Source organism: Pelobates fuscus, chromosome 2 (assembly GCF_036172605.1).
Source record: "Pelobates fuscus isolate aPelFus1 chromosome 2, aPelFus1.pri, whole genome shotgun sequence".
In the NCBI taxonomy this organism is placed as follows: Eukaryota; Metazoa; Chordata; class Amphibia; order Anura; family Pelobatidae; genus Pelobates; species Pelobates fuscus.
The window spans coordinates 189,458,425-190,035,140 of record NC_086318.1 but is presented as its reverse complement, the minus strand read 5'-3'; the positions used below and the strand labels follow the sequence as shown (position 1 = coordinate 190,035,140).

At 42.1% G+C, this 576,716-nt stretch overlaps 2 protein-coding genes across 2 annotated transcripts; both read right to left on the bottom strand.

Annotated features, from left to right (window-relative positions):
- Positions 1-129,326: 129,326 nt before the first annotated feature.
- On the bottom strand, positions 129,327-400,105 carry BCKDHB (branched chain keto acid dehydrogenase E1 subunit beta). The gene is made up of 11 exons (XM_063443021.1): positions 399,931-400,105; positions 376,690-376,767; positions 353,450-353,518; positions 285,097-285,230; positions 277,796-277,951; positions 270,199-270,307; positions 247,906-248,003; positions 239,463-239,573; positions 173,928-174,014; positions 131,687-131,845; positions 129,327-129,586 (listed from the first exon to the last, which is right to left on the bottom strand). The coding sequence occupies exons 1-10, from the start codon at positions 400,073-400,075 to the stop codon at positions 131,705-131,707; spliced, it is 1,128 nt and encodes a 375-aa protein (XP_063299091.1). The 5' UTR covers positions 400,076-400,105; the 3' UTR covers positions 129,327-129,586; positions 131,687-131,704.
- Positions 400,106-447,017: 46,912 nt separating this feature from the next.
- Positions 447,018-459,596, bottom strand: LOC134587005 (nuclear receptor subfamily 0 group B member 2-like). The gene is made up of 2 exons (XM_063443022.1): positions 458,980-459,596; positions 447,018-448,224 (listed from the first exon to the last, which is right to left on the bottom strand). The coding sequence occupies exons 1-2, from the start codon at positions 459,542-459,544 to the stop codon at positions 447,980-447,982; spliced, it is 810 nt and encodes a 269-aa protein (XP_063299092.1). The 5' UTR covers positions 459,545-459,596; the 3' UTR covers positions 447,018-447,979.
- Between the last annotated feature and the right edge of the window lie 117,120 nt (positions 459,597-576,716).

The following is a 576,716-nucleotide window of genomic DNA, read 5'->3' as shown; positions in this document are numbered from 1 at the left end:
GACAGAATGTTTTTTTCTCTGGTTATTTGTGAGAAGAGTCTCAGCAATATAGGGGATATCAATATGTCAAACTTTTGATAAAACTGAGATGTGAACCAATCAGGGTCAGGTGCCTTCCCAGTTTTTAGATTTTTTATAGTGTCACTGATTTCTGACAATGTAAAAGGTTTATTGAGATGTTCTAAATGAATTTCAGAGTTTATTTATTTATATAGTAAATTTAATCTATTTAAAAATTGATCCATTTTTTGTATAGGGGCTATATTAATATCCAAATTATATACATTTATTATAATAGTTACAAAAGGCATTCCCAATTTGAATTGGAGGGAGACATATTTTATTTCCATCTAGTATTTTTGCATACTCTCTGTTGATTAGTTCTATTCTTAATTTTATTAAAAAGGGCCTTTCCTGTCTTGTTACTAGTATAAAACCATTTCTGTTTCAATCTATTTATGGCACTATTGATTTTATCGTAGGTTTTATTTATTATCTTTTTCCGGATGTTTTTTAGCTCCAATCATAATGTTAAGTCTAAATGTGACTTGTGCTGTCTCTCCAGTTGTACCAGTTTAATACGCAGTGAGTTTAGATCCTCTCCCCTATTTCTCTTTTTGTTGGATCCTAGTTTTATTAATAGACCTCGAATTACACATTTGAATGAACACCACAAAGTAGTGTCTAGCTCTTCCCCGTTATCAATAATCCTAAAAAACTCCTGTATATGGGATATCATATTATTCATGTTAGCCTCAGATTTCAACAAATCATCATTTAATCTCTATTTATCTCTGCTCTTGTATTCAATATTATTAAATATTGCGCGTATCGCCCGACCTTGCTTGTTAGTCCCTTCTGAAGAGCCAGGTCGGGCGAAATGCGCGTGTCAAGGGGTCCTTGCAGTTTTACTATTATAATTTAGAACTAGCACATGGACTTGCTACCGTGCAATTGTTTCTATTTTTTCACCTACTCACTTTATTATGCTATATCGCTGTAAGGATTAAGTCTCGATAGCCTAGCGGGACTAGCAGGAGGTTCCCTTGAAGGCACAGGAGGGAAGCAGTTTAGCATAGGAAAGCTATAGGTGGGAGATTTTCTTTCATACCGATCACAGTATGGGAGCAGTGTTTACCTGCCATTTAGTGAGCTTGGTTCTGTTTGCTATCACAGCACAGTGGGATTATTTATCTAAAGCTACCAAGCTCGGTTATAACCTATCTCACACTGGTATTACTCCCTTATACTAGATCTCAAGAGGATTATTAGCCATGGCAAGTTTTCCTCATTTCAACTATTACGGAAACCCATATGATTTGAGCATTTAGCATTCTGCTCCAACAGCATTATCCCCACCTTTATCCATTGGCATTATAGGTCTACAGGTTCAGAATGTGATACTATTATTTCTTTGTATCCTATTATTAGTTACTGTTCTCATAGCTCCCCCTCTTCCTATTACCTTCTATGCTTAACCACCCTCCTGCTTTGATCAGACGGAGCTTTTTATCTAGGCACAGATGTGTGCAGGATAATACCTATTTCAGGCTCGCTCCACAGCAGACCACTATCCCGCTATAGGGTACACTATTTACCAGTCCACCATGAAGCATCAATTGAAACTAATTCTATACACCATTTGAGGCAGCCTATTAGAGCTAAACAGGCTAGTCTAATTCTGAGATTAATTTTAGTATCAATAGTGACATTTAAGCTAATGTTGCTGATTGTATTCCATACAGGTTATGTTGTTATTGAACTTTTACCAGTTTATCATGAAGCATTAATCTATTGTTACTATGTCTATATATACTACTAGAGGTAGCCTATTAGAGCTACATATGCCAGTTATATTTTGAGATTATCTCAGTATCAATAGTGACATTGTAGTTAATGCATCTGGTGTAAATACTTATCACTTTGTTCACCTTTTGTACACAAGCACTTATATATTTTCTTAATTTTATTAGACTCAATAAAATTTATTTATTTTTGCTTTTATTATAATTATCATCCAAGTTCCTAGTATGGTAGATATCTGGTACTCGTATTAAAGTATTTTCTATCCATCCCAGCCCCTACCGGTACACTTCCCTTGTTTGCATAACAGTTAACTACCAACATCCATTCTTCCAAATTCACTCTTAAGCAAAGAAACATCATAATACAATCATTCAACCCATTCATACCAAACCAAACATTCTCTGGAGAATAGTGGTAGTGTGCTGGTGCAGCGCTAAAAGTTTATATAATTTTAACAGTTGTGGATATTACTGGTAACACTTGTGAATCAACTTAAAATGTGGGTATATACATGGACAGTACCTTTTGGTATACAAAGAATGTCCTAAGTAGATATTCAATACCTTAAAAACAAAATATACAAAACATAGTGTAAACTGTGACAAAAAAGTGAATTTCAATTAAGAGTGAAAAGTTCCCACTCACACTTTGGAGAGCTAATAGTATATAGCTCAATTTGATAGCTTGTGGGGTCCGTGAAGGCGACCCTATCCCTTCTTTTTGGCTGGATATTCTTTAAATTCTGAAATGTTGAAACATATATATGGTGCAGTACCGTATGGTTCCAAATATGTATAAAAAAGAACAGGTGGGTACTTACAGACACAGAGCCATCCACATCGGCTCTGATCAAGGGTATATGTGGTTAAGGACCACACACCTTCTTTAAAAGAGCAGGAACAATGCCAGCAGTAAAAATATAAGTATATTTATTAGCATAAAACTATATATAACAATATAAAAAACTATGTAAAGCAATATAAAAACACTGGATAGGCATATAAAAAGTCCAAATATATAAAGACCGGTGTATTCCAAGCTCCAGGACGCGTTTCGCTGTAACAGCTTCTTCAACTGGATAAAAAAGTCTTTATTTCTTCTTAGGGACCAGTTCCTGCTTTTATACCTCTTTAAAAGTCCAATCCTAGATTATGAGTCCGTAATTCCGCGGGCTTTCTCCATGGAAACGTGACGCCCTGCGATTCACGTCTCGTTTTCGTTTGTTTCCTGGTTTTTCGCATCACTTCCGGTCACGTGTCGCTCGGCCGATACGTCATGCGTTCCACCTTGCGGTTCACTCGGCCGATACCCGGAAGTGTGCGAAATCATTTTATAACAGTGGGAGGTAGACATGGGAGATTGATTAGGCGTTTTAAATACATAGCAGTACAAATAGTATCTTTTTGTTCCTCTCAATGAGAGGAATCTATGGGTATCTAGTAATTTATTTTATCATGAGGGAAGAAAAACCAATATATAATTTCTATTTCAAAAAATATATATATATTCAGGAGATCTTATATGTATTAAGGGAACATGAATTATAAACATATAAATATGTAAATAAATGTCAAACAAGTCATAAAGTGCATATGTGATGTTGTAGGGGATCCTAACTTAAGGCAGTAAGCAAAAGCATTTGTTAATACATCTGTTAAATAAAATATACAATATAAAGGAACTATAAAAGGCATCTAAAAACACCAATATAAAATGCAACATATAAACAGTACCTCAATGAGAAATAAAACATATATTTATTTTAAAAAATGGCACATCTCAAAGTCCGTATTAAGACCATATGGGATGAGCGTATTTAATTTAAAAATCCATTCCATCTCGTTCTTACTCATCTTTGTATCAAAGTTTCCTCCTCTCCAATCTCTTTCTAGTTTTTTGATCGCAAAAAATTGGGTACCAACCATTTCACAATTGTGGTGAATTTTGTAATGGGCCGAGACACTATGGTTCTCAAACCCTTTAGTTATATTTCTTCCATGTTCTTCTATTCTTGTATGTAATGCCCTTGTGGTCTTACCTATATATTGCAAACCCCAAGGGCATACCACACAGTGAATAAGGTTATTAGAATGGCAAGTAAGTAGTTCTTTAATTTTGTATTTGGTTCCGTCTTTGCTAAAAAAATGGTTTATATGTCTCTTTCTGCTGGTAGTTCTTTTACATGCTAGACAATTTCCACATCCAAAAAAGCCTTTTTCTAAATTTAAAAATGTATCATTAGATTTTCTTTCTTTTAAAAAGCTGGATGTAAGTGCCGTGCGTAGATTGTTCACTCCTCTATGTATAAATCTGGGTCTTTCAGGGAGGAAGGTTTTTGCTGCAGGGTCTTGTAGGAGGATGGGCCAGAATTTGGACACAATATTTCTGACTTTACGATTTTGTGTGCTGTAGTTGCATACAAAGGGAATTTCTTTAAATTCGTTAACCTTTTTCTCTTTATATTTTAAAAGCTTCTCTCTCTCCATTATTTTTACCTCTCTTCTAGCATTCTCTAATTTCGTTTCCTCATAGCCTTTGTCTAAAAAATCTCGTTTTATCTTATCTGATTGAGTTTCAAAGGTGGTAAGGTCAGTGCAATTCCTGCGGATTCCTCTTTTAAAGAGGTATAAAAGCAGGAACTGGTCCCTAAGAAGAAATAAAGACTTTTTTATCCAGTTGAAGAAGCTGTTACAGCGAAACGCGTCCTGGAGCTTGGAATACACCGGTCTTTATATATTTGGACTTTTTATATGCCTATCCAGTGTTTTTATATTGCTTTACATAGTTTTTTATATTGTTATATATAGTTTTATGCTAATAAATATACTTATATTTTTATAACACTGCTGGCATTGTTCCTGCTCTTTTAAAGAAGGTGTGTGGTCCTTAACCACATATACCCTTGATCAGAGCCGATGTGGATGGCTCTGTGTCTGTAAGTACCCACCTGTTCTTCTTTTTTATACATATTTGGAACCATACGGTACTGCACCATATATATGTTTCAACATTTCAGAATTTAAAGAATATCCAGCCAAAAAGAAGGGATAGGGTCGCCTTCACGGACCCCACAAGCTATCAAATTGAGCTATATAGTATTAGCTCTCCAAAGTGTGAGTGGGAACTTTTCACTCTTAATTGAAATTCACTTTTTTGTCACAGTTTACACTATGTTTTGTATATTTTGTTTTTAAGGTATTGAATATCTACTTAGGACATTCTTTGTATACCAAAAGGTACTGTCCATGTATATACCCACATTTTAAGTTGATTCACAAGTGTTACCAGTAATATCCACAACTGTTAAAATTATATAAACTTTTAGCGCTGCACCAGCACACTACCACTAGACCTACTTTTAAGATAAGAACTTGGTGTTACAGCTGCTCATCCGTTTTCTTCACTTTGCATATTAGCGCTAGTACTACCTTGTTTTGTTTGCACTTCTATTTTAGGTATTTCTTCTTATCTTTTTACCTGTTGTACTTAGCTGCTGTGAGATTTAATATGTCACTATTTGATACTAGAAATAAAACATATATGGATATGGAGACAGAAATAGCCAAATGGTCAGATACCCAATCGATTAGACAAAAAATAACCTACAATAATGATGAACATTTAGAAAAATTACTACAAAAAGAACTTAAAATAAAGTGGGAAATAGCAACATTGGAAAAATATTTAAAAGAAGGTATCACCCCAAGAGGCTTAAGATACTTCAAAACTCCCACATTCGATAAAGACGTTGTCAGTTTCATGGAGGAATCGAATTGTATGCTTGAAAACTTTTCTATAACCTCCATGAACCTAATTATAAAAAGAAGAAAGGAATATCTTAAAGAACTAGATTTGGAGATCAATAGAAGCCAAAATGCTATCCTTAATAAATTGAATCAAGAACAATTTGATCTTATGACACTAGAAATTAAAGAAAGCTTAGACAAATTAGAAAAAGAAATTATTAATATAAAAAAGAACAAATATTTAAGAGACACCAGAGACTACAAGCTTAATCAAGTCAGAACATTCTCAAAATACAATTATCAGAATAAGGATCTAGAAATTAGAGAAAACTTAAAAGGCCCCAACGAATACCTAAATGATAGACCAAATTCCAATAACCAAAGAGATGATAGAGAAAAAAGAGTATACCCTAAATACAGAGAGAGTAAACCATATAATCAAAGATATAATGATAATTATGGACAAACTCGATTAAGGAATTGGGATAGACCTAGAACACAATTTGTTCAAAACAAAGAAAGATATCTAAATAGGAGTGACTATGGGAGAGAAAGGGAAGAAAAGAGAATAACATATGATACAAAACCATGGGAAAGAACGAACTATAGAAAAAGATCAATGTATGAAGAAAGATCGAGGGAGAGAAACGAGAGGAGACCTTTCTACCAAGACGTAAGACCAAAGGAAAGAATAGTGAGGAGAGAAACGGAGAATGGGTCCCCACACCAGAAATCTGCCCATTTCCTGAAAAGGAGTGAACCCCTACCTACAAGTAATAGATTCCTAACCCTAGATGAATTTGAGGATCAGGATTTTTGGAGGAGCAGGGGAAAAGAAAGACACAAAAGGGGGGACACTACCAACATTACGACACCCTACAAGAGACAAAGAAATTTGAGTATAGAGGAACCAGAGGAGGAAAATATATCAAAAAAAGAAAAACGAGAGAGGTCACAAAGAATTTAGATCCCATAAAGGGGATTTTCAATTTAAGCCAAAAAGTATTAACTGAGCATCACAAAAAAGTGCTAACGAAAGGCCTAAAATTTGCCCCTAATAAACCTCTGAACCAGTTTGAATTCTATATAGACCTAAACAAGTTTAAAAGAAATGTTTGTCTAAAAAAATACTTTGCAAAAAACCCGATAGAACAACAATATAACCAAGGAGAGGAGGCAAGATACACTAAATTAAAAGAAAAATCAGCATTTTACCCTAAACAAATGATTTCTGAAAAAATGATCACATTTGAAACCATGGTAATGACAGAAATCAAAAAATTGGAAAAAAAAAGATCATTTTAATTATAATCTCACGATGCAAGAAAGACAAGCCCTTAAAGATTTAAAATCAGATACTAACCTGGTTATCAAGCCGGCGGATAAGGGAGGGGGGATAGTTTTAATGTCTAAAGAGCTATACTGTAAAGAAGCCGAAAGATTATTATCAGATGAGCATACATATAAAAAACTAAATTACAACCCCAGTAAAAATATGAATCAGAACTTTAACTATTTTAATAAAGGTAAAGAACTACAAATACTGAATGAAAAAGAATTTGATTTTTTAAACATTAAATATCCGAAAATTCCTGTATTTTACTTTTTACCAAAAGTTCACAAAGATGTAAGTAATCCCCTGGGGAGACCCATTGTAGCAGGAATAGATTCAATATCAAGCAGATTATCGCATTATGTAGATATCCACCTCCAACCCCTTGTTAAGAAAACTACCTCATATATTAAAGACACCATTTCCATTTTAAATATTTTAAAGGAATGCACCTGGAACTCGAATTGTTACTTGGTCCCCAGCGATGTTGCGGCCCTTTACAGTAACATCCCACACAGTTATGGGTGTAATGCAACCAGATTCTTTTTAACCAATTTTTCAGACCAAACAGGTATCAAAATAGAGTATATTCTAGAAGGTATGGACCTAATTCTTAAGAACAATTTTTTCTGGTATGGAGAGGAGTTTTATCTCCAGATCAATGGTACGGCCATGGGGACCAAGTTCGCCCCCAGCTATGCAAATCTATTTATGGCCCATTGGGAGGAAGAGTTTATTTATGGCCAGCATGGCTGGAGGCAGAACTTGGTCACCTATGGCCGGTACATTGATGACATTTTTTTCATTTGGGAAGGAGAGGAAGGAGACCTAATTGCATTTTTAAACTTTCTCAATAACAACACATGGGGAATAACACTCACCAATCACTGGAGCAAATCGGAAATTATATTTCTAGATTTGCAGATATATATAGAAGATGGAAATATTAAGACCAGAAATCACTTTAAAACTGTAGAAGCTAATAGCTTCATAGGTAGGGAAAGTTGTCATTTCGCCCCTTGGTTGGAGAATGCCCCTAGAGGGCAATTCTTGCGTATCCGCAGGAATTGCACTGACCTTACCACCTTTGAAACTCAATCAGATAAGATAAAACGAGATTTTTTTAGACAAAGGCTATGAGGAAACGAAATTAGAGAATGCTAGAAGAGAGGTAAAAATAATGGAGAGAGAGAAGCTTTTAAAATATAAAGAGAAAAAGGTTAACGAATTTAAAGAAATTCCCTTTGTATGCAACTACAGCACACAAAATCGTAAAGTCAGAAATATTGTGTCCAAATTTTGGCCCATCCTCCTACAAGACCCTGCAGCAAAAACCTTCCTCCCTGAAAGACCCAGATTTATACATAGAGGAGTGAACAATCTATGCACGGCACTTACATCCAGCTTTTTAAAAGAAAGAAAATCTAATGATACATTTTTAAATTTAGAAAAAGGCTTTTTTGGATGTGGAAATTGTCTAGCATGTAAAAGAACTACCAGCAGAAAGAGACATATAAACCATTTTTTTAGCAAAGACGGAACCAAATACAAAATTAAAGAACTACTTACTTGCCATTCTAATAACCTTATTCACTGTGTGGTATGCCCTTGGGGTTTGCAATATATAGGTAAGACCACAAGGGCATTACATACAAGAATAGAAGAACATGGAAGAAATATAACTAAAGGGTTTGAGAACCATAGTGTCTCGGCCCATTACAAAATTCACCACAATTGTGAAATGGTTGGTACCCAATTTTTTGCGATCAAAAAACTAGAAAGAGATTGGAGAGGAGGAAACTTTGATACAAAGATGAGTAAGAACGAGATGGAATGGATTTTTAAATTAAATACGCTCATCCCATATGGTCTTAATACGGACTTTGAGATGTGCCATTTTTTAAAATAAATATATGTTTTATTTCTCATTGAGGTACTGTTTATATGTTGCATTTTATATTGGGGTTTTTATATGCCTTTTATAGTTCCTTTATATTGTATATTTTATTTAACAGATGTATTAACAAATGCTTTTGCTTACTGCCTTAAGTTAGGATCCCCTACAACATCACATATGCACTTTATGACGTTTGACATTTATTTACATATTTATATGTTTATAATTCATGTTCCCTTAATACATATAAGATCTCCTGAATATATATATATTTTTTGAAATAGAAATTATATATTGGTTTTTCTTCCCTCATGATAAAATAAATTACTAGATACCCATAGATTCCTCTCATTGAGAGGAACAAAAAGATGCTATTTGTACTGCTATGTATTTAAAACGCCTAATCAATCTCCCATGTCTACCTCCCACTGTTATAAAATGATTTCGCACACTTCCGGGTATCGGCCGAGTGAACCGCAAGGTGGAACGCATGACGTATCGGCCGAGCGACACGTGACCGGAAGTGATGCGAAAAACCAGGAAACAAACGAAAACGAGACGTGAATCGCAGGGCGTCACGTTTCCATGGAGAAAGCCCGCGGAATTACGGACTCATAATCTAGGATTGGACTTTTAAAGAGGTATAAAAGCAGGAACTGGTCCCTAAGAAGAAATAAAGACTTTTTTATCCAGTTGAAGAAGCTGTTACAGCGAAACGCGTCCTGGAGCTTGGAATACACCGGTCTTTATATATTTGGACTTTTTATATGCCTATCCAGTGTTTTTATATTGCTTTACATAGTTTTTTATATTGTTATATATAGTTTTATGCTAATAAATATACTTATATTTTTACTGCTGGCATTGTTCCTGCTCTTTTAAAGAAGGTGTGTGGTCCTTAACCACATATACCCTTGATCAGAGCCGATGTGGATGGCTCTGTGTCTGTAAGTACCCACCTGTTCTTCTTTTTTATACATATTTGGAACCATACGGTACTGCACCATATATATGTTTCAACATTTCAGAATTTAAAGAATATCCAGCCAAAAAGAAGGGATAGGGTCGCCTTCACGGACCCCACAAGCTATCAAATTGAGCTATATACTATTAGCTCTCCAAAGTGTGAGTGGGAACTTTTCACTCTTAATTGAAATTCACTTTTTTGTCACAGTTTACACTATGTTTTGTATATTTTGTTTTTAAGGTATTGAATATCTACTTAGGACATTCTTTGTATACCAAAAGGTACTGTCCATGTATATACCCACATTTTAAGTTGATTCACAAGTGTTACCAGTAATATCCACAACTGTTAAAATTATATAAACTTTTAGCGCTGCACCAGCACACTACCACTAGACCTACTTTTAAGATAAGAACTTGGTGTTACAGCTGCTCATCCGTTTTCTTCACTTTGCATATTAGCGCTAGTACTACCTTGTTTTGTTTGCAATTCTCTGGAGAATACCAGAGCAATTCCATCATTGCGCTCGCATTCATTCCTGGTGCCGCGTATTTATATAATTCCCTATCTTCTAGCACATATTCTTAAATATCTTTCTTATTCCCAAATGTTAATCCCGTATACCATTTATAGTGAAAATACAATACGCTTTCCAAAACTAATGTGCAGCTAATAATCACAAAGAAAAGATCACTATTACTCACATTTCTTCATACTATACTGCTCAACTAATATTACAATAAAGTGCCCTACATAACAGGGAAGGGGGAAAAAAACACTTTCATTGTTCAGGCTATAATTAGTTTCCACAGAATCGATTTTTCTCTGAGCGCAGCAAGTGATAGGAACCTTCTTTATATTTTGCTATTAAGGCTGTTGGGAAAACCTATTCATATTTGATATAATTTTCACTCAAACTACTTATTAGTTCCGTAAATGTCCATCTAGCTTTTCTTGGGGCCAAGGACAAGTCTGGAAAAAAAATTAAATCTTTATATTCCTGTTGCATCGGTGCTTTCTTTCTGATATTCTGTACAATACAGTCTTTTATAATAAAAAAAAAAGCTGCTGAAACAGACAATAACATCCCTAGATTGAGCTATATAAGTATCAGCATAGGCTCCCTTTGGTCTAGGGAGCCTGTGCTGATACTCAAAAGGGAAGTGTTCCCAATTCTTGCGGATTAAGTACTCAAGAAAATAGATTCACGAGGTAAGTAGATAGCTGTTCCTGTTGTATTGTTTCTTTAATCCCTCTAATTTGAAGATTTTTCTGTCTCGAACTGTCTTCCAAATCCAACATTTTATTTTCCAGCCATTTTTTAATTGACTGATTGGAGATTAGTATGATCCTCCTGAATTGTTGTTATTATAGCTGCTTGAGTAGCTAGAGAGCCAGAGAGAACTGCCATTTCTGATTTTAACTCAGACATATTGGTTTCAAAGTCCTTTTTAATTTTGTCCTACATATTATCTAATAACTGTGAAAGAACGTGCTGTGTTATTATCTGTGTATTAGGGGATACAAGTAAGGGATCCTCCTCCGAGTGAATTGGTATTTACAGTATTGGAGCTTCTGAGTATTCCAAAGGAAGTGATTTCCTCACGTTTTCTTGAGCATGGATTAGTGGCTTAAATGCATTAAATGAGATTATTAGTTTATTTTTCTCTGCATTAGGATTTTTCTCTCTTTTTCTTGCTCCTTATCTTTATTTTATTTTTTTGGTGCCATCTTTATCAGGATTTTCTTTAAAGGTAAATACTTAGCAACCTTCAAGATTTTATTTTAATATAGTGTCCTGGAGATTCCACCATCCAGCTAAACAATCACCAAACTCAATATTGTGGCTACAGACCTTCGCTTCATTTAATGAATAGAGAAGGTAGGGATTTATAATTGCAGGTTAACTGTCTTGCAAGCACAGGCTTTATTTTTAGGTTAGGTTAGTTAACACTTCGACCTCAGTAGTTATTTGTCCTATGTCTGTCTAGCACAGTAGATTGCTCATCTTTGAAAAAAGGACAATTAGCAGAGGTTCACTTATTTCTACATGAGTACTAAGTGTAGAAATAAGTGAACCTCTGTTTTTAATCTTTTAAGATTCTTTTCTTTAAGGAAGGTTTCCAGAGGATTGGAGGAAGGAAGATGTAGTTCCTATAGTACATAAATTAAATTTAAAAAAGAAAAAAGTGTAGGTACACTAAAAACTGAAATGGGGGTGTTAGTTAATGAAGACCAGGAAAAGGCAGGAATTTTAAATAACTATTTCTCCTCCGTATATATTAAGGAAGAACCCATGGCAATAGATGTGCAAATGATTGCTACTAAAAACTTGCAGAATAATTGTAATTGGTTAACCCAAGACAAGGTGCTGCAGCAACTAAAGAAAGTTCATATAAACAAAGCTCCAGGGCCTGACGGTATCCATTCATGAGTACTTAAGGAATGCAGTGTAGAAATAAGTGAACCTCTGTTTTTAAGCTTTCAAGATTATTTTCTTTCAGTAAGTGTTCCAGAGGATTGGAGGAAGGCAGATGTGGTTCATATATTCAAAAAGGGTTCAAAATCCTTGCCTGGAAATTATAGACCTGTGAGCCTAACTTCTGTGGCTGGGAAAATATTTGAAAGGTTATCAGAGGTGGCAAGTGGTGTCCTTTATGGGTCTGTTCTGGGACCCCTTCTATTTTAACATTTTTATAAATGATCTTGGAAAAAGCATTGAAATTCATATTTCAGTGTTTGCAGATGACACAAAAAAACTGTAAAATAATACAATGTGAGCAAGATATTACTTTGCTGCAGAGGGATTTAGATAGACCGGAGGACTGGGCACTCAAATGGCAGATGAAATTTAATGTAATGCAAAGTTATGCACTTCGGTATAAAGAATGCACAAGCAACGTATACCCTTAGTGGAAGCGAATTAGGGATAACAGCACACGAAAAAGACTTGGGAATTGTTATAGACAACAAACTATGCAACAATGTGCAATGTTAGTCAGCAGTGGCTAAGGCCAGTAAGGTATTGTCATGCATGAAAAAGGGCATTCATTCTCGGGATGAAAATATAATTTTGCCTCCTTATGAATCACTACTAAGACCACATATTGAATATGCTGTGTAATTTTGGGCACCTGTTCTAAAGAAGGATATTATGGCACTAGAAAAAGTGCAGTGGCAGGCTACAAAATTAATAAAAGGAATGGAACATATCAGCTATGAAGAAAGGTTAACACATTTAAACCTATTTAGTTTAGAAAAACATCGCCTGAGAGGGGATATGATAACATTATACAAATATATTCGGGGCCATTGTGTGGAAATCTATTCACAAACTAGACTTTACATAGGACACAAGGTTATGCGTTTAGACTGGAAGAAAGAAGATTTTGTCTAAGGCAAAGGATTTTTTTACTGTAAGAACAATAAGGATGTGGAATTCTCTGCCTGAAGAAGTGGTTTTATCAGAGTCCATACAGATGTTCAAACAACCACTATATGCATACTTGCAAAAACAGAATATTCAAGGATATAATCTTTCAATGTAGGGTAATAACTGCTTGATCCAAGGATAAATCTGACTGCCATTCTGGGGTCAAGAATTATTTTTTTTCCTAGCTTGTTGCAAAATTGGAAGTGCTTCAAACTGGGTTTTTTTTGCCTTCTTTTGGATCAACAGCAAAAAACAAATGTGAGGAAGGCTGAACTTGATGGACGCAAGTCTCTTTTCAGCTATCTAACTATGTAATAAGATATATAGATGAAGGAGTCATAAAAAAATTAATTTAAAACGTTTTTTTTAAACACAGTCTTAGATGTCTTCACTTGTAATGCAAGAAATGCTTTTGTTTTTGGGTTGGGTTATTTAACCCTTCAACCTCAGCAGTTGTTTACTATACGAAATCTACTAAATTACGCACTATAAATTCTATATGTAGTTCATGCACTTGTCTCGCTTAATAGATAAATGCTTAACAGCCTTCAACATTTTGTTAGTAGTTTCCTGGGGATTCCACAGTCCAGCTAGACAGGTTCCAGCCTACAATGTTGTAGTAACTGCGGATTAACTGACTTGCAAGGCAAGCTTTGCTTTTGAGTTGAATTGTCTAATAGTGATGTACCGAACTGTTCGCTGGCGAATAGTTCCCAGCGAACATAGCGTGGGTTCGATCCGCCCCCTATTCGTCATCATTGAGTAAACTTTGACCCTGTGCCTCACGGTCAGCAGACACATTCCAGCAAATTAGCAGCAGACCCTCCCTTCCAGACCCTCCCAACTCCTGTACAGCATCCATTTTAGATTCATTCTGAAGCTGCATTCTTAGATAGAGGAGGGAAAGTGTAGCTGCTGCTCATTTGATAGTGAAATTGATAGCTTGGCTAGGGTATTCAGTGTCCACTACAGTCCTGAAGGACTCATCTGATCTCTGCTGTAAGGACAGCACCCCAAAAAGCCCTTTTTAGGGCTAAAACATCAGTCTGTTTTTTTTGTCTAATGTAATTGCAGTTCCTGCCTGCCAGCTTCTGTGTCAGGCTCACAGTGGATACTGTGCCCACTTGCCCAGTGCCACCACTCATATCTGGTGTCACAATAGCTTAAGCTTGCATTTAAAAAGAAAAAACATTTTTTTCACTGTAATAGATTGAATAGAAGTTAGTTGTCTGCTAGCGTCTGGGTGTCAGGCCTTCAGCGTGTACTCTGCCAACCTCTGCCAGTGTACTTTGCCACTCATATCTGGTGTCACAATTGCGTGCCTTTAAAACTAAAAAAGTTTTTCACTGTAAGCTAATAGCAGTCAGTGTCCTTCAAGCGGGTGTGTCAGGCCTTCAGCATGTACTCTGCCAACCTCTGCAAGTGCACTTTGCCACTCATATCTGGTGTCACTATAGCGTGCATTTAAAACCAAAAAACCTTTTCCACTGTTATAGATTGAATAGCAGTTAGTTGTCTTCAAGCGGGTGTCAGGCCTACAGCGTGTACTCTGCCAGTGCACATTGCCACACATATCTGGTCTCACAGTAGCTTGCACGCATAGTACCACTAATCCCCCAAAAAATGACAGGATGAGGCAGGCCACCCCGCAGAGGCCATCGTGGTCGTGGTGCTGTGATTCCCTTTGGCCCTAGAATAATGCTCAGTTTTCAGAGGCCACGTACCCTGAACTTGAAAAGTTCTGAGGACATAGTTGACTGGCTAACACAGGACACCCAATCTTCTACAGCTTCCGCTCGGAACCTTGACGCACCATCCTCCTCCAGCTTAGCTTCGGGCACCTCTCAAGATACCACTCACCCACTTGCCGCCACCACCAACACTAGTACCACAGCCGCTTCACTTGGTATGTCAGAGGAGTTATTTACACATCGTTTGAAGAAATGAGTTATGTGCAACCATTATTGTCAGAGAATGTAGATAACAGGGATATGTCTCAGGCAGGCAGCGTTACACACATGGATGTACGGTGTGATGATGATGATGTTGTACCCGCTGCTGCTTCCTTTGCTGAGTTGTCAGATACAAGTGAAGCGGTTGATGATGACGATGCGTCCATGGATGTCACGTGGGTGCCCGCTCGGCAAGAAGAAGAACAGAGCGAAAGTTCAGATGGGGAGACAGAGAGGAGGAGGAGACGAGTTGGAAGCAGGGGGAGGTCGACGCTAGAAGCTAGTGGCACAGTCAGACAGCATGCATCGGCACCCGGGGTCAGCCCGACAGCACGCCAATCAACACATGAGTACAAGCAGCACACAAACTCAAAGCCGCCATCCTCCTCCTGGTCCAGCATCTTCAGCCACATCAACCACTGCTGTCCTCCTTGCCCCCTCTCAACCATCCGCCACTCCGTCTCTCGCCTTGAGCAGTTCCCACTCATCTGCCCACAGTCAGGTGTCTGTCAAGGACAGGTTTGAGCGTAAGAAGCCAATGTCAGAAAGTCACCCCCTTGCCCAGCGTCTGACAGCTGGCTTGTCTGAACTATTAGCCCGCAAGCTTTTACCATACAAGCTGGTGGAGTCTGAGGCGTTCAAAAAATTTGTAGCTATTGGGACACCGCAGTGGAAGGTACCCGGACAAAATTTATTTTCACAAATGTCAATCCCCAACCTGTACTCGATTGTGCAAAAGGTAATAATGGCATGTCTGGCACACAGTGTTGGGGCAAGGGTCCATCTGACCACTGATACCTTGTCTGCAAAGCATGGTCAGGGTAGGTATATCACCTACACTGCGCATTGGGAAAACCGGCTGACGGCTGCCAAGCATGGAATGCGTGGCTCTGCAGAGGACTTGGTGACACCGCTACGACTTGCAGGCAGGCCTGCTGCCACCTCCTCTACTCCTCCTACTCCATCCTCTTCCATAACCTCCTCGGCTGAATCCTCTTCTGCTGCTGCGTCTTGCTCCACATCAACGGCACCCCCCAAGCTCCCCAGGTACTATTCCACATCACGGATACGGCAGTGTCACGCCATCTTGGGTTTGACTTGCTTGAAAGCAGAGAGTCACACCGGACAAGCACTCCTGTCCGCCCTGAATGCACAGGTGGAAAAGTGGCTGACTCCGCAGCAACTGGATATCAGCAGAGTGGTTTGTGACAACGGAACAAATTTGTTGGCGGCATTGAAGTTGGGAAAGTTTACACATGTGCCGTGCATGGCACATGTGTGTAATCTGATCGTACAACACTTTGTGCATAAGTACACAGGCTTACAGGACATCCTGAAGCAGGCCAGGAAGGTGTGTGGCCATTTCAGGCGTTCCTACACGGCCATGGCGCACTTTGCAGATATCCAGCGGCTAAACAACATGCCAGTGAGGCGCTTGATTTGCGACAGCTCGACACGTTGGAATTCAACACTCCTAATGTTCGACCACCTGCTCCAACAAGAAAAAGCCGTTAATGAATATTTGTATGACCGGGGTGCAAGGACAGCCTCTGGGGAGCTGGGAATTTTTTTGCCATGTTACTGGATGCTCATGCGCAATGCCTGTAGGCTCATGCGTCCTTTTGAGGAGGTGACAAACCTAGTCAGTCGCACCGAAGGCACCATCAGCGACATCATACCATTTGTTTTCTTCCTGGAGTGTGCCCTGCGAAGAGTGCTGCATCAGGCCGTAGATGAGCGTGAAGAGGAAGAGTTGTGGTCACCATCACCACCAGAAACAGCCTTATCAGCATCGCTTGCTGGACCTGCGGCAACGCTGGAAGAGGATTGTGAGGAAGAGGAGTCAGAGGAGGAATGTGGCTTTGAGGAGGAGGAGGAAGACCAACCACAACAGGCATCCCAGGGTGCTCGTTGTCACCTATCTGGTACCCGTTGTGTTGTACGTGGCTGGGGGGAAGAACATACCTTCATTGAGATCACTGAGGAGGAGGAATGGGAAATGAGTAGCTCGGCATCCAACCTTGTGCAAATGGGGTCTTTCATGCTGTCGTGCCTGTTGAGGGACCCTCGTATAAAAAAGGCTGAAGGAGAACGACCTGTACTGGGTGTCCACGCTACTAGACCCCCGGTATAAGCAGAAAGTGGTGGAAATGTTACCGAATTACAACAAGTCGGAAAGGATGCAGCATTTGCAAAATAAATTAAAAGTACACAGCGTATAAGGGTGATGTCACAGCATAACGGGAATCTAACAGGGGAAGAGGTGAAAGTCATCCTCCTCCTCCCACGACCACGCCGGCAAGGACAGGACGCTTTAACCCCTTAAGGACCAAGCTTCTGGAATAAAAGGGAATCATGACATGTCACACATGTCATGTGTCCTTAAGGGGTTAAAGACGTGTTGTTGATGGAGGACATGCGGAGCTTTTTAAGTCCTACGCATCGCCACAGCCCTTTGGGATCCACCCTCAGAGAACGAGTCGACCGACAGGTAGCAGACTACCTCGCCTTAACTGCAGATATCGACACTCTGAGGAGCGATGAACCCCTTGACTACTGGGTGTGCAGGCTTGACCTGTGGCCTGAGCTATCCCAATTTGTGATAGAACTTCTGGCCTGCCCCGCTTCAAGTGTCCTGTCAGAAAGGACCTTCAGTGCAGCAGGAGGTATTGTCACTGAGAAGAGAAGTCGCCTAGGTCAAAAAAGTCTAGATTACCTCACCTTTATTAAGATGAATGAGGGATGGATCCCGAAGGGACTGACAGTGGGCGATACATTCGACTAAAAAAGGCCTGATGCGATGAGCTGCCTTGGGCTAAAAATGGTGACCCTATGTAGGAGGAACAGTCCCTATTCTGCTCTGTGTCAGTGTGTATCAGGGTCCCTGAGGACAGGTGTCAATCCATATCTGCCAGGTGACCCTATGTAGGGGGAACAGTCCCTATTCTGCTCTGTGTCAGTGTGTATCAGGGATCATTATGATGGGTGTCAATCCATATCTGCCAAGTGACCCTATGTAGGGGGAACAGTCCCTATTCTGCTCTGTGTCAGTGTGTATCAGGGATCATTAGGATAGGTGTCAATCCATATCTGCCAAGTGACCCTATGTAGGGGGAACAGTCCCTATTCTGCTCTGTCAGTGTGTATCTGGGTCTCTGAGGACAGGTGTCAATCCATATCTGCCAAGTGAGCCTATGTAGGGGGAACAGTCCCTATTCTGCTCTGTGTCAGTGTGTATCAGGGTCTCTGAGGACAGGTGTCAATCCATATCTGCCAAGTGACCCTATGTAGGGGGAACAGTCCCTATTCTGCTCTGTCAGTGTGTATCTGGGTCTCTGAGGACAGGTGTCAATCCATATCTGCCAAGTGAGCCTATGTAGGGGGAACAGTCCCTATTCTGCTCTGTGTCAGTGTGTATCAGGGTCTCTGAGGACAGGTGTCAATCCATATCTGCCAAGTGACCCTATGTAGGGGGAACAGTCCCTATTCTGCTCTGTCAGTGTGTATCAGGGATCATTAGGATAGGTGTCAATCCATATCTGCCAAGTGACCCTATGTAGGGGGAACAGTCCCTATTCTGCTCTGTGTCAGTGTGTATCAGGGGCTCTGAGGACAGGTATCAATCCATATCTGCCAAGTGACCCTATGTAGGGGGAACAGTCCCTATTCTGCTCTGTGTCAGTGTGTATCAGGGATCATTAGGATAGGTGTCAATCCATATCTGCCAAGTGACCTTATGTAGGGGGAACAGTCCCTATTCTACTCTGTCTCAGTGTGTATCAGGGATCATTAGTATAGGTGTCAATCCATATCTTCCAAGTGACCCTATGTAGGGGGAACAGTCCCTATTCTGGTCTGTGTCAGTGTGTATCAGGGTCTCTGAGAACAGGTGTCAATCCATATCTGTCAAGTGACCCTCTGTAGGGGGAACAGTCCCTATTCTGCTCAATCCATATCTGCCAAGTGACCCTATGTAGGGGGAACAGTCCCTATTCTGCTCTGTGTCAGTGTGTATCAGGGTCTCTGAGAACAGGTGTCAATCCATATCTGTCAAGTGACCCTATGTAGGGGGAACAGTCCCTATTCTGCTCAATCCATATCTGCCAAGTGACCCTATGTAGGGGGAACAGTCCCTATTCTGCTCTGTGTCAGTGTGTATCAGGGTCTCTGAGGACAGGTGTCAATCCATATCCATTGTGATTTAGGAATGTTAGGTGATTTATGCCCTTTATGGATTAAAACCAGACTCTGCATCAACTGTGTAATTTTCCATGGGAGTTTTGCCATGGATCCCCCTCCGGCATGCCACAGTCCAGGTGTTAGTCCCCTTGAAACAACTTTTCCATCACTATTGTGGCCAGAAAGAGTCCCTGCGGGTTTTAAAATTCGCCTGCCCATTGAAGTCAATGGCGGTTCGCCCGGTTCGCAAACGTTTGCGGAAGTTCGCATCCGCCGTTCGCCAACCGAAAATTTTGTGTTTGTGACATTACTATTGTCTAACAATTCTAGCTCAACAATTAAATGTATTTCTTATTTTTAAAGAAGGACAATTGCCAAATATAAAGTATATAGATGCTGGAATAGTATAGTGACAGTCTTAGATGTCTTAATTTCCAATGTTCAAACCATATACATCTTGGTAAAATTTAAATACTTAGCTGCCTATTTTCGGCCAGTCTACCAGGAGTGTGCAGATCAAGGGGAACAATTCTTCATTAGTGTATGCTTCACAAACAAATAAGCTGTCGGGAAAAGCCATATGCAGGCACTTCCGTTGCTACTAACCCCCAGTCTCCATCAGCCTCCTATCCACAGGGAAAATCTGTGGTCCCAGCATGTAAGGGCCTCAAATCTTAGTCAGACAAACCTCCATCTACCAGCCTGGTTATTGCAGCAGACAAACAAGTGGGCGTGTGCACGTCACATCAACTTGCCTCTCCCCTGATTAGAAGAAGACCTATATTTTTATATTTTAGCTGTTTTAACTTCAATTTTGTACCAGTTGACCTGATTGGTCAGTGTTAGGAGTTCTCAACGCTGCAAACTCTCCTGTCCCTATGCAAACACATGGTTGTTGTTTTAAAGGACAACTGCCATCTCAAAAAAAGTTTTAATATAACAATCCTTTCATTAAATATTGAAAAGAAAGATTAAAAGATTATTTGTTAAAAAAAAGTATATTTAAAAAAAAATAATCCAAAAACTCATCTCTACTTTTAGCACATGGCAGATTCCTTCAGCCATGTACATGTAGTTTTGGTTAGACAGTGTTTGAAAACCAGGTTATAACAGGTTTATTCACTAAAGTAAGAATTTTAAAGTGAATTTGAAGTGAATTTAAAATTTAAGTCCAAAGTAGCTGAACTGTAAGCTTAGCTGAGTTAGAGATTTTTTTAGTTTGACAATTTTGACCTCAAATTTTATAAATTCACATGTCTTCCCTGTTTCTGAGCAGGAAATGAAGCAGGGAAAATCATAGAGTAGGGGTGCCCAAAAGGTAGATCATTGGATGTTGTAGAACTACAACTCCCATGATGCTGTGCGTGCCTATGCATTCCTTTAGAAAAACAAAGCATCATGGAAGCTGTAGTTTAAAAACATCTGGGGATCTACCTTTTCGGCACCCCTGCCATAGAGTTGGTCAGTTTTCTTGTGTGTTGTTGAGTGATCCTGTCATGAACTAAAGGTGCGATGAGTTTTTCTATTTATTACTTTTTTTCATCTACGTAATTTAAACATCTGTATATTTCCTTCTAATACTTGATGAAAGGATTATTATATTAAAAAAGTATTTTTGAAGTTGACTCGTGTCCTTTAAGTCTTCTACCAAGGTTTACAACATAATGTTGCTGTTACAAAGAATTTAAATAATAGCATAAATTGTCAAATAAAAAACTTATATACTAAAATAACTGCACTGCAAAAAAATACTGTATTCACGAGTTGAGAAGCTGAACCATTGATATGTATGAAAAAAAATAATTTCAGCTTTGAAACAGACTAGTGGAAAAAGGAAAGACTATATATGGGATAGGATGTATATGTGAAGTAGCATTTTAAAACATTAAAACAAGGTGCGCTATCATTTCATAATCAATTTAATAGGTAACAAGGTAAAAAAAATTTATGTCATAAGAGGGTCGCCGAAGGTCACCAATAATAAGAATAACAAAGTATTTAATTAGTAATCTAATAAAACAATGCCAATTTCTAGCTCTATTTTGTACACATAATAACCAGATTACTTAAAGCTGTGTATTGGCATCGGTTTCCAGTACTTAAAATTATGTGATTTTATCCACATATGGCTCATTAGGCAGATCATACGAAAGTTGAGAATAATTACAACCTCAATAAACAAAATTTGAAGCAGATGGGGAAAAATGGGATCCATGACACATTTCTGGTTTTGTGATTGTGGTTAAATAGTCACAATCATCTTTATTCATTTTCAGCTCTGTCTACATTTTTTAAACAAATTAAATAGAAATAGAGTGAATAAAATACGTTTAGCTACAACAAAAATGTAATTAGGTAAATGTGCACATTAACTACTTCATTAACTAATAATACACCTACAAATATTTTAAATAATTAACTCCTTAAAGTGGCACTGTCATAGCCGAATCCAGTTTTTAATTAACCCCCCTCCTGACTCCACTACATCTAAGTGTGCCCCTAGTCACCCCCAAATGCCCCTAAGCCCCCCAGCTTACCTATTTTTTCATCTTTATTTTGTGCCCGGACCTAGTTCCTGGGCGCCGCCATCTTTGTGTGGATTGGTGAAGTCCCTATGGGACAAGTCATCTGCCCACACTAGATAGTGCTGAGAAATTCCCACACATGCCCAGTTAAACACTTGGGCATTCGAACGGGAGTTTCACCTATTCAAGACCTCTTCGTTCGTTCATTTGGTTTATTACAAGGAGGGGCTACCGGCACGCAGCTCCCTCCTTGTAAAATTAAAAAATATGACCCCCATAATAGCATAAGGGAGATTAAAATCTCCTGAATGCCACTACTCGCTATGCCGCAAGTAGTGGCATGTCTACTAAACAGTGAGCAGCCAGTGGCTGCTCACTGTTGTAAAAAAAAATAAAAAAGGCCCCCACCCCCTTCTAACAGATGGCCCCCTATTTACTAGCCATGCCCCACGAGTTGGGGGCTATTCAACTAAACATAGAGTCCCCCTTGGCCCCCACCCTTGAGCAGCGGGTGGGGGCCCTTAATGAAAATGGTGGGGACCTATTGTCGTCCCCCACCCATAAGCAGGGGGTGGGGGCCCTAAATGAAAATGGGGGACCTATTGTCCTTCCCCCTGGCCCACACCCAGGAGCAGCGGGAAGGGCCCTAAATTACAATAAGTGGGGGAACCTATTGTCCTCCCTCCCGGCCCCCACCCATGAGCAGCGGGGGGGGCACTAAATGAAAATGGGGGGACCTAGTGTCCTCCCCCCAGCCTCCACCCCTGAGCGGCAGGTGGGGGCCCTAAATTATAATAAGGGGGTGACCTATTGTCCTCCCCCAGCCCCCACCAATGAGGGGCGGATGGGGGCCCTAAATGAAAATGAGGGGGACCTACTGTCCTCCCTGTAAATAAAAAATAACATACCGTATATACTCGAGTATAAGACAAGTTTTTCAGCACATTTTTTGTGCTGAAAACCCCCCACTCGTCTTATACTCGAGTTAATGTCTGCATTATGGCAACTTACATTGCCATAATAAAGACAGGACTGCCGGGCTCATTACAAGCCCGGCGGTCCTGTTGGGGGCTGTCAGCGAGCTGTTACTTACCTTCACAGCAGCTCCTGTCAGCTCCCTTCTCTCTCCTCCGGTCAGCTCCCTTGCAAGTCTCGCGAGACCCGCGGGGTCAGAGCGTTGCCACGGGTTACCGTGGCAACGCTTTGTGCGGCCGCGAGACTTACAGTGGGAGCTGACCGGAGGAGAGAGAAGGGAGCTGACAGGAGCTGCTGTGAAGGTAAGTTACAGCTCGCTGACAGCCCCCCTCCTGCACAATCCATCCACTGGACCACCAGGGAATGAGAGCCCCCCTCCCTTTAGAAATTTACCAGTAGCTGCTGCATTTCCCACCCTAGTCTTATACTCGAGTCAATATGTTTTCCCAGTTTTTTGGGGTAAAATTAGGGGTCTCGACTTATATTCGGGTCGACTTATTCTCGAGTATATACGGTAATTTGATGTCTTCTTTTTTCTAAAATCTTCTTTTTACAGCCCCAAGAAAGGCCAAATAAAAATCCATAATAGAAAAATATATGGCGTACACTGCGCCACACAGATCATACATACATACATAAACCTTTAGGAAATACAATGTTGCAAACCTCAGGATAAAGAAACGAGACCATGATAGTGCAGTACAACATGGTACAGTGCAAATAATGTAGGTAGTAGCTATAAGAAAACCGCTCACATTTAATAGAGCTATATTAGAGCTCTGCTGTATTGCGCGTGGACGGTATAATCCCCGTCTAAGGATATATGGTGGTTGGTGTAGTGCTGGTCCTCCAGATGCAAATGCAGATATACGTAGTATATATGGGGGTAAAAGAGCAGAAAGAACTCAAATGGTGCAGTAAGTACTGATATATCAAATAAATAGAAGGAAATGTACCTATATTTAATAGAGCAAGACTTGCTCTAGTTGGAACAGCATGGATGGTATAATCCCCACCTCAGGATATGGATGGTATCAGGTAGCAAGCCAAAAGAACAAATAGTATTGTAAAAAGTAACTATTTATTATAAGGAACATATAAACAATAAAAGTATTTAAAATAAGGTAAGAGTCCCACTTGACGCTTTTCGTCTGTCCGAAAGGCTTTTTCAAAAGTGCATTATAAGCCTTTCCCCACCCTTCTGAGCTCAGTTTGCGTGGTGCCCTCGCTGGGTGAAGATGGATTACTTTTTTAGCGTCTGTTTTTTTCTTTTCGTCTGATTTTTTGGACGCTCAGGTTTTTTATTTTATTTGTTCGCCAGGTATTATGGATTTTTATTTGGCCTTTTTGGGGGCTGAAAAAAGAAGATTTTAGAAAAAAGAAGACATCAAATGGTAAGTTATGTTTTTCTTTACAGGGATTTAGTTTTCTTGTTCCCGCCTCACTCTTTTTAGGGTGAGGGGGGTAGGTGTTTATTAAAAAATGTTGGGGTGGTGATTAGGGGCTTGAGGACCCCTAGTCGCCCGGGTGGGTATTTACACTTAGCCCCACCCATCACCCATGGATGGGGGAAAGCTATGTAGGACAATAGGTCCCCCCATTTTCATTTAGGGCCCCCCACCCGGCGCTCATTGGTGGGGGTTGGGGGGAGGACAATAGGTCCCCCCATATTGTAATTTGGGGGGCCCCACCCACTGCTCAGGGGTGGGGGCCAGGGGGAGGACAATAGGTCCCCCCTTATTGTAATTTAGGGCCCCCACCCACCGCTCAGGGGTGGGAGCCAGGTGGGAAGACAATAGGTCCCCCCCCCATTTTCATTTAGGGCCCCCACCTGCCGCTCATGGGTTGGGGCCAAGGGGGACCCTATGTCCCCTGTTTTCTTGTATAGCCCCCATTAGCAGGACACAGGTTGGGGCTTGGGGGGGACACTATGTCCCCCCAGGCTAGTTAAGAGATGCCCAACTATGGAGCCATTTATGGGGGGGTTATTTTAAAAAAAAAATTAAAAACAGTGAGCAGCCTGTGTACACATGGCCCTACTCGCAATATAGCGAGTAGGGGCAGATTAATTACTAATACCAAGTAATTTTTAGTAGCTACTTAGTCACAAACACTGGCCAAAGTTAACGTTCATAATAGTTTTTTGCATTTTTAACACACAAGCAAATATAAATGCTAACTTTGGCCAGTGTTTGTGACCAAGTGGCTACTAAAAAAGACTGGACATACCCCATATTAAATACCCTGGGTTGTCTACTTTAAATAAATATGTACATGTGAGGTGTGATTCAGAGATTTATGGCTGATAACAGTGTTACAATGTCACTACTGATTAATTTTAAAAATATATATTTACAGCAGTGTCCTACTTGTACTTATAGCCCTGTAACTTGCAAAAAAAAAAGCTAAGAATGTGTTAACATTGGGTATTTCTTAACTTAGGACAAAATGTTGAAACTATTTAGCATGGGTGTTTTCTGGCAATTGTAGATGCATAACAGATTTTGGGGGTCAAAGTTAGAAAAAGTGTGTTTGTTAATTTTTTTCATCATATTTTATATATTGTTTTATAGTAAATTGTATGCTATGATGAAAATAATGGTAGCTTTAGAAAAAACATTTAATGGTGATAAAAAAAACAGTATATAATATGTGTGGGTACAGTAAATGAGTAAAAGGAAAATTACAGCTAAACACAAACACCACAGAAATGTAAAAAGAGCCCTGGTCCTTAACGGTAAGAAAATTGAAAAACGGTCTGGTCACTAAGGGGTTAATGCATAACTAACACATGAAATTAGAACAAAACAAAAGTTTATTTAATTGAAAGCAGATTGCCATATAATCACCAGAATGTAAACAATAAACATTATGTCTGTACATTTTATTGTTTTCTAAATTTGTGGGCAAAATATCTCTGTAGTGAAAAAGGTTTAATTAGTTATGCTCTCTGTATTCTGTATTGAGTTGTAATTTAACACATCACTTACCACTGCAAGTCTATGCAGATTCACTTTCAAAATGGAATGTCCTACTCATATAAAAAACAGAACGGTAATATCCAGCTACAGATTCCATGCTAGAATAATAGGGGCTTTAGGCAATATATTGTAGTGGTGGCATATAATGTTATTGGTGATTAAGGGGTTAACAGTATGAGGTTAATGATCACTGTGCTATGGTAGTAGAAATTAAACCGTGGCTTACCAGATATACTCAATATAATCAATTTACAATAATTATTACATTGAAATTTAACATTAAAGGAAATATAGCTCATATACAGTAAAACAAACACATTTTCAATGAAATTAGCATTCTCAGCATGTGGCTGATTAAATAGTTTATCAAAATCCTTAACACCATTTCTTTCCATGTGTTGCTAAATATAAGTGCAGAATAAGTAAGTTTTTTACAAAGAAAATAATAAACAGTACATTCGCTATAATCAAACAGAAAATAAATAACTCCTCTCAATTGATATAGCAGTGTGATTTTTTTTCCTGTTTATATGTGGTTAAATCAGAACCTTTATTTGGTGCCAGTCAAAAGCAATTTGTAAAATGACTATTTATGTACATACAGGCGGATGCAGGAAGATCATAAGTCTAAACATTTATTTTATTGAAAATCTAAAGAAAAAAAAAGAGATGCTTGCAAACATTAATGGTGTTATAAAAATGGTGTTTGAAAGTTGGATTTTCATATTCTAACCCTATCTGCAGTATGATGGTCATTATGGAATATTAGGGTCTTTCCCGACAAGGAACCATCAGTTTTTCTTGGGTAGGATTCTGTTTCTACATAGGAGATGTTCCGTGCACATGTTTCTTGAGGTGTTAGCATTTTTAGAAAGTAGGGGTACTGTCTAGTCACCATGTCCTATGATTTATAGAGCAGAGATCACTCTTTTAATTTTATATGTTTTGGTTTTTTTTATGATTCTTTATTTTTCTTGTGCAGATGCACTGATAACTTTAAATATGACTTTGCATGGAGTAAGGCATCTGTTCCCAAACTGTGTGCCACGGCACCCCATTGCACACAGGGGCACCGCAAGATATTTTCCCAGTGCTATGATGATAGCACCGGGAACTGTGCCTCCCTCTCTTCTTCCAGCTCTGCAGACCTGGAGGGAAAATCAGATCTCCCTCTCAAGCCCGCTAACAGTGTAATGTGGCAGGGGAGGAGCTCTAACTTGCAACGCTCCGAATCACGCGAGAGAGTAAACTCTAGCATTTCACTCTCACCACTGGAACCACCAGGGCTTCTCCACTGGACCACCAGGGATTGCAGGAAATGCCCCCCTCCCAGGCAAAGGTAAGCAGGGAGGGGGGATATGAAAATAATTGTTTAATTAATTATATATTTATGAATTTGCCCTCCTACCCCCACAGAGACACTAACTCCCCCCATACACACACTCTGCTCCCTCGTACGTACACACTGCCCCCCCCATACACACACACACACTGCACCCCCACACACACACACTGTACCCCTCATACAACCCACCCCATACACACACTGCCCCCCACACACACTGTACCCCTCACGCACAAACTGCCCCACATACACAAACACACTGCACCCCTAACACAAACACACACACTGCACCCCTCACACACCACCATACACACGTACACACACACATATTGCACCCCTCACACACACTGCTGCCCCTATCCCCTCCTACAGCCCCTATCTTAAACAGTTTGACTACTTACTCTGGGATTAAACTACGGCACTACTGGCACCATAACTACTACAAAGTGCTGTAGTGGTTATTGTGCCTTGATTGTTTCTTTAAATAATCTACCAGTGTCCCTCCCAAGATTAGGTTCTGGATCTGCGCTTGATCAGCAAGCATTTCTGACGAACAGGGGCCAAGTATATGCCGCTGCGCTGTACATATAAACAACCTAAAACATTTTTTTGACTTGGGGCGCCTTGAAAAAATATTAAGGGCGCCTTGGACCTAAAATGTTTGGGAACCACTGGTGTAAGGCATATCACGATTAATACACACATTTTTTTTTTAATTAATTACATAAACAGATTAGATTTGGTAATCCTGTCTAAAGACTGATGTTGAGTAAACAGAGAGAGAAATAAGACATGGAAAGCAGGTTTGATAATAACAATTAACTATGCTAGTAAGTAAGCAAAGTAAGTCCACCTTGACTAAAGTAAAATAATAATAAATCAGATGAACGCCTCAGCTTTCATAGGGCAGCCTCATCCAATCTCAATTAGGTTGTGTGGTAACTGGCTATTCAGCAGCTTGTCATGGTCAAACTGTGTTTTACAGCTTGGGAGTGCAGTCTGCAGCGTTGCCCTAAGCGACTTTGAGGTCTCCTGGTCATCGCCGCCAACTTGGAAGGCTTTATAAGAGGCCTCTCCAGGGCCCAGGAACCGACCCCGACTCATCACTCCCAGACTCAGTCCCCAACAGCTCAGTACCAGAGATATGTGCCCGAGCAGGTTCGCCTTCCAGCACGCTGGTTGGATCGGCTCCTCTTCTCCCACAGGAGACTGACTCACCTGACTGGGTAGGTTCTTTCCCCTGCACTATCTCCATCCATAATAGGGATTGCACTCTCCGTCTCCTCTCAGTTATAAGGGCCAGGAATTCTATGAAGATGAGGTTTAGAGCAGATATTGTATTTGCCAGCTTTGTGCCTCCGGTGCTATTACCCGCCATCTTGGGAGCCTCGCGGGTTTGTCAAATCAGTGAGTGGCTGGCAGCAGTCCCCCACAGGTCCAAAAGGGGGGGTGGCAGATATGCCAGACTCATGAGGCCAGCTAGAACACCAGGAGAGCATCCGACTCTCCTCCGTCCTGCTGACTGTAGGCCGCAATGTGCTTGGTCCGGGGTAGTTTAGTCAAAATGAGCCGTAAGTGTGGTATCCCCAGGTTTATCTAGGTCCCCTCAGTATAGAGGTCGAGTTATTATTGCCTGATTAGTGGTTCCATAGCTTGAGCTCACTCAGCACACGTCTTGACAGTCAGGCCACCCCCAGGTTACTACTGGAGCGGTGTTAATGTATCTTGTTTTTTTCTCTCAAAGTGTTGTCTCTGAGTACTAACCATCAGTATAGGTAGATCCCCTCAGCAGCTTGTGATAATATTTGGTGAGCGTGGAATAGATGTGCTACAGAGAACTAGAGAAACCTTATGTAACTTACCTTTATATTACTGTAATAATACTCCTCTGGCTGATTTGATACTAGATTTTTTGTCTAAATATTTGCCAATCTGCAGGTCAATGTTTGGTTGAGAACTGGTACTCTACATATTTGAGGCAATTGTTGCCTGGATAGCACTGCTGGGTTAGAACCACCTAGTATTTTAACCTAGTTTCTAGTTTACTTTGGAGAACCGGGGGAAAATTAAAAAGGATTTCCTGGGAATGGTGTATGTGACAGATCCCCTGTCCATGGATTATCATTTTCTTTTACTTGGTTCAGTATACGAACCACCCCCATACAGATATACCAAACTATCTACCGAATGGATGAACCACCCATAACAGTCGTGTGCCGCTCATGAACCTGGCTGACCTCTTTTCACACTTTCGAAAACCACAATTACCAACGTTCTAAGTGGTCGGCTGGGTGGCCGCCGTTCGTATGGTCGAACACGAGGCGGCAGCCATCTTTACTTCACGAACGGGGCCAGCAGTGTTTGGTCGTCGAGTGTATCAAACTAAAATCGGCCACTCAACGGCGCAAACACCGCTGGGACTTCCAGCCCCACACATGTTTAGTTTTATTGGATTCCCTAGAGCGGCGTTCGGTAGAAGTAAACTCACGAATGAGGGGCCCACGACTGACCATCAGATGAACATATACTTTCGGTATTTTGTATCTTTTGGTATTCTTGGAAGAGACCAACCGCACAGACTGAATCTGTGGGCAGGCTCCTCATGTGAGGTTGGTCAAAACTATACCTTGGTGGCGTTTTGACTATATTCGTGGGATCTGAGCACATTTCGGATATGTTGGGCGCTCAGATCCAAGCTATCCGGTGATATGGTATTTAGGGGGATACCACACTGTTAAGTACGTGTTTTGGGGTGTTTGAGTAATGTATGTCCTGGACCTGAGAGAGAATGTAAGAATGTATGTACTTTTTCTGCAGTCTACTCTCAGGCTCAGTGGGGAATGCCCCTGGAATATGTAAGGAGAAACCTGTTGCATGGGGACTTGTATATAAAGCCAACTGTGGCTCCCATTAAACTCAGTGCAGCTTCACGCTCAACACAGAGCCTCGTCTCGTGCTTGTAGGGACCTGCTGTGCCTGCTTCTTTACCGCTTGGATTTCTGCTTGGGAACATTTCAGCACTACTCACACTAGGGGGAAAGGACATCTCTGGCAGAGGAAACCCCTGCTTTCACGGGGTGGCCGCCACAGTGTATATTTCTTGTGGATTTTTTTAACCCTATTTTGAGAAATGTATTTTTGGATTGAGAAAAGTATTTGCACGATTGCTTTTCAAAGAAACACTCCAAGCACCATAACAGCTACAGCTAACTGTAGTGATTATGGTATCAGGAGTGCCCTGGTTCTCCCCTCCCCACCCTCCCATTGTGAGTTGGCAAACCATTTTAGAATGGTTTAAATTCTTCACTGAGATCTTTTGATGACAGTCCCTTCCTTCACTCCAGCTCAATGATAACTAGCATCTTTCTGCCTGGCTACGCTGGGATTATCTCAGGAGAGCTAATGCAAGCTCTTAACAGGAGCTTCATGCTCTAACTTCCAACTCTTAGGAGGCAGCAGCACTCAGTAGACCCCAGATATAAAGTCAAACTGTGGTGCAGTGGTTATGGTGCTTTAAGTGTTCTACAAAGTGTAGAATACTCTACAAAGAAAAATGGAGGCACAAGGGAGGATGGGGCCAGGAAGCCTGATTTGCTTCACATGTAAGTACTGCCTCAAAGACCTGGTTATGCTTAGAATACCAATCTCTGGGCACAAGCTGCATTTTGCTGTCCACTCTTGTAGGGCCTCAAAATTGTGCTGCAGTTGCCTATCCTTTTACATGCTGAGTCAGCCAGGGAAACTTTGTAAAAGTTATGCAGTCCAATAAAAACTCTTAAATATAGAGTTGTAGCTCATCCATTTCTATTGGATCTTATATATGTGCTTACATAGGGATTTATTATTAAACATTAAGTAAGGATGATTTGAAAATTTACTGGAAAAATTGCAATTAAAATTGCCTTACATTTGCACATAGATGCTCAGGGCACAGTTTATCTCAGTTTAGTAAACAGGTTTTCTCTTTGAAGAATCTACTTATTGAAAAGCAATTCCTCCATTACGCCTATGGGAAAATTGTTTTTCTGCTTAGAGAATCCAGCCTTGGTTGGGAAATCAGTGTTTTTCATAAACCCCATCTATCATTATGAAGTATTTTAAATAAACTATTTTCATTAAACATATTGGGTGTTACACATTTTGTATAGTGTCATAAGTGAAAAGAAAACACATGAGATTGTTCTTATAAATGCTTTTTGTGACTCATAATAATAATAATACATTTGTTATATATTGTTTTAAGTATTGTTTACAAATATGAATTTCTTATTTTTCAAACAATCTGGCAAAATAGAAGATAAATTGCTTTACAAAGTGGATGCAGAAATTAATTACTCTAAGCACCAAATCCACACTGGATTAAATGTATGATTGAATGAGCATGGAATAATTTATTTTCTACATATTTTCAGGATTTGACTTAAATGAGTGCTTTGTCATTTTTGTTTTGCACACCATTTTGTCTTTCCATGAAAATGGTCTTTAAATTTTGGTATTCGAAAAATAAACAAATTAACATTCCAAACATATCAAATGCTGTATTGTACTGGAATGTGTAAGGGTTAGTGATGAATTTAGGATTTGTACTGCCCTCCATCTGTTTTGATCTTGACAAAGTATAACTCAATTGGCCACTATGAAGGAACACTCATGTGTTTGATGCTAATTAGTTTATTTCTGCTTTAATGCCTCAAGAGATAAACAAATTAAATTAATTAATTTTCCTGAAAGGTGGACGCTGTCATATTTATTCCAGATTTTGGAGCCAGTGTTCTGATCTTGAGAAGTTTCCACAGGAGGGGATGGCAATCCTGAAGACCTCACAGGAGCATTGAGTTATTGCAGACCTTTATTTTGATTTGCCCAGTATTGTTTTATACATCTGTTGTGCCATTAAGAGTGAAAGATCACTGTGTTACAGTCAACACACATTTGGTTTATTTTACTCCATACAACCAAGAGCATGAATGGTCCCCACTCCCATAGACCAGGAGCTGTGTCGCTCCACCTTGCCTTTATGCATTAGCCAATTTTCTTGAAAACTGTCACTCCTGCTACTAGAGTAAAAATGCACTTTCTTCTCTATCACTGAAATTCCAAAACAGTCAAAGGATATCATAAGACAAAGTAGCATCTACTTGACACTTATGTATTTTTCCTACACTTGATGAAGCTTGACACCAGTGACGGCTGAGGAGAAAGAGCACAGTGGAATATAGACATCAGTGTTGTACTCTTGTGCATTTTCAAAATTACAGTGCTGACATCGACTCCTGGCAGATGAAGCAACAATAGGTGAAGAGGACCTCAAAGAAGAAGATGGCAGCACTTGTGAGGGATAAGTTTAGGTAAGTGAAACTTACTTTTCCCTCTCCTCTGTGGCCCGGCTTCTCAAAAACCCTATCTCTCTCTCTCTCTCTCTTTCTCAAAAGCCACATTATTACCCTCAATCCATAGCTTCTGTCACTCACGCAACAGCCTCTTTCTTCTCACAATGTCACCAGTATTGCCTTTCAAATGCCTTAGAATAATAGCTTGCTTGACTAATAGATACAGTGATGTTGATACAGTGATGTTAGTGAAAGTAGGAGGCATCACTCTAACCCACAACTCACTCACTGAGAGAATTGGTTAAAACAGTTATTATGCTTTTGTCAAGTGTATATGTTTGTTTTTCTTTGTTTATTTTATTTTGTTTTGCTAAAGTTTTTTTTTCAATTACTTACATATCAATACACATTTTATAACACAGTTTTATAGATGTGAAAACAAACATGTCTTAAAGAATACTAATGATCATTGAGTATTATTTTTGTAAGTGGTGTATACCTGCACACTAAGAAGCATTGCAAGATAATAAGAAAATAACAAGCAATGAACCAGTAAACAAAAAATAGATAAAATAAATACAGAAAATTGAAAAGATTCCACAGTCTTTCATTAACATTCAAAATTAGAAGCATAACACAATTATTAGAGAAATAGCCAAATGTAAATTATTCAACTCCGTTAGTTTCTAGCTTGGCTGTATAAGTTTAAAATTTAATTTCCCTTATCAGTTCTTCACAATTCACAGTTAAAGGACTACTAAAGTGACCAGTTAATCTGGTTAATCTCATCAGTTAATCTCAATAAAGTGGTAGCAGGGCTAGCTCATATGCTCAGAGTAATCAACTGATGCTCTCAGCCAATGTACTGACAATGCACTGCAGGTCTTAGTTAAGAAAAACAAAAAACAGGAGCTTTCAGCTCTCACATCCGGTGATTTGTACAATGGGTGGACTAACTAACATGTAATTGTAAGCAGACAAGTTAGATGCACAGGAACAGAGGGGTTGAGGGCCCTGCTCAATGAGTTTACATGCTAGAGTAAGTGGGGTAGAGTGACACAAATGGATACTAGCCATTCTAATGTATACTAACCATTCTACATAAGCAGAAAACTCTTCAAACTCAATTTTTTAAAATGCATTTGGATATTAAAGGGGAAATATCACTTCCCAGGATTATGGTTACTTATTCCTGTATTTAACACTTAATTGACACTCTCTAAGCTTTTCTTGCTGGCCCTCAACTCCTTCACTCACTACCATTTTAGGCCTCTCTAGAAGCTCACGTCACTTTAATACTCAAATCAGGGAAAGCTTTAACCAATTGTGTCAGTTTCTGCCCGATATAACTTATCAACAGAAACCTTAAAAGTATTAAGATATGAGGGGGCGTGACCGGAAGCCGAACCGGATGGTCGCAGAGTGAGAGAGCTCCGACGGCCAAGCTTGCAAAAAGCATAATTTAAAGCATTATAATAGAACCCACAAATACCAGGGTCACCTACCATAATGTCCCAACTCCGCACAAAGAAAACAGCAGAAGCCAAGGACAAGTCGTCCTTCTTCGCAGCCCGCACTCCGCAATCTAAAACCGCGGACATACAAACCCAAGATGGCGCTGAGTCAGACACAGACGGCGAACACATGGCGGGAATGGCGGTGGATAAAACAACTCTGCAACACAAGCTGGATGCCCTAGCACACAAAATGCAGGTGACAGTACAGTCAGCAGTGGCAGACTTACGAAAAGATATAGCTGAAATAGGTAACCGCACCTCACACCTAGAAAACAAAATGGAGGAATTCACTGCGGCCCACAACTCTATGACTGACAAGATGGAGGAGCTGGAAAGCAAAATGGAACGCTGTGAGTACAAACTTATGGATATGGAGGACCGCACATGGACTGCCCCTCCTCTCCCGAACCCCAGACATGACCCCCGAGTAAGGGCATTATCTGCACAAGCGTATAGGGTTGAAATACGGGTCAGGGCAGATAAGGAAAAAAAAAAAAAAAAAAACTGTGGGTATGTACGTGTGTATACATACATGCAGATATGTAGGTGTGTGCATGGATCCTATACACACACAAAAAAAAACCCGTGCCAACGATGCACATAGCGTGGGTGGTCTGACCGTAGGCTCTCCCCCTAGACAGTTGGGCGACTGGCACTACCCTAGAGGGCAGACTCCACGACTATAATAAGACGGGCTACAACCCCTTTACAAGAACCTCCCCCCCTGCAGACCACACCAACTTACAGTGTTAGCAGTTACCAAGCTCTGGCTTCCAGAGAGTGACAAACTCGGACCCGGACCGGCCGGACACAGCCACCTACCCCACCTAATCCCCACCCTAAAAACATTGTCAGTGAGCTATAGACACATTAATGCACATATATAGGTAGAGCCCTCACACCAGATGAATGGAACAGCATATACGCCAACCATAAGGGACTCACAACGTGCGCCTCACACCTAGAGGCCTCATGTAAAATACTATATAGATGGTACACATTTGGTGGACCTGCACCCTGGATCAGCCGTACTGGAAACAAACCGCAGGGTTGATAAGGGGCTACAGGATGCTGAAATATTCTTTCTTAAAGTCTTGCCCACCAACATACCCCACTGCTTAACCAAACTGATATTCCTCATACTCTCCTCAGCGTCCATCTTACTGGCAAAACAATGGGAAACCCCCCAGATCCCCGCTATGGCAGAGGTGAAAGTGATGGTTGCTGCCACCCTGGACTACGAGGTGATCCTATGGAACAAAACAAAAATGGGTAAAGGGAGCGCCACAGCGAAAGCGATATGGGCCACATACACGGCAAAGAGGGACCTACAAGTTGTAGCTAGGGACAATGCCAGCGATGACACAGAGGCATGACAATTGAACCTCGATGGTTCACAGAGGACATACTAGATATACCAGTTAACCCAGTTAATCCCCCCCCCATGTTCAATCCTCCTTCCGCCCCCTCCTTTTTTTTTTTCCCTTCCACTTTTCTACTTTTTTTTTTTTCAATTCTTTATTTTTGCGTGCATAAAGTAATAATGGTAACAAATACTTTTGACATGCCCCAATAGCATATGTTCACAAGTCAACAATTAACATCAAGTAACTAAAGCATGACATTGACATACATTGCACATTTTTATAGTTAGTCATAAGTGTTAGCCGTAGGTGTCAGTAGTCTTAGGTTTAAAAAAATATATATATTTTTAAAAAAGCGATACATGAGAGGGATAAGTTATAAGATAATTAAGAGCGTGTTCGTGAGGCGTTTGTTTAAGGTGCGTCTCTCAGTGTGTGGTTGCAGTTTTACTATTATTATGCGTTACTGTGTGCACGCACCCGCCAACACTCCACATGTCAAACGGCTATACTTTTGGGTTGGGTATTCAGTTTAGAGGAGGCCTCGGTTAAATGTAGGGTGAGGGCAGCATGCAGGGCTATCAATTACGTGGACTCCTGTATCACAGTACAGGAGATCTGAGGTGTAGGCACATTTTCGTGCTGTGGTAAGTGTAGTAGGACCTCAGTCTAAGAGGTTCCGCTTAATAACCCCTGAGCAGTATAAGGGGGGGGGAAGGGGGGGGGGTGCAGACACCGATATAGTGTCTCCGCTTTGTTCTATATGTTATGTGTGGACCAACATATCGTACACAATAAAAATTAAACTGAAAAAAGGTAAACAGTATAAAGAAAAGTAAACAAATTAAACAGGTAGCTGGAGTGTTATTTGCGGCCCGATCAGAGCCCACACGTCTGGAATTTCTGTCTGCCCTCAGCCGGTGTCAGCAGCGGCTCTTGGGGTGAAGGGTACCACCTTGGCAATGTCCCATGTGCTGCGTGGCCCGCTTCCTGAGCCTGTGGGTGGGGGTATGCCCAGTTTCTTAAGAAACTCCTCGGTGTCGTCCGCAGAGGTGAGTGGGTAGGTGCGGCCATCTTTGGTGGCTTGGAGAGTTCGAGAGGGGCCCCATTTATAGGCGATGCCCGTAGTGCGCAGGGTCTGTGTGACTTCTTTGAGGGATCCCCTCCATTGTAGTGTCGAGCGGCATAAATCCTGCAGAAATATTAGTTGCATGTCCTCGAAGCCATAAGGCGTCTTGTTTCTTACTGCCTCTTGGACCGCCGCTCTGTCTCGGGTAAGTACAAAGCGTACCAGGACATCGCGGGTAGCTCCAGCCGGGGCCCTGTTGGACTGTGCTAGGCGAAAACAGCCGTCCAGTTGTATATTTTTCACTGAACGTTGCGGCATAAGAGAGGTAAAGAGGCGCCTTAGGAAGTGTGGCAGCTCTTGGTCATCAACCGTTTCAGCGATACCTCTTATTTTGAGGTTTTTTACATCTTCGAGCGTCCTCCATGTTGTCCAGTTTAATCTGTAGGGCCCTGTGGGAAGCTTGCAGAGTGCGAATTTTCTCGTTGTTGTTGTCTTGTTGGTGGGTTACCGTGGAGAGGTGATCTTCCGTTGCCCCTAGTCGGGCCGTTACCGCAGCATGTCCTCGCGGATAATGTTGAGGTCCGCGTTAAAGAAGGCCCGTATGTTATTCAGGAGGGCAAGTATGTCTCCTTTTGTAGCCGGAGCCGACAGGTCCCCCGCTAGTGATGTGGGTAGGTGGCTCGTTGTGTGTGGTATTTTATCCAGGACTCAAATCAACAGCACATGGAGAGACAAAACAATATAAAAACAGCCAGGTGCAAACCATATAAGCACTCCCTCAAGTGCTTTAAATATTCAAATGTATATAGGATATAGAATGCACACCATAACAATCTCAAAAAAATATTTACATTTTATTATGTACAAAAAAGTACCAGAATGTAAACATATAAGAAAAAATACCCTTGATAAAGGCAGCCAGTTGGTGCCGAAACGTTGGGGGGGTTTGGTGACTCGTGTTTCTGTCTGAGGCTTGTAAGGATTTTTGTGGTAATTTATTACTATTATTTTATTGTATCTGCCTTTACTTCTGTTACTTTGTTTATATTTATTTTTTCTTATATGTTTACATTCTGGTACTTTTTTGTACATAATAAAATTTAAATATTTTTTTGAGATTGTTATGGTGTGCATTCTATATCCTATATACATTTTATCCAGGACATCCATGCCTTCCTCGGAGGAGGAGATGTAGGGAGAGTCAAGTGGCGCCGCCATCTTAGGTTTAGGCCTCTGCTGCAGGAGGTCTCCAATGTTGCGAGAGCCTTCCCCGTTCAGGGTTTTCAGCTTTTTAGCCTTTTTCCCCATCTCGGGTGGAGTTGTTAGGGTCGGCGGTCGTCGATGTTAGGGTGATAAATCCCTCTTTATCTAACTAAATGTGGGATATACAGCGGGAGCTCAGCCGCCATGCGTCTGCTCCCTTCGGTGTCTAGGCCAGGCCCCCACTTTTCTACTTTTTATCTTACACAGCTACCCCCACTCAGGGGAACACACCTGAAGATCAGCCTCCTCACGCCTACAAAGGCAAATGGTATCAAGGTGACACACACTATACGCAAACCGACAGGCCTACTAGCGGCAGCCACAGCAGTCCGCAATGGGAATGTTAACCTATAGGTCACAGTTTATTGGCAATAATGTTCTCTCTTTCCACTATCGCATATCGCACACACTTCTTGAGAGGGGATGAGTACTCCCAATATGCGATCAGACATTGTAACGCATGGTGGGGGCAATCGCTGATACTCTGTTCTGAAATGTTGACGTGTTATGACATGTGAACACAAGTCTGTGCAGTGAAAATGTTTTGTGTGGATACAATGTATCAAATCGTTATTATAAATCGAGCTGCTATCACACTGAATGTGTAATTCTCCCCAAACACACAAATCCGTGAAATACAAAGTTTAAAACAGTGGAGCGCTTATGTGATAACCCAGTGTTATATTGTGCACACAAAAAAGTAGTATTCTGGCACTTAACTGGGATTTTTTCTAGTTTTATATTGGTGTCTTCTGTGACTTTAAAACATAAAATTGCATATAGTGTAATAGTGTTATTTTTATGAGCACAGGAAAAAGGAAAAAATGGAAAAACACATATTCCAGAGCTAATATAACCTAGCTCTGGTGTGGATTGCTTTTAGGTCCGTTCCTGGGCGACCTCCCCCTCTTTTTATTTCAGTGCTGGCGTAGATCCAATGTTACCTCTCAATAGAAACAGTATATAGTGAAGGTCCACCAGACCTGGATTACAATTCTATTATAAGTGGAAATATACTCACAAATGTAGAGCCTGTATCCTGGCTCAGTAAATCAGCTTAGTGTAGTTTGGGACTACACACCCATCTGTATAGATGCCGGAGACTCAAATTCGGTAAAAAAGTATTATTTTATTTTCCAAGATAAAAATAAAACTAAATATAAAAATACAGATACCAAATCTATTAAAAAGTCTATTCAAATAAAGAAATGCGTTTCACCGTTCAGTTCGGCTTCCTCAGTCTTCTAATTCTGACTTCCTGGGTCTCCGTTTTTAAATGCTTCTTCCTCTTGTTCTCCATCAGCTGTTTCTCGTTCAATCTTCTTTTCGCGCTGTATTTGCGGTCCACGCCTCGGTTTCGATATGTGTACGTGGACCGCATGACGTCATTACGTCAGCGTAAGAGTTCATTTGCGGAAGGGCGTATTCTAACGTTCCTCCCTCCCTTCTTCCGGTCTGCGTTTCATTTTGCGTTTCACCAATTGGGAATTTATTTTACAGATAAAGAAGGAAATTATATAAAATCAATTTATTGTATAAAACATCTTTTTATAGTGTATGGGAATATATTTCTTATAGAATGTATATAAAGGAGGGAGATGAATCCTATTACATCTATTATATACTAGATTAAACTGCCCTCTATTGAATACCACATTATCTTTTTCTTACAAATATTTCTTTCTTAATTATCTTTTACATAAATTCAACATATTTCCCAAATTGCATTTTTAAACTCTTATTCAAATACACTGAATATCCTGATACATATATTTTAATTAAATCTAAAAAATTATCAATGGTCAATCTAAAATTAAATATTAAATATAGATATCTATCCAATCTCCTAAAAAGTTTTGGTAGGTTTATAAAACTGATAGTTCTTCTTTAAAAGAAAAAATGTTCCTTAATTTTGATAATATAAATATTAATATCTCCTTCACTTTAGAAAGTGGCAGATCTCGAAATCACTGTTAAGTCCATATGGGGTCATTGTATTTAACATAAAAATTAATTCCATCTCTGCCTTTCCTATAATCTTATTAAAGTCCCCTCCTCTCCAGTTGTTTCGGATTTTCTTTATACCTATAAATTTCATGCCTGTAGGATTTTTTTGGTGACAGATTCCAAAGTGAGCTGAAACGCTGTGGTTTTCATAGCCCTTTAAAATATTTCTTGAGTGTTCCTCTATACGTGTATGTAGTGCTCTTGTTGTTCTCCCTACATATCTCAGCCCACACGGGCATTCTAATAGATATATTATGTTTTTAGTATGGCATGTAATAAATTCCTTAATTTTATGAATTTTCTTTTCTGAATGGAATTCTTTAATTATTCTTCTGTGATTGCCTGTTCTCTTACACGCCATACACTGTCCGCAGCCATAAAATCCAATGTTGTTATCTAGCCTAGATGGAATTTTTATTTCTCTTAAGTGACTTCTTACCAGACTGCTTTTAATGTTTCTAACACCCCTATGGACTATTCTTGGTTTTTCTGTCAAGATTTCTTTTAATGTTGGGTCTTGCAGCAGGATATGCCAATTTTTCTGTATTATATTTCTTACTTTTCTATTTTGATTGCTGAAATTACATATGAAGGGAATACTGCTTGGATATGTGTTTTTCTTATTAGTTTTATATTTCAATATATCTTCTCTATTTCTTGCTTTTATTTCTATTCTTGCCTGTTCTAATTTCTCTTCCTCATATCCTTTTTGTAGGAAATCATTCTTTATCTTCAGGGATTGTTCTTCATAGAATTTCTGGTCTGTACAGTTTCGTCTTATGCGGAGAAATTGTCCCTTAGGGGCATTCTCTAACCACGGAGAGTAGTGGCAGCTATCTCTTTCAATAAAACTATTAGTGTCTACTAACTTGAAATGGTTTTTTGTTTTAATTTCTCCTTCCTCGATGTAAATGACTAAATCTAGAAAAATTACATCTGTTTTACTCCAGACACTATTAAGTTCTATGCCCCATGTATTGTTGTTCAAAAAAGTTAAAAAGGTTGTCAGTTTCTCCTCTGTACCTCTCCATATGAAAAAGATGTCGTCTATATACCGGCCATATGACACCAAGTCTGCCCCCCAGTCATGCTGTCCATATATGAAGGAATCTTCCCAATGGGCCATAAACAGATTTGCATAACTGGGTGCAAACTTGGTCCCCATGGCCGTTCCCTTTTCCTGAATGAAGAAGTTGTTCCCATACCAAAAGTAGTTGTTAAATAGTATTAGTTCTATCCCTTCAATTACGAATTCTATTTGGTCAGGTAAAAGGTCTCCATTATCTTCCAAAAATGTCCTTACCGCCTCACAACCCCTAGAATGAGGGATGTTACTATATAATGCTGTGACATCGCTAGTTACTAAAAAGAAATTACTTTGCCAGCTACAATCTTTAATTAAATTCAAAACGGCTGTAGTGTCTCTAATATAGGATTTTGTTTTCTGTACTATCGGTTGGAGTTGAACATCTATATATTCTGACATTCTACTTGATATAGCGTCTATGCCTGCAATTATGGGTGTTCCTGGTGGATTTTGTAGGTTTTTATGAATCTTCGGCAGGAAGTAAAAAAACGGAATCTTCGGATGTTTCACATTTAGGTATTCATATTCCTTTTTATTTAGGATTCCTCTAGAGCTACCTTTTTCTAGGAAAGTTGTACATTTCTCTTTTATTGTATTTGTGGGGTCTTGTAGCGGATTGGTACCGGGCTGTCCCACGACATGTATGAGAATAAGTGTATTTGGTCATATGGCTGGTTTAATGTGTATGTACATGTATAGAAAGCATGGTATCCGGGTATAATGACAGTTAAATGTATGTAAAGAATTTTATTCCTCTAGTTGTTCGGTAGAATCATTCAAATAAAACAAGGGAATGAAACTACCGAACAACCAGACCACCCAGGAATGAGTGTGCCTCCAATTACCGTTTGCAACAATGTTGCAAACAGGTAATTGGCAATCAGTGCAGTGTGGTCTTTGTCCTCTGGGTGGCCGCCATTCGGGAAACAAACACGTGGCGGCGGCCATCTTAAACTACCGAACAGCGGTGTTTTGCCGTCGAGTGTCTGGAACTAAAATCGGACACTTGACTAGGCAAACACCGCTGAGACCTCCATACTTCCAGAAATTCGTATGGAAACTACCGAATGACCCGCCGTTCGGTAGAAAGAGCCCCATAAACAAGGGAATTCATTCAAACCCTCTCCAGGCTCTATAACACAGGCAATTCGCCTGTTTTCATTCCCTTGTTTGTGACCGACCGCAGGGCCAAAATGCATGGAACTGTTTTCGGATACTTTACCCATGCGGTCGGTCAAATCTTTGGAACCCCATATCTCACGAACCATTCATCCGAATGGGCTAATTTTTAAGTATGTTGGTCCCCCAGAATAGAGCTATCTGGATGTTGGATTTGTGGATGTACCCCAAGTATTTAGGGTACATCCAAAACTCGGGGAAAACTGTGTACACAATAAGGGGATTATGATGCTAGAGGAGGGGAGGAGATCTGTGGGAGGTTACTACTTAGAGATTGGATAATGTCTTAAGTGATAGAACCTCCTCCCTTGCATGGGAGAGGGCTTTATAAGGAACTGTGGAATAAAGCTTGTCAGACTACTCCTGAAACTGTGTGTCGTCCAGTTATTGGGATTGCGATGGGGATACTGCTGTATTACTTTACCTGCTGGAAACCTTGCCTGTGGACTTAACATCACCTTGTTCCTGAGCCTCACTGGAATCTCTAGTGGAGAATAGCTGTGCAAGATCGGCTCTCCGCTACATTGGTTGGCAGCGCTGGGATCCAAACTCACAGAGGAACAAGCGTAAATAGAGTACAGAATGGAGGGCGATTCAGTTCCGGCACAGAGGGAGCCGGGAGGAACACCACAAGGATCGGAATTCCAGAGGCAGGTTCAGTTCAGGCTATCCTTTTATGGGGAAAACCCCCCAACAGAAATTGTTACCAGGACAATGGCCGAGGTACAAGAATTCATCCTAAGGACACAGGCACCAGAACAAAGCTCTGCAATTAATGTGCCACAGGAAGGTAAGCCTAAAATACCATACCAGGCTTTTAAAACATATGTGGAGGCAGAGGAAGATATAGACGCTTTCCTGCAAGACTTTGAAAGACTGTGTGCACTGCATAAAATTAACGCAGAGGACTAGGTACCTATTTTGGCCGGAAGGTTAACCGGGAGGGCAGCAGAGGCATATCGGACTGTACCTAATGACGAAATAAGGAATTACAGTAAAGTGAAAGAAATTATACTCGCCAGGTATGCTATAACACCCGAGGCATACCGGCGGAGGTTCCGGGATCTAAAGAAAACAGAGAAGGACTCGCACGCAGAGTGGGCATGCCGATTACAGGGGGCAGCGCTCGGGTGGGTGCAAGCTAGCAAGGCACGTTCTATGGAGGATGTAATACAAATGTTGCTGATGGAGCAGTTCTATGAGGGAGTAACCAATGAGGTCCAGGAATGGGTAAGGGACAGAAACCCTACTTCCCTTACCGAGGCGGCTAGGAAAGCGGATGACTACCTGGATGCACGCAGGTCACAAAAACCTGCAGCTCCAAAAGCAACCTTTAAAACATTCGGGGGAAACAACTACACCCCAGCTCCACCGAGACCGCTACCACCACCTCCACCACCCGCTGCACAGCCCCGGTTCCGACAACCCACCGCTGGCCCCTGTCATCACTGCCAGAAGTGGGGACATTATAAAAGGGAATGCCCACAGCTACGGGACCGTTCCACCTGGATTCGTCCAGGCCCACCTCCACCCAGGGCGGCCGCAGCCCACCACTACCAGGACCTAGTCACCACCCCATATGGTTCCGCAGTCCCCATTACTACTGTGGAACAATGGGAGGTACTGCACGAGGCAGATCCGGTCCAGGCCAATGTGGATAATCTACGGCACCATCGACAGACGGTATATCTGAATGGTACAGCAGTCCGGGGATTACGAGATTCGGGAGCCACCATCACTTTGGTACAGAGCCACCTGATTTCAGATCAGGCAAAACTGAACAAAACTGTTGCCGTCCGGGTAGCTGGGGGAGCAGTGTACCGGCTACCTACAGCAAGGGTACATTTACATTGGGGAGCGGGGGCAGGGGAAGTGGAGGTGGGGTTGATGCCACATTTACCGGCGGAGGTTTTATTGGGGAACGATCTGGGGAGGCTCACTTCTGCTTTTGAGCCCCAGTCACCCACCACAGGAGAGGTCAACCCTGTAGTCACCCGACAACAGGCCCGCACCCAGGACCACAACACACTGCCGGAGGTCCAGGTAAGCAACCCTACCCCCCCTCTAGAATGTGTCCCCTGGGCTCCACCTAATGAATTTGTAGCTGAAGTCGCAACAGACCCCACGCTTCAGGTGTATAGGGACAAGGTTGGCACGGGTTCCCCCGGGGCGGAGGGAGAGAAGTTTATCTGGGATAAACAACTTTTATACAGGGAAACAACCAAACAGATTACGGGGTTAGACCCGATAGCGAGGAGACAATTAGTGGTACCACAGCGGTACCGGGCTGAATTACTCCGGATAGCGCATGATATTCCGCTATCCGGACATCTAGGGGTTAGTCGCACCAGGTACAGACTAACCCAGAGTTTCTTCTGGCCAGGGATTAGCCAGGAAGTACGCAGATATTGCACGACTTGCGATACCTGCCAGAGAGTGGGAAAAAGGGGGGATCGCAGGAAGGCTAAACTTCACCCCTTACCCATAATAGAGGAACCTTTTAGCCGAATAGCGGTGGATCTGATAGGCCCCCTCAATAAAGTTAGCCCGTCAGGAAAACGGTATATTTTAACGGTCGTAGATTATGCCACCAGGTATCCAGAGGCAGTGGCTCTGACCAACATCCACGCTGAGACGGTCGCGGATGCCCTCATGCGGATATTCTCCCGGATGGGATTACCCAGGGAGATTATCTCGGATCAGGGTACCCAGTTTACCGCAGAATTCACCCAACACCTCTGGAGGATCTGTGGCATTAAGCCTATTATCAGCGCCCCTTACCACCCCCAGACGAACGGGCTCTGCGAACGATTCAATGGTACCTTGAAGCAGATGCTCCGAACCTTCGCAGAGACCCACAAGGACTGGGGACGATTCCTGCCGCACCTCCTATTTGCATACCGGGAGGTGCCGCAGGAATCCACAGGGTTCTCCCCGTTTGAATTATTGTTTGGAAGGAGGGTCCGAGGCCCATTGGATCTTATTAGAGAGCATTCTGAGGGAGACCGGAGCACAGATGGCACTCCCATCCTACCATATGTGTTGGCCTTTCGGGACCGCCTAGAAGCGTTGACCAAGACGGTACGGGAAAACCTTCAGGAGGCCCAGACCCGCCAGCGTACATGGTATGATCGGGGAGCCAGGGACCGTAGCTTTCAGGTCGGGCAGAAGGTACTAATTTTAAAACCTGTCCGACATGATAAGTTACAGGCCGCCTGGCAGGGCCCATATAAGGTGGTGGAGCAAAGATGCGATACCACCTATATTATCGGCCCCTGCACAGGGACTGGGGGGCGACGCATGCTCCATGTGAACATGCTGAAGCCCTACCACGAGCGTACTGAGGAGGTAACCGCCATCTGTGCCCCTAACACGGAAGAGTTTGACAGCTTACCCCTCCCCGATTTGCTGGGGGATGGGCAGCTGTCCGGAGATTTAGGGGAGGTTACGCTGGGAGATCGGCTGAGCCCACAGGAGCGGATCGAGGTACAGCAACTATTGGAAGAGAAACGCGACACGTTCTCTAATGTACCTGGATACACGCCTCTGGCAACTCACCGGGTCGAGACCCCAGGGCAACTACCCATGCGCCAGACGCCATACCGCATTCCAGAAGCGGTACGGGCAAACATGCGTAAGGAGATCGACGAAATGCTCCAACTGGGGGTGATTGAACCCTCAGACAGTCCTTGGGCATCTCCTGTAGTCCTCGTACCAAAGCGAGACGGTACGACCCGCTTCTGCGTGGACTATAGGAGATTGAACGAGAAGACTGTATCTGACGCCTATCCGATGCCCCGGATAGACGAGTTACTGGACAGAATGGCCAGGGGCCAATACCTCACCACTATTGACTTGTGTAAAGGGTATTGGCAAATCCCCCTGGCCCCAGACGCCATCCCGAAGTCGGCCTTTGTCACCCCATTTGGCTTGTACCAGTTTAAGGTCATGCCATTTGGGATGAAAAACGCCCCAGCCACCTTCCAAAGGATGGTGGATCGACTCCTAGATGGATTCCAGGACTATACATGTGCCTACCTGGACGATATTGCTATTTTTAGCAATACGTGGCAGGAACACTTAGCTCACATCGGAGCTGTACTAGATAGGATAAGGGAAGCAGGTCTGACCTTGAAGCCGGCCAAGTGTAGTATCGGCATGGCTGAGGTACAATACCTGGGACATAGAGTAGGGTGCGGTAAACAAAAACCCGAACCCGCCAAAGTAGAGGCTGTAGCCCAGTGGCCCACCCCTAGGACTAAGACCCAGGTTTTAGCGTTTCTAGGGACAGCAGGGTATTACCGGAAGTTTGTTCCCAATTATAGCGCCCTGGCCAAACCCCTCACTGACCTGACCCGTAAGAACCTTCCCCGCCAAGTAAACTGGACCCCGGAGTGTGAGCAGGCATTCCAACAATTGAAAAATGCACTGATAAATGCCCCTGTCTTGGCAGCTCCCAATCCAACTAAACGTTTTCTTGTTCACACAGACGCTTCTATGTTTGGATTGGGGGCAGTACTGAGTCAAGTCGGGGCCGATGGCGGGGAACATCCAGTGGCTTACATCAGTCGCAAACTGTTACCTCGAGAAGTAAGCTACGCCGCCATCGAAAAGGAATGCCTGGCTGTGGTGTGGGCCCTAAAGAAGCTACAACCCTATTTATATGGACAGCCCTTTTCCTTGCTCACGGATCACAACCCGTTAGTCTGGCTGGGTGGCTGGAGACAACGCCAGGCTGCTGCGCTGGAGTTTGGCGCTACAGCCTTTTGACTTTAATATCCAGTACCGGCCGGGTAAGCAGAATGGAAATGCTGACGGGTTGTCAAGACAAACTGACTTAGAGAAATGATCCGTGAGCCCCCGGACATCCCCAAGCCGATCCGTGTTGGATCAGACTGTGTATGCCGGCTTGTGGGCAAGGGGGAGCAGTGTAGCGGATTGGTACCGGGCTGTCCCACGACATGTATGAGAATAAGTGTATTTGGTCATATGGCTGGTTTAATGTGTATGTACATGTATAGAAAGCATGGTATCCGGGTATAATGACAGTTAAATGTATGTAAAGAATTGTATTCCTCTAGTTGTTCGGTAGAATCATTCAAATAAAACAAGGGAATGAAACTACCGAACAACCAGACCACCCAAGAATGAGTGTGCTTCCAATTACCGTTTGCAACAATGTTGCAAACAGGTAATTGGCAATCAGTGCAGTGTGGTCTTTGTCCTCTGGGTGGCCGCCATTCGGGAAACAAACACGTGGCGGCGGCCATCTTAAACTACCGAACAGCGGTGTTTTGCCGTCGAGTGTCTGGAACTAAAATCGGACACTTGACTAGGCAAACACCGCTGAGACCTCCATACTTCCAGAACTTCGTATGGAAACTACCGAATGACCCGCCGTTCGGTAGAAAGAGCCCCATAAACAAGGGAATTCATTCAAACCCTCTCCAGGCTCTATAACACAGGCAATTCGCCTGTTTTCATTCCCTTGTTTGTGACCGACCGCAGGGCCAAAATGCATGGAACTGTTTTCGGATACTTTACCCATGCGGTCGGTCAAATCTTTGGAACCCCATATCTCACGAACCATTCATCCGAATGGGCTAATTTTTAAGTATGTTGGTCCCCCAGAATAGAGCTATCTGGGGATGTTGGATTTGTGGATGTACCCCAAGTATTTAGGGTACATCCAAAACTCGGGGAAAACTGTGTACACAATAAGGGGATTATGATGCTAGAGGAGGGGAGGAGATCTGTGGGAGGTTACTACTTAGAGATTGGATAATGTCTTAAGTGATAGAACCTCCTCCCTTGCATGGGAGAGGGCTTTATAAGGAACTGTGGAATAAAGCTTGTCAGACTACTCCTGAAACTGTGTGTCGTCCAGTTATTGGGATTGCGATGGGGATACTGCTGTATTACTTTACCTGCTGGAAACCTTGCCTGTGGACTTAACATCACCTTGTTCCTGAGCCTCACTGGAATCTCTAGTGGAGAATAGCTGTGCAAGATCGGCTCTCCGCTACAGGTCTCTTATTATTTTCCTATATGTACTGCTATCTCCTAGGATTCTTCCCGCTTCACTCTCATAGTTTGCTTTTGACATGACGACAATCCCTCCCCCCTTGTCCGCCGGTTTAATCACTATATTAGGATCTTCTTTAATATGTTTTAGGGCCTGCCTCTCCTTAAAGTTTAAATTGTCTTTAAATTTGTTCTTATCTTTGATTTCGTTGATTTCTGACATGACCACAGTTTCAAATGCTGTCATCTGGTCTGAAATCATCTGTCTCGGGAAAAATGCAGATTTCTCCTTTAACTCTGTATGTTTAAAGGTTGTGGTATTTATAGTCCTCTCTATGGGGTTTTTCTGAAAGTATTTTTTAAGGCACAGATTTCTCTTGAACTTATTAAGATCTATATACATTTGGAATTTATTTAGATTTTCACTTGGTGCAAATTTTAATCCTTTCTTAAGAATTCTTATTTCTTCTGTTTTAAGTTGCCTTTGACTTAAATTGAAAATCCCACTAGTATCTACAGGTTCTACCTTCATTCTCTCTTTTCCCTGTTGAGTTCTCTGTCCTCCTCTATTTCCTCTCCCTCTGTTGATCTCCTTCTTTTTGTGTATGTAGGTAAACTCCAATCTGTCTCTAGTTTGTTCCTGGTTCTCAGTCTCCCTATCTGAAAAACCTGTTCATCATTTTCTAATGGTTGGTATCTATTGGATGTTGTTATTTCTCTATTATTAACAATCTTATATTTATTCTTAGGTGATCTGTAGGGGGTATAATTGTTCTCTCTTTGTCTATAGGTATCTTTTCTAGTATTTCCATAGGTCTTTCTGTATCCCTGTTCTTCATACTGTTTAGCATTATGGTATGAGGAGTATGGTCTCTTTCTTTGGTAAAGTTTGTTCGGAGAGGTACAGAGGAGAAACTGACAACCTTTTTAACTTTTTTGAACAACAATACATGGGGCATAGAACTTAATAGTGTCTGGAGTAAAACAGATGTAATTTTTCTAGATTTAGTCATTTACATCGAGGAAGGAGAAATTAAAACAAAAAACCATTTCAAGTTAGTAGACACTAAAAGTTTTATTGAAAGAGATAGCTGCCACTACTCTCCGTGGTTAGAGAATGCCCCTAAGGGACAATTTCTCCGCATAAGACGAAACTGTACAGACCAGAAATTCTATGAAGAACAATCCCTGAAGATAAAGAATGATTTCCTACAAAAAGGATATGAGGAAGAGAAATTAGAACAGGCAAGAATAGAAATAAAAGCAAGAAATAGAGAAGATATATTGAAATATAAAACTAATAAGAAAAACACATATCCAAGCAGTATTCCCTTCATATGTAATTTCAGCAATCAAAATAGAAAAGTAAGAAATATAATACAGAAAAATTGGCATATCCTGCTGCAAGACCCAACATTAAAAGAAATCTTGACAGAAAAACCAAGAATAGTCCATAGGGGTGTTAGAAACATTAAAAGCAGTCTGGTAAGAAGTCACTTAAGAGAAATAAAATTTTTTAATAAAAAATGCCCCCTCACACATACACTCTATTATTATACACATACACTACACAAACACACTGTGTATATAATGCAGTGTTTGTATAGTGTGTGTATATATAATGCAGTGTGTTTGTATAGTGTGTGTATATATAATGCACACTACACACACAGCATTATATATACACATACACACACACACAGCATTATATATACACACACAGCATTATATATACACACACACACAGCATTATATATACACACACACACTATACAAACACACTGCGTTATATACACAGTGTGTTTGTGTAGTGTGTGTGTGTGTATATAATACAGTGTGTTTGTGTAGTGTGCATTATATACACACACTATACAAACACACTGCATTATATACAAACACACACTATACAAACACACTGCATTATATACAAACACACACTATACAAACACACTGCATTATATACAAACACACACTATACAAACACACTGCATTATATACAAACAAACACACACTATACAAACACACACTATACAAACACACACTATATTATATAAACACACTGCAAACACACTGCATTATATAAACACACTGCAAACACACTGCATTATATAAACACACTACAAACACACTGCATTATATAAACACACTACAAACACACTGCATTATATAAACACACTACAAACACACTGCATTATATTAACACTATACAAACGCACTGCATTATACAAACGCACTGCATTATACAAACGCACTGCATTATACAAACGCACTGCGTTTGTGCAGTGCGTTTGTGCAGTGCGTTTGTGCAATGCACACTATACACACACTATACAAACACACACTCTGCATTATATAAACACACTATACAAACACACACTCTGCATTATATAAACACACTATACAAACACACACTCTGCATTATATAAACACACTATACAAACACACACTCTGCATTATATAAACACACTATACAAACACACACTCTGCATTATATAAACACACTACATTCACTATACACACACTACACAAATACACACACTCTGCATTCCTTATATACACACACTACACAAATACACACACTCTGCATTCCTTATATACACACACTACACAAACACACACACTTTGCATTTAGTATATACAGCATTCACTTTACACACACTGCATTCACTTTATGCACACTACCCACACACTACACAAACACTCTGCCTTCATTATATACACACTAGACAAATACACACTGCATCCACTACACAAACACACACTGCATCCACACCACTCACACTACACAAACACACACTGCATCCACTGCACAAACACTGCATCCACTACACACACATACACAGCTCCCCTGTCTAAACACACTGCATCCACTACAAGTGGCATGTATATTTTGTGCATTTACCTTTAGAAATAGTTTTTTTTATTTTCCAAAATGGTAACTGTACAGACTATCGGCAAATTATATTGGCTATCGGCCTGAAAGTTCACAGAGTATCGGTATCGGCTCTAAAAAAATCAATATCGGTCGATCCCTACTTTGCACATACATGGCAAAATGCCACCCTGCACCAATTAACATCTCTTCAGAGATGCATTGAGTTAATAGGGAGCATTTAACACCTCCCTGCAGAGCGTGGGTGGTCATCTAAGTGATTGCCACGCGAGGTGTAACTAGCCGCTGCCTTTTCTCTGAAAATGCAGTATTTACAGTGCTAAGGACAGTGCTATAGACACCAGAGGCAATACATTAAGCTGTAGTGGTTTAAAGGGACTATAGTGTACCTTTAAAATGCAATTTACGCAGCATGAGATTAAAAACAACAAAAAAAACCCTTACAAAAAAAGTTAACTGATTAAAAATGAAACCACTTTTTTTTTTCTCACTTCTTCATGCAGCCGGTGTCAGTCCAACCAGTGGAGGTGTTGCTAAGGCTGCAAAGGTGATTGTAACTATTCAGTTTTCAAAATAATTTCCCAAGTCCCTAAAATACTTTTTTTTTCTCCCCCTTTTTTCCCCCTAATTTGTATTTTATTGAGTTTTCACACACAAAACACACTTTAACAATTTATGAGAGAAATGGTAAGTTATAGACAACGGTGCAACAGTTTCTTGTTCTAGTCTATCTGTGTGGTTTACATTTGTATATTACAGCTTTTGGGGACCCTCTCAGGGCTAGTATGTATGTAGGCTGCCCTGGACTTGTGGTCGCTCTTTCCCCTCCTAGGTTAACTGGGTGTTAGTGCCCACCCGTGCAGCAGTGTTAAATTAGTACCTATATATAGTAACTATATACAGATCCTCTGAGTGTTCCCTGTTTTGTGGGCTATAGAGGAGTGTAACATGTACTTGTTCTGGTTCTAAGAGGTCTTAACTTCCCTTATCTGGGCTAGCTTTGCAATGTCATGCAATGGATAGTCTCCCTGGGGCTTGCGTGGTTGTAACGGGGAACCTGCGTCGGCCGTGCGACTGCTCTGGGTATGCAGTGTGTGGGGGTTTAGCGGCGAGCGCCAGTTTTGGCTTTATGGGCCTGCTCTGGATCCCTCCCGGCTACCCGCAGTCGTCTGAGAAAGGCCGCTTGATCACCCTGGGGGGTTAACCTTAATGCTTCCCCTTCCCTCTGGGCCACTAAGTATCCCTCTGCTCCCCACCGATATTTGATGCCTGCTTCCCTCAGTTATTTCGTCACTGGCGTGAGGTGCCTCTTTGCCATTAGTGCGGCAATGTTTATCATTAAAGGACCACTGTAGTGCCAGGAAAACAAACTTGTTTTCCTGGCACTATAGTATTAATAGGTCGTCCCCTCTCTTGCTCGGCTGAAGGAGAAGGAAGGGGTTAATCTCTTACCTTTCTTAAAGCGGCACTTTCATGCCGAATCCCATAATTTTTTTTAACCCTCCTCCCGCCTCCACTACATCCAATTGACCCCTTAGTCACCCCCAAATGCCCCGAAGCCCCCACATTACCTATTTTTTTATTATTTATCTTCTGCCCCGATCTTTATTCAGGGCACCGCCATCTTTGTGTGGGTAGGTGAAGTCCCTGTGGGACACGTCATTTGCCCACACTAGACAGACTGTAAGATTCCCGCACATGCCCAGTGAAACACGTGGACATGCGAACGGGAATTTCGTCTATCCATCCATTCATTCATTCATCAGACAGACGAATGAATGAATAGAAAAAATCAAACGAACAAACAAACACTGAATATCAGTGTTCGTTTGTTCGGTTTATTACAAGGAGGGAGCTACCGGCGTGCAGCTCCCTCCTTGTAATATGTAAAGACAGAAGCGGCAGGGAGCTGTGCTCCCCACCACTTCATAAGCCCCCCAGGTCCCCCCCTCACTCTATGGGGGTCCCCAAGCCCCTAGTCACCCACCCAAATAAAAAAGGCCCCTACCTACCCCCCTCACCCTAAAATATAGTGAGGGGGGGGAATAAAATTGCTAACCTGTAAAGTAAAATTAAACTTGCCATTCGACGTCTTCTTTTTTCTAAAATCTTAATTTTTAAGCCCCAAAAAAGGCCAAATAAAAAACCATCATACCCGTCGAACTAAAAATAAAATAAAAAAACCAGAGCGTAAAAAAAAAAGACGAAAAAGAGAAAATCCGAGCGCCAAAAAAATAATCCATCTTCACCCATGGAGGGCTTTGCGCAGACTGAGCTCCGCAGTGCTCTGTGTCACGCTTGGAAAATGACACAGAGCACTGTGATTGGATGGCTTGAAATCCATCCAATAAGAGTGCTCGGTGTCATTTTACACAGCGTGGGAAAGTTCTTTGGAATTTTCCCACGCTGTGTAAAATGACAAAGAGCACTCTGATTGGCTTAAACCCACCAATCAGAGTGTTCTTAGCCTAATTGCAGGGCGGGGCAAGGCTTTATAAGCCTTCCCCCGCCCTGCGGAGTTCAGTCTGCGCGGAGCCCTCCATGGGTGAAGATGGATAATTATTTTTTTGCGCTCGGGTTTTTTATTTTAGTTTTAGTTCGACGGGTATGATGGTTTTTTATTTGGCATTTTTGGGGGCTGAAAAATTAAGATTTTAGAAAAAAGAAGACGTCGAATGGTAAGTTTAATTTTACTTTACAGGTTAGCAATTTTATCCCCCCCTCACTATTTTTTAGGGTGGGGGGGGGGTAGGTAGGGGCGTTTTTATTTGGGTGGGTGACTAGGGACTTGGGGACCCCTAGTCACCTTGGGGGGGGGGGATTGACTTAGTGCCCCTACGCGGGGGTAGGACAGTAGGTCCCCCCACTCATTACCATTATGGCCCCCACCCGCCGCCTAGGGGTGGGGAGGACAGTAGGTGTCCCCCCCGTCCCCCCCTTATTACCATTATGGCCCCCACCCACCGCGCAGGGGTGGGGGCCGGGGGGGGAGGACAGTAGGTGTCCCCCCGTCCCCCCCCTTATTACCATTATGGCCCCCACCCACCGCGCAGGGGTGGGGGCCGGGGGGGGAGGACAGTAGCCCCCCCCATTGTAATTTATGGCCCCCACCCACCGCTCAGGGGTGGGGGCCGTGGGGGACAATAGGTCTCCCTCCCTTATTTTACTTTAGGGCCCCCACCCGTCGTTTAGGGGTGTGGGCCAATAGGGTTTTTTTTAGTTTTTTTTTGTTTTTTTGTTTTTTTACAGTGAGCAGCCACAGGCTGCCCACTGCTTACTAGACATGCCCCTACTCGCGGTATAGCGAGTAGGGGCATATTATTTTCTAATACGAAGTCATTTTTACTTGGTGTTAGTAAATTTGGCTGATAGACCAATTTAGGTCTTTCAGCCTTTTAGTAGATAGCTCCCTAATACCGTGGGAATTAAGGAGTTATCTACTAAGCGGCTGCAAGATGCAGCCACAGCAATGAATAGGATCGGAGTTTCATTCATTCAAATGAAATTCCGATCCGAACAAAGTGCCGAATTGCGTTCTAAAACAAACGAACATACTGTTCTCATTCAGTTAGAACGCAATTTCGGTAGTTTCGTCTAAAATGACAGGAAGCATCGCGGGAACACAGATGAAAGGTAAGGATTATGGGAAAATTGCTCTGACCAGCGGAAATGAAGCACACTTTACTCCTCCGCTGGTCAGAGCTGGTCAAGCGGAGGAATCCTCCATAAGACAAAGAGTCCCTACTTTGTCTTATGATTTTAAAGAAAACTAAAGAAGACGGGAAGAAAAGAATAACAGATCCTGAGAGAGGGGGAGAAGAGGAAGAGATTGAGGAAAGGCAAGTTCGGCATGACAGTGCCGCTTTATGAGCCGGGCTCCCTCGACGCTGGGGACTCTCCTCCTCCTTCGGTCGTTGGAATTTGTCTATAACTTACCATTTCTCTCATAAATTGTTAAAGAGAAATAAAAATTCCATCTAGGCTAGATAACAACATTGGATTTTATAGCTGCGGACAGTGTATGGCGTGTAAGAGAACAGGCAATCACAGAAGAATAATTAAAGAATTCCATTCAGAAAAGAAAATTCATAAAATTAAGGAATTTATTACATGCCATACTAAAAACATAATATATCTATTAGAATGCCCGTGTGGGCTGAGATATGTAGGGAGAACAACAAGAGCACTACATACACGTATAGAGGAACACTCAATAAATATTTTAAAGGGCTATGAAAACCACAGCGTTTCAGCTCACTTTGGAATCTGTCACCAAAAAAATCCTACAGGCATGAAATTTATAGGTATAAAGAAAATCCGAAACAACTGGAGAGGAGGGGACTTTAATAAGATTATAGGAAAGGCAGAGATGGAATTAATTTTTATGTTAAATACAATGACCCCATATGGACTTAACAGTGATTTCGAGATCTGCCACTTTCTAAAGTGAAGGAGATATTAATATTTATATTATCAAAATTAAGGAACATTTTTTCTTTTAAAGAAGAACTATCAGTTTTATAAACCTACCAAAACTTTTTAGGAGATTGGATAGATATCTATATTTAATATTTAATTTTAGATTGACCATTGATAATTTTTTAGATTTAATTAAAATATATGTATCAGGATATTCAGTGTATTTGAATAAGAGTTTAAAAATGCAATTTGGGAAATATGTTGAATTTATGTAAAAGATAATTAAGAAAGAAATATTTGTAAGAAAAAGATAATGTGGTATTCAATAGAGGGCAGTTTAATCTAGTATATAATAGATGTAATAGGATTCATCTCCCTCCTTTATATACATTCTATAAGAAATATATTCCCATACACTATAAAAAGATGTTTTATACAATAAATTGATTTTATATAATTTCCTTCTTTATCTGTAAAATAAATTCCCAATTGGTGAAACGCAAAATGAAACGCAGACCGGAAGAAGGGAGGGAGGAACGTTAGAATACGCCCTTCCGCAAATGAACTCTTACGCTGACGTAATGACGTCATGCGGTCCACGTACACATATCGAAACCGAGGCGTGGACCGCAAATACAGCGCGAAAAGAAGATTGAACGAGAAACAGCTGATGGAGAACAAGAGGAAGAAGCATTTAAAAACGGAGACCCAGGAAGTCAGAATTAGAAGACTGAGGAAGCCGAACTGAACGGTGAAACGCGTTTCTTTATTTGAATAGACTTTTTAATAGATTTGGTATCTGTATTTTTATATTTAGTTTTATTTTTATCTTGGAAAATAAAATAATACTTTTTTACCGAATTTGAGTCTCCGGCATCTATACAGATGGGTGTGTAGTCCCAAACTACACTAAGCTGATTTACTGAGCCAGGATACAGGCTCTACATTTGTGAGTATATTTCCACTTATAATAGAATTGTAATCCAGGTCTGGTGGACCTTCACTATATACTGTTTCTATTGAGAGGTAACATTGGATCTACGCCAGCACTGAAATAAAAAGAGGGGGAGGTCGCCCAGGAACGGACCTAAAAGCAATCCACACCAGAACTAGGTTATATTAGCTCTGGAATATGTGAGTTTTTCCATTTTTTCCTTTTTCCTGTGCTCATAAAAATAACACTATTACACTATATGCAATTTTATGTTTTAAAGGCACAGAAGACACCAATATAAAACTAGAAAAAATCCCAGTTAAGTGCCAGAATACTACTTTTTTGTGTGCACAATATAACACTGGGTTATCACATAAGCGCTCCACTGTTTTAAACTTTGTGTTATGACATGTGTATAAACCACTCTAACCACCAGACACACCCGGTGCAGGAATTGTATGCAACCAAACAGAAATGTCACTCACTGTATGAATGTCACAGAATGATGTACAGCAGCTAACATGACAAACCTATTGAACTTAACGCATGTTCCCTGGACCCCTTTCCTTTCTGTACCCCTCAGAGTCTTTTTTTTTTGTTCACTAAACCAAAAATAAAAATTGTCAAATTGAAAAAAAAAAGTATTAAGATATTAGCCAACCGACTACAACCTCTACTACAAATCCTGATACACATTGATTAGTCAGGCTTCATCCCTGGCTGAAACGCCAAACACAACACCACCAAACGTAATGTACATTTCTCCAACATATCCAAGACAGAGCCTTCTGTTTTCTATCGATGCTGAAAAGGCGTTCGGTAGGGTAGTCTGTACCCTGTTGATGGTCACCCTTCAGGCTCTGGGCTTTGGTTCTAACTAATTCAAATGGATGCGGGCGATCTACTCTTTACCTCCTGCCAAACTCAGGATAAACGGTCAATTGTCCGCACCAGTACAAATTAGGAACACCACGAGACAGGGGTGCCCCTTTTTACCCCTACTGGCTACCTTTCTGGCTCTGGGCTTTGGCCCTAACTGGTTGAAATGAATGCAAGCGACCTAATCTTCATCTACTGACAAACTCAGGATGAACGGTCAATTGTCCGTAGTGATGTCTCGAACGGTTCGCTGGCGAATAGTTCCATGCGAACATAGCTTGTTTGCGTTCACCACGGATGGCGAACATATGCGATGTTCGGTCCGCCCCTATTCATCATCATTGAGTAAACTTTGACCCTGTACCTCACAGTCAGCAGACACATTCCAGCCAATCAGCAGCAGACCCTGCCTCCCAGGCCCTCCCACCTCCTGGACAGCATCCATTTTAGATTCATTCGGAAGCTGCATTCTTTTTTTTTTTGTATTATTTTTTTTTAGACAGAAGTGTGTTATATTTGAGCATGCTAGGCTGAACGTGCGTATATCATGGCTAGTTGCACTGAGGGTATGAGTATATAGCAGTACATTGTTGTGAAAGATGGCTGTCATGTTTAGGGTGTAGCTTGCACGTTATCAACAGTGTATTTATATCAGCAGCTCCACCACTAGTTATAAATCAAGTGTGAGTCGCCCCATGAGATGAGACTAGTGAATAACATAATACATGAACGGTTAAGGTAAAGGCATGTAAGGAACTACGACAATAAACTCTTTAGGAGGTGAAATAATGACATGTTTAAACGCTTGCTACTTTATGATTAGTTACTGTGCAGAGAGCAGTTCATGTGATCAAAGGCATGGTGTGGAGGATCGGCTATAGTGGGACATGCTTGGCAGGCTGCTGTTTACTGCTTGTACTCATCCGATCCCTTCTGGGTGCCAGGTGCAGACCCTGGGAGTCCCTGATACCTGGAACAACAAAGGCAAGTCTCTGGCTGAGTGCCGGGTTCGCGGCTTGAGGTGGTGGAAGCTTGTTTTGTCGGGTGGTCGGATCTGTCCCGGTGGTGCTTCACGTCCGGTGCGGGATTGTGGTGGCTTAAGGTGGAGGTGAGTGCTTGACGTGGGGCAGGCTCTGCATTTCTGTTTGTGCCTCCGGTCCCGTCTTCGACGCCTTTTGCGTTGGTGGATTTTAATGGGGACTGCTTCGCTTAGCTGTGGTGGAGCTTGTTGGGGCTGTGGTGGAGCTTGTTGCGGCTTCCTGCTTGTTATTTGCTTCCAAAATTGATTAAAGAGTCTGTCCAGCTTAGACTCAATATCCTGCCATGCTTTGCTGGTACCAGGAGGACACGCGGCTGCCGCCATATTGGGAGAGTCGCAGATGAGTATGCCTGGGCGGCTGTGCTCTGTGCGTCCATTAGCTCCAGACAGCCTCTCAGGGGTGGACCGGGATAACCCCCACCGGTCCGAGGGGGGTAACGGAGCTCCTGCCGGGAAGCAGCTGCTCCTGGGCATCCCAGGATCGGGAGATTGGCCGCCTCTCCCGCCCGGTGAGCACCAGGCCACACTTGCCACGCGGAGGTAAGTAAGACTCTGTCGAGTTGCTGACCGCTATTAAGCATGTCGGGTTGGCCAGGTAGGAGCAACATTGCTGGGTCATCCCCTTCTGGGGTGAAATTCACTTGTTGATAGCTGCTTAAAGTGAGATATTGAGGGAGCTCACACGAAGTGCGTCTTTCCTCCATGACAGCTAGGCCCCGCTCCCCGGAAGCTGCAATCTTAGTGAGAGGAGGGACAGTGTAGCTGCTGCTGATTTAATAGGGAAATCGATAGCTAGGCTAGTGTATTCAGTGTCCACTACAGTCCTGAAGGACTCATCTGATCTCTGCTGTAAGGACAGCACCCCAAAAAGCCATTTTTAGGACTAGAACATCAGTCTGCTTCTTTTTTTTTTCTGTGTAATCTAATTGCAGTTGCCTGCCTGCCAGCATGTGTGTCAGGCTCACAGCGTATACTGTGCCCACTTGCCCAGTGCCACCACTCATATCGTGTCACAATAGCTTGCATTTAAAAAAACAAAAACTTTTTTGACTGTAATATAATAGCAGTCAGTTTCCTTCACACGTGTGCGTTTCAGGGCCTGCCAGGGCACAGTGTCACACCAGTGCAACTCATATCTGGTGTAACAGTAGTGTACATTTAAAAAAAAAAATACAGGGGGCTTGTTGTCACCTTTCGGGGACCCTTGGTGTTGTACGTGGCTGGGTGGAGGAAGAGACCTTCAATGACATTAGTGAGGACAAGGAACGGGACATGGCTAGCTTGGTATCCAATCTTGTGCAAATGGGGAGTTTGCGGTTGTGCAAATGGACTGTTTGCGGTTGTTTGCGGTGTGTTAAACGGGAGTTTGGTCTGTCACTGTGAAGCGGGCGTAACCCTTACACTACCTGATCGATACAACATCATACCTGATGTTTTAAAGCACGTTATTCCAAACAATTTAGGAATGTTAGGTGATTTATGCCCTTTATGGATTAAAACCAGACTCTGCATCAACTATGTAATTTTCCATGGGAGTTTTGCCATGGATCCCCCTCCGGCATGCCACAGTCCAGGTGTTAGTCCCCTTGAAACAACTTTTCCATCACTATTGTGGCCAGAAAGAGTCCCTGTGGGTTTTAAAATTCGCCTGCCTATTGAAGTCTATGGCGGATCGCCCGGTTCGCCCGTTCGCGAACATTTGCGGAAGTTCGCGTTCGGAAAATTTTATGTTTGCGACATCACTAATTGTCCGCACTTGTATAAATTAGGAATGGCAAGAGACAGGGGTGCCCCTTCTTAACTAATTGGTTCCAACTTATTGAAATGTCCTGCAAAACTCAGGATAAACGGTCAGTTGTCCGCACCAGTACAAATTAGGAACACCACGAGACAGAGGTGCCCCTTTTTACCCCTACTGGCTACCTTTCTGGGTTTTGGTCCTAACTGGTTCAAATTAATACAAGAGACCTAATCTTCATCTACTGACAAACTGAGGATGAACGGTCAATTGTCCGCACTTGTATAAATTAGGAATGGCAAGAGACAGGGGTGCCCCTTCTTAACCCTACTATTCGTTTTAATTCTTGAAACCTTCTTACAAGATAGGGTTCAAGGCCACATTGTGGGCTGAATCTGCAATTACATAGTTAGGCGTCTTAATGATGTCTCTAAAAACCTGTGTGGCACAAACTTCACTTCAGTTGGCTATGCAGAATTAATAGACAAAATCAAATACAGATCAGCGCTAAAATGCCACAGGAGGTAGTAAAATATATAAATATTTTAGGCAGCACTATTTATATTACTCTGTCTTATAAAGGAATATTCTGGCTATTCAATTTGCCATACTCCTTTATTTAGTCTTTTTTACATTTATTTTTATTTTCTGCCTTACATCCCTTTTCACTGTTCCAAAGAAGGACCAAGAGGAGGGTATTATACCACCAATACGTTGCACACCAAGCAGTCTGCTCTGCAAATTGGTTGGACTACTCTGTTGCAATTCAAGACATAAAGCTTGAAAACTCCATATATCCTTGAGTGGGGATTGTTCCACTTTACGCTTTCAAAACCAGAGCTGGATTACAGCTCTGGAGATTGTGAGTAATATTTTATACATATACCTTCTGCACTTATTGTACATACAGGGAGTGCAGAATTATTAGGCAAGTTGTATTTTTGAGGATTAATTTTATTATTGAACAACAACCATGTTCTCAATGAACCCAAAAAACTCATTAATATCAAAGCTGAATATTTTTGGAAGTAGTTTTCAGTTTGTTTTTAGTTATAGCTATTTTAGGGGGATATCTGTGTGTGCAGGTGACTATTACTGTGCATAATTATTAGGCAACTTAACAAAAACCAAATATATACCCATTTCAATTATTTATTTTTACCAGTGAAACCAATATAACATCTCAACTTTCACAAATATACATTACTGACATTCAAAAACATAACAAAAACAAATCAGTGACCAATACCTTTCTTTGCAAGGACACTCAAAAGCCTGCCATCCATGGATTCTGTCAGTGTTTTGATCTGTTCACCATCAACATTGCGTGCAGCAGCAACCACAGCCTCCCAGACACTGTTCAGAGAGGTGTACTGTTTTCCCTCCTTGTAAATCTCACATTTGATGATGAACCACAGGTTCTCAATGGGGTTCAGATCAGGTGAACAAGGAGGCCATGTCATTAGATTTTCTTCTTTTATACCCTTTCTTGCCAGCCACGCTGTGGAGTACTTGGACACGTGTGATGGAGCATTGTCCTGCATGAAAATCATGTTTTTCTTGAAGGATGCAGACTTCTTCCTGTACCACTGCTTGAAGAAGGTGTCTTCCAGAAACTGGCAGTAGGACTGGGAGTTGAGCTTGACTCCATCCTCAACCCGAAAAGGCCCCACAAGCTCATCTTTGATGATACCAGCCCAAACCAGTACTCCACCTCCACCTTGCTGGCGTCTGAGTCGGACTGGAGCTCTCTGCCCTTTACCAATCCAGCCACGGGCCCATCCATCTGGCCCATCAAGACTCACTCTCATTTCATCAGTCCATAAAACCTTAGAAAAATCAGTCTTGAGATATTTCTTGGCCCAGTCTTGACGTTTCAGCTTGTGTGTCTTGTTCAGTGGTGGTCGTCTTTCAGCCTTTCTTACCTTGGCCATGTCTCTGAGTATTGCACACCTTGTGCTTTTGGGCACTCCAGTGATGTTGCAGCTCTGAAATATGGCCAAACTGGTGGCAAGTGGCATCTTGGCAGCTGCACGCTTGACTTTTCTCAGTTCATGGGCAGTTATTTTGCGCCTTGGTTTCTCCACACGCTTCTTGCGACCCTGTTGACTATTTTGAATGAAACGCTTGATTGTTCGATGATCACGCTTCAGAAGCTTTGCAATTTTAAGAGAGCTGCATCCCTCTGCAAGATATCTCGCTATTTTTGACTTTTCTGAGCCTGTCAGGTCCTTCTTTTGACCCATTTTGCCAAAGGAAAGGAAGTTGCCTAATAATTATGCACACCTGATATAGGGTGTTGATGTCATTAGACCACACCCCTTCTCATTACAGAGATGCACATCACCTAATATGCTTAATTGGTAGTAGGCTTTCGAGCCTATACAGCTTGGAGTAAGACAACATGCATAAAGAGAATGATGTGGTCAAAATACTCATTTGCCTAATAATTCTGCACTCCCTGTACATACCTTACAAGTCTTTTTTTCTGTTTATTCTTCACATGTCCTATTGGAACCCAAGTTCTATCCTGTGACACTACCACAATCAAAACCAGTCTGCTGTTCCACAAAAGACGCTACTGCACTATTTTGAATGATTTCACTTGGACTATTGTTAAGTCACCTGGACTCGCTTAAGTGATTTTATATATTTATATTATTCACTCTATATATTGATCCACTGTATATATTCTATTCCTATAGGCGTTTCCTTAATATATTTATTTTCTTTATATTTTTCTTCTTATGCAGAATTAATAACCTTAAAATAAACACTTTACACAAATTATTATATTTACGGCAGATACTTCCGATTGCTGTCCCCAAAATATTTTTCTCCAAACTTAAACAGCTCTTTAATGCCTTTATTTGGGCCAGTAAACATCCCAGAATCTCTTTTACAGTTCTTTTACAGAAATAAACACATAGGGAGACTAGATAGATGGGAGCAGCATTATGTAGAGATTTGAAAGCAAGAACCAGAATTTTAAATTGAGCTCTATATCTTATAGGAAGCCAATGTAGGGACTGACAAAAGGGTGAGGCGTGGGTGGTACGGGCGGATAAGAAGATGAGCCTCGTCCCCGCATTCATTATGGACTGTAACGGCGCAGGTTGAGAGCACGTAAGACCACTGAGAAGCGGATTACAGTAGTCAAGGTGAGAAAGGACAGTGGAATGGACCAGCACCTTAGTCGCATCTGGCGTTAAGTAGAGGCAGTTGCGCGCAATGTTTTTGAGATGGAAATGACAGGATTTGGCAATAGACTGAACATGAGGCTTGAATGAGAGGTCAGAGTCAAAGAGAACACCTAGGCAGCGAGCCTGCGTGGTGAAGCTGATGGTAGCACCGTTGACTTGGAGGGAGACAGACACAGGAGTAACAACACTTGAGGGAGGAAAGACCAGAATTTCAGTTTTGGTCAAGTTTAGTTTAAGGAAGTGGGCAGCCATCTAGTTAGAAATAGCAGAGAGGCAGTCAGAGACACTAGTCAAGATGGGAAGGGGAGAGATCTTGTTAGTGAAGTGAGTTGCAAAGTCTGAGGCGGTCAAGATAGTAGGTGAAGGAAGAACAACAGGGCGAAGAAGAGAGTTAAATGTGTGAAATAGTCGTTTTTTACTTTTGCAGAGGAAAGAGTCAAGCTGTATGGGCTCAGCATAAATTTATAGTGGAGAAAGTCAGACGCACAATGAGACTTTCTCCAACAGCGTTCAGCAGTTCTGGAGGTATCGAGTGAGCTTGGTGTGCCAGGGTTGTTGTATATGTTCATTGGTGAATGTGACAGACCACCTGGCACCCTGGCTGGGTACCTCCATCAACCTCGCTTCCTAGCTCTCCACCGGGACACCTGGCTGCTTGGCTGGGGTTTCTCCGTCGCTTCCCGCCCTGGGTACAGCCTCAAGTGATTAAGCTCTCTTGCAGAGAGTATAGCTGTTCCACCCAAACACTAGTCAAGGCTGAATGAAGGGTGAAAAGGAACTGGTTTATTCAGGCAAGGCACACATAATTTATGCACAGACCCCCCTCCAGCATTGGGTCAACAATGTATTTAATACAAGCCCCTCCCAGAGATCTCTGTGCCTGGGAGATAACTGAGTTAGAGATCAGTAAGCAAATTATCTCCTAAGAACAGAGAGCCAAACACAAAAACATAAAAGTACCCTAAAACATCACAAAAACATACAGTTACCCCACAGGTTCTACATTCCCAAACAGACCTGAGCTGAGCACCCAAGTTGTCCAAATAGCACTCATATACATGCAGTATAGGGGAAATGCCACTGGGGTAAAGTTTTGACCGGCCACCCACATGTTTCTATGCCCAAAATAGTTCCAAGGCGATTAGGGCTTTTGCCGGTCGACTTTCATGAGTGATTGCGGCTAAGTACTGCTGAAGTCTGTTCGCGGGTTGGTTCATGCAAACAGCTGAATTCGTGAGAGGGAAGGTACCTAACCAGGGGAATCGATGAGAAGTCTCTAGGGGAGGCTGAGCTTGTTAACTCCCAAACTGAGTGGATATGGCCCATAGTCCTAGGGCAGGAGGCTAGCTAGCAGGCTCCTCCAGGAGCTTGTGTCATAGGCACGTTTGCCACATATTCCCCCCCCCCCCCCCCAAGGAAGGCTAACAAGGTACCTGACTTCCAAGCGGTCGGTACCTGAATTAGTTGAGTAGCCCACCCAAAACCACAGAGCAAACCTGGTAGCCTCCTGCACCTTACTCCGTCCAGGTACTCCGAAGGTACACTAGTCTTTGGGGGAGACTTCAATGCTCCGCTGGACCCACTCCTTGACTCATCAACAGGGCACAGTAGCATCTCGCAACTCACCATACGCTCTATGAAGAGATTGCTGGGGGACATGGAACTAATGGATTGCTGGAGGACCCTACATCCCTCCACTAAAGACTTTTCGTATTACTCGGCAGTACATGATCGATACTCCCGCATCGATTATATTTTCATCCGCCAAGTAGGGCTCCAAAATAGCCCCCGCCACCTGGTCAGATCACGGCGCGGTCACCGTGGAACTGGAATCGCCCCTCTTTTGACCCTCTACGTGGTCCTGGAGGCTAAATGAAGCACTCCTTCTTGACCCTGGGATGCGTACACAAATTACCCAAGCACTGGAACACTACTTCCGGGATAATGACACTCCGGACACATCCCCGATCTCAATATGGGAGGCCCACAAGAGCTTGTTTATCCAAATAGCCTCCAAAAAGAAAAAAGCTGCCGCACAGGATATGGCGGATCTCTACAATTCCATTTCGGGACTGGAGCAACGACATAAACGATCCCAGCTGATTGAGACGTATGGGGAACTCATGCAGGCCAGCAGGGCCGCCATCAGAAATTTTGGGGCCCCTGACAAAGCACAAGGTCTGGGGCCCCCGGGCCCGCCCACGCCCTACCCAGTCCGCTGACAATGATGCGGGACTGAATGTGGTGTGTATAGTGGAAGTGAAATGTGTGTAATGGGTGTAGTGTTTGTGTGTATTAGATACTGTTTGTGCAGTGAATGCAGAGTGTGTGTTTGTGTAGCGGATGCAGTGTGTATACGGAATGCAGAGTGTGTTTGAGTAGTGGATGTAGTGTGTGTACAGTGATGTAGTGGATGTGTTTGTGTGTACTAGATGCATTGTGTTTAGGTGATGCAGTGTCTGTAGTGGATGTAGGGTGTGTATTAGACGCAGTGTCTGTGTATAGTGAATGCAGAGTGTTTCAATGTGTGGTGGATGTAGTGTGTGTACTGTGAATACAGGATGTTTGTGTAGTGGGTGCTGTGTGTATAGTTAATGCAGAGTGTGTGTCAGTGTAGTGAATGTAGTGTGTGTAATAAATGCAGTATGTGTTAGTGTAGTGAATTCAGTGTGTGTTAGTGTGTAATGAATGCAGAGTGTGTGTGTGTTAGTGCAGTGAATGTAGAGTGTGTGCCAATGTGTAGTGAATGCAGAGTGTGTGTGTGTTGTACTTGTGAATGCAGAGAGTGTGTTAGTGTGTAGTCAATGCAGTGTGTGTGTCAGTGTAGTGTATGCAGTGTGTGTCAGTGTAGTGGATGCAGTGTGTCAGTGTAGTGGATGCCGTGTGTGTCAGTGTAGTGAATGCAGTGTGTGTCAGTGTAGTGGATGCAGTGTGTGTCAGCGTAGTGGATGCCGTGTGTGTCAGTGTAGTGAATGCAGTGTGTGTCAGTGTAGTGGATGCAGTGTGTGTCAGCGTAGTGGATGCAGTGTGTGTCAGCGTAGTGGATGCAGTGTGTGTCAGTGTAGTGGATGCAGTGTGGGTCAGTGTAGTGGATGCAGTGTGGGCCAGTGTAGTGGATGCAGTGTGGGCCAGTGTAGTGGATGCAGTGTGGGCCAGTGTAGTGGATGCAGTGTGGGCCAGTGTAGTGGATGCAGTGTGGGCCAGTGTAGTGGATGCAGTGTGGGTCAGTGTAGTGGATGCAGTGTGGGTCAGTGTAGTGTAAGCAGTGTGGGTCAGTGTAGTGTAAGCAGTGTGGGTCAGTGTAACGGATGCAGTGTGTGTCAGTGTAGTGTAAGCAGTGTGTGTGTGTAAATGTGCAATCTGTGGAGGGGGAGGGGTGGGGAAAGTGGCATTTTTACATTAATTTTATAATTGTATATTAAATGTTTCTCCCCCCTCCCTGCTTCTTACCTGTGTCCAGGGAGGGGGGAGATTCCATCCTTGGTGGTCCGGTGGCATGAAGGGGCCCCTGGCCCCCAGTTACCGCAGAGGGGGCCCAGCACACAGCTTCTTCACATTCAGCTCATTGCCTCCAATAACTCTCGCGAGACCCGCGGAGCGTTGCCATGGCAACCGGGTCTCGCAAGAGTTAATAGAAGCGAGAAGATGAGAGGCTGTGTGCTGCCCGGGCCCCCTCTGCGGTAACAGGGAGCCGGGGGGCCCGCGGCTGCACACATAGATAGCGATATTCGCTATCTATGTGTGCAGAGAATGAAAGAGGGGCCCAGGACTGCTAGAGCAGTCCGGGCCCCCCAGGGCCGCTGGGCCCGTGACAACCGTCATGGTTGTCACCCCCTGATGGCGGCCCTGCAGGCCAGGCGACAATTGAGAGACCTTCTCACAAAACGTTACCTCAGATCCCTGCACCACTCCAAAGGGTTCTTCTATATCCATGCCAACAAGGGAGGGAAATACCTGGCGCATCTCTTGAAAGGAAACACACCTCGCTCACAGGTCCGCGCCCTACACCTCTCGTCAGGCACCACGACGATCTTCCCGAACGAGATTGCGGGAGAATTTAGGAACTATTACAACACGCTTTATAATATACATTCACCTGATGACTCCGAAGCGGAGGAGGTCAGGTGTCATGGCCGTTACCAGTAATTCCTGTCTCTTCCGGGTTGACGGACTGTAGCCACACCCCCTCTGACGCGGTCTCATTGCGCTACATAATGCGACCGCGCCAGACAACAGACGCTGGATTAATGAACAGCGTACCGCGGAATTAAACCGGCTGCAACTCTTCTCTACAATTTACCTGTGTACCGAACCGGACTCGTAATCGACTAACCTCCTTCTCCTTCCCTCGACCACGGCTAGCACTTTGACTCCTCTCGACCTCTCTCCAACGGAACCTCCCCGGAGGGCACTCTGGGACCAACTTCAAACCTCTGGAAGCTAAGTTACCTACTGTGTTATACGAACTTTTCCCCTGACTACTGAGCTCTCAAACTTCAGCCTGCTCGCACATTCTCCTATCGTTATAGGAGTAATTCCTATTCATTAACCCTTCTGTCTCCATATACGATGTTTTCTATCAATTAATCTAAATCAAATCTCAGCAAGTTAATCTGCATTACCTTCCTTCATTTTATTGCTGCAATTCAATTGTATAAGATAGTATAAGAATCCACTCAGCAATCCTGAAGTATTTAAAGATACAGTACCTATGTTTCTTCAATCAATATATTAAAGACACAGTATCAGTGAACTCTCTGGTGAACTGTCATCTCTTTAATTCCTCAATTTATCACATTCACATCTAATTAATAAGAAATCTGCAGTTGAGCTCCATCCAACTCTATGTGAACGTGACATCAGGATGCGGGACTGTCTACAGGAATCTATCACGAGAACGATCGATCAAGATACAGCGGAGGACCTGGATGCCCTAATCTCTGAGGAGGAACTCTCGGCGGCCTTGAAATCGGCCAAGAAGGGTAAATCTCCGGGCCCGGACGGCCTCTCAGTAGGATATTATAAATCGTTCTCATCCATATTGCTACCTTGGTTCACGAAAGCGCTTAATGCGATCGCTGCTGGGGAGACTTTCGGGGCGGAGTCCCAAGCGGCTATAATAACTGTTATACCGAAACCTGGGAAGGACCCGACGATGTGTGGCAACTATCGCCCGATCTCCTTGCTGAATGTGGACGCCAAACTATTCACTAAGGCTTTGGCGCCTAGGCTCCGATCAGTCCTACCGGCTCTCGTACATATGGGCTAAACGGGTTTCATACCCGGTCGTGAGGCACGAGATAGTACCCTGAGAGCCTTTGCGATACAGCATGGAGCTAGGGCGATGCGGCAACCACTCCTCCTCCTCTCCACAGACGCCGAAAAGGCATTCGACCGGGTGAGATGGCGATATATGCTTGCCACTCTCTGTAAAATGGGGGTCGGACAGAGGCTCCTCACATGGCAATTGATTTCACTATTTGTACACAAGCACATTCACCACACATTCATTTTTGTTATAAGTTATTTCAATAAAATGTATTTATTTTTCGATTTTAATTAATTAACCAGTATTATGTCTGGTAGCAATTAGTCCGTTATCTCTGAGATTTGACAGTCAGTCATGAATTTTTTATTTCAATTTCACACTGTGTAGGTACACTATCTTTGGCTTTGATATTCTCTACTTGGGTTACCCCCGTCTCTTTAGTGTACCTAATTTTTGTCTCTACCTCTGTTCTCCTTAGTGCGATGATCACGCTTCGTCCAAGGCATTGAACTATTTCACTCTTTTCGGCAGCAGAGAGATCCTTTTTCTTCCCCATATTGCATGAAAATGGTGCTCTGCTTAATAATGTGGAACACACTCCTTTAGTAGTTTTTCCTTGAATTGGACTCACCTGGCAATCTAATTATCACAGGTGTCCGAGATTGTTTTCAGTGATCAAAAGAGCCCTGAGACACAATGCCATTCATGAGTTAAACTGAAAAACAAAATATTTTATCTTTGTGACACTTAAATAGAATTTGCATAATAATTTGGAACAGGGTGTAAGGCTTGGTAATACGTCTTAGGGTTTTCTTTATTTTCTACTTAAGTTCTGCATGTTGTGCATTAGTTTATCCTGACAAACAGTGAGAGACAGAATAACAAGAAAAATGCAGTGACAAAAAAAACTTATAAATTGATTTGCATGTCAATGAGTATAATAAGTATTTCACCCCTTTGACTTAGTACTTGGTGGCAAAACCCTTGTTGGCAATCACAGCGGTCAGACGTTTCTTGTAGTTGGCCACCAGGTTTGCACACATCTCAGGAAGGATTTCGTCCCACTCCTCTTTGCAGATCCTCTCTAAGTCATTAAGGTTTCGGGGCTGACGTTTGGCAACTCGAACCTTCAGCTCCCTCCACAGGTTTTCTATGGGATTAGGATCTGCAGACTGGCTAGGCCACTCCAGGACTTTAATGTGCTTCATCTTGAGCCACTCCTTTGTCAGCTTTCCTGTGTGTTTTGGTTCATTGTCATGCTGGAATACCCATCCACAACCCATTTTCAATGCCCTGGCTGAGTGAAGGAGGTTCTCTCCCAAGATTTGACGGTACATGGCCCCGTCCATTGTCCCTTTGATGCAATTGTAATTCCCTGCAATTATAATTATTGTAGTTATTGAGAAACTGCAATCATTTCCTTGCAGGGTTAACTCCACCTCTATTGACTGTCTACCACACAGCCACTAGAGGCGCTTCCGTGTCCTTATCGGACTTAAGGTCCACTAAATATGCTGTGCATGAGGACTTCCAGCTAAAACACTATAGGAAAGCATTGTTTTTAACCCTATCAGGGCTGGAGGGAAATGAGGGATGCATGGGGGAGGGGGGGACTTTGTATGTCTAGCATTATAGAAATACAAATCGGAGAGATTTAATGATAATACAAGAAAATATGGAAAATAACTGCATTTTACATGTTTTGAATTAGATAAATCAGTCAGACTCCAATCTTTTCCTATGTCTTTTACAAAGGAAATGGCCACATGCTGAGTTCACATTAGCCTCCTGTAAAGCAAACATGATCAATAAAGTTAAAATGAAAGCTTTATAGACAAACATCATAATTCTCTTCCATGGCACTTAAGATTTATTGTGCATTAAACCATGATTTTATAATACCATTCTCTGCTAATCCAATCTAATTATATGTTTGTACCAACAACAAAAAACTTCCTTTGGATATAAATGCTATACTATGTAATGCTAAGGGTGAAGAATATCAATGTGACTACATTATTCTTTTTATTTTATTTTTTTAAATTAGATATTCCCATTATACTATTTCTAATGTGTTCACAAATATGATCTTATTACTGTGTTGTGTACTGGGACTACAGCTGTAATTTACATTGTATCTGGTGTTTATGTCTTTTTGTTATGAATGTGTGAATTCAATCCTGACCAATTTATTCCTAGTGTAATTTTTTTAAATGTTATATGTGTTCTTATACATACGTGTTTTATTTCATTATCTGTGTAATATCTACCATCTGTTTAGCAATATGTATTTCATTTTATTTTGTCAAAGGTAAAATGTGTCTACTTTTGGGTCACAATTTATGACACAGGAAATGTCTTTGTTAGTTATCTTGGGTATCCTTTGACACAAATCTATGACTCATCCAGCTGAATTCTTTTAAATGTTGCAAATGTGTCTTCAGTGTATTTTGTTTGTGATTTAAAAGAGACATGATGTATATTATGGTGAATAATGCAGGCAGATTCCAAAAATAGCATCCAGTGCAGAGTATAAGTATACAGATACAATTACGCGTGTATGATGGCATGTGAAAAAATGGGGTACATTATCATTGTGACAGGCTTCTGCAATGTATGGTCATATTCTGTGACTAAATCCCCATTGTTTTTGCCATGTCAGGTGTTTTTACAAAACGATTCAATTTTGTGAGCTTTGAAGTTGGTATTTAGTGAGTTAGCATGCTGGATCTTCTACATTGTATTATTTGTAACCAGAAGTACACTTATAATGCATGCATATTCAGGCGAGTGCAGCCCTCTTTTTGCACATTCCTTGTCACAGGTACCTCAACCTGGACCCTTCTTAACCTTGCAATGTAGATTTTCTAAAGGAAGGATTTCCCAAGTATGTAGGTTAATCTCATAAGAGCCGGCATTAGGCTGTTAGAATAGTACCTGCCAAGAACGGAGACTGAATCTCTATTATTTTTGCCTAAGTCTGCTATTAGATTTTGTGAACTATGAAGCTGATGTTTAGTGAGTTGACTGGACTTGCCCCTTCCTTTTCATGTGTGTGTGTGTGTGTGTGTGTGTGTCTGTGTGTGTGTGTGTGTATATATATATATATATATATATATATATATATATATATCTATATATATATATCTCAAGGATTTGTATGGAAAATAAAGTATTTGTTGTTTATTCAGCTAGTGCATAATACGTTCAACATTTCAGTCTCAGTGAGTGACTTTTATTAAGACCCCCTTGATAAGTCTCTAACTGAGACTAAAATGTCAGTTGTATTATGCATTAGCTGAATAAACAGCAACTACTTTATATTCAATACAAATCCTTGAGTACGCCTCTTCTTGGTAGATGAATGTGCAGCTAGAAGTTTTTGTGCACCAAGGTATATATACATATGTTACTCAAAAACAAGTGCCTGACCCTCGGATTGCGTCTGTGTATGTGTGTGTATACATCGATATATTAAAAAAAAATAAGTAAAGGGAGCACTCCAGGTCTTTAAACCATGGAAAAAATGTATTTATTGTATTCAAACAAATAAGCTGTGCATAATCAAATCGACGTTTCGACTCGTATGGGTCTTTATCAAGATCACAGTGCTGTGCAACAAGAGTGTATTTATAAGAAAGATAACTTCCCAAAGGAAAAAAAGGAACAGGGTGGGTAAAAAGAGGGAAATTGTCCATGATAAATCTATCTTGATGGCTGAATAAATCATTGTTTAGACGATATGTCAACAAAATGGGGATGCACAAGGAAGTGCTATGCTGCACTTAAATATATTCCAAGTAATAATGCTTGGTAACTGTGATTACTATGCCTAGGTGCCAATCCCACATAAAATGTAGAAAAAAAAGAAGTAAAGGGAGCACTCCAGGTCTTCAATCTGTGGGGAAAATGTATTTATTGTATTCAAACAAATAAGCTGTGCATAATCAAATCGACATTTCGAGACGTTTGGGTCTTTATCAAGATCACAGTGCTGTGATATATACATTATATACAATCCAACAATCCAAGGGTGTATATATACATTTATTACTTAAAAACTAGTGCTTGACTCTTGGATTGTGTATGCATATATGTGCATAGCATGCTCAAATAATGATATATATACATATATATATCGTCATAAAGTAATTAAAAGAAAGTAGTGTATCTACTTACCCCCATTGCAGGCAAGTGAGCCTGGCGTTCTCCCGGTCCTCGTGTGCAAGTTGTCTGCATCTCTGCCCCCTACGTGGCGTAATGCGATTACATCATATGCATTTCCATTGCAACACATGTATACAAAGTGCCGGACCACTGTGCTCGGTTTCCTGATGGTTTGAAAGTGCAAGTGATAGTTTAATGCCTATGATAAAGTGTTTGATAAATAATCCGTAGACTTAAGTCAATGTATTATCAACACCTTAATTACATAAAGTGCATAGATTCCATGAAGTGTATACATTCTATTAAAGAGAACTGGTGCAATATATCAACTTTGTTTAAAAATTCTCAGTGAAAAAAAGTGCAAGTGTTCATATAGAAATACTAATAAAATGGGCACAAACGAGGACAAAACAGCCTGGGAACTTACCAGGGGGCATCACCCACGTCGGGGGTGCCCTCCTGAATCCAGCGATACCTCTTGGATGCCCGTCGGGGCCAGAAAAGAGGGATACTAAGCGCTGCCTGTGGGGGATAGAGTCGTGCAGAGGCGGCCGCTCTGACTGACGCTGAACCCCCGAGGTGCAATAGCTGGTCTCCAATCCCCCCAGCCCCCTTAGACCGGTGGGGGTTATCCCGGTCCGCCCAAAGGACACGCGGACCGAAGCTGCTGATGAGCTCTCTGGCCGCACCGCCTGCAAAGTCACCAACAATCCGAGGCAAACCTAAGATGGCCGCTCAGCAAGGGGCAGAGGCAACGGGCATAAGCCCTCAACCATACACTAACCCCCTGGAAACGTTTGATTCGCATTGCAGGAACCTCTGGTCCATACTCCGCCGCCGTGGAATCTCACGCAGCCGAGCAGCTAAAATGATCGCCTCGTGGATCCGCCCTACGACCCGCCGGCGCCATTACAGGTACCCACTCCAGGCCTCCACTGTGACCACGCGGCCTGGCCGGCGCCAAAACCGTTCACATAAGGAAGCGACAACACACTACCCAAGCGCACACGCTCGCCCCAATACACGCTGGAGATGGGCCAACGAACATCCCCCACAGCCACACCACTCACCTAGACACAGAATTCCGGAGCAGACAAGCTCCAATCTACGCCCCGAAGGTATGGCAGATCGCCGTGCTACAGAGCAGTGGGGAAAATGCCGCACAGATACAGGAGCTGGATCCCAGCCCAAAGGGTCCACCGGCGAGATTTCTGTTGATAGAAAACGGGACATTCCGGCAAGAGGCATAGGCTAAGGCTCGCATCATAATTCCTTCGTAGCCGACAGGCCCTGCTCTGACCTGTAGGAACGGGACTCTGGCTGCTGATAGGCAGGCCCAATAAACGAGGGCACCCTACCCATGAATACCCTAAGGAGCTGCTGTTTCTCTACATTACTTAACCAGGACTAACAGTGGACACTGCTGCGGCTTAGCAATAAGATGCCATAATTATTATGTACCTCACACACACCATGCTTCAGTGCAGGACACCAGTTCACCTTACATAGGCGGGCCCACACAAAGCAAAAGCTAACAGGCAGCTCACACGGTTACCTAGATTTTTAGGGCTCAGCAGCAGTTTATATGTCACATCTTATTTGTTATTCGTTTTTTGGCATATTTGACTCTTTATATTCACATGTTTAAGCTCAGTGTTGATGTCACGTGTTCCCTGTGGTTTCACGCCTAGTTAAAGCTATAGGCAGCATAACTATTTTAATGTCTAGTTGGTACAGCAAAGATAGGCGAAGCAAAAACAAGGCCTAGACAGGACCAAATAGTGAGTAACTACATAGGTCGCAGAGATAACTAACTATTACACGCTAAGACTCACAGGCTATATATGCAACCATGTCTGTCCAAATAACTACAAAATGTACATTGTTCTTCATGCCACATAACTGCTATGCAATGTTAAATGATGTGAAGGTACCTGCTGTTGTGGCAATGCATTTCCGCTTGTTTAATCTATGTACAAATAAAATAAAGAATAAAAAAAAAAGAAATACTAATAAAATGATATTGAAAGCTTAATTAATATATATATATATATATATATATATATATATATATATACACACACACACATAATATCCAATTCTACATTTACTTTTATCCCATAATATAAAAACAAAACTTTTAATGTCTTAAATTAAAAATAGTTATCCATAATCACTTCTATTAAAATTAATGCAGTTGGGCAAAATACATTGTTGGCTGGGCTGTGTTTGCTATTCATAAAAAAAGAGATATTGCTTAGTTTTTCATTGAGTCCCTTTAGTACTACAGTGTCTAGTTCAAAAATCAAAAATGTCTCTTTATTCAAAAGCATATTGCCATAATTGTCAGGTATTTTCACTGCCAGACATTTTGAGTTAAGATAGAAATAAAAAATGTATACCACCTAGCAGATGTGAATCCATTTTGTAACAATATGCAAAGCTTAGATACATTTTTGTGTCAAGCTAACGCTATTCAGTGACCAAAGGAATGTGGCTAATGTAAACATTGACTATGTACTACCCCCCCCCCCCCCCCCCAGGCATAGGTAAGCAGGTAGAGGGGATATCAAAATTATTTATGTTAATTAAAAAAAAAAAATTATATTTATTTTTAATCTACCCTCCAACCCCACAGACCCACAATAATTATCCGATATACACACACACTGCTCCCCCATACACACACTCACTGCTCTCCATACATACATACTGCCCCCATACACAAACACACGCTTTCCCCAAACACACACTGCACCCAAACGTACACTGCCCTTATACACTCACACACTGTCCCCATACACACACATTGCCCCTCATAAACACACACTGCCCCATACACACTTATTGCCCCTATGCACACACTGCCCCCATACCCTCACATGCACTGCCCCCATAAACACACACACTGCCCACGCATACACACACTGCCTCATACACACACACACTGTACCCCTCACACACACTGCCTCATACACACACACTGTACCCCTCACACACACTGCCCCATACACACACACTACCCCCCACACACACTGCCCCCCTACACACACTGTACCCCTCAATACACACACATTGAAACCCTCAATAAACGTACACTGCCCCCAGAAAAAAACACACTGCCCATCACACACACTCCCCCTAGAAAACAGACACAATGCACCCCCACACACACACTGCACCCCTCACACATTGCACCCCTCACACACACATACATTGTGTCTCCTCACAAACACACACACACACCACTGCTGCTATCCCCTACTAAAGCCCCTATCCTGGCAGACCCCAGGTAAGTTGTCAAACAGTTTTTAAACCTTGGGACTCCTGGCACCATAACCACTGCAGCATGCTGTAGTGGTTATTGTGCCTAAATTGTTTCTTTAAATAATATACCAGTGCCTCTCTCAAAATTAGGTTCCGGATCCGTCACTGACAGGGAAACATTTCTGCTGAACAGGGGCTCAGTATATGCCGCAGCACTGTACATGTATACAACCTAGGAATTTTTGTGACTTGGGGCACCATGTTAAAATATTGAAATATTAAGAGTGCCTTGAACCTAAAAAGTTTGGGCACTTAGAGATAAGGTTTTTTCGTTCAGTGTAGCTAAGAAAAACAGACACAGGATTACCAGAAAGAGATAATGCTTAAGTGTTTTTTATTTAAATGTAATGGATGCTACAAGGATCCATTGTAAGAGAAAGTTGAAACAAAGGCCAGATGCCTCATAATTTATGGTCCAAAGAGCAGACTCTCAGTCTACCAAAAACTCTTTGAAGACTAACCGATATTTGATGAAAGGTACCCATAAAAGATTAGACATGTGACGTCAAATGCATCACGAAATACTTTTAACCCCTTATACAAAGTGGTATTTGAATTCTTAATGAGAATTTCTTGTGTTACAACACCATATATTGAGCAAAGTCTATACCACAATCAATAGAGAAAGATACACCCACTTGATTCCATTGGTCACTTTAAATTAGTGACATAAAGATAGTTAAGATAAGCTTTTCCTCAAAATTTGAGGATAGCCGGAGACAGGGCATCATTGATCATTAACCAAAAGCTGGACACATCTAAATATCTTTTCCAACTAAATTCTGGAACTTTGAAAATCTAACACTCTTTTCCAACTGAACTTGGGTCTTAGTTAAAAACCTTTAATCAGAACTCTTGATAACTTTTCTAAAATACTCAATCTCCATTTAAAGCTATCATACTTGCACCCACCATTCATGGAATATATCTCCAAGCCTAAAGAATTTCTACCAAGAAAGCTGGTACATATGCTAGTTTAATTTAATTTAAATTAATTCATTTTTACTGAAAGCAGAAATATAACTCGATAAGGCTGGTCAGATTTCAAAACTTTGAGTTCATAATTAGCTAAAGAAATATATGGTTCCACATTCCATTCCAACAGGTGGAATAAATGAACATTAGTGTTACTCAAGCTATTATCCAGAGATATTGACCTATCTGAATTTAGGGATAGTTAATCTTTAATAAGAAAAGTTAATCATTTGCAGTGTAAAGATTTGGTTATAATTATTCTTTTGACTTACTGTATGGAAAAGGAATAGTTAATTTATGTGAGAAATATTGTATCTTTTAGTTGTTTTCCTGTAAAAATTGTAGCCAGCAGTGAGTGAGTATACTCAGTGTGATTCAGATTGATAACAAAATGTTTTTTTAGGGCTCAAAGCTGTGCTGCGTGATCTGTGTTCTGTGGTAAGGAATTTTAAAGCTGCACGATTCCTGTAATCTTGCTAAAACTGCATCTATGTGGATATAACTGTTAGTTAAATTCTAGAGGAAGTATTTGTAATTTTGCATGTAACTTCTTTAGAAGTTAAATTAACATATGTTGCTATTAACCTGTCTTTAATTGTGTCAAAACTGTTGCCATATTGTATACTTATGTTTTACCTAAATATTCATTGATTATTGTCACGCATGTTACATATTATTAGTAATTATTTGTCATAATTATATTTTTTATAATCGGTTGTGATTAATGTGCAAGATACAAATACTCTTTTTTTTTAAATGTTATTTATTGAAAAAGTTTGTTTTTTTGTTGTTAACATAGACAACATATACATCCTACAACAGTAAATAATAAAATAATAAAACAGTAAATAAATAAATTTACATAAACAACATAGCCCCACACAGTTGGGGAAAAATTGCCAAGCCAAAATATAATTTGTTACATTTAAAGGACCACTCTAGGCACCCAGACCACTTCAGCTTAATGAGGTGGTCTGGGTGCCAGGTCCCTCTAGGATTAACCCTTTTTTTTTTATAAACATAGCAGTTTCAGAGAAACTGCTATGTTTATACTGAGGGTTAATCCAGCCTCCAAAACCTCTAGTGGCTGTCTCATTGACAGCAGCTAGAGGCGCTTGCGTGCTTCTCACTGTGAAAATCACAGTGAGAGCACGCAAGCGTCCATAGGAAAGCATTGTAAATGCTTTCCTATGCGACCGGCTGAATGCGAGCGCGGCTCCTGCCGAGCGTGCGCATTCAGCCGATGACGTCGCAAGGAAGAAGGAGAGGAGGAGGAAAGCTCCCCGCCCGGCGCTGGAGAAAGAGGTAGGTTTAACCCCTTCCTCCCCCCAGAGCCGGACGGGAGTGGGTCCCTGAGGGTGGGGGCACCCTCAGGGCACTCTAGTGCCAGGAAAACGAGTATGTTTTCCTTGCACTAGAGTGGTCCTTTAACAATATTTCCCCAAAAGACTATAATTAAGTAAATGGACTTAACAGTGCAAACATACAGGTCTAAATCATCAATCTAAATTGTTGATCAGTTCAAAGGTTTCCAGTCAGATCATTACTTTTTAGTTAGTTACTTTTAATATTTCCAGGCATTCATTGTAATATTCTTGTTTAATTAAAGAATATAAGAAAGATCTATGCAGATCTCTTTCCATGCAAAATTGATATGATAATTGGTCTATTAAATGTCTCTTTAAAAAAGGGCAGATTTGATTTCCATTGTCTGGCTATTGTGATTTTGATTGCTAAAAAAACAGCGTATAGCAAGACATTTTAGCAAAATGGAGGATATAGTCCAGTTTAGATGTAATAAGGCAACCGCAGGTTCTTTTTTTAAGTTTATTTTAAATTGAGATCTAAGTAAGTCATAAGCCCACGACCATAAGGGATTTATTAGTTTACAGGACCACCATATATGTAAAAAAGAACCGTCCAAACCTCCACATCGCCAACAATGTGGATTTTGATCTGGATACATTTTAGAAAGCCTATATGGAGTCAGATGCCATTTATACATTATCTTATATTGACATTCTATTAGGTTCAAACAGTGAATGTGTTTTCGTATATTTTAAAAGTGTAGCAGCATTTTTTTCAGTTATACCTGTATCCAAATCTTTTTTCCACTTCTCAACGATATGTTACAGTTTTTAGTCAGAAAGAATTATTAAATTGGCTGCTTTGGAAGTTTTTTTGTTTTTTTTTACTCTCGTGTAATTAAAAATTGATAGAATTAAATAATCAAATTTAGATGTATTTCTTAATAGAGCTTTGTTTAAGAAATTCTTGTTTCTCAGATATGGGGAAAGTTCTTTATTAGATGAATGTAATTTGAATTTAATGTCAACAAAGGGTATTAATTGATCTTTTTGCCAAACATCTTTAATACTCCATTGATGTTTAGACCAATTATTTAGAGAGATATCTTGCATGTTATCTTCCAAAACAGCCAAGTGGCATGTATTAATTACTTTGTGGGAGATTTTTAAACGTCTTTTCAGTATGTCCCAAGCCCGGATGGTCTGTTATAATAAAGATTTACTTTTTAGTTGATCAGTAACTTTTTTATTACTATTTAACCATAAATATACTTCTAATCTATCTCTTCCTACTGCCTCAGACTCTATAATATACCACATGTCCTTTTTAAAATACTCTACTTGTAGCTTATATATGTCCAATAATATTAGAAATATAGCATTTTTTAATATCAGGATAATTCAAACCCCCTTGATGGTATTTTCTTGTTAGTACCTTAGAACATATTCTGGGTTTTTTATTTTTCCATATAAATGTCTGAAAATTGGATTGGATCATGGTTAGCCAACTATCTGGCATCTGGAAGGGTAGCATTTTGAACAGATAAGACCATTTTGGGATAATATATGCGTTTATAATATTGATCCTGCCAGACCAAGAGGATTCCAAAGTACGCCCTTCTTTTAGTTTTATATTAGTATATTTTAAAAGATTTAGGACATCTATTTCCATAGTATCAGCAATCTATATCGGAATTATCACCCCTAAATAAGTAAAGTTATCCTATGAACACGTGAAGTTAAATTTTTCTTTAAGATCAAGTAGTGGTTTTCAACTTTGTTAGTTAAGGCAGTTGATTTAGATACATTTAAGTTGTAATTTGATACTTCACTATATTTATTTATTTCGTGTAATACTTGTGGTAGAGATGTTTCTGGGGATGTGAGAGATAGTAAAATATTGTCGCCATATAATGATAGTTTAGCTTCTAATTTATTCGTTGGAAAGCCCTTCATCTTTTGATTTGCTAGCTGATTTGCTATTTATTGCTAGCCGTTCTAACGACAAAACATAAAGAAGGGGGATAAAGGGCAGCCCTGTCTTGTGCTATTACATACATTGAACCAATTAGATACTATATTTACCCCAACTGTTCTAGCCGTTGGTTCAGAGTAAAGGGCCATAATAGCTCCACGGATCCAACCCACAAAACCAAACGAAGTCAGGACAGCGTCAAGGAATCCCCTGCTGACCCGGTCAAAGGCTTTCTCAGCATCCAATGACAGGGTCAGCATCAGAATCCCCAGATGCTCCGATCTATCCAATATATCCAGAATTCCTCTGGTACAACTTTCTGAGGATCTACTCGGAATAAAACCAACCTGATCCGGATGAATAACTTTCTCAATAAGCGATTTTAATCTGGTTGCTAGAATTGCTGCGTATATTTTCATGTCTATATTTATTAATGAAATTGGTCTATAATTACTAACATCCCTAGCATCTTTGTTAGATTTTAATATTGGTAAGAGATTATCCTGTAATAAATCCTTCGGTGTTTTAGTTTTTTTTAGCCATTTCATTATAAAGAGCCGTTAACGGAGTGGCTATTTCTTTTTTCATGATCTTATAGAATTAGAAATAATTACTGTATCCATCCGGGCCAGGGGTTCTAAATAGTTCCAATTTTTCAATCATTCTCTCTACTTAATTAGAGGTAAACTCAACATTCAGTAGATTAAGATAAGAGATGGATATTTTTGGAATTTCTGTATCAGATAAATATTTTATATTTATTTATTTATTTATTTATTATTGCTATTTATAAAGCGCACACAGATTCCGCAGCGCTGTACAATTAGTTGAGAAACGTACAATATACACATACAAATACAAGGGGTAAGAGAGCCCTGCCCGTAAGCTGATATCTAGCCATTGGAGCTCTTTTATACAAAGTGCTTGGCTAGATGGCCCGTGAGCTTACAATCTAAAGGAAACCATGGGGATTTGAGACAAGAGGTAGCAGGGGAAGTTCGGAGTTGATGGCTGAAAGAGTTAACAGAGAGAAGCTATTGGTAAGATGTTAGGGGAATGAAGAGGTAATTGGGTGAGAATCTCAAGCAGCTGGGGGAGCATGCTATATCTTTAAGGGGAGCCTGGGTGGGCGGGAGGAGGGGAGGGTGGGCGGGAAGTGGGGAGAAAAAATGCAGTCTTCACTGAGTTGATTGTGAAGTAAGGCCTGAGGAATAGGGATGGAACAGTCACATGAAGGTATTTACGACTGGGGAGGGGAAAAGGAGAGTGTGTGGGGGGGAGGGGGCAGAGTAGGCATGTGTTATAGACTATTGAAAAGTTTAGCAACCAAATTCTATCACCCAAAATATTAATAACTGTCTACATGAAATATTGGTCGGAATCATTAAATGACAGTGGTACACACTGCATGCACATAACATTACAGTGGCAAACTACAGGTATAAATTGTAACAACTCTATAGTAACATATGAGAATATTGTAGCAATCCAGTAATACGGGGGGTGGAGTATCTTCCAAGCTTCAGTCAGTACCTGAGAGTGATGGGTGTTTCTGCAGGATGGTAAATGCAGTCTTCACTGAGTTGATTGTGAAGTAAGGCCTGAGGAATAGGGATGGAACAGTCACATGAAGGTATTTACGACTGGGGAGGGGAAAAGGAGAGTGTGTGGGGGGGAGGGGGCAGAGTAGGCATGTGTTATAGACTATTGAAAAGTTTAGCAACCAAATTCTATCACCCAAAATATTAATAACTGTCTACATGAAATATTGGTCGGAATCATTAAATGACAGTGGTACACACTGCATGCACATAACATTACAGTGGCAAACTACAGGTATAAATTGTAACAACTCTATAGTAACATATGAGAATATTGTAGCAATCCAGTAATACGGGGGGTGGAGTATCTTCCAAGCTTCAGTCAGTACCTGAGAGTGATGGGTGTTTCTGCAGGATGGTAAATGCAGTCTTCACTGAGTTGATTGTGAAGTAAGGCCTGAGAGTGATGGGTGTTTCTGCAGGATGGTAAATGCAGTCTTCACTGAGTTGATTGTGAAGTAAGGCCTGAGAGTGATGGGTGTTTCTGCAGGATGGTAAATTCAGTCTTCACTGAGTTGATTGTGAAGTAAGGCCTGAGAGTGATGGGTGTTTCTGCAGGATGGTAAATGCAGTCTTCACTGAGTTGATTGTGAAGTAAGGCCTGAGAGTGATGGGTGTTTCTGCAGGATGGTAAATGCAGTCTTCACTGAGTTGATTGTGAAGTAAGGCCTGAGAGTGATGGGTGTTTCTGCAGGATGGTAAATGCAGTCTTCACTGAGTTGATTTTTTTCATTATCAGGACATACTCCAAAGTTATAATAGCTTACTGTGAAATTCATTAAATATTTGACCTATTTTTGGGGGAGAAGAGTATATAATATCTTTATCCAGCAATTTATTTACTCTAATAACCATATTATGTTTCTTTAGCTTTTTTGTTAGATTTTTATTAGCTCTATTGCCCTGATAATAGGAATTTCATCTTAATTTATTAATAGTTTTTTTTCATCTTTTTTTCTGTTTTTATATTAATTCTGTTTAGTAATTCTGATAGCATTTGCATAAGTTGGCGAAATGGATGTTCAATTAGTCAATTAGGTCTTTATCTCATTTTTTTTGTTTGTGTTTCAATTTTAATGATATAATTTTGCATTACTGCTTTATAAGTATACAACAATGTAGAATCTTGTATTTCAGGGTTTAAGTTTTCTGACCAAACAAAAATCAAGATAAATTGATAATGGTCCCTTGGTTTTCCCTTAATTCTAAGAGAGAATCATCTGTTCTCCAAGTACTAAATCCCTTATGTACAGATTTTCAAAATTCTATTTTTATAAAGCTGTGATCTGACCAAGTATTGTCTTTAATTTGAATTTTTTTAATATCATTTAACTAAACAAAGACCGATTCTTGAATAAAAATTGTGCACTTTAGATAAATGAGTGAAGTCACGTGTATCAGGATGCATGGCCTGCCAGGCATCATATAATTAGTGTATATCACATATATTAGTTAACTTTTTAGATTGTTTGTTTATCTGTGTTTCCGATTTCAGCTGCAATTGCGTTTGTTTATCCATTTTGGAATCAAAGACACAATTGAAATCGCCCATAATCAATAAAGTGCCTTTGGCAATTTTATCTACTCTATTCATAATTTTTGCGAATAGTGAAGTCGGATTAACATTAGGTAAATAAATATTAACCATAGTATATATCCCCCCCCCCCCCCCCCAGTTTTGCAAATCTGATCCTAGCCAGTGAGTTTATTGGATAAACCCCACTTGAATCAAAGGCCTCATAAAACATCTGTTTCTTCCATTGTGAATTCAGGCCTTGTGCATTGAGAGACATACATTTTAGCATTTAAAATTCGACCTTGAACTGACCAGTTCACATATTAGTGCAATCAACCAACATAAACAGTACAAAATTAAATATAAAAATGTCATCAACATTAAACAATAAAATTACCCAAGTTCGAAAAGCCATGGGTTCCCTAATCTTCACATTAATTGGAAGATTAGCGATATCTGTGAAATTTCCACAGAAGGAGGGGCTTGAGTCGGGAAATTAGTATGACAAAGATTAATTAAAGGGACACTCCAGGCACCCAGACCACTTCTGCCCATTGGAGTGGTCTGGGTGCCAACCCCCACTTCTCTTAACCCTGCAAGTGCAATTATTGCAGTTTTTTATAAACTGCAATAATTACCTTGCAGGGTTAACTCCACCTCTAATGGCTTTCTACCAGACAGCCACTAGAGGGAACTTCCTGCTCTATAGCACAGATTATCTGTGCTAGAGCATCACTGGACATCTTCACGCTGTGTAAGGACCTCCAGCGTCGCTCAAATCCCCATAGGAAAGCATTGAAATTCGTTTTCAATGCTTTCCTATGGGGAGACCTAATGCGCATGCGTGGCATTGCCGCGCATGCGCATTAGGTCTCCTCGGCCGGTGGGCGGGATCAGCGGGATCAGTCTCGCCAACCGGCCGAGTAAGAAGGAGGAGCGGCGCGGAGGAGGAGACAGCGACGAGGGACATCGTCGCTGCCTCAGGTAAGTGACTGAAGGGGTTTTCACCCCTTCAGTAACTGGGGATTGGGGGGTGGGAGGGAGAGGGAACCTCCAGTGCCAGGAAAACTGATTATTTTCCTGGCACTGGAGATTCCCTTTAAAAGGAAGGGGGTTGAGGAGAAGAAAAAACAATATTTAAAAATTCCCTCTTTCCCTTTTTTTCTTTCTCTTCTTTTCCTTTAATTGAAGTATTGTTAAAGTATGCAACTAAGTGCCGTGTTGAACTATTGTATCCATATTACTCTATATTAATAAACTAATTTTTTTTTTGGCTATTCTTTTTTTTATTTAAATTCTTTATTTTTGAAGCGCATGAGGGTTACAAACATTCTCATTATGCCTTGCCAGCTATAGCAAGATGAGAGTGAACAATGAATTAAACAAAAAAGGCATAGTAGCATATCAACGCACATTTTTGTGTTAGTGGTTCAAGAGAGACGTTGTTTTAACGCATTAAGTAATAGTTTAGTGGTAATACAGCTTAATAGTCATGGGCTGCTTAGTGTGTATATTTAGTTTGATCATACTTTGTTAACATGCGTTCAAAATTGCTTAAAGGTAAGTTGCTGATTCACACGCTGTTCATGCATGTCCTATGGATTTGTTACGACAGAGTGGACAGGGTAGGTATATAGGTAAAGGCGTTATTTAAGTCGTGCATTAGATAACAGGTAGATTTTGTACCACCACAACAGCTAGTGCTAGCAGGATAACAAACAAACATTAACAGTGGTATGGCTTCTCATATATTGCACATTTTGTGTATTTTTACGATCAATACAAGAGTGAATCCATAACTAGAAGTATGTGAGGGCTATTTGGGCTTAGTAACATAAGTTAGTAGTGTGCAGGGCACACTCACAGTAGAATAACATGAAGGAGTTAATACCCGTGGGTAGTAACCTAGCGAGACAGGGTGGTGATCCCCAAAAAACTGGTAAGGTTTAACCTATACCCTTTGCATAGAGTCTCCCACCGCTGAATGGTAGGTAGTATGGGCCTCCCCGATCAGCCACCCATCTCCCCCAGACCTTTGCACAGTCCAGCGTTACAGTCTTAGGGATCCCTTCTGTAGCTGCAGCTGGGATCAGGGCTCGAGATCTTCCTCCACACTGCTTCCCTTCGCTCTGGGATCTGGCTTTCTGGGCAGAGGATAAGCTTCCAGAGGAATGTCTCTTTAGAGACTGCTGTCCGCGGCTGTGAAGGGACTCCGCAGGTCGGGGCTTTTGGCGGGAATAGGCCTGTTGCCTTCTCTTCCTCTGCTCTGCAGGTACTTTGATCAGGCCTCTTTTAATGGGTTGCTGTACGATGCGATGTCCGGGAAGTCGGGTTGGGGCCACATGTTTCGTCGCTGGTGTCTTCGCTTGAGGGTAGACCGCACTCCAGAGCTGCGCCCAGAATCTTTCAAAGGCTTGAGCTATGCGGTCTTCTCCCTGTGGGTGCTTTGCTTCAGTCTTTCCTCCGGCGGCCATCTTGGAGCTCACGTGGCAGTACAGCCGCTCCGTGTGCCCTGTCAGGGCTTGTGGACGTGAGCCAGTAGGTGCGCCAGCGGGGACCGGGATAACCCCCACCGGTCCAGAGGGGGGGGTTCGAGGCTGTTGAGTGGTTTCCGAGCCGTGTGCTCGCCGGGTCGGGAGATCGGCCGCCTCCCCCAATCACCGGGCACAGTGGGCTGCAGAGGTAGCTCTGGCTGGAACGATGCCGTCGTACGGTGGGTGCCGGTAGAAGCAGTGACTCTCCACCGGTACTCCAGGTGGGTCACTTTACCATTTGTAGGCATTTTTGCCTCAGATTCTGCAGTGTAAGGTCGGAGCTGTGAGTAAACACGTCCGGCCATCTTGCTGGTCAGGCCCCCCCCCCTATTAATAAACTAATTAACATTCATTCTGCTTTTGCTTTAGTGTCATTATTAATGTTTAAATTAATTAGTTATTACTTATTAATATCTTTACTAGACTTCTCATCTCTCCACAATAGTGAAAAAAAGATCTGTATTCTGTGTGAGGAATTTCAAAGCTGCAGGATTCCTGTAATCTTGCTAAAAACTGCATCTATGTGGATATAACTGTTTGTTAAATTCTAGAGGAAGTATTTGTAATTTTGCATGTAACTCCTTTAGAAGTTGAATTAACATATGTTGCTATTAACCTGTCTTTGATTGTGTCAAGAATGTTGCCCTATTGTATACTTATGTTATACCTAAATACTCATTGATTATTGTCACACATGTTACATATTATTAGTAATTATTTGTCATAATTAATTGTATTTTTATAATCGGTTGTGATTAATGTGTAGAATACAAATACGCTAATAAACGTTCTCCAGGGTCTATAAAAGTTAATATAGTGGGTAAATCAACTCAATAAATTTGAAAAAGTGCCAACATATCAATTCTGATATTAATAAAAATTATTAAATTCATTTTTGATCATTTTTATAAAAATATTATTCTTATTATTTATCACCCCATAAATATCCTAACACGATCCACCCTCCTCTCCGGGGTTCAGGGATGGGGTCAATGCTTATAAATTTCAAACTTGAGAGGGGGTGTCTATGTTCTAGAAAATGTTTTGCCACCGGTTCGTCAGTTGTGCCATCATGGTATGCTGTACGAATACTTGATCGGTGGCCTCTGATTCTCTCACAGAGAGAATATTTCTGCTCTAGTATTTGTGTCAACAGGTTTATATTTGTTCCTTGTCAACTCTATGGACCATTTATCCCCAGTGCTTGCATTTTTCCTAGATTGAACCTCTCACCCTCTAATCTCTTCTCTTTTACAGCTTTAGTATCTTGCATACAAGCCTTGTAACAATACACACGCTACCCTCCCCTCCACCACCCCTCGGTCCTGTTTTAATATACTGACTTCTCTAATTACTAGATTATGTTCCTCAGCTGCTAGTTCCTTTCTGCAGACAGCACTCTTACATCTCCCACATTGATTACTCCTCATCCACCTTGCTGACAGACTGCTGCACAGGGCCGGACTGGGGATACAAAGCAGCCCTGGAAAAAAAAAATATGCCAGCCCCATAAGTCAATGCGCCATTTATTGTCGCATGTAATATGTAAGGCTATGTCTTGCCACCCCAGATGATTGAGTAAATATATATATAAATATATATATATATATATATATATATATATATATATATATAATCTTTTTCTAATATAAAATATTGGTCCTTTCATAGTAAAACGTTTAATTATACAGTAAGCATACTCATATGCAGACACAGACAATCTCACTGACACACACAAGTTCATTGATACACAGCCTCATAGACAAACAATCTCACTGATATACATAAGCTCATTGACATAAAAACACAAGCTCACTCAGTAGCAGACACAGACACACATGCAAGCTCACTAGCAGGCGCGCACACACACACAGCTTAATGTAGTGGTTCTGGTGTCTATAGCCTGTTCCTGCAGGCTTTTCAATGTAAACAGTGGCTTTTCAGAGAAATGGCAGTGTTTACATTGCTTCCAAGTGACACCTCTAGCGACAGCCACTCAGACTGTCACTAGAGGTGCTTCCTGTGTCAGTGCTGCACAGTGTGCAGCACCTACATTCAGGTCCTCCATGCTCTGGAGACGCTGAAGGTTCCCCGTAGAGATACATTGATTCAATGCATCTCTATGAGGAGATGCTGATTGGTGTAGCGTTTTGCAGCCAATCCTATGGCAAGCTTGATGATCTCAGCCATAGAGGCAGGGCCAGTCGAGGGGAGACAAGCATGGCGTAAAAAAAAAAAAAAACACACTATTTTTAAAACACACACAGACACACACATACACCATGACAGACACACACACACCATGACAGACACACACACACCACGACAGACACACACATACCACGACACGACAGACCATGACACAGACAGACACACACACTCCATGATACAGACACAAACACACACATCATGACAGACACACACCATGACACACAGACACACGCCATGACACACAGACACATGCCATGGCACAGACACCCACACCATGACACAGACAGACCATGACACACAGACAGACACACACACACACACCCACCATGACACAGACAGACACACACACACATACACAGACAGACACATACCATGACACACACAGACCATGACACACACACACACACCATGACACAGACAGACACACACACATACACACCATGACACAGACAGACACATACCATGACACACACAGACCATGCCACATACACACACGCACAATGACACACACCCTGACAGACAGACTCACACACCATGCCACAGACAGACCATGCCACAGACACACACACACACTGACAGCATAACACATATTACCTGTGGGTGACCGGCCAGGGGGGTCATGCAGGGCAGAGAGCTGGGTGTGATGGCGGCCGCTGGAGGACAGGGATGGCGGCCGCTGGAGGAGCAGGGATGGCGGCCGCAGAAGAAACTGGGATGTGAGGCCGCTGGAGGAGCAGGGATGGTGGCTGCTGGAGGAGCAGGGATGGCGGCCGCTGGAGGAACTGTTCTGGCGGCCGCAGGGGAAGCTGTGCTGTGTCTGCTCCCCCTCCCTCGCGCTACTGAATAAGACCGGGGCCGGAATATGACGTCATATTCCGGCCCCAGTCTCATTCAGTAGCGCGCTGGGGAGCAGACACAGCACAGCTTCCCCTGCGGCCGCCAGAACAGTTCCTCCAGTGGCCGCCAGCACACCCACATGTCTGCCCGGTCTCAGGTGCCGACGGCCCACCGGGAAATTTCCCGGTATCCCGGTGGGCCAGTCCGGCCCTGCTGCTACAATACCTAACACTTCCTTCCCCAGTATTTATAAGCTGCTTTTTCAATGTTCTCATTCTTACTCCTTTACCTTTCATGTTTCTGTTTTGCAAAAGGTGCACCTTTCCTTCCACCCATCACATCCAAGCAACTTTTTAAAAAAAGATTTAATTTTAAATTTTATACACATTCACATAGTCATAATGAGTGGGTCCAAACTGAGTAAACATTGTACATTTCAGAAGTTATAGGGCTATTTGTCAAGTGTAGCAGTAATATTACAAATTCCATTAGGTGCTCAAAGATAAGTTGTGTACTCTAACCATAAAGGAACTGAAGTCAGATGGACTGACCATTTGGTGAACATTTTTAATAACATAATGTAAAATAAGAAGATAAGAAGATGAGAAGATACGAGAGATAAAGAAGAAAAAAGGAGGGATGGGGGATGGGTTCAAGTGAGAAAAGGGGGAAGGAGAGAGAGTACTCCCACAATACAATTATTTAGTGCATATGGTTTCTCCTGTAGTGTGCCGCACACCATGCCTTCCAGTCAGAAGTGTAAAAGTGAGGTAGTACATTAGTTTAATGTACATTTCCTTTATTTTCGGCATAGCTATAGATTTCAAATTAGATTGTTTCACAAAATGCATCAACACAAATCCCTATTATTGGCACAGCTTTCAGATTTTTACTACATGTCAGTTATTTTAGGTTCTTGGATACATTTGTAACCTACAACCCAACATGCAGAGTGAAAATCCACCAGAAGAGAATAGAGACAGAAAGAAGGCTTTAGAATGGCCGGAATACAAACTAAACTTTAAAGGAACGTCCGAACAAGCCAAGATCAAGGGAAGCCAGAAATACACAAGTACGAGAAACAAAGCCGAGTCAAAGGCGCCATAAAACAGAATAGTTTAGAGTAAGCCGGGTCAAAACCAAATTTATACCACAAAGGACACAGGAACGCGCTTTAGGGACACTAGTGACACAAGTAACAGTAGGAATCACAACAGGGCACTGTGCTTTGGGCAGACTGAGCTTTTATATGGTTGGGGGCATGTTTAGCATAACCACGCTCCCAAAAAGGTACGTGTGTGCCGAGCTCTTTTGGTTAGATCTCTTCTGACATCATGACACAGGCATGCGTGCGCCGGGTCATAAAAAGGGGCGGGGACACAGCGCCCGGCATCCATGAAGCTGTTTGGAGCCTCATGCTGCGTGGGAGCAGCGGTGCGCTGGATTCCGGCATAGGCAGATCGGGGAACCACTGGGGTAAGTGCAGAAGGGCTGACATTACCAGAAGTTACAAAGTGTGCTAGCACTCAATCAGATTTCAGGTGCCGGTATATTGGCCACCCCCGCAGACCAAAATATGAAATATCCAAAATACAAAAATTGTTATTGCACTTAACAAAGAAATATAAAGATTTATTAGCAGAACATTGCCATATACCTAAATACAGCTCTAATTTCTATATCTCGAGAGTGAAGATATATAATCTTAAAGTGACAAGTGGCAAAAAAATATTCAAGTGCTTAATATGTGCTTAACCCCTTAAGGACACATGACATGTGTGACATGTCATGATTCCCTTTTATTCCAGAAGTTTGGTCCTTAACAGGTTAAAGTGCTAAGGCACTTGTAACTTTAAGAATATATATCTTCACTCTCGAGACATAGAAATTAGAGCTGTATTTAGGTATATGGCAATGTTCTGCTAATAAATCTTTATATTTTCTTTATGTTGAGTGTAGTATCAATTTTTGTATTGAGGGCTGACATTAACCCCCCCCCCACCCCCACCTCTTAGAACCGCCCACTGGGCAGGAACCACCAGGATGATCAGGGAAGCGAGAATGGAAAGCCCTGAGCAGACGGGGAGCATGAACATCATCAAGCCCCACCCAGGACCTCTCCTCAGGTCCATAACCGTTTGAATGAATCAAGTATTGACATACTCCCCTGGAGAGACAGGAATCCACAATAGACTGGACCTCATATTCATCCTGACCTTCCACAACACCTGGAGCAGGAGCAAGAAAGTGTCTTGTGAACTTGTTATAAGTGACAGCGAAAAATGAAAGGTATTAGGGATACTCAAAGCAGAAGGCAATTGCAACCTATATGAAACAGGGTTCGCACGTATCCAATAGGGAGCAAACTTTTTGGAAGGCAATTTCAGGTTGATATTCTTGGTACTAAGCCAAACCCTATCACCCACTTGATACGTAGGAGCTGCTTGCCGGTGTCTGTCGGCATATTTCTTCTGTAAGTTAGCCCTATGAGTTAGGATGTGCCGAACCTGCTCCCATGTATTCCTCAAGTTACCCAAATATTCCTCTACAGTCGACATTTCCAGTGAAGGAAAGACAGATGGAAAAATAGAAGGATGGAAACCATAATTGAGGTAGAAAGGACTGTTGCTCGTGGATTCTCATTGACTACAATTGGGAGCATATTCAGCCCAGGGAAGCAGTTTCACCCAATTATCCTGATTGGCCAAGATAAAACACCATAGATATTGTTCCAAGGATTGGTTTGTTCTCTCAGCAGTGCCATTGGATTGAGGATTATAGGCAGACAAATTACAATTTTATTCCTAGTTGGTTAGTGAATGCAGACACTATCAGACACTGTCTCTTCAGGTATACCATGTAAACAGAACACCTCTTTAGCAAATATATTGCTGATTCTAGTGATGAAGGTAGTTTAGGTAAGGACACAAAATGGACCATCTTAGAAAATCTGTTGTTAACAGTTAAGATAATGGTATGACCCTCCAATTTTGGTAAATCAGCTATAAAATCGATGGATATGCTGGACCAGGGTTCTTTAGGTATGACAAAAGGTTGCAACAAACCACAGGGTAAAACATGAGGCGTTTTAGATGGAGTGCATACGTGACATGTCTGTACGTACTCCTTTACATCCTGCCTAAAAGAAGACTGAGTAGCAAGGAGATTATTGGTCTTCTTAGTTCCAGTATGGCCAGCGGTTTTGTTATCATGACATAATGCTACTACCTCTTTAAGAAATGCCAAAGGGATGAACAATCTATCTTGTGGAGTCTGACTAGGTGCTTCAGTTTGTACTTCATTTAAAGACTTAATAAGGTCTGAACCTATGTTTAGTTAAGTGACAGCTATTATCTTGGCTTTAGGAATAATAGGTGCTACTTCATCAACTGTTGGAAAGGTTGGTTCAGAATGCATCTGCTTTGCAAAGGTTGGTTCAGATAATGCATCTGCTTAGGTGTTATTTGTACCTGGTCTATAAGTAAGTACAAAGTTAAAACAAGAGAAAATCAAAGACCAACGTGCCTGTCTAGCTGTTAGTCTCTTGGCTTCACTCATGTAGGACAGGTTTTTATGATCTGTCAGGATCGTAACAGGGATGGTCCTACCTTCTAGCATGTGACACCATTCCTTAAGAGCCAGTACTATGGCAAAACCATTCCCTATCTCCTAACAAATATCTCATAATTCTTCTGAGCTTTCAAAAGTTTTTTAGAGAAGAATCCTCAAGGATGTAGGGGTTGGTCAGGAGACAAACGTTGGGACAGAATCACCCCTACGCCTGTATTGGACGCATCTACCTTTAAAAGAAAAGAGATGGATCCGGGTGAACTAGGATAGGAGATGAAGCAAACGCAGCCTTTAGGGTGTCAAAGGCAGCAAGTGCTTCCAGAGTCCACACCAGATTGTGTTTCCCCTTCTTAATCATATTGGAGAAAGGCAACAGCATGGAGGAAAACCCTTTAATAAACCTCCTATAATAATTAGAAAACCCTCTGAAATGTTGGATGGCTTTCAACCCTGTGGGTATGGGCCATTTGTGCTTGGCATCTAGTTTCTTAGGGTCCATTCAAAACCAGACTCAGAAATTATATATCCCAAGAAATTCACCTTATTGCGATCGAATAAACACTTCTCTAATTTGCAATACAAGTCATTGTTCAACAATTAAAATAGGACTTTTCTTACATACATATGATGGGTTTCTGGATCTGGGGAATAAATCAGTATATAGTTTAGATATACGATAACAAATGTTTCCAAGTATTCTCTCAATATGTCGTTTATCAGGTCCTGAAATACGGCCGGAGCATTGCACAGCTCTAAAGGCATGACTGTGCATTCATAATGCCCATATCTAGTATTAAAAGGCATCTTCCATTCATCCCCTTCTTTGATCATCACCAAATTATATGCACCTCGTAAGTCTAATTTGGTGAAGATTCTGGAACCTTTCAACCGGTTAAACAGTTCTGTGATCGGGGGAATAGGATAGACATTACGTACAGTTATTTTATTCAACCCCCTCTAGTCAATACATGTCCTGAGATCACCCTCCTTTTTTTCAAACAAAAAAGAAACCTGCTCCAGCAGGAGATGAGGACCTTTTGATAAATCCCTTCTCAAGGTTCTCCCTTATGTATTCCTCCAATATCTAATTCACTTTAAGAGAGATAGGATAAGCAGTGCCCCTAGGTGGCATAGTCCCTGGTAACAATTAAATAGCGCAGTCATGTGACCGATGCGGAGGTAGCTAATCTGCTTTCTTTTTGTCAAAGACCTCTTTCAAGTCTTGGTAGAACTTGGGTACATCTGTGGATAATGAAGATAATACAGGTATGTTTATGAGGTCCACAGGTCTGACTTTGGTGATACATCCCTCTATACAAAAAGGGCCCCATTTAACCACCTCTCCTTTCTCCCAATCTATCTGTGAGTTATGTTTATATAACCATGGATAACCCAACACTATAGGAAATGAAGGAGATGAAATTGTTTGCAAAACAACAATTTCCTTATGAAGAACCCCAACCATCATAAGAACCGGAATAGATTCATCATAAGAACCGGAATGAAGCCGCTACGGCCAAGGGTGTTGCTCTTTCTTGGAGATGGAGTGCATATTTATTAGCAAAGGACTTATCTATGAAGTTTTTTGCTGCCTCAGAGTCTATAAGGGCATGCGTATGGACAACCTTTCCCTCCCATTTCAAGGTGGTGGGTAGTAGAAGACTTTTTTCTAGTTTAATTATGGAGGACTTTTTAAGTACACCCAAGGCCAGTCCTCCATAGAACCTTAGGCTCTGGAGTTTTCCGGGCTCTTTGAACATGATAAATGGAGATATCACCTCTTGCCACAGTACATCCAAAACCCCTCTCTCCTTCTATGTTGGTGCTATGCCTCAGACAATCTTGTCATACCCAATTGCACAGGTTCTGGTATAGCCATTGCCATAGAATCCGAGGTGAAGGTGGGAGCTAGTCTGATAGTTGGTCTTCTGGGTCTCTCTCTGGTAATCTGTCTGTGCCTAAGCCTTTCAGCTATAAGCCCAAGATAAGTGATAAGCTATTCTAATGTTTCTGGTAGATCCCTGTTGGCTACCTCGTCTAATAGGGTATCAGATAAACCGTTAAGGAACACATCCACAAATGCACGGTTGTTCCAACGTATTTCTGCCACTATTGAACGAAAGTCCACGGCATAATCCATGAGAGAATGGTTGCCCTGTTTTAGTCTCAAGAGAATTCTAGCAGCATTGGCTTTCCTGCCTGGTGGATCAAAAGCTCTCCTGAAAGCTGCTAAGAACTGAGAGTAGTCATACACAAACAAGAGCTCTATCAGTGAGCAGAGTTATGATAAAGCTTATCTTGGCCCTGTCAGTGGGGTATGCTCTGGGACACAGCTCGAACAAAATGCGGACCTGTGGGGATATTTATGGGATAATAATAGTAAACAGATGAGAAATTGCCCACTATTTCAATTCTCAGATCCCTAATCGTTATCGTTATAAGTGAAAGGTAAACCATATACCCGTAATTAAAATCACGAATTGTTATAAAAATAGATATTTATTTCTTAACAATTTAAATAATAATGATGAGTAATATGCATGATAATAATCAATGGAATTCGAGTATAACATGAATATGCAATACAATATGGCAATAATAATTAATATGCAGTATAAAAACAATATGCAATACAAAGTGGCAGTTTACTTCCTGGTTGATACAGCATTGAATCTACAAGCTGTCAAGACTGATTTACGATAGGCTTCACAGAGACAAAGAATGTGATGTTTCACACACAGAGCTGCAGTGTACGGCAATAGAACTTAGCTAGCAGTTAGAAATAACCCTTGCAGTGCTGGCTAGACCTCCTAAGTAGTTAAGATCTACTCTTGTGTGATTTTAATTAAAATAACATTTAACCAGTCATCAACCATTTCCTTGATTTTATCCAATGAGAGAAATCTACTATGTTTAATAAGCTGATATTTTATTAATTTGTCTAAACAGATATTTAATCTTATTTATAGCAAATCAACACAGCTGGATAATATCACGATATTCTAATATGTGATTAATCACATAAATACATTATTATTGTTTTTATCTGCAGAATAAAAAGCTTAATTATGTATTTCTTATTTATCTAAGATTTCTAAATCGAAATCTGATCGTGAATTATTCAGTCATATATCATGCTATTAATTTTAATTAGTTTTAATTAATTAATTAATTAAATGCTAGTATATTTACCAGTTATGTAGATATTTTCTCATCAGATATTCCCAGGTAGCTAAGTGTCATGGGTCTCTTTCTCTGCATGGAGTGTAAGAGTTTCTTGGTTACTCTGATCACCCGATTCTGCCTGGATCTCTCTGAATCTTCCTGAATCTCCCGAGAGTGTTGTAATGTCTCTCTCTTTTGAATTTACGAATCTTCCCTTGTCTTAACTTTTTAAAGGGAAAAATTCCTTAGGTGATAGCCAATCACAAATGTGGGGTGTGGTTCCCTTCTAGGTAACCAATTTAATATTTGGACTCTAGATGGCAGTATTGTTCCACTACACATACCTATCCAGGAAAGAGTTAACTTTTCCTGGTGGCTATTTTTGACGTCATTTACGTTATCTCTATGCTTGCCCTAACTCAAATCTTCTGTCAGATCAAGAGGATTTCTTCAGACTATGCGTCTGCAAATTCTGCTATAATTCCTAAAATTGATAGTTTGTGAACTAAGTTTCACCTTAAACTATAATGGGACGTTGTACAATATCGAAAGTAAAATTTAATTATTTAATCCTCTGTCACCCAGGTCTGGGTTTAGAATTTATTCTTATTCCATTCGCAATTAGACAGTCTGTCCACCCTCATTCTCAATGTCTTATCTATTTGGTTTGTTTATATACACATTCCATTCAGCTTGGGCAAAGCAGTCAGTTTTAGAGAAAGGATAGAAATGTTGTGTCTCTTTGTTAACTTGAGAATAACAAAATGGAGTCTGGTCTGTTCAACAATGACTTCAGAATATACACTTTGTATTTCTATCATAGCACAAAATGTCTGCCGATATAAATACCCTGACATAACCCCCCTTTAGTGCCTGTCATAGCCAAATAATTTAGCTTATGAATAGGCACTATGGAAGTCACAAGACATAGTGTGCAATCACATCATTTCTGACATAGGCTCATGCGTGGAATGAACATTTTTGTATATATTTGTACCTGTAAGTGTTTTGAACTTTACGCTTAGTACAATCAACCATAATAACATCATTATCATAAGACACCCAATAACAATCTTAACATGGATGAACCAGTCAACACAATCAATAAGGTCAGTATCTAACTCAGAGTATTTAAATGTGTCCACAGAAATGTTATCTTTCTTGATCGACATTTGGATAGTGTGGTTGGGCTTATGGTCCAGCAAGAACTTAAGATTAGGATCTAGAGGGATATCTAGATTCTGGAAGGGATCCACCATCTCAATAGCACTTTCGAGGACGTCAGTGTACACTGGGTATAGCGTAACGTCACCGATGGTGATACGAGAGTCGTGGGGAACCTTGATCAATGATACAGGTGCTGGTAAGGCAATTACTTTATTAGTCACCTGGTCCCTGCGAAAAACACTCATGTTTTTAAGACACGTGCTTACCAACCATTTATCTTTTACTAAGAGAGCATGTACTAACGCATTACTGTCAGTTTTTGACATAGTCACTTGACATGTTTCAGAGCCATGTTTAACCCCTTAAGGACACATGACGTGTCTGACACGTCATGATTCCCTTTTATTCCAGAAGTTTGGTCCTTAAGGGGTTAAGGTACTCGATCCCACACAAAGCATTGGTAGAATCGTACACAAAAGGTTTTCCATCACATTGGAAATTATTGTCTTTGAATTTCTCACAGTCATTCAAAATGGGTATTGAATACCAATCTGGTATCCACGGTTGAAAAGCCAAAACATCTGGGGTTTGGACTTTTACATGGATATTTTCCTTCCATGTACCAACATTGTAAATTGTTTTCATTTGAAAAATGTTTTTGTGAGTTACATATGGTATGGCCAATAAAAAGCAAATCTCCATACGTTCCGGGTCAATTAAGAGAGGTATAGCACTCCCCATCTCAAAGGCCAGATTTAATTGTATAGGCTCAATTGTTTCTCCAACCACATTGGCAAGCATCGCATGAACAATATCCTTGGATACAAAATACAGAGGTATGCGTCCCCCTGCCAATTCGATCATTCCAGTTTGCACTTCGTCGAGAAAAGCAAGTGTGTGAAACAATATCGGGTCATGCAGAAATAAAAGTTCACGCTTAAATAAGTCATGACTTTGGTGCAACTCAGTGGATTTGGCAATTAACTCTGAATGCAAATTTGTTGTAACAACTGTGTCTTCCACAATAGTTAACACGTCTTGGAGAAGTGTTCTTTGCTGTTTTATCACCTGATGAATATCGTTAATGTGTTGCTTTAGCGCATAGATTTCCATATCCAGTTTTTGGACAGTAATAGAGTTGGCTGCAGACATTCCGGTTGCGACAACTGCACCAACAGTGGCACAAACTAATGCAACAATTAAAGCGGTGAGGAACCTTTTGGGTCGGTTACTCATCGAAATAGAACTGGATACAAATGGTTTCCGGGCTTGCTCCAAGATGTGGTGCATCTGGTACCAAGTCTGTAACTCAGGAAGCTGCATCGATGAAATGTTGTACGCCTTCTCGATGGAAATCTTGGGGTCCAAGCTGACGAACACACGTCGGGTAAGGATCCTCTTCTCTGTTAAGATGAACCCTGGTGTCTCTTGAATCAGGATGCCGGGAGATGGTCCCATCTCTGCGATCGGGTCGGTCCGTAGCTCTTGGCACAGGAGCAGTACGATCCAGAAACACGCCACATCCTTCTTGGACATCTTTCGACAGTCACGGATCAGGAACTCGTTTCAGACTTATCTACTAATGATTCAAGGTTTGTTAAGCATACAAACTTATAACAGTATGACATCACTTGGCCTAGGACAACACATTATTACGATTCATCAACATATGTATTCTTTCTAATTCTATTTTTATAACTTCATCCTTTACTACATTTATTACTGACTCCTCAGCAATATGCCTATAGCAGTTACACTAGCTAGTAACCTGCTTAGAAAATGTAGTTATTGGATGGCAAGGACATGGTTAATGACATGAACATACATGAGATCATGGCACATCACAACATTTCACATAATACGATACCACGTGAATCAAGCATTCATCCAGGTTAGTCGTTCACCTTTCTGCATCCGAATCCACACCTATAATCCTTAATTGAGATTTAGGATGACAAGCACGCAACTGGTTAATGTGAACCCACTTTTCAATAAAATCACCATCCTTAGGAATTTTTATTTTGTACGCTACTGGGGAAATTTTGTCAATGATGACATATGGCCCTTTCCAAGAAGGTAAAAATTTATTTTCCTTGACTTGATTTCGCGCAAAGTTATACAGATAGACTTGATCTGTTATCTCATATTCCTTTTTCGTGGTTTTTAAATCGTAATAGGTCTTAACCCCTGTCGCTGCTTTTTCTAGATTCTTTTGGGCAAAGGCAAACACATGCTGTAAATGCTTGCGCAAATCTTCGATGTACTGATGCGTAGTGGCAGCATTGATTAAATTATGATCCGAAGTACGATATAGTAAATGCTGTGGTAAAACCATCTTTCTTCCTGTCATCAATTCAAAAGGTGACAATTTGGTAGCAGTGCTAGGTGTAGCTCTAATCGCCATTAAAACTAGGGGCAATTTAATGTCCCAGTCTTTACCAGACTCCTTAACGTACTTTTTCAGAATATTAACGATAGACTGGTTATATCGCTCTACCCCCCCATAACTTCAACAGGTGACAAAGAATTGCTAGCATATGCAATAACTTTGTTTAAATTGTCCTGCTTCTGATACAGAACAGCACTTATGCTTAAATCGGTATATCCTGTCTCCAGATAGAAGGGTTTACCCCCCTCTGGGTATGCTAAACAGGGTGCCTGAGTGAGCTTCCTCCTCAGTTCACTTACCGCTAGGTCCTGAGGCTCCCCCCAGTTCCAGGTAGTTTCCTTTTTAAGCAGGTGTAAGAGTGGTTTCGTTATTTCTGCATAGTTATCTATAAACTTACGGGAGTAGTTAGTCATACCAAGGAATGATCTTAATTCCCTGATATTTTAAGGTGTTTTAGCCTTTAGTACGGCTTCAACCTTCTTCCTCTGGGCATTTAATCCTTCAGAGGTTACCTCATGTCCGAGAAAATTGACATGGGTGCGACACCATTGTGCCTTTTGTAAAGACAGTTTAATTCCTGCCTCTCTTAACTGAGTGAGAACATGTCTAATCTCTATGATATGCTTATCAAAGGAAGTGCTTTTCAGCAAGACATCATCGACATATGATAACGTTCCTCTCTCGAGTGCGTCAGGCATAGCTTTATGCATGAACACAGCTAATTCATGACCAGAGTTTATGTAACCGAAAGGCATACGGGTCCAGGTATACTGCTGCTTTCCAAATGTGAAGGCCAATTTGTATTGGTCTTCATTATGGACTGGTACAGTCCAATATCCCTGCGCACAGTCAATGGCAGTGAATATTTTGGATCCCTGCATTTGTACCAAACATTGGTCTATGTATGGCACTGGCCAACCAGACATATAGACGCGTTTATTTAACTGTCGTAAGTCAGCGCATAAACGCCATTGTCCATTAGGTTTCAGAATCCCCAAGATCGGATTATTATACGAACTGTGCACTGGACGTATAATGCCCCTTTCCTTTAAATTCTGAATGATGTCTTGTAGACCATCATATGACGCTAATGGGAGTCTATATTGTTTGATAAATACAGGTGGTAAATTTGGATCAGTTTGTATTCTGGCTACGTGGAGGTTAGTTAACCCACAGTCGTAGGAATCTTTGGCAAAAATATCTTGTCGCTCAGCATAGTTGGAGCAACCGTCTGCTAAAGATATTTGCTCTTCTAGCCTTTCCTGAAATCCTGGAAAGATTTCAGGCTGGCCTATCTCATAAGCTTCTTCAAGCCTAGAAGTTAGGTCAGTTCGGTGTTGACTTACCTTTTCTCTTTGGTCGTGATACTCTTGTGAATCCTGCTCATTGAGCGGATGATCGAAGGTAATTGATGCTTCTTCGATTTTACACGAGCCGTCTTCGACGTTGAAGGGATACATAGATAGGATAGTGAATAATCCTTCTGGGGAGGAATGGAATATTTGATCGACAATTTCGTCCTCAGTTAAGTATTCTTCAGGGATGAGGCCTATAATTTGGTTTTGGAAACCAAATGTATAGTACTCAGCATCCAATGCTAGACCTACTAATGTTCCTTTTGGTAAAGTAACACTATTGGGTGTAACATTGTTGACCATTATACAGGTGGGATTCTTACCAATACTTACCATTGGTGTATGTGTTACCACCATCCCTAATTGTTGTATCCTGTTGGATAAACAGATTAGGGCATCAGAGTTTTCTAATCTCTGACCCTCCTTGACCTGTATGGGTAAAAGAAAATTACTTGTCCCTTGTGGAATGGTTATGTCATCAGGTACTTGGATACTTACCGCGTATGGGAGTATTTGTCCTGATTTCAGGGCGTTTTCCTCGTGAAGGTATCCACAAGGATTGCCTTTTAACCTTGTCCACAAGTTGGAATTAATTAGGTCAAGGTGGATGGCAAAGCGATGTATGACATCATTGCCAATGTAAACCTGATAGCGAGGTTGTCTATCACTAGGAATAAATGTTTAACTGTTTTGTTTCTGATGGAAATAGATAGTAGACATTTTGCTATCACATTGTGACTCTCTGATTCGCCATCCAGGTTCTGGATCCACCTGTCATGTGGGGAAGCGTACCTGATCATTTTAGGATTAGCGATCTGCTTTAACAGACTTCTGCTAATATAGCTGTTCTCACTCTTTAAGTCCAGCTTTGCATTCCTATTTCTTCCTAAGTCATTTATTTGAATAGGAAAGAATAAGTTGTCATTAACCCTTTCAATTCTGGCAAGGAATTGAGCATGATCTGCCAGATCTACAGATTCAACATAGTCCCTGTGGAGAGAAATGGTTAAAACATCACCTTCCAGAGAGACATTCTGGATCCTCTCTGGAGCAATTCTTACGGAATGCTCATCTACAGGTGCGATTGCGTCATTCACCTGCAGGATAGTCACGTCAGGTGACTGACTATTCCTAAAATGTACCTCTATCGAGTCAGGTCTTTCTTCTATCACATGGCAGTTACGATCAGATTGTACATGTGATTTCTCATAGGTTATAGGAACCTTAGTTTGTGACCATACAATTCCATTTACACAGTCAATAATTGTGTTAAGTCTTCTGAGTATGTCTATACCCAGAATCAGTCGGTTATAGGGGAGATCTACCACTATCACCGGGTGTCTAAAGGTTTTGTTACCTATTTTAAACTTTAACCAGGTATTGCCAATAACATGAAGTGCATTTCCTCCAACACTCAACAGAGCATTGGGGAAACGTCTTAGCTTCGGCTTATCCGTTGCTAAGTCCATTACCTGCTGGAAGTAGGTATTGGATAAGATCGTGGCTTGTGAACCAGTATCTATTAACCCTTTGAAAGGTTGGAGTAGCGAATCCTGTATTTCTACAGACATGTAGTACCTTCCTTCATGTTCTTCTAATTCACATAAGAATTTAGAATGTGTCAACATATTACTTGTTTTCCATACATTACCGGTCACAGCAGTAGTTTCTACCTGTACTGAGGAATGCTCAGTCTTACCCACAGGCCCATCCTTTTTAGGATTATCTTGAACTGTCAAGCGGGAACTAGTGGTCGGCATCTCATCAGTTAACCCTTTCAGGGCTGGATCCTGGAAACTAGTGGTTGCTGGGGCTATTTTAGCCTTTAGCTGAAATGAAAAAACAGAGGAACACGTTGCGCCTCCTTCACCCGGAAGTGAAGTGACGGAATAGGCAATAGGTTTCCTAACACAACTATCGTTTATTTGACTGTTAGTACCTGGAAAGGAAAACGGGTTAGGCATTACATCTATTGACAACCTATCCTGTTTAGTCACTGTAGCTATATTTGCTGCGGCACTTGTTGTTGTTGCTGCAGTTGCACAGGTGGCTCTATCCTGGGAGCTGTTCCTAAAAAAGGATTATTTTCAAAGACTTGGTTGATCTTTGTCAATTGCTCCATTAATTTGCCCATCTGATCTGTCAATTGACCAACCTGACGACGCAAATTATTTCCCCCATTGCCGTTTTGTCTTTGACCATTAGAGTTTGGCTGGGATGGCTGAGACTGCTGGGAGTTACTGGAATCAGATTGGTTGTTTCTGTTTCCATATCTCCTATTTCCCTGAGGATTCCTTCTCCATTGGGAATTGCCTTGTTTTTTATTAACCCAGGGGCGTTTATTCCCATTGGTATTGGATTTTTCAGAGTTATTGTCAGAGGAGTTTGCAGAATTGCTTCTGGCATTTTCCTGTTTCTGAGGCTTTGGTGTTTTCAAAACCTCAGAATAGGTCCTCTTTTTCTGTTGGGTTTCTAAACCTAACTGAATTTTAGTCTCTGACACCATTTTATCACCAGGTTTCTTAACCTTTGGCTGATTTTCGTCATGTGCATGGTGTATGGTATACAACTTCATGCACTGACTGACTAGCCATTCTAATGGTAACTTACAATCATAATCTCTTGCTAGATTCATTTGTATACTTACCGGCATGGCATGAAAATCCAGATCTTTGAAATCTGTGCTTTCATACCTGGGTTTTCTTTGGGCCACGGAGTATGCATTCTTAAGAATTACTAAAAATTCTCTGGGGCTTTGATCTGGACGGCACTTTAAGTTATAAAGCGCCTTCTTTGCAGAAGCAACGGTTTTATACTTACCATATTCCATGATTATTTCATATTTCATCTTGGACCAGGACATTAATTGCATAGCTTGAAGACTCTCTAGATAAACACGGCACATTGAATCAAAGGTCCATGTAATGAACCATTTCTTTTGAATGTCATCATACATGCCCAATGAATTCATTGCTCTATCATAATTTTCCAGATGTTCAGATATGTTTCCTGAACCTCTAGAAAATTGTGGGACAGTCTCTCTAAGGAACTTAACAACCTTTGATGATTCATAAACAGGCGTCGTTGGTTTACGATTTCTGTTTCTGTTTAAACGTCTATGCGATCTGTCTGCCGAAGAGGAATTAGACCCGTACAACAGTGCAGATGGCATATCAGTTACATGGCCTTCAGAGTAGACAGTGCAATCACTTTCACTCCCATCACTCTGAGCTTCTTGTTCACGGTCACAATTCTGATCAGCATCAGAATCCTGCCAGTGTACAGAACCATGTCTGTTTTCATTCCTATCACCTTGAACTGGACTCTCCCTCTCAAGTTTGGCCAAGACAGCTTTTTCAAACTGTTCTGCCCAAGATTGCCAAGGTTGTTTGGCAATGCCAAGAGATGGAGAATTCTGTTTCACAGGTGATATTCCTGAATTACTCACCTCATTCCTTACAGACTGTTTTATGAAAACCTGGTCTGGTGTGGGAAAATCATGACAAGGAGGGGATTTATAGATAGTCTTTTCTTTCATTTTTGTGCAACTTTTTGGCACAGAATGATGGCTATCAACCTCACTGCCTGATTCCTGGCTTTCCTTTTCATACTTATCCAATTGCATTTTAAGCTGATTTATTTCCTGTGCATATTTATCCATCAAAGCTGTCATTTCGTTTTCATGATCAGCCTGACGAGTTTTATGCTCAGCAAGTAAATCTTGGTATTTCCCATCTTGAATGCCAAATTGTTCACTGTACGTGTCCAGTTTGGTATTCAATACCTTGTTTTCATCTAACGCCTTAAGAAGTGCTGTCATAAAGAAAGGCCAAGAGTGTATTATGTACCCCATCTTTTTCTCTATGTTCTTTTGTTCAGCAATTACTTTAAGGTTTCTTAGTATGTGTTCATCAGTTATCATCGTGCATTTAGCATCCCATTCAATGATTTTTAACCAAACATCATAGCTTAAATAATTTTTCATATGTTTATGAATATTGATTAGAGCATTTTTTCTTAGGTCTTCAATTATTTCACAATTATCTGTTACAGATTTATCGCTGCCGCTGGCCATATTTTATACAGTGATTTAATCTCAATACAAAACTCTTTTCTATATTAAGATTAATTGCATGAATTACAAATATTATTGTATATGGAATATAATTTCAACTTAAACGATCTCAGCAGCTGTGCCTCCAATTTGTGGGGATATTTATGGGATAATAATAGTAAACAGATGAGAAATTGCCCACTATTTCAATTCTCAGATCCCTAATCGTTATAAGTGAAAGGTAAACCATATACCGGTAATTAAAATCACGAATTGTTATAAAAATAGATATTTATTTCTTAACAATTTAAATAATAATGATGAGTAATATGCATGATAATAATCAATGGAATTCGAGTATAACATGAATATGCAATACAATATGGCAATAATAATTAATATGCAGTATAAAAACAATATGCAATACAAAGTGGCAGTTTACTTCCTGGTTGATACAGCATTGAATCTACAAGCTGTCAAGACTGATTTACGATAGGCTTCACAGAGACAAAGAATGTGATGTTTCACACACAGAGCTGCAGTGTACAGCAATAGAACTTAGCTAGCAGTTAGAAATAACCCTTGCAGTGCTGGCTAGACCTCCTAAGTAGTTAAGATCTACTCTTGTGTGATTTTAATTAAAATAACATTTAACCAGTCATCAACCATTTCCTTGATTTTATCCAATTAGAGAAATCTACTATGTTTAATAAGCTGATATTTTATTAATTTGTCTAGACAGATATTTAATCTTATTTATAGCAAATCAACACAGCTGGATAATATCACGATATTCTAATATGTGATTAATCACATAAATACATTATTATTGTTTTTATCTGCAGAATAAAAAGCTTAATTATGTATTTCTTATTTAGCTAAGATTTCTAAATCGAAATCTGATCGTGAATTATTCAGTCATATATCATGCTATTAATTTTAATTAGTTTTAATTAATTAATTAAATGCTAGTATATTTACCAGTTATGTAGATATTTTCTCATCAGATATTCCCAGGTAGCTAAGTGTCATGGGTCTCTTTCTCTGCATGGAGTGTAAGAGTTTCTTGGTTACTCTGATCACCCGATTCTGCCTGGATCTCTCTGAATCTTCCTGAATCTCCCGAGAGTGTTGTAATGTCTCTCTCTTTTGAATTTACGAATCTTCCCTTGTCTTAACTTTTTAAAGGGAAAAATTCCTTAGGTGATAGCCAATCACAAATGTGGGGTGTGGTTCCCTTCTAGGTAACCAATTTAATATTTGGACTCTAGATGGCAGTATTGTTCCACTACACATACCTATCCAGGAAAGAGTTAACTTTTCCTGGTGGCTATTTTTGACGTCATTTACGTTATCTCTATGTTTGCCCTAACTCAAATCTTCTGTCAGATCAAGAGGATTTCTTCAGACTATGCGTCTGCAAATTCTGCTATAATTCCTAAAATTGATAGTTTGTGAACTAAGTTTCACCTTAAACTATAATGGGACGTTGTACAATATCGAAAGTAAAATTTAATTATTTAATCCTCTGTCACCCAGGTCTGGGTTTAGAATTTATTCTTATTCCATTCGCAATTAGACAGTCTGTCCACCCCCATTCTCAATGTCTTATCTATTTGGTTTGTTTATATACACATTCCATTCAGCTTGGGCAAAGCAGTCAGTTTTAGAGAAAGGATAGAAATTTTGTGTCTCTTTGTTAACTTGAGAATAACAATATGGAGTCTGGTCTGTTCAACAATGACTTCAGAATATACACTTTGTATTTCTATCATAGCACAAAATGTCTGCCGATATAAATACCCTGACAGACCTGATTAAGAAAGCCCTTACATTTAGAGAGATACCCGCTATAACATATTGGTTGGTTGGGATTAGAGTTACTGCTGTAGGTGGAAGATTCCGCACCAACAAGTATAGGTCGAGAAGAAGGAGAAACAAAGCTGAGTCAAGGGAGTCAGAATACAGAATAGTCAAGAGTAAGCCGGGTCAAAACTATATATATTCCACAAAGGACACCGAAACATAGGAACACTAGGTACCACAACAGGGCTCTGTGCTTTGGGCAGACTGGGTTTTTATATGGTTGGGTGTGTGGTTAGCATAGCCACGCCCCCAAAATGTATGTGTGTGCCAAGCTCTTTTGCTTAGAGTTCTTCCAACATCATGACGACAGCACACATGCGCCGCGTCATAAAATAAGGTGGGTGCACAGTGGCCAGCGTCCATGAGGCTGTTTGGAGCCTCATGTTGCATGGGTGCAGCAGTCCGACGGATCCTGTTGTCGACAGATCGGTGGATCGCTAAGGTAAGTGCAAGAGGGTTGAAAATATTGAGGTGTGTGTTCCAATTTTACCATGCTGTTTTTCAAAAGGTTTGAGATGGGTCAGCTTGTCTAGTCATACATTCATACATTCTGGTGCATTCAAGTATTTGAATACAAGTTTGAAGTTTTGGGGCAAATCCGTTTAACCAATTTCTACAGATTGCCGTCAATGCAGCTATTATTATGTGATATATTGAGTATTTAGCAGCCTTTTTTTAATTTTGGGGTGAAGTATTATAGTAAGTAGCTCTCTGGAGTATATGGAAAGCAAATAGTCAAATAGTATCAATAATAGCTTTCCAATAGCCTGTCAGTTTTGGTCAGCAGGACCACCAAACATGAGCATGGTTCCAGTGTGAGAGAGACATCTCCAGCTAATTTTGAGACATCCGGTCTATCTTTAACAAGGCTTATAGGCACAATATACCATCTATATATTATGTTTCAAGATAGTCCTACAGAAGTAAAAATAAAATAAACTCTACACCCCTTCAACTGTCCATATACTTTTTAGAGATGGAAAAACCTTGGACGCTACCAGCTAAGATATAAATATGTGCAAAACTTTATTTCACAGAGAGTGCCTGTTGTAATATTCACACAAAAAAGAAGGAAAAATAGAAAATCCAGCGCACTCCATTATCCCCTAAACAGCAACTTCACTGCTGACAGATTTAGTTAGATTTAGTTAGTTTTTATTAGTTTTTTTTTTTAAACACCTAATCTAGGCAAAAATAATGGGGGTTTAGTTACATTAGATGATCATACATTGCATAAGCCTGCCACAACGTCAATGTACCCCATCTTTGGCAGGTCCTACACTACCAGCCTAGTGTCTGCTTCATGAGCCACTTACTTGGGGGAAACTATTCCATCAAGAGTTCTCTGCAGTACAAGGCAGGCTTATGCAATGTATGATCATATAATGTAACTAAAACCCCTTGCTTTGGCCTAGAACTAATGAAAACAAACTAAATCTGTCAGCATTGAAGTTGCTGTTTAGGGGATAATGGAGTGGACTGGATTTTCTTTTTTTTTTTATTGTATAAATTGCTTGGCTCCCAGCAGCACCCTATTTATGCATATTCAGGCGAGTGCAGCCAGACCCCTGTTTTCTCATATATATATTTGGGAGTCTAGCCAACTCCTTGGCTTTGCACGCCCCCTGTCACAGGTGCCTCATCCCAGGGCTCTATTTAGCCTTGTACTGGATTCTTTTCCCAAAGTAAGTAGCTCATGAAGCAGACACTAGGTTGATAGTGTAGGACCTGTCAAAGATGGGGTACATTGATGTTGTGGCAGGCTTATGCAATGTATGATGTTAGCCTGCCACAACGTCAATGTACCCCAGTGCAGTCAGTTTTCTCATGTTGTAATATTCACAACTGAAATGTGGACTCTTCCAGACCTTGGCCTCCCCCCTTCTACTCCAAACAAATTCCTCCCCTTTAAACTGTTTTTAGGCAGTCCCCATTGTCTATAATAAAAAGGTCTACAAAATTAATTTCATTGTGGGTAAGCCCCCAGAGTTCAGCTTTAAAACAAAGTAACAGAATCAGTGGGCCGCCAACTCGCCAACACGTGTTTTGGCGCAACAGTGTCTTTCTCAAGAGCCACAGCAATAGCTTTTGTTTTTTAACTCTAAGAAGTATATGGATAGTTGTGGGGGGTGGAGTTCTCTGATTTAGGTTACTTTTCTTCAGAAACTTTGATCACATATCTTCCCTTTAATGCAGTTGATATCAATGTAATGACTAGAGGCTTCCCCTAGCAGTTTTTTTTTTACCTTTACCTTTACCTGATAATTGTGTATTCCTTATGATAGCATTCAATTTTGTGGCTGAGATTGCTGCAGAAAGGCACAGTAAGGGACAGCAAGGAGCAGAAAGGGTCGGCAAGGAGCAGGGAAGGGCAGAAGGAGCAGGGTGGGACAGAAGGAGCACAAAGGTAAAGGAGAAGAAAGAATCAGAAGAAGCACAAAGGTAAAGTTGGAGAAGGAGCAGAGAGGTTCAGCAAGGAGCAGGAAGGTTCAGCAATGAGCATGAAGGGTCAGCAATGAGCTGGAAGGGGCAGAAAGAGCACACAGGTAAAGTAGGAGAAAAGGCACAAAGGAACAGAAATGAGCAGGAAGGGCCAGCAAGGAGCAGGAAGGGCCAGCAAGGAACAGGAAGGGTCAGCAAGGAGCAGGAAGGGGAAGCAAGGAACAGGGTGGGACAGAAGAGGCACAAAGGTAAAGGAGAAGAAGGAATCAGAAGGAGCACAAATGTAAAGTTGGAGTAGGAGCAGAAAAGGGTCAGAAAGGAGCAGAAATGATCAGCAAGGAGCAGAAAATGTCAGCAAGGAGCTGGAAGTGGAAGAAGGAGCACAAAGGTAAAGGAGAAAAAAGAATCAGAAGGAACAGAAAGGTAAAGTTGGAGAAGGAGAAGAAAGGTTCAGCAAGGAGCAGGAAGGGTCAGCAAGGAGCAGGAAGGGACAGAAAGAGCACAAAGGTAAAGGAGCAGAAATAATCAGAAGGAGCACAAAGGTAAAGTAGAAGTAGGAGCAGAAAGGAGAAGACACAGAAATGAGCAGGAAGGGACATACAAAAGCAGAAAGAGGCAGAAGGAGCACAAAGGTAAAGTAGGAGAAGGAGCACAAAGGAACAGAGATGAGCAGGTCTGCATGCAGCAGGAAACAGCACAAAGGTAAAGTTGGAGAAGGAGCAGAAAGGCACAGTAAGGGGCAGCAAGGAACAGAAAGGGTCAGCAAGGAGCAGGAAAGGGCAGAAGGAGCACAAAGGTAAAGGACAAGAAAGAATCAGAAGGAGCACAAAGGTAAAGTTGGAGAAAGAGCAGGTTCAGCAAGGAGCAGGAAGGTTCAGCAATTAGCATGAAGGGGCAGAAAGAACACAAAGGTAAAGTAGGAGAAGGAGCACAAAGGAACACAAATGAGTAGTTAGGGTCTGCAAAGTGCAGAAAGGGTTAGCAAGGAGCAGGAAGGAGCAGGAAGAGGCAGAAAGGAGCAGGATGGGACAGAAGGAGCGCAAAAGTAAAAGAGCAGAAAGAATCAGAAGGAGCACAAAGGTAAAGTAAGAGAGCAGAAAGGGTCAGCAAGGAGCTGGCAAGGGTAGCAAGGAGCTGGAATGGGAAGAAGGAGCACAAAGGTAAAGGAGAAGAAAGAATCAGAAGGCGCACACAGGTAAAGTTGGAGAAAGAGCAAAAAGGTTCAGCAATGAGCAGGAAGGGTTAGCAAGGAGAAGAAATGGTCAGCAAGAAGCAGAAAAGGTCAGCAAGGAGCAGGAAGGGTCAGCAAGAAGCAGGAAGGGGCAGAAGGAGTACAAAGGTAAAGGAGCAGAAAAAATCAGAAGGAGCAGGAACAGAAATAAGCAGGAATGGTCTGCAAGGAGCAAAAAGGGTCAGCAAGGAGCAGGACGGGACAGTAGGAGCACAAAGGTAAAGGAGCATAAAGAATCCAAAGGAGCACAAAGGTAAAGTAAGAGAGAGCAGAAAGGGTTGGCAAGGAAAGGGGCAGAATGAGCACAAAGGTAAAGTAGGAGAAGGAGCAGAATGAACAGAAATGAGCAGGAAGGGTCTGCAAGCAGCAGGAAGGGTCTGCAAAGAGCAGAAAGGGTCTGGAAAGAGGGTCTGCAAGAACCTGGAAAGGGACAGCAAGGAGCAGAAAGGGTCTGCAAGGAGCCGAAATGGTCAGCTAGGAGCAGGAAGGGACAGAAGCAGAACAAAGATAAAGGATCAGAAAGAACCAGAAGGAGCACAAAGGTAAAGTAGGAGAAGGAGCAGAAAGGAGAAGACACAGAAATGAGCAGGAAGGGACATCAAGAAGCAGAAAGGGTCAGCAATGAGCTGAAAGGGGAAGAAGGAGCACAAAGGTAAAGTAGGAGAATGAGGACAAAGGAACAGAAACGAGCAAGAAGGGTCTGCAAGCATCAGAAAGGGGTGGCAAGGAGCAGGACGGGACAGAAGGAGAACAAAGGTAAAGGAGCAAAAAGAATCAGAAGGAGCACAAAGGTAAAGTAGGAGATGGAGCAGAAAGGGTCAGAAAGGAGCTGCAAAGGGCACTGACCCAGGAAGCACCTCAAGTGGCCATCTGAGAAGTGGCCACTAAAGATGTTTCTAGGCTATTATGTAAACGTTTACATTGAAATGCCTGCAGGGACAGGCTATACTCACCAGAACTACAATAAGCTATGTTTTTCACACAGTAAAGGATGTGAGTCCAGCAGTAGAATATGTATTTTAGACATGTGCAATTTGTTTCGGTCCGAATGTAAATTCTGATGAATTTCATCAATTTGGACATTCAGAAGTGCCGAAGTCCCCAATTTCGGAAGTGCCGAACCAAACCAATTTTTTTGCCCATGCACATCCCTAATGTATTTGTTTCTGAGGACTAGAAGTAGCCCAGAACTATTGATTGAGTTCATCTTCCAAAATGTGAATTGCTTAACTAATGCTAAAATTCTTACACTACCAGGGAGTTAGATACAAAGGACTCGGATCTAAAGGACACAGTATGAGTATCTATGATCTCATATTCAGTAGCTTTCAGCACCTCAAGTATTGTATTACATTGAGATTTTGCAGAAATCGTATTGGTAGAGATGTGCAATGGAATATAACATGCATATGGTTACAACATGTATACGTGGTCATTTGAATGCATGTGTATAATTTAGAAAGCATTAACCGGCTAACAATGTCAAGACACGTATGCAATAGATAGCTGATTGCTAAAAATGCCATATTCCAGATGGTTAAAATGGATAATTTATATGACAAAAATGTACTTAGAAAAAAATGGCATTCAAGAAAAGGACTAAAGTTTTGTGCACCTCTGTTTTGTAAATCAATTCTGGTCCATCCAATTCTCTAGCCTTATCACTTGCCTGTTTTATGAGCATTGGATTATAGTTACTCTAGCTAATTTATTTTCAAGGTTACTAGCAGATATGTAAAATCTGCTAAAGTAGTACAGTTCATGATATTTAAAGATATCACCTTCATATTATTTAAATGTTACTATTTTTTATCTGTAGTACACCCGGTTTTAAACTAACAAATCAGCAGGGGTGGGCTAGAATACATTCTGGGAAAGGTGCCCAATAAATGAAGAATGATCTACCTTGTGTTTATTTAATACAAGGGTAGACATATACAAACATAACCACTAGATGAGAGAGAGAAAAAACCCTAAAATCTTGAATTCATTTCTCTCTTTATTGATGTTTATGTTAACATGTTGTACTCCTGTAACACTTTGGGAAGGATAATTTTGCGTGATTAAACTTTCTTAATCATACAAATCTATTTTCCCCTTCACCTGGGAGCTGGGAGCCTAGGGCCAAATATATATATATAAAAGAATTAGCTGGGTAGATAACTCACATGGTGTCAATTTGTCTTAGGATAGTGTGGTTAGGTGACCCCGTGCACAAAAGAAATTCTCTGAGCTCATTATTATTATCTTATGCATGTATATATAACTACTCATGCATATTCAAATACTCAAGCATATTAATGAAAACAACCAATAGGAGAGCTGACTATTGAAAAAAAGATAAATGTGGAAAAAAAAAACCCGTTGCAGATTCATCAGATAAAGCTGATTTCCAGTGAAATGAGTAGAAGAAAAAGTTGTTCAGATTGAAGGCAGCTGTACTGTACTAATATGTTGGAAAATACACAATTGATATACCTGCAGAAAGGCTGATAAGGAATACTCTGCCCGTGACATTCTATTTATTCATCTTTTTTCTAGCTTTTTTTTTTATCCTGTGAGTGTTTAATATTACTCTATAGCAAGCATGTCAAACTCGCGGGCCCGCTGGCCGCATGCGGAACACAATGGGCATCTGTACGCCCCGGTGAGCCGCAAGTACATGCTTGGTGTTAAAGCAGAGTAGGCACCTGCTTTCCCCACATTGCAGGTACCTACTCTGCTAACATTTACCCTGCCGGGGAGGAGGGCCAGCGAAGGAGCTCAGTGTTCCTGCTGCTCCCTGCATCCTTGCACGTGCCGTCTGTAGTGAAAGCGGGCGCCGAAATATGACGTCATATTCCGGCACCCGGCATCACTAAACTGCACGCGAGGGAGCAGTGAAAGCAGATAGAAGATCCCCACTGTACCCCAGGGAGAGGCCCCACATCAGCTCCCAAAGTTGGGAAGCAATAAAGAAAATGATGTATGTGCAAGAATGTGTAAATGTGTGTGTGTGTGTGTGTGTATGTGTGTCTATCAGTGTGTGTGTGTCTATCAGTGAGTATGTGTGTGTGTGTGTCTGTAAGTGAGTGTGTGTCTGTCGGTGGATGTGTCTGTCTGTGTCTGTCAGTGAGTATGTGTGTGTGTCTGTGTGTGTCAGTGTGTGTGTTTCTGTCTATGTGTGTGTCTGTCATTGAGTGTATGTCTGTCAGTGTTTGTGTGTGTCTGTCATTGAGTATGTGTGTGTGTGTGTGTGTCAGTGAGTGTGTGTTTCTGTGTGTGTATGTGTGTCTGTCAGTGAGTGTGTCTGCCTGTGATTCTGTCTGTGAGTGTGTGTCTGTCAGTGAGTGTGTGTGTGTGTGTGTGTGTTGGTCAGTGTTGCATTGGCTGTGACTGGACAGTGGAGTACCTTGAGGTGCATGGAGGCACGCAACGCCACGTCACAATCCAACAAGACATCGACATGCTCAACCTTCACAGGGTTTCAAGAAGTAGCGGGAGGATCAGATTTGGCATAGGGTATGGACGGCGCCATTTTGGGTATACCATAGGCCAGACTCCGGAGTCGCATACTGGCAGCGGCAATGTGAGTGGAGTCTGCTTGTTGGCTAGAGGGGGAGGACTGGGATTTAGTAGAAGGGTGACTGGGATTTAGTAGAGGGGGGGAGGGTGCTGTGGTCAAGGCCGGCCTTAGGCCTTTAGGCGCCCTGTGCAAGACATCTTTGCAGCGCCCCCCTCTCCCCTGTCATCCATGTATAGTGTGTGTATAGAAGTGTAGTGATTGTATAGGGGATTTATTAAATTAATAATGATTTAAAAATAAATATTCATTACACACACACACAGAGTTACAGGCAGACAGTCACAGTCACACACACACAATTACAGGCAGACAATTACAAACACACACAGGTACAGATGGACAGTCATGTACATACAAACACACACAGTGTCACACACACACCGTTACATGCAGACAGCCACACACACAAACACAGGCAGACAGACAGTCACACAGAGGCAGACAGCCACAGACACAGACAGCCACACACACACACACACATAAATACTTCATTGTATAACTTGAGCCAAGCCAGGTGGTTACAAACCTGCGAACCTATACCTTTAAACCTTACCCAGCATTAACCCTACACTAACCTTAACCTAACACCTAATCCTAACTTAACCGTACCTCTAGCCCTAACCCCAAGTCGTTCCCTCTGCTAATATTAGTGCTGATATAAGCAAATGTATTTCCTAGCTAAACTAGCAGAGATTGATCTGTAACTGCCATCTACTGGCTGTTTTCCTGACAGAGGGATCTTCCTGTAATGTTGAATCTCTAGCATGCTTTTCCTGCAGATCATACTGTGATCTGCATTGGGCAGCTAGAAAAGCACAGCACTGATAACAAATGGCAGGGGGGCATGCAGGGGAAGCCTGCCAGGGTCTCCCTCAGACTGATGACAGCTAGATGCTGAGAACAATATAATCAGCCATGGGGATGCAGCTCACCAGTCAGTTTGTGGTCACTTAATCAGTGGCTTTACTGGAGGGGAGGGGCAGATGGGGCCATGGTCCCCCCTGCATCATGCAGTGCCCCCCAATTGAAATTGAAGTCTCCCGACACAAGCTGCAGCAGCACTGTCACTGGTGGAAATGTGTTCCACCCTTTTCCCACGAGTGGCCAGAGGGGGCACCGTGCTGGGAGGACTTCCTGCTGGGTCACAGAGAGCAGCACAGGGGAGAGACAGGAAGCAACTCTGCACAGAAGCATCCAGACAGCTGCTGGTAAGTGTAAGTCAGTGTGTGTGGTTCAGTCTGTGGGGGGGGGGGGGGAGAGGTGGGAGAGAGGGGGAAGGGGAGGGTCAGTCTGTGTGTGTATGGCTCAGTCTGTGTGTAGGAGTGGAGGTTCAGTCTGTGTGTGGAGGTCAATTTGTGTGTATGGGTCAGTGTGTGTGGGTTGGATCAGTCTGTGTGTGTATGGGTGTGGGGGAGGTCCATCTGTGTGTGGGGGGTCCATCTGTGTGTATGGGCCATTCTGTGTGTGGGGTTAGTCTTAGAGAGTATAGGTCAGTCTGTGTGTGCGTGGGGGGGGGGGGGGGGGGTCAGTCTGTGTGGGATGGGTCAAACATATTTTTTCACACACTAACAAATTGCTATATTTATTTTAATTTAAATCCACTCAGCCTTTGGGAGAGCTGAGTGGATCTTTCCCTGGCATCCAGTGTGTCTCCTCTCAGTCTTCCTGCAGTTTCTCTCTGCTCCTCCGTGCGCTCTCTGTAGTGATGCCGGGGCCAGAGTGACATCATGTCACTAAACAGCGCGCAAGGGAGCATAGAGGAACTGCAGGAAGGTTACTGCTCTCTCACGCGCCGCCTCCCCGCAGCGGCCAGCTTTAATGGTTCCTGCACGGCTTAGCAAAGGGCTGACACGGCTTGTCGAGCTCTGTGTATATATATATACATATTATTATTATTTTATTATTTATATAGCACCATCAGATTCCGTAGCGCTGTACAATGGGTGGACTAACAGACATGTAATTGTAAACAGACAACTGGATGTACAGGAACAGAGAGGTGGAGGCCCTGCTCAATGAGCTTACAACATACAAAATAAACAATCCAGCGTACTCGCTTATTCACTAAACAATGATTTCAAATCTTCGAGATTGCAATAGTTTTATTTTAAAACACCTCACCTAGGAAAAAAAATGGGGGGTTACATATGATTATATAAGCCTGCCACGTCAATGTTATACACACACACACACATATATATATATTTTAGAACTGCCCCCCTACTTTTGTCCCTAGCCCTTTATGTGCCCCCCCAAGTATGAATCCTGGATATGACCCCAGCTCACAGAGGGGAGCTCTAGGTATTCATTGATACCTGGGTATCTCTGGTGTGAGGAAGGATTTAGCCCTGCTCAATTATTTTTTCCAATGAACATTGAAATCCATATTTTAAAGGGCTGCACGCAACTCTTAAGTTGATTGCTACATACAGATTTTCAGCCCCTTCTGGGGCTACAATATATTGCCTCAGCTGACAAAGATTGATTGGGACTCCCTTATGTTAGCAGTAAATTAAATGTCACATCAACATTTTAGAATGTGTCCTCATGCCCAAACCTTGATAAAGCTTGTTTTGTAGGAGTTAATGGCATGTCCTAATATTATTAAGGTGTTAATCAACCATAGAGAGAGCTCCTGCAGCCACTAAAAAGAAGTCATAATTAAGTCCATGGTGAATCACTAAATTCAAATAGCCCACCCTACATAGGCACTGTAATGGATCCCCTATACTCCGGCAGAGTACATCCGTTAGTAGTCTCCCGAATTCCAAGTGATGCAGTGATTATAGCTCTCCTGTTTCCAGCATAGTAGTAATAAGAGCTCTCCAATCCCCCAAACATGAGCCTAGACTTCATTCAATTATCTCCAGGCACAGAAAAACATAAAAACTCCACAAAAGTTACATCCCCTGATAGTCCTGATCTGGGTGATCAACATATCAAAAGATTACCCAAATCGGTTCAGATTTCCATGAAAGTAATAATTTTGACTGACCGTGCACATGGTCCTATGCCCAAAACAGTTCCAGGGAATCAGAGCTAACGGTCAGTCTCTCTTTCTGGAGTAAAAAAATATATAAATCACATGAACTGAGCCTTTTAAATAGTCTTTTGCAGCGCCCATTGTCTTTGGGCAGGAGGCTGGCAAGCAGGTTCCTCCAGGAGCTCGTGGCAAACTCACATAGGAAGAGGAGTTTGTCACAGGCACACCATCAACCATCCTGAAAATCAGGTGCAATTACAGCCCCAGCCCCAGCTGTACAAGACCCCAACCCCCCTGTACAAGACCCCAACCCCCCTGTACAAGACCCCATTCCCTGTTTGAAAAAACAAACAAACAAATAAAAAATATTAGCATTAAGACATATACCGGTACTTTACTAACTTGTGTATCTGGTGTCCTGCATCTATACCCCCACTGGCGCCGTCCGCAGCATGTGACACAGCCGAAACTCATTGAAGGTGGAGCCTGTAGACGTCAAATCAGGACGTGACGTTGCGCACCTCTGCGCGCCTTCATTCTCCCTGGACTGCCTGCCAGCCTCTGGACCGCCTCTGCCTGCTTTATTTAATCTCTGCCCGCCTCCAAGATATTAATTGTGGGTCGCATGTGGCCCATGGGCCGCGAGTTTGACATCCATGTGTTACAGTCTTTCACAACCTTAACCTTAAGTTCTGCAATGATCATCACTATTACCTGTATTAAGTATTGCACTGACCCAGGATGCACCTCCAGAGACCATCTGAGTGACTGCTACTAGAGGTGTTACTAGGTTGCAATGTAAACACTGCCTTTGAGAAGCGTGTAGGCACAGGCTATTGACTTAACAACTACATTAAGCTATTAAAAATATATATAGCTTCTCTTTAAGAATGGTACTTATGGCATTGAAAAACCTGTCTCCTAACTTTTTTTAGCTGGCTCCTAGATTGCATGCAAACTTGTCAAGCCCTGATTTATATAGTGTAGATTGGAGTAGCTGTATTAGTCCAGTAGACAAGTTGCCAAAATACCAGAGTCCTGTTCTGAGTGGAACCGCTGTATGGTCTTGCCCATCGTGCTGCAGCTCAGTTTCAGGGTCTTGACGATCTTCATATAGCCTAGGCCATATTTATGTAGAGCAACAATTCTTTTTTTCAGATCCTCAAAGAGTTCTTTGCCATGAAGTGCCATGTTGAACTTCCAGTGACCAGTATGAGAGAGTGTGAGAGCGATAACACCAATTTTAACACACCTGCTCCCCATTCACACCTGAGACCTTGTAACACTAACGAGTCACATGACACCGGGAGGAAAAATGGCCAATTGGGCCCAATTTGGACATTTCCACTTAGGGGTGTATTCACTTTTGTTGCCAACGGTTTAGACATTATTGGCCGTGTGTTGAGTTATTTTGAGGGGACAGCTAATTTACACTGTTATACAGGCTGTACACTTAATACTTTACATTGTAGCAGAGTGTCATTTCTTCAGTGTTGTCACATGAAAAGATATAATAAAATATTTACAAAAATGTACTCACTTTTGTGAGAGAGAGAGAGAGAGAGAGAGAGAGAGAGAGAGAGTGTGTGTATATATATATATATGCATTTAATGATCCCCATCATATTAGGTAATCTGCAGCAGTGCATACCTAGTGAAGCAACCTAAAAAGGCAATCTTTAAGTTCAATGTCTTGATCCTAAAACATGATTACATGAGTAAATTGAGCACGTTTTTGACATTGCCTTCTTTTTATCTACTAGCTGTTAATTTCAGCCTCAGAGATCTGAGAATTTGACAATGGAGAAAATGTATGAAATTGTGCTGAAAAGTGTGTTAAATTCAGTCATTATTACAATCACAGTTATTAAAGAGATCATAAAAGTGTCAGTTTTCTTAAATTATTTATTTTAATAACTTGCTCAAAAAGTTAGACCATAAATGTTCTCCAGTATGTACCTATCTAGTTTATGCCTTAGATAAGCAGCAAATACCAATACAAGTGGACAGATTTGCATATGTACTATGAAAACTGTGCGTGAAAAAAAAAGATATTTCATGGACATTTTCAAATCGCTTTCTTAAGGGTCAAGACCCATCTTTCAACTAAAGATATAGATAAGAATATTTGAGATGATTTGTCCATAAAAAAAACTCGGTGATTTAGATGTCTGATTTTTCGTTAAAGGGACACTCTAGGCACCCGGACCACTTCATCTCATTTGAGTGGTCTGGGTGCCTTGGCCCTCTACCCTTAACCAAGTTTGTCAAAACACTGTGGTTTTTGCTAAACCGCAGTGTTTTGATTAAATTGAAAATCCCACCTCCAGCTGCCTTCTCTTACCTAGCCGCCAGATGGTGCTTCCGCATCCATAGGAGAGGAAAGGTGAGTTACGACGTGCGACGCCCCCACGCACTGTATGAGGACGTCGCACATCACGTGGGTCTAATGCAGCTTCACAAGGGGATTCAATGAATCTCTGCGTGAAGCGTGCGAGGGGCGGGGCGCTGCGTTAGATGCGCATGCGCTCTTGCTTCCCAATGATTCCCAATGAGTATGAGCTCATTGGCGGAGGGAAGGAGAGTGGTCAGCTGATCGGATGACGCGGAAGGGGGTGTAGACGACGGAGGATGGATGTGTGACGCGGCGCTGGAAATAAGGTAAGAATTATAATATTTATTGAAGTTTATATGTCTTGCAAGGGGGGTTACAGAGGTGCAGGGGATGGGTAGAATTTAGTTTGGGAGGAAAATAAGCTGTATTTTCGGTGAGTAGAGTTTCCCTTTAAGGAAACTGTACTATTTGAGTTTTCTTTATTTGTGCAATTACAAAATAAATGGTATAATTATTTTCTTTAGCAGCGAAATAAGCATACATCAATTATCAATTATAAACAAGCCATTTCCCTATGCAAGTTAATGCAAAATAATCCATATTACAAATATCTTATTTGATATAGACACAAACAAGTTACCTGCACTATCCCAAATCTCTATGTCCGTTTTAATAACATTGGTTTTCAGTAAAACTGAAATGGTCTTTAGAGTCAAAGCACATCTCTATCAGTAAGTAGATGTGAGACTTGGATAATAGCCTAAAAGCCTGGAGGCATTCAAAAAAAAAAAACACAGTTACAGCCTGTGATACAGATTTCTAGGGATTTCTGCTACTTTTAAAACGAACTACACCTTTTAAACCTGGTGGCCAAGGAGATCCATTTGTTATGTGCCTTTGAATGAGAAGATACAGAACAGACACAGACGTGTCAGCTTACCTGGCCCATGCTGCATCAGGAATACACAGAGACTGCATTTATTTTTGTTGGACAATTAAGCAAGGGCTTATGTTGGACAAAGCATTATGTACCCACACCATTAGCACTGTGCTGGTCCAGATAATAGAAGATTTATTGATTACCATCCCTTTTGGATAGGAAAATGTTGAATAATGTGTTTTACTGCTGCAACTTCTACGCCAGTGTGGATATAAAGTTTGAAAAAAATAAAGGGCCTGCATTGCCCAGCCACAAGTGGAATTTGTGGGATATGTTTCATTTCAATTACTTTGCAAATGTTCTCCAGAAAGGATGGATGCTATCTATAAAATTCTGCTGGCAAAGAACAAAAGAACCGTGAGCTATTTTTAGAGGCCGTCATTTTTTTTAAAAAATAAAGGGACTTTTTTAAAATCTCACATGATACAGTGGGAAAAGTAAAGCCAGAAAAACTTCCAGGAGTTAAAAGCTGCCCTAAAGAAAGCACCTGTTGTGGTATATTACAACATGGCCTTTAGACTCTGTGTGAATAAAAAATAGGCCAGCAGCCTACCTCTACAAGGAGCATTGGCAGCCACAGTCATTAAGATGCGAGATGCTATACTTGGACAGTTTTATAAGTATTTGTTAAACATGCAGCATGTCAACTGGTAACTGAAGAAGTGGACAGATTACCACTTTATGAAGCTGTGTTCCTTGAAAATCCTAATATCACTTATTTTGAATCCTGAAATCCGTCTGACTGAAGCAGCAGAAGTATCGCAGGACTGTGAAGAAATCGTGGAAATTATTATTCCTTTAGTGAATTAAATATGGATTAAGTCATCGGATGCATGGGAAGAGGAGATAAGGACATGCTGTAGCATCTTCATATGAAATCCCAAGCACAGACCACATCTCCTAACTTGTTAGCACATAGAGTAGAGTTATCTGCGCTAACACAATGATTACATTTTGGAGAAAGAAAAAGGATAAACATTTACACAGATTTATTTGATGTATTTGGAAATCTGCATGCTTTTTGGGGCATTCTAGAAAAAAAGAAAAAAAAAAGAATTCCTTGCTGCAACAGGAGCCAAAAATTTAGAGTTGACCCCCAACTGCAACAATTGCATGTTTAGTATGCTTATGTTTAGTTATTCTTTCAGAATAGAAGGAGGGATTGATATGGTTAATCTCTGTTCAGCTTACTCATAAGACTAACAATTTGTAAATTGCAAGGACGTCACATACGTAGTTTTGCACCTGGCCATGCCAGAACATCACATACATAGTCTTCGCACATGACCATCTTTGTTCTCTCTTATATTAAGAAGACACTATCCCTACACCGTCCTATCCCCACCTAGCAATGCCCCCTTAGATAAGTGTTATATTAATGATTGCTTATATGCTTTCACCAATATGTATGTATGTAAGCACAAACTTGTTCATGACTTTAGTTCATAGTTGTCAGTACTTGATTGGTAATTAATTATATTCCTCTAGATTCCCCTTTATTTTGTGTCATTATAAAACCTTTGTTCTGTTTAAAATAGAAGCTCCCACTCTGATGGCAGTAGGCTCCATCTCCCTGCAGGTAGATGCTGCCACAACACACATACTTCTAGATTACAGTGAGGAATTGTATATGGCAGCAAGGAATTAGTAGCAGTCAGCAACAGAAGTTTATTGTACATTGTGTGCTGAGGAGCTACATGGAGTAAGGGTGGACCACCTATGTTGTGTGTGTATGAGTGACAGTGTGTGTTAAGAGTTTAAATGTGTGACTGTAAATGCCCTGCATGCATAATTGTAAGTCTATATCTGAGCAGGTTTGATTTTGTGAATCTATGAGTATGTCTGTTGGTGTATATGTATACGTTTGTAAGTATAATTGTGAATGTGTATGTGTATGAGAGTATTTCTGATTGTAATAGTATTTGACTGCGAGAATATATAATTCAATATGCTTGTATTAGTTATGTATATGTCTGTGAATGTATGTTCCTGTGTGCCCCTATCTGTGAGTGGGTTTTGTGTAACTGTTCCTCTGTAAGTGTGTAGGGCAGAAGTAGTGGGAAAACATTTTAAAAGGTGCACATATAGAATTTGGAAGGGGTTAATTGACTTAATTGCTATGGTAAGGTAAGATACCTTGTATGAACTGGGGAGGGAAGGGTACATTGCAGAGAAATAAGGGATTCTGGCGTGGGATGATTTAATTGCAAATAAATAAGGTAGTCCAATTTTTTAAAAAGCAGAGGGTAAATTGCAATGTGATGATATAGATCTTGTTTAGGGAGGGAGTTACATTTTCAGGAAGTGGATACCAGAAACTCCTGCCATTGAACTATGTCTAGCCATGAAGGACTTTGCTCATTGGTTAGCTTCAGATGAGCGCGGTTAGCCAATGAGTGAAGTGATGCACGGCTGGCTTAGCTCAGTGGCACTAATCAGAGGTTTATTGCAGGAGTTTCCAGCAGCAGGGGACATGGTGGTGCATGCCTATCAATACCTAGGGACCCAGTGTGTGCGTACCGGTCTTGACTAAGCATATTCCTAAGAATTTTCTCTGTTTGCCTATTTTCACCATAAATTTGGATTCACTTTGTCATTTTAGTAAACAATCCTGTATATCTCACCAGTTACCAGTCCACTACCCTCTATGTCTGTATTCCAGCTGTCTAATTTATCCAGGTTCTCTGTTCCTATCTTTGTACCTAGATTTTGTCTTGTAGTTTATTTCTATCGATCTATGCCTCTCCTTATTTTCATGCGCATTTTAGTGCTTGTCTGTCTTTTCTATGTCCCGTAAATGCTCGTCACACCACACTGCTAAGCAGTCCACAGTCACGTTAATTCTCTCTCTCCAAACCCATCCCTATTTTGTCTGTGTAGGACTGCCTCAGCACCCTAATTTTACTTGCAATTTATCTTTAGTTTACAATATACAATCCCATTCATGTATGCCTATATTTGCTGTAAGTAGAGGAACATCCAAATAGTCTTTGAACGCACAGATTTTTTGGGGGGTCTCTGTCTACTTGTCTTGTACAGAACTTCTAAGAAGGTATCAGTCATCCATCAAGATTCTAAAGGGTCTGCAAATAATAAAGCAGTAGACAGATCTGTTCTAATTGCTCTATCTAGTGCTCTTTCACAAAATGTTGGGACCCATTTTTAGCTCTGAGATCTCCATAGCTAGCAGTGTAAGCCCAGTATGCCAGCCTGGCTGTTGGATCCACACAAAGCAGTGGGAAGAACACAATTCTCACTATATCTAAGCACTGTAGGCATGATTGGATTATGAGGGTGTAGGAATGACACTCTTGATCAACATACCATGTATATAACAGAGGACATTAATGGATAAAAGGATATAAAAGAAAGCATTATACACAAAGTTAAGGGTTGAAATGTAGTTAGTTTTTGTCTCAGTTTTTTTCCATTGTAATTGGGAAAGAAATTATATAAAATAATCAAATAATCTAAAGATGTATTGCACTCACTGCACGCAAATGTTTTTCTCATTTTGGGAAACAAATAATTGCAATTCTACATCCTGCATGTGTGGGTTAGCATTCACTTAAATAAACCATTGAATCCACGGTAAGCACTTAAATTGCAGGCATACAGAGCAAGAGAGTAAATTGCAGTTGAATAAAATAGCTACATTTAATTATGCCAAATTATATAGAATTTTAGAGACCTATTCGGGACGGTTTTATTTAAAGATAGGTCTCAGAATGCATCCTCCTTTTGGGGAAAAAAAACATTGTAGGATTGAGAAAGAAAGCTGCTTTCAAAATATTTTGATGGTTCTTAAAAAACAAAACAAAACAAAAAAACACTAACACATTGTAAAAAAAAGTAATAAAGGTATATTAGAGCTGTAGCTATTTAACAGTAAGCTTGCTATTAACAACTATTACCTCAGGTGTTAAATACTACTTATCCTTGAGTACACACGCTTGGAACCAGGCCCAAATTCCCCAATTATTTCACTTAAAGGATCACTGTAGTTGTGGCGAAAGTAACCTCGCCACAGGTTTTAGTTCATTCGAACGAGGTCACCGGTATGTGTAGCCAAATCCATGGAACTGAAATTGGCTACACATTTCAACGAACACCGCTGACTTACCTTCTGCTGCACCGAGTTTTCAGTCACAGAGACTAAGTCCCGTTCGAATGGGACTTAGTCATTTTTTTCAGTGTGAAATTGACCGACTGCACAGCCCAAATCTATGGAACTGTTTTGGGCAGGAAAATGTTCTCGGTCATAAAGGACTTCCAGCTAACTCTTTAACCCCTGGATGGAATTGGCTGAATAGTTATAGTTTTAAAGTTATAAAAATGCATAAAATAAAGTATAAGTTTTAGCTTGGAGATAATTGAGTAGATACAGTAAGAAACTCAATTATCTCCCAAGCAGAGGGGAGGGAATCTGTGGGATATAACCGTTGTCTGATTGGTTAATGTCTAATTGCCTGTGGGCGTCTCCCTTGCAGGGGAGCACTGCATAAAAGCAGAGTACCAGCCATTAAACATGAGTTCTACTTCACCCTCAATCCAGAGTCCTGTCTCTTATTGGGGGAATCGCTATATCACTACAAGGGATTGCTATGCTCTGCATACTCCCTTAGCTAATCACTTCTAAGCTCTTGTAAGAGCTTGTTCCTGCTTCACTCTCTTGGAGGAGAGGTTCACCCACTGGAACCTGGAGTCTTGTCGTAGGTCCAGGGTGGGTAGGAGACGGCGAGATCCCAACCAAGCTGCGGCGGTTCGTGGGGTCTACGGTGGTTGTGGTGTCTGGCGGAGCGCTTGGAGCCCTCTGTAAGCGCTAGGAGCATCATTCAACGAAGGTACCCAGTCGGGGTGCCAGGTGATCCGTTACAGTGGTGGCAGCGGTGGGTTGGCGGCCTAGTGAGAGGAGAAGCAGCTCGGAGACACTGTTAACGTTTGGAGTTACAAATAGAGGGATAGAGCTAGCTACCGTGCAGTGTCCCTATCTACAGCAGTATGAAGGAAGAGTTCCACTGGAGATTGCAGGAGCTCCTGTCCCTGCAGGATGGGCCTATATCAGAGGAGGCCACGATGGACTAACGGAAGGCGGCCAGAAAGGAACTTTGGGAGGAAGCCCTGGAGGATGTGCAGCGTCAGCGAGGTGAGATGCTCCCCAGAGCAGCGGCAAGAGAGGCAAGTGGCTCTACGAATGTCTTTCCTAGGAGAGCATCCCCGGGATGAGTGGGTAACATCATGGCCTCCTCTGATATAGGCCCATCCTGCAGGGACAGGAGCTCCTGCAATCTCCAGTGGAACTCTTCCTCCATACTGGTATGGAAGGAGATTTGGCTGGAGGATGCCTACCAGGCCCTCTGGTGGTATACTCTGCAACATACCCCCGGAGATGGAGGAGCTCGACGGGCCTGAGGGGGGCGTATACAATGATCCTGGTCTACTACTGGATGCCATGGAGAAGGAGCCTGATTTCGGCAGCACAGAGGATTTTCGATTTTGGGACATCCTTGACTACAGGGTGGGCAACCAGACATGATGGACCTGGCAACCATGGAGTGGGAACTGGAGCAGGCCTACCAACGCCTGCTCTGCGCCATTCATCCCCAGTCTACCCTGCAAGCAGAGCTAGAGAACTGGGTAACAGAACCAGGTCTAGAGCCCTTCAGCTGGAAGGATATCGTAGAGGTTTACTGGGAGGAACCCCAGCCGGCAGGTAGAGATGGGACCGAGGTCTCTCTACCGGCCCTACAGGGATGCTGGGCAGTCGGCCCAGATCCCCAACCCCAGAGTGAGTCCCAGGGAGCCGAAGGTGTCGTCCTTCCTCCCCAGCGGCAGTGCGAGTTACAGGGAGCTGAAGGTGCCGTCTCCTTCCTCCCCAGCGGCAGTGCGAGTTACAGGGAGCCGAAGGCGTCGCCCTTCCTCCCCAGCGGCAGTGCGAGTTACAGGGAGCCAAAGGTGTCGTCCTTCCTCCCCAGTGGCAGTGCGAGTTACAGGGAGCCGAAGGTGTCGTCCTTCCTCCCCAGCGGCAGTGCGAGTTACAGGGAGCTGAAGGTGTTATCCTTCCTCCCCAGCGGCAGTGTGAGTTACAGGGAGCTGAAGGTGCTGTCCTTCCTCCCCAGTGGCAGTGTGAGTTCCAGGGAGCCGAAGGTGTCGTCCTTCCTCCCCCCGGCAGCGTGAGTTCCAGGGAGCCAACGGTGAACGGTGTCATCCTCCCCCCCCCCCCCCCCCCCCAGCAGCAGGACAATGTTACGGGAGTGGAGACAGTCTGTCTCCCTCTCCAGCGGCAGCCTGTGTTTCAGGGAGAGGAGCACAGCGCCCTCTCTCCCCAGCGGCAGCTTACCCTACATGACCAGCTTACCCTACATAACACTCCCAGACGGCGCAGATGGGAGCGTGGTCTCTGTGCCTGACCTACAGGGATGCTTGACAGCCGGTCCAGATCCCCAACTACCCTCACAGGGACACCAGGAGGAAGGGGTAAGTACAATTTCCCCTCCCCAGCTAACTCCTAAACTTGGCCCCAGGGTTAACAGAGGAGATGTTAACCCCCACTGACCCCCATTTTCCCCTGGCTACTGAGCTGGACTATGTCCCAAGCACCCCAGCAGAAGAGCTGGCAGTTGGGCAGAGTGCAGTTGGCCTCTGCCCTCCCTTTGTCCCTTGTCCAGAGCCTGATGTCTTGCAGGCTATACCAGCGGAAGAGCTGGCATCAGGGCAGAGCGCCGGTGGCCTCTGCCCTACCGACCCCCTTGTTACAGGACTGGCCTGCACCCCCCTCACCCCAGCAGAAGCGCTGGCATCAGGGCAGAGCGCCGCTGGCCTCTGCCCCTCAAGGCCCCACAGCGTGTTGCCCCATCACCCCAGAGAAATACCCAGGTGCAATAAATGTTTGTTGTGGGTGGGCTGCTCTTGCACTTTGCTGTTGTGGGTGGGTTGTCAGACTAACTCAGGCACCGACCGACAGAAGGTCAGGTACCTGGTCAGTCTACCCCCCAAAGGGGAGATATGTGGCAAAAGTAACCTCGCCACTGGTTTTTGGAGGGGCCGGTTTGCCAGCCTCCTGCCCTGCGATGTATTGCCCTTTAAGGAACGGAGTTGGGGCTTATGGACTGATATTATACTGTTACTGACCCTTTAAGAACTGTATTTGGGCATAATGGATTTTTATAATGCTGTTCCTGGCCCTTTAATTACTTTGAAACAGTGTTGCAACTTTAAATTGGTACTTCGGATACAGCCGAAGTGGTCGCCATTCGACAAACGAACACGTGGCGGCGGCCATCTTTGTTCATTCGAACGAGGTCAGCTGTATGTGTAGCCAAATCCATGGAACTGAAATCGGCTACACATTTCAACGAACACCGCTGACCCTTACCTTCTCCTGCACCGAGTCTTCAGCCACAGAGACTAAGTCCCGTTCGAATGGGTCATTTTTTTCAGTGTGAAATTGACCGACCGCACAGCCCAAATCTATGGAACTGTTTTGGGCAGGAAAATGTGCTTGCGCTCGGTCATAAAGGACTTCCAGCTAACTCTTTAACCCCTGGATGGAATTGGCAGAATTTTGGATATGCTTGTAAGTAAAGTGTGCCGAGTTCGAATATGTGAGTAACAACAATAATATTAATATATGAATCTAGATGTTAACTACGCAGCTAAGCAATATTCATTTTATTGATCATAGAACGATTAATGGTAGAAAGAGACCATTTTATCACGAGAAGTAACAATAATCTGCTGGTACAAGCATAAGAGCGGTCTTAAAAAGGCATACAAGACTTTAACCACAACCAAATAAAAAAAAAAAATGGATATGTATATTGTAAAATATGCTGTATTTTCTACACTAAATACTAATCACAAAGGAGATAACTATAATAAAAGCAGAGTAAGGGGAACCTTTCAAAAACAGTCAGGAATGAGTGCGATTAGTGCGAAGAAAAAAAATTAAAGTGTGAAAAATTGTACAGCCAAGTCATTTATTATACTGCTTTATTTTGTGGCTTGCTTTTAGTTAAGTAAGAGGGGAGAGAGAAATGCTTCTTTTAATGAACTGGAAACTATTATGGCCCAAGAAATAAAGTTATATTCGAACGGATAAGTTGAAAGTCAGGGATACCAGCTGTTTGATTTATTAGAATAAGCCAATTAGAACTGAATATGGGCATGCATAAAACTTCTGGCATTCGAAAGAAAGATGGATTTATCTTGGCAATTTATCAGGAGAAAGCAAAATGTGGCTAGCACATGAATGCATGTAGAGAAATCACAAGAGGGAGGATGCAATGTATTCTGCTTTTATGAAAAATTTTTTTTTTTTTTTTATTTAACTCAGCATTGTTTAATTCTCTTGATATAATTACTAATAATAAAGGTAAGTCTTCCTTGGCATTGCCTTATATGTTCCAAGGTTGGTGTTTTGTGTTCCAACGCAACGGTTCAAGATTCAGACACCCAGATAACGTCCTAAAGCATGGGTCCTTAAACTCCGGCCCCCCAGATGTTGCTGAACTACAACTCCCATGATTTTTGAATTACATAGATAGCCAGAGAATCATGTGAGTTGTAGTTCAGCAACATCTGAGGGGGGCGGAGTTTGAGGACTCCTGTCCTAAAGGAATATTCCAGGTACTATCTAACCATTAAGTCTCATAAAAATTGGTACCAGTGACAGATGTCCCTTAGCACCATACCACCAATCCGTGTGAAACCATTTTTGAATAGTTTCATTTTGAACTCTGTGTCCCTGGCTGTCCACAGACCAACCCCGACTTGAGATATGCCTATATAAAATTTTTCCTTATTCCTGACCAATCACTGCTGTCACTTGCTGCTCGGACTAATGCTTCATTACCCTGAGCAGCACAAAGGGGTCGAACTACCTGGGGCTCTCTGTTAGCATTAAACCATTCAAAAACAATTTAACATTGAATTGAAGGTCTGCATCAGTGGACTCCAGGCACTATAACCACTTCAATAAGATGAGGCAGTAACTGTGCCTAGAATGTTTCTTTAAACTAGTCTCCAGAGTGATTCAGCATACATGAAGCTAGAATAAAGGACAGCAATTCCAGGTTATACGCAGTAGGAAAGAAGAGTTTTGTAATTAACTTATATTAATATTATATATTAATATATAATATTCTAGGTATTTTTTTTTTAATCTATTCAGTTATGTCTAAGTGACCCAAAGTACTTAAATTTAATAAGTGTATGTAGTAAAATATAAATGCCTGCATCTGTAGCACTTGAACTCAAGAAAATAATGCATTAATGTATCCCATGTGACATAAAACGGACCTAAAACAAAAAGTTAGGTATTTCTATGGGTGGACGTTAATGGTATTTTCTGTAAACAAGCATAAAGTAACTAAACCAGCTCTATATATTTGTTTGATTGTAAGAAGTTTTCTTTATGGAAAAAAAAATGCAAATATTTAAATAACTACACACACAAAAAAGAAGATATAATCAGATTTATTATGTTATTAGGCATCATCCTTAAAAATGGAAACCATTTTATGGAACAAACTCCCCAAACAAAGAGATTCAGGTTCACTTTTTTTCTTGCAACTTGTTTTGTCCTGAAGTCAAACGTCTGTGGGTTTAGGATTCTGGTATTTCTATACTCCACAGCATTCTCCAAAAAGTATGTTTTAGATGAGTCACTCCCAACTCCACAAAATTCTTAATAAATGTTGGTCTTTTGTGCTTCTAGGATCTGGCAAAACAGAATAAATGAAAGCATTTAGTCAAAGTAAAAGGTTTCGTTCTTAAGTTCCATTAAAAGGAAATAGTTCCTTTAGTGGCCCTAGACATTCTCATTTGTCAAATTAGTTGAAAATAAAACCTTTGTCAAACAAAATGTTTCAGCATTAACTGTCACTAGAAGTGTACCATAAAGGGAAACTATAAGGACTGGTGTGTATTGTATGTCCCTGCATGCTTTTTAATGTAAACCCTTCCTTTTCAGCCGGTCACTAGAAGTGCTCCGTGGGTCAGTGCTGCACAATGTGCAGTAGTGACATTCAGCGTCTCCACGCACTGCATTGGATGGGCTGAATGTTCCTCATAGAGAGACATTGGTTCAATGCACTTCTTTGAGAAGATACGGATTGGAGCACTGCTGCGTTTTGCTGCGCATGCACAATAGCCTCCCAATTTTCCTATGGGAAAGTTGGATTGGCTGGTATGGTCTATTTTGATGATTTCAGACAAGGAGGTGAAAGGGAGGAGGAGTGGGAGTGGAGACAACGGTGGTGCTGGAATAAAGGTAAGTTTTAGTACCTTTTAATGGGGGAAAAGGGGGCCACATATATGGAGGAAACATATGTAAATTGAGTATTAATGGGAAAAGAATGTCGCTAAGGACGTTCTGAAGACATCACAACTTGGGAGACTTAAGGTGACATTATACATGCTAATATATGTTCAGAGTTATGTATCTTTACATTACATTATTTAATAGTCCGATCCATCATAGGGCAACACACAACTACACCAATATTGCACAGGCCATATGTTTAAAGGGACACTATATTCACAAGAACAACTATGGCTTATTGTATTTGTTCTGGTGAGTAGAATCAATCCCTTCAGGCTTTTTGCAGTAAACACGGCCTTTTCAGAGAAAATGCAATGTTTACATTACAGCCTAGGAATCCCTCCACTGGAAACTCTTCAGAAGGCTACTTAGTGGTGCTTCCTGGGGCAGTGCAGTGCTGCACAGTTTGCCATTCAGTGTCTCCACACTCTGCATGGACACACTAAACCTTCCTCATAGAGAGGCATTGATTTAATGCATTTCTATGAGGGGATGCTGATTGGTCAGGGTTGTATTTGGCTTGTACTGGTTCTGCCCTGATCTGCCTCTGTGACAAGCTCAGCCAATCCAGTGCTTTCCTACATGAAAGCATTGTGATTGGTTCAGAACACCACTTCTGATGATGTCAGCAAAGCAGGCAGATCAGGGGCAGAGCCAGCAAAACACTTGAATAAAGGTAGGATTTTACTGTATTTAGAGGGGCAGGAGGGCTAGAGAGTGTTTCTAACACTATAGATCAGGAATACATGTTTGTGTTCCTGACCCTATAGTGTTCCTTTAAGTTGCACTCTCGGACAGCAGACTTTCAGATGTTGTAATAAAGACAGTTTTTTTCCCATCAGTGTTGAAAGATAGGATGAGAACCAGGAAAGTACAAAGTCAAGGCAAGGTTGTGTGAGATTTGAGTCTGTCTTTATCTGGCTCTAATCTATGTGAGTGAATGGTATATATTAATACATACACACGAGCACTTAATATACTACACTATGTTTTCTTTTCTGTTTAGCAACTGCTGTATAATTATCCATTAAGTTATAAGGTTAAGCACTCGAGTATTTGCACTGGTGGTAGTTTAAACCACTCAGTTCACCTTTTCATATCTATTTGCTCTACGTGTAGTCAGGGAGAGACCTACATTGTGTGGAAGCTGCTAGTTTGTAATGTAATGTATAATAAGAAGCACTTTTTTTGCACAGAGCACGTGGGTTTTAAGGTTGTGGAGGGTTTGCTTGAGATGTAAGTTTTCAACATTGTTCAGAGCAATAGACATGTAGAGGATAAATAAGAGTAACGAACTGTAGAATTAGTGAAAAGTAAATCAGTAGTCACAATAGTAAGGGACAAATGTACACATATACAGTTTATCATTCGTAAATCAACTATTCTATTTATTAAACGTGCAAAATACATTTTTACAGAATTTCTTAAAATAGGAATAAACAAAGAAAACCAAAAGAAAATATGACGTTAAGTTAAACTCCGTAGTAAAATACTTACATTAAAGATAATTTGCTGTCAGTAGTTCATCATTTTTTTTAGAGCATCGAAGCATTTCCATTTATCAGGAATATAGAAAGGTTCAAACATGTGGGGAAATGGAGTGTCATAGCCACATACTCGAGCTATTGGAGCTTCAAGGTTCAAGAAGCACTCTTCCTGCAAAGTGAATAAGAAAGAAACTCTGATTGACACATTTTATTAGCTCCAAGCTATGCACGGGAAATACTTATGTGTTAAATTGCACAGTGCTGCTTATAATATTAATATTACTATACACAGCTGGAAAGACATTTTAAGAACATCAAATTAGCAGTTTAATAAACTGACCATTACTATGGGATAAAAATCCATGCTAAACCAATTACAGTTTTCCTTGTAGCTGTTAACAACTAAAAGGTTTCAGAACATAATTTCGACATAGGCAGCAAAGCTGCTGTTTGGTCTAGCACTACAAAGCAAGCAATAATTCTGAAGCAGTGCCAGGCAGTTAAATGGTGGCAATCCCGAATGCACTGCCAAATTAGATAATATATAGTACAATAAACCAGATAGATATCAAGGGAGACAGACATATATCCATTACAGGTGACCTGCAGCTCTTGATTTATTTTAAATAATGTTACATTTGTGCCTTCAATTTCAAGCTGCCTGTGGCAAAATTATATTTAATATAAACAGGGGCTAGCATAAGAAATAAAAATGTACGCATCTTGAGGAAAATTCAGCAGCACTGAGCCAGGAAGCACCTCCAGTGGCCATCTGAGGAGTGGCCACTTGGAGGTATCCCTAGGTGCAATGTAAACACTGCCTTTTCTCTGAAAATGCATTATTATTTAATGCAGAGCAGCCTTCTTCACTTGTCAATGGATATTTTTACAATGTTTCAGATTTTTATGTTACAATTGCAATACTGTTTGAGTTAGTTTTGCAAATGTACTTGATACTTGCATTAATGAGCATATTCATTGTTTAAAGAATAATCAATGGGACTGGGGTGCAGAGTGGTTCACAGGTATATATGGGATGCATTTAAGAGGATGTCGGATACGCTTGACAAAGCCTTGAGGGGTGGGGTGAAACGTGGCGCGTCACATGCTGAAAATAAAGAACGAGGAGGCAAGCAGGAAGTGGAGCTCAATGCTGGTCAATAAGGACACTACTTCCAGGGACTTTTACATTTCCCTTTCCGGATTCAAAGTCATTTAGAGTGTCTGGCGATACCCTTGGTATTGCTGATTTTACATTTGTTTGTCCAATAAAAGGAGTAAAAGATTTTGGTTTGGTGGTGACTCATACTTGGAAAGGATTATTGGGATTGGTGATCCATCCCACACAAGGGGCTGACCATCCCTGGGCAATACAGTAATGAATGGAACTACATTCACTCTTATCTTGTGAGTGATATTCTTATAGTAAATCTTAATTTCTAATAATATATAGTGTGCACAATGCCTCAATTGTTTTTATTTATTTCATTGATTCATTCTAAAATTTTCCATGATGATGATATCATCAGTACTTTATTTTACAGTTGGCTTTAGGAATTCTACTTATGTTCCACATAAATCTTGGACCACAATTAATTGTTTTTTAACCCCATAATGATTTTACAGCATACTACACTGTGCTGCAAAAGCAGGGCTAACTGTTGGCATACTTACCTCGAGCGGCGAGCCATATTAGGTGGACTGCCTGTTGCAGCTATTCCGGCCCTTCCGGTCATGACCGGATAGGCAGTATAAATCACTATATGGGCTGCTATATGGTCTCAAAGGCAGTACAGGCAAAACCAATCTTGGAAACTGAAACTGCAAGACCCGGAATCTTTCCAAAACACCATAAAACCTGTAATTTTAATATTTGTACTCATAGAACATCACAGAATACAAATATGAGTGTTTCAAAACAGTAAAACATATAAGGATGATAACATCAGTGAACGTGCATTTTGTGTGTGAAACATGCAAAAAAACCAACAAAAAATAAATATGAACACTAACTTTGACCAGGGTTTGTGACTAAGTGGCTACTAAAAAAGACTAGACATACCCCATTTTGAATACCTTGGGTCGTCTACTTTTGCAAATTATACCATGTTAAATTGATATTTAAATTGTGTTCCATATATGAATATTTGATGTGGAAAAAAAAAAAAAGCCCTGTTTCCCCTGAACAAAATTAAATGTAATGTGTGGGTGCATGTAATGTGAAAGATGTAAATTATGGTTGAACAGACATCTAGCTCAAATTGTAGTTTTAGTTTTGGTTGTGTTTTGGTCAGAACCTGTACAATTGCCTCAGTCCTTACATGGTTAATGAATGAATTTGTAAAATTGTTGCAACAAGAAAAAGCAACACTAAAGCTTCACTTATTTCAATATTGATTTGAATTTTAACTACCTAAATGTGTGTCATATTCTACAATAGTATTGCACAACAAATCAACACTGTCCTATGCCGTATGATAGTCACATTAAAGAGAACAAATAACATTCTGTCATATTCCTTAATAACATATATGCAGAAAGAGAGGCCTAAGATCATATTTTTAGTGAATTTCAAATTAAGGCCCAGGTAGACATATTGTTTCCCCACTTTGGCTACAGTTGCCTAAGTGTATGAACCCCGAAACATGGGTGGGAGGGGACTACGTTTCAAAAAGGAGATCAAGTTGGAATAGCACATAAACTACACAGAGTGCAAGGGTAGAGAAAGACACAGACAGCACAATCTGTCATATCTAGGGAGTGAGCCACATCACAAACGGACATCTTTAAAATATGTTGTACATGTGTGCACACAAGAGACTTTTTTTGTTGCAATATTTTAACCTCCCCTAATGGTATGGAGAGTTATCAAATGATTTCAATATATCTTCAAATGTGTTAATAAACAAGTCATCTATTCAAATATGTCTGGACACTTATGAAAACACACTAGAAAGGAAAAAGTCAAAATATTGTATCAGAGCCCAACATCTTTTAACAAAGTGTTTACATAACTGTAATTTGATCAAGTGTTTATACAACACATTTAAAAAAAAACAACGCTGTTAGCTTAATATGTCGGAGAAAATAAATGCCTGTGCCTTGGATAAATATCAAGTAGTAGTACTAAATGGAAATGCAAAAAGTGAAAAAGAATGGCATAAAATCACTTTGGCTAAAGGATAGTGGAAAATATAGATATTGTATTACACTGTGGTGCAGGGACAAGTGGGTAAGTTGTGCCAAGGTGGTTTGCACATCTGGTTTCAAAGGCTATCCCACCTTTACTTTGGTAAATTCAGTGAGTTGCAGGGACTGTGAAGAACATGATACCCATTATGTTGATAAACTGAGCTTCTTGAATGCATTTATTAGAAATTAAAACACAAACAAGACAAACAAAACCATGAAAACATGCATAGAAACAGAACAAATAAGTATATCTGCAGTGGGATGGAGTATATATCATGCGACTATTAACTGAATCAAAGACATTCAACCCATGACAAAACACAGAACACCTACTTTTTATATAGTGAATATTATGGGGTGGAGGGAGTATGTATAAAGTACAATTGAGTTAAAAGTTTCTAAAAGGGTAGCAGTCACCATGGACATCAAAGAGTTGTTTTTATTTGCAAAACATTAAGGACCCTGCCTCGGAACTTCTATTTAAATATAACCTCCACAATTTACTTATTTGATTTTATGGCAAGCCTATTTACCTCTTGGTGTGAGCAGGGTTAAATCCCCGGTATAGGATTAGTGTTAATGTACACTACAGGCACCCAGACCACATCTCAATGAAGTGGTTTATTTTTCTTGCACCTGTCATTTTAGCACTATGAAGAAAAACACTTTTTTTCCAGTGCTAAACCCACCTCAGGTGGCTGTCTCTTAGACAGCCTCTAGATGTGGATTCCTGGTTCGTAACTGTGGAAAACCCTGCTATTTGATCGATATCCTCACTCTTTGCATAAGGCAGGCAGCTTTGATGTATGCGCACCTGCGTTGAAACCTTTTACTGCAGAAGCCCCAAAGGAAAGCATTTCCTATGGAGAATTAGCGAACAGCAATTGTTTCTAAAAGGGTTTTTCTTTGTTGATTTGATACTTCATTCTCAGACCATTTCCCAAGCATTCATTTTTGCATCAGTAAAATCTAAATTCTTCTGATACTTATTATTAAAGGCAATGTGTTGCTGGGCACTCTGTCAGAGGTTAATATATAAAAAGCATTTAAAACCGGTCAATTTCATAGTATCAAAATATTTGTGGCTATGCTCATGGTGCCGACAAGCAGACATTTTTGGGGTTCATAAAAGCTACATAAAATGCACTTCAAAGCTACAAAAAGCCATACATCATAAAATCAGACGGTCGCAAAATAGATCAATAAATGTTCATAAATAGACCATATGAGATGGACTATGCTTTATGTAAGAACAATAAAAACAAAGATAACAGATAGGGGTTAGTCCTTACACAGCTAATAGAACAATAGAACAAATAGTCTTCAATTTGACCATAATTTAAATTTATGAAAGAAAACTTATTTTTACCAACTCTATCCATATAACATTCCAGATGACTATTCTTTTCCTAGCACAGCCAAAGATGAAAGAGTTATTCAGTCATGTTATAAAGGATTTAGTACGTGTACTTTTTTCCATGTGTAGCAGGGCCATTATATCATGCTAATTATGTCCTCCCTTCCTGGCTAAGTTGCCGGATGGAGTCGCATTGGCAAACTTAGTTTAAGAACTAAAAGTGTCTGATTGTTCCACTAGACTTCCCTGAAAAACATTTAAGTGTGTATTTTGATTAAGAGAGGTTAATGAACGAAAAGGTCAGTAGGTTGTTAGGTCTTATCATAAACAAGTGATTTTATGGTCTGGAATCACTACAGATGCGATAAAGCCAAGGCAGTCAAATGGGTTATAGTGCAACTAAGGTCCTGCAGCTGAAGTGGCAAATGATATTCATTGCTTAACAGTAGGGTGGTGATATTATATTTCTTGAAACAAACACTTGTATTTTAAATGTTGCATAAATGTGAGCAATATATTAATTTGCTGCAGAGGAATTTCGATAGACTGGGGGACTCGCGATATAGAGAGTAGGGGCAGATTAATTACTAATAATAAGTAATTTTTACTTGGTGTTCGTACATTTGGCTGAAAGACCAATTTAGGTCTTTCAGCCTTTTGGTAGACAGCTCTTTAATAATGTGGGAATTAGGGAGCTATTTACTAAGCGGCTGCAAGACGAATAGGATCAGAGTTTTATTCATTTGAATGAAATTCCGATACGAACAGAAACTACCGAATGCCATTCTAACACGACTGAACAAACTGTTCATTCTGTTAGGATGAATTCCGTCATATCTATATGACAGGACGCTGGGAAATATTGAAAGGAAGAATCGCAAGATCAGGTGAGAATTGTGGGAAAATTCCTTTGACCGCGAGAAGTGGGTAAAAGCTGGTCAAGCGTAGTAAACCTCCATAACACAAAGTAGTCTCTACTTTGTCTTATGTTTTAAAGAAAACTAGAGCAGACAGGAAGGAACGGATTACAGATCCTGAGAGAAGGAGAGAGGAGGAATCGATTAAATAAAAGTTCCGCATGACAGTGCCACTTTAATGTGCTTTTTCTTGAGCCACTCCTTTGCTGCCTTGGCTGTGTGTTTTGGGTCATTGTCATGCTGGAATACCCATTCAAAACTCCAGGAGGTGACATCTTGCATGGCGCACCATAACGAGGGAGACTGGCAGTTATTTTGTGTTTCTTCCATTTGAGAATAATCGCAGCAACAGTGGTCATCTTCTCACCAAGCTGCTTGGCAATGGTCTTGTAGTCCACTCCAGCATTGTGTAGGTCTATAATCTTGTCCCCGACATCCTTGGACAGCTCCTTGGTCTTGGCCATGGTGGAGAGTTTGGAATCTGATTGATTGCTTCTGTGGACAGGTGTCTTTTATACAGGTAACGAGCTGAGATTAGGAGCACTCCCTTTAGGAGAGTGCTCCTAATCTCAGCTCGTTACCTGTATAAAAGAAACCTGTGAGCCAGAATTCTTGCTGGTTGATTGAGGATCAAATACTTATGTCACTAATTGATATGCAAACCAATTTATAACTTTTTTACATGTGTTTCTCTGGAATTTTTTTTGTTTGTTCTGTCTCTCACTGTTAAAATGCACCTACCATTAAAATGATAGACTCATCATTTCTTTGTCAGTGGACAAACGTTCAAAATCAGCAGGGGATCAAATACTTCTTTCCCCTCACTGTGTATACATATTTAATACATAAACATATTTGTTTACATTACTAAGTACTGGGAGAAAGGATGCATGTGTAGCAATATCTGAGCTCCACCAAACAAATGCTTCTTATAGAGGGGCATTGGGTGCGTTTGATGTTATTATGTTGTGCATTATGCTGCTGAACATGAAGTCTTTAGATTTTTTTGAAGTCTTAGTGAGAAAGAGCTTCAAAGGCTGTCAATATGGAAGCCACTAGAGGCTTGGTTCCAGAAAAAAATTGTAGAAACGGCACTGTTTACACTGCAGGGCAACACATCTGCATTGGTTGTCAGGAAGACAGACACTAGAGACACTTCCTCTGCTACACCAGAGTTAAACCTATAGAGCAGCATTTGATTGGCACAGCATGGTGTTTAGTCGTGCATGCACACTAGCCTCCCAATTGGAGTGGCTCAGATCAACCAATACTGATGAGCTCAGCCAAGGAGGCGGAACGGCATCATGGAGAACAGTGAGGCAAGGGCTGAAAGGTAAGTAAATATCACCTTTCATCTAGATAGGTAAAAGGAAACAGTAGCACTAGGAATACATGTTTGTATTACATTTCATGAGAAGGTTAAAAGAAATAACTTAATGTGTCAAACAAAACAGTAAAAAATTTACATTCTTTTTTTATTAAATTCACAACATTTTGTTTTGGTGATTGGATTATATTGACTTGACCACTCTTCAAAGAAAGCATAAAAAACGAAATTCAACAAACTTAGGTCCAACTTTATTAGCTTTTTATATTCTTGCCAGTAATGCTCAATATATTTAGTAACAGTTATATTCTGTCAATCTTTCAGATAATTCAAAACAGTCATATGTTTTGAAATTGGATCTTATTGCAGCCAAAATGCTAGATAACAGGTGCAATGTCTGTAATAAAAATATGAAGCTGTACAACTTTGAAAGGCAGTGTAAGATGAATTAATTCATAAAAAAAAAAAGAATCTAAATAAAATTTACACAGTTTCCCCCCTGAGTAAAATATAAAATTTTATTCGCACAGTTAAAAAGGTAACGTAAGAACAAACAGTATTTCAAAAGAATGTGTTTCGTAACATATCAATAAAACAGTATAAGTAGTTACGATGTCATTTTTTAAGTCTGTAGTATCTTTAAAAAACATGTCCCTATTAAAGTAGCCAATTTAAAGGGAAATAGTCATTTTCCAGGATTTTTATATTTAGGTTTACATATTCCTGATAGTAAAAAGACAGGCAAGGCTGCGCCAATAAAATACTAAAAAGCAAATAAAGGAGAAACAACGTTCCAATAATAAAGGTATAGTCCACTGGAATAAATAGTCGAGAATAAAAAGTCTCACTGAAATATCAAGATAGGGTGGGGGTGAAATCCTCAGAAGTTAATCCGTCCGGATGGTTTAAAATATCCAAATATGTGGAGAGACAAAGGGGAGATACGACGACTAATAGTGCAATATGTCAAAATCCAGGGATAAAATTCAATGAAGGTAAGTAAAACACTCACATTTAAAAGAGCTATGCCAGCTCTGGGATGTAGGGCATATAGCGGTATAATGCCCGCTAAGCAGATATACAGTAGTGGTACGTCCGTCAATACAGTCTGGGTATCCAAGGCTCCAACAGATGATAAAAAGACAACAATAGTGCTCTCAATATAACAGAACTGAGATATAAAATAGATAAAATTATACTCACAAATATAGAGCAGGAATTACTGCTCTATTGTAAAGCGTTGGTGGAATGATCCCCACCTAGGATTTCTTTGGGTACAGGAACAAAATAGACGTTTGCCAGAAAAGTAGGGCATAAAAGCATAAAAAGTGTGTGTATAACTCCTTTATTTGCTTTTTAGTATTTTATTGGTGCAGCCTTGCCTGTCTTTTTACTACTCTGTGTCCTTTGGAAGGGTTGGAGGGATTCCCTTCGTTAAGGTTGCTGCCTGCCTACATATTGTCTGTGAATTAGCGCTTACCTTTATTGCTTCTTGTGTTACATATTCCTGATATTTAACAAATATCTGTTTTATCCTAAAGCAGAACACTTCAATTTTAGCTTCATTTTAATCATTGTAAAGGTTTATCTTTTTCACCTGACAGTCAGAATAGATAAAGTGTACAAAGGAAGAGGAGAAAGTAAACAATGTATCCATTTATCCTCCTAATTTGCAATGTGTGTTTCTGGGTCTAGAGTGAATCCAATAATAATGTTTTACACCAAGTATTGAATATAAATTATAAGAAAATGGAGCATCACATAGAAAAAGGTTAACACAAATTATAGGTGATTTTCAAGATTTTTTTTTTCTTTCTAACGTGTAATCTCCATAGACCCGACTGATTTCCTTTAAGTACTGAATGATAATATTCAGAGCTTAGTTCAGCTTCAGCTAATTAGCAGCATGAACGTTACCATTTCCATTTTGGTTCATTCCAGTTCCGATAAAATATTTCACCTGTTGATCCCTATAAGGAATGAAACCAAAAGGTGGCAGTCATAACCCTCTAAAGGGGGATTATTCATACTAATATACACCAATTTAATGTTTTTATTTTTTTTTAATGAATCATGCATCCCGAAGAGCAGCAGTCTGTCAACAACTGAATGTCACCAAGTGAAATACGTTCAACATTCAATTTGGTCATTTGTTAACTTATTAACCAATATTATACTTCGGATTAAATGAATTAAACCAAAATTTTCATTAATAATTAACAAATAATTTATACAAAAACAAACGCTTATGCCTATTATATTTACAACTATTATTATGTATCGATATAAAAACTCCCAATTGAATGCAAAATTTTACTAATCGTCAAGTTTATAAAAAAAAAAAGAAAATGAAACAAAATGTGCATTTCACATATGTACATGTTGTATTTCGCCAAAAAGTCTAAATGATCAGTGTGAAAGAAATGAAAATGACCTGTCAAATATTTTTTTCTTCCAATATCTAGCTGTCTCATTCTTTCCAAGCAGAAACTTAAATGTTCGGTCAGCTTTGCACTTGAAGAAATGGATGACACTCTTTTCAGTTAGTTATATAGCAATCTAATTAAGTGTAGAACTGTAAGGGTTTTATATCTAGTTGGAAAAATATTTTATGTCCCGTGTACGTAAGTGTGACCTCACTTTTTTATGCAACCTTCATATTTTTTTTTAGAATGTAAAGTTGAAAAAAAATAAAATGAAAGAAAGTTGGAAATAACTATATCCATAAGGTATTTTTGGAACAACTAGGGATTCTGGCTTTCACCAGTTAACGACGTTGTGTTAATACTGTGTTGAAGCAAAGGCGCGATCTATTAAAGAAATGAGGCTAAAAATATAGAATAGGCTCCTGGGATGAGTCACTACCTCGGTTTCATTTTATACTGTTATTGTTGCTACAAGGAGTTTCATGTACAGCAAGGTCGGCAGCAGCTCACATTTAAATGCTGAAAAAAGGAAGCAAAACCAAAGAGAATGGCCTCACAGCAAAGGGTAGGTCCTTTTTAATGAAGCACTCTACTTTGTAATGTACCAGGAAACATTTTAAATCAGCCCTTGAATACATATAATGCATTTAATATGTGATGGTTATTCAATATATAAACTCATTGGTTAAATAAGTACACACTGAGCATGATGGGAGTTTGATTTAAAATAAATAATAGTGTTTAAGGCCTCAAACATATGAATGGAATTCTGACTATAAGAAGAGATCACCAAAAAATGATTATGCACATGATTATGCACAACATTTCAAAATTCAAAAAAGAAAAGAAAAAAAAGCAGAGAGTAATACACATACATACACACACCAACTTTGAAACATCAGTTCTGCTTGCACTAAATTTTTGTAATCTATACATGTGGTTCTGCGACTTAATGGTGACTATCTTGTTTGTAAACAGAGCTAGATCGATGGACAAATTATATAAAAAAAAAAAACGCCTGCAAAATAAAGTTGGAGACATTTTCCAGTTAGCCTTTTAGCACACCTTGATTTACTGCTTAGTGAATATATTCTTAAATTTAATTAAAAGCATTCGCTCTATGACTGCATTCCAACAAATCTGATTTCCTATTAAAAAATACTCATCCCCAAATTTTCATAATAGATATAGATACACTTTAAAACATGTATCCAGCAAAGTATTTTAATGCAGTTATAAAATAAATATAAACATACATACATATACATATACACATATACATATACACACACATATTTATATTAACCACAATACAAAAAAACGCAATTGTTAGCAATAAAAATTGTTTTACAAATTGTAAAACAGGTTGTTTGAAGCTTACATATTGCAAAAAACTTTTATAAAAGTGGTTTCCACATTTATGCTTATAAAAATAAAAATAAACATGTTCATTGTTCTACAAAAATACACTATTTTAAATAATTTCTAAACAATCTCAGAGTTAACTAATTTGGTTGGTATTTAGAAGGACAACGACATAACAAATCTTTCAATGTTGTATAAAAAAAAAAGTTCTAGATATTTGTGGAGATAAGGTGCTGGTTATTACATTATTTTACCTAATTTTTTTTTTTTTTAAAGAAAAACAAACTATTAGAAATGTGTCTAGTTTTTAGTTACACACTTAATTGGATTTCTTAGTACCTTTTTAGAATACAGTCTATAGTATACACATGCATACAATGGCATTTTGCGGTATTGTGAAATGTCAAATCTTGATCAATACAATAATACAATACAAATAAGTGCAGTTCTGTAATGTGTATATATATATATATATATATAATATGGGTTTGTCAGTCTGTTTCTTTATAGATATCTATATATATATATATAGATATCTATATATCTATCTAGATATATAAATAAAGACAGACTGACAAACCCATATTATATATATATATATATATATATATATATATATATATATATATATATATATATATATATATATATACACACACACACACACACATTACATAACTGCACTTATTTGTATTGTATTATTGTATTGATCAAGATTTGACATTTCACAATACCGCAAAATGCCATTGTATGCATGTGTATACTATAGACTGTATTCTAAAAAGGTACTAAGAAATCCAATTAAGTGTGTAACTAAAAACTAGACACATTTCTAATAGTTTGTTTTTCTTTAAAAAAAAAAAAAAAAAAAAAAATAGGTAATATAATGTAATAACCAGCACCCTATCTCCACAAATATCTAGAACTTGTTTTTTTATACAACATTGAAAGGTTATAAAGACAGACTGACAAACCCACACAAGCAAATGTTTACTGACTTTATGACAGATAGTTACTTTCATTAGCTGAATGCAATTCATACAATTTAGATAAAAAAAAAAAATGTACTCATATTGGTATTATTACATATTACACTCAAAGATAATAAAACATATGCTGCAGGGGTAATCCATATTATAAAAAAGTCCTCTTGTCCAGGTCCATCCATTTTAATAATGGTAATTATTTAATAATAGGGATTGTAAGATTAACTTATTATTTTATTATTTATATAGCGCCATCAGATTCCGTAGCGCTGTACTCAAAGCGTTAACTTTCTACTGAATTGTGTGTAATTCAAAATTAACAAAGCACAACTACTAATTTCCCAGTCACTGTGCTGAGTTGTGGAATGATGGTCTAAAACAGTTAATCTCAATAATTAAAATTAAAATTAACAACAAATCTACTGAAATGGGAAAGCATGACATTACCAAGTTACAACATGCTTTCTTGCTTTTTTGTGATACATGCAATTAGTATTACAACAATAATTTCAAAGGTTTATACCAACTGGAAAAATATACTTTAGTAAAGTAAGGTTTATTTTTTTAAATTTTCAAGAAAAAAATAAAAATGTGATAAGCCATAAGTTCTTTATTTACACAAATTTGACGTGCCTATATTATAGACTAAGATATAGACATATGTAGGAATGTATAAATATAATCCACACACACAACCACACACACCTGTACATAGGTGAGTAGACAGACACATTAAAACATTTTTCAATAAAAGAGAATTAAAACTCATGACAATGACAGTGAATCAAAACACATCTGGTTTTCAGCATGCACAATGTGCATGTGTTCAAAAAGAATATTTTAAACAATATGTTTTATGTCATTGCAGTTATATGAAGTTATAAAGTTCAACTACAGTGCAATTTATTTACAAAGATCAAATATCGTTAACAGTATGATGGAAGACTGAGTCGTGCAAGTCCCTGTAAAAAAATAATGGCCAGAGGAAGCCACATGAAGCGGGGATGGCCAAGTTACAAGAATTTACATTCTATGGTACACATGACTCACTTATTTTAAACAACGTTATTAGGTTCATTTCCCACTGAGATAGAAATCTGCTCACATAACATACCGTATATAAAATGTTTGTTTTCCCTGTAGTATATACAAACTCCTACTGCCTTAAATTAATAGTTTGACAGCAGGGGTGTGTTTGTATGCTGTAGGTTTGCCTACACCTGCTCTAGAGTAATTATAAAACTGCCACAAATGAACAATTTGCTAAATTAACAATAGGAGCACATTATTCTGTATAACCCATTTCTAAACAAGATGTATATGCACACACTTTCATTGATTTTCATCTGGTTGTGCACATTTTATAATAAAAAAAAAAAAAAAATCTGCATTTCTAAAAGTCTATGCACATATGTTTGCACAGTGGAAAATGACTTGAAACCTAATTCACTTAGCATATCACAACTAGTATATTTCATCTGCGTGTGACACATATGAATCTCTCCTACAACATTACACCAGGCAGTGCTAGCCACCCAAAGGACCTTCCAAGATTTAATTAACTAAGGCTTGCAGATAGCTAGTACTATTCCGTGTCAATACTGAGCAGTGAAGGTTTGGCTCTATTCTAACAGCAGCCAATCTTCAAATACTTCTAGATCCAATCACTCCAGCTTTCCAACAAAAGCATGAAGTTTTCTCATTATAATGTCCTATGCTCTGAACACCAGGCTGGCTGCCTTTGGACCGTTACAGACGAAAGCTGTTTCTTGTATTCATTTTGCATTTGACTGATATTGCCATTTGATCTTCCCTGCTGGGGTAACTTCGTTTCTGTAGCTTGAGGGATTCTGAAATTTATCATGTAAACTGAAGTCCACCATAAATGAGGATGTGGTTCTAAAGCATTTAAACATTTACAATGTAATTCATTCCCATCGAAAGCTAAGTAATGGCAAACTATTTGTTAATAAGTGAATGGTTTTACCCCATATATGCAGGAGCACTTTACATGACAACAATTATAAGAACAATAAAAAGCCATTTGTATACTTTTATTGAATTCACATTATATAACATAAGCTGAACAGTATATGCTTGGCTGCAGTTCAACACTTTTTTTTTTCCAATATGTAGCGCCTATTAACTTTAAATGAACTAAACTTGCCCTTTGTTATACATATTTCAGCATACATATACAGTATGTTTAGTAGTATAAACTTTTAATAGCATGTAACATTTTACATCAGTTGGAAGTTTGCAAGACAGTGTACAATTCACAAAATATCTTCAAAACCGACAGTCAAAGCACCTACATACTCAAACAACATATTATTACAGCACTGTGCATTTGGGAAGATGAGTACGTATTTTAGGCAAGGAGTTAAGATCCATTATTCTGAGTGGGCAAATAAAGGACTTCTTGGTCCATATATGGGTAAAACGTCTTTACGGTAATGTTTTTGCTCTGCAGTTTATAGACAAACCAATAGCCAAACCCAAAGAAACAAGGGCCTGACATTTGAGTGTCCCCATAGATCCATCTATTTTCATAGGTAGACTTTAGCTTCCCAGCCTCTTGCCCAATTAATAAAATGTTGGAGTATAGGACGTACAAGGTAAAAGCCCTAACATGGTCAAAAACATGATTTCCTAGGAGTCAAAAATATGCGTGGTTGGTATTCTCTGTAGTAAAACATACCCTGCACACTGGTGTGAAACCGTTTGGTTACAGTTGTGAGTCATTCAAAAATAGAAATCTGTTGCAACATCTTGCAGTACACATTTTGTGGTTACAATATTTTGGTACTAAAAGGGGTACGGCACAAGGCATTGATGGCTTAAAACCTGTTAAATATCCTGCTCTATGAAGAATGAAAATATACTGGAATATTGTGAAAACTGGATATACATATTCAGTAATCACTCTCAGTCTGTCACATTTGATAAAAAGTGCTTCTCAAACAATGAACATAACTACGCTGAGTCTAGAAAGAACTTCCAGTAGGTGGTTTTAGAAACGGCCATACATGAATACATTTCTGATACAAGCGAACCTGTTGTGACAAAATAACTGCCTAAGGCAGTAAAAAATTAGCCTCCTCTATGATGCGGACATTATTATTTCATTGCCACCACATTGGCGTCCAACTGTCCTATATACCCACTGAAAGAAAACACAGGTGGAGTAGCACTGTGACGTACAGTAGAAGAACTCCAGTTATGAGGGTTTTACTTAGCTTAGACCTATATAGATGAAATTTAATGCTTTTTATTATTAGCCTAACATGACATGGACGCATCAGAAATGAGTAGCATTGGAGATTTGCATAAATATGGAAAAAATTATAGAGAATTAAAATCTAAATTGAAACTTACAAAATTAAAATATTCTGAATCAAGTCAGACAAAAAAAAATGAAAATTAGATACATGAATGTATTGTTGATGAGGAGCATTTTTGGGAGATTCTTTAAACATTAAATGTGTTCCTCCCCACCTCCAAATATTTAATTAACTCTTGTGTGTCCACGCATATATATATATATATATATATATATATATATATAGATAGATAGATAGATAGATAGATAGATAGATAGATGTGTAAAGGGGGGGGGGGGGAGGAGAGAGAGAGAGAGAGAGAGAGAGAGATCGATATGCACATGCACATGCATCGCCTATTATAAAAAAGAAAAAATACTTTTAACACTCATTATGCAACCTCTGCTGGTATGAAAAAGCCTAATGGAGATTGCAAAGAGTAACAAAGACAGAAAATTTTATGACAGAGTGAATGTAGATATATACAAAAAGTAGCTATAGTGCAAATGTACTTTATAGTTCACTCATTCTGTGCCTCTCAATAGTGTGTGTGCTGTATGCATGTGTTTAGGTATAGTACTCAACCCATAGAGTCCACTGTCATCAGACTAAAATATTTGAAAGATGAAGGGGCGGAGCTAGCAGCACGTGGGAACGGAAGCCATTTCCCACTGCTCCGGGTTACTGGCTCAGATAATAGCCCAATAACTATGTATTTCTGACTCTGTTACATGTGAGATTCTCCAATAAGATTGAACATGCTGCACTCTTGATTTGTATTTGGTTTTCCTTCAAGTTTTCTGGACAAGATTCTCATTAATAGTTCTAAGTTAAGAATATTTTGTTAATTGGCATTACTTTTGCACTCTACTATTTTGAAACCTTTTTGAGTTTGTTCTACTATAGCTTGTATTTTTTATGGATATAGCAAAGTAATGAAATGGGGTCCCTGTATGGCAAATTGAAGATATGAACATCTTGAAAGAGCTAACATGGGTGATATACGAGTGCTGCATGGCTTTTGGTGATGTATGGGTACCATACAAGTGTCTTGTGTGTGATTTGTGATGAATGCATGTCTTACATATGGGTACAATGTGGTTGACTTAAAGTGTAGATTTAGCATATGTTCTGGATAGCTGAATGTAAAATTATGGTGTTATATGGACACAATATCCAAAATACAGAGAGTATGCAAGATATTGTACTTAAGTTGGTTAGTACTACGGAATATGTGAGATAAGAAATTGCTTACTTGTTTGCATTCATAAATTAGAATGAAACCGGTTTCAAAATAATCAGGCATTCCTAATTCAGAGAAGCAATTGTTAGTCTGCTATCAAAATGTGTAACACTTTTATATGCCCATTTAACATACTTGGGAAAATTTCTGGAACAAATTCTGTGAGACTAAGAACCATACACTGAACCAGTTTCCAAAACGGAATAAGTAAAGGACACAACCAAAAATGTATGATATAGTGTTCCCACTTGTTGAGCACATCTTTAACACAACACAAAGAAACCAAGATAGACGTGGGCTAATCTTTGCAGCACTAGGTACCATTGCATTAACAGCATTTTCTGGTCTTCTTAATGAGACATTTAGATGCTCCATGTATGTGGACAAAGTCTTTTCAATTCTGAGGTTGGCTGTAGTATCAAAGTCCTGTTCTCATTGCTTCATATATAATAATTTTAAATTAGCTACATGAGAAGTCAGGGATTGGTAACAAATGGAGAAAGCTAAAACACCCAGGAAAGCCTAAGAGCAAAGTTAATTGAAAATAATGAGCTGGGTCATATATGGCAAAGCCAGTTGCTAAAGGGTGTAGAGCATGTTTAATACAGATATACATAAAAAGGTCTTTAGGTTGAAGTTGAAATTGTGTTTGCAGCATCGAAATACATATGATTTTCCACCAGCTGATGGATGTGTGAGATACACTGTGACTGCTAAGAATTAAAGGGACACTATAGTCAACAGAACCAAAACAGCTAAATGTAGTGGTTCTGTTGTCTATTACATGTCCCTGTAGGGAGAGCAATGAAAATGCTGCCTTTTAAGAGAAAAAGCAGTGCTTACATTGCTGCCTAGTAACAACTGTATAGACAGTCACTCAGACAACCACTAGAGTGCTTCCTATTTTAGTGCTGCACTGTGTGCAGTACCAACATTCGGCGTTTCCACACTCTGCATTAAAACACCGAATGCTCTTCACAGAGATGCATTAATTCAATGCAGCTCTATGAGGATAGGCAGATTGGTGCAGCACAGTGTTTTGTCACACATGCGCAATAGCCTCCTAATGCTTCCAATGCAAAACCTTTGGACTGACTGATATAGTCAAGATTGATGACCTCAACCATTGGGGGCCAGTGCTGCAATGGAGAAAAGGCAATTAAAATACTTTTTTTTTTTTTTTTTTTTTTTTTAAATCATTAAAAGTTTACCGAGCACAATATAGTGCAAGTAAAAATAAAAAAGGCTTGTGTAGCTGAAGAAGGATAGCATGGAGTGTATTACAACATTACATGAAATAGAGTATACATTTTATCGTACATTAATTCAACAAGGTGATGGTTATAGCGAACATAGGTATATAGAACAGAAGTAAGGCTTTGAACCGCTCCACATTGTGATGACCTCTGAGAAGAAGAGATGCATGCAATGTGCCAATTTGTGGCAGGGCAAAGGTCATGGATATCAGGAGTGGAGCTAGAGCATCACATAGGGTGTATATGTGTGGAACCACCGCACAGTAACTCAAATGAGGGCCCTGTAAGGAAACCAAGTATATTTAAACATCCTTCAATAGTTTCCTCCCCAACCGCCAGAGCCTAGTGTAGATAGCTCTCCGTTCGGTAGTTCCAAGGAACGAAATCCATACGAAATAACAATAGCTTCACAAGATAATTCCCTTATTAAAGCATACGAATTCCAAATAACAGCCGAAGTCCAGAATCAGGATACAAGTAGAACTGAGCTTTATTCACACACACAGCCTTTTATGCAGGTCCCCCTGCAAGGGGACATCCCACAGGGAGGGACTACATTTAACCAATCCTGTACAATAAAAATATAAAACACACCCAGCACAAACATATAATTCCCTCCCCTAACCCTGGAGATAATCAGATCTGATACAGTAATAACCTAATTATCTCCAGGCAGAAAAATCACTATTTCCCCAATTTCTGGAACACCCCTTTATACATTGAGTATCCCCACAAATCCTATGTCCCCTGATAGCCCTGATCTGGGTGACCAACATATTCAAATCTCACCCAGATCGGTTCAGGGGTTCTTAAAAACTATGGAAGTCCTTTGTGACCGGTTCCCCGTGGGTGGGCTGCCCAAAATAGTTCCATAAGTTCGTGGGGTTTTGCCGGTCACTTTAGAAAAGGGAGAAAAACTAATATAAATAGTAAACGAATTCCCCTGGCTCCTAGCAGCGATTGTTCCCCTCATTCGTATGCCCAAACGTACCGAATAGCGCTCTTCTAGCTAATAGGTACATATAGTTCCAGCGTTCATATGTTTGAGACCGGTGTTCGGGAAGTTGAGTGTCCGATTTTAGTTCCAGACACTCGACGACCTAGTCCCACTGCCTTTGTTTAAATGAAAAAAAGATGGCCGCGTTTTTCTCTGCCACGTGGCGTTCGGCAGTACGAACACTGGCCGCACACGTAGAGGGTTTAAGTGATGCCGGCTTTGAAGTAAATGAGCCAGGGGGGTGGTCTTTGTTTGGCAGTTTCATCTGCTGACTGGAAACATGAAGAAATAGAAGGGAAACATGCAGAAATACTGAATATCATAGTCATTTCTTCACAGGCCCATATTGCATCCAGGACGTGTGAGTGGATATCGGTATGGGATACAAGTTCAGGAATGGGCATTTTTCACTGACTTCGTATTTAACAAGCTAACAACGTGAGCTGGGAGGATGAAAAAAATCCACACCAAAAAAACGTAGCCTGACTAAAATAGCATAACCTTGTATAGGTTTAGTGGAGTAGACCAAAATGGGTATGAATGTTGCCAGACAGTAGAAAAGTGTACATATGGGATATGTAAGTCAATAATATGCAGTGTGTGTGTGTGTAAGCCTTACTTTGCAGGAAATGAAAGCATAACAAAAATAACAGTCAATCAAAAGGTGCCGTTAAATGCCCAGCTTACTGGGTCAGGTTAGTACAATAAGAAGATGAAAATAGGCGCGAGAGAAGGAAAAAAAGGGTAGGGAGGGACATGAAAGGAGAGTCTGGGTGAAGACCCTTGTGAGTAGCCAAATAGGCAAAAATGTATCCGGTCTCCTCTCGGAGTCTTGTACGGTGAGAAATGAAAGAAGCCTCATCTAGTGCTGGAATATAAGGTAGTCACAAAGATATAGTAGGGTAGTCTGTTGAGCAAAAATGGTAGGCACTCCAGGGCACCGAACTTCTGCTCATGTCCCCAAGCCAGTCCCATCCTTATCATGGAGCAGTCCTTCATACAGTGAGCACTTGGAGGTAAAGTCAGTCTACAGGAACTCACTCCCAAAGAGTCCACAGAACAGCCTTCCCCTGCACCTCCTCCGCACTGACAGAGCTTCGGTGTAATAAATACCTCTAGATGTCTCTCCTGGCACTGGCCACACTCTTGGTACAGGGGTACACCAGCTCACAGCCACAGATATACTGAAAGCTTGCCCAATGCGGACTCACGTCAGGGAAAACTCCCTCTAGCACCACATTACCAGCTGGTAAGCAATCCGAGGGACCTAGCACTGGACAAGCAGCCCCAAAGGGCATAGGAGCAATGTAAAGCAGCGCTGTGAAGCAGGTGAGTAAACATCTCCAAGCAGGTTTAAGCGCATGCAATAGGTATGGAAACAACAGGCAATGTGATCATGTTATCTGTGGTGGCAACCTCAAATGGTAAGGCCGGGATAATCCCCACCGGCCAGGGTGGTAGATATGGCCATAGCATAAATCACCCCAGGTTTCAAAGTAATTAATTCTGCAGACAGTGGGTGTAAAATTACCTTTTAACTCCTTACTGAGGGTTGCTGTGCACCTTCATTGGAGCTCCAGCACTATAGTGTTAGGAATACATGTTTGTATTCCTAACACTATAGTGTTCCTTTAAGGGGAAATTCTGCCACACTTCCATTTTCATCTAAACAATGCAATATTGTGTTGTTAGTAATTAGAGGGACTTGTATTTTGGATGTGGACTACCCCTATGGGCAGGATCAATGTGATATGAAAATGGTATAGTTATTTCTGTAATGGCACACATAAGCAAAAACTTGACACCGAGCGGGGAATACCGGAATGGCAAGCAACTATGTCCCTCCCCCACCTCCATTTTCAGTAATCTCATATTGCTTAGGGTCTCGCTAAGCTAAAAGCTCACTCTGTCTAGAAAGGTATCAGATACACCTCACTGATGAGGCCAGAAGTAGGCCAAAATAATTGTATGAGAGTGCTGAATCTCTCATGCAGTACAAGTTTTTGTTACCCGTAATTTCATATCATGTTTTTGCTTATTACATTTTTTTTTTTTTTAAATGAAAAATTGGACCTACTAAAAAAAACAAAAAAACATTTAAACTGCAGAAGGGATATTGGATCCTAAATAAGATAGCAGACCAACAGGAAAACAGCCATTCAATACTTGTGCATACATCAGATAGCTTCCCCTCCTACACAAGACACTCACAAGGTGAAGGTGATATTTACTGCATCTAAATCCCTGACATCTCTGCTCAATAATTAATTACACGCCAAAGTGTCAAGAGGAAGATTGTGATTATAATAGGACATATTTTGCTCTGTAAATATACTGACTGGGGCACATGCTAAACAATTATATTCTCGTGTCTGCAATACCTTTAAAAAAAAAAAGTGATAACCTTTACACAGCTGCACAGGAAAAAAATGCAATGTAGTACTAATTCGTAATCTCTCAGTATTGAAAAGTCTGCAGCTACCGCAAACTACTGTATGGCATGGATTAATAATAATAGTGAAGGAGTAATAGGGCTTATTCAAGGGCAGCAATAAAATACATGTTTAGAATTATTTGCCTTAAAAATCTTATTTAGCAAAGAAAAAGCCATATACAGCACTATGTCAAACACTTATTTTGATGAACATTACCATTACTGGGGTTGATCATTTTTTTTATCCTTTTCAGTGGTAAACTTTGAGCAGAGCACAAAAAGAAGCACGATTAGAGCTGCAGATGCCTTCATTTATTTTATTAAAAACAAACAAAAAACACAGAAGGTTTTATATGGAGGCACATTAAGGCTAAATTCATGGGAGTCCAAATACCAGAATTAGAAGTTATACATGCATTATACTCAGAGGTAAGCTTAACCCTTACAGTGTTTTATGCGCAAAGCACTCATTCATATTTGTTTTTTTAATCCTAATTTAGGTAACAAGATCAACACAAATAGGCATGATAGTTGGCGCTTAATGAGAATGTGTGTATATAACCTCATTACACACATATACACACACACACACACACACAATTATTAATTATTTTAATTTGCTGATAGTAAGTTAACAAAAGTCATAATTCCAAACACGAAACAACTTCCATAGAGTAAAAAGCAAACAACTACTACTCTTTTTTTTTTTATAAATATATGCATTTAAGAAGAAAAATCGCAAAATGTAACCTTTCACAAACACTCTTACACGTTATACAAATCTCATCAATTTGACAAAACCCTTTCTTAGCACTGACTGTATTTTAATGTCGTAAAAGGTTTCCAAAATAACCAAAAAAAGTATTTTTTCAACCCCGGCTCAAAAACCATGACTTTGATATCACTTGGGCCTGCACTCTTCCACATGGTGATTTTAGAAACATGCATTGATCATGGTTATTGGCTCAGATGAAGCAAAATACACAGGTACCTGCAAGGATTCTTGCACCAGGCTCCTTAGGTTTATATTTATGCTCCTGTTGATATGCAAAGGAAAGTACTTTATTTCTACTTATTTCAACAAATCTAGTTATTCACTAAAATATGAATTGTGAAGCATTCAAAGGGAGTTGAAAACAAATTTGGTACCTAGAAACATTGCTGACTTTGAGAATTTCTCTGATTTGGCCCACAATTTGAAAATCAATTGTGAAATCCCAAAAAGTTAGTGAACAATTCTAGAGTGGTTGCAGTGAAACAAAAACAACTCAAAATTCTGAACTGAGAAAACATGGTCTGCCTTATGAATACTGGTTTCAACCATTTTACATAGATGGAAGTACTTGCAAGTCTCTTATGGGTCTTGAGCCTTATCTCTGAAAATGTGGATTAAGTCAAAATGAGCATTTCCATGTATAAACAAGCAGATACATATTTTTCATATATACACACACTAAAATTGACATTCACAAGTGTGCAACAGAACAACTCTGGTAACATTTTCATTATTACTTATTCTCTTGTCATTTTCGAATCCAGGTAACGAACTACTGTCCGTGCAGCCAATGTAACCTCACTGCGCATTTGTGGGTCAGAAGGACCACCGCTGCTTAATTGCTCTGATGGCTGCCATGAGTTCCTTTCCCGGCCTCCCCGGCACTACCAGAGGTGCCAATATTGAAAAAAGATTTAGGCAGGAGTGCAGGGTGGCACACCAGGCCAGACATGTGAAGTTCATACAAAAGAAGACGAACTGCAGAGCGGTTTGTGGATCTGTATATCTGTATATGTGGGTATATGTGCATGTTTTTCTGTGTGTATATTCACGTGTCAATGTGAGTATGTGTGCATGTTTGTGAATCTCTTACAGTGCATTGGTCTGTGGAAGAGTGTGTGTGTGAATTGTTGTGTGGCAAAGTGCATCTGTATGTGTGTAACAATTTACATGTAAATGTGAATGCACACCTGCATGCAAACACCAACACCACACTCTAATATACCCCAGAATTCAAATACCAACACTACATACAAAGACACTCCTGCATTCAAACATCAATATACCCCTGCAGTTGAACACTGACACTACAAAAAACACACATCTGCATTTAAATGTCAACACTGTACACAAAACGCAATAGCTACATTAGATCCATCAATGTTCAAATCAGATGATGCTGAACAATTCCAATAGATCTGTCCATATCATTCTGATACTTTACAATACAATCAAATAGAATATCAGTATGCAAGCAGACCTTCACAAACAGATCACATATGTGAAATCCACCGAATTTTGCAGCTGCTATGAATAAAAAAATTATAATTAACTGCTTCTTAACAAAACCAGATGATACACAAATGCTTCAGGAGAAAAATCAGAATATGAGCCACATTATATTTCCCCTGACAGCCCTGATTCTAGGAGAGCAGCCAAGGGACATACTGATAACAGTCTCATACGAATACTTCTCCAATCATCTATAAAATAATGTATTTGGACTAATCTACAATAGCTACAATGTATCCATTGTATTGTAAAGAATAATTGTACCATTAACAAAATGGGTCACATTTAATGGAATACATTGTTCCTCAAATTCTATTCCTGTTTATTGTATCAAAAAGGTTATAAAATATGCCATTTTGTGGGTGTGTTTTGCCTCGCTATATCTATGGGTCCGATAAGTAAAGCAAATTCTAGTAGGTTTAAAGCTTTTTGGAGGCAGTGTTATATAGCACCCCGCAGATGACGCGCTATGGGGTACAAACACAGGAGGAGCTTTCGCCCAGAGAGACCCTGATTGCCTGATATCAGGCTCCCTTCACAGAGGTCAACACTACTGTTACCTCCAAAGATGGCGCCTGAGGCACATAGCCTCGGCAAATATAGTAAACTATACAATTATACATAATCTACCTCCATCTTCACAGGAAAACTTGTTTGGCTTTCACAAAGCTCCAAGAATTAACATCCGAGGAGACCTATTTCTTTAACCCCTTAAGGACCAAACTTCTGGAATAAAAAGGAATAATGACGTCACACATGTCATGTGTCCTTAAGGGGTTAATAAATAGTGATTAAACTCTATGCTAAACGTATTGCCAATAAGCTTTCCACACTCTTGAATATGATTATTAACAATGACCAGTTCAGTTTTGTCCAATCTCATGAAGGGTCCAAAAATCCCAGGAAAATTCTAAATATCCTCTCATTTGGAATCTTCTAAAGTCAGAGGACTTCTCTTGACACTAGATACTAAGAAGACCTTTGACAGGCTGTATTGGTCCTATGAGAGACATATATTCATTTGTACCACAGCATATCTTTATTAATGTTGATTCTTTCACTTTATGCCCCCAAGGGAACCCTACAGTGGGTAGACATGGACTGATTTAATCATTGATCAACTTAACACTATTTATTGTAAATTGAGGGGGAACACTTCATTAAAAAATAATGTGATCAAAAATATATTTAACCCCTTAAGGACCAAACTTCTGGAATAAAATGGAATCATGACGTGTCACACACGTCATGTGTCCTTAAGGGGTTAAAATGGTCTTGTGTGTATATATACATACATACATATACATACACACACATATATATATACAATCCAAGGTCCTGCACACGCCTGTCAGAAGTACTTGCCAAGGAGCAATCTCCAGTCTCAGGTAAACCATGGTCATGAAGGAGAGCGCTTACTGGACTTTTCAAACAAGTTTAAATATTTTTTGTGAATACAGTCGAATTACATTACAGTCTTTGATAGACTGACATATTGATGTAATTCGACTGTATTCACAATAAATATTTAAACTTGGTTGAAAATTCCAGTGACAGCTCTCCTTCGTGACACGCACAGATATATACTACTCTGCCAAAGGTGCTATTTATTCTTGCACAAAATCAATAGTGTAATAATTACTGGCCTACAACTACGTGTTGATGTGAATACACAAAAAGATATGGCAGACAGAGAAGAATAACACAGCTAAATGATGATTAAGTATGCAGAACAAATATAATATCTAGTTTGCCATGTAGTATTAAATAAGGCTGACATCATGTGAAGTTGTCTTCTCAATGAAGCACATCCGTTCACAGGCAGGACCTGTAATCCAAGACCTAACAATGCACTGCCAGCAGCTAAAGGTTTGAATTTGTCTCTGGTCAGGTCTGCTTTACCTCTGAGAGTCAGAAAACCTTGAACATCGAAAGAATACAAAGAACAGAAAAGGAATGGACAAGAAAAGGAAAGGACAAAAAAAGGATGCATTGTTGGAGAAACGATGCCAACATCATTTTGATCAAATTAAAACATTCTTCATATGGAAAAGCAAGTAGATGATCTTCACTTACCGACCAGATTCCGTTCTTGCGACTGTCGTAAAACTAATTTGTTGTTAAGTGAGGATGCACCAGACAGCATGCTCTTGAGAGCAGGTCTATGTTCGGGGGAATTCAGCTCACTAGCGCAGGGATCCCTGTAATCTATGTTCAGGAAAAATTCCCTGAACATAGCCAAGCTCTCTACCAAATCCCTCTAATCCCCGTGCTACAGAGCTGTTCGCTAGTCCGAGCTGTCATTATGCACAAAGTGAGGACTACCTGTATTATTTTTAAAGAACTATTAAAAAAAATAAAATTGTACGGTAACCCATATTAAACAGAAATTTATAAATTGCACACCACTGCCAAAGTGGCTACAGATAACATGGTTATGGATTTATCAATGTGAATTACACTATCCACACTGTATTATGCAAACTCCGCATACATTTAACACAGAGGATTATTCACTTAAGTACCGTATATACTAGAGTATAAGACAAGTTTTTCTGCACATTTTTTGTCTTCTACTCCAGTGAGTGTCTGTATTATGGCAACTTACATTGCCATAATACAGACAAGGACCGCCGGGCTCATTACAAGCCCGGTGGTCCTGTTGGGGGCTGGCAGCGAGCTTTTACTTACCTTTCCTGCAGCTCCCTTATCCTCCGGTCCGGTCAGCTCCCCTGCAAGTCTCGCAAGGTCAGATCGTTGCCATGGGTTACCGTGGCAACGCTCCGCGCGGCACTCAGACGGTAAGACTTACAGTGGAGCTGACAGTGGAGCCGACACAACCAGAGAAGGTTGTGACAGGATCTGCAGGAAAGGTAAGTTACAGCTCTCTGCCACCCACCATCCTACACAGCCCATCCACTGGACCACCAGGGAATGAGAGCCCCCCTCCCTGGCCAGGTATTAAGCAGGGAGGGGGGACGAAAAAAAATTACATAAAAATGTAAATACAAGATAACAAAAATAATAATATAAAAATAATAATATTTAAATAATAATAATATAATATAAAAAAAATAATATTTAAATAATAATATAAATAATAATATAAAAACAATGCCCACCCCCCACCAAGGCTCTGCATCACACACTGCATTCATACACACACACACACACTGCATTCATACACACACACACACACTGCATTCATACACACACACTGTAAATAAATATTCAATTAATATAATTTTTTGGGGATCTAATTTTATTTAGAAATTTACCAGTAGCTGCTGCATTTCCCACCCTAGTCTTATACTCGAGTCAATACGTTTTCCCAGTTTTTTGGGGTAAAATTAGGGGTCTCGACTTCTATTCGGGTCGACTTATACTCTAGTATATACGGTAATTGCTTGGAAGTTAAAGTGAATTACACTTTAAAACAACTACCGTACAAAAAAAAAATGCGCAGATTCCTCAAATGTCATGACTAAGCTTATCCTGTAATGATTGCATTGGCTTGTTTATGCTCTTATGTCTCAACAAGCATGTTTGTACACCCCAAAGCACACAAAAAAAAAACTGAAAAAAACAAAACAAAAAAAACAATCAATAGTCAAGTAGTTAAGCGTGAAAATATTTTTTTGGATAAGCTTTTCAAAAGATGCAGATCTGTTAGAAAAAAACTTTCTGAATAAATGATGTACAAAAATTAATTGTGAAGTGGATACGTTTTCTTTTTCCTACAGATTTAAATCATTTGAAAAGCTTATCCAAAAATATTAGATTGAGGACATATTAAGAAAACCAGAGAGCTTGGACATTATTCATGGATAAAGTAAGAACATAAAGGAATTTTAAAGCTGATAGTTATCTGCCCACAACGTAAGCCACGATGAAGAAGAGGAAAAATCAGAATACCTCCCAGAATGTACCCAATGTTAACAGAAGTGACATTTTGGTAGGCATTCAGAATTCTCCATCAGACATGGGCATCTGTTCAAAACATCAACTGCATTAAAAAGGTTAACATGGTGATAGGTGTGGTAACATCTCCTTAATCCTTTCACAACAAAGCCTTTTCTGATATTCCATGAATTCGTGACTGATGTCTTTTACGGAACTTTTCCTATGTATTCACTCCACCATAATGTAATGCTTTATTTTAAGTACACCCACATGTAATAGATATCATTTTCAAAGGACAGATAGTGCTTTCTTCTGATACCCTATGTATAAAATAGCACATTACTTTACAACATAAAAAAACCACAAACAGAATAATTACTACTAGTCCAAAAAAATAGAAATAAAACAACAACCCCCGAAAGATCCACTTATTAGTCATGAGTTTAAAATGCCTCATGTGTCCCGGTCATTTTTGGAAGTTAAAGGAGTGAATTAGCATTTCAAAGGTTTACATTTTAAAATTTTGGTATACAGAGACTATAGTGCTAATAGCAATTACAAAATTCAATAACACTGCGTGTGGCCCACAGTGTATATATTTGCGGCCCGCCTACCCTGGGGCCACTTTGTGCTGTGGTTGCAACCAGCCGCATGAGAGTTAAGATCTTTCCTGTCTGATCCTGGGCTTCCCTCCCACAGCCACAAGAGCGCAGAGTGGCTGTCTGTCTGCAGAGCAGGCCAGCCACTCCCCTTCCCTCCTGCTCACAGTGCCAGAGGAGCCTCTGGCCTGCTTGAGCAGAGATGGAACAGGATAATGGGCAGCTAATATTGAAGTAGGGGAAGAGGGGCTTGGGGGACCTTCCTGTGTAGTGTGTTAATTTGAGGGAGGGGGCAGTGTATTAATTTAGGGGAGGGGGCGGGCCAGTGTATTAGTTTGAGGGAGGGAGGGGGAAGTGTATTAATTTGGGGGATGGAGGGGGCAATGTATTATATTGGGTGAGGTGGTGGGCAGTGTATTAGAGAGGTGGGAGGGGGAGACAGTGTGTTAAATTGGGGGAGGGAGGCAGGCAGTGTATTAGAGTGGTGGGAAGGGGCAGTGTGTTAATTTGGGGAGAGACAGTATTAGAGTGAAGAAAGAGGGGGTAGTGGACATACCCCATTTGCAATACCTTGGGTTGTCTACTTTTGCAAATGGTATGCCATCATGGGGGTAATTCTTATTCCTGGGCTACCATATGGTCTCAAAGGCAACATAACCAATCTGGCGAATTTCAATGTGGAAAAAACTGAAAAATGTAACATGCTATATTTGACCCTGTAACTTCCCAAAATCATCATAAAACATGTACATAGGGGGTACTGTTTTACACAGGAGACATCACTGAATACAAATGTGTATTTTATTGCAGTAAAAGCAAACCGTATTACCGGTATGCCCCTTACAGTTAGAATGTCACGTAGAACTAATTTTTTTTTATATTTTATTCATATTAAATTATGTTTAATACCTAAATATTTGATGTTTAATGAAAGCCCTGTTTCCCCTGAATAAAAGGATGTATAATAAGTGTGGGTGCACATAATATGAAAGAGGCGAATTACGCCTGAACAGACATATAGCGCAAATTCAAGTTTTTGTTTATGTTTTGATCACAACGTGTATATTTGGCTCAGTCCTTAACCCGTTCTCGACCGGTGACGGAAATTTTCCGTCAACCTTGTCCTTCAGTTAAGGACCGTTGATGGAAAATTTCCGTCATTTACTAAAGTTAACCCCAGATCTCCGCAATTGCGGCAATCGCGGGGTTAGCGGTGCTCCGGTCTGCCTCTGTATTAGAGGCAGACCGGGAGCACCCGATCGGGCTGCCCCAGCTCATGTGCCCGCTCTGACAGCATGTCAGAGTAGGCACATGTGCTCCAAATACTCACCTTCCGCCTCCCTGCACTTCCGGGTTCTGTGTGAAGTGCAGGGAGACGGATCTTCACTGATCCTGCCCCCTGGTGGAAAAAAAAAAATGACAGTTAAATCCCACCCCCCCTTTCCCCTGTTTTAATAAAATTAACCCCTTCCCTACCAATTGATCACTGACTACAGTGATCAATTGGCAGGGTATACATTTTAATGTCATCTGATTTTTTTTTTTAACCCCTGTGGGTTAATTATTTTTTTTAACCCTCAGGGGTTACATTTATTGTATTAATTAATTTAAATATTTAAAAATTATATATTTAGCTAGCTGGGATGGGTGGAAGTTAGTGGGGAATTGGGGAATTTGGTCTTAGGCTAACTAGGGGTTAACGTTAAAAAATTTTTAAAATAAGCTTTAACCCCTTAACCCCTTAAGGACCAAACTTCTGGAATAAAAGGGAATCATGACATGTCACACATGTCATGTGTCCTTAAGGGGTTAAAAAGGTAAAAAAAAAAAAAAGATTTTTTTTAACTGTTTTAGTAACGTTTAAGTACAAAAAAAACATACCACCCCCCTTTACCCAGTCTAAATAAAAATTAACCCCTTCCCTGCCAGTTGATCACTGCCTACAGTGATCAACATACAGATCGCAGTATTATACTGTGATCTAATTTTTTTAACCCCTGAGGATTAACTTTAATTTATTTTTTTAACCCTCAGGGGTTCAATTTATTTAATTAATTCATTTAAATATTTTATAATGATATATTTTGCTAGCTGGGGTGGGTGGGAGTTATGAGGAAATGGGGAATTTACTGTTAGTGCTGCTTACTGCTAGTTAGGGGTTAACGGTAAAAGAAACGTTTAGAAAAAAATGTAAAAGTGTAAAAAAAGTTAAGAAAATGTAAAACATTTAATAAGTAAAAAAAAAAAAAAGTTAAAAAAGGGTTTTACAAAGTAAAAAAAAAGATTTACAAAGTAAAAAAATACATTAAAAAATGCTCATTACCACTACACTTGGTACAAGCTAGCGGAAAAATGATCCCACGCTAAGGTTCAAAATATGCCTTTTGAATTGCCCTGGGATGTCTTCTTTAAGAAATGGTATGCCTTTATAGTGTAGTTGTAATATGTAGCCTGCTCAAGTGCTCCAAAGTGGGACACGGACGCATCAAAACCCTCCATGAAAATTCACACTTAAAAAACTTAACTTGTTATGTCTCTTTTACAGCAGTGTAACTTCACAAAATAGTGTCTAGGTCATACATTGGGCATATTGTTTTACTCAGAAGGCGTAGCTGAGCATAATTTGGGGGGTTTGAACTTATTGGCACATATGAAATGTACAAAATGCCCAGCAAAAATGTAATCCATATGTAAAAAATGGCCAAAATTATATTTTACCACATACTTTGGCATATATTGGTGAAAAAATGGGGGCATGTTAAAGCACAATATGCACCATATGAGATACCCTGAGGTGTCTACTTTTACAAATGGTAGGCCTTTGTGAGGTTTTTTTTGAACAGTCAAACTGCTATAATACCCCAAATTGAAGCATAGGCCCATTAAATCCGCCTCTCAAAATTCTACTGTAAATGTTGAAACGGACAGGTCTCCTATATGGCACTGTAGCTTCACAAAATAGTGCCAAAGACATACAATGGGGGTACCGTTGTACTCAGCAGAAGTAACTGAACACATAATAAAACCTTGTACAGGAATAGCACACACCAACTTTACAAAATACACATGAGAAGTTCTTTGCTATAAGTTTGTGTGCCAAAAACCCCAAAATACTAAATTTTACTCCAATATTTAGCAGAGATTGGCGGTGAAATGGCTACGTAGAAAGTGTCAAAACAACCTTAGGACAATAGCCTGTGATGTCTACTTTATATAAATATATACTTTTGTGTGGCAATTTTGTTTTCTTTTATGGCTATTAAGCTTACAAGACAAACATACCAAATTCTAAAATCGCTCCATATTAAAAGTTTATTTTACTCCTTGTGCTTTGTGACCTGTAACTACCAAAAAAAAACTGAAAATCCCAGACACATTATATATTCTGTAAAACAGAACAACTAAATTAATTTATTTTTAATTACTTTATTTAACCTGCACTAATTAGGCACACATTATTATTGCAAAAACTGTACAAAAAACACTTTTTTTTTTGCATTTTTCTGTATTTTTTTTTTTATAAATAAGCATTTATATATATATATATATATATATATATATATATATATATATATATATATATTATATATATGTTACATCAAATTAAAGCCCTTTCTGTCCTCTAAAAAACTGTATATAATATGCGTCGGTGCAATAAACGAGAGAGATGCAAATTGAAGTTGAACGCATACAGCAAGAAAATGCAAAAATTGCTTGTGTCATTAAGCGTAAGACAAGCTTCTGAAGCTGTGTCCTTAAGGGGTTAAAGCCGAAAGTCTGAACTTCAATTGATTCTCAGTTTCATTTCAAAACCACTGTGGTGGCGTAGAGAGCCAACATTATGAAAATTGTGTCTGTGTCAAAATATTTCCAGACCTAACTGTATGTATATATATATATATATATACATACACACACATTTTATAATAAGCCTTTTCGTTTGTGTGGATAAAAACATTTTTTCCCACAACAAATACAATATATCTATTACATTTATACACAAAACAGATATTATATTATTCACCATTTGTGCTTGCTTTCGAAATTATGTGTATGTTTCTGAAGGAAAAGCTTAACACACAGCTGAGGGAGATATATAATTAACAATGCTAAATGGAAAGGAAATGTTTGAAGTCTGAATGATTCCCAATAGTTTAATTGCATGTATCAACGTTCATATTATAAATGGGCTGACAACATGAAATAAGGAACTGAAACAGAGAAATGTCCGCTGCTTTTAGTTTTGTATAAATTTAAATTTTTCCTGATCCATAAAACCACTGTTTGGGTCCCACAGGTCCAATAGCTACATTTTTAAACATTCAGAATAAAATATATTAACCCCTTAAGCACCAGAGGCCAGTCTTAAATATTCTATATTAAAATGCATTGTCCCCATCATTTAACAAATGAGCTATATAGTGCTAAAAATGCCAGATTGCAAAAATGAAAGTAACATTCCAAACACTATAATCAGTACAGCATAGTCCAAGAAGCAAATATGAATGCGACGCAGACAAGCAGGAAAGAAAGGAGTGGGAACTCACATGGAAAACTGAAACGAAGAGAGTGAGCAATGAAAAACAAAAACAAAGGGGGGGCATGGCCTGCAGCACTACAGAGCAGACGTCTATCTGCTGGGTCTGCAAAGACCCTGCAAACACAGAGAAATAAGCGACAAAAACAAATCTTTTTCAGCCAAAAACACTCACCCGCTCAGAGAGACACTATGGGGCGCAAGGACCGACAGCAATTTCGCCAAGAAGACCCGCGCTACCCGATATACGGCTCTCTTTCGTGAGGCCAGTGCCGCAGCAACAACCCAAGATGGCGCCTAAGGCCCTCAGTGAGCCCGAGGCCTCTGATGAATCACAGAAGGAAGGGAAGCCTGTGGCTTCGTCACAGTCCGGAGGGGATGAGCGATCATCAGGATCAGAAGAAGACACAGCAGCATCTACAAAAGGTGATATTAAGAGGCTTCTCACAGACCTAAGAAAAGTCTGGAAGAAAGACCAAGTTGTCCAGACTGAAATCTGTATGGTACAACAAAAGGTTAGAGAGCTGGAAACAAGAGAATGCTCCAGAGACACACAACTGCAAACCACCAGCAGCCAAATTGAAAACCTTACCTCTCAAGTACAGGAACTACACCGGGCTGTGACCATGCTTGAAACGCACCACAGGCGACAAAGTCTACGGAGTCAGTTGGAAGTGGTGAGCTCCAACAATATATACATGGCCTGTTAGCCTCAGTGGGCTTTACCAACAATTACGACATCCCATACATCACGACAGCGTTCAGAATACTCAAAATCGGCAGCTGCGCCGAGTGAGGCACCCAGGGACGCCATCACTATTATTATCATGATATTTATAGAGCGCCATCAAATTCTGCAGCGCTTTACAATGGGTGGACGAACAGACATGTAGTTGTAACCAGACAAGTTGGACACACAGGAACAGAGGGGTTGAGGGGCCTGCTCAATGAGCTTACATGCTAGAGGGAGTGGGGTAAAATTACACAAAAAGGTAAGGATAGTATTAGACTAGTGACAGTTGCAGAAGAGGAATCAGTTGGGAGCTATTAACAGTTTAATTGATATGCTTTTATGAAGAAGTGGGTTTTTAACGATTTTTTTAAAGGAGTGGAGACTGGGTGAGCATCTAACAGAGGAGGGAAGCGAGTTCCACAGGAACGGTGCACCCCTTGAGAAATCTTGAAGGCGAGCATCAGAGGTGGGAGTACGGACAGAACACGAGACGTCGCGGTAAGATCCGCAATTATGAAAGGCTCCAGGCACAATCCAGTATGAGGGTCATGGAGTGGCCATCTATGCAGACCTACTGTTTGCCGTCCAGACTAAAAAAAACGGAGATTGGCACCTGTGGTCAGAGGACTGCAGGACTGTTCTCTAAAATATTGCTGGGGACTGGAGGGATCCCTGCTAGTGGATAAAGGAGGACAGAGCCTGTCGCTGACATCATCAGGAGAGCTGAGACATTTCTGAAGACCTCTGCCAACGTACACTCCGGGGGAAACCCCAAACCCATCTCAGGTCACCAGGGAGCGCTGCCAAAGGTAAACCCTCAACACAGACCCAAAACCCCTGCACTCACACTTAATAGGTGGTCCTCCAGACACTACCCCCGAAAAGCCGAGTACAGCCCTTGCTATTATAATATAGAATTACTTACAGTTGTATAATGCACTACCATGACAACTACTCATGTCTGATATTATCATGCTCATGCATACAAGTGTTTATATTACTTTACCATACAATTGAAAAATAATTTTTTGAATGCAAATATAAATGTAATAAAATATAAATTGAAAAAAACAAAACAAACCCATACAAACAAAGGAAGGGACCAGGGTCCAAAAAAGTAGTACACTATAAACATTAGGTAAACTTGCTTTTGATTAGAGAGGTACTCCAAGACTTTTTTTTATTCTTTGTATATTTACATACTCCTAGATTTAGCAAAGGCATGTTTGTGGGTTGTAAAATATAAAATAAAATGTACAAATCCAAACCTCTCTATCCTGAAATTGGACACCACCATCTTATTTCTAAGTCAGTCATTGTTATAACCTCTGTGCTTTGCACCTGGCAGTCACCATAGAGAAAGCATACAGAGAAAATGAGAAATGTAACAATGTTACATTTGCCAAAACAACTTTAGCTTAATGAAGCATTTTTGGTAAATAGATTATGCCCCTGCTGTCTCAGTGCTCAATTCTATGTCATTTAGGAGTTAAATCACTTTGTTTATGCACCCTAGTCACACCTTCCAGCATGCAACTTACACTGCCTTCCTAAACCCTTCCTGTAAACTGTAATCTAATGTTTATCCTTCCTTTATTGCAAACTCTGTTTAATTTAGATTTTCTTATCTCATGCTCTGTTAATAGGTTGCAAGAATCTGCAGGGCCCTCCTGTATGTAATCAGGGTTCAAATAACAGAGCAGAAGATAAAAACTCTTAAGGTAAGTTACATCTGATAGAAAATGAAATAAGTTTTTTTCATGCAGGCTGTGTCAATCACAACCAGGTGAGGTATGACTAGGGCTGCATGAATAGAAACAATGTGATATAACTCCTAAATAGCAGTAAATTGAGCAGTAAAACCTTAGAGGCATGATTATATAACGAAATTGAGCTTCTTTGAGCTAAAGTTGTTCTGGGGACTATAGTCTCCCTTTAATATAAAATTAAGGAAAATGACACTGTGCATAAAAAAAGGTTAACAAAGGTTAAAAACTGATTTTCAATGTTTTATTCAATGATGTAATTTTAAGTGTGATGGCTTCCACTAGCCATTTAAGAAAGACATCTTACCAAGGGGCAATACTCTTCTGTTTCGGTCCATTAAGTAGGACTGTATTACATTTGAAACCTTTATAGACTATTCATACAAAGAAAGAAAATGAAAATAATAAAAATAGCAACAAATTTGGATTTCATAATACTTTTTTTTTTTTTTACTCGGGTATTTGCCTTTACTGAATTTATTATTAGAGTCGCTTTAAGGAATATGGTAGGGACAATTAAAAAAAAAAATATATATATATCACCTTTTGATACATGCTAAATATGCAAAGACCCCTGATGATGACAACTTTTTCCCAACTGATTGCACTTATAACTCGTTTTCCTGGTACGATAGGGTCCTTAAGTCCCCCCCCCCCCTCCACCCACAGGGCCCCCCTCCTGCTGGGCTGAAGGGGTTAAAACACCTTCAGCCACTTACCTTTCCCCAGTGCCGGGCTCCCTCTGTGCTGGGAAACTCTCCACCCCCTGCCGACGCCAGATCCGAATGCACATGCGCGGCAAGAGCCGAGCGCGCATTCAAACTGCCTATAGGAAAGCGTTACTCAATGCTTTCTTATGGACGTCCAGCGTCTTCTCACAGTGAGAATCGCTGAAGCGCCTCTAGCGGCTGTCAGTGAGAAAGCCACTAGAGGCTGGATTAACCCTCAGTGAGACATAGCAGTTTCTCTGAAACTGCTATGTTTTCAGCTGCAGGGTTAAAAATTGGAGGGACCTGGCACCCAGGCCATTTCATTGAGCTGAAGTGGTCTGGGTGCCTATAGTTGTCCTTTAAGTGTACACATGAGATATTTCTTCCCAAATGTCAATCTATTGCACATAACATGTGTGACAAAATATTCCCGCTCAAAAAATAGAGCATACTTGCAAACTGCATTTCATGTTCTCTTGATTACTCAACAACGGCTCTAAGGCAATACAGCCATGCTCAAAGTAATGATAAAAACAAAGATAAAGGTTGCGCCAAAATAGACCAATAAAATATAATAAAATGTGATTTAAATATAAAAGTCTTAGCTGAACAGATCTTCTTTAGATCAAATAGTCTATAAAGTGCTTGTTCAGAAACAATGTCCTCGCTGTCCTTCCCCAGGGGGATCCAGTATTATGAAACGATAAAACAGATAAAAAGACCAAATAGTGTAAATCAAATACATAGGTACTCACAAGAGTGGAGCAGGCAAACTGCTCCTTGACAACAGCGTTGGTGGTATGATCCCCACCTCGGATTACTTGGAGTCCAGAAAGATAAAATGCCAGGTAAAAATAAAAAAAAAAATATATAAACTGTATTAAAAGATGATTGGCACAATAAATTATTTACAATAAATTGTGCCAATCATCTTTTAATACACTTTATATATATATATTTTTTTTTATTATTTTTACCTGGCATTTTATCTTTCTGGACTCAAGTAATCCGAGGTGGGGATCATACCACCAACGCTGTCGTCAAGGAGCAGTTTGCCTGCTCCACTCTTCTGAGTACCTTTTTATATATTTTATTTACACTGTTTTATCCAGTGAGCACTATTGGTCGTCTCTTATTTTATTTGAGTGTGGAACATACCTTTGAAAGAAGAAGCCTGCATCCTTATTGTATTTGAAGGGTTTTTGAGGGATCCCCTTAAAGGGTTGCAGCCTTATTGTTATTTAGCGCTTACTCTCGCTTGATTCTATTATGCTCAAAGTAATGTATTTAAGAATTGAAGTTTGAATTGACAATGTCTTTTGCCTATTTAGGGTAAAAGGATCTCACTATATGGATGTAACAAAAATATGGAAACTAACTGTGCACTCCAACTGGACTCCTCATAGAAGCCTTATTATTTCCACATGTATTTTAAAAGAAAAAAAAAATATCTACTGTGCAAACAGTTCTGGCTCTCCAATCATACACTTAGTCCAACAAGAAAGGAATTTTACTTTTTTTTTATGGAGAAGTCATAGTAGACATCTAACATATCAGCACATATGACACGCTTAAAAGAATGACCAAATGGAAAACTAAAACAATACTTACAAAAAAATTATTTACATTGCTTAAGTGCTTAAACTTCATGTTTTACGGTGTCTAAATACACTGTACACTTTGTTTATTTAAGCTAATGCGTTTTCAATTACAATTACTCAAAAGACGGATTAAGTTAAGCCCTTAGAAAATGTGCATCTGTAAATGTATTTGTAAAAATGTAATTACATAAGTACACTGCACACCAAAGCACATCCTGTATCTCCATGATATGTAACAGCCCGTGTTCATGAATGTCTTCTTTTATTTCGATACATGAATTTCATGCACTAATCACAGGTAAATATTTAATCAAAGGGTGAACAAAACTGCTTCACAGCTAATGAAAACAAAGGTTTTACAAGTGCTTTATGCAATTGGCATATATGATTCCTTTATTTTACATTATCCTTTCTGTTCCAAGCCCCTGATTTATCTAAAATTTAAATTAAAGAAGATTTAGCACATGACATGATAATACATTTCAGAAACTGCAACGTCATGCATGGCTCTTAACTTCCTTTATATCCACAGCAGTTCACTTAGGACACACACTGTATAGGGCCACAAAACATTCATCCAAACAATAGATAAATGTGGAACAATAGATCACTCAAGCGCAGATTCCACAACTATCTTATCACCCCACCATCACCCCAACAATCAAAATTTGGAGAGAAAAAAAAATGGCACACTACAACGACTTACCATCAATCTTGCCTAAATACCCTACTTCTCATAATTCCCTATCCCCTACGGAGCTGAAAGGAATGGCTTTGGTCCCAGCAGCACACAAGAAGTCACACACCGATACCTACTGAAACATATAATACAAGCTACAACTCAAACATCTCACCAACCTGGTACTTAGATGACACCTTACAGCGCTTTCATTTTTCCAGACTAAAACACTTTGTGCAATCCTTGTACCGTATACCAATTGCAAGCCACAGAGAGGAGACAACATTTTAACAACTTTGCTCAGCGGGTCAACTGGTCCCCATGTCCATGTCCAAGTGCTACAAATTATTATTACCAATGCACTATCCTAAACCTCCACTATACACTCATCTTTGGAATGAGCATATCTCACCCCCATTGCAAGATTAAGACTGGTATAGACTGTTCTTTAGAGGGGCATATTCCCCTACTAGAATTCAATTACTAGAACCAAATTACAAACATCTGTCGAGATGGTATATTACACCAACAGATGTGCAGAGATTCTCCCCAACCAACACCGCAAAATGTTGGCGATGTAGAGAGGAAAGCGGCACCCTCCAGCATATCTGGTGGTAACAAAAATCCATCAAGTATTGGGAAGAGGTCAGTACTCTTGTCAAAGGGGTCACGGTACTTCAGATAGAACTGGATATCTCTATCATTCTCTTTCACAAAATATGTATACTGCACCACAAATATACACTTTATATTGACAGCAGACAGGATTATAGTTACCGGCCTCTGGAGATCAACCGCAGTCCCCACCATCAGAGCATTAACCCTTAAAATAGAACACTTATGAGTGCTAAAAGAATTGATGTGGTCAACCATTGGCAAACCTTGTTTGCTATACATGAAAGACCATTCTCTTTAGTGTAAATGCAGCTATCGCAGATTTAAAAGGGATACAATATACAATGGACCTATGGAGAAAAAAAATACAGACGAATAGAGATGCGAAAGTACAATTCTTTTTTATTATTCTTTTGACTTCCCATCTCCAATTTTTCTGTTTTCTTGACCCCCACATACATAACACACGGGATGGCTGAACTCCAACCCATGCCTACATTTACTTTAGGAGACAATCCCAGAGTCTTAAGATCTCCCAACAGACCAATATAATAATAACTGTAGCTATGAATACAGCCATCCCAAGTCTCCCGGTAGTTACGGGAGACTCCTGCTTTTCCATAGCAGCTCCCTGACACCCACATACTATATACAATATCCCGGAAAACACAATGTATATCAAATGGTGTGTGATTTGGGGGATATTATATATAATTTGCGACCACCCAAGGGGTATTATTTGTATCAGTAAACAGGGGACCGGTAGGGTGACATGGCCCTTTAATAGCCTGACCAGGCCTCTGTGATATCGACCAGCTGGGAGGAAGTGACAACACTTCCTCCCAGCTTCACAGAGTGACGCGCAGGAGGGTGGAGGAAGCTGGAGACAGCTGCAGCACAGACAGCTTTGAGGCTGCCTGTTCTATCAGAGAGGAGGCTGGGGCAGCTCTGTGTCAGGGGTCAGTTAGGAGGCAATGTCTTTACCCCACATGGAGGGCATGGGTGTATTTGTTACCCCATATCTGAGTAAATCCAGCCGGTGTGAAGCATCCATAGCAACACCATAGAGACAGCCCTTCTGTACAGTAAAAGGCAGTGAAGTTCCTGTACAGTAAGGTATGCTGTTAGAGTGTGTTTACTTTACCACATTACACATTTAGCAAATAAAAATCATATTTTTTTTTTCTTAAAAACCACTCAGTGAAACTTTTGCAAATAATATGAAAGCTAAACTCTGTTTTATAGTTATGAATTCATTTAAAAATCATGGAATATAAATATAGATAGATTTCTGATTCTAGAAATAAAATGTTCTCACCCATGCACTTTTATATAATTCCTAAAATTACATTAAAACCAAACTCCGTATTTAGTCAGTAAAGGATTATAGCAGATGTTTTTAAAAGGAAAAAACTGCTGACACATCACATTTAGTTTGATGCGTGATGGAATTTGATACACATTCATAAGCCGTTAAGATCCTGAGGACTGTAACTCCTAGCACTCTCAGACCAGCTTGACATATCCTAAGAAGGCAGGAGAGTTGTAGTTCACACCATCTTGAATGCAACCTGCCCTAACCATCCCTTTAGTCTTAAATTTCTTCAATTCCTCAAACGTCAGTCCCCTGATGTCTCCTAGTATTAGATGTTAGACAATTGTACATTGTGTATTACATTACTCTGCTACTTAAACTGCACTGTAGACTATAGGCTGGTCCAACACTCGATGTTGGCCTCAGCCAACATCACCATGACCCCAAGCAAATCACCCTCCTGGACACAAAAGATACATTGACAGGAGGGTGGTTACAAATATAAAAATTATAACTTATGTGTCTGTGTATGTCAGATTCTATTTGTGTGTGTGTGTATGTGCCAGTGTGTATTTGTGTATGTATCTTAGTGTGTATGTGCTAGTGCATGTATATGTCAGTGTGTGTATCTGTGTCTCCGTGTGTTCGTGTATGCAAATAGTTGCAGTATGTTGTTAAATAGTTGTGTTCTGTAATAATAAAATGTCATGTCCTTGTGTTTATACATGTTTGGTGTCTCTGTGTGGGGTGGGGATAGGGGAGAGCGACGCAGTAGCGGAGTTAACCACTGTGGCGGAAACAGCCCCGCCACATGTGCCTGGAGAGGAGTGCTTGCCAGCCTCTTGCCATGTGATTATGGTCCCTGGGAGGTTTGACCCTTGAAATAACAGATTTGGGCATATTGTATTTTATTATGCTGCTGCTGGCCCTTTAAGAACCATCTGGGGACATACTGTGGAGTTACTGGGTGGCCACCATTTCATGTATCAGAGGCACATGGTGAGAACAATGGATGAAGCACATGGTGAGAACAATGGATGAAGCACATGGTGAGAACAATGGATGGCGGCCATTTTAACTCACAGACACGGTTTGGACTTTTCTACATGGTGCCATCTCGCCGGTATTTGGTGCACAAAGACATTGTGCAGTAGTTTTAAACTATACAACAGGGGACACATTATACAGTAATTATTTTTCATATAGCCTGTATATGTTCTGCGGAATCTGCATTAAACTGTATCTTCCAAACTACTGAACGGATCTGGGTGAATTTTGGATATGTGGTTCACCCAGATCCCCCGGTTCCGAGGATATTTTTATGGGGTTATTGCATGCTTTGGGATCCCTGTGATATGTTTTATAAAACTGTATTTATCTGCCTGTAATAATTATATTACCCATTGTGTTCAGTAATCATATCACAGTCAGAGGGGAGGATTTTGTGTGGGAGTGTCTGTGTGTATTGTGCGGATTGATTGGTTGTATTTCAAAACCCTGTGGGCAGTACTATGTGTGTAGATTGTGAATAAAGGAGGCTGTATGTGCCAGTACAGTCAGTTCTGCTTGACCTCAAAACAAAGTGTTGTTTCGTTATTGGGGGAATTGGATTGTATGCCGATTGCCAGGAGTGTAAGCTGATTGTATGCTTTTCCTGTTCAGCTGTTTCCAGTGTTCGTGTGTTTCCTGTTTGGGAGTTGGAGGATTCGTGTAGTTTGCAGTTCAGGAGACTGGTGCTTGCAGTAGCTGTCTGTGCATTGGAAAGGGGAATATCGCCTAAACGGTTTTTAACCTCTTGTGTGCAAAACGGTCCGTTAGAACCACCTCCCTAAAATTAGGTTTTGCATGTTGGAATGTCTGTGAATCCAGATATTCAAGAGAGGTATTACGAGTTTGATGTACACCGAGACAACTGGCATATGTTCTGTTTTACGTTGAATCATTTATTTTTCTTTTATTATCTGTTCATGCATTCTCAAACTTCTTGTATATTGTTCTTTGCAGATAAGTCACACCTTAAACTTTTATTTAATGATCTTGTATCAATGTTGAAAATGTGAAACAAAAATTACAAAAATACCTGAGAAACACTCTCCCACAGAGTTAATGGTGGAATATTATTTGTGTAAACTCTGCATAATGTTTAGCCATTTTGTCTGAGTGGTAAAACCGATTGAACATAGACTATTGTAATAATCCTGTGGGCCCTACTGGCCAGAACTTTGTTATCACTGTTCATGTATTGAAATGACATTGTCTACTGTAAACATTTCAATACAAATTTATAATAATAAAAATAAAAGTCAGGCAATACTTTTATTATTTATTTTTTGACCGCCTCCATTATATTGTCGGTAATGAGAAGATAAAATAAAATAGTTGTAAAACTATTTATAGATCACTCAAGTAAATAACAGGTTCAATAGAAACAGACATATCAAATCTATTATACGACAAGAACAATTGGAGAAATAAAAATGGGAAAAAAGTCAGACTCCAAGTGCAATATGTATAAATATGTGGATACAGATAAGAAACGCCCAAACTGGTCACCTTGAAAAGAGCCTTTTTACCTGGCTCTTGGTGTGATAACCCTTAGCCCCAATAGTGGGGTTCACAAACCCTTTTTTTTTGGCACTTTCAATATTATTTTATAAGTAAATAATTTTATAGAGTAGCTTACTTGTACAGTAGAACTAATTTCAGATGCAAAACCTCCCGTCACTGGAGCCTCATGACTGATTAATAACCGGCCAGTTTTTGTCACAGACTGAAAGAAAAAAATATTCAAATGTGAACTGCAATGATTTATTTTACTTCATTAACAAAGATATTTATTTGATAGGACAATTTTCACACAAGACGTACACAAAGTATTAAAACTGTAGAGAACTGTAAAATGGGGAAGTATATAAATGTGTTTTATTATTCATTGCAAGTTTTCTGGAATAATAATAATCTCATACAAAATAAGGAAACGGTCTTCAAAAATGTATAAGAATATTCATTTTGACAGACTATTATAATTGCATAAAATGCTTTGAGAAGGCATTTTAGAGAAATACAACTAATTATATATTTAGAAATATAACAAGTAGCACCGTTTAAGCACAAAGCTGCTCGGGGAATATAAAGTAATGACAATTTGAGCTTATAAAATACATTTTAAAATTTAAAATGTATTGCAACAAATAAAAATCACAGTTTTTAATTAAAGATTTGGTTAAAAAATGACAACTTTTGGATTGAAGCACAATACAAAAATTCAGATTAATAATAAAAAGCTTTTTGATCTTGAGTACCTTTCTAAATAACATAATTTCCAGTGGTAAAAATTAATTACTAAATAAAAATATGTATAGTAAATTTTCACAATAAAAAGTTTGATTTTTTTTTTTAAATAAATACAGACACCGTTTATGCTGTGGTTTGATTGGAAAAGGGCAACAGCATTTCACATTGCAAAGCTGTTAATGTTAAGCAAGTATTACACATTTTGTTTTCCCTCCCTTGTATAGTATATATGTATTTTGTGGTTTTTGGAAATATAGGACGTTTAGAGTGTCGAAGCATAAGTTTAAATGTGTATTTTTAAACAAACATTTGGCAATTCGAATATTTGGAGATAAGGGTATTGCATTTCAATTTGTAAAAAAAAAAAATCTTTTTAACTGTCATTAAAATGCTTTGTAAAATGCAAAACTGTAACTGGAGAAACTACGTTTAATAATAAATATCCTCCTAGATTTTCTGTATTATTAAACCTTTATCTTGTAAAAAAAAAAAAAAAAAAAAAAAAAAAAAAAAAAAAATATAAAGTAATGATCGCTTTATTTTTTTTTTTTTTAAATTCTTTATTTTTGAAGTGCAGGTGGTTACAAAATATAGACTTGTGCCACAACAGCATTTATCAATATGGGAACATATATATATTAAACAGTGGCTTTGAGAAAACATGCACAATTTTTAGTAGTAAAGTTTATTTAGGTAGATACGTCTATGCAATAACAATAAAAGTAAGAGTAGATTTGTCTGCAGCTTCCTGACTACTTTGGTACTTTAAGCTATACATATAAGAGTAAACATTTGTAGGCATATGGATAGTTAAGGCAAGATAACTCACGTTGGTACTAAGGTTTGTATCACAGTACAAGAAACAACTTAGAGGAATGCCAGGGAACACATTTAGGCTAAGCCACAGAAAAATTATAGGGCAAAAACATCTGTGCTGAGCTGTCTAATAGCGAGAAGGTCGGCATAATTAGGGCAGTTAATATTGCGATCGCTAGAGTCACTTAACCCACGCCAGCTACTGGTATAAGGTTGAAAACATTGCTAAAACATGCTAAATCTGCTATGTCTATTAGCTAAGAGGAGAGGGATAGATCATGCTAACAGGACTGGCTATCGTTACACAACGCTAGGCTATGAAACCATGCTAACGCAAGATATGCTAGTGGGCGAGTAAGCATTCTCGAGACTGTAACGGTTACTTAGTAGTTAGCTTGTAGAAGGTCGCACATATTGAGGTATATCGCATAAAGGCCAAATCAGGTAGACGAAAGTCCCGTATAGCCCCTCAGGATGAAGTCTGGCAGGATAAACGACTGACCCCATGGAGACGTGCTCGCTCATGAGGCGCAAGTTAGTCCTTTTAGCCGATGCCCATTGCTGCCACTCGTGTCTTGCCTGCAGTGTTCGCCTCAGGGGCGCTTCTTTGGGGCAGCGTGTTAGGCAATTCAGCCTATGCCCAGTGTTGGTAAGTACCGTGCATCCAGGTAGCTAGTCCCGGCAGTGCGGACATAGGGTCTGGTGTCTCCTTTCTGAAGGACCGATCTAGCGGTGCCCCCCTTGTTGTGGGCCCACGTGGCTACACGTATTGTGGTTTCGGATGGGGAGATGGGCTTCATGTTGCGCTGGCCCCCAGGGTTCCCTTCAGGCTGGAGATATGTGTGCGTCGCTTGGTTCACCTTCATGACTCCTTTTGTGTGAGCATAGAGGCTTGTACCTGGTGGGTTTAGTGTTTTGCCCTGTTTCAGAGCCCGGCGATGTGTGTTGCTACAAGCGGCCAACTTGGGAGCTCGTGGAGCCTGGTTGTAGTGGCTGCGCTGTGCTGCTGGACGGATCCACGAAGCCACCGTTAAGTAAGCTTGTCGGTGGGCTGCTCCCCTGCTGTACAGTGCTCTCCTGAGGATTGTGCAGAGCCGGTCGAAGAGTTTCGCAGTGGACATGTGTCTGTTCGCCTGGGTGCTCCGCTGTCGTTTTGGACGCTGGTCGGCCATTTTGGCTAACCTTCGTGGGTCAGTTGCCCTTTTGTGCTCTGGTACCATACCGCTTGCTGTTCCATCAGGTTTGTGCATCCTGTGGGGACCGGGATATCCCCCGCCGGTCCAGAGGGGGGGGGGGGGTAGATTGCAGCACGGTCGTGTGTAGGTTGCAGTGCCGAGGAGAGCGGCCGCCTCCCCTCTGCTGCAGCTCCAGTAGGCCGCATTTGGATCTCCGCGATTCCTGCTCGGAACGGTCCCGGGGAGGTATCAGCGGGTTCGGCGGGGCACCCCCGACGTGGGTGTTGCACCCTTGGGTGAGTGTTGGCTTGGCAGCCGTCGATTTGATCCCCGATTCTGCCCGCGGGTCCGGAGCTCACGCTAGTTGCGACCGCAGAGCTCGGCGGTCAGACTCCGCCCCCGTAATGATCGCTTTATAATGTGAAAAGCATTCGATAAAGTGGAGATGTTGAGAAATTTCCTTGCACAGTGGAATAGTATGATCAAATTAACACAAGAGAGGATTCTGTTGAGTGTGTGGCATCATATTTGCTCAGCAGCCTTATGAATATTATTTTAACCCCTTAAGGACCAAACTTCTGGAATAAAAGGGAATCATGACATGTCACACATGTCATGTGTCCTTAAGGGGTTAAGGGCCCATAATATGTATCCTTTACAACAAAAAACTGCCAGGCAATCAAGGAGTACTTACAAATGAATTTTCTTTCATTTAGCTACATGACATTAAAAGAACACTCCACTGTCCAAATATAAAAAACAAAACAAAACAAACAAAACACTGTTTAGTAGATATACCAATGGAAACGTGCATACATTTAATTATGTATTTATTCATTGGGAGTATACCTAAATGCAGCTTTCAAAAACTGCAGATCTCTTGTTTGAAGCCTTTGCAAGCTATCCCCTGTCTAACCCAGCACAGATTTTCTGTGTCTGTCCAATTACAGACTTCCAAAGGCAGCTCAATGATAAGTTTCTGCAATGCAATTGGGCAATTGCTGCCTCTTGTTAAAGAGTTAATTTATAAAAGTGTCAATATCTATTGGAATGTGCACTTTTTGTAAAATGCAAGCAAGCTAAAGTGCTTTAGTTGTCTGGAGCATACATTTAAAGGAACATTCCAAGCACCATAATTACCACAGCCTGCTGTAATAGTTATGGTGCAAGTTATGCCCTGGAACTATTCCAGCATAGTAAATGGTTTACTAATAGTTTGATAACTTTCCTGGGATCTGCCAGGCGCTGCTCAGCTCCTCCAGGGGCAACAGAAGCCATCGAGCAGGGTTTGACCACATGCCCAGTGGACGGTAGTGGTTTTGGTGTTTGGAGTGTTCCTTTAAGGGTCATATGCCAGATTGGTGATGATTGTTTAGCTATCAACTCATATTTCTTTGATAAAAGTTTAATTAAAATTAATTATACAAATTAGATTTTCAGGAAGTGGTCTATAGTTTGTGACACGTTAAACATAATACATTTTGGCTGGCTTTGGTTTTCACTAGTAATGCATTTAACATGGTCACAGATTTACACCACAATAATTCTCCTAATTGAAAGAAGGAATAAAACAAGAGTTCCAAGCCACGTCACAGCAGATGGCGGAAATCCGCAATAGACTACATGTTAAGGAAGCCTTAGTTCCACATATTGAGGTGATTGTGATTTATCAACTAAAGTTTACATATAGATAGATAAACTTTAGTTGATATATTACAATCACCTCAATATGTGGAATTAGGTTAATTTAGGAATTAATTTGTGTGTGTGTATACACACACACACACACACACATATATATATATATATACATATATATATATATAAATGGGTGCCGCCATGTTGAATCAAGCTATCCAACACAATTTAGAGGGTGATGTGATGTCTACATAGTTCAGAGCAGACTTACAATAGCCTCTAAAGATTGTGAGATTTCCCATTAACCACTCTATTTCATTGTATCACTTGACATATTACACAATGTGTTTTTTTTATTCTCGTCATATAGGTATTATTTTTATCTTTCAATACCAGGAGGTAACTATAACCACTGTGTTCCTTACCACCTTTGTTATCATAAGCTAAATGACAACTTCACATCTCAGTTAGTAGAAGCACCAACTAGACTAGAAACGTGTCTGGATCCAATCAGAAGCATTGTTTACATAATGACAGTAAAAAAAATGCATATGCAGCAGGTCTCCCCCCCCCCCACCCCCAATATAGCCCAGAAGTATGGATTTATTTGTCCCTAATATTCAGATATGTGTGAGCACTGCAAGCCACAAAGAGGTAAAAGGTGTCTGAAGAAGGGACTAATTTGCCAGAAGGTTATCAAGGTTTAGGCCTAGGTTCCTATATTCTCTGCTTATTTACTTCACTAGTTTTGATTAGACAACGGTTGTATTTACTGGGGACAGCTCACCTAAATAGAGGCCTAGATGGAATACAGAATATTTAAGTGGAGTCTCCAAAGTTTAAGATCGATTTTGTTTGACGTTTATATATTTTTTTAGATGGAACCATTCTAATATGTAGTGTAAGTCAATAAATCAATGTGGTCTTTTCTGTTGACATTGGTGTTATTATTTTTGACATTTTGGTATCGAAAGCAGAGAAAGGTGGAAAAGAGAGGTGGTACAAACCCATATGTTACCACAAGGTGGCACCATCAAATCAATTATCCTAAACAACAAAATATGACAATATTAACTCATTCATACCAGAAGAATTCACAATTAAAAGTTACATAAAATAAGTTTCATATAGGCACTAGGTTGATTTCTGCATATGATCTACAACACATAAGATTGGTACATGCAAAGTGAAGAGGTAAAAAGAAAGAAGAGGTTGGAGAAACTCAAAAGTGACCTCCTGTGAATAGCAAATTTGCAAGAGCAGCAATGAGAATAAGCTCAAGATAGTTATTGGTAGAACTGGCTAAAGGAGTTCATCAGCAAAGATAACAGGTCATATTGGCACCAAGGTTTGTGTATAGGTCGTAATTTGGGGTTTAGGTTGCACCAATTAGGTGAAAGTTTGTTTAAAAAAATAAACCTGTGTGAATCCAGAAGCGTACATTTCTTGGAAATATAGGACTTCAGAGAGAAACGCAAAGTTTGCAACTGTAAACTGATGCAAAGGTAGAACCGACTAATTCTGTTCAAATTATGAGATTATAGCGTTGATTTCCAGCAGGGTCTACTCCTTTCCTTTGATTAAGTCAATACGATCTGTTGGGTACAAACAACCTCATCAAATCTTTATCCCAGCACATACTTGAAACAGAAAAGATAATATTGTAAAATATTGTGATGATATTACTGTACTAACTTCTTCCGCTTTTTTTTTTTTTTCTTTACTGAATTGCCTAAAATTGTGCAAACAAAATAATGTATACAATAAGAAAGCCCAGATATTTATTTTAGGGTAGTTGGGTGGATGGCACTCAAACACAGCACAGTACAGTACAGGAAATTAAGCAAGACATATTCCCACAATTTTTTTGTAGAGTACTAAAATCTTTACGCCTTCTATATAAAGACTTCCAGATTACAGGGAGTGCAGAATTATTAGGCAAATGAGTATTTTGACCACATCATCCTCTTTATGCATGTTGTCTTACTCCAAGCTGTATAGGCTTGAAAGCCTACTACCAATTAAGCATATTAGGTGATGTGCATCTCTGTAATGAGAAGGGGTGTGGTCTAATGACATCAACACCCTATATCAGGTGTGCATAATTATTAGGCAACTTCCTTTCCTTTGGCAAAATGGGTCAAAAGAAGGACTTGACAGGCTCAGAAAAGTCAAAAATAGTGAGATATCTTGCAGAGGGATGCAGCACTCTTAAAATTGCAAAGCTTCTGAAGCGTGATCATCGAACAATCAAGCGTTTCATTCAAAATAGTCAACAGGGTCGCAAGAAGCGTATGGAAAAACCAAGGCGCAAAATAACTGCCCATGAACTGAGAAAAGTCAAGCGTGCAGCTGCCAAGATGCCACTTGCCACCAGTTTGGCCATATTTCAGAGCTGCAACATCACTGGAGTGCCCAAAAGCACAAGGTGTGCAATACTCAGAGACATGGCCAAGGTAAGAAAGGCTGAAAGACGACCACCACTGAACAAGACACACAAGCTGAAACGTCAAGACTGGGCCAAGAAATATCTCAAGACTGATTTTTCTAAGGTTTTATGGACTGATGAAATGAGAGTGAGTCTTGATGGGCCAGATGGATGGGCCGTGGCTGGATTGGTAAAGGGCAGAGAGCTCCAGTCCGACTCAGACGCCAGCAAGGTGGAGGTGGAGTACTGGTTTGGGCTGGTATCATCAAAGATGAGCTTGTGGGGCCTTTTCGGGTTGAGGATGGAGTCAAGCTCAACTCCCAGTCCTACTGCCAGTTTCTGGAAGACACCTTCTTCAAGCAGTGGTACAGGAAGAAGTCTGCATCCTTCAAGAAAAACATGATTTTCATGCAGGACAATGCTCCATCACACGCGTCCAAGTACTCCACAGCGTGGCTGGCAAGAAAGGGTATAAAAGAAGAAAATCTAATGACATGGCCTCCTTGTTCACCTGATCTGAACCCCATTGAGAACCTGTGGTCCATCATCAAATGTGAGATTTACAAGGAGGGAAAACAGTACACCTCTCTGAACAGTGTCTGGGAGGCTGTGGTTGCTTCTGCACGCAATGTTGATGGTGAACAGATCAAAACACTGACAGAATCCATGGATGGCAGGCTTTTGAGTGTCCTTGCAAAGAAAGGTGGCTACATTGGTCACTGATTTGTTTTTGTATGTCAGAAATGTATATTTGTGAATGTTGAGATGTTATATTGGTTTCACTGGTAAAAATAAATAATTGAAATGGGTATATATTTGTTTTTTGTTAAGTTGCCTAATAATTATGCACAGTAATAGTCACCTGCACACACAGATATCCCCCTAAAATAGCTAAAACTAAAAACAAACTAAAAACTACTTCCAAAAATATTCAGCTTTGATATTAATGAGTTTTTTGGGTTCATTGAGAACATGGTTGTTGTTCAATAATAAAATTAATCCTCAAAAATACAACTTGCCTAATAATTCTGCACTCCCTGTAATGTTAAACGTTCATGATTTTCTCTTCCTTCATCTGGTTCAAAGCAAACAAACATTTACTTTTTAAAAAATTATAATAGGTTCTGTGTGGTAGAGCAAAATAAATTGGACGCTATAAGCTTTTAAAAAAAAATAATTGAGAAATCCCTAAATCATACTCCAGGGTTCTCATGGCACAAAACGAGTTACCTACAAAATATATCATACCTTCACCTATATTTCTTATTTTAAAAGAAGTTGTTTTCCTATGTTTTATTGTGCAACACTAAGCACTAGAATACATAATTGTATGCTGAACATTCTAAGCTACTCATGCATTTTTTTTTCTCACAGTTTATGTTCGACAGGCCTGAAAAATGAAAGGGAAAGAAAGAGTGGATCCTATAATTCTGCTCCTGACACCAGATAAAGAAGGCCATGTAAAATGAAGAGGAGATTTATTAAAGCGAAACTCCAGTGCTAGGAAAACAATCCGTTTTCCTGGCACTGCAGGTCCCCTCTCCCTCCCACCCCCCATTCCCTGGTTACTGAAGGGGTGAAAACCCCTTCAGTAACTTACCTTAGGCAGCGACGATTTCCCATGTCGCTGCTTCTTCCTCCGCGCCACTCCTCCCTGTGATTGCGTCGCCAGTGGGCGAGACTGATCCCGCCCACCAGCCACTGGAGGTGGAGTTAACCCTGCAAGGTAATTATTGCAGTTTATAAAAAAAACTGCAATAATTACACTTGCAGGGTTAAGAATAGTGGGAGTTGGCACCCAGACCACTCCAATGGGCAGAAGTGGTCTGGGTGCCTGGAGTGTCCTTTTAACAGACTAGAGCAGGGGTGTCCAAAAGGTATACCCCTGGATGTTTTAAAACTACAGCTTCCATGATGCTTTGCCATTCTAAAGGCATACAAAGCATCATGGGAGTTGTAGTTCTACAACATGTGGGGATCTACCTTTTGGGCACCCCTGGACTAGAGAAGAAAAAACTAAAAACTAACAAGAGATGTGAGTGGACTGCTGTGGAAAGAGACATGTGGGACCTCACCAAGTCAGGCAGGTAGCTACAAAAATTACTGAAACTAACTATCACAAAGATACATGGTAGCACTAATATACTACCTAAATGGCAGCTGGTCATGAATCAAATGTATGCAACAACAACATGTAGCAACATGGTGGTTACATCTATTGAGATTTTTAAATCCTTCTAAACTCTAATAAAATCTAAGTGTTGGGAAGGATTTTAACAAGTTCTCCATATGCAGTGGTATTTTGGATTTATATAATAATTCCTAATAATCTTCATTGAAACTAGAATTTACAATTTAAATGAAAACACTGATTGTCCTAATTTGTATTCATTTTATTGTATTAGAGTAATTCCACTAAAGAGTAAAAAAGGACAGTAGTTCATTTTAAAGTGTGTGTGACCATCTGGTATTTAAAAGGAAACATTACCAAAATAGCATATGAAACAAACTCATGGTTACACTTTTCCAGGCAATGTGCGCAAAATATTCTGGTCCACCCAATCTCATGCATATATATATATATAACCGTCTCTGATCACACTTACCAGCAGCTGAAAAGCAAGTACTGCTGCCAATTGGAATGTACAGATAGATTTTTGGAAAGGATCAAGGAACCTAAAATCAGCTACTATGTTAAAATGCTAATTTTCTTCAAAAATTACAAATGCTTTTTCACTATTTTTTTTTCACATGGAATAAAATTTAAAAATAAATAAAATAAAAAAAGTACAGATTGTGCAAATGTCTAATTCACTTGCTTGTTGTTGTTTTTTGAGTTATCCTTGGAGACAATAACATATTGCAAACTTTGGCATATCATGTCAATTCAGGGTTATGTTGTCTAGGAAAAAAGCCACGGCTTGCTATATCACAATACCTTTGTGACTATATGCCTTGAGAGCCAACAAGTAATTCAAGACACAGCAGGCTCCACCCAGTGGCGGATCCAGAGCCTGATCTCGGGAGGGGCACTTGTAGATTATTTAAAGAAATAATCCAGACACAATAACCACTACAGCTCAGTGTAGCGGTTATGGTGCCAATAGTGCTGGGACCCCCTCCCAGAGTAAGTAGTCAAACCGTTTAAGAACAGTTTGACAACTTACCTGAGGTCTGCTGGGAAATGGGGCTGTAGTAGGGCATAGGAACAGTTGTGTGTGTGTGAGTGGTGCAATGTGTAAGGGGTGCAGTGTGTTTGTGAGGGGGACAGTGTGTGAGCAGTGTGTGTGTGTGTGTGTGTGTGTGTGTGAAGGCTGCAGTGTGTGAGTGAGGGCTGCAGTATATATCAGGGGTGCAGTGTGTGTTAGGGGGGCAGTGTATGTGTGGGTCAGTATTTGTGTGTGTGTGTATGGGGGGCAGTGTGTGTGTGTGTGTGTGTGATTATTTAAAAAAAATAAAAAAAAAAAGCCCCTTCCCTTATCATCACACACATTGCCCCCCACACACACATACACTGCCCACATACATAATGATTTTTTTTTAAAAAAACACCACATATAAAAAAAAAAAAACCTTCTTATATTTTTTTTAAATTTCATTTAATTAAAATAAAAATTTGTTATGTCCCCCCTCCATTCTTAACTTTACTGGGAGGAGGGGGGACATTTCTCCATCCATGGTGGTCCCAGTGGCGAGATTTGGAGCGTTGCCGTGGTAACAACGGCAACTCTCCGTGCTTGCGAAAGAAGGAACCGGAGGAGCTGCAGGCTGAGCTCCCGGGTCCTCTCTCCTCCCTCTCCCCGCCGGCTGCCAGCACAGTGCCTGCGGACAGGGGAGGGAGATCTCCGATATCCCCTCTGGTCCCGGTCCGTGAAGGCACATTGCAGGGCTGGCACTTGGACAATGCCAGCCCTGCATTAGCCGGCAGAGGAGAGGGAGACCCTCGGTTTTCTCGGGGGTGGGGAAGAGAAGGGGGAAATTACCCGGGAACCCCCCCCCCCCCCCATGGATCCGCCACTGGCTCCACTACTGAGGACTGTTTCTACCACCTTTGACTGTTAAGGTGCCAAACTCCCTTTTGTAGTTATTGGGGTGTTAGATGGACTTGTGTTTCATTTTTAAGGAGAAGATAATTCTTGCATTTGCTGGCATTTTCTAAGGTGTTATAACTGTATGTATGCAGGGCTGGCCTTAGGGGTGTGCGAACTGTGCGGTTGCACAGGGTGCCATGGCAGCAGGAGGGCCAGGCACCCGACATAGCTCGCAAACAGAGAGGCCAGTAGTGCAGTGGTGTTTTAAAAGTCGTCTGCAGCTAAATACGTTGTGGGATGGAGCTAAAAGTGCAGGCAAAACCAGCCTGGTGACTGGTGCCCATTATGGAAGTAACTCTAACTCTGTGTGTTTGACTGCCTGCCTGTAAATGTGTGTGTGTGACTGCCTATACCCAAGTGTGCGTGACTCCCTTTAACTGTGTATGCGACTATCTTCCTGTAACTGTGTGTGTGTGTGATTGCCTGCCTGAGACTGTCAACCTGTGTGTGTGTGACTGCCTGCAAGCGACTATGTGCCTGGGACTGTGTGCATGTGGCTGTATTTAAAAGTATATGTGTATAACTGCAAGCACCTTACTGTGTGTCTGCCTGTGGGATGGTCTGCACATGGCACTGCAAAAATACATACCTGTATTCATACATGGGCTAACATGTATTTTTTTTTTTTAAATCTGAATTAAATACGTGTCACAAATATCACTCTCAGCCTAAGGCTGGCCCTGTATTTATGGAACTTGATTCTTGATAGCGTCTCATTACTGTATGTTATTCTATTTCTTTATTTTCAATTATTTTTATTGCCATTTATTGCATTCTTGCCTGTTGCGTCTTCAGCCTATAATGCCACCTAGAGTTTTCAATAATGTAGTGATATATTTTTAGTATACTTGTACGTGTTATTGATACCTACTTGGAAACCAAGCTACAATTACTTTTTGTTGGCAGCGTGGTAATCCATTCTTAAAAATTAAATGGCGAGCATTTGTAGACATGACTCCAAGCTTATTTTTTAACACACTCGTTACAGTTACTTTCTGCCCTTTTTGGGGGGGGCAATTGGATTGATGTTTTATCACCCTTTTGTCCCCCCCCCTCCTAGTTTAAATACTTACTAGCAAAACCTCTGAACTGCTTGGCCATGCTGTGTGCCTTCATGGGCTGGTGGTGAGATCAAAGATCTCCCTCACCGTCCCACAGCCACTGACATGCGACCGCCAGTTGGGGAGGGAGAGAAGGACCCGGGAAGCTCTAGCCAGCAGCTCCGCCGGGTCCCTCTCGCGAGGTCTTCGCAGGCTAGAGATCACTCACCACTAGGACTACCGGGGATGGCAGCCCAGCCTCCACTCCCAGTCAAAAGGTAAAATGGGAGGAGGGGGATATAAAGTTTGTTTTTAATTAAAAAAAAAAATAATGCATAGCCAATATATTTAAATCTGTCCACAAACACAATCCCTCCAAACATATTCACTCACACAGCCACCACCCCTCTTACATGCACACGTTGCACCCCTCACGCATACACACACAATACTTCCATACACACGCACACTTCCTTTCAGTCCCGCCGGAAACCAGAACCTGAAATTTAAGTTCCAGTACCGTGGTGCGCGCTGAACACCGGCCCACGCTTCAAGACAGGTAAGTAAACCTTCACATTCGCTCCATAAGACGCACAGACATTTCCCCTCACTTTTGAGGGGGAAAAAAGTGCGTCTTGTGGAGCGAAAAATATGGTATATCGGCGTATAACACGCACACATCATTTGTCCCCTATTTTCAGGGAGAAAAGGTGCGTGTTATACGCCGATAAATACGGTATCTGAAAACATAAATGTATGTGTATAACAAAGAAAGACGCTACTAAAACAAATGGCTACTATTAACATAAATCACAAGATAATGATCGTATCGCTGTTGAAACAAATCAAAATATATAGAAGAAATATAAAAAAAAAAAAAAAGAAATGCAAGATGTAAACCTATGATTTATGTAAAAAATCTGTCTAAATCCTTATGACTGCTGATTATATTGTACACGACCACAAGATGTCCAATAGCTTCCGTTTAACAAAATTATAGGTTGACCTTCCAAATACAACATCCAGATGTGGAAAGTCACCCTCAATTTGAAATCTGACAGAAAAAAAAAAAAAGTTCATATTCCAGTCAGAAACATAATGTTCCCTAATCGTTTCAAAAGCCTCGGAAATCGGGTTCCTCCGATGGTGGTTTAAAGCATAATTTTTCCATATATTATAAAATACACATAAATAGCTTTCAAACACTGGAGTTAGAAAAAGGATCCAGGCACTTCAATGTCTTCGGGCACTTTTATTAGCACATGTGGAACACTGCAACGTTTCAACTCCCAGTGGAGTCTTTGTCAAAAGACAGTATCGACAAAGACTCCACTGGGAGTTGAAATGTTGCATTGTTCCACATGTTCTAATAAAGGTGCCTGAAGACATCGGAGTGCCTGGACCCTTTTTCTAATACTGCCATTTATTATCTTCTCGGCTTGTGCTGGCCCTTGGTTCAGCTAAGCAGCCCGTCTTAAGTGAATTGAGTGCGGTTCCTTCTCCATTTTTGCAATTCAAACACTGTTTTGTTAACATTGTCAAAAATTCTTGATGATACTAATTTAAAGCAAAATAATCCAATACAAATATTGTATAATTTACTGGAGGACGTTGTAATTCATCTGATTATTAAGAATGTTACCATCACTTTGTGTATTATTTTTTTTTTTCCCTTTCAAATTTCCTAGTTTGTTTTTTAATTTACAGTCTATCTCAACTACAGTTCAGTTTTGACTACTATGATCTAGGGGGAGCTACGGATAGCTTTTACAGTAAACACAGAGCCATTCCAACAGTAATAACCAGATAGTACCGTAGTGCTATGCGCAGTAATAGCAGAACGAAGAAGGAACTGAAGCTATAATGAGCACTAAAATAAAAACAATCCACTTTCTGTGAAAACATGCAAGTGTGTGATTTAACATTTTGCATAAACAACCTATATTCATGGATCCATCACACTTTGTTTTATAGGCTTATTGGTGGTGCAATGGTGTGGGGGATTTTGTTCTGGTAGACATTAGACCCATCAATACCAACTAAGCATTGTTTAAATGCCACAGTCTACACGAGTACAGTTGCTGATCATGTACATTCCTTTATAGATACAGCCTACCCATTATCTCATGCCTAATTCCAGCAGGAGAATGCACCAAGTTATAAGCCACACATCTAATATTAATCCACAAACATGACAATGCGTTTAGTACACTCAAGTGGACTCTAAGTCCGATCTTCATAAAATATATCATCTTTACAAGTGATGGTAAGATTGCAAAATGCAGGTGCAGTTAGCAAATCTGCAGCAACTGCCATGCCTTTATTTCAAAATGGGTGAGAAGAAAAAAAAAAAGGAGGATCCCATCACATACCAAATAAAGTGGCAGCTGAGTATACACAGCATGTATAAAATACATTCCTAACTAACTTTTCATTAACTACACAAGGGACTCCTAATATATCAAATGGACACGTTGAAAGATATATTACTGTTAGTATAATTTCTATGGAGTTCACACATATCACCTCATACCCCCAAAGTGTTCGGCCCAAAATCTTGCTGTCTCTTTTCTATTATAATGTCCCTCTTTTCTAAAGTTGTTGGTGTGTGAGTTTATAACAGAATCAACAGCAAAAAATACTCATAGTAATTTATTTTACAATAAATGTATTAAAGAATCCGATGCATTGTGTTTATTCTAAATTAGATTTTCGGTACATAAATTGTCATTCGTAATAAATCTAAAATTGCTCAGAACAACCAGCTTCTGGACACACCCCTGCTCAAACCCTTAAATTTAAAGTACCTCTTTGCCCATTTGAAATGTTGGGAGGTGTCACATCTATTTTAAGACTCAAGTGTCAATGACTGGTTTATGCAAAATACTGACATTCTCAAAGAAACCACACAAGGTGGCATTTGTAAAATCTATAGTGCGTTTGAAACGTCACTGTTAAACTAGCAATAGTAAAATTACCAATCAAAAGCAAACAACTAGAGGTGTATTTAAAGTTTCAATGTTAACAAAATGGCAATATTTTACATTGCAAGGTTAGAATGAAAGGACCACTGAATCTGTACCCCTTCAGTGACAGCGTGGTCTGGGTGTCTTTAGAAGTCCTTTAAAACAGTCCTCCTTGACCTTTTCTTACCCAAGGCATACAGTAGTTCTTAGCAGAATTTTGCAGCACTCCACAAGCAAAAATACAGCCTAGCGTGCCAGGCAACTGGGGGAAGCGGACGCTCCCTCCCGCCGCGGAGTGCTGCTCACAGCAAACTTTTTTCAGCCCTGTTTACCCCCCCCCATCCCATGGACCGGTGAGGGACATCCTTGTCCCCGCCAGGGAATGCTATTACACGCTAGAGGCATACCAACTTATACTCACCTTACAAAATGGAGCCTTGTGGCAAATCTTAGATGGCCGCCATGCTGACCAACCATCTGCTAAACTGGGAAACTAGGTTCCAGACAACCTTTGACGACCTGTGTGCAGCCTTTTGGACCTGGACCAAGTCTCGCTAGCAGGGATCCATACTCATCTCAGCCATGGACAAAGAGCCCTCCACTGCCGCACCTACTTCCTGTTACTCTTTTGGGCTGAGAGACAGAATGGTCATTGAGTCATTCAGCCTTCCATGACCTAGTAGAACTAACATGAAAGGCCCTGAACTTTAGCTCTACTGCTGGTTTCAGAGGGCTTCATCATAAACAGGCTCTGGCTTGTAAGCCAGCCTGGGCATGGAGAACAGAGAAGATAAGGTAACAATCTGCCAACCCGCGTGGGTGAGCAGAACTCTACTTATAGCTGGGACACAGTGAAGGACGCACTCGGCAATTCAGACGTGCCAGTAGACCAGGTCCACAACACTTCTATAAGTGTGGCATTGGATGAAGTATTATCTCTTGCTCGTTTTTAGCCTCTCTATATGGTCACATTCATTACACTGACTTAACTTGTTGTTTAACCTCTAACTGTACCACCTATTATGGTCTCATATTTTAGATTAAACTACCCTATTGTATACCCCCTGGCTTTTAATTTGGAGTTCAATTAGGTGGCTTTTTTATTAGCTTGTTTTATACATTAATCATACCAAATCTTGTTGTCGCCACATATTGTCAGATAGAACTACTCTACTTTACCACTAATCCTGATCATTACTCTTCAGACATACTGCGACTAAGCATATTTTTCTTTTAAAAAGTGCTGCCCATCTTGACTCCTCATGTTTACATATTGTTCTGGTCTCATGTTTTCGATCTTTGCTAAAACGTGTATGAATTACTGCACTACGACAAAGAATGTAAAAAAATAAATAAAATACCACCATAATAAAATACCACTGTAAGTTTGCACATTATTTAATACCACAGTAAGTTTGCCATGTGTTTGTATGATGTGTTTGTGTTTGAATGAAGGGGTGTGTTTGTGAGTAGTTTTCATATTTGGGATGTGTTTGTATACAATATTAGCGCTTTAACCCCTTAAGGACACATGCCATGTCTGAGATGTCATGATTCCCTTTTATTCCAGAAGTTTGGTCCTTAATGGGGTAATACAGGAGTGTGTTTGTATGTAATGTTAGCATTTGATTGGAAGTGAGTGTTTGTATGTAGTGTTAATGTTTAAATTGAATGCTGGGATATATGACCACAAACACATATGTGTCTACAAACCAACACACAGACACATATTTGTGCATTAGCCTCCCAATGCTTCCTTATGGGACTATCTACATTGATAAGCACAGTCAAAGAGTAATAGCTCCCACTGGGGCACACACACATCTAGATTTTTTTTTTTTAAAGGGAAGCTATTGTGATGGGATTTCAGCTAGGCCCAAAATTTAGTAGGCCTAAAATCTCCACGTGGCATACACAAGTACAGGTATCAGTTAGTTAGTTACATGTAGCTAAGATACTGTCATCAATGTACTGACCATGTGCAAAAACTGAAACCACATTCCATTCTCCTCAAGGGCCATGTTGCCTGTCCATATAAGGTAATCCTGTGTGTCCTGTTTGCTGATTGGTGTAAGGGTACAGATGGGGGATGCATAGCTTATAAAAAGACTCTACTCCATGTGCTCAGACATTTTGAACATTAGTTCAGCTGAGCCCCGATCGGTGAGAATAAAGACCTTTGCTTCCTGAACTGACCTGTGTTCGGACTCTATGAGCATGGCTTCTTCAGAATTCTCCTGTAACACTATAGTGCTAGGAGAACAAAGTTGTTATCCTGGCACTTCAGCTAGCTATGGTACCCACCTCACTCCACGCGGTGCAGAAGGCATTAAGAAAGAAAAAAAAAACTTCTACGACTTACCTGGGTCTAGCAATGATGTCCCTCACTATAAATTTATTTTATGCTCTAAGTCAGCTATGCTTTCAACTACTCTGACCATAAATCTTAAAATCACTTTCAAGTCAATTTAAATTCTCAAGAAGTGAAACGTCTCAGTTTTTGTTTATCCATCAACAGATGTCTTTAAAAATTGTTGGAAAAGTTTGTAAAGTTAAAGAAGCTCAAATTATTAACATACTAAAATGTGATATTTACACATTTATTTCATCTTTTGCTAATGTGCAACTATAAAAAAAATCTGGAATATCTGCTGAAATAAATGTGATGAAGCAAAACTGGAACCTCTTCACATTTCTCATGTCAACAGTTATAAATCCACTCCAGCTTCATGAAATATCTGAACACAAACCGTTTCCATAAAGCACAGCTGGTAATGCTGAACAACTTATGTACCACACACTTAAATTCAACAGTAAAAGTTGCTCTGGCACCTGAGCCCAGTAAGACAAATATAGGAAAATAATTGTCCAAATGTATGTGATGTTTATTTAAAGGGGAAATTATGCAGAAATCTGGAAGAGTTAAATTGTGTTTGTTTTGTACAATATTTGTAACATTTCTTTAAAATATACAGACTACATTGTTACATTGTCCCATAACTGCATTTAATAAAATATTGTTACTGATAAAATCTTGCTTATACCACAAGTAAAGCCAAGTGGTTAGAGGCACTCTAAGTACCAACACCACTTCAGCTTAAAGCGTTTGACCATGCATCAAACCAGGAAGGACCCTGGTTTGCAACAGTTTTGAAATATTGCCTGGGTATCTGTCTGGTGCCTTACCCCTTGGAAAGGCCAGTGACATGCATAAAGCATTGGCTAGATGTAGCCAGTCAAGCGCTTTGTGCTGTCCCAGGCCTTTCAAACTAGTTTCTCGATGGTATATTACCCCGATCATGTAAACAGAGAGTTCCTTTATTTTTTGAGGCCCACAAAATATTGGTTAAATGATACCCAGTTCCTATTTGTCTGGTGGAACGAAAAAGTAAAATATTTTTAGTTTTTTTAATAATTCTTAAATCATGTCAAAATTTCAAATCTTACTGCATTTGAAAACCAGCCTGAAACCATTTTTTGTTACATATCACTCTGTGTTTAGCCTTAACTATAATAATTTTATATATTTTGTAAAGTTGTCTTTATAAGAGCCCTATTTAATCCTGTTAAATTATGTTGTGATCTAAATGTCCACATTTTTCCTGCAAGGATATCCTGACTCTACAGTCCCTAAAATGGTAGGAAAATGTGAAAGAGTTCGGTGATATGACAGATCAATGTCTGTTCATCTCTTTTAGACCGATTGCTTTTCCTTTAGTCATGTTTTTGTCAAGCATGCATATTTGATAAAGCAAAGAATGCTCTTGGAGATTGCCAAACCACTAGCTAAAGAATGCGCACATGGTAAAATATCCCATTACGAAACCTAATGTGATCATCTGCACTTCTCTAGGCATATTCCCCAAATATAGTTAAAGTACTGTTTTCCCCAGGATCTGTGAAAATGCTTTAGGAGCATTTGACGATGCATCTATTTTTTTTTTTTTTTTAATAATTAAACACAAAAACCAACTCCTACAGACCCAAAAAAGTGATGATTCCTCCTGACTGACTTACTTTGTCTGAGTTACAGTTCAGTTGCATGCCTCCCAAGGGTCTTTATTTAGAAGGACAGTCCCTACTTTTGGCCCATCTACATCTGTCCCACTTTTCTATAAGCTCCATATTGTTTTTGTGTCTTGAATGTGTAGTAGAGCTCCACAGCGATAATACTCACAGTCTCAAAATAATACTCACAGTCTTTTATATATAATAAATGTGTTTAGAAACAATTCAGTGCAAATATGATACCTTATTATTGTTCTAAATTGCATATATTACTATTAGTAACTGACCTACAATTTCTCAGAACAATTCTGTTCCTGGACCCAGCCTCACCCACACCCCTTAAATGAAAGTGTCCCTCTTTGTCCATTTGAAATGATGGGAGTTATGCACTGTCAATGTGATACAAGCTACCTATTATCAAGGGACATATTAAGAAAATGGAGGATACCAAAAAATTTCAATTTGAGAAATGGTCAGTACTGAGAGGATATTCACATGTTTTGGCCAATAAACAGCACTTGGGGATGACAGCAGACTAGCAGAGGAAACAGATGGTGAATGACATCTCAATAAGCAACTGTTTTTCAAATAAAGGTAGTTTTGCAGGTCTTTTAGTCAGGTGATCACCATAGCAATACAGATTACAAGGCATCAGATTATTATGCATTTTGAATCAAAGTCTGTTCCACCACTCCCCTCCCCTGCCCCCCTGCTTGCCTCTCCTAGCTGTGTAAATTCCTTTATATAACAATGCATCCATCTTCTCCCTCAGGCCCAATTTACCTTCCATCCCTTTAACTGAGAATCTCCATTTCTACTCTGCTCTACTCTCCATGGTTCCTTCTAAATATATAACATTACTCCTCCAGCTGTTTCCAACCACAGTCAATCACCTCCTCATTCCAATTTCCTCTGCTATCTCTTGTCTCATTTCCCTATGTAACCTTTAGATTGTAAGCTCACGAGCAATCTAGCTAAGCACTTTGTATAAATAAGCTTCAATGGCTAGATATCTGCTTACGGGCAGGGCCCTCTCTACCTTTTGTATTTCTCTGTGTATATTGTACGTCCTCCACTAATTGTACAGCGCTGCAGAATCTGTTGGCGCTTTATAAATACTAGTAATAAATAAATAAGTCTAAAACAGCTTACTTAGGCCTCAATCTAATAATACAATTAGAGGGGCTATCAAAATTATCTATACAAATTAATTTTTTATAGATCCAACCAACATGGACAATGCTTTTAGAAATGGCAATGGTAGTATGAGTGGTGGTATGAATTTGTATGTTCATCATTTCATACAAAAATGTATTCACTTTTGTACAACCCCAGCACACATGACTCCAGGCTACCTAATATCAATTCTGTGCAAATATTACATCGGTCGTCAGCAAGCAGTGACAAGAGATGTAATGGGCAATGTGCCTGCAAAGGGAAGCTTCAGGGCAGAGGCGTACTAAAGGGGGGTGCCATGACCTGGTCTGGGGTCCGGATGAGGATGTTTGAGCTGTGCGTCCACATAGTGCCCCACACGCAAAGACCAGCTGAACTGACCGCACGGAAGGAAAGTGGGGGTGGGGCTAATAAGTCGGGCGGAGCTTAATATGGCCCGTGCTGCGGCACATGGAGGTGCTTCTCCAACTAACAGGCCCCAGGGAAGGGCTTGAGTGAATCCACTTCTCCTCCAGCCCACACTGTCTGTAAGTGTGTGTGTGACAGCCTGTCTGCCTGTAACTGTGTGTGAATGACGGCCTGTGGCTATGTGTGTGTGAGTGAGAGACTGTCTGCCTGTAACTGTGAGTGACTGCGTTAGACTGTCTGCATGTGGCTGTGTGTGTGTGTGTGTGTGTGTGTGTGTAACTGTCTGCCTCTGTGTGTGTGACTGCATGCCACTGTGTGGGAGACAGTCTGGGTTCCCTCCCTCTCTGCTTGTGAGATTCATCCCTCCCTGCCTTTGTCCATGTTTTTGATTTTATAATATTCCCTCCCTTCTGTGTCCATACCCCACCCTTTCCTGGCTCAGAGCCTGCAAGCGCTCTGAGCAGCAAGAATGGGCCAATGGAAGCATTTGATGGGACCGCAAATAGGAAAAGAGTGACATCAGACATGTTGTGGAAGACCCTTGCCGTGGTGCAGGATACCAGGTAAGTTTTATAGTTCTTTCATAGCGGATTTCAATAGCAATAAGAGGAAAACCACTAGGTCACTTTGAAGAAATTTAAAAAAATTAAATTAAAAAAATACTAAAAGATTGGAGTAACCCTTTAAATATTCCTTCTCAAAAAGTGTAAATGTTTTTAATATATACTTATAAGGGATTGCATACTTATTTCCTTTTCATTGGCAAGGAAAGCAGAATAAAGCTTGTTTATAGATACAAAAGATAAAATTATATAATCTAGTATGACTATGTTGTAATGTTTTAGAAAGTTGAACCAAATCAGTTTGCAAAAGCATTTTTGTGAGATTTGAAAAAGCATATTAATACACAGTCATTAGCCATGAAAACCTATGCACATTTCCAAATGTCCATTTTTGGTATTTACGTTGCATGTAAAAGGATAACAACAAAACAAAAACAAACAAAAAAAAAATTAAAAAATCATTTAAAATTGAGAAATAATAAAGATGCAAATACAGTGGCAAAATTCTTCCAGCATTGGCCTAAGACCTAGCTCAAAAGAGGTTCCGTAGTTATGGGGTTGATTTGAATGTGTCGCCCGTGGATGTATAAAAAGTTCACTTTTATGATGTACATGATATAGTCTATGTACATTCAAAAGATATACAAATGTGAAAAATATTTCATTCTCCCAAGCATGGTGCACTGGAATGTAGGAAGTGGACAATCCAAATAATACTTTATATATATATATATATATATATATATATATATATATATATATATATATATATATAAATAAAATTGAATATAAATCAATAAATACATTGAAAATAAAATAAAGTTATATACCGGTTTAAATTTGTTCTAACTGTATTTTGATATGAGAGAGAGAGAGAGAGAGAGAGAGATAGCACTCCACAGTCTTTTTCTCCATAAAAATTAACTTTTAATGCTCCAAGTTTTAAAAAAAAATCAACGTTTCAGTCTGGAAATTCGGACTTTCATCAGGACAAAAGTGATGTAAGTCTGAATTTCCAGACTGAAACGTTGATTTAGATTTTTTTAAACTTGGAGCATTAAAAGTAAATTTTTATGGAGAAAAAGACTGGAGTGCTATCTACTTTCCTATTTATAGTTTTGCCGACCAGAACCAGGCAGCAATTGGATTATGCAGTGAGTGCAGCACTGTTTGTATTTTTTTTTTTTTAATATAAAATTATTATTATGATATTTATAGAGCGCTGTCAAATTCCGTAGCGCTTTACAATGGGTGGACGAACAGACATGTAGTTGTAACCAGACAAGTTGGACACAACGGAACAGAGGGGTTGAGGGCCCTGCTCAAAGAGCTTACATGCTAGAGGAAGTGGGGTAAAATGACAAAATGTAAGGATAGTATTAGACTAGTGACAGTTGCATCAGAGGAATCAGTTGGGAGCTATTAACAGTTTAATTGATGCGCTTTTATGAAGAAGAGTATATATATATATATATATATATATATATATATATATATACACACACACACATATATATATATATATATATATACATATACATATACATACACACACACACACACACACATTATATGGATCACTATACCTGACCTTATAGTGTTAAAACCACCATCTAGCCCCCCAGGGTCCCTCATGCCTCCATAAATATAGCAAATCTTACTGTATTCAAGGCTGTAGCTGTAACTCTGCATATGCTGTTTGTCTCAGAAAAACAAGCAGTCTGCTGACATCATCAGACGTGGTAGCCTGATCCAATCACAATGCTTCCCCATAGTACTGGCTGAGACCGACAAAGAGGCAGATCAGGGGCAGAGCCAGCATGATTCAAACACAGCCCTGGGCAAATCAGCATCTCCTCATAGAGATGAATTGAAACAATGAATCTCTATGAGGAAAGTTCAGTGTCTGCATGCAGAGGGAGGAGATATTGAATGTTTGGATGCATTTTAGGCAGCCATGACCCAGGAATGATCTCTAACAGCCATCTGAGGAGTGGCCAGTGAAGTTATCACTAGGCTGAATGTAAACACTGCTTTTTCTCTGAAAAGACAGTGTTTACAGCAAAAAGCCTGAAGGTAATGATTCTACTCACCAGAACAAATTCAATAAGCTGTAGTTGTTCTGGTGACTATAGTTTCCCTTTAATATATAAATGAAGCCATATATAGGCGCGCACACACACACGTAATAAATATATATATACATATATATATATATATATATATATACACACACACACACACACACACACCTTATTATATATACACATATATATACATATACACACACACTTAATATAAATAAAAAAGAAAAAAAAAAACATTTATAAAAACCAAATAAAAATGCTAACTTTGGCCAGCATTTGTGACGAAGTGGCTACTACAAAAGACTGGAAATACCCAATTTTTAATACCTAGGGTTGTCTAAATTTTACAATGGTATGCCATGATGGGGTTATTTCACATTCCTGGGCTACCATATGGTCTCAAAAGGCAACACAGACCCAGCAAACCAATCTGGCAAACTGAACTGGGCAAGCCCTATATTGACGCTGTAACTTTCAAAATCACCATAAAACCTGTACTTGAGGGGTACACGTGAGACATTACTCTATACAAATAGGAGCATTGTAGAGCAGTAAAATGTATTATACTGATAATATCATAGGTGAAATGCCAGTTTATGTGTAAAAAATAGTTTTACAAATGGTATGCTATGATGGGGTTCATTTTCATTCCTGGGCTGCCATACGGTATCAAAGACAACATAGGCCCAGCAAACCAATCTGGCAAACGTCAATGTTCAAACATGGAAAAGGGGAAAGCCCTACATTTGACCCCTGTAAGCTTGCAAAAAACAATAAAACCTGTACATTGGGGGTACTGTTATACTCAGGAGATGTTGCTCAACACATATTGGGGTGTTCTTTGGCAGTAACCCTTAAAGTTCTATGTACATGTATTCTTAAATTGCAATGTGTGTAAAAAAAAAAATAAACAATTATGTTTTTTAAATTGGTGGTAAAATGGTTGCATAAAAAGAGTCAAAATACCCCAAGTTTAATACCTTAGGTTGTCTTCTTTTAAAAAATATCTACATGTCAAGGGTTATTCAGGGATTCCTATATCAGTGTTACAGTGTAACTTGCGTTAATTTTGGGGGAAAAAAATGGTTTGGAAATAGCAAAGTGCTACTTGTACTTATTGCCCTATAATTTGCACACAAAAAAAAAGTTAAGAACATTTTAACATTGGGTCTTTCTAAACTCAGGACAAAATTTTGAAACTATTTAGCAAGGGTGTTTTTTTTTGGCGGTTGTAGATGCGTGATTTTGGAGGTCAAAGTTAGAAAATTTAGTTTTTTTTAATTTTTTCATCATATTTTATAAAAAATTGTTATAGTAAGTTATATTATATGATGAAAATAATGGTATTTTTAGAAAGACCATTTAATGGCGAGACAAATGGTATATAATGTGTGTCGGTACAGTAAATGAGTAAGAGGAAAATTACAGCTAAATACAAACACCGCAGAAATGTAAAAACAGCCCTGGCCCCAAACAATGAGAAAATTGAAAAGCGGTCTGTTCACAAGGGGTTAATTATTTCAGAAGGTTTTTTTTTTGTTTTTTTTTCAAATTCAAAGTTTTTTTATTTTCCAGGAAAATTCAAAACATCAAAACATAAGTGGGAGGGGTACAGAAAGGAAAAGAGGGGGGGGGGGGGGGGGGAGGGAAGTACAATTGGCGATCTAATAATGCATGGTTATATCATTGGATACGTATACATCATAAGTAGATATGTGAAACCTTTATACATTTATATAGTTAAGTATCTTGCCCTGAGTAACCGGGACCATCTGTAGTTCTATACCCAAGCCTCAGTCTCGTGTTTCTTGTGGTGACCTATGGTGTTGGGTGTTGTGGATCCTCCAATAAAGTATTTGGCGTGGTGTCGCTATATAATCCCTCAAACCATGGTAGCCAAGTTTGTTCTGTTTGTTTTCTCTTCATAGGAGAATCGGATGAAAGTAGCTCGTATTTGTAATATTGATCTACTCTGTCTAGTAATTCCTTTCGGGAGGGGCACCTTGTGCTTTTCCACTGTTGGGCTATTAAGTGTCGCGCTGCTAAAATTACTGAGGAGGCTATTTTTTGAATTGTTTTCGGCCACTGCGGAGGGAAGAGCAATAAGAGCGCTATAGTAGGTGTTAAAGATGTCGTTATATTAAGGGTGCGTTGTAGAAGTTGCTCAACTTGGTTCCACAGTGGTTTAATTCCTCTACAGTCCCACCATATGTGTGTCATGTTACCTATTTCTGTCATGCATCTCCAGCATTCCGGGATTGAATTCGGGTATATTTGGTGTAGTCTTTGTGGAGTAAGGTACCATCTATAGAGCACCTTCTTATGGGCTTCTACATGAGAGAAACAAGAGGTGAGACCTCTAAGGGCGTTGAGTGCTTTAAGCCATTTTTCGTCTGGAAGGTTGGGTAATCCCTCTTTTTCCCATTGTCGAACATAATTAAACGTATGGGGGGTACTCTGGCCTAATAGAGCCTTATAGCACAATGATAGAGTTTTGGATTTCAGTGGTGCTGAGTGACATCCAGATATAACCGCTAGTGCGTCTGTGGCGCTTTGTGGTGTGGTCTGTTGTCTAAGTGTTACTTGAGTGTTTATGATACTTTTTAATTGTAAATATTGGAATATACACGAATTGGGTAAGTTAAATTGCGTTTGTAGGTTGGGGAACGTTTTTATTTCATTCTGTATACATAGATCCTTGATGAATCTCACGCCATAAGTGGTCCACGTTTTTAATGATAGCCATGGTGTGAGTCCTGCCAATGCTTCTATAGGAGCATCTACGCAATATTTCCCCTTTTCGGATACGGTGGCCAACAGCCTGTCCCAGAACTTCAGCATCAGTATGGAGGTGGGGTACAAGGATAATTTTGGTGGGCGAAATGCTTTGGGTGTCCACAATAAGTGTAACAGAGCATGTGGCTGAGTTTTGTCTGATTCCATATCTGCCCACTGAAATGTGTGTCTGGGCGCATGGAGCCTTATGGCAGATTCAAGAACAGCAGCTTCGAAATAAGTGGCTATTGCTGGAGGCCTAAAAATCAGAAAGCCCATGTAGCGTTTTACCAAGAAACTCATTTCCAAACTTCCAATCAACCTAAATTCTCCTCTAAATATTTCCCTATAGGCTACCATTGTACATACAGAAAAAAAAAAGAGGCGTTACTACCCTGATCAGCAAAGAGGTCTCATTTCAGATGATAAAAAAACTGAGTGACAAAAAAGGACGGTACCTCTTACTCCAATGCATAATTAACAACGCTCACTACACCTTGGTTAACGTATACGGACCTCAGACTGACCACCATAACTTTCTAGACCGCATTCTGGCTTTAGCAAATGCCCACAAATTTGGGGACATCATAATTGGTGGAGACACTAATTTCATCCTTGACACAAATCTCGACACCACTTCCTCCTCTAAAATCTCGCAAAAAACTGCGAAACAACGGGCTCGTTCCATTTCTCTCATAGAAAATACGCTACATTCACATGGTTACACCGATATCTGGAGAACATTACACCCACTAGATAAGGACTATACACACCATTCACTAGTTCATAATTCGTATTCTAGACTGGACCGCTTCATTATACCGGTATCGATCACAGCAAAAATGTCTAGCGCCAATATTGGCACTATCACATGGTCCGACCATGCCCCAATCACATTATCAGTCATACTACAACATCCCACGAGCGGAAACCGCACATGGAGGCTCAATGACACCCTCCTTAACGACCACAAGCTTATACAGCAAATCACAGATGATTTGACAACATACTTCGCCTTAAATGATACAGGAGAAACAGGAATAGAGACTTTATGGCAGGCCCATAAGGCGGTCCTTCGAGGACAATTTATTAAACACGCTAGTTACAACAAGAAACAACGGATGACGATGTACATTGATATACACAAAGAGTTAACTACACTCACCCGTACAAATAAACAATCGCCGTCACATGACATTACAAAACGGATCCTTGAACTACAGTCCAAATTGAAAGATATGGAAACAGCAAAAACGATATATATATTAATGAAAATGAAACATAAATTTTTTAAAGAGGGAAATAGGGCTGGGAAGATTTTGGCAACCCAACTAAAAGCCAGATCTTTGGCCTCCAAAATAGCATTCCTAGACAAGGGGCAGGGAGGGAAAATTACTAATCCGCAAGAAATAGTGGAGGAATTTAGCAGCTATTACAGCAAATTATATAATTTAGTAAAGAACCCCGAATGCCATACCCCTACCCAAGCCGAAATAGACACATTCCTGAACGACATTCACCCACATACCATTACACCTGAAGAAAACCGCAAATTAATACAGCCCTTTACGGAGCATGAAATTATAAATGTCCTCAAACAACTACCTAAACACAAGTCACCTGGTCCAGACGGGTTTACCAACCTCTACTACTATACCTTTAGAGACATTCTTGCGCCACACTTAACAAAACTGTTCAATCACTGTTTCCAGGGGGGGTCTATGCCCACAGCGATGCTTCAAGCCCACATAACCACCTTACCAAAGCCTGGGAAACCCCCAACCCAGTGCTCTAATTTTCGCCCAATATCCTTACTGAACTGTGACACAAAAATTTATGCTAAACTATTAGCGAATAGAATAAGCCCTATATTGACACGTGTAATACATAATGACCAGTCAGGCTTCATTAAAGGTAGACAAGGCTCTGATAACACTAGGAAAATACTTAATATACTATCACACATTTCAACCGAAAAAACAGAAAGCCTTTTATTGGCACTAGACGCTGAAAAAGCCTTTGATAGGCTGAACTGGACTTATATGACATCAGTTTTACACAAATAGAAATTCCCACAAGAGATGACAAGGGGCATAATGGCATTGTATACCACCCCAACAGCTCAAGTATACAATTCAGGATTCACTTCATCACCATTCAATCTTTCTAACGGTACCAGACAAGGCTGCCCGCTGTCTCCTCTTCTTTTCATCCTTGCACTAGAACCACTAGCGCTCAAGATTAGAAACGACACACACATATCAGGGATACCCATAGGAAACTCTAACTTTAAATTGTCCATGTTTGCGGACGACATACTTCTGACTATTAGCAACCCAGAAACGTCTCTGCCCCGCCTCATGTGCCTCCTACAGGAATATGGGAGGATATCATATTACAAACTCAACAACAATAAAACACAAGCACTTCCACTCCATATACCCACATCACGAGTTGATACCCTACGCCAGGCCCACAAATTTGACTGGAAACAGAACTACATCACATATCTAGGAGTAAAGCTTGCATTGCACGCACACAACACAATATCACTGAATTATGGACCATTGCTGCGAACATGCACCTCTCTTATCCAAACGTGGAAAAATGTACACCTTTCATGGCTAGGTCGAATTAATACTGTAAAAATGGTTCTGCTACCCAAAATTCTCTATATCTTTAGAATGTTACATCTCCAGGTACCGCCACACACTCTCAAGACCATACAGTCCATATTGACCAGATTTATCTGGAACAAAACAAAACCACGAATTCCTATCTCCTTGCTCCAACAGACACAATCTAAAGGGGGCCTAGGAGTACCTAAAATAGGTTTTTATTTTTTTAAGTTTACTTGCAGTGTTGACACTGAGATATAAAAGTTTGTTTCAAGTTACTGTTGTGGCACTAGATATTCAACCTCCGACCCCCAGCAAGCCATTAAATAGTGTATATTTATGGTTTTATTCTAGTTTAAAGAAACCATGATAGAAACAAACAGCCAATTACAGTTAACAGATGCAGGCTCTGGAAAAAAAAAAGTAGCAGAAAGCTTTAGTAGGAATAAATCCTGTCATAACTTGGCATTCCCCAACTACAGTGTTAAAATGGTTTTGGTTTATTAATATAGGAGCCCCAACAAAAGAGCGCAATACTTAAAAATATGCAATCTATCCACTGGTGAAATTACATGCCAATTTCAAAAGACAAAAGTGACAAGAGTTTTACTATTATAATAAAGAACGTAAATATAAAAAACTAAAAAAAAAAAAAAAACACTATAACCGAAACCTGGCATTTCAATAAATTAATACTGAAACTAATTATCACAAGAAACAAAACATCTATACAAACTCTTTCCAGTTACACATTTAATAGAAAGCGATTCTCTATTTATGCATATATAATGACCTAGCTTGTTAATGGTGATATTAGACGACCTAATCAGAGATTTAAATAAAGATTTGAACTTCTAAATATAACTTTCTGACCTAGATATGTTGCTGCCGCATTAAATTACAGTTTAAATAGACCATTTACAATTTCAAACAATAACGGTTAATTTAGTAACAAAGGGGTGACTAAAAGTCAGTTAATATTTTACTTGTGATATCCAAGGAATGTATGGGAATAGTAACTGTAGAAAATGCTTATATTCAACATACTAGTATGCCACTGTTAGAATAATTAAAATATGGTAAGCATGTGTCCAATGTTTATTTCCAGTTTAGGTAGTACAGGCTACTAAATGATTTGAAGGTGATAATACAAATAAATGAGCAAGAGCTAAAGGGTTTGATCTACTATTTATTATTATTATTATTATTGCAATTTATATAGCGCCAACAGATTCCGTAGCGCTTTACAATATTATGAGAAGGGATTTAACTATAGATAGGACAATTACAAATAAACTTACAGGAACAATAGGTTGAAGAGGACCCTGCTCGATCGAGCTTACATTCTATAGGAGGTGGGTGTAAAACACATTAGGACAGGAATTTGCAATCAAATAAGGTGGACTGCCCTTTAGGAGAGAGCAAGAGACAGGTATGTGAGGTAAGGGTTAGTCTTGGAGGCCATATGCTTTCCTAAAGAGATGGGTTTTAAGGCACTTCTTAAAAGATGCAAGACTAGGGGAGAGTCTGATGGCGGTAGGCAGGCTATTCCATAGGAAGGGAGCCGCCCGCGAGAAGTCCTGCAAGCGCGAGTTGGCCGTACGAGTGCGGACAACGGACAGGAGGTGGTCACGGGCAGAGCGGAGAGACCGAGAAGGGACATACCTATGGATCTGTGAGGAGATATAAGAGGGGCTAGAGTTGTTCAGTGCTTTATAGGTGTGAGTTAGTACCTTGAATTGACTCCTATAGCATACAGGAAGCCAATGTAAGGACTGGCAGAGGGGTGAGAGAAACGACTAGAGAGGAAAATCAGTCTAGCAGCAGCGTTCATTACGGACTGTAGGGGTGCAGTACGGCTTTTGGGAAGACCAATCAGGAGAGGGTTACAGTAATCCATGCGGGAGATTACCAGAGCATGGACAAGCTCCTTGGTAGTATCTGGTATCTCACTAAACAATGAGTCATGTGTTTTCTTTCAGGAAGTGTTCCGGTGGATTGGAGGAAGGCAGATGTGGATCCTATATTCAAAAAGGGTCAAAATCCTTGCCTGGAAATTATAGACCTGTGAGCTTAACTTCTGTGGCTGTAAAAGTATTTGAAAGGTTATTAAGGGATAATATTTAAGAATTCCTTGAGAAGAACACGGTTATCAGCAAAAATCAGCATGGTTTTATGAAGCACAGATCATGTCAAACACCGTATATACTCGAGTATAAGCAGAGTTTTTCAGCACATTTTTTATTTAAAAAAAAAAATAATTAATAAAATAATTAAATATAACAATCAAAATGCCCACCCCCACCAACACATACACAAACACACACTCACACTGCATTCATACACACACACTGCACTCATACGCGCACTGCACTCATACGCGCACTGCATTCATTATATACACACACTGTAAATAAATATTCAATTAATATATACACACACAATGCACTCATACTGCACTCATACACACACTGCATTCATACTGCACTCATACACACACTGCATTCATACACACACACACTGCATTCATTATATACACACACTGTAAATAAATATTCAATTAATATAATTTTTTTTAGGATCTAATTTTATTTAGAAATTTACCAGTAGCTGCTGCATTTCCCACCCTAGTCTTATACTCGAGTCAATAAGTTTTCCCAGTTTTGGGGGGTAAAATTAGGGGTCTCGGCTAATATTCGGGTCGGCTTATACTCGAGTATATACGGTAACTTGATTGCATTCTACGAATAAGTAAGTAGAAGTATAGATCAGGGTGTTGCAGTGGATGTGATCTATTTGGATTTTGCCAAGGCATTTGCTACAGTTCCACACAATAGATTAGTGTTCAAACTCAAGGAAATCGGTCTAGATGAAAATGCTTGTTCTTGGGTAGAACATTGGCTTAAAAATGGAGTACAAAAAGGTGTCATTAATGGTAAATTTTCAAGCTGGACAGAGGTGGCAAGTGGTGTCCCTCAGGGGTCTGTTCTGGGACCCCTTCTATTTAACATGTTTATAAATGATCTTGAAAAAAGCATTGAAAGTCACGTTTCCGTGTTTGCAGATGACACAAAACTCTGTAAAGTAATGCAATGTGAGCAAGATATTACTTTGCTACAGAGAGATTTAGATAGAATGGGGGACTGGGCACTCAAATGGCAGATGAAATATAATGTTCAAAAATGCAAAGTTATGAACTTCGGCGTAAAAAATCCAAAAGCAACGTATACCCTTCATGGAAGCGAATTAGGGATAACACACAAAAGGGACTTGGGAATTGTTAAAGACAACAAACTATGCAACAATGTGCAATGTCAAGCAGTGGCTAAGGCCAGTAAGGTATTGTCATGCATAAAAAAGGGCATTCATTCTCGGGATGAGAATATCATCTTGCCTCTTTATAAATCACTGGTAAGACCACATATTGAAAGTGTGTTTGCCATTTGTTTTATAACTTAAATACTTATATTAAAATTTTGTATGGTGTGGTTACATCAAAATCAATTAATCTAATGATTTTTGTTAAAATGTTTATTATTTTGGCAAAGCTGGCTCTCTTCGCTCACTAAATTTATGCATAGTTCCATCATACTTGCCAGTATCCAGCATCACATCTTTAAGTATCCTATTTGTGGAACACACAGGAAAAAAAAAAAAAAAAAACACAATTTTCATTGAAGTATATATGTATTTATTGATGGAGAGCCTTCATAGTTCCTGGCTGAAAATGTGCGTAGGTACCAAAATAATGTCAGGATCGGTGTTCAAGCACTACAGGATGACAGTGGCCTTTTAAAAGAATTAAAGGTTTTGTACATGATATAATGCTAATGATGCTAACAAACTTTGTTTTAAGTATCTTTCCTTGTATCATACCTAAGCAATAGAGAAAAACAAACTCTCAGACATGTGCAAAAGTTATGTGGATATATATTTTTCCTTAACGGTCTCAATTATAATTTATTTTAAAATTGGTACTGTCATTTCAAAATAGAAAACCACACTGTAAATTCTTCTTTCATTGCAATTGTTGTTTTAGGCCTTGATCTGTTATACACTTCACTCTTGATGTGTTTGACATCCAGTAGCAGTACTGTGCCAGTACTAGTGGTGCATGTTTTGCTTAAATATGCCAAAAACTATAAATTGTGAAGAATCATTTTAAACAACTGTGTTTGATACAATGTGAACAATTACATACTAAAACAAAAGTTAAAGGAGTACTATAGTGTCAGGAGAAAAAAAAAACTCCTTTTCCTGGCACTATACTGTCCTTAGGTTACCACCACCCTCAGGGCCCCTCTCACACCCCCTTCAGCCACTAACCTTTATCCAGAGCCGGTGACTTCTCCCTCCCTCCCTTCTTTCCCCCCCCCCCCCCCTCCTCTGACGTCCGCTCCCGAGTGGAGCCGAATGCGCGGCCAGAGCTGCACGCACATAAAAAACACCCATAGGAAAGCATTTCTCATTGCTTTCCTATGGACGTTCTGCGTGCTCAATGCGATTTTCGCATTGAGCGTCGGGGGAACCACCTCTAGCGGCTGTCAGGAAGACAGCCACTAGAGGCTGGATTAACCCTGCAATGTAAACATAGCAGTTTCTCTGAAGGGTTAAAACCTGGGGGACATGGCACCCAGACCACTTCATTGAGTTGAAGTTGTCTGGGTGACTATAGTGGTCCTTTAAGAACGGGGATGGTTGGATGGCAAAGGTGTCATGGGAATGGCTGTTCATATGCTGGCATTAGGAGAGCTGGCTGGCAAAGGCAGCATGAGAGTGAGTGCTGGTTATGGTGGCATACGATGCAATAGCTGGCTATGCCTGTATAAGATGTGAGGGTAAAAAACAAAATAATGGTTGCATGATAAGAGGGACTATGAGGGAATCAAAAGCAACCTAGAGAAATTGCATATATCTTTTTTATTTTATTTTTATATCATATTCTTTCATAAGTCAACATTTTTCACCTTGTCTGTTACTGATCATCCTTCAGGGTCTTTATTTTATGGTATTTTGTTCCTTTACCCTTTTCAATTTGGCTTATTTACTCTATAGATTTATGTATGAACTCTTTCCAGATAGTATATATTTTAATGACAGAGGTAAAAGGCACACCATACCGACTATAAACTTCAGAGGCAACGAAACTGGAGAAGAGATAAACCATACCACCAGGCCCCAGCCTATAATCAGAGAAACCAGATGAACTATCGGAGTTCCCATAATGCACAGACCAATACCTATTAATCTAATAGGACTCCTCCTACTATAATCCACACCTAAGAAACAGGAAGCACTCTATCGTAATCCTCAACACAAAAGTACAACCCTGTATCCACCTCTACAAGTAATCTGTCCCCATCCTCTCCTAGCCACCATGTATCCAAGACTTTTCAAGCCAAGTATCAGGAGCCATCTAGACATTTTCAATCAATTCAGAAACCTACACACCATGAACGTCACTCCATCCCTGCAGATATTCCTCATCCTATGCTACCATCAAGAGAACTATCATCTAACTGAAAAGGAGGAAATAATATTTAATTTATCAGATAAAGTTCTAAATGATGGAGAACCATCGCTTTTAAAGAAAGGACTTAAATTTGTCAATACTTCAAAGAATTCAGATTTTAACATTTGTATAGATCTACATAAGTTCATTTTTGGAGGTGTAGTCCAAGGACCTACCATCCAATAATACATTTTTGGTTGGGACCTTAATGTGGCTTTAAATCCATGCATGGATAGGTCAGGCTTAGCTGCATGTGGTTACCCTACCTCTAGGTTCCGTCCCTTGCAGACACTTTTAGAGTCCCACAACCTCTACAACACATGGAAAATTCTGCACCGTAAAGTACGGGACTATACTTTCTATTCTTTTCACATTACATGTATTCTAGAATTGGCTACATTTTCTGTATACATGACTAAGTGACTACATTTGACCACACTTATGACCCTGCGATAACTTGGTTTGACCATGTGATGGTGGAGACATTTTTTTCAGATTTGGCCTCACAAATTAGAGACCACACATGGAGACTGAACGATTCAGAAGAAGCATCCAGAAATGTCTCCAACATGACAGTGTGGGACACTCATAAAACAGAAATGTGGGGCTACCTCAGTGCCACAAATAGGAAATGCCAGTGTGCCCAATAAGAGCATGACCTAGCAACCAGATTTGCATTCTCTCAAACACATAATGATGCCACTGTAGATCGCTCTCTGATGGAAACAAGGTGTTAGCTTAAACTTCTAATTCTCAGTGGGTCCTCTAGGTGGCGCAATGTACTAACCAAAAGGATCGCATGATCCTGAAACAGTTTAAAAATGCAAATCTCCTGGGACCTTCTCCATATTATACTATAAGTGGTTTAAAGATATATTGTTACCATACATCACTTTCTTCGATAATGGTTTGCTTGAGGGCCACTAAACAGCCTCTAAAACGATGTGAGAAGCATAAATAGTTGTGCTCTCTGAGGAAGGAAATAATCATATGCTGTGTCAAACCTACTGTTCAATAGTCTTTATTAGTACTGTTCTTTGACAAAATTTTGGCTCTTCGTTTACTACCCCCCCTCCTCCCCTGAATGGTACACTCAGATCAGGTTGGTGAACGAGGACAACGTGGATCTGGTCCATTTGGTCATGGCCTCTGGTTCTCCCACATTTTTGCTTTACCTGGATGTAGAAAATGCTTTCAATTGGGTGTACTAGGGCTTCCTCTGGGAGTCTTCGCACAGTTTGGATTTCAGGGAGACTTTCTGAGAGGGGTTCAGGCACTGTACACATGCCCAGAGGGCAGGAAGAATGCTGGAGGGTAGCTGTCAATATTATTTCCCTTCAGAGACAGGACTAGGACTAGTTGTCACTCTTGCAGAGAGATCTGGCCATACTGCAGACAGATATTTACTTCTTTAACTGGGAGGGAAGGAGGAGCAGGTTTTACAAGTCCTAATTGCATCACTTAAAGGGAACACTGGGAAAGCATTGGCTTTTATATGAGAAAAATTCAGTCCCCTTTGGTATAAGATTAGGTACTTTATCAGAATGGAAAAATGTACAGCAATAATTAGAGAAACCACAGATCACTTTCTGAAAATATGGAATAGCTGATGGAGAAGTTTGCTCCGCAGGGACATAATGTTAACATTCTACTGGTGTGAACCCGCAGTGGTGACTGGCTGCCGGCTCACCTGGCCAGTATTTCTTGAACTAATTTTTTTTTTTTTTTTCTTCTGCTTGTCTTGTCTGCTGCTTGAAGGGACTCCAGGCACCCAGAACACTTCTGTCCATTGGAGTGGTCTGGGCGCCAACCCCCTATCACCCTTAATCCTGCAAGTGTAATCCTTGCAGTTTTTATAAACTGCATTAATTACCTTGAAGGGTTAAGTCCTTCTCTACTGGCTGTCTATCAGACAACTATATAGCGTATGCTATTGCAGCAGGTAAAAAATAAGTACCGGTATGCTGCCTAAGACACAACATCCACTATTAAATCACTATTAAATCACAAGGGTGATCTTTGCACCAGAAAGTATGAGTTGTTGGTGCCCTCAACATCTCAACAGGTCAATGTTTAATTGTTAAAAATAAGTTATAAAATAATTAAAAAGTCTGCATAGCCAAAACAAAAGCAGGAATTAAATGAAGGAGACTGAACATGCAAAATAATTATTTTAAATGCATTTTACAAACAACTAAAACAATAACATATTTGAGATTTTGCAGAAAACTGCAATTTTACTCACAGTAAATTCCTTTATCCTTATTATGGTGGCAGTATAATAGGGATGTACTCTTCCCATAGGACAAGCATCTGAAATTAAAAATTAACATAAAAGTCCCTCCCCCAAAAAGTACAAGACACCAACCTGCAATGGACCCTCAGTACATCCCAATAAAACATCAGAGACTTTCTACTGCAAAATTATCAAATTTATTAATAAAGGGAGGGAGTGATGTACTGCCACCATATTAAGGAAAAAATAATTTACGGGGGGTAAAATTTCAGTTATTCCGGACATATGGTGGCAGTACAATAGGGATATATATCGAGATCCCAGAGCTATTGGCAAGAATTAAGCAACCACTGCTTGTAACACCTTATGCCCAAAAGGAGCGTCGGAGGCAGAGAATACGTCTAGTCTGTAATGTTTGATAAAGGTGTTGAATGAAGACCATGTAGCAGCTCTGCAGATATCTTCAGGTGAAGCTTGAGCTTTTTCAGCCCAGGAAATAGCTATGGCTCTTGTAGAATGAGCTTTTAAAGCAAAGGCAGATCCAAGGAAGAATAAGCTATTTTAATAGTGTCCACACGCCATCTTGCCAGAGTAGTTTTGGAGGCAACATGACCATTAAATTTCCCAAAGAAATTGACAAAAAGATGGTCAAGTCTTCCTGTAAACAGAGGAGCGGTCTAAGTAGTTTTTCAGAGATCTTCCGACATCCAATTTGTGCCAATTTTCATCCACATCGGAGACAGATGGGCCACTAAAGGACGGCAGGGAAATTGGTTGACTGATAGCCCTGGATGAGAAGACTTTAGGTAGAAACAAAGGTTTCGGATACAGCACAACTTTGTCTGGAAGAATCTTAGTAAATTCAGCAGATGATGAAAGTGCCTGGATTTCACCTATTCTCTTAGCAGAAGTTATGGCCAACAAAAAAGCAGTTTTTAGAGACAAGAGAGTTAAAGATGTTTCGTCCAAAGGTTCGAAAGGCTGGGTACAAAGAGACTTCAAAACCAAAGACAGGACAAAACTTTTCTCGGAGGCTCAAGTCTTACAGCCTTCAAAAATCTCTTAACAAAAGGATCCAAAGCTAAATTCTTTACTAAATAATGGCTGAGAGCAGAAACTTGAACTTTGAGGGCAGATAAACTACCAGGGACGCCACCAGAAATGTTGGGGCCCCTGACAAAGCACAAGGTCTGGGCCCCCCCCGCCGAGCCCGCCCACAGGACTCCTATCTAGTCCGCTGCAAAAGATGCAGGACTAAATGTGGTGTGTATAGTGGAAGTGAATTAGAATGTGTGTAATGGATGTAGTGTTTGTGTGTATTAGATACAGTTTGTGTAGTGGATGCACAGTGTGCGTTTGTGTAGTGGATGTGTTTGTGTGTACTAGATGCAATGTGTTTAGTGAATGCAGTGTCTGTAGTGGATGTAGTGTGTGTACTGTGAATACAGGATGTTTGTGTAGTGGATGCTGTGTGTATAGTGAATGCAGAGTGTGTGTGTGTGTGTGTGTGTGTGTCAGTGTAGTGAATGCAGAGTGTGTGTGTGTGTGTGTGTGTGTGTGTGTCAGTGTAGTGAATGCAGAGTGTGTGTGTGTCAGTGTAGTGAATGCAGAGTGTGTGTGTGTGTGTGTGTCAGTGTAGTGAATGCAGAGTGTGTGTGTGTGTGTGTCAGTGTAGTGAATGCAGAGTGTGTGTGTGTGTGTGTCAGTGTAGTGAATGCAGAGTGTGTGTGTGTGTGTGTCAGTGTAGTGAATGCAGAGTGTGTGTGTGTGTGTGTCAGTGTAGTGAATGCAGAGTGTGTGTGTGTGTGTGTCAGTGTAGTGAATGCAGAGTGTGTGTGTGTGTGTCAGTGTAGTGAAGGCAGAGTGTGTGTGTGTCAGTGTAGTGAAGGCAGAGTGTGTGTGTGTCAGTGTAGTGAAGGCAGAGTGTGTGTGTGTCAGTGTAGTGAATGCAGAGTGTGTGTGTGTCAGTGTAGTGAATGCAGAGTGTGTGTGTGTCAGTGTAGTGAATGCAGAGTGTGTGTGTGTCAGTGTAGTGAATGCAGAGTGTGTGTGTGTCAGTGTAGTGAATGCAGAGTGTGTGTGTGTCAGTGTAGTGAATGCAGAGTGTGTGTGTGTCAGTGTAGTGAATGCAGAGTGTGTGTGTGTCAGTGTAGTGAATGCAGAGTGTGTGTGTGTCAGTGTAGTGAATGCAGAGAGTGTGTGTGTCAGTGTAGTGAATGCAGAGAGTGTGTGTGTCAGTGTAGTGTATGCATGTAGTGTAAATGGAGCATTCCTCCCCTCCTCCCCCCCCCCCACTTTAAAAGAGAAAAAGGTTATTCCCCCCCTCCCTGGTTCTTACCTGGTCCAGAGAGGGGGGAGATTCCATGATCCCTGGTGGTCTGTTGCCATGTTGGGCCCCCCTGCTCCCTATACTTGCAAGGGGGCCCAGCGGACTGCAAGTGTACTTACAAGCTCTTTCCTCTCTTTAAGGCCATCTTGTAGAAAATGCAAGATTGTATCAGTAGAAGGAGAAGCTCTTAGGCAATTGTGAGAGATGCATCAATTAAGGAATTTCATCAACATTTTCAAATATATAGCAGAGGTAGATTTTCTGGTAGAATTCATATGAATCTTGAATCGCTCTTTCTTAATGCCTCTGTTATGCAGGATTAGCCGTGCAGCAGCCAAGCCGTCAATTTGAACATTTTCAAAACCTCCACTGGAATCCTTTCGTTCTCCAGGAGCTCTGTTGTTAATTCTTCATGTGGGAAACCGAATTCAGTCACAGAAGAAATGCTGGAAGTTTCCGAATAGGAAGACATAGCACATTCGCCCGAGGACAATTCTGATCTAGAAGATGATCTCTTCCGCTTTTGCCTCTGTTCGGCTGTAGTTTTACTGGGTGCAGTAACATTAAACTTTGCAGAATCTTTCAATGACAAACGTCTGGGCCAGATTGTCTTGGAACCAAGACTAGAATTACTTCATGTCCTGTTGCTTGGACTTTTCCAGCGATAAGGACGAACACGGATTGCAGATTTTCCTTTTAGTACCATCTGGTAGTGGTGTGGAGGATTCGCTACAACTCAGATGTTTAGATTTATAACTGGCTTTTTTTAGAAGCAGGAGCAGGCACCTTGTCTTTATCCATTATATCTGGAGAGACAGGACTAGACATATCTGCAAAAACATAAAGCTATAATAAAATTGCTTGTAAAAGTAAAATAAGAGACACCGAGATCTTAAAGATTAGAGACTGAAAGATCTCAGCTCTAAAACCTCTGACCAGTGTGGGGGTGCTGGTGGCACTGGAGATCCTTCCTGGCAAGCATCCATGCTGTCAGTAGGATCTGCACAGCATAAATAGGCAGTAAAGATTAAAATGTCGCGCCATGTCCGGGAATTCGGACCACGCATGAGCAGTTGCGCGGTCGGAAGTCCAGTGGAACGCATTACCTGGGTGTGCGTTCCACCGCTGTGCACATGCATCTTGCTCGGGCAGTAATTTGCTGCCACTAGAGACCTCCTACTTGCTCTGCCGGTGACCGCAAACGGCATAAAGCAAGTTAACCCCTTAAGGACCAAAGTTCTGGAATAAAAGGGAATCATGACATGTCACACATGTCATGTGTCCTTAAGGGGTTAAACATAGCTGCTCCGTAACTCCTGCAGGATGCACACAGGCCATTCAGCTCTCCACCCAGGAAGCTATCAGGCCGGATCCTCCTGGGAGCAACCCATGTGCCTCACCATCAAAAATCCAGATGCCGTCCGTTCCGGAGAGAACAAGAAAGAGAACTGAGGGTCAGTGGCAGGTTGGTGTGTTATACCTATTAGGGGAGGAACGTTTACGTTAATTTTTTATTTCAGATGCTTGTCCAATGGGAAGAGTACATCCCTATTGTACTGCCACCATATGTCAGGAAAATATAAGTTAATTTCATTGCAGAATGAAACTTCCAAATTTATCCTTTTCTTTTTTCGGTCAGTAACGGGAAAGAAACAAAACTTGATCATTGCTTTAATGTAGTATAATTCCACTAGTTTAGTCTGAGCCAACTACCCTCAGCCACATAAAAGGCATGGTTTGTGTATTTTGGTAAGGAGAATGGGGAAATGGCTAAAAAAAAGGAACAGCCCAAGCTTGTGAATGCATACTTTTCAATTAAAACTGGAAGCTTGCCAATAACTGGCTAATTCCTACTCCAAGTTGACGAGACAAGCTTGAAATAAGTGAAAACAGCACAGCAATAAGTCATGTTTCACTCTCTTACACTTAAGGTGTTTGTACACACTACACAAAATCCATGTAATAAATATTCATTAATATTCTCCCTGGTAATACTATATACCGTGTATACTCGAGTATAAGACGAGTTTTTCAGCACATTTTTTGTGCTGAAAAACCCCAACTCGGCTTATACTCGAGTCAATTGTCTGTATTATGGCAACTTACATTGCCATAATACAGACAAGGACCAGGGGCTGGCAGAAAGCTGTTACTTACCTCTCCTGCAGCTCCTGTCAGCTCCCTTCTCTCACCTCCGGTCCGTGCAGCTCCCAGGTCAGTTCCCTCTGCAAGTCTCGCGAGAGCCGCGGGGTCAGAACGTTGCCACGGGTTACCGTGGCAACGCTCCGCGCGGCCGCGAGACTTACAGTGCACCCACACACACACACTGCATTCATATACACACACACTGCATTCATTATATACACACACTAAATAAATATTCAATTAATATAATTTTTTTAGGATCTAATTTTATTTAGAAATTTACCTGCTGCATTTCCCACCCTAGTCTTATACTCGAGTCAATAAGTTTTCCCATTTTTGGGGGGTAAAATTAGGGGCCTCTGCTTATATTCGGGTCGGCTTATACTCTAGTATATACGGTACTTTTACCTATACAAAAATGCATGCTTCCTAAGTGGGGCTCAGATTACTATCCCCCTCTTCCCATTTTTTCCTCTGGCGATGGCAATAGCCATATTTTTAATAACTGGCCATGCATATATGTCAACAGATAAATTACAATAGGTACAGCAACAGAACAATAGTCGTGTATTCACTAAACTATTAAATATAGAGCATTTAAATCTAAATGACAATTCGACAAGCTGACTATAGTTTCAATTTGGTTATATTCGCCTAAATTTTGCCATTCGGATTTCAATTTGCTACAATTCAGAGTTTAGTGAATGCATCCGATACCTTGAAAGGAAAACTCAGCTTGTTGGAACTACAGCATTCTTTGACATTACAGATTATGTCCCCACTGAAGTGTGATCAATTAAAAGTTTCAGGATGACATAAGGAAAGAATAATCAAAAAAGATAAAAACGGAAGGAAAGCACAACTTTTTCCTCAATTTAATAAAACTACAGTAGTTGATAGGATTTGCCCTGCAGATACAAAATCTGGTTCGATTGATGGAATTCAGTGTAGACCATCTGATAGTACACAAAAACAAGCAACCTCGACATGGTATTTTCTGGTGTTTTACAAGATCAGAAACACTACATTAATGAAATCTTAATGGGATTTTAAAAACATCAGCCTTGTGAAATAAACCATACATTAAAGAGTCATTATGCATCTAGTTCAGAGAAGAAATTGGATGGGAACCCACTACTTGTTAAAGATTCCCCATGCTGCCTTATATAGTGGACATGTCAAATTGCTAAACTGTTAAATGTAATGGTACGTTATTTTGAATTGGCCACACCTGCTCCAAGTGCAGTGACCTTTGGTGGTTAATATTTAAATGTAATTTAACCCTTGAAATGGAAGACAGCATTAGTTCAAATGACATCACAGTGAAAAGAAAAAGAAAATATGCCTATGCACAGGCAGGAAAATTCATACCCTGAAATAGCTATGGTGCTTCAGGCAGGCTGACTAACAAAAACAGTAATTTTAGGTTTTCAGCTACTTATATACATATTTTCCACAGACAAAAAAAAAAAAATGGTATAACAATATGGACTTCTATGCTCTTACTTATAATATAGTGGATTACGGCTATTTCTGCAACAGATGTGACCAGAACACTAGATTCTATTAAAATATTGTAGACACAGACAGTATTTGATAGCGTATTCAAGGTGTCACCATGATAGCCCTGCTTTTTAAATGAATTGCTGCATACATGAAACTACATGATGGTTTATTTCGGTTTGTGGATACTGTGTGTTACAAGGAATAACAATGTACCGTATATACTCGAGTATAAGCCGACCCGAATATAAGCCGAGGCCCCTAATTTTACCCCCAAAAAATGGGAAAACTTATTGACTCGAGTATAAGACTAGGGTGGGAAATGCAGCGGCTACTGGTAAATTTCTAAATAAAATTAGATCCTAAAAAAATATATTAATTGAATATTTATTTACAGTGTGTGTATGAGTGCAGCGTGTGTAGTAGTGCATATGAGTGCAGTGTGTGTATGAGTGCAGTGTGTGTATGAGTGCAGTGTGTGTATGAATGCAGTGTGTGTATGAATGCAGTGTGTGTATGAATGCAGTGTGTGTATGAATGCAGTGTGTGTATGAATGCAGTGTGTGTATGAATGCAGTGTGTGTATGAATGCAGTGTGTGTATGAATGCAGTGTGTGTATGAATGCAGTGTGTGTATGAATGCAGTGTGTGTATGAATGCAGTGTGTATGAGTGCAGTGTGTATGAGTGCAGTGTGTGTGTGTGTGTGTGTGTGTTGAAGAGCCTTGGTTGGGGGGTGGGCAATTTTTTTTTTTTTTTTTAAATATATTTTAATTTTTTTTATTTATTATTTCTTATTATTTAATTTAATTAACTTTTTTATTTTATTATTCATTTTTTTTTCCGTCCCCCCTCCCTGCTTGATTCATGGCAGGGAGGGGGGCTCCTTCCCTGGTTGTCCAGCATTGGCAGTTCAGTGGGGGGAGAAGGGGGCTGTCAGAGCTGTACTTACCTTTCCTGCAGCTCCTGTCAGCTCTCTTCTCCTCCTCTGCGCCGTCCGTGCAGCTCTTCTGTCAGCTCCCAGTGTAAATCTCGCGAGAGCCGCGGCTCTCGCGAGATTTACACTGGGAGCTGACCGAGGTGCTGAACGGACGGCGCAGAGGAGGAGAGAGCTGACAGGAGCTGCAGGAAAGGTAAGTACAGCTCTGCCAGCACCCCTCTCCCCCCCAGTCTGTATTATGGCAATGCAAATTGCCATAATACAGACTATTGACTCGAGTATAAGCCGAGTTGGGGTTTTTCAGCACAAAAAATGTGCTGAAAAACTCTGCTTATACTCGAGTATATACGGTATATACAATTTCTTTTACATATATACACACATACATCATTATAATGGCAATTGTGTTTTAAATTGGGGGGGAAAGGGAAAAAGGAGAGTATACACTTGATGTATAAATTCTATTCTGAACTGATTTGGAAATATTTTGAAATGTTATTTATTGAAATATATTTCTCTCCTTAACGTGAAAAATCTTAAAAATAAAGAATTAAAATAATAATAATAATAATAATAATTAGTATTTCATTTCAGGCAAAGCAAAAATTCTGATCAGAGAAGCACTCCATGGACTGCTTACCAAACATTTTTCACATGATTAAAATGATACATATTAAATTTCTTGGCTGAGCTTAATTTCTAATTCTTCAAGCATTAAACCTGTTTTCTTTCTGCCATACGTTTCTTCAAAACAGGTGCTCTAGAAAGCCTTTGGTAACTCCCTCACTCAAGAGGGGAGTGAAAATCAGACCTTTGTAAAGTACTGAGCATCCATGTTGAAGTCAAGTTAAATCTTGCACTGGTGCGCCAGCTGTGTATTATTGTTTTTCCATAAATTCACAATCTACTACAATTTCCAGCCAACCCCACAATTTCAAAATATCAAAGCCCCTGAAGGCACAATCTATATTTCAGTGCCAATAAGTCAGGGCTTGACAAATTTGCTTTCAAGCTAGGAGTTTGGTTTTATTAAAAATGTAGTGGTTGTGGTACCTACAGCCTGTCCCTGGAGGCTTTTCAATGTAGACATTCCCTTTTAAAGACAAAGTAGGGTTTACATTGCTGTCTAGTAACATCTCTAGTGCCAGTCACTCAGGCGGCCACTAGAGGTGCTTCCTAGTCCAATGCTGCAGAGTTTCCCATTGAAACGCATTTGGAGGCTAATGCACATGCACGGCAAAATGCTGCGCCAATCAGCATCTCCTCATAGGGATGCCTGTCTGTGAAGAACGTTCAGCACTCTGCATGGACGTGCTGAACATTCTCCACAAACATGCATCCCTATGAGGAGATGCTTATTGGCACAGATGTTGAGGTTAGGACTATCAAATATTTTGTACTCTGCCCTTGGTTTTTACGTCCAAGATGCATTATCTTGCACTTATCCACCTTAAATGTCAGTTACCACAACTCTGACCATTTTTCTAGTTTACCTAAATCATTTGCCATTTGGCTTATCCCTCCTGGAACTTCAACCCTGTTACATATCTTAGTATCATCAGCAAAATGACATGCCTTACCATCAAGACCTTCTGCAATATCACTAATAAAAAATATTAAAGAGATTGGGTCCAAGTACCCACTGGTGACAAGCCCAAGCTTCAAATACACTCCATTGACTACAACCCTCTGTTGCCTGTCACTCCGCCACTGCCTTACCCATTCAACAGTATTGGAATCCAAACTTAAAGATTGCAGTTTATTGATAAGCTTTCTATGCGCAACAGTGTCAAAAGCCTTACTGAAATCTAGGTAAGCAATGTCTACTGCACAACCCTGATCTATTATTTTAGTTACCCAATCAAATAAATCAATAAGATTAGTTTGGCATGATCTCCCTGCAGTAAACCCATGTTGTCTCTGATCTTGAAATCCATGTGATTTTAGATGTTCAACAATCCTATCCTTTAAAATGGTTTCCATTACTTTCCACACAACTGAAGGAAGGCTTAGTGGCTTATAGTTGCCCAACTCCTCCCTACTAGCTTTCTTGTGAATGGGCACAACATTTGCTAATTTCCAATCTTCTGGGACTACTCCTGTTAATGATTGGTTAAATAAATCCGTTAATGGTTTTGCTAGTACACCACTAAGCTCTTTTAATAACTTTGGGTGTATTCCATCAGGTCCCATTGACTTATTTGTCTTTACTTTTGACAGTTGAAATAGAACCTCTTCCTCTGTAAACTCACATGTAATAATTACTTGTTTGGCCTTTTTTTTTTCTAACTTAGGCCCCTTTCCTTCATTTTCATCTGTAAATACTGAACAAAAATATTTATTGAGGCAGTCAGCTAGACCTTTATCCTCTTCTACATACCTACCTTCCTTTTGTTTTTAATCTAACTAATCCTTGTTTTACTTTCCTTTTCTCATTTGTTTTACTGACTGTGCCATTTTCTCTTCTGTGTGTGATTTGGAAGCTCTTATAACTTGCTTAGCCTCTTTCTGCCTAATCTTTTAGAACTGTCTATCTTCCTTACTCTTTTTTATTTTTTTTTATAATTACTGAATGCTAACTTTTTTGTGACTATTTTGGCCACATCTGCAGAGTACCACAGTGCTTTCTTTTTTTTGCTTTTACTGACAAGCCTAATGCAATTTTCTGTTGCCTTCAGCAGTGCAACTTTTAAATAATCCAATTTCTCCTGGACTCCATTTAAATTGCTCCAGTCTGACAAGGACTCCTTTACACATATTTTAGAAAAGTCTGTTTTTCTAAAGTCTAAAACTTGTTTTTGTGTGGTGTGACTCAGTCACTGTTCTTGTATTAAACCACAATGACTGATGATCACTGGATCCTAAACTTCCACTTACAGTAATATCTGATACTAATCCTCCATTTCTTAACACTAAATCTAGTATGGCCTCTTTACGAGTTGGCTCCTCAACGACTTGTTTTAGAGACAATCCCAGTAGGGAGTTTAGAATATATGTGTTCCTGGCTCGAATAGCTATTTTGGTTTTCCAGTTCACATCAGGAAGATTAAAGTCACCCATGATTATAACCTCCCCACCTTAAATCCCATAAGGATAGATCATGATCCAAGCTTGGCCAAGTGCTAAACCTCCATATTGACTACATGGAGTGTCCCATCCCCTTTTCACCTTGTTTAAAACTGTCATCCTAATCAGTTACCAACTGCAGCTGAGAGAAACCCTTCTCAGACCAATTGTAGTGTAAATGAATGTGTCTATCAATACTAATACAATCTTTATTCCAGTATTTAGCACTGAAATTGAACTACTATAAGCTATGTGTTTAGGTCTAGAAATATTATCATTAAACAATGTAATAATGGTTTGAGTATATTTTTACAGGCGAGTTCCAAATGTAAACTCATAACACAGATACAAAGTATATATTTTTTTGTCTTTAAAAAAACTTTATTTGTATGTTCACCATTTTAGTTGTTATATCTTCAAAATGTTATGTTGCATTTCATATTTTGGTAAATGTTCAACCCTATAAGAATTGTTTGTAAGATGTAGTGCTGTTTTATGGATTGTTTTTATGAAAATGTTTTTATGAATATTTTTATTTTGATAATTTTTGTCTTGATGCACTACTGAGGTTTGAAGCTTATGTTTCACATTAACCAAACGAATGAAGATTAGTTTATTCAATTCAATAATGGCAGGAAATCATGAACACTTATTTGCTCTTAAAGGGACACTCCTGCTAAAAACAAAAAAAAAAATGTTTTAATACATCACTGTTTAGTCTATATAGGCCCATATGAAAGCATGCATGCATTTAGTTATGCGTTTTTTCTTTGGGGTATTTCTAAACTCTAACATTGTCCAGGCTTTTTTTTTGCAGCTCAGAAAGAATTACAAAGGTGCTCTGGACATTGCCTGAATCTTGTGTTTAGCTCCACTGCGCTAAATAAAATAGGAAGTAACAGGGGGTAAGGGGGGTGTAATAAGGTTAATTTAGAAAAGTGCCATTCTACTGAAATTTGCATTTTTTTTAATTTATTTTTTGCAAAAACATTTTACATAAAAAGCATTTCTGCAAGCTAAAGTGCTTTCGTGGTCAGGACTCAGGAGCATCCCTTAGAATTTTCCAATCTAACGTTTTCTGCTAGTTTTGTCACTTTAGGCTAGTTTTTACAATTCACCTTACTTCACCTTCTAGTGAATAGACTATAAAACTGACACTTGCAGGGCTCTTGCTGTAGAGTTGCCACTACTTTACTAGATACTTGCCAAGCAAATTGAGTGCAATTTGAAAAAAGGTTTCAACTAGAACTTGAGCTGTAATTACTCTGCAAGTGAAGAGACTTGCCAGTGAAAATATGCTGCAAGTTATAACTGAAATCTGCAACTAGCAGGCCCGGACTGGCCATCGGGCACACCGGGCAAATGCACCCATCACTCACACACACACACACACACACTGCACAATATGCTTTCCTAGCATTTTTGGTGATGACAAAACACACCCTATCTGGCCCTGCCCCCTTTTTATTGGGCCGCTGTAATTAAAAAACTAATTTTCTTCCCAGTCCGGCCCTGGCAACTAGTATTGTAGTGTTATACTTGATATCAGGAAGTATTGCTTTACTAAGAGGGTGGTGGATGCATGAAATAGCCTTCCAGATGAAGTGGTAGATGTTAACACAGTAAAGAAGTTTAAGCATGCTATCCTAGCTATAAGATAAGGCCAGACTAGATGGGCCAAACGGTTCTTATCTGCGGTCACATTCTATGTTTCTATGATATCTGGGTTGATTTTTGTTTTACTTACTGAATGTATGCTTTGTTATTGATTCTGTAAAGGACAGAGCATTGGTGATGGCAGCCTAGAGCATAAAAATGCATGATTAAGAAGTTATAATAAACTGAATATGCAATGTGCAAAAAGGGATTGTATTCATTTTAGTGTTACTGTTCCTCAGCAACAAGGCTATAACGGTTAGAGTAAAGGAAAGGAAAATGCTATGATGAAATGAAGTTTGATATTTACTAAGAAAAGTGAAAACATTTGTTTCCTTACTTTTAATTGTTAAACCAAAAGAGCTGGAACGTTCTATAAAAACTATGGATTCAAATTCTCCCAATAAGAAGTTTGTGCTTTCAAAATGAAAGTGGATATCGAAGTACACATTCTGAGGATTTAAATATAATCGAGTATAAGTCGACCCGAATATAAGTCGAGACCCCTAATCGCACTCCAAAAAAACTGGGAAAACTTATTGACTCGAGTATAAGACTAGGGTGGGAAATGCAGCAGCTACTGGTAAATTTCTAAATAAAATTAGATCCCCCAAAAATTATATTAATTGAATATTTATTTACAGTGTGTATATAATGAATGCAGTGCGTATATAATGAATGCAGCGTGTATATAATGAACGCAGTGCGTGTGTGTGTGTATATGAGTGCAGTGCGTGTGTATGAGTGCAGTGCGTATGTGTGTGTATGAGTGCAGTGTGTGTGTGTGTGAGTGCAGTGCGTGTATGTGTGTATGAGTGCAGTGCGTGTATGTGTGTATGTGTGTATGAGTGCAGTGTGTGTATGTGATGCAGAGCCTTGGTGGGGGGGTTGGCATTTTTTTTTTAAACTAAATTCTTTATTTTAGTTGTGCATACGATTATAACAGTCGCTTGTGAGGTACCCCAAAGGCAGTCCTCTAGCGCGTGGTAAACAGTTTAAACATAGGGGTAGACGGTGGATCTAGCACATTTTTTTTAATTAGTAAGGTTAGGAACAGTATAGGTTTACGTTGCTTAAGCGTTTCAATACATAACACGAAACATCGCTTGTAAATTTCTGGATAGTAAGTTTTTACGCTATGTCATAAGCTAGTCAAACATAAAATAATTATACTAAACATACATGAGTGGGGTTAAAGTAACACTTTGCTTCTTTGGAGTTTGCACAATATATAATTATTGTGGTATATCATGCTAGGCTAAGCGTGCGCTCAACACAACTAGTCGTGCATAAGATTATAGGTGTAGTGCACATTTTTATAGTATAGCACATTTTTGTAGGATAGCATGAGGCTTACGTGTGCGCATGAAAGTGTTAGTAAAACGATTGTCTGTTGTGATACAGGCTAGTGGGTTACAATACTATGATAGTTACTCATGGGTTAAGTGTTTCTATATCATGTCCTTTGCTGTTGCGGAGGTCTTCGCTTGGTAGGTAGTTAGAGTCCTGAGGTCACTCGCTTATATTATAGGAACACCCCAACACTCCAGCGGTAGGCATCCAGGTATTTATGCTCTAAAGAGGGGTGTTATTCAGGCTTTGCGCCCCCAGTGAGTCCCGAGCTGTTTCGTCTTTGCTAAATTGGGTTGGCTTGGATGCTGAAGGCAGGCGTGTCCCCCTGTCCCCGTTGTGGAGGGATTGTAGTCCGGAGTCTCGGGACGGAGCCATGGTGTGAGTGGGTGCTTGGTTTTTCTTTTCAGGCGTGCATTACAGGAGGGTACTATCTCCTTGGTAACAAGAGGTGCTCGCGTGTGCCTGCAGAATCGCGGCGCCGCTATCTTAGATGTGGTCTAAGCTGTACTCTGGTGGCCCGACGGGGCCTCTTGTAGCAGGAGCCACCGGGCGTACAGGGTGTAGGCCGGGATCACCCCCACCGGCCCATAGGGGCGGGAACAAGGCCTGGTCCTCCCAGCCAAAGGAGCCTGGCTGGGCAGAATCGGGCAGGATAGTGGGCGGTGGCCGTCCGCCTCACTCACCGCCTGAGTAGGCCTCATCCGAACGGAGCGATGCATGTCCCTCCGGGGGACTGAAACATCGATTGCCAGCCTCTCCCCATGTCCAGTGTCTCCTTAGGTGCCGGTCCACAGCGGTGTGTCATCGGGTGGGTGGAATAGGTCCATATTTTAAGTTTATCAGTCTATATTTGCTGGAGCTGTTGTGCCGTGCGACCGACCAGCTCGGCGGCCAGGCCAGGGGGTGGGCATTTTTATAATTTTTTTTTATATTATTTTAATATTTTTTTTATATATATTAATATTTTTTTTATTTTTTATATTATTTTAATATATATATATTTTTTTTATTATTAATATGTTTATGCTATTTTATTTAATTTGTTATGTTATTTATTTTCGTCCCCCCGCCCTGCTGAATACCTGGCCAGGGAGGGGGGCTCTCATTCCCTGGTGGTCCAGTGGTGTGCACTGTGTAGGAGGGGGCTGGCAGGAAGCGTTTACTTACCTTTCCTGCAGCTCCTGTCAGCTCCCTTCTCTCTCCTCCGGTCAGCTCCCCTGCAAGTCTCGCGCCGTGACTGCCACGGTAATCCGTGCGACGCTCTGACCCTGCGGCTCTCGCGAGACTTGTAGGGGAGCTGACCGGACCGGAGGAGAGAGAAGGGAGCTGACAGGAGCTGCTGTAAAGGTAAGTAACAGCTTCTTGCCAGCCCCCAACAGGACCGCCGGGCTTGTAATGAGCCCGGCGGTCCTTGTCTGCATTATGGCAATGTAAGTTGCCATAATACAGACACTCACTCGAGTATAAGACAAAAAATGTGCCGAAAAACTCGTCATACTCTAGTATATACGGTACATCAGTGAAAGATATTTACAGAGGTTCATAGGATATAAGTGGTTGATGCCTAGATATTGGCCATTACCAGAGTTGAGGAGAAGCAATGTGATGCCAAAGGCAAAAATAAAGCAAACATGGGGAATCATTTTTGCTTAAAGGGACACTATAGGCACCCAGACCACGTCAGCTCAAAGTGGTCTAGATACAGTATTGAACTTAAAGCTGCAATGTAAACATTGCAGTTCCCGAGAAACTGCAAGATTTACATTGCAGCACTATGTCTGCCTCCAGTGGCCGTCTACCAGACGCTTCCTGGATAACGGACTTTTGGTCCATTTACAGACATGAGGACATCCAGCACCAGCTATTTCCCCATAGGAAAGCATGGGGAACCCCACAATCCCAGTGCTCTTATTATCTGTATAGTAGTAATCCAAAGCTATGCCAAGAAAAGAGAGGAAAGATTGTAAAAAGAACAGTGATTTGCTGTGGGGTGGAGTCCCGCCAGCAGCTCTGCTCACATTAATATTGCATTATTTACACTCTGAATCTACAATCAGGAAGATTTTTTGTAAAAATGGTTGTGGCTAAGGTAGAGGGGTGCTGGTGTTGCAAAAAAATAACTTTCTAAAAAGATATGAACATGGAGAAAAGGAGAACAGCGTGAAAAGGAGGCCAAATTCTTTATTGGCGTCCGGAGTATCTCTTTCATTGAGTATTAGAAATCCTAAATTGACAAAGTAATAGCTGCTTTAAGGATATGACTGGTGAAAATGTTTTGGAGTGCAGAAAGTGACACAACTTTGATACCTAGTAGCCATTTCTGTATAAATAATTTCTGTATAATGTGGAACAATGGCTAGATCTCTAAGAAAGAAAAAAAATATGAAAAAAATATAGAGCCAGTCTGACACAAAGTAGGTTGAAAAATCAGAACCATAGCATTAGTCCTCTGCCCTTAGGAATTTTCATAATGTTGCCTTGGTGGTATCTTTTTTTAAGTGTAAAGGGCCAAAGCATGCTAGGATTAAGCTATTTAAAGGAACACTAACATTAGAAGACAAACCTATCTCTAATGTAAGAGGGATATCTGGGCTAGATTTATGATCTGCCCCCGAAATAGTTAAACTTGTCTCTCTGTTTTACTTGTCTCTCTGCAGCTGATGCTCCTCCCCAGGCTGAGATCATGATTAATGATCATTTCAGCCAATCCAATGTTTCCCCAATCAGCATCTCCTCAAGGAAATGCATTAGCTTGATGTGTGAACTAAAAAACATGCTACTTTGCGGAGATTAAATTAATAATAAATGTGTTCCTATAAAGCTATCATTCCCAGCCAAGACAGAATTTAATTCCTCCCTCAAACTTCAATGAGTCCCAGAATATGCACAAAGGTATGACAAATATGAGTATGAACTTGTATGTGTGAATTATGATTGGATTCTAAACGACAGAAAAATCAAATCACAAATTTTTGATTGACAATCAGGTAAGAGTTAATTTGTTTCATAGGTTTCAGCAAAAAAAAAAAAAAGTTGCAAGAGAGTACTAAGAACGGAACAACGGCTCGCATCCAACCCAAAAGGGTGGTCCAGATCCAAAATGCAGGCAAGCTCTCTGTGCACGAGAGATACAGCAACCCCAGACGATTGTTCCAACGTTGTGAGGCTTCGTTAGTGAGGTATAGCCAATATCCCTCTAGGCACCGTGGGCATGGGGTCCACATCTGGATTACCCTTTAAACTTAGAGAGCAAAAAAAAGAGTTGCAAGAGAATACAGAGAACAGAAAACAGTTCAATTAGTCTGCCCTTCAGTGTGTACGCGATCAGGTCTCAAGCAGGTTTTAGCTCATCTTGTGCCATTACAAAACGAACCAGGCCATTCGCATATTAGACTTATCCCACCCAAAAGGTGTTGCCTAGGTTAGACTAGGATAGACTTGGAAAAATGTAACTTGGTCAGAACTAATATTTTCAAAATGACTATTGCCCGGCTATATTTTTGACATTATGACCCATCTAAATCCCTCAGACACTTTATAAAATTATGGCTATGAGCTGCTAAATTTCATCAGATGTGCCATTAATCTACAACTAAAAACGAACGTGGAAAACAAACAGCACACACAAAACAAAGAAAGCCAGCATCAATTTGTTGCTCAATAATGAAAGAATGAAAGATGCATAATCCAGAAAAAATATTTTGCATGTCCAAAAGACTACAGCAGTCGGAAAACATTAGCTCAAAGGAAAATGAACACACTAAATGCAAAGTACTCATTTTGTGGCCACTGGCTAGGAGAGAGAAGAAAAATAAGAAACACAGCTCTGCACAAAAATATATGCCAATAAACTTAAAATAAACAAACTTAAATGTAAACATGCACAAGCCTGTATTGCAAGGGATTATAAACAGAAATAAATTGTATTCAGAGTTTGTTTAGAGCATTAAAATAAAACCAAACCATAAAAGCAAAAGTCAGAGAGAGAAAAGTAGAAGATATTGGGGAAAAAATACACTGGTGGCAGACATCAGATTGTGGCAGGAAAAGCAAATACAAATCTAACTCATAACAGACAACTGTATATCAGATGTAGGACTTAACTCTACAGTTGAACCAGACCCTTGGGTTGGTGGGTGGTTCTAACGGACTAACTGTCTTAGGTAATTACGTTTAAAATGTGAGTTCTAGGTGCTGACAAACCCTGCTGTGTTCAGCTGGTGGAAAGACTATATAATGTGATCATTCTTGGTCTCTTACTTTTCTATATTCATCATGTTGCTGCAGCCTTTCGCAAAGCCCTGTATTTTTGAACCAACAACTTTGTTTGATACAGGGAGAAGTGATAAATTATTTCACAGCTGTGAAAGGATTTCTAATACCATATGTCTATAAATTACAAAAATACATGTGAAATACTATATAGAATTATGAATTTATAGATCCAGTTTAACACAGTCATTAAGTTTCTAAAGTGATATTTTTTTTTTCATATTTAATATTTTATTCTTTTCTTATTATACAAAGACAAAGACAACACCAAATACATACCACTTTACAATAATACAGTACGTATTACATAATTCAAGTATAAAAATAACCAACAGACAATACATTTAAACAGTATTTCCGGCTAAGAGCTCACAGGAGTCAGAATAGATTTCTATTAATATTTTTATATTCCTATTTAGACAGTAAGATATCCTTATATCAAATGTAAGCAGGGTTTATAAATATATTCTCGGCTTCCTTCTTTTCTTTTTCCTTCCCCCTTTTTTTTTTTTTTTTTTGATGTATAGATTAATTTTGCTGTATAATACCAAGCCAGTTTTTCATTGTGTTTGGTTCTTTAACTATCCCTATCTCCATTTTTAACTGGTAAATTACTTGTGATTTTACTTCCTCCCAGACTGGAATTTCCCTAGTTTTCCATTTTCTAGCAATTAATATTTTAGCTGCTAGCAATATATGAATTATCAAAGCAGCGAATTGGTCAAAATTCTAAGACATATGTAGTTGTAGCAGGAGAACCTCTGGCTTCATATCAATATTAATTCCTATCAATGTGTCAATATTCATAGCTATCATAGACCAATACCTTTTTATTAGTCCACATTCCCACCATATATGTAACATTCCTGCCTTGTGTGCCCCGCAGCGCCAACATTTGTCAGAGGCATCAGAATACATTTTAGCTAGTCTATCTGGCGTTAAATACCACCTATTCATGATTTTATATTGAAGTTCCACTAGGTTCAAGCAATGTACATTTTTTGTGATCAAATTTAATGCTTTCCTCCAGTCTTCATAACTTATGTTGTTATCTAACTCCTTTTCCCATTTTGTTATTACCAAACAAATAATTTCTTCCGGGTCATTTTCAATTAACTTAAAACACTTTGAGACTAATTTCTTAATAGTGGTATGATTTTAATAGTTGTTCCAGTATTAATTGTTTATCTGAATAGTTTTTGGGTAAATGCTCTTTAAGATACCCCTTTATTCTCATGTATGTAAATATCTCTTTAGACTGCAACTTGTATTCATCTGTTAGAGCATTAAAATCTTTTATCATACCATATTCTATTATGTTATTTATTTTATTAATCCCTGCCTTAATCCAACTCTGAATATTAAGATCAATAATATTTTTTTGCAGCTGTCCAAAATCAATACTAGTAATCAATTTATCTTGTAAATCTAGATCTTTTCTTAGTTTATTCCATATAGGTATTATATTGTTTAGAATCAGACCCTTAGAAGTATGTCCCTGTCAGTGATTATCTCTAAGGTCTGTCTTCCAGAAAAGGGAGTATATATCCTTCTTTATTTCATCATTAAGTAAGCTCTGTTCCATTTTAAACCAGATTTGTTCTTTAGCTAAATCGGATTGGGTTATTATTGCTTGTGCTATATTACACACTCTCCATGTTTGATTTAATTGTGGAATTCCCAACCCACCCGATTTTATCTTTAACTTTGAATGATTACGACTTAATCTTGGACGTTTTTGGCCCCAGATAAATTTATTAATGATTGATTGTGCTAAGGATAACCAGCTTTCTGAACAATACAGAGGTAGCATGCGGAAGAGATAAACCCACTTTGGATATATATAAAATTTTATCATATTTATTCTTCCCCACCATGATACTTGAATAATTGGAAGGAAATTGAAGGTTTTTGCTGTGTCTTTCATTAGCCTTAGAAAATTTTGTGCCATCATGCTATTCGGTTCATTAGTGATTTCTATGCCCAAAACTTCCATGGTGTTTTTTTCGCAGTCAAATCCGAATTTCTCATATAGCTTTTGCTTAATACTTAACGTGAGATTGAATGAGAGTGCAGCAGACTTACCGTATATACTCGAGTATAAGCCGACCCGAATATAAGCCGAGGCCCCTAATTTTTCCCCAAAAAACTGGGAAAACTTATTGACTCGAGTATAAGACTAGGGTGGGAAATGCAGCAGCTACTGGTAAATTTCTAAATAAAATTAGATCCTAAAAAAAATATATTAATTGAATATTTATTTACAGTGTGTGTATAATGAATGCAGCGTGTGTGTATGAGTGCAGTGTGTGTATGAGTGCAGTGTGTGTATGAGTGCAGCGTGTGTATCCCTCCCTCCCATAGTGGTCCTTATCCCACCCCCCTCCCTCCGATAGTGGTCCTTATCCCCCCCTCCCTTCCATAGTGGTCCTTATCCCCCCCCCCTCCCTCCCATAGCGGTCCTTATCCCCCCCCCCCTCCCTCCCATAGCGGTCCTTATCCCCCCCCCCTCCCTCCCATAGCGGTCCTTATCCCCCCCCTCCCTCCCATAGCGGTCCTTATCCCCCCCCTCCCTCCCATAGCGGTCCTTATCCCACCCCCTCCCTCCCATAGTGGTCCTTATCCCACCCCCTCCCTCCCATAGTGGTCCTTATCCCACCCCCTCCCTCCCATAGTGGTCCTTATCCCCCCCCCCTCCCTCCCATAGCGGTCCTTATACCCCCCCTCCCTCCCATAGTGGTCCTTATCCCACCCCCTCCCTCCCATAGTGGTCCTTATCCCCCCCCTCCCTCCCATAGCGGTCCTTATCCCCCCCTCCCTCCCATAGCGGTCCTTATCCCCCCCCTCCCTCCCATAGTGGTCCTTATCCCCCCCTCCCTCCCATAGCGGTCCTTATACCCCCCTCCCTCCCATAGTGGTCCTTATACCCCCCCCCCTCCCACAGTGGTCCTTATACCCCCTTTTTTTATTATAATTTTTTTTATTATTATTATTATTTTTTTTTATTATTATTTCTTATTTTATTTATTTTTCGTCCCCCCTCCCTGCTTGATACATGGCAGGGAGGGGGGCTCCTTCCCTGGTGGTCCAGTGGCAGTTCAGTGGGGGGGGAGAGGGGGGCTGGCAGAGCTGTACTTACCTTTCCTGCAGCTCCTGTCAGCTCTCTCCTCCTCCGCGCCGTCCGTGCAGCTCCCTCTGTCAGCTCACAGTGTAAGTCTCGCGAGAGCCGCGGCTCTCGCGAGATTTACACTGGGAGCTGACCGAGGTGCTGAACGGACGGCGCGGAGGAGGAGAGAGCTGACAGGAGCTGCAGGAAAGGTAAGTACAGCTCTGCCAGCCCCCCTCTCCCCCAGTCTGTATTATGGCAATGTAAATTGCCATAATACAGACATTGACTCGAGTATAAGCCGAGTTGGGGTTTTTCAGCCCAAAAAATGGGCTGAAAAACTCGGCTTATACTCGAGTATATACGGTACTTAGATTTAATTTATATCCTGAATAGAATGAGTATTCCCCTATAGATTCCATGACTTTTTCCATGGATTTCAAGGGGTCCGTCAATGTGAGTACCACATCATCTGCGTACATTGTAAGCTTTAATGATTCTCTCTCTAATTCTACTCCTTTTATGGAGTCATTATCTCTAATTTTGTGTGCTAAAGGTTCAAGGATAATCACGTACAAAAGTGGGGACAGGGGACAGCCCTGCCTTGTTCCATTTGTCCACTGGAACCATTCTGAAAAGAAACCACTGCCCACTGCCCACTACCCTAGCCGTTGGAACTGTATATAAGGCCATAATAGCCCTAGTGATATTACCTTGAATTCCAAAACCAAGTAGGGCTTTCTCCAGAAAATCCCACCTTACCCTGTCAAAGGCCTTTTCGGCATCTAATGACAGGGCAAGGAGGGGTATATTCCTTCTAGTTGCCAGATCTGCCACATCTATCAATCTTCTAATATTAGAAATTGGGGATCTACTGGATATAAACCCCACTTGGTCCTGATGAATAATATTTGGTATTATAGTAGAGATCCTATCTGCTAGTACAGAGGAATATATTTTAATGTCACTGTTAAGTAGTGAAATAGGTCTATATTTTATTACCAGTTCCGGATTTTTCCCAGGCTTTAGGATGGGCCTTTAACAGTTCACTGGGAATATTTCCATGTATCATGAAGTCATTAAATAATTTAGTAAGTGGATCTATAATATTTCCCTTAAAGGTTCTATAAAAACAGTTACTGAACCCATCTGGTCCTGGTACTTTTTTTGTTTTTAATTTTTTAATTGCAATTTCTACTTCGTTTTGTAGGATAGGTTCATTTAATGCTTTCAATTGAGCTTCTGTTATACATGGAAGTTTAAGTTGGGTAAAAAATTCAGAGATATCGCTAATACTATTTCTCCTAGGTAAATTATATAGGCCTGCGTAGTACTTCTGGAATGCATTACCGATCTTATCTGGTGACAGAACTACTTCTTCTCCGTTTATTTTTAATTTAGAGATAATTTTTAAAAAAATTTCCTTTTTTAATCTATTTGTTAATAGTTTATCCGCTTTATTCCCTTGATAGTACCAGTTTCTTTTTAAGCGTTCCAGTGCTAGGTTGGAATTATTTATCAAATTATTATTAATGGTCTCTTTTATTTCTTTTAATTCTTTACTGCTTTCAATCGAAATATTTTTTTTATTCTGTTTTTCCAGCCTTTCATAATCTATATAAAGTTGTGCCAAGTTTTGTAAGTTTCTTTTTTTTCCCTCTGTGCCCACTTTTATAAAGCTTCCCCTGATTGTACATTTAAACGCACACCAAAGCGTTGATAGAGATATCTCAGAGTTATTATTTTCTCTAAAATAATCTTCTATAGCTTTTTGTATTATGTCCACATTTTGTTTTGTTTTTTTAGCAAATATTCATTCAATCTCCAGTTAGATCTGGTTTTAGCAAATTCGTCTTTGATTTCTAAAATTAAAGCATTATGATCTGACCATGGGATGTTGGTAATCAAAATTTTCTTGACCCTTCTAGCGATATTAATTTCTGTCAATATGTAATCTATTCTTGAGTATACCTGATGCGGGAAGGAAAAAACAAGTATAATCCCTTTCCATAGGATGCCATATGCGCCAAATGTCCATAAGGCCTGCCTTTTTAATTGTCTCATTAAATTTTAGGGAGGATTGTTTTAGATATCCCTTGTTCTCATTATTATTTATTTTATTTCTATCCATGTTAGGGTCCAATAGACAATTGAAATCTCCCAGATATATTATTTTCCCTTGTTTAATTTTTTCGACTTTACTCACAAGTTTATTTAGGAACCTTATGGGAACTTTATTAGGCGCATATAAATTTACAATAGTATATATCTGATTATTTATCTCTCCAATTATTATAATACTCCTTCCTTCATCTGAAACTTGATGGATTAATTTAAAATCTATTTTTGCGGATATTATAATTGCTACCCCTCTTTTCTTATTCTTAAGCATAGAAGACCTGAAGATAAATGGAAATTCTTTTGAGCCGAATCTATCTTTTTCGTTTTTCAACCAATGAGACTCTTGTATACCACAGATATGTATTGACTCCTTCCTAATAAAGTCTGTGAGAATAACTCTTTTCTGCTGTGAATTTAACCCCCTTACATTCAAAGATGCTATTCTAAGCATATCTTAATTCTATCTGACCCCTTTTCCTCCAGCCTAGATAACAGAAACATAACATAACATACAGAACATTGCACCCCTACATTTAACATTAAAATAATCGGCTCCTTACCCATAGGAACCATGAGTATCCCCATGTTCCATCCCCCTGTGTATCAGGAGGGAAGGAGTATACGAGTTAACCGCACTATACGGTTAGGTGATGGGATATACTAACAAGTTTAAAAAAAAAACAAAAAAAAAAAGTTCCAATGGAGATGAAGAGGAAAAAAAAAAAGATTCTTTACATTTACCCAATTCCTTCTCTCCCCTTTTTCTTTCCCCCTGAATTATTTAACTTAAGTGATTATATCAAATATTATTACTTGGAAAGTGATAGAGACCATCTATTTATCATTCCCTTTAATTCCCCTACCCTTCTCCCTTACTGTTCTTCCTATGGATATCTATTCTTCAAATACTCAAATACTCCACACCAGTGAGATTCTCTTCTCTTCACTAATACTACTATCATGCTTCTTATGTGATATTCAAAAGTGTCATAGTCTCCTTCCCCCCTTTCTCTTTCCCCTCCTCTTCCTCTCTCTTTTCCTTTCCTTCTATATCTTCATTTATATTTATAGTGAATTATTTATACATATTAATTTTCTATTTCACTAGTTTGTGTTTTGTCTCAATTCAATTCACCTCGTGATAATTGCTATGAAAAAAATAATATTACTTTCCCTACTTTCCTAAATTTCTTATTCTTTATTTCAATCAAGTCATATATATAACTACTTATCAGTGTTGCCAAATGAATTATTCCTTCCCTACAATCCCCCTTCAAAGAAAAGTAAGAGAGAGGAGAAAAAAAAAAATATATATACACCCTTTATAGAGCTACTTTGGAGTTACCTCTTCCCGACCCCTATTCGGAGGGGAAGGGGGAGGGAAGCCCAATGTAGGCCCATACATCTATTATTTAAAGGTTTCCTGAATCCAATTTTGCAAACTCTGAACTTCTCTAAACATTTCCACTTTTTCTCTATACACGAATCTTAATCCAACTGGAAATAGCCAAATATACTTAATTCCCATCTCTCTCAATTTAAAAGTGCATGGTGAATAATTTCTTCTAGCCATTCTGGTACTTCTAGATAGATCATTGAATATTTTAATGGATTCATATTTAGAGTCCTGTAGGGTTTTTGATCTCATTGCCCTCATAATTTCTTGTTTGAGTCTATATGAATTTAATGCTGCCATGACGTCTCTTGGAGTCTGAGTTGGAATATTACTTGGATTTGGGATTCTATGTATTCTTTCTGTGCAATATTGGCTATTATTCTGATGGACTCCCAAAAATGTACATAAATCTTTCAGATATTCCTCAAGTCCTCCTGAAGTCACTTCTTCCTGGATTCCTCTTATTCTGATGTTATTTCTCCTTGCTCTATCTTCATTATCCGAAATCTTAGCTTCCATTGACGCCATCTTTTTTTCCATCTGTATAATTTTTTCTTCATATAGTCCTTGTTGTAATTTTACATGATCCATTTTATCTTCCATTAGATTTACACTGACCGTTATTTTGGATATCTCCAATTTGAAGTCATCCACCATTAGATGTATCTCTTTCTTTATGTTTTCTAATTGCTCTTGTAATCATTCATTCAGAAGATCTTTTCCAATCAGGCCAGAGTCTTTACGTAGAGAATCCAACATTTCTTACTCGGAATTTCTTTGTATTATAGATTGTGTTATAGGTTGGGCTACTTCATTTAAACTATTTCTTCTTTCTGCATTCTCCTTATCTTGGGGTGAGAAATAGTTTGAGAGTCTTTTTTCATTTCTTTGGTCGGTCTTTTTTTCCCCTTTGTTTCCCAGCTTAAGTTCACTTTTTTATTTGCCATTATTGCTCTTTCATATATTAAAAAATTTGATGAGAGCAAGGTGGCATCAGAAAAAAAAACAAAAAAAAACGAAATACAAAAAAAAAAAAAAAAGAAAATTATTTATATTCTTTCCTCTTTCACTCTTTTTCTATATTTGATCCAATATCTTCGATTTAAGATCTAGGATCTCACGGCATTCCACGGTTTTCCATTTTCTCTGGCGTTTTACTCTCTAGGCTCCATTTATGTAGATATTCAACATGTGAACATTAGAGTGTAAAAAAAAAAAAAATATTATAAAGTATATTGTCCAGATAGCACCAGGATAATTGAGAGATAATACTTTTCCTCTTAAGTTCTCATTTAATTATATATAATAGGAATTTAAAAATATTCCATACTATTCCATATATTCTGAGTTATTCCATTTATCCGTTTTATGGATATCGTTTAGGTTAGATATATTTATCAAAAGGAGATATATCTCTCAGCTGAAATTAGTTTGGAGCCTTTACGAGCTCCTATTAATGGAATTTCCAATAACTCTGTATATCAGTATACCAGTGAGAGGGCAGGCAGGCAATTTCTGTTGATTATATAAACTTGTTCAACATTGCTTTTTTTTTGTATACTTGCAGTTCTGCTGTCTTCTGCCTTTTATTTTGCCATTTTTAAGTTTGCTGCGTCTAGATGGACCATTTGCTCGTCTGTCCGTCCACCTCGTCTATCTGTCCGTCCGTCCACCTTCACTGCACCAACACTGGCTCGGTCTTCGATATCCTTGCCCTCTATGCCACCGGAGACTCTCCTGTGCTATCTGGACTCTGCTTGAAGCGTATCCGCTCATCTGCCGCCAACTACCGCCATGGACTCTCAGCCTTAGGTAACTTGCGGTTTCCTTATCTTTTCGCGGCTTTTCCCCTCACCTTCCGCGGGACGTGACCGGCGTGCGTCGTCACGTCATCGCCCCTCCCCCCCAGTATATACTATGAGTTCTTGTTCTAAAGTGATATTTTATACGTTTTATTATGAAGTACCTTTGCCACTTTTGCTATATGCTAGCTCTCTTGCTTTTCCAACCTTCCATATTAAAGGGTTACTCCAATTACGATGACCACTTCAGTGATTTGAAGTGGTAATGGTGGTAGATGTCTGGATGTGCAGTTTCTGCTTTAAAAACACTGCAGATATTTGCACTTGTGTGCCTGGAACCAGTTACACTCCCTGGCACACATGACTTAGGCAATGTCAATTCTGTGTATATTTTACATCTGTCATCGGCTGGCAACAGGAAAAGACTCTGCAAGAGGAAGATTGCTTCATCTCCCTTTAGTTTTTTTTTTCTCTTTTCCAAAGAAATCCCACCTTCCCCCCTCCCTGCACCAGCGTAGAGCGAAATGGTCTAATTCAAACAGCAAGGCTATGTTTTACCCCAGACAAAGGAGGAAGACCAGCTGGATTCCAGGTAAGTTTTAACTCTATTTATTAGCGTTTCAAGGAAGAGGTTCCAATAACAATGCCCAATAGACGAATAGTGGCAAATGATTATAGTAACCCTTTAAGTATTGTTTTAAAAGGACAGATGGAAAGAGATCCTACTAGAGCAAACTATGCATGAAGAAAACTTGATGAAGGGATATACACACACACACATATATATATATATACATTATCCTAATGAAAGTCGTATGTGACTGAAACGTTGATCCACTGATGTTTTAAATCGTTTTTCTATTAAACTTTGGACTTTTAATCGTGAGTGCAGCCATACATTTGGATTTTTTTTATATACACACACACACACATATATATATATATATATATATACACACACACATACATACATACATATACACACACACAAATATACATTTACATATACATACACACACACACAGGGCCGCCATCAGAAACAAAGCTCAAGGTCTGGGCCCCCCGGGGGAGGGCCGCCTCCAAGCCCGCCCACAGGAATACACACACACAAACAATGCACTGATCCAAAATGACCGACACACACACACACACACACAGACATACTGACAAACACAGACATACTGACAAACACACACATACTGACAAACACACACATACAGATCTAATTTTTTTCAGCCACCCTCCTGTTTCTTACCTTTTCAGTGCAGGAGGGTGGCTGGGGCTGATGGGAGTCGGTTGCCTCTCCCCTCCTCACGGTGTCCACTCTGCCTCCTCTCCCGCGCGGAGTGAGCTGGGATGAAGTGACCAACAGTCTCTTCCAGCACATCTTGCGGTGTGGCTGGCATTTTTAAAGGGGCCCATTGGGTGGCCATAAAATGCTTGTGGCACCGGCGCTACACGTGGCCGGACCTGTGACAACCGTTATGGTTGTCACCCCCTGATGGCAGGTGGGAGTATATATATATATATATATATATATATATATATATATATATATATATATATATATATATATATATATATATATATATATTGTAACAAACCACCTCTTTTACAGGTAGAATCTTGTGTTTCCCAACCCAGTCCTCAAGGCACACCTACCAGTCCAGGATTTAAGGATTACCCAGTTTTGTCTAAGGTGTTTTTTCTTTTTTTTCTAAAAACACCTTAGACAAAACTGGGTAATCCTTAAATCCTGGACTGGTAGGTGTGCCTTGAGGACTGGGTTGGGAAACACTGCTCTAGGGTAATCAAAGTCCAGGACACACCCAGTTCAGTTTTCCTTTTTATTTGATGAGAAATCAGGTGCTTTAAATAAAAATAAACAAAACTAAATTCATTGCTCTTACTAGACAGAAATTACTATCTGTAACTGGGTGGCTTTCCCACTTAATTTTCAAAAACAAAATAGATTTGCAATAAACAATTGTTATCTCTCTCCTTCAGCTCTCCTAGTTGGCTTTTTCTACCTCACTCTGCAGCAGGCTGATCTCTTCTTTTAAAGTCCTGCCTGCTAATTGACCAGCTGCAGGTGAGTGTCAATTAGTTCACATATCTGGAACTCTGAAGTTAAATCCAAGTTCTGTTCTGTTACAGATCTACTAGTGCTGTTGGAGCACAGGCCCAGCCTGCTCTCCAAATGCTCCGCCCCAGGGACCAATACCATGTTTTACAGAGTATCAGCAATGTATATTGCAAACTTAACATCTCTCCCTGGGGCATTTAACTGAAAATATATATATAATGTATCAATGGAGAGGCTTGCACTCACGGACTTGTAGTATTTAAAAAGCGATTTTTTATTGAAGATCCATTAAAAACGGAGCATCGTCATCAATGTTTCAGTGCCGTCTGGGACTTTCTTCAGGATGACACGTGGACTGACACGTTGACACTGCTCTGTTTTAAATGGATCTTCAATAAAATATTGCTTTTTAAATACTACAAGACTGTGAGTGCAAGCCTCTCCATTGATACATTATTCTTATTGGTCTTGGCTTTCGGCACCGGGCACTGTAGCTTGTGTGCAAGGCCCTTTGAAAATAAATATATATATATATCTATCTGTATTATATGACAGGATCTATCGGCCATATACATGTACCTTGGGATTAACAATGTTTGAATTTGACAGATAATCTGTCTAATAAGGTCAATGAACTGTGCAAGGAGAGGTTTATAAACACTGTCTGACTCAAGGTGCATGTATATGGCCTAAGGGTCATGTCATACTGATGGTAAGGGATTCATTTTCTTATTTTTTTATATATATTAAAATGGTTTCTGGCAGATGAAATCACAAGGAATCAACGTAACATGGAAGGTGGCAGTGTCGAAGAGGGACAACATAAGGTAAGTATATCTCCTCAGCTGATCCCCATTTGTCCAACTCCACTCTCACCTTGTGGGGTCTTTGCAAAAAATAAAGACCCCTAAAACCGAGAGTGCTGTTTTCACATTACAATTAAAATATGGTAACATCTTTCAAAGGAAGCAATACTTGCCATGCTCTATGATCATATCCTATTAAAGGATAACTGTTATAACTTGCCTACTGCTGCAGGTTTACATAAAACAATCACAGCAGCGGGCAAGTTAGCCTGGACAGCAGTTGATCAGATAACAGTAATGTATAACACACCATGGCTGCTTAGCCAGAAAAAGTAGTAAGGTTTTCTAAAAAAAAAAAAAATCAACATTCATCATTTAAAAAAAATAAATCTTAAGTTTCATTAAATGTAATAAAAAATGTTTTAAATGAGAAGTGATCATTTGATGACAGTTCTTTAATGGAGCTACCCTGATTTAATATTTTTGAATAAACTTTTTAAGTGATTCAATATGTCAAATTATTTTTAAAAAGTTGATATATATATATTGTGAAAATGTAAATAATGTTTAAAAAGCTTATCCAAAAAATATTCAAATATATGAAAAGTTTATCAAAAAACATTTTAGATTGATAGAAAAACTCCAATATTGCAAAAATCATAATTCGTTTACATCAAAGAACATATATTTTTCACAACTAAAATGAAACCAGTGCGAAGCAGTTTATTTTGTTCTATTTTTCATATAAATGTAAATAATCAGTAATGATTCATAACTATTCACAAAACAGGTATAATGTTGTTTTACCTTGCACACGGTTTCTATATCCCATGGTAAAATGGTTCTCAAGTCGATGACTTCACAGGACAAGCCCAGCTTTTCTTGTGCCATATCTGCCACTTCTCGAATAACGTGAACCTAAAATATAGTTACACAACTTGTTAGTGTGTCAAATGCACAGAGAATTGTTCAAATGAAGACCCTACCATTCAAGATTTGTGTCATATGTTTGCATTATGTCAAGCATGACTAAAAACACAGATTGGGCCCAATAATAATTTCATCAAAATGAAATTGTTATGGTGCCATCTGAAGTACAGACTTTGTGGTTAAACCATTTGTGAACTCCTAAAGGTAAGCAAGAACTAGGGACCTCCTGGCTCCAGAACAACTTAATTGAATGTTATGGTGCAAGTAGTTTTTCTTTAAGTGGTATTTAGAGTAAGTGCAGAGAACAGTGGCATTTCTAGAGTAATCTACTGATAAACTGCTTTGAGCTGGGTTCCTTCCTCCAGGGCAGAGCAGAGAAAGAACAGCTCCCTATTTTCAAGCTTTGTGATTTTTCTTATTCTAAGCCCATGTTCAATGTATATTTCCTCTCTCTATCCTTTAGATTTCAGAACCTTAACCATTTTTCAGTTATACTACTAAACAAAACAGCCCACACTAACTTTGCTACTTGATTTTGGAAACCATTGATGGCAGACAAATAATCCACAAGGTGATACAAACTTTCATTTGATATTGAAATTGGAAAATCATTTGTTGTCCAACTTAATTAGTCCATAGATAAAAAAATATGCATGGCAACATACAGTAAAATTCACGTTAAGGATAAAGACATTTACTGGGAAATGAAATAAAAACAGCAAGAATTTTATGGCAAGACAGGAGGCTTCATATTTGCTTTACTTTCTTTACTGAATCCTCCCAGCAGTAACAATTAACCCCTTAAAGGGACACTATAGTCACCTGAACAACTACAGCTTAATGTATTTGTTCAGGTGAGATCTATAGCTCCCTGCAGGCAATCTAATGTAAACACTGTATTTTCAGAGAAAATACAGTGTTTACATTGATTGATAGGAATACCTCCAGTGGCCGTCACTCAGACGGCCACTAGAGGCACTTCCTATCATGCAGGGCCCTAAAAATGTCCTGTACACGTCAGACGTTTGAAAATACGCCTGACGTGTGCAGGAGAGAGAAGGCACTGTGTGCGCGCCTTCTCTCTCCAGCCTGTCAGCAGAGGAGGGGGGCGGGCAAAGACCGCGAGCTGAGCTGTCAGTCAGCTCAGCTCGCGTCCGCTCACACCGCGCGCATGCGCGGTAGTGCGCTGAGGACTTCAGAGGGCGGCATGAATGCCGCCCTCTGAAGTCTGTGCGCATGTGCGGCGAAGCCGCGCATTCGCACAAGGGAGCAATGACGCTTCCAAATGGAAGCGTATGATTGCTCCCTGCTTGCGCCCGCCTATTTCGTCATTTTGACAAAATAGGGGGCGCGGCTTCACGAGGCTCCCGGCGCTGGAACCAGGTGAGTAAACAGGGGCTGCCTGGAGAGTCCCTTTAAGGACTGAGCCAAATGTACACGTGATCAAAACAAAACGTAAACTAAAACTTGTATTTGCGCTATATGTCTGCTCAGGCGTAATTCGCCTTTTTCATATTATGTGCACCCACACTTATACATCATTTTATTCAGGGGAAACCGGGCTTTCACTTAACATCAAATATTTAGGTATGAAGCATAATTTAATATGAATAAAATATAAAAAAAAAAATGGGAGAAAAGTTTTTAAAACGTTTTTAGTTCTACGTGACATTTTAACTGTGAATATGGTTTGCTTTTACTGCAATAAAATACACATTTGTATTCAGCGATTTCTCACATATAAAACAGTACCCCCTATGTACAGGTTTTATTGTGTTTTGGGAAACTACAGGGTCAAATATAGCATGTTAAATGTTTCAGTTTTTTTCACAATAAAATTCGCCAGATTAGTTACATTGCCTTTGAGACTGTATGGTAGCCCAGGAATGAGAATTACCCCCATGATGGCATACCATTTGCAAAAGTAGATAACCCAAGGTATTGCAAATGGGGTAGGTTCAGTCTTTTTTTAGTAGCCACTTAGTCACAAACACTGGCCAAAATTAGTGTTCATATTTGTTTGTGTGTTAAAAATGCCAAAAATTAATTTGAACGCCAATTTTGGCCAGTGTTTGTGACCAAGTGGCTACTAAAAAAAGACTGGACATGCCCCATTTGCAATACCTTGGGTTGTCTACTATTGCAAACGCGTTGTGGTTTTTAAACTATGTTGTTTTAAATAAAGGTATTTTGGCCACTTTCTTACTGTGAGTTACCCATCTTACTTTTTATTACTATTATTTTACTTTTTTACTACTACCATCATCATTTTATCCTGCACCAGAAGTGTTTTTACTTTCCAGTGAGGATATTCTCCCAAGAATCCTAGGTGGGGATTATACCACTCAAGCTGTATTAATTGAACAGTTAGTCTGTTCAACTAAATGTGAGTAACCACTTGTTTTTTTTATTTTCTCACCTCTGGCATTTTATACTTTGAGCACTATTGCTGTTCCTGCTTTTATTTCCACATATGGTCCCCTAATTAAGAAAGAATACCAAGACCTCACGTATCCCATAAGTGGGGATTATACCACTGTACGTTATACACACTAGAGCTAAGACCATATACTCTTTTATTGCTTCTACCCCTTCCGGGACATACTACACCATCAGTTGTTTTTTTTTTTATTTCATATGATGTACAAAGACGCATCTACACCACTCTGAAGAATCCCCCACTACTAAAGACTGTATTCACCTCTACAAAGATATACCTCGTTGTTTGATTCATCTACCAGTCAGACTATTTATTCTGGACTTCTATTTGCTTATTATCTAATATATATATTGCATTTTAGTCTGCCTATTGTGGCGGAACCAACCTCGCCACTGAGAACTGGAGAAGCCTGGTTGCTAGCCTCCTGCCCAGTGATTATGGTCCCTGGGAGATATTGCCCTTTAAGGGACTGAATTGGGGCTTATGGACTGCTACCATAATGTACTGACCCTTTAAGAACTATTTTTGGGCATGTGGATTGTATAATACTGTCCCTAGCCCTTTAAATACTTTGGGGACAGATTGGTACTTTGGACACAGTCGAAGCTGTCGAAGCGGTCGAAGCTGTCGAAGTTACCGAAGTTGTCGGTATCGGACAAAGGACCACGTGGCGGCGGCCATTTTAACTTCGAACACTGCCGACCCTTAACATCAACTCCACTTCGACACTTCGACTAAAGTCGAAGTACAGGCACACTTCGAATGGGACTTAGCCGTTTTTATGCCAGGAATTGACCGACCGCACAGCCCAAATCTATGGAACTGTTTTGGGCAAGAAAATGTGCTTGCGGTCGGTCATAAAAGGACTTCCGTGTAACTTTTGATCCACTGGAGGGATTTGCCTGAATTTTGGAAGTGTTTATGTTTAAAGTATGCTGCGTCTGAATATGTGATTTGTATGTGAATGTGATGTATGGTTTTGAAGTTACAGATATTGTGTAAAAGTTATGTTTTAAACTGTACATTAAGTGGATTATCTCTCAGGCTAAGGGGAGGGGATGTGTGGGTTGTACCATATCTCGGATTGGCTATTTTATGCCTCCCCCTGGGTGTGGCCTGTATGTGTGAGATGGAAATAAAAGCCAGGCTGGATGAGCCAGTCCAGAGTTCCTGTTTTACCCTCAAAGTGATGTGTCGTCTCATTATTGGGGGAAGGATTTATTGCATGCTGTTCCAGTTGACTGCTAGGAGTACAAGCATATTCGTATGGTTCCTATTCAATGGTCTACAGCATTCATATGCTTGGGAGAATTTAAAGGTTTCTCGGATTCGGTGATTGTGGTGTCTGCCAGAGTGCTTGGAGTCCTCAGGAAGCGCTAGGAGCATCCATTAACGGAGGTACCAAGTCGGGGTGCCAGGCGATCCGTTACACCTATTCTATGCTCTTAATTTATGTGGTTTTTAGTGGCGCTGCCTTCCTTTCTTTTTTCTGTACCATTTCCGTTGTAAGGCCTGTGAGGGAGCCCTACTTTTTAGGTGTGCTGCCACTTTTTACTTATTCATTATTGTTTCTGTTGTATCTTGTATAGATGGAGAGCACTGATCCCTTTCTTCCGTTCTATACTTTGTGGGAACACTGTTTATATTGTGAATTCTGTACAATCTACACTATGAGTTCTTTATGTATTTCTTTCTATATGTGCTGAGGTAAACTACATGGAGGTCATCTCTTAAATACCAAGTATCATTTTTAATTAACTCTATTCCCTCACATTCCATATATACTTAAGGTTTATCACCTAAACAACCACCATTTCTTGATATATTGCTCCACACTCAACCATTTTTTTCTTCATAGCCTTATTGCTTTGTCTGGTTTCCTTTCTTCAAATTTCTGATATCATGGCCTTTGACTTCCACGCTATTGCGTTCACCCTGAGGGTGTTCAATTTTCTGTTGTTTGGCGCACAAAGGTTCTTTCCCCCTTCGTTTTGTATCCTTACTTTCTGGATAGACCTTCTCTTTGTGTTGCTCGTTGCTTACAGCGATATGTCACTTATCTCCCCTCTTCAGGCTCAATTGGGACCTCTGTTTGCATATTATATTTGTCCTAATAACCCTGTGTACTGTCACATGATTACTTCTTGTATTAGATGGCTTCTTCATCTTGCAAGCATTGAAGCTTCCTTTGGTGCCCATTTGTGCGGATGCGGCTGTGTCCTCTGCCTTGGTCCCCAGGGGGTCTATGTCTGTTCTATCTTCTGCTGATTGATGACGACAATCCACTTTACGTACCTTATATTTCCGACCTGCATCTCACGTTTATTTACATTTACTCTCCAGGCGTTAAATCAGCAAATATGAAGCATCCTGTCTTGATATAAAATTAGGGTTTATTCTAGCTTCAGTGACTGAATAATCGAAATTTTATTAAAGACAGGAGGCGAATATTTTCCCACCCGTTGGCTTCTTTAAATCTTTCAATGTTCTACCCCTTTATTTTGTTCACTTGTGGATACTCAGGTAAGGTCTTACATGCATTTTACATGCCTCGTGTATCTTTTGATCATGGTTTTACTGTAAGATGTTTAGATTACTCTAGTTTTCATAATATATGCATATTGCATAATTATTGACACGACTTGTCACATTAGTGTTTGTTTTTGTATGACTGCCAGTCTAGCAATCACACCATACTTTCACAAATTTTGTTTTCGTTCTAGTGTGAAGTTTCTTCTTGTCCTTCATGGCATCCTTGATTTGCCTCTTCATTGGACTCTTTATGTCTCGTTTACATGGTTGATTACGCTTTGTGTTTTGCGGGCTATTTTCTGGTTTACACAGTGGACTTTCGGCTGCATCAAGAAAGAGGAGTTGGGAAGAGTCTCATAGCCACATATTACTGTATGGATATCTTCTGATTGGTTGAATTTGTTTTCAATTGTTTAACTGTTTCTTTGCTGCTGTGAAGATTCAGTAAAGAAAGCAAAGCAAATTTTCGCCTCCTGTCTTTAATAAAATTTAGAATAGTCAGTCACTGAAGCTAGAATAATCCCTAATTATCCTCTTACACGGTGGTTCCCAAACTTTTTAGGTTCAAGGCGCCCTTAATATTTCAATATTTTTTGAGGGGGCTGGTCAAGCTGCTGAACAAGACAAACGCATGTAAGACAAGCTCCTTATCTTACCACTGTATTTTGATGATTTCAAAAAATTTTCACCGCTTACAAACCGGAATACAGGTGCAGCTGGCAGCGATGCTCAGACAAGCCCAGAACGGGCATGAACATGGCAAGCACACTTAGCATGCAGGCCCAAGATGACCGCCGACAGACTGGTTTTCTGACTCCTCGGAGGAGTCGATACTGGGGATGGAAGCCGCTGACCTACCTCCCCTTCCACGGCCCCAGACTGCCCCACAGAATGCAGACTCTACTCCAGTGACCAATGCTACTCTGAAGGAGCTATTGCACGATCTCCAGCTCACTTTGCAAGCAGACATGGCCTCACTCCGGTCTGATCTAACTGGCTTGGTGAGCCGACTGGGTACAGTGGAGACAACTGCGACAGAAAAAGCCCAGACACTTACCACTCTCTCCAACAAAGTGCAGACCCTCAAGGCACAGCAAGCAGTCTTTGAACACCGTTTCGCAATGATGGAGGACGGCAGACGCCGAAATAACTTTAAGATCAGAGGTATCCCAGAGGCGATCCCAGCTGCGGAACTCCCACACTTATTGGGGTTGGGGAGGCTAATGGGGTTTCTCCTAACACCTAAACAAGCTAAGAGCACTACATTTGATGGGATATTCCGAATCCAGAAACCTCGAAGACCTCCTGAGTCAGCATCCAGGGACCTGGTGGTCAGATTCAGCAGCGGTAGGGAGCAGGCAGCAGTGCAGGCAGCAATTAAGGGGACTTCTCCACTCTCTTGAAAATATGGCAATCACATTTTACGCCGACCTATCTGACGACACCCTAAAATGGAGGAAAACCTTACAACCCTTCACCACACTGCTACGCACCCACGATATCCCATATTGCTGGAGATCACCACGGCTACTCCACATAGCGAAAGGGGACTCTGCTCACACTGTCAGGGATCTGAAGAAAACAGCAGCCATCTTGGAAACCCTCGGCCTCCCACAAGATGCGCTCACCCAGCCTTGGCCAAGCAGTGCCACTACAACAGCACACATCTAGGACCCTGCATGAGTTACCCCATCCATCCCTCAGACTGCCCATTCAGATGCATATCCGGCAGCCACAACCCGAGGCGGTACAGGACTTTCCTGGTTGCAGAGGGACGTTGCCCATACTTATAACCTTAACAGTTGGGGGTTCATAATTTACTTTGTTCGCCTGCTTTCAGTTTCTTTTATTCTCTTGATCCGTCTCAATGCCTGTTGATATTTTTTGATACACACTTACACTAGTGTACACTACTGAGGATGGTGAAGGTCTATAGATCCTTTTCGCTCCCCCTCCCCCCCCCACCCCTCTACTTTAGCTAAGTAAAATTAAGGCGCCGAAGCCCAGAGGTGTAGACCAATGATGTCCTACGTATAGCTACAATAGTCCGCCATATACATACAATCAACCTCACTCTAGGTATAGGTCATGTGAAAACGCAGTATACAGAGCAGTAGCGTTTTCAGCACTATACTTCACGCTCTTCCCTCCATATGAGCACCAATTTGGCAATCCAGGGATGTCTACAAGTGACAGGGAAAAGCACAACCGAGATAGCCCACCACACACCTTTACCAGGGCCTGAAAACGAAGCTTGCATTGTGTGTGGGAGTAATTGTGTCTCTGTGGGGGTAGGAGAGCAAATAAATATATTATTAAAAAATTAATTCAAACTTTTTTTTTTTCATATCCCCCCTCCCTGCTTATTTTTGCCTGGGAGGGGGGAAAGTACAAGACAATCCCTGGTGGTCCGGTGGGGAAGCCCTGGTGGTTCTAGTGGTGAGGGTAAACTCTAGCCTGCAGCTCGAGATTCGGAGCATTGCCATGGTAACCGCGGCAATGCTCCGCGCTCTCGAGAGGCAAACCCGGCGGAGCTATAGGTTAGCGTTCCCCCGGGTCCTCTCTCCCTCCATCCCCTGCCAGAATTATACTGCTAGCAGGCCAGTGAGGGAGATCTCTGATCTCCCTGGCAGGGGAGAGGAAGGCACATGATAATATGATAATAGCATCAGGAAAAGATCTTGCAGCATCCCTGTGTCCTTGGGAACCGCTACTCTAACACAATAGCAATGTACAATAAAATGTATACAAAACTTATATAGCAGTGATGGCTGGACATGTTTCACACAACTGTACATTGTCATCAGTTTCAAAATTATAATACTAATAAGGAAGCAAAAGGTCTCCATTAGCTACAGACTAGCAGGGAGCCTGGCTGTTGGTCCTTTAGGGATCCTTGATATTGGTTTAAAAATAAATAAATACAATGAAAAAAGTTTTGACCAAGAACCCACAGCCTAATCGCAACATAACTACTAAATTAGCATGTATTGGTTATTATACCTACACTAACCCTTTAATTCAATTCACCCAGGATGTCTTATGCATGTAAACACTATGGAGGAATGCCTGCTTGCACATAAGCTTCATTGAGTAATAATACCAATCCCTAATTATTATTTCCAAGGAATTATGTCCATTGTCACCTAGTGGTATGTGGGAGTGTTGCTACTGGGCTAATCTTGGACGTGTCATTCATAAAACATGGCTCTAATAGTCCCAGGTCTCCCGTTCACTGAAAGTATGTATATAGTTCAGATATAAATACTAAAATAGGGTCCAACTAAATGACTGCGCAAAGTAAAAAGTTGATAAAAGACAAAACACAACAAAAACATTCAAACTAACCTGTGTGCCCCAAGAAAGAAGAGTAACATCACTTCCCTCTTGTAGAATCTCTGCTTGAGATAATGGGATGTAATATGGTTCTACAGGTACTTGCTCCACTATGGAAAGAGTACAACAAGAAAAAGTAAATATATAGGCCTTTATAATGTACCAAAAGAAAAAAAAAACTGTTACATTTTACATTTCTCAACATTAAAACCAAAATGCTGAAGTAAAATAGCCCATGCAAGCAAAATGTACAAATGTTAGCATTTCATCACTTTAATGAAAGTTTAAACATGCAGACATTACAGATATTTTATTCAACAGAACCTTAAAGGAATAGGAAAGGATTGGGAGGCTGCCACGCTGCATCATTCAGCATCTCCTCATAGAGATGCATCGAGCAAATTCATCTCTATCAGGAACGTTCAGTGCCTCCATACAGAGTGTGGACACTGAACATCAGTGTTGCATACTGTGCAGCACTGACCCAGAATGCACCCCTAGTGGCTGTCTGAATGACTGCCACTAGAGGTGTCCCTAGACAGCACTGTAAAACATGCCTTTTCTCTTGAAAATAGGAAAGCCATGTGACTTAGAGTTTGAATGGTGACCAGAACCACTACAACTCATATCAGTTATAGTGCAGAGAGACAGTTGACACCTTCATGTTTCTGAAAACGGCAAAACAACAAAAAAAAAAAAAGCACAAAATGATAGATTAAAAGTAAACCTTATTTAAAACAATAAATATGCCGTATTTATCACTAAACTCGTTTTATTTTGTAAATTACGTCTATTAAAATGAGAAATTCTGATGAAATCTGAAAAAAATATCAGTCATATCTTCTTTATCTCTATAGTAACTATTGATGCAACATATATTCATTACTACATCGGTTATGGCATGTTACATACGCTACAATACACTAAATAAAAAGGGGCAAAAATACCTCACAGTAGTTCTTCCTTACTACTGAAGGTTGAGAATGCCAAGGTAACTTAATTTGCCATCCTTATTAAGTATCAATACATCCTTGTAATACAGGAACAAAATGCAAACATAGGTTTACATGCTATTAGTTATCAGTGGAACTGTAAAAAAAAATAGTGATCTGTTAACAAGTTATGTCAGCTTCAACATTAAAGGGATACTCTAAGCGTATAGTGTATAGTGTATAAAATATACTATGCCTGATGGAATGTTATTATATTAATGCTTTTTTATATTTAATATGTTGGTGAATAAATCCCTAGACCAAGTTTCAAAGTTTAAGCATAGTAAGCTTTTTGGTTATTTACAAGTTTGGACTTTATACCTTCTTTCCTAAATCCTAGCTCTTTACTGCTGTTTGCATAGTAACCTATGGTAATTAAAGGAACACTATAGTCACCTAAACAACTTTAGCTTAATGAAGCAGTTTTAGTGAATAGATCATGCCTCTCAGGTTTCACTGCTCAATTCTCTGCCATTTAGGAGTTAAATCACTCTGTTTCTGTTTATGCAGCCCTTGTCACACCTCCCCTGGCTATGATTGACAGAGCCTGCATGACAAAAAAACTGGTTTCACTTTCAATCAGATGTCATTTACCTTAACAATTTTATCTTTTGCTTTGTAAATTGAACTTTAATCACATACAGGAGGCTCTTGCAGGGTCTAGCAAGCTATTATAACAGGGGATTAGAAAATCTAAATAAAACAGAACATGCAATAAAGGAAGGATAAATATTAGATGACTCTTTACAAGAAATGTTAAGGAAGGCTGTGCAAGTCACATGGAAGGAGGTGTGACTAGAGTTCATAAACAAAGTGATTTAACTCCTAAATGGCAGAGAATTAAGCAGTGAGACTGCAGGGGCATGATCTACACACCAAAACTGCTTCATTAAGCTAAAGTTGTTTTGGTGACTATAGTGTCCCCTTAAGACCAGGTGTAACTATCTGATTGAATAAAGAAGTAAAAGCATGCCTTGTTAAAGAACACAATATAACCTGTGATATGCAATGACATTTTGTATATGTTACTGTGAACATGTGTGTGTCATGGTGGCTTCTTCCCATCGCTGCATAGAGATTGCAGGACAAACAAGACATTGCTAAATTACATAGCAAAGAAATTATCAATTATTTTAAGAGGTCTTCATTTTATTCTTACAGCTTTGGGAGCTCGTTCGCGATTGTCAATGGAACTGTGATAACAGCTGGTGAGTATTCAGAAGTTATTTTCGGTCTATTTTAATACTCGCAGCTGCTATCCTGTTTTTCTCTTAAATTTTGAACCTGGTATTATTGTAGACGGTAGTAGTGGGATTGTCAGTGTGCAGTGGTTGTATTCCCATTCTACCAGCGAGTAGAGTGCGTCATGTAGTATTATGAGAGAGAATACTGTATTTTTTTTTTTATACCTGTTTAGGTGTAGGGAGACTGCCAGCGTGCAGTGGTTGGTGTCCCATTCTACCAGCGTGTAGTGTGTGTAATGTAGTATTATCAGAGATAATACTGTAGGTTTTTATGCCTGTTGAGTTATTATTTATAATTAGAGAGTCACAGACTTCCTTGTTACTTTGTAAAAAGTGGAGGGAACTCTTAAAATCTAGTTATTTTCCCCTATGATTTAATAATTGATCTCTGGTTTGTATACTGCATTTTCGAATTATAGAGTATACGATTTATATATTTAATTGTGTTGTAATCTTATTGAGTCTGAGAGCGTGATAACTGTAACTATTTCTATGAGCCTATCCGGTTAACTTAGTAGATAGATAAGACTAGCTATTTTCTTGAATATTTAATATGTATAATGAACTCAGCATGATTTCCATAAGGAAATCCCCTCACTAGGATATTGATAAAAAAGTCTGATTTTTGAACTAGGGATTAGATGTTAAAACACTACACATCTCTCACAGTGTGAATGATTGATCTTTGTTCAGACTCATTGTATTGTAACTGTGTTTACTTTTATTGTTCTACATTTTCAGAAGGAGGCCCATTGTATATTATATATATACATACACACACACACACACACGGCTATTTAAATCCTTTGCTTGACACAGTACTTTAGACTAATCCACACTATATGTGTTAACCCAATATGAGAATTAATATTTTTTTCATCGCAGCTGGTAGTAATTTCTAAGAATATTTACAGGATTAATTACAAGTTATTATTGGCAAACCTCTGAACAAAGTTGCCCATATCTTCCCAAAACATAATGTATAATACAACTTTTTATGTGTCACCCTCCCCCTACCTTCCTGGGGCTGCAGAAGGTTGACAAAAGAAGGTTTGGCACTTAAAGGCATGAAATTAAGAAGCGACACGATACTAGCTCCCCATTTCACTTCTGATGCCAAGGTGCAGTAAATGCCATATATGTTGGTAGAAGATAGGGTGGTCATTAAGGCTCCCTCAGTATTTTATTATTTAAAAAAATTAAAATAAAATGATATGTTCTTACTTATCATTCAGAACCCATTCCTAAATACCTATATGACATAAGGAGGGTGATGACAGACATATAACAAGATGAGGGGGGGCGTGGCCTGAATGCCGATGGAGTGAGACACACTTAACCTGAGCTCCTAGGCCCCAACCTGCTAAACCCTGGAAAATAGCATCGCAATTAAGCTAAAAATGGGGAAAACCAAGAGAATGGGCACTGCAGGTACCTCCTGCGTGAACCCAGCAAGACACAACCCCGGCCCGATGGACGAATTCCTAACAACATCACAGGGCCCGCGGGGCTCTGATGGCACCGTCACGCCGGCACCGGCCTCTCCGGCCTCCAGCGTGGCACACTCAGACCGGACCTCACCGGCGACCTCCACGCTGACCCAAATATCAGCGGACATAGCTAAAATCACAGCTAGCATGCTTACCCGCAAAGACAACGTGGATATGGTCGCGGAACTGAGAGCAGTCATCAGAGAGGAAATCACAGCGGTCCGTAGAGACCTTGCAGCGCTGGAGCAGCGCGTGGACGGCCTGGAAGTGGACCGTCTACAGAACGCCCAATCCAGGCAAGCAGCTGAACTGGCAACTGGGAGGCAAGGAAACATCCTACTAGACATCCGCCGCCAAGTCGAAGACCTCGATAATAGAGGCCGCTGCAAGAACATAAGAATCAGAGGCCTCTCGGAGACAGAGGGGGAAGTCCCCCAAGATGCCCTCACAGACTTGTTCACGCACCTCTTGGGTGAAACAGCCCCCCAGCAATTTCGGCATCGAAAGGGCACACCGGGCCCTGCGGGCTCCCAGAAGAGACTGCCTACGAAGAGACATCATATGCTCGCTGGAATCCTTCCAACTAAAGGAAACCATAATGCAAGCAGCTAGAGCGCAACAAAGGATCATATACATGGACTCCCAGGTCTCCCTCTATCAAGACCTGTCCACAATCACCATTGATGCTCGCCGAGCACTGAGACCGCTAACCCGGATGCTACAGGAGAGGAGAATACCCTACAAGTGGGGACGATGTCCCCCGCTTTCTGAACGCAGCAGGCCTGCCTGCGATACAGATCCCGAACTGGATCCTGGAGGGTCCTCCGGCCCGGGCGGCGGGACCGTCGGAAGTGGCACACAACCTCCGAGCAGAACCCACCCCGCAACAGCGCAGGGGAGGCCCTGAGGTCCCCGAATAGACAGCCAAGCACTCTTAACAAGGTCTCCACCCCCGAACCGAACCAAGGATACGCACCCCGCAACCCTGACCCATGTGTTCTTGGGGTCCCGCTGGTCCGGACCATATCACACGAAGGCCATACTTGGGGTATGTACTCTCCCTAAACCTCGCCTGCAGGCACTAATTAGGTGGGGGGTCAACCCTGGGGGTTAACAGCGGGATAAAGTGTCTCCCCGGAAAGTCCCAAAGCTAAGGCGCATGAAGAGGGGGAACCCCCCAGGTTGGGAGGGAAAGGGTTTTCACGGGGGTAAAAGAGACACTAAGAGGTCCCTTGCCGATATCAACCGGGTCCATAACAGATGACGGTCACTCATAAGCAGTTCTTACACTTGGACCACTATGAGAATTGCGGTCTGGGCGGCGGGGGAATGGACTAGGGGGATCCGGGGGGGACATGGGCGGGTACGATCTGCGGTGAAAAGGGCGTTGGGTAGTAGAATCTCTAAGCTGTTGAGGAGGGGGAAAAACTACTGTGCAAAGTTTATTAGATCTGTAGCGTATACCAGTAAGCTGGTGGCCCCCCCATACATGCAACCCATAACCACTGTTAACGCACTGTATGTAAAAACCTGAATACTAGACTCTAGCCGTTGCTCTAGCATAGAATAAAAAAGTACAAAGAGGGGAATCAGAAGGAGGGGTCTGATATGGAATGGGCACAGAAAGCTGAAACTGCTGGAAAACAAAGTAGAGAAGAGGGAGAAGTAGATGAAGTGATTTATTATAAGTGCCAGAATAGGGGTAAAAGGGAAGAAAATGTTAGGAAGAAATTGGACCAGGAAGGAGGCCCCATAGCGGATAAACCCCGCGCCAGAAGTCCCCCCCCCCCCCACGCGCTCACGCACCCAGCCTCAAACCAGCACGTAATGCAAACGCCTAAAATACGGATATACTTCACGACTAACACAATAGCAAAACACACAGACCCCTACAAGCGTACACCCAAGTAAGGGAGAAACCACTAAGTTAGAGGATGGCCATGACCGACAGCAGCCCAGCAAAGGATCTAAATAACGATATTAGGTCCCACCTACCAGGTGCCACACCACAGACAAACACAAAATACGCCACTGCTAACCACACAGACCGCTGGCCCACGACCCACTCAAACACTAACCTACACTTGGGTGCACTGGTGGAGCTCTGATCTAAGAACAGCAGGGAACGATTTGAGGGAGAAACAAAGAACCACAGATGCATACAGAGGGGGACATGGGAGGGACACACCAACAGAAAACAGGCAGCAGAGCAAAAAGATGTACGCATTACACCAAACGGGACCGGATGGACACAAACATATACAACATCCCCAAACTTACACAATTGGACATAGCGACCACAAACACTCCCGACAGGTTGGGAGCTGACGGAGACGGAAGACGACAACTGACCACTTGACCATATAACACCTCTGCCCACGGCGGCACCGAACCTCACTGAGATAGACCCAGACTGTAAATAAAACCGGGGTTCCACGGGACAGACGTATAGCCGGACCCCAGGAACTTTTGAACCCGGTACAGGGTTGACGTCACACCCATACAACCCCCACCCGAGGGGCCAGTTGGACCCCTCACCACATCACCTTCCTTGACCCCTACGAACAAGACAACCCCCTTCCCCCCATGCCTCCAGTGCCACGGCGAGTGGGGCGTCCCACTGCTGCACCCCCCCCTAAGATGGCAGCCACGCAGGGGTTTACCCCGGCTCAACTGACGTACTGGTCCAATAATGTCCAGGGACTTAACACTCCAGAAAAACGTGCCCATCTGCAACCCCGACTGTGGAACGCGAAAGTGTCCGTGGCGTTCCTGCAAGAGACTCACCTCAGAGGCAGAGACGCACCTAAACTAGCGAACCAACGCTTTCCGATGGGATACTACACGAACCACAACGAAGCCAAAAAAGCAGGAGTTGAGATATTATTCGCCCACTCAGTACCATTCCAAAGCACACAGTCTCTAGCAGATCCGAACGGAAGATATCTCTTCCTTAAGGGCACCATCGTAGACCATGTTTACACCTTCGCATGCCTGTACAGTCCAAATAGAAAACAACACACATTCTTGAGCCGGACGCTGGCCAAGCTGGAGAGGTTCAGGGAGGGCCTGCTGATAGTGGCTGGAGACCTGAACATGCCGCTGGACCCCCTCCAGGACACCTCCAGGGGCCAAAGTGCAATCCCCACACAGTGCCTGAGAGCCGCACAACGATCCCTGCACAAGGTGCGGCTGGTGGACTGCTGGAGAGCATTCCACCCAGAAGGCCGCGACTATACGCATTACTCAGCTGTCCACACACAATATAGTCGCATAGACTATATATTCATGGCCCAAGAATACCTGAACCTACTACACAACGCAGACATAGGCCTCGTGGACCACTCCGACCACGCGCCGGTACTGGTTCACACAAGCTCCCCGCTCTTTAAGCCAAGAGAAAGGCAATGGAAACTAAATGAATCCCTGCTGGACGACATGGAACTCACTACCACGGTATCCCGTGCCTTAACTGACTACTTTACAACGAACGACAACCCAGACACGCCACCATTAACACTCTGGGAGGCCTATAAATGTGTTATCCGGGGACACCTCATAACAGCTAGCACCAGGCGCAAAAAACAATGGAAAGCACAAATTGCTAACCTGACAAGACAAATAACGGAACTTGAAAATGAACACAAGACCACCCTGGACGAAAGTACACACCTCCGCCTCACGGAGACCCGCAGAAAGCTCCGGGATATACTGTCTCAAGGACGGCTACACACCGCCAGGAAAACATCTAGATATTTCTATGAACACTCCAATAAAAGTGGCAGACTGCTGGCAAGGATGCTCCAGGAGAAGCGGAGATCACAACACGTCCACAAAGTCCACACGAGAGAAGGAGGCATCACACGGCTCCCTGAGGGCATTTTAAAAGCGTTCCGAGAATACTATGTGGTGCTATATGACCAAACACAAAACAGGAAGGGAATAGCAGCAAGACTCCACCAGGAACGGATTGCTACATACCTGGAAGACCACGTAACCCGTAAACTGACCCCAGAACAAGAATCTGACCTGGAACTACCCGTCTGAGGGTCTGGTGCAGAGTGCACTACGCCAAGAAACTCACAACGTCCCCCTACCCGCTCACACCCATAACTAACAACCCGAAGTTGGCGGGAGGGCTTGGCCCTGCCGACCTGAGGAACTTTGGGGCTACTGACACACAAGGGGTCCATAAGCACCAAATTTCAAGAGTGCAACAATAAAATATTGACGCACGGGTACAGGACACCAGATGTCCTACGGCACGTTCACAACTCGATCCCAGGTGAATGCTGGCGGTGCGGCATAGAGGAAGGCACAGGAATACACATTTGGTGGAAATGCTCGCACATCGTACCATATTGGCAGATGATACATCGAATGATCAGAGAAATCACAGGTACAGAAGTCCCCTTCCAGCCGCTACCGATGCTGTTAAAAGATAACCACATACCCCTGAAGACATACAAAAGAGGCCTTATCGTACACCTGCTTACGGCAGCGAAAACGCTCATACCAACAATGTGGAAATGCCCGATGATACTCTCTTTCCAACAATGGATTGACAGGGTAGAAACAATTTACAACATGGAAATGATGACGGCCTCCCTGCAGGGACGCTCGGACAAATGTGCTCTGACATGGTTCCCATGGATGGACTACATATCTAAGAGAGCAGCGGGTGCTGGCACGGGGGGGGGGGGGGGGGGGGAACGGGGGCGCTACCGCGGCGGCACTAGCCCCCCGACAGGAGAACACACACCCACAAGAAGCACCACACTCGTATAAACCCATACGACTGGACACTCTCCCCTTCCCTCCCCTTCCCCCAGAAACCACGGACATACGACAGACGTACAACCAAAAGACACTGTAAAAACTCGATTTAGCCCAAGCTAGAATAGACACCCAACAATAGTACAGAAGGGAGGATAGACAGGAGGAGGCACGCAAGAAAAACGCGGAGAACTTAACCAAACCTTGGTCTCACAAAGACTCTCCTGAACCAGAGAGGGAGCAGAAAGGATAAACAGACAGAACAAAACACGACTTGAAATAGGACTTTGGACCCCAAACCTACTGGGGAAGACAACTAACTCAGACAACCACAACACAGACAACCCCACGATTTGCGCTAAATCAAACACGATGGTCACAATTCTATATCACCTAACCGGACACTCCCTGCCGCACTAGAGATGGGGTCCGGCAAACTCACGCAGAGACACAACGAGAATACAAACAGTGAAAGGGCCAACTAAAGACACACTGACCCGGTGGAGACCAAGACTCATCTTAACCAGACGTAAATCCTGCACAACCCAAGAATGCCAGAACGAAACCACAATTAGATACAGCTATATAAACAGCATACACCTAAAACCCACACGCACATAAAGGAAAACAACCACAACCAACACACGAACTTATGGGGGACAGACACAATACCAGCAGAGAGTCAAAGTGGTGCAACACTAAAAATAGAAAACGGAGATGGAAAACGATCTAGGTAAAAGAGCTACAAAAACAAACAAAAAAAAAAAAAAACACTCGTAACACTTGAACGCAAGACAACAATATAGCCAGACATGGAGACCCAAAGTAAACTGAAAACAAAAGGGAAACCAACACAATCAGCACATAAAGACAGCTCAATTGCCGCCCGAGTTTTCACCCCTCCTACTTTCCCTACAGTGGACACAAAAAAATAAATACGCCTACAAGCATGTTAATACAGACACCACTCTTAGTTAACTATCAGGGAAACATGTTCTTATTCTAGCAGCGTAGCAATAGTGTGACTGACTGTGTTCACAGCTAAAAGCCGAATGTTTAATTGCTATATGATTGTTCCTACATATATGTTCAAAGCTTTAACACAAATTTGATGTTATCTGTCCGTAAAGAAAAATAAAGAATGTAAAAAAAAAAAAAAAAAACAAGATGAGGGATACGCTGACGGGTTTGACTCGACTTTTGGTTTGAGAGGTTGTTAGGTTCCCTCGGAAGGTAGACATTAATATGTATTCTATTAGTTGTGCTGTATGTATTTATTTCTGTATTTAAGTGTTTGTGTATTCCTACTAGGAGAAAGGCCAAAGATTCTGATGGACAATACCAATCCCTACGCATAAGATGACAGCAGCTCTGTGAAGGAGGAGCAGGGCTTGCACGGCCGCGGCTCCCACTTAGATTTCCAAATTGTTTGGGGTTTTTTCCTCCTGATCCTGGATTACTGGGCAAGTCAGGTAATTTTGGAGGTATGGCAACATACCCAGGTAATTTTCTTTCCTTATGCTGTTCACTCTGTGAACAAAGGAGGGAATTAATGGAATGTTATATTTATGCTTTTTGATATTTAATATGTTGGTGAATAGGCCCCTAGACCAAGTTTAAAAGTTTTAGCATAGGAAGCTTTTTGGTTGTTTACAAGTTTGGACTTTATACCTTCTTTCCTAAATCCTAGCCATTTACTGCTGTTTGCATAGTAACAGCAGTAAAGTCCTAATAAAACACAGGGCTGGTGCAAGGATTTATGCCGCCCTAGGCAAAGATCCATTTTGCCACCCCCTCCTGTCACTCATTCACTGACAGACACACACACTCACTGACTGACAGACACACAGGCAGACACACACTGAAAGCCGTTGACTCCTACAGAGCCTGTATGATAAAAAATTTAAATGGTTTCATGTTTGATAAAATCGGAAACCGCAATGTATATACTTAAGTTTTTATCTTCTGCTCTTTTAATTGAACCTATGATCACACACTGGAGGCGGGTCCTAGCAGCTCATTAACAGAGCAGGAGATAAGAAATTAAAAATTAATCAGACTGTGCAATAAAGGAAGTTTAAAATTAAATCTCATTATATGAAATGTGTAGGGAGACTGTAAGTCACATGCATACCGTAGAAGGTGTATGCGTGTGGGGGGGAGGATTCTAGTTTTATTTTGATCAGGAGATTAATTTATCGCATTTTGCTGGTATTACGGTAAGTCAAGTCAAAATTTGTTTACAAAAAAACACCAGTAAGCAAGACCATAGAGAGGGGACTGAGTTCACATGGATTTTCACTGAACAAGATCTTTGATGTTAATGCCCCTCCCTACTAATAATACTTCTACACAGGCATCAGAGGTGTGCACCTATCACTCAAACCTTACTTATGAATTTACGCCTCGATATTCAGTTCATCAACTCCATTAACTTAGAATATTCTATCAAGATTAGTCCATATCACCTTGATTCCTTACATGACTCCAGTGAGAGCAGATCTGTCCGCTCCCATGGTCTTTATGTTCAGAAACAGATTTACGGCAGCAGCAAGTGTCTTCTGTAGTCCACGCATAATTTATTATACATACACCTCTGTATAAATTTTACCCAATTCAAGAATACATACATATACACACACACAACGACCTATCTCTAGATTTCAGTGCAGCACACGGATTTATATGTCCATTTTGCAGCCTCAGAATTGTTAGCAATTTCCTTTAACTATATGCCAAAGGAGGGACTGGGAGGACTACAATACAGTCATGCCAATTTACATCTGGTAGCAAGAAGCACAGTATTTGCATTTTCTGTGCTTTTGCTTTCATTTCCATGTAGTTTTATAACTGTCAACTGACAACTTTGATGTAAATACTAAAATAAATTATATAATATTTTTACAGTGTAGGTCCCGAGGTCTCCTCACTAACACAGGTACATCTGGAGTTAATTTTGTTAGAAGCCCCCCCCCCCCAAAAAAAAAAAAAGAAGAAGAAGATTCTGTCTCTGTTATGCCAGTTCTCTTATCATAAGTTCCCATAAGGACAATTTTTACATATTTATTGAACAGGGTAGATGTCATAACTTGCACTGAATCACTTAGACTAATTTCTCAAAGATCGTGCTAATGACAGTGACCTTTTTTCTCCATGGTGGCATACATTACTGAATCATTTCCTTTCTTTGTGTTTGCACATTGCAATAAAAAAAACAATATAATACATGTATCACTGCATATCAGTAAATCATTTTGGTTTGCATATTAACTAGGAGTAATAACGCAGAAACGTACACTGGTTAAGAGGCCATTAAATGCTTTGTGGCAGATATACAAACCAAATAGCATAACTGTATTCGAACGTAAGCTTGCGGAGGGCGGAGCCTAGCACCCGAGGCAGACGGTCGCATGGCCGCCTAGCTCCGGACCAAATAGCGAAAAAACCCGTACTACCCGCACTTATTCTCTCATCAAACCTCCCAAGGGGGGACCCCGAGACCCCACGAGCACAATGGGCAGGAAAACCAAAAAGGCGAAACCCGACAAACCCCGCCAGGGCATGGATATCGGGGAATTATGGCGGCAGGCGCACGATGCTGCAGGAGCCAAGATGGCGTCCCTACACGGAGGCTGCTCTGACTTCACAGAAGGGTCGTCAGACGAAGATGGGGGAGACCTCATGCTGCCCATGTCGACTCCGACCGCATCACGGACACAGCCACCCACAAAACCCCATACCCCAGTGACCATGGAGGCAATAGGGGCCCTCATGGCGGACCATCACAAAAAAATAGCGGAGGACGTGGCCCTGATCAGAGGGGACATTAAGGGCATTACCAACAGATTGGCTGCAGTGGAAACCACTTCTACCAGCCAAGCGAAGCAAATTGCAGACCTCCAGACCGCACTAAGGGACCTGCAACTCAAAACTCGGCAACATGAGCAACAAATTGCCGCCCACGAGGACAAGGCCAGACGGAACAATATAAAGCTACGTGGGATCGCAGACTCCGTTCCCGAAGCCGAACTGCCACATTTAGTCAGGAGATTACTCACATCAATACTCTCCCCTAAGGCAGCAAGGGCAACCGTACTGGACGGCCTGTTCCGAATACCACGACCTGCCTCGGCCTCCCCAACTGCAACGGGGGACCTGATCCTCCAGTTCCAGTCATTCAGAGACAAACAAGCGATCCTAGAAGCCGTTAGGGGTCAACCTACTTACCCTTTCGAAGACATGTCCATATCGTTCTATGCGGACCTGTCGGGCGGAACACTAGGGTGGAGGAGGCAAATGAGCCCTCTCACGGCTCTCCTGCGTCGCCACCAAATCCGGTACAGATGGGGTCCGGGGCGCACCCTTACGGTAGACGTAGGAGGCAACAAGCATACCATCCGCGACCTGCAAGAAGCCAATGAGAAGCTGAGCCTGCTCGGACTCCCCTTGAACGCAATGGCCCAGCCGACACGACCAGCAAGCCAAGTACACCCGCCGGGGAGATATTCTGCTGAAGCACCGGAGTTCGTGCCCCGCAGCACACTCGCAGACCCATATGCCAGGGCCACAACCTGATAATGGACATATCCCGGAGGTTCAACATAATTTGTGGCACGACACCGTGCATACCTTCAGATGACCTGAGGACTGAGATACACCGGGGACTATTAGTCTCCCCACACTTGAGCACAATATGTTTTATGCCTTTTTCCCTTTTTATGCTTTTAATCATATTTTTGTTCCCTCTCCTTTAACTCCTAACAGTGTAATGGTATATGCATGAACCCTCCACGGTTACGCTTCCGCCTTCGTTGTTATCATTAAGGCGGGCCTAAGCACGCACACCTGACAGCAGACTATACCAGCGGTCACTAGCCGGCCGGCCTCACCGACCGTCCTTATATTTGCTTACTTAGTATGCCTTCCCTACACCTAGCCGATAAAGAGCTATCAACACATAGCACTCACATGCTGCTGGCAGGTTTTGCCCACAAGACTTCGACCTAGACTTAGGGCATACTTAGAAGTATATCCCTCACATCACTCGACCAGTCCCAATTGCTATGGGGGATGTCTCCGATAGGTTACCGACTGCACTAACCCAACAGCATGTCAAATACAGGCTGACAATGTAACAACACTACTTTGAAAGGGAGCCATCACATACTCACGCACTCATATACCCACTAGTATGACCTCCGTTTAATTTTAGTACTTATTAACGGCAACTACTGCCTTATAAATATGTTTTATCCATTGCAAGCAATTTACGATTGGTGGTCAATAACTTACCGTTTTCATCGCCAACTATGGTCTGACGGGACACAGCCTTCTGTGCCATATTACGCCTGAATCCGCCCACTCATCATATCAGCATGCCAACCCGCACTTACTATGCCCCTGACACCCTGATAACGGCTTTCTCAGCCACGAGCGATTATTTTTTCTTAATACTTACCATTTTTATTTTATTTTTCACACTTGAGTCAACACAAGGTAACGCAAGGGGAGATCCACTTTATAGGCAGTCAAAAGGCAGCACACCAAGGTTGTCCAGCAAGTTGTATTGTTTTACGCCTATACCTCTGTATTGACTATGCTGTATAGGTTCGTTAAAATACTGCTTAACAGCTACGCACTAGCGAGCCGATTTATTTAACCACTGCTACCCATTGAAACCGGCAATTAGCCCCCCAGGGCAGTCGACCTGCATAAATGTAATGTTTAATGTGTTATTTGACATCAGTTATCCCTAGCACCATGAGGACTGCCCCCGGTTACCGTAAATATATGAACCCAGCGGCAACTAAGCATCAGTCCTCACCTTGCTTGTTTATTATGTTACTTACTTATTCTAATTTATTGACAATTTTCTTGCCTACCGTTTTTACATCTGCACTTTCAGCTTTATTTTTCAGGCAGATATGTATATCCCAGCATTTAAAATACTGCAATAGTTCCCTGCAGAGTACACCTAATCCACACGCATGCTAAACTACTGTGCAGATACTCTCCGCTAATGTTCAAGAGATTCAGTGAGCTTGTTGATACTTAAAAAATGTGCACATACTCATGCCATTGTTAAGCCTGTATACCTATATAAAGTACGCTGTTGTGGCGTTTGTGAATGTTATGTACTTAACTGCACAACAAAAATAAAGAATTCAAAAAAAAAAAAAACGTAAGCTTGCACCTAGCATATTAAGAAAAAAATAAATAAAATTAAAAAAAACTAATTAAATTTTTAAATATGACTCATTAAAATAAACTCTGTAAAAATGAATTAAAAAAAAAAAAAGAATACTGGAATACTGATAAGAGCTTTTTATTCAAACTGTTGTAATGTTACCTTTCCTATATTAAGAACCTTGAATGTTTCACCTAAACAGCGCAACAGTGATTTATGGGATTTGTAGTTCAACTATTTACTATCCAATAAAAGATGTACAACTTGCAGCTATCTCCATTCATAAAAGCTTGAATAAAATCCTTGCAGTATAATAGTTTGTTTGTTTTTTTATGGAAATTTATCATAGGTTTTCTTATTCATGTTTTTTTTTTTTTTTAATGAATTTTGCATGTTTTCTGACGTGAAGCTTTAATAGCCTTATAAACAACTCCTGCTAAATAACTGAAAATGTCAAGAAAATTGACAGATGTGTGATTTGCTTATACTCTAGGCTAGGGGTAGGCAACCTATGGAACGTGTGCCATGCACTGCACTCGAGGCTGCTAGAGCCAAACAGGCTCTGGCCTATCAGGAGTCCCAGGGAAACTTCAGATATCTGCTAATACAAAAGGGTGGTGAAGGGTAATCCTCAATTTATGCATTGCAGCATGTAGAGGAAGTGATCTCAGATCACTTCCTCCCATCACTTGTGAATGGGAATCCACACTGGAGTAGAAAAGCCCACAGCAGCTATCACAGCTCCTGCCCATGACATGTACCTGGCCAGCCTGGATATACACAGAGCTGCAGAATAACCCTCCCTCATACAAATAATATGAAGGCTGAACTAGATGGATGCAAGTCTCTTTTCAGCTATGTAACTATATATGTTACTATGTAACAATCCGCACAAACTAAACACCACTACAATCCACATCCATGCACACAAACCCACATGCAGCCTCTCACATGTAATACCCCAAACACACTACCAAACACTATGTGACATCCATCCACACACAGCGCACATTCATAGGTATCATACGGGATACCACAAACTACGCAAACATATACAATATAATAGCTTATATACACACAAATACAAAAATACAAAGCAACTAAAGCAAAGAAACTAAATAAATAAGCAGAATACGGCAACATACACATCTCAATTTTAAAAAAAATAGGGGGGGGGCGGAGCCTGACCTGCAACCGAGCAAGACGTGCTCTGCTTGAGCTCTCACCAACCGACGACAAAAACGCCTGAAATCAGGGGGTGCAACCGTAAAAACCTCACATAACGAGGCTACACTAATTGGGGAACCCAGTATGCACCCGCAGATACCCAACACGTCACCCGGAATGCCCGGGATTCAAGGCGGAAGGCTGAGGCCTACGAGAGTGACCGGGCTGGGAAGACGGGCGCTTCCCGCTCATCACTCTGAGCCACAAGCAGGCACTAACCAAACCCCCCCCCCTACGGACCGGTGGGGGTTATCCCGGTCCCCGCCACAAAGAACTGGACCGGTCTCCGACCTGCTATTGAAACCGGCAGCTAGAGCAGACGGACCGGAGATACAGGCCTCTAAGATGGCGGACACAAGCGACGACCTAACCAAGGGCAATCAGCAGCAACCTGCACCACCCGAACCCAATCTCAACACGAGAGACTCACTGGACCGGATTTTTGAGAGGTTCTGGGCTAAGCTTTGGGCCCACACACGACCAGCTGCAGCCAAACCTCCTCCTGATCCGACCACAGCACAACCCAGCAGCACCGAGGGGACAGGGAAGCCTCTAATGGGCGCTACTACCGGTAAATCTTATATAATCCACATAAAACGCCCGCCTGGACAGAGGGCAATGAGGGGACTCACCCGCAGGTACCGGCCACACAGGCGGAGGGCCGTAAGCAACACACGGAGACACAAGCCTGACATACGCAAGACCCAACGCACCCCCTCGACGGGGACGATCCTGGACCTGGAAGGACCCCAGGCTCGTGGCCTGAAGGTACCAGCCCTCGCATTACTCCGGGGCTATGGAGGCACCGCGTCCACAAAGGGCTGTACAGCCGACCAGCTGACTACCTCTGAACGCTCCTACACTCAGCACCGCTCAGGGATCGGGTGACAAGGCTGGATAGGGAAGGCAGCTGCAAGCTGGTGATGGAGCTCCACGCAATGGGACTAACATGCTAAAACTATGCATGATCTTTCTCCTACCTATTGGGACTCTATGTAACTTCGTACCTTACCATACACCAGCTCCCACCAACACTACACAACATGTTTAGCATCTTATAGTAATGAGTGTGCCCCTAGCTAGAAACGCTGGCGCAATTGCTGATTTTAGAATGCTCACTATCATCGTGCACCTAGATACTCAATCTTGTCACTCAAACCTGTACACCACACAGCAATAACCGTCATAGCATTACTCTGTTTTAATGTATTTGTTGTTACTCAGAGGTTCTTGATATAATTTGTTAGCACAATTTACTTCTACAATAGTCAATGTATGCTTACATACAATCTGCTTGCCTACCATGTAACCTAATGCTCTTTACTTAACATGTCCAAAGCGAGTACAGCTTGTTATTTCAGTCTAAGCAAACTCTATGTATGTTTGACGCTCAAAATCAGCAGTCTAGATGTACCGACGAAATTACCTACAGTCATGAAGCAGAGTTAGCTGTTAAACCTTCTATAGCCTGTTTAACACATCTATGTCTACAATGTTATGCATGCTATTACTCGTGATTTGTAACACTACTTAACTATCGTCACCTTCTTGTTTATTACGCTTACAAAAAAAAAAAAAAAGTGCTGTCAACAATTACCGCGACAATGTATAATTTGTATTATTACACTGGCATGTACCTGCTGTCGTGAAAAACAAGCATGTCTGTGAATTTAAAGCACTGCAAAAATAAAGAATTAAAAAAAAAAAAAAAAAAATAGGACCAGCACGCTACGGGACATCACAATCCTATTTTGGCACAGTGCTGCTAAAAGGTTGCCTACTCCTGCTCTAGGCATTCATAAAGTATGGGTTTTCTCTTATACTACAAGATCCTGGGCGTCAATTCTATATCAGCAATGATGAATATATAGAACAGGTGCTGCCAGCACTCCGGGTCCTAGGTTGCATTCAATATCTGCCCAGAGGGAAGCCATTAATCTGCATTGTATGGTGTTGTATCGCCCAGTTTCAGCAGAGGTCATCATGCCTTTATGATCACTTCTGGTACCAGGAAGCTCCAGGTATCATTCGAAACCTGAGGCTCTCCGTCAGCTGGGTCTATAATTAGTGGCTCAAGATTGAAAGCCACTAAATTATAGGAGATAAAAGTGATTTAACTCCTAAACGGCAGATAATTGAGCAGTGAGACTACAGGGGCACAATCTATACACCAAAACTGCTTCATTAAGCTAAAGTTGTTTTGGAGACTATAGTGTCCCTTTAAATATGTCAATCACACATACGGATAACGAATAAGGGAGTTATCTACTAAACAATTAAAATATTAAAATTAAGAAAAAGGCTTTTTAAATTTTGCTCTTTTAGCTGCTTAGTAGATAATTTCCTAAATTGGTACACTTATGTGAGATTCCATATGTAAAGATACCAAACTAGGGTGCTGTTTCGCAGATAGTTCCTTTATTTGGTGTCCTTAATTAGGGGAGTTATCTGCTAAGCAAAGATCGAAGATAAGAGGTGTCAGCCAGCCCAGAAAAAGGAATCTGGGTGTCTAATGTGAATTCTATGGCAGCACATTACCTCATCCCCTAGTGAATAGTATTAATGCGATTAGTCTCCTCTCCCTCTGTCAGGATCTGTTCTTCATTTCTTACTGTCTGCTCTATTTTTCTTTAAACATAAAAGACAAAGTAGGGACTACGCTTGACCAGCTTTGACCAGCGGAGGAGCGAAGTGTGCTTAGTTTCCGGTGATCAAAGCAATTTTCCCACAATTATCACCTTTGATCCGTGATCTTGTGATGCTTCTTGTCAGTATTCCCGAACGTCCTGTCACTTAGACAGAACGCTGGCGATACTACCTAATTTCATCCTCAATTCGTGTTAGGACGCAATTCGGGACTTTGTTCGGATCGGAATTTCATTCGAATGAAACTCTGATCCTATTTGTGCAGCCGCTGCTATACCGGGTGCTCTCTACCAAAAGGCTGAATTGGTCTTTCAGACAAATTTACTAATATTACGTAAAGATTACTTAGTGTTAGTAAATTCTGCCCCTACTCGCAATACCACAAGTAAGGGCATGTCTAGTAAACAGTGAGCAGCCAGTGTCCCCCCTCCCGAGCCTCTACCCATGCCGCGCGAGTGGGGGCTATTAAACTGAACGGGGGACCTATTGCCAGCCCCCGCCCCTGAGCGGCGGGTCGGGGCCCTAAATAACAACAGGAACTTTGCTAATATACACTGTGTGCAGAATTATTAGGCAAATGAGTATTTTGACCACATCATCCTCTTTATGCATGTTGTCTTACTCCAAGCTGTATAGGCTCGAAAGCCTACTACCAATTAAGCATATTAGGTGATGTGCATCTCTGTAATGAGAAGGGGTGTTGTCTAATGACATCAACACCCTATATCAGGTGTGCATAATTATTAGGCAACTTCCTTTCCTTTGGCAAAATGGGTCAAAAGAAGGACTTGACAGCCTCAGAAAAGTCAAAAAATAGTGAGATATCTTGCAGAGGGATGCAGCTCTCTTAAAATTGCAAAGCTTCTGAAGCGTGATCATCGAACAATCAAGCGTTTCATTCAAAATAGTCAACAGGGTCGCAAGAAGCGTGTGGAGAAACCAAGGCGCAAAATAACTGCCCATGAACTGAGAAAAGTCAAGCGTGCAGCTGCCAAGATGCCACTTGCCACCAGTTTGGCCATATTTCAGAGCTGCAACATCACTGGAGTGCCCGAAAGCACAAGGTGTGCAATACTCAGAGACATGGCCAGGGTAAGAAAGGCTGAAAGACGACCACCACTGAACAAGACACACAAGCTGAAACGTCAAGACTGGGCCAAGAAATATCTCAAGACTGATTTTTCTAAGGTTTTATGGACTGATGAAATGAGAGTGAGTCTTGATGGGCCAGATGGATGGATTGGTAAAGGGCAGAGAGCTCCAGTCCGACTCAGATGCCAGCAAGGTGGAGGTGGAGTACTGGTTTGGGCTGGTATCATCAAAGATGAGCTTGTGGGGCCTTTTCGGGTTGAGGATGGAGTCAAGCTCAACTCCCAGTTTCTGGAAGACACCTTCTTCAAGCAGTGGTACAGGAAGAAGTCTGCATCCTTCAAGAAAAACATGATTTTCATGCAGGATAATGCTCCATCACACGCGTCCAAGTACTCCACAGCGTGGCTGGCAAGAAAGGGTATAAAAGAAGAAAATCTAATGACATGGCCTCCTTGTTCACCTGATCTGAACCCCATTGAGAACCTGTGGTCCATCATCAAATGTGAGATTTACAAGGGAAAACAGTACACCTCTCTGAACAGTGTCTGGGAGGCTGTGGTTGCTGCTGCACGCAATGTTGATGGTGAACAGATCAAAACACTGACAGAATCAATGGATGGCAGGCTTTTGAGTGTCCTTGCAAAGAAAGGTGGCTATATTGGTCACTGATTTGTTTTTGTTATGTTTTTGAATGTCAGAAATGTATATTTGTGAATGTTGAGATGTTATATTGGTTTCACTGGTAAAAATAAATAATTGAAATGGGAATATATTTGTTTTTTGTTAAGTTGCCTAATAATTATGCACAGTAATAGTCACCTGCACACACAGATATCCCCCTAAAATAGCTATAACTAAAAACAAACTAAAAACTACTTCCAAAAATATTCAGCTTTGATATTAATGAGTTTTTTGGGTTCATTGAGAACATGGTTGTTGTTCAATAATAAAATGAATCCTCAAAAATACAACTTGCCTAATAATTCTGCACTCCCTGTAAAAGACATAGGGCAGAATAAACATATATAGAAAATTACACAGATATATGGGAGTGATCTTTCAGAGGAGAAAAAAAAAATGTACAAGTCAATCATTCTTTGCTTATAGGAATGGAGAACACACCAAATAGATGGTAAAGGAATAAAAACCAAAGCTAAATATTGTAGATAATGGTATAGATACTACAAACACTTGAATCTAATGGTTTGAATCATGGAGCCTCTAAATGAGGTCCCTGACCTAATAGCATGAAATTCCCGAATATATAAATACTTTGACATGGGTCAAAGAGCAATGGTTAGATGACTGATGTCAGAGCATCTACCAAATGGCAAGTCTTGTGGGGTGTTCTTCGTACCAAAATTGGTGCAAGGAAGAACAACCCGTAAACTGGTGTGAGGGTCATGGGCATACAAGGCTCATTGATGCATGTGAGAAACAATGGCTGGCCTGTCTGGTGCAGCACAACTTCAGACTGGTCAGAGTACCCATGATGACCCCTGTCCACCACTGAAAGTGCCCAATGGAAAAGTGAGCATAAGATATAGACCATGGAGCAAAAGAAGAAAGTTGCCTGGTCTGACGAATCACATTTTCTTTTAAATCAGGTAGATGGTCGGGATGTGTGGGTCGTTTACGTGGGATAGAGATGACAGCAAGATGCACTATTGGAAGAAGGCAGGCCAGAGGAGGCAGTGTTATGCTCTGGGGTAATGTTCTGCTGGTAAAGCTTGGGTCCTAGCATTCATGTGGATGTTACTTTGACATAGAAACATAGAATGTGACGGCAGATAAGAACCATTCGGCCCATCTAGTCTGCCCAATTTTCTAAATTTACCAGCAACCTAGAGATTGTTGCAGACCATGTACACCCCTTCATGGCAATAGTGTTAGCTGATGGCAGGGGCCTCTTCGAGGAAGATAATGCACCTTGCCACAAGTAAAAAATAGTTCAGGCATTGTTTGAGGAGCATGACCGTTCACTGTGTTGCCTTGGTCTCCAAATTCCACAGATTTCAATCCAATTGACCATCTCTGGGATGTGCTTAAAAAACCTGTTGCTCTCTTAGATACCACAGGACAGGTTCACATGCCTCGATGCATGAGAGCAGTTTTGGAAGGACGAGGGGGTATTACATGATATTAGGCAGGTGGTTTTGTTGTTGTGGATTAAGTCTAGTTTCAAACCTAAGTAAATCTAAGAGTTTTACTAGGAAGTTGTTTAAAAAAAAAAAAAAAAAAAAAAAAAAAAAAAACAACAAGAAATAAAACGGTTGCAAATGTTCTATCCATATCAACAAACCACCACCAGAGACCACTGATTATTATTACCATATATGAAACTTAGTTCACTGCATCACTCTTTGCTTTTTAGTTAACAAAACAGATAGATTAAAGCATCTTTATATGCTAAACTACACAGGGTTAGAACATTTTTTTTTTTTTTTTTTTAAATGGAATTTACCAAAGACTGGAAATGACTCAATACTTTAAGATAAGGCCAAGCATAACAAGGAAAAGCCAATACAACACTTGCTAGCCAAAGCATATAAATGTTGCTTTAACTCAAAACATTTGTGCTCATAAGTACTGCAGAAAAATTCTGCTAAATCGTGCAAATTCAGCCACATGTATGCACAAGATTATATTACCTGCTGCTCTGTACAGTATCTTGGGTTCAAAGAAAATGCATGGGTTTCGATCTTCTATGCATGAAAGCAACAAGCCTTTAGCCTGAATTGGACTTCTGGGAATGACCACCTGTACAACACACAATTAGAATATTTTATTTATAAAGTGCAATTATTATTTACAGGTGTGATATAGTTGAGTACAATGAAAATCAAAGGGACACACCAAGTAACATACCCATAGATATAGGCTGAAAAAAGACTTGCGTTCACCCAAGTGTAGTAGCATCATTTGTTTTTGCTGTTGAACCAACAGAAGGCAAACCTAGTTTAGAGAGTTTTCCAATTTTGCTACAAAGTTGGAAAAAATCCCTTCTCAAACTCAGAATGATGACAGATCACTCTTTGGATCAAGAAGCAGTTACCCCACATATTAAAAGGACACTAGTGTCACCAGAACAACTACAGCTTATATATCATTGCATTCAGGCTTTTTGCAGTAAACACTGTCTTTTTAGAAATTAGGGATGTATCAACTGGCCACTCCTCATATAGCTGCTGGAGGTGCTTCCTGGGGAAATAAGGCACAGTGTGCCGCACTGCCATTCAGTGTCTCCACCCTCTGCATGGAGACACTGCACTTTCCTCATAGAGATGCATTGATTCAATACCGCTCTTTGAGGAGATGCTAATTGGCCCAGGGCTGTTTGGCTTGTGCTGGCTCTGCCCTTGAGAAGCTCAGCCAATCCAATATGAAAGCACGGTGACTGGCTCAGATCATTACTTCTGATGATCGACACCCCCTCACTCGGTCACAACTCTATTCTCGACCACCTCCTCTCCAACCCAGCCCATCACCCTTTCTACTACATTTCCCAATACCTCTAGCGGCAGGTCAGGAGGTAGGCCCGATTTCCAATATGGATGCCGATCACCTGACCATCTACAATAACAGTTTTAACCTATTTACAACCTTTACAACCTTTGTAAACCTTTGGCTTTAATGCCAAATATCAGGAGGAGATGCCCTGTACTGTATTCTTTACATATGTTAAAAAATTAGCATTTTAAAAATGTTAATATTTTTATATGATGTCATTTGGTGCCAAATCTTTAATTGCTCAATAATCAGTCCCCCTATATAAACCCTACCTTACCAAGTATGCATTTTCTGTCTTCACTTGAGAAAGCCCTAATAGGTGAAACGTGTTGTGGATATTTTATATTTTTATTCTGTATTCCAATAGGTATTTTGCTACTTTTAACTTACTTTGATTGTGCCATTTTACTTTTTTATATTGTTTTATTTGTACTATTGCTGCTTGGTATCCTGATTTTATTCCTACTGCTGAGTATTACTCCAAAGAAATCCTAGGTGGGGATTATACCACTCACGCCTGAGTCATTGAGCAGTCCGCCTGCTCAATCATATGTGAATACACATTTTATTACCTATACTCCGAATATACAATTTTATACAGCGAGCACGATCATTTGTCTCTATTCCCTTATCCTCTATATGGTCTACATACTGATACGGTACTTTCCACTCTCCACGTATCCTATAAGCGGGGATTATAATGCTGTATGCCATTCATTCTAGAGCTGGTTCAAGCTCTACTACACGTGAGTAGGACTTAAATAGATCCTGTTGTCCAGTTATCTATCCATCTGTACTAGACGTATTGCACCATCATTTCGCTCTCTTTTCCACATACAGATTAAAAGACCAATACCTCTCTACATATCCTACAGGCGGGGATTGTACCGCTGTATGCCATCCACACTAGAGCTAGTTTAAGCTCTACTACACGTGTGTAGGACTACTACAGACCTTCTCTTCCTGTTATCCACCTTCTGTATTAGACATATTGCACCATGATCATCTTTTTTCACATACGGATCCAAAGAAGACATCTCCATTTGGTCCATACAGAGAATATTCCCCTACTCTGGCCGTTGGCTCACCATCAGGCAAAATTTAGGACTTTGTTTTATTATCTCTCTTTTTAAAGGTTTTTTTTCCTTTTAAGATTTACCATTTGATCTTTGCTTACTATTAGCTGTACTACAGTCAGCTTTGGCGCAACCTTTAGTTGTCTTGTCTTTTGTACTATCTTGTTAATAGGTCCTGGAGGGAACCCTATTTTTAGGTTTGCTGCCTTCTATTTTCCTCATTTATAGTATTGGTTTATTTCAGCACTGTTCCCTGTTTGTGCTTTTCTATTAATAGCTCCTGACTGATTCCGCTCTTGCAACTGCCATTAGTCTAATACTATCCTTACCTTTTGTGTCCCTTTAACCCACTCCCTCTAACATGTAAGGTCATTGAGCAGGGCCCTCAACCCCTCTGTTCCTGTGTGTCTAACTTGTCTGGTTACAACATGTTTGTTCATCCATCCACTGTAAAGCATTGTGGAATTTGTTGGCGCTATATAAATAACAATTATAGAAAGCTTATTAAATTGAGGCCTCCCTGTTTATGCCCACAAGGCTGGTCCTTAGAGCTGTGGTAGGAAACGTTGGTAGAGTGTATGTTTAGGGAATGTAGTATATATGTATAGGGAATCCAGTGTGTGTAGGGTATGTAGTGTGTGTTTGTGAGGAAGAAACGGTGTGTGCGTGGTGGATACAGAGTGTGTGCCTAATGGATGCAGTGTGTATTTGTATAGTAGATAAAGTTCATGTGTTTAAGGGCTGTAGAGTGTGTGGGGGTGTGCAAGGGCTGTAGTGTGTGGGTAAGTGCGTATGAAATTGCAAGAAGTGTACCTGGTATGCCACCCCAACTTGGTTTGTTTGTTTTTGAAGATAAAAATTAGTTTTTTTTTTATTTATTTTTTTAAACATAGTATCTTAAGTAACATTTGGGTGGTAGTTTTCACTGCATGCATATACAAGTCCTAAGACTGCCAGATACCCCTTCTATAGGGAATGTTTTTTTTGTGTCCTCTAAATAACCACTGATTCATATGGATGACTGCATAACGAGCTGGATATTTAAAATGACTCTGGATATTTAAAATGCAGCTCAATGAGAAGCCTTTGCAAAACAGGTGCTCTGAGCAAATGCGGCCTCTGGAGTACAGCAAAGAGGAATTAGCAAGACAAGTTATCTGTTTGGCAGCCGGGAGCTGGGGGGTTTAACAAGGTTCATTTATAAAAGTGCCAATTTCTATTTAATCCTGCACTTTTCCAGAAATGAAAATAATAGAACACACACTTTACACAAGCTGAAGTGTGTCTGGAGTGTCCCTTTAATGCTAAATAGAATGAGAGTGCAAAGGGACTCTAGACACTAAACTGCAACATAATGAAGCAGTTAAGGCACATACAGTGTCCATTTAAAAGTGTTTTTTTTTTTGTTTTTTAAACAGAATTTGAAAGCAGCTATAGCAAACGTGTGACTTGAAGGAACACTATAGTCACCTAAATAACTTTAGCTAAATAAAGCAGTTTTAGTGTATAGATCATTCCCTTGCAATTTCACTGCTAAATTCACCGTCATTTAGGAGTTAACCCCTTAAGACTGGAGGGCGTACAATTATGTCCTTTTTTTAAGCGGCTCTAAACGCCACCGGGCGTAATTGTACACCCTCCGTTTTTTTTTTTTTTTTTTTTTTACTTACCCGGTCGCCGGCGACCCCACACCGACGATCGCGATTGGGGGGACTCCCAGGGAGCCCCCCGCAGCACCTCCGTCCTCTTCAGCCCCCCCGGGCCATGTGAGAGTGAGGTCCTTGCGAGGACCTCACAATCACATGGCTGGGATAGCTGCCTGCTGCATTGCCAGCAGGGGGACTGCCGATAATGACAGGTAGTCCCCCTGCTGGCTGAAATCAAATAAAACAAATGTTAAAATAAGTGTAAAAAAAAAAAAAAAATTATATACTTAGATCATATATATATATATATATATATATATATATATATATATATATATATATATAATGCAAAAAACGAGTGCACTCGAAAGGACTTGATAGAAAATTATTCCAATTTATTCACATACGTGCCAGTGATAGGTTCAACGTTTCAGTCCTCGTAGGACTTTTATCAAGTCTTGATAAAAGTCCTACGAGGACTGAAACGTTGAACCGATCACTGGCACGTATGTGAATAAATTGGAATAATTTTCTATCAAGTCCTTTCGAGTGCACTCGTTTTTTGCATTATACATTTTGACGGCCGAGGCAGCACCAAGGCAAGAACAAGACAGGTACATTGAGTGCGGAGTCCTCGATATTTATATATATGATCTAAGTATATATATATATATATATATATATATATATATACACTGTCTAAGTGTATTTTAATAATATATATATATATATATATATTAATATCAAATTACACGTAGACTGATATTGATTTAAAATATATAATTATTGTTACATATATTTATATATAATATCAAAAAAATATGTAAATACGTAAAAAATAAAATTAAAAAAATAATTACAAATAAAATATTAAATATATAGATGTGTTTTAGTTCGTTCTAACTGTATTGTGATAATATATATATATATATAAAAATACACGTAGAACGAAATATATATATCTATATACATAAATATATCACTATATATATATAAATAAATAAAAATTATATATATATATATATATATATATATATATATACACACACACACACACACACACACACACACATTCATTCTACACATATATTTATGTAATATTTTTACATAATTAGGTATCCTAATTAATTACAATTAGCGGGACCTGCCTGACAACCCATGCCGAAAGTATAGGGAATTTAATTTGCTAGCACTATATTTTTTTTTTTTTATAAATAAATTCTTTATTTTTTTGTGCAGGTAAGTACAGAATCGTTGTCAGGACGCCACAACAGTGTACATATATGTATAACTTTACAGATTGGGTGGAGGCATGAGTTCCTTGCACATTTTTAACGATTATAAGTAGGGTTAACGTTATGATTCTATAGGTTAAACATTAAACATATTCAATCGAGTTTTTACCGTTTCAGTGAAAGAATGGACTGTTGCTGGCTTTCGCTTATAGGTTAAATATTAAACACATTCAATCTAGCTTAACATTACAGTGAAAAATAGACCGTTTCATGCTTTTGTTGCAGGAATACACTATTATTCATGCTATTCCCAGCTTAGGTTAGTATTTTCAGTTACACACGTTTTAACTTTTTAACGAATACAATAGAGTTTCGCGTTATGAATCTATGGGTTAAGCCTTAAGCATAATCAAACACCCTTAACGTTACAGGGAACGATAGACTGTTGCGTGCTTTTGTTGCAGGAATATACTGTGCAAGAAAAATACTGGCATATGTAATGTGCCACAACAGCGCGTTTTAAACAAGCAACAAGCATTCAATTTGGAACTTGGGTTCTGCACATTTTAGTACTTGTGGTAAAACAAGCTAGACATAGATTTAGGCATGTTGCAAAAAGGTGACATGGTACACTCATGTCAGTTTTTAGTGGTGAAACAAACTTTAACTGTTCTAACTGACATCATGAAGGTGCTCTTCAACAGGGGTGTACTGCTATCACACACATCCCTAGGTAAGTAGTTATGTTGCAGGCTATTCAAGCAAGTCTGATTATATAGAGTAATTGAGCCCATGTATGGTGTGCGTTATCTAGACCTATGAGTGTTTAAGTGCAGGGCTATGCTTGTGTGCAGGGCCCGTGCCGAGAGATCGGCCGCTTCTCTCAGGCCTCAGGCACCGCTCCACCGCAGGCCGCCTGTTCGTCCCGGGCCGTACTTCGACACCGGACTGGTATCCTTCTGCTTCTCTCGGTTTCCTGAGCATGTTTTTGGTCACTTAGTTCTGCCAGCAGTAACGGTCCGGTCGTTAGTCGCTTGTTTGTATGTGGTACCGCTGGAGCATTTAGATTGTGCGACCGGCCATCTTGGCTGTCAGGCCCCGCCCCCCCTGCTAGCACTATATTTAACCCTATAACTTTCCAAGACACCATAAAACCTGTACATGGGGGGTTCTGTTTTACTCGGGAACACAAATATTGGTGTTTAAAAACAGTCAAATGTATTACAACAATGATATGGCCAGTAAAAGTGATGTTTTTTGCATTTTTCACGCACAAACAGCACTTACACGGACGATATTATTGCTGCAATACTTTTTACTGTTTTGTAACACAAATATTTGTGTTCAGCGAAGTCTCCCGAGTACAACAGTACCCCTCATGTACAGGTTTTATGGTGTTTTCAAAAGTTACAGAGTCAAATATAAGGCTTGTGTTTCATTTTTTTCACATTAAAATTCGCCAGATTGCTTACGTTGCCTTTGTGACCCTATGGTAGCCCAGGAATGAGAATGAGAATTACCCCCATGATGGCATACCATTTGCAATAGTAGACAACCCAAGGTATTGCAAATGGGGTATGTCCAGTCTTTTTAGTAACCACTTAATCACAAACACTGGCCAAAATTGGCGTTTTTTGCATTTTTCACACACAAACAAATACTAAAGCTAACTTTGGCCAGTGTTTGTGACCAAATGGCTACTACAAAAGACTGGACATACCCCATTTGCAATACCTTGGGTTGTCTACTATTGCAAATGGTATGTCATTATGGGTGTAAATTTATTTCCTGGGCTACTATACAGTCTCAAAGGCAACGTAACCAATCTGGCGAATTTCAATTTCAAATGTAACACGCTATATTTGACCCTGTAACTTCCCAAAACACCATAAAACCTGTACATAGGGGGTACTGTTTTACACGTGAGACTTTGCTGAATACAAATATGTGCATTTATTGCAGTAAAAGCAAACAGTATTATGACATTGACAGTTAAGTGTCATGTAGAACTAAGAAAATAACAAAATGTCTTATTTTCTCCCATTTTTTTTCATATTAAATTATGTTTCATAGCTAAATATTTGATATTAAATGAAAGCCATGTTTCCCCTGAATAAAATGATATATAATAAGGGGGGTGCATTTAATATGAAAGAGGTGAATTACGGTTGGACAGACATATAGGGCAAATGCCAGGTTTTGTTTACGTTTTGTTCTGTTCACAACTTGTACATTTGGCTCAGTCCTTAAGGGGTTAAATCACTTTGTTTCTGTTTATGCAGCCCTAGCCACACCTCCCCTGCCTATGACTGACAGAGTCTGCATGAAAAAAAAAAAAAAAAAAACTGGTTTCACTGTCAAACAGATGTAATTTACCTTAAATAATTGTATCTCAATCTCTAAACTGAACTTTAAATCACATACAGGAGGCTCTTGCAGGGTCTAGCAAGCTATTAACATAGCAGGGGATAAGAAAATCACAATTAAACAGAACTTGAAATAAAGAAAGCCTAAATAGGGTTCTCTTTACAGGAAGAGTTTATGGAAGGCTGTGCAAGTCACATGCAGGGAGGTGTGACTAGGGTTCATAAACAAAGGGATTTAACTCCTAAATGGCAGAGGATTGAGCAGTGAGGCTGCAGGGGCATGTTCTATACACCAAAACTGCTTGATTAAGCTAAAGTTGTTCAGGTGACTATAGTGTGCCTTTGAGGTATTCATTCTTTAAAAAAAAAAAAATCTAAACATTTGTTAAATGTGTACCATAAACACATTCCTTACCTTGACTCCAGGACAGTGAGCGAAGAAGGCCTCAGGACTTTGAGAATGATAAAGGGCACCATGTCCCACACATCCCCATGGTGCTCGGATAGTGAGACTGCCACAGTCAAATAGATCTCCAGACCGGTATCGATACTTAGCAGCTTCATTTACAATCTGTATCAAATATACAAATATTAATTTTTGTGTTCCAAACATGTATTTATAACAGAAATAATACACACACATACCACATAGGGAAAATATAGGAAATGAAGGGGAACCATGATTTTCTGTTGTCTGGAGCAAGTTTACATAATACCCATAAAAGCTACAGAGAGCAATTATACCTTTAAAGATTGACAAAAAGAATATCACACACTGTAAACTACAACTGCCGTGATGCTTTGCTACCCTTATGCCTAGCCAGTTCTAGAATAGCTGAAGTTCTACCATTGGGCCACCTATTATTAAAGAACCATTATAGTCACCCAGACCACTTAAGCTCAATGAAGTGGTCTGGGTGCCAGGTTCCCCAGGCTTTAACCCTGCAGCTGTAAACATAGCAGCTTCAGAGAAACTGATGTTTACATTGCAGGGTTAATCGAGCCTCTAGTGGCTGTCTAGAGGCGCTACCCCGACGCTTAGTACAAAAATTGCATTAGGAAATGCTTTCCTATGGGTGTTTTTAATGCGCATTCATCTCCACTCGGGAGCAGACGTCGGAGGGGAGGAGAGGTCACCAGCGCCGGGGGAGCCCGGCGCTGGATAAAGGTAAGTGGCTGAAGGTTTCTTTTTGTTGACATTTTCAAAGTACATCATACATAAAAAATACATTACACAGTGCGTAGGAAGTCATATGAATAAACTTTCAGGTTACATGAATTTTTGTAGTACATCTTAATAAGCAAGAGAATAAATAAGCATAATGCCACAGTAGAAACCGAACATTTCTTCAAATGGTGTGCACGGGACCTCCCACCAGTTCCACCGCGTCTCATGGTCTAGAGTTGGTGTGTACGAATTTTCAACCTTTAACTTCATGAAACCTATTAACCGTTAAAGGACCACTATAGGCACCCAGACCCCTCCACTTCAGCTTAATGAAGTGGTCTGGGTGCCAGGTCCAGCTCGGATTAACCCTTTTCTTCTATAAACATAGCAGTTTTGTGCCTAGACTAGGTGTTTTTTAATAAAACTAGTCAAATCTGTCAGCATCAAAGTAGCTGTTTAGTTGATAAGTGAGTGCGCTGGATTTCGATTTTTACTGTACTTATTGGCCCCCAGCAGCATCCCATTTAAGCATGTTTAGGTGAGTGCAGCCAGCCCCTTGTTTTCCCATATATATTTAGGAGTCTAGCCAGCTCCTTGGTTTTGCACCGCCCCCTGTCACAGGTGTCTCATCTCAAGACCCTATTTAAGCCTTGTACTGTGTTTTTAATAAAACTAGTCAAATCTCTCAGCATCAAAGTAGCTGTTTAGTTGATAAGTGAGTGCGCTGGATTTCTATTTTTAAATTAGTTTTCCGCGACATCTCTGTGTGAGATGAACATAGTGTAAGTGTCCTTTTGGCCGTAAAGGTTTTTAGCCACGTCTCCTCTGGCAGTTGTTTATCAATAGCTTTCTCCCATGTTTTTACGAAGGTCAGACTTCTCACTTCTGTCAGTTGATAATAACTATTATACAGTTTTGATATTATTTTGGGTGGTTTCGTAGTGCCTCTGCAGAGCTGTTCCAGTACTGACATCTTCCCTTCACTTGCTATTTTAAGTAATACCGCCTTATTCTCCATATCCATGAGCTTATCTGCATGTAGGCAAATTCAGCCGAGGTAGGGAGTGTGTATATGTTTTGTAATGTCTTGAATGGGATAAGTGTATGCCGATCTAGAATTTGGTGTAGGTATGTCAGGCCAAGACTAGACCAGAGGCTAATGTTTATTAGAGGTATCAGTGCAGTGAAAGAGTGAAGCAGCATTGTTTGGGAGAGGTGCTCATGGATATGAATTTTAACATATCTGTCCCACTCTCTCAATGTCAGGGACGTTGTTTGCAGCATGTTCCAAACTTTTTTTCTGTGTTGCGTTATTATCCCAGCTAATGATGTAATATCGTGGCCTTCAGTATAGGCCGCCTCCAAATGCACCTAGGAGGGTGGGGATTTATGTTGGAGGAATGCCAGAACCATAGGGCGGATTATAGATGCCTTCTAGTATAGGGCAAGGTTCAGGAGCACCATGCCTCCCCTTTTGTAGGGCAGATAGAGGGTGCGGGCTGTGATTCTCATTTTTTTTTGAGCCCATATAAATGTATTGAGTGTTTTTTGTGCTTCCTTACGGAATTGTGTGGCAAGGTGCGGAATGGATATTGGAGTTTGGGAAGAATCATAACTGCAGCAATTCTGCCCATCCATGATACATATCTATTTTTCCAGCCTAGCAACTGATTTTTTATATTGTTTAAAGTGGTGATGTAGTTGGCCCGGTATAGTTTATGTATGTGTGTCGTGAATTTGATGCCCAGAAATGTGAGGTGCTGGACTGTTGCAGTACTCTAGCAAGGGGTGGAGGCACATGGGTGCACAGTGCCTGCGTCTTGGTTATATTTATTCATAGTAAGAACAGGCGCTATATTGTTGCAAGATGGATTGGAAAGCTGGGGTGGAGGTTTGTGGGTTGGTTAGGGATAGCATCATATCATCCGCAAATCAAGTGATTTTATATTCTCTCCCCCCTTTGTTAACACCAGTGATCAGTCTACAGTGCCGTATTGCTTGCACCATCGGCTCCAAAGCTAGAATGTAAAGAATTGGGGAAAGTGGGCATCCCTGGCACGTACCATTAGATATATCAAAGGATGGGGGGATATGAACCCACCATTTGTCACCCTGGCTGAGGGCTTGGAATAGAGTGTCGAAATCAAGGATAAGAACTTTGGAGGAAAGTCAAATTTGTGTAGAACAGCTCTAAGGAAACTCCAGTGCAGCCTGTCAAAAGATTTTTCTGCATCTAATGACAGGAATACCCTGGGCTCCCCGGGTGCCTCGTTGGCCATAACGTAAGCTGTATAATTTCCTTGTTCCGTCCGCTCTCTGCCTTCCTTTCACAAATCCCACTTGATCATGGTGTACCAATGTAGGGATTATGTCTGCCACCCGGTTGGCGTATAGGTTAGCTAAAATTTTGGTGTCCGTGTTCAATAGGGAAATGGGACATAGGTTCTGAGGTTTAGTGGGTGGTTTACCTGGCTTCGGTAGAGTAGCAATATGTGCCAGCAGCATCTCCTGTGGTATGGCGCCAGAGGCCATTATGTAATTGAGTGTGTCAACAAGTTGCGGTCCTATATTAGCAAGGAAGGTTTTATACTAGTTATTGGTAAGGCAGTCTGGGACCAGTGGTTTACCCTGGGGTAAGGAGTGTATCACTTACAATTCATGTAGATTTAAGGGACTCGCAAGCGATGCTTTTTGTGTTTGGGTCAGTGTTTTTAGATTTAGCCGGGAGAGAAAATTTTGGATTTCTCCTTTGGTCGGTTGATGTGTTTGTGGATCATTTTTTAAGTTATAGAGGGATTTGTAAAAATTGGACAATTCCACCAGGATATCATTTCGGTTATATATTTTTCCCCCTGCCTGACTGAAGAGGTAAGAGATCTTTGATTGTGCTTGTCTTTGTCGTAGCAAGGATGCTAGGGCTTTCCTGGCCCAGTTTGTAATTTCTCATTTTCAGTTTTTGAAGGATGTATGCTGTTTTACTCAAGTATCTCATTTATTTGCTTGGTTACTTAATCTATTTCCTGCGTGAGCAGATCTGTGGGATTTAAGAAATGGGTATTTGTAAGATCTCATAGCGTTCATAGTAGGCCAAGGTACTTCCCCTGTTTGGATCGTTTAAGGTGTGATGCCCTACTAATTAACAGACCCCTAATTATTGCTTTATGTGCCTGCCTTGTGGTTGTGATCTGAGGAATAGTATTATTTTTAAAGTATTCAGTAATGTCTCTGTGACAAACTCCCCTTTTTAAGGGACTTTGCCATGAGTTTTTGGAGGGGCCTGCTTGCCAGCCTCCTACCCTGGGACTATGGGCCCGGTGATAAGCCACAGGGCCCATAGTCCCGCAAGGTCATGCGTTTAGACTGGAAGAAAGAAGATTTTGTCTAAGACAGAGGAAAGTTTTTTTTTACTGTAAGAACAATATGGATGTGGAATTCTCTGCCTGAAGAAGTTTTTTTTTCAGAGTCCATACAGATGCTCAAACAGCTACTAGATGCATACATGCAAAAACTGAATATTCAAGGATATAATCTTTCAATATAGGGTAATAACTGCTTGATCCAAGGATAAATCTGACTGCCATTCTGGGGTCAAGAAGGAATTTTTTCCCCTAGCTTGTTGCGAAATTGGAAGTGCTTCAAACTGTTACTTTTTGCCTTCTTTTGGATCAACAGCAAAAAACAAATGTGAGGAAAGCTGAACTTGATGGACGCAAGTCTCTTTTCAGCTTTGTAACTACGTATATGTAACTATGTATATGTTCAAAAGTACTGTTTCTGCCCCTTGGACTTTTAACTGGAACAAATTCAAGCATGTGGCGGCGGCTAGCTTAAATTGTCCAGCAGTGTTTTGTCGTTGAGTGTATGGAACGGTTTTGGGCATGGGACCTTACACGATGGGGCACAAATAAGACTTCCAGGAAATTCCTGAACCCCTGAATCGATCTGGGTGATTTTTGGATATGTTGTATCAGGGGATGTGACTTGTGGGGATATGTTTTATTTTGGGGTTTGTAAAAATGTATGTTTTTTTTCTGCTTAGAGTTAATTGAGTTCATTGTCTTCGTTAATTATATCACAGGCAGAGGGGAGGGATTGTGTACACTGAATGGGAGTGTCCGAGTGCCTCTGTTTTTATTGGCTTGTATGTTTTGTATTCGATGCCCAACCAGGTCCACCTGGGCGTCACCTTTGCTGTATAACTGGTATAAAAGACCAGTGTTTGCTATTAAACTTCCTGTTCCTGCTTACACTCCAAAACTGTGTGTCGTCCTGTTATTGGAGGGAAAGAAGATTTGCTCCTGTGTCTGCAGTTCCAGCTTGCAGGAGATTCAACGGGGAAAGTCCTTGTAAGGACTACAGCTAATTCCCCATTCGGTTCCAGAGTTCCCAGGACTGAGTGTCATCCAGTGCCTGGAGGTGTCAGAGCTAACTCCCCATTCTGCTCCAGGAAGGAGCGGTTCCAGGGCAACAGCCAAGCTACGGTGACTTAGGGCAAGAAGTGCAGTGGTTTGTCCCCTGTTTCTTTTACGCTCTCTGGACTAGGAGAGGTCTACTCACTGGAAGCTGGATCCTGGTCTTGGGTCCAGGGTGGGTAAAGGACGGCGAGACCTCAACCAAGTTGCGGCGGTTCGTGGGGTCTACGGTAGTTATGGTGTTCCAGTGTAGTGATTATGGTACTTGCAAGTACTAGGAAGCAGCAATAGACGGAGGTTCCCGGTCAGGGTGCCAGGCTGTCCGTAACAGTCTTGTTCTAGTTTGGTTCTAAAGTCTGTCATGTAACGGGGAGTCATTCAGGCGCCATGGGCCTTCCCTCTATGGTTGAATGTGTCGTTCAGTATTAAGGACACCGGAGCGTGGTCAGACCACACAATGTCTCCGATATGGCTGCTTGCCGCCCTCTGCAGAATATCGTTAGAGATGAGAATCACGTCTATTCTTGAATAAGATTTGTGTACAGAGGAAAAGTACCCACCATACATCATATAGACTGTGCTCTGACTAATGTTTGGTGAGAGCTTTGCATTGTGGTGTCAAAGACTTGGCCCTTGAGGATTGTATCCACAAGTGGATGCATGACGTGGTTCATGTCCCCGCAAATGATTAAGGATGCTGGACTGAAGGGGTTTTAATATGGTTGGGACATTCCAGTTTGCTGAACTTTAGTTAAAGGGAAACTCCAGTGCCTGGAAAACAATCCGTTTTCCTGGCACTGGAGGGTCCCTCTCCCTCCCACCCCCCAATCCCCAGTTGCTGAAGGGGTGAAAACCCCTTCAGTCACTTACCAGGGGCAGCGACAGGTCCCACGTCGCTGCTTCCTCCTCTCCCGCCGCTCCTCCTTCTGGTTAAGTCGGCCGGTGGGCGAGACTGATCTCGCCGGCCGGCCGAGGAGACCTAATGCGCATGCGCGGCAATGCCACGCATGCGCATTAGCGCACCCCATAGGAAAGCATTGAAAATGAATTTCAATGCTCCCCTATGGGGAATAGAGCGACGCTCTAGCACAGAAAACCTGTGCTATGAAGCAGGAAGTGTCCTCTAGTGGCTGTCTAATAGACAGCCACTAGGGGAGGACTTAACCCTGCAAGGTAATTATTGCAGTTTTAAAAAAACTGCAATAATTACACTTGCAGGGTTAAGGGTAGTGGGAGTTGGCACCCAGACCACTCCAATGAGCTGAAGTGGTCTGGGTGCCTGGAGTGTCCCTTTAAATGTGTTATGTGTCCATTTTGTGTGTTTATTTCCCTCCCCCATACCTGCCTCACTGTTTTAACAACAGGGTGTTGGCCGGACCAGTTCAAAAGAGCTGCCTTGCCACTCCCTTAAGTCTCTTGTGGTCAACAGTCCTAGTCATTGTCTCTTACATTCCTTGTTATTTAATTATTATGGTCTATTGATTTCCTGTGTTTTCATAAAAAATTATGTGTTGTCCCTTCATGAAGACTTGTCTAGTGTTTGGGTGTGAGGCTGGGAAAGCTATTTGTCATTCCATTCAGTGCTTGGCTCATATTTGAGGTAGGACTGAAAAAACTCAAGCTACAAAGAGAGCAGTGCTGAGTGCTCCTGAATGAACATGGTGGCATAGAGCAGGTACAAACAGTGTAACGGTCCAGAACTGAACTCCAAGTCTGGGACTGACCCCCAGTGTTCTTGTTACAATAATAATAACGTCATTTTAACTAGGAAAAATACACTTGGCTTTCTCAACTTTTCAAGTATGTCCAGGAATATAAATGGTATTAAATATACTGCAGCTCAAGCAGAAAGGGTTTCACACTCTATTTTTGATCTTTGTAATAGTGAATAAAGGTGTACTTTACTGTAACCATTTAAACATTAAAATTGTGACAGTGTTCTTATATTAGGAGTTAAACTCTAAAATGCTTTGATATGCTATTTCAGCAGGAATATTTAAGAGGATAGATTTAGAAAAAGAAAAAGGCAGACAAAACAGACCTGTAAATTTAAGGCTGGGTTTCTTCCTTAGGCTTATGTGAATTCTTAAAAAAAGAAAGTGTCACTTCAGTATTCCATAAACAGACTGTACAAACCTGATCAAATGCTGGAAATATGTAGTCTGCAAACTGGATCTCTGCAATCGATGTTGCGCCAGCAACTGAAACACCAATGCCAAATCCAACAATTCCCTGTTCACACAAGGGTGTGTTGAAAACTCTGTCTTTACCTGCAAAACAAATCGGGAAAAAAAATAAATGAAGCTACCTGGTCATAGTAACCGTTACACCATGTGGTTTGAGCTCAGCTCAAACATGAATCACTACCGGCAGAAGGAAACCCACCTCTTACCAAGCAAACGCAACAGCAAGGTCAGAAACACTGTGGCTGTTGTAAATGCCCTTAGTAAACATAGCATTTGCTAGGAAGGGCTGCTAATGTCAAGCAGGACCTAGTAATACGGAAAGAGGAAACATGGCATTCATCTAATACCACAGAAGGCTATTGTGAACGGCAGACTGAATGCTCGGAAAAACCAAAGGGAATATCTTAAGTTGTCAGATGGCAAACAGTTTATTCAAAGCATTAAAAAATGTGCCACCTTTTTATGCCAATATCAACCCAAGACCTGGTTTATTAAGTGACTAAGCAGATATGGTGCAAAAATCAAAAAACGATTATGCCACCCAGCAATAATGTGTGTTAAAGGGAAAGGATCCCAAATATACAACTTTGTTTCTTTAAATTCAAGGACAATGGTGTTATACATACTCGCACAGAATGCATCTGATGATTTATTTTCTATTCTGTCTGAAAATCAACTTTGTCAGACACATGTACGCGCTCATTTCTAGATAAAAAAAAACAAATATGCATTTATCATTCATAAAAAAAATAAAAAAATAAAAATGTCAAAAGTACCCTTTTAAACATCTAAAACTATCAGTTACAAACTAGGTTATTTACAAAAGTGAGAATTACCAGAAATTTAAAGTACATTTTAAAATTTAGGCCAAAATAGCCAAATTAAAAAAACATCTCTAAGTCAAATCTTTTCACCTAGTTTATTCTGGCCTTAAATTATTTTTTTAGTAAGTTGGGTCTAGACAGTAAGACTGGACTGAATACATGTTTATTATTATTATTATTATAATAATAATTATTATTATTATGCCCAGAATCTTACTTCTATTTTGAAGATGGTCAATTCTGCTTCTGGTGAAAGTGTCAAACAACAATTAAGACCTGTGTTTGTTATAGACCACATACTCTACAGCAGGGGTGTCCAAAAGGTAGATCCCCAGACATTTTAAAACTACAGCCTCCACTATGCTTTGTCATTCTATAGGCTTGTGAAGCATTATGGGAGTTATAGTTCTACAACATCAGGGGTCTACCTTTTAGGCAACCCTGTTTTACAATATGCAACAAAAAGGAATTGGGGGCACACCTAAAAAATGTTTTACAAAAATGTGCTATACATTTTACAAGGCCACTTAAAACTCCTTATCTTGCACGCATTATTTCATTTTAAATATTTGGACAGGGGCAGTTACTCAGGCAAACACTTGGTTTGGTCTAAAACAATTTGGCACCCAACGTGGGGCTCCGGGTTGTGTCCCGGCGGACAGCAGACCGAGAAGGCACCGAGGCAGACCTGCAGTGACGGAACGGAGACTGATCACCTCTGATATACGGTAATGACTGTTTTAGTACCTTGCCTATACATCCTGTCTCTGTGATTGGTATTCCCCCACAACCTCATGGTGGGAACCACAAGGCACGGTTTCTCACGGAAGGGGGCCCCCTTAATGTACGTCATCTTCACTCCGTCCCAGGCCGCAACCCCTACCGGACCCAAAGAAACAACCTATGCCCTTCTACCGAAGGATTGTCCAGGTCCAAAATACCGATTCTGTCGCATGGCGTGACTTACTTAGTCTCTGTGAATTAAAAGCAGGAGATGCTTACTGGCCTATCATGGAGAAAAGCCTTTCCAGTGCCCAACTCACTAGCGATACCCATTACTCCTCGGGCATAGAGTTCTGTGAACAGCTCAGACACAGGGCCAAAGATAAATTAGCTGACAAGGCTACTTGCATTAAAGATATCACCCAAAATAAGACAGTCTGTGGAGAAATACCACACCAGGTTATGCCAAGTCTTCTCCGATCTGGGTTTCAGCATCTATAACAAGGCCCATACCCAAATGTTATCTGCGGTCTTTGTAGCAAGCCTTAAAGAATCTATCCGCAAAGGCCTGCTCCTGTCCCGCCCCGAGTATAGGATTCTTCCCTTGGACACCCTCCTGCTGGTTGCTAAGGTCCTAGAATCCTCCCAACCCCCCAGAAAGCCAGCCCCCTCATGTTCGCCCGTCCTGTGTCCCAACCTTCAGGCCTGGGCCTACCTATTGGTCAGCCCCCTATACCACAACATAAAAACTGTTTCAACTGCGGACAACCTGGTCATTTCAAAAGGGACTGTAGCGCCCCAAGAGTCTTTAGACAGGCTCCCCCACGGGATGAGCGACCGCCCTACCCCGCAGCTGGCCCCTCTGCTGCCAGTCACCCAGCAACCCTGCTACTAGATACCCAGCAACCAGCAATACTGCTGCCAGCCGCCCCTCTGCTGACCCTGACCAAGCTCACCTGGATCTCTTGCGCTAGGTAACTGGCAAACCTGTGTCACCTACCCCTGTCATGGCAGTGTCTTCAGGGGTTAAGGGAGGGCCCCTAGCCACAGTGGTTCTGTATGTAGAAGGCCACCCTACCACCTTCTTAGTTGACACAGGCGCAGCCAGGAGCGTCCTTAGAGAACAAGACCTGCCTGACTTCTCATTCCTATCTAATATTGATGTCTCTTGCATAGGGGTAGATGGCACTCCTCGATCTAGCGCTCTAACCCAGCCCTTGAAAATTGGCACCTTCCCTGACCTCCTCACCCACTTTGTTGCATCCTCCACCTGCCCCATGAATCTGCTGGGTGCAGCTGTCCACTCCCGCTTGCAGGCTTCCATCACTTTTACCCCAGATGCCAAACTCAAATGTCTTCTCCCCTATCTGCCGCTGATACATCAGCCCTCTGCTCACTACCCCTCTTACTTCACATGGAAGAACCTGCCAAGAATGCACGAGTACTAGACACTTCCCCTGATATCTTCGCCAGAATACCCCCAAGTTGTGGTCCACAGGCCCGAAGACATTGGACGCCTCCATGTCCCTCCAGTTCTGGTGACGTTAATCCCAGGGGCAAGCCTGCCACGTAAGCCGCAATACCTTTTGAAGCCTGCCCAAGCCCTTGCTATCTCTCAGCAGGTTAATACCCTTGTGTCCAATGGTGCCTTGGTCCCCTGTGAGTCTCCCTGCAACACTCCCCTGTTCCCCGTGAAGAAGAAAACTGCCAAAGGGGAGCCTGAGAAATACAGAATGGACCAGGACCTAAGGGCTGTTTATGAAGCAACCGTTCTGGACACCCCAATTGTGCCTAACCCACACACCCTTCTGTCAGGAGTCCCACCTACCTCCAGGTACTTCACAGTGGTGGATCTGGCCAATGCATTCTTTAGTGTGCCCCTGGATCCTTCTTGTCAATATCTGTTTGCCTTTACCCATGAATGTCAGCAGCACACCTGGACTGTCATGCCTCAAGGAGCACAAAACTCTACCAGTCAGTTTGCAAAGGCAATGGCTTCAATTCTGGACTCATGGCAAAAGGCTCACACTGATATGGTCCTGCTTCAATATGTGGATGACCTCCTCCTCTGTGCTGATGACCTCCCTACTGCTGAGCGTACTTCTGAAGATCTCATATGCTATCTCACAGAGCAAGATGCAAGGCCTCTAAACAGAAACTACAGTGGTGTTGCAAAGAAAAGAAAATAGAGATGGCGCTTAAGGATATATACAATTTTGGGTGCTACTATACCCAAGTATATTGCCACTATATATACTTAAAAAAGATACAGCAAAGGAAATTCGAAAAGGTAAAAGCGCACAACCAAAAAGATGAAAGATGGTTACCTGTAGTTGAATATAGTGACCGGTAACTGTTTAGTAAATATTCCACCCTTTTTGTATAAAGGATTTGTTCAAATATACACGGTACAGATTACCTATACAAGAAATATATAACAAAACAGTGTAATCTGTACAAAATGTTCAACAATAGAAAAGATGAGCTGAAACCACTCACACTTTTTTGAGCAGTTAGGAAGTTGGCTCAGAACTTATAACGCCTTTTGTCACTTTCAAGGACATTCAGCAAGCCCTCCTCCTCTCAAATAGGTCCAGTAGTTGTACTGGCCATTCAATAAGAGTTTGGAGTCAGGAGTAGAAAATGTGAAGTTTGAAGATTTATTACATATAAAATAAAATAAAATATGCACAAAGCATTTCAACCATTTACATATGGTCTTCCTCAGGTGCTGTTCAACATAACAATGACACTAGTATCCTATTTATATGAGTTAACATGGATACTTGATTACATTATCCTCTACACATGTAGCAAACAATTACACTCATTTCCTTATATGGTCCGAACCGGATGTGTAATGCCACCTCCAATATGGCCACACATCCGGTCCGGACATATCTAATGGTATATTAATATCCTCAACCTACCACAATAAACGAAGATAAAAAGTTGATAAAAATAGACAGGCAGATAAAACCGAAAGTTCTTTTTCTATCCGAGACAACCCTTACGAGTTGATTAGCTCGTAGGTGTCCCGGAGAGGTAAGGGAGCTGGGAGTCCTCTTTGCACGGCCGTCACGTCATTTCCTGTGACGTTTTCATTCCAAGCTCCGGTGCGTCACGTCACTTCCGGTTGGGTCCGGTAGCAGCAATATGTCTATTCCTTTCTTCCAAGATTTAGAAGCTGAAACCACTCACCGTTTGTTAAACTAATTTGCATATGCCCACCCAGAATCCTTTGTGGTTGTAACATCACTGCAGATTTGGGATTTCTGTGGGAAAAGCAAGTCTTATGGCTTGGCTGGTGTGCAGATTTTTGTTTAACATTGTATTAACTATCCACAGACTTCAGGTGGAAGTGGGGTTTTCAATCACAATTTTTCCCCCACTATAACCTATTTATATATACATACATACATACATATACACATATACATATATATATATATATATACACACATACATACATACATATATATAAAAAAAATATATATATATATATATATATATATATATATATATATGTATATATGTATATATTTATATATTTGTAATTACCATAAGTGAGACAACGCAGCCTGGTACTGGCTGGCTAGCTAATGCAAAGCGGCAAAAAAATTATACTACAACAAATTGACAGGTAAGCCCCTGCTAGTCGCTAAGCGGCGTGAGAGGCTCTAACTATGCATTGCCCAAAGGGAATTTGAGGCCACCGAAACGTTGGCTGGGTGTTGGCCTCTCGGTGGTAATTAAAGCAGAAGATAGTATGGGAGTGACATGTAAGGCCTTCTCTATGCAACCATGCAAGGCGAATAACTATGCTTTGAACCGATGGGCGTATACCTCTGAGTATGAGAGTGGGTGTTGGCCTCGCGGGACTACTAGCCTATGGCTTAAGACCAGAAAACATGCCCTATTTGGACACCTAAATCCCTGATAGCCAGTACTATCTTCTAACAGGGGTTAAGATATAGGAATTGTAAATGTTGTACCTGAGATAGTTAGAATCAGAAATGATGATTCTTAGCAGAATTGGGGTAAAGAGGGTGAGAGTAGATACGTGCTGCAACCTATAGATGAGACGTAATAAGTATCTGAGTGGGCCAGATCGTGGGCCTGAGTAATAGAGTAACCAACCCAAAACCTAGATGCTAGGAGTGAATTTGGCAAAAGCTGCCACATATGGAAGAAACTTTATAAATTCCACAGTCTGGTCTGACAATGGCACCTAAAGAAATTTTGAGATGTTAATGTAAAATCAGAAGGGATTATTTAAATAAGCCAAACTTCAACCTAATTGCCAACCTAAAAGGACAAGTATGTCAAAGCAGGAAGAATTCCTCTGACTAATCTTTCCAAATGCACCTGTGGGAAGAACATCACAATGACATAAGATGTCAACCAAATGGCAGGGTAATACCAGAAATAACAACTCTATATAAAAATAGAAAAAAAATCATGTGCAATTATTGTAACCTGTAATATCATTCGTAACCAGTAGGGGGCACCGGGACTCAAAAGTTACAGATATACATACAATTTGTCTTAATTCGTGTAAGAGTGGAATTAGTAATAACAGTCAATGGGGAAGAATCATGCCAACAGTCTATGCCAGGGGTAGGCAACCTTTTAGCAGCACTGTGCCGATATAGGTTTGTGATGTCCCGTAGCGTGCCGATCCTATTTTTTTAAATTGAGGCATGTATGCTGCCGTATTCTGCTTGTGTTATTTTAACTGTAATTGCTTTGTATCGTTGTATTTGTGCGTAAATGAGCTATTATATTGTATATGTTCATTAGTAGTTTATGGTATCGTGTATGATACATATGAATGTGAGGTGTGTATGAGGGCTGCTTGTGGAATTGTGTGTGGATGGATATGTCACATTGTGTGTTAGGTAGTGTATGGGGGCTGTTTGGGGTTTTGCACGTGAGAGACTGCATGTGGGATTGTGTGCATGTATGTAGATTGTTAGTGGTGTTGCGTTTGTGGGGATTGTGTGTATGTTTGTGTGTGGGCTGTTCGTATTATTTGTATGAGGGGAGGCTTATTCTGCAGGTCTGTGTATATCTAGCAGTGTGGGTGGCTTCCCTGGGTTCCAGTGGGGACCAGGCTGGCCAGGTACAGGTCAAGGACAGGAGCTGCAACAGCAGCTGCAGGCTGCTCTACTACAGTGTGGATTCTCATTCACAAGTGCTGGGAGGAAGTGATCTGAGGTCACTTCCTCTACGTTCTGCAATGCATAAATTGAGGATTGTCCTTCACCACCTTTTCGTATTAGCAGATATCTGAAGTTTTACTGAGACTCCTGATAGGCCAGAGCCTGTTTGGCTCTAGCAGCCTTGAGTGCCGTGGAAAGACACCTCGAGTGCCGTGCATGGCACTAGTGCCGTAGGTTGCCTACCCCTGGTCTATGCCTTTACCTAGTTGTTTGCCAGTTTCAAATACAAATTATGAGAAGGTTCGAATGAATCATGGTGAATGATTAAGCATGCGAACGTAGTGAAAGGAGCTGAACGGTGCTTGTGTTCGTGCGGTTGAAAGAACTGAAAGCCCCTACCACATAGAAGCAAACTAATTTTGACCCAAACCGTGATGACGCTGAAAGAGTGTGACCGCAGCCTGACTGTAAATGCCTGACTAACGGTTCACAACGAGTTGAACAGAGACCAGTCTCCGAGCAAGCCGGAGGAGGCATCGGGCTTGTAGCGTTTGGTGAACGGTCAGGTAAGTAGAAAAGAAACAGAAGCCAGGAATCAGGTCAGAGACAGCAAAATGGCAACTTGACCGGAACTAGCCCCTCAACTCGCCAGACCAACGGTAAAGTGGGAGAGGATTGGCAGCCCTTTTAAAGGGGATCCAAGCCCCTCCCACAACTACAGGCCCAGCCTTAAATAATATAAAAATCTAAATGAGTAATTTCATTCTAACTGGATCTTGATGTTATATCTATATATATTTATACCTTAATAAGATTGAAATTATATATCTATATATAAAAAGAAAAATAATAAAATAAGTAATTGCATAAATATATATTTAGAATTAAAAAATAAATTATATATAATATATATGATGTAGAATTATTAAAAAATCTTATTGTATTTACATTGAATTGCTGCTCTAACTCTGTATTAACCTGATACTGTGACAAATCCTCCATTTTGTCCTCATAACCTGACTTCTTCATATGAAAACTACATTACATGACAGTATTTCTCAGCACATCTAATACAATAGACAAGGACAGTATTCTCCATAAGGATATGACTAACCCAGGAACTGTTGAATTTCCCCTAACTCGCAACAAAGTATAATTTAAAGGCCACGAGAACACAGTAGTAATGAAATGTTCTATTCATAAGAGACCTTGCACCTAACCACGAGATTTGACATCACCGACCGAGTAAAATTACGCTTAAGACCCCTTGTCCCCCACCCGTGTCCGAAAAAGTACCACCTCTTGGTGGGTGGACACGGAACTAACCACTTAGCTTTTGATCCAATTAATTATATTGATAGGTGGACACTAACCCAGACACTTAACAATTAATCCAATTAATGATGTTTATTCACTGATATCTTGATAATCAATGATGACGAAAATGTCTCTTAAAAGGGCCTGCGCGCCCGCTGATTCTGCACTTGCCAATAAATTTCCTCGAAGTTATTTTAACCTGAACTCCGTGTGTCAGACTGAATTACTTCAGCGTATATACGCAATTCAATTCTCTTTAATTTGGACAGGAACAGATAGACACTTAAACATTTTGGTTTACTGAAAAAGTACCATAACAACTTTGGCGCCCGAACAGGGACTCCGGGCTATGTCTGGCCGGTGAGCCGTCCTAAGGAAGACAAGGGTGGACGGAGGAATCCAGGGGGAAGGAAAGGGAGACTGATCACCTCCAGTTACACGGTAGAGACTTCTGCAGAGCCACCGGTACGTTCCGGCCCCTTTGATTGACCCGTCCACGTGTCTGTGACTGCTTCCCGGGAGGACATCAAAGACAGGTAATATCTTGCCCGGAGTCTTATTACCCATTTGTTACCTGCATTTAGTCTATCTGTTGCCTGGGTGTGTCTATTTTGGTTGCCCGGGCTGAATGTTTATTTGTTTCCCCTTTTTGGGATAAAGGGGGGTGGACCAGTGGTAGTTTGCTTGAGGGTCCTGTGTTTGTCTGTTTTCCCCTTTTTGGGATAAAGGGGGGGGGTGGACCCGAGGGGTTTGCCTGGAGCCCTGTTGCCTGTTTTACTCCTTTTAGGAGCCACGTGTTTGTGGCTGTAGGGAAAAAGGGGGGTTGACCTGTGGATGTGTTCCTGGGGGTCTTCTTTGCCTGTTTACTTCTTTTAGGAGCCTCGTGGCTGTGGCTGTAAGGAAAAAGAAGTTTGTGGAATTGTGGGATCTGTGTAGAATCATAGTTTCCTGTGATCCAATTTTGTGTCACTTTGATAGCCTAGCTAGCTTCACTGTGCGCTTTCGGACCATCCAGCTCTAGTTGAGTTGGGGACGTCCTGACCCGGACCATCCAGCTCTAGTTGAGTTGGGGACGTCCTGACCCGGACCTTTCGGCTCTAGTTGAGTTGAAGGTCCACTGATTATTTTAACTGTGGTAGGAGACTTAGCCTTGTGGCAGGGGACTCAGTTTCCTGGGGGGATTCAGGCAGGCATTGCTTGTTTTCCGCATCACGTGGTAGTGAGACTTATAGAGTGGGTTTTATAAGGGCACTACGGGAGTGAGGGTGGCGTGGCCACTTTAAGTGGACTGCTGTAACGAGGGAGGCTAGAAAGGATTTCGGACCGGTGTTAGCTGTTATCCTTGGCCGCTGGTAGTGAGACTTGAGGAAGTCATTCTCCGAGCGGGGACACTACGAGGTTGAGAAAGGTGACTTTGGAGTAAGCACATGTAGAAGGAAAGGGATTACTGTTGATTTCATTTGAACTGTGATGCATGCACTGTATTTCAACTGTACTGTTGTCTTGTTTGTTTAATGTGGAGTCATTTAAACTCCTGTATCTGTCTCTAAGGATTTTTCTTCCCTTACTCTTTACCTTTTCTACACTTCCTGTACTATTGTACTATCCACTCCCATTCCTCTTAATAGAGAAGTGATTGGTCACACACTTCTCACCTCGCTCCAATCCGTGTCTACCACCCCGGGTAGGCGGATTCAGTGACTAGTCTACGTTTTGGGAAGACGCACTTGAGAAAGACCCACGATTCTCAGGTGGCAGTCGAGCATTGTAGACGTTCCGGTTCAATTTTCCTTATCTTTCCCTATATCTGGGACGCTGGTGTAGGGGAGAAGGGATTATGGGGCAGGATTTAGGTAAGCCCAGTAAGGGCTGGTTAGCATGTGATTTAGTTGATGACAGAGAGGGTGAGGAGATGGTTAAAGGTGTTGAAAAGATTGCAAAAGTTTGTAAAATAGCTGTGCCGACATGTGGTAGATTACAACCAGAAAGTTGGCGTAGATTGTTGATGGAAAAGAAAGGCAAGCTTGCAAATTATGATTTATTAAAAACAGCTGAAGCATGGTACAGAGTAGCAAAGGCTATTCAGCAAGAAGGTTGGGTTGAAGAAGAAATAATTCACAAGGGTGTGAAATTGTTTGTGTACCATAATAATTGTGTTGCTGGGGCTCTTCCTCAGCCAGCGCCCCAAAATGGCGCCCGGGGGATGTCTATCCCAAAGGTCCAGTCAGCAATGGGAGATTGCCAGCTGACTACGTATCCCACTCCCAATCCTCCCAATCCCCATCCCGTCACCTCTCCCGTTTGCCCGGTCCTAAATTCTGATGGATCCTACTTTTCCCCTTCTCCCTCCCTAGCATTCCCATCATCCTCATCCATCCCCAAGCCACCTTCTGTGTCTAATGCTAACATCTCATCTGCCATTCCTTCCTCACACTTTGTCTCCGTAGATAATCCTACCCTCCCATCTGCATCTGCCCAGTTCACTAACCCCTCCTCTCCTGCCACTGTCAATCTTGCTGATCCCACTCCGGCTCCTCCTCCTTCAGGCACCTTTACTGACTCTGCCCCACCCTCTCCCTCGCCCGCCCCGACCACAGCCCAGTTTCCCACCCCCTCTGCTAATCCCTCCCCAACCTCACTGCCCACTCCAGGTTCCGCCCCAACTCCCACCCAAATGGCCTGGCCATACCCCTTCCCATACCCCTATCCTCACTGGCCATACCCCTTTCCCCAAGCCACTCCCCAGGTTCCGGTCATGCCCAGTCCGGTTCAGTCTGCCCCGGATGTGCCCACATCCAACATGGCCGCCACATCTTCCCTTAACCCCAATGCAACTTCCTTCCCCGCCTCCAATATGGCGGCCCCCAGCCATTCAGCACCCCTGATGCCGGTGCTTCCCGGTGATTACCGGTCCCAAGATTATGACCCAATGGCAACTCCCGCCTCCGGAGCTCCCTCCTATCCCCCGGCCCTGTCTCCTCAGGTGATCCCCTCACGCAGAAGGTCCCAGATAATAGAGCTAGATGAGGCTGTCCCAGGTTTCAATGGAGGCTGCGAGAGCCCACCGTTCTATTGAAGATCCCTTCGGCCATCAGGGTCGGGGAGAACAGGCCCCTCCTAAATATGTCGCTTTTAACCCCACACAAGCTAGTGCTTTAATGAAATCTCTCCCTGACCCAGAGAAACAGCCTATGCCTTTTTACCGAGGGATAGTTCAGATACAAAAGACTTATTCCGCCGCCTGGCGTGACCTACTGAGCATTTGTGCTATTAAAGCAGGGGATGCATATTGGCCCAGCATGGCCCGCCACCTCAGTACAGATCTACTTACAAGTGATGTTGATTATCCCTCCGGAGTAACCTTTTGCAATCAATTGAGAGATTGGGCTAAGGATAAACTTGCAGATCAAGCTGCTGGCCTTACTGATGTTGTGCAAGACAAAGGAGAATCAGTGGAAAGGTTTCATGCAAGATTATATCAAATGTTTACAGATTTGGGATTTGATCTCACTGACAAAATTCATTCACAAATGCTATCAGGTGCGTTTGTCCAAGGTGTTAAAGATTCCATACGCAAGGGAATCATTGCTGCACGCCCTGAATACAAGGTTGTTCCCCTAGATACGTTACTCCTAGTTGCTAGAGGTTTGGAATCTGCCCAAACCCCCAGAAGACCCAATTCAGCTCCTCTCATGGTGGCCCGTGCCACCCCCATCACCCCTGGCACCAAGGGTGTCAAGTTAGAGGACGTATCATGTTTTAATTGTGGGGCTAAGGGACACTACAGAAGTGACTGTCCAGAACCCAAAAGGGAACCGGGGGAGCCCAAAAAGTTTCCTACAGGGGAGCCCAAAAAGTTTCCCAAGCCTGCCCCGGCCCCTAAGACCATGAAAACGGTTCCAATTGTTGAGGAACCAGATGATGATTAGGAAATTGGCAAACCTGTGTCATTAACCCCTGTCATGGCAGTGTTTACAGGGGATAAGGGAGGGGGGCCACTTGCCACAGTAACTTTACCCATTGAGGGCCAACCTACCACATTTCTTATTGACACAGGCGCAGCCCGAAGTGTTCTCAGAGAACAAGACCTGCCAGACCCATCTTTCTTGTCAAGTATTGATGTCTCCTGTGTTGGAGTGGATGGCCAACCGAGACACAGTCCTCTAACAACCCCTCTGCGGGTTGGCACAAGCTTACTTGCTCGTTTTGTAGTTTCCTCCACATGCCCAATTAACCTGTTAGGCGCTGATGTCCTTTCACGCCTGCAGGCGTCTATAACCTTCACTCCAGATGGACAGGTAGAAATGTCTACACCTCTATCTGTTTCTGACACTTCAGCCCTGTGCTCCATACCTTTGATGCTGCAATTAGATATATCCAATGAGCAAGCAGCAGAACCTAGGTCCAATTTCCCAGATGAGTTAAAAACTCAGGTACCTGCTAAGTTATGGTCCTCAGGCCCAGAGGATATAGGTCATCTAAATGTCCCACCTGTGGTGGTTAAGCTTATCCCAGGAGCTAAGTTACCAAGAAAACCACAATATCCTCTAAAACCAGCACAGGCTGCAGCCATTTCTATTCACATCAAAGCGCTCCTGGAAAAGGGTGCTTTAGTGGAGTGTAAATCAGAATGTAATACTCCATTATTTCCTGTGAAGAAAAAGACTCTAAAAGGTGAGCCAGTAAAGTACAGGATGGTTCAGGATCTCCGTGCAGTCAATGAAGCCACTGTCCTGGACACCCCTCTTGTACCAAACCCCCATACCCTGCTCTCTGGCGTCCCACCTTCTGCAAAGTATTTCACAGTCATTGATCTAGCTAATGCCTTTTTCAGTGTTCCACTGGATCCATCCTGTCAATACCTGTTCGCTTTCACCCATGAAATGCAACAATATACATGGACTGTCATGCCCCAAGGGGCACAAAATTCTCCAAGTCAATTTGCCAAAGCCATGTGTACTATTCTTGACCCATGGCAAGCTGAACACCCAGAAGTTGTTTTACTCCAGTATGTGGATGATTTGTTGCTCTGTGGAGATGATATACCCACTACTGAAGAATGTTCAATTAGTCTGCTTTGCTATTTGGCAGAACAAGGATGTAAAGCTTCGCTTCTCAAGCTGCAATTCTGTCAACCTTCTGTGATTTTCCTTGGACATTGCCTATCTCAAGGTACCAGACATCTCACTCGGGACCGAGTCAGAACAATTCTGGACATTCAACCCCCAAGGACTTCAAAATCTCTTCATGCCTTCTTAGGCCTCATTTCCTACTGCAGAGCATGGATCCCAGAGGCCTCTCTGCTTATGCAACCTCTCTACGATGCACTCAAGTCAGATCCATTCGGCCTGACCAACGAAGCTCTGGACAATTTCAAATCTCTTAAGCGTGCCATTGCTTCTGCTCCTGCCTTGGGCCTACCTGATTACTCCAAACCTTTCAAATTATTTGTCTCCGAAAGACAAGGCCACGCAACAGGAGTTCTCACCCAAACTAATGACTTAAGAGGCCGCCAGAGGCCTATTGGATATTTCTCATGTCAACTGGACATTGTGGCCAGAGGGACCCCTTCCTGTCTCAGGGCTGTTTTTGCTGCAAGAGAGCTCATAGAAAGAACCTCAGACCTGGTCCTTGGCCACCCCCTGGTTGTTTTGGCCCCTCATGACATTTCTGCCATCATCAACCAAGTCCAGCTCAAGCACGTGTCTCCAGCCAGACACCTACGCCTCCAGTGCCATCTTCTTCTGCCAGACAACATTTCCATCCAAAGATGTCAAGTTCTTAACCCGTCCACTCTTCTTCCACTCCCTGAGGGGGGTATCTATTATGGATTTATCACAGATGAAACCTACATTTACCTGCTTTGTGGATGTATCAAGAAAGTCATGCATCCACATTTGACATTTTATGAAGATGAAAAGCCTCTCTGTGAAGGCCCAGATTACGCCTTCTGTACCATGTGGTACAAACCAGACATTACTCCCGAGCCTTGCTATGAAGATGAGCTCTACCATTGGACTGATGTTAAGCTCACTGCTCAAGATTTCTATTGTGACTCTGAAGGCAATAGCATGGTCTTGGTCCAACTACCTCAACAACTTAATTACCTATACCGCCATTGGGATACTGCTATCCCACATATTCCTGTTACCAAATTGAAGACAAAGTCATGGAATGATCTTGGGCCCATGGCAAAGTTATGGGCCACCATGGATGAAGAACAGCTACAGGAAAATGGTATTGTCAAATACCCAACAACTGACCTTCTGGAAGCATGGCCACGCCACTTCCTAGAAAAAGAATTTAAAGACCTAGTTATAACAAATGACTATGACCCAGAAACTCCTCATGACTGTTTCGAACAGATGAAAATGGAAACAGTACACTTACCAACTGTGCATGAGAATCCATTACCGGATCCGGATTTTACTCTGTTTGTGGACGGTTCAAGGTATGCTGATGAAGAAGGAAAATACCATACAGGATATGCCGTAACCACAACAGGGGAAGTTCTCAAGTCATCACCTTTACCGCCAGCAATGTCTGCGCAAGAAGCTGAATTGCAAGCCCTGACTTCAGCATGCAAGATTTCCAAGGGAAAGCGTGCCAACATCTATACAGATTCAAGATATGCCCTGGGTGTGGCACATGACTTCGGCCTCATTTGGAAGACAAGAGGATTTCTTACCACTGCCGGTACACCAGTCAAACACAGCTCTGCAATCAAGGAACTAATGGATGCCCTCCTACTCCCTGAAGAAGTGGCCGTTTTGAAAGTAAAGGCACATGGGAAATTGGATTCAGATGAAGCAAAGGGCAACCATTTGGCTGATCAGGCTGCTAAGCAAGCAGCCAGAGATTTGCAGGAAGTGGATGAAGAAGTGTCCGGTCAAGAAGAAGAAGTTCCTATCTTTACCTTACAAACTCTTCCTACTGACCTGAGAATTCTACGAGAACAACAAGCTAAAATTACCCCTGAAGAAATCCAGAAATGGAAGAAGAAAGGAGCTGTCCTAAAGGACGGAATTTACTACAACAATTCTAAATTTTGCCTTCCAAGAAGCTTATACCCAGCAGTTGTCCAATGGGCCCATGGGCCTGCACATCTGTCAAAAGACCTAATGGCCGCCCTCATTCAAAAATATTATGAAGCACCTGGAATCACAACCCTGATCAACAGCTTCTGCAGGGCCTGTGTCATTTGTGCAAAATGTAATCCAGGAAGACCAATCAAGGTGCCTGTAAAACACCTGGCAAAGCCCATGTACCCCTTCCAGCGAATCCAAATTGACCACATCCAAATGCCCAAGAGTGGGCCCCATGAATATGCACTAGTCATAGTGGACATGTTCTCAGGCTGGCCAGAAGCCTACCCTGTAGCCAATATCACTGCAAAAACAACCGCAAGACGCCTACTTACAGACATTGTATGTAGATTTGGACTTCCAGAAGTCATTGAAAGTGATCAAGGCCCAGCCTTTACAGCAACAGTGACTAAAGAAATTTGGACTGCTCTGGGAGTGACCCTAGCCTTCCACACCCCTTACCACCCACAAAGTAGTGGTAAAGTAGAGCGCATGAATGGCACTCTAAAAGCCAGAATGTTAAAAATGTCACAAGAAACAAAAATGCCCTGGCCAGAAAGTCTGTCAATAGCTTTGTTCAGCGTTAGGCACACACCTAGAGGGAAATACTCGTTATCCCCATATGAAATTCTATTTGGGACAGCACCCAGGCTAGGTTGTTATTATCCACAGCAGTTACAGCTTCAATCAGATGTTTTAGTAGACTATGTAACTGAACTTGCAAGTGCCTTGAACAAAATACATGCCCAAGTTTTCTCTTCAATTCCAGATCCTGATCTGAACACAGGTACCCATAACCTGCTTCCCGGAGATTGGGTTCTGGTTAAGAAGTTCGTGCGGAAAAGCTCCCTGGAACCAAGATTTGACGGGCCATTCCAAGTTCTCCTGATCACCGCAACTTCCGTCAAATTGGCCGGCAGGCCACATTGGATCCACGCTTCCCACTGCAAGAAGTCTCCTGCCCCAGAGGAAGCAGATACCGCACAACCATGTACCTCTGGTACATTGTCTCCTTAATTAGTTTAATTAAGGCCCAACAAGTAGCCATCACTAAAGATGCTAGTGGGTACACCTTCTGGTATAATTCATCATGTACCCGTGTGGCTACCTATACCTTTGATTATTGTGACATCGTAGAATGCCCATTCACTACAACACAAATCCAGAATATCTATAGAGATATCCCTCATGTAAAAGATCCATATGTTTGTGTAGTTGACAAACAATGGGGGCATGATTGTGGCCATTGGGGGGCGGCGGGATGGAATGCCGGGCCTTCCTGGGGCTACAAGCCAAAAAGTGCCTTATCTAAAGTAGATGATCATGGTAGGTCCCTCCTCCAAAGAATGACTCTGAGAAAGCCTGGAGGAGGCACACCAATGAAATTAATTCTTAATGTTGAGCATCCAAGCCCAACAGATGCAGACCAATATGTATTGGGAATGTACTGGAAAAAGGGTTCCTATACTAAACTAGGGCATTTCTACCTTAAAGATATGTGTAATTCCCCAGAGTGGCGAGGAGCTACTCATATGGTCACAAACCCATTAAAACCACACATCCAGTCCTTTAAGGACATGATGGCCATTGCTAACCCCACCTTTGAAGATACTATGGCCGCTGAAACAGGTTTTAATGATGTTAACCTATGGTTAGAATGGATGAAATATAATGCCAACAAACATAACCGAACCGCATGCTATGTGTGTGGTGGTGCCCGGCCTCATCTGGGCACTGTACCTTTAACTCTGCCAGTAAATGAAGAAAATTGCATTTTAAGTCTTTTTGCCTACCAATATAATTTCAACAGGTCTCAATGTCAAGCATGGACAGCGGAGTATCCTCTTATAGCCAAAAATGTAAGACCTCCTCATGGTGTTACCGTATATAAAGGTAATTACACTTGCTATGTCAAACATGATGGGATTGGTAAATTTGTGGGTAACTTTCCCGCAGGTTATTGTACTACGTATAGAACTGTTCCTGTACGTTTGCTGCAGCAGCACACTAGGTCACTAGGAGATATTTACTGGTTGTGTGGGGATTTACAGTTAAGATCCAGAATGGACACAGAGTGGTGGGGGGAGTGTACATTGGCCAAGGCCATTATGCCTATACACATTATTTCTGACACACACACCAACACCCATGAGTCCAGCCACACTAAGGCTAAGCGTGAAGCCCCAGTAAAAGGAAGTTTTGACCCTCACATTTACATTGATGCCATTGGGGTGCCTAGGGGGGTACCCAATGAATTTAAAGCAAGAGATGAAGTTGCTGCAGGATTTGAATCAATTTTTACCATAGTTACTGCAAACAAGAACTTAAATTGGATAAACTACATTTATTACAATCAACAGCGTTTCGTTAATTACACTAGAGATGCCCTCCAGGGATTAGCCGAACAGTTGCAGGCAACATCCCAAATGGCCTTCCAAAATAGAATAGCCCTGGATATGATCCTAGCCGAAAAAGGAGGGGTATGTAAAATTTTGCCCGACACCATGACATGTTGTACCTACATCCCAGAAAACACAGGTCCTAATGGTAAAGTTACATTAGCCATAGCAAAATTAAATGACCTCTCAGAAGAATTAAAAAGGAATTCTGGGATAAAAGATCCCTGGGACAGATGGTTTGGTTGGATGACAGGTTGGAAAAAGGCTTTAATGCATATTGGTATGGCAATACTAATTTCTCTTTTTATCTTTGCTCTTCTCTTTTGTTGTGTCTTCCCCTGCCTAAGGAAAGCTCTCACGAAGACTATTGACCAAGCGGCACCCACTTTCACACTACTTGATGTTGATGACCAAGATTTCCAGGATCTCAACTCACCCTGTTTGCCGCTGCAATCCATCCCTTTTGATGATAAAGTGCGAGAGTTCTAGGAAGGGACTAGATTAGGGACAGCATCTGTCGGTGAATGGTAAAGGCCCCATGTGGAGAAGTGGTGGGTTAGCTGCCATGGGATACCCTTGGGTGTGAAGTGTTCGAGAGCCATACTGACAGATGAGCTAGCCTAGTAGGGTCAGAAAATAGGGACAGACTTGCACTTTGCATTAACACCTAGCTAGCGGCCACGGGGTTTCTGTGCCTTTGGGCTAACACGTCTTCTGGTATTAACAAATAAAGTTTTTATCTCTTAGAATCTAACATTTCATAGGGGGGACTGATGTAGAATTATTAAAAAATCTTATTGTATTTACATTGAATTGCTGCTCTAACTCTGTATTAACCTGATACTGTGACAAATCCTCCATTTTGTCCTCATAACCTGACTTCTTCATATGAAAACTACATTACATGACAGTATTTCTCAGCACATCTAATACAATAGACAAGGACAGTATTCTCCATAAGGATATGACTAACCCAGGAACTGTTGAATTTCCCCTAACTCGCAACAAAGTATAATTTAAAGGCCACGAGAACACAGTAGTAATGAAATGTTCTATTCATAAGAGACCTTGCACCTAACCACGAGATTTGACATCACCGACCGAGTAAAATGACGCTTAAGACCCCTTGTCCCCCACCCGTGTCCGAAAAAGTACCACCTCTTGGTGGGTGGACACGGAACTAACCACTTAGCTTTTGATCCAATTAATTATATTGATAGGTGGACACTAACCCAGACACTTAACAATTAATCCAATTAATGATGTTTATTCACTGATATCTTGATAATCAATGATGACGAAAATGTCTCTTAAAAGGGCCTGCGCGCCCGCTGATTCTGCACTTGCCAATAAATTTCCTCGAAGTTATTTTAACCTGAACTCCGTGTGTCAGACTGAATTACTTCAGCGTATATACGCAATTCAATTCTCTTTAATTTGGACAGGAACAGATAGACACTTAAACATTTTGGTTTACTGAAAAAGTACCATAACATATATATATATATATATATATATATAAAAATATTCAAAGTCTGGCACTCTACCTTAAAGTTGATTCACTTGTAAAAAAAGCCTCGGTGCTGCAAAGCGTAGGTATATATACAGGACATAGGAAGGGCACTCCAGAGGTCTTATTCAAAGGTGTTTATTCGGTGAGAAAATCAATCGACGTTTCGACCATACGGTCTTTATCAAGATATAAAAACAAGTGAAACAGTGACAATATATAGCCAAACCAATAAAAGACATGATCACTAACCTGAAAAATCTGTGTATCCCCAAGCCATGTGTGAACGCCAGTGTGTGATTATGAGTAAAACCGGAGTGATCCTGTCGGTGACTGATGACGTCACAGGAGTGCGACCGGAAGTAATCGTGTGAGTGTATCTAGGTAACCTAGGTTACCAGTCCGTGAATACCCAACTAAGCAAATATGTGAAGTAGTAATTAAAGAAATATGGATCAAGAATTAAACTGCTAATGATGCTGGATATTACCAACTAGATGTATAGTATATATACCTTAGCTAATCTTATAACGGAAGAGGTTCCAGAGCGAGAGAGCAAGCGATAAAGATAGTGTATACCAATAGACAGGGGATGGAATAGAAGAGATTAGAAATATGTATAGCCTAAGAGTTAAGAAGTGTGTAATGCAACTAGGAGGTAGTAAATAGACTGGTGAGTGAGAGCTGAAAGGTGTAATGTGTGTAAAAGAAAATGACGTGGCCAAAGGCAAAAAAGTGACATCGGAGTCTCCCAAAAAAACAAAAAAACGTGACAAGCAATAAATGAATGACGGAGAGAGTGTAAATGGGTGAGATATTCTAATAGGAAGCCACAGAGTGAGCGAGATATATACAGAGATATATGTGTGAGTAAAAGGGGGAGTGTGAGGGAGCAGACAAAACGCCAGAGATGATATGAAGGGAAAAGAATAAGTGTGTGAAGAGCTCTGATGAATAAGATTTTTTTGTAGTCTGTATATAGTTTTACAGTTTTATAATATTTTTTGTAGTGATCAACTATGATGCTCTGTTCTGTCACTTATGATCCAAACATATCTCCCCAACCTTACTGATATGGGGATAGATCAATTAATTTTGTTGTCTATTAATGGCCCAGCATTATAATTGGACCATGTCTATTGACTTTTTTGTTCTGCTCCATTTCGCCAGTTGCCTAGGCTCTATAGCCGAATTTGTTTTGTTAGCAGGAATGCATTCCATGCATACACTACTGGATATTATTACATACCAGATTTAGCCATTTATATTGAGGTCATGATATATCTTATTCATCAGAGCTCTTCACACACTTATTCTTTTCCCTTCATATCATCTCTGGCGTTTTGTCTGCTCCCTCACACTCCCCCTTTTACTCACACATATATCTCTGTATATATCTCGCTCACTCTGTGGCTTCCTATTAGAATATCTCACCCATTTACACTCTCTCCGTCATTCATTTATTGCTTGTCACGTTTTTTTGTTTTTTTGGGAGACTCCGATGTCACTTTTTTGCCTTTGGCCACGTCATTTTCTTTTACACACATTACACCTTTCAGCTCTCACTCACCAGTCTATTTACTACCTCCTAGTTGCATTACACACTTCTTAACTCTTAGGCTATACATATTTCTAATCTCTTCTATTCCATCCCCTGTCTATTGGTATACACTATCTTTATCGCTTGCTATCTCGCTCTGGAACCTCTTCCGTTATAAGATTAGCTAAGGTATATATACTATACATCTAGTTGGTAATATCCAGCATCATTAGCAGTTTAATTCTTGATCCATATTTCTTTAATTACTACTTCACATATTTGCTTAGTTGGGTATTCACGGACTGGTAACCTAGGTTACCTAGATACACTCACACGATTACTTCCGGTCGCACTCCTGTGACGTCATCAGTCACCGACAGGATCACTCCGGTTTTACTCATAATCACACACTGGCGTTCACACATGGCTTGGGGATACACAGATTTTTCAGGTTAGTGATCATGTCTTTTATTGGTTTGGCTATATATTGTCACTGTTTCACTTGTTTTTATATCTTGATAAAGACCGTATGGTCGAAACGTCGATTGATTTTCTCACCGAATAAACACCTTTGAATAAGACCTCTGGAGTGCTCTTCCTATGTCCTGTATATATATATATATATATATATATATATATATACATATACACACACACACATATTTAAATTATGTGTGTATATTTAATAGCAAGTTCTATTTTTAACCTTGTAACTTTACAACACACCATAAAACTTGTATATGGGGGGAAAGGATGGTACAAACTGCACTTTCACTGATGCCATGATCATCGTGATAAGTTGTACGGTTTTGAAACACTTATTTTTGTTTTCACAGTCTCCCGAGTACAAAAAAAACCTAATATGAACGCTAACTTTGGCCAGGGTTTGTGACTATGCGGCTAATAAGAAAGATTGGACATATCATATCCAATAGTGAGTTCCTTGGGTAGTACTTTCATACCATGATGAGAGTAATTCTCATTGCTGGGTTGCCATACAGTCTCATAGGCAACATTACTAATGTGGCAAATTTCAATGTGTAAAAACAAAATTAGGCCAGTCCTATATTTGACCCTGTAACTTTCCAGAACCCCCTAAAACATGTACACAGGGGTACTGTTGTACTTGGGAGACATCACTGAACACAAATGTTGTATTGAAGTAAAGTTTAACAGTGTTATGATATTCACACTTAAGATGCCATGCAGAACTAAAAAAATAACATTTACTTTTTCAAACTTTAAAATTTAATTTATATTAAATTAGGTTTTATATAAAAATATTTTAAGTGACATGAAAGTACTGTTTCTGCTCAACAAAATGATATATAATAAGTGTAGGTGCATTTAATATGAAAGAAGTGAATTACGATTTAACAGACATAGCGCAAATTCAAGTTTTTTTTATTTTTTTATTTTGACCAAAACATGTACAATTGCCTTTGTCCTTAAGGGGTTAAGACACATCCTCAATATATGGGATTTACATAATCTCTGTGTATGGAGTGCTGTTGAAAAACATTTCCTCAGTATATGAGATTAAAGGCACACTATAGTCACCAGAACAACTACAGCTTATTGAATTTGTTCTGGTGAGTAGAATCATTACCTTCAGGCTTTTTGCTGTAAACACTGTAAATGCAGGGTTTACATTACAGCCGAGTGATAACATCACTGGCCACTCCTCAGATGGCTGTTAGAGATCCTTCGTGGGTCATGGCTGCCTAAAATGCATCCAAACATTCAGTATCTCCTCCCTCTGCATGCAGACACTGAACTTTCCTCATAGAGATGCATTGATTCAATTCATCTCTATGAGGAGATGCCGATTGGCCAGGACTGTGTTTGAAGCATTGTGATTGGGTCAGGCTACCACTTCTGATGAAGTCAGAAGACTTTTTTTTTTTTTCTTTTTTTTTTAGGGAAACAGCATGCAGAGTTACAGCTTCAGGCTTGAATACAGTAAGATTTTGCTATATTTATGGAGGCACGAGGGGCCCAGGGGGGCTAGATGGTGGTTTTAACACTATAGGGTCAGGAATACATGTTTGTGTTCCTGACCCTATAGTGATCCTTTAAGATAATCTCTGTGTGCACATTAGTGTTAATATACAAACCCACATTTTGTGAGCTTCGAAGTTGTCTAGTAGTGAGCTGTAGCTTGTATGTAGCCCGATAACACCAGAACAAATGCACTATTACACTAAGTACCTGAGTTATGGACTGTGGAAAACTTCAGTTTTCTAAATTAAGAGGATAAGAGACACAGCATGCTGCCTTTTGCCTTTACATAACAGTTTTCCACCCACACTTATATTTCAGGATAAGTAATAAACCACTTTAGAGCCTGTCAGGGGCCCTTCCCATTGGAGAGAAGGAGACATGATTTGGAGGGTGGTAATGTTTATGGTGATTCCTGATTTGGAGCGAAAATGGAGGGTGGTAATGTTTATGGTGCTTCCTGCTCGTACAAAGATGTATATACATGATCAATGCGGTACCTGATTAGTTCAAGTGCCAGGTACCATCTCTTTCTTGATAAAGGCAATGGATGCTTGTTTGAAGTTTAAAGGCAAATGGTGAATTTTAGTATAGCTTGCTGAATGCAGGTGCACAGTTTGGGCTATTTATTTGCTCCCATGAGTAGTTGAAGGAATACTGTATACATCAAATTTACATCAAAATTTAATTAAAGGGACACTATAGTCACCTGAACAACTTCAGCTTAATGAGGTTGTTTAGGTGAGTGCTACAGCTACCCGGAGCCTTTTTCTTGTAAGCACTGTATTTTCTGAGAAAATGCAGTGTTTACATTGGAAGCTTGGAACACCTCTTGTTGCAGTCAATCAGACGGCCACCAGAGGGACTTCCGAGTTCAGAGGCCCTAAAAAGGCCTCTCGTCCGATGCATTCTGGGTGAATGCATCAGACGGGCTATCAGCACACAAAGCACTGTGAACGCGCTTTGTGTGCTGACAGCCTGTCAGCACTGCTGTGGGCGTGGCTTCAGCTGACAGCTGAAGCCCGAACCCACAGGGATGCTGTCTGGCCACAATAGTGGTTGAAGGGAGGGGGGGGACGGACCTACTCTCCTCCCCCCCCCCCCCGGCCCCCACCCCTGAGCGGTGAGTGGGGGCCCTAAAAATAAGGGTGGCACATACTGCCCCCCCGGCCCCCACCCCTGTGCGGCGGGTGGGGGCACTAAAATTATCAATAAGGGGGGACCTATTGTCCCCCCCCGGCCCCCACCCCTGTGCGGTGGGTGGGGGCCTTAAAATAAAAAATAAGGGGGGGACATACTGCCCCCCCCCCGGCCCCCACCCCCACCCCTGTGCGGCGGGTGGGGGCCCTAAAATTCACAATAAGGGGGGGGCCTACTGCCCCCCCCCCGGCCCCCACCCCTGAGCGGTGGGTGGGGGCCCTAAAATTCACAATAAGGGGGGGGACCTACTGCCCCCCCCCCCGGCCCCCACCCCTGAGCGGTGGGTGGGGGCCCTAAAATTCACAATAGGGGGGGGACCTACTGTCCCCCCCCGGCCCCCACCCCTGTGCGGCGGGTGGGGGCCCTAAAATTCACAATAAGGGGGGGGACCTACTGCCCCCCCCCGGCCCCCACCCCTGAGCGGTGGGTGGGGGCCCTAAAATTATCAATAGGGGGGGACCTATTGTCCCCCCCCGGCCCCCACCCCTGAGCGGTGGGTGGGGGCCCTAAATACAAAGGGGGTGGGGACCCTAGTTAACCCTCTCCCCCCCCCCCCCAAAAAAAAAAAAAACTTATCTCCCTACCTACCCCCTCACCCTAAAAATAATGAGGGGGGACCCTTTAACTAAAAACCTGTAAAGAAAAAAAAAAATAAGATAAAAACAACTTACCATTCGATGTTTTCTTTCTTCTAAAATCTTCTTTCTTCAGCCCCCAAAAAGGCCAAATAAAAATCCATAATAACCGACGCAATAAAAAAAAAAAAAAAAAAAAACCCGAGCGCAAAAAAAATAATCCATCTTCACCCATGGAGGGCTCCGCGCAGACTGAGCTCCGCAGGGCGGGGGAAGGCTTATAAAGCCTTGCCCCGCCCTGCAATTAGGCTAAGAACACTCTGATTGGTGGGTTTAAGCCAATCAGAGTGCTCTTTGTCATTTTACAAGCGTGGGAAAGTTCTTTGGAATTTTCCCACGCTTGTAAAATGACACAGAGCAATGTGATTGGATGGCTTGAAATCCATCCAATCACAGTGCTCTTTGTCATTTTACAAGCGTGGGAAAGTTCTTTGGAATTTTCCCACGCTTGTAAAATGACACAGAGCACTGTGATTGGATGGATTTCAAGCCATCCAATCACATTGCTCTGTGTCATTTTACAAGCGTGGGAAAATTCCAAAGAACTTTCCCACGCTTGTAAAATGACACAGAGCACGGTGATTGGATGGCTTGAAATCCATCCAATCACAGTGCTCTTTGTCATTTTACAAGCGTGGGAAAATTCCAAAGAACTTTCCCACGCTTGTAAAATGACACAGAGCACTGTGATTGGATGGCTTGAAATCCATCCAATCACAGTGCTCTGTGTCATTTTACAAGCGTGGGAAAATTCCAAAGAACTTTCCCACGCTTGTAAAATGACAAAGAGCACTCTGATTGGCTTAAACCCACCAATCAGAGTGTTCTTAGCCTAATTGCAGGGCGGGGCAAGGCTTTATAAGCCTTCCCCCGCCCTGCGGAGCTCAGTCTGCGCGGAGCCCTCCTTGGGTGAAGATGGATTATTATTTTTTTGCGCTCGGTTTTTTTTTTTTTTTTTTTAATTGCGTCGGTTATTATGGATTTTTATTTGGCCTTTTTGGGGGCTGAAGAAAGAAGATTTTAGAAGAAAGAAAACATCGAATGGTAAGTTGATTTTATCTCATTTTTTTACAGGTTTTTAGTTAATGGTCCCCCCTCATTATTTTTAGGGTGAGGGGGGTAGGTAGGGAGATATTTTTTTTTGGGGGGGGGAGGGTTAACTAGGGTCCCCCCCCCCTTTTGTATTTAGGGCCCCCACCCACCGCTCAGGGGTGGGGGCCGGGGGGGGGACAATAGGTCCCCCCCCCTTATTGATAATTTTAGGGCCCCCACCCGCCGCTCAGGGGTGGGGGCCGGGGGGGGGGGACAGTAGGTCCCCCCCCTTATTGATAATTTTAGGGCCCCCACCCGCCGCTCAGGGGTGGGGGCCGGGGGGGGGGACAGTAGGTCCCCCCCCCTTATTGATAATTTTAGGGCCCCCACCCGCCGCTCAGGGGTGGGGGCCGGGGGGGGGGCAGTAGGTCCCCCCCCTCATTGATAATTGTAGGGCCCCCACCCGCCGCTCAGGGGTGGGGGCCGGGGGGGGACAGTAGGTCCCCCCCTCATTGATAATTTTAGGGCCCCCACCCGCCGCACAGGGGTGGGGGCCGGGGGGGGACAGTAGGTCCCCCCCTCATTGATAATTCTAGGGCCCCCACCCGCCGCACAGGGGTGGGGGCCGGGGGGGGGGCAGTAGGTCCCCCCCCTCATTGATAATTTTAGGGCCCCCACCCGCCGCACAGGGGTGGGGGCCGGGGGGGGACAGTAGGTCCCCCCCCCTCATTGATAATTTTAGGGCCCCCACCCGCCGCACAGGGCGGGTGGGGGCCCTAAATTATTATTGATAATTTTAGAAAGCGAGCTGAGCTGTCAGTCAGACAGCTCAGCTCGCGAACGCGCATTCCGCGCACATGCGCGGTAAAGCGCTCAGGTTCTTCATAGGGCGGCATTCAATGCCGCTCTATGAAGAACGCGATTGGTCCAGCGCGAAGCCGTCCCATTGGGCCCCGCGATTTCGTCATTTTGACGAAAAAGGGGGCGCGGCCTAGCGGGGAGCTCGGCGCTGGAACGGAGGTAAGTTTTTAATATAAAAACACCGATTTTTTTTTTTTTAATGAATGAAAGTTCATATAAAAGCAAGAAGGAAGGCTGGGGGACCTGTCTTTCTTGCTTTTATATGGTGACTATAGAGTCCCTTTAACTTAAGCATAACTTAAGGAAACAGTTTTAGTGTATAGATCACGACTCTGCAGTTTTACTGCTCAATTCTCTGCCATTTAAGAGTTCAATCAATTTATCTTCTGCCCCATTACCATGTTGGGGGCCTGGAGACAACACAAATTAGGTCACATCCGCAATACATGTAAATATCGGATTGTCTTGTTTTCTAAAGTCCCAATAGCGCATACCGTGACAACCTTTTTGTCTTTTGTGTGTGCAATCTGATCTGTCACTTTTCAGTATTTCATAAAGATATACTGATACCGGAGAAACTGACGGAAGCCAAGCACAGAGAGATGGACACAGGTTTCTTCAGGAAGGAAGAGATTCTTTATTGGATCACCGATCGGGACTCAGAGGGACTAATGTCACCAAAATACAGCAAGTTCTGAGCCCCGGACAATAGTGCAGGCTCCTTATATAGGCACATAACTCCTCCCATATTAAGCTCCACCCGCACATTCTCTTGACCAATCAATACAAATAAGAATTAACTTCCTGCTTGACCGCATGGCCTGTCCAGCACAATGGAGGAGGGGAATACTACATCCTGTATTCTTGCACATGCTCCGTACACTACTGATCGTATCTTGCCTCGTGCAACCAACTGATCGATACGTCAGCATATGCACGTAGACATGCCACGTGGTAATCTCGTCCTACTAAATTTATTTTTACCGAGATTCCACCACAATACAAGACTGTTCAAATTTCATTGAAATTCAAATACAATTATGGACTACTATGTCTCATGGTAAATCCTGAGGTTGACAAAAGGCAGAGCCTCTGCCATCAACTTTTGTTCAACCCCAGCAGTGGTGACAAAGACAGCTGGACCTTCGTTTTTTTCCATATATCTCAATGTTGCAGTGGAAAGCATGCGCGAAAGTACAGCACTGACTTGAAGCCTGGCAAGTAATGGCGTCAGACACAAGGAAAAACCCGGAGAAAGTAAAACTTGCTTCCACTGCACCCCACATCGAGTTGCTTCACTTAAGATCTTTTAGTTTCAGGGGTCTTTGAGAAATATGCAAAAAACCCTAAAAGTGACAGATACACTTTAAGACTGTCCAAAGGACAGATAACACTATTTAACCTATCATATCTATGTAGGTTAGGAATTCGTTCAAGCTTTGTGTGTTAGGTTTTTACCCCTATGCGTTACAACAACCTTGCCATTTAATGTAACCATCCACACACACAAAAGAGCGCATTGACGAATTAAAACAGCTGGAAGATCAGGAAAATTGATTAAGATGCAATCATGTTCCATTTAGTGGATTTCCCAATTTATATTAAGTCGAGAGGGGATTAATCATTTTCCATGAGACAGCAACACTGAATCCCTTGACCATCAGGGTGGTCCTTAAGTTGGTGCGTATGGGGAAAGCTTTTTACTCCATGGCCTTTTCAGTGTTAATTAATGTATTTTCCACCTTTGTGCTGCTAAAGAATCCTAACTATAGTTTTCTGCATTGCTAATGTGACGAAAACTAGTAATATTCAGAATTATAAAGTCTTTTCTAAAGCCTTATTTTTGGCATATATTCAAATATAATTCAATTATAATTAAGCCCATGTGTTCATTTCAATTCTATAAAGTCTGAGGTTGCCAAAAATAATAGGAAACCAATATGGTAAGTTTAAATTTCCATTATTGTAGAAAGAGAAAGCAGCATTTTGAATAGGAAAGAAAGACAAAGCACACCGACTGTTTGGAAACATAAAAATAAGGCATTAGCTGTAAAAACAAGACCTGTAATGTACTTTGAGTGGTTGTGGATCATTTTGCGGAGAAGACCAGTAATGCCTATTTCAGAATGAAGCCGCATTGAAGGATAGTTCTGTCACACCGAAAAGAGGAAATAATGACTTACATATTCTAAAGCTCTCAAACCTGACTTTTCTAAAAACTTAGATATTTTTTCCTAGTAAAGTTGATGAAAAAAGTTAAAACAACATTATAGTGTTCGGAATACAGCTTTGCATTCCTAAAATTAAGTCTTCCTATACCCCTGGTCCCTTGCGGCAGCAAAAAAATGAACAATGAAGAGTTATCTTGTTGAATTAATGCAAGACGAAAGGTCATATTTTGTTATATTGACTTAACCTAACAAAGGCAAATAAACACAAAAAAGTGTTTGTTTTAAGTACATCAAGCAGTGACTGTTGAATGGAATTCTTCTGCATGGCGGGCCGCATGCAGCCATCAGTGAATATACTTGTGACCCGCCTGCCCCTGGGTCCATTTTGTGCTGTGGCCTCGACCAGCCGCAAGACAGGAAAGTTATTTCCTGTCTGCTTCTCGTCTTCCCTCCCGCAGCAACAAGAGAGCAGAGTGGCCGGCTGTCCCCCTTCCCTCCTGCTCGCAGTGCCAGAGGAGCATCTTGCCTGATTTAGCAGAGAAGAGCTGGAACTGGAGAATGGCTCATCTTAAGGTAGGAGGAGAGGGGCTTGGAGGACCTTCCTGTGTAGTGTGTTAAATTTGAGGGGAAGGGCAGTGTATTAATTTGGGGGAGCAGTATTCATTTGGGGAAGAAGAGGAGCAGTGTATTAAATTGGGGAAAGGAGAAGGCAGAGTATTAGAGTGGTGATTGGGGTAATGTATTAAAGTGGTGGGAGGGTGCAGTGTATTTAATTAGAGTGGAGGGAAAAGGGGCAGTGTATTAGAGTGGGTGGAGGGGTGCAGTGTATTGAATTTGGGGGCAATATATTAGAATGGGGTCTAATATATTGGGTCTGCATGGAGGCACCACACATGCACAATAGCCTCCGCATTGGATTGGCTGAGATAAAGTTTGATGGTCTCAGCCAAAGTGAAGAAAACACTCAGAGGACTTAAAATCAACAATATAACGTAATTTGTTTTATACAGCTTTGCAACAGCATACATTCACCATTTCAGTTCCATAACCAAACTTTTCTGAATATGTCAAGGTAGTTGGACGGAAACATTGGTTAAATGCAAATGCAGGTCTCCTAAATAAATCTGCACTTTTGTTTACTTTGAAGCCCTACGAGCGTCCAGTGTCAGTCAGGCACTTTTTTATACTGTACTTTTCTAAATAAGCCTACGTTTCTATGAAAAAACTTAAGTTTGTTTTTTTGCGGCCCACATAAACTTAAAGGACCACTATAGTGCCAGGAAAATAAACTTGTTAATAGGTCCCCCACCCTCTCATGGTCCCACTCCCGCCGGGCTGAAGGGGGAGGAAGGGGTTTAATTCTTACCTTTCTCCAGCGCCAGGCTCCTTCTTCTGACGTCAACGCTGAATGCGCATGCGCGGCAAGAGGTGCGCATGCATGGCAAGAGCATTCAATCAGGCCATAGGAAAGACGAGTCCTGCACATCCAGTATAGGTGTGCACACCCAGGTGCTACCACAATTTGAGGACAAAGTTAAAACAACAAACATTTCAAGCAGCAGCCCTTTCTCAATGCTAATGTCCTACAGTATATGCAAGATAACAACAATATACAAAAATAACGCACATTTCTTTCCAGGAAGTGATTGGAATCGTCAAACATGCCAGAGTGAGGCAAAAGTACTGCACATCTGATCCTGCTTCTAGATTTGATTACCTGGGGGTGGCACTTTTGGGTTATGTAAGCACTATTTTTTGTATATATTGTTATCTTGCATATACTATAGGACATTAGCATTGAAAAAGGGCTGCTGCTTGAAACGTTTGAGGTTTTAACGTTGTCCTCAAATAAATTGTGGTAGCACCTGGGTGTGAACACCTATACTGGATGCGCAGGACTCGTGTTTGTTTTCTGGTTGTATATACACTGTTGGGACTTCAGTGTGGAGTAATCTGCAGCACAGGTCTAACTTGTTCTTTGTTTATATTTTGAATTTTGTAGGCATTTTTTGCCTCTACCTCATACTATATATAGTGAGTCCTAGGCATGTGCATGGGGAAAATATTCGGCTCGGTTCGGCATTCCGAAATTCGGCACTTAGGCAATCTGTATTTAGGGCCCCCACCCGCCGCTCAGGGGTGGGGGCCAGGGGGGAGGACATTAGGTGTCCCCCCTTATTCTTGTTTAGGGTCCCACCCACCGCTCAGGGACAATAGGTCCTCTCCTCTTTTTTCACCTTAGGGCCCCCAGCCGCCTCTCAAGGGCCCCATTATTTTACTTTAGGGCCCCCACCCCCGAGCGGCGGGTGGGGGTCGGTGGGGAGGATAATAGGTCCTCCCCCCCCTTTTTTTTTTACTTTAGGGCCCCCACCCGCTGTTTTTTTTTTTTTTAACAGCTGCTCACTGTTTAAAAGACATGCCCCTACTCGCGATATAGCGAGAAGGGGTATAATTTACTAATATTAAAGGAACACTATAGTCACCTAAATTACTTTAGCTAAAGTCGTTTTAGTGTATAGATCATTCCCCTGCAATTTCACTGCTCAATTCACTGTCATTTAGGAGTTAAATCACTTTGTTTCTGTTTATGCAGCCCTAGCCACACCTCCCCTGCCTATGATTGACATAGCCTGCATGAAAGAAAAACTGGTTTCACTTTCAAACAGATGTAATTTACCTTAAATAATTGTATCTCAATCTCTAAATTGAACTTTAATCACATACAGGAGGCTCTTGCAGGGTCTAGCTAGCTATTAACATAGCAGGGGATAGAAAATCTTAATTAACCCCTTAAGGACCAAACTTCTGGAATAAAAGGGAATCATGACGTGTCAGACATGTCATGTGTCCTTAAGGGGTTAAAGGGACTCTATAGTCACCATATAAAAGCAAGAAAGACCGGTCCCCCAGCCTTCCTTCTTGCTTTTATATGAACTTTCATTGATTAAAAATAATTTTCGGAGGGTTTTTACTCCGTTCCAGCGCCGAGCTCCCAGCCATGCCGCGCCCCCTTTTTCGTCAAAATGACGAAATCGCGGGGCCCAATAGGACGCTTCTCTGAGAGAAGCGTCATCGCGATGTGGTGCGCATGCGCGGCTTCGCGCTGCACCAATCGCGTTCTTCATAGAGCGGCATTGACAGACGCCCTATGAAGAAATTCAGCACTTTACCGCGCATGTGCGCGGAATGCGCGTTCGCGAGCTGAGCTGTCTGACCTACTGTCCCCCCCCGGCCCCCACCCCTGAGCGGTGGGTGGGGGCCCTAAAACTAAAAATAAGGGGGGGACCTACTGTCCCCCCCCGGCCCCCAGCCCTGAGCGGTGGGTGGGGGCCCTAAAATTCACAATAGGGGGGGACCTACTGTCCCCACCCCTGTGCGGCCGTTTGGGGGCCCTAAAATTCACAATAAAGGGGGCACCTACTTTCCCCCCCGCCGGCCCCCACCCCTGAGTGGCGGGTGGGGGCCCTAAAATTATCAATAAGGGGGGGACCTATTGTCCCCCCCCGGCCCCCACCCCTGAGCTGTGAGTGGGGGCCCTAAATACAAAGTGGGGGGGACCCTAGTTAACCCTCCCCCCCCCAAAAAAAAAAAGATTATCTCCCTACCTACCCCCCCTCACCCTAAAAATAATGAGGGGGGGACCTTTAACTAAAACCCTGTAAAAAAAAAAAAAAAAAAAATCAGATAAAAACAACTTACCTTTCGATGTTTTCTTTCTTCTACAATCTTCTTTTTTCAGCCCCAAAAAAGGCCAAATAAAAAGCCATAATAACCGACGCAATTAAAAAAAAAGCGCAAAAAAAACAAACAATCCATGTTCACCCATGGAGGGCTCCGCGCAGACTGAGCTTTGCAGGGCGGGGGAAGGCTTATAAAGCCTTGCCACGCCCTGCAATTAGGCTAAGAAAACTCTGATTGGCTGGTTTAAGCCAATCAGAGTGCTCTCTGTCATTTTACACAGCGTGGGAAAGTTCTTTGGAATTTTCCCACGCTGTGTAAAATGACACAGAGCACTGTGATTGGATGGATTTCAAGCCATCCAATCACAGTGCTCTGTGTCATTTTACAAGTGTGGGAAAATTCCAAAGAACTTTCCCACGCTTTTAAAATTATAAGCCGTCCCCCGCCCTGCGGAGCTCAGTCTGCGCGGAGCCCTCCATGGGTGAAGACTGATTATTTTTTTTGCGCTCTGGTTTTTTTTTTTTTATTGCGTCGGTTATTATGGATTTTTATTTGGCCTTTTTGGGGGCTGAAGAAAGAAGATTTAAGAAGAAAGAAAACATCGAATGGTAAGTTGTTTTTATCTCTTTTTTTTTTCCACAGGTTTTTAGTTAAAGGTCCCCCCCTCATTATTTTTAGGGTGAGGGGGGTAGGTAGGGAGATAATCTTTTTTTTGGGGGGGGGAAGGGTTAACTAGGGTTCCCCCTTTGTATTTAGGGCCCCCACCCACCGCTCAGGGGTGGGGTCCGGGGGGGACAATAGGTGTCCCCCCCCCCCGCCACTCAGGGGTGGGGGCCGGGACAGTAGGTCCCCCCCCTTATTGATAATTTTAGGGCCCCCACCCGCCGCTCAGGGGTGGGGGCCGGGGGGGGGACAATAGGTCCCCCCTTATTGATAATTTTAGGGCCCCCACCCGCCGCACAGGGGTGTGGGCGGGGGGGGGAGGGGAGGAGAGTAGGTCTCCCCCCCCCCCCCCCTCCCCTTCAACCACTATTGTGGCCAGAAAGCGTCCCTGTGGGTTCGGGCTTCAGCTGTCAGCTGAAGCCACGCCCACAGCAGTGCTGACAGCCTCAGCACACAAAGCGCGTTCACAGTGCTTTGTGTGCTGATAGCCCGTCAGACGTGAGGCCTTTTTAGGGCCTCTGAACTCGGAAGTCCCTCTGGTGGCCGTCTGACTGCAACAAGAGGTGTTCCAAGCTTCCAATGTAAACACTGCATTTTCTCAGAAAATACAGTGCTTACAACAAAAAGGCTGCAGGGAGCTGTAGCACTCACCTGAACAACCTCATTAAGCTGAAGTTGTTCAGGTGACTATAGTGTCCCTTTAAACAGAACTTGCAATAAAGAAGGCCTAACTAGGGCTCTCTTTACAGGAAGTGTTTATGGAAGGCTGTGCAAGTCACATGCAGGGGGGTGTGACTAGGGTTCATAAACAAAGGGATTTAACTCCTAAATGGCAGAGGATTGAGCAGTGAGGCTGCAGGGGCATGTTCTATACACCAAAACTGCTTCATTAAGCTAAAGTTGTTCAGGTGACTATAGTGTCCCTTAAGTAATCTTTACTTAGTATTAGTAAATTTGGCTGAAAGACCAATTCAGGTCTTTCAGCCTCTTAGTAGATAGCCCCCTAATACCGTGGGAATTAGGGAGTTATCTAATTATTCATTCCTGTCATTACATTGACTAGCCAAGTAACTTACATTTTATAGGAATGTGTGTTACTTGATTGTTGTAAGTGTTGCAAATGCTTACAGCTGAATCCTGGCTATGTTTGTATACTTTTTATTTAAAATTGTATACAGTGTAACATTCTTCTTCTTCCACTGGGTAAGTATATTAGTACTTAGGCAATACTGTGCTTTGGAACTTCGGCAATCCATAGCTATGCCTCGCAATCCAGTGTATGTTCTGCGGCAACTGGAGTCCTGACACACTTTGAATCTCTGCCTACAAGAGGTCTATGTCAAGGGCTTAATCTCCATGCTCTATTCCTCACGGACATCAACTCTGGATTGGAGGAAGCTTCCATGTGTCACTAAACAGGAGGCTGAATTTCAGAGGGAAAATCACAAATGACAACTTGTGACGTGGGAGTACACAGCCAAATCTACGTTTTGTGTTTTCTAACAGGGGTTTACTATGTTCCACTGGTATATCACGCGGGTTGTAGAGTTTGCGAGCAAAGAAGGTCATACGTCCACATGTGGTTGGATTGCCCACATCTTTCCCCTTGCAAATGGGATATGGACACCATGGTTAAAATACATGCCCAGTTAGAAAACGCAAAAGCCTGAGTGATTCTCTCTGTACAACACTCACCTACTCCACCCTTAGAAAAATTAGGCATGGAGAGATATAGGAATAGAAGAGCCCTACTCCACTCATTTCTTAATTTCTCATTTATTATTACTTAATGTATCTTTGCATTCAGTGTTCACGCCTCTCTTACTTGTTCTCAGTGCAGTGTAAACCTGTTGGAATTGGAATTATGCTATAGCACTGTGCACTGATGTTTTTTTAAAATTAAGAATTGGGAGAAAATAAATGATAAAACAGCAGTGATACAAGCACATCTGTAAAATTAAACAAAACCTTCAACAAGCAATGCATTAACTACATTTGGAAACAAAAAAAGATTATGATGTCTCAAATCACAGATTGACACTATGACCGTTACATACATGAAAATGTCATCAATTTATACAGGCTGCATAGCAGTACTTGGAATAAAATCCAGTACACAGGTCCGTTCCCAGGTTATAAAGTCAAAAGACGCCTTAAAAAAAAATGTAAATACTGACAAAGTCAAACACTGTCTAGCATTGAGGTTTCTTCATTTCATGCAAATGAGAAGAATTTTTTTAAGGGATATTATAGTTTATCTTGCGTCAAAGACACAGATGAAAACAAGGGCAAGCAAGCTCTACAGGATGAACGTGGATTGCAGGTGAAGTCATTGGGCCAGGTTATAAAGCTACCTGCGTCACAGACAGAGAAAGATGTAGAAGGGCTGTCAGTTTCAATTAACCTATCAATGTTATAAATGTGCATCAGAAGCTACTTTCTGACATGGCTGCTGCCCTCCGCTCAACGATCTAACGAAAACAAGCTTGGATCACAACATGATACACAAACAAAATGCTAAACAAAAGAAATGGAAATGTGTTTTATTTAAATCATTGTGTTATACGAAGACTTAATATGGCAACCATCTTTTAAACATACAAAATTGTAAAAAGGTAAGCAACCATCAATGTTGTCACTTAAAAATTCATGTTTATTTGTTGTTACACCCTGTGTCCCCTTATTCCAAAAATAAAAGGGAAACGAGCTATAGAGTAAATGTACATATGCATGTGTTTAACATGTATAGCTTGGAAGAAAGACTAAACGGGGGGGGGGGGGGGGGGGGGGATATGATAGAAACATGTAAATACATAAAGGAAATCAACACAGTAAAGGAGACTATATTTAACCCCTTAGTGACCAGACCGCTTTTCGATTTTCTTACCGTTTGGGCCAGTACATTTCAACTGTGTTTGTGTTTAGCTGTAATTTTCCTCTTACTCATTTACTGTACCCACACATATTATATACAGTTTTTCTCGACATTAAATGGTCTTTCTAAAGATACCATTATTTTCATCATATAATTTACTTTAAAAGAAAATTATAAAATATGATGGGGGAAAAAAAACAAAAAAAACAAACTTTTTTTTACTTTGAACCTCAAAATCTGTTACGTATCTACAACCGCCAAAAAACACCAATACTAAATAGTTTCTAAATTTTGTCCTGAGTTGAGAAATACGCAATGTTAACATGTTCTTAGCTTTTTCTTTGCAAGTAATAGGGCAATAAGTACAAGTAGCACAATTCTTTTTTTTTTTCAAAATTAAAGGACCACTATAGGCACCCAGACCACTTCAGCTTAATAAAGTGGTCTGCGTGCCAGGTCCAGCTAGGATTAACCCTGCCTGCTGTAAACATAGCAGTTTCAAAGAAAAAGAAACTGCTATGTTTAAAAATGGGTTAATCCAGCCTCTAGTGGCTGTCACATTGACAGCTGCTAGAGGCGCATCCCACTGTGATTTTTACAGTGAGAAGACTCCAGCGTCCATAGGAAAGCATTGAGAATGCTTACCTATTAGACTGGCTGAATGCGCGCGCTGCTCTTGTCGCGCATGCAGCTGATGACGGCAGAAGAAGGAGGAGGAGATTCCCCAGCGCCGAAAAAGGTAGGAATTTAACCCCTTCCTCACCCTAGAGCCCGGCGGGAGTGGGACCCAAAGGGTGAGGGGGACCCAAGGACCCTATAGAGCCAGGAAAACTAGTAGGTTTTCCTGGCACTATAGTGGTCCTTTAACACAAGTTACATTGTAACACTGATATATGTCCGGAATCCCTGAATAACCCTTCACATGCATATATTTTTTATTAAAAGAAGACAACCTAAGGTAAACTTAGGGTATATTGTCTCTTTTCATGCAACCGTTTTATGCCAAATTTAAATAAAATTAAATTGGTGATTTTTTTTTTTTTTGACACAGTTTAATAATCCGTGTACGGAGAACGTTAAGGGTTACTGCCAAAGAACACCCCAATATGTGGTCAGCAACAGTGCCCCCAATGTACAGATTTTATGGGTTTTTGCAAACTTACAGGGGTCAAATGTAGGGCTTTCCCCTTTTTCATGTTTGCACATTGAAATTTGCCGGATTGGTTTGCTGGGCCTATGTTGCCTTTGAGACCGTATAGCAGCCCGGGAATGAAAATTAAAGGACCACTCTAGGCACCCAGACCACTTCAGCTTAATGAAGTGGTATGGGTGCCAGGTCCAGCTAGGGTTAACTAATTTTTTTATAAACATAGCAGTTTCAGAGAAACTGCTATGTTTATCAATTAGTTAAGCCTTCCCCTTTTTCCTCTAGTGGCTGTCTCACTGACAGCCGCTAGAAGCGCTTGCGTGATTCTCACTGTGAAAATCACAGTGAGAGCACGCAAGCGTCCATAGGAAAGCATTATGAATGCTTTCCTATGCGACCGGCTGAATGCGCGCGCAGCTCTTGCCGCGCGTGCGCATTCAGCCGAAGGGGAGGAACGGAGGCGGAGAGGAGGAGGAGAGCTCTCCGCCCAGCGCTGGAAAAAGGTAAGTTTTACCCCTTTTCCCCTTTCCAGAGCCGGGCGGGAGGGGGTCCCTGAGGGTGGGGGCACCCTCAGGGCACTCTAGTGCCAGGAAAACGAGTATGCTTTCCTGGCACTAGAGTGGTCCTTTAATCCCATCATGGCATACCATTTGCAAAAGTAGACAACCCACATAATTCAAAATGGGGTATGTCCAGTCATTTTTTTTAGTAGCCACTTAGTCATAAACCATGGGCAAAATTAGCATTTATATTTGTAGTTTTTTTGCATTTTTCACACAAACTGCCATTTCTCTGATGATATTATCAGTATAATACATTTTATTGCTCTAAACCAGTGTTCCCCAACCCCCGGGCCGCGGACCGGTACCGGTCCGTGTATCAAACGGTACCGGGCCGCCCAGGGGTGTGCGAGCCTGCCGGCTAATGCAGGGCTGGCATTGCCCAAGTGCCAGCCCTGCAATGTGCCTGCGGACCGGAGATCTCCCTCCCAGGTCCGCAGGCACGGTGCTGGCAGCCGGCAGGGGAGGGAGAGAGGACCCAGGAGCTCTTACCTGCAGCTCCTCCGGGTCCTCCTCTCGCGAGATTTGGAGTGTTGCCGCGGTAACCACGGCAACGCTCCAAATCTCGCGAGAGTGAACTCTAGCCCTGTAACTGGGCTAGAGTTCATCTCACCACCACCGGACCACCAGGGAATCCCCACCGGACCACCAGGGACTAAGAAATGTCCCCCCTCCTCCCAGCAAAGGTAAGAAGGGAGGGGGGACATCAATATATTATTTTTAATTAAATAAATAAATAAAAAACTCCCTACCCTCCTTACTCCCCATACACACACTGCCCCATACACACACTACACACACTGCCCCATACACACACTACACACACAGCCCCACAAACACTGCCCCATACACACACTACACACACTGCCCCATACACACACTACACACACTGCCCCATACACACACTACACACACTGCCCCATACACACACAGCCCCACAAACACTGCCCCATACACACACTACACACACTGCCCCCAAATACTGCCCCATACACACACTACACACACTGCCCCATACACACACTGCCCCATACACACACAGCCCTACACACACAGCCCTACACACACTGCCCCATACACACACTGCCCCATACACACACTGCCCCATACACACACTGCCCCATACACACACTGCCCCATACACACACTGCCCCATACACACACTGCCCCATACACACACTGCCCCATACACACACTGCCCCATACACACACTGCCCCATACACACACTGCCCCATACACACACTGCCCCATACACACACTGCCCCATACACACACTGCCCCATACACACACTGCCCCATACACACACTGCCCCATACACACACTGCCCCATACACACACTGCCCCATACACACACTGCCCCATACACACACAGCCCCACACACACACAGCCCTACACACACACAGCCCTACACACACACAGCCCTACACACACACAGCCCTACACACACTGCCCCACACACACACTGCCCCACACACACACTGCCCCATACACACACTGCCCCATACACACACTGCCCCATACACACACTGCCCCATACACACACTGCCCCATACACACACTACACACACAGCCCTACACACACTGCCCCACAAACACTGCCCCATACAACACTACACACACAGCCCCACAAACACTGCCCCATACACACACTACACACACTACACACACTGCCCCATACACACACTACACACACAGCCCCATACACACACTACACACACAGCCCCACAAACACTGCCCCATACACACACTGCCCCATACACACACTACACACACAGCCCCATACACACACTACACACACAGCCCCACAAACACTGCCCCATACACACACTACACACACAGCCCCACAAACACTGCCCCATACACACACTACACACACAGCCCCACAAACACTGCCCCATACACACACTACACACACAGCCCCACAAACACTGCCCCATACACACACTACACACACTGCCCCCAAATACTGCCCCATACACACACTACACACACTGCCCTCATACACACACTACACACACAGCCCCACAAACACTGCCCCATACACACACTACACACACTGCCCCATACACACACTACACACACAGCCCCACAAACACTGCCCCATACACACACTACACACACTGCACACACTGCCCCCAAATACTGCCCCATACACACACTACACACACAGCCCCACAAACACTGCCCCATACACACACTACACACACTGCCCCCAAATACTGCCCCATACGCACACTACACACACAGCCCCACAAACACTGCCCCATACACACACTACACACACTGCCCCCATACACACACTACACACCCAGCCCCACAAACACTGCCCCATACACACACTACACACACTGCCCCAAAAACACTGCCCCATACACACACTACACACACTGCCCCGCAAACACTGCCCCCACAAACACTGCCCCATACACACACTACACACACTGCCCCACAAACACTCCCCCATACACACACTGCCCCACAAACACACTACACACTGCCCCCAAACACTGCCCCATACACACACTACACACACTGCCCCGCAAACACTGCCCCCCATACACACACCGCCCCAAACACACTGCACCGCTCACACACACATACACACAATTTTGAGTCTATGTCTTTATGTGACTGTGTTTGTGATTTTCTGACTATGTATGTGTCTGCGTGTTTTTTTAATATATGTGACTGTTTTTTTTTTTTTCTTATTAAATCAAAACAAGCGGGCCACGGAAAAATTATCAAATGTTTACCGGTCCGCGGCGATAAAAAGGTTGGGGAGCACTGCTCTAAACCACTCATATTTGTGTACAGGTTTTATGGTGATTTGGAAAGTTACAGGGTCAAACATAAGATTTGCCAATTTCAGTTTGGAGATGGTAAGGCAGCCCTGAAATTAAAATGAACCCCATCATGACATATTTGAAAAAGTAGACAACCCAGGGTATTCAAAATAGGGTATTTCCAGTCTTTTGTAGTAGCCACTTAGTCACAAGCGCTGGCCAAATTTAGCGTTATTTATTTTTTTTTTTTTTAAACAAAAACTGCACTTTTACTGGAGATATCATCGTTGTGATAAGTTTTACTTTTTAAAACACTCATTAGTACTTACTACACTATCAGAGCGTCTCTTTCTCTTTTATCCCCATTGTGCATTTGGAGGACCAGTACCATCTTCACCACCTTACATCCTTAGACGGGGATTATACCGTCCACGCTGAAAAAAGTAGAGCTCTTATATAGCTCTACTGTATGTGAGTGTTTTTCCTACAGTTACCTAGCACAAATATTTGCACTGTTATATACTGTATTGCACTATTATTTTTTCTGTTTTATTATTCCGAGGTATTTTACCAACTTTTCCTCGCAGAGGTGTATGTACGTATAATATTTGGGCGCAGTATACGCCATATCCTATATTCTCTGTTTCACCAATACACAAGGTTTGGGAATCCTTGTATTGTATACAGCAGCCCCCATTGTTATCTTACGGTATAGTGAGCGCCTATAAACCCTGTTTTCTCACTCATTTGTGTTCAGCGAAGTCTCCCACAATATAACAATACTTCCCATGTAAAGGTTTTATGTTTTGGATAGTTACGGGATTAAATAAAGGGCTTGCAAATTTAATTATCTGGACTGTCTGCCTAGGTTGTTATGCAGGTCCCTCAGTTTTATATATTATATATGTGGCAGGCTTATGCAATGTATGATCATATAATGTAACTAAACCCCCATTATTTTTGCCTAGACTAGGTGGTAAAAAAAACAAAAAACTAATAAAATCTGTCAACATTGAAGTTGCTGTTTAGTGGATAGGTGAGTGCGCTGGATCTTGTGTATTGTATAAATTTGCCCCCCAGCAGCACCCCATTTATGCACGTTCAGGTGAGTGCAGCCCCCTGGTTTCATTCATATAATACATGAATATATATTTATATTATTATTATTGCCATTTATATAGTGCAAACAGATTCTGTGGCGCTTTACAATATTATGAGAGGGGAGATTTAACTATAAGTAGGACAATTACAAGAAAGCTTACAGGAAAGATAGGTTAAAGAGGACCCTGCTCACACGAGCTTACAGTCTATAGAGAGTGAGAGTGAGTGTGTGTGTGGGTGTGTGTGTGTGTGTGTGTGTGTGTGTGTCCGTCCATCTTGGGACAAATGATTTGACTTGTAATAAGGTTTCTGAGGTTAAGGAAGCGTTTTGTGTTCTTGCCAATGATATAAGGCAGGTTGTGTCCACACTGATTGTCTGAAGTTCTGCCTGTGCATAACATTCAGAATGACAGGCGGATGCGTATTAGGGACTTTAACTTGTGGCTTGGTGAATGGTGCTGGGAGCAAGAATTTGCCTTTGTTTCTTATGGTATCTCTATTTGGACTAGAAATTAACTGTACAAAAAAGATGGTTTGCATCTTTCTCAAAAGGGAACAAATGTTCTTAGCGAGCAGTTCAGAGATTTTGCCAGGAAGTATTTAAACTAGGAGGGGAGAAGAGTTAGATAATCTACTAGTTGAGGAAATAGCTAAAATGACAATGAAGGGTGAAGGTATTATCATGGGTGACTTTAATCTTCCGGATGTGAACTGGAAAACTAAAACAGCTGCTTGTGCCAGGAGCACACATATTCTAAACTCCCTACTGGGATTGTCTAAAACAAGTCACTGAGTAACCAACTCATAAGGAGGCCATACTAGATTTAGTGTTTACAAATGGAGAATTTGCATCAAATATTATGTAGGTGAAAGTTGAGGATCCAGTGATCATCAGTCAGTGTGGTTTAATATAAAAACAGTGACTGAGCTACACCACACAAAAGTTTTAGACTTAGACTTTAGAAAAACAGACTTTTCTAAAATTAGAATATGCGTAAAGAAGCCCTCGTCAGACTGGAGCAGTTTAGATTGAGCCCAGGAGAAATTGGATTATTTAAAATTTGCACTACTGAAAGCAGCAGAAAATTCCATTAGGCTTGTCAGGAAGAGCAGAAAAATTAAGAAACCGCTGTGGTACTCCGCATTAGTGGCCAAAATAGAAAATATTTTTAGCATTTAGTAACTATAAAAAAAAAAAAGTTAGGAAGACAGACAGATCTATAAGATTAGGCAGAAAGAGGCTAAGCAAGTTATAAGAGCCTCCAAAGCGCACACAAAAGAGAGAATAGCACAGTCAATAAAAAAGGGGGATAAAACTATTTTTAGATACATAAATGAGAAAAGGAAAGTAAAACAAGGATTAGTTAGATTAAAAACAAAAGGTAGGTATGTAGAAGAGTATAAATGTCCAGCTGACTGCCTCAATTAATATTTTTGTTCAGTATTAACAGATGCAAGGGAGAGGGACTTCAGTTAAGAAAAAGGACAAATTAGTCATTTGTTACATGTGCGTTTACAGAGGAAGAGGTTCTATTTCAAATGTCAAAAGTAAAGACAAATAAGTCAATGGGACCTGATGGAATACACCCAAAGTTATTAAAAGTGCTTAGTGGTCTACTAGCAAAACCATTAACAGATTTATTTAACCAATCATTGTTAACAGGAGTAGTCCCAGAAGATTGGAAGTTAGCGAATGTTGTGCCCATTCACAAGAAAGGTAGCAGGGAGGAGTCGGGCAACTATAGGCCAGTAAGCCTTACTTCAGTAGTGGGGAAAGTTATGGAAATCATGTTAAAGAATAGGATTGTTGAACATCTAAAATCTCATGGATTTCAAGATCAGAGAAACATGGATTTACTTCAGGGAGATCATGCCAAACTACTGTATTTTTCACTCTATAGGACGCACTTTTTTCCTCCTCAAAAGTAAGGGGAAATCTCTGTGCATCTTATGGAGCGAGTTTGTGCGCACCGTGGTACAGGAACTTCTGTTTTCTGTACCCGGCCGGACTGAAAATAAGTGCTCACTGAGAGAGCACTTCCTTTCAGTCCGGCCGGGTACAGGAAATTGAAGTTTCTGTACCACGGTGCGCACAAAGGTGAGAGACTTACTTGGGGGGGGGGGGGGGGGGTGCTAAGGAACACTATGGGACAGGAGAGGGGGAATAACACTATGGGACAGGGGAAAGGAGTGGGTAGTAAGGAACACTTTTTTTCCCCCTTGTTTTACTACTCTTAAAAACTAGGAGAGTCTTATGGGCAGGTGCGTTTTATGGAGTGAAAAATACGGTAATCTTGTTGTTTTTTTTATTGGGTAACTAAAATAATAGATCAGGGTGGTGCAGTAGACATTGCTTAACTAGATTTCACTAAGGCTTTTGACATTGTTCCAAATAGAGGCTCATCAATAAACTACAATCTTTAAGTTTGGATTCCAATATTGTTGAATGGGTAAGGCAGTGGCTAAATGACAGGCAACAGAGGGTTGTAGTCAACTGAGTATATTCCAAGCAAGTGATTATTTCTGATGACTTAAAGGTGGGCAGACAATGTAATAGAGAAGCAGGAAATGCCAGCAGAATGCTTGGCTGTATAGGGAGAGGTATTAGCAGTAGAAAGAGGAAAGTGCTCATGCCATTGTACAGAACACTGTGAGACCTCACTTGGAGTATTGTACGCAGTACTGGAGACTGTATCTTCAGAAGGATATTGATACTTCAGAGAGAGTTCAGAGAAGGGCTTGTAACTGGTTCATGGATTGCAGGATAAAACTTACCAGGAAAGGTTAAAGGATCTTAACATGTATAGCTTGGAGGAAAGACGAGACAGTTGGGATATGATAGAAACATTTAAATACATAAAGGGAATCAACACAGTAAAAGGATCAGACTTATTTAAAAGAAGAAAACCCACAACAAGAGGACAGTATTAAATTAGAGGGGCAAAGGTTTAAAAATAATTTCAGGAAGTATTACTTTACAGAGAGGGTAGTGGACGCATATAATAGCCTTCCAGCTGAGGTGGTAGAGGTTAACACAGCGAGGGAGTTTAAGCATGTGTGGGATAGGCATAAGGCTATCCTAGACTTAAGAAGGGCCAGGGACTAATGAAAGTATTTAGAAAACTGGGCAGACTAGATGGGCTGAATGGTTCTTATCTGCAGTCACATTATATATCTACATAATGCCAAAATACCCGAGTATTGCAGTATGCAATGATACCTTTTTTATTGGACTAACATAATATTTCAAAGACAAGATTTCGAGAGTTCCCTCTCTTCCTCAGGTCTGAAGCAATACAAATCAATTTGTTAGAGTTTAACACTATAAACAACTGATGTTAGAGAATTAGAGAAGGGGAGTGTCTCAAATAGCAGAAGATGTGCGTGAAAGGATCAGGTTTGCTGAGAATAGCCAGAAAACTAAATAAACAGAGAAGAGTTAATAAACTAGTTAAAAAACAAACAAGAAAACAGCAGAGCAGGGCATGCACGTTTATAGCTGCATATATGTATGTATATAAATTGATGCAATAAAGGTAAAACGAGTATATTGAAAAAGAACTAAGTAAGACATTAGGAGGTGTGTTTTTAAAAAAAAGAAAGGCTTTGGTAGTGTGTGAGAAAGCCAGTGTCTACATTAAGTCTAATCAGGAAAAAGAATAAGAAACTCACACAGCACAAAGAAAGCCCAAATGAAAGATCAACTGATTGCACCATTGGAAACCAACCAACTCCCACCAGAACTACCAATGACCCAAACCAAACCGAGTCTGCCAACTACCAAGAACACTGCATGGGCAATACTGGGATTGTTAACCTCTCCCATCAAAACCTATCAATATCTGAGAAATCAGTCTCATCCAAGGGGCTAACATTCTATCCAACCACAAAACTGGATCATATCCAGTTATATTCAGACGTGGAAACATTTTTCAGAAGAATGAGACTTAAGGAATTCTTCTATGACAAAAAACACCACTCAACCAGAATAATAATGGCAGGGAAAAGAACAAATATTTTACAGCAGGACATCATAACATTAAATTGGACAGCTACAATGAAAGTTTTCATCTGAGTGTTGCACCCCTTGTTACCACATTTATTAAAAAATAAAAATGGGGGCGGGGCCGGGCCGCCGAGCCGAAAGGTCGCAAGATAGATCGGCTCCCGCACAATATGACCTGATAAACATATAAATTGAATTTCTCGGGGGAATTAACGGTCACCATCCACGACCCTCGATGCACACAGGCTACCGGAGCTGGGGAGAGGCTTGCTCCTCGAGTTCTAGTCCCTCGGAGGAGAGGCACCTACTGTACCAGACGGAGGGCCTACCTGGCGGTGAGTGGAGTGGACGGCCGCCACTCCACTATCCTGCCCAACGGAGCCTGATGTGAGCATGGATCACGGCGGACCCGGCCCCGGTCCCCCCCCCCTCTGGACCGGGGGGGGTGATCCCGGTCCATGCCTCAGAGCTATGCCCGGGGACCCTGCCGGGCCATCGGGCCCAAACTTAAGATGGCGGATGCCAGGCGAGCGGGAACCGCACCACAGAGCCCATGGCGGTATCCGGATACCGTCTACCCGACGGCAACATGAACCAAGCGACCCGTACCTCACGGCAACGCCTGCATAAGGAGACAATTCAGAGGCATGGCGCTGATCACCCGTCACGAAACACCACCCACGTGGACGGCCCGGCGGAAGAGACCGCTCACCCTTCTTCTGAGCTGGGAGCTCACCGGGAGGTACCCCTCCAGAGCGCGCCATACCCCCCAGGGGAAAGCCGGCACCCGATGGAACCCGGGGACCACGGTCCTGTTGATGGGACCAATGGCGATCGCACACGAGCCCCCACTAAGGCCTCAGGCCGAAGAACAGCGGCCCCGGATGCAGAGTCGCCACGACACTGGGATGATCAGTTGCTTGGGGCTGTTCTACCATCCAGCTAAACAGCAAGCGGCACCTACCCCGAGATACAGCGCAATACCCTGCGAACCGGGAAGACTGCAGACTAGAACAGCAATGGACTCCCTGGCAATAGCCATATTACTTACCATGGCTGGGACTTGGGCCTCAAAAACGTAACTGCTCAAACCCTGTGGGCTCAGCGTGCAGAGATAGCATTGGCTAGGGCAATGTATGCTTTATATGTTTACTGCTGACTGTCTACACACTCTTAACTATCACCCTGATGCACTCTCATCTCATTAGTCTAGCAGTTATATTCCTGTAAACAGCTTCAATTCTGTCCTTCAATCTCTCCTCCATGCTATTAACCTGATAGTTATGAGCATTGTCCCAATGACTAAATCATTGACTCTGCTGCTCCACGGGTGTATCAAACACAGCCTAGTTTTGCCAAGTCTAACAAGATTGTTGTTTTACTACCTAGCTGCGCATAAACCATGTAATGTACATCTTACACAGCTGAATCCCATGCATCCACTGTCCATACTGCAAATGCTACTAATAGGTCTTAAGCCCCAGCCTGCACCTGGTGTAAATCTAGCATGTCTTACCTGTTTTCCTAATAAGCTCAAAGCGAGTCCTGCATATATCGTCATAAGCAACGTGAACTTCCCTATGATCCTTGATTACATACTTACTTATACTGCTAATGAGTCCACACTGCTTGTGCCTTAAGCTTCAGTTGAAAACAACCGTAAATATATAACACTCTCGCATGTAGCCAATCGGATCCTATGATTCTTAGCATGCATTTAAACTCGAATACTAAGACATATATTACAGTACATCTGTTTTCACAAATTAATGTTATATAATACTCTAGCATGTAGCCAATCGGATCCTATGATTCCTAACGTGTACTTAAACTTGAATACTAAGACATATACTTCTGTCCACCTGTTTTCACAATTGATGTTTTAAGCGTGTTTATATACATATAAAATGAGGCTGATAAGTCTAGGAGATGATGTACTTTGTTATGCTGTCCTTAGCCTGTATAACCCCTGCAAGTCTCCCTCTCTTTATTCTGTATCACCATAATCATATGCCTCAATAAAAGAAAGATTTACAAAAAAAAAAAAAAAAATCACATACAGCCTCTCACCTATGTAAAGAAGTGCCTTGGATAACTTGATGAATAATTAAAAAAAAATCAAGCCGGCTGACAAGGGTGGATCAGTAGTGGTCATGAACACCCAGGACTACATCGCAGAAGGGAACAGACAGTTGTCCGATGTAAACTACTGTACTACAAAAAACTGTACAAGGACCCCACCAAGGAATATACAAGCTAAACTCGCAAAACATATCAAATCTTTCCGAAACACATACAGCATGAATTAGAAAATCTGATGTCTTCCAATCCTCAGATGGGAACCTTCTACATGCTGCCCAAATTCCACAAGCCAGGAAACCCTGGACGGACCATTATAACAGGTATGGGAACACTCACTGAACAAATATCTGACCTACTAGAAAACATTCTTAAACCTCTAGCTATTAAGACAGAGCTTTATACAGCACACAACAGACTTCCTCAATAAACTTAACCAAATAAATTAACTACCTGAAAATACTATACTAGTAACAATAAATGTAGACTCGAACATCCCACATAAGGATGGTGTAACGGACCGTTTAAGCACACAAGGGGATAAAATCCGTTTAGGAGATATTCCCCTTTCAGACAAAGGCAGCTTCAGTAAAACACCAACCTCCCGAATCGCATACAAGGGAATGCTCCAAACTGGAACCTCACTAATAGCTGCTAGCAGACGAACAAGAAAAACAGACAATCAGCTTACACTACTGGCAATCAGTCTCTAACAGCATACAGTGAATCCCCCCAAAAACGAGACAGAGCTCTGTGTTGAGGGTCAAGCAGTGGTCTGTTTAATGGCACCAAAAGAACCTTCTTTTATTACAGTTTCCCTTAGGTAGGACCACCCTCAGGGTGTTACAAAATAACCAATCATAGACGTACATTACAGAAGACACTCCCAGCATTTACGCACAAAATCCTCCCCTCTGCCTGTGATATAATTATGGTACACAATGGGTTAACATAATTATCACAGACAGTAAAAATTGTTTTCCCACATACCCTCTAACTTTAAAACCATACATCTACTCTCCATAAAAATTATATTTAAACTCAGCATACTTTAAACATAAACACTCTCAAAAATCATACAAATCCCCCCAGTAGATAAAAAGATAGCCGGAAGTCCTTTATTACCGACCGCAAGCACATTTTCCTGCCCAAAACAGTTCCATAGATTTGGGCTGTGCGGTCGGTCAATTTCCTGTAGAAAAACGGCTAAGTCCCATTTGAAGGCACGAACAGGTCCATTCGTGCAAATAGCACATTAAAACAGGATGTTCGAATTGTCGAACATACTTCAACTTTTACTGAAGTGTCGAAGTGTCGGCGACGGTAAGGGTCAGCGGTGTTCGTGTATTTGCGTTTTTTAGTTCCACAGATTCTTTAGCATACACCGCTGACCGCGTTCGACTAAATTAAAATGGCCGCCGCCACGTGTTCCTTTATCGAATGGCGGACACTTCGACGACTTCGACTGCATCCGAAGTGCCATATAAAAAGTGTCAATCCTTCCCCACAGTATTTAAAGGGCCAGAATGAGTGACATACACTCTGGTATGGCCGAATACTGTTTTTAAAGGGCCCAATCTCCCAGGGCCATAGTCCAAAGGCAGCGGGCGGGCAACCACAGATGGTTTTGAGGCCTGCATTAAAAGAGCAGTTACCGCTGGTATATGGTGCCTGCCAGACTACACAAAATTGACCGCACAAAACAAGAAACATGCTGGAGATGTGGGGAGACACCTGGCACCATGATGCACATTTGGTGGGCATGCCCAAAACTGACCACCCTTTGGGAAGAAATATCAGATACCATAGAGGGTTCCACAGGTGTAAGACTACCACACTCACCTGAAACTTACCTACTGCTCATATGGCCCCAAACACTGAACAAAGCGGATGCCTATCTCACATATCATATTATCACTGCGGCCCTAATGACTATCAGCAGACACTGTTAAAAAAACACGGCACCTAGCACACAACAATGCCTGGAGTTGGTGGACACCACCAAGAAGTACGAAACAGCAGCAAGACGAACACAAACAGCAAAGAATTTTTGGCTCATACCTTGGTACAAATGGGATTCATGGCGGCAACAAAATAAGCACACACCTAATACATCACAGGGCTAAAGAAATAGCCACACATCAAGCTATAAAGGCTAAATACATAAAACCCAACATGGAAGGAAAATCAGAATTTAAGGAAAAGGAATTGAAGGAAAAGACAGATAAAAAAATCTTCCCTCCCTTGTTAACCCCAGTTCCAAGGCTCTAGTGAGCCACAGAAGCGATAAAATGTACTGTATGAACCAACATTAAACATGCTAATGTATCTCCTCTTGAAATTCTGTACATGAACACAAATGTTTTGTTGCCTATGTTATGACAATAAGAACAGCGAACGTTCATAATGTTGAACTGTACCAAAATCAATAAAATATTATAGACAGCTACATTGTCAACGTCCCACTGGTGTGTAGGTCTGTTCGGCCTGTAAGTAGTGTTAGCAGCCAGTGCCAGAGATTACAGGAAGCTGTCCGCGTTGGACACTGAGGTGAGTCTCTGCCTTTTGCCCTTTCTCTCTGCTACAAGCGCCCGTGGGGTCGCCCACCTGTATTGAATTCCTGCTGTTTGCAGTTAAGAGGTCACCTCCTTCAATGTTGCACGCCACTGAAGTGCTGACCTGCTAAAGTCTTGAAAGACGCACAGTGAGTGCTGTTCAAAAATAAATGGTGATTGGCCTTTGACTTGTGCCATAAATGTGTCCTCGTCAGTTCGTGACCGTACTATGACATCTCTTGATACAGAGGACTTGTTTGTAAGGCTTCCTGGGAGTCCGTATATCCCATCTAGTAGCGTTCCTTTAGCCTGCGTGGGCGTTAGAGTAGTGGAGATTAGCCTCCTGATGAACTGTGGGAGCAAGTCAGCATCACCAGCATCTGGGATCCACCGGATTTTTAAATTGTGCTGTCTTGCCATATCTTCCAGCTGTCCCACTTTTGGCGTCAACTCTGCACATGGAAGGAATACCTCATGTATCTGAGCTGCTGTGGTGTCTTGTTTGACTCAGAGGCTGCGGACAGTTTCCTCCGTGGAGTTCATCCTGCATGCCAGAGTGCTGAGGTCTGTTTTCAGGACTGCCATTTCCGATGCAATGTAGGCCTTGATCTCCGTCACCATCGCGGTGATGTCTGTTTTTGTGGCCCACTTCGGGTCCGGCTGCCGTTGGGGAACCGCTCTGCCACTTCAGAGTTGTGGATGAATCTACTCCTGTTCTATTTCGTCCTCCTCTGAGGCCGGTGTGGATCCACGTGGTGTATCTGGCATTAGAACTGCCATTTTAGGTCTGGATGGCTGGGTGAGTAAGAAACTGATATACCGGGTATGGATCCCGCTCGAACGTCGAGATTTGCTTGAGTGCTTGCCCATGGTCTCCTGCTTCAGTTAGTGCAAACCACCTCACCCAAATGGGACAATTTTAGGTTTCAAGACAGTTCTGTATGGGAGCTCAGGGTGCATGCGACCGCTCCGTTAGGTGGTTGGCTCTGCCCCCGATTTCCCCAAATATTTTGCATGGCAGATAGTTGGACAAGCCAAACCGACACATGGACACAACCAATGGACTATCTGAACTAAATTTAAATTGTCGGACAAAGTAATAAGGCCAGACGTTGTTCCGTTGCATAGAATATACAGAAGCTACAAACAAAAAATATAGTGTATGCCGATACATTTGACATTGACACTAACCAGTCCATACCCAACATACAATGTAATTTGCATTAAAAGAGAGGTAATGAGGGTGGCATGTTGCAACTATTGGTGTAGGATATATTTGTTTAGAGAGTTCCTTTTTTTTTTTTTTTAAAGAGTAGGAAAAGTATGGAGGTAACCTTGAGTATTACAGAATATAAAACCATTCATTCATAGTAATTCATAGTTAAGAAAGGAGAAAAAAAAAAACTTGAGTTGATATGTGTTTATTTTCACTCATACTTAAAAATAAGCTGAAAAGAATGTGTGAACATGTGCCTCAAACAAGCCAAGATTAAAACGCTAGAATTGCAAATTCTATGATATAAACAGCGGATTTACTTTTTTTTGTAATGGGAAAATGTAATATTTGTTTAATACCATAAAAGAGAATGGTATTTTTCCTGGCATTGATGGTGGACAAATTGCTAACTCACATACAGCATTCTGGGATAAAACGAAGCCAGTAGTTGGCTACAATAGAATGCCAAATACTCTAAACTCAAGGATGTACATACAAACCAAGAACTTGTGCTAACAGTCAGAGGAACAAGCTGCCAGCAAATTAAACAGGAAACCTTCTCAGTTTAGGGTTTTCCCAAATAAAAAAAAAAAACCAAAAAAACAACATGTAGAAATAACTGTATCCGAGAAGGAATGATCCATAAAGGAAGAACCACCCCCACTTCCCCACTCAAAAAAAAACCCACCTTATTTTATAGGTTATTAAAGTTTAAAAAAATTTAAAAAATATAGTGTGGCATGTCTGGTGATGAAAATTACAATAAAGGCATACCTTTAGTTAGCCACATTGGACTCTCCTGCTTTCCATTAGTGAGAGGCCCATATATTAAAGATATCAAAGTTTGAACCTCAAAGTAAACACTCACCTGAAAATATTACATCACTAGAGCACAAAATACAATTTGTTTGGCTAACCAATTTAACGTAGGTTAGCAGTCATTAAAGACTGTTTTAATTTAAAATAAAAAAATAAAAAAAGTTTTGTATAATATAATTGGAACTAGAACAGATTCATCTAATATTTAGAATGTCATATTCACAACCGTATTCGCTGATTGGCTGGTTAGATTTTATATTTATTTACAAAAAGTGCAGACATTTTGAAACCTGATGCGTTTGTGACCAAGGCTTTTTTGGCACTTTTTCGATATGTTAATTCAACCACAATTTCACCCTTTTTAAGTGCACTCATACATATTAAATATAATTTATTAGAGGAGAAATATGTCTTTCTTTTGATACCCTATATGTATACATAACAGACTGTATATTAGTAAACTAAAAAAAAAAATCGGGGGGGGAAATGCACTTTAAAAAATCTATTTTACATTTCATATACTATACACCAAGCGCAACTAACAAAACCATCTTAAAATAGATTCGCCAATTAGATCTGATTGCCCTTGATCCAATCCGTAATACTATTTCTAACAATGTATTCCTGACAGTGCTGGAATACATAATCAATATGTTATATCAAAGTTATTTTACGGGGCTTTTGCCTGAGCCTTGACAAAGATGACTGCCTAACTCGTGAGCTCCACTGAAAAAAGCCAATATATAGAATCAAACCTGCAGCCACAGCACAGACCATGGGCCGCAAATTAAAACTGTCCCTCTGAAAATCTCGTGAGGTTTACAATCTGGGTCACACTCGAGACCAATGAATGGCTTTGTCCAACTTCAGTTCAGCTCCCACCACGAGGAACTAAGCGCTCATGTGCCATCTTCGCCCCTTTCATTCCCATCGTCCCCAGGTCACACTGGAGCAGAGCATTACTGCAGACCTGTAAGTCCTGATGGCTGTGTTGGTAAGCAGAGTGGATCTCCAGACGATCTAGAGATCCTTTTTACCTAATTTAACATCTTCCAAAACTTAAACCCTTTCCTTAAAACCAAATTTAAGTTTTCAAAGCCTAAACTCGTAACATAAACCTTTACATTAATCCTAATTTTAACTCTTAAAACTAAATACATTATGTACGATATGTCATGGTTAGACACCCCAACATGCAAACAGTGATTCAAGTTCTATCTTATATAAAATATAGATGTATTATCGGGGCCTTAGAGTGGATAGGCTTAATTTAATAATGTAAGGTATAGAGAATTGCCAAAAACCAGCCATGGTCAGAATAGGAGTCAGACAGCTAAACAAGAATAGAGCCAAGGGTAAAGGATATCAGAAATCAAAATAAACAGTGAAACCAAGCCAAGCCAATTACCATACAAATAAAAAAAGGAACGCTCAGGCTACTAAAAACCAAGACAGGGTAATGAAAGGAGGTCACAAAGGCTTAATATGCGCCCCTGTGGCATCTGACTGGTGTCACTGTTCTCGCCAAAAACCACGCTATCCACGTCATGTGTGGGCATCCTACCAGTATCAATTGTCCATACGACAAGGCTCGGCGATTCTGACAAAGGGATGAGAAGGCAGAACATTCTGCGTCATTGCGAATGTCAGAACGAAGTCCTATGTCATTGCGTCCGCCTAAGGGATCTCGGATCAGCCATGGCCCCAAAATACAAAATTTATTCTAAAATTAAGATTAAACAAATTTTATATTACAACTATAACACCTCTCAAGTTTTTTAAGGGACTTGCATTACTTTGAGATAACTGTCTTATTCAAAAGGCTTTAACTTTGAAGACAGTTGCCTCATGCATCTGATTATTGATTATGCGTGCGTCCTTGCACAAAACACGTTACGGCTGACGGGTCAAGATGGTCTGGAGTTACCCATTTTTCTATTTTGAATTTATTTATACAGAATAAAAGTTTTTTTTGCACTATGCTGACAGCGATAGCTCTATGCTTCCTAGGAAGAAAAATGCATCTTCGACTATGTACCCAAAAATCCTTGCACCGGCCCTGCACAGACGCACCTGTCAATTGAGCAGTTGAGAGTTAAATGTAAAAAATATTTATACGTTTTTCTTTACTTTTTTTAAAATGCCACTTAAAGATTTTACTGATAAATGAAATCTATTCAAATTTCAGCGAACTAAACATGATCCACAGAAACACAAACATGGATCTTTTCTGATGCTGGCTCGGTTTCTGATCTGCCTCCTTTAAGTGATTAAATCAACCAATCACAATGCTTGCATAGGAAAGCATTGGATTGGCTGAGATTGTCAAGGATAAATTCGGAGTAATGACATCACCCTACCCGACAGCTTATAACTATTCTCTTGTTATTTATCCCCTTTACTCTTGGCAAGGCATTGATATATAAAGATAAATGACCCTCTGAATAAAATTTGTCTATCAGTTGAAGCGAATCTGCATGTCCATGGATGCCGGTCTGTAAGAACTGGAAGTGTTCCAATATTACAAGTTAATTAAGGGATTAGGAGGGCAAAGTCCTATAAAAGAACACTACTATGGAGAGAGAAGAACCCTATTGTATTGCTATCGTTTGCAAAATTAAGGATAATCACCTAATGGATCAGCTCACAGCACAAATGTGCTGTGTGCAGCACTGCCCCAGGAAGCAACTCTAGTAGCCATCAAAAGAGTGGCCACTAGACATGTCCATAGGCTGTAATGTAAACACTGCATTTTCTCTGAAAAAAACAAAAAAAACTGTTTACTGCAAAAAGCCTGCAGGAACGGACTATACGCACCTGAACAACTACAATAAGCTGCAGTTGTTCTGGTGACTATAGTGTCCCATTTATTGTTTTTCATGAAATATATTTGTAAAACCTGGAATTCATAACTAGCACAAACATTGGATACAATAATAATATAAATAAAATGTGTCCATCAGTTGAATTAAAAGATCCCTAAAAAATTACCAAGCTACATCCAGATGCCTGCATTACAACTAGGCACCTACACATAAAACTAATGTTCACTGGTTCCCACTGGTTGTGGATCCAAACAGAGGAGATGATATCACATAATGAAGTAATAAAACTGCATAACAAGTTGAGAATGTAGTAAGAACTAGTAGAAGGAAAGTTGAGGACAAAGCATAGCCTTATCCATTTTTACTTTGTATTTCCAGCACTACAGATTTAAAATTACACTTCAGGTACGTGGTCTGACCATGCAGAGGTCTCGATTACCCTTGGGAACCTCTGTGCCGCATCCCCTTGGACATGGAGACTTAACGCCTCCTTACTACGAGACCCCATGGTTAGAGAACAAATACAGGCGGAGATAACGGATCTCTTCGCCCATAACGACACACCTGAGGTAGGGGTACCCACGGTGTGGGCAGCACATAAAACAGTAGTGAGGGGTGCCCTTATCCGCCTAGCAACGATGAAGAAAAAGCAAAAGCTGTCGACTTTAGAGAGACTTCTTAGGGAACTTAAGACTGCAGAGCAGAGACATCAGACCTGCCCGGACGGGGAAACACTGGGACGGGTGGAGGCCAAGCGACATGACATACAAGCATTGCTCGTAGATGACGTAGCGAGATCACTGTCATGGTCTAAACGTTCCTTTTATGAAAAAGGGAATAAAATGGACACTCTGTTGGCTAGGACCCTACGGCCTCGACAGGGACGTACACATATCACATCCATACGACACACAGACGGATCCATAAAAACGACTCCAGGTGACATTGCGGGTGTCTTCCGCGACTTTTACAAAGCACTATATAACCACACTCCTACAGACGGACAGAGTCTGGACCTGGAGTCGGAACGTATCCAACAGCTTTTTGAGGGATCTCGACCTACCGAAACTCTCCAGAGAGGCGAGGGCCCAGATAGCGGCGGAGATAACTGAAGAGGAAATAGACAGGGCAATCACGGGACTTAAGGGGAATAAAGCACCAGGGCCGGACGGTTTTGATGGGTCTTATTACAAGAAATTTCGGGAAGAGCTAGTACCACACTTGCTTAAACTATTTAACAACTTTAGAGATGGGGGGGCGCACCGAACCCGGACATGGCACTGGCATCCATTGTATTGCTTCCCAAGCCAGATAAGGACCCGTTGCTACCCAGTAGTTACAGACCCATATCCCTCATAAACCAGGACATGAAAATACTAGCCAAGATCCAAGTGGATAGACTTTCCCCACACATAACTTCCCTAATAGACCCCGCTTAAGTGGGCTTTATCCCCGGGAGGCAGCTTTTTGAAAATACCCGTCGGAATATAGATCTCATATGGAAACAAACAGTCACGAACACACCTACCCTGGCGGTCTCGATTGACGCTGAAAAAGCTTTCGACCGCGTCAATTGGCATTATATGTTTACAGTGTTGCAACATTTGGGGTTCCCGGCAGAATACCTTACAGTGGTAAAAGGCTATGTACAGCAATCTTAGGGCACAGGTCCGGATCTCGGGCGCGCCCCCCTCTCCCTTCCAACTTTATAATGGCACCAGGCAGGGATGTCCACTCTCCCCGCTACTTTTCGTAATTTCGCTAGAGCCCTTCCGACAGGCGCTCCGAAAGCACCCAGAGATTCAGGGGGTGCGGGTGGGGGGACGGGAATTTGTAGCAGCGGCTTACGCGGATGACATACTTTTGACGCTCACGAGGCCTATGGATTCTATGAGGGCGCTGAGCAAGGTTTTAGACACGTACGGGGAAATTTCAGGCTTCAAAGCCAATATGGCAAAATCGAGCGCACTCCCCATTAATATGCAAGCGGCGGATATAGAGCAGATACACAGGGCGCATCATCTAAAGATGGAAACGCACTCTCTCAAATATCTGGGAATTCATTTAACGGCCAACCCGGATGATCTTTACTCCCACAACTACACGCCCTTGTGGCACACACTGACTAGAGACATGGACAGATGGACCGATAAGCCAATATCTTGGGTGGGGAGGATTCATTCTGTAAAGATGAATCTGCTCCCAAGGTCCCTCTTTTTATTCCAGGCCCTTCCGATCCCCTTGACTAAAGCGCAACTTTCCCCACTCCAAAGAGCGATTGGTGACTTTGTATGGCAGCATAAAAGGCACCGCATCTCTAGACACGTCCTGTATCGGCCAAAGACGAGGGGGGGCTTGGACTTCCAAGCCTATATCACTATTACATGGCGGCACAGCTAGCTCAAGTCGCGTTATGGCACTCACCCCCTGATGAACGGAAATGGGTAGAAATAGAGTCACGTATGATGGGACCGGATCTCCCCCAGTTTGCGATGTGGGTCCCCAGGGAGCACAGGCCGCTGCTGAGGGTCACCTGCCCAGCAATCCTGAACTTCCTTCGGCTGTGGGATACCTGCAGCCGGAGGTATGGGTTGGCATCTTCCCCCTCCCCACTTATGCCAATATTACGCAATAGAGGGTTTATTCCAGGTATGGAGGCAGGGAATTTTAGGAACCTAGAAAGCGCGGGTCTGCAAAGATTGCAACACTTGTTCCAGGGCTCTGCCGTAGTTACTTTTGACCACCTCAAACAGGGAAGGCACTTAACACCGGCAGACTTCTTTCGATATCTGCAGATCAAAGATTACGCTAGCCAACCCCACATAAAAGCAATAGCACAAAAGACACTGACTTTCTTTGAATCCATGTGTGACTTGGGGAGTATGCCAAGGGGACTCATAACACGACTATACGCACACTTATGCTCCGAATCCCGGGATTGGGGAGACCTGACGTACATTGCACAATGGGAGCGAGACTTGGGGGAAGAACTCAAAGGTGTAGAGAGTGGCAAGAAACATGGGAGGCCAGCAGGTCAACCTTGGTATGTGTAACATTACAGGAACAAGGATAAACAGTTCTGGTATACCTAATGTAATGCCCAGGGGAGAGGGAGTCTGACTAACAGTAGGTCGCTCAAAACTGGAAATTAGGGATTCACTAAAACCTATACATAAATAGAACACTCTGCTATAGTATGCAGACACCAGGAGCTAACCTATGATGATGGCTGGGTATGGTAGAAGGTACAAGTATAGAAATTACAGGTATTTAAATGCGTACTGTGCCTTTAAGATATAAGAAATGTGTGCTGTGCCTTTAAGAAAACTAACATAGTATGCGTGGCAGGTTTAGTGGCAAAGATAAAATAAAATAAAATAAAATAAAATAGAACGGAGGGAATAAAAATGATAGTAAAAACAAAAAATGAATCGAATAAGCAACAGATAAAAACAGAGCGTGAAAATGGAAAAAATAAAAAAAAAGTATTAATGCAAAAATAATAATAAAAATGGAAATAGGTAAATAATAAAATGCAGCCGATGATATGTGCAGTGCAAATATCTCTATCCCTGATATAAAACAGGGTAGTTGATATCCGCTCCAAATATTATACTTTGTATATTTCAAAGATGCGATTCAAATGTTCAAAAGTATAGTAGCAATACAGTATAAGGAACTGGATGCTAGGGTAATACAAAAAAAATGTATCACTAGAAGTAGAAAGCAATGGTACAAACTGGATGTGTATAACATAAACCAGTTTATTGATAAAAATATAAAAATATAATTCAGGAACAGTTCATACAGTTGTTACCAGTCTAATGAGGCTCAGAAAAGTGCAGAAACCCTTGGATTTGGCTGGGATTGATGTGGATTGACTTCGGCCGATGAGCTTTAGAAATCCTGCTGCCGGTGAGGACGGCGGGCTTCTCTGTGTGCGTCCCGATAAGGATCTCTCTCCAGGGGACATGCTCTGCAAACGGCTCCACTCAGCAAATGCGCCAAAGGTCCTGTGCGAATACTGATCTCTGCTGGTAAACACTCAGTATGCTGGAACTCAGTCCTGATGAATCACTGTGTCTTGTCTAACGCGTTTCGTAGTAGAGTGCCCTACTTCTTCAGAAGTCTTTGCCACTAGACCTGCCACGCATACTATGTTAGTTTTCTTAAAGGCACAGCACACATTTCTTATATCTTAAAGGCACAGTACGCATTTATATACCTGTAATTTCTATACTTGTACCTTCTACCATACCCAGCCATCATCATAGGTTAGCTCCTGGTGTCTGCATACTATAGCAGAGTGTTCTATTACAGGAACAAGCCCTAAAAACAATGTTCCGTTGGTATACGACCCCAGTCAAGTTGCTTAAGATGCGCAAAACCACCACGGACGATTGCTGGAGGGGGTGCGGGGAGAGGGGGACTTACCTGTATATGTGGTGGGGGTGCCCGAGGGTCACTGGATTCTGGGAAGCCATACAGGACCTTATGACGCAAGTTTTTTCTAGAGCTCCGGACTTAGACCCATGGGTGTATCTCCTAAATAGGACCATAGACGGGTGGACAAAAAGGGAGCAAAAACTGATCTACAAAATTACATTGGCCGCAAGGCAAGCGATCGCATACACATGGTTGAAACCGGAGACACCACACATAGAGAGTGTTATTGCGCGAATAATGGAGGTGCGCCTGACGGCTAGGCTTAGGGGGTCCCTGGGAGCGTTCAGAAGACTGTGGGAGCCTTGGGATGAGAGTCCGCTGGGCGCCTAGGGCACGGGACGGGACTTCTGCGGCTCTGGGGGCCGGCCGGTGGGCCCGCATCCTCCTCCCCCCCCCCTCTTTCCCTCTTTCCTCCACCGCGGCTGCCTCCGTCGTGCCTCCACGCCCCGTCTTGCCTAGTCGCTTTACTTTTCTTCTCTGTTCTTTCTACTTACACTCTCCTCGTATCGGCACCATGAACCTCTCCTATAGGGAATGGTGCTGATGACTCTTACGGTACAGCAAACCTTGCATCTGAATTATGAGATAGCATACCCTATGTCTCAGTCAGAAAGTGGAATGGGGGATTGTGACACACGGGTTCATGTTAAAGACCCATTGTTGGAAACCTGTTTTTTCACTATACACATGTACTACGCTACAACAGGGATGTCCCTGTGCTGTAATGTGACATGCAAAATATGTTTTTCACTTGTCAGATTGTGATAATATGTTGCACAACAAAAATAAATAATTTAGGGGCGTGGCCTAACCACCGAAGCGGACAGACGCACGGCCTCAGAGCTCCGGCTAAAACGGGGGAAAAAAAACCCTAAAACAGCGGTGACCCACCAACAAAAGACACCCAAAAGGCTCCCAAACGGCCCCCAACACTCATCTGATGGGCAAAAAAACTGAAGCCCGACCGACCCCAGCAGGGGAGAAGCATCGGAGACCTGTGGTGGCAGGCGGATGGCGCCCAGGAGTCTGCGTTGGCATCCCTCCATGGCGGCTGCTCCGACTTCTCAGACGAGATGTCGGAGGACGGGGATGAAGCCCAAGCACTGGCAATGCTGCAGCAACCGGCAACGCGAGCAGCGCCTCCGCGTGCATCTCCGGACGCCGCCCCGGTCACCCTAGCAGCCATCAAGGAGATCATGGCGGATTTTCATACTAAGATCTCGGCGGATGTGGCCTTGATTCGAGAGGACCTGCGGGGCCTGACAGGCCGCCTCGGGGAGATGGAACGCAAGACACAAACCCATACACAGCAAATTACAGCGGTAACACAACGGGTGGAAGAGCTCACGAAACAGAGCGCACAGCACGAGAGCAGGTTTGATACCCTAGAGGATAAATGGAGACAGAGGAACATCAAGTTCAGGGGTGTAGGGGAGTCGGTGCCGCCAGAAGAACTCCCACACTTCGCCAGGCGCCTTCTGACAGCCCTACTCACGCCGAAGCAGGCTAAAACGATAACGCTAGAGGGCATATTCCGACTCCCGAAACCACTCAAAGCTCCAACCGCGGCCCAGGGGACATAATACTACAGTTCCAGACCCTCAGAGACAAAGCAACTGTCATGGCGGCCGCCAGAGGGCAAACCCCCTACAATTTTGAAGGAATGTCCTTAACTCTCTTTGCTGACCTGTCGGGGGGTACCCTTGCTTGGCAAAGGTCGCTCCGACCTCTTACCTCCCTCCTACGCAAGAACACCATCAGCTATCGCTGGAGCCAGTCCCACTCTCTACAAATCCCACGTGGGGACACCATCATCACCATAAGGGACCTACCGGAAGCTTCCCGCCACTTGCAAGCACTAGGACTGCCATCGGACTCGCTGGGCCCGACAAACCCTCATGGATGGGACCCCGGGGTGACTCCTGACTTTGTGCCCAGGGAACAAGCACTGAGAACCAAGCCTGCCAGATCACAGGCCGCTGCCCAACTAGACCCGTCTAGAGTGTAGACATGGAGCCGGGACAGTACGCTCTCTAAGGTCCGCACCGCGGCCATCAACTCCAATGTCTCGGCTAGCCCACCACCTGATGGAATAGACAGAGCTGGATTATGGGCCTGACGACGGGCTGGTAACTTTACTTGATAACCGAAGTTGCTAATATGCCATAACACAAGCAACATGTTTTTTCATATCTAGCCTTTTCATTTTTGCGATCTCTCCTCAGGCTGTCTCTAATGACTCTGTGGGGCAACCCGCTCATCGACCAAGTGTTGTTTAAACAGTTTGAACCGTATTATTGATTGATACTACGTTATTGTTGCTACCACCCTGATTCTCGCATGTTTATGTGCCATACCTATTTCTACAACAGAAGCACCGACTACACTATTGCCTGACTTAAATCTAGGGGATAACACACAGCGGCTACACTCACCCTCCTCACCCCATATAGCTTAGAGGGCCAACGATACCAATGGGCCCACCGCTACACAACTAGGCTTGCATGTAATTCGGGGACCTGTCTCGCACACCTTACTCGCAGCAAGACACCACAAGCAATACAAGAGCCTCACAGGCCATAGCTCATCCTCACACACACACGTGAGGGACGAATTTACAACAGGCCCCTCTATGTAACACAGAGCAATTAGGCTCCCCGACTAACAAAGAGCACCCTGCAAACAGGACAGGACCCTCAACCACCACGTTACTTAACTACCTAGGGAAAGTCCTGTACAACGCTACAACCTCGCAATGCACCTAGAGAGTAGGCACGTATGTTAACCCACACCAGATGCACTTAACACACACGTGGTAACCCACACATGAAACACATACCTTTACTCCACTCCAGCCATACTACGGCTTAACCCTGTAATACCCGAACCTCGACTGCTATGTTTCCAGTTTAATTGTTCCGCATAAATGTTAACCACCCAAACCTTGCATGTTAATAGATTTTTTTTTTTTTTTTAAATGTGCGCTTATCCATGTAGCTCCATGTACAATCAGCACATGTGCTCAGTCTACTTATGCTTTGGGAATGCCTAATAGAGTGTGGTCTGCCGGGCGGACACAGTAATTGTTGAAAAGATCCACCGGTGTAAAACGTGCACATTTATAACTTACTTTTAAAAATGGTAACCTAGCCTATGTCGCGCTTACCTAACTTACTTATTCATAGCGACTAATCTAAGCCTACGCCACACAAACTGAATACTCACCAAGCCTCAGCTTACCTATAAGATGTGTATATTGTACCAGCATCATTTAGACCACTTAAAGCTAAGCAACTGTTCCTACCTTATATTTACTCTAACACAGCCAACCTGCCAAGCATCATTCAATTTACTTTTTTTATTACTACTATGCTACGAGCGGCTTACAACTTGTACCCTGGTATGTGTCTCCTGTTAACGGCCCAAACTAAACAAGCATAACCCAACCTAAACCAAGAGATAACTGCCAAGAATTAAACGGTATTAATCACTCTAAGAGTTTATATGTTCTGTACCATTGTCAGACTTACTTTTATGTACCTCTAGCTTAATCAATTGACAATTTGCATGTATTTACCGCTTTTTTTGTTCATATATCGCCTTACAACGTATAAGCTTGTGTAATTAAAAAAATTGTGCACTGTTTCAATGACATAACTATACGATAACTGTGATATGTTAGACAACCTAACGCTGTTGTGGCGTGGTAAGCTGTCTTGTATCTTTCACGTACGCAAAAATAAAGAATTCAAAAAAAAATAATTTTTAAAAAAATAAAATAAAGGTAGGCAGACAATGTAATAGAGCAGCGGGAAATGCTAGCAGGATGCTTGGTTGTATAGGGAGAGGTATTAGCAGTAGAAAGAGGGAAGTGCTCATGTCGTTGTACAGAACACTGGTGAGACTTCACATGGAGTATTGCATGCAATACTGGAGACCGTATCTTCAGAAGGATACAAATGCAGAAAGATAAGTCCTGCGCTCACTCCCATCACTGGGCGGCTGCAAATGACTACAGTACACATCAGCCCCAATATATAGTAAAAAAACAATTAAAAACAAGTTACCTGCGCTCTCTCCTTAATCCCTATGTATTTTTAAACAAATGGAGGTTTATTAGTTACCTCTCATGGCCATTGGAGGTAACTAAAAAACCTCAATTTGTTTAAAAATACATAGGGATTAAGGAGAGAGCGCATGTAACTTGTTTTTCTTTGTTTTTTTACCATATATTGGGGCTGATGTGTACTGTAGTCATTTGCAGCTGCCCAGTGATGGGAGTGAGCGCAGGACCTCTCTTTCTACATTTGTATCCATTTTTTTTATTACTCAGCCTTGTTACAATGCAGCCGCCCATCCCATGTGTTCCCGATTAAGGGTTAATAATGTATAGGGGTGTATATAAAAAATACCCCTTTCTGTCTCAGTAGAGATTTTTGCCAGAGGCTCAAGGAAGCAAGGTGAATGGTTAGAGTTAGGACCCACCTGGTGGGCTCTGCCTTGACGTTGGCAGGTGGGCTCATCCTCTCATTGCCATTGGAGGCAACTAAAAAACCTCCATTTGTTTAAAAATACATAGGGATTAAGGAGAGAGCGCAGGTAACTTGTTTATCTTCAGAAGGATATTGATACGTTAGAGAAGGAATACTAAACTGGTTCATGGATTGCAGGATAAAATTTACCAGGAAAGGTTAAAGGATCTTAACATATATAGCTTGGAGGAAAGATGAGACATTGGGGGTATGATAGAAACATTTAAATACATAAAGGGAATCAACACTAAAGGATCAGACTATATTTAAAAGAATAAAAACTACCACAACAAGGGGACAGTCTTAAATTAGAGGGGCAAAGGTTTAAGAATAATATTAGGAAGTATTACTTTACAGAGAGGGTAGTGTACGCATGGAATAGCCTTCCAGCTGAAGTGGTAGGAAGTTAAAGCATGCATGGGATAGGTATAAGGCTATTCCAGCTATCAGATAAGGCCAGGGACTAATGAAAGTATTTAAAAAATTGGGCAGACTAGATGGGCCGAATAGTTCTTATCTGCCGTCACATTCTGTGTTAAAGGACCACTCTAGTGCCAGGAAAACATACTCGTTTTCCTGGCACTAGAGTGCCCTGAGGGTGCCCCCACCCTCAGGGACCCCCTCCCGCCCGGCTCTGGAAAGGGGAAAGGGGTAAAAACTTACCTTTTTCCAGCGCTGGGCGGAGAGATCTCCTCCTGCTCTCCTCCTCCGATCCGCCTCTTCTCCTCCCCGTCGGCTGAATGCAGGGCCGGCGCGTCCATAAGGCGGCACAGGCGGCCGCCTTAGGGCGCACGGGCTCTGGGGGCGCAAGATTTCAGTGACCGGCAGGAGGGAAGCTCTCCCTCCTGCCGGGCCACCATCTCGGCCCCCGGTGCGGCGTGCGGCTGTGCCGAGATCAGATGCGGCGAGGGAGCTCTAACCTCTCTGCTCTGCTCCCTCGCGCGCTGCCTGTCTGCTGATACCGCGAGAGCCGGAATATGACGTCATATTCCGGCTCCCGCGGTATCAGCAGACAGGCAGCGCGCGAGCGAGCAGAGCAGAGAGGTTAGAGCTCCCTCGCCGCATCTGATCTCGGCACAGCCGCACGCCGCCCAGCAGCCCCACTGGACCCCAGGGAAGGATTCCTCATCCACACCAGCTCTCCAGGTAGGGAGGCTGGGTGGAAAATATGTATTTGTAAAATAATTAGTCAGTGTCTGTGTGTGTGTGTCTGTGTGTCTGTGTGTGTGTGTGTCTGTGTGTGAGTGTGTGTGTGTCTGTGTGTGAGTGTATGTGTCTGTGTGTGAGTGTGTGTCTGTGTGTGAGTGTGTGTCTGTGTGTGAGTGTATGTGTCTGTGTGTGAGTGTATGTGTCTGTGTGTGAGTGTATGTGTCTGTGTGTGAGTGACGGCGTGTGTGTGTGTGTGCGAGTGACGGCGTGTGTGCGTGTGTGTGTGCGAGTGACGGCGTGTGTGTGTGCGAGTGACGGCGTGTGTGTGTGTGTGTGCGAGTGACGGCGTGTGTGTGTGTGTGTGCGCGAGTGACGGCGTGTGTGTGTGTGTGCGAGTGACGGCGTGTGTGTGCGAGTGACGGCGTGTGTGTGCGAGTGACGGCGTGTGTGTGCGAGTGACGGCGTGTGTGTGTGCGAGTGACGGCGTGTGTGTGTGTGCGAGTGACGGCGTGTGTCTGTCAAATCAGTGAGAGTATGTTTGTCATTGAGTCTGTGTGTGACTATCAGTGTGTCTGTCAATGAGTCTGTGTCTGTCAGTGTGTACAGAGTGTAGCGGAGCGGAGCGCGGTACAGGAGCTTCTGTTTCCTGTACCTGGCCAGACTGACAGGAGGTGCTCACAGAGAGAGCACTCCCTGTCAGTTCGGCCGGGTACAGAAAACTGAAGCTCCTGTACCGCGCTCCACTCCGCTACACTCTGTACACACTGACACACCAGGAAGAAGAGTGTGACCACTAAAGGGGTGTGGGGTGCACCAAGGGACAGGGAGGGAATGGGAGAGAAACACCAAGAGACAGGGAAAAGAGGGGGGAGGGGAGAAGAACACTAAGGGACAGGGAAGGGACCAGGGAGGGGCTGGTTAAGAGGCACATAGGTGAAGATGTTTTTTTTTTTGGAGGGGGGGGGGGGCGGAAAAATGCATCTTCGCCTATGTACCTAAAAATCCAAGCACCGGCCCTGGCTGAATGCGCACGCGCGGCAAGAGCTGCGCGCGCATTCAGCCGGTCACATAGGAAAGCATTCTCAATGCTTTCCTATGGACGCTGGCGTGCTCTCACTGTGAAAATCACAGTGAGAAGCACGCAAGCGCCTCTAGCGGCTGTCAATGAGACAGCCACTAGAGGACATAGGGGGAAGGCTTAACCCATTCATAAACATAGCAGTTTCTCTGAAACTGCTATGTTTATGAAAAAATGGGTTAACCCTAGAAGGACCTGGCACCCAGACCACCTCATTAAGCTGAAGTGGTCTGGGTGCCTAGAGTGGTCCTTTAAGACGTTCTGGCTTTAATAGGAGTCTTATTAGGATTGGGTGCAATAATACAGATAGGAGACGCACTCAATCCCAGCAGCCACCCGGTGCTCCGGAGCAGGACCTGCAATCCCACAACAATAAGGACTACTCACTTCTCTTTCTCTGTTCTTCCTCATCTACTACTGCTGGCTTTATTTTTGTTGCTCCACCTCTATGTGCTACTCTTGGCTGCTTATAAAAAGGTTCAGGAGGTACTATTGACTTCATAAAATAAAAATGGCAGTTAGGAATGTACAAATGTGATTTGATCATTTTGTTTTTCAACCTGGTTGAATCTGGTCATTTACTGTCTGATGATAAAGAATACATTAAAAAAAAAACAAAAAAAAAACACATCTTTCAGTCTTTTTCTAAAAGGGTAGTACAAATCCGCACCTCTGAGGATCTAGTAAGCAACCATAGGCACAGCAATTACAAACAGCAAACTGTATTTGAACCTAGGATTTTTTTCCATATTAAAATTGTGTTCCAAATTTATAATTAGTTCTGCAATATATGAACGAATATTAAATGAAGTCACACTGGAAAGGAATATTTTTTAATCCTGATCATAAATGAATCATTTTCCAAAATGAAAAACAAATGCTGATGATCCTCCTTAATTAAAACCTGACCAGTTTTCTTTAGTGACGAAACAATGGTTAAGAAATAACATTTTATGGTGGTGTTCTGTAGTTTTCACAGCGCATTTAATTAACCATTAAAAAAAAAAGCAATAGGTTTTGGTTTAAGACCTTTTCCATTGCTATTTTCTGAGGAGCGCAATCAAAACGCATAAGTAATTTGCATTAAATGAACATTAAAATATGGTGGATGTTTAGATTTCAAAACGTGAATAATAAATTATATTACTAAATTCACGTGGTTAGAAACCGTTTTTATAGGCAGGTCTTTAGAATAATTAGAAATGCATGTTTACACAAGAGGGAGGACATGGGGGGGCTTCTGTGCTGCCCTATAGTTCCTCATGTATGCAGGTTAACTCAGGAGTCTTAATGGATGACAACTATTATCATCCTCTGCCAACATGTCTGTTTTCTAGATCAAGCATTGCATTTTGTCACTGAACATTTGTGTCTGCTATAGAGCATGTACAGGCAAGAAATAGGAAAAGGATTATGGGAGTTGAGGATCATTAAACTTGGAGACACACAGATCTACTGCTCTTGCCATCAGTTTAGCCTTTTTTTTTAATTTGTAAATAGAATTCTTTTATGATTAGAGACTATTGAGTACTTGCTGCAGGATTGCGGTCTGCTCTTGAATTAACAATGATCCCTTTTAATGCCAGTGAAGTGAAGAGCAATTTATTTAGTCTCATCCTCCTGACCCTCAAAGGTTACAGATGAAACCTGTACAAGATCTATAAGAAAACTAAAACTATACCGTATATATAAAACACTAGGCCATTATTTTTGAAAATTGTAGGCATCTTAAGCCTTTCTCCAAGAAACAATTAAATGTAATTTACAGGATCATCTGAACATATATGTTCCCCTTTTCCTTTGTAACTTAAATAGACATGAATGCAACTTTAAACTGTTTTGTGAGTAAAATTAAGAAAAATGACTGGAAAAGAAACCTTTCAGAACATTTGTTTGCCGTGGCTGCAGGGAAGTGCATCATCTGTAGTGTTTGCATGCCACCTAGCGGTCATATGGGAAGAAAAATATTTGCAAATACAAAAGCTAAGCTTCAGCAAGTGGTTCTTATGTCCAAATGTAGCCAGATGTGGTACAACGAATATGGAAATAAAACGTATGTACTGATTTGGTAGCAATCAAGGGATAGATATTGGGGAGAGCCACAGATTTTGTCAAATCTCTTCAAAAATGTCAGCCAAAGACTGGAGAAACTGGAGTACTAAAGACTATTCATTATAAACTGTACATGTTGTGGTGTTTGATACTTAGAATGTCCCTTTAAGTTTAACTGAACATACATTTGAAGCATAAGCATCAAATGCGTAATTTGCAGAGCATAAACTGTGGGATGTCAAAGATTTTAAGCACATAATAGGAACTTACCATACTTATCTCTCAATCCGACTGTACATCGAAACACACCTCCAAAAGCAACATCCTCACCAAATATAACTGTAAAATATCAAGATTAAATGTGAGTTACTTATGGATTACAGCCATGAAAATACAGAAATACAGAGTAGACGTATGTACAAAATTGAACTACAAAGACATGTTTTGAAAGAATTACTGGAATCGCTCCATGCACAGTGACAAACATCTTCCATAAACACAAGAATGCTCAGTCATATATAATTTTACATGGTGTGCCACATCTTGTATAATTATAGCAGTGTTTTGAACGACCATCAAAATGTATTTTTATATATGTATTTAGTACAAACTTTTTGTAGATCTAAATACAGTCGTGACACAAGGTTTTAGAGCTGAAATTAGAAATGTTGTATTAGCTGTATTATTTATGAAGCTCCAGGTTGTAGTAAAGCGATATCTAAATGTTAACATTTAAGGTAATTTTAATTTGTAGCAATTCTAAACTCTCAACAAAATGTTGCCATTTGAATTATCTACATAATTTAAAGTTTAAAAAATAGCCCTGACAAAAACGGAGATGCTGTCAGTAAGTCACACAATGCTCGTCTCCATACAAGTAGAAATCCATCCACAAAGGAGATATCAAAGGACCGTCCGTAGGTGTGTAAGCAATTAAAGGAACACTATAGGCACACAGACCACTTCAGCTTATTGAAGTGGTCTGGGTGCAGTGTCCCTGCCCCCCTTAGTCCTGCAATGTAAAATATTGGAGATTTTTTTTTTAGAAACTGCAATGTCTACCAGATAGCCACTAGAGGCGCTTCCTGGATTTTACCGGACTCTGGGTAGTCCTAATGCTGAATGCCCTCACACACTACACAAGGACATCCAGCGTCGCTAAAATCCACATAGAAAAGCATCTAGTCAGTGCTTTTCTATAGGGAGGGCCTAATGAGCTTGAGGTGCTCACCGTGCATGCACATTAGGCCCCGTCTGGTGAGGTCGGAAAAGGTAGAGTGCCGAGGGACATTGGCGCTGGAAACAGTGAGAAAATAAAGCAGTATTTAACCCGGGGGGGGAGGGGTGACGACCAGAAAGCACTATAGTGTTAGGAATACATGTTCTAACATTATAGATTGCCTTTAAAACCTTTAAAAACACTCTACACACCCTATACAAAAATAAATCACCAATACCTAAAACCTTGTCTGTCGTTACTATACATTCGGAAACATTGATAATGTAGCGCACAACACACTGCAGACAATGAAATTCCGAATCCCTGTATCACTATCCAATTTTTTTTCTTGAAGGTGACCATGTTTGTTATATTCCTAGGATTTACAACCACTAAACTCTCATTCAGAGGAGGAATTGCTCCTCCCATACATATTACTTGTAGAAGATGTGGTTCCTATATTCAAAAAGGGTTCAAAATCCTTGCCTGAAAATTATAGACCTGTGAGCTTAACTTCTGTGCTTGGGAAAATATTTGAAAGGTTATTAAGGGATAACGGTTAGCAGCAAAAGGAAGAAGTAGAAGTATAGATCAGGGTGTTGCAGTGGATGTGATCTATTTGGATTTTTCCAAGGCATTTGATACAGTTCCCTCCTGCCAGGCCACCTTCTGGACCCCCCGGCGCAGCTGTGTTCTAACCAGTGAGAGTATGTTTGTCATTGAGTCTGTGTCTGTCAATCAGTGTGTGTGTCTGTCAATGAATGAGTGTGTGTCAGATCAATGAGTGTGTCTGTCAGTGACGTCTGTGTGTTTATCATTGAGTGTGTGTGACTGTTCGTGTGTATACACCACTTAGTGTAGCGTGGCGGAGCGCGGTACAGGAGCTTCTGTTTCCTGTACCTGGCCAGACTGACAGGAGGTGCTCACTGAGAGAGCTCTTCCGGCCAGTCCAGCCTGGTAGAGAAAACTGGAGCTCCTGTAGAGGATCTGCTCCGCTTGGCAACGCTACAAGAGAGGTAGGAGGCACACCAGAAAGGGGAGTGTGACCACTAAGGGAGTGGGGGGTGCACCAAGGGACAGGGAGGGAAGAGAAACACCAAGGGACAGAGAAAAGAGGGGGGAGGGGAGAGGAACACTAAGGGACAGGGTGGGGTGGGAACCACTAATGGACGGGTAGGGGAGAGGGGCTGGTTAAGAGGAACATAGGTGAAGATGTTATTTTTAGAGGGGGGGGCAGAAAAATGCACCTTCGACTATGTACCCAAAAATCCTTGCACCGGCCCTGCACAGACGCACCTGTCAATTGAGCAGTTGAGCGTTAAATGTAAAAAATATTTATACGTTTTTCTTTACTTTTTTTAAAATGCCACTTAAAGATTTTACTGATAAATGAAATCTATTCAAATTTCAGCGAACTAAACATGATCCACAGAAACACAAACATGGATCTTTTCTGATGCTGGCTCGGTTTCTGATCTGCCTCCTTTAAGTGATTAACTCAACCAATCACAATGCTTCCATAGGAAAGCATTGGATTGGCTGAGATTGTCAAGGATAAATTCGGAGTACTGACATCACCCTACCCGATAGCTTATAACTATTCTCTTGTTATTTATCCCCTTTACTCTTAGCAAGGCTTTGATATATACAGATAAATGACCCTCTGAATAAAATTTGTCTATCAGTTGAAGCGAATCTGCATGTCCATGGATGCCGGTCTGTAAGAACTGGAAGTGTTCCAATATTACAAGTTAATTAAGGGATTAGGAGGGCAAAGTCCTATAAAAGAACACTACTATGTAAAGAGAACTACCCTATTGTATTGCTATAGTTTGCAAAATTAAGGATAATCACAAATGTGCTGTGTGCAGCACTGCCCCAGGAAGCAACTCTAGTAGCCATCAAAGGAGTGGCCCCTAGACATGTCCATAGGCTGTAATGTAAACACTGCATTTTCTCTGAAAAGAAAAAAAAATGTTTACTGCAAAAAGCCTGCAGGAACGGACTATACGCACCTGAACAACTACAATAAGCTGCAGTTGTTCTGGTGACTAGTGTCCCATTTATTGGTTTTCATGAAATATATTTGTAAAACCTGGAATTCATAACTAGCACAAACATTGGGTACAATAATAATATGAATAAAATGTGTCCATCAGTTGAATTAAAAGATCCCTAAAAAATTACCAAGCTACATCCAGATGCCTGCATTACAACTAGGCACCTACACATAAAACTAATGTTCACTGGTTCCCACTGGTTGTGGATCCAAAGAGAGGAGATGATATCACATAATGAAGTAATAAAACTGCATAACAAGTTGAGAATGTAGGAAGAACTAGTAGAAGGAAAGTTGAGGACAAAGCATAGCCTTATCCATTTGTATTTTGTATTTCCAGCACTACAGATTTAAAATGACACTTCAGCTATATTCTGGCACCAACATAACTTAAAGAGACACTAAAAGCACCAAAAGCATTTCAGCTCATTGAAGTGGTCTAGGTGCTATGTCCCTGTCCCCCTTAAACCCGCAATGTAAAACATTGCAGTACTAAGACAGCCTCTAGAGGCACTTCCTGGAGTTTAAAGGACTCTGGGTCCCCTAAATGAGGCTGGACGTCCTCACGCTGTGCACAAGGACATCCAGCGCAGTGTTAATTTTGACTGCAAATTTCAATTTAGTTTTAGTCATAGACTTGACTAAAAAGACATTTTATTTTTAGTCATAGTTTTAGTCTAGTTTTAGTCGACTAAATCTCTAGTAGATTTAAGACGACAACTAAAATCTAATGGGTTTGGTTAAAGCCTCTGTCTCTTTTGCCCCTTCCCAAGTCCACCTGTGTCTCTTTGGGTCACCTCAGGCCCTCTGTGCGTTTCTCTCCCAAATCCCGATCTGTCTCTTTTGCCAATTGGCTGAGACCTTTACTATAGCTCTCTGCAGCCTCTCTCGTGTAAACACTGTATTTTCTGAGAAAATACAGTGTTTACATTGAAAGCTAGGAACACCTCCAGTTGCAGTCACTCAGAGTGAACCAGAGGGACTTCTGAGTTAATGGACGCATAATATGCCTCCATCCACTCAGATCTGCTGTGCACGAGCATCCTGTGATTCAGTATCTCCTCCCACTGCATGCAGACACTGAACTTTCCTCAGATTCATTGATTCAATTAATCTCTATGAGGAGATGGTGATTGGTCAGGGCTGTGTTTGAATCAGGCTGGCTCTGCCCCTGATCTGCCTCCTTGTCAGTCTCAGCCAATCCTATGTAGAAGCACTGTGATTGGATCAGGCTATCACATGTCAGCAGACTGCTTGTTTTTCCTGAGTCTAAGAGCATGCAGATTTACAGCTTCTGGCTTGAATACAGTAAGATTATTACTATATTTATGGAGGCATGGGGGTGCTAGATGGTCGTGTTAACACTATAGGGTCAGGAAGACATGTAGTTGCACTGGTGACTATAGTGTCCCTTTAAAAAGAAGAAGGCTGGGTGACTGATGCTGCCATGATAAATAGCCAGGAAATGAAAATTACAAGTTAAGTATTTACCGTATATACTCTAGTATAAGCCGACCCGAATATAAGCCGAGGCCCCTAATTTTACCCAAAAAAACTGGGAAAACTTATTGACTCGAGTATAAGACTAGGGTGGGAAATGCAGCAGCTACTGGTAAATTTCTAAATAAAATTAGATCCTAAAAAAATTATATTAATTGAATATTTATTTACAGTGTGTGTATATAATTAATGCAGTGTGTGCGTATGAGTGCAGTGCGTGTATGAGTGCAGTGCGTGTATGAGTGCAGTGCGTGTATGAGTATATATTAATTGAATATTTATTTCCAGTGTGTGTATATAATGAATGCAGTGTGTGTATATAATGAGTGCAGTGTGTGTGTGAGTGCAGTGTGTGTGTGAGTGCAGTGTGTGTGTGAGTGCAGTGTGTGTGTGAGTGCAGTGTGTGTGTGAGTGCAGTGTGTGTGTGAGTGCAGTGTGTGTGTGAGTGCAGTGTGTGTGTGTGAGTGCAGTGTGTGTGTGTGAGTGCAGTGTGTGTGTGAGTGCAGTGTGTGTGTGAGTGCAGTGTGTGTGTGAGTGCAGTGTGTGTGTGAGTGCAGTGTGTGTGTGAGTGCAGTGTGTGTGTGTGAGTGCAGTGTGTGTGTGAGTGCAGTGTGTGTGTGAGTGCAGTGTGTGTGTGAGTGCAGTGTGTGTGTGAGTGCAGTGTGTGTGTGAGTGCAGTGTGTGTATATGAATGAAGTGTGAGTGTGTGTGATGCAGTGTGTGTTTGTGTATGTGTTGGTGGGGGTGGGCATTTCATATATTATTATTATTTTTTTTTTTTTATATTATTATTTATTATTTAATTATTATTTTTTGTATTTTTTTTATATTATTTATTATTTAATTATTATTATTATTATTTTTTATTATATTTAAAAAAAAAAAATTCGTCCCCCCTCCCTGCTTGATACATGGCAGGGAGGGGGGCTCCTTCCCTGGTGGTCCAGTGTCATTGGCAGTTCAGTGGGGGGAGAGGGGTGCTGGCAGAGCTGTACTTACCTTTCCTGCAGCTCCTGTCAGCTCTCTCCTCCTCCGCGCGGTCTGTGCAGCTCCCTCTGTCAGCTCCCAGTGTAAGTCTCGCGAGATACTTACACTGGGAGCTGACCGAGGTGCTGAACGGACGGCGAGGAGGAGTAGAGAGCTGACAGGAGCTGCAGGAAAGGTAAGTACAGCTCTGCCAGCCCCCCTCTCCCCCCTGTCTGTATTATGGCAATGCAAATTGCCATAATACCGACTATTGACTCGAGTATAAGCCGAGTTGGGGTTTTTCAGCACAAAAAATGTGCTGAAAAACTCGGCTTATACTCGAGTATATACGGTAATTTAATTTTCTGTATTCCTGGCAGCATCTCTTATGGGTAATACCCAAGCAAAAAAAACATAAAAGGGAGGGGAAACAATTCAAATTTGAATTGACACAAGACTCAGATTGCTACAAAAGAAAATCTAATTTTAATTATGCACATTAACAGCTGATAAGACTCCTCTTACAAAGGAAGTAGTCATAGAATGAAGGTCCAGTTTGTAGTGCTTAATAAAAAGGTAGTTGGAGTGGACCAAGTAGCTGCCCTGCAGATGTCATCCGGAGGAACCTCTGCCCAAGATGTAGCCATGGATCTGCTGGAGTGTGCGCTGATCTTGGCTGAAGGAGTCAGCTTGTTCCGCAGGTAGGAGTCTGTTATGATAGAAGCTATCAATCTCCTTAAAGTAGAGGAAGAGGCCACTTCTGCCTTACTAAGGCCAGAAGGAAGGACAAACAACTTTTTTCTGAAGTCAGACGTAACAGGTACTTGACCAAAAGTTCTCTCACATCGAGTTCATGGTATCACTCTTCCTCAGGAAAAGACTGGGAAGAACAGAAGGAAGGGAGAACGACTTCCTGGAGCAGATGAAAACTAGATACGACTTTTGGAAGGAAGTCTTCACTAGGTCTTAGGATCACTCGATCATGAAATATGAGTGTGTGACTCCTCACTAGAGAATGCCTAGTTCTGAAATCCTCTTGGCTGTGGAGACTGCCACCAGGAACACCTTTTAATAAGTGAGGCGTTGAATAGAGATATTCTGCAGTGGTGCATAGGGAAATTCTGTTAAAGCATTCAGGACCATTGGCAAATCCCATGGAGGAGCTGTGAATCTGTCTGGAGGGAGTAAATGCAAAGTTGCCTTGAAGAACCTTGAGATGAGAGGGTGAGATGCCCATGAGGTATTACAAAAGGCAGATAGGTGCTGAGGCGGAGACCTATGTCCAGGTCTCTGAGGTTAGTAGGGTGTTGAGAATCAAAAGATTTTGTCACTGGCCATTTTTGGAAGGTTTTCCAAATCCTGTAATAGCAGGAGTGTATCAATCACTGCTTCGGATAGGCCATGGGCAAGGAGGGATCTCCTTTCAACAGCCAGGCCCCCAGATTCCAGCTGGATGGGTTGGGGTGAGTCGCTGGACCCTGGATTAGAAGTTCCAGGGATATAGGAAGTATCCAAGGATAGGTCAGAGACACTCCCAGTAGAAGTGAATACCAAGGTCTCCGGGCCAGATCGGAATAGTGGCTATCACCTTATTCCCTTCTTTCCAGATTTTTCCCAGTACCCGGTGAATCAGAGGCAGGGGAAGGAACACATACCCAGGTTGAAGATCCAAGGATGGCAAAGAGCATCTTGACCCAAGGTCCTTGGGGAGGGAAAAGTAGCTTGCCACCTGAGCATTACGTCTACTGGCCATTAGGTCTACCTGGGGTATGTCCCACCTTTGTCAGAATCTGAAAAACTCTGGGATTCAAGCTCTACTAGTCTGGTAATATGAGAGTTCTACCAGAATGTTTTCTGTCCCTGGGAGGTAGATCGCTTTCAACCCTTTGATATGAACTTGCGCCAAATCAGTGGAGTTATTTCACGTAAGAGAAGTTTGCTTCTTGTGCCTCCTTGGTGATTTATACAAGAAGCCACTGCCCTGTTGTCTGTACGTATAGAGAGCTAAGGACTCTTGAGAATTCCGTATTGAAATGTATATGGTCCTCAGTTCTGCAGGTTTGAGTAAAGGCATTTCTCTGATGGGTTCCTTGAATCCATATTGATTCCATGTGAGCACCCCACCCAGTCATGCTCGCATCTGTGGTGATAATTGGCCAAGGAGGTTCTTCTATGGGAAACCCTTCCCGTGAATTGTCTTGCTGGAACAACTATACCAATTGATCTTTTACAATATGGGGAATTTGAATCACTTGTTTCCAGTTGTTTGCTTTAGTGGTTGAACTGATTCAGGAAATTCGGTTGGATCATTGAGTTGCATTGAGCCCAGTGGACTAATCCTATAGTTTAGGTTATCAAGCCCAAAATGCTCATGTACTCCTTGGCTGTGATGGAACGTTTGGGGAGAACCGATAGAATTTTCTTTTCCAGTCTGCTTATCCTTTCTTGTGATAGGAAGACCTTTGCTTTTACGGTGTCGATATAAGACCCCAGGAATATTGCTTGTTGAGATGGAGTCAGAGCACTCTTCTTTTTGTTGATAATCCAACCACGTTCCTGTAGACAATTCAGGGCCTGTATAGTGTGACGAGAGGCTTCTTGATGAGATGGAGCAACTATTAAAATGGCATCTAGGTAGTGAAATATGACAAGCCCCTGTTTTCTCAGATGTGCTTTAAGTACCACTAAGATTTTTGAGAAGGTCCTTGGAGCAAGACTTAAGCCGAAAGGAAGGCCTCTGAATTGAAAATGCGGTCCCATAATGTGCAATCGGAGGAACTTGCGACGAAGAGAGTAGATAGGAATGTGGTAATACGCATCCCTCAGGTCTATGGACTTAAACCAATCCCCTTTGTTGATATTGGCAAGAATAGTGAATATGGATTCCATCTTGAATGAAAGGCGCTTCAGGAACATGTTGATTTTCTTCAGATCTATTATCAGTCTCCATTTTCCTTTGGGTTTTGGGGCCAAAAATACTGTTTAATAGATACCCTTGTATCTTTCTGAAAGAGGCACCTCTTCTATGACACCTTGGGGAAGTGTCATTCCCAATGTTTTTTTTGACCTTATGAAGGAGTTGCCTGGAGGAAAGGAGTCAAATTTGACTCTGTAGCCGTGAGCGAGGATAAACAGAACACAGGAGTTGGATATATTTGTGGCCCAAAGAGATAGGAAATTATGAAGTCTTCCTCCTAAGCAGTCTATATGGGCCTGTAAACCTTCAGATGTTTTTGGAAGGGACTCTCGATCCCCTTCCTCAGGACGATTTAGAGGAAGATGAAGGCCAATATGTTCTCCAAGATGCATTTCTGTTGTATTTTTTACCTGGTCGGTATGACCTATTGTCTCGAAAGGACACGTCACGAAACCTCGTCTTTCCATGAGGACGAGTATGGGGTTATCTTCCCTTGAGTTAGGAAAGCTTTCTTGCCATCTGCTGCATTTTGGATAGCCTCATCGAGGACTTTCCCAAAAAGGAGATCACCCTGGAAGGGAAGAGCGCAAAGTGTAATCAGCTCCCCAAGAGTGTAACCACATGGCTCTTCTGGCAGAGACAGATAATGCTATGCTTTTGGCAATCATCTTGGAGATATTCAGGGATGCTTCAGAGCTGAAGTCCATCGCGAGTCTTAAGTCCCTAAGGTTGTCCAAAAGGTGTTCTCTTCTTACACCTCTTTGGATGCCTTCTTCCAGGTTGTCTAACCATACCCTCATAGGTCTGGCCAAGGTGGTAAGGGCAATGGCTGGGTGTAAGGCTGAGCAAGGAGACAGACAAGCTTTTATTAGGTTGGTATCCAGTCTTTTCATAAGTTCTCGTAGATGTAGAAGGGGTAGATCCTAGGATTCTTATTTTTTAGGTAACTTTTCTCTCTGGTCTGGCCTATTCATTAAGAATCATTTCCTTGATAGAAGGATGCACAGGAAACAAGGGTTTTGAAGATCTGAAGTCTTCAAAATATTTGTCAGATTCTAAGGATTCTGTTTTTTCTTCCTGTAATCTAAGGGTATTTCTTTAAAGGAAGATACGTTTTTCAACCGATTTGGAGTCTAAGGATTTAGGGCCATACTCCATATCCTCCTCCTAGTCATAGTAGTAAGTAAATTCTTCAAAGGATTCCAGCTCAGATTCAGATGAGGGAGAAGAGGATTCAGCTCTTTGACATTTCTTGGAGGAGGTTTTTTTTTTTTGAAGAAGCCTTGAAGCCTTCAGCTATGGCTCTGGATATCCAGGTTTTAGGTTCTTCTTGAGGGGAGCTGGAGGTCTGGCACTTCTGACATACAGGTGATTTTTCCTTGTGTTTCCTGGAAGATCTATTCCGGCTCATGCTTGGGCTGCAAAATAAGAAGGGCCATGTAAGTAACTATGGGGCCCATATGGCACTCTTATTCCCCTATGTATATAAATTTGAAAACACGAAATGGAAAAAAAAAGGTTAAAAGAAAAAAACTCCCGAACGAAGTGGAGAAAAGTCTATCTCCCATTGCCTCTAGGTTCTACAGGGGAATAAACAAAGCTTCTGAAGTTTTTCAATGGAGCCATAATCCTCAGCATGATGTATGTATATTCTCAAAGCAGATTCAAATCACTAATTTTGAATCTGACCCAGTTAGCCATGCTCATGCTTGCGGTTTACTGGGTCCTTCAGGCACATAGAGTCTGAACTGTGCGTGGAAGACCCATGGTACACATGGGAAGGTGGCCAAAAAAGAAAATCGTTACATTATAATTTTAACCTGTCTGTCCGGTTAAGGACAGAAAAAAAAGACTGAGGTATGGAAGGAGGAGGGACCGTTTATGCCTCCATTCTCTCTCTTTTTTTATTAGTTAATCCAGTCCTGATCTGGTTAGAGGTGGAGATACCCATAACTGATGCGGCCATGATTAGTCAGGAAACTTTGTTTTTCTAAATGAAAACATACATATTGATATGGTTTTTTTTGGTAGTTTTTTTTTATTATTCAAATTTACTTTTTATACAGCCACCCACTATTCTTTAATCTCCTATTTATCACTGGCTTGTTTCTAAGGTGGCTTTAAATTAAGTGGTGTGGGTGCAATGTCCCTTTCCCCTTCAATGTAAAACGTAGTTTTAGAGAGACTGTTTACATTACAGGGTTCTAGTGGCTGTCTACCAGAGCTTCTTGTTATTTCACGTGTATAACACCATGAAACAACACTAGATGTTCTCATACTTTGTTAGAGGACATCCAGCTTCTTGAAAATCACTATATGGAAGCATTCAGTTGGAGGAGTTCGACTCACTGCCGGGGATCTCGGAATCAGGGATCAGGCAAGTGTATAAAAGGGTTTTTAATGGTTTCATGGCCAGTGGGTGGAGGCAGAAAGACACTGTAGTTTTAGGAATACAGTTTTGAGCAAGCATGAGCTACCCGTTTAGAAGTATCACTTGTACAACTTATCAATTTATATGAAACATTTTCCTGTTTTTATTAGGATTCATAATGTTGAGCTATTCTAGAGTATTATTGCTAGTTACCACTGGTATACATTTAATTTCATTGTTATTGTAAGGGTAACATGTAAGAAATTATGACCCTCTTACAAGGATATTCTTTTAGGGAATGTGTGACAAATAAGACAAACACAAGTGTATAATAAAATGTATTGTAAATATTAATTTAAGGATACTGTTAGATTTTAAAAGGATATACACATTACACACTATACATTATATTCAGTACATAATCAAAAGATGCATTAAAAAAGGCAATACTTAAGCATTTAAATTGAGGTCTTCCCCTTGTGCCATGGAAGTGTTTTCCCAAGCAATTCTGTCCAATCTACCAAGAAACCTAACCAACTGGTCACTTCTTTCACATCGTTACAGTATAGCTGGAGGGAAGAGATCAAAGGGAAATACTTGTGTAAAGACAGAACTCTCTGGAGAAAGAGGGCGGGATAAACCACTTTTGGGAGGAAAAAGGGATTCTGGGTCTTGTAGTTTATTACTCCAAGAATGAGTCTTTAAAAGGACAACATCCAAGGAAGTCTCTCTCTCTCGGTCTCTTTTGGAGAGGACAGCACAGCAAGCACAGGTGGCTGTCCCAGATTACTACCAAGATGAAGACGCAAGGGGAAGACCTCAATTGAAATGCTTTAAGTATTGCTTTTTTAATGCATCTTTTGATTATGTACTGAATATAATGTATAACGTGTAATGTGTACATCCTTTAAAATCTAACAGTATCCTTAAAGGACCACTCTAGTGCCAGGAAAACATACTCGTTTTCCTGGCACTAGAGTACCCTGAGGGTGCCCCCACCCTCAGGGACCCCCTCCCGCCGGGCTCTGGAGAGAGGAAGGGGTTAAACTTACCTCTTTTTCCAGCGCCGGGCGGGGAGCTTTCCTCCTCCTCTCCATCTTGATCGCGACGTCATCGGCTGAATGCGCATGCGCGGCAGGAGCCGCGCTCGCATTCAGCCGGTCGCATAGGAAAGCATTTACAATGCTTTCCTATGGACGCTTGCGTGCTCTCACTGTGATTTTCACAGTGAGAAGCACGCAAGCGCCTCTAGCGGCTGTCAATGAGACAGCCACTAGAGGATTTGGAGGCTGGATTAACCCTCATTATAAACATAGCAGTTTCTCTGAAACTGCTATGTTTATTAAAAAAAGGGTTAATCCTAGAGGTACCTGGCACCCAGACCACTTCATTAAGCTGAAGTCGTCTGGGTGCCTAGAGTGGTCCTTTAAATTAATATTTACAATACATTTTATTATACACTTGTGTTTGTGTCTTATTTGTCACACATTCCCTAAAAGAATATCCTTGTAAGAGGGTCATCATTTCTTACAATGTGGTTGCATTTACAAGGCTGAAAGGTACATATTAAAATAAGAATTACAGTTATTCAGAAGATAGGGTATTCAGAGGAGTAAAAAATAAATAGTAAGAATAAAAAACAAAGAAAAAAAAACAGAGCAAAACCATACTGAAATGCAAAATCATGTTACGAATAGTCTCCTAGGGGCTCTCTGGTGTTATGACAGGTGTTAGCCTGCATTTCTACGGCTACAGACACATCCTGAAGCCTCACAAGATCATCATGTTTAACTGTAAACCCATGACAGTGGATCAGCAAAGCTCCACATTCTTCTTCTCCATCTGTGACTGCTAGAAAACAGATATTGCCACATAAAACAAATATAAGCGGACATTGGTAGAAGAAAATGCTGATGTTTTTTGTTTTCCTTCTCTCTTCAGGGTTTTGCCTTATTGTACTGACCGACTAATATTATCGGACTGTGTGACATTTCAAAGTTGGAAAAGTAGCATTCATTTTAGGCCTTAAAAGTTTCTGACACCACAATTTACATAAGATGTGCCAGCAGAGATATTTCAGATAAACTGTGGAATAGCCAGGCTCACATTAAACACAACGGTTACTATAAATTGAGCAGATGCATACATTTCAAGAAGATGAAATTAAATATTTGAGGATAATTTAGATAGAAAGATATTTACAATTCCTCTCTCTCACCCTCTCTGCCCCCATCCCTTTATTTTTTATTCCCTATTGTTTTTTTATTTTGAAGAAGACATAAGCCATCAGGACTAACAAAGTAATGTACATTGGGTATCTGTGCATTTTAGGTTCTATGCTGCACAGTCCCTCTACCTGGCTAAAGAAACACACAAAAACTAAAAGTATTAGAGTAGCGATAGTGAATCTATGCATGTGCGTCACAAGGAGCATGCAGTCTTTTCTGCCGGCAAGCAAACCAAAGGTTCACCAGGTCACAGGTACTTTTAGTTTGTGGTAAACAGCTCAAAAACTATTAAACTTTGATTGAAGGGATGGTGTCAGGGGACCTTAGGCACCATACCATATTCAATCAGTGGTTATATGGCCTACAGTGCCCCTTTAATGTTCATTTCTGCTTTGGGAATTGTTTGAATTAAGCATGCACTTTATTTATACAAAAAATTTATTTTAACATTATGTGTCTGGCCTTTTAAATGTATTTTAGAGCTCTTTGATGGTTCATTATGTTCTGAAGTGGGCTTTAATGTTTCACTATAATGCCACATATCCAAAAAAATTTATAGTATGTGTAGGGGCTTAGCTATTCTTTTCACAAGGCAAGAGGCAAGTGTAAGTGGCTCTGTCACCAAATATAAACGTTGAAAATCTGCTTTTACACAGCCCATGGTGTCTGAATTTTTTCTCATGTGTTCCCTTTTTGCCCCATACATACAAAATGTAGGGATTCGTTTATGTATAGCAATGAAGTAAAAAAAAAAAACAACAATGTGACAATGGATGAGATTAAAAGGGACACTCCATTGCCCAAATACATTTTTAAATTTTTTTTTTTTTTAAATCACTATTTAGTAGATATACCACTAATGAAAACATGTATTTAATGATTTTTTTTTTTGGGGGGGGGGGGGAGGCAAGGGGTGAGGGAGTAGATCTAGAAACAACTGACCTCATCTGCTGCCTTTGCAAGCCCTCTCCTAACCCTCCTCCCCCCCAGACGTTCTGTGGCGGTCCAGACAGACATTCAAATGCAGCTCAATGAGAAGCCTTTGCAAAGCTCTGGGCAGTTGCCAGACTCTTTAGTTTAACTCCACTAAGCTAACCAAACCAGGAAGTAACAAGACCGTTTGTCTGAATTACAGCCAGGCATGTTTAATCAGGTTCATTTATAAATAGTGCCTATTTCTACTGAAAAAAAAATTTAAATATAAAAACAATTGGCAAAGAGTACATAATAGCGATTCTACAAGGTGCATATGGAAATGAAAACCAAAGGAAAAAAAACAAAAAACCTGAGTGCTGCTTTAACCCCTTAACCACATAAGAGGGTACTATGCCGCCCTGCAAAGGCTGGGCTTTTATGCAAATAGGGCAGCATAGCACACCACCCTGCCTTGGCCCCGATACTTGCCTCAAAAGGCGATCTCGATCGGAAGACTGCCTGACAGCCCAGACAGTCTCTCTGTCCGAAATGACATTACGATCACATGACCGGACAGTCTGTTTAAAGCACTGCCTGGGGTGTCATTCCCCAAGTTAAAATTAAAAAAGTAAAAAAGTAAAAAATAAAAAAAATAAAACACAACCAACCGAAACACCATTATGTAGAAAAATAAAATAAAATATATAAATACAACGGAGAATGAGAATATACAGCCATGGAAAAAGAAAGTACACCTTCTTTGAATTCTATTAATTTACCCATTTTAAGACATGTTAAGGAACAGATGATTATGCCCTGGTATGTAAATACAACCTCAGATGAACAACATATTACACAGTGTCATGATTTAACAAAAAATATGTTTTTTTTTGTATTAAATGTTGTAGCCATGTGTGAAAAACCAAGTACACCCTAATTGCTTCCATTGGAATTAAAAAGCCAAATAGCAGTCAGGTTCTGCTAATCATAAGCCCTTGATTAATTGATTCTAAGCTCACGGGCCATCTAGCTATGCACTTTGTCTAAAAGAGCTCCAATGGCTAGATATCAGCTTACGGGCAGGGCTCTCTCAACCTCCTGTATTTGTCTGTGTATATTGTACGCTCTCCACTAATTGTACAGCGCTGCGGAATCTGTTGGCGCTTTATAAATACAAGTAATAAATACAAATAATCAGCAAGTTGAAGTTTCTATAAAAGCTGACGTTTCAGCAATTTGCTGGTCTGGAGCATTCAGGTGTGTGTTAAGACAATGCCAAGGAGGGAAGACTTCAGCAATGACCTTCGAGAAGCAACTGTTGCTGCCCATTAAACTGGGGAGGGTTATAATGCCATTTCCAAACAATTTAAAGTATCGTTCTACACCGAGAAAGATTATTAAAAAGTGGAAAACATTTGCCAATCCTCCCAGGAGTGGAGGTTCTAGCAAATTCACCCCAAGGCCAGACAGTGCAATGCTCAGAGAAATTGCAAAAAACCCTAGAGTTGCATCTCAGCATGCTAAATGTTAAAGTTAAAGTGAAAATATAGTGCCAGGAAAACAAACTCACTTTCCTGGCACTATAGCTTTCTTCTCTGTTACTATAGCTTTCCACTTTGTCAAGCCTCTCTCTCCCTCCATCACTCCCCACCCCCACCCCCCCTTCCCCACCACCCCCACCCCCCTTTTCTTTTTGTTGCAGAGTAAAGCGAGAATCCAGTTTCACATAACTACATGTTGGCGAATGGCAAAAGAACTTTGATTGCCCGCTGGGCAACTCTGGGTATTCTTTGCATAAATCACCCCAAAAAGCAATAAACAGAAAGTTCTTGAGAATTTTGGGTTAGTCTTTTATGAAGGTATTTTAAACCCAGTCATTTTTTTCATTCAAGAATGGAAAATACTGATTAATAGAGGTGACTAAATTGCAAAGATGATCTACAATTTCATCTTCAAGTTCAATTTCTGATTCTTCAAGAAAATCCTTAAGTGTTGGAAAAGAGTTAAAATGATTTTGCTCAACAGATGAGGAATGATGAATCTTCAGTGAAAAGATTTAATCTCTTGCATTAAAAATGTGTTCTTTTTCTTTGGAGTGATAAACATACATCATTTAAATTTTGTGAATAGGTCTGCAAGATATGCTACTTTGGATAACCACAAAAGGTTTGTTAAATCGATGAGATAATCCAAATTTACGATCCTGAAAATATGCAAACAATGCTTGACGCAATTCAAACATTCTAACAAGGACTTCATGATTGCAAAAGTAGAGCGGTGACTAACCATATCTTTACATATCATTTTAAATAGTCGTGACTGTAATGGTCGACTTTTTATAAAATGAATCATCTGCACTGATTCGTCTAGCACAGTTTTAAATGAGATTGAAATATTTTTAGCTACCAGTGCATGTCTGTGAAGAACATTTCTTATTCGTGTCACAGCGCCTGCCACTTTCCCAACCATTGCTTTGGCACAATCACTGCACACATCTACACATTTGTCCCAATTTATACTGTGTGTTTTCATGAACGTCTGGATACAGTTAAAGACGTTCTCACCAGTGGTATGAGTTTGTAAAGTCTCACACAGAAGCAAATCTTCAGTTTGTCAAAATTATATCCAACAAAAACGAACAAAATTGAAAGTCCTGCAACATCTGTGGACTCGTCTATTTGGAGTGAGTACCCATCACATAGATGCAGTCGAGAAATTAATTCAGTACGGATGTCATCAGCAAGATCATGAAATCGGCACAAAACAGTGTTATAGGAAAGTGGCTCACAGTTTCAATTATTTACTTCACTTCTCACTTTATCTTTGTACTCTGCGTGGTTTTGCTCGAAATCACAAAGTCATTTAGCAGGTGCTAATAAACAGTTTGGCAATATTTTCTTGCAAAGTATGCATTGTGCTTCAGGACAATCTTCATTTCTGGCATTTGTGAATCCAAATGACAAGTAGCTGTCATCATATTTTCTATTCTTTGTTTCATAAAAAGATTGGCTAGCATTGTGTGCTTTTCTTTTTTTCCCTCTGATCTGTCACTTGTCTCTTATTTGAGGAACAGTAGATTCAACTATTTCGGACATGTTTTCTGAATTTTTTTGTTGTATCTTCTTTCTTAATTGCTATAATGGTCAGACAGCTAGAAGTAGTTATTTTTCTCTGAATAAGTCCTTGCTTTAACCAGCTGTCCAAATTCATGGTTGTTTATTGGTAAAAAAACCAAAACACTTGTGTGTATAAAACGGATTAAAAAAAAAAAAAAACACAGTAAGCAGCAGAATATATATATTTTTTTATCATTTCTAAATAAAAAAAAAAAAAAAAAAAAGAAATTGAGAAGCCCAACTCAAATAACCTTTTAGTTAACTGTTTTTTTCTCAATGTCCCTACCTAATCAAGCCTTGCAATGTCCCAAACAACAAAATTTCAATGCCCATAAAAGAGCTTACACTATCAGGTCCACTCTATCCAGAGTGATAGGAAATGGCTGATGGCAGGGGCAGACAGGGCTGACTGCTGGGCGGGCTTAAGATCGCGCTCCCGCGATCTATTAAGATCGCGGTTGCACGTTCTCTGCTGTTTCCCACCTTCCAGCGGCAGCCATCTAGCTTGTGGAAAATCAAGGCGGAAGAGGAAAAAAAAAATACTATTCTTTAAATTGTTAATCTGAGTAGAACTTGCCCTAAGGTAAAAATTCTACAGAAGACAGATTCCAAATTATCAAGGATTTACAGTGACATCAGTTCCAGGTGTGTACCATTCTTAGAGATAATTTTTGAGGATATATTTCGGGAGGATATGTTCATAAAAGAGCTGTAATCTTTGTGGAAATGTAGATCTTTATTCTCACAATGGCAGGGTAATTTCCTAAAATGAGAATTGAATGTGACCTCAAAGTGAATTCAACTTTAACCCCTGCTTTAACCCCTCCTTACATCGCCTCCTTGCCCGACATCAGCCAATCATACTGCTTTCCCATAAGAAACACGATGCTTAGTAGACTACAGAGATCCCCATACAACAGGGGGGGGGGGGGAGGGAGGGAGAGAGAGAGAGAGAGAGAGAGAGAGAGAGAGAGAGAGAGAGAGAGAGAGAGAGAGAGAGAGAGAGAGAGAGAGAGAGAGAGAGAGAGAGAGAGAGAGAGAGAGAGAGAGAGAGAGAGAGAGAGAGAGAAGAGAGAAAAAAAAAAAGAGCTGGGCACAATAAGGAGATACCATAACTATCCCACACTGGCAGAGATCCCCACACAGTACATGTGTCTGTATGATGCTCCAGATTTCTATATTTTCCTAGAGCTCTCTTTCCCTTTCTTGATCTCATCTTCAGTAGTGCTCCTACTATGATAACGTTTGCAGCTGTTATGAAACATCAGCTACTCCAGGCTCTCAGCACAGTGTACATGGGGTTAAAGCATCAGGATACTGAGTGGCTCCCTATTACCTTTGCAACTGGCAATATACTAAACCCCATAGTGACAGCGGTCATTACCCTGTACGTCCGCAGCTAAAATGAGTGCTGGAAGCGCTCTAAGGGTTTAACACAATGCCTCAATATACACCCCTCACAGTCGGGCACCCGAGTGATCACTCCCTCCAGAGCGATCACTTCCAGGTTGCCCCATGTGGAGTCCGCAGTGTAGGCAAGAGCATCGGAAGCCTTCGGGGAGGTCGAGGGAGGGGGGGGGGGGATGGGTCGAAGCACTCAACAAATGTTTTAAAAAAAAAAAATCCCTACCCTCCCTCCCATGTACTTACCGATCGCCGCCGTTCCTCTTCTTCTGAGGGGATAGTCCGTCCCTCCCTCTGCAATTTTGGACCCCCAGAGGCCATGTGAGAGCTCTAAAAGAGCGGTCACATGGCCACAATAGGTGTCCACAGTGCTGCCAGCAGGGGGACTGCCTGAACTGAGAGGCAGTCCCCCTGCTGGCGAAAAAGTAAAAAACAAAATTTAAAAAAATAAAAGGTTTACTGCTTAAAGCAGTCAAGCCTAATGTCACACGGTTTGAACTTATTTTGGATAGCAATCACAGGCTGCCTAAACCCAATAGCGCACCTGCATCAGCTCCCAAGGATGTCATTGTTCGGTTTCGTTACTACCATACAAAGGAGGAATTCTTGGGAGCTACACATACATCGGGGTTACCAGTGGATTACAATAACCTCAAGATCTTTCCGGATTTCTCTGCATACACAATGAAATGCCGCAGGGAATTCCAACCCTTCACATCCAAACTGGGCCGGATGAATATAAGGTACAGATGGGGTTTCCCCGTAAAGGTTTTGTTTCGCTTGAACGGGCGAAACTATATTATTGCCTCTCCGGAAGAAGGCATGGAATTATTACAAAAGATAAGCAGACGTCCTCCAGCATCACTTCATCCTTTATTCCCTTCTACACCTGCTCATTCAAGTAAAAGAAGCAAAAAACTGACAGTTATGAAGCTCCTTTGATTCTCTTGTTTTGAGGCCATTCCTTTTTATATACTTACTACTTTTTGCTCTCATATCGTAGTTTGGCTTTTCAATATTCTACGATGACTCACCCCTCTCAAGGGGTTGGATTGCAGTTTTGGTTCTTCAGGTTATCTTTTTGGATCATCAATTTACGGTTACAATCTTCTTTCAGGTTTTCCTATACTTATCAAACTTCTACCTTGCTGGATGCCAGGACTACCTGAAACCTTTTATTCTTACGGTAACTACAATTCAGATGGCTAACTTATTCTCCCTAAGCCTTTCCTTTTTCAAATGTTCTAATTTCCTTTTTTTATTATTCTTTCATTTGTTATATGTTTTCATCTTACGATCTTACGTATTACATTGTGTAACACGTCACTTGTTCTGTTATATCATACCATATGCAATAGGAGCCATAATCTTGTGAATGTACAGTTTTATTTGTACATCAAAACTTCAGAAAAGCTAATAAGTTTAACTTTGCCTTGCTCTTTGACATACTTTAGCCCTCCTTGTGATATTGGTGTTTAACAAGGCAAAGACATGCACATCTGATATAGTTTGTGTTCAAGAGACCCATCTTAAAACAGGTAAAGAACACAAAATAATGGCTAAACTTTTCCCATCCCAATTTCATGCTATGTTCAAAACCAAATCTAGGGGCGTATCAATGTTTTTTAATAAAAATGTGGCTTGCTCAATGTACAAAGTTTTAACAGACGATGATGGGAAATACTTGATATGGACGGGTAAACTGAATAATGTAGAATACACCATTGTTAATGTTTACTTTCCCAACACCGGTCAACGAAGATTTTTTTTTTAAATTGATGGAAGTAGTCACAGCAAATACATGAGGCAGGCTTATAATATGTGGAGATATACTAGGTATACTAGATGGGGAGCTAGATAATGTCAGGGAGGATCCTTATTTCTCATAGGAGTGACAGCGATAGAATGGCAGAAAAATGTTCTAAATATACGCTTAAATGTGGGCCGGTTTATACATGGAGACTGCTGCATGAGGGAGAGAGGGATTATACCTACTACTCGGTCTCCAAAAATATCTATTCAAGGATAGACAGGTTCATGATAGAGAGTTCTTTAATTCCACACGTCTCAAAATCTGAAGTTTTGGAAATTAACTGGTCGGACCATGCTCATATTACTATGCATTTTGATGAGGTTACATCCTCGATTCCAAACCGTTCTTGGAAGCTGGGAGATCACTTGGTTCTAGATGAATGCTTTGCCTGAGGTCTCTTGCGAGATGGCTTGCAATGCGCATAAGGCTGTGTTGCGAGGCCACTTTATTGCAAGAGCGTCTCACCTGAAGAAACTCAATAACAATTTGAGAATATTAGATAAAGAGCTATATACGGTAATTTGAATCAAGCCAATAAATTCGGACCATCGGCTTCCCTATCAGAAATGATAGGGGATGTCAAAAAGCAAATTGATAAAATTAATTTAGATCGCACTTCTCTGATGTTGAGGCACCTTAAAAAAAAACATTTTATTAAAAAGGCAACACTAGCATCTAAACTCCGACAAGAGAAGGCTCAATCAAAAATTTCTTATTTACTAAATGACCATGGGGATAAAATGATACACCCTACCAAGAATAGTAAAATGTTTGCTGAATACTGTAGGAAATTATACAACTTAAATTCTGACTCGGAAACTACTCAGCCAACAAAATACATTTTTTTTTTATAAATTTTTGGAAAAAATGGTGCTTCCTCGGATATCCATGGATAAATTAGATAGCTTAGAACGTGATATATATCGGCAGAAGAGATATCTGAGGCAATTAAACTTACGCAATCGGGTAAAAGCACCAGGTCCTCATGGATTCACCATTTTATATTACTAAACTTTAACTGAGATTCTCTTAACCCCTTAAGGACACATGGCATGCGTGACACGTCATGATTCCCTTTTATTCCAGAAGTTTGGTCATTAAGGGGTTAAAGGACCACTTCAGCTTGATGAAGTGGTCTAGGTGCCAGGTCCAGCTAGGTTTAACCCTTTCTGCTGTAAACATAGCAGTTTCAGAGAAACTGCTATGTTTACCTATGGGTTAATCCAGCCTCTAGGGGCTGTCTCATTGACAGCCGCTAGAGGCGCTTCCGCGCTTCTCACTGTGATTTTCACAATGAGAAGACGCCAGCGTCCATAGGAAAGCTTGAAAATGCTTTCCTATGGACTGACAATGCGCGCACGGCTCTTGCCGCGCATGCAGCCGATGACGGAAGAAGAGGGAGGAGAGTCCCAGCGCCAAGGGAGCCCGGCGCTGGAAAAGAGGTAAGGGATTAACCCCTTCCTCCCCCCTCAGCGCCACGGGAGTGGGACCCTGAGGGTGGGGGCACCCTCAGGGCACTATAGTGCCAGGAAAACTAGTGTTTTCCTGGCACTATAGTGGTCCTTTAACTCTGAGGTTATGTCCCACTATCTTTTATCAGAGCAATCTCTGCTCTATATGGTAAACATACAGCCCATGTATCAGCTTCGGGTTTTAAATCTTACAAAAGATTCTAAAACAATTTAGTGATGTCTCATACTATAAATTGAATATATCCATCCTCACGCCTTACCATTTCACATTAACCTATTAGACCTCGCTTTTTTTTTTAAAAAGAACACACCCTTGTGACTGGAAAGTAGACTATTTGGAATACTTGGGTATCAATTTGTGTAATAATCTAAATAATATGCGTTTGTATAATTTAAACAAAGTGTGGCCCACCTTAAGAAAGGAGATGGAGTGGAATGGAACTCTCTTGGCTGGGAAGGGTTGCCTCTATTTAAATGACAATCCACCCGAAGCGCTTATATTTTTTTTAGGACCATACCTTTGTCTATCCAGTTATCCTTCCGCCACACATTATATATATATATGTGTGTGTGTGTGTGTGTGTGTATATATATATATATATATATATATACACACACACACACACACCACGCATATATATACATATATACATATATGCGTGGTGTGTGTATATATATATATATATATATATATATATATATATATATATATATATATATATATATATATAATGTGTGGCGGAAGGAGATATATATATATATACACACACACACACACACACACACACACACACACACAGTTAATGCAATGTTAAGCAAAAAATCTGCACACCAGCCAAGCCATAAGACTTGTTTTTCCCACAGAAATCCCAAATCTGCAGCGATGTTACAACCGCAAAGGATTCTGGGTGGGCATATGCAAATTAGTTTAACAAAGAAGCACATTTTTGCCTCATTTCATTTTACACATGAATTGCTTTTAATCTGTGTTTGCTGTTTACAACTGCTTGAAACAAAATTTAGGAAAAGATGCAAAACCAGTGAACCACTCATGGACAGCTGTTTCGTTGCAAATGCAACTAGTCAGCATGAGGTTGGTTACCGGTTTGCTTATTGAGGCTTGGCAGTGCTTGGGAAGCAAAATCCAAATAGGTTATGGTGGGGAAAAAAAAAGAAAAGAACAATCACTGCAGATTTGGGATTTCTGTGGGAAAAGCAAGCCTTATGGCTTGACTGGTGTGCAGATTTTTTGTTTAACATTGTATTAACTATCCACAGACTTCAGGTGGAAGGGGTTGTCAATCACAATTTTTCCCCACCATAACCTATTTTGACCCCAATTGTTTCCCATATTTTTTGGCTTCCAATGCTCTCCTCCAGACATTTTTAGTGTTTCTAAACTACTACAAATACATTTTTCCCCACATAAAAACTGGTGGTGCCCCATGGATGAGCCTCCACTGTGTAACAACGATCTTCAGGATTTAATTTTTTCCCTCTCAATATTTGGGTATATCAAAAAAAATTTACCTGCACTTGGGTCCTTGGCCAAAGTATTATCCAAAGCACTATGTACAGATTGGAAAAGATTCATCTTTTGAGTTGGTCCTGTGTGAAAAAAAAAAAATAATTAGCTTTGCGTTACATGTGTTTATGAAAAAATAGGAAAAAAAAGCAAGTGGCAAAGTTGGTGCACTCCTTACAAACATTTTCCCATTCATAATCCGATAACGGTAATGGACATCTTGAATGTTCTGCACTGTACCTGTATAGCAAGCAAAACTATGTGGGTCAAACAGAACATAGAGCAGCCATGGGATAGGAAAAGGGTTATAGTGTGCTCTGCAACAAGGGTGTTTCAATGTTTGCAATTGCAAACACACATATACCCCCCCCCCCTCTCCCCTCCCCCCACCCCACAATTTTACAGGTAAGCAAGATCAAGCTCCAAGCTTACAGCATAACATACAGGATCCTACAACAGTAACAAATGACACACGCTTCAGACTGCAGAGATCCCAAATCGAAAGTCCTAGGTCAAGCATCAGCAGCAAAGGAACAGCCGTTAACAGTTGGACTGATAATCACCTGATGATGTGGTCAACAATGGAGTCAAGCTGGATGAACTGGGTGATCGCACCTTTTATGACTACCGCAAATATTTATCCACCAAAGCAACCATAGCCTTATCTCAGTTCAATATTTAGGCAGTTGGACCTTTTATAAAAGTTTTGCTGGTCACTAAAGTGCTGGTTTGTGCGATTAGTTCCTCTACCTCTATCTCTGTGACAAACCTATGACCAAACAAAACCAGCCTTCCCTCAATTAACCAGACCATGCCTTGTAGAGTCAATAGGACAGACCAATGAAATCTAAGCAACAACCTAATTATTATTCTTTAGTAAGGCTCAAGTATGTTATAAAGGTTTAGCAGCATCAGCAGACTACTACACGTTTGCTTACTGTGCTGTAAGGCATAAGCAAAAACAGACTTTTCCCAATGACTAACTTCATTTAAAGGGACACTATAGTCACAAGAAAAACTACAGCTTATTGTTTTGGTTCTCGTAAGTATAATCATACCCTTCAGGCATTTAGCAGTAAACACGGTCTTTTCAGAGAAAATGCAGTGTTTATATTACAGCCTAGGGTTAACTCCAGTGGCAACTCCTCAGATGGCTACTAGAGATGCTTCCTGGGGCAGGGCTGCACAGTGTGCAGCACTGCCGTTCAGTGTCTCCAGCCTCTGCTTTGAGACACTGAACTTTCCTTATAAAGATGCATGGATTCAATGCATCTCTATGAGAAGATGCTAATTGGCCAGGGCTGTGTTTGGCTTGTGCTGGCTCTGCCCCTGATCTGCCTCCTTGGCAACCTTAGCCATTCCTATGGGAATCACTTCTGCCTGCTTGGCTGACATCATCAGAAGTGATTTCCATAGGAATGGCCAAGGTTGCCAAAGAGGCAGAGCCAGCAGCAGCAGACTTGAATAAAAGTAAGATTTTACTATATTAAGGGGGGGGGGCAGATGGTGGTATACAAGTTGGAACATTGAAGGAACACTATAGGGTTAGGAATACAAATGTGCATTCCAAACATTATGGTGCTCTAGTCAATGTTTAGTCATCAGGTTCCTGCTACTAGGGTGTAAAAAATAAATAAATATAAATAAGTTGATTACTTTTATCCCTTTTAGCTCTGCCTGTTAATCTAAAATCGTCTCTGCCCATCCAGCGCTTTCGCATAGGTAAGCATTTAGAGGGTGTGTGCATGTGCAGCAAACCGCTGCTGTTCCTTTAATGTAGAGCTGCAGGGTTGAAATGGAGGGACATGGGAGTCAGACCACTCCATTCAGATGAAGTGGTCTGGGTGTCTGAGTTCTTAACAGATTACTTAAGACCCTTCCCTCAAACTGGTACTCTTTCTGAGGTCTCGTTTTACAGGGGCTTTTACTTTCACTCTCAATAGGGATGCTGAATGTCCCTCTTATCAGTCAGTAATGACCCACAAGCAACTGTGGAAATAACTGCTTCATGATAGGGTATTTTCAACAACTATGTTTCCTTACAGTGGGAAACGGTAGAGAAGTAAATACAAAATGTCCCCCTCTTTCATCTCCACCACAAAATCCCTAATTTTCTCAGATAAATTTTCACTCCAATATACAACAATCAACAATGCAATCCAGGCCATCCTATCCATAAGACAAGAAGCATGGCTCAGTAAACCTGGCATTTCAAATGCTTTCAAATTGCTTCCAATCCACCCTTTGTTGTGGCATCTAATGGGGTCTAATTGAGGAACAAGCACTATTTTGCTTATTTTAAGGGATAAAAGCAGCTCCAAGATTTTCATCTATCTTCTCCACAACAGCTGCAGGTGTTCAACAATGGTTACTGTTTAGTAGATATACCCCAAATGAAAACTTGCTCACATTTAATAATGCATTTTATCATTGGGTGTTTATCTATAAACAGCAGTTTTCCTGTCTGTTGCCTTTGCAATCCATCCCCTTCTAACTCTGCCCAGACTTTCAGTGGTTGTCCAATCACAGACTACCCAATGCAGCTCAATAGCAAGGCATGTGCTTTTGGCAGTTGCTGCCTTTTTAGTTTAGCTCCACTGAGCTAAGCAAACCAGGGGGTGTAACCAGGTTCGTTTATAGAGGAGGAGTAAATTTCAATTGAAATCCACACTTTCAAAATAAAAATAGTACTTGTAACACCAAACAGCCACATTACACTTACAATGCACCCACAATGGGTACAGTGTGACTTAAACATAGGAGTCATCCAGGGACCTAATTAACGTGTCCATCTTATGCGCCCAGTGATGGTGGCTGTCACTTTACATACATAGTATCCAACAAAATCCAACATTTGTATCCCTAAATTGTATTTTGAGAATTTTTTTTTTTTTTTTTCACACACACAAAAAGTATAAAACATATAAACTTTACAGACCGCATGGTGCGAATTAGTGTTTTAAATGCCACATAAAAACATATAAAAATGTAATGTGCAGGTTTAACAGGTCTAGGACTTAACCCCTTAAGGACAAATGATGGAAATATTCCATCACGATTCCCTTTTATTCCAGAAGTTGTGTCCTTAAGGGGTTTACAAAGAACATATTTACAAAGGTTTACAAATTTGGTCACCAGTAAAAGATTTTGGTGAGGAAATTAGCTGCAGTATTAATCCAGCTTCCACAACAGTTCACCTTTAATCCAGGGCATGTTATAGCTCTTTCTATAACTTTCTGAGAGCCAGTAAAGAGTAGTTTGTCCTTCATTTATATGTAGTGCACAATCAAGCTAAAGTGTTTTAAGGGTCTGGAATGATCCTTTGAAAGGGACATAAAAGGCACCAAAACAACTTAAGCTTAATGAAGCCACTGTGATGTATAAATCACGCCCCTGTTTTGATGCCTATAGTATCCCTTTAAAATCAGGGCTCGATAAGTCTCAGATGCCAGGTTGCCATGGCTACTAGGAATTTGTCCTGGCATCTGGGTATTTGTCACCCTATTCCCTTCGAGCCAGGCAGCCAACTGAGGGAGAGTGGAGGCGGTCAGCTGTGGAAGAGTGGAGGCCAGCAGCCAGCTCTAAGGAGTGGAGATGACAAGGGAGCTGTAATCTAGTAGAAACGAATGATAGGGTAAATCTAAAATGTGGCAAAGGTTTTGCATAATTGCTATGGGAGTCTGTTAATTCCCCAACCGTTAGAAGATTTTCAGATAGTGGTTTCACAGCGAAGAATGGTTTATCGACAAGTAGTGATTCGAGACTAGTGGATTACCAGACTTTCTTACAATCTCTGTTCTTGTTGAGATTTACCCCATAGTATCACAGCCTTAATTTAGGGTCATTTGTGTGCAGGACAGAGTGTGTGTGTGTGTGTCTGTCTGTCTGTGTCTGTGTGTCAAAAAGCCATATATAAAGTAAGCCAGTGGTTCCCAACAGTCCAGGAATTATGTATTTCCCTGTTTTATTCCAATGGCGATACCAACAAAACCTGGACTGTTGGTGGGTCTTGAGGACTGGTTTGGGAAACGCTGGAGTAAGCAATAAGGATAAGAGTAGTTTAGAACAAGAGTGCAAGTCGATTGTGGTGTGCCGGAACCAACGATGAAGTAGGGCCTGTAAATAAGAGAGGGCAAAAATATAGATTCATGCAATTTAACACAGTCAAATATCTCTCTCTCTCACACACACACACACACACACACACACACACACACACACACACACAGGGGCGTATTAGCCGCGAGGCAAACAAGGCATTTGCCTTGGGCGGCATTTTCCAGGGGGCGGCAAAAAACGCCGCCCCCAAATGCCCAAGGCAAATGTCTTGTTAGCCTTGCGGCTAACAGACATGCTGGGCTGGTTGCTGGGCGGCCGGCGAGGGAGCTCTTCCCCTGAGCTCTCTGCTCAGCTCCCTCGCGCGCCGCCCGCAGAGTGAGACTGGGAGCCGGAATATGACGTCATATTCCGGCTCCGCCTCCCAGCCTCACTCTGCGGGCGGCGCGCGAGGGAGCTGAGCAGAGAGCTCAGGGGAAGAGCTTCCTCGCCGGCCGCCCAGCCTGCCCGCCAGTGCCGCCCTGCAGCCACTGGACCACCAGGGAATGGGAGAACCCCCCCCACCCCCAGCATTCCCAAAGGTAAGGAGGCGGGGGGGGGGGGGAGTAAATAAAAATAATGTGTTAATGTGTGTGTGTGTGTCCGACAGTGTGTGTGTGTGTGTGTGTGTCCGACAGTGTGTGTGTGTGTGTGTGTGTGTGTCCGACAGTGTGTGTGTGTGTGTGTGTGTGTGTGTGTCCGACAGTGTGTGTGTGTGTGTGTGTGTGTGTGTCCGACAGTGTGTGTGTGTGTGTGTGTGTGTGTCCGACAGTGTGTGTGTGTGTGTGTGTGTGTGTCCGACAGTGTGTGTGTGTGTGTGTGTGTGTGTCCGACAGTGTGTGTGTGTGTGTGTGTGTGTGTCCGACAGTGTGTGTGTGTGTGTGTGTGTGTGTCCGACAGTGTGTGTGTGTGTGTGTGTGTCCGACAGTGTGTGTGTGTGTGTGTGTCCGACAGTGTGTGTGTGTGTGTGTGTCCGACAGTGTGTGTGTGTGTCCGACAGTGTGTGTGTGTGTCCGACAGTGTGTGTGTGTGTCCGACAGTGTGTGTGTGTGTCCGACAGTGTGTGTGTGTGTCCGACAGTGTGTGTGTGTGTCCGACAGTGTGTGTGTGTGTGTGTGTGTCCGACAGTGTGTGTGTGTGTGTCCGACAGTGTGTGTGTGTGTGTGTGTGTCCGACAGTGTGTGTGTGTGTGTCCGACAGTGTGTGTGTGTGTGTCCGACAGTGTGTGTGTGTGTGTGTGTGTGTCCGACAGTGTGTGTGTGTGTGTCCGACAGTGTGTGTGTGTGTGTCCGACAGAGTGTGTGTGTGTGTCCGACAGAGTGTGTGTGTGTGTGTGTGTGTGTCCGACAGTGTGTGTGTGTGTGTGTGTGTGTGTCCGACAGAGTGTGTGTGTGTGTGTGTGTGTCCGACAGTGTGTGTGTGTGTGTGTGTCCGACAGTGTGTGTGTGTGTGTCCGACAGTGTGTGTGTGTGTGTGTGTGTGTGTGTCCGACAGTGTGTGTGTGTGTGTGTGTGTGTGTCCGACAGAGAGTGTGTGTGTGTGTGTCCGACAGAGAGTGTGTGTGTGTGTGTGTCCGACAGTGAGTGTGTGTGTGTGTCCGACAGTGAGTGTGTGTGTGTGTGTGTCCGACAGTGAGTGTGTGTGTGTGTGTGTGTGTGTCCGACAGTGTGTGTGTGTGTGTGTGTGTGTCCGACAGTGTGTGTGTGTGTGTGTGTGTGTGTGTCCGACAGTGTGTGTGTGTGTGTGTCCGACAGTGTGTGTGTGTGTGTCCGACAGTGTGTGTGTGTGTGTGTGTCCGACAGTGTGTGTGTGTGTGTGTGTCCGACAGTGTGTGTGTGTGTGTGTGTCCGACAGTGTGTGTGTGTGTGTGTGTCCGACAGTGTGTGTGTGTGTGTGTGTGTCCGACAGTGTGTGTGTGTGTGTGTGTGTCCGACAGTGTGTGTGTGTGTGTGTGTGTCCGACAGTGTGTGTGTGTGTGTGTGTGTGTGTCCGACAGTGTGTGTGTGTGTGTGTGTGTGTGTCCGACAGTGTGTGTGTGTGTGTGTGTGTGTCCGACAGTGTGTGTGTGTGTGTGTGTGTGTCCGACAGTGTGTGTGTGTGTGTGTGTCCGACAGTGTGTGTGTGTGTGTGTGTCCGACAGTGTGTGTGTGTGTGTGTCCGACAGTGTGTGTGTGTGTGTGTCCGACAGTGTGTGTGTGTGTGTGTCCGACAGTGTGTGTGTGTGTGTGTCCGACAGTGTGTGTGTGTGTGTGTCCGACAGTGTGTGTGTGTGTGTGTCCGACAGTGTGTGTGTGTGTGTGTCCGACAGTGTGTGTGTGTGTGTGTCCGACAGTGTGTGTGTGTGTGTGTCCGACAGTGTGTGTGTGTGTGTGTCCGACAGTGTGTGTGTGTGTGTCCGACAGTGTGTGTGTGTGTGTCCGACAGTGTGTGTGTGTGTGTCCGACAGTGTGTGTGTGTGTGTCCGACAGAGTGTGTGTGTGTGTCCGACAGAGTGTGTGTGTGTGTGTCCGACAGAGTGTGTGTGTGTGTGTCCGACAGAGTGTGTGTGTGTGTGTCCGACAGTGTGTGTGTGTGTGTGTCCGACAGTGTGTGTGTGTGTGTGTCCGACAGTGTGTGTGTGTGTGTGTCCGACAGTGTGTGTGTGTGTCCGACAGTGTGTGTGTGTGTCCGACAGTGTGTGTGTGTGTCCGACAGTGTGTGTGTGTGTCCGACAGTGTGTGTGTGTGTCCGACAGTGTGTGTGTGTGTCCGACAGTGTGTGTGTGTGTCCGACAGTGTGTGTGTGTGTGTGTCCGACAGTGTGTGTGTGTGTGTGTCCGACAGTGTGTGTGTGTGTCCGACAGTGTGTGTCCGACAGTGTGTGTCCGACAGTGTGTGTCCGACAGTGTGTGTCCGACAGTGTGTGTCCGACAGTGTGTGTCCGACAGTGTGTGTCCGACAGTGTGTGTCCGACAGTGTGTGTCCGACAGTGTGTGTGTGTGTCCGACAGTGTGTGTGTGTGTCCGACAGTGTGTGTGTGTGTGTCCGACAGTGTGTGTGTGTGTGTCCGACAGTGTGTGTGTGTGTGTCCGACAGTGTGTGTGTGTGTGTCCGACAGTGTGTGTGTGTGTGTCCGACAGTGTGTGTGTGTGTCCGACAGTGTGTGTGTGTGTCCGACAGTGTGTGTGTGTCCGACAGTGTGTGTGTGTCCGACAGTGTGTGTGTGTCCGACAGTGTGTGTGTGTCCGACAGTGTGTGTGTGTCCGACAGTGTGTGTGTCCGACAGTGTGTGTGTGTCCGACAGTGTGTGTGTCCGACAGTGTGTGTGTCCGACAGTGTGTGTGTCCGACAGTGTGTGTGTGTCTCACTGTGTGTGTCTGTTAGTGTGTGTGTCTGTTAGTGTGTGTGTCCGACTGTGTGTGTCTGTTAGTGTGTGTGTGTCCGACTGTGTGTGTTGGTTAGTGTGTGTGTGTCCGACTGTGTGTGTCTCACTGTGTGTGTCTCACTGTGTGTGTCTCACTGTGTGTGTCTCACTGTGTGTGTCTCACTGTGTGTGTGTTTGTTAGTGTGTGTCCGACTGTGTGTGTTTGTTAGTGTGTGTGTCTGTTAGTGTGTGTGTCTGTTAGTGTGTGTGTCCGACTGTGTGTGTTTGTTAGTGTGTGTGTCTGTTAGTGTGTGTGTCCGACTGTGTGTGTCTGTTAGTGTGTGTGTCCGACTGTGTGTGTCTGTTTGTTAGTGTGTGTGTCTCACTGTGTGTGTCTGTTTGTTAGTGTGTGTCCGACTGTGTGTCTGTTAGTGTGTGTGTGTTTGTTAGTGTGTGTGTCCGACTGTGTGTGTTTGTTAGTGTGTGTGTCCGACTGTGTGTGTTTGTTAGTGTGTGTGTCTGTTAGTTTGTTAGTGTGTGTGTCTCACTGTGTGTGTCTGTTAGTGTGTGTGTCCGACTGTGTGTGTTTGTTAGTGTGTGTGTGTGTGTGTGTCCGACAGTGTGTGTGTGTGTCCGACAGTGTGTGTTTGTGTCCGACAGTGTGTGTGTGTCCGACAGTGTGTGTGTGTGTCCGACAGTGTGTGTGTGTCCGACAGTGTGTGTGTGTGTCCGACAGTGTGTGTGTGTCCGACAGTGTGTGTGTGTGTCCGACAGTGTGTGTGTGTGTCCGACAGTGTGTGTGTGTGTCCGACAGTGTGTGTGTGTCCGACAGTGTGTGTGTGTGTCCGACAGTGTGTGTGTGTCCGACAGTGTGTGTGTGTGTCCGACAGTGTGTGTGTGTGTCCGACAGTGTGTGTGTGTGTCCGACAGTGTGTGTGTGTGTCCGACAGTGTGTGTGTGTGTCCGACAGTGTGTGTGTGTGTCCGACAGTGTGTGTGTGTGTCCGACAGTGTGTGTGTGTGTCCGACAGTGTGTGTGTGTGTCCGACAGTGTGTGTGTGTGTCCGACAGTGTGTGTGTGTGTCCGACAGTGTGTGTGTGTGTCCGACAGTGTGTGTGTGTGTCCGACAGTGTGTGTGTGTGTCCGACAGTGTGTGTGTGTGTCCGACAGTGTGTGTGTGTGTCCGACAGTGTGTGTGTGTGTCCGACAGTGTGTGTGTGTGTCCGACAGTGTGTGTGTGTGTCCGACAGTGTGTGTGTGTCCGACAGTGTGTGTGTGTCCGACAGTGTGTGTGTGTCCGACAGTGTGTGTGTCCGACAGTGTGTGTGTCCGACAGTGTGTGTGTGTCTCACTGTGTGTGTCTGTTAGTGTGTGTGTCTGTTAGTGTGTGTGTCCGACTGTGTGTGTCTGTTAGTGTGTGTGTGTCCGACTGTGTGTGTTGGTTAGTGTGTGTGTGTCCGACTGTGTGTGTCTCACTGTGTGTGTCTCACTGTGTGTGTCTCACTGTGTGTGTCTCACTGTGTGTGTCTCACTGTGTGTGTGTTTGTTAGTGTGTGTCCGACTGTGTGTGTTTGTTAGTGTGTGTGTCTGTTAGTGTGTGTGTCCGACTGTGTGTGTTTGTTAGTGTGTGTGTCTGTTAGTGTGTGTGTCCGACTGTGTGTGTTTGTTAGTGTGTGTGTCTCACTGTGTGTGTCTGTTTGTTAGTGTGTGTCCGACTGTGTGTGTTTGTTAGTGTGTGTGTCTCACTGTGTGTGTCTGTTAGTGTGTGTGTGTTTGTTAGTGTGTGTCCGACTGTGTGTGTTTGTTAGTGTGTGTGTCCGACTGTGTGTGTTTGTTAGTGTGTGTGTCTGTTAGTTTGTTAGTGTGTGTGTCTCACTGTGTGTGTCTGTTAGTGTGTGTGTCCGACTGTGTGTGTTTGTTAGTGTGTGTGTGTGTGTGTGTGTCCGACTGTGTGTGTTTGTTAGTGTGTGTGTGTCTCACTGTGTGTGTCTGTTAGTGTGTGTGTGTGTGTGTGTGTCCGACTGTGTGTGTGTTTGTTAGTGTGTGTGCCCGACTGTGTGTGTTTGTGTGTGTCTCACTGTGTGTGTCTGTTAGTGTGTGTGTCCGACTGTGTGTGTTTGTTAGTGTGTGTGTCCGACTGTGTGTGTTTGTTAGTGTGTGTGTCTGTTAGTGTGTGTGTCCGACTGTGTGTGTTTGTTAGTGTGTGTGTGTGTGTCTCACTGTGTGTGTCTGTTAGTGTGTGTGTGTGTCCGACTGTGTGTGTGTTTGTTAGTGTGTGTGTCCGACTGTGTGTGTTTGTTAGTGTGTGTCTCACTGTGTGTGTCTGTTAGTGTGTGTTTGTTAGTGTGTGTGTGTGTCCGACTGTGTGTGTCTGTTAGCTAGTGTATGCGTATCTGTCAGTGAATGTGTGTGTATTTAGAAGGCGGGGCAGAGGGGAAGGGTTGGGTGGGGGTGGCGCGCGCGCGCGGGGGGGGTGTCTGAGTTTTGTCCTGCCTAGGGCAGCACAAAACCAAGATACACCACTGCACACACTTCTTTAAAAGGCATTGCGTATTTCTTGAACTGGTTTCAAAATATACAGAGGATTTCCAACGCCCTAGGGTTCTAATAATGTGTACTGGTATATTTACACTTGAGGCCATGGAAGCTACCACTATTCTGAAGCAGTGCCCTGAATAGTTGGAAGGGTTGAGTCCTAGTCGCATGATTAAGGATCTGATATATAGCATGAATTTCTGAGTCGTAGGGACATATCCGTGTAGTGCAAACAGAGGTTGCGAGGGGTAATTGCAGGGGAAATTAAGATATGGAGTCCAATACCGCTACGGGGCACCATTTGTTGTTCGGAGGGTAGTATGGAATTTCTACTGGTAGGTTATGTTGACTTGTTTTAGTATGGGGTAAATAAAGTATGTAATGGTCAGCTTGTTAATGTATATGGGATCGTCTAAGACAATACTGTGTGTTAGATGTGGTGGTAGTGGTAAATTCCCGTGGCCTTAGGAAGCCATAAAAATCTAAGTACATAGCAGTCTTAATGACCTCATTAGTAAAGGGTTCAAAAGGGCCCGAATTCAAAAGGTCAGATAGAGATTGGAATAGGTAATCTCTTCCGAGTACGTGGGGGAACGGATTTCTGTATGCCTTTGAGTATAGTTTTAATCTGGTACGAGGACTATGAAACTATGATTGTTTGACCAAAGGCTTAACATATGATGTTGTATGCCAGTAAAGTATAACTTAATGGTGTTGTGAGATAATTGAAGTTTAAGGTGGCAAAAAGAAGCAAAACCTAATAACGTTGTCATAGCGAAAGGATGAGTAATGTTATGTTCCAGGATGAAATCTTTTTAATAAACCAAAAAGCTCTATCATAGGTTCTTAGTGTGTTGACCGAGAGAGACAGTTTAGACAACTTGCGGCTGTGTTGTAATAGAATATCTAATCCATGATCAGGTTCTGAAATGAGGGGGTGGCTGTGGCTACTAGTGCAGCCGTGGGCAGGGCTTGGTGAAACGCCTGGAATTACAACTGAGACAATCTGTCAGCAGCAATAATATTAACCCTTGGTACATGAATGGATGACAAGAAAAAGTGGTGACAAGCAGCCAACCAAGTTAATCTCCTAAGGAATTTTATGATAATTAATTATGATGAGCGTCCTTTATCGATTGTGTGGCTTGGTTATCTGAATAACAACGTACTGAATTACCTGACCACAGATGACCCCAAGCCATTGCAGCCACAACAGTAGGGTAAATTGCGAATAGTGCTGAGGTAGTGGGAAAACCTTCTGCAGGCCAGCTACCCCATAGCCATTCATTACCATGTTCCTTCTGTTCCATGTAATTAAGAACCTATGCCTCATAAGTAGGTCTGCTGTAGTTTGGGCATCAAGTGTAAGTCGACTGTCGTCACTAAAGTCGTTACTAAAGTAGGGAAAAAGATTTGGCAATCTATATCTCTACCTTGGAGAATAATCATCATTGCAAAATTTAGGAAACCTAATAGAGATTGCAAGAACCTAAATGAAGGTATGGATCGATGCATGAGAGTATGTAATCTACTTTGTCCTTAGGTAAGCCGGCCTGCATGGCAATGGAATCTAATTGCATGGCAATGTAAGTTAATGATAGTGTCTGGGCCTTCCGTTTTTTTAGGTGACACGAACTCCCAATTGATCAAAAAGGCAGGTGGCTTTCCAAAGACTACTTCGGGGGAGGTGTGACGGTACAATCCGTTACTCCGTCAAGCATTCCATTCTTCCCATAAAATAAAATCACCAAGTAATCCACAGAGTAATAAATTGCTGGTCTCGCCAAATAATCCACACATGAGCCAAAGCTTAATGCTGGAACAAGACTGATTTACTGGCACACAGAACTCACAATTTATGCAACACAAAACTCCTCCTCTGGGCCAGGCTAGATAATTGAGTTCTTACAATACACATAGCTCAATTATCTGCTGGCCAGAACATTTACAGTTTAACATACTTTTTACCCAACATTCATAACTCTAAAACCTTCACATAAAAATTACATATTCACAATCAATCCACTCAAGGGAACAACATATTAAAAAAATGGCATGAATCAGACCAGGGGTTCAAAAGTTAGTAAAAGTATATTTTGGTCCCTGGCTGGCCGCATGGCAATCTGGTTTAAGCAGGTTTTACAGAGGCCTCTATCCTGGAGACAAAGGGGAAAGTAATCCAATTATCCAGGGCTAGAGGCAGACTCCATTAACCACATGGTTACAGAAAGACATAAAATTCTTTAAAAATACATAAAGTCACCTTTTACACAAAGCACACAGACATTTCACATATCCCCAGATAGCTGGGATCTGAACGCACAAAACTACCGAATAGTGCTCAGATCCTATTCACACAGTTCAATTGCCATGGAGCTAAAGTCTTTCATTATATGAATAGGCTCCATGGCATAGCTATTTGGGGGTATCACCGCTCACACAGGGCAAGTACCGAATTGCCCCACTGTGTTTAAAGGGCCAGAATGAGTGACATGCACTCTGTTAGGGCCGAATACTGTTTTTAAAGGGCCCAATCTCCCAGGGCCATAGTCCAAAGGCAGGAGGCGGGCAGCCAGGCTTCTCCAATGCAATGTGGCGAGATTGCTCTCGTCACAGGAGGGCATTATATTCGACCATCAGGAAGTCATCTAAGTAATGGATGACTGTGGGGCATCTGTTAATATTCAGGAGTAACCAACATAATGTCTCAGCAAAAATGTCAAAGAAATTGGGGTTTATTTTTGAGCCAAAAGTTAATCGGGAGAAAAATAAAATAAAATAAAATAAATAGTATAAGCCTTTCCATTTGATGCCATATAGGTGCCAGACTGTAGGATGTATAGGTAGGAGTTTGAATGCATTTACTATGTCTGTTTTGCTTGGCCATGCTCCTACCCCTACTCTAATGATAGCTGCAATGGCGTTGTCACTGGTAGTATATTGTAGCGTAAACTCCTCAGAAGGGATCATTGAATTCAGACTATGAATTGCTGAGGTATGGGGTTCTGACAGGTCGATGATTAATCTTGGTTTCATGGAGTTTTTTTTCCTGTGACAACACCGATAGGGTTTGTCCTTTATGAAGTAAATGTCAGGGACTGGAAAGGACCTAAAAGGAACCCTTCTGCAATTTCGTGCGTTCTTTCTGGGCTGATTGAAGGTTATGGCATGTGTATTATACCTGTATGAAAACCTTCAGAAAAGCCTGAAACTAGGAATTCTACCAAAGTGTTGTTTCCCTAGTTCGGCTGTAATGTGGGGGATAGTCCAGGATCTGATAGATGACAGGCTAGCCATGCCCCCTCTACGTGAAGGTGTACCGGATCTAGCCAGAGTGCTGGGCAGAGATAGATCCTCGCCACCTTCTTGTATGCGAGACATGCTAAATGACAAAGTTTACCAATAGTACATGTATACCTTATAGATGTACTGGCTTGCTAACGAACGCCAAGTGGCGAAACAATTCTACAAGATTGGTGACAGGTGAGGCCCTGCTAGATGCCAAGCGGCTTGAGAGGCTCTATCTATGCCAACTATGGATGGGCCAATGGGCGTATTACGTAATGAGGATGGGTATTGGCCTCGCGGGACCCGGAAGTAGTCACATGCAAATCGCTAGACCATGAACGGGGTAGAGTAATGTAAGGACCCTTTAAGTAAGGAAAACATGCCCCTCCCACAATTACAGTCCAAAAAGCCTTAATACACACACACACAAATATATAAAATATGAATGAAGAGAGCACTCAAAGGATTTTTAAAAATAAGGTTGTGTTGTATGAAGCGATCGTTTCAACCCAAAGGTCTTTATCAAGATGTGAATAAACATATGTAAACACTCTGTTTAAGGCATAAAGCATAGAAAAAGGTTATTCCTTACCCAGTGCAGGTGTACCCTCCTTGATCTGTGCTCAGACGCTGTGTGGACTGGTGAGCGTGACCGTGCATGCGTGAAGGACGTGATGTATGTGCCTTAGTGTGGCCGTGATCGCGTCTGGTAAATATGGTGACGCGGTACAAAAGAGTGATGAGTGGGTAGTATGCTATGTATACCAAGAGTTTATAAAAACAAAAGGAGGATAAAGTATATACATTGAAAGGTATAACGCTGAGCAATTGAGACCATGTAGATTTATGAGAAGTAATAGACCAAAGAAATAGAAAACTGATATTTAGATGGGAAGAGTAGCAGATGTGTGTGTGTGATGAATGTGTGAAGACGAGAAATATGGTGAAAGAGAGTGTGAGGAGCAGTGGCGTACATACCGGTGTTGCAGGGGTCGCAGCTGCGACTGGGCCCGGCCCACCAGGGGGCCCGGCCGCCCTGCGACCCGGTATGTGCCCAGTGTGGCCACCTCGGGGCCCCCGCGAGGCTGGCCCTGGTGTCACCTGGCGGGCGCGCGAGGGAACACTCTCGCCTGAGTGCTCCCTCTTCAGCTCCCTCACGCACCGCACTGATGCCAGAGCCGGAATATGACGTCATATTCCGGCTCCGGCATCAGTACACGGCGTGACATCCAAAAAAACGTGAAAAAAAAAAAAGGTCTGGAAAGAGAAGAAGTGACATGTTAAGAAAGCAATGGTCTATATACAACTTTGTATCATACTGTCAGGATCGGGTCAGGGATCCAACACGCAGAGTACAAAGAGTAGCTGATACGTATACCGGTCCTTAGAATGGCCGGACTTAACGTATAACTACGATAGAATGGTCAGAGACAAGCCGAGGTCGAGGGAACGAGAAGACAGGTAAGCGAGAGACAAGCCGGGTCAAGGATAACAGAAAGACAGGAGAGTAAATACCAAAGCCGGATCAGAATCAAAAGGCAAGAGAATAACAAAGCACTGTGTGACTAGGCGGACTAGAACCACGACAGGGCAATGAGTAAATGAGAGAGCCACTGTTAAGTATCCTGGCTAGGGAGAGAAGACACGCCTCCGGCGAGTCCTGATTCGTCTCCCGAGATTTGAGTGACAGGACGTTCCGGGTTGGCGTCATGACGTCGACCTCCGGTCCTCCTGCTATAAAAGGAAGTGACTCCCTCGCGGCCGGCGTTAGCAAGACCGATAGAACCGCGAGGGGCCGAGGAGACATGCCGTCCGGATGGAAAAACTTCTAAGTCTCTACCTCTCTCAGAGGTAGAGGCCTCAGGTACCCTGACACATACTTATATAAATGCTAACAAGCATGTCTTATAGCCGAAACGCTGAAAAAAAAAAAAAAATACAGTGGTACTATGTATGCAAAAAGAATTGCATGGTAATTAAGCCAAGAACACTATAATATATATATATATATATATATAATTTCACTCAGTTAACGTGATTTGTAGCAATATGCATATGCACTGATTAGCCATAACATTAAAACCACCTGCCTAATATTGTGTAGGTTCTCCTCCTACTGCCAAAATAACTGATGTGTCGAGGCATAAACTCCACAAGACCACTGAATTGTGTCCTGTGGTATCTGGTTCCAAAACATTAGCTGCAGATTCTTTAAGTCCAGCGAGTTCTGAGGCGGGGCCTCCATGGATTGGATTTGTCGTTCCAGCACATCCCATAGATGCCAAACCAGATTGAGATCTGGGGAATTTGGATGCCAAGGCAACACCTTGAATTCTTTATGTTCCTCAAACAATTCCTGAACTTTTTTGCAATGTGGCAGGGTACATTATCCTGAAATAGGCCACTGCCATGAAGTAAAAGTAGCAACCACACGAATTCCAAGACCAAAGGTTTCCCAGAGCATAACAGTGTCTCTGATGGCCGGCCTGCCTTCTTCCCATAGAGCATTCTGCTGCCATTTCTTTCCTAGGTAAACTGCCTTCCACTTGATCTAAAAGAAAACAATTCATCAGACGAGGCAACCTTCTGTTGCTCCATGTTCCAGTTCTGATGCTCACTTCCCCATTGAAGACGCTTCGGCGGTGGTCACGGGTCATCATGGGCACTTTAGCAGGTCTGCGGCTATGCAGCCCCATAAGCAGCAAACTGCGGTACACTGTGTGTTCTGTCACCTTTATGTGATGATCAGCATTAAGTTTTTTTGTTTTTTTTAAATTCTTTATTTTATTTGTGCACGAATAAAACACATTATGTTTACAATGCCACGACAGCATGGGTAAGCAGTTATTCCATCACAGTGTTACAGTAATGAGGCATTAGAGGACATTGCACAATTTTTATATATTATTGTCGCTTGCCAAGAAGTTTGGCCTGGTCCGCTTATCAAGAGGTGAGATACAAGGTTAAATATAACAAAATAGCATGAGATAATATAAGAGTGGTTCTATACATTTGAGTGTTGCTAATCAGGTTTACTATGCTTACACAGCCTGGTTGAGCATTTATTCTGACTTGGATTCATACTAATTAGGCATAGGATGATGCTGCACATTTTTACATGCATTGATGTCGCTTTCCGGAAATTTTTCTTGTTCTCTGCTCTGCTCAGCAGGACATGTGAATTACTCGTTTAACTAGAGCAAAACAGTTTAACACATCATCTTAACTGCGCTAGGGAGTTAGGGTGTTCAGTGGTAGATTGTTACGTTCAAAGCCTGCGTGGAGGCAATAGTAGGCTAAACAAATAATTGGGGAGTCAGCTCTGTGGCTGGTTTGCTCGGTGACATAGTTTGCTCAGGAAAGACAGGCCAACTACTAGCGATAGGTATCTTGCGCGCTGTGATATATTGAGACGTTGGACACATATCTAGCGACATTCAGTGATTATATAACAAAATAGTCCAGGGCAGCTTAGCAAAACAATCACAATACAGTAATACAGTGATATCAGTTGGGCGAGTCTGCGCGCCCTAGGACACCGAGCTCTCTGTGTAGGTAAGTATCAGCATTAGGGCCACAGACTAATTAACTGACGCTAATTGCGATTTTATCCGTAGGAGAGGCAGTGAACTTGCTCTTAGTCTACTATGCCATAAGGCCTATCTAGTTGCAGCCTTCCCCAGGGGGAGGTATAGGAGGAGTAAGCCCATTAGAGAACCCACACATTTGTAGCTAAAGAGAAAAAACATAAGTAAAAGCCTATGGGAAAAACAAAACACAAAAAACAAACTGCTGAATAAACTGAGCCAACGGGCTTCTGTAAAAGTCTGGTCATAGATAGGAGACCTAGGCGGGGTCGCCCAGTCTAAAGAGTAGTTGGGTGAGGCATTTCTCAAATATAATACTGCGGCATCTTGGTGTCGGATAGTTCCTGAGTGAATGGGTAAAACGAATCGAAAAAAAGAAAAAATGCTCCGGGTGTGCTTTAGGGGGTAGTCCGTTATATGAACAGTGCAGTCCTTATAGCCCAGGGAACAGCAATAGTCGAGAAGTGAGGATCCTTAAGTCCACATAAGGTTTCATGGTTGGCTCACTGATGGTACCGTTGGGGTGGATCTTCTCGGGACAAATGTATCGGAGGTGGCCAGATTCCATGCATGGGTGGTGGTGGGTTTGTTAGGCTGCTGCAAGGCGTCTTGAGAGAGGCCCCAGGCCGCCAGGTGCCTTCTTGCCTCCAGTAGGTCGGCTATCAGGTACGTATCGTCCTCCTGAAGCACCTGTAGTTTGTGGGGTGTGCGCCACTGGTACTTTATACTGTGTGCGCGGAGTAAGGCGGTGAGTGGCCTAAGGGATGCGCGCCATGCCATTGTACCTCTAGACAGGAGCTCCGACTGGGCCTCCAAAGGAGCCTTGGGTGCCCATGACCCTGATGCGCCGTCCTTCTTTGTACCACTTTTGTTAGTTGCCAAGCAGCATATACTGGGCCACCAAGACTTCTAGTTTTGGAGATGCTCTGATGTCATCTAGCTACCACTATTTGTCCCTCAGATATTTTCACTTGCCAATATTTTCTGCTTCCAACACATGGAATTCAAGAACTGACTGTTCATTTGCTGCCTAATACATCCAACCCCTTGATAGGTGCAATTGAACCTATGTAATCAATGTTATTCACTTCAGTGGTTTTAATGTTGTGGCTGATCAGTGTAACTAGCCCATAAATGTATAATGAAACAACAATTTTGTGTATAGATGCTATTCAAACATTAAAATGATTCATATGTACATTTTTAGTTTTTGTTTGTATTTTATTCTTTATTGAAATATTTAGTGAACGAAAAGCTTTAGACAGCATACGGTATCTTAGTTTGCAATGTTTCACCTTGGGTATGAAAATATAATTAAATCAAAAATACATTGAACTTTATGGCATCACTAGCAGTACAGTTTACTAAAATGTCAACAGAATGTAAAACAAATGTCTGCATTTCAGCATAATGCTCATACAGTAAATACAGTTAAATCACATGTCTAAAATAATGCTTGAAGACAGAGGCATTTTGGAGAAGTCACTCATCCCCAATTCTAACTAAAGGAATGGTGTGATCTTTGAAGTTTCCTTTACTGTTTCCAATATATGTTACCAATATTCTTAAGAAAATGAATAGAGCTTTCTTTTCATGACCTATATGCATACACAACACAATATTAAGTAGGAAAAAAAAAAAAGTTTTACATTAAAGTAACACTTTCACAGTTTGGGGAGTTTGCCAAATTTGAAAAGTCCCCCGATAGTGACATCGCAGCTTTAAGTCTGGTGGGTGTCTGAACCTGTACTTCGCAGGCGCCACCCTCTTAATCCAGAGGGTCCTCTTCCGAGGCCACCGTCACTGTTGTATTCTCGAGATCAAGGGAGCATAGATCTATGGAGCATCCCCGCAAGACTGCGGGATCCTCCATAGACACAGACAGTTCCCTGCAGCCGTTACTGGTGACGGCTGTCGAGATTGATGCTTAGACTCCACTCAGAGTCTAAAAAAAGTCAGGTCGAGGAGAAATACAGAGAATTTCACTGACATTCTATCAAAGTCAAAATGTTAATGAAATATTTTTTTTTTTTTAATGGGGGTGACAGTGCTGCTTTAACTTCTATACACCAATTGCAATTAAAGAAAACTAACTCAATAAATTGCTAATTAGTGCTTATTAAAATATGTCTAAGATTTGAATAAAATTTTAGAAGTTATAAAACCATATTGCAAGAAGTGAATTACGTTTTTAAAGATAAAAAAAAAAAACACTTAGCAAAATTTGGCATACTGAGATTACAACTTTTATAATCGTCACATAATCCAAAACCACTACTCAAACATATATATTTTTAGATTCCCCAAGCTACGCAAATAGGAGCAATTAAGCATTTTATCACAAACTTAGGTAAACATAAATTAATAAGAATTTTAAGTATAAGTATTTTATTTTGAGAAAATTCATAGACCACTACTGCAAACACTCCAAATTTGTATTCTGCCACTGTTCTTTATTAAAATGACACCGCACATCTATACCTTTTCCCCTAAAACATCCCCTAATTCCAACTCAGAGGGATTCCCTCTGTTGACATTTCCCAGTTCAGACAGTGCAGAGGACTTTGGGATCCCTCTGTACTGTGTGATTGCAGCATGAGAGGGAGATCTCCCTTTCATAATGCAGCTCCTATACACAATGCTCGGTGCTGGGCAGCTGGCAAAACCTAACATTGATCAAGGAGCAGGGAGACCTTACCAGGGGCAAAGATATAGTATAGATTAACAAAAGCTGAACATTATTACACTTAGCCCTGGTATGTAAATTATTTAAAGAGCTATGTTCTATGCTCACTTAGAGTACAGCACATAGCTCTTCTGTCAGTCTGGGAACAAGGATTGCCTGTATGTAAAGTATATGTGTTGGCTATATATAATGTGTGTGTCTGGTGGCTGTATGCAGAGGCGTACACACAACCCATGGGGTCCCTCTAACGCCCCGGCAGAGACACACACACACACAGAAACAGACAGGCACACAGACACACGAAAAACATACATACAAAGACACATACATACATAATATTTAAGTCACCCTCCTGTTTCCTACATTTTAGGTGCAGGAGGGTGACTTTCCCTGGGGTCCAGTGGTGGCTCGGGTTTATGGGAATCAGAGTTCCCACTCTGACTCCCTCTGCTTCCTCCCACGCGGCTCTCAGTGATAGCTGGGAGGAGTGATAGGGAGTCACTTCCTCCCAGCATATGATCTCATCACAGGGGGCCCGGTCGCGCTGACAATTGGCATGGGCCACCAGATGGGCACCTTAACATGTGGCCCTGGCGGTTTGCCGAACAGGTCGGGGCCGTAAATGATGTATAGAGCTATTTTGTGCCCCCCTTCTTCCGCCTTCACTAAGCTTTCTTGGTTAATTTTTCTTGTGCTCCAATGGGAGTCCTGGATCCATGGAAGTCTTGTAAGGGATCATAGGAAGGGGGGAGGAGGGGAAGAGGCAGACAAGTAATTGCTCCTCACAGTTCAGCAGTCAGTGAGTTAGAGTGCATGCTGGAAATCAGTGGCTGCACTCTGACTTACTGACAAGACAATGCTGAACCGTGAGAAAGAAATTACAGTGGTCTGCACCCACTGGAAGACTAAAGACAAAAAAAAAACTGCATGTCCTTGGTGGCAAGCAATATAAATTCCATATCCTTGCTCTTATGTTTCATATGAATATTGTATAGTGCAGGCATAGGCAACCTTTGGCACTCCAGATGTTTTGGAATACACCTCCCATGATGCTTTGCCAGCATTATGGGGGATGTAGTCCACAACATCAGGAGTGCCAAAAGTTGCCTATCCCTGGTATAATGTGTTTCTTTAAAGGAACACTCCAAGCACAATAACCACTGTTATTAGCTGACTGCTTTTAGCCAACTCTTCTGAAACCGCTGACTACTCACCATGTGAGTGCCACACCTGGGCATACTTTGGGGGGGTGGGGCGGGAACCATCTATGGTTTTTGATGGGTATATCTACTAAATAATTTTTAAAAAGGGACTTTAAGATTCTTTCCAATGCAACTATTTAAAGGACCACTATAGTGCCAGGAAAACACTCGTTTTCCTGGCACTATAGTGCCCCCCACCCTCAGGGACTCCCTCCCGCCTGGCTCTGGGGAGAGGAAAGGGGTTAAAACTTACCTTTCTCCAGCGCCGGGCGGGGAGCTCTCCTCCTCCGATCCTCCTCCTCTCCTCCCATTCGGCTGAATGTGCACGCGTGGCAAGAGCTGCGCGCGCAGCCGGTCTCATAGGAAAGCATTATCAATGCTTTCCTAAGGACGCTTGCGTGCTCTCACTGTGAGTTTTCAAAGTGAGAATCACGCTAATGCCTCTAGCGGCTGTCAGTGAGACAGCCACTAGAGGATTTGAGGGCTGGATTAACCCATTTATAAACATAGCAGTTTCTCTGAAACTGCTATGTTTATAAAAAATAAAAAAAAAATGGGTTAACCCTAGCTGGACCTGGCACCCAGACCACTTCATTAAGCTAAAGTGGTCTGGGTGCATAGAGTGGTCCTTTAAGTCTAAAATATGAAAGCTACTCGGAATTCCGATGCTGCAGAATGCTTTACTCAAAGTGACAAACCTATTGAAACAATGACATCAATGTCAGAAATGCAGGTTTAAAGATTGTTATCATAGTTACAGCTCTGGGGTCATATGCTGACCTGCACAGCAACATTTCCGACCTTGCCAAGCAACCATTAATTGTTGCATTAATAGTCAGGCTGCCACAAAAGCAGGAAAAAAAAAAAAGCATGTTTCAGTAACTCCTAGTATATTCAAGGACATGGAAAAAAATGTTCCCTCAATTTTCATAAATGGTTCTCTTCCAAACACATCACATAGCCACAATCACAATACATGAGAAAATGCTTGGTCTCCTTTTAGAGTGTCAAAACTAAAAACTGGCCCTCGTTGGGCATGTTATTTGTCTTGTAACATCAACCAAAGAGTTTAGCACTTGTGCCCCTTTTGTATCAACTTCATAAGATGTTCAATGGTGTCTATATGTGCACGAGCATTAGGAAATAGGCACAATGTTAACCGTGCAGTCTGATACACAAAGTGCACAAGTTGTCAAGAGAGGAGTAGTATTTTTTTACTAACAAAAGAACTCATTATTTGCCAATAATAAACAGTTTTTTCCTACAAACAAGTTTGTCAACTTAGCAACAGCATGTGGTGCCAAAAATCTTGCAGTACCCAGGAGGGCACACAACTACAAAATGCCAGCACAATGTCTAAAGCACACACAGCACCAAGCATGCATTCTCCTACATAAGCATTCAAAAAATACATTTCAAAAATGGTCAACCACATAGCCAGAGCGGACCCCACAATTGGTCCAGGTAGGTGCATGGCCCCAGACAGAAATTCTAGAGAGGTGGCAATTTGAGCCGCCTTTTTTTGCACACTAAATTAGCAGGAGAGCGCCGGTTATAATGTGACTACCTTGTGCTCAGTCTAAAACAACAGGTAGTATGCCGGACAACTAGAGCCCCTTCTCCTGCCATGGCAGGTAAAACAGCGGGGTGGGTGGCACCAATCTGTTTGTGATCGGAGCCAGTGCTACCTTTGCCCAGGGCACCAACTCTGTGAAGGCGCTCGGAAAGAAGGGTAGGAGAGAATGTGGAGAACTATGGAGGGGGGGCAGAGAGACATGGAAGGGGGGGGTGTAGTCTGGTGCATTGCGTGCAATTGTTAGCGCTGTAAAGAACATGTTGTGCAAAGGAGGTGGAGTGAAGCAAGTCAAGAGAAAGCGGTGAAAATGGATGTGTACATATAAAATGACCGGGGACGGAGTCAGCCAGAGGCGGCAAAATATAACTTTTCCTAGGGTGGCAAAAAGTCTTGCACTGGCCCAGTCTGTGAGTGTGTCAATGGGTGTTAATACTTATGTGTGTGTGGATGTGCTTGTGTATTCGTGCATGTTTGTGGGGAGGAGCAGCATTCGAGCCTCAACCATTCATCATGTGGCGCGCGTAAAGATCTTGGGCGTGCAGCACGCAATGCCCAGTAAGACGACATCAGCCAACGCTGCAAATGGCATCTGCCAAGACTGCGGCTGCACAGCAAAAGTGGCTCTTGGGCAGGACATCGATCGTGTAGCACGTGGCTCCCGCCACTTGCGGCCAAAATAAGAAAAATATAAAATTACAAATATTATTGATCCTATTCTGTTTCAGCAATGCAATCTGTCCTTCAAGTCATTATTCCAATGTTTATTCTTTGTGATGCTTTATAACAGTGTATGCTCTTGATTAGAACTTTGTCATTGTCATCCCTGCCTCCATTGAAAGTCACACACAGGTTTATTTACAGTCAGGTAGGGTATGCAGGACCCCATCTGCCCCCATTGTCACCGCGCTCCCTCTCCCAAGGCTCGGCTTTCTCACCATACTCGGTGGGCTCGGGGTCCGCCTGGAAAGTGAAGTGGGCAGCTGTTCTGATCGAAACCCGCGCGCTGGCTCGAGGCCACCGCAACATGCGCCGTGCACACCGGCCGCTACCCACAGCTAGCACCGCACAGAACGCCGCCATCTTCCACACTGGGAGCCGAACTACTCTTCTGCTCTGATTGGCCGAGAGCTGGAGAGGTGGGAAGGGGGCGGGGCAGCTGCAGCCTATCGCACGCTTGTGTCTTTGGGCTGTGACCAAGGTATTGTTGTGAGGTCACAGTCACTTGATGGAGACAGAGCACGCTGCTAAACAGCAACAGCCACACGTCATGGAAGCAGTGCTGCGCTGGTAACACGGGGTGCACGAGAGGCGGGCGGGGCTTAGGACCGGTGGGCGGGGTTTGAGACCTATATCAAGGTCGTTAGGGACGCTCTTGAGACTTAAAGTGAAAGTAGAACGGGTGAGCTGAGTCATAAAGTAGTGTCAGTTTTACACATGTTCTTATTGATAAATTACAGCGCTGTGTGTACTGTCACAGGCATGTGTTGTATCCTTTATGGACTAAATGTTGAATTGAAAATATGAGATGGAGCAGCGTTAGATAACAAAGTACAGAGGCAGCACCAGGGGAGGGCTGGCAGCCTTAGGCCTGGGGGGGGCAAATCCAGTCAAGTGGCCCATTGCACCAAGAGGAGAGTAAACACCTTCCCCATGTGATTGAAAAGGGGGAGGGGAAGCTGTCACCTAAACAGACACTCAATGACAGGCACACACACACTTGCTGATTTGGCACACACTAAAAATCACACACTCACTGACAGGCACACGCACACACAGAAAGACACACGGTTACAGGCATACTGACTCAGACAGACAGACATACTGACACACACACACACAAAGGCATAGTGGCTGACACACACACAGACAAACTGACACACACAGACATACTGACACACACACACACAAAAACTTTACACTTTTAAAACCAGTAGACAGGGGCTGAGTAAGGGGGCACGGCTGTAGTGGGGGACAGGGGCTGTAGTGGAGGGTATACGCTCTAATTGGGGGTTTAGGAAATGTGGGGGCAGTGGCGTACACATGACCTATGAGGCCCCGGTGCGAAAATTGATCCCTGCGCAGGCCGGGGCTGCAACACATGGCGGCGGGCACCTGGTCGCAGGGGTTGCAGGGTTGCGACCCCTGCGACCGCGGTATGTACACCAGTGCATGCAGATGCAAACACTTAAAGGACCACTCTAGTGCCAGGAAAACATACTTGTTTTCCTGGCACTAGAGTGCCCTGAGGGTGCCCCCACCCTCAGGGACCCACTCCCGCCGGGCTCTGGGGGGAGGAAGGGGTTAAACTTACCTCTTTCTCCAGCGCCGGGCGGGGAGCTTTCCTCCTCCTCCTCTTCTTCCTCGAGACGTCATCGGCTGAATGCGCATGCGCGGCAGGAGCCGCGCTCGCATTCAGCCGGTCGCATAGGAAAGCATTCATAATGCTTTCCTATGGACGCTTGCGTGCTCTCACTGTGATTTTCACAGTGAGAAGCACGCAAGCGCCTCTAGCGGCTGTCAATGAGACAGCCACTAGAGGCTCTGGAGGCTGGCTTAAAGGACCACTCTAGTGCCAGGAAAGCATACTCGTTTTCCTGGCACTAGAGTGCCCTGAGGGTGCCCCCACCCTCAGGGTCCCCCTCCCGCCCGGCTCTGGAAAGGGGAAAAGGGGTAAAACTTACCTTTTTCCAGCGCTGGGCGGGGAGCTCTCCTCCTCCTCTCCGCCTCCGTTCCTCCCCGTCGGCTGAATGCGCACGCGCGGCAAGAGCTGCGCGCGCATTCAGCCGGTCACATAGGAAAGCATTCATAATGCTTTCCTATGGACGCTTGCGTGCTTTCACTGTGATTTTCACAGTGAGAATCACGCAAGCGCCTCTAGCGGCTGTCAGTGAGACAGCCACTAGAGGATTAGGGGGAAGGCTTAACTAATTGATAAACATAGCAGTTTCTCTGAAACTGCTATGTTTATAAAACAATTAGTTAACCCTAGCTGGACCTGGCACTAGACCACTTCATTAAGCTGAAGTGGACTGGGTGCCTAGAGTGGTCCTTTAACCCTCAGTATAAACATAGCAGTTTCTCTGAAACTGCTATGTTTATAAAAAAAAAGGGTAAAAGCTAGCTGGACCTGGCACCTAGACCACTTCATTAAGCTGAAGTGGTCTGGGTGCCTAGAGTGGTCCTTTAAAGGACCACTACAGACACCCAGATCACATCAACTCAATTAAGTGGTCTGGGTGTCAGGTCCCTCTAGTTTTAACCCTGCAGCTAAAAGCATAGCAGTTTTGTTTCACTGAGGGTTAATCCAGCCTCTAGCGACTGTCTCACTGACAGCCGCTAGAGGAGCTTCCGCGATTCTAAGACATTGAACGTCCATAGGAAAGCATTGAGTAATGCTTTCCTATGGGCGGTTTGAATGCGCGCATGGCTCTTGCCGTGCATGCGCATTCGGAGGTGAGCGGCGGAGGGATCCCCAGCGCCAAGGGAGTCCGGCGCTGGAGAAAGGTAAGTGCTGAAGACACACACTCTCACGAACAGACGCATACACACTAGCTAACAGAGACACACATTTACTGACAGAGACACACTCAGCCACAGACATACATACACACTCACTTACAAAACATACACTCTCACTGACAAACACACACTCACTAACAGACATCAAACAGACTCACTAACACAAACACTCAGTAACAGACACACACAGTAACACACTCACTGACACTAACACACACACTAACACTCACAGTAACACTAACACACAGTAACACTCACACTAACACTAACACACAGTAACACACACACTAACACTCACAGTAACACACACACTAACACTAACACACTCACAGTAACACTAACACACACACTAACACTCACAGTAACACTCACAGTAACACTAACACTCACAGTAACACTAACACACACACTAAAAGACTCAGAGTAACACTAACACACACACTAACAAATTTTTTTTTTATTTAATCCCCCCAACCTCCTTACCTTTTGGAGTGCTGAGGGGATTCCCTGGGGTCCAGTTGTGCTGCTGGGCTCCTGGGGGGCTGGTCACCCTGCGGGCAGTCAGGCTGGCGGGCGCGCGAGGGAGCACTCTCCCCTGAGTGCTTCCTCTTCAGCTCCCTCGCGCGCCGCGTACTGATACCGGAGCCGGAAGATGACATCATCTTCCGGCTCCGGTATCAGTGCGGTGCGCGAGGGAGCACTCAGGGGAGAGTGCTCCCTCGCGCACCGGCCAGCCTGACTGCCCGGTGTAAGCAGGGCCAGCCTCGGGGGGCCCGGAGGTGGCCGGCTGAAGTAGGTTGATGGCTACAATTTGGGAAAGGGGCTGAGAAGAGGACAGGGACTGAGGAGGGGGGGCAGGGGCTGAAGTAGGGGGCAGGGCTAAGGAGGGGAATAAAAAAAAATAACTAAAGTGTATTACCGCCTTCCAGGGAGGGGTGGGCAGGAGCCAGGACCAGCAGTCAGTGAAGTCGGCCTCTCCTGATGATGTCAGGAGGAGGGGGCGTGACTTCCTCTGCTCTTCTCCCAGACTCCTCAGCAGTCCTGTGAGAAGAGCAGTGAAAGTCACGCCCCCTCCTCCTGACATCAGGAGAGGCTGGCCGACTCCACTGGCTGCAGGGAGAGAGGTGAGTTGAAAAATCGGAGTCCTCAGCCAGAGGCAGAGCCAGAGGCAGGGTCACGGCCGGAGCCAGAGGCAGGGGATTCAGATTAGTAATTTTTTTGTTGGATGCGGGCGGCCCTGGGTTTAGGGTGGCCTGGGGGGCAATTGCACCCCTTCCCAGCCCGCCCCTGGGAAGCACCCCCTACATAACGGAATTCTCTCCAAAAACCCTATTACAACAAAACAAAAAAAAAGGAAGGGTGTGCCAAGGGCGCGTCAGATGGGTTTTTGTACAATAGAAACAGGTAAACCTGCAAATAATAAAATACTTATTAAAAAAACACAACTGACAATAAAACAGGTACCCAAAGGGAAGTTAGCAGCAGTCACAAAATTTTAAAGTCTTGAGGACAAAAGGGGGTTCTTAATGATATCTTCCTTCTTGGGCTAGTTGGTCACTAGGAACACTCAGGATTCATAAAAGGAAAAATGAAAAACTCCAATAGTGTAATAAATCCACAAAGACTTTTATTTTGGGACTGCTGCTAACTTCCCTTTGGGTACCTGTTTTATTGTCAATTGTGTTTTTTTGACCTCTTAAGGACCGGACTGTTTTTGCGATGTTGTACATTTGCGACCAGGCCTCTTTTTACACTTTTGTAGTGTTTGTGTTTAGCTGTAATTTTCCGCTCTCTCATTTACTGTTCCTATACAAATTATAGATTGATTTTTTTTTTTCAGGACAAAATGGCTTTTTTTTTACATACCATTATTTATATAATCTCATGTAATTTAATTTAAAAAAAAATATGATGAAAAATTGAAAAAAAATACATGTTTTTTATTTTAACTTGAAAAATCTTTTACTCATCTACAAAAGCTAATGAAAAGAACTGCTAAATAGATTCAAAATTGTGTCCTGAGTTTAAAAATACCCAGTGTTTACATGCTTTTTTTTTTGCATGTTATGGGGCTATAAATACAAGTAGGATATTGCGGTTTCAAAACATACATTTTTAAAATTTATCCACAGTGACATTGTAACACTATTATCTTTCATAAATCTCTGAATAACACCCCACATGTACATTTTTTTTTTTTTAAGTGGACAACCCGGGGTATTCAATATGGGGTATGTCCTGTCTTTTTTAGTAGCCACTTAGTCACAGACACTGGTCAAAGTTAGCGTTCATATTTGTGTGTGGAAAAAAGTAAAAAACTAAATTGAACGCTAGTTTTGGCCAGTGTTTGTGACTAAGTGGCTACTAAAAAAGACTGGACATACCCCATTTGCAATACCTTGGGTTGTCTTCTTTTGCAAATGGTATGCCATCATGGGGGTAATTCTCATTCCTGGGCTACCATACGCTCTCAAAGGCAATATAACCAACCTGGCCATTTTCAATGTAAAAATATTTGACCCATATATTTGACTCTGTAATTTTTAAAAATGCTATAAAACCTGTACACGGGGGGTACTGTTATACTCGGGAGACTTTGCTGAACAAAAATATTAGTGTTTCAAAACAGGAAAATGTATCACAACAATTATATCATCAGTAAAAGTGCTGTTTGTGTGTGAAAAATGCAAAAAAAAGTAACTTTCACTGACAATATCATCGCTGTGATATGTTTTACTGTTTTGAATCACTCATTTTTGTGTTCAGCGAAGTCTCCCAAGTAAAACAGTACCCCCTATGTACAGGTTTTAGGGTGTCATAGAAAGTTAAAGGTAAAATACAGTGCTAGCAAATTAAATTCTCTGGACTTCGGCCTGGGTTGGCAGGCAGGTCCCTCAAATTGCAATCAATAAAATTACTTAATTATGTAAAAATATTACATAAATACGCACGTAGAATTTAAATATATATGCATACTTATATATTTGAAGTCTACGTGTATATTTATATAATTAAGTGTTCTTGCATAGCAAGACCACTTAATGTTATCTCACATATATATTATTATTATTATAGCCAAATCTATCACCCTAACTCCTCCCACAGTTTTTACACTACATAGACAGTAATATACCAAAACGTGCGGATTGTTCCCGATCGGATTGCTATAACTTTGTGGAACGTTTCACCGAATGGTTCACGGAATATCGTCGTTCTTGTGGCGAAATTTGTCCCATAGGAATGAATGGCGAAATGTTCAAAACTAGAGTGGGAGCTGGCAAAAGCTGAAAAATCAGGACATGATTTCTAAACTGCCACCACTCCCTCATTTTCAAGCCCACCTACACAAATTTTATATCGAAACGTTCAGCTATCCCTGCTGCCACTAGATATGTCCACGGCTAAGCCATAGTCCTGATAGTTCTCACAATATGACAATTTGTTTGCAACTAACGCCGTCCATTGACATTCATTGAAACTCCACTCTAGCCAGCTTAAATTTGAAAAGCAATTTCTAAACTGCGACTGTGCCTTAATTTTAAATATTTCAGAGACATACTATGCATCACAATGTAGGGCTGGGTCTTGTGATTCTCACAATATAAAGCTCTTCACTGTAGGATTTATAAAATACGACCGTTTGAAGATGGCAACCGCCAGTGAAGTGAGCAATTTGGAGCAGTTTGTTTTTAACCGCTCTTCTCTGCCCTATTTGAAATCTATTAGTTCCTGTTGGCAGTTGGTGGAATGTTCGAGGGATTTGAAAGATTTGAAAGCTCTTCTCTGCCCTTGCTGTAGAGTGAGTGAACCACACTCCAACCTTTCCACAGTTACTCCAGCCACTCCAACCACACAACAGTTACTCAAGCCACTCCACCCAGTTACTCTGCCCACTCCAGTTGTAGACTACTGGTGGAGGCAAGAACACTTCACACAATTTCCCCAGAAAACCTAGTTTAGTGATCTGGCCAAATGCAGTATACATGATTAAAGGCGTAGCGTACAGCCTCTGGGTTATTCACTAAAGTCCCTATTTCCCCATATTGTATGGGGCAAAACCATCTGGTTGCATACAGGGCAGGAAAATCCAGACATTGTTAACTCTATGCAACAATCGGACTTCAATTTTGTCCAGGTTCAGGGCCAGCGCATCCATAAGGCAGGGCCTGGGGGCAGGGGAAAGATACTCAGAGGGTCTGGGGACACACAAATAAACACAAAAGGGCTAAGGGAACAGAAGCAGACACAAAGTGGGATGGGAACAGAAAGAGAGGGGCTAGACAAGTGGCAAAAGAGACAGACAGGGTTTGGGAGGAGAAATCCAGAGGGATTGGGGGAACAAGGACACAGAGGGGCTGAGGAAGGGCAAAACAGAGAGACAGTTGCTTGGGAAGGGGCAAACGTGTAAACAACAGGGGGTGGGGGAATACCCAGAGGGGTTGGATAGGTACAACAAAATGACACAGAAGGGGGGGGGGAGGGGAGACAGAAAGACAGAGGGGTGTGGAAGGGAAGAAAGATACACAAAAGGGGCTGGTAGAGAAAGTGATACACAGAGGGGCTGGGGAAGGGACAAAAGAGACAGACAGGGACTGGGGAAGGTGCAAAATAGACAGACAGTGGCTGGGGAAGATGCAAAGGAGACAGACATGGACTAGGGGGAGACATCCAGGTGGGCTGGTGGGAAGACAAAGAACGCACTAATAAAGAAAACCAACCGCATACCTTAATATTAAAAATATAAATGTTATTGTTCAATTCAAAAAGAGTAAACAATTACACAATACATATACAGTTGTGCTCAGAAGTTTGCATACCATTGGAGAATTGGTGATATATTTACCAATTTTAAAGAAAACATGAGTCAGCAGGCAAAACATATTTCTTTTATTTCTTATGGGATTCATATTTAACTGTAAGTTATTACAGAATGGCAAAACAAAATAAATGAAATGACCCCTGTATTAAGTACTGTGTATTGCCCCCTTTAGCATCAATGACAGCATGTAGTCTTTTGTAATAGTTTCCTATGAGGACCCTAATTCTTGCAGGTGGTATAGCTACCCATTCGTCTTGGCAAAATGCCTCCTGGTCATGCAAAGTCTTTGATCGCCTTGCAAGAATTGCACATTTGAGATCTCCCCAGAGTGGCTCGATGATATTAAGGTCAGGAGACTTTGATGGCTACTTTAGAACCTTTACCTTTTTCTGCTGTAACCACTGAGGGTCAACTTGGCTTTGTGCTCGAGTTAATTGTCATGCTGTAAAGAGCGTCCCATGTGCAGCCTAGGTGTAGAAGAATGCATATTGTTTACCAGTAATTTCTGATAACGTGCTGCATCCATCAATGTTCACAGCCCCAAAACATCAGGGAGCCACCACCATGTTTTACAGTTGGGATGGTATTCTTTTCACCATAGGCGTTGTTGACCCCCCTCTCCAAACATAGCGCTTATGGTTGTGACCATAAAGCTCTCTTTTGGTCTTGTCACTCCAAATTCCAGTGTGCCAGATGCTGTGAGGCGTGTAAAGGTGTTGGCTGACTTTTTTGTGGCATTGGTGCAGTAAACGCTTCTTTCTGGCAACTCGACCATGTAGCTCATTTTTGTTCCTGTCCTATTGTGCTCCTTGAAGCAACCACACATAGAAATATAGAATGTGACGGTAGATAAGAACCGTTTGGCCCATCTAGTCTGCCCATTTTCTAAATACTTTCATTAGTCCCTGGCAATATCTTATAGTTAGGATAGCCTTATGCCTATCCCACGCATGCTTAAACTCCTTTACTGTGTTAACCTGTACTACTTCAGCTAGAAGGCTATCCCATGCGTCCACTACCCTCTCAGTAAAGTAATGCTTCCTGAAATTATTTTTAAACATTTGCCCCTCTAATTTAAGACTATGTCCTCTTGTTGTGGTAGTTTTTCTTCTTGTAAATATAGTCTCCTCCTTTACTGTGTTGATTCCCTTTATGTATTTAAAAGTTTCTATCATATCCCCCCTGTCTCATCTTTCCTCCAAGCTATATATGTTTAGATCCTTTAACCTTTCCTGGTAAGTTTTATTCTGCAATCAATGAACCAGTTTAGTAGTGATATAGCAATCTGTTAAGCAAACTAATAAGTTTGAATGACTATCTGTTCCTGTCCAAATTAGAAATAATAAAGTTGCGTGCACGCAGAAGTAAATTCACACTGACACGAGGTTCAGGTTAAATGAAAGCACTTCAGGAAATTTAATGGCAAGAGCACAGAAAATGGGTGCGCAGACCCTTATAAAGGCATTATTACATCACTACAGAATTCAAGATAACCAATTACTGATTTATAATTCTATGTTAAGTGTTAAGTGGTTAGTTCAAATGCCCTCCCTACTGGGCGTGCCATCTTATGTCATTACTGTCATCATAAAGTTCTCCTCCGGATTCCAGCACCATCTTGCTAGCACGAGGTGTTCACTCGATGGGAGGGGTGCTTTGGCAGTCATTTTGAGTAGTTTGGCACTGTTAGTTTTCAAGGTTAGTTTCTCAAGGCTTTTAGTAACTTTCACATTTTATTAAGACTAGCTGCTACAATGTTTCACTCAGCAGGAACCTAACATTTCCTGCTGACACACAATTTCTATGGACAAAGCATTCTTATAAGACCATGAGAGCATGAGAAAGAAATATAAGGGTATAGATTTAAAGGGGCCTAATAATTCTACAACAGTCCCCCCTTAAAATGTTAATTACTAAAAGACAAAACTTTATTTGTTAATATCAGAAGACTTGTTAGCCCAAAGACACAGAAGCCCCATGACCGCTAGCTTGGTGTTAATGCAAAGTGCAGTCGGATGTAATAAATATAGTACAAAATATCATTAGCAGTGATGGTTGTGGACTCAACCCTCGTCTTTTACTGTGAAATCATCTGGTACCCCCCTTGGCACACCTATGGTATCAATATATATATACATATGTACAGGTCAACCTGTCTTTTACAGGGGTGCTCCTTTTTGTTCTGAAGCATGAATGTGGTGTGTCAAGAGTACCTTGTCATGTATTATGTGTATGGACATAATAACCTTGGCTAGGGCACATTTACTTATTCATCATAGTATGAAATCTGTCCCATGCTATGTCAGTGTAGGTGGACTTAAATCATTTAGTCAATATTGATATCACCACAAACTCAAGATGGGCAGATAATCCTGAAAAAGCTTGGCATCTGAATCTCTTTAGCTTCACGAGGTCTCCTTTTTGGGGTCCTCGGCTTTCCATCGATGGCAGGTGGTCAGGCGTTATTATGGCCATCAAAACACCTACTCGTTGATATCATTTTAAGCAACTTTTCCTTTAGAATCAAAGGTTTGTCAAGATCAACAAATGTTACTTCCCATGTTGCAGAGATAGTCTTGAGTCTGGAATGGTGAATCCACTGAGTGATCTCTGCAACTTTCACGATGCATTACTGGGTATATGTCTTGGTTGTCACATTGATGACCGGCTAGGCCTCTGGTCATCCTGACAAAATGTCTATTATAAATATAGCATATTTGAACCGGCAACTCTCTGGCACCTGGATATAGTCACTTGGATTCTTGAAAGGGATAGTGAGAGTTAGCTAGATGCTTAGGATTCTCCTCCTCTTCTGCCTGAGCTGTCCTTGGCACAAATGACACAGGATCGGCAGTAACTGTTGATTAGAGGAGTAATTCTAGGTGCTTCAGAGTATTTAGAGATCAAAGAGTTCATGAGGGTCTTGGATAGGTTTAAAACTCCATGGGCCCACTGCCCAGTACATGTTTTTGGGTAAACAAAACTTGAGAGTGTTGGAGTACAGCCCGTCTTCAAGGGTTGCCCCTTTCTGTTGTCCAGCTTTGCATTTCTTCAGGGTCAGCAGCTGCTTGTTATTCTTTCAGGAGCTTGAAATCTGTAGATAGGATCTTCATGGTGAGTATAGAAGTTTCTTCAGCGGACACCCTTCTGTCCACTTCCCTTGGGTGCACTTGCGGCTTGCTTGACAGGTCGGCTGAGTAGTGCTTCTTCTAAATTCAGTTTTCCGTGGGCCTTCACTTTCATGGCCACTTCTTCAGAAGGAATAGGGCATCCACCAACTTCTTAATAGCCGTGCTATGCTTAACTGGCGTGCCAGTCGCTGTGTGAAATCTTCTTGTCTTCCAGATTGATCCAAAATCATGTGCCACACCCAGGGCATATCTCGAGTCAGTGTAGGCATTAGCACGTCTTCCTTCAGACATTTTGCATGCCACTGAGAAGGCTGTCAAATCTTGGTTCCAGAGTGTGTTTTCGCGCAAATTTCTTGACTAGGACCCAACCACCAGGAAGCAGACTGTGGTTGCCTGTGTCAGAATCAGGATCTGGAATTGAAGAGAAAACTTGGACATGTATTTTGTTTAAGGCACCTGCAAGTTCAGTCACATAATCTACTAAAACATCAGTTTGAAGCTGCAGTTGTTGGGAAAATTAACAACCTAGTCTGGGTGCAGTCCCAAATAGAATCTCATAAGGGGACAATGAGGGCTTTCCTCTGGGTGTATGTCTGACACTGAACAGGGCTATTGACAAGCTTTCTGGCCAAGGCATTTTTGTTTCTTGTGACATTTTTAACATTCTAGTTTTCAAGGTACCATTCATACACTCCACCTTACCACTACTCTGTGGGTGGTAAGGGGTATGAAAAGCAAGAGTCACTCCTAGAGCAGTCCAAATTTCTTTGGTAACTGATGCTGTGAAGGCCGGACCTTGGTCGCTTTCAATAACTTCCGGCAATCCAAATCTACATACAATTTCTGTGAGTAGACGTCGTGCTGTTGTTTTGGCGGTAGGCTTCTGGCCAGCCTGAGAACATGTCCACTATTACTAGTGCATATTCATAGTTGCCACTCTTTGGCATCTGGGTATGGTCTATCTGGATTCTTTGGAATGGATACATGGGTTTAGCCAGGTGTTTTAAAGGGACTTTGGCTGTTTTCCCAGGATTGCATTTAGCACAGATGGCACACACCTTGCAGTAATTATTGATTAGTGTGGTAATTCCAGGAGCTTCATAGTACTTCTGTACAAGGGCATTCATCAGATCTTTTGATAAGTGTGCAGGACCATGTGCCCATTGAACAACTGCTGGGTACAAACTCTTAGGGAGACAGAATCTGAGGTTGTTGTAATTCACTCCATCCTTTAGAACAGCCCCTTTCTGTTTCCATTTTTGTATTTCTTCGGGGGCTACTGTAGCCTGTTGTTCTCGTAAGATCTTTAGATCGGTTGGAAGAGTCTGCAAAGTGAATATTGGAGTTTCTTCATTTCCGGACACTCTTCTTTCCACTTCCTGTGGTTCTCTTGCAGCTTGCTTTGCAGCTTGATCAGCTAGATGGTTGCCCTTTGCTTCATCCGAGTCCAACTTCCCATGTGCTTTTATCTTCAAAACACTTCTTCTGGAAGTAGGAGGGCGTCCATCAGCTCCTTGATTGCAAAACTGTGCTTAACTGGGGTGCCGGCAGTGGTAAGAAATCCTCTTGTTTTCCAAATCAGTCCGAAGTCATGAGCCACGCCCAGTGCATATCTTGAATCTATATAGATATTGGCACGCTTTCCTTCAGAAATCTTGCATGCTGAAGTTAGGGCTTGTAATTCAGCTTCCTGTGCAGACTTTGTTGATGGTAGAGATGATGATTCCATAATTTCATCTGTTGTGGTGACGGCATATCCTGTATAATATTTTCCTTCTTCATCAGCATACCTGGAGCCGTCCACAAACAGGGTGATGTCAGGATCTGTTAGTGGATCCTCATGCACGGTTGGTAGGTGTGTTGTTTCCATTTTCATCTGTTCAAAGCAGTCATGGGGGGTTTCTGAATCATAGTCATGCTGTATGACTAGGTCTTCAAATTCTTCTTCCAGAAGGTAACGTGGCCATGCTCTTATATGTTCACGTTCAGTTGATGGATACCTGGCAACGCCTATTTCTTGAAGCTGTGAAGCATCCATGGTGGCCCATAATTTCGCCATAGGCCCAAGATCACCCCATGACTTGGTCTTTGACTTGATAACAGGGACATGTGGAATGGCTGTGTCCCAATGATGGTACAGATGTTCAAGTCCATGTGGCAGTTGGACCAAAGCCATGCTGTTACCTTCAGTATCATAGTAGAAATCTTGTAGGGTGAATGTTACCTCAACCAATTGAAAAAGTTCATCTTCATAATGAGGGTCAGGGTTGATGGTTGGTTTGTACCACATGGTGCAGAAGGCATATTCAGGCCCGTCACAGGGAGGCAAATTGGGGAGCAGTTTTGCAATGGTGTGTGTGAGGAGTAGGACATATCCTTCATCCATGATGAATCCATAATAGCTACCCCCCTCAGGGAGTGGCAGAAGAGTGGACGGGTTTAAAACCTGGCATCTTTGGAGGGTGAGTGGCCGGAGCAACTTTTCTTCAAAATATGATGTCAGGTAGAGGCAGAGTTGTCTGTGGGCGGAAATGTCTTTGAGAAGTAAGGTGCTTTGGCTGGATACAATAGAGAATAGAATTAATATCATGAGGAGCAAGAATTATTAGGACCGGCACTAGAGGTGCCACACCACTGGGGGCTGCCATATTGGATGTGGGCACGACTTGAGCAGGTTGAGGCAGGGTAGGCGTGATCGGGGTAGGGGGTGTGGCAATGGAAGGTACATGGGAAGTGGCAAGTGGCTGAATAGGGCGGAGTTGCGTGGTAAGGGTAGGAGAATGGCCAGGCCATTTGGGCAGATGCCAGGGCGGGGCACGGGTAGGGCGGAGGAGATGGGTAGGGATTAAGAAGAGAGGAAGCATATAAAGGATATAGATATGGTGGTGGGGAGATGTAGTAATGAGTAGCGGGTGGAGTAGGAGGGACGGGAGGAGTAGGAAGAGGAGAAGGTGGAGTGGGAAGGAGAGGAGATGAGGCAGGAGGAGGAGAAGGTGGAGTAGGAAGGACAGGAGATGAGGGAGGAGGAGGAGAAGGTGGAGTAGAAGAAGGTGGAGTAGGAAGGACAGGAGATAAGGGAGGAGGAGAAGAAGGAGCAGTAGGAGGGGAGACAGACGAAGGGGAGGGATCAGTGGAAGGAGTAAGAGGAGGTGGGCAGGTAAGGGAGCAGACAGGTGATGTAGCAGTGGAGGTGGGCAGGGTGGTGGATGGGCGGAAGGGAGGAAGAGCGGACGGGAGAAATGGATTGGAGGGGGAGGGTGGTAAAGGAGAGGATGAGGGTGAGGAGATCTATAGGACTGGGGGGGGGGGGGAAATAAGGATCCATCAGCATTCAATACCAGGTAGAAATGAGGGGGCAGGTAGGATTCTCTTCCGCTATGGAGGCTGCAAATAGTCCATTTACAACAACTATTAACTGACCCTATGCTTTCCCTATAGAAAAATAATAAAAGGCTAACATGCTCATCTGTCTGAACAGGCCTCGAACGCTTCACTCCGTGGGTATCCCGCAGTGGCTAACCCACTACATCTCCCACACCAGACTTGTGCCCGTGGAGACAGACGCTATCCCTGACTCTCCGTTCTTTATTTCATTTATTTATTTATTTCTAACATATCTCAAAATATAATTCTTACATACATCACAAATATACATTATCACAATTTTATGTCTCGCAAAAGGGATAAAACTTATCCTACTCTTCACTGATAATGTATTAAAACATACAAAATAGACAAATAACATTGTTTTCTGCGAAATAAATGAAAAAGATAATGGAGATTTTGTTAAGCTTTATAAATAGCTATACATTAATTTACCTTATAGCAGAATGCTTGGTTGTATAGGGAGAGGTATTAGCAGTAGAAAGAGGGAAGTGCTCATGCCATTGTACAGAACACTGGTGAGACCTCACTTGGAGTACTGTACACAGTACTGGAGACCATATCTTCAGAAGGATATTGATACCTTAGAGAGAGCTCAAAGAAGGGCTACTAAACTGGTTCATGGATTGCAGGATAAAACTTACCAGGAAAGGTTAAAGGATCTTAACATGTATAGCTTGGTGGAAAGACGAGACAGGGGGGATATGATAGAAACATTTAAATACATAAAGGGAATCAACACAGTAAAGGCGGAGACTATATTTAAAAGAAGAAAAAAAACTACCACAACAAGAGGACAGTCTTAAATTAGAGGGACAAAGGTTTAAAAATAATATCAGGAAGTATTACTTTACTGAGAGGGTAGTGGATGCATGGGATAGCCTTCCAGCTGAAGTGGTAGAGGTTAACACAGTAAAGGAGTTTAAGCATGCATGGGATAGGCATAAGGCTATCCTAACTATAAGATAATGCCAGGGACTAATGAAAGTATTTAGAATACTGGGCAGACTAGATGGGCCGAATGGTTCTTATCTGCCGTCACATTCTATGTTTCTATGTAATGCACTTGCTGCTAGTAACAGATCTGGAATCAATACACTATAATGCCCAAAGTCTCGACTTATATGTATATGCAATAATAAAATATCTGGGCTTACGTCAAAATTTATGTTAAACAGTCTTTAATCTTGGAGGCTATCATTATCCAATAAAGACAGATTGGAGCACACTCTCACCTTATCCGTTCTTCATAGTTTATGCTAGTACCTAAATCCTTATTCCATTTGTAAATAGTTAGGCTTATAATGTTTTCTGGTTCCCTTTCAATTAGATCAAAACTTTTTTTTTTTTTTTAGACCAAACCTTTAACTGTATTACCATTTATTCAAGAAATCTTTGTTTATTAGAAATTATTGAAACTCTCTAATTTTTCCCTTTAGTAATTATAACTTTCCTGTTCGAACAGCATGTCTTAAGATAGGATGAGCATAATAGGGGTAGGTCTCATGATGGAGGCAGCCATGACAGGGGCAGGGAAGGAAGTGACATCACTGATATGTATGGGAAAGGAAGAGGCAGGATGTGGGGCATGGTAAGGGCAGAAGTGACGTCAGTTTGGGAGCGTACGTGACTGTAGATTATGGTAATTAGGTGGAGGTCACGGGACTGGCTGTGCCAACCTCCTTTTGTACTAGGCTGACGTACTTTCAACATTACACTATATTATAACTAATAAAATAAGTCAGAGAAGCAACATTCTGTTCTGCAAAAATGGAATACTAAACTATAAACAAACCTGGCAGGTTAAATAAGACAGTTGAAAACAACATGCATCTAACAGCCCGTAAAGCTGTCTCTAGAAACATATACTTTAAAATAACATGATGCAAAATAAACTCACGGAATGCAACCAATCTCCCCCATCATTCACCAGCCATTAATCACTTCACATACTAACTTAACAACTTCTATTGAAATAACAAAATACACAATTAGAATATTTTCTAGCAAAAATTCCATTGCTAACTCTTATCAGTAGCTCTGAATAACTCTACGGAACACAAATCTGAATCGCAAGCATGTCACCCCTCCCTCCTCCCCCCTCGCGTCTCACAGAAGGCAAGGAGGGAGGGGTGGGAGGAAGAGAGGGAGAGGAACAAGAGAGAGACTGCAAGCCTGAATTTTTAACCATGTCAGCGCTGGAAGGACAGTTACGTTACAGTTATTGCAAGCAAAGAGACACAAAAACACAACATTTACCCATACTATAGCAGAACGTAATATGGCCATGTACACATTAGAATAATGCGCATATAAACAGTAAAACACAGCAAATAACTCCTGATCCAGTCAGGTCAATCATAATATAGTAATAATCTCAGTGAAACTCAATACAAAACCCCAACCCTCTACTAGGGTGGTCCTCTGCCATCTAATGGCTAACACAAAATACAAAAACCCCACAGCATTTAAGATTGGGGTAGGGTGGGGACCAGGGATGGTGACCGTGGTCAGCTACATTTCGGTCATTACTGACGGGATGTTGGGCGTGGTCACCTCCCGGACATAATAATGTAATAATAGGGCGCTGGCTTGGAGAACTTCCCAGTAACACAATTATTATAATAAACATACAGTCTTAAACCTCTGTGATCAACCTCTTCCTCAATCCATCCCTCTTGCTGAATAGCCTTCGCTACCGCTGTACGGATCAAATTATGGTCTGCCAGCTTGCCTTTCTTTTCTGTCAGTAACTTATGCCAGCTCTCTGGCTGCAATCTACCACACGGAGGTACAGCAATTCCACACACTTTGGCAATCTTATCAACTTTTTTTAACCATCTCTTCTCCTTCTCTATCTTCCACCAAATCACATGCTAACCAACCCTTATTGGGTTTATCTAACTTCGGTCCCATCTTCCCTATACAAGGCGTCCCAGATATAGAGAAAGAAAGAGGAAAGAGAATGTCTACAGTGCTCGACTGCTACGTAAGAATAGGTTCCTACGTACGTCTTCCCAAAACGTAGACTAGTCACTGATTCCGCCTACCCAAGGTAGCCGCGGATTGGAGCGTGGCAAGAAGTGTGTGACCAATCACTTCTCTCATCAGAAAAAGAGAAATAGGAGGGGAAAGTGCAAATAGTACAGAGAGTAAGATAAAGTAAACACAGGAATCTGTGTGACAGACAATTAAGACAACATTTCAGTGTAAATACAGTGCATGCATCACAGTTCAAATAAGTTCAACAGTTCAGATAAGTTCAACAATAATCCCTTTCCTTTACTCATGTGGCAGAAGCCACCTACTTCAATCCCGTAGTACACCTGCAGACCCACCCGCAAGTCCCACTACCACGTGGTGATGGAGACAGCAATACCTGCCTGAATCCACCCGCCACAAAAGATAAACTGGAACACCCAGCGTCAGCGCTCGAGGCTGCAGTGTTCCACCTCTCTGCAAACAACAAGCAGAGTAAAGTGGTGTCCAATGAGGCTAGCAGTCAAAGCGACACTTATGGGAAACCCCCAGGAGGCAGTGAGTCTACACCCCTCCACAGATTCCCCCTCTCTTTTTCCTTCCTGCCGTAGCTACTCGGCACCTAAAAGAGGAAAACAGGCAAACAGAAGATCCCCAGGAAAACATCCACAGATCCACCCCCCGTTTTCCTTACTACCACAGCCACGTGGTACCTAAAAGGGGTAAACAGGCAATCACTCAACCCGGGCACATAAGCTAAAGACAAAACAATTCAAACACACCCAGGTAACAGATAGTCAACAGGTGCAGGTAAAGTAAGTATTAACAAGTAAGATGTAGGGTCTCTGGGCAAGCTATTACCTGACTTTGATGTCCTCTTGGCAGCCAATCTCAGACGCTGGGGCAGGTCAATCACAGGGGCTGGAACATACCGGCCAGGTGCTGCAGCAAACTCTACCGTGTATTCAGAGGTGATCAATCTCCTTCCTTCCCCCAGGATTCATCCACCCCGCGTCTTCTTGGACGGCTGCCATAGCAGGGCATAACCCAGAGCCGCACGTTCAGGGCGCCAGCTGATATAGCAATCTTTTAAGCAAACTAATAAGTTTGAATGACTATCTGTTCCTGTCCAAATTAGAAATAATAAAGTTGCGTGCACGCAGAAGTAAATTCACACTGACACGAGGTTCAGGTTAAATGAAAGCACTTCAGGAAATTTAATGGCAAGAGCACAGAAAATGGGTGCGCAGACCCTTATAAAGGCATTATTACATCACTACAGAATTCAAGATAACCAATTACTGATTTATAATTCTATGTTAAGTGTTAAGTGGTTAGTTCAAATGCCCTCCCTACTGGGCGTGCCATCTTATGTCATTACTGTCGTCATAAAGTTCTCCTCCGGATTCCAGCACCATCTTGCTAGCACGAGGTGTTCACTTGATGGGAGGGGTGCTTTGGCAGCCATTTTGAGTAGTTTGGCACTGTTAGTTTTCAAGGTTAGTTTCTCAAGGCTTTTAGTAACTTTCACATTTTATTAAGACTAGCTGCTACAATGTTTCACTCAGCAGGAACCTAACATTTCCTGCTGACACACAATTTCTATGGACAAAGCATTCTTATAAGACCATGAGAGCATGAGAAAGAAATATAAGGGTATAGATTTAAAGGGGCCTAATAATTCTACAACAGTAGCCCTTTTATGAACTATTTCCAAAGTGTCAATATCCTTCCTACTGTGTACAATACTCCAAGTGAGGTCTCACCAGTGTTCACCAGTGGCATGAGAACTTCCCTCTTTCTACTACTAATGCCTCTCCCTATACAACCAAACATAATTTCTGCTAACATTTACTGCTGCTTTATTACATTGTCTGCCTACCTTTTAAGTCATCTGAAATATATACTCCTAAATCCATTTCCTCAAATGTTGAGGTTAGTACTGTATCAAATATTCTATACTATGCCCTTGGGTTTTTAAGCCCAAGATGCATTATCTTGCACGTGTCCACATTAAATGTCAGTTGCCACAACTCTGACCATTTTTCATGTTTACCTAAATCATTTGCCATTTGGCTTATCCCTCCTGGAACATCAACTCTGTTACAAATCTTGGTATCATCAGCAAAAAGACATATCTTACCACCAAGACCTTCTGCAATATCACTAATAAAAATATTAATATTGATCCATGTACAGATCCCTGAGCTACCCCACTGGTAACTAGACCTTGCTTTGAATATACAACAGTGACTACAACCCTCTGTTGCCTGTCACTCAGCCACTGTCTAACCCAGGCCTTCACAACCTGCGGCCACCCAGATGTTTTTGAACTACACATAATTCTTTGAATAAAATAGATAGCCAATGCCTGTGATTCATTTAATGAAACAGCCAATGCCCATGTTTTTTTAATGGAACAGATAGCCAGGGAATCATGGCTGACAGCCAGGGGTCATGGGAGTTGTCATTCTAAACATCTGGGTCACCCCAGGTTGTGCAGGCCTGGTCTAACCCATTCAATATTGGAATTCAAACATCGTCTTTTTCCAGAGCAGCCTGTAATTCTCCTGAGGTTACCTGTGGGTTTTTCTTTGTATCCCGAACAATTCTTCTGGCAGTTGTGGCTGAAATCTTTCTTGGTCTACCTAACCTTGGCTTGGTATCAAGAGATCTCCATATTTCCCATTTCTTAATAAGTGATTGAACAGTACTGACTGGCATTTTCAAGGCTTTGAATATCTTTTTATATCCTTTTCCATCTTTATAAAGTTCCATTACCTTGTTACGCAGGTCTTTTGACAGTTCTTTTCTGCTCCCCTTGGCTCAATATATAGCCTGCTCAGTGCATCCACGTGAGAGCTAACAAACTCACTAACTGTTTATACACAGACACTAACTGCAATTTAACCCCTTAAGGACTGAGCCAAATGTACATGTTGTGATTAAAACAAAACCTGGAATTTGCGCTCTATCTGTTCAGGAGTAATTCACCTCTTTCATATTATGTGCACCCACACTTATTATATATCATTTTATTCAGGGGAAACAGGTCTTTCATTTAACATCAAATATTTAGGTATGAAACATATTAGTGAGCACTTCCTTTCAGTCCAGCCGGTACAGGAAACAGAGGTTCCTGTACCGCGGTGCGCACTGCTACGCTCGCTACAATAAAGGTAGGAGACCGACCGGGGACCAAGTGGGGGAGAGAAAGGGGCACATTCGCTCCATAAGACGCACAGACATTTCCCCTTACTTTTGAGGACGAAAAAAGTGCGTCTTATAGAGCGAAAAATACAGTAGGTAGAGAAAGTAAACAAAGATACAAATTAAATAAAGAAACACTATACCACAATATAATTACCTTCTGGAGATTGAGACGCACACTTAAGCAACCAAACATTTCAGCAACAATGCCTTTGTCAAGGGTCCTTATTTAATTCTTGCCATACCTTTTTTCATGCCCCTGTCTATACTAATTATTACTGGGAGACAAAGAGGGGCTAAGGGAAGATAGAAACAAGGTATTCTGTGGAAGAGACACACAGAGGGTCTGGGTAGGAGAGAAAGAGATACATAGGTGGGGCTGTGGGGAGAAAGAGACATGGAGAGTGTGGGGAAGAGAAGAAAGATATAAATAAAAGGGGCTTCGGGAGAAGCACAAAGAGGAGACACAAAGGGTCTGGGAGAGGGAAAAAAAGACACTCAAATGAGCTGAGGGAGAGACACATACAGGGGCTGAGAGAAGTAAGACACACAAAGGAGCTGGTGTAGAAAGAGACACACAAAGGACAGGTGTAAAAACACAAAATGGAAAAACAGGGGATACGATATACTAAGGGGGTTAGACAGACAAAAAAAAGGATGAGAAACACAAATGGGGGTAAGAAGTTGGCGAGGGGCATTAAAGGGGCACACGGGTGAAGATGCATTTGGGAGCGGGGAGGGGGATGCATCAGTCTGTAAAGCCAAAAATCCTTGCACTGTCCCTGTCCAGATTGCGGTGGTCCAAACATAGCCAGATGGCTGAAATCTGAACCCAAATGCTATTTACTTGCTGGTTAATTATGTACAAGCTGGACAGCGCTTGCTAGTCAGCTACTCCATTAATTAGTTAAAAAAAGAAATATAAAATAAAGTAGGCGGCATGTCTACTAAACTTTTAAAACTGGCACCTGGGCCATCATTGTTAAATGACTAGGTCGAGGCACCCATGGGCATCAAATTTGTAATTTTAAAAGAAGTGATTCCTGTCCAACCCTGCCCCCTCCCCCACCTGTGGCCAATGGGTGAGGGCTAATATAGGGGGGAATATAGTACCCAAACCTATTGGTAGCAAGTCGGGATCCAAATTAGAATATTTAGGGAGGAGACCCTAGTGTTCAACTCCCACCCATGTGAGGTGGATAGTGGCTCTAAGTAATTAAACAATGGTGAGTTGAGCATGTTATTTTCTACCACCACCATCCCACCCCTATATGATGTCATGTCCACCCCACTTCCCCCTCCAGGTGGCTGTGGATACCCAAGCCATCCCCCATTAAAATTATATGATGAAATCTACCCCTATTATCCTAATAATAGTGAAGGAGGGCCAATAAAGCTAATTCGTGTAAAATAAAAATTTATACTTAACCATAAAAATTCTGTCTTCTAACTTTTCTTTCGACCCAAAAAGGCCAAATTAAGGCCAAAAAACCTGCTTCACAAAAAAAAATCAAAACAGAAATACAATAGAATGAATCATTCATATATCATATCACGATAATTTGCTGCAGTTGCAATGCAATAGCTGACACAGGATGGGAAAGCTTTTCTAAGGGGTTTCCTTGCTATGAGAGCTCAGTCTGCAGAGAGTCCCTGCAGGTTAAAGAAAGAATGATTTTATTGCGTTGCGGTTTTGATGGTTTTTGTTTATTTATAATATTTTTTTATAATTTTTGTTTATTTTTATTACCTTCATGATATTGTGGATTTAACCACTTAAAGAACACATGACCGCCATGCAGTGCAGTTTAACGCACAGTGACGACATAGACTGTCATGCTTTAAAAGTAACAGCAGGGGTTAAATCCCTCCAGGTACCAAATAATTCCAGATGTCTTTCGATACTTGGGGGTCCCCTCTATCACCTGGAGCCATATGAGTAGCCCCAGACTGGATGATGCTCTGTTTGCAGTGCTCAAAGTAAGAACTGCAATCAAGCACATTTAAATTCCTATTGTTAGAATATTGTTTAGGCTTGGTTAAATCCCTGCTCACACCAGGTATTAATGGATACCTGGGGCTACCCTCTATCAGCTGGGGCAATTTTTAGTGGCCCCAAACATCTTGCTGAGTTAAACAAAAATTAAAGGGCACATTTTATGCCCCAAACAACTTATGTTTATTAGATTTTCCTTGCATATGTATAGATTAGGAGAAAAATCTGTTTAAAATAATTTTAACTCCTAGCTGTCCATCACTGACAAGGGAGAGCAGAAAATACCTCCCACAGGAGCAGTGGCATAGGCGGGACTGTCACTAAGTTTGCTGCCCCTATCTTGACCCACGTCATATCCGTGGCTGCACCAGACATACCTCTTTTAAGTACTCAACGCCTTTAGCCCAACTTAGTTTACAACCTTTTCAAGCTTTTTTAAGATATACTCCCAATGAATACATGCGTGAAAAATTCATGCATGTAATTCATTGGGGGCATATTTACTAAACAGTGATTTTATGAGTGTTGAGGGGGTTTGCCCATTTGGGCAGAGTGTTCCTTTAAATAATTATTGTTACTGAAGCGGTTCAGTATATTTAACTTGTTATTGGTGTGAAAGGAAACAACATTTTTATACACTTTTTTTTTTTTTTAAATATACTTTTATTTTTTGTCAGGGAGGGAGGGAATATGTGGAGGGGGCTTTGGAGGGTGCAGGGATATGATGGGATCTGTGCAGGGAGGGAGGGGGACAGTGCAGGGGAGGCAGGGGTAGGGGGGCTGTCATGGTGCTGGGGAGGCAGGGGAAGAGGGGTTCTGTACAGGGGATGGAGGAGATCAGTGCAGGGAGGGAGATGGACTGTCAAAGTACAGAGAGGGGTGGCTATTCAAAGTAAGGGGATCTGTGCAGGAGACGGGGGGACTCAGGGGGAGAGGTGAATCTCTGCAGGGGAGGGAGGGGGCTGTCAGGGAGGCAGGGGGAGAGGGGATCTGTACAGGGGAGTGAGGGGACTTTAAGGGTGCAGGGGAGGCAGGGAGAGAGGGGATGTGTACAGGGTAGGGAAGGGGAGAGGGAATCTGTGCAGGGGAAAGATGGGGAGAGGGGATCTGTGCAGATGAGGGAGGGGAAGAGGAGATCTGTGCAGGGTAGGGAGGAGGATAGGGGAGCTGTGCAGGGGTGGCAGGGGGACTGTCGGGGAGAGGTGAATCTGGACTGTCAGGGTGCAGGGGAGATGGATCTGTACAGGGGAGGAAGGGGGGAGAGGAGATCTGCAGGGTAGGGAGGGGGACTGTCAGGGAGGCAGGGGGAGAGAGGATCTGTCCAGGGAAGGGAGGGGGAGTGGGGATCTATGCATGGGAGGGAGGGGGAGAGAAGATCTGTGAAGGTGAGGGAGGGTGACTGTAAGGGTGCAGGGGAGGCATGGGGTAAAGGGATCTGTGTAGGGAGGGGGGCTGTGCAGGGAGGGGATCTGTGAGGGTGTACGGAGGATGTCATCTGTAGGCTGCACAGGGAAGAGCATACCTGGTGTCTCTTCCAGGCTGCTCTTCTTCACTCCGCACTCCGCAGTGATTTCACTTCCTATCCCTCTGGCCCCGCCTCTTCCCCTCACTCACCTGGCAAGAAGACCTTGCAAGCAGAGCAGGATCGCTGCCAGGTCTCACTCAGAAGGTGGTGGGATGGTTACTGGCAATATGGGAGGGATAAGGTACCTTGCCGACTCCAAAAAAGTTCCGCCTGGGACATACTGCTCCTCCCTTGCTACGCCACTGCACAGGAGGTCTCTTTGCTCTCCACCCATAGCAACCATAGTGCATTTTATGGAAACTCCCTAGCCGGTGCTTCTAGCGTGATGTCACTCTGTTCTGACACCAGCACACTGGCAACGAAGCCAGCGTGCTGACATCACTTACAAATGCAGGGCAAATCAAAGAAGACTTCGGGAGGAGTGCAGGTGGAGCGGAGGATAGCCTGGAAGTGGTTGTTACACGAAGAGTAACGCCCACAAAGTGCTGCTGGAACAGAATAAAAGTGAGCAAATCTTTATATTTACATTGAATACACCATGTATCTTTGTGATGTATGGTGTATTCAATGTATATGAGAGCGATTTCAGGTAAATTCATTTTTCCACAACAAGTTCACTTTAAAGGACCACTCTAGTGCCAGGAAAGCATACTTGTTTTCCTGGCACTAGAGTGCCCTGAGGGTGCCCCCACCCTCAGGGACCCCCTCCCGCCCGGCTCTGGAAAGGGGAAAGGGGTTAAATCTTACCTTTTTCCAGCGCTGGGCGGAGAGATCTCCTCCTGCTCTCCTCCTCCGATCCTCCTCTTCTCCTCCCCGTCGGCTGAATGCGCACGCGCGGCAAGAGCTGCGCGCGCATTCAGCCGGTCACATAGGAAAGCATTCATAATGCTTTCCTATGGACGCTGGCGTGCTCTCACTGTGAAAATCACAGTGAGAAGCACGCAAGCGCCTCTAGTGGCTGTCAATGAGACAGCCACTAGAGGACATAGGGGGAAGGCTTAACCCATTCATAAACATAGCAGTTTCTCTGAAACTGCTATGTTTATGAAAAAATGGGTTAACCCTAGAAGGACCTGGCACCCAGACCACCTCATTAAGCTGAAGTGGTCCGGGTGCCTAGAGTGGTCCTTTAAGGATGACTGTTGATAAGAATGATAAGAATTTTAAAAAGAAATGCAATATCCAGTGTTTGGTTTGTAAAGGGAATACATCGTAAGCTGGGAGGAGATATATTTCTGCAAACAATAAATTTAACTATGAAGAGCTGGAAGTAATGATGTTTAGATCTTCAGAAAAATAAAATAAATGATCGTTTGCCCAATATGGTGTTCATAACTGAAACTCTAAACTGAACTTTCAGGGGGGGGGCGTGGCCTGACATGGAGCTGAATGGACGTGCACTAGTTCAGCTCCTGGAACGACAAGTTATAATCTAAAGTATTCGGAGGTCCGGTGGCACTATGGGGAACCCAAAGAAGCACAATAACGCACAGGGAACATCCAGTAAGACACCGACTGCAAAAACGAGCACTTTTACCTGTTATTTTAAAGACGCGGCAAACCGCAAGGACGAGGCCGCAAATACCAATATGGCGGCCCATTCCGCGCCACCCAGCATCGGAAAGCTCAGGCACTATACAGGCACAGAATGCTGATCCTGACATAAAAGAAGTATTGAAGAACTTACCCTCCAAAGCAGACATGGCAAATATGATCGGAAGACTGGAGGCAGCATTTCAGACTAAAATCGATGCAGTGGATGCGGTCATACAGCAAGTAAGTCTTAAAGTGACAGACCTAGAGGAGGAAAAAGATGTCATGCAAGCCCAGATCACTACAAATTCCTCTACTTTAAACACACATGCCCTGACCATGTCAGCTATGCAGAGGCAGCTAGATGATTTAGATAATAGGAGCAGAAGGAATAATCTGCGGATTAGAGGCCTTCCAGAAACACAGGGGGAAGATGTGATGTCCACCTTGAGAGAGCTATTCAATCTAATCTTGGGGGATCCCATAGATGCTCCTATATTAATGAACAGGGCGCATAGGTCGTTGCGCCCACGAGGCGCAGCAGCTGAAGCCCCCCGGGATGTCATCTGTAGGCTGCATTACTTTTCTGTAAAGGACAACATACTCAAAGCCCTCAGAGACACATCTCAACCTTTCCTGTTCCATAACAACCAAATACAAACTTTCCAGGATCTATCTTGGTTCACATTACAAGCTAGACGCGCGCTTAGACCGGTTACAGAAATTCTATGTACTCATAATATGAAATACAGATGGGGGTACCCATTTGCTCTGATAGTTCATCACAAAGGAACACTGCACTTAATCACAACACACTTGGATGTGAAGCCGTTCCTACGGGCCTTGGAATTACCAGACACTACCACTATGGATTGGTATGCCCCACAGCCTACCCAGGAGCCCCCTTCCCTCCCCCAACGACACAGATGGTCCACACCGGCCAAGAAACGAAGGGCGGACCAAAGGCTATTCTCTCCCAGGGGCAGAGTGATGGGAGACCGCAGGGATGATTCCCACTAAGATAATCACACCTGATTGCGAAACCACACCAAACTGAACATGGTGAAGGTTTATGGGCACGGAGACCGCCAAGTTTTTTGCTTACAGTCACCATTGTGAACAAACACAGGGACTATATGGATATATTTTTAAGAGAGACTCACAGATCAAACGGATCACTCAAGGACACAGCTGGGAGCGGCATACCATTTGATCTTCCTCACTGAGGATTTGGGACCTTGGAAACCACAAGACACTCTCAAATTCCCAATCCAAAGCTCGAGCCCGGACTAAGCGAACATTGAACTTACAGAGAACGAAAACTCAAGGGGCCCGAACTCTCTCTCACATTCTCACTTAGAGAAGCTAAGCCCTGGACTGACTGACTCGCTTGTACGGGTATAAGGTTGTATACTATACTATACTACGTGATGTTACACTATGTTGCACCTATACACAGCCCTGGGCCCTCCTATCTCCATATGTCTTCTCGATCACAGTTAATGGTGTATACCGCTACATACTTAACACTGAGCAGCGGTTGTGTTTCGCACAGGTAACAGAGTGATATCACTCCATAAAGTACGCCATTACTCTCATTCACGCCCCCAATACCCTTCACCCCTCCTCAGCCCCTCCCCCTTCCCTCTCCTCCTCATCCCTTCCAACCATATCCCTTCCCCCCTACCCCTCGGACCATCCATCAACTTTAAGACTCGAGTTCTAGTCATTTACCGCACCCACATTTATTTTGTTCTGATTCTTGCACAGAGTCAGAATACGAAACAACAGAAGGCATTTCTTTGTGTTCTATTGAGATTAATTCCCAGCTCATCCCCATCCCACAAGGGGTGGTATAACTGGGGAACCCAGGTGACCTTCCGGTGGTCTCTATTGGGCTTTCCCAGTTCATTCTGTTCAATTGGTTCCACAGTTTTCGTACATTATTGACACAGTTTATGTTCATATATAAGTATTGATTGATAAGGGATTAACAAGCCCCACGTTCCAGGGGACATTCTGACGACTGAACACACACAGATGATGACTTTACAGGATGACACCGCCACCTCCTCCACCCCAACGCTTACCTTAGAATCCAAATCCTTTTTTCGTATACATTCTCAGAATGCTAGGGGACTGAACACCCCAGAAAAAAGATCAATCGCGCTTGCAGATTTCAGTAGATACAAAGCAGACATCGTGTTTGTCCAGGAAACGCATTTCCGCAAACACTCCGCCCCATCGTTTAGAAATCGCAAATACCCAATAGGCTACTTTAGTCACTACACGGAAGCTAAAGCAAGGGGAGTAGCAATCTTGTTTGGGAGACAAGTCCCTTTTATACTTACGGGACAACTCCATGACGATGTAGGCAGATACATATTCATTAAGGGAAAAATTGGTAATACCATGATAACACTGGCTAACATCTACCTTCCAAACAAAAAACAAAGCGTGGCCATGAGAAAAATCCTAACTAAACTACTCGAATTTCAGGAAGGCCTAGTAGTAGCGGGAGGGGATTTAAATATCTAATTGGATGGCAGATTAGACACATCCACCTCTACCAGTGAATATCTGGAGCCCACCCGCAGACGCATACTTGACATCCTATTTCAGGCCATACTGTATGACGGATGGCGGGCATTACACCCTTCAGGTAGGCAATACTCATTTCACTCTATGGCCTCAGGTGCTTACACCAGAATAGATATATTACTACTTCACCATAATTACCTCAACCTGATCAAGGCAGCCTCGTATGGTCCCATCACGTGGTCCGATCATGCCCCTCTAACACTAGATCTTACGATACCCTCTTTAAGTAGAGGTTTTCCGCAATGGAAATTGAATGATCACCTCTTGAACAGTGATGAAGTCATAAAGAAAATTAAAACGTATGCGGAGGATTACTCCGCAAATAATCTGAACCAAGACACTAGACCGGACATGATATGGGAGGCTCACAAATGCGTCCTTAGAGGAGAGATCATTAAAATAGCATCCATACAGAAAAAACTAAAGGAAGCTAGCATAAAATCCTTAACCAGGGAAATACAACATCTAGAAACACAACACATTAAGGACAATACAATACAAAGGTACAATACACTCCTTGCTAAACGAACAGAACTCAAAACCATTCTCAATTTACAAGCCTCACGAGCAGTACAGAGGACAAGACATTCATACTATACACTAGGAGGTAAATGCGGGAAGCTACTAGCCCAACCCCTACAACCACAAAGACAAACAACTTTTATCTCAAACATTAAATCACTAGACGGGGAGTTGACACAACTAATGCCAAAAATGATGTCGGCATTCCACTCCTACTATTCCTCCTTATACAATATTAGGTATAAGCCACCAGAGGCTGATAAGATCCAGGAATTCCTTCGAAACCGAATCAATGCCACTATTCCTCGTAATTTGGCAGAATTTTTAGATAGTCCCATTACCACGGGGGAGTTTCACGCAGTAGTCAAACAACTACCAATAAGAAAAAGTCCTGGACCAGATGGTTTCACAGGCAAGTACTATAAAACCGTAGCCCAGATTTTAGCAGAACCGTTTGTGCAAGCGTATAACTATACCCGAGATCCGAGCAAGGCACCACGGGAGGCATTGAATGCCACCATAACATTACTACCCAAACCAGGCAAGGACACAACCAACTGTGGGAGTTATAGACCCATTTCCCTAATGAATGTGGACCTAAAGTTATTCACAAAAATTCTAGCAAATCGTCTGAAACCTTTACTCCCTGACCTCATACATCAGGATCAGGCAGGATTTGTGCCGGGCAGGGAGGCGAAACATAATACCATGAAACTCATTAATATCATGCATTGGGCACAAACGAACAAAATCGGGAGTGTTCTATTGGCTATCGATGCTGAAAAAGCATTTGATAGGGTCGATTGGTCCCTCATGATGGCTACAATGGAACATCTCGGATATGGAGCCAAGTGGTTGGAATAGCTGGGGAGGCTTTATTCCTCACCCACCGCTCAAATACGAATAAATGTCCAACTCTCAGAAACAGTATACATAAGGAATGGGACTAGACAGAGATGCCCCTTATCCCCACTAATATTTATTCTGGTTCTAGAACCATTTATACAGGGGATCCGAAATAACCCGATGATCCACGGTATCAAAATAGGAGGTATGGAATACAAAGTCTCTGCTTTTCACGAAATCCAATCCGGTATGCTCCCTTCTACATATACTGTCAGAAATGAGGGCATACAGCAATATTTTAAATTTCCAAGCAAACCTCACAAAATGCGAGATCCTCTCCCTACATACGACACCAGATGTAGATAGGGAAATATGAGACACTTTTCATTTCACGTGGGCAACAAAATCGTTAAAATATCTAGGAATACACCTTCCACACCAAAAAAAACACCTATATGACTTAAACTTTACCCCTCTATGGTTGGTTCTGTAGAATAAACATCATAAAAATGGTGGTACTGCCACGCCTCTTGTACACCCTACAAACAATCCCAATAAGGTTGCCTATCCGCTTCTTTGCTACAGTCAAGAGGGCACTGACCTCTTTTATATGGTCGCAATCCAAACCCAGACTGCCTCTGAAACTTTTAACCCAACCAAGAGAGAGGGGTGGTATGGGTGTTCCGGACATTGAGACATACTATAAAGCAGTACATATGTCTCGAGTCTATGAGTGGACAAGAGAACCCCCACTTCAGCAATGGACGATCATAGAAAGGGAACAATGTCCCATACCTCTAACCTCGCTCCCGTGGCACACACTTATCCCAACGCTTCTTGAAATCGACCGACACCCACTTATTTCGACCACTTGGCAGATATGGTCGAAAATAGCCAATAACGAGAACATAGCCCCTTATCTCTCGCCATTGTACCAGATCTCACGCAATCCCTTATTACCATCCGGGATCACATCCCAAACCTACGAAATACACAGGGGAACTGTAACCATCAAACTGCGAGACATGACAAAGGATAAGGCAATATTAGCCCTATATGACCTCACTCTAGGAAACACACCTACAAGTTCGCAACAATTACACTACTTGCAAATTAGACACTTTATGAAAACCCAGAAACTGTTGCCAGGAGGTAATAGGGAACTGACGACTTTTGAAAATTTGTGTACAACTCACTCTTTAAAACGAAAACTACTGTCTACAATGTAAAGACAGTACTGCTAAACTCAGATATCGACATCCCGGTGTTCACCTCCAGGTGGACTGAGGAACTGAATATTGATATCACGAGAGAGCAATGGAAGCAAATTTTTATCAGAACCCATAAAATGTCCATTTCTACCACTAACCAAGAAAGCAACTACAAGCGCCTGACGCGCTGGCACTATACACCCTCTAAACTACACAAAATGTTCCCAGGGTCGCAAAACATTTGCTGGAGATGTGGACAGGGCGAGGCAAACCCGACACACATTTGGTGGCGATGCCCACAAATTCAGAAATTCTGGATACGTGTACACAAACTCACACAAATCATTCTACATAAACATATTCCCTTTACACCTGAATACATTCTGTTTATGTTGCCACCCCAGGGATTTACGAAAGCAGAAACATATCTGTCAGCCCAACTACTCATGGCAGCAAACCACCTCATTCCAGTATACTGGAAACAGGAAAAGACCCCTTCCATTAGGGAATGGACCACTAGGGTAGACAGCATCCATCAGATGGAGGGTTACACGTATGCACAGTCCAAAAACTACACACAATTCACTAAATTGTGGGAACCCTGGTCATCATACTTGAAGGGTGTAAGATGGGAACAACAGCTCTTACTCATACATAACGTTATAACGGCACATCCCAGAGTTTTAAATCAGGACCAGGAGAAATTCACAAAGTCCAGTACATTTAGGCTATAGCACTATATTGTCACACATGGTAAACATTTGCTGTGTAACTCATCTCCCTAGGTCAGGAAAAGGCAACCTTCGGCTCTGCAGATGTTTTGGACTACACCTCCCATGATGCTTTGCCAGCATTATGTGTGTAAGAGCATTATGGGGGATGTAGTCCACAACATCTGGAGAGCCGAATGTTGCCTATCCCTGCCCTAGGTTACAGACAGTACCCAAAACAAGCCAGGAGTAACTTCCTCTGTTTCGCATATGTCATATGTTGATAAATGCCTCCCATGTTGTCGAGAAATCATTATGTAACTTCATCTTGTGAAAATGTATCGTCAATTGTCTCTACTGTAACCAGTGTATTTTTGAATATTGTTTTTGAAACTTGAAAACCAATAAAAAATATATTTAAAAAAAAATGAACTTTCAAACTTTCACTCTAGATGGCGATAAAAGCTGTTAAAATGTCTAAGGTCCACTTTCCATTATAACAATTCTGTAGACCAGAAAGTAATGCTGTTTTGACCTTTATTTTTTTTTTTTAATTCTTTATTTTTTTTTGTTATGCACAAATTAACAAATAGTTTCAATACGTCACAGCAGTGGTAGCATGATATATGGTGTTTCAACATACAGCGCATAATGTGACATGTGAGATTTCTGCACAGTTTTTTTTAAAAGATCAAGGAAAAGAACATGCATCAAAGACTAAACCTTCATGACTAAATGCTACTTGTAGGGTTATGCGGCATAAAATGTGATGTGAGTGTGACAAGCTGCATAATATTAAGACTAGTTAGAGCTGTGACCCATGGCCCCATGGATAATATCCAATAGGTACCTAACAGTATACAAGATACAACGTGGCACGGGTCTGGCACATAGGGAAGAGAGTGAGGCCGGGAGAGCTAGTTATGTGTGAGTGTAAGTGATTGTGTAAAGTTTAACAGGTTTGTTCAGCCTCAATCATAGGAACAATCAGTGCAATAACCTTCACAGTAAACATAACGTGGCATATGAGCAGGCAACACATTTGTAAGTTCTATTAAAGATAGTTGAGTCAGTGAGGGAAACATAACATTTCTGCTTATGTGCATTACTCCCGTCTGGGTCATGAGTATCTATTGTAGAGGCAGGGTAGCTATCTTTTACATTGTGTTTTACCACGTTAAGACAAATAAAATCATAAGAAGTAACAACAAAAATTAATAAAGAAAAATAAACGGGAAAGGAACGTATCCCAAAAGTCAATTCACTCTGGTCACATGGCGGCCCCTAGTTTGTGGTAAGAGTATAGCTATATTGCCCACTGTAATTGTGGGGTTAACTGTACGGGGGCCATGAGTCCCATAGAGTCTTGTCATATTCACCCGTCAGCCAGTGTCCCGAATGGTCATCTCTCCGGGTCGTGGCGCGCTGGTCAGGCCTTCCCTCCGCAGAACAAATCAGTCGGTTAGTGGGCAAGAGAGGTGTGTTGGTAGTCCTTTTTTTAGACTTGTGGGTTGTTGCACTCGAGTATGACATGCTAGTGAGTGTATAGTGGCTGAGTCAGCCTGTCCAGATGCATATTCAAACCATAGGAACAAAACTGTGGAGCGGCAATAAAACAGAATGATGTTTTGTAGGTGTTCCCGTCTGGAGCGCTCAGGTAGGGACTACTGTCCGTGTAGTGCGGGCAGTGCCTCTTGGGACAAAGGTCTCTGCAGTGGCCGGATTCCACTCGTGTGGTTTGGAAGGAGCTCGGGACTGTTGTAGCGAGTCCGGTGGGAGGCCCAAAGCGGCAAGGTGCGTCTTCGCTTCCTGCAGGTCCGTTATAAGGTAGGTATTTTCACCCTGGGTCACCTGAAGTTTGTGCGGGGAGCGCCACTGGTATTTGATGGTATGTGCGCGGAGCAGAGTGGTGAAGGGCCGTAGAGTTGCGCGCCAGGCCACAGTCCCTCTAGAGAGATCTGCGTAAAGTGAGAGGGCCATGTCTTCGAATGTGAGGGGTGTGTTACCTCTGGCGGCGGCCATCACAGCCATCTTGTCCTGACGCTTTTGAAATTTGATAATTAAGTCCCTGGGTGCAGTCTGGGGAGCTGTAGGCGATTTCGGGATTCTGAACATGCCGTCCAGTACAACCCCTTTGGCCTGCTTCGGCGGTAGTAGTTTGCTAATTAGACGCCGTATAAAGTGGGGAAGTTCAGACTCCGGGACCGTCTCTGTAATGCTTCTAACCTTTATGTTTTGGGCTCGGCGTGAGTCTTCCAGTGCCGCCATAGTCTGTTCCATCCTCAGGTGCTGTAGTTGTACCGTTTGCACCTCCTGCTGGAGCGTGGACATTTGTCTCGTGTGGTTGCGACAGTCTTGCTCCACAGTGCTCACGCGATGTGTTAGGCCCTGAATATCTTTTTTCATTTCAGCCATATCGCCCTGTATGTTTCTGCGGAGCTCCGACAACAGCTCCCTCATCTCAGCCTTAGTGACCGGGGCAGTGTCCGGCTTTGCTTGAGGCTGTGTCAGGGTGTGCATTGCCGATGGGCATGTCTCCTCAGGCTCGGAGAGACCTTCGTCGGAGTCTACAAAGTCATCCATGTAGGCGTCTAAGTCAGGCTCCGGAGCGCCACGTGCTCGCCGCCATAGATCCCCTATGCTGGTGCCCGGCCGGGGCGGGTCAGGTTTTGGCTTTTTACGTTTCCTGCCCATTGGTGTGCCGCCTGTTGCAGTAGGTGGACTTTGGTAGCTTTTGGGGGGGGTAAAAGCTTTGAATTTCGCTTGATTTGGGCCTGTAAATCTCGGAGCTCTCCAGAGATGCGACCAGTCCGTTCGGCTGTTGGCTCCGCCCCGCTGTTTTGACCTTTAAACAAATATAATAAATTACTGCTTGCAGGATGTTGTATTTATACTTTAAACTTAACTTTCAAACTTTCACTCTAGGTAGGGATAAATGCAGTTAAAGTGTCTAAGTTCCACTTTGTGTGTGTGTGTGTTCATAACATGTAACTCAAAGTTTCCACTTATCCACCATGCTATAGTGGTTATGGTGCTAGGAGTGCCCTGGTGACCTCACATTGTAGGTTGTCATGCCATTTTACAACAGTTTGACTTCTTACCTGGGGTCAGCTGTGTGTCGCTCCCTGCCTCTAATTTATCTGCCGCAGAGCCAAAAGCTCCTAAGCAGGAGTTTCCTTTGACTTCTTACCTGGTGTCAGATGTGTGTCTCTCCCTGCTTGCAATTTATCTGCCACAGAGACATGTGACACCATCTGTCACATTTGCATGAGTACAGACCAGGACTGTTTCTATTACTACCTTGCACAGGGCCGGTGCTAGGATTTTTAGTTACACAGGCGAAGATGCATTTTGGCGCCCCCAACCCTCATTAAAAAAAAAAAATGCATCTTCACCTGTGTGTCTTTCCTCCCAAGCCACAGGCACACAGGCATCATTTTTTAGTCACACAGTCAAAGTCATACAGGTACACTGTCATACAAAGACAGCAATAATCATACAGAGACATACAGACACATACAGTCAGAGACATACAAGCAGAGACATACATGCATACCGTCATACAGACACATACATACAGACAGGCATACAGAAACATACATACAAAGACATTCAGGCACATACATACAGACATACAGGCATAAAGAAACATACATACAGAGACATACAGGCATACAAAGACATACACACATACAGATACATGCATGCATACAGAGACATAACGTCATACAGACACATTCATATAGACAGGCATACAGACACATACATACATACAGAGGCATACCGTCATACAGACACATACATACATACAGAGGCATACCGTCATACAGACACATACATACATACAGAAACATGCATACAAAGACATACAGGCATACAGAGACACACAGACACACACATACGTACATACAGAGACATAAAGGCATACAGTTACATACATGCATACAGAGACATATATACAGACATTCAGAGACAAACATACATCCAGTTACATACATGCATACAGAGACATACAGAAACATACGTACAAGACATACAGGCATACAGACACATACATACATACAGAGGCATACCATCATACAGATACATACATACATACAGACAGGCATACAGAAAAATACATACTCACACACACACACACGCACACAAACTCACAGACACATACTCGAACACACACACTGACATACTCACACACACCGACAGACACACTCACTCACACACAAACTCATAGACACACTTACACACACACTGACAGACACACATACTGACAGACACACACACACTCACTCACACACACACACTGACAGACACACACAAACTCACAGACACACATACACACTGACATACACACTCACACACACTGACAGACACACTCACTCACACACAAACTCATAGACACACTTACACACACACTGACAGACACACACACACTGACAGACACACACACACTCACTCACACACATACACACTGACATACACACTCACACACAAACTCATAGACACACTTACAAACACACTGACAGACACTCACACTCACATGCACACACACAGTAATTATTAAAGTAATTACTAATAAATTACATTTAAATGTCCCACCCAGCCTCCCTACCTGGAGTGCTGGCGTGGGTCTCTCATTGGTGGTCCAGTGAGGCTGCTGCGCGGCGTGCGGCTGAAGTTGATTAGGAGGCGGCGAGGGAGCTCTCTGATCTCAATGACGTCATATTCCGGCTCCCGCGGCATCAGCAAAAGGCGCGCGAGGGAGCCGGTCAGAGAGATCAGAGAGCTCCCTCGCCGCCTCCTAATCAACTTCAGCCGCACGCCGCGCAGCAGCTCCGGGGATCCAGGAGGTGACCAGGCAGGAGGGAGCACTTCCCTCCTGCCGGTCACTGGAATTTTGCGCCCCCAGAGCCGGTGCGCCCTAAGGCGGCCGCCTGTGCCGCCTTATGGACGCGCCGGCCCTGACCTTGCACATTAATGCCATGCGTCCTTCTGATGCCATCTTGGATGCTACATACGCCACTAGCTGTGTGTTTTATGACAAGCTTCACCTGCATCACAACTGCCCCACGTGGATACCTAATACATGTGTCACTACCCTTTTCAGGTGCACAAGAATGATGTTAGCCAATAGTAATGCACCCTGTGTTATCCAGATCCCCGGTTATGGTTTCCAGTAGACCCAATAGTGCATCATATTATTGTGTGTCTCTATTCTGTTATTGACTTTGTCTTCTCTATTTATTCATTCTGAGTTGTCCACTCTTTGACCTCAGTTTGTCCTCTCGTACTAATTTTTACATTTCTTGACTCTTTTGCGGTCGTCAACTTCTGCCATTCCACCTATCTATAGCCTTCCCATTAAAGCGACTGTAATAGGACTGTCCTGTTTTTCTTATCACCTCGTGGATTTTCCTTTAGATTCAAGTTCTGCGTGTTTGGTTACCATGGCACTCTTATCTTGCACACCTTGAACATTTTTCCTTTTTTGATGCTATTTCTGCAGTTGAGCAATTAATGATTCATAATCCCGCCTTTCCAATAGTTTTTACCAACACTTTTGATACTATTGATTTTTCAAATAGGACTCTAAACATGACATTAAAAAAATTCAAGTTTATGCAATCACAATCAGTCGGGATACGATTGATTGACACGTTAAAGGCAACATTCTTTCCTTGTTAAATTCAACAGTCAGAAGGGCTTGAGAGACCACTAGCAACTTATATAAAAACGTTCAGATGTAAAGGTTATGCAAATGGTTAAAAGAAACACTACATTCATTTAAATCACTTGTTGCAGTTGGGAGTGTTGTGCCTCCACAGCTCCCAAGATTCCCATGATTCCAGGTTATCGGCTGTTGATAACCTTGTTCCTGTCATGCAATTGTAAAGACTGTCATATAACCAGTTTGGTTATTATTAACCTTCTGATGTTGGCATGTCAATCTCCAGATAATATGATTAAGAATAACAACAACAACAGTTAAGGCCAAAATTCAAATCATCCTGTCATGCAAGGTTGACGTTTACAATAATACTTTTTTATAGTTATTTGTTTTGGGAGTTGTTCTAATTTTACGTTCTACCCCTCACTCCTGCTCCTCCATTCCTGGAGGTCCATAGGTGTTATACTTTGGTAACATACTCCGATCCTACCCTACTGCCTCCCCCTTTCTAAAACAGATTGCATAATCCTCCATATTGACATTGACATGCTGGCTTTACTCCAAGCACACCAGTGTCAGAATTCCCCCTGCAAGTGTGAGAAACCTTTTCTGGGGGAATAGCACTATGGTGAATATCAGAGAACCACGAGTTGGAGGATTTTTCTGCTCTCTGCTACCAACGATTAGTTGACATGTGGGAAAAAGAATATATTTTTAAAGTGCATTATTAAGTGCGTTATTATTTAGGGCCCACACCCACCATTAATTGGTGGGGGCTGAAGGGAGACAATAGTTTTCCCCATTATCATTTAGGGCCCCCACTGCCAATACCACGGCCAATGCCAATTTTGTTCAACAAGCAATTCATTTAATTTATTGTAATTTCTATTTGTTGATTCTTCTTTTGGACGAATAGCCAAAATTCATGTATGTAATGGAACTGCTGGCACCACGACCGGATACCTTCCGTTGATGGATGCTCCTAGTGCTTCCCGAGGACTCCAAGCACTCCGCCAGACACTATAACCACTGCAGACCCAACAAACCACCGCCGCTTGGTTGGGGTCTCGCCGTCTCCACCCACTATGGACCCAAGACCAGGGTTCAGCTTCCAGTAGGTCCACCTCTCCGAATTCCAGAGAGCAGGAACAAGAACCAGCTCTTAGCAGAGCTTAGTGATTATACCCTGGGGAGTATAGTGATTATAGCAATCCCCAAAGTGTAGTTCTCCAATCCCCCAAACATGAGCCGAAACTTCATGAAGGTCCAAGATGATCTGAACTTTTAATGACCATACACTGGATTTTATGCAAGTCCCCATGCAAGGGGACATCCCACAGGGTGGGCCACAATACAGCCAATCATTTACAGGTAAACCGTAAAACACACCCAGCACACACATACAATCCCTCCCTTCTGCCTGTGATATAATTACTGAACACAATGGGTTAATATAATTTATTACAGGCAGGAAAAATAAACTATTTATACATATACTATAACTTTAAAATATGCATCATATTCACATAAAACATACATATTCAGAATCAGCATACTTTAAATATAAACATAACCAAAAATCATACAAATCCCTCCAGCACATAAAAAGTTAGGTGGAAGTCCTTTATGACCGACCGCCAGCACATTTTCCTGCCCAAAACAGTTCCATAGATTTGGGCTGTGCGGTCGGTCAATTTCACACAGAAAAATGACTAAGTCCTATTCGAATGCACGAACGGGGCCGTTCGAATATTCGAACGGGACTTAGTCTCTGCAGCTGAAAACTCAGTGCAGGAGAAGGTAAGGGTCAACGGTGTTCGATGAAATGTGTAGCCGATTTCAGTTCCATGAATTTGGCTACACATACCGCTGACCTCGTTCGAATGAACAAAGATGGCCACCACCACGTGTTCGTTTGCACGAACTGCGGCCACCCAGCGGTCGGCAATTAACTTGCAGTAACCCCCCCCAGCCTGGGAGGTAAATTGCCTGCAATTGTGCAAGTCCATAAGCCACAATGCAGTTCTTAAAGGGCCAGCAGCAGCACAATATAAATCCATAAGCCCAAATAATATTTTTAAAGGGCCCAATCTCCCAGGGGCCATAGTCATGCGGAAGGAGGCTGGCAATCAGGCTCTTCCAACAGCCAGGGGAAAGGGGCAGCTTGTCACCTAACCATCCAGTGACAAAAGGCGTTTTGTCACAATGTGAAAATGTGTTAGTCTGAAAATGACTCTGTCATGGCTGCAACCCAAGTAATCACCACTGGTACAGGCTGGTCATCTCCAAGATTAAAGATACATACCTCATGGATAAGTTGACAGCACCGGTCATAAACACTTTAGCTACATTTCATAAGATTTGGGCACCATGGGAGCAGTATAGTGGTTAATAGAGTGGAAAGCTGAGAATTCTGCAGGACCTCTGCCTTCCAACCATCTGCACTTTTGTTTTGTTAGTTTTTTCATCTTAGGGATCCTATCTACCACATTGGCTTTTTACGTGTCTATTTTGAATTTCATAGCACATTGCTACTCAATGAATCTGCAGTTGACTAATATATGTGAATGTAAGCTGAGTCATATTGACATGTTTGTGTCAGTTATATTTATATTTAAAATATATGGTAACACCTACAGGCATTTGCAAATACTGTCCTGAAAAAACAACATTGTTGTACTTGCTTGCCTGTAATTAAAGGAATATTAAAGGAACACTATAGTCACCTAAATTACTTTAGCTAAATAAAGCAGTTTTAGTGTATAGATCATTCCCCTGCAATTTCACTGCTCAATTCACTGTCATTTAGGAGTTAAATCACTTTGTTTCTGTTTATGCAGCCCTAGTCACACCTCCCCTGGCTCTGATTGACAGAGCCTGCATGAAAAAAAACTGGTTTCACTTTCAAACAGATGTAATTTACCTTAAATAATTGTATCTCAATCTCTAAATTGAACTTTAATCACATACAGGAGGCTCTTGCAGGGTCTAGCTAGCTATTAACATAGCAGGGGATAAGAAAATCTTAATTAAACAGAACTTGCAATAAAGAAAGCCTAAATAGGGCTCTCTTTACAGGAAGTGTTTATTGAAGGCTGTGCAAGTCACATGCAGGGGGGTGTGACTAGGGTTCATAAACAAAGGGATTTAACTCCTAAATGCCAGAGGATTGAGCAGTGAGGCTGCAGGGGCATGTGCTATACACCAAAACTGCTTCATTAAGCTAAAGTTGTTCAGGTGACTATAGTGTCCCTTTAATTGAAATAAAACTATATTACAAATAATATCAAAGTATTTAGCCAGGAAAGGTGCATTCAGATTGCTCTGGGTTCCAAGTAAGTCTTGGGGATTTGACTTTTGTCCAAGTGGATGTTACTATTCTATTCTATTTCCCAATTTTAATGGTACTCGGTTTATCTACCATGGAAGGATGAAGGGGGTTCATAAAAGGATTATAGGAGCAAGCTTTGCAAATATTTTGCCAGTATGACCAATCCTTATTTTCTCCTTTGTTTCCAATTTTTTAGGGGGTTGTGAATGTGTTCATTGGAATTAAAGGACCACTATAGGCACTGTAGCGGAGTGCAATATTAAAATCCCCGATCTCCGCTGGTTCCACAGGTGAATCCACAGTCAGCGCTGAAAAGTAAGGCAAGTCCCCAAATCCTCCCAATAACCGGACGAAACACAGTTTGGGAGTCAACTAACTGGCTTTATTCACAGCTGGCATATTTATACAGTTCCCCATGCAAGGGGTTTCCATACAGTAAATCCAGGGGATTTCTCCCATCATGCAATGTAATTTTCCCAACAGGCTGTACTGCACGAGAAGGATACTCCCACTAAAATGGACGATTAAGTGGATTATCCCCTCGTGCAGCAGAACTGACAATCTGTATTAAAATACGGTTTTTAAATTTTATTCGGCAGATTTAAATGACCGAACGTTCGGCAGGTAGCTGGGACCTGAGCGCATCTTTTGGGAGAATACCGCTCAGCTCCCAGCTGAACTGACCGAACGCCGCATAAAATACACTTAGCCATCGAGTTCGGTTTAAAACTACCGAACACCGATGGGGAACACAATGTGATGAGAGCGGAACTCCCGAACGCTCTGGAAGTCCAGCGGTGTTCGTATCATTGAGTAGCCGTTTTTAGTACCAGGCGCTCGACGACCGAACACCGCTGGAGAGACAAAGGATCCAAGATGGCCGACCGCCGCATGGTCGGTAGTCGAACGATGGCCACCTAGGAGAGCCTTTAATTACCGATTGCAACATTGTTGCAATCGGTTAACGAGCGCCACACGACTTCTAAGTGTGTGGTCCACCTGGGGAGCCCGTGTTCGGTTGGCGAACGGCCCGGATGGCCGCAATTTGTCAAACGAAGGGTTTGCATGCTGGTAGCTTAGGGCTGCCAGCATGCGAACGGTTCTATAAAATACACACACAATATAGAAGATACAGTCCCCCCTTACAGCCTATGGACAACCTCTACATATCACAGTCCAGAAGTGGCTAGGTTTGCCACAGGCACCCAGACCACTTCAGCTCAATGAAGTGGTCTGGGTGGCAGGCCCCCCCTAGTTTTAGCCATGCAGCTGAAGACATAGCAGTTTCAAAGAATGTTTACACTGCAGGGTTAATCCAGCCTCTGGTGGCTGTCTCCCTGGCCGCTTCCGCGATTTACATGGAGTAAATTGCACTTATCTGACGCTGGACAGCCTCACGGAGATGCCAAATAGCATTAACAAATATGTAACGGAACGCCTGGCACCCCGACTGAGTACCTCCGTTAATGGATGCTCCTAGCGTTTCCTGAGGACTCCAAACACTCTGGCAGACACCACAATCACCGAATCTGAGAAGCATATGAATCCTCTCAAGCCTCTGAATCCTGTAGACAGTTGAATAGGAACCATACGAATAGGTTTGCACTCCTAGCAGTCAAACTGGAACAGCATGCAATAAATCCTTCCCCCAATAATGAGACGACACTTCACTTTGAGGGTTAAACAGGAACTCTGGACTGGCACATCCAGCCTGGCTTTTATTACAAGTGTTGAGAATACAGGACCGCCCACAGGGAGGGACAAAACAACCAATAGCATAATGGTTACAACCCCCAGGTTCCCTCCCCTCAGATAACCAGTTAACATAATTATTACAGCCAGGGAAAATACAGTTTTTATACATGTGCTATAACTTTAAAACCATACATCCTTCCAAATATCCTTCCAACATAAACCCTTCCAAAAATCAGCCAAATCCCTCCAGTGGATCAAAAGTTAGCTGGAGGTCCTTTATGACCGACCGCAAGCACAATTTCCTGCCCAAAACAGTTCCATAGATTTGGGCTGTGCGGTCGGTCAATTTCATGCGGAAAAACGACTAAGTCCCATTTCGAACGGGACTTAGTCTCTGGAGCTGAAAAACGAAGTGTAGGAGAAGGTAAGGGTCAGCGGTGTTCGGTAAAATGTGTAGCCGATTTCAGTTCCACAGAATCTTTAGCATACACCGCTGACCGCATTCGACTGAACAAAGATGGCCGCCGCCACGTGCAATTAACCTGCAGTAACCTCACAGCCTGGGAGGTAAATTGCCTGCACACTTTAACTTCTGGGTGGTCCGCCTGTGTGGTACTTGGTTCAGTAAGCCCTATTTACTGAACCAAGTGGGAGAGAGCCAGGGGCAAGTTATTTTACAGGTCTGGGGACATAGTCTTAAAGGGGTATTGTTCACCAAAGTTACAAGATGTCCCCAGACGGATCTTAAAGGGCCATACACACCGAATAAAAGTCCATTCATTTTCAGGGGCCATAGTCTTAAAGGGTATTGTTACCCAAAGTCTCAATATGTCCCCAGACAGTTCTTAAAGGGCCAGCAGCAGTACAATAAAATACCATTCACTGTGCTTAAAGGGCCAGCAGTCGCACAATAAAATACAATATGCCCCAAATAACCCAGGGGCCATAGTCAACAGGTAGGAGGCGGGCAAACAGGCTTCTCCAGGGCCCAGTGGCGAGGTTGGTCTCGCCACAAAATATGAATGTATTTATAATCTTGTGAATTATATAAATTGTATACTTAGAACCTGCATATATATATATATATTACTATTAGGGATGCACCGAAATGAAAATTATGGGCCGAAACTTCAGGATGCCCTTGGCTGAAAACCAAAACCGAAAATGACTTTTTTCCACAAATGCTTTGAAAATATTTTTTTCCCTTTATCTAATGATTTATTTGTGCTATTTAGATTCCAATTCACTTTAGATTGTATTAAATGATGATGATTTTCTATTAAATTTATTTAATGCCCGTTAATCTGTGTACAACTACAACATGACAGATACCATATGTCACTGATGGTATATACATCAGTACACACGGTGAGGAGCACACTGTCTGGCCAGTTGATGAGGGATTGAAGGGGAATACAGATTAATAATAAACCCCCAGGAAGTGGCAAACATAGGTGCCAACAGTTCCGAATTTGCTCAGACAGTCCTGCATTTTGAAGAACTGCCCAGCAAAAAATAGGTCCCAACTCCCAAGGATCTGGTCATTTTGAAATCTATCAGCACTCAGCAGATTTAGAAATGCAGGCGTGGACTGGGTACTAGGACAAAGCACTTCATCACCAGTTTAGGCAGATTGACAGATACGGGCAGAATAAAATGTATTTAATTTATGAGCTGTCCTGCAGCCGGGCTGTAACTTACCGCTCGCGGTGTGACTGTATGTTGCCACAGGCTTTCCCACTGCTCACACGTCACTTCCTCACTTCTGGGTACACAGTAGCGCAGCGGCAGTGCGCGGTCCTGTCACAGACTCGTGACCCGGCTGCAAGATGGCGGCGCCCAGGAGCAGAGCGCAGAACTCGGACAGCAGCAGTGATAAATTGCAGTGGTTCCAGGAGGCGGCTTGAGAGCGACCGAGTGAGGGAACTGATAGGGTTTTAGACGTGCAGTGGTTTAAATGTTACAGCACAGTCTGCAGCTCACACCTGGCGGAGTTGCTGACTGTACTGACTCTCTCCCTCACACCCAGTAGCACATAGGGCAAGCTGCCGGGCCCCCTCCCAATGTTGGGTCCTCGGAGGACCTGACAAGTCACTATGCCCGATTTTCGGCAGATTTGAGCCGTTGTCAGCCGAAATGGGATAGGCTGCCGTTTTCGGACGCCGACATTTCGGTGCATCCCTAATATGTATATATCTAAAAAAATAACTTGGCACTCCACCTTTCACTGGCAAAAATGTTGATACTTTCCTGGGTGCAATTCGTCAACGTTAAATATGTAGAAAGCAAACAAACAATGATGCACTCACAGGTCTTCAAACATCAATTGTTTGTTTGCTTTATCTATCTATCTATCTATCTATCTCAAAAACCAAAAAGGTTATGGTGGGGAAAATTTGTAATTGAAAACCCCTTCCACCTAAAGTGTGTTGATAGTTAATACAATGTTAAACAAAAATCTGCACACAAGTCAAGCCATAAGACTTGCTTTCCCCACAGAAATCACAAATCTGCAGTGATGTTACTACTGCAAAGGACTCTGGGTGGGCATATGCAAATAAGTTTAACAAAGAATCACATTTTTGCCTCATTCCATTTTAAACATGGATTCCTTTGAGTCTGTGTTTTCTGTATTCAACAGCTTTGAAACATAACTTAGGAAAAGTCTTATGGCTTGACTGGTGTGCAGATTTTTGTTTAACTTTGTATTTTATATATAAAATCTTGTAAGTTGCATAATTGGCCCAATCAGCACACTTATAATGTATGTATATATATATATATATATATATATATATGTATGTATATATATATATATATATATGTATATATATATATATATATATATATATATATACATACATTATAAGTGTGCTGATTGGGCCAATTATGCAACTTACAAGATTGAGCACAAGATATATGTATATATATATATATTCTTCTTCCCATCAACCCTTTGATTTTATTAGGGAGGGACTTGGGGGACTGAAGCTCCAGGTGTGGGGGTATTTCGCTCTGGATCTATGTGGCGTGTGGAGGGGCATCAGTATCTCAGTGTTCTTTTAGTTTTACATCAGGCAGCTGCTTTTCAAAAGACCCACCTTTTATTTAAAAAAATAATAATAAATCCGTAATATATTGCTTTGTCAGGCTACTTAGGGGGATGCTAGTGAAAAGAGCTTTGGTGCACGCCATTCTAATAGGTAGCGTGGTGGGATTGTAGTAAAGACTCGGCTGTGCAGGATGTGCTTGTTTACAGCAATGGATTCCACTGAGATCCTAGAGAGCATCGGAAGCATGTCTTTCATGGGTAGACAGGAAGGGATATGTTGTAATATTTCAAAAGCTCTATGATGGTGTAAAGATAATCAAGTTTTCCTTTGGGCTGAAGCCCCTGGTACTGAGCTTAAGCAGACAGAAGGGAATATTTATCTATTACAGTCATCATTTGGCAAGAGGGCCTCCTTTGAAGCCCTATAGAGCGAGATATGTCTCTACTGTTGCAAGGCACACAAGGGTAAGAGTAATGGTTCTTCTCTAGTAACGGGTCTTCTCACAATCTGCTGTTGCAAAAGAAGGGGTTAAGGGACGGGGTATCTGCCAGAAGGACCTAAGTAGCAAATAATTGTCATCCACTAGAGAACAGTTATTTATCTGCAAACAGCTAGGGATAGAGCCATGCTTTCAGAAAACCTGGGGTTCCAGCAATTCGGGACTATTGACCCCTGGGTAGCACTAATTTCTCAATCAAATGCATGACTGTTTTCTCGAGTACTTATAATGGTTTCATCTAGGTAGAAAAATACTCCATCTGTTGGAGAAAAAATGCAATTTGGGTCAATATTCTGTATGTTCTTTTGCAATAATGTATAATAGGCAGTAGCCAACTTTTAAATAATGTATATTGTATTACTATTAATATAAGCCATATTTTTACTTTGATAAATTCCAAGTAGTCCAAGAAATTATGTTTGCTTAGTAAATGTGCAATACAATTGTCTTTGGACAAGTATCCCACCATATGTTCTAAAAGCAGAGCGTCAAGATCATTATTGATATTTAGGAAGTGCAAAAAAGGCAGTTACAAATGAATGAATGTCATTTTTATATACGAAAATACATTTTTATTTTATTTTATTTTATAAACTGAAGAAACAGAAACACTGCTCTTAAAAGAATGTCTTTTTATTTTCTCACTGAAACAATATCTGCAAAAAATAAATACACAGCATTTTCAAACAAACAACCATTTTGATTCAGTACGATATTAAAATAAAGTAAAAGCATTCTTAGCGAGGTGAACTTTTGCTGACTATGTAAACTTTAAATTATGCAGAAGACATGCCTTTCCAGTGCAGTTAGTATTGTACCAAAAAAAAATAACAATTTCATATTAAAAAAAACAGTGGACAAGTTAGAAATGAATTGAACTAAAACAAAGTGGTGAGATTATTTATGTGATTTACAATAAAAATTCCAAGTTAAATGAACACTATAACAAAATGAACATGAACATATAATTCATAAAAATGTTTAGAGATTTATTCACTGGGAAAAAAAAAATCGTGTTTTTTTTTTCTAAATTCATTCCAAAATAACTAACTTGGAATATAGGCCTTGATTTAATATTTTCAGAAAAGCATTTGAAAGTATTTAAAGGGACACTATAGTCCCCAAAACAACTTTAGCTTAATGAAACAGTTTTGGTGTATAGATTATGCCCCTGCAATCTCACTGCTCAATTCCCTGCCATTTAGGAGTTAAATGACTTTGTTTATGAACCCTAGTCACACCTCCCTTGATGTGACTTGCACAGTCTTCATAAACACTTCCTGTAAAGTGTCAGCTAATGTTTCTCCTTCCTTTATTGCAAGTTCTGTTTAATTTCGATTTTCTTATCCCCTGCTATGTTAATAGCTTGCTAGACCCTGCAAGAGCCTCTTGTATGTGATAAAAATTCAATTTACAGAGCAAGAGATACAATTGTTTAAGGTAAATTACATCTGATTGAAAGTGAAAACAGTGTGCAGACTGTGTCAATCAGAGCCAGGGGAGGTGTGACAATGGCTGCATAAACAGAAACAAAATTATTTGACTTGAGAAACCTGAGAAGCATGATCTATACACTAAAACTGCTTCATTGTTTAGGTGCCCACAGTATCCCTTTAATATTTTGGATACATGTTTTAAATGTTTTCATATTTTAATATGCTATGATATATATATATTTTTTGTATATGATATATTTTTGATATTTTAATATTTTGAAAAGATAATTTTACAAGTTTACCTAAAAATTTTAAATAAACTGAAAAATGTATCTTAAAAAATGATATCAAGGCCATTGTTAGAAAATGTCATCTAAGCTATTTCAGAGTATTCATAAATTTGGTTTATAATTCACCACAATATGCTGTTCAGTGAATAAATCTTTTCATCTAAATTTTGTCTATGCGGTTGTAAATATAAGCAATTGGTAAGCAGTAAATTATTTATTAAAATGTTTCATATGTGCATTTTTCGAAACATTAGTCATGTATTTGACACCTCTTTGAATCACATGCTATATTGCCTATTTTTACCATACTGTTGTGCATATTGGAAACAGAAATATCATACAGGATTATTTACTAAGGTGAGAATTCAAAGTGAATTTAAAATTTAAGGCCGAGTAGCCAAACTAAAAACATAGCTGGCATAGGGAATTTTTCCAGTTTGGCTATTAACCCATTGTACAGCGTTATGGAATCTGATGGCGCTATATAAATAAAATAATAAAAATAATAATGACCCTAAGTTTGAAATTTACTTTGACTTCTCACTGTAGTGATTAACCTTGATAGTAATAATAATATCCAGTTGTGTTGCAATTTAAAAAAAAAAAAAAAAGGTTGACAATAAAAGATGTGATAAATATGTACAGGACCATACATTCAACTGAACAAATATCCACAATGGTTAAATCACTGTTTTATAGGGTCATGCATTTTTCCATTTCCATCCAGTGGTGAACTAGATTTTATATATGCTCGTGTTCATATTTGGTAAAATATTGTAAGAACAGGATTAATTTACAGCAGCAAACTTTTCGCTTTTTTTTTTTTTCTTCAAACAAATCCAACTTTTGTACATTTTCCATATTATTTTTTCGAATTATAAGTCTATGAAGTGCTTATTTATTTTCACAAAGCCTTTAAGAATACAAAGTGCTTTACTAAAGACAGTGTTCCTGAAGGTCTTCAATGAAATTCAAAGTTTAATATTGAGTAACAAAGAATCTCTGGTTTCATGTTTCCCTTATCATTTTCTAATATTTAATGTATAAGGTTTCAAGTAAGAGTTCTTCCAAATTGATTTCTCCTGAGATTGGCCTGAAAAACAGTTCTGTAATAACTTTGGGGTCAACTAATTTTAAAATGTCTAGTGCTTCCAGTATCCACATCAAACGAGAATGTGATGTACTGTGCATCATTGATGTGAACTCCATGAGAGTACGCTGGGCTTCCAGCTGCAGAGTCTGAACATATTGAGGGAATCGCATACCATCAATCCCTGTAGAGAAAAGGCAAAAAGAAACAGCTATTAACACAGAATGCAAAAAGAATAAAAATATATCTTTAGCACTGATTATAATTCCACTCCTCCCACTTTGACTAACAGTTCTGGATTAAGTCTGGTGAAGATCATAATGATGGGCCTAACTACTGAATCTTATTAATGGATAACACTAAAACAGCCATACCTCCTAAATATCATGTCTGGAGGAGGTGGTGCTGGAGGAAACTCACTGGATGCATTTATAAGAATACACATACCCGATGCTAATTTCTTGATGTCATCTCTCAACCAGGGCCGGCGCTACCATAAGGCGACCCAGGCGGCCGCCTTAGGGCGCACCAGCCCTGGGAGCGCAACATCAGGCTGACGGGAAGGAGGGAAGCGCACTGCGCTCCCCTCCAGCCGCTTACTATTTGTAGCGTGGCCGAGCGCAGCCCAGATCTTCCCGCCCGCGGAGCCCAGCCTTGGCCCGCCCACCTCCTACACTGGTGTCTGCCGACTGCAGCAGGCTGTGTGGAGGGGGCGGGGATATGAATGACATCATATCCCTGCTCCCTGTGTACCACACAGCGCGGCTGGTGCCCAGTGATGGGGCTGGGCTGCAGGACAGGACTCCACGGAGCCAGAGAGCATGCACCCAGGGGACAAGATTGAACTGATGTATGTATGTATGTCTCTGTATGTCTATGTATGTCTGTCTCTGTATGTCTATGCATGTCTGTCTCTGTATGTATGGATGTCTGTCTCTGTATGTCTATGTATGTATGTCTCTGTATGTATGTATGTATGTATGTCTGTCTGTATGTCTCTGTATGTCACTGTATGTATGTATTTCTCTGTATCCATGTATGTATGTATGTATGTATCTATCTGTATGCATGCATGTATGTATGTATGTTTGTCTCTGAATGTCTGTATATATGTCTCTGTATGCATGTGTGTAACTGTGTGCCTTTATGTCTCTGTATGTACGGATGGATGGATGTGTCTGTGTGTCTCTGTATGTCTTTGTATGCATCTTTCTGTATGTATGTATGTGTCTGTATGACGGTTTGCCTCTGTATGTATGTATGTATGTATGTATGTATGTTTCTGTATGCCTGTATATATTTATGTGTCTGTATGGCGGTATGTCTCTGTATGCATGCATGTCTTTGTATGCCTGTATGTATGTATGCCTGCATGCCTGTATGCCTGTATGTCTTTGTATGTATGTATGTATGTGCCTGTATGTCTTTGTATGCATGTTTCTGTATGTATGTATGTGTCTGTATGACGGTTTGCCTCTGTATGTATGTATGTATGTTTGTATGGGTATGTATGCCTGTATGTCTTGTATGTATGTTTCTGTATGCCTGTATGTACATATGTATGTATATGTATGCCTGTATGTCTTTGTATGTATGTTTCTGTATGCCTGTATATATTTATGTGTCTGTATGGCGGTATGTCTCTGTATGCATGCATGTCTTTGTATGCCTTTATGTATGTATGCCTGCATGCCTGTATGCCTGTATGTCTCTGTATGTATGTATGTATGTGCCTGTATGTCTTTGTATGTATGTTTCTGTATGTCTTTGTATGTATGTTTCTGTATGCCTGTATGCCTCTGTATGTATGCATGCCTTTATATGTCTTCATGTCTCTGTATGCATGTATGTCTCTGTGTCTGTATGTCTCTGTATGATTATTTCTGTGTTTGTATGACAGTGTACCTGTATGACTTTGACTGTGTGACTAAAAAATGATGGCTGTAGCTTGGGAGGAAATACACACAGGTAAAGATGCATTTTTTTATTTTTATTTTTAACCCCTTAAGGACCAAACTTCTGGAATAAAAGGGAATCATGACATGTCAGACATGTCATGTGTCCTTAAGGGGTTAAAGGAGGGTAAGGGCGCCAAAATGCATCTTCGCCTGTGTAACTAAAAATCCTAGCACCGGCCCTGCTCTCAACCAAAACCATATCCCTCAACATTGAAGCAGGACGTCTATGGGTGGAACAAAAGGAGATGGGCCAGTGATGCAAATGCCGTCACTGTGACACCCAAAGAGGTTGAGCTGCCCAGAAAGGGAGTGGGTCTGAGTAAAGAATTGAAAGGTCAGCCTGTTGTGAATATACATCACGCCTCCCGCCAATCACATAGGCCGGCCAACTAAAGATGAACTATACAGATATCGTTTCAGCACCCTGAGCTTGGCGTGAACACATCTAATGATGTGCATGCTCTACGCTTTCTGGGACAGTTCTCTGATGTCGCCCAGCACTCACTTGACCACTCCTCTCCTTACTAACAGGCAGAAGCTCCTGGTATGCAGTCTGGGACAGAGATAATGTAGATGTAGTGAGTGTAGAAGAAAGGGGACCAAAACAGAGAGGCCAAAACAGCAACATTTGCACAGTGTGCAAAGTCAGCTTAACCAACTAACTAATTCCATTTAGAGCCAGTCCACACAAGTTCTGTTCTTCTACATCCCTACTAGGTTTCCATACTTAATTCTCTCTGCACAAAGCAAGAGCAAATTAATGGGCCTGTTCATGGGCACAAGCCTTGACCTGGAGCCCTAGTCAAACAATGTAACCATTTTAGAACTGTTTGACTTCTTGCCTGGTGTGTGTCAGGTACTGGCCGTTTCTACTTTCGACAGAGCTATGTACAATGTTGGAGCACTCATAGCACTTAGCCACTGTAGGGTGCTATAGTATTGGAGTGTCTCTTTAAGCCAATACACAACTGTTGCTTAGAAAGATAAGACTTTGACCCTGTCCACGCTAAGCAACTCTGTGGGCTAGATTTGAGAATGGATACAATATGACATATTAATGAGGCCAAATAAATTGTGTTAAACGTTGTGTTGATGCCCATAGTTTTGCTTTTAAAGCAGGAGTGCCAAAAAGGTAGATCCCCAGAAGCTGTAGAACTACAACTCCCATTTGAATGCCTTTACAATGACAAAGCATCATGGAAGCTGTAGTTTTAAAACATCTGGGGATCTACTTTTTGGGCACCCCTCCTTTAAAGGAACATGTATTCCTGACACTATTGTGACTGTGTGGATATTTAGGTCCCTGCCCCCACTAGATTGCTATGAAACGTTGACATTACTAATCCTTTCCCCACGCCACACTGGTCTCACCCCCCACGTGGCTAAGATAATCAATTTTGATGATCTCAGCCAATTAAAATTTCCCATCGGAAAGCATTGGGAGGCTATTACGGCAAAACACTGCACCAGTCAGCATCTCATAAATATGTTCTGAATCAATGCAGATCATGGAGAAACTGAATGCCAGTGCTGCACTGACCAAGGAAAAAATTGAGTGACTGCCACTAGAGGTGTAACTAGGATACAATGTAAACCCTCTGAAAAGGCAGCGTTTAACTTGAAAAGTTCACAGTCAGGCTATAGACACCAGAACCACTACATTACGCTTTAACTGTTCTGACGACTATAGTACCCCTTTAAAGATATTTTAAGTCTTAGGGTGTTGAGATTTTATGTGAAAATTTGATAGAGAACCTTTGATTGAGAAACACTCCACTGAAAACTAAAAAATATATTTTTCGCTATCTGGTATAATAACACTTAAAAAAAAACATGCATCTATTTTATTTTGTATGTTTGGGTGTATTTGAAAAGGTACCTTGCAAAACCTGCAAATCCAGTATTTTTAGCTGTTGCTAGCCATTCCTTTTAATCAGAGGTTTCTCACTGAGAATGAAGTACAACTCAATGAGAAGACCTAGCCGGGAGCAGCTAGAGTAACACAGCCAGGGGATTTAAAAGCAGGTGCGCTCTAGTCTAGTATGTCTGCCACTTCTGTTAGCTCTGTGGAATACCTCATACAGGGTCTGATTAGAGTGCTCCTTTAAAACTGGGGAGCAATGGGAAATGCCCTGAAATATAAAACATATACTAACTGGAGAAACATATTGGAAATGTAAATCTTTAAGTAATAAAGCTTAATAAAATTAACTATGTGGTCAGATACCAAAGCATCATCATCAACATCATCATCAATCATGTGTTAATTTGCATGTGAAAAGAAACTCCAAGATCAAATCAAACAGTTCATTCAGTACATAAGATAGGAAACTACGCATAATAAACAAAATGCATTTTATGACTGTCCTGGTTGAACTAAGATAAAAAGAAAACTCCTGGCTCTACCAGTCTCCTTCACTCCAAGGTCTTTCAAGGTGATTATAAAATTAAATTGCTCATATCTGCAAAACCAAATTATCATGTATGTTATTTAACTCTTCTCACTGCCTTTCTGCTTTGATACTCCCACATACACTGATTCTTCCAAACTAATGTAACAATATAACTGTGCACATGATTGTTTTCTTTGAAATACTGCTCCATATCTTCTGAGGTGTGTATATATATGTTCTGCCAATAGCTTACACCCCATACGAAGTTGGGTATAAATTCAATAATTAGTTTTTAACCCCTTAACCCCTTAAGGACCAAACTTCTGGAATAAAAGGGAATCATGACATGTCACACATGTCATGTGTCCTTAAGAGGTTAAGGACCAAACTTCTGGAATAAAAGGGAATCATGACATGTCACACACGTCATGTGTCCTTAAGGGGTTAAAGGACCACTCTAGGCACCCAGACCACTTCAGCTTAATGAAGTGGTCTGGGTGCCAGGTCCTTCTAGGTTTAACCCATTTTTTCATAAACATAGCAGTTTCAGAGATTTGTGAATGGGTTAAGCCTTCCCCTATTTCCTCTAGTGGCTGTCTCATTGACAGCCGCTAGAGGCGCTTGCGTGATTCTCACTGTAAAAATCACAGTGAGAGCACGCAAGCGTCCATAGGAAAGCATTATGAATGCTTTTCCTATGTGACCGGCTGAATGCGCGCGCAGCTCTTGCCGCGCGTGCGCATTCAGCCGACGGGGAGGAGAAGAGAAGGATCGGAGGAGGAGAGCTCTCCGCCCACCGCTGGAAAAAGGTAAGTTTTAACCCTTTTCCCCTTTCCAGAGCCGGGCGGGAGGGGGTCCCTGAGGGTGGGGGCACCCTCAGGGCACTCTAGTGCCAGGAAAACGAGTATGTTTTCCTGGCACTAGAGTGGTCCTTTAAGGGGTTAAGACTTCCATAGCAGCCCACTGAAAAATTTCCTGCTTTCCTGGTGGGCCAGTCTGGCCCATGTCAGTGCTGAACTTCATTCATTGCTTAAAGTGCAATAAAGAGGTTATAGTGTGTGGAGTAACCTGGTACTAGCCTTCCCATCAGTGTTAAACACATGCAAAGCATAATGGGCATTGTAGTTCTACAACATGTGGGGATCTATCTTTTGGTAGGTCTCTATGAGACCTGATTGAAATAGTCAAGTTTTACTCTGCTGTTTCTGCGGAAATTCCTTCAGAACGGGAATGTTTTAACTTGCAGGTTTAAAACTAGAGGAATATTGAGATGGTTCACAGCACAGCGCTCCCTTCTTGCCGGTCTCTGTATGTAGTGTAGCCGAGGAGGTGTGGGGGGTGATGAGACACATGGAGGGGCTGGGGTGGTGGCGGGGGGAATGAGACACGTATAGGGGCTGGGTAAATGAGACACATGGGGGGCCGGTGGTTTCTAGTTATGCCTCTGAGGCTAGTGAAAAGGTACAGATGGGGTTACTTTAATTTTAGGGCAGCATGGGACATTCTGTATGTCCTGGTCTGTCTGGTATTGGTAAGAGTTACATCTGCAATTACTGCCATTAGTTCAGCTCCACTCCCAATAGTAATATGCTGGCAGAACAACGGTGGAGATAGAATTTTATTTATAAACTTCTTTAGATACCCAAGAGAGTGTTTTCCCAATACACGTAGTTATGTATGGGTTTTTTTTGTTTCACATGATATTTTCACGTTAGCATAAATATATTAGGGTAGTGTGGGGATTAATGTTTAGTGTAGTGTTTAGGGGAGGACTTTACTGTAACGACAACACTGGGAAATACATACCCAATATTAATGGGCATTGCAATTTAATGGTGGCAGGTGCTGCAAGGGAGGCATCACTTACCATGTATGTCTGCTTCAACCTGAGATTAAGGCCTTGAACTGCCCAGAGATAATCTGTACATTATTACCCTTCATTATTGAAAATAATTACACAAATAACTTCAACGGCAGTATAGTACAGAGTTTGAAAATAAAAAGCAGTTGAAAAAATTGTCAGATTGTGTAATCTAATGTATATTAATAATTATAGTTATTACTGTCATTTAAATAGCACCAACAAATTACACAGCGCTGGGTGCCTATAGTGGTCCTTTAAGGGAACGTTAACAACAAATGAGACAACCTATTATAGATTTTGACAGGAACATATATATTGTAATTATTAGTATTTTTGTATTTGTACTTAAAAAAAAATCTCTTATAGTCTTAGAGAACTATAGAGTGCATCAGTGAAACATTAGTACTTATGGATACAGAAACAGGAAATGACCAATGTGTTTACAGTCTAAAAAAGAAGGTATAACTATGTAAAAGGAGAAACTGCATTGTAGGGAAGAAAGATTGTGTTAATAAAAATACACCACATTTAAATGATATACCGTCTATACTCGAGTATAAGACGAGTTTTTCAGCACATTTTTTGTGCTGAAAAACCCCCACTCGTCTTATACTCGAGTTAATGTCTGTATTATGGCAATTTACATTGCCATAATACAGACAAGGACCGCCGGGCTCATAACAAGCCGGCGGTCCTGTTGGGTGCTAGCAGAGTGCGTTTACTTACCTTTCCTGCAGCCATTCCCTGGTGGTCCAGTGGCATTGGCAGTTCAGTGGAGGGGGCTGGCAGAGAGCTGTAACTTACCTTTCCTGCAGCTCCTGTCAGCTTCCTTCTCTCACCTCCGGTCCGGTCAGCTCCCCACTGCAAGTCTCGCGAGAGCCGCGGGGTCACGCTCCGCGCGGCACTCAGACCGCGAGACTTGCAGAGGGAGCTGACCGGACCGGAGGTGAGAGAAGGGAGCTGACAGGAGCTGCAGGAAAGGTAAGTTACAGCTCTCTGCCAGCCCCCTCCACTGAACTGCCAATGCCACTGGACCACCAGGGAATGAGAGCCCCCCTCCCTGGCCAGCTAACAAGCAGGGAGTGGGGACAAAAAAATATAAATACAAATTTAAATAATAAAATAAAATATAAATAATATATTAATAATATTAAAAAAATTATAATAATATAAAATATAATATATATGTAAAAAAAATAATATTAAAATATTAATAATAATTTTTTAAAAAATAATGAAAATGCCCACCCCCCACCAAGGCTCTGCATCACACACACACAAACACACTCTGCATCACACACACACTGCATTCATACACACACACACTACATTCATACACACACACTGCATTCATACACATACACACTACATTCATACACACACACACTGCATTCATACACACACACTGCATTCATACACACACAGTGCATTATATACACACACACTGCATTCATACACACACACACACTGCATTCATACACACACACACTGCATTCATACACACACACCGCATTCATACACACACACTGCATTCATACACACACACACGTCACTCATACACACACACACTGCATTCATACATACACACTGCACTAATACAAACACACACTGTATTCATACACACACACTGCACTCATACACACACACACACACCGCATTCATACAAACACACTGCTTTATATACAGACATACACTGCATTCATTATATACACACACTGTAAATAAATATTCAATTAATATCATTTTTTGGGCGCCGCCACCTGATTGAAGTCATTTCCTGTTTCCCAGCGGCATCAGCGGAGGGAGCAGTGCTGGAACAGCACGTAAATCAGTGCTCCCTCGCGCCCACACCCCCTCACAGCCTGGGTGGACTTCAAAACCCCACCCCCACGTGCACCAAAAAAAAAAAAGAAACATTATTTAAATGCTGGGAGGGAGAGGGGGATATACTAAGTGAGGGGGGTATGCTGGGGTAGTGAAGGGAAGATGCTGAGGGGAGAGAAGAGAAAAATCTGGGGGAGAGAAGAGGAGATGCTGCGTGGAGAGGAGAATCTGGGGGAGAGGAGGAGATGCTGGGTGGAGAGAAAAGGAGATGCTGGGGGAGAGAAGAGAAGATGCTGGGTGGAGAGAATTGGAGATGCTGGGTGGAGAGAAGAGGAGATGCTGGGGGGGAGAGAAGAGAAGATGCTGGGTGGAGAGAATTGGAGATGCTGGTGGAGATAAGAGGAGATGCTGGGGGAGAGAGGAGGAGATGCTGGGTGGAGAGAAGAGGAGAAGCTGGAGGAGAGAAGGAGGAAAATCTGGGGGAGAGGAGGAGGAGATGCGGGGGGGGGAGAAAGGGAGAGGAAGAGTAGAACCAGGGAAAGAGGAAGAGGAGATGCTGGGTGGAGAGAAGCGGAGATGCTGGGTGGAGAGAACAGGAGGAGAATCTGGGGGAGAGGAGGAGGAGATACTGGGGGAGAAGAGGATGAGGAGATGCTGGGGAGAGGAGGAGGAGGAGGAGATGCTGGGGAGAAGGGTAGAGGAAGAGGAGAATCTGGGGAGAGAAGAGGAGGAGATGTTGGGGGAGAGAGGAGGAGGAGATGTTGGGGGAGAGGAGGAGGATGCTGGGTGGAGAGAAGAGGAGACGCTGGGTGGAGAGAAGAGGAGAATCTGGGGGAGAGGAAGAGGAGATGCTGGGGGAGAAAGGGAAAAGAGGAGATGCTGGGGAAGAAAGGGAAAAGAGGAGATGCTGGGGAAGAGGAAGATGAGAATCTGGGGGAGAGAAAAGGAGATGCTGGGGGAGAGGAGGAGGAGGAGACTGGGGGAGAGGAGGAGGAGGAGGATCGGGGGGAGAGGAGGAGAATCTGGGGGAGAGGAGGAGGAGAATCTGGGGAGAGGAGAAGGAGATGCTGTGGGTAGAAGGGGAGAGGAGGAGGATATGCTGTGGGTAGAGAAGGGAAGATGCTGGGGGGAGAGAAGAGGATAATTAGTTGGGACAACTGTATGAGTTGTTTTTTTCTAAACTTAAACCTCAGAATTCAGGTTTAATTGCCATGTTGGCACTTTGAGGGAAAAAAGTTGGCATGTATTGCGGTTTTGGCACTCGGGCTCAAAAAGATTCGCCATCACTGCCATAGAAGCTCTCACAGGTCCCAGGCTCCACAGAGACTGTGTTATCACAGCATCCCTCCCAGCAACCCTTGTTGTTTTGCAACTCAACATGGGACATTTGGTGAAATATCAGTGTCTTGTTTACCTTCTTGCTAGAGTGTACTCTATAGTTATTTAAATTGCACTTATGAAATTTCAAGGCCTTATAATTGTATAGTAATAAAAGGCAGGCTTGCATATACAATATGAGCATTTCACACTATGTGGTGTATATGCCCAATTTTACTTTAATAACAGTGTTAGTAGAACAGTTAATTGAACTAAACCATAGAAATTATGCTTTATGTTTTGGAGTCTTTCAATGTATAGTGGGATCACATAGTTCAATATAAAGCACAAAAGTGGTCAGTTTATCAGTGAAAGTAAATACCTTGATACTGTCAGTTGATTCTCCTATTCATACCATTTTAAACAGTGAGCAATTAGTAACAAAATATAAAATAGAATAGAATGTCATACAAATTAGCACATAAATGAAAACCAACACTACTTTGCATTATGTAAAACAATATGGAACAACATTAGAATGTGTCAATTTATAGGCCAGTATATAAAATGTTAATTCCCATCGTCAGAATATGGAATACAGTATCTAGCAAATGGTGATCTGTCATTTTGTTTTAACTCAGCGTCTGGATACTTCATATGGAGGGGAGGTTCTTAGACAGGACAATATTTCTTTGAAGGGAATTGTTAGCAGTTAACATTCTTCTGAGCTATAAAATTGACTGTTCTCAAATTAGTAACCCATTAACCCATTAATTTGGTAAATTGCCTCTTTATTCACTGGTAAACCTATTCTGTTATTGTATATTTTCAGCGATAGCGATGTGCAGCTTTTTAGGATATATCCTTAAAATTGTAAGATTTTATATTGTTATTTGGTTATTGTTCGATGTAACAATGTCTACAAATACCTACACATATGTCGAAAATATTTTTACCTGTGCAGTATCCCATTTTAGGAATGCCTTATTAACAAAAGTGTTTATATATATATTTTACGATTGTAAATTATTATTAGTATTGTTTCTAAATCCATTCTTTTTTTAACCTAAATGTATTAAGGTTTCAATATGGACTTTTTCAGTAGTTCAACTTCAAGGGGTCACTCTCCACCAAAGCCACTGGCGAGTTTAGTGTCAATTCATATTGTGCACTGCCCCAGGTAACAGAACACTGAATAAGCGCTACGGAATCTGATGACGCTATATAAATAATAAAATAATAATAATAATAATCAAAAAATTGTGAACTTACTGGAACCTGATTTTCTACCATAGTTTAGCTGCAGACCCAAACCAGCTTTGAAGCTTATTGGTTAACAGCTTGCCTAACATGAGTTCTCCACTACAATGTTCCAGAGCCAGTCCAGCTGACCAAAGTTGGCTACTTAATTGGGATACTAAAACACAAACATTAATGAGCACATATTCTCTGGAAAATAATATGGAAAGGCGTGGAAGTTTCTCCTGGTGCAAAATATCAAAAAAATTTACATTCCGTTTAATCTTACCCGAGTGCCATTTTGTTTAAAATTAAACTGTAATAATAAATTTACAAAATCTTACCTGGATTAAACAACGCCATGCCTTTTAGATAAGCATATTCTTTTGTACATATATCTAGACTCCAGATTTTACGGAGAAACATTTGTATTCTCTGAACGTCTATTAGTGGTACTCCTGCATCAGACTTCATTGTCAATTCAGCTGTAGATGGCTGATTAAGAAGTATTGTCTTCAACAGGCTTGGGACAGTAAGTTCTTGCAGTTGAAAATCAACTTTTTCCTGCGCAAACCCCAATACAAAAAGTGGAGCCCAACACTTATGTACAAGTAAGATCTGGTCTTCCTGGGGTAGCTGGTAAAAAGAAGGTAAGTTTCTAATAAACGCTACAGTCTTCAATAACACCTCAGATGCTTTCTTGCAAATCACTTCAGGATTTTTCAGCAAGACCTTTTTGTTGCCCTCACATGGGCATCCTCTAGCCATGGTACAGATGTGATTGAGGTTATCATGTTGATTCTTATGTGCCTGTAGTGTGTTATCTGTGTTCAGCATTCGGAAAAGGATGCTCTCCACAGGGTTTTTGTTACACTGACAGCTTCCCAACCTCTCGGACCTGCAAGCCATGGTAATGTTTCAGCCACTTGTGAGGAAAGCACAGAAGCTGATTGATACTGTGTGTGTGACATAAAGCAAAGCAATGTTTCTGCCAAACCAGTAGGTGATGTGATCTTTTTATATGCCTAGCAAGTTTAACAGTAATGTGACCCGTGTGCTAAAATTACCTTGAACTTTATTCCTAGTAGAATGTTTTCATTCACAACTGAACGAGGAGTGGTTTAGATGCCAGTATCAGTAAAGCTGTAATGATCTGAATGAGAGAGCTGATCACAGATAGAGACTGAACAATAAGCGGAGTGTTATTTACATCCCTTGTCACTGAGATATGGTGGAACGCTGTGCCATGATATCAAGGTCACTTATCAGGCGGCCAACTGTAATAGCTTTACCCAAGCGACCTTGGAGCATCAGTCAACAGACCACAGTGTGAAGTACAGTGACAGCACTTGCTTGTGGAAAGCAAATACATTTAAAAGTTTCTGTTGTTTAAAGCAATACTATATACATATCTGTATTTCTAACGCTAATAGTCCAGCTATGGTTTAGATTATCGGGCCCCCTAAAAAGAGTTGATAAAGTTATGATTTATGAGACATACTTTTTAATGATTCAGGCTAATTGAATGATAATCCACAAAGAAGCATTCCAAGTACACCTGCATATGTGCAGCTATGACTGCTCCTGTGCTGCAGTGTTAAAGGGACACTATAGTCACCCAGACCACTTTAGCTAAATGAAGTGGTCTGGGTGCCAGGTCCCTCAGGTTTTAACCCTTCACATGTACACATAGCAGTTTCAGAGGCTAGAGGCGCTTCTGCGACGCTGGATGCGAAATTCACATGCAGCGTGCAGAACGTCCGTAGGAAAGCATTGAGAAATGCTTTCCTATGGACTGTTAGAATGCTCGCGCGGCTCTAGCCGCGGCTCCACTCGGGAGCTGATGTCGGCGGGGGAGGAGAGGTCACCGGCGCAGGATTAAGGTAAGCTGCTGAAGGGGTTTTAACCCCTTCAGTGCCACGGGAGGGGGACCTTGAGGGTGAGGGTCCCCCAAGGATGACATAGTGTTAGGAAAACGGGTATGTTTTCCTGACACTATAGTGATCCTTTCATTTTGTCGACAAACAATTCTAGTCGACTGAAACTTTTGGGATTTAGTCGACTAAAACTAAAGCAATTCAGATGACTAAAATACGACTAAAACTAAAATGGCTTTTTAGCCAAAGGACTATGACTAAAACTAAATTGAAATTTGCCGCCAAAGTTAACACTGCTGTGCAGCTTTTGCCTTGCTGCACTACTAGTTTTCTACTCAGAGATGTATTATCTTTTTTTTTTTTATAATTCTTTATTTTTTGTAGTGCATGAAAACATAATATGGTAACTTGCAGTACCCCAACAGCATTTGCAAGTATACAATAAAAACACAGCGTAACAGTTTGTTAACATTAGAGAATACTGCACAATTTCTATAGTAGATTCTAGTCAGGTTAAGTAAGCTTGTCTAAGCGATTGATAGAAATTAAACTAGGTGAGCAAGAATTATACTAGACGTGCATAGGTTAAGAAGCTGTACACCCCGGAGGCCTCTGGGTCAGTGATATGTCACAGTGCTTAGCTCAAAAACACTTATCAGGGTTAATATACAGGGAGTGCAGAATTATTAGGCAAATGAGTATTTTGACCACATCATCCTCTTTATGCATGTTGTCTTACTCCAAGCTGTATAGGCTCGAAAGCCTACTACCAATTAAGCATATTAGGTGATGTGCATCTCTGTAATGAGAAGGGGTGTGGTCTAATGACATCAACACCCTATATCAGGTGTGCATAATTATTAGGCAACTTCCTTTCCTTTGGCAAAATGGGTCAAAAGAAGGACTTGACAGGCTCAGAAAAGTCAGAAATAGTGAGATATCTTGCAGAGGGATGCAGCACTCTTAAAATTGCAAAGCTTCTGAAGCGTGATCATCGAACAATCAAGCGTTTTATTCAAAATAGTCAACAGGGTCGCAAGAAGCGTGTGGAGAAACCAAGGCGCAAAATAACTGCCCATGAACTGAGAAAAGTCAAGCGTGCAGCTGCCAAGATGCCACTTGCCACCAGTTTGGCCATATTTCAGAGCTGCAACATCACTGGAGTGCCCAAAAGCACAAGGTGTGCAATACTCAGAGACATGGCCAAGGTAAGAAAGGCTGAAAGACGACCACCACTGAACAAGACACACAAGCTGAAACGTCAAGACTGGCCCAAGAAATATCTCAAGACTGATTTTTCTAAGGTTTTATGGACTGATGAAATGAGAGTGAGTCTTGATGGGCCAGATGGATGGGCCCGTGGCTGGATTGGTAAAGGGCAGAGAGCTCCAGTCCGACTCAGACGCCAGCAAGGTGAAGGTGGAGTACTGGTTTGGGCTGGTATCATCAAAGATAAGCTTGTGGGGCCTTTTCGGGTTGAGGATGGAGTCAAGCTCAACTCCCAGTCCTACTGCCAGTTTCTGGAAGACACCTTCTTCAAGCAGTGGTACAGGAAGAAGTCTGCATCCTTCAAGAAAAACATGATTTTCATGCAGGACAATGCTCCATCACACGCGTCCAAGTACTCCACAGCGTGGCTGGCAAGAAAGGGTATAAAAGAAGAAAATCTAATGACATGGCCTCCTTGTTCACCTGATCTGAACCCCATTGAGAACCTGTGGTCCATCATCAAATGTGAGATTTACAAGGAGGGAAAACAGTACACCTCTCTGAACAGTGTCTGGGAGGCTGTGGTTGCTGCTGCACGCAATGTTGATGGTGAACAGATCGAAACACTGACAGAATCCATGGATGGCAGGCTTTTGAGTGTCCTTGCAAAGAAAGGTGGCTATATTGGTCACTGATTTGTTTTTGTTATGTTTTTGAATGTCAGAAATGTATATTTGTGAATGTTGAGATGTTATATTGGTTTCACTGGTAAAAATAAATAATTGAAATGGGAATATATTTGTTTTTTGTTAAGTTGCCTAATAATTATGCACAGTAATAGTCACCTGCACACACAGATATCCCCCTAAAATAGCTATAACTAAAAACAAACTAAAAACTACTTCCAAAAATATTCAGCTTTGATATTAATGAGTTTTTTGGGTTCATTGAGAACATGGTTGTTGTTCAATAATAAAATTAATCCTCAAAAATACAACTTGCCTAATAATTCTGCACTCCCTGTAGTGCACTAAGCTGAGATCTGGAAGCATAGGTCAGTGAATAGACAATATTGTCTTCAGGAGTTATGAGTTTAGTTAACTGACATTATGGTGTTGAGCACATGAGTATGTGTTGTCCGCATATGAAAGAATAAGTGTGTAACAGGAGCTAGACTCTTATCAGAATGGGCCAGCTGGGTGACTGTTATGGCATAGTCCCCCAAGGTGGCTATGGTCTGCCTGTCCAGTGGCATGAGAGCCATAGGGTGATGTAGAGGCCTCAGAGACTCCCTGTGTGCTGCCTGAGTCGAAAACTCAGGTCTTGCTTCAACATGCTTCAGAGCAGGCCCATTAACCGCCTGTATGGAGATGAACTGTTGCGGTCTGCGCCGTCGGGAGCGCGCTCTCCAAGGATTAGAGGCCACAGGTCGGGCCCGAAGATAAAGGGGAGACTGTACAGTGTTAGTTAATGAAGACCAAGAAAAGGCAGGAATTCTAAATAACTATTTCTCCTCCGTATATATTAAAGAAGAACCCATGGCAATAGATGAGCAAATGATTGCTACTAAAAACTTGCAGAATAATTGTAATTGGTTAACTCAAGACAATGTGCTGCAGCAACTAAAAAAAGTCAATATAAACAAAGCTACAGGGCCTGACGGTATCCATCCACGTGTACTTAAGGAACTAAGTGTAGAAATAAGTGAACCTCTGTTTTTAATCTTTCAAGATTCTTTTCTTTCAGGAAGTGTTCCGGAGGATTGGAGGAAGGCAGATGTGGTTCCTATATTCAAAAAGGGTTCAAAATCCTTGCCTGGAAATTATAGACCTGTGAGCTTAACTTCTGTGGCTGGTAAAATATTTGAAAGGTTATTAAGGGATAATATTCAAGAATTCCTTGAGAAGAATATGGTTATCAGCAAAAATCAGCACGGTTTTATGAAGCACAGGTCATGTCAAACTAACTTGATTGCGTTCTACGAAGAAGTAAGTAGAAGTATAGATCAGGGTGTTGCAGTGGATGTGATCTATTTGGATTTTGCCAAGGCATTTGATACAGTTCCACACAAAAGATTAGTGTTCAAACTCAAGGAAATCGGTCTCGATGAAAATGATTGTTCTTGGGTAGAACATTGGCTTAAAAACAGAATACAAAGAGTTGTCGTTAATGGTAAATTTTCAAGCTGGACAGAGGTGGCAAGTGGTGTCCCTCAGGGGTCTGTTCTGGGACCCCTTCTATTTAACATTTTTATAAATGATCTTGAATACAGCATTGAAAGTCATGTTTCAGTGTTTGCAGATGACACAAAACTTTGTAAAATAATACAATGTGAGCAAGATATTACTTTGCTGCAGAAGGATTTAGATAGACTGGAGGACTGGGCACTCAAATGGCAGATGAAATTTAATGTTGAAAAATGCAAAGTTATGCACTTCGGCGTAAAGAATACACAAGCAACGTATACCCTTAATGGAAGTGAATTAGGGATAACAACACACGAAAAGGACTTGGGAATTGTTACAGACAACAAACTATGCAACAATGTGCAATGTCAATCAGCAGTGGCCAAGGCCAGTAAGGTATTGTCATGCATGAAAAAGGGCTTTCATTCTCGGGACGAGAATATAATTTTGCCTCTCTATAAATCACTGGTAAGACCACATATTGAATATGCTGTGCAATTTTGGGCACCTGTTCTAAAGAAGGAAATCATGGCACTAGAAAAAGTGCAGAGGCGGGCTACAAAATTAATAAAAGGAATGGAACATATCAGCTATGAAGGAAGGTTAACAAATTTAAACCTATTTAGTTTAGAAAAACGTCGCCTGAGAGGGGATATGATAACATTATACAAATATATTTGGGGCCAATACAAACCATTGTGTGGAAATCTATTTACAAACCGGACTTTACATAGGACACGAGGCCATGCGTTTAGACTGGAAGAAAGAAGATTTAGTCTAAGGCAAAGGAAAGGTTTTTTTACTGTAAGAACAATCAGGATGTGGAATTCTCTGCCTGAAGAAGTGGTTTTATCAGAGTCCATACAGATGTTCAAACAGCTACTAGATGCATACTTGCAAAGACAGAATATTCAAGGATATAATCTTTCAATGTAGGGTAATAACTGCTTGATCCAAGGATGAATCTGACTGCCATTCTGGGGTCAAGAGGGAATTTTTTGTCCTAACTTGTTGCAAAATTGTGCTTCAAACTGGGTTTTGTTTGGGGTTTTTTTTTGCCTTCTTTTGGATCAGCGGCAAAGGGCAGATGTGAGGAAGGCTGAAATTGATGGACGCAAGTCTCTTTTCAGCTATCTAACTATGTAACTATGTAACTATGTACAGGTGAGTGGTGCTGTGGCTTCGTAGGTCTTTTAAGGAGTCGAGTGGGAGGGTCGGCGTCAGCCTGTTGCGGAGGCCTGAGGCTCGGTATCAAGCCTTGCTGGATACTGGATCCTGATGTGGTTGCAGAGGTGACTCAGCAGGCGACTGTATGTGTGAGAGACCTTGTGCTCTGCTTGCCAGCTTCAGCCAGAATGCGTCAAATATTCTGTCCAGATCAGGAAGGAGGTTCAGCGCTGATAGGAAAACAGGGAATATGACAATAAGGCAGCACACCTATAGAAAAGGGGAATCCCCTCTAAGCCCCTTAGAGTACAATGGAGAGAAAAGAAGGAATAAGGGTGTGCCTAAAACAAGTGGATAAATTTTTTTTAAAATACTAGAGAGTAGCGATACCTAATAGTCCGAATATAAATAGTCCAAATATGCAGGTGGTAATCCTAGTAGTACATAAAATGGTATGTAAAGTACCAGATGTATATCGCAACTTCGAAATGGATATGTGGAAAAAACAGAAGACAAAGGAAACTCCAATGGTATAGTATGAACGGTAAATAATAATGTGTATATAATAGTAGAACTACTCACAATATTCAGAGCTTAAATACAGCTCTGGTATGAATGGCACGGAGTGGAATAATCCCCACTCAAGGATATATGGTGCTCTTCTTTTGTTCTTTAGTAGAATAAATTGGTGGAGTAGTCCAGCTCGGGATAAAAGGATAAAATATATAGTGCTCACTGTATAGTTGATAAAATGTTGAAACAGAATAAAATATACTCACGGTATATGGAGCAGACGTACTGCTCGGTGGATTGCGTATGGGTGGTATAATCCCCACTTTAGGATTCTTGGTACTCCAATATGGACAAAAAGGCAGTAATAGTTAGGTCTGGATAAAATAAACTTACAAATAATACAATTATAACATTTTACTAAAAGAAGAAAATATAATATAATTCTATAGTGGAATAGTGGAAAGAGGAATGTGGCAACCAAATGTATAATAGCCAAATATTCCTTTATTAACACTTAGATTATAAAAAGTTTCTATACGCGTTTCGCCACAATAGGCTTCATCAAGCAGAAACTTATAAGAAAGAAAACAGACCTAACATACAGCACTTATATAAGAAACATGGCACAAATAAATTGAAATTCCCGCCAAAATGATGTCACCAGCGTCATGAGGGGGGATACAATTCAATAAAAATGTAAAAAGTGTAAAAAATCATTATGAGAATATGATTATACAATAAGAAACAATATTTTTGATAAGAGATTTAAAAACAAGGCTTTACAGTATCATAAAATTTAAGAAATGTATGAATTATAACATCACGTGACGCGGAAGTAAACGTCACGTCATGTGATGTTAGGTGAACCGCATGTGTCATCCCCTAATGGAACGCACATGCGGTTAAGCAGGAACCTCTGCTGGAATGAGCTGTGTGGTGCGGTGGCTCCACCGGTAGCGCATCTGTTTAGGATCATACACTCCGCGAGTTTGAAACCCAGCAGAGGTCACTTAGCATATTCCAACAAATAAACATAAGTGTAATGCCAATAAAATAAAATGTAAACATAGATACAAATAGAAAATAGAATAAATGTATACACATAAATGTAAATTATGTATGCAATAATATAAAACATTGAAAGGTAGATATAAAAAGAAACATACATAAAATAAGTTAAAAATTAATTAAATTATTATAATATATATATTATAATATATAATTATTGGAATTTAAAAATTGTAAAAAATGGTTAAGAGAACTCTCAGAGCCCTCCCAAATAAAAAGCCCTCCTAAATAAAAAACAGGTCATCAATGTATCTGAAATATGTACCTGGTGGTTTGCCTTCCAGTCATGGAAGGCAAACAGTCCTCATTGCCCCCTGTTATGCCAGCCTATTTATGGCAGAATGGGAAGTTGCGGGTATACATCTGGGACTTTACATACAATATTCTGTGAGAGTGAGAGTTGCGGGCTCGTTTGGTTTACCCCAGCCTCCATTTTGGCAGTACCACTTTCTTGGCTGTGCTCCCGCGCGTGCTTCCACCGAACCCTGTGCTGATGGGATGCCAGGATAACCCTCTCCGGATGGACGGACGATAGGCTCAACCACCGTGAAAGACTAAGAGATCGGCCACTGCTCCCTACTGGAGGGCCCCTAGTAGTAGCAGGACTTTCCGTCTCAGATTTGAAGGTAAGGAGGGTGATGTTGTTCCGCCTGCAATAGTAAAACATTAGTAGCTGCAAGCTTGTAAATAGGGGCCCAAAAGTCGAGTATATCGCTGAAATGCAAAGTTTCTCACGGAGCTTAGGCTTAGTGCGACCATTCGGTATTGCGGTCAGGCCCCGCCCCCAGAGATGTATTATCTAATGCTTCTCTGGGGACATCTGAATGCATTTGGCGTCATAATAAAAAAGAGGGAGAGGTGCCTCTAGTGTCAGTCTGATTTGCTACCACTAGTGGCCGTTTCAGTGACAAATATTTCACTGAAATGGCAATACTTCCATTTCTCAGAATTCAAGGGCAACATGTAGGCACACAGACCACTACATTACTCTACCCCAGGGGTTCCCAATTAATTTTTCCCATGGAACCCTTTGACATAGTGTATCAATATTGTGGACCCCCCATAACGGTGTGTGTATCTGTCTTTGTATGTGCCAGTGCGTGTATCTGTGTGTCAATGTGGCACACAGATACACACAGATATACACACCTTGACACACAGCATCTGTGTGTGTGTATGTATGTATGTATCTGTGTGTCAAGGTGTTTGTGTCAAAGTGTGTGCATCTGTGTTTGTATGTGCCAGTGCGTGTATCTGTGTGTCAGTGTGTATAAATCTGACACACAGATACACACACTGGCACATAGTAGCACACAGATACACACACCTTGATACACAGTGTGTGTGTGTATGTTTCTGTGTATCTGTGTGTCAAAGTGTGTGTATCTTTGTTTGTATGTGCCGGTGTGTGTCTGTTTATCAAGGTGTGTGTGTCTGTGTGCCACTATGTGCCAGTGTGTGTATCTGTGTGTCAGAGTGTATGAATCTGACACACAGATACACACACTGGCGCACACACACACACACACACTGGCACTGGCATGTAGTGGCACAAAGGTATACACACTGGCACAGATACAAACACATATATACACACACACACACACACACACACTCATTGAAAGATACAGATTCTAGCGCACTGTTGTTATTGAAGGTTATAAAGAGTAAAACATTTTATGCTTACAGACTACTCTCTCACAATCATGCCCTAGGTACATTGTGAGAGCATGGTAATAATTATTGTCTTCTCCAAGGTTAGGATTTTATGGCATGTTGCACCTACAGGAAATACTCTGCACTTGTTTCCACAGTGATTCATTGTCAATATGCCACTGGTTCACAGTGAACTGCTGCTGTTTTCCAGGGAATAACCTATAGTTCTCTTAAGATAAGAGCTAACTCATCATTATAATAAAAGCTACATTTCTTGCTTAACTCCACTGTTATCACTGTTTCCCATTGTCACACTACTTAATTATAACCAGGCTATAAACTCCAGAACATTTCAGTTGATTAAGATGTTTAACATGTATTTCCTTTAAACTCAAGGACAAGCTGTTTATAGCTCTGGAGGTTTAACGCTGACCTTGCTGCTCCTTTAAAGCAACATTGCCATTCAGCAACATCAAACAAAATGTCACTTCATTTAGAGTTGAAATTACCTGAATAAAAAAAGTTTAACATAAACCAGTATAGCATTACGTACTGCCTAAGTTGTGTAAATATTTTAACTCCTCGATGACTGAGCCTTTTTAGAAATGTGTACATTGGTGAATTATGCTTTTTGCATATTTGTCTGCATTTATTCCGCAAAAATGTAACACTTAATCTTTAAGTGCATTCATACTTATTCAACATTGTTTTTTTAAAAGGCAGATAGGACTTTCTTCTAATACCTTTTACCTATGTAAAGCATCATATTATGTATCAATATAATAGAATTTGATCTCTTGAGCCTGTGTATTTATTTTTAATGTTAGAGTGATCCTTACATGCCAATACACTCCTTTTTTAACGCAAAAAAACACAGGTGAATATACCAGTAATCCAGCTCCACTCATTCTCCTTGCTGCCGCTGAACCTCCCTCAATGAGATTATCCATTCAATCATGGCATTGGGTATCTTCCGGGAATGCATACAATTACCACACTCATCCAGTTAAATGCTTTTCATAGATAACCACTAAATCCAATGCTTTTCTAGGAGATTAATTGTGACTCCAAACAGCTATAACACTTTCAGTTATTGAAAGTGGATGGATGCCCATACTCTCCAGTACTTTATAACACCAACCCTTTGAGTAGCAGTAGGACTGGCACACCACATTGTCTCCATGTACAAGAAGGGCCTTATGGCCACCATAGTGCAAAAAGAGTACGGGGGAGTTTTTAAATAAACAATTTCTGTGCAAAAAGATAAATCCTTTTAAAATACTTAACCCCTTAAGGACACATGACATGTGTGACATGTCATGATTCCCTTTTATTCCAGAAGTTTGGTCCTTAAGGGGTTAAAGGACCACTATAGGCACCCAAACCACTTCAGCTTAATGAAGCGGTCTGGGTGCCAGGTCCATCTAGGGTTAACCCTGCTAGCTGTAAACATAGCAGTTTCAGAGAAACTGCTATGTTTCCCTGAGGGTAAATCCAGCCTCTAGTGGCTGTCTCATTGACAGCCACTAGAGGCGCTTCCGCGCTTCTCACTGTGATTTTCACAATGAGAAGACGCCAGCGTCCATAGGAAAGCATTGAGAAATGCTTTCCTATGGACTGACTGAATGCGCGCGCGGCTCTTGCCGCGCATGCTCATTCAGTCGATGACGCCAGAAAGAGGAGGAGAGTCCCCAGCGCCGAGGGAGCCCGGCGCTGGAGAAAGGTAAGATTTTAACCCCTTCCTCCCACTTCAGCCCGGCGGGAGTGGGGCCATGAGGGTGTAGTGCCTCCTGGCACTATAGTGGTCCTTTAAATAGGGTCATTTTCTTGTAGATATTCACACTGTACCTTGAAAAAAAGAAAGTAAAACCATCTAATGCAGAGCATCCATATAGTCCGAGAAATTTAAAAATAAAAAGGAAGCTTTTGGTGTTAAACTCACAAAATTTAAGTGGAATGTGTGCCACTATTACATTGATTACCTCGGAGGGATCAAGCTCCTGATGATCGGTGGAAATCCTGAAATTAAAATGGTCATAGACTGGAAATATCTCAGCAAACTTTGTTTCCAATAAGGATAAAAATAATTGAAAATTAAATTAAACAGCAGATAAAAGCTAATGTGCAATTGTTAAATAACTTAAATATATTAGAGTGAGCCATAGTCTCCCCTCAATACTTTTACTCTGCAGCAGACTGACATCAACCACCATGCATAACTACAGAGCTTTTTCAGACCCAGGACATACTTGAAAACGAGAGAAATCTCAATGTATCTTTCCTGGTAAAATATTTTATAAATATATAAATTTGAATCTGAAGACTAAGCCTGCCACAATTATATGCGGGGTATTCCTGAATCTCTAAACTTGGAGGCTTTACCAAGCTTTGTACATGATCTCTTTATAGCCATACTATTGGCGGTGGAAGATAAGGATTGAATTTTAGATAGAGCATATGGGTTGCTTAAACCTAAGCGCCTGACAGTGGATGCTACCAGGGACACAATTGTCCGCGTTCACTTTTACCATATCAAAGAAGCACTAGTGTTGGCTGACAGAAAACTTTCCACATTTACAGAACCCTACACCAATATTTCTTTATTTGCTGACCATTCTGCTGGGAAAGCATTGCAATTACTAAAAACCTTATCTTATCTAATATTATTGATATAGATATAGACCATTAATGGAGTCTGTGAAGATTTCCAAAGTTTGGCAATACCATTTTTTTTGCAGCTATCTAAATTAAATAATCAATGCAGTTTTGTACTGTAGCACTGTCAGGCCGCCTGTCTGTTCTTCCGGTGCCTTGGTTCCCGCCGACATTTTTTCTGATGCTTAAATATGCACCCAAGCCAGCCACTTGACATGGCGCATAATGATAACCTTAAGGGTCAAAGTGGAAGGGTCAAATACCAAAAGGAAATTAACCAATCAGAAATGAATCATGCCTATTTAAGCTTGCCGATGTCATCCTTTGTTGCTCTGTTGTGGTCTTTTGTTGTGGTCTCTCTCTGATTATTGGTTACCGAATTTTGGCTTTGTCTCATCGTTTATCCTGTTTTCTCTGATCCTTGACCTTGGCTTGTTCTATCTATTTTCCATATCTCTGTACTCCTCTGACTACGGCTTGTACTCTGACCTCTCTCTATTTACATAGCCCAGCCACTCTAAGACCATATTGCAATTTCTTCCCCTGTGATCTGTCAGTGTGTTTGGTTCCGGAGACTGTGACATTACAACAGGGCCATATGGAACCTGCTAACATATCACAGCAGTTGGCTAATCAAGACTCCAGGATGTATAGTCTGAATCACCATATGGACCAGTTTGCCCAAGCATTACAGACCATCTTACTACGCACTGCCCACTTGCAACCTCAAGCACAAGTGCTGCTGCTCCCCCGGTTCCCGTTCCTGAACCAGTACTGGTTGCTCCAGCACATACTGTTTACATTACACCCCCTCAGCGCTATAGTGGAGACCCTATGTTATGTTGTGGGTTTCTTAACCAGACTGATATTCATATAGTTATGAACCCATGTTTGTTCCCAAATGATAGGTCTAAAGTAGCATTTTTGATTAAACACCTATCAGGTAGGGCCTTGGCATGGGCTAATCCCATCTGGGAATTTGGTTCCTATATGTCCTATGCTGATTTCCTCTCTGCTCTTAAGGGGACCTTCGAAATGCTGGGTAGAGCTAGCTCTGCTGGTAAATCCTTATTGAGGGTAAAACAAGGATCAGGATCAGTAGCAGATTATGCCATCGAATTCCACAGCTTGGCAGCAGAGGTAGTATGGAATAATGATTCATTAGTCCCTGCTTTTTATGTGGGCTTAGCTGGGTATTTATTAGATGAGATAGCCTCCAGGGAACTACCTGTCCTACTTGAGAACCTCATCGATGTCTGCATAATGATCGATAACCGTATAAGGAAAAGGCGAGACTCAGAGGAGGTTATACTTTCATACAGTCCCTGCATTACCCTCTACGGCCTTACTCTCCCTGCCCTCTTCTAGCCCACCACCTGAACCCATGCAATTGGGTTCCACTAAATTAACAGAGGCAGAAAAATCATATAGAAGAAGAGAGGGTTTGTACCTCTATTGTGGTAAAAGTGCCTTCAGGGAAACTACAACACCTAAGGCCTAGTGAGGGGTTTGCCTTGGGTGTTATGACTTTATTCCCTCACACAAAAAACAACAGACCACTCATTACAGTCATACTGCATATTCATGGCAAAACCATCACCACCAAAGTCTTAATCGATTCAGGTGCCGCAGATAATTTAATGAACCAAGAATTTGCTAACTCCGCTGCCCTCTCTCTGATTCAAAACCCTTGCCGTTGAGGCCATAGATGGTAGACCGTTAGAAAAACCCCTGGTCACACACGAAACCCAGGTTTTCCATGCTCGTTTTCCTATGAAGTCTTTGGCTTCCCGCCCTCCTGGCGGTTGTCGGGGAGGGAAGGGGTACATCAGGTCCCCTGCCCGTTCACCGTTTGCGGCGGCTTCTGGTGCCACGGATCCCGCCTCATTTCTGACGCTGCACCCTTGTGTGCTTAAATATGCGCCCGAGCCAGCCACTCGACATGGCGCATAATGATGACCTTCCACGTGTTGTGGTTAATTCCAAAACGAAATTAACCAATCAGAAATGAATCATGCCTATTTAAGATTGCCGATGTCATCCTTTGTTGCCCTGTTGTGGTCTTTTTTTTTAAAATTCTTTATTTTGGTTGTGCATATAGGAGAAAATACAGACAGGCTTACTATATGTCACATCAGCATGAGCAAGCATCAATAAAACATGTTTAAAGCATTAAGTGACATATGAGGAACATGCACGTTTTTATAGTATATGTTTAAACAAGCTTCAACATTTTCGTTTTATCTGAGAGGGGTGGCAAGATAGGGGTGGCTGTTAGATGAGGAAAAGCTCCCATTTATTAGGTTTTTAGTATATTCAGGTTAGTCCCGTATGGCTAAAGTAAGTAGGTACAACAAGTTGAAACTATTAGCAGGACTAGTTAGGCTTAGAATTTAGTTGCATGGAAATTAACAAATGAAAGCCTGCTTAACTTTGTAGTGTAGCTACTTTAAGATAGGCTTGTGTACAGACTTAATGAACAATCCTAATACTGTAGCACTCTATTATGGGAGTGAGACAGGGTTTAAAGGCCGGTGAAGATTGTGAGCACAGGCGGTGGGCTAAAATCTAAGAAGTACTGGGGAACAAATAAGAGTGGCTAACTTTAAGTAACTTATAGGAGATACTGCGGGTCTTTTGGACTGAACCTGCTACTGTACACTGCAGAGCATGATTAGTCCTTATGGCAGTCCATATTGGTCATCCCACTCTGACTCTGGAGGCTTGGTACTGGAGCTCAGTGTGAGGGTCATGGGTGGGCCATCGCTGGTCACCTTCATGGTGTGAGGCCGCCATTGCCTCCATGTTGTAGTCTTTCCGATCGTCCATGTATGGGATCTGAAACGGAGCGGGATGTTGTAGGGTTCTGGTCCCGGGTATCTCCAGGTGGGGCAGGTGAGCATGTCGGGTCCTGTTTCTCCTCTGTGCAGTGTGTCCCCGGTGACGTCTCATGCGGTGTTTCCGCCTCTTGTGCAGCTTGGTCCTCCGCCATGATGGGGCCTGTCCTGCATGTGAGGCCTTCGGAGCGTTCTTTCGAGTTGGAGGCAGCCTCTTTGTCGATTGGCTGTGTGGCTGTTGGGAGGTAAGTGGCTGCCTTCTGCCCTCTATCTTGCGCCAGAAGATGGCAAGTAGTTCTTCCAACTTCTGTGAGATTCCATGGTCTGAGTCTGTGTGAACGGGGAGGCACGTGGCAGTCGCCATATTAGGTGTCATGCTGAATAATCGGTAGGTTGAAGTGGCTTCGCCCTGCGCTCTCCCCAGTCCGGGTTTGCCTCTCTGAGTTGGACCGCGATCACCCCCGACGGTCCAGGGGGGGGAGTAACGGGGCTCCTGCTTGTTAGGCATCATCACTTTGCAGCGCCGGACCGGGAGATCGGCCGCCTCCCCCGACCGGCGCGCACCAGGTTCCATGCTGCGAGGAGTGCCTTCGACATGCTTAAAGTGGGTCACTGACTGCCACATCGGTTCCCAGCCCCATCGTGGGACAGGTAAGTTGATTTTAAACTCCATTATTCTCCCTGTTTGCTGAGGAGCTCCGCTATGGCACGTCTGTCCTCCATGCTAGTCAGGCCCCACCCCCCCCTGTTGTGGTCTTTTGATAGCCCAATAGCGCAATTTGCTCTCTCTGATTGAGAGTTACCGAATTTTGGCTTTGTCTCATTGTTTATCCTGTTTTCTCTGACCTTGGCTTGTTCTATCGATTTTCCGTATCTCTGTACTCCTCTGACTATGGCTTGTACTCTGACCTCTCCCTATTTGCATAGCCCGGCCACTCTAAGGACCAGCATTGCAATTCCTTTCCCTGTGATTTGTCAGTGTGTTTGGTTCCGGAGACTGTGACAAGTACTCCATTTGGGAATATATGTACTAGGTAGATTTCAGGCTTGAAGGGAAATAATATGTCCGTAACATTGTATATTAATTGTTGGATTTGTTTCAAAAAGAGGCAATCTTTCACATTGCCAAAATATAACATATGCGTCGCCTCCTAAAAGTTTTGGGGCCCATGACCTCCACATTTTCAAAGAGACAAGTGTCATGGATTGGAAAGTAGTACTGACATTTTTAGGTTGGATGTATTGTTTCTCCCCCATCAGGTCCACTATCGGGTTTTGGGGTGAGATAGATTGTTCCAATAGGTGCCACAGTGGTTTAACGGGCATTGTTTCCAATGCTACTGTCTGTGCTAGTAGGTAAGCTATATAGTATTTGTATATGTTGGGAGACCCCAATCCTCCCTCTTTCATCCTATAGTTCATTGTGTTTAAAGAGACCCACTGGGGCTTATGTTTCCAAATGTGTGCATTGATGGTCTTCTAAAAGTTTGTCAAAATTGCTTTAGGGATCAGAATCGGAATAGTCCGAAATAGGACCAGCATTTGAGGCAAAATGCACAATCTTTATTTATTGTTTTTGTTGTCAATAGGTAGAAAGTTATACAGTTACAGGGTGACAGAGAAACAAGACATTAAAATTTGTTTTGTTACATTGATTCAAGTAAATACGCTCTCATTGTGCGTCAATAGTGCAGTAGGCATAATTTGTTTCATGTGAAAATATTGTGTTTGAGGGAATTATTACATAGACACCGTACTATTTTATTCTCAAAAGCCCACTGATCTCTGATGTGAGCTTATTGTAGCGGGACCTGGCTAACCCGGCTGGTTAGCCCTTTTTAGAGATAGTAGGATGAGACACAGTTCCAGGGTACAACTTTGACAATGTTTTGACAAACTCATACAGGAGGGGGCTGGGAAGCAGATAACCATCTCCTGCTCTGGGAGATACTAACAAGAGACAGGGACACGTATGAGTACACATTACATACAGCGGGGTGAGCTTTGGGGCTCTGTGCCCAGGGACACAGTTTATACAGATGCATAGCCCCATGTCTCCCCTAGAATCTCTGCAAAAAGCGGGGTGATCGGATGTACAGAGCCGGAGATATCAGCGTCGAAAGTCTGGGGCTCAAGGCTCTGTACATCCCCGAAATTAGTTCAGTGGTGTTGCTTAGTTTAGCCTGGCGAATTCAAACTTTGCGCACAAACCAAGCAATAACCAATCAGCTGGAAGGGCGCCAACCAAATCGCACCAACCACATTCGGGGAAGGAAGGAGTTTTGCCGGCCAATCCGCTGAAAGGCGCAAAGCCTTCTTGCGCCAATCAGCACCCAGGGACGAGAGGGGTTTCGCCGCCCAATCAGACGTAAGGATGCAAAACCCTGTTTGAACAAGCGCTCCTTCTCGGATTGGCCACCCGCTCCCTGCGGTGACCAATCAGTGCTTTACTCGCAATGACCAACCTTTGTGGTTAAAAGGTATACTTCAGGATTTTATGGTCAACATTACAGAAAGAGGAATAGTAAAAAGGGGGAACACACATTCTAGGCGGGTACATCCACACATATAAAACAGGACAATTCAGGACAGCGTAGTCCATGCAGAACCTGGTAGTCCCGTCTTTCTTCAGGACTAGGACTACTGGGGAGGCCCAAGGGAGGCCAGTAGGGGGTCTGCCGTAGGGGCTGTTGGTCGAGGTCTCCACTCTATGGGTGGCCAGGGGGGTATACCCTGGCAGGTTGGAAAAGGTCGTTCTCTTGCGAACAACATCTGTTTCGCATGCCTGCATTCGCTTTCGGTTAGTCGGTCCCCTAACTGGACCTCTTCTATGGACCCTGCCTGAGTCCCATCCTCTAGGAGGTCAGGCAGGGAAGATTGTCATAATCTTCCGACGCTGGCGCACAAATGTCGGCGACATCCTCTGTCCCCTCGTGATAGGGCTTGAGCATGTTCACATGTAACAGGCGTTGGACTCCGGTCCTCTTTCTGTTCCATTATCTGGTATGGGCCCTGCCAGACAGCCTGTAGCCTGTCATGTCGGACAGGTTACAGCACCAAAACCTTCTGCCCGACTTGAAAGCTACAGAGCCTGGTGCCCCGATCATACCATGTGCACTGGCGTCTCTGGGCCGCTCGGTGGTTCCCTCGCACTAGATGGATGAGTTCCTCCAGCCGGTCCCTAAACTCCAGCACATATGGAATGATCCCTGGCTCCTTCCCAGTGCTCCCATACTAGGTCTAAGGGTCTCCTCACTCTCTGACCGAACATTAGTTTGAATGGGGAGAACCCAGTCGATTCCTGTGGCACCTCCCGATAAGGGAACAGGAGATGTGGCAGGAATTTCTCCCAATCCTTGTGAGTCGCTGTAACAGATCCCTACCAACCTCTGGTGGATGTGAAACAAACAAGGGAATTACAACTTACACATCCATTCGTTCCATTCCTCTGTTCGTCTGGTTCCGTGCGAATTTCACGTGTAATGCAGAGGTGGCCGCCATTTCGGGACTTTCCACGTGTTCGCGGCCATCTTGTGTGCGAACAGCGGTGTTTGCCTGTAACCGCATGGAACTGAAAACGGATACGCAAACAGGCGAACACCGCTGAATCCTCCAGACCTCCATAAGTTCGTACGGAAACTACCGAACGTCCCCTCGTTCGGTAGTTATATGCAATCATCTATGGGGATTCCAGCGAACCCCGCGATTCGCATGGATGGCCAGAGTATCATACCTTTTTACCGTGCGAACGGAGACCGACCGCAAGGCCAAAACTCATGGAACTAATTTCGGCTAGTTGGTCTGTGCGGTCGGTCAAAACTTTGGAACGTTGTATCTCCCGAACTGTACATCCGAATGGGGTGATTTTTGGATATATTGTCCCCCTGAAGGAGAGCTATCCAGCGCTACCGGATTTAAAGCTGTACCCCCTGTTTTTGGGGTACATCCAGAACTGGTGGAAAAATGTGGACACTTTAATTGGGTTATGTAGTTATCTGAGGGGAGGAGACGTGGGGGTGTTACCATCTGTATTATTGGTTGTTTTCATCCTCCCCCTGGGAGTGTTCTGTGTGTATCTATTTCTAATAAAAAGCAGGCTGGGTGTTCCAGTCCTCAGTTCATCTTGACCCTTCAAAACGTAGCCTCGTCTCGTTCTTGGAAGGGGATTATTTGGGAATATTATTCTGCTCCTGTTTACAGCTGAACCTGCTCCTCACTCTGGATATCGTGGATGGGATTACAGCAGCCTACTTCTCCACAGCAGCTTGCAGGGAAAAAGGACACCTTCAACGGCAGAAACCCTCTCTCTATCTGGGTAGCCGTTACATTGGTGGCAGCGGTGGGATGGTTCTTTTTGCCCAAGGAGCAAGTGCTGAATGGAGTCTCAGTATGCCAAGCTGAAAAGACCCACACTGAAAGATCTATTGGAAAATCGTGGTAGGAGTGCTAGTAACAGACCAAGGAGAGAGCTGATAGCTGACCTACTGGAGCTGGACGAAATGGATAGATCCATGGAGGTAACTGAACCTATTGCACCGGTCAGCGAGAACGATGTACTCACTGCTATTGTACAGCGAAGATTAGCATTATATCCGGAAAGGACCACGGAGCTATTAGACAGACTGTTCAAGAACGCAAAAGAGGAGATCGAGACTAAGAGGAGGCAAGACACGGAACATGTATTGGCGCAACAAGCTAGTACACATATAGTTCCTACTCCTCCTCCCGTTGCTGCAGGGAGGAAAATACCATTTACTGCATTTAAAGCGTTTGCAGAAAATGAGGAAGAGATTGATGGGTATTTGGCAGATTTTGAGCGGCAGTGCTCACTGCACCAGATACCTCCAGACCAATGGGTTACTATTCTGGCTGGAAAACTTTCAGGAAAAGCAAATGAGGCTTTTCGGGCACTCACGGCCGAAGATATCACACAATATCAGCGGGTGAAAGCCGCACTACTCACCCGATACGCAGTCACCCCAGAGGCGTATCGCCGTCGCTTCCGGGAGTCCAAAAAGAAGGCAGCGGACTCCCACATGGAATGGGCAAACAAGCTACAAAGGGTGGCATCACATTGGATGCAAGGGTGCAATGCTAACACCGGAGAAGAAGTGCTACAATTGTTCCTGATGGAACATTTCTTCCAAGATTTGGCGGCAGATACACAGGATTGGGTGAGAGATCGCCGCCCAGCCAACTTAAATGAGGCAGCACGACTAGCGGACGAATATGTGGAAACGAGAAAAGTGAGCCAAGGTACTACGCGACCAGCACCTAGAACAGAGGCCCGCAACCCAACCTACGCGGCACGCACAGAATTCCGGGCCCCGGTACCCCCAGGACCTCCACGTCCTCAAGGGTCTAACAACCACCCCCGGGAATCCTACAGAGTGACGTGTCATCGCTGCGGCAACCTGGGACATATTGCCCGTGTTTGCCCGTTGGGATCAGCCAATAATAATTGGAGGCGCACATCTAACACCGAAAGCCCATCTTCACGCCCCGCTGCTGCTCATTGCCTGGAGATTGAAGGGAGCCCTGAGGAATGCCTGGGAATATTATATGAGGCCAACCCCATACAAGCGGCTTCCCCAGATAATCGCCAGCACCACCGTCAGGAGGTGCGTGTAAATGGACAGATAGCACAAGGCCTAAGGGACACTGGCGCTACCATCACTTTAATACAAAAGCATCTGGTGAAACCAGAACTTGTGTCTAACCGTACTGTTGCTGTTCGGGTCGCAGGGGGGGCTGTTTTTCGCTTACCCACCGCCCGGGTACACTTGGATTGGGGAGTCGGGTCAGGAAAGACCACGGTGGGCATTATGGACAACCTACCCGCTGAGGTCGTGTTGGGCAATGATATTGGCCCTCTAGCCTCGGCCTTTTTACCCACTACTGCTGCGGCTTGCCCCGTGACCACCCGCTCACAGACCCGTATCGAGGACGATCCGCCAACAGGTCGGGAGACCCAGGTAAGCCACCGACAGACACCTAGCAGTGACACTACAGATAGACCGCTAGCTTGGGACACCCCAGAGGAGTTTGGGAGGGAAACTAGACAGGACCCCACCCTCCGAAAGTACCGAGAACTAGCTGACAATAGAGGGGATGAGCGGGAACGTTTTATATGGGAGGGGGACCGATTATACAGATTAACCGAAGGCAGGAAGAGAGGCTGTGCTCCTTCGCAGAAGCGCCAATTAGTGGTACCTAGAAAGTACCGATTGGAGCTTCTCCGAATTGGCCACGACATTCCGTTAGCAGGACATCTAGGGGGTAACCGCACAACCTACAGAATCACTCAGACCTTCTTTTGGCCAGGAATCTCGAAGGACGTGCGCCGTTACTGTAGCACGTGTGATGTATGCCAGAGGGTGGGGAAGAGGGGGGATCATCCGAAAGCTCGACTGTCCCCTATGCCTGTGATCGAGGAACCATTTAGCAGGGTGGCAGTCGATCTAGTAGGACCCCTACCTAACCCCAGTCCCTCTGGTAAGAAATACATTCTTACCGTGGTGGACTATGCCACCCGCTACCCAGAAGCCGTCGCTCTGACGAATATCCAGGCTGACACTGTCGCCAGTGCGCTAGTCGGGATATTCACCAGAGTAGGATTTCCCCAGGAAATCTTGTCGGACAGAGGGACCCAGTTTACCGCAGACTTAACCCAGCAGTTGTGGAAGGTCTGTGGTATTAAGCCCCTACTTAGTTCACCGTACCACCCCCAGACTAACGGTCTCTGTGAACGCTTTAATGGTACCCTAAAGCAATTGCTACGGACCTTTACGGCGGAATACAGAGACTGGGAGCGATTTTTGCCACACCTCCTGTTTGCTTACCGGGAGGTACCGCAGGAGTCCACTGGGTTCTCTCCCTTTGAACTGCTCTATGGACGGAGGGTGCGAGGCCCTCTCGACCTCATCCGAGAGCACTGGGAGGGAGAGACGGAACACGAAGGTGTCCCCATCGTACCATATGTGCTAGAAATGCGGGACCGTATGGAACAGTTAGCCCGGATGGCCCGGGATCATCTCCATGCGGCCCAGGGTCGGCAGAAACATTGGTACGATCGGAACGCTAGGCTGAGAACATTCCAGGTAGGACAGAAAGTTCTAGTACTTAAACCCGTTCGAGGAAATAAATTGCAGACCTCCTGGCAAGGCCCCTACAAAGTAGTAGCCCAGGTCTGTGACACCACCTATATCATTGCCAGTAGCAAGGACGAAAAGATACAGAAGTCCTTTCATATAAACCTATTAAAGGAATACCAAGAACGACCCGAAGACATAGCCGCCATATGCATCCCCGCCACTGAGGACCCTGACAGTCTCCCCATCCCTGATCTATTAGCCAACCCCGAGTCCAAAACTCTGCTTAATACAGTACAGCTAGGGGAGCGATTAACTCCCCCAGAACGAGAACAACTCCAGCAACTACTAGTTGAAAAGAGATTAACCTTTTCCCAGGAGCCAGGTTACACACCTGTAGCGACCCATTACGTAGAAACCCCAGGACAAGCCCCGCTCCGACAAACCCCCTATAGAATTCCCGAGGCTGTAAAAGAAGAGATGAGGAAGGAGATTCAGGAGATGTTAAAACTAGGGGTTATAGAGCCATCCGACAGTCCCTGGGCATCTCCCGTCGTCCTAGTCCCCAAAAAGGACGGGACGACCCGGTTCTGTGTCGATTACCGACGCCTCAACGACCGGACTGTGACAGACGCATACCCCATGCCCCGAGTAGACGAGCTATTGGATCGCATTGCCAGGGGACGCTATCTGACCACCATTGACTTGTGCAAGGGGTACTGGCAGATTCCCCTGGCCAAGGACGCTATCCCTAAGTCGGCGTTTGTCACCCCGTTTGGCCTGTACCAGTTTAAGGTCATGCCTTTCGGGATGAAAAACGCCCCAGCTACTTTTCAGCGCTTAGTGGACCGCCTCCTTGATGGCTTCCAGGACTTCGCTTGCGCATACCTGGATGACATTGCGATCTATAGCGAGACTTGGGGGGAACACCTACAACACATAGAGACTGTGTTGGATCAGATTAGGGCCGCCGGCCTAACTCTAAAGCCGGAGAAGTGTAACTTTGGCATGGCTGAAGTCCAGTATTTGGGACACCGGGTGGGGTGTGGGAAACAACGACCAGAACCCGCTAAAGTAGAGGCCGTAGCCAATTGGCCCACACCCCACACTAAGACACAAGTGTTAGCATTTTTAGGGACAGCAGGGTACTACAGGAGATTTGTCCCTGACTACAGCGCCATCGCCAAACCCTTGACAGATTTAACAAAGAAGAATTTACCTAGAGTAGTCCTGTGGTCTCCCGCCTGTGAAACAGCATTCCAAACCTTGAAACAAGCCTTGATCAATGCACCTGTTTTATCTGCCCCCGTCCCTAACAAAAGATTTGTCGTCCACACAGATGCGTCCATGTACGGACTGGGGGCAGTGCTAAGCCAGGTCGGCGAAGACGGGGGCGAACACCCTGTCGCGTATCTCAGCAGAAAACTGTTACCTAGAGAAGTGAGTTACGCGGCAGTGGAAAAAGAGTGCTTAGCCCTGGTCTGGGCCCTAAAGAAATTAACCCCATATCTGTACGGTCAAGAATTCACCTTAATTACTGATCATAACCCCCTTGTATGGCTGAACAGAGTAGCTGGAGATAATGGACGCTTACTGAGATGGAGTCTCGCACTACAGCCATACAATTTCTCCATCCAATACCGCCCTGGCAAGTTTAATGGGAACGCGGACGGTCTGTCCAGACAAACAGAACTATTGCCCTAACAAAGGACCGGACAGCCCCAAGTTGACCCGAAAAGGATCAATCCGGGTCTGCCGGAGTGTTCCACAAAAGGGGAGCAGTGTAACAGATCCCTACCAACCTCTGGTGGATGTGAAACAAACAAGGGAATTACAACTTACACATCCATTCGTTCCATTCCTCTGTTCGTCTGGTTCCGTGCGAATTTCACGTGTAATGCAGAGGTGGCCGCCATTTCGGGACTTTCCACGTGTTCGCGGCCATCTTGTGTGCGAACAGCAGTGTTTGCCTGTAACCGCATGGAACTGAAAACGGATACGCAAACAGGCGAACACCGCTGAATCCTCCAGACCTCCATAAGTTCGTACGGAAACTACCGAACGTCCCCTCGTTCGGTAGTTATATGCAATCATCTATGGGGATTCCAGCGAACCCTGCGATTCGCATGGATGGCCAGAGTATCATACCTTTTTACCGTGCGAACGGAGACCGACCGCAAGGCCAAAACTCATGGAACTAATTTCGGCTAGTTGGTCTGTGCGGTCGGTCAAAACTTTGGAACGTTGTATCTCCCGAACTGTACATCCGAATGGGGTGATTTTTGGATATATTGTCCCCCTGAAGGAGAGCTATCCAGCGCTACCGGATTTAAAGCTGTACCCCCTGTTTTTGGGGTACATCCAGAACTGGTGGAAAAATGTGGACACTTTAATTGGGTTATGTAGTTATCTGAGGGGAGGAGACGTGGGGGTGTTACCATCTGTATTATTGGTTGTTTTCATCCTCCCCCTGGGAGTGTTCTGTGTGTATCTATTTCTAATAAAAAGCAGGCTGGGTGTTCCAGTCCTCAGTTCATCTTGACCCTTCAAAACGTAGCCTCGTCTCGTTCTTGGAAGGGGATTATTTGGGAATATTATTCTGCTCCTGTTTACAGCTGAACCTGCTCCTCACTCTGGATATCGTGGATGGGATTACAGCAGCCTACTTCTCCACAGCAGCTTGCAGGGAAAAAGGACACCTTCAACGGCAGAAACCCTCTCTCTATCTGGGTAGCCGTTACAGTCGCTGCAAAAGTATGGAGCATTTGCTTCAAAGTACCGTTGAAGCGTTCACACAGGCCATTGGTCTGAGGGTTGTAGGGGTAGCTCAGGGTTGGTTTAATGCCACACAACCTCCACAGTTGGTGGGTCATTTCGGCAGTAAACTAGGTGCCCTGGTCAGAGAGAATCTCCCGGGGAAAACCCATCCGGGAGAACACTCGCATCAGGGCTTCGGCCACAGTCTCTGCCCGAATGTTGCTCAGGGCGACTGCCTCGGGGTACCGAGTCGCATAGTCCACGATGGTCAGAATGTACTTCTTCCCAGAGGGACTAGGCTTGGCTAGGGGACCTATGATGTTGACAGCTACTCTGCCGAACAGATATTTGATAAGAGGTAGGGGATGGATGGGTCCCCCCGCTTCCCCACTTTCTGGCAGACATCGCAGGCCTGTTCTCCCAGGATCTAAGTACTGCCTTAGATCCTGGGAGATGCCTGGCCAGAAGAAGCTTTGGGTGAGCCAAGACGCTGTCCGGCTCCTGCCCAAATGCCCTGCCAAGGGGATATCGTGAGCTAGCTTCAGCAGCTCATACCGATACTTCTCGGGCACCACCAACTGCTTGGTGGTAGTAGGGGCTGTAGCTGGTTCCTTCCTCACTGCTATGCGCTATACCCGCCCTCCTTCCCAGGTGTATCGCTACCCCTCTCTCCCTACCTCCCCTGTGGTGGCTTTGCCCCTGTAACCTTGTAGGGTCTGGTCAGAGGCTACCTCCCTCTCAAACTCAGGGGTAGGCTCCCAGGGCTTGGGATTTAGGTAGTGGGTATGGGAGGCCCGAGTGGAGGGTTGGGAATGGTGCCCCGAGGGAAGGGGGCGGACTCAGGATTTTTGCTAACAGGGCTTTATACAGGACCTTGGGGGGTGGAAAGGGGCACGGGTGCCTACCTGGGCCTCAGAGTGTGAGCTGTCCGAGGGTGGTGCGGGCTTGCTGGCGGGTCATCAATGGGTAGACTTCTCCCTGGGGAGAAAGCGGAGGCAAGATGTCCCAGGTCATTGCCGAGGAGTACCTCGGCGGGCAGCCGGTCCATGAGACCTATTTCGATTCTCCGTGCTCCAGCGCCCCAATCCAGGTAGACGTGGGCAGTGGGTATATAGTGGACATTCCCTCCAGCCATCTTTTTTTCTTCCAGAACAAGCTGTGGCTGCCTGTCTGTGGTGGTCCTGGTTATCATGGGTGGCCTCATGTAATATGGTTTAAGGTCCTTTGTCTGAGTTCTGGAACTCTGTGGGGTCGTTGTGGTAGCAGAGGGCTGCAGCTCGTGCGTTGTCAGGGACTACAGGGGTGATCCACTGCAGTCTGCCCCGGTTTTGGGGGCAATTCACCTTGCAGTGGCCAGGCTGGTTGCACTGGAAGCAGCTCGAATTGCCCCCGGGGTAGACTCGCTGGGAGTGTGCTCGGACCGTAATTCCACAGAGTGGAGTTGTGGACCAGAGGTTGGGCTGGACCAGCGGTCGGATTGGTGGTCGGTAGGACACCGGGGCCACTGGGCGCTGGGGCCGCCGGTTGTCGATATATTCATCGGCCCGCCGAGCCACCTTGGTGGGGGTCTGGGGCTGTCGGTCTCTCACCCATTCTCGTATGTGGCTTGGGAGCCCATTGAAAAAAATGCTCCAGCATGACGAGCTGGGTGATCTCCTCCGGGGACTTGGCTTGATGGGAGTTGAGCCAGTTCTGGGTGGCCCTTGTAATGCGGTATACCCACTCCGCATGTGAGTTCTTCTCCCCTTTCCGGGTCTCCATGAACTTTTGGCGGTATTGCTTGGGGGCGACAGCATACCTGGCCAGGAGGATTTGTTTGATAAAGGGATGGTCACTGATCTGGTCTTCTGGTGCAGCCCGGTAGGCGTCTGCTGCCTTCCCCACTAATTTGCTGGCCAGGATGGTGACCCAGTCGGTGGGGTCAACGTCTTGGAGGAGGCACTGGCGCTCAAAATCTTGTAAAAAGTCATCAATGCTTTCTTCTGCTTACTTGAACTCCTTGAAGGCATTGTACAGTAGTTTGCGGGCCGGGGCGGTTGTGCTTTCCGTTCTGAGTTAGTTGGGGTCGCCCTATGTCTATTGGCAAGGACATAGGCTTGCACCTCTGAAAAGGTTCTGCTGACGATCTCCCCTGAGGGTGGCTCCCTGTAATATGCCAGGTGCTGGTCCACCTCTTCCTCCTCTTCTCCGGCCCCTGGCTGGGGGGTAGTTGCCTCACTGTGTACCTGGTTTTCCTCCATGAGCACAGCAGTCAATTCAACCATGTTATGACCACCAGGTGTTATCCCTCTGGATTCACACAAGTCTTGCAGTGTAGGTCGCTTTAGAGTACTGTAGTCCATGGGTCTGTTGGGAGAGACATGGGATCCCGCCGCTTGCCACCAGTTGTAGCGGGACCTGATTAACCCGACTGGTTACCCCATTTTAGAGATAGTAGGTCAGACCCATTTCCCCAGTAACTGGACGGGACACAGTTCCACGGTACAACTTTGACAATTTTTATTTGGGCACACAGCTTTTTATGCACAGGCCCCCACAGGGGGTCTCCATCGAACACAACACAAACTCATACAGGAGGGGGCTGGGAAACAGATAACCATCTCCTGCTCTGGGAGATACTAACAAGACACAGGGACACGCATGAGTACACATTACATACAGGAGGGTGAGCTTTGGGGCTCAGCGCCCCAGGATGGGAAGGTTGTACAGTGTTACAATTTATATGGATGAATAGCCCCAGGTCCCCCCTTGAATCCCTGAAAAAAGCGGGGAGGTTGGATGTACAGAGTCGGAGATATCAGTGTTGAAAGTCTGGGGCTTAAGGCTCTGTACATCCCCGAAATTTGTTCCATGGTGTTGCTTGGTTTAGTCCAATCAAATCAAATTGCGCCAATCAGCATTCGGGGGAGGAAAGAGTTTCGCCACCCAATCCGAAGAAAGGGCGTGAAACTTGGCTGCACCAATTGGTGCTCAGAGAGGAGAGGGGTTTCGTGGCCCAATCAGAAGATAGGGCGCAAAAGCCAATGTCACCAATCCGCTGAAAGGCGCAAACCTACTCGCGCCAATCAGCACCCAGGCACGAGAGGGGTTTCGCCGCCCAATCAGATAGAAGGGCGCGAAACCCCAGTTGAACAAGCGCTCCTTCTCGGATTGGCCGCCTGCTCCCTGCAGCGACCAATCAGTGCTTTACTTGCACCGACCAACCTTTCCTAGCTTCCTGGTGCCCAATTATGACATCATATATGACTTGGACCCCTCCCATAAGTCTTCTTTTATAGCGTAAGCCCATGTGTCATTTTTTGATGATGTATACACAATTATGACATCATGGTCCTCTGTAACCAATTACAACCCAGTATAGGGTATATATTTTCTGGTTTTCCTTGTTTCTTTGCCCTGTCGTGGTTCTTGTTACCGAAGAGTGTGTTTATACTGTGTATGGGATTTCCTGTTATCTGACCTTGGTTTGTTTGACTATTTTTGCTGTCTGTTATCCTGATCTTGGGCTAGCTATAAATTCTGTGTATTTCTGTCATCCTGACCTTGGCCTGTCTCTCGTTTATCTTCAGACATTTCATATATCTGTCTACGGCACTATCCTGGCCACTCTAAAGACTGGTACGTGTACCGTTACTGCTACCTTTAGGTTTGCGTGTTCGGGTAACTCTATTCCTGACATTCCGATAGGGCCATGGACCCTGCAAACCTAGGGCAACAGATTGCTTCCTGTAAGGCACGAATTGGAAATATGGATCACAGGATGAATCAGTTTGCGCAAACGCTGCAAATCCTTACTTGCACTGTCTCCAGACTGATAATTGGTCATCTTAGGTGGCAGCCCAGATTCCTTCCAGTCCTGTTTCCCCTTCTGCTCCTTGTGGTGACATTCTGTCATCAAACTAGCATGGTGACCAGGGGTCATGTGATCAAGTTCATGTAGATCTTTCTTACAGGGGGATAAGCTTTACTTTGATATGGTAATTGATATGGTAATTTACAAGTCAGGAAAGAGATAGCCACTCCCCCCTCTATCCTCATTTCCTCTCTGTTCCTTCTTGGCTGTGCTACTAAGCAGATGTGCAGACGCCATGTGCTATCTTGGTGAACCATGTTATACTCTGTTGCTTCCTTTTCTTCCTTGGTGGATGTGATGTTGAACTTGCAGCAGTGAGCCATTACTAGATGGTGAAGGCCTAACCGTGGGTGAGATCAAACGTGTGGGGAAGGGGATTACTATATAGATAGATAGATTTAAAAGGGTTGTTGCTCCGTGGGTCTGGGCTGTGTGTTATAGTATTGTGTTGTTGCCTTCTAAATAAATACCTTTTAATGTAGACGAACCTTGTGTAATATTTATATTAATTTGGTGATACACCACACTCCTTCTATACACCTTACTCCTCCTACACATTACAATAGGGATCCAGCTCGGTGCAGGGGATTCCTTACTCAAGTAAGGGCATTTTGAGATGCTTCCCCAGACCTTTCCTTCTGACAGAGCCAAGATTGGCTTTATCATGAATTTACTGGAAGGGAAGGCTCTGGCATGTATCAACCCTTTATGATAAAGGGATAATCTGCTTATATTTAATTATCACAGCTTCTTACTGTTTTTCAATCCTCCTGGTGGAGCCAAGATTGCTGGTAAAAAAAAGAAGATAAAACAAGGTTCCAGATCAGTAGCTGAGTATGCCATTGAATTCATTACCCTTGCTTCTTGGAATAACAGTGCCTTGGTCTGTGCATTTGAGCAGGATTTACCTGAAACTCTGCTGGATGAGGTTGTTGCTAAAGACCTTTCTGAGGGTTTAGAGGATCTCATATGTTTTTGTAAAAAAACATTTTTTTAAATAGTCTTTATTCATTTTTACAACATACAAAAACATAAAACATCCATACAATTGTTAAGCAAACGTGCGTAATGTATTGTTCGCTATTGTTACATTACATACAACATTCTACAAATGTGGGAAAAATTACCGGACTGGCACCGGGATACTCTTATCTTGTATTTTTCCAGTTTAACTTCTAGAACTCTAAAGTACATCAATTACTTAGACTTTACGTAAAAGTCATTATCAGATCTAAACATTTTTTCTCCTAACAGTTTATACTTATTTACATTACTTCTCCTCCAGCGTATACCCGTTTTTATTTTCACTTGAGTGGTCAGTTGTTTTACCCATTGAGTATAACAAATTTCAGACAACGGTTTCCAGTTCCTTGCCACCAAAATTTTAGAGCTATGAAGCTGTGTGTGGCCAAGAAGTATTGCAATGTTGTCAAATCTGGCCAACCCAGATGCAATAGTGCTGTTACTGGTGTTAACTCAATTCTAATTCTGCCACACTCGTGTAAAAATCTATAAACCTGAACCCAAAGTTTTTTAATTTTATCACAACTCCTCCATACATGCAGATAGCTTCCTACTACCCTCATGCATCTCCAGCGCATATTTGACTCGCTAGCATTGATTTTATTTAATCTTGATGGCACTAAATACCATCTGTTGCACAATTTATAGTGTGTTTCAAACAGTATTATGTTTTATATATTTTTCTTAGTTCTTACTAAAGTTTCACCCCAGGCACACATATCAATTTCCGTATTACACTCGCTTTCCCATTTTCTAAACTGACTAGGCAGAATAGTTTTAGACGTAGATCTTATCCACAAATAGCATTTGGATAATATTTGTGTTGATTTCAAAACTTTTTGAAAACTTTTTTCAAAAATTTGGTTCATATATGATGACATTTGACTTTTCTCTTCGTCTAAATTTTTTAGCAGCAGTGATTTAACTCTTAAATAGTGGAACACTTCAGATGTAGATAAATTATATTCTAAAACTAATGTTGCAAATGATTTCATTTTTCCCTCCGTTTATGTCAATTACAACTTTAATATTCTTTTCTCTCCATAGATCTAATTTTAAATCGTCTATTAGAGATTCCAGAATTTCTAGTTCCATAAATCCATATGTTCCTATGTTTTTCATCTTTTTTCTTATTTTATACCAAGATGAACAAATATGTTTTATTTTTTTCATTAGTCTTTTCCCTTTCCAAACTAAATTTCTGAACGTTCTCTGTATAATTTCCAATCAGTTAGACGGTATTTTTAAGGGGATCATTTTACAGATGTAAGTCAATTTAGGAGTTATATAGGCATTTAGGATATTACTTCTTCCCACCAGCATAATAACAAAGTGTTCCATTTTTTAAGAGTTAAACCTGTGGATTTCATCAGCTTCAGGAAGTTGATCTCTGTTATTCTATCTATGTTATCAGACAACGATATACCCAGATATTCAAAGCTTCCCTTGGCTTCTTTAAAGCCATATAGGTTTAAAAGTTGTTTTTTTTATGTTCATTTCACAATTTCTAAACACAACCACAGACTTATCTATATTAATCTTATAGTTGGATATTTTGCTATATTGCGTTATCTCATTCATCAACAACGGAAGCAAATGCATCAGTCAGGGTCATTATAGTGTCATCCGCATACATACACAGTTTCAATTCCTTAGCAGTTGCTGGGATCCCCCTTATATACGGATTTTATCTTATTCTTATTGCTAAAGGCTCCATCGAGAGTATGAAAAGTATTGGTGACAGCGGGCATGCTTGACGGGTGCCATTGCCCTACCGAAACCAGTCGGAGTACAAATCTATTCCCACAACTCTAGCCATCAGGTATATAGTTTTAATTGCTGCACTCATCCAACCATCAAAGCCCATAGCCTTCAGCATCCCAAACATACAGTGCCTTGCAAAAGTATTCACCCTCTTGGCATTTTTCGTGTTTTGTTGCCTCACAACCTGGAATTAACATGGATCATTTGAGGATTTGCATCATTTAATTTACAGAGCATGCCCACAAGTTTGAAGATTTTTTTTTTTTATTGTGAAGCAAATAACAAATAGGACAAAATAACAGAAAAAGTCAATGTGCATAACTATTCACCCCCCTAAACTCAATACTTTGTAGAGCCACCTTTTGCGGCAATCACAGCTCCAAGTCGCTTTGGATAAGTCTCTATGAGTTTGCCACATCTTACCATTGGGATTTTTGCCCATTCCTCCTTGCAAAACTGCTCCAGCTCCTTCAAGTTGGATGGTTTGTGCTTGTGAACAGCAATCTTTAAGTCTGACCACAGATTTTCTATTAGATTGAGGTCTGTGCTTTGACTAGGCCATTCCCACACATTTACATGTTTCCCCTTAAACCACTCAAGTGTTGCTTTAGCAGTGTGTTTGGGGTCATTGTCCTGCTGGAAGGTGAACCTCCGTCCTAGCCTCAAATCACGCACAGAGTGGTACAGGTTTTGCTCAAGAATATCCCTATATTTAGCACCATCCATCTTTCCCTCAACTCTGACCAGTTTCCCAGTCCCGGCTCCTGAAAAACATCCCCACAGCATGATGCTGCCACCACCATGTTTCACTGATGGTGTTCTTTGGGTGATGTGATGTGTTGGGTTTGCGCCAGACAAAGCGTTTTCTTTCATGGCCGAAAAGTTAGATTTTAGTCTCATCAGACCAGAGCACCTTCCTCCATACATTTTGGGAGTCTCCCACATGCCTTTTCGCAAACTCCAAAGGTGCCATTTTGTTTTTTGCTGAAAGTAATGTCTTTCGTCTGGCCACTCTGCCATATAGCCCAACTCTATGGAGCGTACGGCTTATTGTCGTCCTATGTACAGATACTCCAGTCTCTGCTGTGGAACTCTGCAACTCCTCCAGGGTTACCTTAGGTCTCTGTGCTGCCTCTCTGATTAATGCCCTCCTTGCCCGGTCTCTGAGTTTTGGTGGGCGGCCGTCTCTTGGCAGGTTTGCTGTTGTGCCATGTTCTTTCCATTTGTTTATGATATATTTAATGGTGCTCCTGGGGATCATCAAAGATTTGGATATTTTTTTATAACCTTACCCTGCCTTGTACTTCTCAACAACATTGTCCCTTACTTGTTTGGAGAGTTCCTTGGTCTTCATGGCAGTGTTTGGTCAGTGGTGCCTCTTGCTTAGGTGTTGCAGCCTCTGGGGCCTTTCAAAAAAGGTGTGTATATGTAATGACAGATCATGTGACACTTAGATTGCACACAGGTGGACATCATTTCACTAATTATGTGACTTCTGAAGGTAATTGGTTGCAACAGAGCTTTTTATGGGCTTCATAAAAAAGCGGTGAATACATACGCACATGCCAATTTTCTGTTTTCTATTTCTAAAAAATAGTTTTATGTATATATTTTTCTCATTTCACTTCACCAAATTAGACTATTGTGTTCTGATCCATCACATAAAATTCAGATTAATAAAACATTGAACTTAAGGCTGTAATGGAACAAAATAGGTAAAAAGTCAAGGGGGTGAATACTTTTGCAAGGCACTGTATGTATGTATGTATGTATATAAAAATACACTTAGAATAAAATAACCCAAAATACATAACTATATGGTTTTATTAATTAATTGTCTTCATTACAATTTGAGGGACCTGCCTGACAGCCCAGGCAGAAAGTCCAGACAATTTAGTTTGGTAAATTATGGTTGAACAGACATATAGCTCAAATTCCAGAACTTGTACAATGGCCTCCGTTGTTAAGGGGTTAAGGTAAAGAGGGATTCACTAAAGGGTGTGTTTACAGGTTTAGGCTTTTAGTGCCTACACTGAGAACAAAGGAAAGGGTTTGTTTTGGAAGGGTTTGTTTAGGGGAAGGGGGTCTATAGGAAAATGTTGAATTTGAAGGTTTATTTGCAAAGTACTTACCCTCCTATGTCTTTTGTAATCCAGTTAGTCTCCTAAAACTGATTTTAGAGCTGCATGAACTGTTACAATGTGCATCACACAGTGCTGTCCAATGATATACTGTGTGCGTTACTCAATGCTGTCCCTGCTCCTCTTGCAATGCATTTCCTATGTGAGAGGCTGTTAGTGTGCAAATGGGACATGATCACTTCCTGCCCAGTCTCACACAAATACCTTGGAATAGCAAGAGCAGAACTAAGTTGTACACCTTCTTTAACTGTTCATGCAGCTCTATAATAGGCTTACTGGACCATTGAAGACCCTGGTCAATGCTCCTGGTACTTATCTCTCCTTACCAAAAAAGGACATTATATGTAGTGAAAGACGCCTTTAGGCAGGTGCTACTCTGCCCGTTGGGAAATCTGGCCCTGTTAATGACACACCTGCCATCTATTAACATAATCAAAGAACTTTGCTGTCTATAACCCTCGTCCTATGATGTAATAAAAAAGCTAGACAGTTTTTTTTCTGCATTGCAAGATGAACTAGTTAATCACAGGTTAGGCCCAGTTTTAGGTTGATACTGTTTAGTCCTTGATATTGTTTTCTGATTTCAGCACACTTCCAGTAATAAAATGCTCAGTGAAATTTGAAATCTGATCATTTGGTAATTGTTTTGTGATTCCAGATGCAAGTTAGAAAATGCTTTCAATCTGTTAGACTCTGGATTGTACGTTACCCCTTTTTTTGTTCTACTTTGCTTAAAATTTGTTGTTTTACCTTGAACCCTTTTGCTGTACTGTGAGTCTTGTTGTTTGTTTTTGCCGATAGAATATTTTACCAGTAGTTATTTCAACTTATTTTTTTCATGGGTTGTGTTTCTCTATTCAAATTTTAGCCTTTCTCTAATTTCTCATTCCTCAATTCTACACAATTAATGTATTGTGCTTTGCATATAAGACAGCTGAAGTTTGTACAATAACATTTTGTCCATGCTTCCTTAAAATAAATTGCCAACACATACCTTACAACTATTTAGAGAAAGTCCCTATTTTGGGCCCCAAATCCCTCTGTTTTCTATCCTGTTGTGCCTATTTTCTAGGAGTTCCATATCATCTTGAGTGTATAACAGCTCCACAGCAATAATGCTCACAGTAATGTGTATTTAGAAATCTTAATCTTAATTATATTTTAATGGCATACATTTCTGTTGGTAAGTCACCATCACAGGTTTTGTTAAGACATTTTAGAGTGGCTTGGCAAACAATAATAAAAACAGAGCTCTCCCTGGCAAAAATAGACCACCCACTCTCAAGTTGTCTGATTATAATGAATCATTTCCATCTTGAATGGCAATGATTGGCTGAAATTGCAGGGAGAAAAAACACTTTGTGGTGCCGCGGAAAACACAAGGGTGCCGCGGAATGTTTTCCCGATGCTATGATTTTAGCACTGGGAAACATTACAAATCAACATTGACCCGGTCGAGTGGCGTGGTCCTTTAAGACCGCGACCGGGCCCCTGTAATGTCGGCCGGCTGGGAGCAGAGAGACGGCACAGGAGGGAGAGGAGGCAGCCGCAGCATGAGGGGAGAGGAGCACGAAGAGCTCCAGACCCTCTCACTCCCCCCAGCAGGACCAGGACTCCAAGCCACCCTCCTGGACAAAGAAGATAAGCTAACAGGAGGGTGGCTGGAGATATAAAAAAAATCACCTGTGTGTCAGTGTTTGTATGAGTTTGAGTGTGTGTGTGTGAGTGTGTGTACTAGTGTAAGTGTGTATATTAGTGTGTGTATCTATGTGTATGAGTGTTTGTATGAGTGTGAGTATGAGTATTTGTGTGTATGTGTATGAGTGTGTGTGTATGTGTATGAGTGTGAGTGTATGTATGAGTGTGAGCATGTGTATGAGTGTGTGTGTGTGTGTGTGTGTGTGCATTGGTGTGTGAGTGTGTGTATGAGTGTATGTGTATGAGTGTTTGTATGTGTGAGAATGTATGTGTGTGAGTGAGTGAGTGTGTGTGTGTGTCAGGGTGTGTATCTGTGTGTGTGTATATATATGTCAGTGTGCTTCTGTGTCTGTGTGTGTGCAGACATCTATGTATGTGCCTCTGTATGCCAGGGTGTGTGTTTTTATGTCAGTGTGTGCATCTCTATCATAGTGTAGGCATGTATCAATGTTTGTGTTTGTCAGGGTGCATGTGTGTATGTTGGTGTGTATCTATGTGTGTGTATGTGTCGGTGTCTGTATGAATTTGTGTGTATGTGTTGGTGTCTTTATATGCACCTGTGAGTTAATGTGCATGAATATCTGTGTAAGTATGTGTGTAGGTATGCATGTGGTAGTGTATGTGCATACATCCAATCAGTCAAACACCAGCACAACATACAGGCACCAATACTGTACATTACACTATAGCGCCAGTAAATGCCGCAGCGCTGTACAGATATACAACCTAGAAATTTTAACTTGGGGTGCCTTGGAAAAATACTGAAATATTAAGGGTGCCTTAAACCTAAAATGTTTGGGAACCACTGCTGTATCCTCTTTCACACTCCACAAACGAGCAAAGTAGTTTTACTTTGAACATACATGAGTCAGCAGTAAGAAGAAAGAAAACAATTAAGTAAAAAAAATAAAAACAGAACACATAAGGTCATGGTTTCTAGAGTTAAACTGGAGCAAAGAGCTGCATTTGGAGAAATATGTTCTATAGAATTACCGTATCTTTCAGAATATAAGACACACTCGTATATTTTATCTATAAATTTAGGTTAATTAAACAACCTGTACCATAATTACAGTAAACATCATCTTGTGTGTATAAAGGATGTAGTGTGTGGGTGTAGGGTCATGTAATGAGTGTGTGTTTGTGTAGGGGATGTGGTTTGTGTTTAACAAATGTAGTATGTGTTTGGTAAGACTGTGTGTGTTAAGTAAATGCAGTGTGTGTGAATTTGTGAGTGGGATAGGGACCCTAATCTGTGTGGGGGTGAGAAGAGCAGGTTTATTATTTATTTTTATAATTAGTTTTTTTGCTTTGTTTAATGATATTCATTACTCCTTGTCTTTTACCTATGGCCAGTGAGGATGGACATTGCATTCCTCTGGGTGCAAGCTCTTGTGCAGCATTGGAGCATTGATGACATAATGTGGTATGGGTGCGATAGAGAGGCATTGGGGGATGTGCAAACAGAGAGTCTGCCAAGCTCCCTATCCATAAAGAACCCTGCAATGGTTCAGGAATGAAGATCTTTGGGGTTAAAAAAACAATATGCTATATTCTGAAAAATATGGTATATGGGGTTTGCTCCAAAATAAGAATTTTGCCTCAGATTTTAAGACTTTTCTTTTGTTCCCTAAATCTAAAAATGTTATAAGCCATGTCACCCAGGATGTGTCAACAATGACAATTTGATTAAAATACTGTACAAAGGTTTTTATCTGGAGAGAAAGAGTGGATTCTTATAATGGATTATTTACGCAATTTGTTTTCTACACAGACTTCTAATTATCAGTCATCCCTACAGTTGTGCTGTGTAATTTAAGGGTCAATAGACTTTTATCTGGCACATTCAACTATAACAACACTTGATCATACTACTGTTTGTTCCATAATATTTCTGGGCAATTAGCCCAATGTACAAAAGTTATTATACTGATAAAATTAGGGAAGGAGAAGGGCAGAGAGTTCATTGACAATAGATATTTCTGTGTTGCAGCAGTACAGGATAGTGTATGTAATCTGTCCAGTATGATTTTAGGCACTCATTTACTTGCAGGAAAAGTAAATACTTAACTATCGGTTTTATTTATAGAACGGGGTAGTTTTCACTTGACCTTTGCCTTTGAAAGACTCAAGTAATATATAATTGTGGTATGTAATTTGCTTGGTACTTGAATTGCTTTATTCTGTGTCAGAATTCAGGGACAGTTCAGTAAATGTATAGTTCAGTCATACAGTATAAGCGGCTCTTTCACTATTTTTGAGTGATCAGCTTAGGGGTGACAAAGTTACAGTGTGCCTGTCATGGAACACACAAGTTAAAGGGATACTCTAGACCCCTAAAGCACTTAAGTTAGTTTTTAGTCACAGCTGCTCAGTGGCAAGGGGGCAGGGCCAGAGAAGGAGTGTTCTGTCATTACCAATGACAAGTATGCCCCCTCAATGTGACCATGTTGGCACAATGTTCTTACAGGGCCCCCATGTGCAGAGGCCTGCTTAAGAGCTCTCACATGAGAAAGTGGGGTTCCAGACGACAAAAGGGTCAGGTAAGAGTACTGTACATGTGCTTAAAGGGTGTGTAAGATAACCCTGTTATTACCTGGACCACGGATTGTAACATTGCTATAACCCCTGGATTCGTTACTTTTGTTACTTTATTTTGATGCCAGTACTATTTGCAAGCATATGAATGGGAAACCGAAAGACATTGCTAACCCATTCGTATGAACGAATAATCTGTCGAACTAGGGACACCCCAGCCCAGTCGTGTGCCGCCAATTACACTCTTGACTCTGTGCCAAACCGCAAGCATTCAATGGTTGGCCGTCGATTCATATGTACGAACACGTGGCGGCGACCGTCTTGTTTTGTCGAACACGCCCAGCGGGGTTTGGTCGTCGAGTGTCTGGAACTATTTTCAGACACTCAAACTCCCGAACATCGCTGGGATTTCCAGGACCACTTAGCTTCACCCAGATGCATACGAACGAGGCGGCATTCGGTAAAAGTATTACACTAACACAGAGGCACACGACCAGCTAAAGCACGAATAAATAAAGACCTGACTATTCAGTATTTTTATCATACGAAAGGAGACCGACCGCACCAGCTAAACACATGGAGCTATTTTGGGCACTAGCCTCGTGTGCGGCCGGGCAGAGAACTCCTGGAGGGATTCGTGTGAATTTTAAATATGTATGTCCCCCAATTATGCTCGTTCCAAATATGCAACTTTTATTAAAATTGAATGTATAGTTTTGGAGTTACAGAAATGTGGTTAAAAGTATATTTTTCGCTTGGAGATAATTGAGCTAATATAACAATGAACTCAATTATCTCCCAAGCAGAGGGGAGGAATGTACAGTGATGAATGGGTGTGTTTAAACTGTAAACCTGTAAATGATTGACTGTTATGTTTATGTCTGCGGTATCCAACAAGGTCCACGTGGGTGGTAACCTTGTTGGAAAATGTGTATAAAAGAAACTGTGTGGTCATTAAAACAGTTCTGCGTTATCCAACAAGGTCCACGTGGCCTTACCACCCCCAGACTAACGGTTTCTGTGAGCGTTTTAATGGTACCCTGAAACATTTACTGTGGACCTTTACAGACGAGTACAGGGACTGGGAGCGATTCATTCCGCACCTATTGTTTGCATATCGAGAGGTGCCCCAGGAATCAACTGGGTTTTCCCCCTTCGAAATGCTCTATGGGAGGAGGGTGCGAGGACCCCTCGATCTCATTCGCGAGCACTGGGAGGGAGAAATGGAACATGAGGGGGTCCCAATTGTGCCATATGTCCTGGAACTGCGGGACCGCATGGAACAGTTGGCCCAGATGGCACGGGACCATCTCCATACGGCTCAGGGCAGACAGAAACTGTGGTACGATCGGGGCGTCTGCCAAAGGTCGTTGCAGGTGGGATAGAAGGTCCTGGTGCTTAGGCCAGTAAAGGGGAATAAGCTCCAGGCCTCCTGGCAGGGCCCTTACAAGGTCGTAGCGCAAATCTGCGACACCACCTATGTGATTGCCAGCAGCTAAGATTTCATGTCAACCTCCTGAAGGAGTATCAGGAGAGGCTGGAGAACATAGCGGCCATATGTATTCCCGCTACAGAAGATCCTGACAGCTTACCTATCCCAAACCTCTTAGCACACCCCGCGCCAGGCAGCCTTCTTAGCACTGTCCAACTAGGGGAGCGCCTAAGCCACGCAGAAAAGGGCCAACTCAAACAGCTTGCAGAGAAGGAGTTAACCTTCTCTCAAGAACCAGGGTACACTACGCTAGCGACCCACCATGTAGAAAACCCGGGACAAGCGCCCTTCAGACAACCCCCTACCGAATCCCCGAGGCAGTTAAAGAGGGGATGAGGAAGGAGATTCAGGAGATGCTCAAGCTAGGAGTTATAGAGCCCTCCGACAGTCCCTAGGCCTCCCCCGTAGTTTTAGAGCTCAAAAAGGATAAAAACCACACGGTTCTGCATAGATTATAGACACCTTAATGACCGGACAGTGACAGATGCTTATCCGATGCCCCAAGTGGATGAACTATTAGATCGTATTGCCAGGGAGGTTATCTGACCACCATCGATCTGTGCAAGGGCTACTGGCAGATCCTCCTGGCCAAGGAGGCCATCCCCAAGTCAGCATTCGTCACCCTGTTTGGCCTATACCAGTTCAAGGTTATGCCATTCGGGATGAAGAATGCCCCTGCCACATTCCAACGATTGGTGGATGGACTCCTTGATGGATTCCAGGACTTCGCTTGTGCATACCTGGATGACATAGCGATCTATAGTGAGTCATGGGGGGAGCATCTAAAGCACGTAGAGGCCATATTGGATCAGATTTGGCGCGCAGGCCTGACCCTGAAACCTGAAAAACGTCACCTGGGCATAGCCGAAGTCCAGTACTTGGGACACCGGGTAGGGTGTGGGAAGCAGTGTCCCGAACCGGCCAAGAATGAGGCAGTAGCCAATTGGCCCACACCCCACACCAAGACTCAAGTACTGGCCTTCTTAGGGACGGCTGGGTACTACCGAAAATTCGTACCTGACTATAGAACTATTGCTAAGCCCCTGACAGACTTAACCAAAAAGAACCTACCCCTGTGGTCTCCCTCCTGTGAAGCAGCCTTCCAAGCCCTAAAGAACGCTTTGACCAATGCTCCTGTGTTAGCTGCCCCAGTTCCTAACAAACGCTTTGTTGTTCATACAGATACTTCCATGTACGGACTGGGGGCAGTTCTGAGCCAGGTCGGAGAGGATGGAGGGGAGCACCCTGTCGCGTACATTAGCCAAAAATTGTTACCCAGGGAGGTGAGCTACGCGGCGGTGGAAAAAGAATGCCTGGCCCTGGTTTGGGCTCTAAAGAAATGAATCCCTTATTTATATGGCCAGGAATTTACCCTCATCACCGACCACAATCCTCTTGTCTGGCTGAACCGAGTAGCAGGAGACAATAGCTGGCTATTGAGATGGAGCTTGGCCCTTCAACCTTACAATATTTCCATCCAGTACCGGCCTGGCAAGCACAATGGCAACGCAGACGGGTTGTCCAGGCAAACTGAACTTATGCCCTAGCAGTGGCCTGTACATCCCCAAGCTGACCCGAAAAGGATCAAACCGGGTCTGCCGGGGTGTTCCACAAAAGGGGAGCCGTGTAACAGAACCCTGTTATTGCCTGGACCACGGATTGTAACATTGCTATAACCCCTGGATTTGTTACTTTTGTTACTTTATTTTGATGCTAGTACTATTTGCAAGCATACAAATGGGAAACCGAAAGACATTGCTAACCCATTCGTATGAACTAATAATCTGTCGAATGAGGGACCACCCAGCCCAGTCGTGTGCCGCCAATGACACTCTTGACTCTGTGCCAAACTGTGAAACAGCAAGCATTTTAAGTGGTTCAATGGGTGGCCGTCGATTCGTATGTAAGAACACGTGGCGGCGGCCATCTTGTTTTGTCGAACGCGCCCAGTGGGGTTTGGTCGTCGAGTGTCTGGAACTATTTTCGGACACTCAAACTCCTGAACACCGCTGGGACTTCAGGACCACTTAGCTTCACCCAGATGCATTTGAACGAGGCGGCGTTCGGTAAAAGTATTACACGAACACAGAGGCACACGACCAGCTAAAGCACAAATCAAGACCTGACTGTTCGGTATTTTTATCATACGAAAGGAGACCGGCCACACCATTTAAACACATGGAACTATTTCGGGCAGGGGCCTCGTGTGCGGCCATGCAGAGAAGGTGCGTTCAGCTATCCCCCCAACCCCTGGACGGATTCGTGTGAAATTTGAATATGTATGTGGCCCAATTATGCTTGTTCCAAATATGCAACTTTTATTAAAATTGAATGTATAGTTTTGGAGTTACAGAAATTTGGTAAAAAGTATATTTTTCGCTTGGAGATATTTGAGCTGATATAACATTTAACTCAATTATCTCCCAAGCAGAGGGGAGGAATGTACAGTGATAAATGGGTGTGTTTAAACTGTAAACCTGTAAATGATTGACTGTTATGTTTATGTCTGCGGTATCCAACAAGGTCCACGTGGGTGGTAACCTTGTTGGAAAATGTGTATAAAAGAAACTGTGTGGTCATTAAAACAGTTCTGCTTAACCCTTCAAAACATAGCCTTGTCTCGTTATTGAAGGGAACCTGCATCCAGCGTAATCACTAGCTCTTTTAAGAGCTCTGCTTCTCTCACTACACTGATCCAGCGGATGGGATATCGTGACTACTCTGCAGCACAGCCTCTCACTGGGAAAAAGGACGTCTCCAACGGCATTCACCCCTCTACAACCTGGGTGGCTGTTACAGGGTGCTTGTGGGATTGCGTGTGTAGAGTGAGGTGATTGTGGTGTAGTGTTTTTGTGTTTTAGTTTTTAGTTTGATTGGTGCTGTGTGCCTGAAAAGTGTTGTGTATGTTGGCGGATGCTGTGTCTGGTGAGGTGCTGTAGGTGTGAAGGGTGCTGTGTGTGTGAGGGGTGCTGTGTGAAGAGGGTGCTGTGAGTGTGGGGGATTCACGGTTTGTCCGATGGCCAGTCTGGGTCTGGTATTAAGAGTGTGTCGTCTTTTTTTTAATTTTGCAAAGAGTGCAGATTACAATAGAAATCAGTGAAAAAATAAATACTATCCTACTAGGGATAGTTGGAATGCTTAGTAGACCTACAGCGGGGGTAACCCAAAATACAAACTGAAAAATTCCAAAATTAATTGTGCAAAAACAAGATGAATTAAATGAACTTCCAAGGTCCATAAAAAGGAACACTACAAAAAAAACACCATTAAAAAAGCAATATAGCTTGAAACTGAATAAAGTTTCTCTACTAAATGGTGGAGGCAGCTAAGGTGCTGGTCCATGCCACTATTCTCTCTCGCCTTGATTGCAAACCACTTCTCAGTGGTTTTATGTGCTTCCAACTTGACCTGTTACAGTCTATTATAAACGCGCAAGGCTCATCTTCCTGTCCACCTGCATCCCCATGCCTCACTCCTCTGTCAGTCCCTGCATTGGCTTCCCGTAAGAAATAGGGTATGGCAAACTATGGTTTTTCTTACTCAAATCTTCCACAAAAGACTGAATAACTACCCCTGGCTCTTACTGCCTACCAATCCATGTTAAATACCTCTCCACTGGGCCTGCAGGCAATTCGGTGGAGCTGGATGGAACCGCAAAGACTTTAGGTGGACCTGGCCATATTCTCCTGGTTTGGCCGCTGTTACCAATATTGCTGGTGAATTTCAACCTCTATTTTCACCCTCTTCCCAACAAGATAGTAGAGTGATAATTGGCTCCCTGAGAGCCAGTGGGAGCACCCCCTTTTTAGCCCAAAGGGGCTCCTGTTATTTGACCGGAAAATGGCACAACCACTATGGAACTTGTTTTGGCTTGGAATTTGAAAGCAGCCAGAATAGGCACTCGGATCAGACCTATCTGGGGATATACAATGTGTGGAGCTTCAATACTGTTTCATTGTTGTTGTTTTATTGTTAATTTTGGGTATTTTGTGTTAGTCCTGGAGATAATTGGTTTAAGTGAGGGATAACCTAATTTTCTCCCAGACACAGAGACGCCAGGGCGGGATCACCTAGACAATGCTGGGGGTTCATGTATAAAAGATTGCATTGTCTTCACTGTCGTCTGCCCTCTGTTCGTACTCCCATCTCTAATACAAGCCTTCAAGACTTCTCTATTAAGGAACTCCCTTCCCTTCTCCATTAGACATTTACCCAGTCTTCCCTTCACAAAAATTCGATGAAAACTCGCAAACCGATTCCTTTACACAAAGTCTTCAGTGAATACTATTCTACCAACCTACTTTTATACCCCTACCCTTATCTTTTGTTTCGTTTTACTCCACTCCCTCTAGCATGTAAGCTCATTAAGCAAGGCTCTCAATCCCTCTGTTCCTGTGCGTTTAACTCGTCTGGTTACAAGTACATGTTTTTTTTGTTTTTTTTAATCTTTGTTTGTTTTCAATTTAACAACACTGCCAAAGGGGAGTAAGAAAAAATATACAAAAATACATATCACATATTTCAATGCTTGTTAACAAAAAGTTTATACATGACTTATATAGAAATATGGCCAATTTGCAGCAATGTACATGTAACACAAAATATATAAAAAGGAACTGCAATCATTGGGGCTCGATAGTAGGCATGAGGAATTATATATCTAAAGGGAATCTTACTTGACCTAAGTGGAGAGTGAAACACCCCTGGCTTACCTGTCACAATATCCCATCCCTATGACATACTAGTTTAGATTGTTTCTGTAGACTGCCCAAGGGTGCCAGTATTTGCGATAGGAAATACATTTTCCATAAGCAGAAATAAAGTTACATTCCATTGTGTACTGATAATCTATCAGGTTTATAATTTCTTGACAGGATGGAGAAAGACTAGATTTCCAGTTACGAGCTATAGATATCTTAAGGGCATAAAGTGTATGTGTGATTAGGTATTTGTGTTTTTTTTCTCCATTATTGGGAAATCTAAATTAAATAATAAAAGGGAAGGTGTAAGTATAATAGTTTCATGAATTAAATCAGCTATCAGGGATACTATAAATGTCTTGGTATTGTTTAGTATCGGACATGTATACCATATATGGTATATTGTGCCAATCTCTTTCTGACATCGCCAACATAGATGCGAATAGGCTTCATAGATTTTGTGTAGTTTTGAAGGGACCTGGTACCATCTATATAAGATCTTTAGATGAAGTTCTAACAAGGATATACAATCTATATCTTTTTTTAATTTGATAGTAGTTTGGTACCAAGTACATGTTTGTTAATCCACCCATTTTACAGTGCTTCAGAATTTTTTGGCGCTATATAAATAATAATAATAAGGGGGAATATAATAACGCTGTATAAAAAGGGGAGAGGACTTCATACAGGGTCAATAAGAAATACAATGAAATATAATAAATACATTTCTAGAAAGGAGCAATTCACCAGAACCTTTAGTGGCTATAAACAGATTATAGAAAGGGTAAGGTCCTCCTGGATATGTCCTCCAAATTAAAGGGCCTAACCCTGTGTATAGAGTAACGAAACAGGTGTTCCCACTGGGAACCAAATTGTTTGGAGTGACACTTATATACCTACGACTTGTCATACTAATTAAACATAACTTTTATCCAATTAGTCTACTATTCCATCTTTTTATATGATTAGTTGCATAGATCAAGGATTTAATTTAATTTATGTAGTTCCATTTTTCTAATTATTTAATTTTTAATTATTTAGTAAGTCATCTCCCCCCCCCCCCTGTATCTTAGAGGGGTTCCTCATTATTATTTTTATTTGAATTCTTATTTTGGATCACAATAATAGCATTGTATAATTCTAAGTTATTTATTTACACTGGATGAACAAATATTCTCCTGTTCATAGACAACAGTATGGGTATTATATAATACTAGTACACTGGTATTATTACTTTATTTGGATGGAAGTGCCATATGAACATCACACTTTATGTTGGATGAAAGTGCCATATGAACATCGTTCAGAGACAAAAGTATGGCTATTATAATATAATTGATGGTAAGATATGTCTTTTTGCTAATGATACAAAAAATTCCAGTAGGAATAAGCCAAATGGCAAATGATTTAGGTCAACTAGAAAAATGGTATGAGATGGGGCAACTGACAATTAATGTGGATAAGTGCAAGATAACGCATTTTGGGAGTAAAAACCCAAGTGCAGAGTATATAATATTTGATACAGTCCTAACCTCAACATCTGAGGAAAGGTATTTAATGGTAATAATTTCAGATGACTTAAAGGCAGGCAGGCAATGTGATAAAGCAGCAGGAAATGCTAGCAGAATGCATGGTTGTATAGGTGATACCGGAGAAACTGACGGAAGCCAAGCACAGAGAGATGGACACAGGTTTCTTCAGGAAGGAAGAGATTCTTTATTGGATCACCGATCGGGACTCAGAGGGACTAATGTCACCAAAATACAGCAAGTTCTGAGCCCCGGACAATAGTGCAGGCTCCTTATATAGGCACATAACTCCTCCCATATTAAGCTCCACCCGCACATTCTCTTGACCAATCAATACAAATAAGAATTAACTTCCTGCTTGACCGCATGGCCTGTCCAGCACAATGGAGGAGGGGAATACTATATCCTGTATTCTTGCACATGCTCCGTACACTACTGATCGATACGTCAGCATATGCACGTACACATGCCACGTGGTAATCTCGGCCTACTAAATTTATTTTTACCGAGATTCCACCACATAGGGAGAGGTATTCGCAGTAGAGAGACAGACATGCTCACGCCATTGTATAGAGCACTCGTGAGACCTCACTTGGAGTATTGTACACAGTACTGGAGACCTCCAGAAGGATATTGATACCTTGGAGAGAGTTCAGAGAAAGGCTCCAAAACTGGTTCATGGATTGCAGGATAAAACTTACGAGAAAAGGTTATAGGATCTTAACATGTATAGCTTGGAGACTGGACGAGACGGGGGATATGATAGAAACATTTAAATACATAAAGGGATTCAACACAGTAAAGGATGAGAGTATATTTAAAAGAAGGAAAATTACAACAACAAGAGGAAATAGTCTTTAGTTAAGAGAGGAAAAGCTCTAAAAATAATATTAGGAAGTATTACTTTACTGAGATTGCTGTGGTTGCATGGAATAGCCTTCCAACTGAAGTGGTAGAGGTTAACACCGTAAAAGATTTTAAACTTGCAGGATAGGCATAAGGTTATCCTAGCTATAAAATAAGGCCAGGGACAAATGAAAGTATTTAGAAAACTGGGAAGACTAGATGGGCCAAATGGTTTTTATCTGCCATCACATTCTAAGTTTCTATGTTTCTACAATACCACAAACTACTCATGAACATATGCAATATAACAGCCCACATACATACAAATACAACGCTACAAAGCAACTGCAGCACCCATAAATAACACAGGCACAATACGGTACCATACACACCTAAGTTTAGAAAAAATAGGACCAGGGCCTTCAAGATCTTGTTTTTGGACCGTACTACTAAAAGATTGCCTACCCTTGGTGTAGATTTTCAAAAATGCTAATTGCGCAGAAGCACAGGACCACTATAAAGGCAAAACAAGTAAAGAACAATTCACTGACTGCTACAAGCCCACTGTAATCAGAAGTGCCCTTTGACCCCTTCAGAGTAGTTAAACTATTGACAACTTGACAACTTACCTGGGTTCCCTTGGGCACCTGCCCATATCAGCCTCATCCCAGCAACACCCCGGGTGCATTTACTGTTAATATTCCTGTTTCCCTGTTCATTTATTAGTGTAAACCTATATTCCCTTGACCACAGCCCGGTTTTAAGTATTATCTTGCTTCTTTATTGCATTTTCTATTTCACTATATCTACTTACTCCTGGTTATTTTATTGTTTTTTCCCCAGTAGAATTTGTACTCTTCTTGTATAGCTTAAGGTGGTAGCTATTGTTTTTCCAGTGAGATGGTAGTTATAGTAGTTTGGTTTAGATCTCCTAAATTGAACTTAGGTGGGATATCACACATTGATTGATTTTTATATATTTATATTTTATCTATTCTTGGGTGTGATTTCCCATTTTTAAGTTTATACTCACTTTGTATTATCTTCCTTCTGTTATGCATATCTTTGCATTTCTACAGGCAATTATGTAAAACATGGCTAGCCTTTATTATGCTTATCTTTAGTCTGCTGGTCTATTTTAGGCAAATTAGGGTAGTCTATTCCTGATACAAGACAAGAGCACACTCTTCTAAAGCACCAGCATCTAGGAAGACCTTGATGTGGAGACAGGTTTTGTTACCGAGTAAACTAGCAGAAGCCAAACACAGAGAGATGGATGCAGGTCTTCAGGAAGTAAGAAGTCTTTATTAACATACCGATCGGGCCTCAGATGAACTCCTGTCCAAAAATATCTGAGAGACCAACACATGGTGTACATTCCATTATATAGCTAATAGCTACACCCACATATACCTTTAACCAATCAATGAGCAGAATATAGACTTGTACATCTGGTCAGAACACATGGCTCATCCAAGACAAAGGAAATAAGTGGAATTTCAGTTCCTGCATTCCTGCACATGCTCAGTACATTGATGACAGTATCCTAGCTACGTGTAGCTAACTAACTGACACAACACACATATGCCACATGGAAATCGTGGCCTACTATATTTTGACCATGCTGGATTCCCATCACAGTTTCAAGAAGGTCTGTGGTATCACAGCGAAAAATAAAAGCACTGAAGAAAATAGTTATAGATGTTAATCCAAGAGTCTTGGGACCCATAACTATTCAGTCCAGTGTTCGTCCCTTCTCCTGAGGGAAAATATAGCAGAGAGACAGCCTTTCCTTTCCTACCAGCCTAGTAGTGCCAAGAATCTCCTATTGAGAGAAAAATATTTACTTTTACACCTATTTATTTACACTTACACCTGTTGTTTTTATGGATTTACCTGTGTGTACACAGAACTCGAGTTAACCAGTGGCAGTATGGACCAATGATGCTGCAAAGCTTAATTTAATTATTACCAGTGTGGAAGGGTGGGGACAGATAATAGCAAGGACTGGAGACCTCATTGGAGATATAAAGGAGTGGCAGGGCAGCCAGTTTGAACTGGGTGTCCCTGGAACAATAAGACAGCACTCTGCTTGGAAAAAAAGAGAGTACAGGGTGGTGGGGGAAAGGTGCATACAACCTGGACAATCAATACATTTAATTACAGCTACACAATATAGGAAATCTAACATTTTAAACCAGATGATAAGCCATTAAAAGGTGGGGAAGCATGTATTATATGAGGATTATATAGGGCAGAGGTGTGGACCGGCCACAGATGAACTAAACTAATGAGAATAAAATAATAAATAAAACATACTATGGAGTGATTGCCATGCAGCTGCTAATCAAATGTTTAGAAGTCACTGTACACTGTGTGATGACTGTCACGTGCGTTTCTAGTAGGCAATCACAAACTAAATTTAATCTTGATACTAGAGTGAATTTGCTAGTGAATACAATTCTATTTCGATAAGCTTTCACTCACCCTTGGAGCTATGAGGTATTGGGAGTAGTGGCTGGTAAGTGAAAAGCGTGTTATCATTTTATGAGTTGGAAGTTGGCCTTGTACTTAACAAAGAAGCATTATTTTATCACTATTTACCATATGGTGCCAGCCTGACACATAGTCACACAGAATAACAAGGAGATAATGGTGTCTAAGCGGAGCTCCTTATCAAAAAGGGGATATGTTACAGCTGTCACTGTAATCGTTAAAAAGATATATTATCAGAACTTATGAGGCAAACATAAGATAACTATAGTGAATCATAGACTATTTATTGCCATTACCATTCATTGGCACCCATTGCAGCCACTGATAAATAGAAAGGTAATAAATAAATAATCCAGCATTTAAAAAGCTTGGTTTTTATTTTGGATACATTTAAATAAATTAATTTTGCATCTGTAAGAAAAGCATTTGCCATAGAAAGTTGGGTATTTATATTATTTTATTTTTTGTTTTTATTCAAATAGAAGGAGGCTCTCCAGTATATGTTTATTTGCATTTAAAATTACACAAAGATACACACATACTGACACACACACATACACATACATATACAGACACACACACACATACATACTGACATGTATATACATTGACATAAGTACAGACACATATATGCATACTGACATACAGACAGACATAAATATATACTGACAGATATACACACATACATACACATACTGACATACATACATACTGACTGTAAGAAAAGCATTTGCCATAGCAAGTTGGGTATTTATATTATTTTATTTTTTGTTTTTATTCAAATAGGAGGAGGCTCTCCAGTATATGTCTATTTGCAATTCAAATTACACAAAGATACACACATACTGACACAGACAATACACATATTGAAACAGACACACACACATATACAGACACACACACATACATACTGACATGCATACACACTGACATAAATACAGACACATATATGCATACTGACATACAGACAGACATGCATGCATACTGACACACACACACACACATCTAATTTTTCAGCCACCCTCCTGTTTCTTACCATTTTAGTGCAGGAGGGTGGCTGGAGCTGATGGGAGTCGGCTTGGCTCTCCCCTTCCTCGCGGTGTCCACTCTGCCTCCTCCCTCCCGCGCGGAGTGAGCTGGAAGGAAGTGACCGGACTATCACACAGCGCAGACTGGGCTTCTGAAGATATAGGGCCCATTGGGTGGCCCTAAATGCTTGGGCCACCCAATGGGCCCTATCTGTGTGTGGGCCCCAGTTCGCCACTACACACGGGGCCCAGGTGGCCCCTGATGGCGGCCCTGCATGACCTGGAGGCATTTTGCCAAGATGAATGGCAGCTATACCACCTGCTAGAATTAGGGGCCTCATAGACAATGATTACAAAAGACTGCACGCTGTCATTGATGCTAAAGGGGGCAATACACAGTATTAAGTACCAAATGTATGCAGACATTTGAACAGAGGTCATTTTATTTTATTTTTTTATTGTTACAGTGTTTTGTTTTATGATTGCCTTATTCTATTATAACCTACAGTTGAATATGAATCCCAGAAGAAAAAAAAGAAATGTGTTTTGCCTGTTCACTCATGTTTTCTTTAAAAAATAATACATATATTACCAATTCTTCAAGGGTATGCAAACTTTTGAGTACAAATGTACTTATTAACCCTTGATAGGGAACACATTTGTCTAAATATGCATAGGGATTTGTGGTAGTGCGCAGGTAACTATTTTCTTTGGTTTTTATTGTATGTATGGGGCTGATGTGTACTATGGTAATTGCTGCCACCATGGAGTAGTGGGAGCAGGACTTATTTTTGTGTATTTAGGTTTCCAACCTTGTCTTTTTTGGCAATCAATAAAATTTACTTAAACAGATACCGACCTCTTGCAGATTATTCAACTCGCTAGTAACACACCCTGTGTAACTTATCACTAAAGCAACCATAACTTGCAAGGAAACAAAAAGGCTTATTCTGAACATGCATATTTTACCCTGTGATTTACCTTAGCAGGAGATATCGGCAGTATACAGTGTAATCATCCCTCATATTGTGCTATGTCTTATAAAACGTTAAGGTGAATTTCTCCTATCTAAATTGTTAATTTAAATGACACATGTACTTCACCTATTTAAAAAATGTTTTTATGTTTTACATCATACAGCTGTAATTTCCTTGTTTTTTTTTTTGTTTGTTTTTTATATGCTCCTATAGTATGGTTGATTGTAGCCTAGTAGTTTAGTTTAGACATGTGCAATTAGTTTAATTCCGAATGTCAATTCAAACGAATTTTGGGCAATTTGGACATTCGATTCAGAAAAACAGGGGGGGGGGGGGGAGGACCTATTGTCTATTGAATAAGGGGGGACCTATTGTCCTCCCCCCCTGACCCCCACCCCTGAGCAGCAGGTGGGGGCCCTAAAGTCAAATAAGGGGGGGACCTATTGACCTCCCCCCCATCACCCACCCCTGAGCGGCGAGTGGGGGCCTTAAATTAGAATAAGGGGGGGGACCAATTGTCCTCCCCCCGGTCCTACCCCCACCCAGCGGAGCTCAGTCTGCGCGGTGCCCATGGGTGAAGAAGATGGTTAACTTTTTTAGCGTCTGGGTTTTTTTTATGCGTCTGATTTTTTTTGCGCTCAGGTTTTTTTTTTTTTTAAGTGCGACGGGTATTATGGTGTTTTATTTGGCATTTTTTGGGGCTGAAAAAAGAAGATTTTAGAAAAAAGAAGACATCAAATGGTAAGTTTTGTTTTTTTTACAATTCTTTATTTTTGCGTGCACAAGACTTATACATGGTGCAACGTATGCATCGTTTGAGAGGTTAACAGGTTTTAACATTGGGTAAATAATGCATTTGATAAGTTTTAGCACAATTTTTTGTTAAGTATAACATGTGTAAAATCCTAGGTAGAAGTTGGGTTCATATAGGGGTTTAGTCGTGCAACTCGTCTGCGGGTGCAGTACCTAGGTCATGGGTCGGTGTCGGAGGCGTGACCCTATAGGTGTTAGAAAGTAGTTGCGTGGAGGTGCGGAGTGGTGCTAGGGCCCGTGTGGGTGCACTGGGTGTCGTTTTGTCGGTCAGGTAGTCTGGTGAGTGGTACATGTGCTCATTTCTACGTTCTGAGGTTGCCTGGTCGTCTAGTTCCGCTGAAGACCACTTGTGAGGGGTGGTGGCCCTAACCTAGGGGCTGTCGGGGGGTTAGGTTTTGGCTTAGGCTGTGGCTTGTGGTCTGGTAATGAGGCATTGCACCAGCGTCCTCGCCGGCTAACTCCTCTAGCTTGCGGTAAACGGGTAATAACGTAAACATCAGAATTGTTTTGCGCGGAAGGTGTGGAGAATACAGGTTGTGTTAAACAAGACATATGGCTATTGCCGTTGAGCGGGCAGGGGTAAGAGACCTCTCTCCCCCTGTCCGTCAGGTGGCTTGCGTGTCCATTCTCTGCCCTCTCGGCACAAACGTTTCCGAGGCGTCTGGATTCCAGACGTCGGGAGTGCCCTGGGTGGGCAAGTTTTGTATGCCCAATTTTGCGAGCAGTGTATGGGCCTCAGTACCTGAGGTGAGTTTATGGGTGGTCCCCTGGTGGGTGATGAGCAAGGAGTGAGGGTTTCCCCATCTATATGGTATCCCCGCTGTGCGCAGGTGGCCGGTGAGTTTCTCCACTGGAGGGTGGCCTTGGATAAGTCCTGATAAAAAGTCAATTGGGCTTCCTCGAAATCAAGCGGGGTCTTACCACTGATTGTGCTCATGATGTGCCCCTTGTCTTGGGGTAGGACGCAGCGGATGATGACATCTCCGGCTAGCGTTGCGGCGGCTCTAGGAGGCGTGGGTAGGCGGTAAATCTACTGCAGGAGGGAGTAATGATTGTGTGAGTCACCTCACGTAATGCGGTAGATCCTCTTTGCTCACCGATGCCAGGATGCCTCTGATTTTGATGTGGTTGCGCCGTTTTTTATCCTCCTGCGCCACCAATTGTATTGCTAACCGTTGCTGGTCATGTTGTAGTTGGTGGAGCGAGTCTTGTAGCGTAGAGATTTCTCCCTGTATTGTTTTCACTTGGTTTTCAGTGGTGGTCACTTTTTCTGTAATCTGTTGCATGCTCGTTTTGAGCGCTGGTAGGTCTGCTGCCAGCAGGCGTTGTATATCCTGCAGCATAGTTTGAATCTGCTGCAGGTCCTGCTTGGTGGCTGGGTCTGCTGTTCCCTGTGTGGGTATGGATTTGGTGGTTGTGGTCTGTATGGGCTGTGGAGTTCTCTGTATGTCCCCCTGAGTCGTTTGTGCAGGAGGGGTGTCTGCCTGTGGGGGGTCTGAGCCCTGGTCGGGCACCATTTTGGCTTTGGTTTGTTTCTGTAGCAGTGCCCCTATATCAGGCTGTGCTGTGGCAGTATCTTGGTGTGGTCTTTGTGATCTGCGCCACATCTCCTCGGGGGATTGGTCGGGGTCCTGTAGATGATCGTCGCTTGGGTCTCCAAGGCTCTCTCCACCCCACAAGTACTCCAGGCCGCGGTAGTTTGGCGTGTAGTAGGCACTGATTTTCGTTTTGGGCTTTGCCTGCCTCGGATTGTACCTAAATGGCATCGGGCGGTGCAGGATGGTCTCCCTTGGGCAATGCAGGTATTTGATTGTGTGGATGGCATGTATTTTCGGTGATGTTTGACAGATTCAGTTTGATTTGCACAGAGCTGCCAGAAATGGCGTCCGGCTCACTCTGCCGCTAAGCCCCGCCCCAAATGAGTTTTATTTCTTTTTTTACAGGTACTTAGTTATTGTTCCCCCTCCCTATTTTTAGGGTGAGGGGGGTAGTTAGGGGTTTATTCTTTTTTGGGGGAGGGGGGTGACTAGGGGTTTGGGGACCCCTAGTCACCTGGGGGGGTAACATTTTTATTTAGAGCCCCCACCCACCGCTCAGTGGTGGGGTCCAGGGGAGGACAATAGGTCCCCCCCTAATTGGTATTTAGGGCCCCCACCCACCGCTCAGGGGTGGGGGCTAGGGGGAGGACAATAAGTCCCCCCCATATTCGTATTTAAGGCCCCCACCCGCCGCTCAAGGGTGGGGCCAGGGGGAGGACAATAGGTCCCTCCCCTTAGTCTAATTTAGGGCCCCCACCCGCCGCCCAGGGGTGGGGATAGGGGGGAAGGACAATAGGTCCCCCCCATATTCGTATTAAGGGCCCCCACCAGCCGCTCGGGAGTCGGGGCCGGGGGGAGGACAATATCCCCCCCTTGTTCTAATTTAGGGCCCCCATCCGCCACTCAGGGTGGGGGCCGGGGGGGAGGACAATAGGTAGCCCCCATATTGGTATTTAGAGCCCCCACCCTCCACTCAGGGGTCAGGGCCAGGGGGGAGGACAATAGGGGGGAGGACAATAGGTCTTAAATTCTAATTTAAGGCCCCCACCCGCTGCTCAGAGCACGGGTAGAGGCTCGGGAGGGGGGACACATGTTCTAGTAAACAGTGAGCAACCACATGCTGCTCACTGTTTACTAGACATGCCTCTACTCGCGGTGTAGCAAGTAGGGGCAGAATTTACTATTACTATGTTATCTTTACTTAGTATTAGTAAATTTGACTTTAAGACCAATTTAATTCTTTCAGCCTTTTGGTAGATAGCTCCCTAATACCGTGGGAATTAGGAAGTTATCTACTAAGCGGCTGCAAGAGAACATATCCAAAGTACCAAACTGAACTGAAGTGCCGAAGTCACGAATTTAGGAAGTGTCGAACCGAACTGAAGTCCAGAATTTCTGAATGCCGAACCGAAGTGTCGAGTTCCGAATTTCGGAATGCCTAACCGAACCGAATATTTTGCCTATGCACATCCCTAGTTTAGTTTAATCTTACTTTCCCAGAACTTTAAATACATAGAAAGGGGAATATTGGCCTAATAGTGAATATCCATTTGATCCTTATATCACAGGCAAAATGTTATTCTGAGGGTATATGGGATATTAGCTTTATCTTGTTATTTCAGCACAATATATACTGGGTGAGAATACTTTGATATCTCTAATCTCATACTTTATGTTTATTCAACAACATTCCATGCAGTCCAGGCATCAGTCTATTAGAATGGACACTATAGTCAACAGCACTACCACAGCGTATGGTAGTGGTTGTGATGTCTATAGCCCTATAGTCTTTTCATAGAATCCCCATTCACAAAACTGGCTTTGAAAGAAACTGTTTGTTAATGCTGAGCCACTGGTTGGCTAAAAGCACAAGCTGACCGCTCTGAGCCTATCAGCGGTGCCCTTGGTCAGAGGCAATCTGAAATTTCAGAAGCCGGGTACCACTGAAGGGGGGGGGGGGGGTTGGTGAGGGGAGCTGAGATTGGCACTGGAGGCAACTTTGGGATTGAAAAACGATTTAACCCAGAGGGTAAGAATGCACTGGGCGGCCCCTTGGCACCATAATAACTTAATTGAGATAACATTTAACTTTTTGAATTATATATCTGTTTTAAACTGTTTTTGACAGCGGCGTGAGAGGAGCGGATGCGGAGCCCAAGCCAGCACAGAGGGACATTGGCGCTCTACTCAGGTAAGTCACAGAAGGGGTTTTAAACACCTTCTGCACTGCTGGGGGGAGACAGATAGAGGGGCACTTAAGCTATAGTGTCGTGAAAACAACTTTGTATTCCTGGCACTATAGCTTCCCTTTAATCGCTGTATTTTGTTGTGCATGGGCAATGTGTGCCTGATCGAATCTACTCTTGGATGTCATAAAAGACATGTATACTTTCTGTTTCAAGGGAATATACCGATCAATGCAGAATACATTCCGGACATAACGAACCACAAAGCAGACTGCTTCTCCAGGCATTGGGGGGACGCCAATGATTGGATGTTGGACAGGTCTAGATTCTTACAAATTGCTAAGTTTTGCTGACCCTTTGTCATGGACCTATTTGCCTCACGGACAAACTGCCAGGTCCCGACCTTACTCAGTTGACTTCCAGATCCAGATTGTGTAGCAGTGGGCAACTTTCTCAAGGACTGGCCAATGAATTAAGCTCAGGTCTTTGCCCCATTTGCCTTCAGTTCAGCAAGTCTACATCATGCTAGTGACCTCACTGTGGCATTTGTTGGAACTGTCCACTTGTCTGACTATGCCATCTACAGCTGATGGCCTGGATGATTTCCGGGGTTCCTGTAGTGTCAAAAGCCTACAGGAGACTGGTAGGTTGCTCCTCCTGGCCCTGGAATTCCTTTCTCTGGGATGAGTGGGTGGTCAGAGAATGAACACCTCTCACTTCACCAGCTTTCTGCCAAGATCACTCTATTACTGTGTTTGGTTTTCTTCCAATGCATTTTGGTAATTCAAGCTTTTAATATAGTTGATTTTCTGTCGTGGTACCTTACGTTGACCAGGTTGCTGCACAACCCGGAGACAGCCTGCAGGTGGTTGGATGCCTTTCTCATGGTTCCTATCCTCTCTCCAGCAGTCCTGACACTGTGACTTTGCCACCTTTTATGACACAGTGCATGCGCCGGCTTCCTGATGTCAATGACGTCATGGCCTACCAAAATTGTTCCATTTGAGCATTTTGGGGGCATGGCTATAAAATTAAAGTGCCAGACTATAAATAATTTGAAAGGGCTCCGACCCTTGTCCTGTTGGGGTTCTATTTTGTTCCCAATAGCACGTTATTATCCTCTCTTTGTATTACTGATTTTGATCTTGGCATTTACAGACTATTCTCCTCTCTATACTCCTTGACTCGGCTGCTGTTACTCACTATTCCTGATTTTTGGCTTCCCTGACTTTTCTCTATCTTTTTACACAATAAGCCTGTCCACTCTAAGGTTCTGTATACATTTATTCTTGGTTTATATTTCACACACTGTGTGTTGGGTCTCCCAGTATACCTGACTTTACAACAGGGCCTTATTGACCCTGCAGGGGTAAACTCCCAGGGGCAAAAATTAATACCAAGTTTGAAGATATGGACCATCGTATGGACCAGTTTGCCCATGCATTGCAGAATTTGCTGACACTATGCAATCTGAGGTCTTCCTGCCATTCCTTTATTGGCTTCAGGTAAACGCTCACAAGTGACTTTGCCTATATGCTATGGTAGAGCACCTGATACTTGTCGTGTTTTTTTTAAAATCCGATAAGTATTCATTTTGAATTGCAGCCTTGGGCTTTTCCCGCAGATACAGCTAAAATAGGGTTTATCATAACCTTGCTAATAGATAAGGCATTGGTTTGGGCTAACCTCTTGTGGGAGAATTATAGCCCATTAGTCTACAATTACGCTGCTTTTATCAATGCTTGCAGAAAAGCTAATGCTGCAAGATCATTCCTGAGTTAAGCAAAAAGATAATAAGAGGACCTGTTGTCTGATAGAAAGCCAGGGGGTGGTGGGGGGGAGGAGGGGGAGGGAGGAGGAGAGGGGAATAACAAGGTTAATTAATAATAGTGTCGGACTCCACTGACTGCAGGCTGCAGGCTCCAGATCCTGTCCCACCCCTCCTGGCCCAAATACTCATTCTCTGTAGACTTGTTATGTGCCTCGATGCAGTGATGTACAGAAAGTAGTAGAAACTACTGCGATGTCCAGACTCCAACAGAGAAAGCTCCTTTCCAACGCAGAAACCTTTTTCTGGCACCAATGGCTTAAGTATCATAGGACAGAAAGATCCTCAGCACGAATAGGACTGCAGCAAACCATGCAAGCAAACATCCAACTTGGAACACTAACCTGAAGGAATATCAACTTGGTGGCAGCATCCATTACGGATTGTAGCATTGCAGTATGGTTTCTGGTGAGACCTATTAGGAGAGAATGACAGTAATCCATGCAAGAGATTATCAGAGCATGGACATCATCTTGCGTAAAAAAGGGGCATGTGGGGGGGCGGAGCCTGGACTGCAGGTAGGCAAGACGTGCATCACAAGAGCTCCTGCTGGCAATGCAAATACTCTGTGATATCCTGGGCTGGAAACCTGGTGACCTCGACCGAAGGTGCTTTCCAAGCTGGGGGCACCAAACCCTACCGGTGGATACCTGAATCGATGCCCTGAGGCAACGGGAACCGCAACAGCAGGTTGAGGCCTACTGGACTCAGACCGGGGGAGAGACGGCCGCTCTCCTCCAGCTGAACAAAGCTAAGTCAAGCACGACTCCACACACACACACACACACACACACACACACCCGAACCGGCGGGGGATATCCCGGTCCCCCCCTGGAGAGCAAGTAGTTACACCTATAGCCTGCTAAGCAGATCGCACAAACACTCATATCCCTACAATGGCGGACAAAGCCCGCACGATAACACATGGCACAGCTACAACAGAGGGGACACCCAGCAATGCCTATACCTACTCAATGAGGCGGCTGGATCAAATTTTCCAGGCCTTTTGGCTTAAACTACAAGCCTGTCTGCAAGCCACAGGTACTCACAGCTCAGTGCAACGGAAGGGAAGCGGGAAAACGAGACACTCCAGCGTGGTAAAGCCTCCTCAGAGCACCATACTTAAAACAATGCTCCCAAGACCTCACAACCGCTAACCCAGGCAGGGAGCCACACGAGGCAAGTCCTCCAAGCATCGCCCACGCGGGCGGAGAACCGTGCACCGACTGACACGACTCACTACTACCTCCACCACCCCTGAGATGGGGAAAGACTTGGTCCCTCGCAGAATCCAAGTCTGTGGTTCAAAGATGCCAGCCTCCCTGCAAACCTGGCGCAGAGGAGACAATGCGCTTCACAGTGCCACCAATCCCAGTGACCCAGCTACCTTGCCACCTGACGAAATCGGCTAAGCTAGCTTACGGGACTGACACCGGGCTGGACTTTCCCCCTAACGATCTGAGCGGCTGCTCTTTCCTTTAAACGCCATGCACAGTATCTTGAGTTTTATGTACTTTTATAATTTGACTTTAATTTCTGCTGTCTCTCCTTATGCTGTCTCATGATACTGCAATGCAATTTGCTACTAACACTGCGACCAGTGGTACACTGACTCGATAGCATGCCTACTTACAATCACACTTGGATATACCAATATGCATAGCTAGATGTCTTGCTTATATATTGTACTAGACCCTGCATGCATAAGAGTAAATGCCTTGACCCCCTCATACAGGTCATGATTAAATATTGTCCTGCGCTTATACAAAAACCTGTACACCCACTAATCACCTCACCACTATACAAGCATGCAAAGGAAGATTAACTACACTACTATATTCTTACTGAAGCAATCCTAGCATGATTTCTCTCACAAATATAAAAAAAATGTGCTGGATCACTCTGCCATGACAATGTTTCCTGTTGAAATGCCTGTATTAGCTGTCGTGGCTCTACAGGCCTATCTGTTATGTTTTCGTATGCACATGAAAAATAAAGAATTAAAAAAAAAAAAAAATAGTGTCAATTTCTTTTCTTTTTTGACAATCTTTATTTTCTTTATTTTCCGTACAAACAAAACGGATACGCTTTTACGCATACGTACAGGAATGCTTCTATCACAAGCGGTATGAATCAACATGAAGGAACTAGATCCAGATGACAGCTTGACAACCGTATGTTTAGCGAAGACATGCATTGTAACAGTCAAATTTCATAGACACCCCACACCACCCTATCCCTAGTTTCGCTTCTCCCCTCCCTTTTCTTGTTCGTTAAGCTTTATTGGTTTTCCATTGTGTGTAAAGATCTCACCTCTACTGAAGAACCCATGATTTATGGGATGAAGCAATGTTTGAATATATTGAACTGCACAGTTGCAGTGTCCATGTATCTGATGTTCCATTTTAAGTAGTTTTTCCTAGCTCCATTCCACCCACTTCCCACTCTCCCATTTAGGTATCGTCTCATCATGTCTGCGGTCTGCTACCATGTCCAGCCTCTGCACCATGGTGTATGTTGTTAGGGATGTGATAGTGTCAATTTCTATTGAAATCTGTACTTATGGTAAAATGAAAAAAAAAAAAAGAGGATATACTCTCCACACAAGCATTTCAGCAAACTAACTTGTTTTAAAGGGAATCTATATTGTTAGAAATACAAAGTTGTATTACTAACACTATAGTGCCCTGTTTGTGTAACACCCAACTCTGGCCCATCTACTGATTTTGCGCTATTTGCCCTGCTTGGGAACGCTTCCCTAAGCAGAGGAAACCTATTGTGTGACACCGACAAGCTGACTGCATTGCCAGTATGACAACTCCTGAACTGAGTGACTTCAGTCGCATTTTTCACACCCTACACACCCTAACTAGCGCTAACAGTCTATGGCAACCAAAGTGCATGGACTATATGATGGATGAGTCACAAATGGAAATTGCTGGTAGACAAAATGCATATAGGCTTAAAGGAAAACTCTAAGCAACAAGATAGTACAGCTCAGTGTCTCTATATTTTGCAATGTCTCCCATTTGTTTATGAAATCAGTTCATAACAATTTGACAAAAAACAGGATTCTACTTGGGACCCAGAGACCAACCCTTCCTTTACAGTTGGTAGTACACTACCAGTGTAAATTTCACCCAGCCAGGATAAACATCTGGTCTCTTCCCAACCTGTCTGTAACGGATCGCCTGGCACCCCGACTGGGTACCTCCGTTAATGGATGCTCCTAGCGCTTCCTGAGGACTCCAAGCACTCTGGCAGACACCACAATCACCGGACCGATGTAGCATATGAATCTTCTCAAGCATATGAATTCTGTAGATAGTTGAATAGGAAACCATACGAATAGGTTTACACTCCTAGCAGTCAAACTGGAACAGCATACAATAAATCCTCCCCCAATAATGAGACGACACTTCACTTTGAGGGTTAAGCAGGAACTCTGGACTGGCACATCCAGCCTGGCTTTTATTACAAGAGTACACATACAGGCCACACCCAGGGGGAGGCATAAAATAACCAATGACATAGATGTTACCTCCCACACATCCCCTCCCCTTAGTGTGACACATAATCCCATTATTCATACAGTTTAAATATACTTTTTACACAATATTTATAACTTCAAAACCATACATCACATTCACCCAAAATTACATATCCGCAATCAATCCATTCAGGGGAACAACATATTTAAAAATGGCATGGATCAGACCAGGGGTTCAAAAGTTACTAAAAGTATCTTTTGTCCCTTACTAGCCGCATGGCAAACCGGTTTAGACAGGTTTTACATAGGCCTCTATCCTGGAGACAAAGAGGAAAGTAATCCAATTATCCAGGGCTAGAAGCAGACTCCATTAACCACATGGTTACAGAAAGACATAAAACACTTTAAAATACAGAAAGTCACCTTTTACACATAACACACAGACATTTCACATATCCCCAGATAGCTGGGATCTGAGCGCACAAAACTACCGAATAGCGCGCAGATCCTATTCACACAGTTCAATTGCCATGGAGCTAAAGTCTTTCCCATAGTCTTTCATTATATGAATAGGCTCCATGGCATAGCTATCTGGGTTAACACATTCACATAAAGTCTGGTCCATAGTCCAAAGGCAAGAGGCGGGCAAGCAGCCCCCTCCAAGGACACGTGGCGAGGTCGGTTTCGCCACACTGTCAATCACAATTGAGTGATGGGAAGTGCTTTCTTACTGCCCCAGCCAGTGCTCCTCGCAATGAAACCAACATGTGGTGAAGGATTGCTCTGCGTGAGTAAGTGTATTCAGTCAGGGCCAAGTGGATTGGAGGTGTGACTTGGGTGGATATTACATTACTGCAAAATCCATACAGCTGCAGATATAGCTAGGATAACATGCTGGAAAGGAAGTAGGTAATCCCTTTAAAGCTAAACTGATTATTTTGTTTATCATCATGAAGTTGTGGCCTGATCCAATCACAATGCTTCTCCATAGGATTGGCTGAGACTGACAAAGAGGCAAATTAGGGGCAGAGCCAGCACAATTCAAACACAGCCCTCGGCAATCAGCATCTCCTCAAAGCGATGAATTTCATCAATTAATCTCTATGAGGAAACTTCAGTGTCTGCAAGCAGAGGGAGGAGATACTGAATGTTTGGATGCATTTTAGGCAGCCATGACCCAGGAAGGATCTCTAACAGCCACTTAAGGAGTGGCCAGTGAAGTTATCACTAGGCTGTAATGTAAACACGGCATTTTCTCTGAAAAGACAGTGTTTACAGAAAAATGCCTGAAGGTAATAATTCTACTCACCAGAACAAATCCAATAAGCTGTAGTTTTTCTGGTAACTATAGTGTCCAATTAACCTTGACCATTTACCTATTCTATATCCTTCCTGAATTGAGCCTGCACCAGCCCTAGGACTTATTTTGCTCTTTTCTTTTTTGCATGAACTGGTTTGTTCCAATCTAATCTTTTAAAATTCACTGTCAGGATTACTAGTTGATCCAGCACGCAGAATAATATCACATTTAGGACTAATGATAACATATAACCAGACCTTAGAATGGCCGAACTTATGTATCCAAGAATAGTCAGAATACTTGCCGAGGTCAGGGATACAGAACTAAATACAGCAATGAGGGAAAGCCAAAAGTCAAGGATACCAGAAATCAGGGAAGTCAAATGAAGCCAAAGTCAAATACCATAAATACTACGATCAGGAACACTCTCTCGGATAACCAGCTAAGGAAACCACGACAGGGCAATGATCTAAAGGTAATTTGGGTTTAAATAACCCTCCTAAAGCTGTAATTGACTTTATGTGGCCTCTGACCCCAAAACGTGCGTGCACATCTATGACGTGACGTCGCACGCACGTAAGCGCCATCTTTGATATGGGCAAAAGCTATTTCCCTATTAAAAACAGAACCACAGCGGCCGGTGTCTCCAGTAACGCCGCACACGCTGGGGACCGGGACGGAAGGAGGTCGTGCTTTGATCTGCCGTGGGTAAGATAAGTATTTGTTATTTCTGTCAGCGTGACCGCTGAGTTTCTGTTCGGCCATGCCGACAGAAACCCGCGGCACCGTGACATTCGCATACCCAAAAATCAGTCGCGACTTGATGAAGGGTGCAACAGGAATGTTTTATTATGGCCAGATGGCCCACTTTTATACACAGCATACATGATTTTCATAGGAAACCCCACGAGTCTTACATCCCCGGATAGCCTGGATCTGAGTGTCCCAAAGTGTCCAAATCGTGCTTAGATTGCACGAATACAGACGAATTGCCACCGGGGTAAAGTTTTGACGGACCGCACACATGGCACCTGCCCAAATTCATTCCAGAAGAAAAGTGGTAACAGTCAGTTACTTTCGGGAGTTCCAAAACAAACAAAATACCAAATGGTTCCCCTGGCTCATAAGTAGCAATTGTTCGTTTCGTTCCGTGGTTACCTTTCCACCGAACAGTGCTCTGTTCACGAGTTTTAGTGTCCGGCTTGGAGTTCCAGACACTCAACGACCAAGTGCCGCTGCCTACGTTCAGGAGACAAGATGGCCGCTGTTTTCCAGAGCACGTGTCTTACAGCAATACGAATGGCGGCCTCCCAGAGAGAGCACTAAACTTTGCGGTCACTTTGACGATAATGAGCCAGGTGCGTGGTCTGCGTTTGGTAGAACTACCAAATTCAAGTGAAAATAACATGGGCTTAGGAATTTAACAGGGTTTCAGGGCCGTTTGTCACATGTGGTATACCTCCCAACTGAAAGAAATATGAAAATAGAACAGGGGTGGTTGGCCTAAAAGAGACAGACTAATAATGGTCTGCGTTGCATCACTGGCACCACCCAAAATTGTGGCCAATCCTTTTGGTCAGTCTCACTAAGGGCATGTACAGCTAAGGACATCTAATGATACACTCCTGCTATACTTTGTGGTGCCATTTCATTGATGTTCACAAAAGTTGGAACTAACCCAGAATGGTTGGACAAGAGCTAGAAATAAGAATATCCCACCAAAACCTAGGACATTTTTAAGGTCTGCTGCTGTAACACAGCAGGGAGCTCTGCATGTGTCTTCTATGATCCTTCATAGGAAAGCATTGAATCAGCATTTCATAGGTGTGCTTCTACGTCACTTGATTGAAAATTTCTTGGTAATGGTAGCGTAAGCGCCTCTAATGGCTGTCATAGTCTTTAATGGAAACATTGTAGTTTCTAAAAAAAACGCAGCCGACAGAGATTGTTGCATGAATGCCGGGGAGCCCATAAGTGCAGTTTATCCCTACACAACTCCAGTGACATTCATCAGAAAACACTGACAAAATATGTCTTATCATAAAGGGAAGAAACAAAGTGATTAAGTCTCCTGTTTTGTGGCTAGATAACAAACCAAAACATCTACTGTGGATGAATCCTCCCTAGGCCAAGGCCAAAGCCAAAGTGCGGACATTATGGTCGGTTCAGCCCTGCTCAAGATGGCTCTATCGCAAGAAGCATTAACCCTTGCAATCCTCCAAAAGATGCTGGATGGTATGGCACAGAAATGAGTCTCCAAATTTGAATTCTCGCTGCAAAAGGCTATAAAGAGATACAAAATCTGGGTAACTGTACATACCACCTGGAGTCCAAAATTAATGAATTTGTTGAGGCACATTCTTCTTTGGCAGACAAGATCCTGCAATTGGAGATTCAACTTACCATATGTGAAACTAAGGTAACAAACCTAGAGGATTTAACAATTTAAACTTAAGAGGTGTCCTGAAGTCCATTACAATGTCCGAATTGCCAGCATGCTTTTTTAAGGCCCTCAATCCAGACATACCGAATGACACATTATCTTCTGAGTTATTCACGGAGGCTATAGAATCCCAAGGGCTTCCTCCAGAGATGTTGATGACAACAGTCAAAACTATACGCAAACCAGGCAAACCAACAACCACTTGTAAGAACTTCCTATATCATTACTAAATTTCGATGCCAAGTTATTTTCCAAGCTTTTAGCAAATAGGATAAAAGTTATACTTCCGGATCTTGTCCACTTGGACCAAACAGGTTTTGTTAGTGGTAGACAGAGAATTGACAACACGAGAAAGGTCCGAGACCTTATCCACTCCTTGAAAAAACAAAAGATGGGACGGGTCTTGCTTTATCTGGATGCAGAGAAAGCTTTTCACCATCTCAATTCGTCATTTCTATAAACAGCATTATCCAGATTTGGGTTCCCAGACAAGTTTATAAGTGCAGTCTAAGCTTTATATAATGACCCGAAAGCAAGGGTAAACTTTTCAGGATTTATGTCAGATCCCTTCTCCATAAGTAATGGAACCCATCAGGGTTGCCCACTGTCCCCTCTTTTATACATGCTAGCATTGAAGCCACTAGCCATCCAAATTAGGTCAGACCCTAGTATTCGTGCCGTTCACATAGGAAATCGAGAGTATAAACTCAGTCTCTTTGTGGACGGTATCCTCTTGGCACTTACCCAGCCCTTAATTCCAATTCCAAACTTTTCAAGCATAATCCAGAAATATAGCAAAATATCCTATTATAAACTTAAGAACACCAAAACGCAAGCATTGCCCATTGAATTAACAGCATTTAAAAAGTATTTTGATTATGACTGGAGGTACGACTTTATAACGTACTTGGGGATCAAAGTTTTGCATAGTGGGGAGGGGCGTGGCCGGACCAGCATAGCGAGCAGTCGCATGTCAGCGGTGCTCCGTATACCAAACGGAAAAACAACCTGACAAACCCGAGACACGGCACATACCGACACATGTATGCTCTTGACCCGTGCACAATCATGGGAAAGAAGCTCAAAAAACTAAAAACCCACCCGGGAGACTGCAGCAGGAAGATTGGGGGATCTCTTTCCAGTGAGGCCTACCTCTAAGATGGCGGCCACAACAGACTCCCAAGGCTCATCCTCTGAGGAGGAACCTCTGGACGCACCAGACGCCATACCAGAGGCCAGGGACCCGTTTGTGACGGCCCCCATGGGTGACCTGGGAGCTCCAGCCACAAAAGGTGACATAGTACACCTCCTGAAAAATGTACGCTCCTGGTTCCACGCCGATATGGCAATACTGCGAGAAGACGTGACTGCGGTAACTGACCGGGTAAGAGTCACTGAAGAGGACCTATCCACAGTCATTTAACGCCAAACCGACACAAGCACACAAGTCCAGAAACTCGAGGCCTCACACAAGTCACTGCGAAACAGACTGGACATGCTAGACGACGCACGGCGTCGAAATAATATAAAAATAAGGGGCATTGCAGAAACCATAAACGATAAAGAGCTCCCCCACTTCCTCCGGAGGCTACTCTCCGCAATCTTACATCCCAAGCAAGCAAAACATACCCCCCTTGAGGGCTCACACAGGCTCTCTAAATCCACAAGGGCTCCAACAGCAGCGACCCGCGATGTCCTTCTTCGATTCCAATCCTACAGCGACAAGATGGCGGTTGTGGAAGCACTCAAGACCCGGAGCCCCTTCACATTCGAAGAGATGCAGCTCACCGTCTTTCAGGACTTATGCAAAGCCACACTGGACTGGAAGCGCTCAGTCCGCCAGGTGACCCAGACCCTCCAAGAAGCCGGCATCAGGTACAGATGGGGGCCAACCCACTCCCTCACAGTCACCAAGGGAGACAAAACCTTCCAACTCAACTCGCCCGATGACTCCGGTGCCTTCCTGAATAACCTGGGGCTCGTGCAGACCACCCGTCCCAGCACCCGCGCGGGAAGCACATGGGACGTAGCGAACATTGTTCCCTTTGTGCCCAGCACAGCAGCAGGCACAAGTTGAAACTTAACGTCCTAGTGGCTGGATCTTCACTTTCATGTCAGGCATAAAGATGGACTTCACCGTGTAACGAAACTTTGATTTATGTTACCGCAAGTTGTTAATGCTCTTTTCTCTTACTATCCCTATAGTTCTATATGTTCCACCACCACAAACAGTTGGCCACAAGAGGTCATGCTCCTTTAAGACCCATCGTAAGGCCAATAATGCACCACAAGCCACTGGGGTTCACAATAGGGACCATATAACGGACCAACATGCAGCTCTAGAATAATGAGTCTTTAGAATAGCGGGTTCAGAACAAACCTCTACTTACTTCTCAGTGACAACGTATGCACCAGGACAGGCATAACATACAATCCTGATTGATATCCTCTTAGGATATTCCTCTCATACCATTGCTCAGACCTACTTATAAACTTGCCACAAGGTCACACAACCTAGACACTCCTAACTAGCACGATAGAACCGCATGTTTAGCCGGCAACATAACCACGATATGGGCATGGATAGAAAAGCGGGGATAAGCATGTACTGCTTTATTGCGTTTTATTTACCTTTAGTTTTCGCTCGTATGTCCTGACTGTATAGCACTTAATTATCTATCTACTTAAACGGACACCTTTCAGGCCTGCTGATCCCTACGGATGACACACCGACCTAACTTTTAAGGCAGACTTGAATGCTCTAGCATCCAAGCTACTGCAGTAGTACACAGCACAGCACCCTAATTCACCCATATACTAACCCACATAGCAGTAACACTTCACCACAATTAAGCTTGCTAGACGGATCTTGCTTGTATTTTATAACCTAAAAATGTGCACAAACGCTTGCCAATGTTAAACCTGTATGTATATATATATATATATAAGTACGCTGTTGTGGCGTCCGATACTGTTGTGTACCTACCTGCACAATAAAAATAAAGAATTTTAAAAAAAAGTTTTGCATAGTGGAGACGGAGCTTGCTAGCATACCGAACCAGATGCCATTTCTATCAGCTCCTGGTATTATTTATCAATCTTTGTGGTATCTGCGACTCTGGCACCCATCCAGCCTCGTAAACTGCCTATCCAGCATTAGCAAGGAGAGCTGCATTGTTTGATGCCTTTCTTCCAAGCCCAATTGCTGCCCAAACAGAAACACAAATCCAGGGCCTACCTCACACCCTCGTTCCTGGGCTTCGAGGAGTTCCTCCACAAACATTTGGTGGAGAGTGCAGGGCTCCCTCTCCTTCACTGACTGATTTCCCAGCTCATATGCTGGCTATTGGGCATTGATCCCAAAAACCAGCAGCTGAAGGTAGAGACATCGGGTCGATGCTGCAGAGGCTTGCACAGCCCAGACCTGCACCCACGCCTGCAGAAAACTGTCAAGCAGCAGACCGTGCTCCAAGCCTGGGGCAACAGAGACTGGAGACTCCTCCGACGCCACAGGTACTGCAGCTACAGCCAAATGAGTCTTCGGATGGCTCGGCCCCAACTACAAAGAGAAACCTAAAAATCTTACTAGCTGACATCCACAAGTTCCTAGCAGCCGACTCAGCCCTCCTCAAGACAGAGGTGTAGGCTGTCACTGACCGGGTGAAAGCCACGGAGGTGGATTAACGCACTCACCTAACTACAATTCGACAATACTGTACAACAGATCCAGCATTATCAGCATTATCATGTCGCTCAAAATAGCAACCATAGAAGACTGGCAGCTACGCAGATACATTAAAATTAGGGAAGTCCCCACTGCTATTTTGGCCATAGAGTCAGGTGCCTTCTGACCACTGTACTACCCCATGCTGTGGCGACGAGAATTACCATAGGTGGAGTTTACCACCCTTCTGACCTACACTTGTGATCTTATGCTGTGTCACAGTCAAAGACAAGCTTTACACCTTGTCTGCACTAAAGGGCAAAACATCTCTATCTATCAAAGACTCATCTCTAACCTTATATCAGGACCTATTGAGGGCCACTGTATTCAGGCGTAAGTTCTACAGCCCTGTCACCACATAGCTACACACAGCAGGTATTGCCTACCGGGGGAGCGGATGGCTCTTTAGAAGTAACCCATGCACAGACCATACATGTACTTATGTCAGTAGGGGAAGCCTTTTTTCTTCCTGGGAACTCTTGGACTTCCAAACCTAACTGTCACACCACCAGCAAGGCTCCCTGAAGAGATCTAGGACCCTACTAACATCACCCTCTTTGTCCTGAGAGCAGGTGGGTCATCTGAGAGCATGTGGATTTTAATAGTTTCAAATATTTTTCTTTCAGTTCCTTTTGTGTGAGTTGATGCCCAATCATAAAGCATCGTATTCACCCCCACCCCGCAGCCCCTTTTCTGCTCTCAACACCAGTACTCCTGTGTGAAAAGGCTAACAGACCAAGCAACGTGATGAAACACTCGTATATGTATTTTTATTATTAGTTTTTTTTATTATTTTATCGTATATATGGGGCTCCATATATGTTTATCTATTATTTTTGCTGCTGATCTCTAATGTATATATATATTCCTTTTGTGTTGTTTATATGACATTTATAAGACTGTTTAATTATTTGGTGAATTTGTATTTACTGTTATATTTTATATACATATGAGACTGTACACATGGATGTTCAAGGTACGGGATATGTGTCTAAAATCTCTTATAGAATGAACTTGGCAATAAATGGTAAACATATTTAAAAAAAAATGTCATTAGGAGCTTCTATTTACACATACTCATTCACTGTCTCCTTTTGTAATGATACCTTCCCCCTTCGTCCTGTCTCGGTTGGAGTCCCCAAAGGCTCTGTCCTTGGTCCCCTTCTATTTTCTCTTTATACTGCCTCCCTTGGCAAGCGTATTACCTCATTTGGATTCCACTACCACCTGTAAGATGATGACACCCAGATATATCTCTCCTTCCCGGACCCCTCCCGTGCGGGCCTGCAACGTGTCACTGCTTGCCTTTCTTCCATCTCTGACTGGATGTCCTCCCACTTTCTGAAAACTAAATCTCTCTAAAACTTGTCTTTCCTCCTCCTATTACTGATCCTCCTCTTTCGTTCTCCTTTTAAGTTAATGGTATCCACATCAGTCCATCCTTGCACGCGCGCTGTCTTGGTGTCACCTTTGAGCCTCACATCCAGCATGTTACCCAGTCATGTAGATTCCATCTTAAAAATATAGCCCACATCCGCCCCTTTCTTACGCAAGAGTTCTACTAAGGAGCTTGTCCATGCTCTAGTAATTTCCCGCATGGATTACTGTAACCCTCTCCTGATTGGTCTTCTCAAAAACTGTATTGCCCCACTGCAGTCAGTAATGGATGCTGCCGTCAGACTGATTTTCCTCTCTAGTTGATCCTCGCACACCTCACCCCTTTGTCAGTCCTTACATTGGCTTCCTGTATCCTATAGGAGTCAATTCAAAGTGCTAACCCATACGTATAAAGCATTGACCAATTCTAGCCCTTCTTATATCTCTTCACAGATCCATAGGTATGCCCCTTCTTGGTCTCTCCGCTCTGCCTGTGACCTTCTCCTGTCCACTGCTCGCACCTGTACGGCCAACTCGCGCTTGCAGGACTTCTTGCAGGCAGCTCTCTTCCTACCGCCATCAGACCCTCCCCTAGTCTTCAATCATTTAAGAAGTGCCTTAAAACCCATCTCTTTAGTAAAGCTTATGGCCTCCCAGAGTAACCTCTACCTTACATACCTGTCTCTTGCTCTCTCCTAAATGGCAGCACTCTAATCTCTCCTCCAGCTCTGCTTCACTCCCACCTTATTTGATTGCTATTTCCTGTCCTGTGTTTTACACCTCACCTCCTATAGACTGTAAGCGCGTTTGAGCAGGGTCCTCTTCAACCTATCGTTCCTGTAAGTTTTCTTGTAATTGTCCAATTTATAGTTAAATCCCCCCTCTTATAATATTGTAAAGCGCTACGGAATCTGGTGGCGCTATATAAGTGGCAATAATAATAATAATATGAGTGTTTCATCACGTTATTTGGTCTGTTGGACTTTCCATACAGGACTACTGGTGTAAACACACCTCATGCTTAAGTTAGTACGTTTTCTGCTGTGTGCATGATATGAGAAGGAGAGTCTAATACATAGCCGGTTTCCAGGTCCAGCTAACGTGATTTCCTATAAGATTACTCTTTTTGGTCACTCTGTGCCACCAAGAGATTTTTTTACGCGGAATTATGTCTGACATCACACAAACGTGATGACGTCAGACAAACATGGAAGTAACTCCGCTTAAATCCATCTGATTTACCGGCATGGCTTCTCCGCCCCCTACACGCGTTTGTTTTTAATCAGGCTATTTATCCTCCGGGTATTTTCTAGGGTATAATAATAGGAACAGAGACCACTGGGTTAGATATTCCCCCCGAGGAAGGCTGAGACTCCGAAACGTTGGGGTTGTATGATCTCCTGCTCTTAGGTTAAAATGCATGATATTTTATGAGTTTCTATTTTGAGCACTTATATATAGTGGTTATGGGTATGTTATTTGTTGTTTACATGCCTGTACTGTTATCTGCACTTTCTTTGTACAATCTATATTTATCCACTGTTTGAATGAAAATCTTTATGTGCAAATTTACTCTGGTGTGCTTGGGGTTATTTTGTACTAAGTCTACAGATCTGGTGGGGGATCGGATTTTCCCTTAAAGCACCCGACATTTCTTTACTATACTATTACCCATATTGAGTTTGAGCGCTTACTATAATTTTGTATGCAAAGGTTTCCAAACCCACTACTTAATCAATACAAACACCTTATGCATCTTCCTGATATATAACTGCTTATGGACGTATTCAGTCACACATACAGTGCTATAATCACCTTCATAGGGGAATAGTGACATCATAATATAGCTTGTTACCCTGCAGTCAGTGAGCACATCAGTGCCTCTCACCTAACTTGTTTGCCTAGCAATTTCAATCCTATCCATTCTAGCATGTTATTTAGAAGTTACTACTTTTAAACACACAGTCTACTCAGTCTCGCAAGTAACAAACTAAAATAACCAGTCCAGTGGCTCTTAATCTTGATAATATATTCTATGTTCAGCTAGCCCTACCTAACTATGTAGATGTGACTATCTAACCTGTTTATTGTTTTTATTCTTTCTAGAAATTGTGCAATTTCTATCTGTGCCATGACAGTATGTCGGCATGAATACAACTTGTTAATGCTGATGTGGCATCACAGGCATGACTGAACCTATTTGCATTACCAAAATAAACAATTTTAAAAAAAGTTATGCACAGAACCAAAGACCTCTATAAAAATAACCACTTCAAAGTGATGGGGAATATAAAACAAACCAATGAAAGATGGAAAGGTAAATGAATAACTTGGCTAGGTTATATAGTGTTATGGTACTTTTTCAGTAAACCAAAATGTTTAAATGTCTATCTGTTCCTGTCCAAATTAAAGAGAATTGAATTGCGTATATACGCTGAAGTAATTCAGTCTGACACACGGAGTTCAGGTTAAAATAACTTCGAGGAAATTTATTGGCAAGTGAAGAAAAGCGGGCGCGCAGGCCCTTTTAAGAGACATTTTCGTCATCATTGATTATCAAGATATCAGTGAATAAACATCATTAATTGGATTAATTGTTAAGTGTCTGGATTAGTATCCACCTATCAATATAATTAATTGGCTCAAAAACTAAGTGGTTAGCTTCGTGTCCACCCACCAAGAGGTGGTATTGTTTTGGACACGGGAGGGGACAAGGGGGTCTTGAGCGTCATTTTACACGGTGGGTGATGTCAGGTCTCGTGGTTAGGTGCAAGGTCTCTTATAAATAGAACATTTCATTACTACTGTGTTCTCATGGCCTCTAAATTATACTATGTTGCGAATTAGGGGAAATTCAACAGTTCCTGGGTTAGTCATATCCTTATGGAGAATACAGTCTTTGTCTATTGTGTTAGATGTGCTGAGAAATTCTGTCATGTAATGTAGTTTTCATATGGAGAAGTCAGGTTATGAGGACAAAATGGAGGATTTGTCACAGTATCAGGTTAAAATGGAGTTAGTGCAATAATTCAATACAAGTTCAATAAAGATTTTTTAATAATTCTACATCAGTCCCCCCTATGAAATGTTAGATTCTAAGAGATAAAACTTCATTTGTTAATACCAGAAGACGTGTTAGCCCAAAGGCACAGAAACCCCGTGGCCGCTAGCTAGGTGTTAATGCAAAGTGCAAGTCTGTCCCTAATTCTGACCCTAATAGGCTAACTCATCCGTCAGTATGGCTCTCGAACACTTCACACCCATGGGTGGCCCATGGCGGCTTGCCCACCACTTCTCCACACGGGGCCTTTACCGTTCACTGACAGATGCTGTCCCTAAGATGGTCCCTTCCTAGAACTCTCGCACTTTATCATCAAAAGGGATAGATTGCAGCGGCAAACAGGGTGAGTTGAGATCCTGGAAATCTTGGTCATCAACTTCAAGATGTGTGAAAGTAGGTGCCGCTTGGTCAACAGTCTTCGTGAGGGATTTTCTCAGACAAGGGAAGACACAACAAAAGAGAAGAGCAAAGATAAAAAGAAAAATTAGTATTGCCATACCAATATGCATTAAAATGTATAGTTGATGGGATATTTTGGGATATTGCTAGTGTACCTATAATAGAGGACAAAACATAGTGCAAATATTGCTACTAAAATATAATGAATATTGCCGGTGATCAGAATGCACTCACATATTCCAGAATAATAATGCGTGTTATAGGTGCCTCCCCTTGGTAGAAATGGGGGGTGTGTTCCTTTAAAATTCCCTCCTCAAGTGATAGCCGATAGGGTATCCAGGTCAGCATAGAATCTCACAAACAGCAACCAAAGGAATACTTAAAGGCGATTTATTCACTTGAAAAAAGGTTGAATTGAATAAAATAATAAAAACAAATAAGACAGAGATGCTGGTCCTACGCGTTTCGTCCTTCTACAGCAAGGACTTCCTCAGGGACCTCTTTCAGTAAATCAAATTTTACAGGTACAAATAACAGCATCCTAAAAACACTAACAATAAAAAGCTATTATATAGGGCTAAGCCCTCCAAGTCATTGGTGGAATAGTGGGTGTCTTCTCCATGCCTGCTTCCGATTCGCCGAAAAACTTCTTTTCAGGTGTAGCTGTTTAACCGCAATGAGAAAAGCCGGGTCCGTTCGGAACTCCAAACACTTCCGCATTCGTCATGCGCCACGTCGTACGTCTTACGTCACGTGTATAATTGCCGGTCACGTGATCTTTATGTATAATTGCCGGTCACGTGTATAATTGCCGGTCACGTGATCTTTATGCGTTCCATGCTCGGGAAACAAAGATGGCTGTGCGTTCCACAGCATTTATCACGGCTTAAAGAGACATCTAATGTATAACTTAGGCACTAGAAATAAAAAACTATTAGAATGTTTTCTTTGATCACATTGGAAAAAACCTTGATCTAAATATTGCATCCTCTAAATGAAATAATAATTTTAACCAGTTAAAAAGAATGAAAGGACTTCCCATCCAAGTCAATCATTCATTATATCAAGTATAATATTACTTAGTCATTAGTGATAATAATAAATGGATTTGTGCAATACCAATACTGTTAATTTTAATTTAATTATAATTTTACTTAATAACTAATGATACTGAATATGAATTCATACATTAGCAACAACATTTTTTTATATATCATATTAACCATCAACCATAATTACTTTGTCAATGATAATAGTGAATTAGTATGTTAGTGACAATATTGTTATCATAATATCTATTAAAGTGACATTGTAGGATGAATTCACATTCTCAATTGTGAATTCATTTGAAATAAGTGACATAGAATGTCCTTTTTCCTAGATTCAAATTGCACATCCATATTGTGTAGAATAATTGAACAAATGATAAACCAATCAAAATTAAAATGACTATATCACCATTAAGTTTGGAATGGCAGGAAGATTACAGTTGGGCTACACTAGATGTAACCTCATTGTATACAGTCATCAGTCATAACCTTGGGCTTAAAGCAGTGGCTTTTTATTTACATCAGGATGAAGACATTTCCCTCGGCCTTAGATCTTTCATTTTGTGGGGCATCCAGTTTATATTGGAACATAATTTTTTCCTTTTTGACCAATCATTTTATCTCCAGCTGGTGGGAACCGCCATGGGTACCAGGTTCGCCCCCCAGTTATGCCAACATATACATGCGCAGATGGGAAGACCTCTGCGTGCGTCTGGGGCATGACTGGGTGGTGAACCTGGTCCTATGGCGGAGATATATTGATGACGTGATTGTCATTTGGAAAGGGTCAGACTCTGAATTTATGACTTTTGTTGATCATTTAAATCAGAATGAATATAATTTAAAATTTTCCCCAGTGTGGAACCGCAGAGAAATAAATTTCTTAGACCTCACCTTATTCTGTGATAACAACAAGATAAAATCCAAATGCTTTTTTAAACCAACTGACGGGAATAGCTACGTCCATAAACATAGTTGCCACCACCAACCTTGGCTGAAGGGCATTGCCAAAGGACAATTAACCAGAGTAAGGAGGAACTGCTCACACACGGAGGACTTTCAGGTACAGGCACAACATATAGCCGGTAAGCTGGTCAAAAAAGGTTACAACCAAAAACAGATTAATAGAGACATCCATATGATGTCCAAGAGAAATAGGAATGAGCTTCTAGCGGATGGCCCTATTAACAAAAAGAAAAAAACAGGGGAGAATTTCAAACAGGCTTTTTTCACACAATACAGTGTGGACCATTCAAAAATACAGAGGAGTTTGTATAAATTTTGGCCTATACTATTGGAGGATCCCATTTTGGGGGAACACCTATCTAACAGACCAAAAATTATTTATAGGAAACAACAAAACCTCAAAAATATACTAGCACCTAGTTACGCCTTAAGGAATGGATCCACAAGTAGAAATAAAAAAGAGCTAAAAGGTTTTAAGGGTTGCAAAAGCTGTAAAGCATGTTCACAAGTTAACACGGATAAAGTTACTTCATATAGCAGTTTTGTGACAGGAAAATCCTTTCCTATTAAATCAGAAATTGGATGCCGCACTACCTGTGTGGTATATCTCCTCCAGTGCCCATGCGGCAGACAATATGTTGGCCGCACAAAAAGATGTCTAAAAGTAAGACTCCTAGAACATATAAACAATATAAAGAAACGATTGGAGACCCACTCAGTCCCCCTCCATTGTAACAGTTGCCCGTCTTTTTGTTTGAAGGGACTACGCTGTATAGGGATAGAACAAATCCAATCCCACTGGAGAGGGGGCAATAAAGAGAAAAGATTGGCACAAAGAGAATCTTTTTGGATTCACAGGTTGCGCACTCTTACGCCTAGGGGTTTAAATGTGGACATGGATATCATCTGTTTTTTGAATTAATTGAGTGTATATATCTTTAATCAAATACACAGCTAAATATAATGTAATATAATTTGAACATCCAGTAAAACACAACACTATTTTAGTAGTAAAATGTATATCTCTGATGTCCCCTTCCTTTGTAATGAACATTAAAGGTTCAACCTTTTATACGATTCTACACAATATGGATATGTAATTGAATATAGAAACGAATATTCATGTCACTTCACATTAATGGTGATATAGTCATTTTAATTTTGATTGGTTTATCATTTGTTCAATTATTCTACACAATATGGATGTGCAATTTGAATCTAGGAAAAAGGACATTCTATGTCACTTATTTCAAATGAATTCACAATTGAGAATGTGAATTCATCCTACAATGTCACTTTAATAGATATTATGATAACAATATTGTCACTAACATACTAATTCACTATTATCATTGACAAAGTAATTATGGTTGATGGTTAATATGATATATAAAAAAATGTTGTTGCTAATGTATGAATTCATATTCAGTATCATTAGTTATTAAGTAAAATTATAATTAAATTAAAATTAACAGTATTGGTATTGCACAAATCCATTTATTATTATCACTAATGACTAAGTAATATTATACTTGATATAATGAATGATTGACTTGGATGGGAAGTCCTTTCATTCTTTTTAACTGGTTAAAATTATTATTTCATTTAGAGGATGCAATATTTAGATCAAGGTTTTTTCCAATGTGATCAAAGAAAACATTCTAATAGTTTTTTATTTCTAGTGCCTAAGTTATACATTAGATGTCTCTTTAAGCCGTGATAAATGCTGTGGAACGCACAGCCATCTTTGTTTCCCGAGCATGGAACGCATAAAGATCACGTGACCGGCAATTATACACGTGACCGGCAATTATACATAAAGATCACGTGACCGGCAATTATACACGTGACGTAAGACGTACGACGTGGCGCATGACGAATGCGGAAGTGTTTGGAGTTCCGAACGGACCCGGCTTTTCTCATTGCGGTTAAACAGCTACACCTGAAAAGAAGTTTTTCGGCGAATCGGAAGCAGGCATGGAGAAGACACCCACTATTCCACCAATGACTTGGAGGGCTTAGCCCTATATAATAGCTTTTTATTGTTAGTGTTTTTAGGATGCTGTTATTTGTACCTGTAAAATTTGATTTACTGAAAGAGGTCCCTGAGGAAGTCCTTGCTGTAGAAGGACGAAACGCGTAGGACCAGCATCTCTGTCTTATTTGTTTTTATTATTTTATTCAATTCAACCTTTTTTCAAGTGAATAAATCGCCTTTAAGTATTCCTTTGGTTGCTGTTTGTGAGATTCTATGCTGACCTGGATACCCTATCGGCTATCACTTGAGGAGGGAATTTTAAAGGAACACACCCCCCATTTCTACCAAGGGGAGGCACCTATAACACGCATTATTATTCTGAAATATGTGAGTGCATTCTGATCACCGGCAATATTCATTATATTTTAGTAGCAATATTTGCACTATGTTTTGTCCTCTATTATAGGTACACTAGCAATATCCCAAAATATCCCATCAACTATACAGTCTTGCAATTTGGTTATCAGCTGGGAGATAACCCTGGGAGGCCGTGTACCTATCAGTTAAGTTAAAGTTTTTGTGTTTTTTATCACTTTTCCACGGGTGTCCGTGTTGTTTTGTTATTCAATATGCATTAAAGCCTTTTGCCAACCCGTCATCCAACCAAACCATCTGTCCCAGGGATCTTTTATCCCAGAATTCCTTTTCAACTCTTCTGAGAGGTCATTTAATTTTTCTATGGCTAATGTAACTTTACCATTAGGGCCTGTGTTTTCTGGGATGTAAGTACAACATGTCATGGTGTCGGGCAAAATTTTACATACCCCTCCTTTTTCGGCTAGGATCATATCTAGGGCCATTCTATTCTGGAAGGCCATTTGGGATGTGGCCTGCAACTGTTCGGCTAATCCCTGGAGGGCATCTCTGGTGTAATTAACAAAACGCTGTTGGTTGTAATAAATGTAATTTATCCAGTTTAAGTTCTTGTTTGCGGTAACTATGGTAAAAATTGATTCAAACCCTGCAGCAACTTCATCTCTTGCTTTAAACTCATTGGGTACCCCCCTAGGCACCCCAATGGCATCAATGTAAATGTGAGGGTCAAAACTTCCTTTTACTGGGGCTTCACGCTTAACCTTAGTGTGGTTGGACTCATGGGTGTTGAGGTGTGTGTCAGAGATAATGTGTATAGGCATAATGGCCTTGGCCAAAGTACACTCCCCCCACCACTCCGTGTCCATTCTGGATCTTAGCTGTAAATCCCCACACAACCAGTAAATGTCTCCCAGTGACCTAGTGTGATGCTGCAGTAAACGTACAGGAACAGTTCTGTATGTAGCACAATAACCTTTGGGAAAGTTACCCACAAATTTACCAATCCCATCATGCATGGCATAGCAAGTATAATTACCTTTATATACGGTAATACCATTAGGGGGTCTGACACCTTTGGCTAGAAGAGGATACTCTGCTGTCCATCCTTGACATATGGACCTGTTAACATTGTATTGGTAGGCAAAAAGACTTAAAACACAATTTTCTACATCTACTGGCAGGGTCAAAGGTACAGTACCCAGATGGGGCCGGGCACCACCACACACATAGCATGCGGTTCTGTTATGTTTGTTGGCATTGTATTTCATCCATTCTAACCATAGGTTAACATCATTAAAACCTGTTTCAGCGGCCATGGTATCTTCGAAGGTGGGGTTAGCAATGGCCATCATGTCCTTAAAGGACTGGATGTGTGGTTTTAATGGGTTTGTGACCATGTGAGTAGCTCCTCGCCATTCAGGGGAATTACACATATCTCTAAGGTAGAAATGCCCTAATTTAGTATAGGAACCCTTTTTCCAATACATTCCCAATACATATCGGTCAGCATCTGTTGGGCTTGGATGCTCAATATTAAGAATTAATTTCATTGGTGTGCCTCCTCCAGGCTTTCTCAGAGTCATTCTTTGAAGGAGGGACCTACCATGATCATCTACTTTAGATAAGGCACTTTTTGGCTTGTAACCCCAGGAAGGCCCGGCATTCCATCCCGCCGCCCCCCAATGGCCACAATTGTGCCCCCATTGTTTGTCAACTACACAAACATATGGGTCTTTTGCATGAGGGATATCTCTATAGATATTCTGGATTTGTGTTGTAGAGAATGGGCATTCTACGATGTCACAATAATCAAAGGTATAGGTAGCCACACGGGTACATGATGAATTATACCAGAAGGTGTACCCACTAGCATCTTTAGTGATGGCTACCTGCTGAGCCTTAATTAAACTAATTAAGGGGACAATGTACCAGAGGTGCATGGTTGCGCGGTATCTGCTTCCTCTGGGGCAGAAGACTTCTTGCAGTGGGAAGCGTGGATCCAATGTGGCCTGCCGGACACTTTGACGGAGGTTGCGGTGATCAGGAGAACTTGGAATGGCCCGTCAAATCGTGGTTCCAGGGTACTTTTCCGCACAAACTTCTTGACCATAACCCAATCTCCGGGAAGCAGGTTGTGGGTACCTGTGTCCAAATCAGGATCTGGAATTGAAGAGAAAACTTGGGCATGTATTTTGTTCAAGGCACTTGCAAGTTCAGTTACATAGTCTACTAAAACATCTGATTGAAGCTGTAACTGCTGCGGATAATAACAACCTAGTCTGGGTGCTGTCCCAAATAGAATTTCATATGGGGATAACGAATGCTTCCCTCTAGGTGTGTGCCTAACGCTGAATAAAGCTATTGGCAGGCTTTCTGGCCAGGGCATCTTTGTTTCTTGTGACATTTTTAACATTCTGGCTTTTAGAGTGCCATTCATGCGCTCTACTTTACCACTACTTTGTGGGTGGTAAGGGGTGTGAAAGGCTAGAGTCACCCCCAGGGCAGTCCAGATTTCTTTAGTCACTGTTGCTGTAAAGGCTGGGCCCTGATCACTTTCAATGACTTCTGGAAGTCCAAATCTATATACAATGTCTGTAAGTAGGCGTTTTGCGGTTGTTTTTGCAGTGATATTGGTCACAGGGTAGGCTTCTGGCCAGCCTGAGAACATGTCCACTATTACTAGTGCATATTCATGATGCCCACTCTTGGGCATTTGGATGTGGTCAATTTGAATTCTCTGGAATGGGTACATGGGTTTTGCTAGGTGCTTTGCAGGCACCCTGATTGGTCTTCCTGGATTGCATTTTGCACAAATGACACAGGCCTTGCAGAAGCTGTTGATCAGGGTTGTGATTCCAGGTGCCTCATAATACTTTTGAATGAGGGCGGCCATTAGGTCTTTTGACAGATGTGCAGGTCCGTGTGCCCATTGGACAACTGCTGGATATAAATTTCTTGGAAGGCAAAATTTAGAATTGTTGTAGTAAATTCCGTCCTTTAGGACAGCTCCTTTCTTCTTCCATTTCTGGATTTCTTCAGGGGTAATTGCAGCTTGCTGTTCTCGCAAAATTCTCAGATCAGTAGGAAGAGTTTGCAAGGTAAAGATAGGAACTTCTTCTTCTTGTCTGGACACTTCTTCATCCACTTCCTGCAAATCTCTGGCTGCTTGCTTAGCAGCCTGATCAGCCAAATGGTTGCCCTTTGCTTCATCTGTATCCAACTTCCCATGTGTCTTAACTTTCAAAATGGCCACTTCTTCAGGGAGTAGGAGGGCATCCATTAGTTCCTTGATTGCAGAGCTGTGTTTGACTGGTGTACCGGCAGTGGTAAGAAATCCCCTTGTCTTCCAAATGAAGCCGAAGTCATGTGCCACACCCAGAGCATATCTCGAATCTGTATAGATGTTGGCACGCTTTCCTTCTGCAATTTTGCATGCTGAAGTTAGGGCTTTTAATTCAGCTTCTTGCGCAGACATTGCTGGCGGTAAAGATGATGACTTGAGAACTTCCTCTGTTGTGGTTACGGCATATCCTGTGTGGTATTTTCCTTCTTCATCAGCATACCTTGAGCCGTCCACAAACAGGGTGAAATCCGGATTTGGTAATGGATTCTCATGCACAGTTGGTAAGTGCACTGTTTCCATTTTCATCTGTTCAAAACAGTCATGAGGAGTTTCTGGGTCATAGTCATTCACTATGACCAGGTCTTCAAATTCTTTTTCCAGGAAATGGCGTGGCCATGCTTCAAGAAGATCAGTTGTTGTGTATTTGGCAATGCCATTTTCCTGTAGCTGTGATTCATCCATGGTGGCCCATAATTTTGCCATAGGCCCAAGATCATTCCATGATCTTGTTTTCAACTTGGTGACAGGGATATGTGGAATAGCAGTATCCCAATGGCGGTACAGGTAATTAAGTTCTGAGGGCAGTTGGATCAGGACCATGCTATTGCCTTCAGAGTCACAATAGAAATCCTGAGCAGTGAGCTTCACTTCAATCCAGTGGTAAAGCTCATCTTCGTAGCAAGGTTCAGGGGAAATGTTTGGCTTGTACCACATGGTACAGAAGGCATAATCCGGGCCTTCACAGAGAGGTGTTTTGCCTTCGTAAAATGTTAAATGTGGATGCATTATTTTCTTGATACATCCACAGAGAAGGTATATGTAGGTTTCATCCGTGACAAACCCATAGTAGATACCCCCCTCAGGGAGTGGAAGAAGAGTGGATGGGTTAAGAACTTGACATCTTTGTATAGAAATGTTGTCAGGCAGAAGAAGATGACATTGTAGACGCAAGTGTCTAGCAGGAGACACGTGCTTGAGCTGTACTTGGTTGATAATGGCAGAGATGTCATGAGGGGCCAAAACAACCAGAGGGTGGCCAAGGACCAGATCAGAAGTTCTTTCAATGAGTTCTCTTGCAGCAAAAACAGCCCTAAGGCAGGAAGGGGCTCCTCTGGCCACAAGGTCCAGCTGGCACGAGAAGTATCCAATAGGCCTCTGGCGGCCTCTTAAGTCATTAGTTTGGGTAAGAACTCCTGTAGCATGGCCTTGTCTTTCAGAGACAAATAATTTGAAAGGTTTGGTATAGTCTGGTAGGCCCAAGGCAGGAGCAGAAGCAATGGCACGTTTAAGAGATTTGAAATTGTCCAGAGCTTCATTGGTCAGGCCGAATGGGTCTGACTTGAGTGTATCATAGAGAGGTTGCATAAGCAGAGAGGCTTCTGGGATCCATGCTCTGCAATAGGAAATGAGGCCTAAGAAGGCATGAAGAGATTTTGAAGTCCTTGGGGGAGGAATGTCCAGAACTGCTCTGACTCGGTCCCGAGTGAGATGTCTGGTACCTTGAGATAGGCAATGTCCAAGGAAAATTACTGAAGGTTGGCAGAACTGCAGCTTGAGAAGTGAAGCCTTGCATCCTTGTTCTGCCAAATAACAAAGTAGACTAATTGAACACTTTTCAGTAGTGGGTATATCATCTCCACAGAGCAGTAAATCATCCACATACTGGAGTAAAACAACTTCTGGGTGTTCAGCTTGCCATGGGTCAAGGATGGTACACATGGCCTTTGCAAATTGACTTGGAGAATTTTGTGCTCCCTGGGGCATGACAGTCCATGTATACTGTTGCATTTCATGGGTGAAAGCAAACAAGTATTGACAGGATGGATCCAGTGGAACACTGAAAAAGGCATTAGCCAGGTCAATGACTGTGAAGTACTTTGCAGATGGAGGGACCCCTGAGAGCAGAGTGTGAGGGTTTGGCACAAGAGGGGTGTCCAGAACAGTTGCTTCATTGACAGCACGGAGATCCTGAACCATCCTGTACTTCTCTGGCTCACCTTTTGGAGTTTTCTTCTTCACAGGGAACAATGGAGTATTACATTCTGATTTACATTTCACTAGAGCACCCTTCTCCAAGAGTGCTTTGATTTGGATAGAAATGGCTGCAGCCTGTGCTGGTTTGAGAGGATATTGTGGTTTTCTTGGTAATTTAGCTCCTGGGATCAGCTTTACCACCACAGGTGGAACATTTAGGTGACCTATGTCCTCTGGACCTGAGGACCATAACTTAGCAGGCACCTCTGTTTTCAACATATCTGGGAAATTGGACCTTGGTTCTGCTGCTTCCCTACGGGAATCCTCTAACTGCAACATCAGGGGTAGGGAGCACAAGGCTGAGGTGTCTGGAGCAGATAGAGGTGTAGACATTTCTACCTGTCCATCTGGAGTGAAGGTTATAGATGCCTGCAGGCGTGAGAGGACATCAGCGCCTAACAGGTTAATTGGGCATGTGGAGGATACTACAAAACGAGCAAGTAGGCTTGTGCCAACTCGCAGAGGGGTTGTTAGAGGACTGTGTCTTGGTTGGCCATCCACTCCAACACAGGAGACATCAATACTTGACAAGAAGGATGGATCTGGCAGGTCTTGTTCTCTTAGAACACTTCGGGCTGCACCTGTGTCAACAAGAAATGTGGTAGGTTGGCCTTCAATGGGTAAAGTCACTGTGGCAAGTGGCCCCCCTCCTTTATCCCCTGTAGACACTGCCATGACAGGGGTTAATGACACAGGTTTGCCAATTTCCTAATCATCTGGTTCCTCAACAATTGGAACCGTTTTCTCGGCCTTAGGGGCCGGGGCAGGCTTGGAAAACTTTCTGGGCTCCCCTGGTTCCCTTTTAGGTTCTGGGCAGTCACTTCTGAAGTGTCCCTTAGCCCCGCAATTAAAGCAATGTCCATCCTCAGGTTTGGTGCCTTTTGGGACAGGAGCAGAGCGGGACACCATGAGGGGAGCTGAGGCGGGGGGTCTCCTGGGGGTCTGAGCAGATTCCAGACCTCTAGCAACTAGGAGCAAGGTATCCAGAGGAACAACCTTATATTCAGGGCGTGCAGCAATGATTCCCTTGCGTATGGAGTCTTTAACACCTTGGACAAACGCACCTGACAGCATTTGTGAATGAATTTTGTCAGTAAGATCAAATCCCAAATCTGTAAACATCTGATACAGTCTTGCATGAAACCTTTCCACCGATTCTCCTTTGTCTTGCACAACATCAGTAAGACCAGCAGCCTGATCTGCAAGTTTGTCCTTAGCCCAATCTTTCAATTGATTGCAAAAAGTTACTCCGGAGGGGTAATCAACATCACTTGTAAGCAGATCTGTACTGAGGTGGCGGGCCATGCTAGGCCAATATGCATCCCCTGCTTTAATAGCACAAATACTCAGTAGGTCACGCCAGGCGGCGGAATAAGTCTTTTGAATCTGAACTATCCCTCGGTAAAAAGGCATAGGCTGCTTTTCTGGGTCGGGGAGAGATTTCATTAAAGCACTAGCTTGTGTGGGGTTAAAGGCAACATATTTAGGAGGGGCTCGTTCTCCCCGACCCTTATGGCCAAAGGGATCTTCAATAGAGCGGTGGGCCGAGACTCTTGCAGCCTCCAATGAATCCTGAGACAGCCTGTCATCCCTGTCATCCTCGTCCTCATCTAACTCTATGATCTGGGCCCTCCTGCGTGAGGGGATTACCTGAGGTGACAGAGCCGGGGGATGAGAGGGAGTCCCGGAGGCGGGAGTTGCCATTGGGTCATAATCTTGGGATCGGTAATCACCGGGAAGCACCGGCATCAGGGGTGCTGAATGACTGGGGGCCGCCATATTGGAGGCGGGGAAGGAAGTTGCATTGGGGTTAAGGGAAGAAGTGGTGGCCATATTGGATGTGGGCACATCCGGGGCAGACTGTACCGGACTGGGCATGACCGGAACCTGGGGAGTGGCTTGGGGAAAGGGGTATGGCCAATTTGGATAGGGCATGGACATGGGGTATGGGAAGGGGTATGGCCAAGCCATCTGGGCGGGGGCTGGGGCGGAACCTGGAGTGGGCAGGAGAGCTGGGTAGGGATTAGCAAAGGGGGTGGGAACCTGGGCCGTGGTAGGGACGGGCAAGGGAGAGGATGGAGAAGAATCAGTAGAGGCGGGTGAAGAAGGAGGGGCCGGAGTGGGATCAGCAAGATTGACAGTGGCAGGGGAGGAGGGGTTAGCTAACTGGGCAGATGCAGATGGGAGGGTAGGATTATCAACGGAGAGAAAGTGTGGAGAAGGAATGGCAGATGAGATGTTAGCATTAGACACAGAAGGTGGTTTAGGAATGGATGAGGATGATGGGAGTGTTAGGGAAGGAGAAGGGGAAAAGAAAGATCCATCAGAATTCAGGACCGGGCAAACGGGGGAGGTGACGGGATGGGTGCTGGGAGGATTGGGAGCGGGATACATAGTCAGCTGGCAATCACCCATTGCTGACTGAACCTTGGGGATAGACATTCCCTGGGCGCCATTTTGGGGCGCTGGCTGAGGAAAAGCCCCAGCAACACAGTTATTATGATACACAAACAATTTCACACCCTTGTGAATTATTTCTTCCTCAACCCAACCTTCTTGCTGAATAGCCTTCGCTACTCTGTACCATGCTTCAGCTGTCTTTAATAAATCATTATTTGCAAGCTTGCCTTTCTTCTCCATCAATAATCTACGCCAACTTTCTGGTTGCAATCTACCACATGTAGGCACAGCAATTTTACATACTTTTGCAATCTTTGCAACACCTTTAACCATCTCCTCACCCTCTCTGTCCTCAACTAAATCACATGCTAGCCAGCCCTTACTGGGCTTAACCAACTCCTGCCCCATATTCCCCTTTCCCCTACACCAGCGTCCTAGATATAGGGAAAGATAAGGAAAATTGAACAGGAACGTCTACAATGCTCGACTGCCACTTTGAGGAAGGTGGGTCCTACTCAAGTGCGTCTTCCCAAAACGTAGACTAGTCACTGAATCCGCCTACCCGGGGTGGTAGACACGGATTGGAGCGAGTTGAGAAGTGTGTGACCAATCACTTCTCTATTAAGAGGAATGGGAGTGGATAGTATAATAGTACAGGAAGTGTAGAAAAGGTAAAAGGTAAGGAAAAATCCTTAGAGACAGACACAGGAGTTTGAATGACTCCTATTAGACAAACAAAACAACAATACAGTTGAAATACAGTGCATGCATCACAATTCAAATGAAATCAACAGTAATCCCTTTCTTTTACTCATGTGCTTACTCCAAAGTCACCTCCCTCAACCTCGTAGTGTCCCCGCTCGGAGAACGACTTTCGTAAGTCTCACTACCAGCGGCCACAGGAAACAGCAATCATCTCCGACCCGAATCCTGTCTAGCCTCCCTTGTTACAGCAGTCCACTAATAGTGGCCGCGCAATCCTCACTCCTGTAGTGCCCCTATAAAACCCACTTTATAAGTCTCACTACCACGTGATGCGGAAAACAAGCAATGCCTACTTGAATCCCCCCAGGAAACTGAGTCCCCTGCCACAAGACTGAGTCCCCTACCACAAATAAAAAATTTGGAATTCCACCAGCCTCAGCGCTCGAAGCTGTGGGTTACCACCTCTCTGCAAGCAGAGTTACGTGCACAATGAGGCTAGCTAGGCTATCAAAGTGACACAAGAAGGATCACAGGAAATTATGAGTCTACACAAATTCCACAGTTCCAACACTCCTCTTTTTCCTTACAGCCACAGCCACGAGGCTCCTAAAAGAGGTAAACAGGCAAAGAAGACCCCCAGGAAAACTTCCACAGGTCAACCCCCCTTTTTCCCTACAGCCACAGCCACGTGGCTCCTAAAAGGAGTAAAACAGGCAACAGGACTCCAGGCAAATCCCCCGGGTCCACCCCCCTTTATCCCAAAAGGGGAAACAGACAAACACAGGACCCCCAGGCAAACTACCACGGGTCCACCCCCCTTTTATCCCAAAAAGGGGAAACAAATAAACATTCAGCCCGGGCAACCAAACTAGACCATGCCAATACAGACACACCCAGGCAACAGATAGACTAAATGCAGGTAACAAATGGGTAATGAGACCCCGGGCAAGATATTACCTGTCTTTGATGTCCTCCCGGGAAGCAGTCACAGACACGTGGATGGGTCAATCAAAGGGGCCGGAGCATACCGGTGGCTCTGCAGAAGTCTCTACCGTGTACCTGGAGGTGATCAATCTCCTTTCCTTCCCCCCGGATTCCTCCGTCCAACTGCGTCTTCCTTAGGATGGCTCACCGGCCAGACATAGCCCGGGGTCCCTGTTCGGGCGCCAAAGTTGTTATGGTACTTTTTCAGTTAACCAAAATGTTTAAATGTCTATCTGTTCCTGTCCAAATTAAAGAGAATTGAATTGCGTATATACGCTGAAGTAATTCAGTCTGACACACGGAGTTCAGGTTAAAATAACTTCGAGGAAATTTATTGGCAAGTGAAGAAAAGCGGGCGCGCAGGCCCTTTTAAGAGACATTTTCGTCATCATTGATTATCAAGATATCAGTGAATAAACATCATTAATTGGATTAATTGTTAAGTGTCTGGATTAGTATCCACCTATCAATATAATTAATTGGCTCAAAAACTAAGTGGTTAGCTTCGTGTCCACCCACCAAGAGGTGGTATTGTTTTGGACACGGGAGGGGACAAGGGGGTCTTGAGCGTCATTTTACACGGTGGGTGATGTCAGGTCTCGTGGTTAGGTGCAAGGTCTCTTATGAATAGAACATTTCATTACTACTGTGTTCTCATGGCCTCTAAATTATACTATGTTGCGAATTAGGGGAAATTCAACAGTTCCTGGGTTAGTCATATCCTTATGGAGAATACAGTCTTTGTCTATTGTGTTAGATGTGCTGAGAAATTCTGTCATGTAATGTAGTTTTCATATGGAGAAGTCAGGTTATGAGGACAAAATGGAGGATTTGTCACAGTATCAGGTTAAAATGGAGTTAGTGCAATAATTCAATACAAGTTCAATAAAGATTTTTTAATAATTCTACATCATATAGCAGTGACAAAAAATGTGTTACTTCCTAAATTGCAATATCTATTTCGAACACAGCCATTTCAGCTTACCAATACATTCCTATTTTTTTTTTTAATTCTTTATTTTTGTTCGTGCATAAGGGTAACAGGCGAATTTGTACTGCCACAATAGCTGGTACAATCGAGTTTGCATACAGTCTTAATCACATGGCATTAATGACATTGCACTTTTTTTTTTTTTTAAAGTAGTGTGGTGGAATCTCAGTAAAAATAAATTTACTAGGACAAGATTGCCATGTGGCATATGTGTAAATGGTGTATCAGTTAGTTAGTTTCACGTAGCTAAGATACAATCAACACCGTATTGAGCAAATGCAGGAATGCAGAAACTGAAAACACTTCCCCCCTCCTCCATTGTTCTGGGTGAGCCATGTGGTCTAATAAGTAAGGGAAGTTAGGCTTTGTTCAGCTGATTGTGTAAAGAGTATATGGGGGTAGAGTTAACTATAGGAGGAGCTATATGTCTATATCATGCATTTACACAGTTAGTTCTGGGCTCAGATCTTGTTGTATTTTGGTGACATAAGTCCCTCTGAGCCCCGGTCGGTGAATCGAATAAAGAATCTCTTCCTTCCTGAAGAAACCTGTGTCCATCTCTCTGTGCTTGGCTTCCGTCAGTTTCTCCGGTATCATTTGGTGCATTGGGCCGGGAAGCTCATCGTTCAACGGTAGCTGAGAAGCAGAGGCGTGAGACGGTCTATCTTTGCCCACGTTCTCTACGGCTGCACCCCTGAACTTCTGCGTGGACCTCCCTTCGTCTCGGCGCCACTGGTCTTTTGTCCAGGAGATCATCGGCCTCTACGTAGTAAGTGCTGGGGTGTCCCCGTCGATGAGTGTGAACCCAGGTTCAGGAACGAGGAGGTAAGACAACTGCTGTTTTAGACGGCAGACCCACTAGGGGTATACCGATTGTGCGGTAGGCCCAAAAGGGGTTTAAATCTGTGTATGGAATCTGCCCCCTCTGTCGGAGGGAAGGAGCGAAGGCGCACCGCTCAATCGAACGCTCTTTAGTAAGACCGTTTGATTTTGTTAGTCAGGCGGGGTTCTGGTGTAAATAGCCCTAGCCGGACACCGGTGTCTTGTCTAGACTAGCGTTCTAGGGTGTATATTACGTTCGCTAGGTCGGAGGGACCGGGAGACTAAGCGGCGTCTGTGTAAATTCGGTTCGCTAGCTCTCAACCTATCTTGGCTAAGTGGGAAGGCGTGTAAATTTGGAACCCACTAGATTTTTGATAGTAATCGACTAAGAGGCGTCTGTGTAAATTCGGTCCTCTAGCTCGCTATATGTGGTGCTTGGGCAGTGTGGCTAACCAAAACGGATGTATATAGTTTTAGGTAGTCCATTCAAGGTACTGGCCAATAGTTTAGTTGGGATTGTAAATGTGTTAAAGATTGTTTAGTAAAGTGTATATCTTGTTAGATAGCGCGAGCTCAGCCGTCTAGCGAGAGTGTTAATAGTGTGTTGCTGTATTATAGTGCACGGTACCATAACCCTGTATATTTACTGACACTGTATATAAGTACTAATCATTGTCGTCCATTGCATGTTTAACACCATAACCACTAATAATTGTATTGTGACCTTAACTTGTGCTTTGACCTATGCTAACCGTACTGTAACTGCTGTTTGTAAAGAAGATGTTACTGGGGTGTGTTATAGACGGGTAATTCATATATAGAGAATTATAGCGTGGGTGACGGTATAGTTTCGCCAAAGGGCATAATATCGATTACTTAGTGACTGGTGTAACAGCTGTGTGTGTACGGGAATTCCCTGAGTGTTTTTATTGTGTTATTGTGTACTTTTCACTTGGTAACTGTACCACGTGGTGCTGTTGCCGAAGGAACGGGTGTGACTGTTGAATAGAGTGTGTGTGTGTATAGCATTCGTTGTCAACGTCGCTCCATTGATAAGTATGGGTGCGTCGGAGTCGACGATTTTGGATCCCTTAGGTTGTTTGATAAAGAATTTTAAAAAGGGATTCACAGTATGTGATTTGGGGGTTAAAATGTCTCCTGTACGTTTGGTCACTTTGTGTACTAGGGAGTGGCCTACTTTGGTTGCGGCATGGCCGCCACGTGGCAGTTTGGAAAAAAATAAATTTAGTAGGCCGAGATTACCACGTGGCATGTGTACGTGCATATGCTGACGTATCGATCAGTTGGTTGCACGAGGCAAGATACGATCAGTAGTGTACGGAGCATGTGCAAGAATACAGGATATAGTATTCCCCTCCTCCATTGTGCTGGACAAGCCATGCGGTCAAACAGGAAGTTAATTCTTATTTGTGTTGATTGGTTAAGAGAATGTGCGGGTGGAGCTTTATATGGGAGGAGTTATGTGCCTATACAAGGAGCCTGCACTATTGTCCGGGGCTCAGAACTTGCTGTATTTTGGTGACATTAGTCCCTCTGAGTCCCGATCGGTGATCCAATAAAGAATCTCTTCCTTCCTGAAGAAACCTGTGTCCATCTCTCTGTGCTTGGCTTCCGTCAGTTTCTCCGGTATCATTTGGTGCATTGGCCGGGAAGCTCATCGTTCAACGGTAGCTGAGAGGCAGAGGCGTGAGACGGTCTATCTTTGCCCACGTTCTCTACGGCTGCACCCCTGAACTTCTGCGTGGACCTCCCTTCGTCTCGGCGCCACTGGTCTGTTGTCCAGGAGATCATCGGCCTCTACGTGAGAAGTGCTGGGGTGTCCCCGTCGATGAGTGTGAACTCAGGTTCAGGAACGAGGAGGTAAGACAACTGCTGTTTTAGACGGCAGGACCCACTAGGGGTATACCGATTGTGCGGTAGGCCCAAAGGGGTTTTGAATCTGTGTATCTGCCCCCTCTGTCGGAGGGAAGGAGCGAAGGCGCACCGCTCGATCGAACGCTCTTTAGTCAGACCGTTTGATTTGGTTAGTCAGGCGGGGTCCTGGTGTAAATAGCCCTAGCCGGACACCGGTGTCTTGTCTAGACTAGCGTTCTAGGGTGTATATTACGTTCGCTAGGTCGGAGGGACCGGGAGACTAAGCGGCGCCTGTGTAAATTCGGTTCGCTAGTTCTCATCCTATCTGGGCTAAGTGGGAAGGCGTGTAAATTTGGAACCCACTAGACTTTTGATAGTGCGACTAAGAGGCGCCTGTGTAAATTCGGTTCTCTAGCTCGCTACATATGTGGTGATTGGGCAGTGTGGCTAACCAAAACGGGTGTATATAGTTTTAGGTAGTCCATTCAAGGTACTGGCCAATAGTTTAGTTGGGAATTGTAAATGTGTTAACGATTGTTTTAGTAAAGTGTATATCTTGTTAGATAGCGCGAGCTCAGCCGTCTAGCGAGAGTGTTAATAGTGTGTTGCTGTATTATAGTGCACGGTACCATAACCCTGTATATTTACTGACACTGTATATAAGTACTAATCATTGTCGTCTAATGCATGTTTCACACCATAACCACTAATAATTGTATTGTGACCTTAAATTGTGCTTTGACTTATGCTAACCGTACTGTAACCGCTATTTGTAAAAGACGATGTTACTGGGGTGTGTTATAGACAGGTAATTCATATATAGAGAATTATAGCGTGGGTGACTGTATAGTTTCGCCAAAGGGCACAGTATTAGTTACTTAGTGACTGGTGTAACAGCTGTGTGTGTACGGGAATTCCCTGTATGTTTTGTTGTATGAGTTTGACCTAGTAACTGTGCCACATGGTGCTGTTGCCAGGGAAACAAATGTGACTGTTGTAGGTGTGTTTGTTGTGTTTCTTTGAATTAGACGCTCCATTGCTAAGTATGGCAGCGCCGATTTAAAGATTGTTGATCCCTTAGAATGTATGCTAAATAACTTTAAAAAGGGATATAATGTGTGTGATTTTGGGGACTACCTTATGTAGTAGAGAATGACCAGTTTTTGACTGTTAACACAGTTTGTGTTACTAGATGGTTATCAAAACTGGTCTGTCCATCCCCAATGGAATCTGACCCATCTGACCATCCCTCAACTAAATTCTTTAGCAAAAACTGGTGCAGCTGGTATGTCCCCCTGTGCTCTAATTGTCTCTGGCTCTCAGATGCCTGTCCCCTCCTTTTTCTGTGCCTACCTACCCCCCCAACTGGTTCTTTGTATTCAGTTTTATTATTAGCAGTCAAAATTGTGAGGAGAATTCTTAATAACAGTAACTGAATCCACTGAAATCAGATAATTCTCAGCAATTACAAAACACCATAACCACTGAAAATACCATAACCACTGATAATACCATAACCACTGAAAATACCATAACCACTGATAATACCATAACCACTGAAAACACCATAACCACTGAAAACACTGAAAACACCATAACCACTGAAAATACCATAACCACTGAAAATACCATTGATACCGGAGAAACTGACGGAAGCCAAGCACAGAGAGATGGACACAGGTTTCTTCAGGAAGGAAGAGATTCTTTATTGGATCACCGATCGGGACTCAGAGGGACTAGCGTCACCAAAATACCACAAGTTCTGAGCCCCGGACAATAGTGCAGGCTCCTTATATAGGCATATAACTCCTCCCATATTAAGCTCCACCCGCACATTCTCTTAACCAATCAACACAAATAAGAATTAACTTCCTGTTTGACCGCATGGCTTGTCCAGCACAATGGAGGAGGGGAATACTATATCCTGTATTCTTGCACATGCTCCGTACACTACTGATCGTATCTTGCCTCGTGCAACCAACTGATCGATACGTCAGCATATGCACGTACACATGCCACGTGGTAATCTCGGCCTACTAAATTTATTTTTACCGAGATTCCACCACACCATAACCACTGATAATACCATAACCACTGATAATACCATAATCACTGAAAACACCATAACCACTGATAATACCATAACCACTGATAATACCATAACCACTGATACTACCATAACCACTGAAAACACCATAATCACTGAAAACACCATAACCACTGAAAATACCATAACCACTGAAAATACCATAACCACTGATAATACCATAATCACTGAAAACACCATAACCACTGATAATACCATAACCACTGATAATACCATAACCACTGAAAACACCATAATCACTGAAAACACCATAACCACTGATAATACCATAACCACTGATAATACCATAACCACTGAAAACACCATAACCACTGAAAACACTGAAAACACCATAACCACTGAAAATACCATAACCACTGATAATACCATAACCACTGATAATACCATAACCACTGAAAACACCATAACTACTGAAAACACCATAACCACTGATAATACCATAACCACTGATAATACCATAACCACTGAAAACACCATAACCACTGATAATACCATAATCACTGAAAACACCATAACCACTGACATAACACTATAATTACTGAGCCTTGTGTGCCTTTAGTAACAGTAAATTAGTTTTGAAATACAACTGGATGAAATGGTCAATGGTATAGGACGCTGGAATACACTTTTACCATTTTTGGTTACTGGTCAGGCTCCTCCTAGCCCTGTCCGAAACATTTTGTTAACCAAGTTACTGACCAGTAAAATTAATTTATCCATTTCCACCTACCTCACCACTCCCCGACCGGAACCTATGACTAAACAACCCTATCTAAGTCCCACCCTAACCTGACAAATGACCGGTGCCCTCCAACTTTGACATTTACAAATGCCACTGTAGCTTACCCCTGGTCCACCACACATTGATATTAATGGTCAATTACAGTTGGCAGACCCTGTATTTGTTTATGTCTCGTTCACCATGACTGATCTGTTTAATTGGAAGACCCATAATTCCTTTACGAAAGCAGACGAGTAACCTAATGCTTTCTATGAGAGATTGCTGGAGTCATATAGATTATATACTCCTTTTAATCCAGAGGCCCCTGAGAACTCTCGAATGAACAACTCAGCATTTGTCAGCCAGACCCAAGGTGATATCAAAAGAAAATTGCTAAAGTTAAAGGGATTTGTAGGAATGTCCATATCACAGTTCAGGTGTATATGAACAGGGAGATTGAAACAAAGCAGGAGGAAGAACGTAAAATGAGGATGAAGGCAGATATGCTAGCTGTAGCTATCATAAGTGTAGAGAGACAGGGAAGGGAGGTGAATAGAGGAGTTGAGAATAGCCTGAGTAAGGGAGGAAGTAGGAATCACTGTGCGTATTGTAGAGAGGAAGGATATTGGAAAAGTGACTGCCCACAGAGGGAATATAAAGCAAGTTATAGATAAGACAAGAGAGAAGGTTACGAGATGGTTACAGAGGTGGCTATAGAGAAAGTCTTGGAGGGAATGACAGTAGTAACAGAGGAGGTGTTCAGGGAAGTAGATACTATTCCCCTACCCAGAGATTAAGGGATAGAGAAGATAGAGATTTTGTCGGTCTGGCTGACACTGTCATGGAAGACTATTGATACCGACTGGGCTCCATCCCCCTTTAGCCGAGTGCAGCCTATGGTCGATGTATCAATAGAGGGAAAGAGGAGCTTTTTCATGATTGACACTGGTGCTGAGTACTCTGTGGTAACTAACCTAGTTGCTCCTCCTTCAGGAAGACTATAATTATGATAGGAGCTACTGGGAAAAGCGCTGCTAGACCAATTCTCAGGAGTCATACTTGTATTCTAGGAGGCCATTTGGTTAAGCACCAGTTCCTATATATGCTGGAGTGTCCAGTTCAGCTTCTAGGACGAGATCTATTATTAAAGCTTCAAGCCCAGATAACTTTTAAACCCAACGGATCAACGTCTCTGAAGTTTAATAGATCACCAGGCATAATATCAGTATCGGTGCAAAAGGAAGAAGAATGGCACTTCTACTCTATAATAACAAATACAGACCCTAAGAGTGATGAATACTTATTTGACATTTCAAGAATATGGACAGAGAATAATCCTCCAGGACTTGCTCGCAATATTCCACCAATACACATTGAATCAAAGCTTGGAGCATATCCTGTTAGCCTTAGTTAGTACCATATATTATAGAGGGCTAAGGAAAATATACAAACCTATGTGGATAAGTGTGCAAAGTATGACATCCTAAAATTCTGTACCTCCCCTTGGAACACTCCATTATTACCTGTTCAGAAGCCGGGATCAGATGAGTATCATCCTGTACAAGATCTAAACGCAGTTAATAATGCAGTAGTCAATATACACCCAGTGGTACCCATCCCCTATAATCTGCTTGCTTTAATACCAGGTGGGGCAACCTACTATACCTTCCTAGACCTCAAAGATGCTTTCTTTTGTTTCTGGGGTACTGCTGAAAAATTATGTATGGGCATCCACCTTCCATACTTGGTAACTTAACGGGGGATTTGAGTCAGTTGGGAGAAGGAATTACCCGGCAGCAGGTTGTAGAGTTGGGTAAAACTATGGAGGAGGTACAGAAATGGGTACAAGATAGATTACCTGTGAATATTTATCCACCTGTTCATTCTTGCCATCTAGGGGATCAAGTGTGGATAAAAAAATGGAACACTGTTCCATTAGGTTCCAAGTGGAGAGGTCCCTATGTTGTTCTTTTATCTACCCCAACAGTTGTAAAGGTTGTAGAAGTGACTCCGTGGATTCATCACTCTAGGGTAAAAAAAAACAAAAAAAAAAAAAACAGCGGCAGATTCCTGACAAGCTACCATAGATCCAGAGAATCCTTGCAAGATCCAGTTGAAGCGTGTGACCGAGTTGGATTAAAAGTGTTTTTTTTTGCGAAGATAATATTGTTAAAAGGGAACATCAACAAAGATCTACAAGTGAGTGTTTTTGGAGTGTTTTTGACGGCCATAATAATGCCTGTCCGCTCACCAACGTGTTATTAAAAGCCAGGAAAGTCTCGAAGGGACCCCTGTGAAGACGAGCAGAACTCCATTCCCTGCAGCCCTTACATCCTGGAAGCTGAGGTGCCATCGCACGGACGAAGACTGAGGATGAAGACGTCGAAAGAAGTGTTTTTGATAATATGTATTTTTGTGTCTTTTTATATTCAGGAAGGTAGAGGTACCGACACTCCTAGCTGTGAGGTATGCATTAAGACTACAAGAACAGGTAACCATATTTCCCAGACCCTAATTTGGCATTCACAATATGAATGTAACGGAGATGTATCAAGATGTAGATACTTAAATATAGAATATAGTGTGTGCCATTTAGGAGTAGGAGAACCTAATTGCTTCAGTCCAGAGTATCAACCCCGTACAATTTGGTTGACCCTCGGGAATGGAGATCCTCAGGGGACCCTAATAAATAAAACTGAGTTAGAAACCGTACATTCTTCGGGTGTTCTGCTATTTGATGCATGTAAAGCAATATCAAGTGGTAGAAAGCCGTGGAATGTATGTGGGGATCTTAGATGGGAGAGAACATATGGGTCTAATGATAAATATATTTGTCCCAGTAGTAAAAATAAGTATGAGTCCGAGATGCCCAAATAGAGAATATAATTTTTGCCCATATTGGTCTTGTGTGGGGTGGGCAACTTGGGGACAGACAGCAGACAAGGACATGATTGTGACCAAGTTGCCTACCAGTCCATACTGTAAGTCTATGGAATGCAATCCAATCCATATACTTATAAATAACCCCGACAAGTTCTTAGATAAATATGGTAATTTATTTGGGTTTCAAATATATGGGACGGGTTTAGATCCTGGGACAGTATTGTTTATAGGGATAGAGACTGATACGGTAACCTCCCAAACTCATCAAGTATACCATTCCTTTTATGAAGAGATGAGTATAGATAATAAGATCCCCCATAATGCTAAAAACCTGTTCATAGATTTAGCCGAAAGTATTGCCGGTAGTCTTAATGTTACCAACTGCTATGTGTGTGGAGGTACTAACATGGGAGACCAATGGCCTTGGGAAGCAAAGGAGGTAATGTCCGGTTCTGAGGCAGTTGACCAATTAATATCTACACAAGCCGATTATCATATGAGTGTTAGAGGTAAATCTGAGTGGAGATTAAAGACCTCCATCATAGGTTATGTTTGCATAGCGAGGAAAGGAATGATGTATAATACTTCTGTAGGAGAATTAACTTGTCTAGGGCAAAAAGCTTATGATGATGATACGAAGAATACAACTTGGTGGTCGGCTTCAAATGTCTCAGAACCATCTAACCCGTTTGCTAGATACGCCAATTTAAAGGATGTGTGGTTTGACCTATCCATCACATCTACCTGGAGAGCCCCAGCAAATTTGTACTGGATCTGTGGTAAGAAAGTATATTCGGAGTTACCACAGGACTGGGAAGGGGCATGTGTATTAGGTATGCTCAAACCATCCTTCTTCTTGTTGCCAATTGAAACAGCAGAGACCTTGAGAGTTAAAGTTTATGATGTGAATCATAAAAAGAAGCTAGCATCCTTGAATGTAGGTAGCTGGGAAGATAATGAGTGGCACTGGCTACCTTAGCGCGCTTCATTGCCAATAGGAGGGATGTAATATGTGAGGGAACTGGTTAACAGCCAAACTGTATGCCCATGAAGTGTTATTGTATTCTAATACAGGGATTCAAGCCTCATTCTACCATTAGGCAATTATGGATTCCTCTGTAAAGCACATAGCCTTATTACCAGGTAAACCAGTTGGGCTGTTGATAAAGTCCTCCATTCACTTCCAGTGCAAATAGAAGGAGGTGTATGTGGAAAGTTCAATCTCAGCAACTGTTGTCTGCACATAGATGATGAAGGGCAGGCAGTGGCTGGTCTCACAAGCCACATGGCTAAACTGACGCATGTACCGACTTAAGCCTGGAACGGGTACAATTCTAGTAGTTGGTTTGGAAGTAGGTACGAGCAGCTTGGAGGGATCAAGACATTGGTAGGAGGAGTCATGTTGATTATAGTGTGTCTCTTTCTACCATGTTTGGTTCCATTGGTAATTAGGTCCATACAGAGTGTCATAGAGAGCACGACAGAAAGGAAACCAGCTGCGCATGTAATGGCTGTTTGCAAGTATGAACCCTTAGCCCAGAGAGAATATATTCAGAATGAGGAGTGCTGAAGGAATTTGTAAGGATGCTAAGATGCTTACGAGGTCTGTTCTGATTCATGGCAACCTGAGGTGTAAGCAAACTATGGTTAAGTGATGCATCTGGAATTGTGAAATATCAGAAGCATCAAAGGGGGGAATGTGGTGGAATCTCAGTAAAAATAAATTTACTAGGACAAGATTGCCATGTGGCATATGTGTAAATGGTGTATCAGTTAGTTAGTTTCACGTAGCTAAGATACAATCAACACCGTATTGAGCAAATGCAGGAATGCAGAAACTGAAAACACTTCCCCCCTCCTCCATTGTTCTGGGTGAGCCATGTGGTCTAATAAGTAAGGGAAGTTAGGCTTTGTTCAGCTGATTGTGTAAAGAGTATATGGGGGTAGAGTTAACTATAGGAGGAGCTATATGTCTATATCATGCATTTACACAGTTAGTTCTGGGCTCAGATCTTGTTGTATTTTGGTGACATAAGTCCCTCTGAGCCCCGGTCGGTGAATCGAATAAAGAATCTCTTCCTTCCTGAAGAAACCTGTGTCCATCTCTCTGTGCTTGGCTTCCGTCAGTTTCTCCGGTATCAGTAGTTATATAAACAAGATAATATTGTAAGCTTAGTAGTGATAGCAAATTAAAGACTTAGACGTAGACATAGAGAAACAGTTGTGTGTCATATTAACTTTGCACAGTTTTATGGGTTAATACAGAAATGTAGGAGCATGCTAAGTCTATTGAGGCTATGGAGTGTTATGCAGGCTGAACATTGTTATTATACATAGCCCTATAGAGTGTGTAGAGGTTGTGCTTGTTAAAAGTTTGGCACATGTTTATACTAGTGTTGTTAGTCAATAGGAATACAAAATAATTGCAGTGGGTTAGCGTGTGAGTTGTAGAGCATAGCATATGAGCATGGGAGTAACACTATATTTCTCAGGGGAACAAGAAAACGTCCTTAGTAGCAGGTAGGGACTTTATGAGGCATAGGGTGAATGACTCATCTGTGATTTCAAATGTCCCAGTCAGCCAACACCTGCCAGGGGTATGTCACAGCCATATGTTTTGCCACCTCTCGGGGGAGCGAGTGGACCAAGCACTCCCATTCGTTGGGCAGTGAGTTGGCTCCGTGCTGCCTTTAGGTTTCCTGGTGGCTTGGAGTGGTGAGTGTTTGGGATTCCTGTGTGTACCTTTAGACCCGGAGGGTTGCTGTTCTGAGACGGAACCTGCCTGAGTGTGCTAGGCCGGTTCTTAGAGAGGACTTTTTGCAGGGGTGAGAGAGGTGGTGTAGGTGGCAGCCCTGGAGATCGTCTCCGTTGAGGCTTTGGGCAACTCACCAGTGGTCTAAGAGTCGGGCGCTGGGGCTTTCGGCGTTTCTTCCGCCTCTCACTCCCTGCTATCTCGATCTTTCTCGGGTTCCGCACCGGAGCCGCATGCTGTTGTGTAATGTCCTTTGTGGCTGATGCCGGTGGGACTTGTGTCCGGGTGTCTCTGCGGCTGTTGAGTTTGGCCCAAAAATCGCTGAAAAGGCGGTCTAGCCGCTCCGACAGTGGAGGCAGCTGGGCTTGGATGCTGAGATCCACGTGGTCTCCGCCATGTCATGTGTCGGCGGTCCGGCGGTGCAAGGTGGCTGAGCTCGGTTTCTCCGTCCTGATCCACATGCTCTGGTTGCCGGGATATCCCTCGCCGGCAGGGGGGGGGAGAGAGTGTTCCGGGGAGACCTCCTTTGTTACAGGCTGCAGTCGGCTGAGGGATCGGCCATCTCCCCCATGCTTCCTGAGTAGGTCGCAGGTAGGCCTCAGGTCCATCCATCGGTTGCATTTTGCGGTCCCAGGTTCGGTTATGCATTGTGTCGATATTAAACCCCAGTGTCTGGGGTGTAAAAGGCATTGAATTTGCAGGTCTTGCAGCGATTTTGCTCGTTTTTCAGGCTATTTAGACAGGAGCTCTGCTGAGGTGCGACCACTCCACATTCCTATTTTCTATGCAAGCTATGTTGGATAATTTATTTTTAAAACTTATTTATTTATGTTTTTATATATTATTTTAACACATTAGACAATGCAATACAAAGCATATCATACAAAGTGGTATGATGACAATCAATCAAGGCCGCCATCAGGGGGTGACAACCATGACGGTTGTCACAGGCCCGGTGGCCCTGGGGGGCCAGTTGCACCGGGGCCCGCACGCTGTTGGGGCCTATCGGGTGGCCCACGCACTTAGGGCCACCCGATGGGCCCTATATCTTCAGGGGCCCGGTCAGCACTGTGGCCGTGCAATAGCGCGACCGGGCCCCTTTAAAAAAAATCGCAGCCGCAAAGTACTGTTGGGAGGAAGTTGCCGTCACTTCCTCCCAGCTCCCTCCCCTTGGCACAGCGCGGGAGGGAAGAAAGCCAGGCCGCAGGAGCCACGCCGACTCCCATCAGCCACAGTCTTCCACCTGCAAAAAAGTAAGCAAAATTAGCTGTATTTGTGTATGTTAGTATGTATGTCAGAATGCCAGTATGTATGTCAGTATGTATGTGTGTATGTCAGTATGTATCTATGTTTGTATGTCAGTATGTCTGTATGTTTGTCAGTATGTATGTGTGTGTATGTCAGTATGTATCTATCTATCTATGTATGTGTGTATGTCAGTATGTATGTGTATGTCAGTATGTATCTATGTATCTATGTATGTGTGTATGTCAGTATGTATCCATGTATATATGTATGTGTGTGTGTCAGTATGTATGTATGTTAGTATATGTGTATGGATGTGTGTCAGTATGTCAGTATGTATGTATGTCGGTATGTATGTGTGTATGTATGTCAGTATGTATGTATGTATGTATGTGTGTGTATGTATGTATGTATGTGTGTCAGTATGTCAATATGTATGTGTGTATGTATATAATTGTGTGTGTGTCTGTCAGTATGTATGTCAGCATGTATGTGTGTATGTATATCTTTATGTATGTCAGTATGTATGTCTGTGTGTGTAAGTCAGTATGTGTATGTATGCATGTCTGTCTGTGTGTATGTATCTGTATGTATTTCAATATGTATGTATATGTCTGTGTCTGTCTGTTTATATATTTATGTATGTCAGTATGTGTGTGTGTGTGTGTTTTTATGTCCTTATGCGTGTGTGTGTGCAGTGTGCATAGGAATTCGTTCATATTGTTTATTGTCCGGCCCCAAACAGTGTCTGTGGGACCGTGAACTGGCCCCCTGTTTAAAAAGTTTGAGGACCCCTGTCATTATGTATGTATGTATATATGTCATTATGAATGTATGTCTGTATATATGCATGTATGTCTGCATGTCATTATGAACGTATGTCTGTGTGTATGTGTGTATGGATGTCAGTATGCATGTATGTCAGTATGTATGAATGTATGTATGTATGTCTGTCAGTATGTCTGTATATATGCATGTATGCCAGTATGAATGTTTGCCATTATGAATGTATGTCTGTTTATGTATGTATGTGTGTATGGATGTCAGTGTCTGTATGTCTGTCTGTATGAATGTATGTCTGTCAGTACGTATGTATATATGCCAGTATGAATGAATGTATGTCTGTGTGTATGTATATATGTATGTATGTCGGTGTATGTCCTCATGCATGTGTGTCTGTATGTATGATAGTATGTGTCTGTCACTATGTATGCCTGTGTGTCTGTATATGTGTGTATGTCTCAGTATGTGTTTGTCAGTATGTATGCCTATATGCGTGTGTGTCTGTTAGTATGTATCTGTGTGTGTGTGTGTGTATCTGTGTCCTTTTGTATCAGTGTGTGTTTTAGTGTGTGTGTGTGTGTGTATTCCTGCGGGCGGGATTTGGAGGCGGATCCTGTGGGCGGGATTGGAGGCGGGTCGCAGGGGCCCCAAAATTTCTGGTGGTGGCCCTGCAATCAATGTATGCATAAATCACAGTCGTGAGCATGGTTCCCATACATAATAAATAACCGTACAGCCACGTCACTACAGCAACAATCACTAAGACGAACACTGCAACTGCAAGACCAATTACTACTTTAACTTGTATTATTCCCAATGTATGAGATAAAAACATACTCTTTTTAGGGCTCAATATAAAGAGCAGTAACCTTTTCTATTAGTTCTCTATAAATGGATGATAATCTATATCCCGAGTGATAATTGTAAATTGTAAAATAAGATATTTTTTTCCATCTCCAATTGATAAAACAGTTGTTTTATGAATAATGCTTTTGTTGGAATAATTACTTGCCTACAGTGCCGAGCAATTAATATTTTTGCTGCCATTAAGCAACGAGTAATCAAAATATCATTTTGAACACCTATCGTACTGAGCAGTTTCTGTTTTTTTAATCAACGGTCTTCCAATAATATCCTTTACAGTTTTAAATACTAAGTCCCAAAATGTAACTATTCTAGGGCAATTCCACCATATATGATACATGGTTCCCTCTTGATGTAAAAATCTCCAACAAACTGGAGAATTAGAAGGGGAGATCCTAGAAAGCCTTTCTGGCACCATGTACAACCTGTTCATGACTTTTAGTTGTGTCTCTAAGATGTTAAGACAATGTAGGGCTATAACCCTTCATCAAGCTAAGACCAATCAATCCGCAATGTGTCAATATAGAATCTCATTGGTCACTGTGAGATGGTGTTTATCTACTATTCTAGCTTCCTAGTGTAGCAAGACCAAATGTACCCAATGTATTACTAACAAACACACTTACATTGCAAGTATGGGATAAGTGTTAGCTTCTCTATTCCCATCTCTCTAGCCACCCCATGAAATGTTACCAATATCTGATTCCAACCTTGACCCATGACATTGGGAAGACAAACAAGTCAAATACTTATTCAGAGTATGGAAATACGTTATATTGATCCCTTTCCCAGACCTCACCTTAATTTATAACCTACACACCAAACGTTCTACTCATATATCCAATTATGTGTGTCTGTCAGTGTGTGTCAAATCAGTGACAGTATGTGTCTGCCAGTGATTGTGTTTGTCAATGAGAGTGTGTGTCTTTCTGTAAAAGTGTGTCTGTCAGTGTTGTCAAACCAATGAGCGTGTTTGTTAGTGAGTGTGTGTTTCTGTCAATGTGTGTCAAATAAGTGAGTGTGTGTCTGTCAGTGTATATGTCTATCAGTGAGTGTGTGTTTCTATCACTGAAAATGTGTGTTAGTTAAACACTGTGTGTATCAATGACTGTGTGTGTCAGTGAGTGTATGTCAATGTATGTGTATCTGTGAGAGCATATAGGGGGCCCTTCTGTGATTCTTGCACCGGGCCCTGCAAATTCTAGTTATGCCTCTGGCTATAGCATAGGCTTAGTCTAAGCGTTACCATATGATGGCTATTTTGTTATTTTATATTTAACTGTTTAAATTTATAAAATAAGGTATTGTTATATTTCATAATATCCTGCAGTTTTTTTTTTTATCAAAAGAGAAAAAGAAGAAGTTAAGATAATGAGGTTTAATGGCGAGGAGGAACAGAGTTGCATGACTCGGGGAGGACCAACATTTATTTCAAATATGGCTTACGTAATTAGATTTCTATATATGAGATTCTGTAATTAACTAGTAACTAGTTGTTTTTTAAAGTCAGTTACATTATATTAATTATTACAATATTTAGAATTTCATGATGTATCTTATGTCTGATTTTATCTCATGATATATTTTGTTAAAGCCTTGTCATTTACCTCAATAAAAAAGTAAATTACAAAAAAGAGTGGAGTCTAAGTGTTTCACTATCTGAACGAAATTCTCATTATTGCCTAAAATCAACAAGTGGCAATCCAGCTTTCAGAATTGGTTATTCATTATTCAAAATATTTCAGATGTATAATCAACCTAGAGAACAGCAATCTTTATCCTATATGAAATTTCTTCTTCCTCTGAGAAAATATCGTTATCAAGAAAGCAATACTATGTGAATCCATTCTCTATTGAATATATCTAAAGTCATAATAGAAGGAGTCTTTATTTATGTTCTACAATACATTTTCATGGAGCTCCAAAATCAGACAGGGTGGTCCAGGATAGGTTGGGGTAAAAAGCTATCATTATTAGATATAATAAAACAATTTAAATTTAAAAGTAGCACTGATGCGTTTCATAGCGTTTCATTTTCAAAGCCCTGTGTTTTGGTAAAATGCATGTAAGTGCATCTCTTTTTTTCAATAGCAGAAATTTGCACGAAAGATAGCATATGGAAGATCAGAGAATGTGACTGAGATACAGTATTTATGTAGGCAATCCAAACATATGTATAGTGTCTGTAATAAAACTGAAGACATATATTACATTCTTGTAACTTCAAGGGAACTGTAATCACCAACAATCTTAATGCATGGTTTTGGTGCATATACCTTGTTTGTGCAGTTTAACAATTCTACACATTACTATTTGTGAAAACCCATAGGGAAATTTAGTTTGAAATCACTCAGTTAAAGTAAAGTCAAGTGATAAAATCACTACTTGATTGTATCATTACAGCTTGGTGGTGAAGCCACAACTTCCAAGTTATCAGTAGCTATATAATATATGAGGTGGTCTCAAACATTACGGATTTGACAATGTAGTGGCTCTGATGCTTGGCGTATCCCCTAAATTTTGTTCATTTTACTACAGCATGCAAATGCCATAAGCTTGCATTTAAAGGGACATACATCTTTGACACAACTTTTTTATTCAAAAGCTTTAGCTTTGAATGAAACTAGGGATGTGCATGGGCAAAAAAATTGGTTTGGTACGGGACTTTGGCAATTCGGGACTTTGGCAATTCGGTTTGGTTCAGCACTTCCGAAATTCGGGACTTCGGCAATTCTCTAATCTCTAACCCTACCCTTGACCCTAATCCTTGGCAGCGGGGGTGGAGCTAAAGGCGGCCTCCACCCAGTGCAGCTACTGTTGCACACAGAGGGAGGGCAGGAAGGAGTCCCTGCTTCCCCAACAACTACTCACCAGCGGCCGACTCCACTCCTCCTACAGCCCAAGCTGACTTTAAGTAAGAGAGAGTGAGTGCTGTGTGTGTAACTGTGATTGTGCCTGTGACTGTGCCTGTGACTGTGTGTGTGTGTGTGTGACTGTCTGCATGTCACTGAGTGTGTGTGTATGTGACTGTCTGCCTGTAGCTCTGTCTGTGTGACTGTCTGCCTGCAACTGTTTGTGTGTGTGACCATCTGCCTGTAACTGTGTGCAAGTGGCAATGTGCATGGGACTGTGTGGCTGTGCCATGTCTGACAGTATGTGTGTATAACTTTGTGCGTCTGACTGTGTCTGACTTTCTTGTCCTGCAGTTAGCCAGCAGCTGGGATATGATATCATCCCAGCATCAGCGTCATTACAGTGCATGCAAGGGACCTGTGCAGGAAGAGCACAGAGATCTGAGCAGCAACCACTGACCACCAGAGACTGAGGATCCATTCCAGCCCTCCCAGAGCAAAGTAGGAAGGTTGGGTGGACCTGTTATTAAATATGTGTATGTATGTGATGATTGTGTGTGTACATCTAATTATATGTGTATGTGATTGTGTGTGTATCTCTGTGGTTATGTGTGTCTGTTGTGATTATGTGTGTTTATGTCTGTGATTGTGTCTGTGGTTATGTGTATGTATGTATGTATGTATGTATGTATGTATGTATTTATGTATGTATCTGTCATTTCTGTCATTAGGGGTTTGATCTGAAACGGAGATGGGTGGGTAAGGGGCAGGGCCGGATTAAGAGCCCAGTGGGCCTGGTGCTGATAATTATGATGGGCCTAATTACAAAATCTTATTGACCAAAAACACTAAAACAGTCCTACCTCCTAAGCGACATGTATCTGATGGAGATGATGCTGTAGGGAAACTCATAGGATGCAACTATGAGAAAACACATACCCTTTGCTAATCTCATGCTTTCATCTTTCAAGTAAACCCATGCCCCCTAACAGCAGTGTCCAGTAAAGCAGGAAGTCTATGGATGCGGTAAAAGGGTGGGCTACTGACACAAATCACATAACCAGAACGGCCGAAAGGGCGAACATACACAAAAAGGGGGAATGTCTGTTTCCCTATGTCTCCCAGTCCCTTAGTGTTTGTGTCCTCATGTCTCCCAGTGTCCCCATGTCCCCAACACTGGGAGACCTGGGAAATCTGAGACTCTTGGGGACACTGGGTGACAGACACGAGGGGACACGGGGAGACATGGGGCACTGAGACACTGTGATATATAGGGGACACTGGAGACTTGATAAAAACCTGGGTACAGGTCAAAATGTTGCGGTGTCCAATAAACCTGCTTAAAGCTATCACAGTGAGTGCCTGAGATTTTTTTATTTTATACTAGGGGACACTGAGACACTACGGGCACAGAGACACTACGGGCACAGAGACACTATGGGCACAGAGACACTATGGGCACAGAGACACTATGGGCACTGAGAGATATGGGGCACTGAGACACTGATACATAGGGGACACTGATACATAGGGGACATTGGAGACTTGATAAAGACCTGGGTATAGGTCGAAACGTTGCGGTGTCCAATAAACCTGCCTAAATCTATCACAGTGAGTGCCTGGGATTTTTTCTTTTATAATAGGGGACACTGAGACACTAGGAGACATGGGTACACAGAGACATCGGGAGACTAGGGGACTTTGGGAGTCTAGGGAACACTGAGACACTAGGGACTCTGGCACACTACAGACACTGAGACACACCAGGGACACATGGGGATACTGAGATACTAGGGACACTGGCTGGGAGACATGGGGACACTGCCATGTCTCCTATGTCTCAATGTCGCCCAGTGTCCCCATGTCTCCCTGTGTCTCCATGCCTCTCAGTGTCCCCATGTCGCCCAGTGTCCCCTAGTGTTTGTATCCCCATGTCTCCCAGTGTCCCTTAGAGTCTGTGTCCTCATGTCTCCCAGTGTCCTGATGTCACTAGGACACTAGGGGACACTTAGAGACATGGGGACACTGGGAGACATGGGGCCACTGAGATACTAGGGACAGTGGCTGGGAGACATGGGGACACAGACTAGGGGCCACTGGGAGACATGGGGCCACTGTGTCCCTAGTCTCTCAGGGTCATGGGCGTCCGAATGGGGGGGGGTAAAGGAGGGTACTTGCCCCCCCCCTCCCCTGGATTTTTCAGCTTGTGCTGCTATTTTTCGTTTTAGTGTGAGAATACAGTGCAATACCAGCGCTGGCCAGTAGGTGGCGCTGTGAATGGAGAAAGGCAGGAAGCTACAGCTTATCCCTGCCTCTCTCTCATGACTGAAACCGCAGGGGAGCAGCACAGAGGCAGCCTACAGAGCAGGTAAGTGAGGGATGGGGGGTGGGGGAGACCGCATAGAGGAAGGTAAAGTAGAAGGAGCAGAAAGGTTCTGCAAGGGGCAGGAGGGGTCAGCAAGGAATAGAAAGGGGCAGCAAGAAGCAGGAAGGGGTCTAAAGGTGTTCAAGGAGCAGGAGGGTAAAGTAGAAGGAGCAGCAAGGAGTAGAAAGGGTCTGCAAGAGGCAGGAGGGGTCAGCAAGGAATAGGAAGAGGCAGCAAGGAGCAGGAAGGGGCAGCAAGGAGTAGGAAGGGGCAGCAAGGAGTAGGAAGAGGGAGCAGGAAGGGTCTGCAAGGAGCATGAAGGGTCTGCAAGGAGCAGGAAGGGGCTGCATGGAGTAGGAAGGGGCAGCATGGAGTAGGAAGGGGCAGCATGGAGTAGGAAGAGGCAGCATGGAGTAGGAAGAGGCAGCAAGGAGCAGGAGGGGTCAGCAAGGAGTAGAAAGGGTCTGCTAGGAGTAGGAAGGGGCAGCAAGGAGAAAGGAGTAGGAAGGGTCTGCAAAAAGCAGGAAGGGTCTGCAAGGAGCAGGAAGGGGCAGCAAGGAGCAGGAAGGGGCTGCAAGGAGCAGGAAGGGGCAGGAAGAATTAGAAGGAACATAAAGGATCAGCAAGGGGCTGCAAGAAGCTGGAAGGGGCAGAAAGAAGCAGGAAGGGTAGTAAGAAGCAGGAAGGGTCTGCAAGAAGCAGGAAGGGCCATCAAGGAGCAGAAAGGGATCAGAAAGAGAAAGGAGCAGAAGGGCGCAAAATAAGCAGAAAGTAGCAGAAAGGTAAAGGAGCAGAAGGAGCCTCAGAAGACAAAGAAGACTGTGTCAAATGAAGGAGAAGAAAATATGAGATTGGAGCACTTCATTCTGGATACCACATCATAAGGCCTGGCAGGGAAACTTTGGACCTTCTCATCTCCCCAGGTAAAAACAAACAATATCAGTGTTAATGTGTTCACTTTTATTTACTGAGTGTCAGGAAACACAGAGGGCCGCTGGGTAGGGGTGCCGCTGATTGGCTAGATTGGTCAGCTAGCACTCTAAGCCAATCAGTAGCTCCCCATTCATAAAAACGTGAAACATTTTTATGAATCGGGTACTAGCGATTGGCTTAGAGTGTCAGCTGACCACTCTAGCCAATCAGCGGCACCCATGCCCAACGTCAATCTGCACTTCCTGACACTCTGTTTCAGAAGTCGAATACCACTGAGCGACCTGGAGATCTGGAGCTGATGGAAGCCTTTGGGGGTAAACCATTTGAGAGCGGTTTCACCCCTTCAAAGAAAGAGCACCCAGGGGCCTCCATGCATGACAGCATTTCCATTTAGATAAAGTTGTTATGGTGACCAGAATGTTCCTGTAATTTGATGAAAGGAACACTATAGTGTCAGGAATACAAACATATATTCCTGACACCATAGTTGTGAAAACGCTATTCATCCTTGCTTTATGTGAAAATGACTATGCTCCTTCCCTTTCATGACACTGTCAAAAAGGGGCCAAGCATGGATGTCATTACAATTATGCCTCCCCCCCCCCCCAGCCCGGAAAAATTCCTGCGGATGTCCATGCTCAGGGTCCCCATGTTCCCCAGTGTCCCAATGTCTCAGCGTCCCCATGTCTCGGAGCTGCTGTCTGGACTCTCTGTGCAGAGCTGCTCCCCCGCGGATCAGTGAGTAGAGAGAGGCAGGGAGGGAGATGCCGTAACTTCTTATCACTGCCTCTCTCCACACAAACAGCGACCCCTACTGGCCGGCGCTGGTATTGCAGAATAATCTATGTTTATACTGAGACAGACATTTGTATTGCCGGTATTACTGCAATACCGGCACCGGCTAGGCAGCCTCAAATACCTGAGAAATACGTCTGAGAAATACCTAGCAACCCTAAGAAATACATAAGAAATACCTGGCAACCCTAAGAGTAGTGTGTAAAAAAAAAAAAAAAAAAAAGTTAAAAAATATTTTTTTTTTTTTTTTTTTAAACCAATGGGCCTATTCCATGGGCCTGGGCCTGGAGCTGCAGCTCCATCAGCCCCTATGTTAATCCGGCCCTGGTAAGGGGAAGGGGGGAGGCTGAAGAAAATCACTTAGCTCAGTTCATAAATGTTTATTGCACACTTTTCAAAGTATTTCTTGCTTTATTTTTGTATGTATATTAGACAGGCTTAAAGAAGGAATTCCTCAAAAAAGAGGATTCAACGTTGTTCATTTGCAGAGCAGTGTGCAGACACCACAGTGCAGATAAACATTGCATTATCATTTATTGCTAACTATTATAGCGTGTATTAGTGGGCAGATACAGACTACTGAACATGGATAAATACACAAGAGCCAGTTTAATCAGTCATATGGAATGCCTCTTAACAAATCTGATTGAATGCACATTACATATCTTGTGCAGGTCTATCAACCATCCTGATTTCAGACCAAGGAACTATCTCCACCAAGCATAGTGCTTATGGCTGTAGTAAACAGGTAGATTTTCCAATAGTGGTACTCCTTTATCCAACTCCAATACTGAATGTATAAAGTTACTTAGATGCTCACAAAAGGGTTAATCCAGCCTCTAGTGGCTGTCTCATTGACAGCCGCTAGAGGCGCTTCCACGCTTCTCACTGTGATTTTCACATTTAGGAGGTTATGCAATTCTCAGGTGTTTAGATTGCTAGAATAATTTGGAGAGAGCTGATAAAGAGTTTTCTCATTTGAGCGTGAAAAAAGTATGGGAAGGGCCAGTAAGAGCTAGAGATATTTGGGCACTATGACGGATTTTAGAAGGGTCGTTCTTCCTAAAAGGGAGAGAGGGAGATGTATCCAGCAACAGAAGAGGTCCCTCATCTCTTCCAAAAGGCGAGTCATGTAAATAAGATATAAGGTGGACATGGTTTTTTGAAAAAATACTACAGAAATCCATTTTGGCCCTTTCAAAGTGACTGGGATAAAATTATGCTTATCTGAAGATCACATGTGGCTCATCTAAAATGGCTGTCAGAAATACATGCAACTGGTTGCTTATCCACAAGTAATGTGGTAGTGGGCAGACACATATGCAACCTCAATAGTAAATTGGAAATAAGAAGAAGCAGGATAGTAGAAATTCAGTGCACAGGTAATTTCAGGTGATACATAATCCTATGCAGGGGCGGGCTGTGCCGGGGGGCAGGGAGGCAATTGCCCCCCAGCCCGCCCGAAATTATTTTAGGACCAGCCGCGGCGGGCCGGCCCTTTAAATGCTGCAGCCGCCTGAGCGCTCTGTAAAGAGCGCTCAGACGGCTGCAGCAGCTTTTCCCTCCCTCCCCTCCCCTGTAGCGTGGCCGCCGAGCTGGTCTCCGGTCCGCGGTCCCGGCCGGAGTGATAGGAAGGTGCACACTCAGTGTGCACTTCCTGTCAGTCCGGCCGGTTACAGGAAACAGAAAGAAGAAGAAGAAGGGGGGGGGATAAGAAGAGGGGAGGGGGATAAGAAGAGGGGAGGGGGTAAGAAGAAGGGGGGGATAAGAAGAGGGGAGAGGGGGGAATAAGAAGAGGGGAGAGGGGGGGAATAAGAAGAGGGGAGAGGGGGGAATAAGAAGAGGGGAGGGGGGAATAAGAAGAGGGGAGAGGGGAGGGGGGGTGATAAGAAGAGGGGAGAGGGGGGATAAGAAGAGGGGAGAGGGGGGGATAAGAAGAGGGGAGGGGGGATAAGAAGAGGGGAGAGGGGGGGAATAAGAAGAGGGGAGAGGGGGTGATAAGAAGAAGGGAGAGGGGGGGAATAAGAAGAGGGAGGGGGGAATAAGAAGAGGGGAGGGGAGGAATAAGAAGAGGGGAGGGGAGAGTAAGAGGGGAGGTGGGGGAATAAGAAGAGGGGAGGGGGGAATAAGAAGAGGGGAGGGGGGAATAAGAAGAGGGGGGAGTAAGAAAAGGGGAGGGGAGGTGGGAGAGTAAGGTGAGGGGGGAGTAAGAGGGGAGGGGGGAGTAAGAGGGGAGGGGGGAGTAAGAGGAGGGGAGGGGGAGAGTAAGAGGAGGGGAGGGGGAGAGTAAGAAGAGGGGGAGAGGGAAGGGGAGTAAGGAGAGGGAGGGGGAGTAAGACGAGGAGAGGGAGGGGGAGTAAGAAGAGGGAGGGGGGAGAGTAAGAGGGGAGGGGGGAGAGTTAGAGGGGAGGGGAGAGTTAGAGGGGAGGGGGGAGTTAGAGGGGAGGGGGGAGTAAGAGGGGAGGGGGGAGTAAGAGGGGAGGGGGGAGTAAGAGGGGAGGGGGGAGTAAGAGGGGAGGGGGGTGAGAAGAAAGGGAGGGGGTAAGAAGAGAGGGAGGGGGAGTAAGAAGAGAGGGAGGGGGAGTAAGAAGAGAGGGAGGGTGAGTAAGAAGAGGGAGAGGGGGAGGGGGGAGTAAGAAGAGGGGGGAGTAAGAAGGAGGGGAGATAAGAAAAAGAGGGGGGTAAGAAGAAGAAGGGGAAGTAAGAAGAAGAGGGGGAGGGGGAGTAAGAAGAGGGGGGAGTAAGAAGGAGGGGAGATAAGAAAAAGAGGGGGGAAGGGGAGGGGGAGTAAGAAGAGGGAGAGGGGGAATAAGAGGGAGGGGAGATAAGAAAAAGAAGGGGGTAAGAAGAAGAAGGGGGAGTAAGAAAAATAGGGGGAAGTAAGAAGAGTAGGGAGTAAGAAGAAGAAGAAGGGGGAGTAAGAAGGAGGGGAGATAAGAAAAAGAGGGGGGAAGGGGAGGGGGAGTAAGAAGAGGGAGAGGGGGAGTAAGAAGAGGGAGAGGGGGAGTAAGAAGGAGGGGAGATAAGAAGAAGGGGGAGTAAGAAAGAGAGTGGGGAGTAAGAAGGAGAGGGGGAAGTAAGAAGAAGAAGGGGGAGTAAGAAGAAGAAGGGGGAGTAAGAAGAAGAAGGGGGTAAGAAGAAGAAGAAGAGGGGGTAAGAAGAAGAAGGGGGAGTAAGAAGAAGTAGGAGGGTTAGCTCTAAGGGACAGAAGGGACAGCTCTATAGGACAGGGGGCAAGACAGGGAGCTCTTTCACACTATGCGCACACACACACACACACACAATGCATCCCTATACATAAACAGAAACGCACAATGCATCCCTATACATACACAGAAACACAACATGCTTCCCTTACACACAGAGAAACACACACTGCATCCGTTACACACACACACAATGCAACCCCCACACAAAGACAATGCATCCTTTGCACACATACACAGAACCAGACAATGCAAACACACACACACTGCTTTTCTTACATACACACAGAAACACAATGCATCTCTTACACTCAATGCACACACATACAGACACACACCTTGCATCCCTTATGCATACAAACACAGATTCACACAATGCATCCCTTACACACAACCAGAAACACATAATACATCCCTTATACACAAATACACACTGCTTCCACTACCATCAAACACACTGCATCACCTGCACAAACTGGTATCCCTATAAACTACATACCATAAGCACACATATTAGATCCTCTACAATAACTCATAACACATCCCCTACACACTCCACTCCCTGTGAGCGAACTCATGGGTGGGTGGAACATATAAGTGGACTTATGAGTCGGCCTTATGGGCATACCCACCGTCAGGCCCTGGGGCCCAGACCTTGAGCTGTGTAAGAGGCCCCCAAAAAATGGAGCTGCTTCTAATTCTCCCAGAACATTGAATTTTGTGACCACAGTTGCAAACAGCCTCCAGAGATCCTGTTCTACACCAGACCAGTGGAGCCAAACTGCAGCTCATCATCATCCTCTTCTAATTGTAAGTAGGCAATCTAGTATATTATTAGTGACACTAACCTATAATTTACCTCACATTAAAGGGACACTATAGCTTAATGAAGTGGTTGTGGTGTCTATAGCTGGTCCCTGCAGGCTTTTTAATGTAAACACACACTGTGTGCAGCACTGGCGTTAGTTCATATGGCAGATCATATGGGTGGGGCATTGTGATGTCACATGGGGGGGCTGCAAATTTATATTTTGTCTAGGGCGGCAAAAATCCTTGCACCGGCTCTGATCCTGGGCAGGTGCACCAGTCTACTGGTGACCCACAGGAGGGGAGTTCACTGATTGCACTGCACTCTCCTCCTGCCCAGACCCGTCTTGACCGCAGTGCAAGTGCCCTCTGCCCTCTGCCCCTAATTTACAGTGGCTCACACTCACAACAAGCAGTGCCTGGAGCCCTTTGCAGAGACGGAAACAAAGAGGTTCTGCGGCAGCTGGCCGTCCTGCAAGCATTACATTAAACAGCTGTTCCCCATGCAGCCACAGGTGGCGTTGTGCTGGGAGACTGATTACTCTTCACTTCCTCCCAGCCTACAGAGCAGCGCATGGGGGAGAGAGAGAGGAGGAGGCAGGGCCGGATTAACATAGGGGCTGATGGAGCTGCAGCTCCAGGCCCAGGCCCATGGAATAGGCCCATTTAAAAAAAAAAAAAAAAAAATTTTTTTTTTTGTACATTTTTTTTTTTTTTTTACACACTACTCTTAGGTTTGCCACCTGACTGGTATTTTACTGGCACAGCCGGTATTTTAGGCTGCCTGGCCGTGCTGGTATTGCAGTAATACCAGCAATATACATGCAGGTATTTTTCTCAGCATAAATGGAGATTACTCTGCAATACCAGCACCAGCCAGTAGGGGTCACTGTGTGTGGAGAGATGCAGGGATAGGAAGTTACAGCATGGACACATGGGGACACTGAGACACTAGGGGACACATGGGGACACTGAGACACATGGGGACACTGAGACACATGGGGACACTGAGACACTAGGGGACATATGGAGACACTAGGGTCTCCATATGGACACTAGGGGACACAGACACTAGGGGACACAGACACTAGGGGACACATGGGGACACAGACACTAGGGGACACATGGGGACACAGACACTAGGGGACACTGAGACACTAGGACACAGACACTGGGAGACCTGGGAACACAGACACTTGGGGACAGTGGAAAACATGGGGACACTGGGACACATGGGGATGCTGTGAGACATAGGGACATTGGGAGACACTGAGACATTGGGACATGGAGACACTATGTCCCCATGTCTCCCAGTGTCCCCATGTCCCCCAGCCAGTGTCCCTAGTGTCCGCAAGTCTCCCAGTGTCTGTGTCCAATGTCGCTCAGTGTGCCTAGTGTCCCCATGTGTCCCAGTGTCCCTATATGTCCCAGTGTCTCCATGTCTATGTCTATGTCTATGTCTCCATGTCTATGTTTTTGGGCATGTTCACCCCCTTTTGGCAGGTCTGGTCACGTGATTCGCGCCAGTGACACACCCTTTTACCCTGTCCATTGACTTCCTGCTTCACTGGACACTGCTGTTAGGGGGTATGGATTTACTTGAAAGATGAAAGCATAAATTAGAGAGAGATTAGCACTCTAATGTATGTGTTTTCGTATAGCTGTATCCTTTGAGTTTCCCTCCAACAACATCTCCATCAGATACATGACACTTGGGAGGTATGACTGTTTTAGTGTTTTTGGTCGATAAGATTCCGTAATTAGGCCCACCATAATTGTCAGCACCAGGCCCACTGTGCTCTTAATCCGTCCCTGGGAGGAGGCATGATTTAATCTTACAATAAATCCTCTAAGCAAACCTTTATAAATTTGGGGGGATCAGCTCTGTTTCCACAGTTTATTGGTGTTTACTCTGGTGTCTGTATTAATATTGAGGGATGTCTAAGTAGTAACGTCAGTGTGTGTCAGCAGGGCCAGCCGTTGGGGTGGGCAAGCTGTGCGGTCACGCAGGGTGCCATGACAACAGAGGCACCCGGCGGCCAACACAGCTCACAAGTTGGGTACACCAGCATATTTAGTTTAAACGATTCGCTGGTGGTCCACTGGTGCGCACCAGCAGTAGGTGCAGTCAGATCATATCCTCTCCCTCGTGGTTCCAGCACTCAGTTAGTGAGTCAGAGCACAGGCTCAGAGATTCTCAGCCTGTGCTCTGACAACATTGAAAGTCAGAGCCGTGAAGGAGTGGGTATGGCAAAGAGCTACTGATTAGCATAACATCAATATCCGTTATAAAACCAGGAAAAGGTGGGCATGGATGGTGAACTGATTTGGTGGCGCAATGGGCCACTTGACTGGTTTTGCCCCCCAGGCCTAAGGCTGCCAGCCCTCCCCTGATCCTATGTTCCACTAATGCTACCAGTGATACCCACCACACCGTGTCAGTGATAATACTGTACAACATTATTTGTTTCCCTATGCTAAGTTTGTTCATAAATACAGCATATAAGGTTTATTCCCTTTGAAGAATAAGGAGTGGAAAACCACAATGTTAGACAAAAATCTGCCTTTAATTGATAAGCCATCCACTGACTTCCTTTGAGTGACTCTAGCACATTCAGCAATTTCTGTTGTATACAGTATACGAGTCCTTCACTACATTGTTTTTATTTATTCTTTTTTTTCCCACTAAGAATCCAATTTATTTTGTTTGTACATGTTTAAGAAGGTTTTTGGATGAGACATAAAACACTAGCAGCAGTATTTCTTTTTGATTGGGGAGTTTCTTGTTGACTCTTTGAGAAATCAGTAAGTTAAACATGAGTGAACAAAGATCAATGTGAAACAAGTAATATCCCAACATTGATAGCAGCCTTAAATTGGTACAGGTTGTTCCTACAAAATTATATCTTATCTCAAGATACAAGAAACTTTTCTTTCCCTAGAGACTGTGTGATCAAGTTTGTTCTTTTATAGTTATATTACTGATGCCATGTAATTCATTTATTTGCATTTGAAACATAATGTTTCATTATCTCATTATGATTGCAGTCAATCTTTGTTTTTGTCTCTGCCCCAATATAGAATATAGAAGAATTTGCAATCACAATCTGATATGGTCATTGAAAGCCTTGTTGTTGTCTAAAGTCATGAATGCAAAGGAAGGTAGTGCCTTCCATGAAAAGCCATTAGTTATTTGGCCAAAAAATATTGGCAACTGCTGTTTTTTAAATTGAACTAATCCATTAACTATGGCCTCTACCTAACACAACATTAGTTACTTACTAAAATCCTGATATCCTAGACATGGAACCAAAGCCACTTGGTAGAGCCTATAGTCAATCCTATCCAATCCAATACTTTTTCCAAATGATTCAGAAGCTACTCCCTAGTGTGGATGTGTGCCATCAATGTTGGCAAATGCATACCTTTGGCACCCTCAAGCAAACAATTTGCCAGCTGTTTCAAGGTTTTCAGGTTCTATATTATCACAACAGGCAAGAATTTGGTGCAAGTCCATGTGCCTATTCAGAGTTGCCAATCTACCAAAATTCAGAAGAATCGTGATTCCAGAGATCCAATTCCCAATTTCTTGTTTTATTGCCATCCTGGAGGCTCCTATATCCCTTCTTACTCCTGCTATATAATTTCTTATACTGCAGATCTATGGATTGATAACTTTTGATATCTATACACGTAGACTATGTTCTTGCCTTTGTCCCGCCAGCCCTTCTATCTGTGTAACTGGTTGCAGCTATTTTTAACCAAGAACTGAACAACTCTGCACAAGATCCAGACTAGACCATTCTCTATTAATTAGCTACATATTTAGCTCCTGTTAGTTGTTCCCAGTCTATGGCAAAATATTAGTTACTTCAATGCGTTTTCTTATTTATTCACAGGCAATTTTATTTGGCAATTTTTATTTTTTTAATTCTTTAGTTTTGTAGTGCATATAGATAACAAACAGGCCTGCAATGCCCTAACGGCATGGACAAACACATCAAGACATACAATAGTACTGTAGTGTGGCATTAGACAGTAAGGCACCATTTTAAAGATCAAGAGAAACAAGCTAAGTTCCTTGTCTAAATGTAGGACTGTTAGTAAGCTGGCAACGATTGGAGACAAGCAAACAGAATGAGTAGTGATCAGAGGATAATGGTATATTTTAAAAAGCTATGTTACAGTGTACTTCCATTAATGATCTGGGTAAACTAGAAACGCACTTAGAAGCTAGTACATAGCTTAACATGATTTATGTATGTTTTTGTGCAAACACATTTTTAATCTTAAATGGCAAATTGTATATACTTTTGTTGACAGATCTAACTGTAAAGTGTCATGATTATAAGATGTGGAGAAAGATTAGCACAAATATTACAGTTCAAACAGACAGTATTTTATTATACATCCTAATATCATTTAGTACTGATCTTATCACATAACACAGATACGTTATCAAGCAGCATACTAATATAATGTAGAAAGAAGAGATTGAATTTGGAGATTTCATATATTTTCTAAACACATTCTCTCATACCTTCAGGTTTTGGATAATAAGATTTTAGATGGAGATTGGCATATGGTATTTTCTGTAAACATAATCTCTACATCTCATTGAATTGGTATTTGTGCAAAGAGCCTGTGAACACCATCCCTAAGATTTTTGCCAAACTGTTTTCAATTAATTAGATGTTTTAGGATAAAAAAAAACAAAACTAGGGGCGGGGCCTGACCGTGGAGCGAGGAAGACGCTCATCATAGCAGCTCCTGCGAAACGCGGCAAAAAAGCGGACGAATTACGCCAAAAACGGCAACTAATCGGGCCTTAACAGACACCCAGAGTGTGGGGACATTGGGGGACACACGAGGATACTAAACAAGCGACCCCAAATGCCCGACATGAAGGTGCAGCCTATCAAGACGGCGGGCACAGGAGAGACAGCCGCTCTCCCACTGCCACGACGGACCAAGCTCCGTGCTCTG

Excerpts from the sequence above, each read along its gene's own strand:
- BCKDHB (XM_063443021.1), bottom strand. The coding sequence starts at position 400,075 with ATGGCGGCGTTCTGTGCGGTGCTAGCTGTGGGTAGCGGCCGGTGTGCA. Across the intron at positions 277,952-285,096 it reads TATTTCCAGCATTTGATCAG|ATTGTAAATGAAGCTGCTAA; the intron begins GTTTGTACAGTC and ends TATTTGATACAG. Across the intron at positions 248,004-270,198 it reads GATACTGTACAGAGCAGCAG|TGGAGCAAGTACCTGTAGAA; the intron begins GTAATATAATCT and ends CTCTTTCCATAG.
- LOC134587005 (XM_063443022.1), bottom strand. The coding sequence starts at position 459,544 with ATGGCTTGCAGGTCCGAGAGGTTGGGAAGCTGTCAGTGTAACAAAAAC. Across the intron at positions 448,225-458,979 it reads CATGGCGTTGTTTAATCCAG|GGATTGATGGTATGCGATTC; the intron begins GTAAGATTTTGT and ends TTTTCTCTACAG.